Source organism: Gorilla gorilla, chromosome 22, assembly GCF_029281585.2.
Source record: "Gorilla gorilla gorilla isolate KB3781 chromosome 22, NHGRI_mGorGor1-v2.1_pri, whole genome shotgun sequence".
Classification (NCBI taxonomy): domain Eukaryota; kingdom Metazoa; phylum Chordata; class Mammalia; order Primates; family Hominidae; genus Gorilla; species Gorilla gorilla.
In genome coordinates this window covers 35,967,571-36,521,604 of record NC_073246.2, presented here as the reverse complement: position 1 = coordinate 36,521,604, position 554,034 = coordinate 35,967,571, and the positions used below count along the sequence as shown (strand labels likewise).

At 43.7% G+C, this 554,034-nt stretch overlaps 8 protein-coding genes, 1 non-coding gene and 1 pseudogene across 21 annotated transcripts; 6 read left to right on the top strand and 4 right to left on the bottom strand.

The window, feature by feature from the left end:
• Positions 1–1,424: 1,424 nt before the first annotated feature.
• RCAN1 (regulator of calcineurin 1) lies at positions 1,425–100,271 on the top strand. 4 transcript variants are annotated; one of them, XM_031005194.3, is made up of 4 exons: positions 1,425–1,874; positions 93,025–93,198; positions 95,076–95,235; positions 98,499–100,271. In XM_031005194.3, the coding sequence occupies exons 1-4, from the start codon at positions 1,623–1,625 to the stop codon at positions 98,669–98,671; spliced, it is 759 nt and encodes a 252-aa protein (XP_030861054.1). In that variant the 5' UTR covers positions 1,425–1,622; the 3' UTR covers positions 98,672–100,271. The 4 variants fall into 4 exon arrangements, with proteins under 4 accessions (XP_030861054.1, XP_063558744.1, XP_030861056.1 ...); XM_063702674.1 differs by lacking the exon at positions 1,425–1,874 and adding an exon at positions 2,193–2,355; XM_031005196.3 differs by lacking the exon at positions 1,425–1,874 and adding an exon at positions 89,524–90,064.
• Positions 100,272–156,762: 56,491 nt separating this feature from the next.
• On the top strand, positions 156,763–169,693 carry KCNE1 (potassium voltage-gated channel subfamily E regulatory subunit 1). Its single transcript, XM_004062737.3, has 3 exons — positions 156,763–156,876; positions 157,641–157,751; positions 166,693–169,693. Exon 3 carries the CDS (start codon positions 166,734–166,736, stop codon positions 167,130–167,132), a length of 399 nt encoding a protein of 132 aa, XP_004062785.1. The 5' UTR covers positions 156,763–156,876; positions 157,641–157,751; positions 166,693–166,733; the 3' UTR covers positions 167,133–169,693.
• Positions 160,164–160,291, top strand: LOC115931890 (small nucleolar RNA SNORA11). Its single transcript, XR_004068314.1, has one exon. It is a non-coding gene; the product is annotated as a small nucleolar RNA SNORA11 (small nucleolar RNA).
• Positions 169,694–196,285: 26,592 nt separating the features above from the next.
• SMIM34 (small integral membrane protein 34) lies at positions 196,286–206,576 on the top strand. 3 transcript variants are annotated; one of them, XR_010132412.1, is made up of 3 exons: positions 196,286–197,259; positions 201,477–202,428; positions 205,150–206,576. XR_010132412.1 is itself a non-coding variant. In XM_063702673.1 (2 exons), the coding sequence occupies exons 1-2, from the start codon at positions 197,253–197,255 to the stop codon at positions 201,887–201,889; spliced, it is 420 nt and encodes a 139-aa protein (XP_063558743.1). In that variant the 5' UTR covers positions 196,286–197,252; the 3' UTR covers positions 201,890–202,581. The 3 variants fall into 3 exon arrangements, 1 of the variants encoding a protein (XP_063558743.1); XR_010132413.1 differs by lacking the exon at positions 205,150–206,576 and having other exon boundaries at positions 196,286–198,784; positions 201,477–201,530; XM_063702673.1 differs by lacking the exon at positions 205,150–206,576 and having other exon boundaries at positions 201,477–202,581.
• Positions 206,577–218,741: 12,165 nt separating this feature from the next.
• On the bottom strand, positions 218,742–245,872 carry SMIM11 (small integral membrane protein 11). 4 transcript variants are annotated; one of them, XM_019017768.3, is made up of 4 exons: positions 245,500–245,588; positions 242,059–242,147; positions 235,920–236,086; positions 218,742–219,424 (listed from the first exon to the last, which is right to left on the bottom strand). In XM_019017768.3, exons 2-3 carry the CDS (start codon positions 242,068–242,070, stop codon positions 235,922–235,924), a joined length of 177 nt encoding a protein of 58 aa, XP_018873313.1. In that variant the 5' UTR covers positions 242,071–242,147; positions 245,500–245,588; the 3' UTR covers positions 218,742–219,424; positions 235,920–235,921. The 4 variants fall into 4 exon arrangements, with proteins under 4 accessions (XP_018873313.1, XP_055229911.1, XP_018873312.1 ...); XM_055373936.1 differs by lacking the exons at positions 218,742–219,424; positions 245,500–245,588 and adding exons at positions 232,429–232,951; positions 245,854–245,872; XM_019017767.3 differs by lacking the exon at positions 218,742–219,424 and adding an exon at positions 232,429–232,951 and having other exon boundaries at positions 245,500–245,639.
• On the top strand, positions 220,393–221,211 carry C22H21orf140 (chromosome 22 C21orf140 homolog). The gene has a single exon (XM_004062732.4). The coding sequence runs from the start codon at positions 220,437–220,439 to the stop codon at positions 221,190–221,192; it is 756 nt and encodes a 251-aa protein (XP_004062780.1). The 5' UTR covers positions 220,393–220,436; the 3' UTR covers positions 221,193–221,211.
• Positions 245,873–249,668: 3,796 nt separating the features above from the next.
• On the bottom strand, positions 249,669–439,694 carry KCNE2 (potassium voltage-gated channel subfamily E regulatory subunit 2). Of its 5 annotated transcripts, none has more exons than XM_055373933.2 (7): positions 439,221–439,694; positions 404,513–404,553; positions 356,782–356,882; positions 325,283–325,358; positions 258,964–259,091; positions 254,869–257,179; positions 249,669–250,586 (listed from the first exon to the last, which is right to left on the bottom strand). In XM_055373933.2, the coding sequence occupies exon 7, from the start codon at positions 250,572–250,574 to the stop codon at positions 250,203–250,205; it is 372 nt and encodes a 123-aa protein (XP_055229908.1). In that variant the 5' UTR covers positions 250,575–250,586; positions 254,869–257,179; positions 258,964–259,091; positions 325,283–325,358; positions 356,782–356,882; positions 404,513–404,553; positions 439,221–439,694; the 3' UTR covers positions 249,669–250,202. The 5 variants fall into 5 exon arrangements, 4 of the variants coding, with proteins under 4 accessions (XP_055229908.1, XP_063558671.1, XP_018873175.1 ...); XM_063702601.1 differs by having other exon boundaries at positions 249,669–250,583; XR_010132392.1 differs by lacking the exons at positions 404,513–404,553; positions 439,221–439,694 and adding an exon at positions 386,922–387,134.
• Positions 439,695–477,525: 37,831 nt separating this feature from the next.
• On the bottom strand, positions 477,526–547,279 carry MRPS6 (mitochondrial ribosomal protein S6). The gene is made up of 3 exons (XM_031005078.3): positions 547,028–547,279; positions 495,332–495,471; positions 477,526–478,147 (listed from the first exon to the last, which is right to left on the bottom strand). The coding sequence occupies exons 1-3, from the start codon at positions 547,070–547,072 to the stop codon at positions 477,955–477,957; spliced, it is 378 nt and encodes a 125-aa protein (XP_030860938.2). The 5' UTR covers positions 547,073–547,279; the 3' UTR covers positions 477,526–477,954.
• On the top strand, positions 484,761–485,400 carry LOC101147011 (small ribosomal subunit protein uS7-like; annotated as a pseudogene).
• SLC5A3 (solute carrier family 5 member 3) lies at positions 514,529–525,903 on the bottom strand. Its single transcript, XM_031005126.3, has one exon. It carries the CDS (start codon positions 525,568–525,570, stop codon positions 523,414–523,416), a length of 2,157 nt encoding a protein of 718 aa, XP_030860986.1. The 5' UTR covers positions 525,571–525,903; the 3' UTR covers positions 514,529–523,413.
• Positions 547,280–554,034: the final 6,755 nt, after the last annotated feature.

Here is a 554,034-nt window from a genome sequence, read left to right as displayed (position 1 = left end):
TATTGGTTTGGTCGGGAGAGGCAGGACAACTTGAAGCAAAGGCAGGAAGACTACTGCAAAGGCAGGAGGCAGGAGGGAGCTTCCAGGTCACAGATAGGTGATAGACAAACGGTTACACTCTTTGAATTTCTGATTAGTCTTTATAAAGGAGGCAAATCTGTCTCGGTGAGCAGAGGGGTGACTTTGAATGGAATGGGAGGCAGGTTGGCTCTAAGCAACTTCCAGCTTTAGTTTTCCTTAGTGATTTTGGGGGCCCAAGATTTCCCTTTCACAGTATGACGGTTCCAATTTCTTCACATCCTCACATCATATTCTATTTTATGAGTTATCTCTAGATGGGTATTATTATTCCTCTTGGGTTTAGCTCCTTGAGGACACAAACTGTCCTAAGACTATGATAACAGTAATCATAGAACTGTGCACATGGCAAGTTCTGAATAAATCTCAGCTATTGGATATACTTTTTGTTATAATTACTAACACTTCCTAAACTAGAGAGTAAGCCTACTCTAAGAAAAAATATAACTGTAATTTCACAACCTCCAAAGAACCCAGTGCATAAACAGCTACCATTTATTAAGCACAGACCGAATTCTTAGTAATATGTCCTCATTTTTTTCAGATGAGGAAACTAAGATTCAGCTTATTTGTACAAGTAGTTAAAAAGCAAAGCTGAAATTCAGACCCAAGTTCTCACTGTATCATACTGTCCAAAAAAGAATTCTATTTTTCAGGAAAAGACATGTCTGCTCACTTGAGGTCCTCTTATTTTTCCGCTATTCCCCAAAGGAAACGGGTGATCTCTTAATTCTTTTGTTATGTCCTATTGTACGTAGCATATAGTGGTAATTCAGAAAAATTACTTCTAATTACATAAATTTTCACAATGGTATAGTGACTAATACGCTGAAATAGAAAAGTAAGGCATTGTTATCATGCTCTAGTTCAGTCTTTATTGCGACTATATCTGATAATATACGGTAAGCATCTAACCACTTGCCAGTGGCCACAGAGCCACAGGGAGACTATGTCTCGCTTAAATTCCCAAAAGTGGGCCCCTGTGCTTCAAAACGTCCCCGCATGGGAACCACAAAAACGTTGCCTCCCCAGTTATCACCCCAAGGGCCCAAGAGCCAAGGACTCTGCCCGGCGTCCTTCAGCTGGCACCAGCTGTCAGAAAAGCGGAACTGGGGACGAGGACTTTGCCCCTAACCAACATGGCCGCCCTGAGGCTTCGGGCTTCGGGCGGCAGAAGGAAGGTCACGTGAAGAGAATTCCGTTCCTTTATTGGCCCCGTCTCCTGGAAGGGCGGGGTACAATAACCCAACCGGCGCCGGCCTTAAAGGGGCCACCGTTGGATCCGCCGGTGGCCGGCCCTAGGGGCTGGGGGGGCGGGCGCCGCGCCGGGTTTCTGCCCCTCCCGCGCGGAACGGTGACGGGCGGGGCTGGCGCTGGGAGGCCGTGTCGCTGGGAGCCTGGTGACAGTCCGCCGCCTGCCGCCGCGCGATCCCGAGGGGGTTAACGGCGGAGCCGCCGGCCGGGCGCGGACGGGAGCGCGTGAGGCTCCGGCGCGCAAGCCCGGCGCAGCCCGCTGGGGCGCACAGGGGCGCGCGGGCGCGGGGATGGAGGACGGCGTGGCCGGTCCCCGGCTCGGGGCGGCGGCGGAGGCGGCGGAGGCGGCCGAGGCGCGAGCGCGGCCCGGGGTGACGCTGCGGCCCTTCGCGCCCCTCTCGGGGGCGGCCGAGGCGGACGAGGGCGGCGGCGACTGGAGCTTCATTGACTGCGAGATGGAGGAGGTGGACCTGCAGGACCTGCCCAGCGCCACCATCGCCTGTCACCTGGACCCGCGCGTGTTCGTGGACGGCCTGTGCCGGGTGAGGGCCGCGCTGGGCGGGCCGTCGGGGCGGAGGGCGGACACTTGTTGCCCGAGGAGGCGGCGCGGGTCGCAGCGCCCAGTCCCGGCCGCGCGCGGGGCGGGGAGGCAGCGACGCCCCCGTGCTGCCCGGCCGCGGACCCGTCAGGGCTGGGGCGTGGGGACGGCGCCCCGAGGGTCCCTGTCCCCTAGCACCCCCGGGGCGCGCGGAGCTCACTGCAGAGTCCCACAGGCTCGCCCCGGCCCCCGTGTGCGCCCAGGCTGGTGCGACTAGGGGGGTGAATTCGCTCCCCAAGGCGGGGCAGCGCCGCCGCCCCCTGCGCTCTCGCCATCGCCCCACATTTACTCGCTGGAGGAGGGGGTCACCTCATTCCTAGGGAGGAGGAAACAGACGTTGAGCGGCGACGTGACTCAGTGTTCATAAATAGGACGACGTCCCTGCATTCCCAATCTGCACTATTGGAAGAAAAGCCAATGTTTGGGTGAGGATCCGTGGTTGCTCATTAGCCAGCGGCTGGCCAGTTTTGGTGGAATTGTGTTGGGGGGAAGGGGACCATCTTTCAGACCTTTAGGATATTTAGTCAAGAACCTTGCCCCCTTGTGTGAAGGTGTGGCTTGCCGCCATCGGGGACACCCAGTACATGGGGAGTCGACTCCTTCCCCCGCCTCCCCCCACCCCCGCCAAATCCACACAATTTAGACACTTTGGAGGGTGAGGGGCAGGTATGAGTAATCAATAATGGTGGTGGGGAGGAGGAATTTATTTCAAATCTGCAGTTATTGTGCAGAATAAAATGTGGACAACGTGGGCGTCACAGAATGAAACCGGTCTTTGAGAGATGCCCCATTAGGAGAGCAGCTGTCAAAAAAAAGCAGTGCTTTCAGCGCTTGGCTGTGGGTCCACAAATGCTGTCAATGAACTATAGTTGAAGGCTGCTGCCAATACAACACCACTGTGAAACAGAATGGTGTGCGTAAGTGTCATTTATTTATAATTTATATGTTCACTTACTTTCTGAAAGGAATTACAATGGCCGTGTGCTTAGGTAAGCTTCCAGGCATGCTTTCTAGAGCAGCAATTGTCAGGAACTCAGGGTCTTACTGATTGATCTTATTCTAAAACCTTTTCCTCTCCATATAAACTAAGCGCTAGCCAGCATTTCAAACCTTTTCCTTGGGAGTTCTAGGCTGTCTTTCTGCTACAACAAGGTCAAGTCACGTAAGACGGCGCTTGCTTGCAGTGTTGGAGACAATTTTTTCCAGTGTTGGATACAATCCTGAAATTGTGTTGTATGAAAGTTTGCCCACTTCGCTAGCTATTCATTTTAAGAAATATTTATTGAGACTTCGCTGCGGGATAGATACTGTCCTAGGCTCTGAGGCTGCATCAGTAAATAAAATAGCATTTCTGCCTCCAGAGTTGACATTTTTTGGAAGGGAAACAAGCAATAAAGAAATATCAAATGTATCAGAAAGTAATGATGCTATAGGAAAAAGTAAGACTTGGACGGCAGGAGGAGGGAGTGGAGATCTGGGAGTGGAGGGGAGATTGCTATTTTCCATAAGATGATCAGGGAAGGTCTTACTGATACGGTGATATTTTGAGCAGAGACAATGTAGCATTGGTTCATTCAGGCTTTGCTGTCTATTGAGTGCTTACTGTGTTCCAGCCACTGGTTTAGGCCCAGAGGATAAAGCGGGGAACATTTCAAGCTCCTTGCTTTCATGGAGCTTAGGATCCAGTGGTTGAGGGGGAGATAGACAATAGGAAAAAGGCAAGTGAACAAGATCATTTCGGATAGTGATAAATGCGATGAAGAGACTGAAACAGGGATAGAGAGCAAGGGGAGGGGGCTTGGTCAGAGTGGTCAGGTCCTAACACTGTGGGGGTTTTGTTGAAGAGCTGGTGAATTGGGGCAGTCCTGAGGGAACTAACAAGGGATGTCCAGGCCTGCAGCCATGAGCAACAGCTGGAAGCTGGAGCTGGGGGAGGAAGTCACGTGGCTGGAAACCTAGGGGAGGAGCTGCCTGCCAGGAGCTGTAGACTTGAAGGTGTGGAGTTGAGATGCTAAGGCAGGGTACAGGCAGGGAAGAAATTCTCAGGCTTCTGATTTCATTGGCAGAACTCAAAGGACAGCTGGGAGGCAAGGGAGCCCCAGCAGTGGAGTCCATAGGTTGGGTCATCCTTTCAGGGCCCACAGAAGGGTAGATAATGGCTCTGGGGACAGTGTGGATAAAGGGGACTTACACAGAGGAGTTAGTAGGGAGCCACTTTAGATGGAGTGGCCCAAGGAGGCCTCTGCACAGTCTGGACCAGGTTGACAGGAAGAAGCTCCCTGGGGAGGTGTTTGTGTGGCCGGCATCCCGGCAGAGGGACTAGCAGGTGCAGAAGCTCCAGTGCAGGGTGAACTCCATTTTTAAAGGACTTGAAGGGTTGCATGAGAGACAGAGAGGCGATTGGTAGCTGAGGTTGGATAAGCAACCGGAAAACATCCCCCCGGGGCCATGGTAAGGATTCAGGTGTGATTCTAATTGCACATCTTGGTGGAGAATGGCTTTCGGGAGGGAAACTGGGTGGGCTAGAGAGGAAGCAAGGAGACCTGGTAGGAGGCTGTTGCCATCATCCAGGGGAGGTAGGAAGGGAGTGGGACTAGGATGGTGGTATTGGAGATGGAGAAAGGGCCAGAGCCTCCATCTGAGCCTCTTCTGTCCATTTGGAGAATCTGGAGCTTCAGAATGGGGGTGAGGGAGGGTGGTGCACTGGTGTCCAATTCTAGGGTCCTGTGAGATATACAGCAATCAGTGAAAACCCAAAAACCAGGTGGGCTAAGGGAGTCCCAGTCTCCGAGGGCAAATAGTCTATGCAGTGGGCAACCTGAGAGCTAAAGTCACAGCGGGTCCTTGGTAAGCCTTGCAGCAAGTGGACCATTTCTCATTTAGCTGAAACCATCCTTCTAGGTGGGAATATGTAGTTTCTGCGGTTTCAATGCGGCAGTCTTACTGTTAAGACTGGGGTGTCACCTTTGGATGATGTAATGTAAATGTAAATCTACTTTAGGTTGGTGGTATCTCCCCTTGTGTAAACAGATCATTAACTGCAATGCTGACGAAAGTCCCTGGGGGTCTGGCCGTCCCCTCCTTAGCCAGTCTGTTGGATCTGGAGAGTGATGGTATGAGGAAAAAAGACTGGATCAAACTTCTTTATATATAGTCACATGATTCTGTAAGCTTAGTATTCAAGGAAAGAAAAAAAATTAACCTGAACTAGAATTCTTTTGAAAATTTACATCAGAAGCTGTTTTGTAACTATAATTGCTTGGCCAGATATGTAAGATTTGTTTTCATTGGCTGGCTCAGTATCAATATTGTAAATACTGTATAATGAGTTTGTTAATTAAATGTATTAGATTCACACTGTTACAGATGAATGAAAACTTTTATTAAAATATGATTATTTTCTGTTTGTACAAATATTTGATGAACATATTCCATTATAGTACTCTTTTTGTGAGTCTTTTTTTCTTTTCTATTTAGAAAAGCAAAACAATTCAAAATGCTTTGAACCAGTAATTACATGTGCTTTGAATTGCTGAAAATGGTTAGTTGGTTCTCTGGAATAGGAGTTTATTCAGTCATCGTCAAGCTGACCAGGAATTTAAGAGTTCTCAGATAATATTCCGTTCATTTCCAAGCAGTGAATATAGTTCCGTATAGTAATGGAAACAAATACCCTTTTTTCAGTTGTCTGAAATATGAGGGTATGTTTGATTCATAGAGCTTTGCTGGAAGGCTAAGTCAGAAAATTATAGAAAAATTTACTCTTTTCGCTTGAGTAAACTTACCTAAAAAAACAAAAACAAAAACAAAAAAAACTCACCTAAGATTTGTGATAGATGTAGTGCTATCATGACTTTCTTTTAATAACAAAATATTCAGATCAGCATGAAAGAAGTAGAAGTGACATATTTCCATTCTTTATGTGAGTAGAGACCTTTGAGCAGTGCTTCCAACCTTAGCTGCACGTCAGAGTCTCTAGGGAGCTTTGAAAAATTCCCATTTCCAGGCCACTCCAAACCCATTCCAATCTCTGGGGCTGGGAATCACCTGGAAAGCTCCCCAGGTGATTCTAATTGTTAGCTGAGGTTGGGAACCATTGTCTGAAGTCGGGGTTTGGCCTGACCAGAGGCATCATTATATCTTAAAAAGATCACTGAAAATTTGATGAAGCTCCACTTCTAGCCAGATGACTTACCCTTTCTGTGCCTTGATTTCCTGAACTGGGAGCCAGGCCCTTGGTCTGCAGGCTTCCTTCTCCTGATTGTTGTTTGACCCTGTGGCCTGCAGGCGGGGTCACTGGCGCCCACAGACCAGGAGATGGGGCATTTGGTTTAACCTTAGGTTACCTCCGTTCGCCTTAATGGGTGCTGCTCACTCTCCACCCAAACGGCAGATCATGCACTTGGCCTCCCAAAACTTGTTTTCTGGTCGCAGGACATCATTCGAAAGCAATTTGATGATTGAAGTGTTTTGAGGACCTAAGGTGGCCCTGCTGATGTACATAGTTTCCACTCCTGAGGTTGTATATACTTGGCTGCGTTTCTGCCTGTTCCTCTTCCAAGACAGTCTGTCGTAGCATATTGTAAAATGTGACATCCTAGCAGGAGAGTAACAGTTGGGTTCTATTGCACTGGAAAATCCAGGCAGTTTTAGGCCATTTTCACTTTTCACCCTAGTGTGAGGGTGAGGCATGCGGTTTCTCAGATTTAAATTTTGAATAAAATTTCCCCTTAAATGATCTTATCTCCAATATGGTATGGAGTTTAATTTATTTGGGAAGGTTCAGAATGTTGTACATTTTTGAAAGCTACATGTTACATATGTGCGAAGTTTATTTTCAGTTATCCACTATTTCTCTAATTTTAGGGTTTCTGACTCTAAAATCAGATGTTTTTCACATCCAGAGCTGCTTTAAATCCTCCTCACCACTCCACCCCCTAACAACTGCTTGGTTCCCCTCTCAGCTCAATCTGCTGTCACCTTCATTACTTAAAGCATTTTTTCTTCCATAGCAGTAGCTTTAAATGTTACTGCCTGCAACTTCAGGCTTTTCCAGCCTCAGGACAATTACATAAAGGAACAAAAAATAGGCTTTGTGCTAGAGCAGAATAGCTAAGGCAGGAGCTGTTGGTTCCAATGTTTATATTTCAGGCTATATTCTTTGTCTCTTTGTTTCTCTCCTTTTAAAAAAATGTGATCCACTCATTTTCATACATATCACCGCAGGGCATGTTTGCGCAGGTCTGAGAACGCATCACTCCTGGTACAGTAATAGTGACTGTGCACACATCAGCATGTGTGGGATGGGTAGACCCTGGGTGTACATTGTCTATGCAGAATCATTAGGACTCATCTCAAGGATGCTGAGGAAGTGCCAGTCATTTCACATACAGTTCAGTTGTGAGAGACAATTTTTTCCTTTGTAAATACTAATCACCATCAAAGCATAAGAATGCTGATGAGACACAGCCAATCACTCTGTCATGATCTCTGAGCATTAGGAGGCTATACCATGGCAGTAGAAAGTAAAAATGTCTCTTCTTGGGAAAAACAGAAACATTTTCAAAGTGTAGCATCAGGAGAATATTAATTACCTTAACTCAAACTTTGACGTTGGGGAAAGGGTTGGCTTCATGTTGTGTAAATTTCAATCATCATAGAAATTCTTTACTATATTTGATATAGTTGGGGTAGGTTTTTTATTTATTTTCACCTCTGAAGATTTAGTTGGGTTTAATATGCTCACATTCCCCAGTGAAGTCTACATGAGGAGGCTGGGAAGCATACTGGTTAAGGCTATGGGTCTTAAGCATACCTTTCCCACTTATGCAGTGTGACTCTGGGAAGCTATTTATCCTACCGATGCCTTGGTTTCCCTGCCTGTAAATGGGGCTGTTGATAGTACTCACATTTTATGATACACATAAAATGCCTGTCAGAGTGATTGGGTCTGTATATACAATATAGGTTTGTGTATTAGTTATCTACTGCCATGTAACAAACCCAACACTTAGTGGCTTAAATAATAAATGTTAATTATGTCACAGTGTCTGTGGGTCAGAAATTCAGGGATGGCTTAGCCTGGTGCCCCTGCCTCAGAGTCTCTCCCAAGGCTGCAATAAAATATCAGCTGTGGTTTCATCTGAAGGCTGAACTGAAGGAGTGGTATCTACTGCCAGGCTCACTTGTGTGGGGGCTGCTGCACCCTCTCCATAGGGTGGCTTGCAGCATGGCAGCAGGCTTCCCTCAGAGCAAGCCAGATGGAATGGGATCCACCATCTTTTTGTAGCCTAATCTCAGTGATATCCCATCACTTTCGCTGTATTCTATTCCTGAGAAGCGAGTCGGTAAGTGCAAATCTCACTCAGGGAGAGGGAATTACAAAAGGGTGTAAATACCAGGACGTGGGGATCCCTGGGGGCCATCCTATAGGCCAGTGGTCCCCAACATTTTTGGTACCAGGGACCAGTTTCATGGAAGACAGTTTTTCTACAGACCAGGGGGCAGGGAGCTAGTTTCAGGATAATTCAAGTGCATTACATTTACTGTGTACTTTAGTTCTATTATTATATAATAAAATAATTACACAACTCACCATAATGTAGAATTAGTAGAAGCCCTAAGCTTGTTTTCCTGCAATTAGATGGTCCCATCCGGGGCTGATGGGAGACAGTGACAGATCATCAGGCATTAGATTCTCATAAGGAGTGGGCAACCCAGATCCCTCACATGCACAGTTCACAATAGGGTTCATGCTCCTATGGGACTCTGCTGCCGCCGGAACTCAGGCAGTAATGTGAGCAATGGGCAGCGGCTGTAAATACAGATGAAGCTTTGCTGGCTCACCCGCTGCTCACCTCCTGCTGTGCGGTCCGCTTCCTAACAGGCCATGGACTGGCACTGGTCTGTGGTCTGGAGGTTGGCGACCCCTGCTATAGGCTGCCTACCACAGTTAGATATTCATTAGTACGTTTTTTAATTTGTAAACTTTTTTGACTTCTGTGGAACAATCAATGTTTAGAAATGCATATTAAGATTTCTTTCTAAGGCTGGGTGTGGTGACTAATGCCTATAATTCCAACACTTTGGGAGGCCAGGCGTTCCAGACCGGCATGGCCAACATGGTGAAACCCCATCTCTACTAGAAAATACAAAAATTAACTCAGCGTGGTGGCACGCGCCTGTAGTCCCAGCTATTCAGGAGGCTGAGGCATGAGAATTGCTTGAACCCTGGAGGCAGAGGTTGCAGTAAGCTGAGATTGCGCCACTGCACTACAGCCTGGGATACAGAGCAAGACTCTGTCTCAAAAACAAAAAACAAAAAAAAAAGGGAGCAAATCCAAACGGATCCCTGACATTATTAAAAAGACTTATTTGGAGGAAAAAAAGAGGATTTTTTTCTAATCTGATTTTTTTCTTTTTAGCTTCAGCTCCATAAAAGAATACAGTTTTAGCCACTATAGTTTAACATGGAACACTTCATTGAGAGGACTATAGCTAGGTTACTAAGTTTCTGAGTATCAAGAGCAGTTACCCACCATATTTCTGAACAAAGAACTCGGGAAGCTAAACCTTTTATAACTTGGAAAAGTCCAGTACTTTTCCTTTTGTTACTAATTTCAGCAGGTGCCGCATGAAATTCCCATGTGCAATCATAATTAATGCCAAAGAGAGAGGTATCTGAGGTCGGCCTGAATTCACGATTAAGAGACAAAAATGTTATTTAATTCAGAAAGTTCCTCAACATAACAATAGCATGTCTTATTTTATCACTGTATTATTAATCTTCTCAGGCTGCCATAACAAAAAACACAGATTAGGAGGCTTGAGCAACAGACATGTATTTCCCACAGTTCTGGAGGCTGCAAGTCTGAGGTCAACGTCCCAGCATGGTCTGTTTCTGGTGAGGCCTCTCCTCTGGGCTGCAGATGGCCCCCTTCTCCCTGTGTCCCTACGTGGTCTTTCCTCAGTGTGTGGAGAGAGGAGCAAGCTCTCTGGTGTCTCTTCTTATAAGAGCACTAATCCTATTATATTAGGGCCCCACCCTTCTGACCTCCTTTAGCCTAATTACTTCCTTAGAGGCCTCATCTCCAAATAAAGCCACACTGGGGATTAGGGCTTCTGCATTTGGACTTGGGGGATGCAAGCATTTAATCCGTGATAATCACCTTTAATTTTTATTAATCTTTGTGCCTTATTTTAAAGATAATAAAATAGTTTCTATTCATTAATATGAAGTGCTTTATTTTGCATATTAAGTACCCTATTTATGTAATACATGTCACGGGTGCACCTAGCCGGGGTCAGTGTCACAGGCAGTAAAGGAATTTACCAAGACAGTTGCAGGTAAAGAAAGCCAGATTTATTAGAGAAAGTATAAAAATATGTTGCAAGGGTGCAGCAGGCAGCACAGCAGAGAAGGGGCTGTCTGCCAAGCGGCAGAGGCTGGAAGGAAGTTTTATAGGGTTGTGCTGGAGGGGGCTATGTGCTGAAAAAGGTCACTGTGCCCAGGGGTTGTTTGTGATTGGCCATTTCTCAGAATTACTGTTCATTGTTCTCTCCCATCTGGGGCCCCTTTCTCATTGTTGTTACTTATCAGGACTCCACAAGACATATCATTTTATCTTTACAAGAACCCTGTGGCATAGGTACTGTTATCATCCCCATTCTATAGAAGAGGAATCTGAGGCCAAGTAACCTGTCTGAGGTCACATAGGTAAGGAACTGTTGATCCCTAGACTCAAACCCAGTTTCAGCTAACTCTAAAGCCTATGCTGCTCATCATCTTTTTTTTTTTTTTTTTTTTTTTGAGACCGAGTCTTGCTCTGTTGCCCAGGCTGGAGTACAATGGCACGATCTCGGCTCACTGCAACCTCTGCTTCCCGGGTTCAAGTGATTGTCCTGCCTCGGCCTCCTGAATAGCTGGGATTACAGGTGCCTGCCACCATGCCCGGCTAATTTTTGTATTTTTAGTAGAGACAGGGTTTCACCATGTTGGCCATGTTGGTCTGAAACTCCTGACCTTGTGATCCACCCGCCTCGGCCTCCCAAAGTGCTGGGATTACAGGTGTGAGCCACTTCACCTGGCTGCTGCTCATCATCTTAAAGCATGGCATTAATGCGAGTGAATTTTTCATATATCTTTCACATCTCATTTCAATCCTAGGACAGCTCTGTGAAGAGAGTGTTTTTACCTATGGGAAACAGAGATTCACACGAGTTACGACTCTTCATTCTTTCAGTCATGTATTTATATTATATTAGGGTTCTCTAGATGGACAGAACTAATAGGATAGATTGATATATATATAAAGAGTTAAAAGGGAGTTTATTAAGGAGTATTGACTCACACAATCCCAAGGTGAGGTCCGACAATAGGCTGTCTACAAGCTGAGGAGCAAGGAAGCCAGTCTGAGTCCCAAAGCTGAAGAACCTGGAGTCTAATGTTTGAGAGCAGGAAGCATCCAGTGCAGGAGAAAGATGGAGGCTGAGAGGCTAAGCCAGTCTAGTCTTTTCACATTCTTCTGCCTGCTTTTATTCTGGCAGCTGATTAGATGGTGCCCACGCAGATAGAGGGTGGGTCCGCCTTTCCCAGTCCACTGACTCAAATGTTAATCTCCTCTGGCAACACCCTCACAGACACATTCAGGAACAATACTTTGCATCTTTCAATCCAATCAAGTTGACACTTAATATTAACTATCACATATATGTAATGGATGTTTATGCATGCTGATGGCGTGCCAGGCAGGTGGCACCCTGGTGCTCAGGTGGAAGGCAGTGCCTGGACACTGGCACCAGGCAGACCCAGATTTGAATCCTGGCTCCATCAATCCATTCATTCATTCATTTATTCAACAAATACCTTTTGGGTGCCATCTATGTTCTGAGCACTGTGCTGGTTGCAAAACCAGCTGTGGGGCCCCAGGCTGGCAGCCCACTTCCCCAATGTAAGGAGGGCACAGCCCTAGACAGATCTTGGTGAATGACAAACACCACCTCTCCCTTCACAGAACTCACAGCCCACTTGCCTGTCATTCCCCACACCCTCATAAGGTAAATCAGAGTTTTCCATGTAGGAATCTGCTCAAAAAGAGCATTTCTTCAATGTGATTCTAGTTCTCTTCCACACAGCTTCTCTGGCTTCTACCCGTACCCTGTTTTGTCCAGCATGTGGCTAGAGAGGAGGTACATTTCAGTCACTTAAACTTTGTGTCTTTAATTGGTCTTGGAAACATACACAGTACTGATCTCAGATGACCCCTGTGTCAGGGATGATTTAAATAACCCCAAGATGGCCGGGTGCTGTGGCTTATCCCTGTAATTCCAGCACTTTGGGAGGCTGAGGCGGGCAGATCACCTGAGGTCAGGAGTTCAAGACCAGCCTGGCCAACATGGCAAAACCCCATCTCTATTAAAAAATACAAAAATTAGCCGGGCGTAGTGGTGGGTGCCTGTAATCCTAGCTACTCGGGAGGCTGAGGCAGGAGAATTGCTTGAACCCGGGAGGCGGAGGTTGCAATGAGCCAAGGTTGTGCCACTGCACTTCAGTCTGGGCAACAGAGTGAGCTATGTCTCAAAAAGAAAAAAAAAGTGACTCCAAGACGGATTCTGTCCAGTTACTGCTTGAAGATTTGCCAAAAATAGCCTCACAAGGCCAGATCACTTGAGTAAAATGTTTCTCAAAACATCTGCCAACATTGAAGACTTTTCCAAATGTCATGATGGCAATTATTGATTGATAAGGTGACATGTCTCATCCCACTTTGTCCATCCTGGCTTATGCCTGTCATCCAAGTGAAATCATTAGTAGCACCCTCTCCCACTGAAGCTTGAGTGATAAATTATAATTATAGGTCCCCTATTCACTTAGCACTTACAATCAATTATAGGTCTCCTATTTACTTAGCACTTACCACTTGTGCCAGATATTTTAGGTACATCATCTCTTTGAATCCTTCTTACAACCTTCTAAGATATATACTATTATTTCCCCATTTCATAGATGAAGGAGACTTCTTCACCCTTTATAAAAATAATAAGCACTGTGGAATCCCGGGGTAACTGGATATCCGACTCTGGGGTTCTCGAAGTCCTGGGACCAGAAGGTTCTTCCAAGGCTGTGCCTTTCATCTCTTCAGTGAGAAATTCGTGCTGAGAAGGGTGACGAAATGTCCTCAAGGGTGCTCAATAGATATTGGCAAAACTCAAAAGCAGGTCTTTTTTTCTTGCAGCCTGCTGGTTTTACTCTGCCCACTTAATTCTCCAACGAATAATGTTCTCCCCTTTCCCAGCGCCATCCAAAAGAACCCGGAGCATACAAACCGGGAGGACTTCGGGAGTCCAAGCCAGCTGGAACAGGGGTACCCGGTAATATTGCCAGGGAAGGCTGTCCCCAGGCCGCAGGTAGGGGGGGCTGCCGGAGAGCAGTCTCCAGCTTGTGGAGGGGCCGGAGAGCTTTGCACCGAGGGCCTGTCCAATGCTGTTCAAAGACCAGCGGTCGCCGCCGGGGGGCAGTAACTTCATGTGTATGCTGCAGTGGAGCTTGCTGGTTGACTTACACTTTATTTCAGGCATCAAAGGCAAAGTGCACTTTCAGAAGGGAGAAGTCATGCCTTGTGCTGCAGAGAAGCTATTATTATAAAGATAAGTGTGTAATTGAACCTTTCAAGGGGAGAGACACCCCTCTCCCTCCAGCAGAAACTGTGCAGGTGAGAAAGCCGCTTCCTGAGTGGACCTATTCCCTGCTGCTGGGAGATTCTGCCCCCTTTGTTTAGAATACAAATAGGGGAACGTGCTCACCTGAAGGGGAGACTTTTGAAAGGAATGACCCTCCTCCTGAAGATGACTGAAATTATCAGCATTATGAAAAGAATATGAAATATGAAAATATCAGCATAAAGAAATACAGAGAGAGAACTCAGATGAAAACATTTTATTTCAGAGATAATGGGAATTTTCTGAGCTGGCTTCAGGTATTAGGTTACTCAGTAGATTAAGAAGGAAAAGCTTTTGCTGGTAGGCAGGTCACCCGGATGATTCCAGAATTACCACCACTCTGGTCAAGTAGTGACAGTGTTCTGGGCTGGAGTCACGATTCTGGGGAATTTGTACAGCTTCCCTCACATGCATCCCAACCTGTGGATCTCAGGTGGTCTGGTCCGCAATCAGTAAAACTGCTGTGCAGCCCCTCAAAACAGGACCACCCTTCAGAAAAATTCACTGTGTTACAGTTCATGAACTGCCTGGAAACACCTGCAGGTGTTTGGAAAGTGATTCAGGGTTCATTTGTATTGGTATCTCTTTCTAGAATAGCTAAATTCATGATGTATCTTTCAAACTAGACACAGGGTGAAATGGGGTGCGGGTATAGAGCTTGTTGGTTGTGGGGGTGACTTCCTGCATTTAGTGAAAGGAGTGGTTATGCAGAGGCAGCATAGAGCATTCTGTGTTGCATTTGTGGCTTGGAATGAAGTGGACCCATCTGGCTGCCTTCAGGGCTGTGCCTGAGATTCTGAGCATCTTCAGCTTTGTGTCTGTAAAGAGGTCTAGATGGTGGCTTACTAGGATGCTGTGAGAATTGCATGTAGCATGGTAACGTTTGTGATCGTATCAAGGACAGGAGATACTCAGAAAATATTTATTTGGTCTTTATGAAGGATCTTGTTTTAATGTCAATGAATATGTTGTTACCAGTTTTATATTAGGTCACTGTTTAATTTTTTGCTTATTTTTCTGTGCATTTATTTTCTTTTCTCTAGGTGCAGGTTTTGTTGCTGCTTATTAATCTTAGTAATTTTCATGGCTCAGCTGAGAGTGCAGTGAGTGTGAAGGTGTCTATACCTACACATGTGATCACTGTTATCTCTGAATCCTGAATGTGGACAGCATTCACCTTCTTTTTTTTTTTTTTTTTTTTTTTTTGAGACAGAGTCTCACTCTGTTGCCCAGGCTGGAGTGCAGTGGCACGATCTCGGCTCACTGCAAGCTCCGCCTCCCAGGTTCATGCCATTCTCCTGCCTCAGCCTCCCGAGTAGCTGGGACTACAGGCGCCCACCACCACGCCTGGCTAATTTTTTGTATTTTTAGTAGAGATGGGGTTTCACCGTGTTAGCCAAGATGATCTCGATCTCCTGACCTCATGATCCGCCCACCTTGGCCTCCCAAAGTGCTGGGATTACAGGTGTGAGCCACCGTGCCCAGCCTAGCATTCACCTTCTTTATAGATGGACACCCACCTTAGTTTAGAGTTGTTCTTGTTAAACTACATCAATGTGCAGCAGTAAGGAGGGTTGGTCTGGATTCAAATCCCAGTTCTGCCAGTAACCAGCTGTGTGACCTTGGGCAAGTAACTTAACTTCTCTGCACTTAGGTCTCCTGGTTTATCAAGTGGGATTATAAAAGCTCCTACCTCCTGGGGTTGTGTTGTGAGGGTGAAAAGACATAATACAAATAGAGGGCTTACAATAATATCAGGCTCATAGTAAGTATTTAGTATGAGTTAGCAATTTTATTAAAATGCAGAAATTACAGTGTCTACATTGCTTGCAGCTGCTTAACCTGTTCCTGGGACAGTGCCTGCCACATAGTAGGCACTTAATAAATATTTGTGTATCAGTGGAAGTAAAACATCATCATGAACATGAAAATATTGTTAAGTCCATTAAATAGTAAGCTTTATTTTCCCATGAGTAACTTAGGCACTTTCAGAAGCTGTGTGCATTTTTTCAGGCCAGGGGGTCCTGCAGCTTAAAAATGTTGCAGTGGTGTGTGCCTGCATGCATGTGTGTTTGTGAACACACGTGCATGTGTGTATGAAATGAACAGATTTAGATACTGAATATTCAGAATACCGCAGCACCATATATGCTATGCCAGCAGACTGGCATGGCTTATTAACGCTTATAAATGCTTAGAAAAACCTGTATTAATTTCACTATAGTACGTTGAGACTTTGCTAAAAGGATGTTTTAATGTGAAATGAGCTTTGCTACAAAGTTGCAAACAACTTAAGACTCTAAACACTTTTTTGAAAATAAATCTCAACATAATGAATATGAAAGCCTCATGAACTATAAAGCATAAAAATCATTATTATTGAAGAAAGAAATCCTAGGCTTCTTAGCACCACTTAAAATAAAAATATTGCAATTGAGAAATAAATGCTAATGCTTGGTGGTGAGGTTTTTCTCCTGTCTCCTCGCCTCCTTTCCTTTCCCTCCCTCTCTCCTGATCTTCCCCTTCCCCTCCTTTCTCCCTTCTCTCTCCTGGTTCCTAGAATGCCTTTTAGAGGAAAAACAGACCTTTTCAGAAATACATTGTCATCTGCTAAATCTCCACCTACTGCACCAGCCAGCCTCAGCACCCTGCTAGGAGGTGGCTGGTCATTCTTTGCCATATCTTACCTTAAGAGGGCAAAATCAACTTGTGATGGTTCCTATCTCTGAATGCTGCCCTGGTTTCCATTAGAATATGCTGGGGAAGATGACCTTTCTTAATGAAAGTAGGCAGCACCCTGCTGTGCTTTTAATTAAATGAACTAACCTTTAAAAACGCGATTCTCAGCCCTGCAGCAGCATGCCACCCAGCAGTCTGTCCCCAGTGATGGTTCTGTGAGCCACCTGTGTCATAGGGAGGTACCAGGGGACTGAAGATTGGAGTGAGGGGCTTTAGCATAGAGTGATCTGGACTCGTGGTTGTTGGGGCCAGTTCTCATGCTTTAGGTTCAGGGTGACTTATCCCTTATCTACTCTTCTAGCCAGAGAACACAACACAGCCATTACAAGCTGACTTAAGCAAAAAGTTACCCACCAGTTGCAATAGGTCTACACCTATTGGTCATGCTGCCCATGAGGCTATTTAATGGCATTGGGGAGAAATGCATAAAGAGCATGACTCATAGTAAGTACCGTTTGCTGATAGTAGGCACCAACTATAGATTGTCACATTCGTTAGATGATTTTTTTATGACCAACTATCACTTTGTTAATTACGCCTCTAATCACAGAGGCGTAATTAACTATCAAAGTAATAGTTGGTATCCCATCTTCTCTCAACCCTTCTTTAGGGATAGCCTCTGTTGAGTGTATGTGTACCCTTTCACACACATGTATAAACATATGTGGTGTGTTTGGAAAGATAAATACACTTAAATAGGTACCATCTGCATGTTTACATTACGTAGTATTAGATTGCATACTATATTTTGCTACTTGGCTTTTTAACATGTTGTGGATATCTTGTCAGTAGACTCAATGTATTTCTTTTTTCTGAAACAGTCTCACTCTGTCGCCCAGGCTGGAGTGCAGTGGCGTGATCTCGGCTCACTGCAACCTCCACTTCCCGGGTTCAAATGATTCTCCTGCCTCAGCCTCCTGAGCAACTGGGATTACAGCCACCTGCCACCACACCCAGCTAATTTAATGCACTTCTTTTGATGACTCCCTGATGATTCATGATTAGAACATAACACAACTCAACCAGCTATTCCTATTGATTGTCATTTAGGTTGTTGCCAGGTTTTTTCCCTATTATAAATAATGATGCAAACAGCATTCTTTGTTTCCTTATGTAAATGTATTTGTAAGATACATTGCTAGAAGTGGAATTTCTGAGTCAGGAGGTATGGTTACTTTACGTTTTAATAGATACTGTCAGTTTGCTCTGCAAACTTTATACTTATGTATTACCCCCAGCATCGCATGAGTTCCTCTCTGCCCACATTCTCACCAGTACTGGGGATTAGAAATCATTTTGAATCATTGCCAGGATCTCTGATAGATGTAAAATAGTATCATCTTGTTTGAATTTGCTTTTCCTTAATTAGGAACAAAGCTGACCCTTCCATATGCTTATTAGTCAGTTGTTGCTTTTTTTCCTCTATAAACTGATTGTGTATATCTTGCGCTACTTTTCTGGTGAGTTTATCGTCTGTACTTAGGAATATGTAAGTTATTTGCTTATTAAGGAAATTAGTACCTTACTGCATATATTACAGATATTTTCTCCAGTTTGCCATTTGATTTTATGGTGTTTTTACTCCACAGAAATTTGTATTATTTTTATTTGTAGTTCAGATGCAGAAATTTTGCCTTCCTTTCTCCTGAGGTTGTTTCATACCTAGGCCAAGATGTATAGGAGTAGGTTTTCTTCTAGAACTTGTACATTTTTGTTGTTGATGTTTGCTTTTAATTCACTGGACATTCTGGTATGAGGAGTGAGTTAGATTTCTGGTTTTCTCGTTTGCATGTTACCTGTGGGGTGTTCCAATGTTGTTTGCTAAGCAGTGCTCTTTCTTTGAAGATTTGAAATACCACCTAAATGATCAAATATGCTCTTCTATCAGGATTCTTCTCTTGATCTTTTTGTTCATTTCTAAGCCAGTTTCATACTACTGTTTTCATGACTGTGATCTTACATTTTAGCCTGATTTAACAATTAATACAGTGAATTCTCCTATTCTTTTTTTCCAGTATTTGTTTTCCTGGCTAGTATCATTTGCTGCTTCTTCTTTGGGAACTCTAGAAGTATACTGTTACTTTCAAACTGTCCTCTACTCCCTTACAAGAATGAAAACGAAAATGGAACATCCAAACCCGTTAATATTTTGAGTGAGATTGCTTTGGGTTTATAGTTACTTAGGGAGAGTTGACGTCTTTACATCCTGGGTTCCTGTGGTGTTATTCTACTTATGTAAGCCATCTTTTCTCTACTCAGTACAAGGTGGAAGTGTTCTTTATATAGACCCTATCTATTTCTTTAATTTGTATTTATGTTTTAGATTCTTCAATTTGAACATTTTTATGTAAATTTAAGAAATTATTTAAAAATGGGATTTTTAAATTACACTTATTTTTACCTCTATATAGAGAAGATTATTGTTTCTGTGTATTAATTTTGTAACCAACCACCTGTGCTAAAGCCTTTGACTATTTCTAATAGTTGATTCTTTTGCATTTTCTAGGTATAAAATCGTATCACCTGCAAATAATGATGATTTTTCCATCTTGTTTATAATACTTCAAATTGTATTTCAACATTATAGAGGCAGCAGATGGGTATTCTCATCTTATGGAAACACGCTAGTCTTTCACCACTGACCATAGCTTGGGTGTGGCAATATGGTATTTTATCTCACCTTCAGGTATCTTGATGACTTTCCCTGTTACAGACCTAGTTACCCCAACAGACACATCTAGCTTTCTTTCATTACTTTTACATAGGCTCCAAGCTGACACACAATTCTGCTTTAAAGAAGCAGCTTCCCGAACGTTCTGTGAGCCACATCTCCATCTGCACACTCTCGATGCTGCCCTGTGGAGAACTCCCTAGGGTGGTGGGAGTGTCTTGTATCCGCACTGTCCGCTGCAGTAACCACTGGCCACCTGTGGCCACTGAGTGCTTGAAATGTGGTGGACATGACTGAGGAACTGAACTTTTAATTTTTTTCATTTTAATTAATTTTCATTTAAATTGTCATGTTATTGAGCACTTAAAATGTAGCTAGTACTACTGAGGAGTGTTTACTTTTGCTAATTTTCATTGACATAGCCCCATGTGGCTGGTAGCTGCAGAACTGGGCTGCACGGGTTCCTCGCTCATTCATGGAAGGGTAAGATATGAATGCTAGAAAGGCCCTGGTGGCCACTCATTGTGCCCAGAGAGGCTGAGATTGGGCCCACATCACACAGCAAGTTCATAACGAAACTGAAACTGGGAGCCCAGGATTCTTACTCTCTGTCTCAAGCTGGTGTCACTGTCCAACCCCTTCTTTACTCCTCCCCTCCCATTTCCCTTCTGTAAGTTATCACCGAAGTCCCAGTGTGTGCAGACCAACGCACAGCACAGTGAGCAGGCCCGAGCCTCGCAGACACCTTCCCTAGTGTGGGTCCAGCCAAGGGCTGTGCAGTTGTTGAGTTTTCAGCCGAGCTCCTTCACTCCACAGTGCAAAGGTTCTCGCAAGATAAAGGCAGGGAGGCAAAGTCCTCGGCCCTTTGTCGAGGTGGAAAGCACCCTGAGGTACTGTGTTGGTGTTCCAGCATCATCAGGAAATGCCCGTCCCGGTTCGAATGTATTTTCCAGTGCTTCTAACAGAAGACTTTCTGCATCTTCTGCATGGCAGCGGGGGTTGCTCCTGTCCCTGAGACAGCTCTAAACCTTACGAGAACCCAGCCTGCCGTGGTCAGGGAGTGGAGAGAATATAGAAAGCAGGGCCTTCGAGAAGGCCCTCAGCCGAGGCTCCAGTGGGCAAGGAGGCTTTCTCGGTCATGGAGGAGCCACAGCCTTGCTTGCACTTCAAGTTAGCCAACTCTTTCTCTCTTTCCCCAGTGAGGGGGTTCCCTGCATCAGTCCCTGGGCCCCTGTGGGTCTCCTCAGCCTTCCCTCCCAGTCGTTCATTCAAAAGAAACAGGAGGGAACCATGCTACAGAGACTCTCGGCTTTTTCTGGAGGGCAGGAAGGCCTCCGCTTATACTGGAGGTCACCTGTTGGAGCTTAGAGGTTAAGAAGGCTGGGCACTTGAGCTTCTTCCTGGCACTGCTGCTCCCTGGTAGCATGGACATGGGTGCTTCAGTTTGCCCACTTGTAGGATGGGGCTCATAATAGCCACCTCACAGGGCTCCAGGGATGGGAACGTGAGTCCACAGACAGAAAGTGCTGAGAGTCCACCCTCCACAGATGTCAGCACTGATCCACACTAAGATGTCTTCTCTACCTGCTTCAAGGGCAGGTGACCTCCAGGCAGGGCCCCCTCTGCTCCTCAGGCAGAATCCTTGAGGCAGGCTTATCTGGGGAGCTTGGCCTGCATCTGCGTAGATGGACTGTGTGGGGGACCCCCAGACTCCCCTTTTCACACGTATGTCCCACCCCTGCCGGGGGGTGGTCAGCTTGTCTGACACCACAGGTCCCCAGCTCCTTGAGGCAGCCTGTCCAGCCTGCCCAGTGGCCCCCATCAGAGCCATCCAGGCAGCGTGTGAGTGGATGTTGGGAGCAGTGCCCTTCCAGTGGCCGGCGAAGGCAGTGTGCATGCCTGAATCTGCTGCCAGTTGAGAAGTCAGCTCCTCAGGTGGGACAAGGACCCTGGCCTTCCTGGGAACCCGAGCAGATTGCGCAGTTCCCTTTTCTCAGCACGGCTCCTGCACTGGCTTACGTAACAGCAACAACCTGCAGAGCCTGGGCTCCGGGGCTCATTCCCAGACAGTGAAGTCTATGATGAATAGATGGGTCTGTACACTCTTAGCAGAGAGCCAGTAATTTGCTCAAAGGTCAAACTTAGCTTGATTCAGAACACAAAATTACTAGGATTCTATTCTTTCTGCGGGTGTTGCTTCTGTATTTTTCATGGTCAAGGAAAAGCTGTGAAGCACTTTCTTAGGGCTTAAGAGCTAAGGGATTTTTCCTCCTTTTTTGATGACCCTCTTTTCCAGCATCTCAGCACACCCCCAGATGGGAAGAGGCTATGATGAATTTCTCCCACCATTTATGCCACACCCACTCTGTGCCAGTTACTAGAGCAAGTGGTTTCCAGGTGTGTGTGTAAGGAAATGCTCTTAGTGCATTTGTTCTGTGTCAGGCACTGTTTTCCATAGTGTTTGTCCAGTGCCAGGCGCTGCTGTAAGTATGGCACTGCCTAGAAGTGTGAACGCATTTCATCCTCACATAAACCCTGTGAAGCAGATACTATGACTGTCCCCATTTTATGGATGGAGTCACTGAGGCATCTGGAGGTGAAGTAACTTGCCCATGTTGCACAGCTAAGTTGGAGGAGGGGGCAAGGTTTGAACCCAGGCCATCTTATTCCAGAGTTAGCATTCTTAACCACTACTCATGCTGCCTGTCCACCCTGGTCCCCCATTTTGTTTGCCACCCAGGATCCCTGTGAGGTATGCGCTTGTTACGATTCCATTTTACAGTGAAGACACGGAGGCCTGGCGAGTTTGTATGGGGGCTAGTGCCTGCTTGGGATTCCGATGCAACACCTGCAGGTCTGACTCCTAACACTGATCTCTGCTGTGCACCTGGCCCATTGGTCATTGTTATTTCTGAGCACCTGGACTGTGCCTTATTCAGTGCTCCTCACACTACGCCTGTCAAATGCAAGTAACTGACTTAGGGGCCTGAGGCTCCCCTAAATGGGTACGTTGCCACCCTTCGTTTTGTTGTTGTTGTTGTTCTTGTTTTGAGATGGAGTCTCCCTCTGTTGCCAGGCTGGAGTGCAGTGGCGCGATCTTGGCTCACTGCAACCTCCGCCTCCTGGGTTCAAGCGATTCTCCTGTCCCAACCTCTGGAGTAACTGGGAGTACAGGCATGTGCTACCACTCCCAGCTAATGCTTGTATTTTTAGTAGAGGTGGGGTTTCACCATGTTGGCCAGGATGGTCTCAATCTCTTGACCTCGTGATCCACCCACCTCGGCCTCCCAGAGTGCTGGGATTACAGGCATGAGCCACCGCGCCCGGCCCACCCTTCTTTTATGAAACATTCTCATTTTTTTCAGCTATGTCCCTGACTACAGATTATTACATATTTCCATGTGCTTGTTTACTGGTTCTGTTTCCTCCTGTGAATTGACTGTTCATATCCTTTGCCCATTCCGCTCTCAGATTGTTTATTTTACGCAGATCTGCTTTCTAACTCAAGGGTCACGACAGGAACTCCTCTAATATAATCCATCATCATGTAACATTTTTGTCCCCTTTCTGTTTTGCAACAACTCTGAGAATAATTACTTGCCTATACTGCTAAATAAGAGGGTAAGAATCCATGCCCCATGCCTCCAGCCCCAGAATAAAAAACAAGTGGAAACTAACGATTTTTTTCTTACACATATTATAGAATTTCTAAGTCTGTCTGGAGCAGTGGGCACCCAGGCATAGACCACTTCTTTAGACTGAGCACCTGCTCTTTGAGGGCAGGGACTGTACCTGGTTCCATTTTCCAGATATTTTTCCACTTGTTTATTTCCTAAACCTTTTTCCTACTCCGGAAACCATGCATATCCTTTCCCCACGCATCAGCTGGCCCAGCAGCCACAGCCTCAGCCCGACCTCCCAACACCTTGAGGTCCAGCTTCTCAGTCTCTGGCAGGCTGGCACGTCTGCTATCAGCAGGCACAGGTGTTCCGAGCCAGGCTGCCCCATGCCCCCTTCTGTGACTAAGAGACAGGCCAAGTGGGTCCATGCATAAGAGCTCTTCAGTAAATGCAAAAGGTGGCAGGTGTGCTAGCCTTATTTGGCATCCTTTCATAATGTTGTGAAAGGGTGGTACTTCTGCCTGTGTCATATAAGCCAAGTCTTTTTCATAAAGATGTAATGATTTGATAATTGGTAATGATGTATTGAGAAGGTTGGAGGAGGATGAGCCTTGCATATGGTGAGAACAGTTGTGCCTGTTCTAGCAGCTCCAGGCACTCTGTAACCTGTGGTTGGGTGAGGGCTAGTGGTATTATGTTGAAACACATGAAATTGCCAATACTTGAACATTTTTGATGAAAAGTATTGGTGCTTCACTATAGTGTTCCCCTCTGTGATCAGGTTTTTCCTGTAAGACTATTTTATAATGAGCTTCTCCATAACTAAAGCAAGATTGGGAACATCATAAAAGATCCTAGTCTATATTAACTCAGGGTCAAATGTTATTGTAATCTAGATGAGAAGGATTTAACTCATGTCAGAGCAAAGGCAGGCAAATAGTAATTTTTAATACTGCACTGCATTGACACATAACCACTGTCCTCACGGGTCTTCTGTACTGAAGCCCTCATGGGTACCCAGAGTCCAGTTCCCCATCCTCTTTCCTTCAGTTCCCACATGCGCTTAGAAGAACCTGCACTGTGGTCCTTTACCATGTCCTCCTGGTGCTCCAATTAAGTAAAGCCATTGAGGTTTTCCTGTAGTTGTAGATTGATATCTCTGAGTTAATCACGAGAGAACATAGACATCATATAGGAAAATCTGGCCAGAAACAAGACAGCCTCAGCCAAGAAATGTTTTTTCTTGGAATCGGAAAACACAAGAAACAGATGATTGGGTTCTGTTCACGTTTGAGGGGAACGTAAATCATCATGGGTTTATTCATAAATGATTATCCTCTTATAGACTGGAGTCCCAGCGTAGAGTAAAGGCAGGCACGTAGATGGCTCCGGGAAGGGGGCCTCAGGGAAGGAGGTCAGGGATTTGTGAGGGTAAAAATTGCCCATGATATTACTTTGCCATCTAATCCTAGTCCTGGGAAAGTGGGACTTTGCTCCCCTCTGCTTGAACTGTAATCACCTCCTGACCAGTGTTTATGTTCAGAAGAACAGCAGCCCAGCCCTGATCCTTGGGGTTTATTGAAGCTTTTTTTAGCCCAGTCAGTCAGAAGACAGTGCCAAAAGGGTGTGGGCGTGTGGCGGACGCCATTATCAGGGACTCATGAGAGCTGTGCTGTTCCAGGAGTGTGTCTGAGCCCAGCATGGCATTGCACGCAGACCAGGGCAGAGGGTGGCCCTGATGCCAGGTGCCCAGGTGGGCTGCGAGGCTGAGCGCTGCCCATTCCTTTCCAGAATGGAAATTCAGACACTGGAGTGCACTTGCGTAGTTTTCTCAGGTTTTCTGGCTCCCCATCATTTTTCTTTCGTCTGTCTAAGCCCAAGCACAGGGAGTTTTGATAAGGCAGATCTGAAATGCTGGCAGGGTGCAAGGGAGGGGAACGCTTCTTTATTTCATTTGGTGGCAGCTTTCCCCCCAGCTTTCTTAAGGCACGACTGACAAATTGAACTGCATGTATTTGAGGTGCGCATGCGATCTGCAGTGGTGGATACCGAGAAATGACTGCCACAGTCAAGTTGGGGAACACGTCTTGATGGCACTTTTTAGAGCTGAAATCCCAGTCATGTTGTAGTTTGCTATGTGACCACCTACATTGTAATTTGGGTGGGGCAGGGAGAATTGGTGCAGCGAGATGATGGCCAGGTTCCCTGGACCTGTGTAAAATAATGGACATTTAGGTATTACCGCAACATATGGATCCACCATGTGAGAATCTCAGAGTCCTTTATCTAGATAAATTTAATCATCAAATTAGAACCCAGTGGCAGTTTAAGAGACTTAATGTGAGCTCTATTTAGTCTTAAAATAGTTGCACTCAAAGCTCAGCTTTAATTTTCCTCCACTTTATTCTGATCCTCCAGGGTTTCTCATGTCCCACAGGATAGAAGGTGTCCCTAGCGTGGCTGGTTGGACCCTTCCCATCTGCCGCCGTGCTGTTTGAATACATCGTGTTCCCCCCTAGGGCCCATGCTTGCCTTCTCCTGGAGCAGTTTTCACCCAGAAAGCCATGGCTCACCTTGGTTAGGTCTTGGCTCCTCACTTTGCAGGAAACTGTCCCTGGCTACCTGACCCCATCTCCTGCTCTTCTGTCCTCAGCCTACTTTGTTTTTTTCTCTGTGCCCCTCCCTTATGTCCAGAGGGCACACTGTGTTGTACTGATTACAAATTGTCCATCTTTTCCTATCAGAATGTGGACAGCATGTGGGCAGGGGTTTCATTTTGTTCACGGCTACATTATCAGCTCCTAGAACTGTGCCTGGTATATAGTAGGTGCATAAATACGTATTTAGCATAAGCTGGGCAGTGTTCAGGGAGTGAGGACTGGATTGGGGATCTGTCTTGATTCCATGCCCTCCACGAGGAAAATAATTTTTGTGTGTCCTGTCAGGTTTCTTCTTCAGAACACTACAGAGGCCCCGCTGTGCATGGATCATAAGGGCTTTTATTCCATAAGCAAACCCTTCTTAGGACCTCCCAGATGAAGTCATAAAATATTGCTGTGCCCCAGGATTTCTAGACCATCCAAATCAAGTATTCAGATCACTCCAATATACAGCTATAATTCTGTAGATAAACTTAATATTTCAACTATGACATAGCTGTATGTATCCATGAGATTCCAAGCTTCTCAGATATAGGAAGCATGTCTTCTAGTCCTCTTGTAATCTCATCCTGAAGCCCTGCGCTCAGGGGCCATCAAGGATCTGACAGATCAGCCTTTCTTAGTCCCTGGCCCCAGCATGGGGAAATGCTGTGTAAAAAAAGCACAGCATCCTGGAATGTCAGACCCGGTAAGGGCACTAGGTGCTGAGCAGGTGCTGGGATGGGAGGAGGATGAAAAAATATATGTCAGGATAATGTGGAGAAAACACTCACTTCAGGAGATGCAGTGTAGAAAGGAAATTCAGGACAGTTTTTTTGCCTGTAGGTCTCCAGTTCTTATTACCTTCTAGATCAGAGTAATAAAGTTAGTATCCTATGAGGTGTGCTCATTATATATTCATTTATGTATTCATTTGTTCATTCAACAAATATTTATTGAATTGTTCTGGCAATGTACCTGGACCCAGGGGAAAACAAAGCAATATCTTTGCTCTCATGGAGTGCACATTTTCATGGGAGAGACAGATACTATTTTTTTAGTTTATTAGATTGCGATTGCTGCTGGAATTAAGCATATGGGGGCTGTGGTAAACAATAATGGGAGGTGCTGATGGGGCCCTGGAGGGCCGCTCTGAGGATATGATTTTTAAACTCAGCTCAGAAGGGGGTGGTCTGGACCTCTCTGGTAAGGTCCAGGCAGAGGAAATGGTTGGCACAAGGGCCTCTGGCAGACAGACTGTGGTGTGCTAACACAGGAAGCCAGTGTGAACAGCAGGTAATGATCAAAGGGAAATGGGTATTGAAGAATATTCAGTAGTCTTCTGCATCAATCAGGGTTCTCCAGGGAAACAGAACCAATAGGATAGATATAGCGATAGATGTGTATATAGATATATAGAGAAATTTATCTTGAGGATGTGGCTTACATAATTATGGAGGCTGAGAAGTCCCACAATCCGCCATCTGCAGGCTGGAGACTTGAGACGGGCTAGTCCAAAGGCCTGAGAACCACGGCAGCTGGTGGTATAAATCCCAGCCCAAGGGTGGGAGAAGATGAGATGAGCTGTCCCAGCTCAGGCAGGCGGGCAGGAAAAGGGGGCAGACTCCCCCCTTTTGTTCTCCTGCCTTTTATTCTCTTCAGGCCCCCAGCAGATTAGATGATGCCCACCCACATTGGGAAGGGCAGTCTACCTTGTAGAGTCCACCAGTTCAAATGCTGATCTCATCCAGAAACACCCGCACAGGCACTTCCAGAGATAATGCTCAGTCTGCACACACCGGGGCCAGTTTGACACACGCAATTAACCACCACATCTTCTGAACTGCTCTAAATCTTCTCTTCTTTTTTCAATGATCACGTCCTTTTCCAGGAAAATTAGCATCCTTTACCTATATCTCCTTCTTAAAACTTTAATTACCAATCCTGTAAAGATAGTAGTAAGATCAGAGTTTAAAAAGCCTTCCAGTTTTAGCACTTTGCTATCCACAAAGCTTTTTCACAACTGAAGCCTAATGAAAAGCAGTGGGAGACCCCATTTAATAGATCTACAATTAAATATGTTCTTCTTGATCCTTTGTATGATCCAAAGTATGAATACAATCTTTATTATGCTTTGATTTTTTCTTTACTAAACTTTTAAAAATTGTGGTAAAATGCACATAACTTAAAATTTACCATCTTTACATGTACAGTTCAGAGGTATTAAATATTAAATATATTCATATTGTTGTGTAGCACATCTCCAGAACACTTTTCATCTTGTACAACTGAAACTCTGTATCCATCAAACATCAACTCCCCATTTTCTCTTCCCTCAGCCCCTGGCAACCACCATTCTACTTTCTGTGTCTATGAATTTGTCTACTGTAGGTTTCTAAGTATTTGTTTTTTCATGACTGGCTTACCTCACTTAGCATAATGTCCTGAAGGTTTATCTATATTGTACATGTTTCAAAATTTCCTTCCTTTTTAAGGTTGAATAATATTCTGCTGTATGGATGGACTACATTTTGTTTATTCATTTTCCCATTGATGGACACTGGGGTTGCTGCCATCTTGGCTATTTTGAAGGATGCTGCTGTGAACATGACTGAGCATATCTCGTCAGGACCCTGCTTTCAATTCTTTTAGATACATACACAGAGGTGGAATTGCTGGATCATGTGGTAATTCTATTTTCAATTTTTTGAGGAGCTGCCATTCTGTTCTGCACAGTGGCTACACCATTTTACATTTTCATCAATAGTGCACAACAGTTCTGATTTCTCTACATCCTTGCCAACTCTTGTTATTTTCTGTTTTTGATACTAGCCATCCTAATGGGTATGAGGTATAATCAATAAAAAGCTATACTTTTCTAATTGAAGTATAACATACATACAGAAAAATACACAAATCAAAACCTTGCTGAAATTTTACAAAATAAACACACCCATATCAGGTCAAGAAATAGAACAATGCCAGCACACCTGGAAGCATCCTTCATGTCCCTCCCCAGCTATTACTCACCAGTCACCACCATGGCCCGCCAAGTTACCCACCGTGCTGACCTCCATCACCATAGAGGAGTTTTGCTTGTCTGGAACTTTATATAAGTGGAAGCATGTTTTTCATCATTTGTGTCTTGTTTCTTTTGTTCAACATTATGTTTATGAAATGCTTATTGACTACAGCGTTCTCCAGAGAAACAGAACCAATAGGATGTGTATGTATATAGGGAAAAGTTTGTTTTAAGAAATTGGCTCATACAATTATAGTGACTGGCAAGTCCAAAATCTCCAGGGTGGGTTGACAGGCTGGAGACCCAGGGATGAACTGATGTTACAGTTCAAGTGTAAAGGATTTCTGCTGCAGATTCCTTCTTCCTTGGGGTAGGCTAGTCTTTTTGTTCTGTTAAGGCCTTTAACTGATTGGATGAGCTCCCCGCCAATATACTTTACTCAGAGTTCACTAATCTAAATGTTAATCTCATCTCAAAACACCTTCACAGAAACATCCAGAATAATGTTTGTCCATATATCTGGTATCTGGGCACCATGGCCCAGCCAAGTTCACACATAAAATTAACCATTATACATGTCATAGTAGTTCACTTTTATTGTTGTTTCTATTCTGTGGTGTGAATATATCACATTTCCATTTGACTTTTCCAGTTGGGAGTATTATGATAATGCTGCAATAACAATCTCCTACATGTATTTTAACATATATATATTCACTTTTCCTTGGTTATAGTACAGTATTCTTTTTTATGACTCTGGCTTTGTTTTACTATTATTTTCATTTTGTAATTTTATGTTTATGTTCATGAAAGATATAGGCTGATCACTTTTCTTTTTTATAATATTTTTCTCAGGTTTCAGGATCAAGGTTATGCTAAAAGCATAAAATAAGTAGAAAGGGCCCCTCCTTTTGTTTCCTGTATTGAAGAGTTGATGTAGGATTCATATTATTTCTTAAGTGTTTGGGAGATTTCACTGATAAAGATATCTGGGTGTAGAGTTTTCTTTTGAGAATGTTTTTAATTAAATATTCAGTTTTATAAATAGATATAGAACTAATTGATTTTCTCTTCTGTCATTTTTGTAAGTTGTATTTTTCTAGGAAGTAGTCTATTTTACTTAAAATCTTAAATATATTGGCATAATATTTATATAGGCTTTCTAATATCTGTAGGACCTGTAGTTATGTTTCCTTTTTCAATCCTGGTAGTGACAATTTGTGCTCTTTTCTTCATCAGTCCTGTCAGAGGTTTATTAAATGTATTAATATTTTGAAAAGTCAACATTTGACTTAATTTCTGTTTTTTTGTTTTCTGTTTCAGTGTTTTCCACTTTTTTTCTTCTACTTTTTTTTTTTATTTTTTTAAACAGAGTTTCACTCTTGTTGCTCAGGCTGGAGTGCAGTGGTGCGATCTCAGCTCACTACAACCTCTGCCTCCTGGGTTCAAGCAATTCTCCTGCCTCAGCCTCCCAAGTAGCTTGGAATACAGGAGCCTGCCACCATGCCTGGCTAATTTTTTGTATTTTTAGTGGAGACAGGGTTTCGCCATGTTGGCCAGGCTGGTCATGAACTCCTGACCTTAAGTGATCCACCCATCTCGGCCTCCCAAAGTGCTGGGATTACAGGTGTGAGCCACTGCGCCTGTCCTTTTCTCCTTCTACTTTCTTTAATCTCTTGTTCTGTTTTCTTGCTTTTTAAGATCAATATGTAAATCATTAATTTTTAGTCTTCTTATCCCATATATTCACATAAGACTAGAAATTTACCTGTAAGTGTGGCTTTTGCTGCATCTTACAAGTTTTGATATATCATATCCTTATTATTTTTCAATTCAGAATATTTTCTGATTTCCAGTGTAATTTCTTCATTGATCTGTAGATTGTTTAGAAATGTATCACTTTGTTTATAAACATTTGGGTTTTTTTTAATGTTATTGATTCCTAGAGTAATTCCATTATGTGATCAGAAAACACTCTCAGTGCTTTGACATTTTTTCAGACTTGCTCTGTAGCTCAACAGTAAGTCGGTTTTGATAAGTGTTTCATGTGCACTTGAAAAAAATATGCCTTCTTAACAACAACATATATAGATGCAGTCATGTAACAACAACGCATATAGACAGTTGGGTTAAGTTTGTTATTCGTATTGTTTATGTCATCTATGGCCTTACTGAATTTCGTCTATTCTTATCAGTGGCTGAGAGAAGTGTGTTAAAATTTCCCAGCATGATTTGGATTTGCTGATTTCTCCTTTTTGTCCTGCTAGCTTTTCCTTCATATAGATTTGAGGCTATATTATTGGATATATACAGATTTAGGATTGTTGTATCAGCCTGGCAAATTGACCCTTTTTTATTATTAAATGTCCATCTCTTTTGCTAGTAATGCTTCTTGTCTTAAAGTCTATTTTGCATGATGTGCCAGCTCTTGTTTGGTTAGTATTTTTATAGCACATTTTTCCATCCTTCTATTTCCTGTCATCTTACTGTTTGTTTTCTGTTTGTTCTACTTGTTCTATATTCCTTTTCTTTCTTATCTTCCTTTGAATTATGTATTTTTTTTTTTTTTTTTTTTTTTTTGAGATAGAGTCTCGCTCTGTCACCCAGGCTGGAGTGCAGTGGCACAATCTCGGCTCACTGCAAGCTCCGCCTCCTGGGTTCACACCATTCTCCTGCCTTAGCCTCCCGAGTAGCTGGGACTACAGGTGCCCACCACCATGCCCGGCTAATTTTTTGTGTTTTTAGTGGAGACGGGATTTCACCGTGTTAGCCAGGATGGTCTTGATCTCCTGACCTTGTGATCCATGCACCTCGGCCTCCGAAAGTGCTGGGATTACAGGTGTGAGCCACTGCGCCTGGCCTGAATTATGTATTTTTAAAAATTGTTTCATTTTCCCCCTCTACTAACTTGTCTGTTAGACATTACTGTTCTTTTAGTGGTTATTCTAGATATTACAAAATGCACCCTTGACTTATTTTATTAAGGTCTAATATGAATTTAAAATTAGAGCTGATATCTTAGCATGTGCTGCTTCTGTAGCTAATGCATTATTCTAAGAATGCTTATAAATGTGGTTCTTTTTTGTATAACAGAATGGCCCTTAAAGGCCTCTTAGAGCTGTTAATGTTATAAATAATCACCAAAGTAAGTGATTATTACCTTAAATACATTAAAAGAGTGAAGTTGAAATCTTAATCTTTAGAAATTATTCAACTTTTTTGAAATTCTGTTACTAATTCTCCTAAAAAAAATTTGTTTTAAACAAGAATGATTTATAAATTATTTTTCATAATAAACTACACTGTTTGTGGAAAACGAACATTGCCCTTGGAGCAGGCAGAAGTAATAGCCATTAAATGCATGGCAAAACATGACCCTCAGATAATTTTTGTTTTCAGTTTCTAATGCCACAGATTTACATGAAGCGATTAAGGACGGGTGGTTAGTGTATATTTACTTTTGTTATTTGGATTCAGGATGCTCTTATGAATCCTCTGGTGAAAGTGAGAAAGCAGAATTATGGGTACAGGTTGATTTTCAAAAAGACTTTGTCACCAGGCAAGCAGGTACACGCTTCTGCAATGGTTTGAGGAAGGTATTATCTTTTCAGTTTTCACCTCCTTTGGACTGACGTCCTCTGTGTCCTTTGTAGTTTTCCCCCTGGCTGTCCCTAATTACACCATCTCATCTAGCAATTTGATGAAAACCTCAATAGGTGTTACTATCAACAGGATTATATTTCACAGTGGAATGTAATTTTCCACTGCAGTGAGTGATGGAAGAAGAGTGGTCAGTAAGAGAAAACCTTTTTTGCAAGAGGGATGTATTTGAGGATTTATTCACAAGAACGAACTATCATTATGAAGCTTTATTTTTGCAAGGTACAATTTCTTTTTTTTTTTTTTAACCATGGTGACATCTGTTTTCTTAGATGTGGTAGAAACATTCAAAAAGAGAAATACTCTGGTGTTGGAAGGCTTATTTTTCATCATCATTTTGCTTTGAAGTTGTTTGGTGAATGCATTCTGAATGAGACAGTTTGGCTATTTCTAGCACAATTGAGTTTCTGATTTCCCTTTGGATTCTTAATATCTTTTGAGGGCCAGGGAGGGATATTAATAGAGATTACTTGAAATAAGCTGTGAGATTTTTCTGCATCTAGAATACAGGCAACAAATTGTTGCACGATGACAGCAGCAGGCTGTGATTGTTCCAGGCTGTCCTTGGCCAGTCCTATCTTCAGGAATCCAAGTAGGAGCAGGAACAACCATTCCCTTATTCCCTTCAGGAGGAGGCTCAAAGAAAAGTTGTTCCAAGGTAATTGGGAGTAAACAGAAACTCACAGTTAGACTTTATGATTATAATCAAGAACAAATATGTGTGTATGTGTGTGTAATAATAAATTGTGTGTGTGTGTATGTGTGTGTGTGTGATATAGGAGGGTGTAGTTTTTTCAGTGGTCAGCCTTCAGGTCTTTGCAGTGGCTGATATGGTCATGGGGTCTCTAACTTGTGGTTAACTTTGTCAACTCATAGCGATTCAAAGCAAAATGGAGGCTATCTCTATCAGTGTGCTAGGGCGGCTCTAACATAATACCACAGATTGGGGGCTTAAACGACAGACCTTTTTTCTCTCACAGTTCTGGAGGCTGGAAGTCCGAGATCATGGTGCCGGCAGCTTTGGCTCCTCCTGAGGCCTCTCTCCTTAGCTTGTAGACAGCCGCCTTCTCCCTGTGTCCTCACATGGTCTTCCCTCTGTGCACGCACATGCCTAGTGTCCCTTTATGTGTCCACATTCTCTCCTCTTACAAAGACACTGATCAGATTAGATTGGGGCCCCACCCTCATGACCTCATTTTAACTTAATTGCCTCTTTAAAGGCCCTATCTCCAGCTGAGGTGGGTGGATCACCTGAGGCCAGGAGTTTGAGACCAGCCTGACCAACATGGTGAAACCCTGTCTCTACTAAAAATACAAAATTAGTCAGGCGTGGTGGCACCTAACTGTAATCCCAGCTACTTGGGAGGCTGAGGAAGGAGAATCGCTGAACCCAGGAGGCAGAGGTTGCAGTGAGCTGAGATTGCACCACTGCACTCTAGCCTGGGCGACAAGAGTGAAACTGTCTCAAAAAAAAAAAAAAAAAAAAAGGCCCTATCTCCAACTGTGTAGTCCAGTTCTACGGTATTGATGGTTAGGGCTTCAACACATAAACTTGTGGGGAGTGAAGGACATGAACATAGTTCAGTCCATAATGCTGTTAGAGTCAGCTGAGCTCTCAGTTATATTCAGAGTGTCTGCAGGAATTTATTAGCCAACACTGTTGTTCCTAAAACAACCAGCAAGAGGCTCTCTCTCTCTCTGACACTCGTTAGAATTTCATCAGCCTCCATCTCCACACCGCACAGCCAACCCAGCAGCCAGTCCTGGGTGCCTCTTCAGATGATGTTCTGGGCTCCTCTGCTTTTCACCCTCCCTCTCTCACCCCTGTCTAAACCAGTGTCCTCCCCTGCCTGCGTTATCGTGGAAGCCTCCCCATTCTCGCTTCCCTCTTGTCACTCTGGAGCTCTGCCTCTCCATGGAGCAGCCAGTGGTGTTTTGAAAACATAAATCAAACCTGGCCACTCTCTTGCTCCGAGTCCTCTGAGCACATTTAGCACGGGCTCCAGATGCTTGCCTGGGCATGTGAGGACGTGGCCCGCTCTGCCCTCTCCAGATTCAGCTCCTCCTCTCGTCTCCAATACCACAGCTGGGCTACTCTGGCCTTGCTGCTACTGCTCCCATGTGCCAAGTGTGGTCCCTTCCTCAAAGCCTGGAATTCCCGGAAGGTTCTTCCCCCAGATACCCACATGGCTTACTCCCTCACTCCTCCCAGGTCGCTGCCCAGATGCTCCTTCCTCAGAAATGTCTTCCCGAGCCCCTAGCTAAGCCAGCGCACCATTCCCCCCACCCCAGACCATCTGTCCTCAAAGTGTCTTCATAGCACTGGTCACTCTCCGACATCAGGGTATATAATTGCCTATTGTCTGTGTTTGCTAGAATGTCAGCTTCACGAAGGCTTTTGTCTCATTTACCACTAGGTGCCCAGTACCTTAGGAGCTTGGAAGTTCTTAGTACCTAAGAATGGCACTTGCTTCATGAATATGTATTAAATTGATAAATGACATTCTGTGGCTCAAGTGAGTCTGTGGTGTCAAAGGTTATGCTGGGCAGACTGCCTTTGGTAATGAGCTTAGACCCCTCTTTAGGTCCAAAGCAACCCCTGGGAGAAACTTGCATCTTTCCCTACCTCGTGCCCAGAATACACCTTGCCTGGGATGATGAGTTGAGAAGCTACCCACAAGGGTAGATGACTCGTCTGGCTTGAAAGAGATCGGCCCTGTTGGCATTTTGATAGCAAATTTAGAGTTGGGAGGTCACTAACAAGGCTAGTCCCCAATTCTGTGACCTAAATGGAGAGGCAGTTGCTTTGCAAGAGTACTGTAGAGCCCGTGGGAGACACGCTTCTCAGCCTGCCTTTTGGTCCACATGTAGGCCAGCCACTTCCTGGGCTGCCTTTTTTTCAAAGATTTTTTTCATGAATAACGGTATTGAAACTTTCATGCAAAGTGCCCTGATAGTGTGTAATATTTTTAGGGCCTGTAGGCAATGGAGGCTTTACATTTTTAGTGATTTTTTTTCCTCATATACACTGGCATTGACCCTGGGAATGATGGCTGTTTTTCTTTTAGGCTTGCTTGACTGCCATAACCAGAGACGTGGAGCAGGGGATTTATTCTGTTTCCTCCTCCTCCTTCTTCTTCCTCTTATTCCTCCTCTTTGATTTGAGGGGGCTTTTCAGGTATGAGGACACAGGGGCATGAATAATACTTCCTCAGACTGAAAGGGTCTTCGGGGGCAACAGCAATTCATTTTTCAGCTCTCTGAGATACTCATTTTGTTTTGTTTTTGAATACTCCTTAACTTGTAGTCTTCCTTTCTCTACCCAGTCTGAGAACTGCCTAAGCAGAGGCAGTTTGGACCCTACAAACAGCGTCTTGATTTGGCTGGGATGTTGGAATAGGGATTGGACCCTAGAAACAGCATCTTGATTTGGTTGGGACGTTGGAATAGGGATCTTTCCATTCTAAGACCTTAAAAAAAAGTTATTAGAGAAGTGAAAACATTTTAGTTATTTAGACTTTCCAGTCTAGAAGGCATTTTCAGTGGTTTTCCCTGTAGAGACTAAGGCATCTCTGAGACAACGGTGGGTCCATCTCCACAAGGACTTAGAACTCCCGACTCGTGAGTTCTGGGTGGTTCTCCTAGTGCTTGTCTAAAGAACATTTTTGAGCTTTTGGCCTAAAACTCTATTCTTCCTTCTCACCCCTCCTTTTCCATAGACCTCCCCCGTGTTGCCTGCCTGCCTGTGCTTTGCCTTGATTTACAGCATCCATGTGCTGTAGGTGCACGTATGTATGTAGGCACGTATGTAGGTGCACGAGACAGCCAGGTGCTAGAAAGTTTGCAAGGCCAGGAGGGATATCACAGGGTCCTGGATTTGGGTCCCTTCTTCGTGCAAGCACCAGCCAGACACTTGACCTCTCTAGGAAGGATTCCTTCATCTATAGAGTGGGGCGGAGATCATGGTGAGCCATGCACAAAGGTGAGGAATTGTAGAGAAAGCATCCGGGAGCCAAGTCACCCCTTCACAGGTGTCTGTCTGTGCAGGCAGTCACCACACCCATCTCTCCGCCCAGCTTCAGCTCCAAGGAGCCCGCCTGGCCTGCTTTTGCAAACACTGTCTCCAGCTGCTTCGGGTTGCAGCATCTCATTCCCGAAACCCGGAGGATGTGACTGGATAATAGCCGGGCAAGTGAGCTGTGGTGATATTTTAACACAGGCCTGATCTGATCATTCCTCACTCATTCAACCCCAGGCAAGCCTGGATTCATACTTTCCATGGCCGCCCGTGCCAGCCGGTTTCCATATCAGCCAGGGCCTCAGGAAGGTGGAAGGACACACTGTCATTCTTTCCATTTGCGCTGACCCTGCCTACTATCAGGCCTGAATGCCAGCAGGTTTAGCTAAAGAAAGTTGCAACTGCTGACCAGGCTGTGCAGGCCGGCCTCTGTCTCTAGCATACCTGGGGGTAGATAAGATGGTTCCTGATGCTCTAAAGCTGGGCTTGACTTCCCAGGAAAGTAAATCAAACAGGGCCTCCTCCATTCTCACTGGGAATCCTTGGTTGGGCTCTTTTTTATTTTGAACTGTTGAAATATTTGTGCAGACACGGTGGGTCTGAAAGTAATGCACTGTGACACTTTCCCCTCTGTTCTCTGACACCGGGTGTTAGTGGGAGAATCAGATGGATAGTAATTTCCCCGTGGATTCTCAGCAGCCCTAGGAGATAGGTTAGCAGTGGTTATTTCTATTTTACAGAGTGGAAAGACAATTTTAACGAAAAAAATATTCTTCTGCTCAAGGTCACAACTGCAAACCAGTGGCCTGGCTCATGGCTCTGGACCTGCCAACCTGTCACTCTCCTCTTCTGAGGACTGGGTTGTGGCTGGTACTGTGTTTCAGTTTTAGAAAATGTATTTGAAGGAAATGGGAGACTGGGGTCTATTTTGGGGCTCTTGAATAATTCATTTTACTCTATTTTCTATAAAGCCTAAGAGTGATTCATTAGCAAGCATAAGTAATGTCTGAGTGATGCAACTGTACTAGGTTAGGTTTTGGGACCTGATTGTTGAATTGGTCATGAACATTTGTCACATACATGCATTGAGTTATACATTGCTAGAGATGGAAGGCAGCTTAGTAATCATTTAGTCCAGTGGGTCCCAAATCTAGCTGTTTATCAGAATCACCTATAGAGCTTATTAAAAATTCAGATGCCCTGGTGCTACCCAAGGCCTGGGGTCAAAGATCTGGTCCCTTTATCTTTAACATTGCATTTTTGGGGGGTGGGACTCTCGCTCTGTCACCCAGGCTGGAGTGCAGTGGCGCGATCTCAGCTCACTGCAGCCTCTGCCTACCAGGCCCAAGTGATCTTCTCACCCCAGCCTCCAGCCTCCCAAGTAGCTGGGACTACAGGCATGCACCACCATACCTGGCTAATTTTTTGTATTTTTGGTAGAAATGAGGTTTTGCCATGTTGCCCAGGCTGGTCTCATACTCCTGAGCTCAAGTGATCTGCCCACCTCAGCCTCCCAAGGTGCTAGGATTACAGGCATAAGCCATCGCGCCCGGCCATAACATTGCATTTTTAACAACTCTTCCAAGCAGTTCCTAAACAACTGGCCTAAAAACCTTTGAGGGACCCCACATTTGAGAATCACTGGATGCAAGTCCTTTTTTTTTGTTGGCTTGTTTTTGTTTGTCCGTTTGTTGTATGTGTTGTTATTCAGGTGAGGAACCAGGGGCCCAAAGGGTAGATGACCTTGCCTGGAGTCACACAAATCTGTCACTGTTGGAGTCGGGATGGGAAACCCAGCTACGCTCTTCCCAGGCATGAGTGTGACCACAGCCCAACCAAGTGGCCAGGAGGAACCACTCTGTTGGGCGCTGTATTTAGAGCAACCCAGACCACTTCTGGTAACACTTGGTAACGTGCCCTGCACTCTTGGAAAGGCACTCTTGTCAGGGCGGATGTCTTAGAGAACGCGCAAAGTTCAGGAGATTCTTCCAGAGCCCTTAGCAAAGGGCCATCTACAAAGCCTCTCTTCCTCCCTGGGCAGGTCCATTCCCCCAGGGCCCAGAGTGGGGCCACCAAGACCAGAGCAGACACCAGGAATTGACCCTGGTCTGGAACTAGTCTGTTTGTTCTGATCTGCCGCCCTGTGACAATCACCTGCCTGGGAACCCTGCTCACAGATGACCAGGCCCAGTGGAGGGATGATAGGAATAGGTAGTTTGTTCTGATGCAGATTCCTAGGGGGTCTGGCTGATGCTGGCTGATGGCTGCTTACAGCAGGAGACCTCAAGTTTCTCAATCTGATGTTCTTAGTTCTGCATCAAACAGATGGGTTTATTTTCTGGATCCTGTCTATTCATGGAACTCATTTAATATGGAGGGCGTTATGATGTCCTGCCTCATCTGCTACTCAAGCTATATATTTGCAGGTGAGGGGAGAAGAATCATAAGGTAAGCGCTCAGAGATACGAGGGTCAAGGAGAATATAAGATCTTACATTCCCTAACACACCTCTTGCTCTTTTGTGTTTTTGCATGTGACCTTCATGCTGGTTGTCCTCTGGACTGTGTGACCTTGGCGCCCTCAGTTTCCTCATCTTATCGGTCCCTGTACTTCTAATAGTCAGTGGGCTGACAGTCCACACCCCTCTGCAGGGCTCCAGACCTGGCTGTCTGACTTTCCAGCAGGCCGTCCCCTCGTGCCGCAGACTTTCACACTGTGTCCGAAGCGGAGCCTTGATCTGTTCCTGAACTTGCTGCCCCTCTTTTGTCCTCTCCCATCCACTCCACTGTTTGTGCTAGAAACTGGGGAGATACTGTTGGCACCTTCCCTCTCACTCCTACATATTAGCCAAAGGTTTTATAGATTTCACACCTAAGCAGTGATGTTTCAGCCTGCTTCCACTCTCCCGTGCTCAGGATAACTGCCTTGGTTCAGTCACTTTCATGTAACACTCCTGCCTGGAGTACGCAGCAGCTCCTACCTGGTGTTCTGATTCCTCTCCGGCACTCCTCAGTGGCCCTCTAGTGCTCCCTGAGTGATCTTTTCTTTGTTTGTTTGTTTGTTTGTTTGTTTTTGAGACAGGGTCTGGCTCTGTCACTCAGGCTGGAATGCAGTGGCATGATCACAGCTCACTGCAGCCTCTACCACCTGGACTCAAGTGATCCTCCCACCTCAGCCTCCCAAGTAGCTGGGACTACAGGTGCACACCACCATGCCTGGCCAATTTTTGTATTTTTTTGTAGAGACAGGGTTTCACCATGTTGCCCAGGCTGATCTCAAACTCCTGGGCTCAAAGGATCCACCCACCTCCACCTCTCAAAGTGCTGGGATTATAGGCATGTGCCACCATGACTGACCCGAGTGATTTTTCTAAAAACCTATGTATGTCATCATCTCACTATCCTGTTTCTAGATACTCTTCAGTACTTATCTGTTGTTCATAAGGTAATGTTCAAAATCCTTACTTTGTGAATAAGGCCTCTCATTTGGACCCTGTTGTGTCTCAGCTCTTGCTTCTCCCTCACTCAGCTCATTAGTGCAGTGGTGCTCAACTACCTGAGGTTCCCAGGACACAGGGCGCCATAGGATGGAAACTGCAGTTGCCTCCGCCTGGGATGCCCCAGACCCCTTCTCCATGGAGCTGACCCCTGCTGGCCTTCTGATGGCCTTTTCTCAGTAGAGGGTGACTCTGTTCCCAACTAATCTCTGATGTTCTGGAATGAAGAAACAATTTTAGTATTGCCAGCTGCTAGCACAGTCATTGCCATGTTATATGTGATCAATACATGTTTGATGAGTGAATGAATGAGTTAGCAGCTCCTTTAGAAACCAAATCCTATAATTGAACCAAAGACAAAGTATTATCCATTAGCTATCTTTGGATTTTCTTCCACCTGCTTGTTTGTGTTATAATATTGATGTGATTAGCATAGATTTCTTGCTGAGCAGTGATTAGAGTCTCAGTAAACTCCATCCAGTTTAAACTTTGAAACATTCACAGACATTGACCAAAATGTTCAGACTTCTCCAGTGCTAGTACATTGTTTTCAACCTGCTGTGACTTATTTCTTCTAAAGACTACTTGCTGGCTGATTTGCGTTTTGTTTTTAATATTCATCATTCTTCCTGTGTGCACACAAGACAATCAAAGACTGATTTAAAGTAAAGGGAAAAATACCATCAAGCCTGGAACATGTCACAGCCACCCACCCCACACTTGGGTTTGTGTCCGAGTTGGACAGCGTCCCTGGGGCTCTTTTTCTCTTGTCCTGGGTTCCTCTGGAAGCTGTCCAGATCCCTGCCGTTGGAGGGGCCCCAACTCTTATTGCCAGAAAAGAACAGCTCGGGTAGAGGACACAGCCTCCAGAGAGGGGTGGTGCAGGTACGAACCTGCAGAGCTCTGTGACTTGTTTATTGCACTTATCTGACAAAGGTAATGCAAAACCCTGTGCTTTTATTGGGAAATAGAAGGAAGAACTTGTTGGACAATTATGGAACCAGAGAATGATGTCACTGGGTGGTTCCTTAGGGATCATCTAAGGTAAACTACATTGTTGAGCTGTTGGGTATGAATAAAAATTGTCCACAAGCTTTCCTGCATTTCTTCCCCTCCAGTCACCATATTATAGGGCACAGCAGTTTTGGAGAATTCCACAGGGCCCTGGCTCACTCAGAGTTAAGGACCCCATGCAGTGTGATGGAAGGAACCCAGACTCTAGTGCTAGACAGACCTGAGTTGGGCCTGTCCAAATTCTTTGAGTTTATTTCCTCATTTGTAAAATAATGCCTACCTCAGGGCTGTCCTGAGGATTAAATGACACCTTTTGGGGTCACTAGTGTTCCCTTAACACACCGCTGTCTCGTCTCTTCTTCTGAGTTTCAGCTACAGGAGCTCATTTTGCATGTGTCCTTGCTGTTAATGGAACTGCACTTAGGAAGTCCAGTCACCGATCTTCGTATGTTAAATGCCTTTTGAAAAACACTTTCACCTGGCACGGTGGCACACACCTGTAACCCCAGTTGCTTGGGAGGCTGAGGTGGGCAGATTGCTTGAGCCCGGGAGGTTGAGGCTGCAGTGAGCCATGATCGTAACACTGCACTCCAACCTGGGTGACAGAGTGAGAGCTTGTCTCTAAAAATATACATCTAAATGAAATAAAAAACACTTTAACTTTGCATAAGCTTCTTTCTCACCCCCAGTCGTCAACTCTCCGGGCTCTAGGTTTGACCTCATTTCAGTGGGCTCGCCTTGAGAATAAGACCGTCTCAGCCATAGTGCTTGGCATACGCTAGAAGCTCAGTAAGTAGGAGAGGCAAGAGGGAAGGAGGAAGAGAAGAAGGAAAGGAGGGAAGTGGGAAATGCTGCTACTAGCAAATGAGCATAGCCGCTCCAGATGGGGAGAAGGTGAACTGTGTTTGCGCTCCCATGGAGCCCTGTGGTGCACGCTGTGCAGGCTCGGATCGTGAAGAAGGGCCAGGTAGCTGTGCAGACAGAGGCTCCTGACCACATCCTCTGAGAAACCCCAGGACCAGATTTGGTAGAGAGTGACCCACGGGTGCTGTTTGAAAACATTTGATGTAAATGAACTAGTTTTAGCAGATGCCCTCACGTTTTGCAGTTGTGAGTTTCCTCCCATTTCTTCTTGATTCCCATCTGCCCGTGCAGTTCTACCTCCATCAGCCATGCGTTGACATTTAGGTGATTAACACTTGATGCCGTAACCATTGTCCATGTTTTATTCATAATTTGATGCTAAAACCTGAAAAGTTGTCAGTACGGTTTATGCTAATACAGCTATAAAAATGTTCTTCGATGCCAGCTAAGCAGCTGGTGAGGATTACGTTCCTTCTGAGTAGGTCTAGCTTCTGACGCGGGAGGCACCCGAGGAGAACGTGCTCAGCCGCGGAAGCAGACAGACACTCCGTGTTTACACTCAAACAACTGCTGAAAATCATTTCATGTCACGTTTTACTTCATATTTGGATCTGACTTTCTTGAATGGCATTTTTATTTTTCTTAGAGTTTCTATTATCTTTTTTTGACGCATTGTGTGCTTTATCAGAGCCTCAAGTTCTTGTATCTTCTCAATTATGACAAACATTCTATTATTCACGTTTGCCGTTCTGGACTGGCTTTTCCCAGGACCTGAGGCTGAGCTACCTCCTGGGGGCTCTTCTTCACTCTGTTGCTAAGTTGGGTCTAGTGCATCCTAAATCTCATGTTTTTCTCCTTTATGGTTTATGCCATCATTTTGCTGGACTACATTTATATTTTCTCCCCTAGAAAAGAGAATGAAAAGTCAGTTGTCTGATTTCTTGAAAATATACGTAGTATCTCACCCTCATGCTTGATTGATAGCTTATCTGCAGGTAGACTTCTCCAGTGGACATTGTTTCTCAGAACTTCTAGGAAAGCTCATTGGCTTATAGTGTCCAATTTAGCTGATGCAAAGACTGATGTCAGTCCAACTTCCACTCCCTTGCGAATGACTGATTTTTTGTCTCTCTTGAAACATCCTTCTTTGTCTTGGATATTCTGAAATGCTTTGTGGATGTGTCTTCACATGGGTCTGTATTCATAGTAGGCTTCATTTGGTGAGTCCCTTCCATTGGAAAATTCATCTTCTTTAGAACCTGAGGATTTTTGTAGCATTCCTTAAGCTCTTCCCTTTGATTTCTGTTCTTTCTGGGCCTCCTAGTAATACTGGGCCTCCTAAATAGGAACTCTGTATGTCTTATATTTTCCTCCTTTATATGTTTTCATGACACAGATAATTTTGATGGTTTTCTAATTAGAAAAGCAATGTATATTGTAACAGCGACAACAAAAATTACAAGTAGGCATGATTATAAAATGAAGCAAGGCCTTGGAGGAGGCAGGAGGACGCAGAATTGAGGGAACAAAAGATGGCATTATCTTTGGGAGGAAGAGGAATGCTCCTTATTGACATACCAGAGAAAGGACCAAGAAAGAGTCCAGATGCAGGAACATGTTGTAGCACACAGGGGAGCAGTGAACTCGAGTCACTTGGCCTTGCTAGTTTTATAAAGTGGAAGTTGAGGTCACCTACTTAGACTGAAGACTTGGGGTCATAAGAAGGTGTGAAACATGTACAGAGGAAACAAGTGGTGACTGGCAGTTTGACCCAGAGCCTTGAAGACCTATCTGAACTTATATAGGATGCATTTGTAGTGGGACCAGTTGGCCTGGTTTTGTAATGTTCAATTATTGGAACCTATGAGCAGGAGCAGGGTTGAAATTTGGCAAGGCAAGCATGGTAACAGGACACTGATGAGGGAACTCAGCAAAGGCAAAATATTTCCATCAGTGATGGTTAATACAAAAGATTAGCTAAATAATCCTTTTTCCATGTTTGTGACTTAGTCGCTCTGTGTCTCCCTGCCCCATTCACCATTACCATGCCAAAATGTGTCCCAAGAAGAACCGAGAAAAAAAGGATGTTGGGAACTTTTGGTCCCAGAATGGTCTCTGCTAAAAATCTATCCATTTACATCAAGTCAATTTTCAAAAAGCATACTTTGATCACTGTTGTAAAACCAACATTTCACCCAAGAGAATAATTTCATCTTGCATGCAGAATTTTTAGCTGACATTTGCTTGGATCTAGGAGGAGAGTCCAGATAAGCCAAGGATATGGTTTGGCTCTGTGTCCCCATCCAAATCTCATGTTGAATTGTAATCCCCAGTGTTGGGCCTGGTGGGAGGTGACTGGATCATGGGGGTAGATTCCCCCCTTGCTATTCTTCTGATAATGAGTTCTTTTGAGATCTGGTTGTTTAAGAGTGTATAGCATCTCCCCTTTCACTGTCTCTCTCCTGCTGTCATGTGAAGACATGTTTGCTTCTCTTTCGCCCTTCTGCCATGATTATACATTTCCTGAGACCTTCCCAGCCGTGCTTCCTGTACAGCCTGTGGAACTGTGAGTCCATTCAACCTCTTTTCTTCATAAATTACCCAGTCTTGGGTAGTTCTTTATAGCAGTGTGAGACCGGACTAATACAGCCAAATTCACCCTTTTTCATGGACTTTAGAATGTTGAGACTGGAAGAAACCTTAGAGATGGTCAAGCTCAGTGGTTTTGAAACAGTTTCATTTTATTTTGTTGTTGTTGTTCTGAATGTCAGATCTTTATAAGTGAATTCTTTCACTGAACTCCAACACATAAAACAGCAAAGTGGAGCAGCCCCTCATGAAGTAGGGGTCCACCCTGGGGCCCGCTGATTAGCTCCTAGTCACCCCCTGTGCCACCTCCACCAGCCCCAGGATGTCCCTTATTTTACAGTTAATGGAACTGAGCCAGAAAGAGGGCACATGGTGTCGGAGCTACATGCGCCGCCAGTATTCTGTGATCTTCTGCCTGCCGCTGGAGAAGCAGTGGGTCCGGGACCCAAAAGTCATGTGGGCGAGTCCAGCCCTCGGACAACCTAGTCCTCACTGGGCAGAGGGAGCCATCTCCTGGGATTTTTAATTCGAGGACTTTTTACCTCGACCTCTTGCGAAATCTCTGGGCCATAGTGGGTTAACTGTTTGTATTCTGGTCCCACTGATTTTCTGTGTTCGCTTCAGAGAAGGTGAAGGTGAATTCTGCAGATTTTCCATCCTACCATCTTTGGAACAACTGGGTACTGTGTCTCCTTAATGATAAAAGGCAGCTCTTCTTGAAATAGGATGATCATTTTCCACAGTTTCTTGGTCAACCAATTACACTAGTGGTGATTAAATTAGGTCTTTGATAGGCATGCAAGTAAAAGCATTTGTTGTAATTTACAACAATAAGTAAATTGTCTAAATGGTTTTAATATCATTAAAAATTTTTATCTGGCAGGCACAGTGGCTCACACCTGTAATCCCAGCACTTTGGGAGGCCGAGGCGAGAGGGTTGCTTGAGCCCAGGAGTTCGAGACCAGCCTGAGCAACATGCTGAAACCCCATATTCACAAAAAATTAGCCAGGCATGATGGCACACACCTGTAGTCCCAGCTACTCAGGAGGCTGAGGTGGGAGGATCACCTGAGCCTGGGAAGTAACACTACAGTGAGCCATGTTTGTACCACTGCACTCCAGCTGGGGCAACAGAGTGAGACCCTGTCTCAAAAAAAATTTTATCTGTATTCTGTGTACAGTTCTAATTTAAAACAAACTGATTGACACTGTTAGGGAAATTTGCTCTCTTTAATTAAAAATACATTAATATTTTAACACAATACTTCCGTTTAAGAGGTAGATACAAGTTTAAATTTTGTAAAATGTATTTAATTGATTTTAAGTGGTAACTTTTTTTTCAGGATAATTTTGCAAGTATGTCAGAAAACTAAATAATATGACAAACTTAAACATGTTCCATTTATTTTATTTATGTATTTATTTATTTTTGGAGATGGAGTTTTGCTCTTGTTGCCCAGGCTGGAGCGCAATGGTGCGATCTCGGCTCACCACAACCTCCGCCTCCCGGGTTCAAGTGATTCTCCTGCCTCAGCCTCTCGAGTAGCTGGGATTATAGGCATGCATCACCATGCCCGGCGAATTTTGTATTTTTAGTAGAGATGAGGTTTCTCCATGTTGGTCAGGCTGGTCTCGAACTCCCGACTTCAGGTGATCTGCCTGCCTCGGCCTCCCAAAGTGCTGGGATTACAGGGGTGAGCCACCACACCCGGCCACATGCTTCATTTATTTATAAAGGAACTCCCCTCTAAGAACAGATCCTTTTTACTCTTCTTCATCATGGTTAATTTTTGTGAATTTTTGTTAAAGTTTGCGACTTGCTTGAGTCTATGATTGGGGAAAGAATTTTTTAAAAAATATATTTTATCCTAAGTCATGTAAATTTCTATAAAAAAAGGATATTCTAGCACTGTGCTAAAAGCAGTTTGTAGCTCTTTTAAATCGTATTTGGAGCAAGTTCACTTGAGAAAATTAGATGTGGATTCTGGTCACATTCTATTTTTGGTTTATCGTAGTGTTACTGGGTTGATTGTGCACTTCATGTATCATATTTTGGTTTTGAGTGTTCCAAAAAAACAAAAGAGTCCACTATCATCACAAGACAGAGATGTATCATCAGAAAAAAGTGTTCTAGATGAAGGCAAAAAGAGTTTTGAGCCACTCAGCATGGATATGTGGAAAACATGCTCCACGTGTTTCAGTGGTGGACCACTAATTCAAGACGTCAGTCATGCTGCTTTATAATCTTAACTCATATTGCCTAAGAGGTTGTCACTTACATCCTGTTCTTAGGATGTTTTTTCCATATTTACCAGACCTCTTACACCACTGGTAAGTAATGAAAGCTATATGCAGAAGCAAATCACTGTAGTCTTTTTGAGAATCCTTGTGCTTAAAAAGCTCCTTCTTTCTTTTTTCTTAATTATTATTCCCTTACTTGTCTAGTTCTCTTATTTTCTCCGGATCATATTTTACCTATAACAGTTTTTAACCTCTACATCTTTAGAAAGGAAAGGCCCTTTTTCACTGTCTAGAATTTTCTAGACTGGATGGTTTTTAATAAAAAACTCTACAGTTACTACACTTATTGAACACTGAATTTATATAGGGATTTAGGGTCCTTCAGCTACCCCAGGGGGCTTGGGCCTGGGCCCTCCCGTCTGTCCTTCAACTTTAGTCTGTAGTTGGGCTGTGCCACCAGCTTCCAGGAGAAGCCATGGGCAGGCCCACCACTACCTTCAGCCCCCTTCCTCCAGCCCCTTTGCCTCTACCAAACCCCACCCGAAGCCCCTTGAGTGGATCTTGTGAGCCCTGTGGTCTCTGCATTCAAAGACTGGATCCAGGAAGGAATTAATCAGTGTCCCTGGGCAAAGTCTTGAATTCTTTATTATTTGAGATTATGACATGAGATTATTTCCTCATCTGTAAAATGTAAATAACACCTACCTCAGAGCCAAGATAAGAAATTTAAGATGATACATATAAACACCCAGCACAGTTGCTGGCACACAGGATGCGCTTAAATTGTGAGTCGCTTTTTCCTTCCTTTTCCTTCCTTTTCTCTCCAGTTGTTCCTCCCCTGTGTCCCATCATGCACACCACCCTGAAAGCTCTGCCACAGTGATTTCTCCACCTTAGCCTCTGGCAGTGACTCCAGGGTAGGCAGGTGGAGGAAGGACAGGCCCTGCCTTTCTGTCTGAGCTCATAGATGCTATCATAAGTGGGTTTCTAATCTAGGATATGGTAACACGTAAAACATCACCATGGAAGAAAGGTGCGTTTGTTAGTATTTGTATTAAATTATTTTGAGATTAAAGAAAAAGGCTCTTATTTGAGGCCCAGTCTTTCAGGATTTATGGTGATTCCTATATAGCAATTCTTCCAACTTCAAAAATAAGCTTTAGTCTAAAAAAATTCTCTCTGCACTTGCTGTTTAGTGCTGGAAGGCGTTTTCCACAGAGACAATACTGTATTCTCAAGCCCACAGAAACCTATGCAACCTATAGTGTGACTAAATAATACTGCTCAGAGGCTACTCTAAAATTTACACACTAAGTGATATGGTTTGGCTCTTTGTCCCCACCCAAATCTCCTATTGAATTGTACTCCCATAATTCCCGTGTGTTGTGGGAGGGACCTAGTGGGAGATCATCTGAATCCTGGGGGTGGTGTCCCCCATGCTTTTCTCATGGTAGTGAATAAGTCTCACAAGATCTGATGGGTTTATCAGGGGTTTCACTTTTGTTTCTTCCTCATTTTCCTTTGCCGCCGCCATGTAAGAAGCGCCTTTTGTCTCTCACCATGATTCTGAGGCCTCCCCAGCCATGTGGAACTGTAAGTCCAATTAAACTTCTTTTTCTTCCCAGTCTTGGGTATATCTTTATAAGCAACATGAAAACAGACTAATACACTAAGAAAGATCTTGCAGAAAGGAAGACATTGAAGAAAAAAGGGATGAAATGAAATCAGACTTGAAATGGCTCTGGGCCTTCTCAGAGCTACTGGAAAGCAGGCCCAAGTGCACACTGCCTGCTGGTTCTGCCCCAGCAATTCATGAGTATGATTCCTCGGAGAAGCAAGGCTCCTTTCCTCTTAAAGACCTCCTTCCTGTATGATTAGCATGCAATTCCTCCAGTGGATGTAAGGAGAGCCCTCTAAGAGCTCATTCTGCTGTAAACACAGGGAACTAAGGTGGTACAAACACACCGTGACTCCGGGCATCGCTGCCATCTCGCCAACAAACACACTTTCTAGACTCAAAGTTACAAGCTCACTTCATTGTGAAGTTGGAAAACCAAATTCTCAAAGTTAACTGAAAAGTTAAAAAAACATTTGAGGTCAAGCTCTTGCCAGCTCATCTAATTATATATAGCAAGGTCCTGTGTTGGATTTGTGGGAGGCAGGGGGGAGATTTGCATCAAAGGTAGAGCACTTTTAGTTCCTTTTTCTAACATGAGCACAAAAAAGTGTCTAGATTTCAAGGCTGAATTCCGATTGTAGGGGCTGATGAGGTCAGTGGAAGTGGCCCCAGGCAGCTGCAGTGCTGAATGAAGCAGAGGTCAGCTTTCAATGTGCACTTCAGGCTTCCTTCTAAAGGGACCATGGTGTGCTATGAAAGCTGGGGCAGAGGTCCCGAGCAGGAGGCTCACATCCTGGTGGAAGCTGTCTTAAGAGTATTGCCATACAGATCCGCCAACACCCTCACTGCTCCCAGAGCCGAGCCCCTTCTGTGCACTTAGCTATCAGATGGAATTTGGTCCTTACTTTGACATTGACCAACCAAATGCAGAAAGAACATAGGGAAATATCTATTTCACTCCAGCTATCTTCTGTCCATGTAGCAGAATGAACTCTGGAAGATAAGTGGCAAAAGCAAGCCTCGTGGCTCCAACCCCATTTTCCTCTTATGTTGCGATTTCCTTGCATCAGCAGCAGCGACAAGTGGGAAATTCCAGTGGCGCCCATGCTGCGAGGGACTTCTTAGGTGTAGGTAGAACCTTGGCACTTTCCCAGTCTGTAACTAGACTGAAGTTCTGAATTTGAAAATAGATTTCAGATTAGCATGAGTGGTGAATTATTTTTTTCTAACAGAAGGATGCCTCTTAGAGCTTGTGTTCTTAACTTTAGAAGTATTCAGGGGTTTCTTTTTTTTTTTTTTTTTTTTTTTTTGAGATGGAGTCTCGCTCTGTCTTCCAGGCTGGGGTGCAGTGGCTTGATCTCGGCTCACTGCAACCTCCACCTCCTGGGTTCAAGCAATTCTCCTGCCCCTTTCCCTTAGGCCAGAAATATTTCCACTTCTGCTGTAGTGTTGTGTAGTACATTCCAGAATCTCCCAAGTAGCTGGGACTACAGGCATGTGCCCCCCACGCTGGGCTAATTTTTTGTATTTTTAGTAGAGATAGGGTTTCACCATGTTAGCCTGGATGGTCTCGATTCTCCTGACCTCCTGATCCTCCCGCCTTGGCCTCCCAAAGTGCTGGGATTACAGGCGTGAGCCACCGTACCCAGCCTTGGGGGTTTCTTTTTAGTGGAAATTACTTGTACCTTTCTTACTTTGAAGCATTTTGTTTGTGTCTACACAAAAGTTTGAAATTTTACATAGAACCACAACAGGATTTGGGGGGTGGGGAGGTGGGAGGCAAAGCAGTACCATTGATCAGGTTTGTTAGTTTAAAGCTGGTGTAGTTTGGATGTTTGTCCCCTCCAAATGTCATGTTGAAATGTGATCCCCAGTGTTGGAGGGAGGCTTGGTGGGAGATGTTTGGGTCATGGGGGTAGATCCCTCATGAACGGCTGGGTGCTGTTCTTGCAGTAGTGAGTTGAGTTCTTACTCTATGAGTTCACAGGAGAGCTGGTTGGTTAAAGGAGCCTGGCACCTCCTCCTCTCTCGCTCTTTCTCTTGCCATGTGACACACCTGCTCCCCCTTCACCTTCCACCATGAGTAGAAGCTTCCTGAGGCCACACCAGAAGCCGAGCAGAGCTGGTGCGTGCTTGTACAGCCTGCAGAACCGTGAGCTAAGTAAACCTCTTTTCTTTATAAATTACACAGTCTCAGGTATTCCCTGAGAGCAACACAGCAGGGACCAACACAAAAACCGTCCGGTCAGAGAACAGTGAAGTGAGTTTGCTTGGTGTGCTTCTGACCCCTTCTCTGCCCCTTTTTTCGGGTAAGGCCTGGGTCTTCAGGTGAGGCCTGGTCCCACTCTCCATTCTTCGTCCATTCCAGTGAGGGACTCCAGGGAGCTGAGAATCCTAAATTTGAATGTGGCCTTCCAGGTCACTGTGACCACATTTGTTTTCAAGGAAGGAAAATGGAACATATTTTATTTACAGTTTGTTGCCATGAAGTGTAACTTTCAGCCATGTGGACTCATGGAATGTTAGTTGCGATTTGTTCAGGAAGGGCAACCTGCAGCAGACCCTAGTCCTGGAATATTGAGTGGATCTGGGGTTCACACAGAATTTGGAGACCCTGGATTAGGAGAAGACTCTGGGAGTCATTTGCCCAGAAGCACTCCACTCTGGGGCTGGACTGCCCAGCCACATGCCACGTGGTTGCCTGGCCTCTACCTACTAGCAGGAAAAGGCAGCTTCCTCTGTCCCTAGACAGCCCATTTCATCTTTATGCAGCTCTGAAATAGTGCCCCTTTCCCTTAGGCCAGAAATATCTCCACTTCTGCTGTACTGTTGTGTAGTACGTTCCAGAGACGTAGCAGGTTCAGCAGGTGACGGAAAGTGTTCCTGCGTGAACGTAGTCTCCAGCCCCGACACCTGGTAGATGGTTCACATGAACACACACACATTGGGGAGCAAAACCCAGGTGTGAGCTCCGCCCTTGCAGAGCTTCAGGCAAATGTGTATACATGGTCGCTGGGGAAGAGACACTGTGAAGTGTATTATATCACAAGGTATACCAGCTCTTTCTGCTAGTATTTATTATATGTAAGCCACACATTTTGCCGAGCACACGTAGAAGGAGGCTCATTGAATTCACCTAATACTGCCTTTTAAAATGACAAAAAATGAACGTGTTGGTCAGGAAAGGGTTCTGGGGCTATGTAGTGGCACCATTTCTTGTGTAGGCCGTGTTTTCCCATCTGTTGAACAGTTTGTTCAATACATATACACACACACTCATATAAGTGGTTATTAAAGAAGCATCTTCCTCAGTTATGGCTGTACTCCTGTGTAATACAGCTGTTTCAGCTGCAGCGCCCTCACCTTCCCAACCAGCGTGTCAGTGGAGCAGTAGCCCCCATTTGAGGGCACAGGATAGGATAGGAGACATTGCCACAGAGTGTGAGCTGGAGCAGGCTGCCCTCTGTGCACTGCCAAGCCCTGAAAGCCCAGCAGGAATGTGATGTCTTTAGTTAGCACTTCTCAAACTATCTACCAGGGAAACCTGGTTTTTGTTTAAATTTCCAACCTCTTGCCAACGGATAAACATAATATGATAAAAGTGAATTACTAGAAGAATGAAGTGGAACAAAAAGAGACATGGAATACAAGCCTTAGCTTTTTCTTTTCTTTTTCAGACAAGGTCTCACTCTGTTGCCCAGGCTAGATTGCAGTGACACCATCACGGCTCACTTGTCGACTTTGACTTCCTGGGCTCAAGCAATCTTCCCCAGTAGCTGGGCACAGGTGCACACCACCATGCCTGACTAGTTTTGTTTGTTTGTTTGTTTAATTTTGGGTAGAGATGGGGTCTCACTTGTTGCCCAGGCTGGTCTTAAACTCCTGGGCCCAAGCAATCCTACTGTCTTGGCCTCCCAAAGCACTGGGATTCCAGGTGTGAGCCACCACACCTGGTCAGCTTTTTCTTATTAGTTCCAACAGTCATACAAGTTTTCTGATAAATTTAAAGGTTTTAAAGGCTAATTCTCTTTTTCTGGTTTTCCCTCATGACATGTTGGCCCGTCCCCACTGATCATATATTGGGTAGCACTATCTTAGATGACAAGCAGAGGTCAAGCCCAGGATTTTAAAATATAAATATGTATATTTATAGTTATGAGGCTTTTATAAACTTCATAGAAAAATAATGAATGAATATTGTATCCAACTTACATTACTTCAGCTTTACTTTAAATTTTTTCCAGTGATCACAACCCACATTTCATGTGGTTGTGAGTCTCCGCTGTGTTGCTATTCCACTCTTATTCACTGGCCTGGCCCTCCTTGCTACCCTGGCTGTCTGTCCCTGCCTCCCTGTTCTCTCCTTTCCCCAGTCTCCTTTCACATCTGGCTCTGGACGGCCCAGGGCAGTCTTCCCCCAAATCGCAGCCTGGCTGCATTCCTTCCTTCTGGCGGTCTCACAGTTCTTATGGGATAGTGTCTGGGTTCCTCCACCAACGGATCTGGCCCCTGCCTGCCTCTCCAGCTTCATTTCTTATTCATTTCCTGCCCTGTGATCCCCCCGCCTGATATGGTTTGCTGTGTCCCCACCCAAAATCTCATCTTGAATTGTAATCCCCATAATCCCCACATGTCAAGGGCGGGGACCAGGTGGAGGTGGTCGGATCGTGGGGACGGTGTCCCCCATGCTGTTCTTGTGATAGTGAGTCTCCTGAGATCTGATGGTTTTATGAAGTGTCTGGCATTTCCCCTGCTGGCACTCATTCTCTCTTCTTTCACCCTGTGAAGGGTGCCTTCCACCATGATTGTAAGGTTCCTGAGGCCTCCCCAGCCATGCAGAACTGTGAGTTGATTAAACCTCTTCCTTTATAAACTACCCAGTGTTGGGTAGTTCTTTTTTTCTTTTTTGGGACAGAGTCTCACTCTGTCGCCCACGCTAGAGTGCGGTGGCACTATCTTGGCTCACTGCAACCTCCGCCTCCCTAGTTCAAGTGATTCTTCAGCCTCAGCCTCCTGAGTAGCTGTGATTATAGGCACCTGCCACCATGCCTGCCTATATATATATATACTTTTTTTTTTTTTGGTATTTTTAGTAGAGATGGGTTTCACCATGTTGGCCAGGCTGGTCTGGAACTCCTGACATCAAGTGATCCACCCGCCTCAGCCTCCCAAAGTGCTGGGATTACAGACATGAGCCACCGTGCCTGGCCATCGGGCAGTTCTTTATAGCAGTGTGAGAATGGACTAATACACTGCCCTACCTCATGGGCTTCAGCCATGCTAAGTTCAATGCAGTTCTGGAAGCCTTTTTTTGCTTCCCTGCCCTTGGTGCTGATAAACCAGCACTCTGCTGAGTGAACAGTAGCTGTTTCTTCATTTCCCCACATGCTTTTTCTGTCATAAACAGCAGACTTAAACATCTTTATACAACTTATCTTTTTTAATGTAGGAATTAATTTCCCCAAATGGAATTACCAACTCTCAAGACTACGGACCCTTTATAAATATGATTGCATTTTGTCAAATGGTTTTCCAGAAAGGTTGGATTACTTTTCAGTGTCCACATCAATAAACCCTAAATTTTAACTCAAAAATATTCTGTCAGATTGGCCCCAAATTGAGTTTTATGCTAGATTTTACTGTGTATTCTCAGGTTTCTGGTGGATAAAGTGAAGAACTGGCTTTCTGCTTTAGATGTTAGTTCTAACAAGTTGGGGTCTTTGTCTCCCCATGTTCCTTTACCCTGAAAACAGCGGACACCACAATCAATACTGATGGCAATGGTGTGCGTGTGGAGGTAAGGGGAAGTTAAAAGGTTTGTTTATGGAAGAGTCCCTGTTCTGTGGTCAAACAGGTGGAAATGAAGAGGAACAAAATAGGCAACTTAATAAGATATGCTGATGGCATGCTGGTGACAGCAGGTTGCCATGGATACAACATGAATAGGATCTCTGATTATCATAGATAAGAATATCCTACTGTGCGTTACTATAATATCACTGGGTACCATGAGCATTTTACACCTATCTCATTGAATCCTCATCACCACTGCACAAGCTAGGTACCATGGTATTATTATTGTATTTTATGGATGAGAAAACTAAAGTACATGGAGATCAAATAACTTACCAAAGGTGGCGAGGGCTGAGCGAATCTGGGATTTGATCCTGGGTAGCCCAGAGCCCTGATACCACCGTTGACAATGGAGAATTTAACTTTTGCATTTGTCTGAGTTGATGTGAAAGTGTCCTTTTGAAAGTATTCTAGACTTTCAAAATCTAGGATAAGTTTCAGGTGAGTGAGAGCACCTTGGGAAGAGGGACTGAGGTGGCACCACCCATGTTGCCTCTGCTCTCCCACATCACTCCTCAGGGACCCTCTGTGCATGCTCCCCTTGCCCACAGCATTAGTCACCTGGCTTTATTCATATGCCACCATGGAAATACGCTTTCCTGGGAATGCCTGGCACATGGTAGGCATCTAATCAGTGATGACCAAATGGAGCAGAATATTCGGGGAAGTCATGGAATATAGAGTGTTTGATTTTCCAGGAGCATAAGAATGTACCAAAAGATGTCACTGCAGAGTAAATCGGTGCTCCACGAAGTCTTTACTGACTTCTGGCCAAAACGTAGCCTTAAGAAATTGCCCCTGAGGGAAATGGAGCAAGATGATTGTTTTATATGCCTTCATAATGGAATTCATGGAGCATTCAGTCAGATTTTCCTGAAGTGCTTGTTCAGTATGACCTCATAGAAAGTATGGGGCAGATCTGGGAGTGCCCCACTCTGGTTAGTGCAGTCACATGGAAGGAAATGTAATTGAGTGTGGCACCAGTGCACTGCAGTGATAAATGACCAGGGATTTTCTGGGTAGTCTCCAAATGAGAAGGGATAGGATCTGGAGCCTTTTAAGGAACCAAATCCCTCAATCCTGTGTGCCTATAGAAAATTGCAGTGGGCAGGAGCAGCCCAGCGTGCTCCAGCTGCCCTCAGCTGTGGGACCCTGAATGTGGGGCCAATATTGACGGAATATTCTTGAGTTAAAATTCAGGTCTTGAGTTAAAATTCAGTATCAAAAGCATTGACACTGTGTATGGATTCATGTTTAGCTTCTCTTTTTTTCATAAACAGTTTACTGAGATAGCTAACTTCTTTATAAAATTATCCAGAAAGAGGTCAACACTTTCCAGAAAGTGCTAGTTCTTGCAGTTCTGCTTTCAAGTATTTCAAACCAGCCAAGCAAAACTAGCTCCAATATTTTTAACTGTTGGAGAAAGATTTCACTGTTTCAAATGTATTTTTGTTTAGGTAGAGAGCATTAGAATAATATTTAAAATAAGTTGGATATTGTAGGTGAATCACAGTTCCTGACATCAAAAATAGTCAAACCATAGCTTACAAATACACTTTTGGGATCATTTTCCCTTGTACTAAAAATAAAGTTTTAAAGTAACCACTTGCCCCCAAAAAAGTTTCTCCTGCTGGAGAAAGTTGCCTAGCTTGGGAACTTTTATCCCGTATTTACTCTGATCATGATGTCAACACAGCACTAGTTTGTGAATTAGTCCATTCTCATGCTGCTATAAAGAACTACCCTAGAGAGGGTAATTTATAAAGGAAGGAGGTTTAATTGACTCACAGTCTACATTGCTGGGGAGGCCTCAGGAAACTTACAATCATGGAGGAAGGCAAAGGAGAAGCAGGCAACCTTCTTCACAGGGCGGCAGGATGGAGTGAGTGCAAGCAGGGGAGATGATAGGCACTTATAAAATCATTGGATCCCCTGAAACTCACTCATTATCACCAGAACAGGATGAGGGAAACTACCCCCATGATCCAATTACCTCCACCTGGTCCCACCCTTGACATGTGGAGATTATGGAGATTACAATTCATGGTGAGATTTGGGTGGGGACACAGAGCCAAATCACATCAGTTTGTAAGAGTATAGTCAGAATGGCTTTATAGTTAGAATAGCCTTACTGGACATTGCTCTCTTTTGTTTCCTTATTTGACCACTAATTTTCCATTTAGCTTCCCCCAGGCTCTTACTGTACTTCCTACACAAATGTATCATTCTTCTGATGTCTTTGTGAAATCATGTCAATATTTCCAATTTTTCACACATGATTTTCTTTTTGTCATCACTTCAACCAAATTTTCTTCTGGTGCTAATTATTAAGTATTAAAATTATTAAAGAATTGAGAAATGGTTTCCATTATAAAGCCCTGTCTTCATCATTTAGAACTTTACAACAATCCTCTTTTGTAAAGTTTTCCAGGAAATGGATGTCCCACAAAAATCAACAATCTTAAAATAGGTATCAGTATGGGCACTATTGTTTGCCTCTGTTCTTTCTCCTTGATTTTTATTCTTATTCTTTGTTACTTCTTTGTTCTAAGCATAAAAGATGGAAAAATGATAAAGGAAGATCCCGCTTTCAAATTCTTAGGGAAGTCTAGGTTGCTGTGCTTATGTGGAGCAGTTCACAGAAGGAACTTTAAAATTAGCCACCTGTCCGAAGCTTTTAGCCCCTCCCAGTGTGGACTTCTTTCCCTGGGACTTTCATGGGCTGCCTGCATCTATCCTAGAATGTGCCTGTACCGGCAACCCCGTCAGACTAAACCAGGCTTGTTACAGTCATGATTTGTGCATCCTCTTTTGCTCGCTTAGGCAAATTCTGGATTTGTGTTAGAGTGGTCAGAAATGCCAAGAACCTGACTTCTTAGATTAAAAGACAAAATTGTGGGGGGAGAAAGGTTTTTTAATGGTCTGAACATTTTCTCAGTTCAGAGCCTGAGATCTGCATGAGCTCACCATTGCTCTCGTTAAGTAATGTTCACTGGCTCACCGTGGAAACTTGAAGGCATGTCAGTGTACCTGAACCGTGCCTTTTTCAGGACTAACTCAAAGACCTTCAGGAAGAAATATTTGGGTACAGCCATCCGGGACCACAGAATCACAGGGCAGGAATGTGAATGTTGATGCTGGCGATTGTGAGCTGCCTGACCTTAGGCAAGTAGTCTCAATTCACCAAGCCTCCTTTCTTCAAAGGTAAGGATAGTTAACACCTTCCCTATATCCTCTCCAGGTTTTAGAGAAACTTGAAAGAGTTAATACATGTGAAATGACCTTGTAAACTGCAAAGTGTAGGTTGACTGTGACAGAATTATTATGTCAGAACCTGCATAATAAACTGGAAAATGTGAGCTATGTTCCAAAGAACATCAGGACCCTCTGTGGGACCCAGTTCCGGATACTTTGGCTGACTCAATCCACCGAAACAAAGGGTTATTTCAGAGCATGGCATTTAAATTGTTAGGCTTATTAGACCATTACCAGCAGGGCATTTGTATACCTTACAAATGAGTTCTTTATCTTCTTCCTTGCCTACGAAAGTTAAAGAAGTGCTGTGGTGGCAGCCTACGTAATTGGATTCATTGTGGAGCTCTACTTGAAGTTGCACTCATCTGAACTCGTTCTTGAACATATAAGCCACTGCCCAGAACAAACAGGGCTCTTCTTACAGAAAGACTCCTGCGCTGTGAATCAGTCACAGATTATATTAAACTTCCAAACACTACTTAATTTGTCAGGCAAGTTTTGTTTTATTTTTTTCCCTAATCCTGGCCTTATTCCAAATTTTCCAACTATTCCTGGAATAAGTAGACTACATCCATCCATCTTTGCATTCTCTCAATTTCCAGTGGCCCTAGTGGGAATTTCATGTAGCTAGACTGACAGCAATTTATATTTTGTTAAATTATGATTAATTGGAAACCTATTTTTAGCATTTAGATGGAATGTTTCTTGTAGTATTCCATTAGCATAGATATTAATACACTTGAGTGCTAATACCTCTGCCTTGCTTTCCCACACTTTGTTCACTTATATAAGCTGAGTGAGATTATCCATGATTGTGTTCTTTCCGGTCACATCCTTTTGGATTCCCTGAATTCCACTGGAGCATTGGAGCCCAGGGAGCCTTTACTGTTGATTTTGCGACAGACAGGGCGAGATCCGGGAGATGAAATGTTCTCCCTAGTGCAACTCAGTTTGTTACTGGAAAAGCGAGAGCTAGAAACCAGGACTTCAGACTCCTAGAACCAGTGTCCTTTTGAAGATGCCGTGGCTCCTTGAAAAACCAGAGTAAAAACTCTACAATTCAAAATCTTTAGGAAATATGTTAAGCTGTTTGAGATGGCCAGATTTTCTGTAGAGCTGAAGGGTATATAGCCTCTTGGTTGTTAGAAATGTGATGTTTAACCATTTGAGGAATCAGTGTCTAAAATGGACAGTCCAACCCTGCCTTCTTAAACAATGATGAACGTTTTCTTCTTGATCATTTCCTTTCCTGATGATTCTTAGCCTTTCTTGATCGTTCCAGCTCATCAGTCATCTCGAGTCTCAGTCACGATGGAGGTGGAGTCGGGTGTCAGCTTAAACAGGTCTGAACCTGAGGCCTGCTTTCCTAGAGGAAGTCCTGGCCTGGCAAACCTTTCCATCTCTGACTGTCTCATGGAGTTCTTTGTCAGAGTGTTGGTGCAGGGCTCCTGCACCGGGTAGCAGGGCACCCCAGCTGCAGAGTGGTTTGGTGATGGGAACCTGAAACAGCCTTCTCCCTCGGAGTTCGAGAGGGAGAATCTCTTTTATGGAATAGCCAAATGTCTTGTGAATGGTCGGCAGCATGAAAAGCATTATCCTTTTCTATCAGTAACGCATAAGCACCTCCTCAACAGCTTGAACTTGTCAACATAGTTCATCACGGGCTTGATGGATTATTCTTCACTATTTTAAGAATTTGTGTTAGGCTGGGTACAATTTCATTGTCACTTTACCTCAAATTCTGATTCCAGGTCGGACATCCAAGAGAATTAAGCACAACATGTAGCCTTAGTTCGTCACCTATAAAAAAGTGATAGTACCTGTCTCCTAGAGTGGCTTGAGGGTTACATGGGAGAGTGAGTGTTGACTGCTTACATCCATACCTGATAGGTGACTGGCGGTCAATTTCAGATCGCTGCTATTTCTCATCATCTTCATCATCTCCATCTTCATCACTAGTAGCTGTTAAATCTATCAACATCATCTTTTTTTGTGAAAGATGGCCACCACCTTTCTCATCTTTCAAGTATGTTAAATGAGAAAGTTGTGTTGATGTTTACTATTTTAAAAAATTGTCTCAAATTTTAAAAAGCCACCACGTGTTACTTGCTAATATAACTGAATCTGTCACTCATTTTAGCATCTTCCCCAGGCTTGGCAAAGGCACACTGTGATAGTTAAAGGTGCCTGCTGGGATCTCAGGGTGTTGGGTTGGACTGTCTTTCTAGCCTTCCCTTTGACTCATTCCCCGACTTGAGCAATCACATGACCTGCACCAGCCTTCCATAGATGGAACAGAAACATGTGGGCTGCCACCTCCACACCTCAGTGGGGCGTTGTGGGAATTATGAGTTAGTGTTTCTGACATAGGTGGCTGGAATGAGCCATCCAAGTGTGAGGTGTCCATGTGGCTTATCTAGCCGAATGGACATTACCTTTACCAGGGGCTCTGGTGTGGTCTTCACAGCTTTTTAAAATTTAATTTAATTTAATTTAATTTTTCGAAACAGAGTCTCACTCTGTCACCCAGGCTGGAGTGCAGTGGCACGATCTCGGCTCACTGCAACCTCCGCCTCCCGGATTCAAGCAATTCTCCTGCCTCAGCCTCCCGAGTAGCTGAGATTACAGGCATGTACCACCATACCCAGCAAATTTTTGTATTTTTAGTAGAGATGGGGTTTTACCATGTTGGCCAGGCTGGTCTCGAACTCCTGACCTCAGGTGATCCGCCTGCCTCGGCCTCCCAAGTGTTGGGATTACAGGCATCAGCCACCATGCCCAGCCTTTTACAGCTTTTAAAGGACCATAAATGTGTCCCCATATTTTCATCAGGAGTGCAGTGAAAGCACCCTTCTCAGCATGGCCCTGCAACCTCATAGGTAATGTGATTGACGTCACACCACTGGGCTCAGTATTCTTCTGTTACATTGGAAGAAACAAAAACTTCAATAATACTTGGTCTTCACCTGAACGGTGCACTGAAACGTTCTGTCATATTTTTTTAGCCTTTTGAAAAGTGTTCTAAATATTTTTGCTACTGACTGTATTACAATGATTGCAAAAATAAACTATTTCCAAGAGAGTTCTGTTGTATATTTTTAGTATCATCAGAGTATCAGAGACCTCACTTGAAAAATCATTAAAAATTAAATTACATATTTTCAACTTGTATGAATTGTACATTTTATTGTGAAAGCCATCTTATGCCACATCCCTTTAGAATTAGTATGGGTAGTGCTGACCTTATTTTAAACCTATTATTATTATTATTTTTTTTTTTAATTTTTAATTTTTATTTTTTTTGAGACAAGGTCTCAGTCTGTCACCCAGGCTGGAGTGCAGTGGCACGATCTCAGCTCACTGCAGCCTCAACCTCCTGGGCTCAAGCGATTCTCCTACTTTAGCCTCCCAAGTAACTGGGACTAGAGGGGCACACCACCATGTCCGGCTAATTTTTCTATTTTTTGTAGAGATTGAGTTTCTCACCATGTTGCTCAGGCTGGTCCGAAACTCCTGAGCTCAAGCTATCCTCCTGCCTCAGCCTCCCAAACTGCTGAGATTACAGACATGTACCACCTCACCTAGCCTCAAGTCTTTACTGCTCCTTTTTTTTTTTTTTTTGGCCTTTAATTATTTATTTATTTATTTATTTTTTGAAACGGAGTCTCGCTCTGTCGCCCAGGCTGGAGTGCAGTGGCACGATCTCAGCTCACTGCAAGCTCTGCCTCCCGGGTTCACGCCATTCTCCTGCCTCAGCCTCCCGAGTAGCTGAGACGACAGGCACCCACCACCATGCCTGGCTAATTTTTTGTATTTTTCGTAGAGACGGGGTTTCATCGTGTTAGCCAGATGGTCTCAATCTCCTGGACGTCGTGATCCGCCTGCCTCGGCCTCCCAAAGTGCTGGGATTACAGGTGTGAGCCACGGTGCCCAGCCTGCCTTTTATTTTTTTTAAAATACCTTTTTATTATGGAGGTTGTCAAATGTATACAAAAGCATGGAAGATATTCTAATGAACTCCCTATATTCAGCTCCTCACCCAGCCTCAACAATTATCAGTACATGGAATCCTCCTTCCCACCCTTCCCACCATGGAGTAATTTTATTTTATTATTATTATTATTTTTTTTTTTTTGAGACATGGCCTTGCTCTGTCGCCAGGGTGGAGTGTAGTGGCACAACCACAGCTCACTACAGGGCTGACCTCCTGGGCTCAAGCAATCTTCCTGCCTTGGACTCCCACAATGCTGAAATTATAGACATGAGCCACCCTGCCAATCATGGGGTCATTTTAAACATATCCCAGGCATCATATCATTTCATTTGTATGTATCTCTAAGAGATAAGGACACTTAACAAAAATAAAGTAAATGTACTTTCTTAATATCACCAAATATCCATTCTGTGTTCAAATGTCCCCAGTTGGCTCATGAATATCTTTTTATAATTAGCATGTTTGCGTTAGAATCCAAATAAGAGGCACTCATTGCATTTCAGTGATCTGTGTCTTCTGTCTCTTTTCATCTGGGTTCTCCATCCTTTGTCATAGGTCCCCAGTGAAGCTGTTTTCATCTGTCTCATAGGCTGTCCCACAGTCTGGAAACAGCAATTGCACTGTTAGCACTGTTTAGCACATCTCTGCATTCCCTCTGATATGGTTTGGCTCTGAGTCCCTTCTCAAATCTCTTCTTGTAGCTCCCATAATTCCCACGTGTTGTGGGAGGGACCCAGTGGGAGATAATTGAATCATGGGGGCAGATCTTTCCCATGCTGTTCTCATGATAGTGAATAAGGCTCACGAAATCTGATGGTTTTAAAAATGGGAGTTTCCCTGCACAAGCTCTCTTTGCCTGCTGCCATCCATGTAAGATGTGACTTGCTCCTCCTTGCCTTCCACCATGGTTGTGATGCTTTCCCAGTTACGTGGAACTGTGAGTCCATTAAACCTCTTTCTTTTGTAAATTGCCCAGTGTCAGGTATGTCTTTATCAGCATCATGAAAACGGACTAATATACATCTGTTTATCTAAACTCAGAGGCCTGGGAGCTTGCTGAAAAATCAGAGTTTTTTGTTTTTGTTTTGTTTTTATTTGGACAAGACTACTTCACACGAAATATCCTGTACTGACTATTGCTGTACACCAAGAGGCATGTGATCACTGATTGTCTCCTTCTGTGATGTTAAAAGCACCATCCCTGGCTTCAGGTGTGGTCAGTCTGGCCCAGCTTCTGCAATTCCTGATCCGCCTCTCACCTGGTGGTTTCAGCAGCCAGTGTTTACCCCAGCCTCCAGATGTATCAGCAGCTCTGAGGTTTCAGCACCACACTTTCAGCACCCAATACAGAATTCACTTTGAAAGAAAGATTTCTAAAAATGACTTGCTAGTAGGTAGTTAGAAATACTGAGTGATTCTTAATAAAATAATGATTTCAAGGTGAAAGCAATTGCATAATTCAAAATGTGTTTACATTTTTTCCATAGAAACACATACTTGATTACTAACTAGGAAAATAAAAAGATTTCTGTCTCAAAGAAAGAAGATGAGTATGAGAAGCAACCAGTAGAGTTATCTTGTTTACTCTCCTCCCGAGAGCTCTAGCTAAAGATTCAAATAGTGCATTGTTTCTGAGATTTTTGTCTTAATCATAAGTAATTCTAAAGCATTTATCTTCCTTAAAATGCCAGCAAATTGAGGCAACTTAAAGTACTCCAGTTCCTTTAGGTAATAATGTAAAAAATCGCTGATTAAATATTGAGGTGTCCCTTTGAGTAAGGTGTAATGACATGCCATCTTACAGAGCCAGGGTGTACTTGCTGCTTCTTATCCCTTTTGCATCCTAATCATGTTTCTTCTAGATTTCAGACCTCTCTTTGGTCTGAAAAGATTTCGCTTTATAGGTTATTTGTTTCATCACAAGTAGAGCTGACTCTGGAATGAACTCAGTGCGTTTTGATCATGAGCCCAGCACTGTGCTACTGGCTTGCTTACTGGAATATACAGTGTCCTTTAGAATCCAGAAACAGTGGTTCATCTTAGGAATGTATGGCCAAATGTTGATTTGGGATTTAGAGTTAAGATTTTTAAATTGTACCTGGGTGTCTGGGTTTTATATATTGTTCCACTTTTTATGTGGAATAAGCTTCATCAGAATCATTTCAGGAAATGAGAAAAGTAGGATATGGTTATGAATCAGCCATGGAAAACTACGGTATGGAATGAATTAGTCAGAAAAAAGGTTTCAGTGGCCAGCGTGAGCTGTGTGCTATCAGGAAGTGGCATGACTTTCCATGATTTTATGTGCTATAAATCATGTGGCATACTGATCCAGACACCTGGAGTCTTTTTTTATTATTATAATTTTTGAAATAAAACTGAAAAGCACCAATGAAGCAAAAGCACCAAAGCCCTTTCAGTAGTTGCTTGCTCGTCCCTACTATCAGCTGGAATGGATCTCCACCCCCACTGTGAGCTCCGCTGGTGAGGGATCATTCATCTAAAAGTCCATTGTGGCTGCTGGATCAGGTTTGAGAAGCAGTTGGCTTCCGCAGAGTTGCTGCTACAAAAATGTGGCATCTGTCTGTTTCTTTTGTTTGCAATACTTTTTCTCATACCCCTTGTCTGGCCGCTTCTAGATCTCTGCCATTTATGGTCTAGAAGGTAGTTGCTTCTCCCTGTGTTGTGCTGTGTTTAGAAAGATAGTCTGAAATTCAGAATTAGGCAGTTATGTTCCAGTCTTCTATCATCCTATTAAAGAGAAAAAGAAAAACTTGTGCAAATGGGGTGGATTAAAAGTTTGGGTCATGTGAAGTTCATAAAGCTATATTTCCAGAGGGAAATGCTAAAAATATACTCAACCACTAAAATTGCCCATGGAGGGAAATAAGTTTATTGCCTTATTGGTCATGTAAGTCAGTTAAAATATAATCAAGTCAGCCTCCTCACTGTCTTTTATTATCAATACGTCCATGCATAGGCATTCAATAATGACAGCTTGGTATGTGTCTATGTGTGCATGATTGGTTTTTTTTTAATAGGCACATGTAATGGAATAATTCGGTTAGGAATGGAGTCTGCATGTGAGTGGCTACACTACTATTGAACATTGATGTCATTTCCGTTGATTCTGATGCCCTTGGCAACCTGGTAAACATTTTCTCTGGAAAAAATCTCGTAAACCAGGTTTGCCCTGTTTCTCTGCCCTGTTTGCCATTTGTGGTAACCTGGCAGGGTTCCTGTGGAGAGTTGTTGGTCTGGAAGTTAACCCAACTTAACATCGCATAGTATCACTTAGCAATCACGTGGTAAAAATTGGCATGTTCTTCCTCCCCCTCTACCTTAGACCAGTGCCTCCCAGACCTTACTATGTATGGGAGTCACTTCGGATCTTGTTAAAATGAAAATTCTCCTTGAGTAGATCTCAGGTGGGGCTCTAGATTCTGCATTTCTGGCAAGCTCACAGGTGATGCCACTGTTCTTGGACACTATATACCGAACAACATCTGTAGAGTTCAACAAGAAGCCAAACCCTAAAGGGGTTAGCGTGCCTCTAACGCTAGTAATGCAGAGCCAGCCCTTCTGTATCCAAGACCTCAAACCTCTCTACATCATATAAACACCAGCCCCCCAGCCGGACTGAGGAACACCCTAGGATGGAGAGGAACCCTGATAGGGACATCACGTGAGTCCTACTGGCCTTTCCACCTTGTGTCTTAAACTTCACTTGATCCTCTGAGCACACAGCCATCTGTCCCAAATTCTGCCAAAGCCTCATCAAGAGCTAATAATGCCTTCCTTTCTCCATTGACTGGACACTTTCTGAGCAAGGAAGGTGGTTAGACCTGTTGATCATCTAAGTCTTCCCCTGGGACCCATGATCCCTATTCCTAAGTCTTCATTCTAAGATTTTTTTTTACACAGACCACTTGTCTTCATCCTCCAACATGCAGGGAGAGTTCAGAAAGTTTAGTGGGATAAGAAGGGATTTTGACATTAGTGGCAAGGGAAAAATGCTGGAAGTCCAAAGAACAAAGGTTTGGGAGGCTTCAGAATTTTTTAAGATTGACTTAAAGAGTCAAAAAAGAATGTTCACTGGGGGAAGTGTCCCAGTGTGGAAACTTCAGCAGCTGTATTTCAGAATCACCAATCACCAGAACATGGGTTTTGGACTAGCTGAAGAATTGTTGAACCAGTGAGAGAGCTGCCTTCTGCCTCCTCCTGTTTTCCCTCAATTGTCCCAGTAAAAGTAGGTTAAATCTTTAATTGGTTACTTTATTACCATGGAATTTTCAAATAAACCAGCAAATCAACATCATTATTTTAAAATTTTAGGAAATGTGATTCAGGGTTTGTCATTATTTTTTCCAAGGAAGAAATGATTATAGATATTTTCTGCAAGGGTAAATATCTGTGACTTTTCCAGTTTAGAAGCCAGCCACAGACCTTCATACACACCATCCAAAAAGGAAGAGTGTTCAGGACATAAGATTAAAAATAGTTACTATTGGTATGCACCCGTTCTAATGTTTTCTCTTAGCGTCATGGGTGCCTTTAAAAGCCTTTCTACTATTTTCCTTGGGTCTTCCCAGTTTTAAAAACAAGAGCCCCATTCCAGATGATTACCAAAATGTGGCATTTGAAAAGGTGAGTTTAATCATTGTCATAGAATTCCTTGTCTGACTTTATCAACATCATTGAGTTATGTGCATTGAGTTGTGCATATGTGAATGAGTTACTTACAGCTTGGTATTAGTTGATAGCAGGATACAGATTCTTCGGCTATATGATAAAGCTCTGCCCACTCCATTGGATGGATCTAAAAGTAGCGGGGGCATGCCTTAGTATGGGGGACTGAAGCTACATTCATTACATTCCTGTCTCATCATTTTCTTTCAGAGGCTTTTCCTTGAGAACATTAAAGCCAACTGTAGAGACCTATAAGGATGAAGGTGGTAGTTCGAGATGGGCATATTTTATATTGTTACATGCTCTTAAGTTGGCAGTGGTGTTAGTCTGCTTGGGCTGCCATGATGAATACTACAGACTGGGTGGCTTAAACAACAGAAATGTGTTGTCTCAAAATCCTGGAGGCTGGAAGTCCAAGATCAAGGTGATGGCAGGGCTGTTTCCCTCAGAGGCCTTGCTGCTTGGCTCGTAGATGACATGCTCTCTCTCTGTCCTCACATGGTCTTTTCTCTGTCTGGTGTCCAAATCTCCTCTTCTTATAATGACACCCAGCAGATTGGATTGGGCTCCTCCTTAATGGCCTCAATTTAACTTAGTCACCCATTTAAAGGCCCTACCTCCAAATACAGTCACATTGTGAGGTACCAGGACGGTTAGGACTCAACATATGAATTTTTGGGAGGAGTTCTTTTCAGCCAAAACAAAGTTCACAGAAGCCACTTTGAATTTGCAAAACTATTTCTCAAATGGAGATTACTTCATGGTTCTTCCATTTCTTTTTGAGAATAGTTTTGTCTTCATCTTCATTGGGAGATGACACATCTGCTGTTTTATCGTGGAAGTAAGAATTGGGACAATAATAACATAATTGTCTAAATGATATTTTAGGGTATCAGGTGGTTTTGCTCTGTGAGAAAACTTCTTTAGAAATACAACGAGGGTGTCCACAGATAATAGAATGGGCCTCTGCCACTCAGGAGTCTTGGCAGTGCTTCCATTCTTACATACTCCACCTCATCATTGATGTGCCGCCCTGTCACTGCCACCACCAGAAGGCACATCTCGGGGAAGGAGCAAGGTGGGCCTCAGAACTTCACCTGGGTCTGTGTTCAGTACCTCCTGGAGTCTGTCTGGGTGGCATGGTCATCTCTGGGTTCTAGTAGCTGGCATGGTCAGTGCCTGTAGGTGTTCGGTGGATGGATGGATGGATGGATGGATGGATGGATGGATGGATGGATGGATGGATGATGGATGGACAAACGAATAAACTGATAATGTTGGCAAACCACTTCCCACTTAGCTCCACTCAGAAATATTTCAGAACATCAGCCATTGAGGCTGCTGACCTCCTCCTGGTCCCCATCATTGTCCTCCATTTTGGAGACAGCTGCTGTAGATGCCACAGATAGAATTAAACCTTGTTTTGCTTGACATATATTAAAAACAAGGCAAATATTTTGCTTACCTGTTTTAGCCTGGACTGGAGGGTCACCAGCACCACTCTGGCTGTGAGAGAGTACTAATTTTCTAAGTTTCCCTCCATAATTTTTCATTTTGGGATCCTCGGTATTCACCACCTCGGCAGCCACCATGAATCATCTGGTAGATGCATTTTCAAACTCAAAAGCAGATTAGAACATCACCTGAACCACCTTCAGGTCAGAAAATGAACGTTGCTATAAAAGAAGTAAAAATAATAATTATACAAAGGCATAGGTTAAGTCTTTGAAACTGCCTGCATGGCAGATTTTACATTTTTGAACCGAGGCTGCCACAGCCGTGGCTAGTGGTTGTCTGACCCTCTTCTTTCACCTGGTGCCTTCGAGGGCCACTGAGAGCATGAGTCAGAGCACACCAACACCCAAACAAAGCACACATGCTCGTGGCGCCTTAGTCCCTGGCCAGAGACACGCCTGTCTTTCATCACGTGGGATGGAGACAGTGAAGAGCCTGAGCAACAGAAGACTGATGAAGAGCTTCAGGCGTGAGATGATTGAACACCACCTAGCACCTAGCAAACGGTCTCATAGTCCCTATCCTGGGTGTTGGACCACAACGAACTGTTTGCTGACCGTGCAATTTGGCAAAATCATCAAACCTACACAAAACAAGAAACAAGCGCACAAAATAAGTGCAAAGAGGAAAAGTAGGCATTTTTCTCTAATTGCTATATATTCTGGCATAGTCCTTTGCTTTGTTTACAATAGAACTTAGAAGAAATACAGTTTTATTTAGATGGCACTAAGAGAATTTAAGATTCCTTTGCTGGCATATTTTGAACTAAACTTTAGTAGATTTACTGACAGATGTAGAAGTTAATAGCAGCTTTTTAAATTATCATGAATAATGTTTTCAATTAAAATAATATTTCTTATGTTAAGCAAGATATCAATGTTATCACAATACAGTTAAAGACAAAGGTTTTACAAGTGCTAAAATGGGATGTAAGGTATACCTCAATGAAACTGTTTTTAAAAGTTTTATATTTCAAAAATTTCGACATTGCAGAGAGTTTAAATTCTCGGCGGTACTGCCTTAACTTTTTTTTATTATTATTTTTACTCTTTTGAAAACTCTACTTTCCAGCTTTCTCAGTTTGAGAGGACACTGAAGAGCTTTTGCAGAAATCAGACATGTCATTTTATTAGGAAAACTGATTTGATTATTGATATGCCAATTATAAAATTCTTAGTCATCCAGCACATATCTAGCCATGCAAAACAAATTTCATATGTAACTTTGAAAGCAAAAGGTCCACTGTAATGAAAATCAATGTGAAATTACATTGATTGTCTGAGTTCAGTTCTTCTGAAAGAGTAGTAAAATGCAGTTGTTAAGAACATAGGATCTATGGACTTTGGTTCAGAATCCTGGTTCCAAAGCTGAGTGGTGGTAGGTGTCTTCATCTGCTCCAGCTGCTATAACAAAATGCCCTATTCTAGGTGCCTTAAACAATAGAAATTTATTTCTCACGGTTCTGGATGTTGGGAAGTCTGAGGTTAGGCTGCCAGCATGGTTGATTCCTGGTGAGGGATCTCCTCCTGGCTTGTAGACTGTCACCTTCTTGCAAAAAGGACTCTACTCACCTGACTTCACCTAACCCTAATTACCTCCTAAAGGTCTCACCTCCAAATACCATGTCTTACTCCATTTTCTGTTGCTGTAACAGAACACCACAGACTGGGTAACTTATAAATAAAAGAGATTTATTTGGTTTGCGGTTCTGGAAGCTGAAAAGTCTAAGAGCATGGTGCCAGCATCTGGTGAGGGTCATCGCATGGCAGAAGGCAGAAGCTGAAGCAAGCACAGGAGACAGGGCGAGGACATGGAGCCAAACTCATCCTTTTTATCAGGAGCCCACTCCCACGATAACTAACCCACTCCTGCGACAATGGCATGAGTCCCTTTGTAAGGGCTCTGCCCTCGTGGCCTCCTCACCTTGTCAAGGCCCTACCTCTCAACACTGTTAAAATGGCAATTAAGTTTCTAACACATAAACTTTTGGGGGACACATTCAAACCATAGCACCATTGCACTGGGTGTTAGGACTTCAACATGTGAATTTTAGGGGAACAGAATTCAATCCATTAGCATTGCACAAAGTACTTAATTGAAGTCATTTGCCTGGCCTCTTCATGAGAGCCTTTTTCTCTTGGGACGATGTTTTTCAAAATTGTGTGTTTCCTGGGGTGCATTCCCATACATGGCAGCGAGCAGGTGAGGGAGGGGGAGAAAGGTGAGGGGAAGCTGTGATGTGGAAAGAGTAGTAGACCTAGATAAAAACCTGGCTGCTGTGATGGGCCTGGACTCCTGGATATGCCCTATTCTCTTGGCATGTGGGACACTCCCCGCTCCTGGGCTCAGCCTCCTGTAGCACCTGGGTGACGGGAGCCCGAACCCTTCGCTGAATCCTCAGCTACTCAATTTTGGCAGGGGTAGTGGCTGCAGCTGAGTAGGAGTTTGTTTGCGGCCCTTTGTGTTCCAAAGAAAACGCCAGCCACAGAATTTACTTTCTTACTCACTGTAGACCTTGCAAAAGTGTGGGCCCCAAACTAGGGTTTGGGGAGAGATTTATTCACGTAGGTATTCTCTGGTCTCTGTTACCCAGAAAGTCATTTTTAATAAGTCATGCACTCATGACTAATCATTTTCTCCACTTAAAAAAACTTTTTTCCAGGTAGGACATAATAATGGGTCAAGCTACTTATACTTTTCCTGTTTCCCCCTTTTAATGGGAAAAACACACTCTTTTTCCATATCTAAAATGGAATTGAATGCTTCTTGTAAAATGTACATCTCAGGGAAAAACCCATTGCTATTCTAAACCTGCTTCCTCCTATTCTTCAGTTCCTGGTACAGTGGATGTTGTTTGCGTCTTCTGACTTCTACCCTCTGAGTTGGAGACTCATAATTATTGTTAGTATGTGAGCATGCAGTGTCTGTCTTTAAACTGCTAAGACAGCGTTGCTTTTAAGCGACAGTGATTTTTTTCTTGTTCGTGTTTGTGCTGTCTTCTTTGCGTCAGCTCCTAAAATAGAGGGGAGTTGTGTACCTGTTAACAATGTGTTAACAGCATTGTTGGGGTTTTTCAGACAATTTAATTGTACAAGTAAATTATTTTAAGTTAGAGCCTATTCGTTTGAAACAAAGAAAATAGTTTTTACATTTCTAAAAAAAAAAAAAAAACTAATAAGTAACTGCCAACAAATGCTAGACTATATACCTGTAAAGTCAGCATTTTAATGTTATTTTCTTCTAGAGCCAGAGTTTAGTAAGTTCTTGGCCTGCTGAGAAGAAATGTAAGGAAGAGAGTGTTGTTAGGTGGGGATTTTTTAACACAAAAATATAAATTTGCCTGACGTGATTTCTCGCCATTTTCTAAGTCGCTGAAATGTTTGTTATCTATTTTATTTCAGTAAATCACTTTCTTTTAGCATCCTTCAGTTGGTCAAACAGCATGTTGTATCTCTGAGAAATCTCGTCTTATTAAAGATTGACTGACGTCCTTCAACATTTCTATGAGCGTTTTTCAACCCACAGAAATCCAGTTAAGATACAGACAAATATCAGGATCTTCTTAGGACCTGTTTGAAATGACACGTTTCAAAGCAGCTCTGTATTAAAAGAGGTCATTCTTTTCTGTTGAACAAGAAATTAAGTGAATGCATTTGGTGTGCTGGGGCTATTCTTCGAATGTTAGAGCAACCTGTTTCATTTTAGGGCCTGGGGTTATTATTCTCCATGGGTGGCACCGCTATCCTCCCAATGGCATTTGAAAATCCTTGCGAGACTTTGGGGTTGCAGCAAGGACTGGGGGAAAGCTGCTGGCATTTGTGGGGAGAGGAGACTGACCAGCAGGGAGGCTAAACAGTCTAGAGTACAAGGGGCAGGGCCATGCAAGGAGAAGCTGTTTCCTCCACAATGTCGTTAGTGTAACTGCTGAGAAACAGCGGGAGAAGTCACAGGCTCAGGGAACACAAAGGATCTTTGTGCCTGGCCTGGCCAGCCCCCTACTTCTTCAAGGAAGCATACTGGGGGTCACATCTATTTTCTCAGTGTTTCCCTTTCGCCCATGCCCCACATTGCAGCATTTTTCATCAGAAACCACAGGAGCCCAAAATACACTTCCTCATTTCTGAGATGCCTTTCTTAGTCAGGGCTGAAATTAGTTTTCAGTGGACACCCACACTCAGGCACTGTACTAGCAAAGCCTTTTGTTAGAAACTGTCACACTGGTGTTCAGATTGTCCTCTGCCTGAGTTTTGGAAGGGTGGGTGACAAGTGCCAGCAAATAGTCAACACTGACCATTGTGCAATGCTGTGATCTCCCTCTGAGAGCAAGAAGCAAACTTGAGGTGACACTGAAACAAGGGGCAGGGGCACTGAGCCTGCTTTCGTAGCTTTGCTTTGCTTTTGCCTCTTGGTTTACTTTCTGTGGGGAACATATCCCACTAAGAAGGCTGGTCCAGCCCGCACTGTGATGGCAGGCATGGGACTCGGGAGACGTGGTCCGAGCGGCTCTCGCTCCACTGATGGTGAGGACTAAATGACACAGTAGGCTTTGCAGAAGTGAAGTCCCAAATCAGAGGGCTCCATCTATTCAACCACTCCCTGGCCTTCAAGGATAGATCTTGGAGTTCACATCATACAGCCTTTAAAAGGCTCTCCTGCCCACAAGGTGCCCTCACTACCCCTCTTCCACGTGCGTCCCTCACACTGCTGTTTGCTGAGACTTACAGCCTCGTCCCATGTGTGACTTTTACTCCAACCCGAGGCGGGTGCTTCCTGACAGCAGGGCTGGGTCTCCTTTACTTTCTATCTTGGGGACCAGCAGTCTCCTCTGACAAGGAAGAGATTCAGCAAAGGCTCGTTGAGACCAGCCTGGGTAACACAGTGAGACCCTGTCTCAAACAAACAAACAAAAACCAGCAGAGTTTCTGATTCAGTAAATATATATTAGTTTTCTATTGCTGTGTGACAAATTACTACAAATCTAGTGGCTTACAATGCCCATTTCTTAGCTGACAGGTCTGTAGGTCAGAAATCAGCATGTGCACAACAGGGTTCTCTGCTCAAGGTTAACAAGGCTGGAACCCGTTCTCTCCTGGGCTGCGTTCCTGTCTGGAGACTCTTGGGGAGAATCTGCTTCTAAGCACATTCAGATCCCCATGGCCACTCTAGCTCCTTGAGGCCACTCTCAGTCCTTGCCACATGGCCCCCTCCATCTTCAGAATCAGCAACAGAGAATGTCTCTCCCATCCTTTCTCCGACTTCAGAAAGAACCCGGTCCCTTTTAAGTGTTCACCCCACATAATCTCCCAGGGTAATATAACCTAACCGTGGAAACATAATCCATCACAGTCAGAGTCCCAGGATCACGCAAAACTTGTCCACCAGGGGGCGATTTGAGAATTCTGCCTACCACAATAGGTAGGGCAAGAATTCGGGCAAGTTGCCAAGTAAGGCAGCTACTGCTGCTGTGGCAGCCACAGTCTGAAAAGCACCTACCTATGCACATTCTACAACAACCTTTGACTTAGATTGTTCCCAAATTGCAAATGAGGAAACTGAAGTTCATAGGATTCAGTCTAGAGGTAATATTCATAGTACATAGGAACTGGTACCTCGTGGGCACTGACCACTCTGAATGGCTAGCAGGCAATTGACTCTGGCTGTCAGTGCCACTGTGGTCATCCTGGCCAGCACCACCAGTTGACTGAGGACCCCCAGCAAGTAAGGACTGCAGCCAGGGTTCCTGCCCAGGCCCATCTGACACCCAAGCCTGAGCTTTGGCCACTTCACATGCTAGGATTAAAAAGAAAATGTCATCCCTCGAAGCCTAAGTCAGGAGAAGAAGAAATAAAGAGACAGCAGTTTATTGATTCCAAAGCCCAACTTCCTTTGAACATTCTAGCTGCTGGATGTTCTATAAAGCTACCTTTCTCCAGTCTTAAATTTGTATTTGCTTCCTGTTGCTGATGTAACAGATTACCAAACAATTTTAGTGGCTGAAAACAGCACAGATTTATGACTGTACAGTTCTGGAGATCGAACTCCAAAATCAGTCTCAATGGGCTAAAATCAGGTGTCAGCCTGGCTGCATTACTTCTAGGGCAAAATCCATTTCGTTGCCTTTTCCCAGGTTCCAAAGACTCCCACATTCCTTGGCTCATGGCCCCATATCACTCGAATCTCTGCTTCCATCATCCTGTCTCCATCTCCGACTCCAACCCTGCCATATCCTGCTTATAAAGACACTTTGATTACACTGGGCCCACCCTGGTAATCCATCATCTCCTAGTCTCAAGATCCTTAGCTTAGTCACACCTGCAGAGTCCCTTCTTCCATGTATGGCAACATATTTACAAGCTCCAGGGACTAGGGAGGGGCTATCATTCAGCCCAGCTCGTAGTCTGAGGCCCACACCTATTTGGATCATAACAGTGAATGCTTTCATAGAAACTTCCTATGCACCAAGCCTCAATGTAGGCATTAGGTCACCACCACCACATGAGGTAGGTCCTGTGATTATCCTCTTTACAGATGAAGAACCGAAGCACATGGGACTTGAGAACCTTGCCCAAGGTCACACGGCTAAGAAATGGAACACCAGGTTCAGACCCAGGTGGCCTGGCTCCAGAGTCCATACTTCTACAACTCTGTTGTACACCTCTCACAGATGTGCAGGTAAAAGGCAGACCCTACATATGTAGATGGCAAGAAGCCCCACATCCACCCATCTCTCCTTCCTCTTACACCCACTGTTCCACTAAGGACCCTGCTTACTCAGGTGACCTCGCCTTCTGAGTCTAATGAGTTACAATCCTTGCCACTTCTGCCCATCGCAGAAATGTTGTTCTAGTTACTATTGCTGCACAACAAGCCACCCAAAACGTAATGACTGTAAATAACAATGGTCATCTGTTTTGCTTGTGAATCTGCAGTTTGCACAGAGATGATTCTTCTCTCCTCCATGCATCATCCTCTAGGTTTCCTTGGCTGGCGACTGGAGGGTCCACTCCCAAGTTGTCACACTTATATAGCTGGCAAAAATACCAGCTGCCAGTGAGGAGCTCAGCCAGAGCTCTGGGCCAGCAGCCTCAGTTCGTCTCTGTATGGGCCTCTTCATGGGCTGCTTGGGCTTCCTGACAGCAAGGTGGGCAACTGGGTTCCAAGAGGAAGTGCCCCGAGAGAACAAGGCAGAAGGGCATGGCTTTTTATGACCTAAACTTGGTGTCTTTTCCACCATATAGTGTCACTTGAGGCACTCACAAAGGTCCTCCACATTCAAGGGCAGGGGACATACATTCCTTCTCCCAACAGGAATGGCAAGGCTGTAGGAGAGCATGTGGAGTAGGAGACAGTGTTGCAGCCATCTTCAGAGAATTTGTTCTTCCAGAATTGTCTTTATCATAGCTACCTATGACATCCCACCACACCACACATGGCATCCTCCCCACCTCACCTCTGTTTATAGGCACTTTCCAAGCCCAAATTTGGGTGTATGCAGAAACATAAGATTTTGTCTAATATATTTATTTTTATGTCCTTACCAAAATTTTAAAAATGTCTTGCATGAATAGCATTAAAAAATTTTTTTTAATTTATTTTATTTTTTTTGAGATGGAGTCTCACTCTGTCACCCAGGCTGGAGTGCAGTGGCGCGATCTGAGCTCACTGCAAGCTCCACTTCCTGGGTTCACGCCATTCTCCTGCCTCAGCCTCCCGAGTAGCTGGGATTACAGGCACCCGCCACCACGCCTGGCTAGTTTTTTGTGTTTTTAGTAGAGACAGCGTTTCACCATGTTAGCCAGGATGGTCTCTATCTCCTGACCTTGTGATCCACCCACCTCGGCCTCCCAAAGTGCTGGGATTACAGGCGTGAGCCATCGCTCCCGCCCGCGAATAGCATTTATTTTTAAAATAAAATATGCAAAGGTAGGATTGCCTAAGAAATCCAGGACATCCATTAACAGATATTAGCACTAACCCAATGCCATGCAAAAAAATACAAGCCATCAAATTTGTTCAAAATGAATAAAGTATATATGTCCTTTAATAAAAGCACCTGCTTATTTGATGCCACATGACAGTGGATGATAGTGGAACGTTAACTAACTAGTATAAGCACCTACACTGAGCAGATTCTTGTGTAGGTTGATTGGGGAAAGCTTTCCTTATACCTTTTCTTTTTAGGTAGTAATGAGGAAATACAGAGGTATATCTTTTTCCCACTTATTTAAAGCCTAACCCTATTCTCAAGTCCTTCATCTGTAGGACTTTTTGTAACTGTACCAATTGGAGGTTGAGATGGGATTCTTATATACCTAGCTAGACTTTTCTGATCGCTACGCTCCACTTCTAGTATCCTGAGCTCTGAGTGTCTGTGACACACAAGAGAGATCATTTATATTATCACTGGAGCTGCAGTCTCGTCACTCAAGCTTCCATCTTAAGCCCCTGTAGGGACAGAAACTGAGGCTTTTGGAGGCCCTAGTAGACTACTGAGCACCTGGTCATGGCTTAGTATTTCTTGATTGATTTCACTGTGAGCTTTTTTTTCTTTTTGAGACAGAGTCTCGCTCTGTCGCCCAGGCTGGAATACAGTGGTGCGATCTCAGCTCACTGCAACCTCCACCTCCCAGGTTCAAGCGGTTCTTCTACCTCAGCCTCCCAAGTAGCTGGGATTACAGGCACCCGCCACCCCGCCCAGCTAATTTTTGTATTTTTAGTAGAGACAGGGTTTCACCATGTTGGTCAGGCTGGTCTCGAACTCCTGACCTCATGATCCGCCCACCTCGGCCTCCCAAAGTGCTGGGATTACAGGCGTGAGCCACCACGCCTGGCCCACTGTGAGCTTTTTGAAGGAATAACCATACCTTCCTCATCTTTATATCTCTAAGGAAGAGTCAGTTACTTGGCTGCATGCATTTGTTCAACAAATATTTATGAAGGGTTTTAAGGGTTCCAGGGTCTCTGGCTTCATCTGCCCTTAGTTCGGTGAAGGAAATCAATTAAAGTGTGGTAAATACTAAGAACTAGGGGTAATTTTACCCAGCCAAGGAGTTCGAGAAGTCACGTGGGAGATCTTTAACAAATGGTGGTTGAATGAATGGAGACATGAGTGATTTCTTGGAAGTCTGCCCTTAATCCCAGTCAGTCCATGCAAGAATCTGCTCAGTGTAGGTGCTTGAACAATACGTAGGCAGCACCCAGCTCCGGAAGAGCCCACCTGTGCAGAGAATTTTCCCCTGTAACTGACTTACTGCCTGGAATTTTCCCCTTAGCAATGCATTCCTTTGAGATGCAGACTGATCTCCAGAATTTGCTGATTAAATACAAATTCTCTGGGAAGGCCTTATATATTAAACAACTGTCATCATTAATGCTGTAATGGGGAGAAGTTTATTACATAACCTTCCAGTCTTGTTAGAAAGAAGATTCAGAGGAAGGGGTCATCCAGGGAGAAAGAAAAGGGGCTTGGATGTGATTCTGGGACTGCAAGAAGAATGGGGAAAGTAATGCAGGTGAGCAAGGAATAGATGTAGGGACATGGCAGTGACAAGAAACAATTCAGATGAGTGTCCCCTGGCACTCAGACAGCCCTGCCTCCAGTGAGAATGGCTCAGCCAACACTACTGATTAAATGAGAATTTCACCAGATAAAGATGGCAGGCAGGAGAGGTAATCAAAGAAAGACAAAATCAGTATTTTGTGGTGAAATCCCTGTTTCTAGATATGAAATAGGATTCTTTCAATAACTAGCACTCCAAAATGTTAATGGGTTAAAATGAGCAGGTTTAGAGATTGTGCATAACAGATACAGTGCAAACATTAAAAGCCATGATACCAAACCACTATACAAAACCAGGGAAAGTCGATTTTCTCTCCAACTAACCTTTACCCTTACATATTGTGTCTGTTAACCACGGTTACCTTGACCATTGATATATAGCATCTAGTGAGGGAAGGGGAAAGGAGAAGCTTTTTTGTTATTATAAAAGTAATAAGTGTTCATTGTGGAAATTCATGCTAGAATCTAAATAATCCAAATCCAAATAATCAAGAAGAAAAACACAGGAGTCTTCTAATACTATCACACATATTCTTTCTTTTCACCAAAATGAGAACAATAAACATTGCTTTGTAACCTGTTTTTTTCTCCTAACAGCAAGTCTTGAACATCTTTTTATGTCATTAGTTTTCACCACCTTACTGTGAGTGGCTCTATAGTCTACTGAATGAATTTAGCATGTATATTATCTGATCACGGATCTTGATGTATTTTATTTACATAAAACTATATTTTTGCATATTTTATTTGCCTTGCAGGAACATATTTGCATCTGATGTTTGCCCACAGCCATGAGGATTTCTTTAGAATAAATTCCTAGGAGTGAAACTGTTGAGTCAGTATTCGGGATTTGAGTTGATGCGGTTTATACTGAAAGTTTAAACTGTTTGAGTTTACCGCTAATCTTACGGATATTCTTCTTGAAGCTCCTTACATGGATGATGAGCTAATGATTTGGAGTGGAATAAGCAGCATTTTTGTGGTGTTCAGTTTAAAGGCTGTCACATTTCTGAGACTTCAGATGATTAACTTAGGGTGCAAGTCTGGAGCCTTCTAATTACTTGAGCTTGGGCCTTGTGGGTTGGTCGGTTAGCTGGTTGGTGCACTGGTCACAGTGACACACCCCAGGTCACTTCAGAAAAACAGAATTTGTCTCCCAGCCTCCCTTGACAGTCAGCCCCGCTGAGGCAGAGCAAAGCCACCTTGCCCAAGTTCCACCCCCTTCTCAGGGTAGCCCCTTCCCAGAACTGACCAACGTGGGGGTATCAAGGCCCGGTCCTCCTGCTCCGACAAGGGTCGTCTCATCCTCAAAGCTCCCCGTAGAGTCGGCTAGGCTTCCACTAGGACCACTTGGTAGCTTCACTCTCCCTCTGCCCAGTTTCCTTACCCCTCCCCACCACTCGTCCTAATAACCTCCCCTGCGCAAGAACCTCTGTCTTAGAGTCTGGAAGCAGCCAGTAACCATGGCGGGGAGTGGGTGGGGAATTGGCTGGGGAGTTGGCAGGTAGCTGTGGTTGATCACAGTATGTGCCAGATAGTTTCACCTCTACAGAGGACAGTAGAGCCACTGTGTCCTCCCTCTGGATGGAGGAGCCCACGGTGGCTTGGACCAACAGGGAGGGTTTCTTAAATGGATGAAACAGGCACAATCTTCCCATCATTTTCAACATAAGGAATAAAATGTACCATAGATTTGTACAAGAGCAGTTTAAAATGCTCTCTTCTCAGAATGATCTTTTAAGAAACTGTCTTAAAGACCACACTCTGAAAACACCTGGACCTCAGGCTCCTTTCAAATTGTTTTTCTGTGTCTTCGAATGCCAGTCCTGACGAAACTTTTTTTGCCTCCATCAATCATGAGCTAATTCTGTAGAAATCTGTAAGTGAATTACAGTTCAGATTCTTCCTCTGTCTTCCTCTGACATGGCCTAATCATTTCTTAATAATTGCTAAAGAAACCAACTGTGGTTTATGTTTGAGCAGAATCAAGATCATCGCTATAACCATGTCACCACCATTCCCTGGCATTTACAGCATAATTTCAGGAGTGGGAGACATTTCACAGATGCCCAGGGAGTCACCCATAGGAATGTGATGTGCCCATACATGGGCCAGATGAAAAAATAAGTACACACACACACACACACACAATTACCATGTGGGAGTGAGGGCCATGCCCTCTCCATGTATAATTCGGTGTAAATTGTTAGGCATAGAACAGCTTGAGCCCCAGAGCTGGGTAAACTTCTCTGCCTGTACGCCCGGCACCTCACACCATGGCTGGCCCTAGCAGGTGACTAATCTGTTTTTGATGAATTACCAAATTAAGCCACAAATTGAAATGCCTTGGGGGCTGGTCAGCCAGCAGCCATCATCGGTGGAGGGGCGAGTAGACCACAGACAGTGATGAGGCCTGGGGTATTTGAAGAGCATGGGTTCCCCAACAAGGGGCATCTGCTCGGCCACAGTGAAATGGAGCTCTGGGCCCAGGGTGGCCACATCTCCCCCCACCACCACCACCAAAAAGAAGTCAGAAGTTCTATTTCTGTGTGACACCTCCCAATTTTTCAATATTAACAACTTATTTTCCATCAATGTTAATGGGCTACAGTTCACCAGGAGAAAACTAACTGGGCCGTTCTAGGCCTGATGGAAAGGGAACAGCCCTTAGGAATCAGATACTCGGTGCAAAGACGTGTGCCCACATTTTAGTCACTTGACGGGAACACCTAGATTTTCCCGATGAGCCAGGTTGGCACAGTTGTTCTCTCTTTGGGTGGACAGAGATAATATCCAAGTTGTGGTGGGGTCTTGCTTGTTCTTTGTATGTAGTTTATTGTTCCTTAAGTATGTTTTGAATCATTGGTGACCTTCACGAAGATGACAGGACATGCTTCCTCGTGTGACTTGTTATCAGGCTTTTAAGTCATCAGCAAAGAATGCAGGCCAAATGCAGAAAGAAAGCGTTTGCAGTGCCCTGTTGGGACTTCTCAACTGCAGACATGGAAACAGGGTGTGTGTATGGTAATGGAAATAGCAGGTAAGAGCACATAACTCACTTTTCTCCCAGCACTTGGTGAAATAGAAAAAACAAACCAACAACAGAAAACCATTTCTGACCTGCCTCTTGAGTTCTGAAACTGGGTGTGGATACAAACGATCTTTAGCGAAGCCATTCAGAACTGGGTTTTCTGTCTTTATTGAAGAGTTGCAGATTTTGATCTTGCTCATTTTTTTCCCCTTCCCTCCATGACCCTCTCACCTTTACTCCTCCGCTGACATTCAGCCAGCTATTCACCAAGTGCCGGCGTGGTGTGTGCCTGGACCCCGCACTGCGCCAGCCTCCCTGGGAGAATCATCTCCTCGAACGAGACCCGGCCTCTGCTCTCCCGGGAAGCCGTTGTGTCACTTCTTCCAAGGAGATCATGGAATGCTGCAGCGGAAGGAAAAGGTTTTCCAGGCAGCATTAACCCTGGAAAGTAGAATTCCTACTTTGCGTGTGAAGGACTGACTTGTTGAGAATGAACCAGCCGTGGGGTTGTGAAAGCTGCTTAGCGCAGGGATGAGGGCTAACCAGACACTGGTGTTCCCTGGGCCTGAGTGGACCACAGCCAGCCCACTCCTGGGTGATTGTTCTTCCCCAGGTTTTTGCTGCTGCAGTACTGTGCCCCTGGCTGAGAATGGCATCAAAGCAGAAATTAAAGTCAGTAATTAAAGCAAGGTGGCTCTGGAAAGAGAGAACAAATAAAGGGTAATTAATTAGGGTGGCTTTGGCCCCAGTAATCTCCAAATAAATGTTGCCTCCCCTAATCCTCATCTGCTGGTCTCCAAGTCATTAAGTAGAGTTTTGATTTGCCTATGGCTATTTTTTCATCTTAAACATTGCAAGCAGTGCATTTCCAAGAAGTTACAGTGGGGTGGTTAACCTTTACATATTAAGGAAAGATTGAGGCAATATGGAATAAGAGTTAATGGAATTCTGAGCGCACATGGAATTTAACAAACAAGATGAAATCTAGTATGAACTGTGACCTCAGTCTTAAGATGTACATTTGTACACACTCTTCCTCCCTGTTTTTTCCCAATTATTTTATTTTTTTCTTCTCTTTTTTCTTTTTTTTTCTTTATACTTGGATTTTTTTTTTGTTTCTACTGTGTTAACAGATCATGATCACCATTCTGCTAAAAAAAAGTCTTTAGCATTTTCACCTTTAACAACATGAATATAGAGCAGGCATAATTGCAGCCATCATTTTGGTCACTGGCATAAATCAGCCACTCAGATTTTTTATCTAAGGAATAAAAGTTCTGTGTTATCCCAGAAATACATATTTGTAAACTCTCTTGTAGTAATTCAGGCAAAGTATCAAAAGATACTTCAGCATTTCTTATTTTTTTTCAAAGTATCAGAACTGTGCCTGGCTGAAGTTTAATATCAGTTATTGTGTTTTCTTACAGAAAATTAATACTCATTAAACTTCAAAGTGTTTTTTTAAACAATTTCATTATTTCAGATTTAGAATTCTTAGTTGTCATTCTCTGTAGTTGCAGAACCAGCACCTCCCGTATTTTCTCCAGGGCATTCTGGTTAACGCCTTCAAAGCCCATCAAAAAAAAAAAGGTTATGTGTTTTGCTTTATACCACTTCCCTGTGGCCAAGCAAATTTTACCAGTAAGAAAGCAATACTAAGAGAGATACACTCCTGAGCCCATTTCCTGATTTCCCTAAAAGTGAACAAAAATAGAAATTCCTTTAACTATATCAAGAAGAATGTTCTTCTGTTCTCTTTCTTACACTTGCTTATCATGAAAAAGCCTAAAGAAAACTGGGAATTTAATCACACTATTGCTTAAACACATGGTCTCCAAATGTTTTGGATTATGAACCTCCTTGGTAAAAGATTTTTTAGTACATCTGCCAGTAAAGCATTTTATTTGTAAATTCTATACAAATTCTCCTATATGCTGGATACTTTATGAAACATGCCCTAAAGACAGGTCCTTAAGGTAGACATGCATCCAATTGACTCTGCTCTTCCTCTTGTCACGGGGTTGGTGCTGGAGATCTCTGCAGTGTACCCATAAGAAGAATCCTGGCCCTCCGCAGTGTCCATGTGGTCGGGCCTCCCAGTCTCCATGTGATGGTGCGGGCCAGCGCCTGGCATCCTGCTAGGCCCCCCAGAGCAAGGACATAGGAAGCACATCCGGGAATGTGACACCCACGGAGCACACATGTGGCCCTCAAGCACAGCGCTTCCCCTGAGGCCTGTGAGAAATGTCATCACAACCCTACACCACCTCCTGTGACCGCCATGAATGGCCTGGCCTTTGCTCAAACCACAGACAAAGGCTGCCCTTCAGTCTGTCACACCAGAAGCCATGGCCTTTTGATGCCCTGCTGAATTCTGGCTCTTGCTTTGCATCAGATGAGCCCCCACTGGTGCAGTTCTCTGAATTTTGATGTCATTGACTTGCACAAGCTTTTATCTACATCTCTGGGGAGCTGCATAATAAGCCGCATTGTCCTCATGAGGCTTTTGTTGTAGTATGAAGATTGCCAAGTCCCAACATGACTATGATGCCAAGCAGACTATGGTGACAGCGGGAGGTGGGAGTCACCAGTTTACAGGAGGGAAAGAACACTTAGTTGGGGGATGGGGGAGCTCCTGGAGGAATTGGACTTAATGATAGGCTTTAAAGGATGAACAAGAGTTCAACAGGCAGGAATGAGACAGGGAGGAGCTGGCTGAGGAGCTTTAGAAAGTGGGTACTGCAGAGGGGGTCCCTGGAGGAGGTGTGGACAGATGGTTGGAGAAGAAGCTCCCACTGCCCTGCCTACCCCAGCTGTCTCCTCATGGGTACCTTGCTTCCCCCTCGCCCCTTCGCTGTATTCTGAACACAGAAACCAGAGTACTTCTGTAATATAGAAATCACGTCATAACAGACCATGCTAACCTTTGCTCAAACCCCCTTATGGCTCCCACTTCTGTAGAATACAAGCCAGGGTCCTTCCAATGGCTAAAGGTCTCTCTTGTCCTCATTCCCAACCACTTTCTCCATGACCCTCCTCCGCAGCCACCCTGAGCCTCCTTGCTGGGCTTGCAGCGTGCCAGATTCTCCTGCCTCAGGGCCTCCACACCTGCTGTTCCCTGGGCCAGAATGCTGTTCCCCAGCATCCAACGGTTCACTCCCCTACCTGCTTCAGGTCCTCATGCACTCGCATGTCCCCTTCTCAAGGATGCCTTCCCTGGCCGGGCTTGCTTTCACCACTTTTCCAGCTTTTCTGCCCCTCCGCGCTGCTCTGTTGCCCACACTCAAGGCTGTCTAAACATACTGTGGATTGTACCCATCTATCTTGTTTTGTGTCTTTTTTCCCCATCTGGAATATAAGCTCCAAGAGGGCAGGGAGTTTTGTCTGTTTTGTTCATATTTGAATTCCTAGTACCTAGAACAGTGTTTAGACAAATGAATGAATAAATGGAGGGATGCGTGAATGAATATGAACCAGAAGGCTCAGGTTCAACTTCAGGAGCAAAGGGAAGTCATTGAAGGTTTGTTTTGTTTAAATATACCATGTTACCTTTTATTTACTTAAAGTGGGGGAAATAAAATCATAATTGCTTTTATTTGATTAAAAAAAACCCAAAATAATAAAAATGAGTTTAAAAAAATGAGGTTACACCTAACAGGCAGAGTGAGAATGGAGTGGACAGGGACAGAGGTAGGAATAGCTTTCTCAGTGTATCCTATTTAAGTATATTTTGGGCCTGGCGCGGTGGCTCACGCCTGTAATCCCAGCACTTTGGGAGGCCAACACGGGCAGATCATGAGGTCAGGAGATCAAGACCATCCTGGCTAACACGGTGAAACCCCGTCTCTATTAAAAATACAAAAAATTAGCCGGGCGTGGTGGCGGGCGCCTGTAATCCCAGCTATTCAGGAGGCTGAGGCAGGAGAATGGCGTGAAGCCGGGAGGCGGAGCTTGCAGTGAGCCGAGATAGTGCCACTGCACTCCAGCCTGGGCGACAGAGCAAGACTCCATCTCAAAAAAAAAAAAAAGTTTATTTTGTTTTTTATCATATGACTGTATTATCAAATTTTAAAAATATTTGTTTAAATGAGACTGATAAGGTGGGCAGTGGGGGGTTGGAATTTGCAATGGAGGAAGTAAGATCCAGGAAAACTATCCAAAGTTCTACTCATCTTAGTGGCAGGGCTTACACTTCATTTATCTATTCTTTTCTAGAGTATCTACAATCATATCTATCATGTAAAAGGCTATTCAGTATTTGCTGATCAAATGAATGGATATGTGAATGAGATGACATCTGTCATCAAATGTATGAATGACTCTTGTGTCAAAGAGGAACTAGTTTTTAGTTCTATGTGATCAAAGTAGAAGCAGTGGATGACAGTGACAGGAAGAAAGACATCAGTTTGTTTCTTTAGCTGGCATTTTTGAGAGACTATTTTGTACCAGCACCAGGACTATCAAGTGGAATAAGATGTGGCTCAAGCTGTCAGGAGGTTCACAGTTTAGGACCAGGGTGTCATCACATAGGTGGTCACCTACTGAAGTGAGCACAGTGCTGGAGACAGACGTAGGAAGTTTGGAGAGTGCTGAACAAACCTTGGACAAGGGTATGAGTGGGTTTGGGGTGACAAACATTTTTTGCTTGGCCAAACTTGGGTCAGGTTTCTGAACCTTTTCCTAGGCTCACCTGTGCACTTCCTTATAAAACCCAGTTTTAGCAAAGAACCCTGCAAAGTCAGTTTAACAGGAGCCCCCCGACCCTTAATATCTGATTGGGTTCTTCATCTTCTACCATCCGCCAGGTGATGTCTGATCACCCGGGCCTGTCTTCAGCAAGAATCCTATTAGGTCAGCTTAGCCAGAGTCCTCTTTACCCCGATGCCTCCTCTTAGTAATTTTCCACCACTGACCCTGACACTGCTTCTTGGCCATGCTGTATTCGGAGTTGAGCTCAATCTACCCCCGCCCCCAGCCCCCACTGCAAGACCTGGTTGCGGTGGTCTCTATACCCATTGTGGTGGTCCTGAATAAAGTCTGCCTTGTCGGGCTTCAGCAGGCATCATTGAATAATATTTTTTTAACACGGGGGGTCATTGTTGGCTTCCTGGAGAATGACATGCCTGCACTCAATCTTAAGGAAGGAAAGGAAAGGGGAGAAAGGAGGAATAATCCAGGGAGAGGGAAAGCACGAGCAGAGACTCGGGGAAGAGAAGAGGGGAGTGTGTTTTGAGGCATATAAGCCATTTGTCTTGGAGGAACATAAAGGTGAGAGCAGCACTGGCAGGATATGTGACAAGAAAGACACAAGACGACCTTGAACAGTCTGCCTGGGCTACAGCAGGAACAGTGCTTATCACTGAAGTTTATACAGCGGGAGAGGAACGTGACCGAGCTTGGTCAGCATCAGGGATTTTTATGTGTCAGACTTGCACATTATGTTGGAGTGGTAAGACACTGGCCAAGCGAGGCCAGTTGGGAAGATATTACAGTTGCTGAGGGCTGCCTACCTGCAGCACTATGCACGGTGAAGGATGGGATAGAGAACCTACAGGACTTTCTGTGGACCTGCAGGGCACATAGGAGGACATCCAAGGTGCCCTGGACCACCCAGAGAGATGGGGAAACGAGCTACAGTACCACAGGGCATTGGCTCAAGGCGGGCATAGTTCCTTGGAACAAGCGTGGAATCTGCAATGAAAAGCCCAGAGTGAGTTCCGGCTCTCCTAAACATAGTGTGTGCCACTCTGAACCTCAATATCTTTATCGATGAAATCGGAAATAGAAAGGCAACTGACGTGCTTTAGCCGCCACCTGTGTTTCAGGCATTGTGCTAGGCACTTTGCCTCCATCACTAGATGAATCCTCTCCACAACTCTGAATTTGATATTAATCCCTCTTAAAAGCTGAGAATAAGAACCTTCTCCTTAGTTAATAATGCCTTTTAGACCACAAAGTGGTAAAGATGAGGAAGAGAGCAAACCCTTGTGGGGTTTTTTTTTTGTTTTGTTTTGTTTTTGTATAGTAACTTAGGCTGGGGAACAATGCTCCACATTCTATAGGGAATGGTTACACAGGTGAAGTAACAGTAAAACTACTTTACCACTTTGGGAGGCCGAGGTGGGTGGATCATGAGGTCAGGAGTTTGAGACCAGCCTGACTAACATGGTGAAACCCCATCTCTACTAAAAATACAAAAATTAGCTGGGCATGGTGGCAGGGGCCTGTAATCCCAACTACTTGGGAGGCTGAGGCAGGAGAATTGCTTGAACCCAGGAGGCAGAGGTTGCAGTGAGCCAAGATCACGCCACTGCACTCCGGCTTGGGCGACAAGAGCAAAACTGTCTCAAAAAAAAAAAAAAAAAAAAAAAACAGAAAAAAAAAACAACTATTTCACTATCTTAGGAGCAAAAAACAAATAAAATGTAACTGTCGTCATTTTCATTCACAAGAGAGCCTTTGCAAGTTGCCTCATTTTTTGCTCAGTGTTGGACGTCAAAACTCAGTTTCTGTCTTTGGTCAGTTCATGTTGCAGACAGCTTCACAGGGGGCACATTCTTGGTGCAGTTGTCAACTCCTTAGAGTTCATAATGGATGTGCTGAAGTCATCCTAATGATGCTTTCAGAATGCTGTAATGGGAATGATGGAATTCATCATAAACCTTAGTTTTTCCTCACTGAAAATAGAAACTTCCTAATGGAAACTGTTTGGAGCCAGAGGAGGCAAATGCAGGTTAAAAAGACTCATTTATGATTTTTATGGTGTGAGTGGAAGAAATGCAAAACTTCTAAAGCTCTGAGTTGACTAAAACATTCATTTACTTTAACTTCTGGGTTCAGTTTTATCATGTTGAATGCAGGTTTTAGAATGCTTCTCAAGAGCTCTAATGAGACTATATTAGTCCGTTTTCACACTGCTGATAAAGACATACCCAAGACTGGGAAGAAAAAGAGGTTTAATTGGACTTATAGTTCCACATGGCTGGGGAGGCCTCAGAATCACGGCGGGAGGTGAAAGACACTTCTTACATGGCGGCAGCAAGGGAAAATGATGAGAAAGCAAAAGTGAAAACCCCGGATAAACCCATCAGATCTCGTGAGACTTATTCACTATCACAAGAATAGCACAGGAAAGACTGGCCCCCCATGATTCAATTACCTCCCCCTGGGTCCCTCCCACAATATGTGGGAATTCTGGGAGATACAATTCAAGTTGAGATTTTGGTGGGGACACAGCCCAACCATATCAGAGGTCTTGCTGTGGGTCTTGCTCTGCTTTCTTCAGATCACTGACATCCAACCAGCAAGCAAGAATCAGGAATATACTTGCCTCCAAAACCACAAGGAATATACAAGTAGGAAAGTCAGCTTTTTAAATACTTGCTTTGGATCCGTTTTTATTCTCAGTGGGGAGAATTACTATTTATAAAGTAAATTCATTTGCATAGGACCTTTAGAAATGCAAGTTCACGTATAATAGACATGCAGTCAAAGACAGACTTTCTTAGCAAGAATTGTCAGATGAGCAGATGAGGAGGCATTGATATGAGCATAAGGCAGTCTTACCCTATGGGTACAGGGACAGGTGTCCCAGGAAACCCTGTGCTTTGCCCTGTTGGCCAACCAGAGTGTCCAAGTGCCACTAAGGATTCCTGCTACTCAGCAAGACGCACTTCGGAAACTCAAATCTGCTCCATACCTCTCACATTTTAGCCAAGGAAAACCAAGGTGGCAGATCCTAAGTGCCCTCCCCCTGATCCAGGGCTCTGGTACAATTTGTGAACCAGTGATTTTTTTGCCAGAGAACATGCATTCCAGTCTCCCTACAAAGTGGCAGCCACCATTTTGACCAGCTCTTACTCCTGATCTAAAAATGGAAGTGCTCAAGTTTACTAAATTCAATTCAGATAGATAGAACCGATCAATTCAAAGGCAGATACAGAATTACATGTTTTGGGGCAATCTAGTGAAAGATGTATCATTTCTATGAGCAAAGACAGTTGAACAATCTTCAAATACCTCACCGTTCTTTTTTTTTTTTTTTCCATCCATATAACAAAATCAAAATTGTAAATTCGGGTGAGCCCATAGTGTTGTCTCAGATGAACAGAGATGTTTGAGATTTGCCCACAAAATTGAGCTGGAACTTTGTGTCATGATTTTAAAAGAGAAAAGAAGACAGTGAAATTAGCCTGTTGTGTCTAAATTAGCCTCTTCTGTCTCTTCTGATCACCTTTTAATGGAATTTGCCCAGGTGCATTCCAGGAGAAGAGAAAAGGGGGAGACAAAGAGTTGGAGAGGGGGAGGGAACATCAGAGAAGTTCCAAGCCCCTCTGGAGGAGTGGAATGCAGGACTGTGTCTGCTGCCCCCACCTCTGTTTCCCCTTAGCCTCTCCTGCCCACCACCACAATCTTCATGTGCCTGCTGGACAGACAAAGGCTCCCTGTACTGAAAATGCAGGACTGCAAGCATACACATTCCCTCTCGAAGCATCATCCAGGATGACCACTTCCCCTTGGTGTTTGATGCATGTTGCATTGTTCAGTATGCTACACTTTTCTGGAATACATGCGTTTATGTCTTTTCAGGTTGGGAGTTATGGATAATTTGGCAAAGCAAACACCATAACTGGTTTCTTACATAACTCTACAGTTGGCAGCAAGGCACGGTGCGTTGAAATTAAGCAACACTCACTCATCCAAAAGGACTTTGCTTTTCCTTTTTTGGAAGGCTAAATGCCCTGCTTTGTTTCTTCCTCTGGCATGTATTTTAAATTATTGGCTGACTTTAATGATTCTTTGAAGTTAATTTTTAAATGTGAATGGCAGGATTCCATTTAACTTCTGGAAGCTTGAGAGCTGTCCCTGTGTGCCCCTAAATCAGAGAATGCTTAAATAACTTGAGTGCTTTTAGGTGATAATAAAATTGGAGAGAGTGAGAAAAACATAGGACCCAGGCTGCCATAGGGATCTAAACTGGTAAAATACTTAGAAGGTTCAAAAGTTGCAACCTTTTGAAAGAACTAGAGTCAGTCTTGCATCGCAGAGCACTTCTCCACACCAGGCATCTTCCCTCTCAATTATAGTGTACATTCTTTCCATTTCTTCTTCCTTTCCTTTTTTTTTTTTTTTTTTACATTTAGTTTATGAGTCTTTAAGCAGGACCTCTTAACCCATTTATGCCTAGTGTTCCATTATTGGAACGCTAAGCATGTGGGAGTTATTTATATCCTATTGCTCAAGGTCATTGCCAAGGTCTGATGGCAAAAATTCAAAAAATTGCAACCTCTGGCATAAATGGGTTAATGCTTCTTTGCTCAGTTTCAAAGGCTAGATTGCTCAGTTTCAAAGGCTAGTGTTTTTTGTATCCTTTGCCTGAATTCAGTAGTGCTTTGAAAATGATTGAAGTGTTGCATATTCCCAGTTCTCAAATTATAATAATGAAGTTTTCAAATGAAAATCCTAGGATTGTTTTAGGTTCTCTTTGCTCCATTCCACTGTGGGATACAAGTAGAAATTGGGACATTCATCCAATAAAATGTCATTGGGGAAAAAAAATTTTAACTGCATTTCAAAATGATTCCTCTTTTTGTCCTTTAAAATTTTTATTGACCAAGACAGATTTCAAAATGTTTTCTCTAATACCCCAAAGTGAAACTTTGATTGAGGTTTTCAGGAAATTCCAGGGATCAAGTATGTCACCCGGACTTTGGTTTCCAGGTTTCCCAAAGCCTTGAAAGTTCCCTACAGTCCAATTGCTGTTTATTGCCACAGACCTTCATCCTTTTTCTTTTGTAACATTTTCCATCTTAAGAAGGGTCGTCCCATTCGGCCGAGGAGCGTGTTGTCTGAGTAGCTGAATGGAATTACTACCAGTGGAAACTATGCTGCAAGAGAGGTTGATAAAGCAGCTGTGAAGCAAACCTCAGCTGTTTTTTCCATTCTCCCCAAGCAAAGTTAATTAGCATAGGGAAAATGACTAAGGTGTTGACGTCACCTCTTTCCAGTAGAAACTTACACTTTGTCCCTGTCTGCCTGCAAGCATGCAGGACTTGACTCAGGAATTTGCTGTCCAAACAGGATGCTGTGGAAGCTGCACTTTTTTTTTTCCCAGGGAGTGGGGGCTGGCCCTTACTGCTTTATAAGCACCGGCTCAAGAAGGAACCTACAGCCTCTTGGAAAGGAATCTCACTAGGGGCTTGACTGCGTGGGTCTCTAGCGCTTTCACTGTAAGAAAGCAAGATGCATTTTAGAAACTTTAACTACAGTTTTAGCTCCCTGATTGCCTGTGTGGCAAACAGTGATATCTTCAGCGAAAGTGAAACCAGGGTAAGGCTTCTAATATAACGTGATTTTCTTTAGTTTTCAAAGCATTATGCTAACTGGGACTATTAACTGAATACTTGGGGGAATGTGGCTCTCTTGTGGGTTTGGGGGTTTTGAAAGAAATCCAAGGTCTTTCGAGCCTTGAAAATCAAAAGCTGTTGCCTGAGGAATTAACTGAGGAAGGAATTTCTAAAGATCTCAATATTTGACAACATCCAGGTCCCTGAACCAACTCACTAGGAAGGCGGGAGTTGGGGCATCGTGTGTTTTTCATTCTGTGTATGTTGTAAGTGAACTTTTCAGAAAGAGGCCTCTTCTGACAGTGAATAGTGTTTTACTTTTACAGCCAGCGTTGTGAATAATTTCATTTCGTCTTAGGAAATAAATGTTATAAAGATATTTGTATGTTTGTAGTAATTACGAGGGCCTGGCCTCAAGCTCCCAGATTTCTCTAACGAGAGAAAATGCCACCAGAGCAAATAATAAAACTGGAGAAATTAAGTGTGAGATCAGTGTGCCTCCTGGGCAGCAGCTCTCTTTGATGGTGATTAATATAATCATTTTAATCACTACACTTTTCTTCTTCATTTGATTAAAATGTAAGTTTTTTCATCAGCAGCTATCCGGCTAATTGAGCTTTAATAATACTGTATAGGAATGAATCCTGTATGCTCTATTTGAGGGGTGGTATTTGTGCCTGGTGGTGTTATACGCTTTATACCCAAAGCCATATTGGAACATGCGAAGGTTTCTTTTTTTAAAAAAATCAAATGTAACTCCATAATTGTACATAATGCTTATGGGCTGGCACCATAGTGTTTGGACTAGATTGCAGAGCACATTCTATGTTTTTAAAGTACTACAAAGTGAGTTCACTTAACATGAGCCTTATGTGAGTAAAATCACTATTTTTTAAATGAAGTAGAGATGCCATCCAAAAGCTATAATAACTAGATATCAGTTATTAGAACAAATAAGATTCTTTTATAAGAGAAAGGCATCATAGTAATCTAGATTTTAAAGATAATGTGAGTTCTCTTTTGTTCTGGTCCTAAGCCCTGAACCTGTATTCTAAAAATATTCTTCAAAGTCATCTCTCCCAAATTCTGAATCATAACTTCAAAACTAAACAGTGGGTCACAGTGCCTATTGATGAGGTCATACAAAATTCCAAATGTACGAAGACACACTTTTGCCAGAAACTTGCCCGTGCTCAAGAGAGGTGGGGAAAAAGAGTGAGAGGCGGCCAGATGAACTCTACCGTCCGCCAGCTCCGCGTTCCTTCGCACGTGCCTCTGCGGGATCCCTCGTGGGAAAGTCTCAGAAATGTCCCTAAACTGAAGAAAAGCCGGGAAATGCAAGGAGAGCAAGGTCGAGGTTGTTCCGACTGCTCCTTAACGACCTGCCTGGCAGGGACCGGCTACCCTGCTCCTACCCGCAGCCCCATGTGGAGCAGGCATCCACCGGTGCCTCCCCGCGCTTGCTAGCAGTGAACATTCCTGAAGACACTCTCCTCTCTTATCCTGAATCCTCGCTCCCACTGCGGAGACACTGCGCCTTCCATAGGTTCTCCAAGGTCCTCAGTGAGCTCTGCCCGCGCTGCCTACCATCCACACCCTGCGCCATCCCCTTCTTCCTGGCCAGCCCCTTCTGCCTTTCACACGGGCTCCCACAAACTGTCCTAAGTGTTTTTGCCTGGTAAAAAGATTCACAAAACCCGGCGACTAGAAGCCCATGCAGTCTTCCTTGGAGCTTTGACTGTCCACCAGTTAAACTCCCTCTCTGAGGAGTTGCAGTGGCCCCCAGCTGCCCCCACCGACAGCCACACTCCAGGACCCAGCCTAGGGGGCTGTCCCCTGAGCAACCTAAGCTTGTAATCCCCCACCTCGGGCTTTGCATTCTAAGAGCTCAGGACATCTCCTAATTCTCACTAGCCCTATGGCACCAGAGCGAGGTGTGCACAGACACTAAAGCCAGGATGCAGAAAATGGTCCATTTGCAGAACATTAATTTTTAAACCAGTATCATTTTAGAGAGTTAAAAAGTAACAGACTGAGATAAAAGCGATCGTGGAAATTTTTAAAAACTACTTATTTTAAGAAATGCAAAACTTTCTATCAACTTTGTTATTTTTCAAGTCAGTATTTCTTTTTTTTCAAATTAGCTGCAGTGCTTTTAAACCTTAAAGAAATATTTGATATATACAACACTGCCCTGAGCTGAACGGTGGGGTTGGAGTTGGCTAGCTGGGGAAGGCTATAGGACAGAGAAAAAAGGGGGGGGGGTGAGTGGGGGAAGGCATAGGACAGAGAAACATGGGGAGCAAATTACCAAACTGTACCTCCCTGGAAAATGTTCATTCTACTTTTTAAAAAAGTTTGTTACCATAAGTAGTGTCTATGTATTGGCAATTGTTCTGCTGATTAGATGAATGTAATAAATCATACCTTCTTACCTTCTTGTAAAATCAACTGCATTAGGACTAAAGGCCATAGTCCCCTACGAGGGGAAAGGCTTTTCTCTAAGAAAGAAGTTAAGAGTTCTTGAAAGGATTGATGATCCACTTCCTCAGTAAAAAATGTATTGAGGAGGCCAGGCATGGTGGCTCATGCCTGTAATCCCAGCACTTTGGGAGGCCGAGGGATCACCTGAGGACAGGGGCTTGAGACCAGCCTGGCCAACATGGCAAAACCCCGTCTCTACTAAAAATACAAAAATTAGCCAGGTGTGCTGGCAGGCACCTGTAACCCCAGCTACTCGGGAGGCTGAGGCAGGAGAATCACTTGAACCTGGGAAGCGGAGGTTGCAGTGAGCCAAAACTGCACCACTGCACTCCAGCCTGGGTGACAGAGCAAGACTCTGTCTCAAAAAAAAAAAAAAAAAAAAAAAGTAATGACATCATCTAGTCAAGGGTCATATGCAGGTAAATTTCAACTCCTTTTATTTTTATTGTTATTTTTCAGGCCAAATTTGAGTCCCTCTTTAGGACGTATGACAAGGACATCACCTTTCAGTATTTTAAGAGCTTCAAACGAGTCAGAATAAACTTCAGCAACCCCTTCTCCGCAGCAGATGCCAGGCTCCAGCTGCATAAGACTGAGTTTCTGGGAAAGGAAATGAAGTTATATTTTGCTCAGGTGAGTTGGGTTCATTGCTATGCATGCTTCTCCCTCCTCCCTCCCTCCCTCTTATAAAGCAGCTTATACGTTGCTTATGTTATATGCTGACTGGAAACTCTGAGACTTCACCTTGAGAAAGACAAAATTCCTACTCTGAATGTTCAGCGTCTCACTTGTTTTAAGACGATATCAAGGTGCATTTGAAAGCAACCTCAGACTTCGCCCCTGACCTTCCTGGGTTGATAATGATGGGGGAAAGAAAGCCTTCCCTGTTCACTGGGGAGCTTGCAGGGTGCAGCGGGGTAGGCGTGGCTATGCAAACACCCTAAGGTTTGCGCAGCAGGTTTCCATGAATTTGCTCAAGGGTTGGAGCTAATGACCCACTCTAGACTGAGCAGACCAGAGTGGTTCCCTGCTCATGTGGTGCTGGGGGTACTCAGCAGAGAAACAGGAGTCTGCAGAAGATGCCTGCAAATCAGCCCAGGACTGCTAGGTCTGGCTTGAAAGGAAAATAGGGGATAACCAGACTGGGTGCAGATGCTAAGAAACCCTCTGGTTGGCAGGGTTCCCAGCCCCAGGGCACCCACGGCAGGGAGAGGGGTAGCTGGGGTTGGGCTTGCCTTTTCTCCTGCCCACTACCATTTTGACCCTCCTCTGGGGAACTTAGGACAGGTGACCCACCTTCAAGGCAGCTCCCAGAGTTCCATTTGATGTCCTTAGGGGCTGACAGATTGTCAGGGAAGGAGAAAGGAGCTTCTAGAATGCAGCTCCTCAGTAAAGCAAGTCCCCCTCAGGCTCTGAGCACCCCCCCAACCTGCCCCCACCACACACACACATACACACATACCTTGCTGCGATGGGAGAGGACCCTGTCCAAAGGCCTCCCACAGTGGGAGGAAGCTCATCTGACACCACGCCAGAGAGCCAAAGTGTCTTTTCTTCCTCAAAGTGAGGACAGCGAACTTGCTGGGCCCTTCAAGTATAAATAAAGCATTTGGGATCCCCGCCCCACCCCTGACCTTTTTGCCCTGGGAGGCGCAGGCTGAGCTTTGACCTTGGGTGCCTAGGCCTTCCTGTGTGAGTACACTCCTTTCTGCATGGGATAAGATTTTATGCAAATAATTACTTAGTACTCCTCTGACCTTTTCTGTTTGTAAAACAATGCATATTCATTGTGAAAACTTGGGGAGGGCAATCTGGAAGTGCAGAGAAAACCTACACCGCGCAGCTTGAGATGTAAGAGCTCTCTGGACAGCCCTCTCATCACTGGTCAGCATTTCTAAAACCAAACTAGGATCGTAGGTTATTGTTCCTTATTGTTATTTTTTAAAGTCTCCTGGGAAGTGGCTTTTTTTTTTTTTTTTCTGGCATCTGATCCAGAGTCCCGGAGAGGGAGGTGCAGGGCTGCTGCTGGGTGGGGAACCCTAGGGGCAGGTGGAGCCCTGGCTCCCTGTCCCTGAGAAGCTGTGTCCTCTCAGAACTGTGGCCTAGGCTTTGGACTTTCAGAACTTGCCTCTGTGGTATGAGGAGCGGGGAGAAATTGATTCCAAGAGCCCTCCTGACCTCAATGACAGTGACTTAAATTTCCATATATACTAAAGTCACCTCTGCTGATTTTCTGTCCATCTAGGTCAAGTGTAATTATTTGCAGTCCCTGTGCCTGTGACTCCCATAGCCCTGGGAGGTGGCTGTCATCCTATATGCGCCACAACCAGAGTTCATATGTCCTTTTGCCCTCCCCGTTACAGACCATCTTACAATTGGTCCTGGAATCACACCTGTCCTGATGCCTGGACATTGACCTGCCCATCTCCCGGAAGCTGGCGTTAGGTGCTGTTGCCTCACTGCAGTTCTTCCCTGGCAACAACTGACCTGTGCTTATTTTCTCTCCTCAGACCTTACACATAGGAAGCTCACACCTGGCTCCGCCAAATCCAGACAAGCAGTTTCTGATCTCACCTCCCGCCTCTCCGCCGGTGGGATGGAAACAAGTGGAAGATGCGACCCCAGTCATAAACTATGATCTCTTATATGCCATCTCCAAGCTGGGGCCAGGTGAGCAGGGCCCTCGGGTGGGAGGGAGGCAGGGGGAGACACAGCTGCTGCCCTGCACCGGGGAACAGTACCCCCACTACCCCCGTAGCTCTCGTGAGCCCATGCCGGCATGTTTTGTGAGCTTCTCTGTATTCTTCTGCGCCACCGTCCCTTGTGCTGGGAGCATGCCTGCCTCTTGGCACCACCTGCAGTGTTAGAGAGACTGCGGCTGATCGTGGGGACCCTGCATCACGCCCCTCCACCCCCCGCAGTGTCCCAGGAATCCATTCCTGTGTCCACTGAGCACAGCCTGCGTGGGAGGCCTGAGCCCCAGCCCCAGGTTCTGTCGCTCCGGATAGGGATGAGTGATTGGACTTTGGAAAGGGAAAATCGATGCCCCCTTTAAGAAATGTTATTTTTAATCAAGATAAATTCGCCCTTTCCTAAATTCGCCCTTTCCTGTGATTCTCACCTCGCCTTCTTAAAGGAAAAGGGAAGGAGAACCATAGGCCATGGTGAGGGAAGGGCCGCGGTCGGGCTGCCCTACCCCAGGGCCCGTGGGCTCGTCCCCTACAGAGCTTGCTAAAGAAAGAGGAAGTTCCCGTCCTCTGGAGGGACAAAAGTGTGAGCACTGCGGGGAGGGGGTAGGTTCCTCAGGCTCTTTGTCCAAAATGTGGGCCTTAACTGGTGGAATTGTGAGCAGTAGATGAAATCATCGAGTGAAAGGCGCTTCAGTCAGCACCTGGCTCACAGTCAGTGTTCAATGCAGGATTTTTGAAAACCATAAAATGTTGGTGGTTCCTGTCCTGTCCTCTAGGGTTTGGGTGAGGAGGCAGGTGTGAGGGAGAGTCTTGGGGTGAAGAAGTTTGAGCCTTCTCCTGCTCTGTCTGTGGAGCAAGTCAAATAAATGCTGAGACCGTCAGCTCCTCATTTCTATTTGACCAGCAATCTGATGTTCCCTTGGGTTGAGGGTTTTGTTTTCTTGGTCCATCAGCAGTTTCATATTGAAAAGATTACATTTCTGAAAACATTGTCCAAACGGAAATTCCCTCTGTGGGATAAAGCAAGAGTCACATTACTTACTGCTAATTGTGGCGTGAAGGTCAAGATCAGAAATGGCCATTTTGAGGAAGCGTGTGCTCCCCCCACAGCAGCTCCTGGCCCGGGGGCATGAGCATGGCTGAGGGTGTGGAGTCTTCCCCAAGGTGAGGAATGGGAGAAAACAGGGTCTCCACTTGCAAAGAGGTGTCAACAGTTCCAGAGGCAAATGCTGTTAATAAAAATTCTGCATACTCCAGAATATACCACTTCCTTCACCGAGGGCTTATTGGAGAAGGCTTTTTAGGAAATAGACGTCATAAAATCAGTTTGTCCTTGGTTCACTTAACAGTGAGCTTGAGTGAGATTTCATATTTCACCTGTGCTTTTCAACCAACAGGATTGCAGAGATTTTGCAAATTATGGTCCTAAACCCTGAGCTTTCTGGATTTTCGCTGATTAGTAGGTAGATAAGAGACTTGCAAAGAGGTAGATTTGTAAGAGGCTCTTAACCAGCATTTTCAGCAATCCATCTGACCTCCCATGCCTGAATTCTCTCTCTCAGAGAGCTGAGCTCCTTTGCCTTTTTCAGTGCAGTTATAATAACATTCCAGTCCCACGTGTGATAGAGAAAAGATCAGCACCTTCCTTATCAGTAAAAGTACCTTCCAGGTTTAGAGGAGTGACCAGTGTGGCTGGAGGTAGGAAGCTCTCCTGGGCCGCTCTTGCCCGGCGGAAATCACACAGTGGTTGGTGAGGTGCCTCCTCGCTTACCCGAACTGCAAAGAAATCCCAAGCACAGGCCGGGCGTGGTGGCTCATGCCTGTAATCCCAGCACTTTGGAAGGCTGAGGCAGGCGGATCACGAGGTCAGGAGATCAAGACCATCCTGGCCAACATGGTGAAACCTCGTCTCTACTAAAAATACAAAAATTAGCTGAGTATGATGGCATGCGCCTGTAGTCCCAGCTACTTGGGAGGCTGAGGCAGGAGAATCACTTGAACCTGGGAGGCGGAGGTTGCACTGAGTCGAGATCTTGTCACTGCATTCCAGCCTGGGCAACAGGCAAGACTCTGTCTCAAAAAAAAAAAAAAAAAAAAAAGAAAGAAAGAAAGAAAGAAAAAGAAAAAAGAAAAGAAAAGAAATCCCAAGCACAAAGCCCTGGAAGAAAACTCACCGTGAGGCCACACCCTGTGGGTGGAGCAGGTTGAAGGAAACCTCCTGCCCCTATTTCAGATCCCTGCCCAGCATGGCACCAATAACGATGCAGCCTCCATTCTTAAACATCTTTCTAGGTGACATGGGCTGGACGAGCATGTGGTGAGCCGGGTTCTCAGTGCCTCAGGCACTCACTCATGCTGTTAGCTCCATGAAGTCAATACCTTTACTGTCTCCTTTACTGAGGAGGGAACTGAGGTGCACAGGGAAGCAGAATAAAGTGCCCATGAGCCCTGGGTAGTAAGGAGCCAGGCTCAGAGCTGCCTTCTCAAGCACCAGAGATGCACACTCTTCCCGTGGCCAGAGCAGCACCCCAGCAGGAGGCGCCAGTCCCTTCATTCTACATTGCCGGGTTTTTCAGTTGCAGAAAGCTCACCCCACCCTTGCTGGACCAGAGTGGCCTGAACTTGGCCAACCTGGTAGAACTCAGGCTGACATAGAACAGCAGGACACTCCTGGTCCCGGGGATTAGAAGTTGTTCTAAGGAAATGATGCCCAGGTCAAAAACGTTTCCAGAGCACCTGGCTCTGTGCAGCCACCCCTGCGTCTGCTGCAGGGCCTCCTGTGGCACCCTTCCTGGGCGTGCACTGCGACCCTCAAATAGGAGCTGCATGAGGGAGGCCCAGGGTTCTGTTTCCAAATGCGTTTCTTCATCCATCTTTTTCCTGAACCGAAGTTTCTTACATTCACACTTGAGGAAATGCTGACAGAAAGGGAGTTCTCTGGGTAGTTTAGATATCTGGTGGACGTGTGAAGTATAACTAGAAAAATGCATTCCTTCTATACTTTTCATGTGCCTGGACTCCCAGAATGTTTGACTAAAAACAGAGTCATGCACAATGGAAATCTCTCTTTTTCTGAATGAGCTAGCAAAGAAATACAAACCCAAAATATGTCTGGCTGTGTCTCTCAGCCCAATTGAATGGTCACGAGCAGCTGGCCCAGCAGAGCCCTGAATGCTCTTTTATGTTTGCCTTTTGACTCCAAGGACTTGTCTGAGTGACCCTGCGATTATTTTCCCTCCTTAGGGGAAAAGTATGAATTGCACGCAGCGACTGACACCACTCCCAGCGTGGTGGTCCATGTATGTGAGAGTGATCAAGAGAAGGAGGAAGAAGAGGAAATGGAAAGAATGAAGAGACCCAAGCCAAAAATTATCCAGACCAGGAGGCCGGAGTACACGCCGATCCACCTCAGCTGAACTGGCACGCGACGAGGACGCATTCCAAATCATACTCACGGGAGGAATCTTTTACTGTGGAGGTGGCTGGTCACGACTTCTTCGGAGGTGGCAGCCGAGATCGGGGTGGCAGAAATCCCAGTTCATGTTGCTCAGAAGAGAATCAAGGCCGTGTCCCCTTGTTCTAATGCTGCACACCAGTTACTGTTCATGGCACCCGGGAATGACTTGGGCCAATCACTGAGTTTGTGGTGATCGCACAAGGACATTTGGGACTGTCTTGAGAAAACAGATAATGATAGTGTTTTGTACTTGTTCTTTTCTGGTAGGTTCTGTCTGTGCCAAGGGCAGGTTGATCAGTGAGCTCAGGAGAGAGCTTCCTGTTTCTAAGCGGCCTGCAGGGGCCACTCTCTACTGGTAGGAAGAGGTACCACAGGAAGCTGCCTAGTGCAGAGAGGTTGTGGAAACAGCAGCAATGCAATGTGGAAATTGTAGCGTTTCCTTTCTTCCCTCATGTTCTCATGTTTGTGCATGTATATTACTGATTTACAAGACTAACCTTTGTTCATATATAAAGTTACACCGTTGTTGTTTTACATCTTTTGGGAAGCCAGGAAAGCATTTGGAAAACGTATCACCTTTCCCAGATTCTCGGATTCTCGACTCTTTGCAACAGCACTTGCTTGCGGAACTCTTCCTGGAATGCATTCACTCAGCATCCTCAACCGTGCAACGTGTAACTTGTGCTTTTGCAAAAGAAGTTGATCTGAAATTCCTCTGTAGAATTTAGCTTATACAATTCAGAGAATAGCAGTTTCACTGCCAACTTTTAGTGGGTGAGAAATTTTAGTTTAGGTGTTTGGGATCGGACCTCAGTTTCTGTTGTTTCTTTTATGTGGTGGTTTCTATACATGAATCGTAGCCAAAAACTTTTTTGGAAACTGTTGGTTGAGATAGTTGGTTCTTTTACCCCATGAAGACATCAAGATACACTTGTAAATAAAGCTGATAGCATATATTCGTACCTGTTGTACACTTGGGTGAAAAGTATGGCAGTGGGAGACTAAGATGTATTAACCTACCTGTGAATCATATGTTGTAGAAAAAGCTGTTCCCATGTCTAACAGGACTTGAATTCAAAGCATGTCAAGTGGATAGTAGATCTGTGGCGATATGAGAGGGATGCAGTGCCTTTCCCCATTAATTCCTGATGGAATTGTTATACTAGGTTAACATTTGTAATTTTTTTCTAGTTGTAATGTGTATGTCTGGTAAATAGGTATTATATTTTGGCCTTACAATACCGTAACAATGTTTGTCATTTTGAAATACTTAATGCCAAGTAACAATGCATGCTTTGGAAATTTGGAAGATGGTTTTATTCTTTGAGAAGCAAATATGTTTGCATTAAATGCTTTGATTGTTCATATCAAGAAATTGATTGAACGTTCTCAAACCCTGTTTACGGTACTTGGTAAGAGGGAGCCGGTTTGGGAGAGACCATTGCATCGCTGTCCAAGTGTTTCTTGTTAAGTGCTTTTAAACTGGAGAGGCTAACCTCAAAATATTTTTTTTAACTGCATTCTATAATAAATGGGCACAGTATGCTCCTTACAGAAAAGTTGTCATTTTATTTCTAGAATAAATCTGTGAACCTTCTAAATTCTGCAGTTTAAAAGGCTTTTAAACCTTTTTAAACATTTTAAATTCAGAAGGAGACATCCTTTGTCAATTTGAGCTTAGAAACTCCTAATTCTGTGCTGTGGTTCATGGAGGGTCCACCACACTAAGAATGCATCACTTGCAAAAGAAGAAAATGGATAAAACTGAAATCAGAACTTCGAGTATTTCATTTGTACAGGTAGATGCTACTATGATGAAACCCCTGTTCACCAGCACCTCCACAAAACAGCAATGGTTTTGGTCATTTGAAGAGCTTTCTTTTCTATTAGAAAAGATGTCCATGGAAGATACTGAGTTATCTTCAGAAGATGCATCTATAAGCTTTCTCTTTAATCTCTGGCAGCTTTTTCCCTGAAACTCTCATTTCAAATGGTGGTGACCTTCCTGGGAAGCCCACAAAGGCCTAAGTAACCCAGTGTTTATTTGCTGAAATCTAGGAAATGACATTAATCCTGATCAACATTAGCATTAGGCGTTTATCTATGAAAATTCACATGCTACTTTTTTTCCCTTTCTTGAGAACCATGATCCTGTCATTTCCAAGAGTATTTGCACATTTTCGAGCCATGCATGTTCAAGGTTTAATCGTGCTGGAAAATCCACACTTCCACCAAGTTGGTCAAATCTGATTATTGGACAGATTCAGGCATTGACCCCCACTAAGGACAGGCAGGAAATATTTCCAAATAGAGACTCTCAACAGGTCCCCTTAGATAAAGGAGGGAAAAAGTCAGTGGTCCCACTGCCAGTGAAGCCAATAGACCTTAGGATAGAAAATACAAGTCAAGGAAAAGGCTCACTCAGGACAGCCTATTTCTTCTGAGTTGTTCTATGGCAGCCTCAGCTGAAATTGTAAAACCAATAATGCACAAAGTTTCTGGTTCCCAGGCTAATGGGCCTGAAAGTAATTGAATCATGAATGTGCCCAGGACCCACGCATTGCTTTGTAGGAGAGGGGTTCAGTCAAATGTGAAACAACCGACATTCAACAGGCAGCATCATGCAGGATGCACACTTTGCCATTGATTGAAAGTGTTTCTTCAATAGGCTTTGATAGAATATGTTGCTAATCTGATGGGAAACAGCTTAGGGCCATGCAAAAAAAGAAAATCAGCCCCTGGAAATGAGTGGCTAAATCAAAGTGAAGGGCAGTAGAAGGAGAGGAGCAGAGCAATTCAAGGAGCTCTTCAGACACAAGCTATAAACATTGATTTGAAGTCAGCAGGCATTTAGGATTTTACATTTCCAGAATATTGTGTGTGAATTACTGCCCACAGAAGATTTGGGTTTTCAGAGAGCTTTAATTTTATGTGAAATGTGCAGAACTCACTACAAAGTAAATCGATTTTCTCATATGTTAAATTGCAGGAGATTAAAAGCACTCTATGGACGTGTTATGATCAAAAGTAAACGCGCAGCTGAAGTCTGTCACACTTCACAGTGCCCATAGAACCTGCAGAAAGTTTGCCTGGGTATCATAGGTACATATCCAGTAACATTCACCCAAAGGTCAGCGACTCAGGTGGAAGCTGCATACATAATTACCCTAAAAATTATTCAGGAAGAAGGTCCACTATGAATAACAAGTACTCTTCCCTCCTGCCTCTCTGGCCTCCTGATTCTAAAGTAGAACAGGGAGTAGAACGTGGAGGAAACTTTTCAAGTATATCACCACTCTTGGCAATCCTTAATTCACATCTGAAATTCTCACTCCGTGACTCACCGAAAGTTACATGGCAATCAGGTAGATGGATTTGCTTCTCACATACCTCATTTTCTTCCACAATCCTTCCCTGCTGTTCGTGAAAGGTCATTTCAATCATAGCTATGTTTATGAAAGACAGAAGGAAATTATTCACAAGTGATTGAGGTGCGCTGCCTGCGCCCACCGTTTCTCCTCCTTTCAGGATTCTGATGAGGGACTCGGTGACCCTTCTACACAGCGAACGAGTGCCAAGTAGATGCAGTGGCCACTGCTCAAATCCCCCTTTCAAGAGTGTCAGGGCCCTCCTGGCTGACATTTGTACTCTGGCAGCGCAGACTTTTCAGTGTTTTTAACTTACCATGTTATCTCTTTTCTCTGCCTAGAAAATGATCTCATTGTCCCAGCCCGGCCCTGCTAACCCCACAATGAGGTCCACGAGGTCCTGCTCACCCCTGTTCAAATTCCAGCAGCTACCTCTGTGCCCAGCCACAGAACATGTTTCTAGGGGCTGCTTTTCTTTTCTTGAGTGGCCCTAAGCTGTTTCTTACCAGATTAGTAATACATTCTATAGAAACCTACTGAAGAAACACTTTCAATCAGTGGCAAAGCGTGCATTCTGCACAGTTCTGCCTGTTGAATGTCGGTCATTTCACGTTTTACTGAAACCCTCTCTTACAAAACAATGTGTGGGTCCTGGGCACATTCATGATGCAGTGACTTTCAAACCCATCAGCCTGGGAACCCAGAAACTTCTTGCATTATTGGTCACAATAAGCGCTACTGAAATGATTGACTCTTTAATATTTCTCCTGAATGTGTCTATTAGGAATGTCTCTTCCCCCTGAGAATCGTTGCCAGCTGCTCCCGCTGGGTCTCCCATCATGCCGCCTTCTTTTCCATTGTATGGCATATTTTCTTTTTTATCGTAATTGTTAAATTGTTTGTCTTCCCTGTTGAAACATAATTTGGGTGGAAGTGGGATTCCTGGTAGCCAGTGGCTCATAGTAGACATTCAACACGCAAGTGGATTGGATAGATGGAAGGATAGATGGGTAGATGGGAAAGATGGATGGATGGATGGATGGATGGATGGATGGATGGATGGATGGATGGATGGATGGATAGGGATTTTGGAGGAAGAGGAGTGAGCAGTCACTGAGAAGAATAGAAAAATAATGAGGCTTGCTCCCTCTCCCTAGTCAGAAGAGCCAGTAAGCAGCTTAGAGCTTTAATCCCACAAATTGTCAGGCAGCTGGCGGAAGAACAGGGAAAAAGAGAGAGAGAGAGAGAGACCCTGTGGTAGGTTATGGTCATCAGTGAAAAAGAACAAAAACCTTTGTTTTCAAACTCTCCTCAAAACAGATGATTGGCTAGAGGGTGCAGCACAAAGGAACTTGTCAGGGTGATGGAGACATTCTGTATCTGGATTGAGCAATGCAAGAACCTGGGTAAAGACACAGTCATGGTAACAGCTGTATACATCTGTTGAAAACTCATCAAACTTATAATATTTAGAAAGGGTACATTTTGCTTCATGTAAAGTATGCCTCAATAAAGTGTATTTGATTTTAAAATCAGGATAAAGGAAAAAAAACATTGATCTTGGATAATGGGCAGGGGTTGGGGAGAAGGTCTTAATTATCATCATATCCTTTTAAAAACGTTTTTCAAGTGTGTAATGCTCTGATGACATTCTTAAGACACAGCAAGGCAAAGCAGTATCCCAAATGAGAGAGTGAGCATTCCAATAAATATTTTCTGTAAGATGCTGATATGTCTATGACCATTTGCTAAATTTAAAAATCAACTTGGACCATATTTACTCCCTTAAAGTCTAATAGACGACTAATTTCTTCTATGTTCAGAACCAATATGTTGCTACTTTAAGAACAGCATACATAGGTGTGGTCGGCCCTCTGTGTCTAAGGCTTCTGCATCTGTGGATTCAACCAACAATGGACTGAAAATATTCCAAAAATAAAATAAAATTAATGAAACAACAACAAAAATAAAACAAATAAAAAATGCCAGGTAACAACTACTTACAAAGCATTTACATAGTATTAGGTGTTAGAAGTAATCAAGAGATGATTTAAATCACCATCTATGATTGGCTGATATGCATAGGTTATATGTGAATACTGTGCCACTATATATAAAGGACTTGAACATTCGCAAATTTTGGTATCTGCAGGGGATTCTGGAACCAAACCCCATGGATACCAAGAGACGACTATATATAAAATACTGAAAGAGGCATGGAGAGTGATTTTCAGGCCTCTACCTAAAGCCCTGAATATTAGAAATTACTGAATTTCTTCTCAGGAAGGAAATTACGCCATAAACCAGTGTTGCCACACACCCAGAGAACAAGATGACCCGACACCCCAGCCTGGTCATGCCACATGAGCTGAGCAGTGGGTAGGCCACTGAGCCAGTGATAGAAATCACAAATTACAAAACGTCAGAGTACTTTCTGGAAATAAGTCTTCCTCTCCAGGGAACAACGTATTTGACACTTGACTGGGATACACTTCTGGATCCTCCGAGGGTGATGGTTCTCAAGAAGGCAGAAGCAATGGTGACCAATAGACCTCCTTAAAGGCTGAGCCGCTGGGCACCTTCCTACTCCTCTTGACCGTGCTAGGATGACTGCAGCAGAGTCCCCGAGTCCTTTGATGCAAGGGTCTAGGTGAGTTCGAAGGAGAGCCATACAAGGCCAGGCAGACAGGCCCATGGTGATGGCTGTCCACCCTGGTCAGGGGAATTCTAGGTTCAGGCCATGTGGCAAGGTCACCTTGAGGGACATGCTTTGCTCTAAGCTCAGCTTAAGTGTGTCTGAACCCCCCTCACTTCTTCCAACTGCAGAAGCACATGGAGAAGGGGGAGAAAGGGTTGCCCACCTCCTGAAATGAGGGCAGCGTGGTGAAGAGCCCCATCATGCCCCACCAAGGTCCTGTGTGCAGGGCAGGGCAGTGCCTATCCAGAAGGCCAGACCTCTAACTGCTGCTCTGTAGGATGTCAGGGCCTCACATGCAGGCTCCTATAAGCTGGCTGTCTTGGCAAGAGGGCCCTGGTACAGCACTGTGTTCATCACAGAAAAACCACACCCTACATAATTTGTAACAGACAGAAATGCATTTGGCTCATGGTTCTGGAGACAGGGAAGCCCAGGATGGAGGGGCCACATCTGGCAAGGGCCTTCTTGCCACGACATGGTGGAAGGTATCACAAGGTTGGGGAAGGAGGGGTGGGCGGGGCGGGAAGAGAGAGACAGAGAGAGAACAAGAGAGAGAGAATCCATTCAAAAGGGTGGAGCCCTCATGACTAAACACCTCCCATTAGGTCCCACCTCCCAACACTGTTGCTTTGGGGATTAAGTTTCCAACTGGCTTTTTTCAAACCTTAGCAACCACCAAACAGATAAGCCCTTCGGCCTGTCCTGGAGGGCGTTGAATGGCATGGCCTGGAGCTCAACCAGGAGAACCGTGCTCAGGAGGAAGAGACCAGAAGGATAACTCAAAAAGTTCTGAGAAGTTCCTAAGACCACCTGAAGAGAAGGAGCCTGCTGCCAATGGTGTGGACACCACAGTGTGCTTGAGGAGCCTTCAGAAACGAGAACTGGTAGGAGAAGGGGGTTGCACAGACCCTTTCCTCAGTTAGGCACCCTCTGCTCCCACCCTCATGCCCACCCTGACATCAGGCTAAGGGAGAGGCGCTCATCCATTGACAGGTGCCAGGCTGTCCTGGGCCTGGCAAACCCTGGCCTTGTACACCCACTCTCCACACGTCTGCCCCCACCCTCCCAGGGGCAGGGCCGGGCTCCCCTGCAGAGACACAGGGCAAAGAGGGAGAGAGAAGGCCTCAGGCCAGGGCATGGCCTAGTGCCTCCCAGCGCCAGGTCCTGACAGCCTGAGAGAGCTGGAATCAAGGAAGGCGATCTTGGGCCCCAGACAGACGTCAGTGAGCTTCAGCCTCTGGTGGCTGCACACCAGCCAGGGCAGCAGCGCCCCCTCCTGCCTGTGTTGAGCTGTGTGGGCTGCAAGAGGACTAAGGAGAGTTTAAAGGAGGCAGGCAGTGGGGGAGGAAGTGTCCCAGGTAGAGGCTGAAGCTTTAAGGAGGATGGGAGGGGAGGCTTCACCCGGAAGGGGCTTTTGGAGCAAGGGCCTGAAGGAAACTGGGGAGAGAGCCTGAGTATCTTTGGTAACTGGGAAGAGAGCATTCCAAGCAAAGGGAAAAGAAGAGAGGCTGTCAGACAAGTGTGCACCCACCATGTCTGGGCACATCGAGAAGGACCATGTGGCTGGAGGGGAGGAAGGAGGGGAGAATGGAAAGCGAGACCAGAGGTGACCTGACCAGGGCCTTCGGAGCCCCGGTGAGGGGCTCAGTGGGTGGGTGTCATGGATGTGAAGAGGTAGGTCCCTCATCACCAGTCAGCAAAGCGTTCCCTGGGCTCAGCTGAAGTCCTGCTGGAGTGTGTGCCCCCTGGGCTGGAGGCGACAGGATTGGTGGGAATAAAGTTGTGAGTTTGGAGTTGTGGTGAGCGGAGCACGAAGTGAGCCCCCAGCACTGCCACTTCCGCGTGAGGGGTGAACTGGCCCTGCACTCTCTCCCCTTGAGTGTGGGCAGGACAACCCTCTCTGCCTACAACGGCTCAGCACTCGTACTACTGTGGGACAGTGCTTCTGTGATTACGTTCCTTCATAGGAAAAATTGATTTTGCAGATGTAGGTAAGATCTGGACTCGTTTGACTTTGAGTTTATCAAGAAGGATGATTGACAGACACAGTGGCTACTTGAGAGTGGAGGGTGGGAGGAGAAAGAGGATCAGAAAAAAATAACTACTGGGTACTAGGTTTAGTACCTGGGTGACGAAATAATCTGTACAACAAACCCCCATGACACAAGTTTACCCCAATAATGAACCTGCACACGTACTCCTGAACCTAAAATAAAAGTTGAAAAAGGGGCCAGGCGTGGTGGCTCACGCCTGTAATCCCAGCACTTTGGGAGAGGCCGAGGCAGGCGGATCACGAGGTCAGGAGATCGAGACCATCCTGGCTAATGTGGTGAAACCCTGTCTCTACTAAAATTACAAAAAATTAGCCAGGCATGGTGGCGGGCACCTGTAGTCCCAGCTACTGGGGAGGCTGAGGCAGGAGAATGGCATGAACCTGGGAGGCGGAGCTTGCAGTGAGCTGAGACTGGGCCACTACACTCCAGCCTGGGTGACAGAGCGAGACTCTGTCTCAAAAACAAAGAAAAAGTTAAAAAAAAAAAAAGAAGGAAGATTATTCTGATGGGCCTGACTGAATCAGGTGAACCCTGAGAGGACACTGGAGGGAGCAGTGGTGTCCCCTGCTGGCCTGGAGCTGCCACAAGGTGAGAGTGGGGGGCCATGTGGCCAGGACTTGAGGGCAGCCTCTAGGAGCTGAGGATGGCCCCCGGCCAGCAGCCAGCAAGGAAGAGGACACCTCCGTCCTCCAACCACAAGGAAATGGATTCTATCAACACTTCATGTGCTCTAGTGAGTTCTGCATTAGTTCAGATGAGACCACAGCTCTGGCTGTCACCTTGATTTCAACCTGGTGAGACCTGAGCAGAGGCCCCAGCCAACCCGTACCTGCAGTTCTGACCCATGGAAACCGAGATGATGAATTTGGGTTGTTTTGACCCACAGAAACCAAGGTGATGAATTTGTGGTGTTTTTAAACCTCCACAAAGTAGTGTGAGAAAATACGCAGTAGTTGTTTTATACCACTACATTTTTAGGTGGTTTGTTATCACACTGGATAATTAAAACACCAATTTAAATCTTTTCTCAGCTAATTTTGTACCATTAGTGAAGCATAAACACTCCAAACTATACTACTGTAGTAAAGAAAACCACCTGCTTCTATGTGTGAGAACACTTGGGTGAACATATCAATAAAAAGGGTGAAGAAGGAACTCTAGCTGTATTGCATTTTGCATCATTTATATTCACTTCTATGACTATTTTTTGTAATACTGTCCAATGACTGTGTTGTCTCTTTTTGCATGCTTTCTATTAAAAAAAAATAGTAAAAGTTAAAAAACCCCAGCCTGGGCATGGTGGCTCATGCCTGTAATTCCAGCACTTTGAGAGGCCGAGGAGGATGGATCACCTGAGGTCAGGAGTTCAAGACCAGCCTGGCCAATGTGGCAAAACCCCGTCTGTACTAAAAATACAAAAATTAGCCGGGTGTGATGGTGTGCGCCTGTAATCCCAGCTACTCCGGAAGCTGAGACAGGAGAATTGCTTGAATCCAGGAGGTGGAGTTTGCAGTGAGCTGAGATGGCGCCATTGCACTCCAGCCTGGGTGACAGAGCAAGACTCAGTCTAAATAAATAAATAAATAAAATAAAATATAAAACCCAGCCAGTGCAGTGGCTCACGCCTGTAATCCCAGCACTTTGTAAAGCCGAGGCAGGCAGATTGCTTGAGCCCAGGAGTTGGAGACCAGCCTAGGCAACATGGTGAAACTCTGCCTCTACAGAAAGAAAAAAAAAAAAAAAAGCTAGGAGTGGTGGCATGCACCTATAGTCCCAGCTAATCTGGAGGCTGAGGTGGGAGAATTGCTTGAGCCCAGGAGGCAGAGTTTGTGCTGAGCTGAGATTGCACCACTGCACTCCAGCCTGGACAACAGAGCAAGACCCTGTCTCAAAAAAAAAAAGAACCCAATAGCAACAAACCATCTTGATTGTTCTGAAGCCTTTCAAGAGCAATCATCTCATAAATGTTCTTCCAGAAACACCAGCAAGCATGCATGAAACAAAGCAGCTAACCTAGACCTAAGGTAATGTGTTAAGCTCCTTGTGTGCCTCTGAAGAAAGACAGTGTATAATTCCAGGTAGTGGTGTCGTTATGCATGGTACTTGCTCTAGAAAGCATTCTAAAAGCCAGAGTAGAGGTCTTTGAAATGTTTGCAGAAACATGCCACGGTTGCTAAGTCACTGGGACCCTCTCACCTCTCATATAAACTCCATTCTTATAATGCAGGGGAGCGTTTAAGGCAAAGACATTGCAGTAAGCTGAATGTGACCTGCTCAAAAAACAGTCTCTCTTCTCTAGGTCCTTCCCTGTGCAAGGGACATTCTGGGGTACCCCATCCCTCAGCCATCATTTAATCCCCCAGGAAAGACATTTGAGGCTGACTCGCAGGTTTGTGATTATTTCTGTCGTCATTAGAGATGTGCTTTACTTCTTTCAGAAAGAAGTCCTGATGAGCTTACGGGACCTAGCTGCTTGTTTGTTTCACATTCATCCTTGTGTGTTACCCAGTTGTCTCTTAGGAACTTCAGAATTGCATATGAGTGTTTTCCCCTCCAAGCTTCCTGGTCTCAATGACGAGCACGCCTGTCCGCACAGTGACTCAAGCTATGGCCATAGAAGGTGTCTCCTGTCTCCCTGTACCCGACTTCAGCCACTCTCAAGTCCTGGCCATTCTCTCTTCTATCTTTAAGAAATACCCTCATACTCCACCCCCAGAGCCATTCTCTTAATTCAGCCCCCATCATTTCTCACTTTATTATAAGCAAAGCTTCCCCCATTCCTTCTCTACGCTACTGTCAGAGCGAGCTTTCGAAAGCATCAAGTCTTCAAGCCTATGTCTGATCATCTTCGAAGACCAGTCTCAGCCTCCTAACATGCATCCATGTACCCTGGGAATTCTTTCTCACCTCCCGTGAAGACTGCAGGCATGACAGGGCGTCTGCAGTTCTCTGGGTGTGCCATGCTTCCCCTACCTCTATGCCTTCACCTTCGATGCTTTCCTCTGACTTTCCACCTTCAAATCATTCTTCGGGACCCTTCTTGAGCATCGTGTCCTTTGGGAAGCTTTGCCTGACATCTGCTCAATCCCACCAAGCAGGACTACATGTCTCTACTCCGGGCTCCTGCAAGCCACTGCATTCCCCAGCACAACTCTCACCAGACTGCAACAGTTGACTTCCCTGCCCATCTCCCCAGCTAGTTTGCCAATGAATTCAATGTATTTGTTTCTGATTTCTCAGCACCTAGCAGAATGCTTGGAATGAAATAGTCACTCAATAAATATTTATTAGATGTATTGCTTATAACTCAATTCAATTCCTTCTTCTTTAACTCTTTGTAGCTGCAGATCTCCCCTGGCAGTGCTAAGCCTGGCACTGTTGAGCAACACCAGGTCTGTCCCTTAGGTAATGGAACCTAAGGCAAAGTGGGTGACGCACATGAATATTTCACAGGGGCTCTTTTCTTGGTGGAGACAATGTAATGTGTTCACATATGGAAACTTGGGCCTGGCTTTCCCCACGTGCTGCCAGGATTGTCAGGATAGATTGGTTCTCATCCTCCATGCCCCCTGGCTGTGTTCAAATTGCGAGATGCCTGATCTATGGGGCCAGTGGGGTTAAGCTGAAGCAAGAAACCACGGAGTGACAAGAAGACATTTCAAAGACGTGATTGGTCTAGAAACCTAGCAATTTTCCAAAAGCTTGTCCCCGTGGGATCTGTAGGGCCCAACTTGAAGAGCTGGGACAGAGGGGACATTCCTGAGTTCCCGGCCTGCAATATGGCTATAGCCACATAATTCTGAATGCACAATAGCACTTCATTCCCAAGGAATTCTCTGTAGGGACTCAAGAACAAAATAATCTCCTAATGTAGAGCATTTAACATACAAGCGCTTTTACAAGTCACCTGACAGTAGATGTCAAAGTAATTTCAAAATAATGTTCTATTTTAAAAATACTGTAGTTAAAAAACTTTTTCCCCCAGAGTCTGTATTGCCTTGCTGTGTCATATAAGTTGCAACGACTTGGAGGCAGGACCTTTGCTTGTCCTGGGAGGTGGGATGACTCTAGAAGATGGCCCATGCCAGGTCTTCTTTAGGATCTAGTCTGGCCTCGTTTGAGCTACAGTAATGCATAAGGGTGTTTGTACTCACTTTATCTCCTTTTATTTCAAGCGAGGGGGTCAGGTGTAGAAATCTGCATGGGCCACTCAGGACACATCCACACGGCAAGCACAGGAGGTGAGCAGCTTGTAGGGATTGCGGTGAGGATGAGAGGACATTTGTTTGCAGCCTGTGTCAGCTGGGCCTGCTCAGGTCTCTAAGACCTGGGCTTCAAGCCCCATTCCCACAGCTTTGGGGATGCCCTAATCCTGGCATGATGCCCATTGATCCCTGCCTCACACTCTCCCTCCAGCCTCTGCCTCCCTTTTGGTCCATGCCTCCCAGGTAACAAAGTGTTGCTCCCTCATTGCTTTCCAAAAAAAAAAAAAAAAAAGGTGGTCAAGGTGGTCAGGCGTGGTGGCTCGCGCCTGTAATCTCAGTTCTTTTGGAGGCCAAGGCAAGTGGATCACCTGAGGTCAGGAGTTCCAGACCAGCCTGGCCAACATGGTGAAACCCCATCTCTACTAAAAATACAAAAGATTAGTCGGGTGCCTGTAATCCCAGCTACTTGGGAGGCTGAGGCAGGAGAATTGCTTGAACCCAGGAGGCGGAGGTTGCAGTGAGCCAAGATCACGCCATTGCACTCCAGCCTGGGTGACAGAGCAAGACTCTGTCTCAAAATAAATAAATAAATAGGAAAGACAGAAGATCTGTGTTCTTAGTTTTTGTTTAGTTCTTAATGCCTTAACGGAGATATAACTTGCATGTATACAATTCACCTATTTAATGTGTATGATCAATGGTTTTTGGTCTATTCACAGATATATGCAACCATCACTTCGGTCAGTTTTACAACATTTTCATCACCTCCAAAAAAAACTCCAAACCCTTTAGCTGTCACCTCCCATCTTCCTGCCCCTGCCCCCACCTCGCAAGCTGAGCCCTAAGTTCCCACTAATCTTCTTTCTGTTTCTATAGATTTCCCTATTCTGGACTTTCATATGAATGAATCACATAACAGGAGGTCTTTTGTGACTGGCTTCTTTCACTTAGCCTAACATACTTGAGGTTCATCCATGGTATATCATGTATCAGTACTTCATCCCTTTTTATGACTAATATTCCATTGTCCGGATAGACCACATTGTGTCAGTTCATTCATCAGTTGATGAACATTTGGGTTTTGGCTATTATGAATAATGCTGCTATGCACATTTGTGTCCAAGTGTCCATGTGGACGTGTACTTTCATTTCTCTCAGGGTATATATGTAGGAGTGGAATTGCTAAGTCCTGTGATAGCTCTGTGTTTAACATTTGGGGAGCTGTTTTCCAAGGCAGCTGTACCGTTTTACATTGCCACCAGCAGCGTAGGAGTGTTCTGATCTCTCCACATCCTCCCAATACTTGTTCTCAGCCTTTTGTATTCTGGCCACCCTGGAGAGTATGAAGTGGTTTCTTATTGGGGTTTGGATTTGCATTTCCCTGATCACTAGAGATGTCAAGGATCTTTTCCTGTACTTATTGGCTATTAGGTTTGGTTTGAGAGGAAGGGTCTCATCCTGTGCAACATCCTACCTTTTCACTCTCCCAACTCCTCTTCCTCAACCTCTACCCTCTGGAATCCCTCAAACACACACCCGAGTCCAAAGTGTTCTCCCTCCACGACGGAGTGGTTGTCCTTTCCTCCGAAGGTCCTGTGCCCATTGATGTGGGGCCTAGGGACTGGGGATCTTTCCCATGTGGGCTCAGCTGACAGAGGCAGGACTTCACACACCAGCTGTTTAGGTGAACATTTCTCCATCTTCTCACATCTGTGTGAGTGGACATGGGGGATGGTGCTTACTAGTGGGTAGCTGTGGGCATGTACATGTATTTGAATGTGTGTGCTTACTGGTTTGGGGTGCTACAAATTCACAAGGTGAGGTGCACCTCCAAAAATTCAGAGGGAAGAAAAGGGTTTGGTGGCATATGTTGAAATTCTGGACCCCCAAACAGCCTACTTTTCATAAGAATCTACTTTCTTTAGAGTAAAACAGGTGGTTTCTAAAAAAGAAGGAAACTTTGAATGATGAGAAACTCACCCATGGCTGATGGCAGCTGTAATATTGTGAAATACATATTTGGTCTTCATCCATGTTTCCTGATATACAGTTGAAATCTCCAGAGTAATGAGTGTCTTTTGTATGCTAATGAGTAATGGGTGGATGAGTCCTCTAGGTAACTTCAGGATGGGAACTGGTCGTCCATAGACCAAGGCATGATTAGAGGGTTAGGACTTACAGCCCACTTCCAAACTCCAGGGTGGGGAGACAGGCTGAAAGTTAAGCTGATCACCAATGGCCCATGATGTAGTCAGTCATGCCTATATAATGAAGCTTCCATAAAAACCCAAAAGGGCTGAGTTTTGGGAGCTCTGGACAGCTGAACATGTGGAGCTTCCTGGAGGGTGGTCCCTAGGAGGGCATGGGAGCTTCTCAGCCCTTCCCACATACCTCGTCCTGTGCCTCCCTTTCAGCTGGCTGTTTATTTTACCCTTTGTAATGTCCCTTATCATAAGGGATAAACATAAGCAAAGTGTTTCCCTGAATTCTGTGAGCTGCTCTAACAAATTAATTGAACCCAAGGAGGGGGTTGTAGGAACCTCAATTTGTAGCTGGTTGGTCAAAGGCACAGGTCACATCCTAGGGCTTGCAATTGGTGTGCGAGGTCGGGGAGAGTCTTATGGGACTGAGCCCTCACCCTGTGGGATTTGATGACATCTTTGGGTAGTTAGCATCAGAATTGAATTGAATTGCAGGACACCTCATTGGTGTGTGCTGCAGAATTGCTTTACTGATACGTGTGGGAAAAATCCCCATCTATCTGGTGCCAAAAGTGTGGTGCTGAGTGGTGAATGAGAACAAAGAGTAGGGAAAGCACTGTAGGCTTATGCTATCTCTAATAGAAGTCATGGTGAGCTCAGAGACTCTAAAGCCATGCTTAAGGGAAACTGCTGTGATTTAAAAAGAGTGTTGTGACCTCTGATCATGTGTCATTACCAGCCTTGGCTGAATTACAGGCTCAGGCCAGTTGCCTTAGCATGTCTTTCCACTTCACATGTGTCCAAGAGAACAATGGACAGTAGGTCTCCAATGCACTCATGTTGACTGATGGAGGAACAAATAGGTCAAGTCATCAGGTGGAGTCAGGTGAGTGAGTGCAGGTGCTGGAGATAGGCTCTCCTAATCATAGCCCAAGGTGAGCTCCATCCAGCTAGGCACAAGAGGGAATTATTAGGAATGACAAGGGCTCTAACGTAAGTCCACACCCATATAAAGGACAGGACATGTCTTGGGATGAAAAGCCAATCTAGGTTTTGGCTTTTATTCCTGATTGGTGTCAGAAGGTGAGAAACTAACAAGTTGGGTGAATTTGGCAAATAGGCAAGTCATTTTCAGGCCAGTTCCTTCATCTGTTGGAATCATTCATTCATTTATTCACTCATTCTCTGAACAGTTACTGAGTACCAGCTAGGTGCCTGACACAGTGCTAAATACTAGTTACAGAGATGAATTGAAGTCCTTATAATCCAGTCAGGACTGGATTAGGAACCAAAAGGAAGGATAGACTACCCTTCTACCAAAGGGGGCCCAAGAAAAGCTCTATTAGCAAGGTGATGCTAATGTTGATTGTTGACAGATGGAAAGGTCTCTGATACATAGACCAAAAAAGGCAAGGTATTTTAGAGAGCTGGCACAACAGCAAAAGCATGCATGAATGCGGTCCATCTCCTCTGTCCCCAATATCCATGACATCAACATTCCTACACTAAGGTATGGGACTCCCAGGTCCCCACCCACTGGTTGGTGACAACACCAAGTTCAAAGCCCACCTTGGAATCTAGTGATTCCCCAGGGCATACAGACAATGGTGCACATTGTTACTACAGTCCAGAGTGTAGCTGAGGTGCACCTTGACTGGAGATTAGCAGATGTCATTCTTTAACCTGCAGAAGTCCTGGACATTCAGCTGCAGAGTGGGGGCCTGCTAGGGGTGAGATCGTAGTATGGGGCTGGGTTCTTGTGTCTCGGCTTGTTTCTGGGCACTGGCCTGGGGCCCATGTACTTAGAGCTTTGTTTTGTCTATCAACCCTTACACCCTCAGGTTCTGCTGGTTCTTCTCCCGTACGCTAACCAACCACCACCTCTTGGACCCAAAAACTATAAACCTTCTCATCCACCTCTATCCTGCCCTTAGGGTCCTGCAAATCTATTTCTAGGTCCTAAAACCAATAGGGATGATATCATACTCTTTATCAGACAACTGAGCATCTACTTCTAAAATAATAGCAATGCTTGAGATGTGGGCATAAAAGTGTCTTCTCAGACTGATGGGTCACTGTCCCCGCTTCCATGCTTGAAACCCCATCTCCATTCCCAATGGAGCCATGAATGTATACCTCAAGTTCTACTAGAAGAGTTGCCTGTCATTTTCTGCCTGAAGCAGACTGCTTCTGTGTTTAAGAATGTGGAGACCCTTTTTCTATCAGTTTTCCTTTGAGCAGTAACTTACTATAGTGGATAACCTTGACTTACCTGGTCCTACTCTCTGCTGTAAAATGTACATAAGTAGAGTCCCTCATCCCTCTTCATGAGATTTCGGATGGTTCCAATGGTCAGCTCTTTTATGCTGATTGAGAAGTCCAACTTGCATAGCAGTGCAGCTTCATACCTGGCATTATACACATGCTTAATCCCACTTTTGCTGAAGAAAGAGACAGCATTGGTAGGCAGAACAAGTCCTGTAGCTTTGGGACAAAAGTGGCTGAGTCTTGAGTCTTGTCCTCAAAGGTCTTACCTTCCTTATCCACTCCAAAGCAGAAGTTGGCAGGCAGTTGAGGCAACTGACCAAATATCGAGAGATAGGAGTTTTTCAGGTGTCCACCAATGGGAAACTGGTTGAATGAATTTGAGTGAATTATGGTAGAGTCACATAGTGAAGTGCTATGCAGCCATAAGAAAGAAGAATAAAAAATGCCTGCCATTAACCACTATGGAATAATATCCAAGATATATTGTTAGTAGAAAAGGCCAAATACAGACAGTGCATATATGGTGTTATTTTTTGAAAAATAAGATTATATATGTGTGTACATATACATATTTGCTTATTGTAAAGAAACACTGGAAAGATAAGCCAAAAACCAATAAAAATGATTAACCATACAAGTGGGTAGGAATGGTGTAGAGGGATAGGGCTGGAAGAAAGAATTCTCTGTACTTTCAAAAGCAGTTTTGACTTTTGAACCATGTAAGTGTTTTACATTATGCAAAAAATAAAATGAAATAAAAAAGATCAGAGAAAGCAGTCCAAAATTGTACACACAAAGAAATGAGGCCAACTATATATCAAACTGATAACATGGCAAAAAGAATCATTTTAAGAAACTGTCAAACGTGGCACTTGGGCTGCACAGCCTTAGTTGGATACTCTCTGGGAACAGAAAGTGTTACAAATAAGCTTTGCCCCTACTGGATTTATTGTTGGTAACAAAGCTATTATTATCATCATTTTGAGACTGCTATGTGAATGTTTTTTGGATAGAACAAGAAAGTACTGTGTGTATATATATTAATCATATGTATGTGTATATATATGTATGTTATACAAACATGTTTTTAGGAAACATAATTTCCTTTGAAGGGGAAAATAGATACAATTATTAAATAAAATAAAGTTAAATAATAATTCAGTAATGTTAAATTTAAATTAGAAATATCAGTGTCTTTGGGAAGCTTGAGCCCAGGAGTTCAAGACCAATCTGGGCAACATTGTGAGACCTTGTCTCTATAAAAAATAAAAATAAATTGCCAGGTTTTAAGAGGAAGATGACAGATAGGAGACAGGGCTACTGTTCAGCTCACACTTGAATGGACAGACAGAGGAGTATGTGGAGACACACAGCATGAACTTTTGCTCTAAGAACCACCACAGGAACGTACCAGGAAAACCAAAATAATTCACTGATCCTTTTAAAGAAGTGGCACACCGCTGCAAATTCCACAAGACAGGCAAAAAACTGTGCATTCCCAAAGTGTGAGAGGGGGAAAACCTGCCTCCAAACACATATCCCCACTGGGGAACCTGAAAATCCAGATTACAGGAGAAGGATTTAACTGTATCTACAGCTGAAATGGATTTAGTACAAAATATTTCCTATAAAAGTAGAAGCAGCAGTGGGAAGAGCCTTGTAGACATTCCCATTCTCCAGCTTTAGCCCGGGGAAGCCATCTCTGACTCTATCTCACAGGGGTCCTTGAGAGAGGCAGCCAGTAGAATTAGCAGGGGCCACAGGGTGAAAGAAGCTTCCAAGTGAGCTTTGTAATAATTTCAACTGGGTGCAAATTCTCTTGAACAGAATCCGGAGGGCAAAAGGGAACTGCTACAGATAGGAGTGCAAAGCTGTGGCCAACAGGATGGGCAGACAGGGAGGGGCAAGGCCTGAAAGCTGTGCTTGCTTTCTCAGCAGGGAAGCTTATAGCCTGGGGCAAGGTCTGAGTCCAGAGCATAGGCTGCCCAGAGATAAACTTGGTGCTGTTAGTGGGACACAGCAGGAGCAAGATCGGCCCCACCAACTGTGTGGGAGCTGGGTGAGGCCTATTGCTTTCCCCTACTTCCCTGGTGACCTATATAATGCAACAGGCGCAGCCATAATACCCCTTGGAACATAGCCCCATTGGCCTGAGAACCACATTCTCACCCCCGACAGTGGCTGTGGCAAGCCTTGCTCAAGGAGAGTCTGCGCCCAGACATGCCAAACTCTGCCCCCACATGATGGGTATTTCTCTACCTGCCCTGGTAGTTGATCACAAAAGACATAAATTTTGGGGAGCTTTATGGCCCCACCCATCACCTGAGAAACCCAAATACTAATCCTGGCCAAATTAGGGCAGCTTAGATCCCTCTACTACTACTGCAGCTGGTGTTCTCTTGAAAGCACCATCTCTTGGCTGGAGGCCAAGCAGCTCAGGACATTACAACAACTCATGACAGAATAACCCTGCTTCAAAGAAAGAGAAAACAACAGCTAATTCCACTGCCTGCAACATCCTGGCTAACCAGAGGTCTTGAGTCTGTCCATGTGACAACTTCACTGTTAACATAACAAGCATTTGAGAAAGCCATCACACTAAAGATATCTACAGCCAAAGGCTCTCAGAGAGTCTACTTCATTCCCTGGCCACCTCCACGAGAGCAGGTGCTGGTAGCCATGGCTAGGAGACCTGAAAATGGATCACGTCACAGGACTCTTTGCAGACATTCTGCAGCACCAGCCCAGGGCCTGGTAACCCCACTGGGTGGCTGGACCCAGAAGAACAATTACAATTACTGCAGTCTGGCTCCCAGGAAGCCCCATCCCTAGGGGAAGGGGGAGAGCAACACATCAAGGGTCACCTGTGGGACAAAAGAATGTGAACAGCAGCCCTTGAGTTCCAGATCTTTCCATTGAAATATTCTCTTTGGTGAGCTCAAAGCTGACCAAATGAGAAGGAATCTGAAAATTAATTCTGGTAATATGACAAAACAAGGTTCTATAACACCCCTGAAAGATCACACTAGCTTGCCAGCAATGCATCCAAACCCAGAAGAAATCTGAATTGCCAGATAAAGAATTCAGAAGGTTGGTTATTAAGCTACTCAAGGAGATACAAGAAAAAGGTGAAAATGAACTTAAAGAAATTAAAAAGACAATACAGGATATGGATGAAAATTCTCCAGATAAATAGATATCATAAAGAAAAAACAGTCATAATTTCTGGAAATGGAAGACACACTTAGAGAAAGATAAAATGCACTGGAAAGTGTCAACAATAGATTAGAACAAGCAGACGAAAGAACTTCAGAGCTCGAAGGCAAGACTTTTGAATGAACCCAATCAGATAGAAACCAAAAAAAGAAAAAAAAAGAATTTAAAAAATGAACAAGGCCCCCAAGAAATTTGGGATTATGTTAAACCGCCAAACCTAAGAATGATTGGTGTTCTTGAGAAAAAAGAGAAATCTAAAAGTGTGGAACTTATTTGAGGGAACAATTGAGGAAAACTTCCCTGGCCTTGCTAGAGACCTAGATATCAAACAAGCTCAAAGAATACCTGGGAAATTCATTGCAAATAGATCATCATCTAGGCATGTAGTCATCAGATTATCTAAAGTCAAGATGAAGGAAAGACTCTTAAGAGCTGTGAGGCAAAAGCATCAAGTAACCTATTAAGGAAAACCTATGAGATTAACAGCAGATTTCTCAGCAGAAACCCTATAAGCAAGAAGGAATTGGGGTCCTATCTTTAGCCTCCTCAAACAAAATAATTGTTAACCAAGAATTTTGTATCCAGGAAAATTAAGCTTCATAAATGAAAGAGAGATAAAGTCTTTTTCAGACAAATAAATGCTGAGATAATTTGCCACTCCCAAGCCAGCACCACAAGAAATGCTAAAAGGAGTTCTAAATCTTTAAACGAAACCTCAAAATACACCAAGATAGAACTTCCTTAAAGCATAAATCTCACAGGGCCTATAAAACAATACAAATAGAAAAAACAAACAACAACAACAACAAAAAATTATTCAGGCAACAACTAGCACAATGAATAGAACAGTACCTCACATCTCAGCACTAAAGTTGAATGTAAATGGCTTAAATACTCCACTTAAAAGATACAGAATGGAAGAATAGATAAAAATCCATCAACCAAGTATCTGCCATCTTCAAGAGACTCACCAGACACATAAGGGCTCACATAAACTTAAGGTAAAGGAATGGAAACAGATATGCCATGCAAATGGACACCAAAAGCAAGCAGGAGTAGCTATTTTTATATCAGACAAAACAGACTTTAACACAACAACAATTTAAAAAGACAAAGGGGGGCATTATATAATGATAAAAGGATTTCTGCAACAGGAAAATATCACAATCCTAAATATATATGCACCCAACACTGGAGCTCTCAAATTTCTAAAACAATTATTACCAGACCTAAGAAATTAGATAGATGGCAACATGATAATAGCGGGGGATTTCAATACTCCACTGACAGCACTAGATGGATCATCAAGACAGGAAGTCAACAAAGAAACAATGAACTTAAACTATACCCTAGAACAAATGGACTTAACAGATATTTACAGAACATTCTACCCAACAACTGCAGAATAAACATTCTTTTCGTCAGCACATGGAATATTCTCCAAGATAGACCATATGATAGGCCACAAAAAACATCTCAATAAATTTAAGAAAACTGAAATTTTACCAACTACCCTTTCCGACCGTGTGGAATAAAACTGGAAATGAACTCCAAAAGGAACCCTCAAAACTACACAAATACATGGAAATTAAGTAATCTGCTCCTGAATGACCTTTGGGTCAACCATGAAATCAAGACAGAAATTTAAACAGTATTTGAACTGGGTCGGGTGTGGTGGCTCACTCCTGTAATCCCAGCACTTTGGGAGGCTGAGGCGGGTGGATCACGAGGTCAGGAGATCAAGACCATCCTGGCTAACACGGTGAAACCCTGTCTCTACTAAAACTAGAAAAAATTAGACGGGAGTGGTGGCAGGCACCTGTAGTCTCAGCTACTCAGGAAGCTGAGGCAGGAGAATGGTGTGAATCCGGGAGGCGGAGCTTGCACTGAGCCACTGCACTCCAGCCTGGGCCACAGAGTGAGACTCCATCTAAAAAAGAAAAAAAAAAAAAGTATTTGAACTGAACCTCTGGCATACAGAAAAAGCAGTGCTAAGAAAAATTTCATAGCATTAAATGCCTACATGAAAATGTCTGAAAGAGCACAAATAGACAATCTAAGGTCACACCCTCAAGGAACTAGAGAAACAAGAACAAACTAAACTGAAACCCAGCAGAAGAAAAGAAATAACAAAGATCATAGCAGAACTAAATGAAATGGAAACAACAACAATAACAAAAAGATAAGTGAAACAAAAAAGATGATTCTTTGAAAAGATAAACAAAGTTGATAGACCATTAGCGAGATTAACCAAGAAAAGGAGAGAGAAGATCCAAATAAGCTCAATTAGAAACAAAACAGAAGCTATTACAACTGACACCACAGAAATACAAAAGATCATGCAAGGCTACTATGAATACCTTTACACACACAAACTAGAAAATCTAGAAGAATGGATAAATTCCTGGAAATATACAACCCTCCTATATTAAATCAGGAATAAACAGAAACTTTGAACAGACCAATAACAAGCAGCAAGATAAAAACAATAATACAAAAATTCCCAACAAAAAAAAAAGTCCAGGACCAGATGGATTCACAGCTAAATTCTATCAGCTATTCAAAGAAGAATTGGTACCAATCTTACTGAAACTATTCCAAAAGATAGAGAAAGAGGGACTCATCCTTAAATCATTCTGTGAAACCAGTATCATCCTAATGCCAAAACTAGGAAAGGACATAACAAAAAGAAAAACTACAGACCAACATCCCTGATGAACATAGGTGCAAAAATCCTCAATAAAATATTAGCTAACCAAATCCAACAGCATATCAAAAAAGATAATACACCATGATCAAGTAGTGTATTAAGATATAAAGATATATCATCATGTATAAAGATAAACACCATGATCAAGTGGGTTTCATACAAGGGATGCAAGGATGGTTTAACATACATGAGTCAATAAATGTGATACATCACATAAACAGAATTAAAAACTAAAATCATGTGATCATCTCAATAGATGCAGGAAAAGCATTTGACAAAATCCAGCATCTTTTTATGATTAAAACCCTCAGCAAAATCGGCATAGAAGGGACATACCTTAAGGTAATAAAAGCCATCTATGACAAACCCACAGCCAATATTATACTGAATAGGGAAAAGTTGAAATCATTCCCCCTGAGAACTGGAACAAGACAAGGATGCCTACTTTCACCACTTCTATTCAACATAGTACTGGAAGTCCTAGACAGAGCAGTAAGACAAGAGAAAGAAATAAAGGGCATCTAAATCAATAAAGAGGAAGTCAAACTACTGTTCACCAATGATATGACTGTATACCTAGAAAACCCTAAAGACTCATCCAGAAAGCTTCTAGATCTGATAAATGAATTCAGTAAAGTTTCGGAATACAAAATCAATGTACACAAATCAGTAACACTGCTATATACCAACAATGACCAAGCTGAGAATCAAATCAAGAACTCAACCCCTTTTACAAAAGCTGCAATAATAATAAAATACTTAGGAATATACCTAACCAAGGAGGTGAAAGATCTCTACAAGGAAAACTACAAAACACTGCTGAAAGAAATCTTAGACAACACAAACAAATGAAAACACATTTCATGTTGATGGATGGGTAGAATCAATATTGTGCAAATGACCAGACTGCCAAAAGCAATCTACAAATTCAATGCAATTCCCATCAAAATACCATCATCATTCTTCACAGAACTAGAAAAAAAATCCTAAAATTCATATGGAACAAAAAAAGAGCCCACATAGCTGAAACAAGACTAAGCAAAAAGAACAAATCTGGAGGTATCATATTACCTGACTTCAAACTATACTATAAGGGCATAGTTACCAAAACAGCATGGCACTTGTATAAAAATAGTCATGTAGACCAGTAGAACAGAATAGAGAACCCAGAAATAAAGCCAAATATTTACAGCCTATGGATCTTCGATGAAGCAAACAAAAACATAAAGTGGGGAAAGGACACCCTGTTCAACAAATGGTGCTGGGATAATTGACAAGCCACATGTAAAAGAATGAACCTGGATCCTCATCTGTCTCCTTATACAAAAATCAACTCAAGATGGATCAAAGACTTAAACCTAAGACCTGAAACCATAACAATTCTAGAAGATAACATTGGCAAAACTCTTCTAGACATTGGCTTAGGCAAAGTGTTCATGACCAAGAACCCAAAAGCAAATATAACAAAGACAAAGATAAATATATGGGACCTAATTGAACTAAATAGCTTCTGCATAACAAAAGAAACAATCAGCAGAGTAAACAGACAACCCATAGAGGGGGAGAAAATCTTCATAAACTATTCATCCAACAAAGGACTAATATCCAGAATCTACAAGGAACTCAAATCAGCAACAAAACAAAACGAAACAAAAAATAATACCCTCAAAAAAGTGGGCAAAGGAAAGGAATACACAATTCTCAAAAGAAGAAATACAAATGGCCAATAAACATATAAAAAAAGCTTGACATTACTAATTATCAGGGAAATGCAAATCAAAACCACGATGAGAACCACGTTACTCCTGCAAGAATGGCCATAATTAAAAAATTAAAAAATTACAGATGTTGGCATAGATGTGGTGAAAAGGAACACTTACACTGCTGGTAGGAATGCAAACTACTACAACCACTATGGAAAACAGTGAGGAAATTCCTTTAAAAACTAAAAGTAGAACTACCATTTGATCCAACAGTTCCACTACTGGGGACCTACCCATAGGAAAAGAAGTCATTATACAAAAAAGACACTTACACATGCATGTTTATAGCAGCAAAATTCACAATTACAAAAATATGGAACCAACCTAAATGCCCATCAACCAATGAGTGGACAAAGAAAATGTGGCATATATACACCATGGAATACCACTCAGCCTTAAGAAGGAACAAAATAATGGCATTCACAGCAACAGTAACCTGGATGGAGTTGGAGACCATTATTCAAAGTGAAGTAACTCAAGAATAGAAAACCAAACATTGTATGTTCTCACTTATAAGTGGGAGCTAAGCTATGAGGACGCAAAGGCATAAGAATGATATAATGGACTTTGGGGACTCAGGGGGAAGGGTGGGAGGGGGTTGAGGGAAAAAAAGACTACACATTGGGTACAGTGTACACTGCTTGGGTGACAGGTTCACCAAAACATCAGAAATCACCACTAAAGAACTTATCCAAGTAACCAAACATGACCGGTTCCCCAAAAACTATTGAAATAAAAAAAAACAAGAAATGTCAGTGTGAATTCATAAGTACACGTATGTATGTGTGTGTCTGTAATTAATTTCAGTCAAAGAGCCTAGAAGTCATAACATTGTAATAGCAATGGGCACACCTCATGCCTTGAACTTGGTATCTAAGTACCATTCCCCAGGAAAGGGAACCAGGGATCCTCATTGAACTGGCTGATTCCAAGTCAAAAGCAGGTAAATTACAAGTTGAGCCTAGGACACCTTATTGTACCAGAAAATAAGGAAATCACGGACTAATGGGATCATGTCAAACGAACAGCAGAGGCAGCTTGAAGAGGGTCCCACCGGCCAAATTGAGATTAAGTATCAGAAATAATAATGATGGCAGTTGACATTGAGTTATAAAGAAATCCATGAATTCACAGTGATACTCAAAAAAAAAAAAAAGGAACAGAGAGAGAAAAGAGAACTCTTCTTTAGGGAAGACTTCCTCTAATAAATGTAGAAAAAAGATAAACATTTATTGCAACCCTCAAAGAAGAAATAGATTCAGGGAAGCACCTTCAGTGGATGCTAAACCTTATTGGGTGAAAGTTTGTTGAGGAACAGGATGTCAAAGTATAATTCAACAAATTACAGTATTTACTAATTTTGAGAAGGAAAATGCACCTTTACTATGAAAGATACGGTGACTGTCACCTTCCCTAAATTATCAAAGTGAGCAATGCCAGCAGGGATGGGCTGTCATCATGTGTCCTGATGGGATCCATCTGTTGTATTAGTTAGGGTTCTCTAGAGTGGCAGAACTAATGGAATGAATATATATATATGAGTTTATTAAGTATTAACTCACATAATCACAAGGTCCCACAATAAGCTATCTGCAGGCTGAGGAGCAAGGAGAGCCAGTCTCTGAGAGCAGGGAGATCCAAACTGAAGAACTTGTAGTCCGATGTTTGAGGGCAGGAAGCATCCAGCACGAGACAAAGATGTAGGCTGGGAGGCTGGGACAGTCTCTTTTCACATTTTCTGCCTGCTTATATTCTAGCTGCACTAGCAGCTAATGGTGCCCACCCAGATTAAGAGTGGGTCTGCCTTTCCCACCCTTCTGACTCAGATGTTAATCTCCTTTGGCAACAACCTCACAGACAAACCCAGGATCAATACTTTGTATCCTTCAATCCAATCGGGTTGACACTCAGTATTAACCATCACACCTGTGAAGGATTCTTCTCATGAGCCCAGTTCAGCCTTTAGATCCACATCCAGTTACAGGAAATACAGAGGAGAGAAGGACAAGTCAAGGAGGCCCTGACGAAGCTGTCTGACAAAGCTAGAATGAGGGATGTTCTACAAGACAGTTGAGCCAAACTCCAAAAAGTCATCACAAATTCAAAAAAAAAAAAAAAACTAAACTTAAAACCTCTGTAAGGTCATCTGATTGGAAGGACTCACATAAAATTGCAAAGGATGCTGTCTTCTCTTTGCTAGTTGAACCCGGTACTACATGTGCCTCTCCATACTGTTCTAGACCAGCGTTTATCATGTTTCACAGCCTCTCTTGGTCTCAATGATGGAGATCCCCGTTCCTCTCCACTATGTTCATCAACCAATTTGGTGTTCTCTTGAAGGGTAGGAAGGTCTCAACAGAGACTGTTGGCTCTTGTTAGGGGTGCCTTTTTTTTTTTTTTTAAGATGGAGTCTCGGACTATTGCCCTGGCTGGAGTGCAGTGGCACAATCTCGGCTCCCTGCAACCTCTGCCTCACAGGTTCAAGCAATTTGCCTGCCTCAGCCTCCGTAGTAGCTGGGATTACAGGCACCCGCCACCACTCCCAGCTAATTTGTGTGTGTGTGTGTGTGTGTGTGTGTGTGTTTAGCAGAGATGGGGTTACACTATGTTGGCCAGGCTGGTCTCGAACTCCTGACCTTGTGATCCACCCACCTCAGCCTCCCAAAGTGCTGGGATTACAGGCGTGAGCCACCGCGCCCAGCCGTTTAGGGGTGCTTTTATATTGGAGAAACAGCCTGGTTGCACATAAATTTAAAACAACTAAGGCAAGCACCCATATGTAATGAGAATCTCTACCCCTTTCTGTCCAAAGGCTGAGTGCACCAGAATACTTCAATCTGAGAAAGAAAAAAAACCTTTATCTGAGGAATGTGAGCCATTTGAATCATCAGGCCCAGAAAGGCATTTAAAATGTGACCACAATCAGGTCTCACTCTCCCTGGAACTGAATAATGACCTCTTGAAGCCACTTGCTATGTGGGCTGCAGATGAATGCCAAGTTGCAACAATGTATAGCCAATCACTAACCAATGTTATTTCTGTAAACTAATGAAAATTCCTGATGAGCAGCTTTCGTAATTGCTTCTCTCATGATTCTTCCTTTTTTCTTTAAAAACTTGAGGCTCTTCTTTGTCCTCTAGAGCACTCCCCAAGGCAACTTGGAAGTGCATCCATGGCTGCAGCTCTCAACCTTGGCCCAAATAAACTCTCTATATTAATTCTGCCTTTGCTTCTTCCTTTTAGGTTGACATTTCCATCTCTAGAGACTGGATACTCTCCCTCCTGACAGGTGCCTGATGACTCTCTTGTATTTAGAAGTGGCCCTTCCTGTCTCTGGCATATTTCCTCCCCAAGGGTGGGGTGTTGCTGGGATGATGTTGAGGTATGCTAGGACTTGCTGCTGTTGTGGAAATTTAAAATAAAATCTGCCAATCTAGAAAACCTGTCCAAAAATATACGAAATGAAAAAAAGTGTTATTATTACATATGCATTAAACCAGATTGCAACACACATCAAAAGCTATCCACTAAAGAAACTGCAAAGACAGAAAAAATGTATCACCCTCTTACATAGCCAGGCAGATAGAGTCTATTACATATGTGTTAATTGCACTCATCCAAAGGAAGAAGAAAACTCTCATATGCTACAACTTGTAGCCAGACTCCTAGGCAAAGCTCCCAGAGAGACAGAAGACAGGGCACCATCCATCTTAATGTTCACATTTCAAAGAGATGACTCCGAGGCCCCTGAGAAGCACATTCCTGGGAAGCCAAAGTGGCAAAGGGCTTGTTTAGCTTTTGGAAAGGTTCATATACCTCCCAAAGAGACAGAGAAAGGATTATAAAGGAAATACTCTAAGAAAAGGGAGGGAGGGACTTCTCTTTGCCTTTTGGCACCGGGGAAAATTCCATTTCTTTTTACTTGTACTTACCCTTACACTGCCTAGGAAATTAAGGAGAAGTTGAGGGTCCACTGAGTGGCAGGGTTGCCAGAGAATGGTTTCCCAGCCCAGTGCTGGAAGAGCTCCTATCTCCCAGGCGAGCTGGACCTCCCTTTCCCTGCCACTGACTCTTCCTCCTCCTGAGCTACTGGCCAGCCCTGGAGCGGCTGTCTCATAAGCTCTCACAAATGAGATGGAGCAGGGACCCCTCTTAGGGGCCTGGTCTCCCCAGCACCAAACAAAGGAATTAAAAAATCTTGAGTTTCTTAAAGGGAAATTCCAGGCACCTAGCTAGCCTGAGAAGTAAATGAACAACTTGATAAGCAAGAGAGTAATAGTAGCTTAAAACAATAATCATGGAAGTGAGAATCATGGGATGTTTGGCTCCCTGTAAAAACTAAAGATAACATCTTTTTTTGTTTGTTTGATTTTGTTTTGTTTTGAGACAGGGTCTCACTCTGTTGCCCAGCCTGGAGTGCAGTGGTGCAATCATGACTCACTGCAACCTTGACCTGAGGGCTCAAGCAATCCTCCCATCTCAGCTCTGTCAGCAGCTGGGACCACAGGCACATGCCACCACAACTTGTTAATTTTTGTATTTTTTTTTGTAGAGGCAGGGTTTCGTCATGTTGCCCACACTGGTCAAACTACTAGGCTCGAGCAATCTGCCTACCACAGTCTCCCAAAGTATTGAGATTACAGTCGTAAGCCACCACACCCAGCCAAAGATAGCATCTTAAAGATAGCAGCAGGAGACAGACAAATTCCCAGGCAGATTGGGGTGGGTCCCCTATGAAACCCAACCTCCAAGCCAAAGACAGCCTGAAGCCTGAAAACCAGGCTGTCAGTTCTGGATGGAGTCCGTGACCAGAATGAGAACTTCTATTTTCATTTGCCTGCTCTTTCCCAATTGGTTCTTTCTGAATAATGCTTTTTAACCAATCAAGTGTTGCCTTTTCCAAGGCTATGGATAGCTGACACCTCCCACATTCTGAGCCCATAAAAACTGGAGACTCAGCCACACATTGAGACTACCTACCTTCAGGTCCCCTCTCTGCTGAGAGCTGTTTTGTTGCTCAATAAAACTCTTCTCTGCCTTGCTCACTCTCCAGTTGTCAGCGTAATCTCATTCTTCATGGACATGGGACAAGAACCCAGGACCCACCAAACAGTGGGTGCAAAAGTAGCTGCTGTAACACTGTAGCCCTCCCACCCTCTGCCAGTGCTAGGCATCCGTCCCATGTGATGGGAAATGGCAGCAGGGCCGGGCCTTCCCAGGAGCCACAGGCTAGAGCAGGGCAGCAGGACTGAATGAGCTGTTAACATACCCCCATTTTCTGCAGTGTGAGTGGCAGGAAGGAGAAAAAAGCTGTGACCCTTCTCGACATCTAGACCTCAGGGCTCCTGGAGCCAGTGCTGTGACATGATGTAACACCCCCTTTGGGGATTCACAGGTGCTGGCATCTCCAGGTTTTTGGGTGCCACTGTGTTCCCCTAGTCTGGATGCCAGCACCTGGAGCTGCTCATTCCATTGCAGCAGCTGATGCACCTGACTGTGCACAGTAACTGGACACTGCAAACTTGCCACTCCACACCTGGCTCACCTGTGGTGGCTGGTAGGGTGAGCTGGGTGCAGCCTGCTGGGCCAACTGGATGGAGCAAGCCCAGAGGCCAGCTCAGAGCTGAGTGAGGCCCAGGCAGGGGTGCAGCCAGCTGCAGAGGTCTCTGGCTGGTGAAGTAGCACCCCAAAAAAATCCTGTGCCATTAACATATGTCCCAGAGTTGTTTCAGAAACCTGGACCCCCACCAATGGATCCACCAAATGGATCCACTGACACATAGACTTCAGATAAAGAGGAATTGAGGACTGAATTCTGACTGCCATTCTTTGTTCTAAATTTCTCCCTGGGGAGCCTGGAGGAAGTCACACCCATGAGCCAGAGCTGACATTCTTTTCTACTGATCCCACAGTTTTAGACAAAGCTTTGCCTCACCTATGACCTGTGCGTCCACTTCAAGATGTTCCACCTTTTTAGGTTAAACCAATGTATAACCTCCATGATTTCTTATTTTGCCTGTAACCTCTGCCTCCTGCCTTTAAAACTCTTACCTGTGGCCGGGCACAGTGGCTTACGCCTGTAATCACAGCACTTTGGGAGGCGAGGCGGGTGGATTGCCTGAGGTCAGGAGTTTGAGACCATCCTGGCCAACATGGTTAAACCCCGTCTCTACTAAAAATGCAAAAATTAGCCGGGTGTGGTGGCAGGCACCTGAAGTCCCAGCTCTTCAGGAGGCTGAGGCAGAAGAATCACTTGAACCCAGGAGGCGGAGCTTAAAGTGAGCCAAGATTGTGCCACTGCACTCCAGCCTTGGCGACAGAGCGAGACTCCGTCTCAAAAAAAACAGAACAAAACAAAAAGCAAAACAAAAAAAATGACGAGTTAATGGGTGCAGCACACCGACATGGCACATGTATACATATGTAACAAACCTTCCCATTGTGCACATGTACCCTAGAACTTAAAGTATAATAAAAATACATATATATATTTAAAAAAAAAAACCCTTACCTGCAAGCTATTGTGGAGGTCAGGAGTTAAGTGTTAGATGCCCGATCCTCCTTGCTTGGTATCCAGTTTGGTTTCATAATATAAGTGTGTTGCAGGGGAATCTTTTCTTCTACCCATCTTAGGTTTTCCAACTGAAACCTTATAAGTTAGACTGGCCAAAGACTGATTAACAAGAGAAAAACAAGTCTACTTACAAGTTCATTGTCTGTGTACACACAGGAACACTAAGAGGTGAGTAACCCAAAGGGGTGGTTAGACTGGGGGTTAAATACCATCTTAGGCTAAAACAAAAAAGAAGGGGTTGGGGCTTCTGTGTAGAGGAGGCAACTTATGAGAAGTTAACCAGGAAAAGGATGGTAAACAAGAGGTGTTTAGTAAGATTTGTTGTGCAGAATTAAGTCTGCCCTTTCTCCTCTGATGCATAGTTAAGAGTCTTCTTCCTGGGAGAAGGAGACACCTCTACAATCCTTTACAAAAGGAAAACTTAGACTCTGTTTTTAGACCTTTTGTGCATCTGCTGGTTCTCAACAGCCTTCAGCTCAAAATAATTATATGCCAAAGAGGCATATTTGGGGTGGCATATTCTAGTACACTTAGCAAGCAACTTCCTAGACTCAGGTTTCCACATTTTCTTTCCCCATCTCCACTGCCATCTCTCCCTCCGAAACCTGTCGTATGCACTATGGACCCCAGCCTTGGAAACACAATAGGCCTTCTTATTTTTGACCCTTAATTGCAAAAGACTGACTACCACCAGTGGAGAGTAGAAGGAGAAAGAATTCAAGCCTCAAGGCAAGTTCCTACATCTCTCCTTAGATCTGATGAGATTAGAACACAGCTTACTCTCGGACAGGGGTTCAGGAATCTGCAAATAGTTCAAGGAGTCACCAGGTCCTGGGAAACAAAACTAAAACTCTAGACACGTGGGACCCAGCCCAGACTGACTAAACCAGAGCAGGGCAGTTTTTAAAGCTCCCCAGGATCCTAAAGTGCAGCCAAGGTTGAGAGCCACCAGCCAGAGGCAGAACAGAAGAGGAATTTTTTATGTGTTGTTAAGGAGTCCAGACTGGAAGCCTCTGAAGCTTTGTAGAGGAGAAGAATAGTAAGATTAGTCATTTTGAAAGATCCTCTGGCAGCTGGCCATGTGGAGGGTGCATAGGAAAGGAACAAAGAGGGAAGATGGGTTAGGAGATGGTTAGGTTAATGCAGGTGAGAGCCATCTGGGCTTGAGCTAACATAGGGGTTGGAGGAGTAGGAAGATGGGAATAAATCTGAGAAAGGCGAAGGTGGGGATTCAACCTCACCATCAAGCAAGGTTATGCTTTCCACTTTTTTTTTTTTGAAAAGGAGTTTTGCTCTTGTTGCCCAAGCTGGAGTGCAGTGGCACGATCTCGGCTCACTGACCTCAGCCTTCCAGCTTCAAGCAATTCTCCTGCCTCAGCCTCTCAAGTAGCTGGGATTAGAGGCACCTGCCACCACATCTGGCTAATGCTTGTATTTTTAGTAGAGACGGGGTTTCACCATGTTGGCCAGGCTGGTCTCAAACTCCTGACCTCATGATCTGTCTGCCTCGGCCTCCCAAAGTGCTGGGATTACAGGCGTGAGCCACCGTGCCTGGCCACTTTCCGCTTTTCTCTGCTCTTCAGTTTCTGCTGTCTTTAAGGCAGTTCCCAGAAGAACTGGAGTTTATGTTCACACCAAGCAGAGCAGCAGTGTCTCCTCATCTTTGAGGGCCAGAGACATCTGCTTGCATCACTCAGCAAAGGCAACTATTAGTGCTAAGTAATTCTAACAGGGCTATGTTAGGGTACAGAGTTTCTTGGCACTTTTTAAAAACAATTTTAATTTTTAATTTTTGTACATAATAGGTGTATATATTTATGGAGAACCTGAGATGTTTTGATGCAAGCATGCAATGTGAAATAAGCACGTCATCAGAATGGGGTATCCACCCCCTCAAGCATTTATCCTTTGTGTCACAAACAATCCAAGTATACTCTTTTAGTTATTTTAAATGTATAATTAAGTTATTATTGACTATAGGCACCCTGTTGTGTTCTCAAACAGTAGGTCTTCTTCATTCTTTCTAGTCATTTTTTGCATGCATTAACCATCCCCATCTCTCCCCACCCACCCCACCAGCCCCCGAATAGCTTTCCCAGCCTCTGATAACTATCCTTCTACTCTCTATATCCATGTGTTCAATTATTTTGATTTTTAGATCTCACAAATAAGTGAGAACATGCAATGTTTGTCTTTCTGTGCCTGGCTTATTTCACTTAACATGATGTCTTCCATGTCCATCCAAGTAGTTGTAAATGACGGGATCTCAGTCTTTTTAAGGGGTGAATAGTATTGCATTGTGTGGATGTATCACATTTTCTTTATCCATTCATCTGTTGATGGACACTTAGGTTGCTTCCAAATCTTAACTATTGTAAGCAGTGCTGCAAAAAACATGGAAGTGCAGATATCTCCTCAAGACATTGATTTCCTTTCTTTTGGGTATATGTCCAACAGTGGGATGGCTGGATCATATGATGGGTAATTTTATCTATTCTCAACTTCGCAAATGTTTGTCACATAGTTACCTTACTAAGGTAAAAGAAAAGCAAATTTATGATAATTTGATTATTAAACAATTTCTTCTCATGATTAACATTCTTGTAGCTAACTTAAAGTTTCTGGGAAGGAATACTGGAGATTAAACTCAGGGATTGATTTTTTTTTTTTTCCGTTTTTGTCCCTCTTTCCTAACAGTCTTCAAAGGAGAACGACCCATTTCCCAATTTACTTGATAGAAGTCCCTAAACTCGGAGCATCGAGTGTGAGGCTTTGGAGCTGCAAGTGCCTGCGCTTGGATTTCAGGTTAATTGTGGTCTCAGATGCTGCCATCTAACCAATCTAAGAATCCCATGTTGGGCTGGAAAATGCGTCTGCAGAGTAGGGGACGGTATTTGCTGCTCAGTTGTTAGGTATGATATGCTGTGCCCCCTAGAGGCATTAAAAGTTTCTCTTCCTATTTCACCATTGCCTGAAGCCACAGGAAAATGTTTCCTGTGTCTGAGAATTCAGCAACAATGATGGCTACGTCTCTTTTTCACCTGGAAAAGCTTCACCTACTTTGACATCCTCATCTTATCAGACATTTTAGCAGCATTTGCTTCAGTGAACCACCCCTTTCTTGTTGGGACTTTATCTTCCTAAGTTCTGGGATGGTGATATTGTCTTAGTTTCCCTCCTCTCTCTAGCTGCTCCTTTCAATCTCCTTTTCTGCTTTTTTCTCCCAAGAGACTAAATATACAAATGGAAAATGGCCACATGATATATAAATAGAACTATGACTCACAGCTTGCAGCTACCTGCCAGGAACCCAACCCCTTTATCTACAATAAACAACCGGAAGCCAGCCTGCTATAAGTCAGACTCATAGAAAGCCAGACTGCTATCTCTAGTAACAATTCAGGAAGTTAAAGAATAATATCCGTAACAGTTGGCCCACAATGATCAGGACTTGATTAATAACTGACAGCTCCCCTAATTTTTGTCTTCACTTTAATTTTAGGACCAACCAGAGAAAACCAAATATGCATCCCTAGCCAATTCCACGGGACACCCTGCCCCTAATTAGCTCACCTAGGGCTTCGCCATGCCAACAGACTCCCATCAGGGCGCACCTGCAGCCTTCCCTTTCTTTCCACTGTGAAAGAAAACAAAATCGCAGGACCCTAAACTCACTATGCCAAAGGGAAAGTTAAGCTTGGGAACTGAGTCATGCAATACTGCCTTTCTTTTGTTCTCAAATAGCTGTAATTTCAAAACCCTGTGTCATAACGTCATCCATAAGCCAGGTTCCCACAAAGATAGGAGGCCACATATCTCCCCAGATGGCCTTCTTCACAAATTGCTCACAAGGAAATTCTGTGTGAGCCCTAAATCTTATAGGATACATATCCCCCCTATAAGCTAGCCCCGAAACTGAGTTCTGTTCAATCTCACCCTAACAATGTCAATTACAAGCTTATCTTCACAGGTAAGAGGACAAGGACAAGACCAGAAATCATCCCTTCATCCACCCTGAGATAAATGCATCATTGACTTTTCCCCAAACTTCCTCTTTTCACGTGTTTGCTTTATTTTATGTAAAATGCAAATTTACTGAGCGTTAATCAGAACCTCACAATAATGTTACCATTTGCCTCACTGCCCACCCTCCCTCCTTTTTTTCCCTCCTATCTGTTCTTTCCCTTTTCAACACTGAATTCCCAAAACCCTCTTTGGAAAGCACGGGTCATAGATGTTCCTGTGACTCGAGTTTTTCCCAGGCACATTCTCAGCCTTGGCGAAATAAACCGCTATCAATTGAGACACCTGCCTCTGTCAGTTTTTGGTTAACATCACTGTCAAACCTTCCCACTCTTGCCTTGGAGTCTCTACCAAAATGTAAGTGATGGTGACGACTCCCTTGTTACAGTATACCCTGAATATATAGCTTTTGTTTTCCTTATGCGGTTGGCCTTTATTATTTATGTTCCTGCTCCTCTATGAAACTCTAACCATCCCAGGACTTGATCCTCAGACCTCTCTTCTCTAACTACCCTCCTCCAGGGTGGGGGGGTCCCATCGGGTCCTATGGCATGAAGCAACATCAATATGCTGGTGACATCCAAGTGTCTATCTTTCCAGTCTGACTCCTCTTTGAGCTCCAGATTCAACATACCTGGTCACATCTAGACTTGGATTTTTTTTTTTTTTTTTTGAAATGAGGTCTTGCTCTGTCACCATGGCTGGAGTGCAGTGACATAATCATAGCTTGCTGCAGCCTCAACCTCCCAGGCTCAAGCCATCCTCCCACCTCAACCTCCCAAGTAGCTGGGACTACAGGCATTTACCACTACAGCCAGCTAATTTTTAAATGTTTTTTTGTAGAGATGAGTTCCCACTATGATGCCCAGGCTGGTCTCAAATTCTTGGACTGATGCGATCCTCTCATCTCAGCCTCCCAAAGTGCTGGAATTACAGGCATGAGCCACCTCACCAGGCCTAGACTTGGATTTTGAAAGGTATCTCAACCATGACACATTCAAAAGACAAACTTCTTGATTGAACCCGCAACTTTGCTCAGTCAGCCCCATTTCTCCACCATGCTTTCTACCCTAGTTAATGGTGCCAGCCTTCACACAGCTGCTCAAACTGACCCTGGCTGTTCTTGATTCCTCTTCTGGCCTCTTGGACTCCGCCATGTTATTCAGAGCCATTTGGTGACTTCTGACAGCTCTGCCTCAAAGTGCTTCTCAGATCTGTTTCTCTCCTTCTTTCCCCTCTACAGCCAGACTGGTTCAAGCCCCATCACATCTCATGTGGACCATGTGGGTGCTCAGTGCATGCTATGGAGTGAATCAGCAGTGGGGTTGTTTTCTCATTGACCTCCAATATCTGACTGTTCTCAGTGGTTCTAAAGAGTCCTGTCAGCAAATGTAATTTATCTTCAAGGAAACTTTGGGATTACATGTCATGAAAGATATGAGATTAACAAGGTGGGGCTGGTGAAATACAAAGGTCATTAGTCTTCGAGTTAGAACCACTTTTAAAAGAAGCCAATGGCTTAGAAGACTAATGATCTATGGATTCATTCATCCTCAGCAACACAAAGGACAAGTATTGATGGCAAAATGCTTGTTAATTCTCCTAGGCTGTTATTGCACTATACAATATTAGTTACATGTTCTTATAGAGCACACACTCATGTGTGTGTGTACATATATATGTATTTCAAAACTAGAAGCAGTTATAGAGAAATGTCATTGTTACCCTTGTAGCTGAACCCAACTGTATCACAACTTAACATTTTGCAATATGTTTTTTGGATTTTTAAATATATATACATGCAACAGTATAGGTAGAAGTTGGTCAGGTATGGTGGCTCACGCCTATAATCCCAGCACTTTGGGAGACCAAAGCAGGTGGATCACCTGAGGTCAGGAGTTCGAGACCAGCTTGGCTAACATGGCAAAACTCCATCTCTACAAAAAATACAGGTGTGGTGGTGTGCACCTGTAGTCTCAGCTACTCGGGAGGCTGAGGCAGGAGAATCACTTGAATCTGGGAGGCAGAGCTTGCAGTGAGTCGCAATCATGCGACCGCACTCCAGCCTGGGCAATAGAGTGAGACTCTGTCTCAAAAAAAAAAAAAAAAGTGAGTCCCCCTCCTCAATTTCATTTTCTTTCCTCTCTTTGCAGAGATAACTGCTATCATGAATTTGGTATTTATAATCTCAAGTGTGTTTTGATACTTAGGCTAAATTTTGTAAGCCCATAAATAAGAACATAGTTTGTTTTACAGAAGGTACGTATAAAAGAGTAGTCTATTTTAGTTATTATTTGACAAATTACTTTTTTAACATTCAACATTGCTTTGTTTATTTATTTGTTCACTTATTTATTTTGAGATGGAGTCTTGCTCTGTCACCCAGGCTGAAGTGCAATGGCACGATCTCGGCTCACTGCAACCTGTGCCTCCCGGGTTCAAGTGATTCTCCTGCCTCAGCCTCCTGAGTAGCTGGGATTACAGGTGCCCGCCACCATGCCTGGCTAATTTTTGTATTTTTTTTTTCGAGACAGAGTCTTACTCTGTCGCCCAGAGCTGAAGTGCAATGGTGAGATCTTGGCTCACTGCAACCTCTGCCTCTTGGGTTCGAGCAATTCACCAGCCTCAGCCTCCTGAATAGCTGGGATTACAGGCCCATGCCACCACGCCTGGCTAATTTTTGTATTTTTAGTAGGGACGGGGTTTCACCATGTTGGCCAGGCTGGTCTCTAACTCCTGACCTCGTGCTCTGCCCACCTCGGCCTCCCAAAGTGCCGGGATTACAGGCATGATAATTTTTGTATTTTTTAATAGAGACGGGGTTTCACCGTGTTGGTCAGGCTGGTCTCAAACTCCTGACCTCAGGTGATCCGCCCACCTCGGCCTCCCAAAGTGCTGGGATTACAGGCATGATAATTTTTGTATTTTTTAGTAGAGATGGGGTTTCACCGTGTTGGTCAGGCTGGTCTCAAACTCCTGACCTCAGGTCATCTGCCCACCTCGGCCTCCCAAAGTGATGGGATAACAGGCGTGAGCCACTGCACCCGGACCTATTTTTAAATTTTTTTAATCAACATTGCTTTTTAGATTGATCCATGTTGATATACACAGTTCTGATTCATTCTTGTTTTTATCATTGAAGTTTATTGAATTGTACAGAAAAGTGCACAGATGAGTGTCATTTCAATTATTTTTCATAAATTAATACTTATTAATTTAAGGAAACAAAAATATAACCACCAATTGGATTTGAGATCGAATGTTAATAGTACCCCAGAAGCCCCTCATGTGACATCATCCAGTCAACGTCTGTTCCACTTCCCCCAGTGAAATAATTTCCTAAGCTCTCGTGCCATCGCTGCCAGTTTGCAAACTCTTTATGAATGGAGTTGGAGCTTGCAGGCTGTGTCTGGCTTCTTCTGCTCAATTTTATACTCAAGAGACTAATCTTTGCTTTTTTTGTGTAGTAGTGAGCAGTTTGCTTATTTAAATTTTTTAAAATAGATTTTATTTTCTGCAGCAGTTTCAGATTTTTAGAAACGTTGAGAAGATGGCACAGAGAGTTTCTTTTTTATTATTATTATACTTTAAGTTCTAGGGTACATGTGCACAACGTGCAGGTTTGTTACATATGTATACATGTGCCATGTTGGTGTGCTGCACCCATTAACTCTTCATTTACATTAGGTGTATCCCCTAATGCTATCCCTTCCCCCATCCCCCCTGCGAACAACAGGCCCTGGTTATGTGATGTTCCCCTTCCTGTGTCCAAGTGTTTTCATTGTTCAATTCTTTCAATATACTTCACATCCAGTTTCCCCTATTATCGATATCTTACATTTGTTACAATGAAACAAATAATGACCTGTTATTAACAAAAGTTCATAATTTTTTTCTTTCAGTCTTTACTTAATGTCTTTTCCTTCTGTTCCAGAATCCCACATTAGATTTAGTTGTCATGTCTCTTTAGGCACCTGCTGTCTGTGCAGTTTCTCCGACTTTCCTTCTTTAGATGCATTGAGGGTTCTGAGGACTGCTTAGGTATTTTGTAGAATGTCCCACTTTTGGAATTCGCCTGATATTTTTCTCATGAGAAAACTGGGGTTGTAAGTTATTGGGAAGAAAATCACAGAGGTGAAGTGCTATTTTCATGCCGTGATATCAAGCGTACCTACTGTCAGCATGATTTATGAGTGCGGAAGGTAGCCTTGGTCACCTGCCTGAGTGGCGCTTGTCAGGGTCCTCCACTGTAAATTTACTCTTTTTCTCCCCTTTTCTATATTGTACACTTTGGGAGGAAGTCATTATGTACAGCTCACACTGAAGGAATGGGAAGTTTGATTCCTTCTTCTTGAAGACAGAGTACCTATGTAAAATATATGGAATTCTTTTGTAAGAGAGATTTGTCTCTACTTCCTCATTTATTAATATATTTAACCATGTATTTATACCATGCATATTTACTTTATACTGTAGGTTATAATCCAATACTACTTTATTACCACAAAGTGTTCCAGCTTTGGCCATTGGGAACTCTTTTAGCTGGCATCTGCGCTCCTTTGACAGACCCTGATCAATGTTTTGTTTGGTCCTGTTTTGTTTTTGAGCACCTCCTTACTTTCTGGCACTACCAGATGCTCTAGGCTCATCTTGGATATTTCCTGTCCCAGTCTTAGAAACAGCCACTTCTCCAAGGAATCCTGGTTCGTTTGAATGGAGAATAGTATTAGAAACCAAGATACGGTGCTGTGCACGTTTGCTGTTACTGGGATGTCATTTCTTTCAGGCTGTTTCAGGGACAGAGCAAGAAACACACATGTTTATACTATATCATGTATATATGCATATCTATAAATACTTCTATAGATAACCATCAGCCTCTCTATTGAGCTAAATGAGTCCACACTGCTCTCTCCAACTCAAATCCATCACTGCATGAATCATTCTTTCTCCTCCTGCTTCTTGATAAACAGCCACTCCAGTGGTGAGAAACCTGGCTTCTACCATCTGCCATCCATTCATGTAATTGTTCCATTCCAGTATAAATACATAGCAATAGCAGAATTGTTAACCAGTACCTCTATGGGAAACAATTTTATCAACTAGAGTACAGTGCTCACATGCAGTTCCCTTTGCCTTTAATCTTTTAAGCCTCACTTATTTCCAAAATACTTCAGTATTCTTCTCTTCTCCTCCCCGACCCATCCCTTCAGTGAGACTGTTTCCTATATTTGTAATACGATTAGATTCTCTTGTCATGGTCTGCATTCTCTCTTGGGATCCCCCAACCTCTTAAATAATTTTTCAAAATTTGCATTCATTAAGGTTCACCTTTGGTTGCACAGGCAATGCAACGCAATATCTTATATCCGCCATTTAAATAATTCTACTGCCCTAAAATTTTACATTACAATAATCTTACTGCCCTAAAAATTACCTGCATTTCACCTATTCACCCTCTACCCTCCCCACCTTAACCCTGGAACTCATTGATCACTTTCGAGTCTCTACAGTTTTGCATTTTCCAGACTATTATGTAATTGGAATCATATAATATGTAGCCTTTGCATACTGGCTTCTTTCTTTATATATATATATATTTTTTATTATACTTTAAGTTCTAGGGTACATGTGCACAACGTGCAGGTTTGTTACATATGTATACATGTGCCATGTTGGTGTGCTGCACCCATTAACTCGTCATTTACATTAGGTATATCTCCTAATGCTATCCCTCCCCCTCCCCCCACCCCACAACAGGCCCCGGTGTGTGATGTTCCCCTTCCTGTGTCCAAGTGTTCTCATTATTCAATTCCCACCTATGAGTGAGACCATGCGGTGTTTGGTTTTCTGTCCTTGCGGTAGTTTGCTGAGAATGATGGTTTCCAGCTTCATCGATGTCCCTACAAAGGACATGAACTCATTATTTTTTATGGTTGCATAGTTTATTGGGTATATACCCAAAGGAATATAAATCATGCTGCTATAAACACACTGGCTTCTTTCACTTAGCAGTATGCATTTAAGATTCCTCCATATCTTTTCATAGCTCAATACTCATTTCTTTTTATTGCAGAATTATATTCCGCATTCCACTATATAGATGTACCACAACTTGTTTATTCATTCAGCTGTTGAACGGAATCTTAGTTGCTTCCAGTTTTTGGCAATTATGAATAAATCTGCTTTAAACATTTACATGCAGATTTTTTATGCGAACATAAGTTTTCAAATCAATTGGATAAGTATCTAGGAGCACAGCAGATGGATTCTGTACTAAGACTATATTTAGTTCTGTAAGAGGCAGCCAAACTGTCTTTCAAAGTGGCTGCACCATTCTGCATTCCCACCAGCAATGAGCAAGAGTTCCTGTTGCTCTGCCTCTCTGTCATCATTTGGTATTGTCAGGCTTTTGGATTTTAACCATTCTCATAGGTGTGTAGTGGCATCTTGCTATTGTTTTAACTTGGAACTCTCTACAAATTAAGTATTTATTCATTTGTTTATTTATTTTAAAGATGAGCTCTCACTATGTTGCCCAGTCTGGAGTGCAGTGGCCATTCACAGGCACATCATAGCCTACAATAGCTTCAAACTCCTGGTTTCAAGGGGCCCTCCTGTCTCAGCCTTCTGAGGAGCTGGTGCTGCTGTGCCCAGCCGTAAATTATGATGGGCATCTTTCTATCTGCCATTCTATGAATCTTCCTTGGTGATCTGTCTCTTCAGATCTTTAGCCCACTTTAAAATTGCATTACTTGCTTTCTTGTTTTTTTAAGAGTTTCTTGTGTATTTTGGATACAAGTCCCATATCACATAGGTGGTTTGCAAATATTTTCTCCCAGTCTGTGCCTTGTCTTTTGATTCCCTTAACAGTATTTTTCACAGAACATAGTATTTTAATTTTAATCAAGTATAATTTATAAATTTTTTTCATAAATCATGCTTTTTGGCTTGTATTTTAAAACTCATCACTAAATTCAAGGTTACATTGATTTTCTGCTTTTTTTTTTTCTGGGAATCTTAAAGTATTGTATTTTACATTGAGATCCATGACCTATTTCAGTTAGTTTTTGTGAAAGGTGTAAGATCTGAGTCTAGATTTGTTTTCTTGTACGTGGCTGTCCAATTGTTATGCACCATTTGTTGAAAACACTGCCCTTACTCCATTGAATTGTCTTTGGTTCTTTATCAAAGAGAATTGACTATAGTATATTTGTGAGAGTCCTCTTCTGGCCTGTCTATTCTGTTCCACTGACCTAAGTGTCTATTCTTTCACCAGTACTGTGGTGTCTTCCTTGCTGGAGCTTTATATTAAGTCTTGAAGTCAGTAGTGTCAGCCTTCAACTCTGTTCTTCAATATTGTATTGGCTATTTTATGTCTTTTGCTTTTTTATATAAACTTCAGAATCAGTTTGTTGATATGCACAAAGTAGCTTGCTGGAATTTGGGGAGATTATGTTGAATCTATAGGTCAAGTTACAGTGAATTGTCTTTTAAATAACATTGAGTCTTCCAATCCAAGGACATGAAATATCTCTCCATTTATTTTCATTTGATTTGATTTCTTTCATCAGAGTTTTATAGTTTTCTGCATATAGATCCTGTATATGTTTTTGTAGAGATTTCTACCTGAGAATTAATGTCTTTACTTCTTTCTTTGATACTACTGTAAATGATATTGTGCTTTTAAATTTGTATTTTTAATTGTTCATTGATAGTATATAAGAAAGCTATTGGCTTTCCTATATCAACCTTGTATTCTGCAACCTTGCTATAATATAATTACTATTATGGACTGAATTTGTCCCTCCACAAATTTCATATGTTGAAACCCTAATCCCCAGTACCCTAGAATGTGACTGCATTTGGAGATGTGGACTTTAAAAAGTAATTAAGTTAAAATGAGGCCTCTAGGGTGGACCCTAATTCAATCTGACTGGTGTCCCTCTAAGAAGATGAGACAAACAGAAAGAGACACCAGGGATTTTCATACACAGAGAAAAGGCCATGTGAGGACACAGCAAAAATGTGGCCATCTGCAAGAGGAGGAGAGAGGCCTCAGGAGAAATCAAACCTGCTGACACCCTGACCTTGAACTTCTAGCCTCCAAAACTATGAGAAAATAAATTTAAGTCATTTAACTCACCCAGCCTGTTGTATTTTGTTATTGGCAGTCTTAGTAAACTAATAAAATCACTTATTAGTTCCAAGAAATTTTAGTTAATTCTTGGGATTTTCTAAATAGACAATCATGTCATTTGTGAAAAAGACAGTTTTATTTTTTCCTTCCCAACTTGTATGTCTTTTATTTCCTTTTCTTGTTTTTTAACACAAGCTAGAACTTCCAGTATAATGTTGAATAGGAGTTGTGAGAGGGACATCTTGGTCTAATTCCTGATCTTAAGGAGAAAACATTCAGTTTCTCACCATCAAGGATGATGTTAGCTGTAGGTTTTTGTAGATGTGCTTTATGAAGTTGAATTCCTAGTTTGCTGAGAGTTTTCATCATGAATGGGTTTGGATTTTGTCATGCTTTTTCTTCATCAACTGATATAATCATATGATTTTTTTCTTCAGCCTGTTGGTGTGGTGGGTTCCATTAACTGATTCTCAAATGTTAAACCAGCCTTCCATACCTGAAATAAATCTCACTCATTTGTGATGTATAATTCTTTTTGTACATTATTATATTTGATTTGTTAATATTTTGTTGTGGATTTTTGCATCCACATTCATGAGAGATATTAGTCTGTAGTTTTCCTTTATTGTAATGTCTGCTCTTGGTATTAGGATAATGTTAGCCTCATATAATGAATTAGGAACTGTTTCCTCTGCTTCTATTTTCTGAAAGAGACTACAGAGAATTAATATCACTTATTTTAAAAGTGTTAGATAGAATTTACCAGGGAAACCATGTTAGCTTGGTGCTTTCTTTTTGGAAGTCTATTAATTATTGATTCAATTTATCTAATAAATATGGGCCTATTCAGATCTATTTTTCCTTGTGTGAGTTTTGGTAGTTTGGGTCTTTCAAAGAATTGATCCATTTCATCAAAGTTCTTCAAAATTGTGAGCATAATGTTGTTTTCAGTATTTTTAAATGATCATTTTGATGTTCATGTAATCAGTAGTGATGACTCTCTTTCATATCTAATGTTGGTAATTTGTGTCTCTTGTTTTTTGTTCTTAGCCTGACTAGAAGTTTGTCAATTTTATTGATGTTTTCAAAGAACCAGCTTTTGGCTTTGTCGATTTTCTTCACTTATTTCCTATTTTTAATTAATTTTTCTTATTTCTTTTTTTTTCTATTTGCTTTAGGCTTAAGTTGTTGTTCTTCAGTTTTCCATGCTGAAAGCTGATTGTTAATTTTAGATCTTTCCTCATTTCTAACATATGCATTTAATGCTACAACTTTTCCTCTAAACACTGCTTTTGCTGCATCTCACAAATTTTGACAAGATGTATTTTTATTTTCATTTAGTTCAAAATATTTTAAAATTTACCTTGAGATTTCTTCTTTGACTCATGTGTTATTAGGTATATTGTTCAACCTCCAAGTAGTTGGGGATTTTTCCTGTTATCTTTCTGTCATTGATTTCTAGTTTTCATTCCATTGTGGTCTGAGGGCAGACATAGGATGATTTTGATTCTTCTAAATTTGCCAAGTGTATTTTATGACGCAGAATGTGGTCTATCTTGGTGAGTGTTCCATATGAGCTTGAGAAGAATGTGTATTCTGCTGTTGTTGGATGACATTTTAGATGAATTAGATCCAGTTGATTGATGGTGCTGCTGAATTCAACTATGTTCGCACTGATTTTTAGCATGCTGTATCTGTCTGTTTCTGTTAAAGTAGTATTGAATAGTGGATTCATCTATTTCTCCTCAAGTTCTACCAACTCTGTAATGTTTCTATTTGTTACACTTATCTATGGACTTATTATTTCTTATCCTTTTTAGATTAATGAAGTATTTTTCTTTGTTTCATATTTCCCCATTATTATTTATACATTCCTTCATTATTTTAGTTAAAACATTAGAGATTACAGAATGCTCCTTGAATTATTAGAGCCTTTATTTTGCCTTCATTTTTAAAGGACATTTTCATTAGGTATAGAATTCTAGGTGGGTAGTTATTTTCTTTCAGCACTTTAAAGATGCCATTTAATTTTCTATAGTATTCAATCTTCCTTTTGAGAAATGAGATACAGTATCTATCTTATTGGTGATTCCTGTATATCTTTTTCCCCTCTGTCTGATTGTAAGATTTTCTCTTTATTTTTTGTTTTCAGCATTTTAATATGATGCACTAAGAAAGTCTGATTTTCCTTAAAGTAATTTTTCTTGAAGTTTTAAATACTTCTTTCACCCATGGCTTCATTTTTAAAATCAGTTTTTGGAAAATTCTCAGTCCCTATCTCTTCAAATATCACTTCTGCTCTGTTCATTTTCTTCTGTACTTCTCAGCCTCTAACTGCACTTCTCTTAATCCTTTTCCTCTTATACTCTTTTTTTGTATTTTTCATTATTTTTCTCTTGTGTTTCACCCTGAATAATTTTAACTGACTTACATTCTAATTCATAAATAATTTCTTCAGCTGTGTCTAATATGTTAGTAAATCCATCTATTGAACTGATACTTTTTATAGGTTCCAGTTTTATGATGAAGCTCTATTTATTCATAAATTGACTTTGGAAGTTCATGGTTTTTTTCTGGAAAAATACATATCTTATTTAAATCTTCAAATTGTGTTCCTTGAGTAGCTTTTCGTCTAGTAGCTCTTCTCTCCTTTTTCATTTTCATTTTTGCTAATTTTCGTTTTTTAAATTTTGTTTAATCTACTTTCTTTAGTTTATTTCATATGTCTCCTTTTTTAGTTAAACTTATTTTCTATCATTTTTCTTTTCAAAAATTCATTTATTGCTGTCAATTTACCTCTAAGAACCACATTAGCTGCATCCCAGAAACTTTGTATTTTCTATGGCATTTAGTATTTTATTGTTTCTAAAATGTTTTCTTCTCTAACTTCTCTAACCAATGGGTTAAGTAGACATGTACTTGGTTTTTGGTTTTCAGATATGTGAAGATTTATTGACCATAAATTTACTGCTGATTTATAACCTAACTGCATTTTGATCATAGAGCCAAGCACGTATGTAAAACTAATATTTAAAATGTTGTTGAGACTTCTTTCATGATCTAGTACATGGCCAAATGGTAAAAAAAGTTCTGTGAACACTTGTTAAAAAAATGCATATTGTTTGTTGGTTGGGTGTAGTGCTCTCTCTATATATATATTTAATGAACTTTGTTAATTTCATCACTCAAATATTCTATATGCTTACTATGTTGGGGAGGGCAGATCTACCAGTTGCTGAGAAAAGTGTGTTAAATGGCTCCCTACAACTCAGTTCCCCTTAAGGGAATTGATAAGATAGATATATCAATGTCTTATAAATCTGCCAGGATTGCTTTATATTTGCTGAGTCTGTATAGTTAACTACATACCCATAATTGTAATATTTTCCTAGCAGACTGTTTCCTTTTATTAAATTGGGTGATCTTTGTATACTATTAATCACCTGAATTTTTACTTTGTCTTGTGTTAATATTGCTACCTTAGATTTCTGTGGGTTAGCCTTTGCTTAGTATTTTTTTATTAATTTTCAACTTTTCAATTTGGTTTTACTTCAAATGTGTATCTTGTAAGCAGCATATAATTAGATTTTGTTATTCAATGTAATCATTGTAGTCTTTTGTGTGCTTATTCTATTTAAAGATATTATGATTATTGATGTACCTGCATATATTTTTACCGTGTTACATTTTGATTTTTATTTAACAACTTTTTCTCTTAAAGTATTTTTCCCTCCTATTTCTCATTGGTGTGAGAAAACATTCTATATTCCCTTTTATTTACACAAAAGAATATATTTTGTTGCTTTGCAACTTATAGGTTACTTATATCCTTTTTGTAATTATCTGTAAAATTTTAGCATACTTAGTAAACTATGAATTTCCTACAAAATTTCTGTTGTTAAATATTTCTATTTTCTTCCCGATCACATCAAGGACCCAGAAAACTTTTTTTTGGTGGACTTTCACCCATTTAACTCATCTTATTCTTTAAAAAATTCCAAATCTAATTATTATTATTTTGTTAATTTAATGGCTATTAAAATTATTAATATTCTTTATCAGTTTCAGTAATTATTATTTTACCTTTCAAAATTTTTATTTTATTTTTAATTGACTACCATTTAATATTGACTTTCACACATTCCCTTCTGTCCTCTTTTCTTATGGCTGAAGTACAACCATTAGTATTGATAGGATACATTTTAGCAAATGTGAATTGTTTTCATCTATGAAATTCTGAAAATCTCTTTAGTTTGTACTGAAAATATTGTGCATTTCTATGTAAAAACATAATCCTAATCTTTCCTTTATCTTTTATAAAAAATGCAACTTGAATTGGATCATAAATTACAGGTACATTTGGTTACAAAATGCACAGATCAACCCATCACGTAGGTATTAAGCCCAGCATCCATTAGCTATTCTTCCTGATGCTCTCTCTCCCCCTTCCCTGACAGGCCCCAGTGTGTGTTATTCCCCATCACGTGGCCATGTGTTCTCGTCATTCAGCTCCCACTTATAAATGAGATCATGCAGTGTTTGGTTTTCTGTTCCTGCATTAGTTTGCTGAGGATAACGGCTTCCAGCTCCATCGGTGTCCCTGCAAAGGACATAATCTCTTTCCTTTTTATGGCTGCATAGTATTCTGTGGTGTATATGTACCACATTTTCTTTATCCAGTCTAGCATTTAGGTTGATTCCATGTCTTTACTATTATGAATCATGCTGCAATGAACATATGCATGTATCTTTAGAATACAATGATTTGTATTCCTGTTACACATATAATAGGAATAGCATGTTTTGTATTCCTATTATATATATATAATAGAATGATATATATACCCAGTAAAGGGATTGCTGGGCCAAATGGTATTTCTGCCTCTAGATCTTTGAGAAATCGCCACGCTGTCCTCCATAATGGTTGAACTAATTTATATTCCCACCAACAGGGTAAAAGCATTCATTTTTATCTGCAATCTCACCAGCATCTGTTGTTTCTTGACTTTTTAATAATAGCCATTCTGATGGGAGTGAGATGGTAGCTGATTGTGGTTTTCATTTGCATTTCTCTAATGATCGGTGATGTTGAGCTTTTCTTCATTTGTTTGTTGGCTGCATGAATGTCTTCTTTTGAGAAGTGTCTGTTCATGTCGTTTCCCCACTTTTTAATGTTACAGAATGCTCCTTTAGCTCAGTGAAGTTCATTATCAGCCACCTTCTGAAGCCTACTTCTGTCATTTCAGCCATCTCAGCCTCAGCCTACTTCCATGCCCTTGCTGGAAAGGTGTTGCAGTCATTTGGAGGAGAAGAGGCATTCTGGCTTTTTGAGTTTTCAGCGTTTTTGTATTGATTCTGATCTTTGTGGGCTTATCAACCTTTGATTTTTGAGGTTGCTCACTTTTGAATTGGGTTTTCCTGGTTGATGTTGTCGGTGGTGCTTTCTGTTTGTTTGTTTTTCTTTTATCAGTGAGGTCACTCTTCCATAGGGCTGCTGTGGTTTGCTCAGGGTCTGCTCCAGACCCTAGTTGCCTTGGTTTTTCCCATACCCGGAGGTATCACCAGTGAAGTCTGCAAAACAGCAAGATGGCAGCCTGCTCGTTTTTCTCCATCCCAGGAATGTACTGACATGTTGCCTGCCTGATCGCTCCTGTGGGAGGTCTCTGGAGACCCCTGTTGGGAGGTCTCACCCAGTCAGGAGGAACGGGATCAGGGGCCCACTTAAAGAAGCAGTCTGGCTGCTTTTTGTTAGAGCAGGTGTAGCAGGTGTGCTGCATTGAGGGGACCCTTCCTCCTTCAGACCGCCTGAACTCTCCAGAGCCAGCAGGCTGGAAAGACTGAGTCCACTGAACTGCAGCGACGTCGGCCACCCCTTCTCATGGGGGTCTCCGTCCCAGGAGAGAGCAGAGTTTTTTCCATATAACCCTGGCTGGAGCTGCTGAAATTCCCACAGGGAGGCCCCACCCAGTGAGGAGGATTGGATCGGGGTCCCACTTAAAGAAGCAGTCTGGCCACGATCTGGCACAGCACCTGTGCTACACGTTGTGGGAGACTCCTCCTTGTCCAGACTGTCTGGACTCCCCGGAGCTGGCAGGCTAGAATGGCTGAGTCAACTGAACCACAGAGATGGTGGCTGCCTCTACCCACGAGAGCTCAGTCCATCTCAGGCTGACTCCAGGCTGTCACCACTGGCTGGCAAAAATTACAGTGGGCCTTAACTTGTGAGGTGCTGTGTAAACGGGGCCTGCAAAGCAATGCTGGTTGGCTCCCTGGGTTCAGCCCCCTTCCTGGGGGAATAGATGAATGGATCTCCTGCCTTGCTGGGATTCCTTGGGCTGGAGTATGTAAAATTCCTGGGTCTTTGTGTGTGCCTGAGTGGCCGCTCTGCCACGACTCTGCACAGCTCTGTGTGTCGGACCCAAGGCCCTGGTGGCATGGGCTCATGAAGGGATCTCCCGGTCTGCGGGTTGCAAAGATCCATGGGAGAAGCATGGTTTTCCGGGTGGTGTCGCACACTCACTCACTTCTTCCCTTTGCTGGGGTTGGGGCTTCCTTTGGCTCCGTGCCGCTCTCGGGTGGACCATTTTCCCAGCCTGCTTTTCTTCATTCTCCATAGGTCTGGTTGTCTGACTAGTCCGAGTGAGGCTGAGAATCTGGATATTTTAGCTGAAGGTGCTGAATTCACTGGCTGTTTTCATTCCTCTCCATGAGAGCCGCGGCCTGCAGCTGCAGCTAATCGGCCATCTTGGCCCCTCAACCTTCTTTTTCTAAAACCTTGGTCCCTAGGCAGCAGTGAGGCACTGTCTTTCTTTCGGGGCCCCACCCTAGTTCCTGACTTTAAGCAAGTACTTGGTTCCTGTCTGCCATCTTGGGTGGGGCGTCTTGGGTTTGCCCAGCAGAGGCCAAACTCCCTGCTGATTTTAGACAAAGAGCCCAGTAGGTCAGAGGCTTCTGGCAGTGTCTCTTCTGCTTCCGTTGAGCCAGACATCTCTTTTTAGCTTTCTATTTTTATACCTACCTGTCATGGCTTTGTTTTCAGAGCTGAGAGATCGATCAAAGCATGAACTCATTGAGCTGCCTTGCCCAGAATGTTCTTCCCTATCTTTCATATTTTCAATTCACTGCCTTGTTGCAGAGGGATTTAAAGAAGCTATTTTACTTCATCACACTGACACTGAGTCAAACAGAGCGGGCATTCTTCTCATCTGAGTGACAAATGAGAAAAACAAGAAATAAAGAGCTAAAAGTACCTCAGCTCAGGTTTAGTGGTTGGAAGGCTAGCTGCAGAGCCTGAGTCCCATGCAGGGGTGCAGACCCCCATCTCAGTTTAGTCTTTGGGCCACTCTTGCTGCCAAGAGAAATGGGACACTGAGCAATCATGGCATTTGTCAAAGATAATTCCCTTGCCTAGTTACCCATTGCTTATGATTCTTTGGGCATCTTGTAACTTCTAGAAGGACAAATCAGAGGAGAAAAGGTCTGATCTTCTTTCATGGCCACAGATTTTAATTTAGATACTGTCATTCACACTTATTCCTCCTGCTTACCTTCCTAGTCCAAATTTCCAGGCCCCCAACATTCCACTGAATTGAATTAGACTGATGAAATGTTCACTTAGCTCGGTTGTGCTCAGGCACCCCCAGGTGGTACAAGGTGGTTTACAATTAGTCCAGGAAGTGGGGGATCCCCAAAATCATGGATAGATGAGTCACCAGTTATCCACATGAGAAATACCTGTGAACCCCTTTTTACGTACCAGGCAACTTTCTGGTCACAGTAGAGAGCTGAAAGGCCAATCATTTGATAGAATTTGTTCCTTGGGAGCTTACAGCATAGAAGAGCTGATGTGGTCATCAATGGCCAATACGTGAGGTGGAAAATGAAGTAGAAAATTGACCACCCAAAGAAAGATGGAAGAGGATCTGACTGGGTCAGGAAATCAGCCTGGAAACTTGTCAGATTCCTAGAAAAAGTTGATCCAGGCTGAGCTTTGGTGGGGGCTTCAAGGATGAAAAAAGAGGAATAGTTCTAAGAGCAATGTGGGTCCCAAGGTGGTGGTTAGAGGGGCCACCCTGCTGCTGTTGGAGCCTATACATCTGTCCCAGCAGGCAGAGATCACCTCTGCCAGGAAGTCTTTGGAGATGTGGGTGGGGGATGTATTGGTGAGAGGAGGGGTGTTAGGCATTTTAGCTCTGCCCTGCATGGTGGGCAATTTTGGACATACATTTGATTAATGCCTTATACCCTGTCCGTATAGGGACTCAGTAAATACCGAATTGAACTGACTAGACACCAAAGGCTTATTGAGAAAAAAATTAAGGAAAGAGGTCTAAGTTCAGATTAGACCATTACTTAGAATAAGAATTCAATTTGAAAATCATGGTTGTCATCAAAATATTTTATACTTAAGCATTTTTTTTTGAAATTTGCTTTTCTAAAGATTTTATTTGAATATGTTTCCCCTCATCCTTCTTTGAGTCATGCTGGATACTCCCTCTGCTATATCCATTTATTCATTTAATGCCCATAGAGGACCATGCCAACCCACATCCATCCAGACTTCCAGGCCTAAGGTTCTGGTTGAAATGACACAGAAACCATGGCAATGGCTATGGACAGTCCTGTTTCTAGAAAGTGACCTTCACACACATTCCCACAAAGGCTGCCTGTGCTTGTTTTAAATTCAGGGTTACCAATATCCTTCCATTTCAGGAACTTCAGCCACAAGACTTCTTCTATGTTATCAGGAATTGGAGGTACACCAAAATAATATCAAATATGCAAGGAACTAAAGAGATGCTAATCTCGTTCCTGCATCTCCTGGTTCTCTGGCTGGGTAAAACACCCAGCGTATTGTTACCTTTGTGATTAAAAAATCCACAGCATTTAAAAGGATTATACCTATGTCTTCGTAAACTAGGCTGACTGAGGTTTAAAAAAAAACATAAAGGCAATGTTTATCTTTAAATATCAAACATTGTGCGAGCAGATTTAGTGTTCTTTCCTACCCGTGAATAACATTCCAGACTGTAATTAATTTATCCATGTTCCTATCAGCACAACATTATTCTGGGACAAAAAGGGGGTGGAGAGTGACAGAGGGGGTAGGAACACTGTTATTTCTTTTGGAAAAGCTTTCTTAATTGGATTTGTGCTCTTTTCATAACAATTTGAAGGTTGTGGTTATTTGTCAACTGCAAGGGCAGCTGTAATGCCCAAACTGTGGGTCTACAGCCAACTGTGTCTCATCTTCCCTGGGTGACTTGAGGGTGTTGTGAATTAGTGCCAATGACCCCAAGACCTGGGCAGAGGCAGCCTAAATGACCACATTAATGGACAGTCTTGCTATCCACCAGTCAGGCAGCATTCAGTGGCATTTTTTGGGCACAGTACACAGTAGACCCATGAAATTGATGCTACACAGTTGAGTTTGTCTAATGGAGAAAACAGTCCTTCCCCTAAATCAGGGGTTCCTAATGTGGCAGCCATGAATTGCCTAGCATATCAGGGGTCTAGAGAATTGTAGAACAAGTGTTGCACGTGTGTGCATTGGGGTAGGTGGGGGCAGGATGGTGGAGGAGAGCCGTAAGTTTTTCTCGAATTCCCAAGAAGAATCTGAAAAAAATTAATAACCATTGCTCTAAAATGATGAACAGAACATACATGTCTGACACAGCCAAAAAGCACTTGCAACACAACTAATTAGCAAGGTCAAAGCAATTCAGTGAGGAAAGGAGTTCTCACGTATGCCAAGGGAAGAAACAGCCAGGTAAGGGGCTTTGCGGAAAGTAGGTCCTGGAATAGAGTAACAAACCTTACACCTACAGAACCAGGCAGGCCGTTCAGCACAGGAGCCTGCTGAGTGTCCTTGTGGAGGAGAATGTGGAGTAGCGGGGCCTGTGGTAAACTCTGGTTTGGATTTTGTGTAGGAAACTGACAGCATCAGCATCAGTTTCTGCCAGTTGGCTACTCTGCCACAAGTGGGCATGATGTTTCTAGATCCCCTGAATTTTGTTGAAGATGAGTGCTCTCAATTTTTAAATCTTAAAAGTGAATTTAAAATTAAACAAATAGACCCTATGCCTAGAGGCTCAGAGCTGGTCAGGGTGCCCATTGTCATACCTTTGCTGGGGATCTGAGGTTTGAAAAAGTCCTGGGTCCCATTCGGTGGCAGGCATCAGCCTGTGCTGTGTAAAGCTGGAAACAGAGGCTAGACCCATGAAGAAGTGTCTAGAAGGGGGAAAGGTGAGTCATGTACAGCGAATGGAGGCACCTTGGCTGCTGGTCTAGAAGCTCTGCTAGAGGGGCAAGTAGTGGGGAATGAAGTCGGTGAGCTGGAACATCCTGCAGGGCTCCAAACAGGTTGTGGCTGGTTTCTTTTTGGAACCAGAGCAATCCTCTAGGAAGTCTTAGGAGAATGCCAGGAGGCCACACACAGCACTTGGGAGGGATGCTTCTCATGTATAGCACTTATTCCCAGGCAAAGAGAGTCCTGGGAGGAAACTGACACAGGCTACCTGTGACCAAGCAAATCAGACAGGGAAATGTTGGTCAAAGAAGGAGGACAGAAGAGACTGGGGAGCAACAAATGGCTCTCAGAAGACATGAATGTGTTAAGCCACCCATGTGGGATGGGGATCAACCTGTGGACAGCACTGGGTGGGGGGGGGTTGACACACCAGATGGCTGGGTGGGGTCTCTTTCATCATTCTGTTCCCCATCACCTGTCACTGGCGGGGCCAGGATAGGGACTTCAGGACCCCTGGTCCCCTTAGACTGTCTCATGGGGGGAAATATTATGCTTTTAGCATACAGCAACACTCAGTTTGTGCTCTGCTGCTGCTAAAGAAAGATTGTTTGCCTTTAGGGGTGTGTCTTGCTGAAGATCCAGAAGCCCCAGGGCAATGAGAGTTGTCCCTGAGGATAGTAGAAACCACAGGGTAAAGGAGTGAAAAAGCAACAAAGGGCAGGGCACAATGGCTCACGCCTGTAATCCCAACACTTTGGGAGGCCAAGGCAGGAGGATCACTGGAGGCCAGAAGTTCAAGACCAGCCTGAGACTCCCATCCCTACAAAAAGACTTTTTAAATTAGCCAAGGCATGGTGGTGCACAACTGTAGTTCCAGCTACTCACGAGGCTGAGCCGGGAGAATGTCTTGAGCCAGGAGTTTGAGGTTGCAATGAGCAATGATTGCACCACTGCACTCCAGCCTGGGCAGGGGAGTTAGACCTTGTTTAAGAAAAAAAAAAAGCAACAAAAGAGGGGCCAAAGGGCAAGGAATGCCCCCAGGCTAACACAGGGGCATTTGGACACCAACTGAAGGGCAGCCAGAGGGAAGAGTGAAGAACTGTCCACATGACCCTGCATCCTAGATGGGTTACACTGCAGATCTGTCCTTTCTGGTAACAGGCTGAGCCTTTCTTCTTCCACTATCCTGTGAGCAGAGTTAGGAACAAAAGCAGGACATTCAACTTTCAAGTTAAGACTTGAGATTTTCCTAAGAAAGGATGAGAAGTGGCTGGAGCTTTGGCTTTGATGTCACATGCACTGAGGTGGGAACTCATGGAAAATGAAGATAAACCCACTGAGAGGGGCAGGGAGCCATGCTCACAACCCATCTAGCAAAAGGACCAAGAAAAAAGGAGGGAAGAAAGAGAAATAGAGACAGAAGTGACCCAAGGACTATATGGGCTATGATTCTGTTATCATCATTATTTCTAGATCAATCATACCTATAAAATGGAGAGAGGCGAGAATGAAAGAGTGAAGAGAGAAGGAAGAAGAAGAAAAGAGGAAAAAAAAGAGGAAACCATTTCAAGTGCATCAAGGATAACAAAATACACTCTTTCTCATCTGTAATCATGTCTTATCATTTCGAATAGAAAATAACAACCACAGCATCATCATAATAAAATAATTCATCATATGTGGGATAGAGAGGAAGAGGAGACATAAGAACAGCATCACTTACATAAGCCTTTAGTTTCTGACAGTGCTTCCACTTATACTGTCTTCACCATAACCAGCTGACAGATGGGTAGGCATTGTTCCACACTCTGACGGGAATAATGCTCCCTCCAGCTGATCTGGGCTGCTCCACACATGTTTACCTGGTCTATGAATTGTTACTAAAAGGGTTACACATCAATGTTTGGTGGGACAAACATTTTGCTTCAATCCATTATCCATTTGGAGAGGTAGGCAGGAGGATCCTGCATATGTACAGCATGATCTTGAGGAGAAGAATCCAGGGAATTTTCAGATAAAGTTTATGTAATTTTCCTTAAATATTAAAGTACATAGAGTTTGATATGGTTTGGCTGTGTCCTCACCCAAATCTCATCTTGAATTGTAATCCAAATTGTAATCCCCACATGTTGCAGGAGGGACTTTGTGGGAAGTGATTGGATCATGGAGGCGGTTCTTCCATGCTGTTTTCATGATAATGAGTGAGTTCTCACGAGATCTGATGGTTTTATACGGGGCTTTTCCTTCCACTTTGCTCTGCACTTCTCTCTCCTGCTGCCATGTAAAGGACATGTTTGCTTCCCCTTCTGCCATGATTGTAAGTTCCTGAGGCCTCAGCCATGCTGAACTGTGAATCAATTAAGACTTTTTCCTTTATAAATTACCCAGTTTCAGGCAGTTCTTTATAACAGTGTGAGAACAGACTAATACAGAGTTGTTGCAAAACAAAAAAGGAAGGAAAACATGAAGTAGCATAAATAAAATAATAAACCTCCAATAGGCCTACCACTAATAGACGATGTTAACATGGTGGTGTGCTTCCTTATAGACTTTGGAAATAATGCCTGGCATCTCATATTTACAATTTAAGGCCTTGAGTTTTGTGGGGTTTTTGTTTTGTTTTCTGTTTTTGTGTTTTTCACTTAACATGATAATATAAAGATCTCCCCTGTTGGGTTTTTGTTTGTTTGTTTGTTTGTTTTGAGTCAGAGCTTCACTCTTGTCGCCCAGGCTGGAGTGCAGTGGTGTGACCTTGGCTCACTGCAACCTCCGTCTCCTGGGTTCAAGTGAATCTCTTGCCTCAGCCTCCCAAGTAGCTGGGATTACAGGTGCCCACCACCATGCCTAGCTAAATTTTTGTGTTTTTAGTAGAGACAGGTTTCACCATGTTGGCCAGGCTGGTCTTGAACTCCTAACCTCAGGTGACCCACCCACCTTGGCCTCCCAAAGTGCTGGGATTACAGGTGTAAGCCAATGTGCCCGGCCCCATGTTGTTATAAATTATTTGTAAACATTTTAAGGACTCCACATAATATTCTACTATGTAGAATAATATCATATGTACTACAATTTAATTACCTATATTTTCTATTTTTAGATGTTTAGATTCTAGTTATTGCAAGTAAAAACACAAAGAACTTTTACATGCATAAGGATTTTTCTACAGCTCTGATCCTTTCCATAGAATAAATAGATTTCAGTCTGGGCGCGCTGACTCACACCTGTAATCCCAGCACTTTGGGAGGCCGAGGCGGGTGGATCACCTGAAGTCAGGAGTTCGAGACCAGCCTGGCCAACATGGCGAAACTCTGTCTCTACTAAAAATAACAAAAAATCAGCGGGGTATGGTGGCCGGTGCCTGTAATCCCAGCAACTCGGGAGGCTGAGGCAAGAGAATCGCTTGAACCAGGGAGGTGGAGGTTGCAGTGAGCCGAGATCGTGCCATTGCACTCCAGCCGGGGCGACAGGGTGAGACTCCGTCTCGGAAAAAAAAAGAAAAAAAAAAGAATAAATAGATTTCACACAGTGCAATTTGATGTCATAGGCTATGAACATTTCAGGACTTTCCAACGTCGCCATGTGGGTTCATTTTGCACCCACACTGCAGGGCAATGCTGGTTTTGCCTGGTGCACAGGACACATCGGTGCACCCCTTGGAGAGCCTCCAATCACCCTCGTCCCCATGAGAACACCGAGGTCGAAGCCCAGGAAGAAGTGACCTGCCAAGGAAGACTATGGAGGCAGTGACCCTAGAGAATGTCTTCTAGTCCTAGGTCTGGAACCTGCCTCTGCGACCCGCCTGCAGAGCAGGAGCCTGGAGCCTGGACGTCATTCCCCAGAAGGTTCATGGGATTGTCTTTTGGGGACTGCCCCTTCTCCTCTTGCCTGCCAAGCTGGTGAGCAACGCTATGAAATTTGCTGGGAAGTCACCTGCATCATTGCATGGTTTGCTCTCTGGAAAAGGACGGCACGGGCTGAAAGGCCCCAAGGACGTTAGGGTGTGCTCGCCAAGGCTCGGGTGCCTCCAGCGACTGTCTGCCGCTCCGGGCCCCCTCCTGTCTGGTCCACAGCTGCACCCCCAGCTCAGGGCTGCACACCCAGTAAGTAGGTGCTTCATAAATGTTTGCCTAATAGGTGTGTGGTCACAGCTGGGGTGCGGGACGAGGCTAGAAAGAGTCGTCGGGGGCGGAGGTTGAGCGGTCTTTGGAGGATTATGTTCAGAGATATTTGAAGGCCCGCACGTCCGACGGGGGGGCGGTTCCCAGACGGCTTTTCTCCTGGCTGCAGTGGCTTCCCCCCTGGCAACCTCAAACTCCCGCAGGAAGGTAGGTAGATCTGTCCGTTGGTCGGCTTTCTCGATCCTAATGCAGACCTTCTGCCGGCCTTGAGCCTCTCCGACAGGATCTAAAACGCTTCCCTACGCGCGTTGGTGTTGGTCTGGGGTGCAGAGTGCGGAGGACCCGGGTGGGCCGGGGCTGGTCTGGGGTGGTCCCGGGGAACCCTGGGCTGGGCCGTGCGTGTGGGCGGAGTGGGGCGGGACGCCTGGCGGCTCTGGGAGGCCCCGCCCGCCCCCCTCCCCGCGCAGCGCTCAGGCCGTTAGAAGGTGCCGCCCCGGGGCTGGGCTGTCGGTGGCCTCAGCGTTCGGCAGGCGCTCACTCAGCTCCACACCCGGCTTTCTCGGCATCTCAGACCCGGGTAAGTTAGGGGCTCCCACCTCCGCGGCCCTCTTCCGGGGCGCAAGTGGCCTAGTCGGGCAACCCCGGGGGGCTCCTGGAACCTGCGTCTCCGGACGCGCAGCGGGCGCGCTTCTGGCTGGAAGCGCCGAGACCCCCAGAGTGGGAGACGGGATAGGACGATCAGCCTCTCCCCTCCTTTCCTTCTGCCATTCTCACTTACTTATACAACAAACGCATAGGAAAGCATCTCACCAACATAGAACAACGAAAACCTTCCTCCATTATTAAGTTATAGACATTCTGGTATAATATTTGGAAAACACTTACATGCAACTTTCAAAAGAAAAGAAAATCAAAACCACTCACGGGACCTGAGTCCCCACTTTTTTTCAAAGACCTTCAGCTTTTTGGGGAGACCAGCTCTTGGGCCTTGGCATCTCCCTGAGGAAAGGGCATGGGACGCGGAGAATATTACTGATATCTGATCTTGATTGTGGTAATGGGAAAAGTGGGGAACTTTAGAAGAAAGTTGACTAAGTAGCAGAGACGTGCGCATGTGCCCAATCTATTGCATAATACTTTGCCCCCCGGATTTGTTACATTGCTCTATGTGAATTGACAGTTCATTTGAGTCCACATTTAGATTAAGAAGGAGGTTCCAGCTCCATTAAGGAAGGACCTTGTCAATAACCATAGCTGTCATGTATGGTCCAGGTGGTGGGGACTTTGCTGAGTTCACACAGTTGCTTAAATTCAGCCGTAACTCTGATTTCCAATCACCAGGAAAAATCCCTCTGCTTTCTCTGGCCGGTTTCACACAATCATCAGGTGAGCCGAGGATCCACTGGAGCAAGGCCTTATCTGTATCCAGAGGAAATAGCCAAGGATATTCAGGTAGGACCTGCTTTTGATAGGTTATTGGAAAATGATTTGTTTGGAAAATAAAGCTCACTTAGAAGACATCAGAGGGAATCATTGCTGTCGTCTTAAATCTCTGAGGGTGAGACAGCTCCTGTGTGGTTTCGGTCTTTCTGGTAGTTGAAAGGAACACTTATTATTCATGCGTTCACGCATGCCTGCCTGCATTCGCTGAATGTTTATTGCGCTCCTGCCATATGCCACACACTGTTCTAGTGGCCTGGGATGCAATGAAGAACAACCCATGCAAAGATCCCTGCCCGCAATAGCTTACATTTTGGTGGGAAAGACAAATGTTGAACAATCAACATCATAGTTAAGAAAACTTTATTATATTAGAAGGTGATAAGGACTCTGGGAAAGCGGGAGGAAAAAAAGGTTAAGAGTTTGTGCTCTACTATTAATAGTCACTGACTGCCAAAATATTTTTTTGGAAATAAGGTGGGTTACACACACACACACACACACATATATATATAGAGAGAGAGTAAACCTTAATAAACAAAATGAATAACAAAAATATGTTAATAATATAAATATAAATAAATAATATAAAATTTAATATATAAAAACATACTACATTGCAAGAGGTTTTCCTCTGATTACTCAATAATCTATTCCCAGAGCATAGTATACTTTATCAATTATTCAGTCACTTTCCCATTGTAGTGGTATTGAATCTAATAGTTTGCTTCCCACTTAATTCAGGAAAACCTTATTGAAATATTCTGGGTGCTGGAGTGGGGACAAAGGTGAGCAAGATGGTCTCTGTCCTTTGGGACCTCCTGGGAGAAAATGCCCAGATAAGTCTACAAATGATTAGAAGTTAGAATATGACCAGCACTGTAGGAAAGATATATACAAGGGGTCAAAGAAGGGGAGAGGATTCTGGATCAGGGTCAGACACAGTGTGGATATGAGCTGGCATTTGAAGGGCCAGTAGGATTTTAACAAGGGAATATGGTGGGAATGCCTCACCTACAGCGAGAACAGCAAACATAAAACAAGAGGCCGGGCACGGTGGCTCACGCCTGTAATCCTAGCACTTTGGGAGGCCAAGGCAGGCGGATCGCTTCAGCCCAGGCATGTTGAGCTTGGACAACATGGTGAAACCCCATCTCTACTAAAAATACAAAAATTAGCCAGGCATAGTGGCATGCACCTGTAAACCCAACTACTTAGGAGGCTGAGGCAGGAGAATCACTTGAACCCAGGAGGCGGAGGAGGTTGTAGTAAGTCAATATCGCGCCACTGCACTCCAGCCTGAGTGACAGAGCGAGACTTGGTCTCTAAAATAAAATAAAATAAAGCAAGAGCTGGGAAGGCCGGGGGCTGATTCCATGCTGCACAAAGACCTGGGATATATACTCAGGGTAGATTCCATCATTCTCACTGTTCAGGTGAGGAAACTGAGGCTCCCCAGATTTATGTCATTTGCTGAAGATGAGAGTCCTTCCTTCCCTCCTGATGTGTGACTTCAGCTGTCATTCATTATCCATCCCCAAACACCTACCCATGTTTTCATATTGAGTTTGATGGAGTCTCCTCACCAGCTCGCTGGCCTGACTCTCTGAGTATTCAGTGTTTATATTTCCATCCTTCACACCCCAGACTCTCTCTCCATCACCCATAGAGAGGTCTGGGAAGCTCCTGGTAAAAGCACCAGACTCAAGCCACACCCCACATCCCACTGGGAGGTGGCAGAAAGCACTTTCCTAATCAGAGAGGACAGTCTGATTCTGGGCCTCTGGACGGTTGCATTCTGATTCCTTGAGCGACCCTGGCCACCTTAGTGCCCACTGACTCTGGGGATAGGGGAAGGATAGAAGACCAGACAAAGCCAGCCAAGTGTCTGGAAGCATCTGGTGGCCCTGGGTGGCTTCTTTTCTGCTAGGAGGGAAACATGTTTCCAAAATTTGGACATAGTGTTGTGATAAAGATGAAAACAATAGACAGTTGGTTCCAAGGACAATTGACTCAGAATTCTTGGCTCAATAAGATCATATTCACCAAAATGAGCCTTATCCATCATTGCTTTTACCCTAATTCTGCTTCTTAAACCAAATGAGGCCAAATGATGATGTTAAGACTGGATGCTCTTTCGAAGAAATGCATAAGGAGTCCTGTCAAGTGTGATAAAAATACCCAGAGTCAACCTAGGGAAGTCAGTTAAGGAGCCCTCTAGTTTATCTAGGATTGACCTGGGACTGGAACCCAGATTCCTGAGCTCTGACTCCGACATTCCTGTCTCCTCTACTCACCCCTAGAATCTATTCCTTTTAGAAGAAAGCTTGGAGTCAGCCACAAGAACCTTACCCAGTCACTAAAGGCTTAAGAAAGAATGATCAGGAACTGGGGGAATTTGCTAATAATAACAAAAGAATGAGAGGGGTGCACGCAGGGCAGGGGGCTTGAAGAACGGCTCCTCTGTTTACGACACACTCAACAGGGGTCTGAGGTCACAGTGATGAGAGGCCCAAACTTGTGGCCTCCCCGTGAACAAATGCCCTACACATCTCCCCTGCAGGAGCAATGGGACAGGGCTCAATATTGGGAGGAAGGCTGTAGTATTTACTTGGCAAGCCTGCTGTCTACAGCCTGCCCAGTTTATGCACGGGTAGGCCACAGTTGGTCTTAGAAATAATGGCTTTGGAAAATTAAAAAAAAGAAAGAATGAGAGTTTCCCATGCTGGGAAAGCTTCTGTTCTGAAAGCTTCCAGGCTGTTATCAGTGCTGATAGGCGACACAGCCGGAGCACGTGGGAGAAGTCAGAAGAGGTGGTGTATGCCCAGAGCAGCGAGGCGCCACCCACTGCCCTCTTCTCCCCTGGGTTCAGGTGGGGGCCTTACGGAACTCCAGGGTGCTGGAGGCCCCGTTGGTCTCCATTTGCAGGTGTCTCGCTCAGCGCAGCTTCCCAGAGCCCTGTGTCCTGAGTGATTTCCAGTAGATTAGCAGCTCTGGGTCTAAGCTTTTAAGAAAAAAAAAATTGCACTACCCTTCATTAGGGGCAGCATTCACATCTCACACCCAGGCAGAAGCAGAAACGGCCAGGAATCCACCCCACTTTCTGGGCCTGACAAGGCCACAGTTTGAGAATGTTCAGCACAGGCCAAGCATCAGATGGATTTTGAACATCTCTGGCTCCTACCATTTCTGCCTCCACCATCCCTTTACTCACTGTGCAAGCTACAAAAGCTGAGGGGACAGGAACAAGGATGATTTTTGATGACATATTTAGGTAAGAAGCCAACCCCCATTTGCATGGATCCAATGCTACCTGATAAAAGTGGCCTATTCCTCAGCTATTTTGAGCCTGCTTCCTCTGTACAAGGTCCTGGGAATTGCTCTTTTCTATACTAATAATATGTGAGTCAATTGCTAAGAGATGACATTTTAGATATATTTTTGGTTGGTTGTTTTTGTTTCTATTTTTTTTAAGTTCCAGGGAACATGTGCAGGATGTGCAGGTTTGTTACAGACATAAACATGTGCCATGATGGTTTGCGGCACCTGTCAACCCATCATCTAGGTGTTAAGCCCAGCATGCATTAGCTCTTTTCCCTAATGCTCTTCCCCACCCACCTTCCCCCGATAAGCCCCAGTGTGTGTTGTTCCCCTCCCTGTGTCCATGTGTTCTCATTGTTCAGCTCCCACTTATAAGTGAGAATATGTGGTGTTTGGTTCTCTGCTCCTGCGTTAGTTTGCTGAGGATATGTATTTCTGATAGGAGAGATTACTTTTGGCAAGCCATCTCATCTCTAAGGAGCCCCGTTTTCTGAAAATTCAGATTGTTGGATCAGTTGCTCTCCCACTCTGTTTGAGTCCAACTGTCTGAAAGTGCAGCCACAGGGCATGTGGGTGCTTTGGCATCACGTATAATAGAAATGAACCTAGAGAATCTGATATAAAATCCCAAATGACATGCAGATCCAGACTGTCATTTACACCATGCTGACTATTACGAAGACATTGCCAAACTCATTTTGAGACTCGTTACACAAAAATACCATGGCGACCCAGCCTAGCAGGCACTGGGGGTATGGAGGACATTTAGCAAAAGCAATGCAATAAATTACATGTGAAGTTTTTAAAAAATTCTTTAAAAATATAGGGTTGTTATTTGAAAGGGAGTTAATTAGCTGGACTTAAGCTCTGACAGGAGAATTGTAATTGAAGGCACCAGCTTGCGTGAGAATGGGGACAGCTGAGGTTACACTGAAGACTGGAGAGTTTCTTTCTGCAATTTCTCTTCAGACTGTATCAGAGGCAAACAAGGCCAAAAAAGAAAATGTAAAAAACAAACAAGATTTGAAAAACAGTGAAATCATATTTCTATATTTTTGCAAAATTCTTCCAGGTACCCTGCAGCACAAAAGGCCATTGGTCATTTTCCTAGGGTCCCATACCACAGCCCAGTGGTTCTCAATCTTGGCTACAAGTTAGGATCATTTGGGAGGTTTCTAAAAAGTCTCTGAGTCAGGCAGGAACCCAGACCAAAGACATTAAAATCTCTAGGGGTGAGATCCAGGAACCATTATTTTCTAAAAGCTCCCCCGGTGATTCCAATAGATCACCAAGCAGGGCCTCCAGACCAGCAGTATTAGCACCACGTGGGAATGTGTTAGGAATGCAGATTCCCAGGCCCGCTCCAGTTCTACCGAATCAGAAACTCTGTAAATAGAGCCCAGCAATCTGCATTTTTTTTTTTGAGACAGAGTCTTGCTCTGTCACCCAGGCAGGAGTGCAATGGCACAATCTTGGCTCACTGCAACCTCCGCCTCCTGGGTTCAAGTGATTCTCCTGCCTCAGCCTCCCAAATAGCTGGGAATACAGGTGCCCGCCGCCACGCCTGTCTTATTTTTGTATTTTTAGTAGAGACGGAGTTTCAGTATGTTGGCCAGGCTGGTGTCAAACTCCTGACATCAAGTGATCCACCTGCTTTGGCCTCCCAAAGTGCTGGGATTACAGGAGCAATCTGCATTTTAACAAGGTCATTCTAAAGCATTCTAAAGAACAAGGCTGAGGATGGTTTGGGCTTGGGAGGTTTTCAAAGCAGATGTTTTTGGTTGCTTCTTTGGACATAAGAAAGTCCATCTGGATCTAAGTAACAAGCCTTCTCAGTGAACTCACTATTATGAATTAATTGCAGATGTAACTCTTAATTTGCTGTATGGATTTATCAGTTTTAAACCAATTAACATGTGGATCTTCAAATGTCACCTGCCATAATTCTACCCTCACATGGTCATGAAGTTGGAAAGACTCTCTAACAGTGATTGGTGGCAGAATTATTTGCCAATTGTGATCATTCTGGGTTTTTGGAAATTACATCATAGTATCAGGTCCAGGTCTGTCTGTTTTCTGGGGCAGGGTTTTATGCATTCATAAGTGGTTTCGGGTCATTTAAAAAGAAATGGTTGAGCGTTGAGTTTGGATCTGTTACCAAACAATTCCTGCCTACCCCGATGGTTAGAATGGGGCTAAATGCTAGTTTTGTACAAGAACAAGTACCTGAATCTCTTGAGCCCAGGCAGCTTAACCCCTGACAGATCTCTGCACAGACTCAAAAGCCTAGAAACTAGGAAAGGCCACAAACAATCTTTGATTCTCATTCATGTCTGATCTCTCCACAACGTAGAGAAGAGAGCCGCCATGGTCAGCCACAGGAAAGCCAAGCCTAAACCCCCAAAGCCCCAAATCCTTGGGCAGCAATTTCTTAATGAGGTAGAAAAACCAATAAACTCCTACCCAGGACCACTGAGTGTGCACCTGCCATGTGCCACATGCTGTCAGCCACTCTACACACCTGCTCAGTGATTCAACAGCCCGCAAATGTCAGTGGTGTTTCTCGCTACTTTGGAAAGAAAAAAAAAACTTGACTGAACAATTCTAAGGAAACTGTCCAGGATCATGTGGCCAGGAAGTAGCAAAGCTAGAATCCAAACCTGGGGTGGCAGTGGAATCCCAAAATCTGAGCTCTTTCTGCTCCTCACTCCTGCCTTCTGAGACTGTGGTTCAGGGTGGGAGATGACTGCCCTTCTGGAAAAGGGAGTCAGTTAGAGCTTCAGAGCCAGCTCATTGGCATCTGTTCATTGGAGTAAGCAGGTTATAAAGAGTCAAGCCCCACTGGTCAAAAGGTATTAAGTTCTGGTGGCATCTATTCGATAAACATTCATGGGCAGCTCCTGTGTTGTTGCATGCCCAGCACCAGGCTGGATGGCAGGGCAGGGATGGGATAAGGGGCCTGGAGATCCTGACCATGATGAGGTTAGCAGGGGTCATGGTGTGCACAGTGCTGACCCAGCCCCATGTATCAGAGCAGGCTTCAGGAAGGAGGTGAGAGCTGGGCTGAATTTTAAGCATGAGTAGGCATTGCTGAGAAGTTTCATGGGCCAAGAAGAAGGCGCAGTCTGAGCTGGAGATGCACAATGTGTAGAGGCTCTGGGGCCAGCAGGGACCATGGAGCATAGGGTCTGGGCACAGTGGCAACAGTGGAATTGGAGAGGGATGCATAGACTCTCAAATTTAGGGCCTGTATCCATGCAGAAGACCAGGAGTTTCACCCTGAAGGCGGGGAGGAGCCAAGGAAGGCCTTCAAGATGGGAACTGCCATGATGAGATTGCAGTCATCAGTGAGAGTGATGCAGATTTTGGAGTGAGTGGTGTTGCCACTCAGCTCAATGAGGCAGGGGCCAGTCTCTGACAGGACAGGGTGGAGTGTTAACTTTAAGGAGCCTGGGGATGGCCAAAGGGAACCATCTCCTTAGCAGGTCACTGGACGCATGGCTCTGGAGCTTAAAGAGAGCCCTGGGTCATGGCCATGCAGGTGAGCCTGGAGCAGGTGCAGCCACCCTGGGAGGGAGGAGAGTAGGAAGAGAAGAGAGCAGGTAACAGAACTCTGAGACACAGCCACAGTTCAGAGATGGGTAGAGGAAGAGGGGCCTCGGAAAGGTGCCAGATGTCTTCAGCTGGTGCTGGGTTCAGGGTATGTTTTACAATTAAACCAATTCAATGAAGAAATAGCTCTGGGTCTAAGCTGGAGAGGAGCTAGGTTTCTGAGGTTATTTGTCCTACACAAGATGATGTGCAATGTCACAGTCCCCATCCTGGCTGGGAAAGACAGCGCCATCCCGGCAAGTGTTGGAATTTGTCTTTCCATAGCGATTCTGGCCATAAACTGTCTTCCCAAATACATCCTTCACCTGTAGTTACAACAGTCCCCCCGAGGCCATGTTCTACTCCAGGCCATGTTCTGCTCAGCTACTTTAAGCTCCTAAGAAGTGAGCAGGGGACAAGCAGGGTGGCTCATGCCTGTAATCCCAGCAATTTGGGGGGCCGAGGTGGGTGGATCCCGTAAGCCCAGGAGTTCAAGACCAGCCTCGGCAACATAGGGCAACCTCACCTCTGCAAAAAATACGAAAATTAGCCAGTCATGGTGGTGCATACCTATAGTCCCATCTACTCTGGAGGGTAGGGTAGGAGGATCACCTGAGTCCAGGAGGTTGAGGCTGCAGTGAGCCAAGATTGTGCCACTGTACTCCAGCCTGAGTGACAGAGTGAGACCCTGTCTCAATAAAACAGAAAAAGAAAGAACTGAGTGGGAGCACTTACGTGTGATAAGCTCCCAGTGGCCCCCTCTGGCTTGAGTTTGGAATGTGACATCAACAACTTGGCCTCGGGGCTTTTGTTTCCCAGCAGGAACTGGGGATAGAGGCTGGCATTTGCTCAAACCTAAATAAATAAATAAATAAAAACAAGACCTGTTTTTTTTTAGCTTACCAATGATCTCAAGGTCACCTAGATGGGGTTTCCACAGCAAACCAAACCCCTGACAGAATCTTACAGCTACTTGGAGACAATTTTTCCAATTCCCAGGCCCACTCTGAGTATACAGGGACAGTGATATCAAGATTAAACGATAGGGAAAATGTCACTTTCTGCATAGCCAGAGAGTAGTGAATGGAAATAAAAGGCAATCCATGTACCATTGCTCAATCAAGAGAGGGCATTGTGTAGACCCAAGACGGCACATACCATGGACTAGGGAGCATGTGAGCTCACCCCCTCACCTGAGGTTTTAAGATTGTGTACGTGTGTGTGCCTATGTGTGGGCAGGGAGGGAAAAACACAGCACAAGCTACAACACTGGCCTCTTCGAGGGGAGCTCTCTGTGAAATCTCCCTAGACATTCTGAAGTCCACCATGTGACAGCGTAGATTTTTCATTCAGATGAATGTAACTGTTCATAGAGAGATGCTCCGTGGTGAAATAGACCACCAATTGCACGTTGCCTCCAAGGGCAACCAGTCTGACTGGTCTTGCATAAGCTGCCAGGAACTAGTTGTATGAGATGCGTGATTTTTTTTAGGTCCATAGGAGGTCAAGGATGGGGATATTTGTCTCCCCCTTGTTTATGGAGTCAGCAGCCACAGCAGTGTCCATCTCTGGGGGAGAAGGCAGAGAAAAGAAGTGGGTATTCACCATGGGTTGTATACAACCATTGGAAGCAAGGGAATGCACACACCCAGCACCACAAGCGAGCCACAAAAGCACAGTCATGAGGAAAAAGAAGGAGACTGAATGAGTTGGATGACCTGATACCATTTAGGTAAACCAAAATGCACACATGCGACCCCACACGCCACAATATGCAGCAATGCATATTAAAGAAGCTCATTCTGATGGTCACCTATAGGGGTGGAGATTGGAGTGGTGGATGGAAATAGAAGGGAATCAATGTATCCATTCATCTATCAAGAGAAGGCATTGCACAGACCCAAGATGGCACATGCCATGGCCTGTGGAGTGTCAGCTCACCCCCTCACCTGAGATTTTAAAATTGCATACGTGTGTGTGCGTACGTGTGGGTTTTGGCCAATACGTACTTTTTGATTTGGGGTTGCATTTTTCCTTTAAGAGGTGTGCCTGGGAAGTTCAAGCTGCAGCAGTGGAACCTTAATGCCCAGGATGATCCTGTCTAACACCACAGCGGTGACGCCCTTTCTGACCAAGCTGTGGCAGGAGACAGTTCAGCAGGGTGGCAACGTGTCGGGCCTGGCCCGCAGGTCCCCCCGCAGCAATGATGGCAAGCTGGAGGCCCTCTACGTCCTCATGGTACTGGGATTCTTCGGCTTCTTCACCCTGGGCATCATGCTGAGCTACATCCGCTCCAAGAAGCTGGAGCACTCGAACGACCCGTTCAACGTCTACATCGAGTCCGATGCCTGGCAAGAGAAGGACAAGGCCTACGTCCAGGCCCGGGTCCTGGAGAGCTACAGGGCGTGCTATGTCGTTGAAAACCATCTGGCCGTAGAACAACCCAACACACACCTTCCTGAGATGAAGCCTTCCCCATGAACCCCACCACTGGCTAAAACTGGACACATCCTGCCTAGCAACCTGATTTTCTAATCACATTCCTCTCATACTCTTTATTGTGATGGATACCACTGGATTTCTTTTTGGCTGTTGTAAGGGGTGAGGGGTGGATTAATGACACTGTTTTACTGTTTCTCTAAAATCACATTCTTTTGTGATAGACTGTCAGTGGCTCCCCCATATGTGTCCCTGCCTTGCTAAATTTAGCAGAATCCCTGAGGACATGGCCTCTGAGAATAGCAGCTGCATTTCCCAGACTCCCTTGCAGCTAGCAAGGTTGTGTGACTAAGCCCTGGCCAGTAGGCATGGAAGTGAAGACTGTAATGTCCAAGTAATCCTTGGAAAGAAAAGAACGTGCCCTTAGCTAACCTTGTCCTGCTTCCCAGTGGCTGGATGTGGAGGAGGTGGAGAGCAGTTATGAGTCTGGGAAAGAAAGGGGCACTCAAAGAGCCACACACATCTGGGCCTGGGTGATGTGGATCCTCCTTACCACCCACCAGGCCGGATTTACAGGAGAGAGAAATCCACTCCACTCTTCCTTAAGCCACTGTTATTCTGATCTCTGTTAAGTTTGCAGAATCAATGCCCTTACTGATACACCTACCTTATAGGACTGAACCTAAAGGCATGACATTTCCATACTTGTCACAAGCACACACCGATTCTGCCCTTGTCACTTCTGTGCTCACTCTTGTGGCTCTATCCTCCTCCTGCCCTTCCGCCTTCCACTCCTCCCTTGCACCCATCCTGCACACATCTCCCTGAAAACACACAGGCACATACACTCATATACATAGACACACATACACACCTCAATCTAGAAAGAACTTGCTTTGTACAGGGCTGAGATGGAGGAGAAAAAAATGCCCCCTTCAGAATGCATACCAAGGGGAAGGTGCTCGGTCACTGTGGGAGCAGGGAAAGGTGCCCCCACTCCCCGAGAGCCAGGGGAAGGAGTGGCTCTGGGTAGAGAGGGACACATAGCACTGGGGTGGCAGGTCCTTTTGAGGTGATGGGCCGGTTTTGTGAGATGAATTGTATCCCCCAAAAAGACAGATACCTTCGATGTGACCTAATTGGGAAATAGAGTCTTTGCGGATGATCTAGTTGAGATGAGGTCATTGGGGTGGGCCCTCACCCAATATGACTGGAGTCCTTATCGGAAGAGGGAAATTCGGACACAGATGCATAGGGAGGACACCATGCCGTGACAGAGGCAGAGGGTGCAGTGACACAGCCACAAACCAAGGAAGGCCAAGGATGGATGCACATCCCCATCCCAAGAAGCCGGGAAGAAGCCAGGAAGGCTCCTCTCCCACAGGTTTCAGAGGAAGCACAGCCCTGCTTGAATTCAAACTTTTGGCCTCCAGAACTGTGAGTCAGTGAGTATCTGTTGTTGAAGCCACCCAGCTTGGGATACTCTGGCAGCCTACTGCTATACAGTATTGGGATACTTTAGTGAGCCCATGAAGCACCTCTCACCCACCCAGAGATGGAGATGCTCTGCCTTCCAGCGGGGCACCCAGAGGGGTTGCCCCAGCAGATAGAGAGGGCCTCCGTTCTGCCACCTGCCTTGAAAGGGTCTCCAGCTGCCATACGTAGCATCGGAGTCCTCTGCAATGCGACATCCTGAAAGCTCAGCTGCCTGGGCATTCCTGAAGAGTATGGAATATTTAAATGAAACATATTTTTTTTTAAACCTGCACATAAGATAAAAGCAGCCCGTGTGCATCTTGGGCCATCCTCAAATGGACAGACTTGGTCTTGTGAGGTTCCAGTCCTTGTTTCACATAATAAACACTGGCATGACTCAGCCCCTGAGTTACCACAGTCCTTGAGATGAGTGGTTCTTTGGGTTACAAAGTCCTCTGAAAGTCTAGTGAGAGCTGTGATCTTTGCCCCACCCGAATAATGCATATGGACACCACACCTTGCCTACCGTGTCCAGGGTTCATGACCAGTAGCAGCCCAGCTATGCCTGCCACGTCTCACGGCCCCTGTGTAAGCCAGACCCTTCTTAGGCAGTTGCATATTCCCAGACTGAGGCAGGGCAGGTTTGCAGAGAGAGACCCAGAGTGCACGTGACCCGCGGTGTGATCCCTGGCACGCACTGACTTTGATATTCCAGGCACATGGACTGGCTTTTTATCACCACTTCATTTTCCCCACTAAGATTCCTGTGCCTTTTAAGGCAGAGGGAGATCCCTATGGCGTTAGTCTTCCCAGGCCTTAAAGGGCCCTTGTGTTCACTCACAAACCTCTTATCTCTTCTTCTCCTTCCTCTACATTTTAAAGGGGGAGAGGGAAAAGTAACCGGGAGACAAATTGAGCCACATATTTTCAGACACTTGTTACCATATTTTAAAATCTGGCTTCACATACACAGAGTCTTTGCTATGCACCATGTACTGTTCTAAGCTTCTTAAAAATAGAATCTCAATTATTATTTTGCAGGCAATACTCTATGCATTCATTAGCTAGGACAACAATGCATTTGCAGTATTGAGATTTCGTTAAAAAATTAAAGCCATTTACTATGATCTGTGATGTGTGTTCTTAATATCACTATGATACTTCTAGAAGATGGTTATCAGTTCTTGCAATGCTTTGATGAGGCAGCCCCACGGACTTGGGAATAAGGAAAGTAAGATTGCATGTGGATAATTAAACTCTGCCATCAACACACAGCGTGTCAGAACAGAGAGATGTGGGTCCCTCTGATGTCTGCAGATAGAAAGCAAGTGAAGCCCTAGGTGGAGACAATGGCGAACTGTGGCACCTCCTGCCTTGTAAAGGGGAGGCTGCTGTCAACTCCTCGCATTTGCAGCCAGCAGCAAATGTGGGCACAGTCTAGACGGAGCAGGGAATGTGGACACCATCTAGACAGAGCAGGGAGTGTGGGCACCGTCTGGATGGAGCAGGGAATGCGGGCACTGTCTAGACAGAGCAAGGAATGTGAGCACTGTCCAGACAGAGCAGGGAATGTGGGCACCGTCTGGACAGAGCAGGGAATGTGGGCACCGTCCGGACGGAGCAGGGAATGTGGGCACTGTCTAGACAGAGCGGGGAATGTGGGCACTGTCTGGACGGAGCAGGAAATGTGGGCACCGTCCAGACACAGCAGGGAATGTGGGCACCTTCCGGACAGAGGAGGGAATGTGGGCACTGTCCGGACAGATCAGGGAATGTGGGCACCATCCGGACACAGCAGGGAATGTGGGCACCATCTAGACAGAGCAGGGAATGCGGGCACCATCCGGACGAACTTCTGGGTATTGTTGGAGAAGCTGTGAACTCTTCTAATGTTTGCACATTGGCAACTAATTTACTTTTTAAAACTTGAGTGGGTCAAACGAAATATAACCCTGAGCTGGATTCTTCCCAGAGACCACTGATTAACGGCCTGTGCTTTACAGAAAAAGAATAGCTTCCAGGCAGGCCCATGCCACACCTGACAGAAGCATAAACAGACTCAGGGCTAGGGCGTGGTGGCTCACACCTGTAATCCCAACACTTTGGGAGGCCTAGGCAGGTGGATCACCTGAGGTCAGGAGTTTGAGACCAGCCTGGCCAACACGGCGAAACACCATTTCTACTAAAAGTACAAAAATTAGCTGGGTGTGGTGGCGGGTGCCTGTAATCCCAGCCACTTGGGAGCCTGAGGTGGGAGAATCGCTTGAACCCGGGAGGTGGAGGTTGCAGTGAGCCAAGAGTGTGCCACTGCACTCCAGCCTGGGCAACAGAGCAAGACTCCATTTCAAAAAAAATATATAAAGAAGGAAAAAGAAAAAGAAAGAAAGGAAAGAAAGAAAGAAAGAAAGAAGGAAGGAAGGAAGGAAGGAAGGAAGGAAAAGAGGAAAAGAAAGAAAAAAGAAAAGAAGAGAAGAGAAGAGAAAAGAAAAGGAAAGGAAAGAGGAACTCTGCCCAGCCATGTTGGCAGGAACAGGCATGTCCTCGAGTGTGGTCCTGGGGCCAAGGGACCCAGAGGTCCCAGCCTCATGATGAAAGGCTGCATCAGGCTGTCCTCACCTGACACTGTGAGAACATCCCATTAATCTGATCCTCTCATTCAGATTCTGGATTCCATAATCTTTGCATCTCCAGGCCAGGCTGTGTGAGCACAGAATAATACATGTGGCTGTCTTGAGAGCGTGCCCTATCTAAAATCCACATCGGTGTATGACTTCTCTATGGGCGCAAATGAGATGTAAACACTAGATCAGGTGAGGAGAGATAAGTAAAGGCTACCAGTGCTTGAAGACAAAAGAAATGGACATAAAGCTATGAATGGGTAGATAGGGGCTGGTACTTTTTTTTTTTTTTTTTTTTTTGAGATAGGGTCTGGCTCTCTCACCCAGGCTGGAGTACAGTGGTGCAATCATAGCTCACTGCAGCCTCGACCTCCCAGACTCAAGCCAGACTCCCACTCTCCCAGACTCAAACTATCCTCCCACCTTAGCCTCCTGAGTAGCTGGGACTATAGACGCAAACCACCATGCCCAGGTAATTTTTTCTGGGGTCGGGATGGAGGGCTGAGTTTCACTCTGTTGTCCAGGCTGGAGTGCAGTGGTGTAATCTCGGCTTGCTGCAACCTCTGCCTCCCAGATTCAACCAATTCTGCTGTCTCAGCCTCCCGAGTAGCTGGGATTACAGGTGCCCACCGCCACACCCAGCTAATTTTTGTATTTTTAGTAGAAACGGGGTTTCACCATGCTGACCAGGCTGGTCTCGAACTCCTGTCCTCAGGTGATCCACCCGCCTTGGCCTCCCAAAGTTCTGGGATGACAGGCCTGAGCCACCATGAGTGGCGCCCAGCTAATTTTTAAATTTTTTCTAGAGATGGGGTCTCACTATGTTGCTCAGGCTGGTCTCCAGTGTCTGGGCTCCAACGATCCTCTCACCTTGGCCTCCCAAAGTGCTAGGGTTACAGGCATGAGCCACTGCACCCAGCTTCTGGTAAAGTCTTTGAGTAAACAGAATAATTGCATAAATAAAACAAATCTTAATACAAAAAATGAGTCAGGAGATTTAAAGCAATTGGCTCCTCAAGCACATTGGTCTGTCTATTTACCTGAGGTCAGTAAAGCAGTAGCCAAGTTATCACAGATATTCCCCCAAAATACTGGAATTTGTTGATCTGCAGGTGCAGTGGAAAGCAGTCTGGGTGCTGCTGCCCCCTGGTGGTCACTTTGAGGATATTGCTCAATGCACAGGGAACCCTGAGGACTGGGCAGCCAGGCAGGTGCCTGCTGGGGCTGGGTAAGGGGCTCTGAGTGCCTTTAGATGCCCTTGGGAGGCTACACTTCTATTCAGCCATCAAGTTCAGGGAGACGGGGCCCATCGTGGGCACGACTATGAAATGGGAGGATGGATGCTGAGAAAGAGAAGCATTCTTCCAGAAGTTCCTTGCAAGGCAGCTCCTCTGAACAAAGGCCCTGGAGTCACAGCTCTAAATCCCTGAGAAGTTGCTAGGATCCCCTTCTCCCTTCCTTTGGGCAGGAACCTGTTTAGCTCCCTCCCCTATCCCAGGAATATTCAGCACCTGGAAAATAATCTCTCCCCCAGACCTAAGTCCCTTTTGGTTTCAGGCCTGTGATCACTCATGCTATGCATGGAGAAGAGATTCCACCTCCTAGGTATCCCTAGACTCAGATCTTTTTATCACCTTCTATTCACCCCATTCGTGAGGCAAGGAGTCCCACTCTAGGGCTGGACACACAACACCCAACACTGGATAGGTGAGACCCACGGCAGTTTGCTAGTCACATATACTCATAGCCCAGGGGAAGAGCCACTGCAGGCCACGCAGGGCCACATGGGGTGGTGCTCAAGAGCAGAGTGAACAGCGGGATGTTGGACAGCAGGTTTGGTAGTAACAAGAGTGATATGGTTTGGCCGTGACCCCTTCCACATCTCATCTTGAATTGTAATTCCCATAATCCCCACATGTCGTGGGAGGGACCCCGTGGGAGGTGATTGAATCATGTGGGGGTTACCTCCATGCTGTTCTCATGATAGTGAGTGAGTTCTCATGAGATCTGATGGATTTATAAGGGGCTTTTCCCCCTTTTGCTCAGCACTTCTCCTTCCTGCCGCCACGTGAAGGAGGACATGTTTGCTTCCCCTTCCACCACGATTGTAAGTTTCCTGAGGCCTCCCCAGCCATGTGGAACTGAGTCAATTAAACTTCTTTTCTTTATAAATCACCCAGTCTTGGGTATCTTTATTAGCAGCGTGAGAACAGGCTAATACAGAGGGTGGAGTGGCCCCTGGTTTCTGCATGAGGTTGTTAAATAATTCTGCAGACTGGCAGGGAACTGAAGCCTGCTACTTGGCAACAAACAGGGGTGGTACCTGGTCCCTGGGATAAGAAGGGTTGCCCAGCTGGGAGACCCTATTTATGGGAGCAGAGGTGGGACAGGAGCTTGCATTTAGGCCACTTGAGGCCCTCCACATTTTACCACATGTCAAGGCAGCACGTAACATTGGCCTTGATTTTATGCTTTATGCTGCTGCTAGAGATGGCTGGGCAGGTTCTGCACTGAGTCCAGCACTGGGCCTTAGGGGATGAGCAGGGGATGAAACCCAGCCCCACTTCCCTAGCTGAGCCAGGGGCCCTGGAGTGGGGCAGTGGCTGCCTGGTAGGAGGAGTGCCTCTCCAGTTTGCTGGAAGGACACCATCTGGGCTCTTGGGCCTCTGCAGCCGGCTTGAACTCCCACATCCTTTCCTCCTCCAGCACCTGCCTCTGAGGGTGGATGAGGTCACCATTGCAGCCTCCCCAGGAGTAGGGAGAAAGGGACAATGAGAGGAATCAGTGGAGAAATTCCACACCTTCCGATGGCCTCGCACATCACGAAAGGGGGTGAGAACAAGGCAGCAGGAGCAGGAGGGCCTCCATCTTGGATGGGATTAAAAATCTAAGCTGCTTTTCTTCCAAGGCTCAGTGAATTAGGGTAGTAAGGTGAGTGTCCCAGTTCCTGTCTTGTCATAGAGAGGAGGAATGAGAGAAGTTGCTGCTTGTCTCAGGCTTCCACAGAATGGAAGGCCAGGTCCCTGTCACGGCCCCGTCATGCCCTGGCCTGCTCATCCACTCCTCTGTCCCCACGTGGTGTCTCTCCCCTCACGCCAGACAATCCTCAGACACAAGCCCCCTCATGCAGTTTCACAGCAAGGAGATGGGCAGGTCCCCTTCCAGTGGGTCAGGAAGGCTCCCCCACCACCCGCGAAGGCGGGACTCGGGGTCACTTGGCAATGAAAGGCCTGAGTTAATGTGAGGAATGGAGAATCCACAAGCTTTGAGGGAAAACTGGGAGATGCAGAGAGAGGGACCCAGGCTTCAAGAGGACTTTCAAAACACAGCTTTCCTAGGAAAATTAAGTGGGCGATTATCTTATTTCCTGTGGCTGCCATAACCAATGACCACAAAAATCAGTGGCTTCAAACAACAGAAATGTAACCTCTTGTGGTTCTGGAGGCTGGAAGTCCAAAATCAAGGTACCAGCAGGGCCAGGCTCCCTCCTAGGCTCCATGCCTTCTGAGGGTCCTTCCTGCCTCTCTCAACTGCAGGTGGCCGCTCGCATCCCTTGGCTTGTGGCTGCATCACTGTCTCCTCCACCTCCATCTTCACGTGGCCTTCTCTCCTGTGTGTCTGTATGCCCTTTCATGTCTCTTATAAAACATTTATCATTAGATTTAGAGCCAACTCTAATCCAGATCATCTCATCTCCATCCTTACCCTCATGACATCTGCAATGACCCCATCTCCAAATAAGGCCACAGGCTTGGGTGACGGGAATTTGGAAAGAAAAATGACACCACATCCCTACTATACCTACAGTGGTTATGGGCCAAGGGTTGAGAAGAGTGCCTCGGGTATAGCAAGCTCTTAACACATGGTCGGGATCATTTGCTTTCACTAAATCAAAGCTACTCTCAGAAACCCAACTGTGACGTTTCTCAAGTGAAGTTTTTGCTACATATTCTTATCCCTGACACAAACGTGCCTCATCACTTATTTTACAGTTGATCAGTCAGGCTCCAATGAGGAAAACAGAAATTCCATCATTTATTTTAACAGAGAAAGTAACAAGAATTGATACTGCCATAACCAATGACCACAAAAATCAGTGGCTTCAAACAACAGAAATGTATGTGAAAACCAAATAACCCTAAATGGGAACATGGAGAAAACACAGAGCTGCAGACTGCAGCGAGCCACCAGCCACAGGAGCAAAGGAAAAGGTGTGATCTTGCCACCTGGTCACTGCTTCGCAGCCTATTGCCTTACAAATCTTTACATGGACTGCCTTAAGTAGGGAATGAGAAGCAGAATTATGTATTTAGGGATGAAGTGTAAACTAAACCACATGAGCTGTTCCTTCGAGGTTAGAGACGCCTCATAAGGCTGATTGCTGAACGCGCACCAGATCCAAGCTTTCTGCCTGTTTTGCTTAAAGTGCTGTCTTTCTAATACCTTTGGTTTAAAAAGAGAGAGAGAGAAGAAAGAGAAAAATCTCCAAAGTTTTAGCTATTAAGCAAGTCCCCAAGAGCTAGCAGGACTGAACCCCTCCCAGACAGGAATTTATGAATTGATGGAGAAGCTGAGGTCATGTACTCAAAAGCTGATGCTGCATGAGAAGCGAAATAGGAAAGGAGGAAAAGAAAGGCGCTTTAGTCCATTCCAGCTGCTGTAACAAGCTACCATAGACTGGGCGGCTTATAAACAACAGACATTTATTTCTCACAGTCTTGGGGGCCGGGAAGTCCAAGATCAAGGTGCCAGCAGATTCGGCGTCTGGTGAGGGCTCCCTCTCTAGTCCCTGGTTCATAGATGGCCATTCAGTGTGTCATCTCTCACCCTATCCTGCCCCACAGCTCGTAGAGGTCATACTTATGCGTATTTATGCCATGAGACACCTGGACACTAACTGAGCAAACATTAGCCAACGACCATGCGTTTCCCTCTGCTGAGCTGCCTTCAGCTCCTGGGGCAGAGGCTGGAAAATATCACACATTTTCAATGAGATACAGCATCACCGAATTTCAGAGATAGGAATGAACATTCTAGACTAGGGTTTGGCCAACTATGGCCTGCAGGACAAATCAGGCCTGCCACCTGATTTTTCATCTGTTTGTTTTTGTTTTTTTCATAAAGACTTAATTTTTTAGAGCAGTTTTAGGTTCGCAGCAAAATTGAATGGAAAGTACAGAGCTTTCCCATAAACCCCCTTTCCCCACACATCCACAACATCCCCAACCACAGCGGTACATTTCCTATACTCCATGAACCTACATTAACACATCTCTATCACCCAGAGTCCACGGTTTACCTTCATGTTTATTCTTGGTGTTGTATAGTAAGTTCTTAATTCGCGTCATCAGTAGGTTCTTGGAAACTGCAACATGAAGCAAAATGACATATAAAGAAACCAATTTTACCATAAGCTAATTAATATAAACAAGAGTTAAGTTCCTATGGCCTGTTTCTGGTCACAAAACATCACCAAACTTACAAAGACCTCAAACACTTCTAATACTAAACATTGAAATAAATGTGAGCCATACATACATTTAGGAAAGATTAATACAAACAAGTGAAAGCTGAGCATGGTGGCTCACGCCTGTAATCCCAGCACTTTGGGAGGCTGAGGCAGGCGGATCACCTGAGGTCAAGAGTTCAAGACCAGCCTGGCCAACGTGGCAAAATCCCGATTCTACTAAAAATACAAAAATTAGCTGGGCATGGTGGCGCATGCCTGTAGTCCCAGCTACTCAGTAGGCTGAGACACAAGAATCACTTGAACCCTGGAGGTGGAGGTTGCAGTGAGCCGAGTTAGTGCCACTGCACTTTAGCCTGGGCAACAGAGTGAGACTCTGTCTCAAAAACAAACAAACAAACAAACAACAACAACAACAAAAACAAGCGAGAATATTATTGACTGGCTTATTCCACTTCAGAGCTGTGGATGGCAGAGCCCATCCCAGAGGCACAGGGTCAAGGCAGACACCAACCCTGGACAGGGTCCTCTTCCATCACAGGGCACACTCACCCACTTCCACACTCGCTCACACTGGGACCATGGAGACATGCCAGTTCACCTACCGTGCATAGCTTTGGGATGTGGGAGGAAACTGGAGGACCCAGAGGAAACCCACACAGACATGGGGAGAATGCGCACCCTCCACAGAGACAGTGGCCTGGCTAGGAATTGACTTTTTTTTCTCATCAACTTTATAGCAAAATGATGTTGAACAAGATAGTGTCATCCAAGGACCTGCTGTATAATGACATGTATCCACCATCATAGTAACATACAGAGCATTTTCGCTGCCCTTAAAGTCCTCTATGCTCTATCTGGTTATCCTCCCCACACCCGTCTCAACTGCTGGCAACCACTGATGTTTTCACCATAGTTTTGCCTTTTTCAGAATGTCACATAGTTAGAGTCACACAGTATGTAGCTTTTCATAATGGCTTCTTTCACTCAGTCATATGCATTTCAGTTTCCTCCATGCCTTTTCATGTCTTGATAGCTCATTTCTTTTTAGCACTGAATAATATTCTATTGTGTGGATGCGCCACAGTTTATTTATCCATTAACCTACTGATGGACATCTTGTTTGCTTCCAACTTTGGGCAATAATAAATAAAGCTTGCTATGAGCATCTGTGTGCAAGTTTTTGTGCGGTTACAAGTCTTCAACTCCTTTGGGTAAATACCTAGGAATACAGTTGCTGGATCGCATGGTAAGAGTACACGTCATTTTGTAAAGACCTGCCAAACTGTGTTCCAAACTGGCTGCACTATTTTGCATTACCACCAGCAATGAATGGGGATACAAAATGCCACATCCTTACTAGCATTTGGTGTTGTCAGTGTTCTGGGTTTTGGCCATTCTAATAGGTGTGTAGCCCACTGTATTCATCAGGATTCTCTAGAGGGACAGAACTAATGAAATGAATATATGTATATGTGTATATATATATGTATATATATGTATATGTGTATATATATGTATATATGTATATGTGTATATATGTATGTATATGTATATATATGTATATGTATATATGTATATGTATATATGTATATGTATATATATGTATATATATGTATATGTATATATATGTATATGTATATATGTATATGTGTATATATATATTCCAGTATATGTGTGTATACACACACACACACATATATATATACACACACACACACACACACATAATATAAACAGGAGTTTATTAAGTATTAACTCACACAATCATAAGGTCCCACAACAGGCTGTCTGCAAGCTGAGAAGCAAGAAGAGCCAGTCTGATTCCAAAACTGAAGAACTTGGAGTCCGATGTTCCAGGGCGGGAAGCATCCAGCACAGGAGAAAGATAGAGGCTAGAAGTCTAGGCCAGTCTCTCCTTTTCACGTTTTTCTGCCTGCTTGTATTCTAGCCAAGCTGGCAGCTGATTTGATGGTGGCCACCCAGATGAAGGGTGGATCTGCCTTTCCCAGCCCACTGACTCAAATGTTGATCTCCTTTGGCAACACCCTCACAGACACACCCAGGATCAATACTTTGTATCCAATCAAGTTGGCACTCAGTATTAACCATCACACCCACCACCTGTTTTTGTAAATAAAGTGTTATTGGAACACGGACACACTCTTGGTTTCTATATTAATACTATTCATGGGTGCATTCATGCTGCAAAGGCCGAGTTGGGTCCTTGTGATAGAGAACATATGAACTACACATCCAAAAATATTCACTACCTGTCTCTCTGCAGAAAAGAGTGTGCTGACCTCTGTTCTAGAATCATCCCGAAGTTTTCGACTATGTGGCTAAATGTGGTCCCTTTGGCCCCCTATGGCCTTACGGATGCACTTTCTGGGGCACCCAAGCACAGGAGCCACGGGTTCCCACGCACCGTGGGAACTCTCTCAGTCAGACTGAGGCAGGCCCTGGCTCAACAGATGCCACGGTTCTTTGGGAGAATTTTGTCTAAATGTAAAATACCAGAATTTGTTTTTTTGTTTGTTTGTTTGTTTTTTAAAAAAGCTAACAAGTAACTATCACTAAGCCCAGAATTAAGCACTTACTTGTTTGACTGCTTTCATATACAATTGCTTACGTATGTGCATGTGTCAAATCCACATATCTGACTGTTGTTATGCTTTCTAGCATACATAGTAGCTCCCGGCTGCCTCATTGGCGCCCTCTATTGAAAACCCTTGGCCTAGACACCCGGGGAATCCGTCTGTGGGGGCTCCTTGGCGGTGGCCCCATTGTTATGGAAGCTTCTCGCCACAGGGGGGCAGAGCATCCATGGGTACTACGTAGCCCTGCGGTGCAAGAATCTCGCAGGTCCCAAAGTGACTTCGGAGCATGCTTCCAGAGCCTACAGGTCTACACCAGCAATGCCGGGGGTGCTGAAACAGAGGGAGACTGAATCACTGAATTTCACAGGGCTTTTTGGGTTAAAGTCAGGACAATTTGAACATGCAGTTTACTTCGCTGTCTGATTGTGAGCCAGCATGTTTCTTTTTTTCTTTTATTTTTTCTTCTAAAAAACTTTTTAAAATTATGATGATTATTATTATTTTACAAACCTTGTGTTGAGAGCTGACTTTCAATAGATCGCAGCGAGGGAAAGCTTGTTTCTCTTATACAGGGGAACATTCCTGCAAGAAGATGCAAATCAGGCACATCAGGCACACAGATGGAAGTTAAAACCAATTTAATAAAATGTTTGAAGCGAGAATTGCAAACATACTCTCACAGAAACAGCTGATTCCCTGAAAGAGTTAATATGTTTGTTGTAAACTCTTGACACTTAAAAAAATAATTTACCTTTTCAATAGATAATAGACACATAGTAAAAATAAACAAATAAACCATTTTTTAAAATACTGCCTAGAGGTAATAAAGGGATTCTTATGTCTCCTTTCAGAAATATTTTATGCACATACAAGAATATCCAGCTTTTATATACAAATGATGGCACACGGCACACACCAATGGGCACCATACTTATTTTCCCCCTATTTAGCAATACATGGAAGATTGTTCTTTTGTTTTTTGAGACAAGGTCACGCTATGTTGCCCAGGCTGGAGTGCAGTGCAGTGGTGTGATATGGCTCACTGTGGCCTCAAACTCCTGGCTCAAGGCCTCCTCCCCTCTCAGCCTCTCAAGTAGCTGGGACTACAGGTGTGCACCACCATGCCTGTCTTTCCTTTTCTTTCCTTTCCTTTCCTTTTCTTCCTTCCTTCCTTCCTTTCTCTTTCTTTCTTTCTTTCTCTTTCTTTCTTTCTCTTTCTTTCTTTCTTTCTTTCTTTCTTTCTTTCTTTCTTTCTTTCTTTCTTTTTCTTTCTTTCTCTTTTTTTTTTTGAGTCTCGCTCTGCTGCCCGGGCTGGAGTGCGGTGGTGCAATCCCGGCTCACTGCAACCTCTGCCTCATGGGTTCAAGTGATTCTTCTGCCTCAGCCTCCTTAGTAGCTGGGACTACAGGCCCCTCGCCGTCACCACACCCTGCTAATTTTTGTATTTTTAGTAGAGACAGGATTTCACCATGTTGGCCAGGCTGGTGTCGAACTCCTGACCTCAGGATCCACCCACCTCAGTCTCCCAAAGTGCTGGGATTACAGGTGTGAGCCACCACGCCCGGCCACTTCCTATTTCTTCCAATGCTTGCACAGGAGCCCATTGCATGGATCTTCATACTCTCTTTAATCACTTCTCTCTCAATGCGCATTTATGTAGTTTCCAATCTTTTGCTGTTACAAACAATGGAGACAATGGGTCAATGACTATGTCCTGTAAACAGGCTCATACCTAAGTCCCCCAAATTCTTAGTAGATGAATGACTGAACAGAAGGTATATACGGTATACATCTTAATAATGCCAATTATCCTTAAGCATGCCAATAATAATAACTGACCTCTATGAGCTTCACCGTGTCAGACACCATTCTGACACTGCCTTAGATACATGAACTAAACTGTGGAGGAGGCTCTGCGAGTAGCCCCATTTTACAGTTGATCTTTACTCATCTACTGGTAGTTGAATGAAATCTCTTGATAATTTTAATTTGCATGTATATGATTATGAGTGAGGATGGGCATATTTCTATCTGTTTAAGACATTTGTGGCAGGGAGCGGTGGTTCACACCTGTAATCCCAGCACTTTGGGAGGCGGAGGTGGGTGGATCACCTGAGGTCAGGAGTTCGAGAGCAGCCTGGCCAATGTGGTGAAACCCCCGTCTCTACTAAAAACAAAAATTAGCTGGGCATGGTGGCGGGTGCCTGTATTCCCAGCTACTCAGGAGGCTGAGGCAGGAGAATCGCTTGAACTCAGGAGGTGGAGGTTGCAGTGAGCCAAGATCATACCACTGCGCTCCAGCCTGGGTGATAAAAGTGAGACTCCGTCTCAAAAAAAAAAAAAAAAAAAGACATTTGTATATCATTTTCTGTGACTAGTTAGTTGTTCATGTCCTTTATCTTTCTGCTGACTTGCTGGTCTGTATTTTTTTCTTTCTTTCTTTTTTTTTTTTTTTTTTGAGATTGAGTCTTGCTCTGTCACCCAGGCTGGAGGACAGCGGCACGTTTCTGCTCACTGAACTTCCACCTCCCAGGTTCGAGCGATTCTCACATCTCAGCCTTCCAAGTAGCTGGGATTACAGGTGTGCGCCACCATGCCCAGCTAATTTTTGTATTTTTGGTAGAGACAGGGTTTTGCCATGTTGGCCAGACTGGTCTTGAACTCCTGACCTCAAGTGATCCCCCAGCCTCGAGCCACCATGCCCAGCCAGCTGGTCTGTTTCTTAATGTTAAAGTCTCTGACTATTAAAAAATCGGACAGCTTATTGTATGTGTTACAAATGTTTCCCCCATTATCATTGATCTCTTGACTTTTTGATAGAATTTTTTGCCATAAAGAAATGTCTAACTTTGTGTAGTTGGATTTATCAGTCTTTTTTTAATGATTTCTGACTTTTGTACCACACTTGGAAAGATTGCCACAGTCTGGGATTATAAAAATAAATCTCTCATGTTTGCTCTAGTTCTTTCATGGCTTTATTTAAACATATATATATATATATATAAAATCTTAGCCCCATCTGGAATGTATTTTGGTGTGTGTAGAGCTCCAGTTTTACTCTTTCCCAGTCTACTCAATCGTCCCATTCATTTCTGAGATAACTGATCTTTTCTCCATTGATTTGAAATGTCCCCTTTATTTTATACTGTTTTCCTGAATGTTTTCAGTCCATTTCTGGATTTTATTCTGTTCCACTGATCTATCTGCCTGTTTATTTATTTATTTATTTATTTATTTTAATTTTGAGATAGAGTCTTGCTCTGTCGCCCAGGATGGAGTGCAGTGGTGCAATCTCGGCTCACTGCAACCTCTGCTTCCCAGGGTCCAGCAATTCTCCTGCCTCGGCTTGCCAAGTAGCTGGGACTACAGGTGCGTGCCACCATACCTGGCTAATTTTTGTATTTTTAGTACAGACGAGGTTTCACCATGTTGGCCAGGCTGGTCTTGAACTCCTGACGTCGGGTGATCCACCAGCCTCGGCCTCGCAAAGTGCTGGGATTACAGGCATGAGTCACCATGCCCAGCCCCTTGTCTGCTTGTTTATATGCTAGGATCAACACTTTTAATTTCTGTGGCTTTCCAAAATGTTTTAACATCTTTTGGTGATATTTTCTTTCATTACTTTTTCCCTGGAATTTCCTTGGCTATTTCTGCATGTTCGATTTTCCATAAAAATATTAGCATCAACTTGTCTCTGTTAATTTCGATGAGGCAAAACCCTCAAGCTCTTTGTTTAAATAAGAAATCTAACATATTTGTTTATCCCCTGCCTCCTGTGAGAGAAGAGAGAAACCAAAGAAAGTTCGCAAAGGCTTATACCTTTGAGGAAACAGAGGTATCAATTTAAATATCTCTGCCAGAGCCAATCAGTCTGAATTTTAGCCTTTGGGGAAGTTAGGGTTGCTTTTCTTGGGCAGAGCGTCAACCTCTGAAATCCAGGGGATTTACTTCCTCCTTTGTTAAAATGACATAGGCAAGGATAGGTGTTTGTTTTGAGATAGAGTCTCACTCTTTTCACCCAGGCTGGAGTGCAGTGGCTCTATCTCGGTTCACTGCAACCTCCACGTCCCAGGTTCAAGCAATTCTCCTGCCTCAGCCTCCCAAGTAGCTGGGATTACAGGTGTGCACCACCACGCAACTAATTTTTGTATTTTTAGTAGAGACGGGGTTTCACCTTGTTGGCCAGGCTGGTCTCGAACTCCTGACCTCAGGTGATCTGCCTGCCTTGGCCTCCCAAGTTGTTGAGATTACAGACGTGAGCCACTGCGCCTAGCCAAGAATAGGCGTTTATCATGCAGGATGCTATCTGCCACTCTCTGCAGCTGCAGGAAAAAAGGAACATTTTTTTCCTTTTAATTTTGCTGCAACTTTGCTGTTATTTTTCAAGCCTTAAAGCTGGAACTTTATTCATTGGTGCCGAGAGAAAGAAAGGCAGGTCTGAAAAGCACAAAATATGTCATTAGAAAGGAAAAGGGAAGAAGAAAATCACTAAATGGAATATTTGGCATTCAGTGTAGTCTGGAAAACAAAACAAAAACAGCACAACAACAACAAAACAGAGGAAATTTCCATTGGAAATTAATTCAGATTAATTCAGGAAGGATTGTCATCTTTATGCAGATGAGTCTTTCTACCCAAGACTAGGAAATATACTTGCATGTGGTCAAATCTTCCGTTTTGTCCCTCTGTTGTTTAGATTTTCTTTGTGTAAATTTTGTGCAACTCTTGGGTGTTCTATCTTTGGGGTTTCCTATTGTAAATGGAATCTTCTATTCAATTATATCTCAAAGATATTGTTGTTAATATAGATTCTTGGATATTGTTTTGTAAAAACATTTATTTTGTGCCCCCTGAGCTTCCTGAATTATCCTGCTCTTTCTAATGGTTTTGCAATTGATTCTCTTATTTTTTCCAATCATACAGTCAATGACTGTTTTTGCCTCCTTCTTTCTAGTTTTTGTACCTCTTCCCCACTCTTGTTTAATTGAATTGGTAATTCCCCAGTGCAATACTAAATGGTGGTGGTGATAATGGGTAATTGGGTCTTATTTCTGACTAAACTGGGGTGCTTCTGTTATTTCAGCATTGAATATACATCTAATTGCTAACTTGAGATAATCACAGAGTGGATTTCCTAATATTGAACAACTCGTTCCACAAATCTTTTAATGCACTGTTAGATCTATCAGCTAATATTGTATTTAGAATATTTACATCTATATCCATAAGTGGAGTTGGTCTGTGTTTTTCTTTTATTGTGGTTATTTGATTCTATAGTTATTGTTATGGAATCATTGACATGCAAGCTTCACAGGAATAATTTGGAAGGTTTTCTCCTTTCTCCACGCTCTCTAGAACAGTTTAAAAACATTAGTGTTTGCCAGTGGCCATACTGCCCAAGGTAATTTATAGATTCAATGGCATCAAGCTACCAACGACTTTCTTCACAGAATTGGAAAAAACTACTTTAACGTCCATATGGAACCAAAAAAGAGCCCGCATTGCCAAGACAATTCTCAGCCAAAAGAACAAAGCTGGAGGCATCATGCTACCTGACTTCAAACTATACTACAAGGCTACAGTAACCAAAACAGCATGGTACTGGTATGAAAACAGAGATAGAACAGAACCAATGGAACAGAACAGAGCCCTTGGAAATAATACCACACATCTATAACCACCTGATCTTTGACAAACCTGACAAAAACAAGAAATGGGGAAAGGATTCCCTATTTAATAAATGGTGTTGGGAAAACTGGCTAGCCATATGTAGAAAGCTGAAACTGCATCCCTTCTTTACACCTTATACAAAAATTAATTCAAGACGGATTAAAGACTTAAATGTCCGACCTAAAACCTAGAAGAAAACCTAGGCAATACCATTCAGGACATAGGCATGGGCAAGGACTTCATGTCTAAAACACCAAAAGCAATGGCAGCAAAAGCCAAAATTGACAAATGGGATCTAATTAAACTAAAGAGCTTCTGCAAAGCAAAAGAAACTACCATCAGAGTGAACAGGCAACCTACAGAATGGGAGAAAATTTTTGCAATCTACCCACCTGACAAAGGGCTAATATCCAGAATCTACGAAGAACTTAAACAAATTTACAAGAAAAAAATCAAACAACCCCATCAAAAAGTGGGCAAAGGATATGAACAGACACTTTTCAAAAGAAGACATTTTTGCAGCCAACAGACACATGAAAAAACGCTCATCATCACTGGCCATCAGAGAAATGCAAATCAAAACCACAATGAGATACCATCTCAGTTAGAAGGGCGATCATTAAAAGTCAGGAAACAACAGATGCTGGAGAGGATGTGGAGAAATAGGAACACTTTTACACTGTTGGTGGGACTGTAAACTAGTTCAACCATTGTGGAAGACAGTGTGGCAATTCCTCAAGGATCTAGAACTAGAAATACCATTTGACCCAGCCATCCCACTACAGGGTATATACCCAAAGGATTATAAATCATGCTGCTACAAAGACACATGCACATGTATGTTTATTGTGGCACTATTAACAATAGCAAAGCCTTGGAACCAACCCGAATGTCCAGCAATGATAGACTGGATTAAGAAAATGTGGCACATATACACCATGGAATACTAAGCAGCCATAAAAAAGGATGAGTTCATGTCCTTTGTAGGGATATGGATGCAGCTGGAAACCATCATTCTGAGCAAACTATTGAAAGGACAGAAGACCAAACACCGCATGTTCTCACTCATAGGTGGGAATTGAACAATGAGAACACTTGAACACAGGGTGGGAAACATCACACACTGGGGCCTGTCGTGGGGTGAGGGGAGGGGGAAGGGATAGCATTAGGAGATATACCTAATGTAAATGACGAGTTAATGGGTGCAGCACACCAACATGGCACACGTATACATATGTAACAAAACTGCACGTTGTACACATGTACCCTAGAACTTAAAGTATAATTAAAAAATAAAAATTAAAAAAAATTAGCATTTGCCAATCAATAAAGGTTTAATAGGATGCACTTGCAAAGCTGTTGGAACCAGATGCTTCTCTGGGTAAATGACTTTTTATCAAGGTTTTTACCATCTCTGTGATAAATGATATTTTCTGATTTTTAAAATCTCTTTGGTGGTCAGTTTTGGTAATTTATATTTTCCTAGAAAATCATCCATTTGGTCAAGATTTTGAATCTATTTGCAGAGGGATTGAGGAGTCACTCATTTGATATCCTCTGTGTCTACAATTATTTCATTCACAATTCTTATTTTGTATATTTGTTCTTTCTCCTTTGTTTCTTTATTAGGATAGTTAATGATTTATTCATTTCTTTCTTTCTTTTTCTTCAAGGAACCAACCACTAGATGTATTATAGATGTTTTTTTTTTTTCATTATTTTTGCTCTCATCTTTTCCAATTGCTTTTTTTCCCCCCTGCTTTCTTTGGGTTTATTTTGTTATTCATTTCTTAATATCATTAGTTGCTTAATTTCAAATTTTAAAGCAGCGTTACTTGGATGAAATGTACATACCATTGTAAGGGTATAGTCTGATAATTTTTTGTTAATTTATACAGTTGTGAACCATTACCACAATCCAGCATAAGAACATTTCCATCAGCCCAGAAAGCAACCTCCTGCCTGCTTGTATCAACACTTGCCCCCGTCTCTAGCCCCTGGCAGCCACTGATCTGCTGTCTCTACAGTTTTGCTTTCTCTAGAAATGTCAAATAAATACAGTCCTACACCTTGTGGTCTTCTCTGTCTGGTTTCTTTCACTCAGAATAATGTTTCTAAGGTTCATGCAAGTTTATTGTTGAATTATTTGTAAGAATGTTGGTTTTCCATTCATAGTTAATGGACATTTGGATTCCTTCCAATTTGGTGTTATTACAAATAGGGCTGATATGAACATTATGTACAAGCCCCCTTGTGTGGACATGTATTTTTATTTTTCTTGGGTAGATACCTAGGAGTGGAATTGTTGGGTCATATAATAAGTTTAAATTTTTAAGAAAATGCCAAACTGTTTTCCAGAATAGCTGTATCATTTAACATTGCCACTGGCAAGGTATGAGAGTTTCCATTTTTCCACATCCTTACCAGCACTCAGTATTGTCCATTTTTTTAAAATTATAGCCATTCTGGCAGGTGTGTAGTGATGTATTATGGTGGTTTTAGTTCGTATTTCCTTAATGACTAAATGATTGAGCATCTTTTCATGTGCTGATTAGCCATTTGTATTTTTTCCTTGGTGAAACATCTGTTCAAATATTTTTCCTACATTTTACTGGGTTGTTTGTCCTCTTTTATTAAATTGTAAGACTATTTCATATATTCTGAATGAAAGTCCTTTATCAAATATGTAACTTGCAATTATCATCTCCCCATCTGTGTGGCCTGTATTTTCTTTCTTTTTTTTTTTTTTTTTTTTGAGACAGAGTCTTGCTCTGTCACCCAGGCTGGAGTTCAGTGGCGCAATCTCGGCTCACTGCAAGCTCTGCCTCCTGGGTTCACGCCATTCTCCTGCCTCAGCCTCCCGAGTAGCTGGGACTACAGGTGCCCACCACCATGCCTGGTTAATTTTTTTGTATTTTTTTAGTAGAGACGAGGTTTCACCGTGTTAGCCAGGATGGTCTCGATCTCCTGACCTCGTGATCCACCCGCCTCGGCCTCCCAAAGTGCTGGGATTACGGGCGTGAGCCACTGCGCCCAGCCTGCCTCCCAGGTTCAAGTGATTCTCCTGCCTCAGCCTCCTGAGTAGCTGGGATTACAGTGCACGCCACCACACTCAGCTAATTTTTTGTATTTTTAGTAGAGACAGGTTTCACCATGTTGGTCAGGCTGATCGCGAACTCCTGACCTCGAGATCTGCCTGCCTCGGCCTCCCAAAGTGCTGGGACCACAGGCCTGAGCCACCACGTCTGGCCTATTTGTTCTTTTATGCACTGAACAGTAAATTCAAATTACCTACCTCTAAACTGTTTCTTCATTTTTTTCTTACTCTCTATAAATTTTTCTTTATGAGTTTTGATGCTGGTTTATCTACTGCATAGATAGTCATGATGTTAGCTGATCAGTGTGGATTATGAAGTATCTCCCTTTATCTTATTTAAATGCTCCCTGCATTGAATTCAACATAAATGATATTAATATGGAGATTTCTTTTTTATGTTTGTATTTGCTTTATGCATTATGCCCATTCTTTTTGTGTCAATATAATTAAGTGATTTGTTAGTAATTGGAAAGTGACTTAGAACATGCCGAGCACATGGTGAGTACCAATTAAGTATTTGCTAAGAATAAAAAATAAAGGCTTTTTGTATGTCCTGTACACAGAACATCATGCCAAGAGGAAACCCCCAGGAAAATTAAACAATTACTCTTTCTTTAGTCCGGGGCAACCACAATCTGCTTTTGGTCTCAATGGATATTTTTTACCTTTTCTGGACATTTTATATAAATGAAATCATATAATTCATGTCCTTTCGCATCTGGCTTATTTCACTTAGCATAATGTTTTCAAGGGTCTTTGATGTTCTGGCAATGTACCAGCACTTCACTCCTTTTTATGGCTCAATAATATTCTACTGTATGGATAGACCATGTGTTGTTTATTGATTCATCCATTGGTAGACATGTGGGTTATTTCCACCTTTTGGTTTCCGTTAATAATCTGAACACTCATGTGCAAGCATTTCTTTGAATAGCTGTTTTCAGTTCTTTGGGGTATATACCAAGGAGTGGAAGTGGTGGATATGGCAGTTCTATGATTAATGTGTTTTTCCTCTATTTATTTTTTATTTGATTTTTATAGAGACAGGGTCTTGCTATGTTACCAAGGCTGCTCTCAAACTCCTGGGCTCAAACAGTCCTCTCACCTTGGCCTCCCGAAGTGCTGGAATTATAGGCGGGAGCCACCATGCCCAGGCTTTCTATGATTAATATTTTGAAGAGCCACTATATTCTCTTCCATAGCAGATGCATCATATTATATTCCCACCAGCAGTGTACGATGGCTGCTGTGGGGAAATATGACATTTCCCCACATCCTCACCAGCAAGTGTTAATTCCTTTTTATGTGTGAAGTGGTATCTCATTGTGGTTTAATTTGTGTTTCTTTCATTACTAATGATTCTGAGCATCTTTTCATGTGCTTGTTAGCCATTCATTCTGGTGATTATTTTTAATCATACCTTCTTATAATATACTCAGTCCTTCATTCCTCAGGAAATATCTATTGATCATCTAATATAGGTGAAGATAAAAGAGGAATATTACTATTTTTTCTGCCTATCCCAACCCCCTTCTCTGGCAATTCTTTCTAAAGAAGGATCTTCTCCCCAACCTCCTTATTGCTGATTTCTGCATCTTATTTATTTTTTTATGGCTCAAATCCCACTATTTTTTTTTACTGTTTATTGCTTGCTTACTTTTTTTTTTGCTTCTCTTCCCACTAGATATAAGTTCCATGCGGGCAACTAATCTGTCTATCTTGTTCTGTTTGTAACCCCAGCACTTACCTAGTGCAGTATCGGACTGGCAGACAGTAAGCTTTAATAAATATTTTTAAATAAATATCTGAATGAATGAACCACAATAAGTTCAGTTTTATTTGCAATGACTCCCCTATAGGATATGCATAATAATGATAGACTTAAGGACTTATATTTATATCTACATGTGTTAGTTTTCAGAAACTGCTATCATCAATTGAGGTAGAAAGTTGAACTTGACTCCAAAGGCAGGGTGCGGATACTGGACCATATTAAGGACTAGCTAAAACAGGTACAGGGCGGAAGCACCTTTCCATGGGACAGGCCCACCAGTGTGTGCCACATACTATGGAGTTCACCGGAAGTTGCGGCCCCTTTCCATGGCAACAACCCGACAACCTGGAAATTAGCACTCTTTTTCTAAAATTTTCTGCATAATCCGCTCCTTAATTTGCATATAATTAAAAGTGGGTGTAAATAGGATTACAGAACTGCCTTCCAGCTGCTACTCTGGGCACACTGCCTATGCGGTAGCCCTGCTCTGCAAAGAGCAGGACCTCTGCTGCTGCTGTCCACTGCTGCTTCAACAGAAGTTGCTGTCTAATGCCACCGGCTTGCCCTTGAATTCCTTCCTGAATGAACCCAAGAACCCTCTCAGGCTACAACCCAGTTTGGGGGCTTGCCTGCCCTGCATCAAAATAACCACAAACTTGGTGGATTAGAAAAACATATCTATTCTCTCTTAGTTCTGGAGACCAGCTCAAAATCAAAGCGTTGGCAGGACGCTACTCCCTGTGAAGGCTCTAGGGGAGGACATTTTCTTGCCTCTCCCAACCTCTGGTGGCTCCAGGCATTCTGCGGCTTGAGCCTGCATCACTCCAATCCCTGCCTCCATCTTCACATCTTCTTCCCTGTGTCTCTTTCTTTTCCTTTTCTGTCTCTTATAAGGACATTTGCCATTGGATACAAGGTCCACTGTAATCCAGGACGATCTCACCTCAAGATTCTCACCTTACTTACTTCTGCAAGAGCCCTTATTCCAAATAAGGTCACATGCTGAGGTTCCAGGTGAACATATCTTTTAGGAAGACACCATTCAACCCACTGCATCAACTAATTAAGTTCTGCACATTCTACCTTCTAAAAATCTCTTGGATCCATCGACTTCTCTCCTGACTTGCTCCCACTCCTTCTTTCAAATACTGTCATCTCCTGCCTGGATTATGCCTCAGCTGCCTAACTTGTTTCTCTGCCTCCAGTTCTGTGCCTGTTCAATCCACACTCTGTGATGCAGCCGGAGTGATCTAAAACAGGCGGGTTTTGTCTTTTGCTGAGCATGTGCTGCAGACCAGCTCCATCACTGGCCCCCATCTTAATGCTACAGTGATTGCCCACAGCAGGTTCCTCACTTAGGCTAGTCAGAGCCATCCCCTGGGATTTTCCTGGCTGAACAGGCAGGAAAGTACCTCTCTGCCATCTGCTGGTGGAACTGTTGCAGTGTGAGTCTGAGCACCAAGTGCCACAGCTTGTGTGCTTCTCCGCAGTCGGGGGAAATTAGGCCAACCTGCTGAGAGAGGCAGAGATGGAAGACAGGAGGGGGACAGAGAACCCTGGGGACCCTCCTTCCTGCATCCAGCCCCTTGGCTAGCCCTCCCCTTCCTCTCTCTTCCTCACATGAACCAGTAAACTCTCCCTTGTTGCTAACTCTGGTTGAGATGTGGCTTTGCACTCTGGAGCATCCTGACTGTAACCATCATCCTTACAGACAAGACTCATGGGATCTGATAACCACACAGCTTTATTTCTGCCCCCACTGTTTCTTTAAATCTCTTCTGCGGGCCCCACATACACTGGAGTTTGATCTTGCCCTGCACCTATAGTCATGATAAGTTGGAAAATGTAGTCTTAATTCAGTAATTAAGATGTGCAGTCTTATGTCATAAACAAAATTCTGAATTTGATTTAAGGCTGGGGCTCCTACCTGTCCCAGCTAGGGCCTGCTGTGGGCAGGAGAACTGCAGCTGGGAGAGTGGGCAGCTCAGCTGGTATCTTCATTTCATTGGGACTCTTCTGTTTCTGTTCCCATGCCCCAAATCCCCCAGATTTGTAAACTGTGGCTTCTGGCCGGGTGCGGGGGCTTACGCCTATAATCTCAGAACTTTGGGAGGCTGAGGTGGGTGATCACCAGAGGTCAGGAATTCAAGACCAGCCTGGCCAACATGGTGAAATCCTGACTCTACTAAAAATGCAGAAATTAGATTGGCATGGTGGCAGGCACCTGTAGTCCCAGCTACTCGGGAGGCTGAGGCAGTAGAATTGCTTGAACCTGGGAGATGGAGGTTCCAGTGAACCAAGATCACACCACTGAACTCCAGATTGGGCAACAGAGCAAGACTCCCTCAAGAAAAAAACAAAAACAAAAAACAAAAAACAAACTGTAGCTTCTGAGCTCCCCAGGACTGAAGCTAGGAAAAGGAGAGAGCTGAGGGAGCAAAACAGTCTTGTCTGTCTGTTCTGTGATGTAAACTAGCAGAGGCAAGTGTTTAGAGCTAATGCCTTCCCTGTGAGCACATTCTTGAAGTCTCAGAAGGCCCTGGAGCATCATATGGCCAACTGCACCAGGCCGGTGTTCAACAGCGTCCCCATGTGGCAGCTAGAAGCAACAGCACAGAGGAGTGTTCAGATGCTAGTCCTCTCTGATTGGCTGAGAGGCCAGGCCAAACACCCTACTCATTCTGGACAAAGCCGCTTGGAGTCCTGGCCAACCCAGGAGGCTTTAAGAGAGAGGCGAATATAGGTTGTCCTGCCAGCCAGGCAGCCGAGGACGCAAGTAATTAACTGAGAGAAGAAATGAGCTGTGACAATATTTGCCCTCTTTGGCTTGGGGAGCCATTCCACAAATGTCATCATATGTTATTCCTTTTTTTTTTTTTTTTTTTTTTTTTTTACAGCAGAGGGATGAAGTGACTTGGCTGCAATCCCACAATTAGTAAATGATCAAGTCCCAACTGGAACATGGTTCTTCCAGTTCTAAAGGCCATGAGCTTTCCTTTGAACCTCCCTAGAGATGAGTCCCTAAATGCTGGATAAGAGAAAAATGAAGTTAAAAGGAAGGACAAAGGTGACATATAAATTAAAGATTTTAACATATGCGATGCCTCTTTAACCTCCAGGAGAGGAAAAAGCCTCTGGAGTCTGTGCTCTTAGCCAGGAGGGGATGCAGGGCATCCTTTATCTGGAGACGCAGGGCAAGGAAGAGACTCAGTTGTTCTCCGCAGGGGTCCTTCACCATCATTTTTAATGTCTTTTTGCACTGCAGGGCATCAGAGCTGACCGATGAGGTCTGCCTCCTCTAGAAAATTCTCCTTGGAAAGAATGTCAAGTGTGGATATGAACATTTATTTGTTGACATTTTAAAAATGCCAATACTGACCCCCTGAAATGCAAAGGCACTTCTTTTCTTTTTAAAATTTCTTTTGGAGTCAAGTCCACATCATTGCCACCTTTGCTCCCAATTTAGACACCTTTCTTCGAAGCTGATTGGCTTCTCAGTGGACAAAAAAAGCCATTGCCCTCTGGGAGAGTTGGGTCTTTGATGTCAAGGGGACTGCAGGATATTGGAATTCGTTCTCCCAGAACTGTAGCTCATACAAATATTTACCAGGTGAGTGGCTTTGCTTGGTTGCATTTAGGGCAATATTTGTCCAGACTGATCAGAGGCCTAAGGAAGGAGGTATCCACAAGTCAGAAGAAAATTCTTGGCCCTCGTGCTGATACAGGTTGTTCCATTTCACTGTTATGTAAGCACAGGGGAATGACCGGAGGCAGGCGTCATCCACACGGCATAGGGAAGCAGGCAGCTGCAGGGCCCCACACTGACCATGATCCCGACCACTCCCCCTCAAGGGACGGGGACACTCTTTGTGAGATGGCACCATGTGACCAGATATAGAATCCTTAAAAATAGTATTTGTATTTTTCTATGAATACCTTAAACTTTGTTTTCCCACCATCTATCAGGGCTTTCTACATTAAAGAAACAACAGGGAAGCCGGGTGTGGTGGCACACCTCTGTAATCCCAGCTACTCAGGAGGCCGAGCAGAAGAATCGCTTGAACCTGGGAGGCAGGGGCTGCAGTGAGCCGAGATCACACCACTGAGCTCCAGCCTGGGTGACAGAGCAGGACAAGAAAACAAGAGAAAACAAAAACAAAAACAAAAACAAGACAACAGGAAGAGGTTTATATTGAAGCAGACGATGCATGCAAAAAAGTGCCTGTGTACAAGGCTACAGCTCTATGAAATGTCTCAAATTGAACAAACCTGTAAAACAGAATGTGACCGGCACCCAGAGTTCCCCTTATGCCCTCGTCATTTACCCTTCCCTGAAAAGTATCCACTATCCTGCCTTTTAACATCAGAGATTGTTTTTGCCCAACAGAGAGAGTTTAAGGTCGTGGATATGCCTTGGCAGTAAGAGTTTATGATTTAACCTTTAGGGAAGTGATCGAGACAGTTCACCACACAGGATCCTGGGTCCAGCGTGAAGGTGACATTCAGGGTATGGAAGGAGAATGACTTTGGTGTGGATGACCCACCTCTGGCACCTATGAGCTATGGGACATTGGGCCAGTCACTTCCCTGAGCCTGAGTGTCCTCTCTTTAAATGGGGATAATACTCCTGCCTCGCAGGATTCTGGGAGGTGGGCACTTGACACAGATCTATTCCCTAACATCAGTGCCCCTTCAACAGGCAGACTAGACAGGACTCTCCATGGAGGAGAATGGCTGCTCAACAAAAGGCCATCTTTCCTTCTGTCTCACGATTGTTTTGGAGCTTATGATTCCCCACATCTCATGCCAACGTCCTCCTGATCTGAATGTTAAATCTGTTGACTTCACAAATGACACACTCTCCAAAGCCTCCACCTCTGGCACATTGGCTGCCTGGTGTGCTCTCCCTCGTCTATTCAGATACCTCCCCAGAGAGCGGCTCTTCCCACACAGAGCCCCAGGCTTCTCTCCTGCCTTCTCAGGACCAAGGACATAAGATCCTGCTCATCCTTCACCACCTTCACCTCACAGATGAGGAAACTGAGGCTCACAAAGATGAGGGGGCTGGCCCAGGGTCATGCAGCAAGGATGTGGCTGGGGCCAGAGCCCTGACTCCCAGCCCTTATCACTGCCATGAGCCCCTTATTTATCACAGGTCAGGTGCTCTCCCCTCCCACGTCCCACTGGCAGTGTCCAAATCCCTTGTCTGTGTGGCAGAGGGGGGATGCCATGGTCCATCCCATAGCAAGAGACAGCAGGAGCCAAATGAATCTTCAACAAAGATATCTAACAAATGGGTGCATTTATTATTGAATAGGTAATACACATACGGTTAAAAATATTTAAAGCATAAAAATATTTAGTGAGAGCTCTCCCTCCCACACTTGCCATATATCTACCTGGTTCTCTCCTCCAATAGGTAACTCCTCTTCTTAATTTCTTGGACATTCCACTGGTGTTTTAAATGCTTACAGTGGCAAAATCAGATATATATATATGCTTCCTCTCAATTTTTTGATACATGGTAACATGTTCTCTTCTTTACCTTTTTCATTTAACAGCACACCTTAGAGAGCTTTATACATCAGTACATAAATAGCTTCCTCATTCTTTTTCACAGCTGTGTAATACTCCATTGTATATGTATATTATAATTTTTTTTTTGAGATGGAGTTTCACTCTTATTGCCCAGGCTGGAGTGCAATGGCACAACCTCTGTTCACTGCAACCTCCACCTCCTGGGTTCAAGCAATTCTCCCGCCTCAGCCTCCCAAGTGACTGGGATTACAGGCATGCTCCACTATGCCCGGCTAATTTTTTGTACTTTTAGTAGAGACAGGGTTTCTCCATGTTGGTCAGGCTGGTCTCGAACTCCCGACCTCAGGTGATCCACCCGCCTCGGCCTCCCAAAGTGCTGGGATTACAGGCGTGAGCCACTGCGCCCAGCTTGTATATTATAATTTTTACAGTTTTATTGAAATATAATTCATATACCATAAAATTCATCTATTTAAAGTATACATTCAATTTTTTTGTATATTCAGATTGTGTACAGCGAGCACCACAATTTTAGAATAGTTTTATTACCCCTCCAAAAATGCTATATACCCTTAGTTATCACCCCCAATCCCTCCCACTAGTGAACCACTAATCTACTTTCTATCTTTGTAGATTTGCCTATTCTTGGCATTTCATACAAATGAAATCCTACGATATGTAGTCCTTTATGACTGACTTTTATTTAGCACAATGTTTGCTAGTTTCATCCGTGTTATGGCATATATCAGTACTTCATTCCTGTTTATTGCTGAATAACATTCCATTGTATGGATAAACCACATTTTATTTATTCATTAGTCAGTTGATGGATATTTGGGTTGTTTCCATTTTTTGCTATTACAGATAATTCTGCTTTGAACATGTGTGTTCAAGTTTTTGTGTAAACTTACATTTTTATTTCTCCTGGGAAGATACCCAGGAGTAGAATTGCTGGATCATATGGCTTATTTTATAACTTACTTACCCAGTACCCCATTGATGGAAATTTCATCAAATTGTATCTTAAAAACCAGCAACCATCACAAACGTGGCAGGTTAGAGTCCTAGAGTGACGATTAGGAAGAAATGGAGCTGGAAACAATGGCTGGATGATTTAACTTGCCGGTCTTCCAACTTTTCCTTCCCTGCTCCTGGGGAAACTTTACCCGCAGACACTTACTCTAGCACTTTCCAATTAAACCTACCTCAACTCCAATGGGGTCTGTGACTCTGGGAAAGAGAAGAGCCATTTCTCACCACCTGGCACAGGAGCCCACTGCCCACTGACCCCTCAGGGAAAGCCCAAGGCCCCTCAGGTGTGTCACCCTGGGGGTGTCACTCCCTTCCTGTCTGGGTTTCCTCATCTGGGAGACTGTCCAGAGGAAGCTGGTGACTCTTGACCATGGAGTTTCCTGGCCCTATGATGACAGATCTCTGCCACACCTGGCCATCTGCCACACCTGCAACAGGTGCAGAACACAGGGGAATTCAATAGCCATCCAAGCTCTAAGCTGAGAGCCAGCCTCAGGGGGAGCTTCTGGCCACCTCAGTTCATGATGGGACCTGGGAGAGCTGGAGATTCCTTAATACCGGCACGTTTTAAAAAATTGTTTTGATTTAGAACTTCTTAACAAGTCAAAGCTGGGAAGTGCTTTCTGTTCTGATGCAACAGAAGACACAGCAAATCGGATCCTCTCATTAATTGCATGAAAGCAAAGTCATCCACTTACTAAGTTTCTGTTTGGTGTTGCCGTAAGATTGTTGGAAGATCATATTACTCCCCACTCTGGAAACTCAGTGCAGCTCAACTGCAGTAGGACTGATTCTTCCCTAGGAGACGGAGTTCTCCTTTCATCATCTTCCCCTTCTGTGCATGGTAGCCGCTTGAACTTGCCTCTCCGAGTCAAGGACAAGACCACCCCATGGAATGTGAGTACTCAGCTAAAATGCAAGGATGGGCAGGTTGAGATTTTACATATTTCATGTCATTAAATTACAAGTACAAAATAGCACAGAGGAAAAAGTTTCTCTCTTCTACAGGATATGTTTGTCCATTAAGATACAACCTAACTTACTTTTACCTTTGTAAGAAAGGTAAAATGTAATGTATTGCAGTAATTAATATAGTGAGTTTCTTTCGTGTAGAAAATGGACTGGTTTTTAAATAATTTAATGTTCTGTGTGTAGCTCTTAGTTGGGGATATTTTATTTGTATTTGAATGTATTGCATCATTCTATGACAATTTCTAGAAAGTTCTATGAGTTTATACATGTGTTCTGAGTTTCAATAAGTTCTCTTGCCCTAATATAAGGATATTGTGTTCTTGTTGGGTTGATTTGCTGTCTGTTTGTTTGTTGCAATAATTACGGGAATTTTTCACCTTCCTTAATTTAATGTCTCAAACCATTCTACCAAACAATGGTGTAAATTTATGCTTGTGGTGTTGTTTCTTGCGAGTGACTAATTTTATGTAATTAAATCTGTTCATTTGTCCTGGGCTTTGTCACATGTAGTTTGAAAAGTAATTTTTAAATAATTTCTTCCTTCATCTAAAAGTAATAAGCTCATTCACGCATTCTGGCAACTAACTATAATAAAAAATACTGGCCTCTCTGAGTCTTGCGTTCGCAAAATGAATTAGCAACAAACAAACAACGATCAAATGGGAAGCATTTTGGAGCACCTTTGTTCTACACAGCAGGCTGCGAGATTGATCCTATGATGTGTTTTTAAATACATCTGTGTTCACATAGAGCAAGAAATGGGGGTTTGAGCCAGTAAGGCCCCACTGGGAAATGTCTCACAGGACTGCACTCTACATCTCTGGTTTTCATTGTTTCATTTTCTCCACCAGCTCTGCAAGCAGAGAAAACAGTTTTGAATTGAACAGCAACTGAGATCTTAATCTTCTGGTCTTACAAGGGCATACAACGGCTTTACCCAGGGGCACCTCACCAGGGAGACCAGAAAAGTACCAACTCGTACACTCTTTCTTTTCAAAAATAAGTATACACGGTACTAAGTGTACAAAAGGGCATACAGTGAAAAATGTGTCTTCTCCCAGTTTTCTTCCCCAGAGGCAATTGCAGATACTAATTTCTTATTCATTCTTCCAGAGATGTTCTATACATACAAAAAGTACAAGCAAATAACATATAACTTCCCCCTTTTTTACAAGTGGCATTGCAGAGCATGTCACCACTAGCTTATTTTTTCACTTATTAACATTCAGTACCATAAAAAACTCATTGCTTTTTATGACTGCATAGTACTCCACTGCATGGAGGTTCCAAAATGTATTTCACCATTCCTCAGTTGGTGCTATTCAGGCTGCTCCCAGGCATTCGTCATCACAAGGAGGACTGCAATGACTAACCTTCAGCATATATTGTCTCTAGATGTTCTGGAGCATCTTTAGGATAGATTCCTAGAGATAGAACTGCTGGGTCAAAGGTAAGTGCACTTGTAATGCTCATAGATCTTGTCCGTGTGCCCTCCATGTTGGTTGCATGAATTTACCAGCAATTATACAATTAAAATTCTCCTTGGAAAATATGTCAAGTGTGGATATGAACATTTATTTGTTGACATTTTAAAAATGCCAATCCTGACCCCCTGAAATGCAGAGGCGCTTGTTTCTTTTCTTTAAAAAAAATTTTTTTTGGTGTCAAGTCCGCGTCATTGCCACCTTTGCTCCCAATTTAGACACCTTTCTTCTAAGCTGGGCAAAAGAACAAAAAAAGCCATTTTTTTGTTAGTTTATTCTGAAACATCATGAATTTGCAAATCCAATAGGTAACAAAATGGTATCTAGTTATTATCTTAATTTGCATTTTTCTTATATAAGTGATATTGAGAAGCTCTTCTTATGTTGAATGTTCATTTTTTCCCTATGAACTATTTGTCCATATCTTTTGCGCATTTTTCTACGGCAGTTTTAAACTTTTTCTTACAGAACTGAAGGCTATTTAGAAAATCAGCGATATAAATTGCACTTTGTCATCTGCCTGTTGGTTTTATGGTATGAAATAGCTTAATTTTTTTTATGTAGTTGAATTTGATTTCTATTTCTTCTTTGTTTCTTCTGATTTTTTGTTATGCTTAAAAGAATATTCCACTCTGAGATGATAAAGAAAAAATCTGCCATGCTGTACTCTAGTACTATAAATTATTTCACTTTTTATGTTAAAATATTTATCTGGGCTGTTTTTTTTTAATCTGGACCGATTTATCTGGTCATATGGTGGAGAGATGTGGATCTAATGCTATTTCCCCCAATGCTACATATTGAATAATTCATCTTTTCCCACCAATCAGAAATGCTCCTTTATTAGCTAGCTATCAAATTCTAATTGCTAACTATTGGTGCTGTTTTTACTCTGTTTCATTGGTCTGCTTGCCTGTGTTTTCAGCATCACACTATTTTAGCTGTTGTAGTTTTATTTTTTATTTTTTTATTTTTTAAGACAGAGTCTTGCTCTGTCGCCCAGGCTGGAGTGCAGTGGCCCGATCTTGGCTCACTGCAACCTCCACCTCCTGGACTCAAGTGATTCTCCTGCCTCAGCCTCCCTAGTAGCTGGAACTACAGGCATCACACTATTTTAGCTGTTGTAGTTTTATTTTTTATTTTTTTATTTTTTAAGGTAGAGTCTTGCTCTGTCTTGCTGGAACTACACGCGTCACTTGGCTCACTGCAACCTCCACCTCCTGGACTCAAGCGATTCTCCTGCCTCAGCCTCCCTAGTAGCTGGAACTACAGGCGTGTGCCACCACGTCTGGTTAATTTTTGTATTTTTAGTAAAGACGGGGTTTCACCATTTTGGCAGGGCTGGTCTCAAACTCCTGACCTCAGGTGATCCATCTGCCTCAGCCTCCCAAAGTGCTGGGATTACAGGTGTGAGCCACCATGCCCCGCACTGTTGTAGTTTTATAGGGAGAGTTGTACCTGGTTCTGAAGAACCCCCAGCCCACACACTCTGCAAAGCCCAGCAAGTCCCAGCTGGGCTGTGTGCATATAAAGCTTTCATTCATTGAAAAAAATGTAAATTAGTTTTTATAGCTGGCTGATTTAAAATTTGTGGCTAGGCTAATTCATTAGTCATTCTTTTTATTCAGATTTTTTTTTCTAATTAGTCTTGACAGTTGATTTTTCTTTTTCTTTTTCTTTCTTTCTTTTTTTTGTTTTTTTTAAATAGGGTCCCATGCTGGAATGCAGTGGTGTGAACACAGCTCACTGCAGCCTCAACCTCCTGGGCTCAAGCGATCCTCCGGCCTCAGCCTCCTGAGTAGTTAGGACCATAGGCTTGCACACCACACCTGGCTAGTTTTTTTATTTCTTGTAGAGACAGGGTCTTGTCATGTTGGCCAGGCTGGTCTCAACCTCCTGGGCTCAAGCAATCTTCCCACCTTAGCCTCCCAAAGTGCTGGGATTACAGGCATGAGACACCACGCCCGGCCAACAGTTGATTTTTCTAAATGAATAGTTTATTGATTTCACAAAGAAATCTTATTGCTGTTTTTATTGCAATTATGTTTGTTGTATAAATTATTTGAGGGATAACTGACATCTTTATGATGTTGTGTCTCCTATTCAAGAACTTAGTGTTTTTCTGGGCACAGTGGCTCCTGCCTGTAATCCCAGTGCTTGGGAGGCTAAGGTGAGAGGAGCTCTTGAGACCAAGAATTCAAAAACAGCCTGGTCAACATGACAAGACCCTATCTCTACAAAAAAAAAAAAGAGAGAGAGAGAGAAAAGAAAAAAATTAGCCCGGCATGGTGCTTCATGTCTATTTGTGAGGCTGAGGCAGGAGGATCAACTGAGCCCAGGAGGTTGAGGCCATAGTAAGTTATGATCATGCCACTGCACTCCAGCCTGGGTGACAGAGAGAGACTCTGTCTCTCTAGAAACAAACAAACAAACAAAACAAAAAACAAAACAAAACAACAACAAAATAGTGTTTTGGACTCTTCTGATTTTTAAAAATATATTGACATACCTGTTGTTACACTCCTGCTCATGCCTCAGAGAAGGCCTCTTTGAGCAGCGTCACGTTTTCACGGATATGAGGGCTCCATTCTCCTTGGTGTGGCCAGGCAGCCCTCAGCCCAGGATGCTGGATCTCACCTGGACCTCTCTGTTTCTCAGGGGCCAAGTGGACTCCCCATGAAGCCTCCAACCAGACCCAGGCCAGCACCCTCCTGGGGCTCCTGCTGGGTGACCACACGGAAGGGAGGAATGACACCAACTCCACCAGGGCTCTGAAGGTGCCAGACGGAACTAGCGCTGCCTGGTATATCCTCACCATCATCGGCATCTACGCGGTGATTTTCATCTTCCGGCTGGCCAGCAACATCCTCAGAAAGAATGACAAGTCCTTAGAAGATGTTTATTACTCAAATCTGACCTCTGAACTCAAAATGATAGGGCTGCAGGGCAAGGTTGCCAAGTGCTCCACCCTGACTATCAGCAACAGAGCTGTGCTGCAGCCCTGCCAGGCCCACCTGGGGGCAAAGGGCGGGAGCAGCGGGCCCCAAACCGCAACCCCAGAGACCCCTTAAGAGTCAAGGCCAGGAGGCCTTCCCTAGGGTGGCCCCAGACTTCTTGGAGGGGAGCAGCTTTGGGTTTACTTGGAGCCCTTGAGGGGGACTGGGGGTGCGTCACTGACAAAGGGTGCTTCTGGCTGCTAGTTTGTGACCAGAGCCAGCCACCCAGTTCCTTCTCAGGCTTCCAGGTGCTTCGAGAAGAGAGAGCAGGGCAGCGGTTTCCAGCCAAATTCAATCTTCACTGGCAAAGCCTGTGCTCTGGGGAGGAGCACTATTCCACTGTTCTCGGAGGAATCCGGGAGACTCCTGGGGGCATACAAGGAGGTGACCCCTTGTCATGGAAAGAAGAGTGAACTTGGAGTCAGTCCTGGGTTAAAATTCAACTTCTGGGGAGTCACATAAACTGAGCAGCTTAGTTGCTCACCTGAGACATCAAGGGTTTGGAGACAGATGGTTTTAAAAGCTATTTTATTTGAAAGACTCTAGCTTGAATATACGACCAAAGTTGTTAATATCAGAAGTTGGAAATTCTTCATTTTCATTGAAAGAATTAGGTACGTCAAAAAAAGCATTGGAGCTGGGTGTGGTGGCTCATGCCTGAATCCCAGCATTTAGAGACCTTGAGGCAGTAGGATCACTTGAGTCCAGAAGATTGAGTCCAGCCTGGGCAACCTAGGGAGACCCCGTTTCTACCAAAAAAAAAAAAAAAAAAAAAAAAAGCTTTGTTTTGTTTTGTTTTGAGATGGAGTTTGCTCTTGTCACCCAGGCTGGAGTGCAATGGCACGATCTCAGCTCACTGCAACCTCTGCCTCCTGGGTTCAAGCAATTCTCCTACCTCAGCCTCCTGAGTAGCTGGGACTACAGGCATATGCCACCACGCCTGGCTAATTTTTTTGTATTTTTAGTAGAGATGAGGTTTCACCATTTTGGCCAGTCTGGTCTCAATCTCCTGACCTCGTGGTCCGCCTGCCTTGGCCTCCCAAAGTGCTGGGATTACAGGCATGAGCCACCGCGCCCAGCCAAAAAATGCTTGAAACACATTAGCCAGGCATGTGCCTGTGGTCCCAGGTACTTGAGAGGCTGAGGTGGGAAGATTGCTTGAGCTTGGGAAGTCGAGGCTGCAGTAAGCTGTGATGTGATCATGCCACTGCACTCAAGGTTGGGTGACAGAGTGAGACCCTGTCTCAAAAAAAAATTTTTTTTTTAAGAAAAATTTATTAATTTTGGAGTCAGAAGAACCAAACTCTAGTCTGGATTTGATTATCAGTCACTCTGGTGTCCTTTCACACATCACTTCGCTTCTCTAGAACTTAGTTTCCATACAGATAAAATGAGGCTAATGATGTCAGATCTGCCAGCCTTACCAAGTAGATGATATCTAATGAAACCATGCATGTGAATGTATTTTGAAAAGTAAAATAAGTATGTAAATATAAGCCTTGTTCTGGTAAGTGGTGATGGTGGTGACTGGTGGTTCTAGGTGATGCTGATGGTTTTGGTGGTGGTGATGGTTTATGTTGATGGTGGTGGTGGTTATGATGTTAATGGTGGTGGTGTAGGTGGCGGTGGTTGATGTTGGCATTAATGGTGGTGGTGATGATGCTATTCTGAAACAGGAAATGACTAATTCCTTGACAATTAGTCTCTAAGCAATGGCTGTATTGTCTTGTTCCACAAGAGAATTGCGTCTGCATGTCAGTTGATGACCTGTGCTATCAATTGAATCCATGAGATTTTGCTTGTGGACACCTTTAGATTTCCTTGCATTAGATATCATATGCTTCACTCAAGTGGTTTACAAATACCTGTTACTTATATACTTTTCTTTGTCTAAAAAAGAAATAAGATCTTGTCTAGATGACTGATTAACTTAGGGAGATTCTGATTAACAGAATTTCTAGAAATGGCTTTCAGCAGGCAAAGAGAAAATTATATTTTGTACCAATTTATATAAAGTTCATCTAGTTCAGCTTTTGGAGATGTCCCTGGGGCTAGAGATGAAATATCATTTTCCTGTCCACAGACAGTGGTCTGCAGTTCACCCCATGAACTCATAAAGGTCAGAATTAAACCCCGAGCTTTGTTTATGGAGGGTGAGATATATTTCCAAGTATTTCTTTCTCTTTTCACATTTTCCACATCATTACCATCATCATTGTCGTCATCATCATTGTCATCACCCTACAGGTTGAAAACAGAAGTGTAAGTTTATTTATAAAGTTTATATAGGCTTTATGCATATGTTTGAGATGCTTATAGGGCAGGACAAAACAGAAGACACAAAGGTAGACAAAAATGTAATCCACAGTCATAGGAATACAGAATGCATTCAAATGGGGCTGAATGGTCAGAACTTAGGTGGATCTGAGGATAGGAAGAGTGAATTGGCACAATCTCCCCTTGTTGGCTGCCCCTGCAGCATGCATTACCCCCTTCTCTAATCCAGCTGCCCTGAATTTTCATTTGAGGACCCATACAGCTCTAGGGAAGTTGAAACTACCCCCAGTTCAAGAATTGGAATAAGTTTCAAATGAAAAAGCTGAATGAAAAATAATTTTTTAAAAATAATAATAATAAGTGTTTTAAAAAGTGGGAATAAGAGGCCTGGATTGATCCAGTCGTTGCATCCCATCTCCTGGCCTCATTGCTTGGGACCAGGATGGACACCTGACCCTAAGCGAAACAACCCAATAAGAGTGACCAGGAGAACTTTCATGGGGAATTCTGGAACAAAAAAGCTTTCTCTTGCTCTGGATGGTGTTAAAAGCCGATCTGAGCCTGAAATTGTTACGGGAATGGGATCCTGATCCAGACCCCAAGGGAGGGTTCTTGAATCTTGCACAAGAAAGAATTCAGGGCAAGTCCATAAAGTAAAATGAAAGCAAGTTTATTAAGAAAGTAAAGAACAAAAGAATGGCCACTCCATAGGCAGAGCAGCAGCAGGGGCTGCTTGACTGAGTACACTATGGTTATTTCTTGATTGTATGCTAAACAAGGAGTGGATTATTCATAAATTTTCCAGGAAAGGGTCAGGGATTTCTCAGAACCCTCAGTTCTTATATAGATAGGTTCTCCTTTTAGACCATATAGGGTAACTTCTGGACATTGCCATGGCATTTGTAAGCTGTCATGGAGTTAGTAGAAGTGTCTTTTACCACACTAATGCATTACAATTAGCATATAATGAGCAGTGAGGAAGACCGGAGGTCACATTAATCACCATCTTGGTTTTGGTGGGTTTTGGCTGGCTTCTTTACTGCATCTTGTTTTATCAGCAGGGTCTTTGTGACCTGTATCTTGTGATATCAATCCTGCTGGCCTCCTGTCTCACCCTGTGACTAAGAATGCCTACCCTCCTGGAATGCAGTCCAGCAAGTCTCATCCTCATTTTACACAGCCTTTAATCAAGATGGAGTCGCTCTGGTTCGAAAACCTCTGACAGAATTGCTGGATCCATTTTGCCACCATGAAGAAAGCCAACTTGAAGGCAAAAACCCAGCATATAGAAAGGAGAAGAACTAGGAAATTACAGAGACCAGAGCCTGTACCAACTGTACCCAGAGCCTTCATTTACCACTGGAGTTTTTCAGTTTGTGAACCAATGAATTCCTTTTATTAAGTCTGTTGGAGCTAGGCTTTTGTTCCTTACAACCAAAAATATCCTAAATGATACCACTGGATAAAATGATTTCCCGAAGGAAGTGGGCCTTGGAGTCAAATTTGAAAAGAGAAGATGTGTGATGTGCTGTGTGGGAGGCTGGGATCATTTTTTTTCCCCAAGATTTTTATATTTATAGGCTTTTATATTTATAGGGGAAAAAACAGATTCGGTACACTTCTTACTTCAGCTCAATGATCATTTGCAGGACTTCTCATTGCTTGACCTCTCAAAGAGCACTCAGTGAGACTCTGTACCATTTAATCCTCACCCCTGACTGTCAGTAGACTGCCATGGAAACCCCAAGGATGCCTGTCCTGTTGGACATGCGGTCAGAGACTGGCTCCAAAGATATCTCCCAAAGAGCAAAAGCCACCATCTTCCTGTTGGTGCCCAGACACAGGTGCATGAGCTCCAAGGACTCCTTCCTAGGCCACCTCTCTGCTGCCTGATCTAAACTCACCTCGTTTCTGGGAGCTGGTCTGAGAGTCTGCCTTGGAGATGTGTTGGATGGGAACTAGGGGTTTGTAGGCTCCATTGTGAGCAATACTGATGGGAAATGACCCCAACTGGTATGGATATTTTGCATAAAGCCCCTGAAATCTGACATGCTCAGGGTCAGAGCCATGAACCACTGTCTTGACAAACCCCATGTACATGGACTAATAAGGAAGGTGTGGGCACCATGGCGTTAGTGTTCAACTGGAGAGTAGGAAAGAGATTTGCATGTGCCACCAGCCCTGATAGAGACAGTGACAGAACACACTGATTCTCAACATTCCAGACACCTGCTGTCTTTGTCCCTATGTAGGTTTCCCCCAATATTTAGGGGATCAGGTCAGATAAAGGCCTTCCTCTGAAATGGAAATTATTTAAAATCGATGAGGAAGTCATCCAGGAATGACTTCCTCTGGTGATCTGTGGCTGATGGTGCTAGGGTTTGTATCAGACCAAATCAAGCTAACTAGAGCTTCCCCAGGTGATTGTAACCCATCTCCTAAATAAAACTTGCATCGACTCGGTTGCATTACAATTTGATTTTCCTGGGTGATGTACTCATCACATTTTTTAAAAAAGGACTTAAAGAAAGACTTTAGAGACTAAATTCTTGGTATTTATGCACCTCTTTCTGGAGTCACAGGTGGGCTCTGATTCTCATAACTGATTGCCTTGACTTCTACCGGAGCAGAAGAATGCCAGCTCATTCTTCAAATACAGTTAGTCGTCTGTTGGCAGTTATGGAAAACAGCTCTACCTAGCGCATGCAAATGTGTGTGTGTGTGTGTGTGTGTGTGTGTGTGCATGTGTGTGATTTTGGGGAAGGCAACTGAGGTAGCGCACAGAATCAAAAGGACAGCAGCTCCTCCCAGCCTCAGGAAGGAGAGGGGTTAGTCTGCCATGAGGCCCTTACTTGGCGGCCCCAGTTGGAGAACCTTCTCACTAGGATTCTCCCAAAAGACAGCTCAGCTCCCATGTCTGCCTCTTGGTACCTCTGCTCAAGTTTCAGATCTCAGGGTGAGGGCACTGCAGTGGATCAGGGAAGAGCAGGTGTGCAGGTGACCCAGGGAATGGAGCGCTCTGATTGGCTGAGGCTGAGTCATAGGCCCCCTCCTACAGGACATCAAAGTCTTTGAAGAAAATGCCAGTTAAAAGCACTGTTGGCTGGGCACTGTGGCTCATGCCTATAATCCTAGCACTTTGGGAGGCCGAGATGGGCAGATCACTTGAGGTCAGGAGTTCGAGACCAGCCTGGCCAACATGGTGAAACCCCGTCTCTACTAAAAATACAAAAATTAGCTGGGTATGGTGGCGGACACCTGTAATCCCAACTACTCAGGAGGCTGAGGCAGGAGAATCACTTGAACCTGGGAGGCGGAGGTTGCAGTGAGCCGAGATTGTGCCACCGCACTCCAGCCTGGGCAACAGATTGAGACTCCATCTCAAAACAAAACAAACAAACCAAAAAAGCACTGTTGCTCAGATATCACCCCCTCTGTGAAACCTTCTTGATCCCTAAGGCAGAACTGCTTGTTCCTCCATGGCTTCTGTAGCACTTTGTAAAACATATGGATGGATCAAAGAGAGAAAATTTTATTCAACAGAATTTTTCCAAGGACGGTACATTTGTTTGCCAAGTGTTTGGTAAGCAAGAGAGACCTGTACAGTTTTGGTACAGGAAGGGCCCATGAATGTGGGCGGAACTATTCCACAGGAGACAAGGAGAAGCTGTTCTCTGGAGGGAGGGAATGGAGAGGGAGAGGTGGTTTAGGGCTCTGCAGGATGGCAGAATGCATCCAGAAATGTCTTTCCTATCATTTCCCCACCACTGCCTCAAGCCCTTTTCTTCTACGATTTTATGAAACTCATGGGATAAATGCTTGAAGTGAGTGGGCTAGAAGCCAGCAAAGGGATGCAGGGATGTGCCCAGACACATACAGGTGGAACAGAAGCAGCACGCAGATGGGGGGTGTCAGGAACAGAAATGCTTTCCTAGGGCAACCTAGTTAGGTTTCGTTTAAGCTAATCAGGAAGTAACCAGAGTCATGGGGAGGCTGTAAAACTGAGGCAGGGACCAGATTTCACCAAATCATTGTAGAATGAGGGCAAGGATGAAGGAGGGGTGGAGGTAGGTGCTTGCAGGAGGCACCTTGATATGGTTTGCCTGTGTCCCCACTCAAATCTCATCTTGAACTATAGTTCCCATAATCCCCACGTGTCATGGAAGGGAGCCGGTGGGAGGTAATTACCTCCATGCTGTTCTCATGATAGTGATTGAGTTCTCACAAGATCTGATGGTTTCATAAGGGGATTTCCCCACTTTGCTCTGCACTTCTCCTTCCTGCCATCATGCGAAGAAGGATATGTTTGCTTCCTTTTCTGCCATGACTGTAAGTTTCCTGAGGCCTCCTCAGCCATGAGGAACTGTGAGTCAATTAAGCGTCTTTCCTTTACAAATTACCCAGTCTCGGGTATGTCTTTTTTGACAGCATGAGAACAGACTAATACATACCTGAAAAGGAGAACACTTATCACATAATGCTGTAAATACAGGTCGGCAGTCTCTTCCCCACTGAACCAGAAGAATATGATTTTTAAGAATAAAAGATATCTTATTGATCAATTGATCAACAATATCTTATTGATCTTGACCCACTTATTTCAAAACACACAATAAATATTTGTAACTATTCTTTTAAAAATAGCAACACCCATTTAAAAATAATGAAATCCAGACTACAAGGACTTGGTATGTACCAGGCACTAACTGCGCTGCATGCATCTCCCCGCTTGCCAGTTGCCCATCCCCTGCGCCTAGTGCTCCATGCTTGCCTCTCTTATGGCACCCACAAATGAAGCTGGAGGCAGAAACCATACAGTCACTTGAACACAGGAAGTTTCCTGTAAGGAAATGATTAACTGGTGAGGAAGAAACTACAAAGATACAAAGAGAACTCTCAAGGGTTCCCTAGGGCTCAGTACCCAGGGAAGGACCAATTCGGCTCCCCAAGGCTGGGCTTCAGACGTCTTTAGAGAAGATGTGATTGCAGCCACTGGCCGGAGGGGAAGTTCATGGGTGGCCGGGGCCACAGTTGGCCCACAGTCCCCAGGCAGCTGGTCCTCTAGTGCACAGGAGCACCAAGACTGGTAGATGGGTGACCAGAGAGAGCCAGGGTGCCAGGAGCTCACTCGCTGGTGGGGTGGCCGGGAGGTTGCTGTGCGCCTTGCCCATGGCACACAGGGCCCATGGCACATGCCTCCAGGACACAGCCCCAGAGAGCCTGTGGTGTGGCACTTGCAGGAGTCGAGGCACTGAGCATGTGCCATGGACTGAATGCTTTTGTCCTTTGTCCCCTGAAATCCACAGGTTAAAGCCTTAATCCCCAATGTGATAGTATGGAGGTGAGATTTAGATGAGGTTTCGGGAGGTTTAGATGAGGTCGCGATTGTAAGGCCCCCGTGATGGGATCAGTGCCCTTACAGGAAGAGACACCAGACCCACCTCTCTCTCTGCACCATGTGAGGACACAGCAAGGAGTGTTCTTCCCGCGAACCAGGAAGCAGGTCCTCACCGGGTACCGAATCTGCCAACACCTTGATCTCAGACTTCCAGCTTCCAGAACTGTGAGACAGACACGAGTGTTGCCTAAGCCATTTGTTTTAACAGCCCAAACTGACTAAGACACTCATCAGAGAAAAAGCAGCGCTGGACATGTGTTACAGGCGGCAAGACTGATTCCTTCAGACTCCTGCAGCAGCGGGAAGAGATTCCAGCACCGACCAAGCTCAACCCCAACTGAGAAAACGGTGACCGAGGTCTTCAAAGAGAGAACAGAAAGGGAACAAAAAGGGACTGAAGGAGAAATGAAAACAGAACGTGGGGGCCACGTGGAAATGGAAAGTTCCAGAAGGGTGAGGGGAGAACTACTGAAAATGGTTTAGCGGGGTGGGCTGGACGAGGTGCATTTTGTGATTTGGCTGCATTGCAAAGTCTTGAGCCAAGACTCAGCCAGGGCTGGGGTCGCCTCTGGGGATGCAGCTTAGTGCAGGTGGAAGCCAGGCTACAGTTTGGTGAAGCCTCTCAGCACAGTGTTGGGGCGAGTCCTCTACGCTCTGTGGAATTCCCAGTTCACTGGAGGCTCGCTAGCAGGGCAAGTGTGGCCCGAAGGTGCACTGTCCATGTCAGGCAGGCATGCAGGGAAGCCGGGGAGCTGACAGCCTGCTGGGGGCAGGGCAGTGGGTGGCCTGGGGTGCCTTGGGTCCCATCAGCAGGGTCATGTGAAACAGCCTCCAGGCTGCACAGTGGTGGACAGCAGTGCTGGCTCCCCCTGTACCTGCCCACCAGCCTTGGCCCTCCTAGGCCCCGAAGGGTAGTTTCCTGCTGTCCGGTGACTGTAGACCAGCCCTGGCCCAGGAAACCCTATAAACTTCTCCTCCAACTATTTCTCCTGGAGAAGACAAGAGTGCCAATGGATTACTACAGTGCAGGGCAATTGAGCAAAGATGGGGGTGAACTAGGGTCCCATGGGAGCAGGGAGGAGGGGCCAGGGAACCCTGGCCAGAAATAGGAAAGCAGTAATGGAAGGGACGACTCAGGAGAGGGAGTGCCCATCTCAGAGCCTTTCAGGAACCTGGCATTTAATAAATGCCTCCTCCAGAGGGAAGGATTCAGGCAGATCACTTCTAGAAGGGGTCACGGCCTCTCCAGGTTCTGCATGGTCCACAGCATATGTACAGTCCCCAGAAGCTAGACTCCTTCCAGGCCTGGTATGGAGGGAACCTAAGTGTGTGATGGAGGAGAGTCTTCCACAGGCTATGAACTCTTTGTAAAAAACAAAACAAAACAAAACAAAAAAGCAGCATGCCTGCGATGCTGGGGGCTTAGGACAATATCTTAAAACAGAACTGAAACATTGGTGGATAAACCTCAGGACAGGCAGGAAAAGAGCCGTAGCTCATCCACCATCAGCATTAGCAATGTAATCAGACACAACAGAAAATCAATGAAGTAAAACCAACCAGCAGGATTATGTTGTTGAGCCTCCAATAAATGTCTTAAGTGTCCAATAAAGCCATATCGTTTTGATGACATGAATTTCTGTGTTGCTTTTCTGATTGCTCAAAATGCTGAAATTCTTTGGAGAGTATTATCAATGTCATTATCTTTGCCAGGAAGATGCTGAGCTGTCTTCCCTGAAGCAGTGTTCTCCCTGGGTTGTTTGAACCCCTGACTGTCACGTGCCTTCTGTCCTAAGCTGCCACCAAGGCCCAGACAAGCCCTGCCATGCATGTGTCTCTTTATTAATACATAGTACAGCAGGGAGCTGCCCCCTCTCCCAGCCAGGCAGGGCCGCTTATCCCACACCCCCTGCCTTGCAAGCACACTTAGCATGGAGTATATTAGGAAGTTTAATTAGCAGAAAATAAATAAAGTAGGGATCCCAGCTTGAGCCCAGGCTGTCCCCTGCTGGGGTGGGACATGTCTGAACAGTGTTGATGAGAGTTTTATGAAAGACGCATCTCCTAGAGGAAAGGACATGGAGAGAAGTAAGTTTGATTCCCTCTCGGAGGAGCCTGAGTGCCCAGAAGTCCAAGCAAGAATCTTGAGCTGTATCTGGGAGTGGGGGTGCTTAGATCACGAGCATACTCCTGAACCCTGGCAATGCGGCAGAGCATGGAATGTGCTGACTGGCTTAAGCTTGGAGCAGGACTTGATGTGGCTTCCTCCAAAGGAACCTGAGTTCTGTGGGAGATGGATGAACATCTGAACAACTCAGGGCACTGCTGGGGATATGGAAGCTGGCAGGCAGCCCTTACCATTTGAGGTGCGATAGGGAGAGAGGATAACCAACGTTTAACAAACTCTATCAAATACTGGGTGCGTTGACACGTGCCAGCCCCAGGATGCTCTTAGAAACTCTATGAGGGGAGTGTAATTAGAGCACTGAGGCTCAGAGAGTTTAAGAAACTTGTATATTGTCACACAGCTAGCAAGAGTTTCAGGAAGCTAGATCTAACAGATTCCAAGGCCCATGTAATGTTTCCATCAGGTATTTGTCCAAAAAACACTTTTCCTTCAAGGTAAGGAGTGGGAAGGCTACTTGTGTGGGGGCATGGTGTCCCGGCAGCCCACAGCTCAGTGCCAGACTGTGAGTGAGAAGACCAATGTGTGTCCCATCTCTGCCACTTCTGTCTGTGTGGCCTCAAGACCCTCACCTAGAAGGGTGGCTGAAGTATCACTCCAGGCCTGGTGTCCTGACTTCTTGAACAACTGTCCAGGGTGTGCAAGCCAGCACCTCCCCTTTTCTGCTCCCTAGTTAGATGGATTTAGCTAGGCTATCACTTTGTGAGAATAGAGGGACCCAAGAGCCTCATTCTCCATCTATATAACTCAAAGACTTTGTATAAGTCAGGGTGAGCTGGTTTTGTCATGAGAAACAACCACCCCAAACTCTCAGTGGCTGCAGACAGCTGGCTTGCTTTCTTTCCCCCGCCACATGTGTGCAGCAGGTCTGCTGGTGGCTGTGCTCTGAGACTCAGGTTGCTCCTGCAGACCTTCTGGAAACATGGCCATTCTCAGCTCTGGAGGGACGAGTCCCTGAGTATCTCACCTGGACAATTAAATGCTCCAGCCTGGAAGAGACACGAGTCACATCCATCCACCACTCATTGGCTAGAATAAGCCCATGGCTCCTCTCAACCGTGGGGGCAGGGAAGTCCCATCCCACCGGGGCCTGGAAGGCTGAGAACCAAAAGTTGGGCGAACAGTACTCATGGCTGTCATAGAGTGGAACCAGTTCCAAGGCTCTCAAACCATTTTTTGAGAGCAAGGGGGAAGCCTAATCTCATTCCCTATTTTCTATCATCTTTTTTACTTATATAAACCCAAACCTCTCTTTATTAAAACATCTCTCTCTATATATGTCTATTTTAAAAAGTCTCTCTATATATGTCTATGTGAGAAAAAAAAATGTGTTACGTTCCTTTCAAAACCAACTCTGAGGCTCTGGAAGCACTAATGTTCTCCACCCACATTTCCCCACCAGCCCCTGATCAGACCTGGTTCTAGGACAGGGGTTCTCACCTTGGCTTCCCTGTAGAATCACCTGGAAGCTTGTAAAAATCCCATGGATGCCAGGCCTCACCCTAGGCCAATTCTGTCAGAACCTCTGAGCTGGTGCCAGGCAGAAGCAATTGCGTGAAGATCCCAGGAGATGCCTGGATGGGTCCAGGTTGAGTCTGCTGTTCCGAGTGAGCCCTGAAGCAGCTTCCAGCTCCGGGGCTGCCTCCTTCTTTCCCAGGTGAGGTTCCAGGAGAAGCCAGAGATGGGGGTTTGCCTTAACAAACCAGGAGCTGAGGAAGGTCGAAGAGAATTCGGTGATTATCCCGACTCATGATTCCAGCTCCTTCCCAGTGGTGGGAGCTGGGAATGCCGTGGGAAGCAGGCGTGGGAGGGGTGTCCGGGAGGATGGGTGCCCAGGGGGAGGGGTGTCCGGGGGGAGGGGTGCCCGGGGAGACAGGTGCCTGGGTGTGCTGTCACTCAGTTCCAGGCCTGAGCTCAGCTGCTGAGGAAACAGGAAGTGCATCAGGAGCCGAGTGTGCTCAAGTCCTGGGTATTCACAATTCACAAGGACACATGCACACATTCACACACGCATTTACACATCCCCATAAGCATACACACAGACACACATACTCAGCTGGGCATGATGGCTCACACCTCTCATCCCAGAACTTTGGGAGGCCGAGGCAGGTGGATCACCTGAGGTCAGGAGTTTGAGACCAGCCTGGCCAACATAGTGAAACCCCATCTCTATAAAAAAAAAAAATACAAAAATTAGCCAGCTGTAGTGGCGGGTACCTATAATCCCAGCTACTCAGGAGGCTGAGGCAGGAGAAGTGCTTGAACCTGGGAGGCAGAGGTTGCAGTGAGCCAAGATAGAGCCACTGTGCTCCAGCTTGGGTGACAGAGTGAGACTCTATCTCAAAAAGAAAGGAAGGAAGGAAGGAAGGCAATCATTGAGACAATCAGTATTGCCAGGGAAGAAGGCTTTAATTGGGTGCTGCTGCCCAGGAGATGGAGCTCAGTCTCAAATCCATCTTCTGGACCCACTAAAATTAGGGGTTTATATAGCAGGGAAGAAATGTAACAGGAACTCGGGAGGGGTAAGGAAGCAGTCATGATGAATGGAGGGCCTGACGTCTCATTGTCTAGACAAGATGATCTGGTGAGTTTCAGTTCTCTGATACTTTTGGAGAGGACTTGGGCTCCTATCCTGAGGAAGCAACTCAGATAAAACAAATTTAAGTTTCAAGCTTTAAGACCAGAAGGGTCAATTCCTGTATTCATCAAAAACAAACAAACAAACAAAACAACAACAACAACAACAAACTGTCTATGGGACTATTGGGTCGGTTTCATTCTTTTTTTTTTTTTCAGATTTTCTTCTCCATGAAAAAAATGTTTTTAAAAGAATCTCTTCCACAGAAAAAAAAGCAACTGGGGATCTTCTCTTGTTTGGCGAGAAGATAAGGGGCTGTGGCCCTCTCCTCCTGAGCAGCTTGTCTGGCAAATGGGCAGATGATGTTGGCCTCAATTCCAAGGATGGCAACAAGAATGAACTAAGACATGACATGTAAAGGGGTCAGGGCTACTCCCCACACTAGGTGCTCCAAAATATTATTACTTACCCCAGGTGCTGAACAGAGTAGGGGCTTTGTGACCTCATGTGGCCGACTCATTTCACTGGAAGCATTATTCTGAAAACAAGTTTGGAGACGATGGGAAAGTCTGACACACACATGCTCATACACAGACGGTGGCAGCATCGTCTGCCGAGATGCACAGCAGACATAATTTGGCTGGTTCCCTGTGGGCTTGCTCTTTATGGGTTTGTTGCTGTAGATTTGTTGTTGTGGGTTTGTTGATGTGGGTTTGTTGTCTGTGGGTTTGTTCTCTGCGGGTTTGTTTTCTGTGGGTTTGTTGTCTGTGAGTTTGTTCTCTGCAGGTTTGTTTTCTGCGGGTTTGTTGTCTGTGGGTTTGTTGTCTGTGGGTTTGTTTTCTGCGGGTTTGTTGTCTGTGGGTTTGTTTTCTGCGGGTTTGTTTTCTGCGGGTTTGTTTTTGTAGATTTGTTGTTGTGGGTTTGTTGTCTGCGGGTTTGTTGTCTGTGGGTTTGTTGTCTCTAGGTTTGTTGTCTCTGGGTTTGTTCTCTGTGGGTTTGTTGTCTGTGGGTTTGTTGTCTGTGAGTTTGTTGTCTCTGGGTTTGTTCTCTGCGGGTTTGTTTTCTGCGGGTTTGTTGTCTGTGGGTTTGTTTTCTGTGGGTTTGTTTTCTGCGGGTTTGTTGTCTGTGGGTTTGTTTTCCGTGGGTTTGTTGTCTGTGGGTTTGTTTTCTGCGGGTTTGTTCTCCGTGGGTTTGTTCTCTGTGTTTCCTTTCCGCCATGCTTTTCACAGGAGAATGCCAGGCCCTCTGTGGTTTGTTGCCTGGGAGGAGATTCAAGATGCCAGGCCAAAAACCTGAGGGCTGACCCTTTCCCTGTGTATGGTGGGGAGGTTGTAGTACCTGTCCCAGAGAGGGATGGGACAGGGGACCGTGACACTGAAGGGAGAGAAGAAGGGGCAGAGTTGTCCACAAGCCTAGGTTTGAACAGAGGCTCTTGAGGCAGGGAACTGAGTCTCGTGGCTCTTGTTCTCAAGAAGATGACTGGGCCACCTAGGAGAGTGACTTTGGGTTTACCTAAATGGGCTGGATCTTGGCTTTGAAATTCTCAGCCTCAGCAAAGATGCCAGTGCCCACATGATGGGACCACAAGGGCTTGGGTCTGGGCACCTAGACCCAAGCATCAGTTAAGGGTGACCTCAAGGCCCTGCCTGTGCACTGGCCTTGAGAAGTGGGGTGGGGTAAGAACCTCCAACCATGCCCAAGTCCCATGTGGCTTGATTTCAATAAATAAATGTGATGTTTCCCACAAAACTGAATTTGTGGATAAGATTCATACCAGCCACATGTATACACACATCTATTTATAGGAGCAACTGCTTTGGGCTTTTGTTTGTTTGTTTGTTCGTTTTTGGTGATTTGGTGTTTTTTGTTGTTTTGGTTTGTTGTTGTTGTTGTTGTTTGTTTGTTTTTTTGTACTACCAGTTTCTAAATATTCCTTCTTCTTTGATGAAGAATGTGATCTATGGCGGGTGGAAGATGGCCCAACAGCCCGGCAGCAACACTCACGTATTGAGTTTAGGGACCCACCCGTGTCCTGAGAGTTCAAGTTAAGACTTTGTCTTGCAACTGAACAATCTTTATCTCCCAATTACACGAAATCAATTTAAATGAATTAAACAAATTACAATGTCCCACTTGAGAATATCAGTTACCTGGGCAGTGGAGAAGAATTAGAAGTAAAGAAGTGCCTTCTAGGAAAGCAGATAGTAGTGACTCGGGGTGGAGGGAGAAGCTGCCATGGGAAAAGTGTGTAGGGCTCCCGACCTGGGAGGTCCCTGCAAAGGTGTCTGCCTGAGCAGTCCTACAGAGACCTGTCCACACTGCCTCCTAGTGGTCGCTCCATCACCTTCCGAACACTCCAAAGTTGGGTAGGTGGCCCCAGGAAGCCCACTTCTCTCTCCCAGGCCGTTGGCAGCCTCTGCTGGAGTGGGCAGCGGGGAGGGGAAGCCCCAGGAGGCTGGAGACTCCTGAGGAAGGGAGGACAAGGAGCCTCAGGTGGAGGGAGGGAGTCCTAGGAGCTGGCTGCTTGGCTTGGCAGAGGCTGCAGAGGAAGTGAGAGAGTATGTTAACAAGCACAGGAAGGTTCTCTGAGTTTCTCTGGCCATCCATGGTGCAATGGTTTGCATGAGTCCAGGCCCCCATTTATCTGGGCAAACTACTTCTGGCTCCTTGTGCAAAAGCAGTTCCTGGCCAGACGCTGGCTTGGCCTGTCCCGGGGTGGGGGTGGGGGGCACAGATGAGTCTCTGCAGAGACCTCTCTGTTGGTGCCTCTTAGGCTCTGGGACCACACCCCCAGTCCATGTGTCCCACATTGTGCCCCTAAGCTGAGGCCTGGCAGGTGCTGCTGTCAGAACCAGCCTGAGTATGGGCTCCAAGTGAACCCCAGTCAAAAGCTCCAGGATCCCATGAGTCCTCCTTTGGCTGGTTTCCTCCACACCCAGCCCCCACCACCAGTGCCATCCCCACTTCATGCTGCCTCTAAAATGAACTTCAAGGACGTCTGAATTGTGCATTTTATATCAAGTTCTTCTTGTCATTGTTTTCATAATATATTGCCAGATTTACTCATAATTAAAGAAGTTAAAACAATGAAATGATCTTTTTGTCTATCAGATTGATAAAGGTTAAAAATCACTGGCCAGGTGCAGTGGCTCGCGCCTGTAATCCCAGCACTTCGGAAGGCTAAGGCAGGCGGATCACCTGAAGTCAGGAGCTCGAGACCAGCCTGGCCAACATGGCGAAACCCCGTCTCTTCTAAAAATACAAAAATTAGCCAGTTGTGGTGGCACGCGCCTGTAGTCCCAGCTACTTGGGAGGCTAAAGCAGAAGAATCGCTTGAACCCAGGAGGTGGAGGTTGCAGTGAGCTGAGAACGCACCACTGCACTCCAGCCTGAGTGAGAGTGAAATTCCACCTCAAAAAAAAAAAAAAAATTAATATCAAGTGGCAGCTGAGAAATGGACATGAGTTTCAAAATAATAATACCAGCATCATTATTAACAATAAAACTACCGAGTACCATTTAAGATTTCATGTGTTTTTCTTTGTCCTTAGCTTATACTCTACTGGAGAATATATGATCAAAATACTGTGTTGTAGGGTCATTTGAAAGAAATTCAACTCTGTGTGATTTTGGAACTGACATGATAAGCAGCTAGGTTCATCAGTTACTGTTTGTATTGTTTAGAGATCATTTTGTTTTATTTTTATTTTTGATTTGCCTTTGTTTTTGTTTGTGTATAAATTTAAGGGGTACAAGTGCAGGTGTGCAGTTTTGTCAAATGGATTGATTGCTCAGTGGTGATGTCTGGGCTTTGAGTGTAGTAGTGTACATCGTACTCATTAAATAATTTCTCATCCCTCACCCTAATCCTATCCTCTTTTTTTTTTTTTCTTTTTTTAGACGGAGTCTTGCTCTGTTGCCCAGGCTGGAGTGCAGTGGTGCAATCTTGGCTTATGATTCTCGTGCCTCAGCCTCCCAAGTAGCTGGGATTACAGGCATGCACCACTATGCCCAGTTAATTCTTTTGTATTTTCAGTTGAGATGGGGTTTCACCATGTTGGCCAGGCTGGTCTTGAACTCCTGACCTCAAGTGATCCACCCACTTTGGCCTCCCAAAGTGCTGAGATTACAGGTGTCAGCCACCATGTCTGGCTAATTTGTTTGCATTTTTAGTAGAGAAGGGGTTTCACCATGTTGGCCAGGCTTGTCTCAAACTCCTGGCCTCAAATGGTCCTCCCATCTCAGCCTCCCTTTCGAAGTCCATTATTTTACATTCTGTACCCATGTGTACACATTATTTAGCTCCCACTTAAAAGTGAGAACATGTGGCATCTGACTTTCTGTTTCTGAATTATTTCACTTAGAATAATGGTCTCCAGTTCTGTCCATGTTGCTGCAAGAGACGTGATTTCATTCTTTTTTATGGCTGAGTAATATTTTTTAATGTAAAAATGTTGACATTTTCCAAAATGAAAACTGTAAAACAAGATACATTTGGAGAAGTCTAGAGTGTTTGCTTTATTCATGTTGTTTATGTGTTAAAATATAAGCACATTGCATACATAAGCATATTTACACACACATCTAAAAGATAACATATTATATATACTTTTCCATACTTCTGAACAAGCGTCTCATATCCATAACTAAAAATTAGATGAGAAAGGCAAAGAACTCTTGTCTTAGAATTGACTTCATTGCACTATATAGCATTTCACACTGCGGTTCCAGGCCACAGGGTCCCTTGGGTAGGGGGAGACAAAGGGTGTGCCTGACAGGGAGACTCTAGGACTACCATTGCCACTTCCACCAGAGCAGCCACGCTTCTGTTCCACATAGTTGGCATCCAAATTTGATTTGAAAAATAGTTTCCACTACTAAAAGAAAACTCCTATGAGAAAATGACCACAAGCCAATTATCCACTCAAACCTGCTGATCCTGGCCTCTGGGAGAGGCTGTTTGGAGACCACATATTTCATATTAACTTTACCATGATGAGATTATCTTACTGTCTGGGGTCATCCAAACTTGAGCTCCAAGGAAACCCCTGTGTGAGGGGAAAAAAAAATCCTCCTCCATTCAACAGTAGAGCAAAGGACCTGACCAATCATTTTGTCCACATCTTCATTTGAAGGACTCCTTCATGCCCATTTTATGAAATGTCTTTAGCTCTGATTAAAGAGGCAAGAAAATACAAAGGAAGAGATGGTTAGAGTTTGAAGCAAACTGTCGTTTTGCCTGAGTATATAAAATTAAAAGTGCTTTCAAGATGAGGTATTGAATTAGTTCAATAACTGCAAGCTCCGGGTGGGCACAGTGGCTCACATCTGTAATCCCAGCACTTTGGAAGGCCGAGGCGGGCGGATCACAAGGTCAGGAGATCGAGACCATCCTGACTAACACGGTGAAACCCCATCTGTACTAAAAATACAAATAATTAGCCGGGCGTGGTAGAAGGTGCCTGTAGTCCCAGCTACTCGGCAGGCTGAGGCAGGAGAATCACTTGAACCCGGGAGGCGGAAGTTGCAGTGAGCCGAGATCGTGCCACTGCACTCCAGCCTGGGCAACAGAGACAGACTCCCTCTCAGAAAAAAAAAAAAAAAAAAAAAAAGACCTGCAAGCTCCAGTGGAAGCTAGGTGTGCAGACTGACTTTCTTTTGCAATTTGCCATACCTTCCTTCTGCCACCTGGAAAAAATCACTCTTAGTTGTGCAAATGGGAAGGCAACTGGCACAAATTCTATGCATACACAGACACACAACACGTAAGTCCAGGACTCCCTGGGTGTGTCATGACTATACCCCTGGTGCCTGGCACAATGCCTGGTGTATAGCAGGTGATCAGTACACATTTTTGAAATGGATGAATGAATGTAAACATTTCTCCCCATCTGAAGCCAAATGGGTAGGCTCATTACTATTAAAAGATTGCCAACCTCTGTCTCAGACCTATTGCAGAAGTGATGTCAAAGTAGCATTTTTATGGGTAGCATCTGCAATTCCCATATTTTATGGGTCAGCAGGGAGTTGTTCTGAGTATTTATTCCATGATGCTTGAAATCTGAAGTGTATGTGTGGGACTGGCACCACTGTAAGAAAGCCCTTTATGAGGTCATCATCCCCCACTTGCCATCTCTCCCCAGATGCAGATGTGCAAGCTTTTAAAAACACTTGAGAAGCCACCATGCCTCGCTTTGCAAGCCCTCTTTTAAGAAATGTCATTATCAGAAGTCAATTTGATGGCATCAAGAGGAAGCAATGCCTCCAATATCTGAAAACCCTGAGAACACTGCAATATGATGGATTTAAGACCGTATATTTTGGGGAAACCAATATCCCAGAAAGTCTCGTAACTGGGGAAGATATTAGTGATGGATATTTCATACAAACCCCAACTTGGTGTATTGTGCATGCTGCGGGTAGTCAAGGATGGGTGCCTTGGAAATATCGGGTGTTCCTAAGAGACGAGCTGTGTATCAAACAAGAAGACAGCCTCTTCTCTGAGTTCTGTGATGTGGTGAGGAAGGCCTATGGAAAGTGTGTCATCGTGGTCAAAGAGAGAAGGCAGCAGGAAGAGCAGAGGCCAAAGGAAGACAGAGAGGCTGAGGGCCAGTTCTATATCCCTACAGTCATTAGCTTAGCAAGCATTATGTGTTGCCCAGAGGTGGCCAAGTCCTGTGGCCATGAACTACTCTCTCTGCCTTCCCCTTGTAATTATCTGAACCCTTTAGACTCAGCCTGGTCTTCTCTGAAATGGTTTATCATCAATAACAGAAACGAGTTTTGTTTGCAGTCCATTGACAGTGGCTATTCTTACCAATGTATACTTTTCAGCAATTTAATTAGCAAAGGAATTGAAAGGATAAACGCAAGCAAGTGGAGAACATTAACTAGCAAAGTACGGAGATGGGAAAACTACTATCTTGGGAAATTTTCTTAAGGGCGGTTCCTCCAACAAGCAGTGAGGCTGCTACATGTCTGGTCTTTACCGTCAACTCTGTTGAGATGAATTCCACACCACTGCAGCCAAAGATACTTCAACAGCGACCTCACATGGGGTGCTGCAAGAACTGGGTTGCTCCTAAGGATGTTGGCAAAGCGCTTTGAGTTTACTGGAAGTTTCATTAAAATTTGTTGGTAAGTTAGGGGTCTCGACTCTTATCTTATGAAGGCTACTTTGAGGGCTTTGTCAAGGGGAGGATTAGGTCTAACCCAGCCCAAAGGTGGATGGCAGTAAGCAGGGGTGAGCAGGCTGAAAGGTTGAGTGGTCGAAATTTAGGTCTGAGAAAAAAAGAGAACCAGTGTGCAGTCATCCCCCAAAAAGCCCAAATTAAATAGTGTGCCAATGAGTTTCCACCCACCAAAGTAATCCACAGGGATCCAGCTTGCCATGGGCGAGATATTGTCCAGATGGTCGCCAAGCAAGACTCCCTCCTCCCGATTGTCCTTCCTTCCTTGTCGGCAAAGTGGTGGAGGATGAGTGAGAGGCAGCCACAGAGGGGAAACTCCATCCGGACCCTCCAAGGGGAGTAGGTGGTCCCAGTTAGGACCTGGAAAGTTATGACAGTGGTGGGTTCAAGTGGGCTATGGTGGGCAAAGGGGTGGCACGCATGGGGGTCTGCAGAGACCACTTATCCAGCCAATCTCCCCGCCAACTCCAGGAATTCCAGCAGGTCATTAGACTGTGCCGTGGAGTTTCATCTCGAGACCCTGTAGCTGAGCCACTTGCAGCTGGGACGACACCTCCCTATTTAGGTTTGGGGCTGCTGCCGATGTCCGTTGTAAGAATCTGTGGTTGTCTTTTTCATTTTTATAGAAAAAGACTACCCCTATTAAACATATCATAAAATTCACTGTTGGTTATGTACATTCAGACAGTCATTTCAGAGGTAATCATTCCGAGGAGTGCAAAAAGAATAATTTATGGCTGGGCACAATGGCTCACACCTGTAATCCCAGCACTTTGGGAGGCCGAGGCAGGAGGACTGCTTGAGGTCACGAGTTCAAGACCAGCCTGGGAAACACAGCAAGACCTCATCTCTACAAAAATATTTAAAAATAGCTGGGCTGAGTGGCATACCTCTATAGTCCTAGCTACTTGGGAGGCTGAGGGAGGAGGATCACTTGAGCCAGAAGTTTGAGACTACAGTGAACTATGGTTGTCCACTGCACTCCAGCCTGGGTGACAAAGTGAAACCCTGCCTGTAAAAGAAAAAAAAAATTTTGTAAACTTACATGGGATGTTGGTAATGGTGGTGGGTGGTGGGGCACCCACTCAATTCACTCAATTCTGCATGAATCTAAAAAATGGCTCTAAAAAATAAGGTCTATGAAAAAAAACAATTTATGAACATTTCTGGACTGGGCACAGTGGCTTATGCCTATAATTCCAGCAATTTGGAAGGCCAAGGTGAAAGGATTGCTTGAGCTCAGAAGTTCAAGGCCAGCAATATGGTGGAACCTCGTCTCTACAAAAAATACCAAAATTCGCTGGGCATGGTGGCGCACACGTATGTTCCCAGCTGCTAGGGAGGCTGAGGTGGGAGAATCACTTGAGCCCTGGGAGGTGGAGGTTGTATTGAGCAGAGATTGCGCCACTGCACTCCAACCTGGGTAACAGAGTCAGACTCTGTCTCAAAAAGAAAAGAAAAGGAGAAAGAAAGAATTTCTACCCAGAATTTCCTGACAGCCACGTGCAGAAAGCATCCCATCGTTTGCTTGCCTTCTTTCCCTCCTGAACCTCCCTGTATTATTCAGAAAGACTTTGTCAGATGAAAGCGAATGTTCAGTGCTTTTCAGCAACTAAGTGTCCACCATTTCTCAGCATTTTGTCATGGTTACAAAGGGAATCCTGGTAACATTTTTCCTGGAGATTACTCACACCTCAAACAGCTGACCACTCAGAACTGTAAAGTTTCCACTGTTGCAGGCCTCACTTGACAGTCAACAGTGCTATATTAGTTTGTCGTGGCTGTTGAAACAAATTACCACAGGCTTGGTGGCTTAAAACAACAGAAATTAAGCCAGATGTAGTGGCTGTGGTTGCAGCTACTCGGGAGGCTGAGGCAGGAGGACCGCTTGAGCCTAGGAGCTTGAGACTACAGTCAGCTTTGATCGCACCACTGCACGCCAGCCTGGGTGATAGAGTGAGACCCTGTCTCAAAAAGAAAGAGAGAGAAGGGAGAAAGGAGGGGGGCTAAGGAGGAGAGGGAGGGGAGAGAGAGAGAGAGAGAAAAAGAAGAAAGAAAGAGAGAAGGAAGGAAGGAAGGGAGGGAGGGAGGGAAGGGAGGGAGGAAGGAAGGAGGGGAGGGAGGAGAGGGGAGATGGAGGGGGAGGGGGGCAGGGGAGAGGGAGGGGGCAAGGGGGAAGGGGGCAGGGGAGGGAAAGGGAAGGGAAAGAGGAAGGGGGACGGGAAGGGAAAGAGGCCAGGCACGGTGGCTCAGTGGCTCATGCCTGTAATCCCAACACTTTGGGAGCCTGAGGTTGGAGGAGCACTTGAGGTCAGGAGTTGGAGACCTGCCTGGCCAACATGGTGAAACTCCATCTCTACTAAAAATACAAAAATTTGCTGGGCATGGTGGTGGGCGCCTGTAATTCCAGCTCTTGGGTGGCTGAGGAAGGAGAATCACTTGAACCTGGGAGGCAGAGGTTGTAGTGAAGCGAGATCACACCATCACATTCCTGCCCGGGCAACAGAGCAAGACTCCATCTCCAAAAAAAACAAAAAAAAGAGAGAGAGAAAGAAAAGAAAAAGGATAGGACAGGACAGGACAGAGAAGACAGCCAAAGGCAAGCTGTTGGCAGGGCAGCACTCTCTCCAGAGGCTCCAGGGAAGACCTGTTTCTTGCCTCTTCCAGCTTCTGGTGGCCACCGGCATTCCTGGGCTTGTGGCCACACCACTTTCTCATCCTGTGTCAAATCTCCCTCTGCCTCCCTCTTACAAGGACACCTGAGATTGCATTCAGGGCCCACCTGAGTAATCTAAAACCATCTTCACATCTCAAAATCCTTAACTTGGTCACATAGGCAGACCTTTTTCCACCTAAAGCAACATTCATAGGTTCCAGGGAACAGGACCTTGATATCTTTGGTGGCCACTATTCAGCCAGCCACAGGTGCTAAAGGAAGTCTTGCTCTGCCAATAGAAACATTGCATTTCTCATTGGCAATTAACCTGGTGAAATAACTCCTATTGTGTAGTATATTTGTGAGGTCTTTTTCCCTCAGGATTTCACGTACGTTTTAGGATTTAAGTTCCTTGAGAGCAAACCATGGTACTCAAACTTCCTTGGTCACTTCAATGTGCTGTCATTGTGCAGGCCCACGTGTGGGTGGCCTGAGTTTTGGGAGATGAGTGGCTTTTGCCCTACATCCCGTTTATTCCACGCCTCTGCGGTTCTGGAATAATAGGCACCAACAGCTACACGTGCTGGGCACCGTGGCTCACTCCTGTAATCCCAGCACTTTGGGGGGCCGAGGTGGGCGGATCATTTGAGGTAAGGGGTTCGAGACCAGCCTGACCAACATGGTGAAACCCCATCTCTACTAAAATACGAAAATTAGACAGGTGTGATGGCGGGCACTTGTAATCTCAGCTACTCAGGGGGCTGAGGCAGCAGAATCACTGGAATCCTGGAGGTGGAAGTTACAGTGAGCCAAGATCGTGCCACTGCACTCCAGCCTGGGTGACAGAGCAAGACTCCCTCTCAAAATAAATAAATAAATAAATAAATAAATAAATAAATAAATAAATAAATAAATGTGGAAAACTGAGGCCCAGAGAGATTCAACCCAGAATTCACGCTTAGAGCCATTCTTCATGCTGCCTTGCCACTAACGCATAGCTATTATAATTTAATTCTCTTAATCCTGTCAGTTGTTTTACAGATGAGGAAACTGAGGCACTGGCAAGGCACTGGGGCCAAGAGATTCTGAAGCCCATGCTGCTCACCACCGTGCTTAGCTTAGTTATTGAAGCTGAGCTTTTCCTTTTTCACCCCCATCATTTCTATGTCGCAAGACTCACCTCTGACCTCAGATGAGACACCAACCGCTAAAATGGCCAACTCCCCTGGACACCAAAAAATTTTATTTCAACATAAAATTAAAGAGGAGACAGAATATCCTTTAAAGACACATTATTTTACAGCGATAAAAAAAGGAATGTTTTTAGGTTATCAGCTAAAGATAAACCAACAGGAGCTATTTTTGTTTGAAAACTAAAGCAATTTAATAAAACGGATTTAGAGTTCTATTCCTTTGAGGCCTTGTAAAAATTATTAGAAAAGAGGAAAGAAGGATCAAAAGGAATACCCTTTAATGTGCAATTTGGTTACATAAGATTGTATTCATAATTAAGAAATGTTGCTTTATACTAAACCTGAAAACTTCCCATAGAAAGTAACAGAAAGTTCACTGGGCTTTTGGAATTGGATGGACCTAGTTGGAATCTTCAGTTTCTAGCTTCGTAGCTATATGTTCTGGATAAGTTGCTTTACTTCCTTGAGGCTCAATCAACTACTTAATAAAATACAGTGGGACTTTAAAATCACATAACCTGGCCAGGAGCAGTGGCTTACGCCTGTAATCCCAACACTTTAGGAGGCCAAGGTGGGCGGATCATTTGAGGTTGGGAGTTCGAGACCAGCCTGGCCAACATGGCAAAAACCCATCTCTACTAAAAATACAAAAATTAGCCTGGCATGGTGGCACATGCCTGTAATCCCAGCTACTCAGGAGGCTGAGGCAGAAGAATCGCTTGAACCAGGGAGGCGGAGGTTGCAGTGAGCCGAGATTGTGCCACTGCACTCCAGCCTGGGTGACAGAGCAAGACTCCATCTCAAAAAAAAAAAAAAAAAAAATCACATAACCTGCGCCAAGCCACTGCATTGTGTCTGGCACCCACTGAGTGAGTGGTCCATGGTAAGGTCGAAGCAAACATGTCCACAATTAGACCTGCCATCACTGATCTCATTTCCTTTTCACTCTTTGAGAAAAACTTTTGTTCCTTTTTATCGCTGGCATCTAATGAGGGTGGACACATCTTAAGATACTTTGATCAGAGGAAACTTTGTTCTCTGGCATTTCCTCTAAGACCATCTGCAATATCTGCAATCGGTTAGGGAATTAATAATAAGAAGAGGTTTCTTCTGGTGGGGGTGGGACAGGACGGCTGGTGAGGACAGCCCACAGTCTCTTTGGGAGCAGCCATATTTAGAGCACTGTATTTAGTTAAGAGCGGGTGACCACACGCAGCAATGCAGGGCTGAGCCACATATCTCTAGACATGTCCACTAGAAGAGAGCTCCTGATGTTGGTGGCGCTATTCTCCTTCTGAGTGGTTGGCTGATGGAACATCCCAGCCTCTCTGGCCTTCCCCATCTCTAACACCCACAGCCCCTCTCCCTCCCACAGATCAAGGTGGCTTCCAAGGTGGGGGTGCATTAGGAAATGGTGCTGCCCCTACAAGGACCTAAGAGGTAAATTAGCAAATGGGGTTCGTTGGCCATTGGCTCAATCCAATTGGGTTAGATGGAGCCCCTGCCTGGCCAACTGGTGGCTGAGTTGCCCACCGAGGTAGTATACACTCCTTCCATTTGTGATTGTCTTGCCACATGCAAACCATCTTTACATGCTTGACCTCATTCAGTTCAGACAAACACTGTACAGTAGGGAGGGCAGTGATCATTGAGCTCATTTTACAAAGGCCAGGCTAGGGTGGTGACCGACTCACCTAGCCACGTACGTAACAGTGGTAACAGGAGGGTCAGGACCAGAATCCAAGTCTTCATATCAGGAAGCCCTTGCGCCCATCTCTAACTGGCTCCATGTGTCAGCTAAAACAGGTGAACTATGAATAGACCACAGAGATGCCAACAAAATAGAAGCTACCTCACCACCACCACCAAAGGTGGTGTCAAGGTGTCAGTTCAGGGGTGAAATAATGGATCCATGGTCACTGAGAGCCCAGGATCCTATCTTTTTACTCCATTGTCCTAGATTTGGTTCAGGTCTCAAACTCACCTCTTAGTCCAAAGTGGCTGCGGAACAAGCAATTGCATTAGTATTCCAGGCAGCCAAAAAGGAGAAAGGGAGGAACAGGGGCCCATCCTGTCCCTTTTAAAGATCCTTCCAGGAAGTCCCACACTACACTTGCACTTAAACCTGATTGGCCAGACTTGGTTGCGAGAGAAGGTGGGAAATGTAGTCCTTTATTTTGAGTGACCATACGGCCAGGTAAAAGTCAGGGTTCTATTACTAGGGAGAAGGGGAGAAGGAACACTGAGGAAGGCAGCTAATGGTCTTGACCATACTCCCTGCTCCCTTTCCTCTGGTGCTACCAGTCATCCACTCATCAAATACTGGAGCACCTTCTGTGTGCCTGGCTGGGTGTGTCAGGGCCAGGAGTACCAAGGAAAACAAGCCTGGACCCTCAAGGTCCAGGTCTGGTGTGGAGGTGGGGGCCACCTCCCACTCAGTGAGATGTTGGAGGTTTGTGTAGTGAGAGCTCAGAGTCCAGGGCCTGGCGCTGAAGAGCTGTGGGCAGGGTTGCAGGAAGAGGTGAAACTGAAGTGGAGGACAGAAAGAAGAATGGGGATTTCACCACAGAGAGAAAAGGACGAAAAGAGGAAGGCCCACCCAGGTAGAAGCACAAGTGAACCAAGCCTACCACTGACCCAGCATTAAACAAAAATTATGGGAGGCTGTTGTTTTGGACTGAGATCCTGCACTAGGCCCCAACAGATCAGACCAAACCAAACCAAAATGGAGTCAGTCATGCTAAGAGCCATATAATCAACCCAAAACTTTAATAAGGAAGCAGGTAGGTCCCCAGACAGATTAGTTTTTCCTGAAAACAGGAGCTTCTGGTCTACCTGAGTCAGCATGATTAGGAGGTCCTGAAGTAACCTGATGTTAACCCATCAGCTTCTTTTCTATTGTTCTGTTTCCTTGTCCCCACCTTACAAAGCCCACTGTTCTGCAATTGTCTGGTGGGAGCTCTTGCTCTGTTTTATAGAAGGGAGGCTGCCCCATTCATGAATCAAGAATAAAAGACAATGAGGTCTATGACTAAATTTGTTGCAGTTTTGTCTTTTGACATTGGGCACAGGGTGTGTCTGTGAGTGATGTGTGTGTGTGCGGTGTGTGTGTGTGTGTGTCCGTGAAAGCCATCTGTGTGTTGAGTGGAGAGTAGGTCACAGGGTGGGAAATGCAAGCAGAATGAACAGAAGAATGGAAGTGTAGATAGGAACAGGATGGAAAAAGATACAACAAGCAATGCTGGCCTCTGTCACCATCGTGTCACTGACGCTGACGTCTTGAAGATTTTATGTCCCAGACTTCGAAGTACAAAAACTCTCGCTTTACTTTACTTGGCTCAGACTCGACAGCACAGCTGTGAAAAGTCCAGTCTCACAGTGAGACCACGAGGGCTGGGTCCTGTCTCTGCCTCCCACCAGCTGGGGGACCTTAGGCAGGGCCTCTCTGCCTCAGTTTCCTTATCTGCGAAAAGGGGATAATGATACCGTTACCCTCTGTGGAGGCAGCTGTGAGCTCTTGGGGAGTAAGGGCTGAAGGATTTGCTGCCTCGCGTGCGCTCTCTCCTGCCCCTCCTCCCACCTTTCCCGATGGCTCCTTCCCAGGTTGGGCTCCTGCTGCCTCTCCCTCTGCCCATCTTTTACAGTGTAGGTCTCAAAAGGAGGGTCAAGAACTGCCTGGGGATGTTCGTATCACAAATTCCTGGTCCTTCTCCTGCAGGTTCTGATGCAGTGGACCTGGAATCCAGCCCAGGAGTCTGCATTTTATTTTTATTTTTATTTTTTATTTTTTAGGTTTTTTTGTTTTTTTTTTTTTTTTGACACAGAGTCTCACTCTTTTACCCAGGCTGGAGTGCAGTGGTGCGACGTCTGCTCACTGCAACCTCCACCTCCCGGGTTCAAGCAATTCTCCTGCCTCAGCCTCCCGAGGAGCTGGGATTACAGGCATGCACCACCACGCCCAGCTAATTTTTGGTTTTCTTTTAGTAGAGACAGGGTTTCACCATGTTGGCCAGGCTGGTCTCAAACTCCTGACCTCAGGTGATCCTCCTGTCTCGGCCTCCACTAGGATTACAGGCATGAGCCACCGCACCAGGCCAGAGTCTGCATTTTAAATGGCCTCTCCTGCTTGCTCATGTTTGAGAACTCATCCTCCTTTCTCTTCTCCTTCTAGACTCTCCACCGTCCATCCTCTGGCTTCACTCTGACACAGATGAGACCTGCATGAGGGAGCTCCCTCATGGTGTGATGGTGCGTGTGTTTCCGGCAGTGGGTCAGGAGCTCTCCAACGTCAGGCCTGGGTCCCTGCCATCTCTGCCTGTGGAGCCTGGCACAGAGAAGGGCACTAAGCAAAGCTCCAGGAACATTTGTGTAATCAACTCGGGGTGAGGTGGAGAACGCTAAAGATCCAGGCATCTGGAAGTCTTCGGGAATGAGACATTGACAGCTACGTTTCCCTATAGACAGAATTTGAAGAAAGCTTGGGCAGAGGCAACCCTTTTGAAAGAATCCCAGACTCTTTGTTTGAATTATTTGGTTTCTGAGATTCCTCACGTATGTCTGTTATGTATGTGCTTGTTAAACAGACTGTGTGAAACGGCTGAACCTCTTCTTCACGCCTGAGGTCATCACCATGAACATAGCATCATCACGTGTGGCATCCCATGTGGGACGCTGTGGCTGCTGCAGTGTCTGGCGCATGAAGAGCACACGGTGAGTTCTCAAGTCTGCTTCTCAAAGACCGTCCCTCTTGCTCAAAGGTATTTCTGCTGCTGACAGCCTTTCTTCCTTTCTGTTTCTAATATGTTGTAAGCTTGAAAACCAAACAAATGTGTTGCGAATGTGTGAATGTGTGTAATAGATCAAGCAGGATGTGCATGAGGGACTCTGGGGCTCTCCGTGGGTGGAGAATGTGGATGTCGGCTTCTGGCCTTCACAACGCATTTCAGGTCCTTTGTGTTTGTTCTCGGTCATGGTCCAGCGGGTTGCGGGATTGCTGTGGTCCAGGTGGGGTCCTGCTAGTGGGCTTTACCAGTCTCTATAACCAGCGGTGCATGCATCCACCCAATAATTTAACATCAAACTACACATCTACCAACTTCATGCACCTAAGGAGTGGAATGATAACAAGAACTCCGCCTTGAAAACCCCTAACCTCTGAGCCTTCAGAGAGACCGATTTGAATAAGGACTCCATCTCCTGCGCGGCCTGCCTTACTGCAATTAAACTCTTTCTTTATTGAAACAAACAAACAAACAAAAAAACCCAAAACATAAAAAACGAACAAAATCCCTTCAATTAGTGATTAATCATCTCCCCCTAGTGGTAGAAGGGTGCACAGGAAAAGTAACCAAGCAAAAACAAAACTCCCAAATGCTCTTCAGAAAAAACCTACACCCAGCCTGGGCAGCACAGCGTGACCCTTGTCTCTAAACAAAAAATAAATAAATTAGCAGGGCCTAGTCCCAGCTACTCGGGAGGCTGAGGTGGGAAGATCGCTTGAGCCCAGGAGTTCAAGGCTGCAATGAGCTATGATTGTACCGTTGCACTCCAACCTGGGGGACACAGCACGTCCTCATCTCTAAAAAAACAGAAGCAAAAACAAAAAACAGAAAAGCCACGGGCACTGTTGGGATGATCAGTGGTTTAGTCCAGTCCTTATGTCACCTTCTACCTAATTTTCCAAGATGGCCAGATCTTCCACAAATTCCAAAGTGTAGCTTTAAATCCCAAAGCCTAGAAAAGCGCTTGTGTGTAGCAGATGAGTGTCTACTGGTCAGCAGATCCCCCGCCTTGGACTTATGAGGCACACAGGTGGGTGGGCATGAGGGAGGAAGTGGTGCCAAGGTAGTAGGTCTGATGCCAGGCAAGGCAGGAGCAGGTGATACCCTACACCTGCAGGGTGGGCAGCAGAGAGGCCAGGCCCCTGGGGCAGGAACATGGGCCAGCGTGGGTGGGGTAACCTGCCAGGGTGCAGGGAGGCCCTGACAAAGGGAGGATGGTAGGCCACGGCCCAGGGTCAGTTCTAGGCCCCATCTGAGCATGTCACAGAAGCGTGGGGATGGCAGAAATTCAAGGGCATCCCACCTCTGCTGTGGTCTTCCATTCACGTTCTAACAGGACCCCAGGCCGCAGCAGGATTAGGCAGAATAAAGTCACCAGGGCTCCTGGCAAAGGCTGGAGCGGCCTCCTTCAGAGAGAATGAGGTCTGGACTCACGTGAAAGTCCACTTTGACTATGGTGAGCACTGCAGCTTGTAGGACCAGGGTCTGTCTGTCCTCAGAACTTTGTAAATTCTTTCCTGCTTCCTAAATTGTGCTGAAGAGCATCCAGCAAGCACAGTGCAATTTAAGATGGAACTCCCGACTCCCCACATGGAAAACGCAATGTTCGACACAAACTGGGCCAGGACGGGGAGACGTTTACTAACACACACTCCTGCAAGTTTCCCATGCAGCCATCAGCAACCAGACCAAACACTCCGCCCTGCTTCCAGTGCCAGCTGCTGCCACCTCACTCCCCATCCACTCTTGGGTCTTGTGAGAAGTGGGAGAGCACGAGCTCTTGTCACAGGGATCTGCGTGTGTTAGGTGCTGAGTAAAACATCTTCCCATCCTCCCTGCCCTTGGTTCCAGTGGCTCCTAGGGTGCCCTACCCTTCATTTCTCATCAGCAAATCCCAAGGAGCAAACAGGTGAGGAGAGGACAAAACACACCCTAGGGCTCCCAACGATTCCTCCCTGCGAGGACCCTCATGGTTAACACAGGAGTCACCTTTCCTGGACACACACAGCCTCCCTCCACCCTAACAATGAAAACACTCCAAAACACTCTCACAGGGGTGTAGCACCTGTAGGAGGAAAAGACGAGAAAGGAGGGTATGGGAGGGCAGCCTATGAGGGGGCCTGGGGTCGGGGGTAGCTGGCCGAAGCACCCAGTGCTGGGGACCCCACTCCCACAGCAGATGTTTCTGCACCACCTTGTCCTCTATGGAAGCCTCTCACCTGGGACCCCCCAGCTTGAGATGGTGGGGGAGGTGTAGGTTTACAAAATCCCCCGCTTTACAACACGGGGTGGAGGGTGCTGTGTAAGAGAAAGAGAAAGAGATACACAATTTGACTTATTCCAAAGGCCACGACTCTTTTTTTTACAAAGGCATTTTATTTTAGTAAACAAAATACTGGTTATTATTATTTTTTTTAATTTTAATTTTACTTTTTTTTTTTTGAGACGCAGTCGCTCTGTTGCCCAGGCTGGAGTGCAGTGGCACGACCTAGGCTCACTGCAACCTCCACCTCCCGGATTCAAGCAATTCTCCCGCCTCGGCCTCCCGAGTAGCTGGGATTACAGACGCGCGCCACTACACCTGGCTAATTTTTATATTTTTAGTAGAGACAGGATTTTACCATGTTGGCCAGGCTGGTCTCAAACTCCCGATCTCAGGCGATCCACTCGCCTCGGCCTCCCAAAGTGCTGGGATTTCAGGTAAAAGCCAGCATACCCGGCCAGTACTGGTTCTGTTAAAAACATATACAAATTCACACTATTTTAAGTGAAAGGTCTAGGTTGGGAGTTTATCCTCTGACAAATTATTCAATAATTAAGTCTTTCTTCTCTTTCTTCTCAGCTGGAGTCCACTCAAGCTGACATGTACACGGCAGAATCTAGAAGGGAAAACCAAAGGGAAGAGTGGGAAATGTTTGATAAGAGTATACCTGATGTTTACTGCTCAGCATAAAGACGTATGCTCAGCCATTTAAACTTAACAAGCGGACACCACTCAAGTCTATCACTCAAGTCTATTTATTAACGAATGTATTTTTAGCATCAGTTTCCCTTCCATCTGAAACACCCCACCCCCCTTTTATTTATTTATTTATTTATTTTTTGAAACAGAGTCTTACTCTGTCACCCAGCCTGGAGTGCAGTGGCACAATCTCAGCTCACTGCAACCTCTGTTTCCCAGGTTCAAGTGATTCTCGTGCCTTGGCCTCCCAAGTAACTGGGATTACTGGCACGTGCTACCACGCCCAGCTAATTTTTGTATTTTTAGTACAGATGGGGTTTCGCCATGTTGGCCAGGCTGGCCTTGAACTCCTGACCTCAAATGATCCACCCGCCTCGGCCTCCCAAAGTGCTGGGATTACAGGCGTGAGCCACCGCGCCCGGCCTGAAAACGCTTTTTGTTTGAAGCAAGTCTCTAGTCTTTAAGAAGCTGCCAGCCTAGAGAGGAAGACCAACTCCCTGAGTTGCTTCTAAGCCATCCAGCCCTGACTTAAATGCAGGTCTCTGCTGATGTTTGTGGGAGGAACGAAGCCTTTATGATCTTCCATCTCATCTTTTCTTCCTTTGATCAGTTTAGCACACAAAATGGGATTGTCAGGAATATAAATTCAATCAGCAACATTTTAATTTAAACAGCCTTCCCTCACCCTTTTTAATTTCTCTCCTCCCCATCGTAATGCCTACTCCTAAATTTCAGTCAATCAAACACCTTAAAAAAAAAAAGAAAAAGAAAGAAAGAAAGAAAGTAACTTCTTCTATCTAGCAAAAGCCTACAGTTCACTGGGGACCAGCGAGTGGGCAGCTGCCAGAAGTGGTGAGTAACAGAGTGAAGCATCCCTACGAGCTCACTTGCCTGTATTCAGGAAGGTAGCACAGCTTGTGCTTGGCCATGCTGATTAAATGCATTTGACCTGGGATCAATTTCTGACTCTGTTCTTCACCATGTAGAGTGAGCCATTCTTTCAATCTGAACATGCCTCACAGAGTCATCAGGGCTGAATAACAGCTGTGCATGAAATGCTTAGCAAAGTCCCCAGCACAGAATAACCACTTAGTAGGTGTTGCTACTATTCCTCATCAGTAGGTCTTTAGCCTCAACAAGCCTGACGGCACCGCAAGGGAATTCAGCATGGAATCTCAGAGTGGGCTGGGTTTGGGAGGCCACCTAGCCCAGTGGTTCCTACAATGACCTGTTGCTGAGAAGACAACCTAAGGATTATCTAATGGGTTTTCAAAAGAACAGAGGCTGGGCACAGTGGCTCACACCTGTAACCTCAGCACTTCAGGAGGCTGAGGCGAAAGTATCACTTGAGCCCTGGAGTACAAGACCAGCCTGGGCCACACAGCAAGACCCCTTCTCTACTAAAAATTGTTTTAAAAACCTAGCCGGGTGTGGTGGCATGCTCCTGTAGTCCTAGCTACTCGGGAGGCTGAGTTGGGAGGACTGCTTGAGCCCAAGAGGCTGAGGCTGCAGTGAGCCGAGATTGTGCCACTGCACTGCTCTAGCCTAGATGACAGAGTAGGATCCCCTATCTTAAAAACAACAACAAAAACCAACACCCAAACCTAACCAGAGCCATTATGGAATCTCTCTGGGCTGAAGCCTGGGAATCTTCATTTAAACAAACACCTGGGCAATTCTGATCATTAGCTAGGTTTGGGAACCACAGATCTAGAACCCCACCGCCACCATATTTGAATCCTTTTTTTTTTTAGACAGGGTCTCGCTCTGTCACTCAGGCTGGAGTGCAGTGGTGTGATCACGCCTCACTTCAGCCTTGAACTTCTGGGCTCAAGCAATCCTCCACCTCAGTCTCCTGAGTAGTTGGGACTACACACCCAATAAGTGTGCAGCTAAGTTTTTGGGTTTTTTTTGTTGTTTTTTTTTTTTTAATTTTTGTAGAGACAGGGTTTCACTATGTTGCCCAGGCTGGTCTTGAACTCATTGGCTCAAGTGATCCTCCCACCTTTGCCTCCCAAAGCACTGGGATTACAGGCATGAGTCACCACACCTGGCTGAATCCCCCGATTTTTAAAGTACAGAACTCAACCTGCAAAGTGAAGAAACTGCATCAACACACTGGAATCAAGGTAACTGTGAATTGTCATGTGTCAAATCTGTAACAGGGGCTTAACAGGAACTTTCTGGTGCCTTGATGTATCGTAACTCCCCAAGTGTGTTCTAAGCCCACCAGTGTGCACTGTGATAGGCACTGGGTGACAACGATGAGTGTACCCTCAGGCCTGGTGAGGAGGTCCTTGGGAAGAACCTAATAAGCAAGGCCAAAGGCCATGGTGGCTGAGGAATGGCCTGCAGGGGGATGGGGAGTGGGCACAAGTGGCAAATGAGGTCTGGGTTAAGACCAGACTGGGAAGGGATTTATTTGTCATACCATGGAGTCAGACTTTATCTTAAAGGTAACAGGGTTTCTTAATCTTGGAATTTCAAATGACCTGTGACTCCCCACATCTGCAAACTTCTCCCCACACACAAATGCAGATGGTTTCAGTATGTGTGCTTCTCTGGGAAGAAGGTCCACAGCTGTCACTGAGTCCTCAATTCTTAACCCAATACCTGTCAAGAACCATTGCCACTGCAGGTTTCAAGAAGGATGAACTAATGCTCCGTGCACCTTGGCTCAGCAGCACTCACATCCCAGGACCAGGATCTGCACACCTGGCCCTTTATGGAGCAGTTCTACCTTAGAGAACAGGTGAGGCCACATGCCCCCACGCAGCCCTTCAGACCCGACGGACAGGGAGGTCTCAGACCTCTCTTGTTCATTGATTGGTCACCCCAACCCACTGGCCAGCTCCCATTTGCAAGGTTGGGTACTGTGGACTCACCTTCAGTTGTCTTTTTTCTCTGATTGCTTCTTCCTTTCAGCCTCCAGTTTTTGTTGTTTTGCCTCCAACCTTTTTCTTTGGTACATTTTCACCCCAGCAAACGTCAGGCAGAGAATTAATGTTTTTGCTGCCAAGATATACAGCAGCAGGGGCACGTGCTCAAGAACCTTCAAGAAGAAAGAAGCCATGCTAACTAAATGTTCCATCATTGATATGGGAGGTTTCTTTTATGATCCTTCAGAAAACAAATATTTACTTAGCACCTATTCTGCAACAGGCACGAGGATAGGGGGCTGGAGTTACACTGGAGACCAAGCAGAAAAGGTCTCTATCCCCATGGGGCCAACAGTCAAGTTACAGCTCTGCTCTTTGCTGCTTGCTTGCGGCTGGCTTCATGGAGGGGACCACCGGTCATCCACAGGCGTGGGGACTCTGGTCTCTTACAGCTCAACTGTGCAACCTGCTGATCACCCAGGCCCTTGCTTCTGAGGCAGCAGCCAGATCCAGTGAAAGGAGCTGTAGCCCGGAGGCCTGGGTCAGAGCTCTACTTTACCACTGACTGACCGTGTGACCTGGGTCAGGCAATGAGCTCCTTTCTTTCTGAGCTCCTGCCCCTTCATCTACAAAGTAAGGGTGAATCAGACCTTGCTTCTGGAAACTGCAGCTTTAGTACTCTGGGATTTTCTCTTGTTTCTAGAGACTCACTAGCACTGGCACTTGCTGGTAAAATAAAACACGACGGAACTCAAAACATTAAAACATGGCTACTTACTAACTGCTCTTGCAACCCCATTCCCTAAAATAAAGTCTAGGGAAACACTATGCATTTGAATTACTCACTCTTTGCACTAGTAGGTTTTTTGTGTGAAATTCTATATATTGCAATAGTACTTCAAAGCAAATATTAGTTCCTACACATGGTTAGCATGACCTGAATGATATTTATGTGCTTTTTGTGTGATTAAAAATTCCCTCCCAAATAGTGAAAAGGTATGCTTTGGTTGAGCAATCATTATTTTAGAGGACCAGGTAGGATTTTATCCCAATGAAATCCTTATTTCTGTCAATCACTTATTATATGAAATACCAATGAGATTCCACTGTGGGGGATACATGTGCACTTCCCTCTAATAGTCTATCCGAAGTTGATCTGAACCTAGTTAGTGTGTACACTATGCTCACAGAACCGGGGGGCTGGAAAGAACTTTCAAGGGGACCTACTGGACCCCCTGGTTATATGAGCAAGGAAAGAAGAGCTCCTGGAGCTTGAGAGGTTGAGGGTCCCACAGCTCCCTCATGAGGAGCCAGTTGGAAGGACATTCTAACCCCGGGGCCAGTCTCCCTTCCACTGATGCCTGATTTTCAATAAACTGAAATTCATGAAATCACAGTGTATGTAGATGAATGTTCCTATGATTGTATCGAAACTCTTTATAACTCAGAACTAGATGTGGATTTCACGCTTAGAAGCTGTAGCATCAGCTGCTGTAGACTGGGAACTCACGGCATACAAAGTGCCTTATGCGGCTTTCCCTTCTGCCCTTAGCCACCTCCATGAGCAGATGGCTCGCCCTGACTGCGGTGGAGCCGAGAAAATGCAGAGGCGGGGAGGCCAGCAGTCAGCGAGGCAGGGCCTGACCCAGCTCCAAATGCTCCAAAGCCCAACTCTGTAGCATCACGCTGTCCTGTACTATATATGATTCATTCCTCACACCCATCCACTTCACATTTACAATATGCAAATACACTATGGCTTGGCTACTGAATTTTCCAGAGGCAACTAGACTCACTACCTCTGAAATCATTTAACTGGTTATGTATGGATATTTGCAGAAGGATATAGCATGATATGATAGAAATACAATGAAAATCATGGGAGGAGGCAGGGACGCAAATACTTAAATCGTTTTAATTTTACTAAAACAGTAAGAACACAAGAACACTCAGTAATTAGCTAATAGTTTTCAACCACGATATCGTTCTAACAGTGAAGAATAAGCACAACACATACACTTCAGAAAGATCCCTCTGGCATCAGTACAAAAGACTAAAAAGTTCCAAAAGTGAAACTTTTCAACTTTTTACTCTGGTAAATATAAGGAGCTTTAAACACTGACTTCATTTCCAGGTTCTTCTTCCCTCAGACCTAGACTAATCCCCTCCCTCCAGTAAACCCTGAAATCCTGTTTTCTTGAAGGTTCACATTTTAGAGGTGAAGGTTTGACGCCATGCATACAAACCAGCTATGAAAAGAATGTTGTTGTATAAACTTCTTTTTGTTTGCTAGGATTTTCCAGGCTACCTGAGGCAATGACTCACACTGGGAAAAGCTAATCTCTTCCAGCTTTCTCAGTCTCTCTGAATAAACCTATGGGGCCCTATTATTATTATTATTTTTCTCGAGACAGAGTCTTGCTCTGTCACCCAGGCTGGAGTGCAATGGCACCATCTCAGCTCACTGCAACCTCCACCTCCTGGGTTCAAGCAATTCTCCTGCCTCAGCCTCCCGAGTAGCTGGGATTACAGGCATGCGGCATCATGCCCAGCTAATTTTTTGTATTTTTAGTAGAGACAGGGTTTCACCATGTTGGCCGGCTGGTCTCCAACTCCCGACCTCGTGATCCGCCCACCTCGGCCTCCCAAAGTGCTAGGATTGCAGGTGTGAGCCACTGCACCCGGCCGGGGCCCTATTACTAATGTAACAAAACCCACATTACTGCCCATAGCTATCTACAATCCAGATAGGAAACTTAGCTTTAGCAATTGCAGGAATGTACTCTCTCATCCAGAAGTTAGAAAACCCATGGAAATGGAAACGCATCAGCCAATGGACCCTGGTGGGAGGCTTCAGTGTTCACTTTGTTTTACAGGCAGTGGAGACGCACGGCAAGAGGCAGAAGTGTGGACTGAGAATGACGCAGCACAAGGGCAGCAGAGGTCAAGAACATTCACAGGGTAAAGCGAAGGGCTCCAGGGCCCCCTTCCTGCCCCTCTCTTAGGCACTAACCTTCAGTGGTATGAAACCCCTTCCTCCAATTTCCTTTTAACAAACCCCTTACATCTCTTGAAACATACAGACCTTCAGGGAGGAAAATGAATGCTGCCAGGGTGGACTGGATCTATATGAATATTTTTTTGAGACTCCAACCAGGCTGGAGTACAGTGGCATGATCACGGCTTCCCACAGCCCTGACCTCCCAGGCTCAAGCAATCCTCCCACCTCAGCCTCCCGAGTAGACGGGACTACAGACACATGACACCATGCCCAGCTAATTTTTTCTGATTTTTTGTAGAGCTGGGGTCCCACTATGTTGCCCAGGCTGGTGCTGAACTCCTGGGTTCATGTGATCTTCCCACCTCAGCCTCCCAAAGTGCTAGGATTACAGGGGTGAGCCACCATGCCTGGCCTAGATCTACATCAATTTTTAAAAACAAAACCCCAATATCTGTGAAATGGGAATAACTAAGTTTTTAAATAATGAGGCCATACTTGTTGCTAACGCACAGGTAGCACTGTTGACTGTTGCTGCCGGCCATGGCCCACTGAGCCAGAGGGGGAAGGCCACCAGACGCACTGGGGGCTACTGAACCTTCCACCTTCTGCAGCTCTCTGCAATCAGGGCCATGACTGTCTTTCTTTTCTTTTTTTTTTTTTTTCTTTTGAGACAGGGTCTCACTCTGTCGCCCAGGCTGGAGTGCAGGGGCATGATCTCGGCTCACTGCAACCTCCACTTCCCAGGCTCAAGCAATTCTCCAGCCTCAGCTTCCCGAGTAGCTGGGACTACACGTACGCATCTCCATTCCCAGCTAATCTTTGTATTTTTTTGTAGAGACGGGGTTTCGCCACATTGTCCAGGCTGGTCTCAAACTCCTGAGCTCAAAGTGATCTGCCTGCCTCGGCCTCCCAAAGTGCTGGGATTACAGGCATGAGCCACCACGCCCGGCCTGCGGCCATTCCTTTCTAACACTACACGAGATGGGGCTGTGTTTAAACATGAAGCTGCTCCCTGGTAGCCACTTCCCTGGTGCAGAAGCTGGGAAGGTTTGGGCAGACTTTGTTCCTGATGGCAGAAAAAACTGTCACAAGCAAGACTGGCCCGAGTGGTCACATGGGTTGGTGTCACTCTACAATTAAAGAGGAAAACTTCCCACGCATTGCCTTCGACCAGTGTGCACCAGCACCGCCTGGAACTTATAAGAAGTGCAAATTCTCAGGCCCCAGCCAGATCTACCCAATCAGAAACTCTGGGAGTGGGGCTCGAAATCCTTGCCTTAACTAGTGCTCAGGAGTGAGAAACACCACCTTGAGGCATTAGGTTTAATGCTTTGAACCCCAGCCCTTAGTACCAGCTACTGCCTCTCTCCTCTACTGACTTAGCCACTGCAGTGGGCAAATGGCCTCCCTAAACCTCACCCCACACTGCTTTCCGCTCCTTCCCCTCTCCATCCTCTCACTGCCTCTTCTTTCCTTCCCAACCTTTCCACTGTGAGCTCTGATCCTCAAGGCATGCTAAACAAACTGTCCTATATCTTCCCACCCTTCACAGAACACTCACTCTGCCATCTTTAACTTATACAAGTTCCTGGGCCCTCAGCCCTCCTGCAGGGCCTGCCAAGCCCCACACCCCACAGAGCTGGGGAAGATGGGAAAGCTACCTTCCTGGCTCCCTGATCCTGCTTCCAGACCTTTCCAGTTTCTCCTTGCAATACAAAACCACTGGATGTTTTGAAGAAAATGCTTATAATAGTTGAAAAAACACGTACAATAAGATCCTATGCATGAAAACACGCCACACATATATACAGAAAAAGATGAATATACCGAGATTGTTAATAGTAGCCATTTCTAGATGGTGAGACAATGTATGATTTTTGCTTGATATTAGACTTTGCAAAGTGACTATAATATATTTTAGTGGCTGCTCTCTTAAACAACCTCCACCTCACCTTATTGACTTCCGGGACTTAAGATGACATTCTCCTTTCCCTCGGTGGAACCTGATTGCTGACCTACTCTCTGGCTGCCCTTGAACTTCTGCTCCCACCAGCTGAATCTAATGTTTCACAGGGGTCAGGTGTGTTTACTCGCCAAGCAGTTTATTTAAGTTGTACTTGATGCTATGTTCCATAACTTATTCAAACATTACGCTTGTGAAATATGACTGTGTAAAGCAAAAGTTTTTATGAAAACTAAGTTGAATACTTTGAAAGACTCAAGTTGTGAGTTGGAAAAAAAATGCTGTTGGCAAGTCAACTGTAAAAGATTAGGAAAAAGTATGAAACACTGGAAAGATTTTGTGTATGCACTGCTCATAAGATCTTAATCCACTGTCTTAGTCAATTCAGCTCCTAGAACAAAGGACCACAGACTGGGTGACTTATTAAAGAGGTACTTGTCACAGTTCGAAAGGCTGAAAGCCTGAGGATCAGGGCGCAGTACAGGGGGGTTCTAGCGGAGTCCTCTTCCAGGCTGCTGACGGCTGGCTTCTTGTTGTACCCCCAACATGGCAGAAAGAGGGTAAGAGAGCTCCCTGGAGCCCTTTTAATAAGCTCACTATTCCAAACATTAGGGCTCCAGCCTCATCACCTAATTACCTCTCACAAGCTCCAACTCCAAATATCATCACACTGGGCACTACGGTTGCAACATATGAACTTGGGGAAACACAAACATTCAGTCCACTGCATCTACTTTAAAGGAACCAAAATGGCCTGAGCACAGTGGTTCATTCTTGCAATCCCGACACTTTGGGAGGCTCAGGCAGGAGGACTGCTTGAGCCCAGGAGTTCAAGACCAGCCTGGGCAACATAGTGGAGCCCTATCTCTACAAAAAAATGTGTAAAAAAAGAAAGCACAATCCAAAATTGCAGGTAAAGCTTTAAAGGTATAGTTTTTGTAAGAAAAGTGAGGAAGATTTGAAGTTAGTGAATGCACACTCGAAGAAAAGGCCTGGCCTTCTTCCAGAAGTCCAGCGAATAAATGTACATTTATGTTTTAACTTAAAATGAAACATAAATATTATGCTTTCACCTACTTTTTCTTTTTAATCAAGCTACTGGTGTAGAACCGTTATTCTGAATTTTCACAATCAGGAGGAAGAAAAAACCCCAAGCCATAAATATTTAAAACTATACTCACCTTCCAATTCATGGCAGACTGTGAATTCACTCCTGATCAACACAAGCCCCCAACAGACAAGTACATGAGAGGCAGCTGGAAGGTCTGATCTGGGCAGGGAGAAAGAAACAGGTCAATTTGGAGTTCCTAGGGCAGACCACCTTAGAAAGATGTCTCTTTGATGGAGAGAGGGAATGTGAACAGAAAGTGAGCTCCACAGAGAGGTGGGCTGTGTCCTGACAAGGCGATTGAGAGACTGGTGGGAAGTGGATGGGCTGGGCGAGGGCCCAGACAGGCCTGGCCCTTGCTAAGCAGAAAGCTTTCCTCACCAGCTGTCTGTAGCCCCCAGCAGCACAGCGCCGCTTCTGAGGGGACATGGGCTCCCATCCCATTCATCTGTGTGAACCTAAGGACCCAAGTCTAAAATCTGTCCCTCCACCTGCCTCCAGACCTAAACGCAAGCTGGTTTGGGAGTGAGTGTCTTTGTCAAGTCCTCTGAGTGTTAATTAAACTTATCTTGGTTTTTTGAAGATTATCTGGGAGCAAGGGAATAAGTGACAGGGCAGAAAAATTGTCGGATGCAATTCAGATGCAGAATTTTCTCTAAAGCTTGAGGGAGACCTAGTAGAAGGTAGGGAAGGAAGTGATGTCAGAGAGGATGGTGAATTGTGAATTCCAGAGTTGCAGAATTGTTCTTTAGATTCTGATTTTTTAAATGACAGCACGTTGGTTCAGAGGATATTACCCCAGGTCATATGCCACACCATGGCATATGGAAATGAGAAGGCAGGGCTGGCAGCCCGAGCCTTGGGATTCGCTCCAGGGCCTTGTAGGTCCCTACTCTTAGAACATGACACATACCCCAAGAAGACTTCAGCTCTGGATGAAGAACCTACACCCTCTGGTAAGTGACTTCCCTCTAGGGCTTCAGTCCCATCTGTAAGTGAAGAAAGGTGTCAAGCAGATGGTGTTTAGTGTCCCTAATTCTTCTGAAATCCAATGCTTTATAGCACAATAATCATAGCTTAACTTTTTTGTGTCAGATAGAAAAAAGTGGCTAAAGTGCTTAGATGAGTTAAGACATTTAGCCCTCACAACTACCCCATAAAACAGCTTACTGCCTCCACTTTAGAGAGGAGGAAATAAAATTTAAGTAACACATCGAGGGTCTCGCAGGTGGGCCTGGGATTCGAACCCATCCAGTCTGGCTCCAGGGCTTTAACCTCGGCACCATCCTGACACAGGCAGAGCGCTTTGCATTCAAAAGTCTAGGAAACACTTCTCTTGAAATGTACTTACCGTCATAATTAAGAAAAGTGGCTGAAAATTTCAAAGGCCTTTAGATAGAATGGGGATAAGATGAACTTCAGGCAAGATGTTTTTATACAAACTTTCAATTACAAAGCTATCTAAGTATAAAAAGTTCATCACCCATCTATTCAAGATTATAATATCTTGAAAACAAGCTAGCAGTTGGCACAAGGTAGCCAAGTTTTCCCCATGACTTTTTCAAAGTCAGATAAGGTAGCGATAGGAATTTAAATCGTAGATCTGTTTAACTATAATGATGGTGGCTGAATGTGCTTGTTACCTTCATGTGTAAATGGCCTTGTCTTTAAGAAGCAGCAGATTCTGACTGCCCTAAAGAAATATGTTCCTAACATGTTATAACCTGTTGCTACAATTTTCACTTTGAGTATCTCTAGTAATCTTAGTGATTAGCTAATGTTGTATATTAAAATGTTAAAGATCTTACAAATTTTATTTTTACAATTCTTGCTTTAATTGAGTTGTATACAAATATAGTAGATGAGTCTGGCTGTTCCCTCAAAATTTTCAGAGGCAAAACTGCATACCCAGTGAATTGATGTATGTAGAATATTGATTCCCAAAGTCAAGAACGAGAAATAGGTCCAACGATCCTACAGGAGGAAATGAATGAAAAAACATCCAGTGGTCTGGCCCTCTGGAAAACATGTGCTATGTTCACTAGCAGTGTGACCTTGGACAAGTCACTTGGCCTCTCTCAGCCTCAACTTGCCCATCTGTAAATTCTCTTGCAGATTAGACTGTAAACACTAAGCACCATGGCCAGCACACAGAAAGCACTGAATGTCAGCCATTGTCGTTATGTTAAATCTCTCTCTTTCCATGACTGGACATGCCAACCTGAAGGATACAGGCTAGTGACATCCAGGGCAAAATGCAGTCATTCCAAGATAGCAGGGCAGGGAATAAAGATCAGTAGCCTGAGGACCAGGACAACTGGAGATCTGAGCTCTACTCTTGGTGTTACCCATGGTGTGGCATATGACCTGGGGTAAGTCATTAACCCTCCAAACCAAAGTGCTGTCATTTAAAAAATCAGAATCTAAAGAACAATTCTGCAACTCTGAAATTCACAATTCACCATCCTCTCTGATATCACAGAACCTGACTGCCAAAATATACTGGCAGCTGCCTCAACTTCATACCTGGAGTGATAAAATTCAAGCTCTTTAGGAAAGAAACATATTTAGAGTCAATCTGCAATAGTAGCAGAAGGGCTGTGGTGAGGTGGGAGTCAAGAGGGTGAACCACCCTGACATGCCTTGCTCATTCCCACCCACTGCCTCTGAATTACCACTTTTCCCCACCTCCCTTCAATTACATGCCCAAGCCAGCCATTTTCATAGAGTCTTTTGCAAATGAGAAGAAAAAAGCTAAAAGTATCAGTAAGCTATTTGCTCTGCTGCCATATGTACACCTAATGCAATATTAGAAATGAGGGAGCTGGTATCTGAAGGTTGAACTGCAAAAGCCAACAAGGTGGGGATGTTTTTGAGGGGCATAAAATCTAAGAAGTGCGGGAAATTTTTAACTTTCCCTGGACCTATCCATGATCTTAGCTTAAAGCACAAAAGTAACAAGTGGCTTAGATACAACTCCAAATATTTCTATTTCCTTCACCGCAAAAATACCCTGTCTTCCTTTGTCAGGTTTCTCTTAGAAACAAAAAAGCTATTCGCTTATTTTGGTTAGACCAACTAAAGCAATATGGATAATGTGTCGTCCACAATCTATTAATACTTTTTCTTCTTGGCACACCTAACAAATTCAAGGATCAGTCTATATCGCTTGCTGTCTCCTTCCAGCCACGAATCATGCTGCGCCCTTTGTCTGAACTTTCTGAAGCTGTTCTCATTCCCGGCCTCTACCCTTTTCACCCAGCCCTTCACCCAATCATAAGGAGGGGTAGGTCCAGAGAGGGGGCTGCCAGGTGAACCTTGGGCATCACTTGGCCCTCTACACGGAGGCCTGGCGGCCTTCACCTCCCGGATCCCCGCCCCGGCGCGACCGGGAGCCGGCAGACTTTTGTCTAGGAGGGAAAACCCGAGCGCGGGGCCGGCCGCGACATCGCAGCACCCCAAAGAGCTTTTGGAATTTGGGTCACTCCCTCCTACCCCGACGTCACACACTTACTGCTCCCGGCAGCGGAGGCTCCAGCGCCTGGCCGCGCACAAACCACGACTTCTACCGTCCCGCCGGGGAAAACTACACGTCCCGAAATGCACCGCTACGTGCTCAGGCGCAGTGGGCCGGTGCCGCCGACGCGGGTGCACTACTCCGTGCGCAGGCGCAGTGGGCCCGGGCAGAAGACCTGGGGCGCGCTGCTCACTGCGCAGGCGCAGTGAGCCCAGGCGGGCAGCCCTGGCCAGCAGCTCTTGGCCGTGTGGCTGGAGGCTGAAGTCTACGTAGGCCCCGGCGGGGAGCCGCTGGGGTGTAGACCGGGTGCCTTTGTCCAAGCCTGGCGGTGCGTTCTCACTCTGAACTCACCTGAGCTGGAGGGTGGGTTGTTGCGGGACCCTTCCGCCTTCAGCTGTCTCGAATTCCCTGGGTGTCTCCTCCCTGCTGTCTGCAGCTGAGGACACGTGGGTGCCCTTAAGAAGTTTCCAGACGCAGTGTTCGTCATCTCTGACAGCGTGCATGCATTTTCCTTTGGGGTAACGATATGGTGCCGCGGTACTAGGTTTCCAGATTTCTTCAGTCAACATGCTTAGTAAACGCGTACAGAGTTTGAGCCCACTCAGTGCTAGCGCCATGTGAGGGCTCAAACTGGGCACCCAATACAAGGAAAGAGAGGAATATGCAGGGAGTTACCACCATGTGCTCTGCTCCCCTTCTAAGGATGAGGAAACTGAGGCCAGGGGAGGGTAAGGTGGCTGGCAATAGAAAACGCGTGAATGGCAGTGGCAGAATTGAGATTCGAACCCAGGCAGTGTAACTCCAAATCCCATCAGGACTCTTTGTGGTTATGTTAGAATGTTAGAGGGTGTGGAGGGAAGAACAAACTGAGGGGTGGAGGGGTTGGTTCTGTTAAGGGAAGTGTTCCTGGAGAAAGTTACAAAAATAGCTTTGTTCTAAGCACTAGTGGCTATTGCCTAAGTCTCATAACAAGGCTGTAAAGGACGTGCTATAATGATAACCATTTCACAAATGAGGAAATGGAGACACAGAGATTAAAGTAAGTTTTTCGTGGTTTTAAAGGCCGCAAGTACCAGAGCTGGGACTTGACCCTGGGTAATCTGGGTATAGATTCTATCAAATCAGCCACTATCCTGGGCTCCTTTTAAAATAGCGTCTGAGCTATGCTTTAAGAAATAAGTGGTATTCAGGTTATATGGAGCCAATAGAACAGGCAGAAGGAACTCTAAAAGCAAATGGGGTAGAAAAAACAGCAAGTTGTTTGAACTGGCATTTTCAGTTGCTGGGTTGAAAGTGAAAAGCCCAGGTTTGGTGGGAGTGGATCCTAGGGTGACAATCTTGGCAAATGGCTTCAACCACTAGACACCCAACATGCTTGGAGAGAGTCAGCATTTCTCCCATTCCCCAAAAGTGAAGTTGGCTGATAACCCTCTATGTTACCACCTGTACTTTCAGTGATGATAATAAAATGTACTTAATTAGGAAAACCTCGATTTTATTTATTTATTTATTTATTTTGAGATGGAGTCTCACTCTGTCGCCAAGGCTAGAGTGCAGTGGTGCAATCTCGGTTCACTGCAACCTCTGCCTCCCAGGTTCAAGCAATTCTCCTGCCTCAGCCTCCCGAGTAGCTGGGATTACAGGCACCCACCACCACACCCAGCTAATTTTTGTATTTTTAGTAGAGATGGGGTTTCATCATGTTGGCCAGGCTGGTCTCAAACTCCTGAGCTCAAGTGATCCTCCCACCTTGGCCTCCCAAAGTGCTGGGATTACAGGCATGAGCTACTGCACCCGGCCAGAAAAACCTCGATTTTGCTCTCCATGTGTTTACCTGTGTCAAAGGTAAAGAAAGCCAGTTAAAGCAGTAAGGATTGACTGAAATCATTAGCTATTGCCAGAGGGAAGAGGCCCAGCTCAACTTCCCTTTGTGCAAAGGTAACTGAGTGGGGATGGGGCTTGAGCAGAGTCAAGGAAGTGGAAATGCATAGAAAGTGGGAAGGGGTTGGTCAGTGTGATCTGGGTTTGTTAATTGGCTCCTATCTAGAGGAGAAACAAACTTCTGTCTATGATGGGGGGCAGTAAGTTAGAGCAAGGCACCCATCCAGCAAGGAGAGTTTGAATGTTTGCATTTCAAAGAGACAATACAGTTCTGAATGGTAGAAGATTTACATCTCAAGGGAGAGAGAAAGGATTTATAATTGCAAACTTTCTAAAGTAACTGCCTTAAGAGAGGGATCAGGGGACTATCTGCCTGTCACCAGGTTTTGGTTGGAACAATTAGTAAATTCTTCTGGCCGCATTCACTTTTCTCGGGCAGGCGCTTTAGCTTTCAGCTCTTAGAACCTATGCTAGCGTTTATGTCTCTTAGTGTGCGAAGGTGGGTGAAATCATGTGTGCTGAGAGTCTGCAGTTTTTACAGGGCCATGGTTGGGCTCTAGTCAAGAAGAGGGCTCAGAGGAGCTTGATAGTTTGGTTAAGGAGAGGGTCTTTGTCACCTGATGGAAACCTCGGATTTCTGTCTAGATGCAGAGCAGAGGGCTGGGATTTAAAGCCTGATGGCTGCTCTGGCCTCTCTGAGATGGATGTTTCTGGGTGGGACAACATTTCTGGGTTTCTGATCTGAGGAGGGAAGCCACTCTTCCTACATCTGCTCTTGGAATATGGATGGTTTTCTCTAACTGTACTGAATGCTTCAGTTGGCATAATTGCAAATCTGTTATTAGGAAGTAGATACCTTGTACATATCTCACTCTGTAATTTTAAAGAGACAAACCTTGTGATTGGAATAACAAGTTCTACAAACATTCTGTGAAGAAGAGCCTCTTTTTCTAAATTTTGTCCTAGCACCCTGAGGCTTGAGGCCTTGCCCATCGTTGCTGTGCCTTGGCTGGGGCATGGGGAGGAGAACAGGGTAAACTAGGAGGCATGAAGCCATGGGATGCCAAGGCCCCACATCTCTCTGCTGCCATTGACCTCAGCTGCTCTGAGAGAGAAGACCTTGACCTGCGTTAGACATGCCCTCCTGTCCTTGTGCTGGCTGGCTGTGTCCCCTTTGCATTGATCTCCGTTAGGACCTTGTCACATTGTACTATGATGTTTAGCATCTGTCACTCAGGCTGGAGTGCAATGATGCAATCTCGGCTCACTGCAACCTCCCCCTCCCGGGTTCAAGTGATTCTCATGCCTCAGTCTCCCCAGTAGCTGGGATTACAGGCTCCTGCCACCACACCCGGTTAATTTTTATATTTTTAGTAGAGATGGAGTTTCACCATGTTGGCCAGGCTGGTCTTGAACTCCTGACCTCAGGTGATCTGCCCACCTCAGCCTCCCAAAGTGCTAGGATTACAGGTGTGAGCCACCGTGCCCGGCCTTGTTCATCTTTATACTCTGGGGGTCTAGGCCAGTGGACCAAGTAGGTCAATGTTGCCTGACCGAATTAGTGAATGAAATTGTCTCCTCTCAGGGGACTGCACTTCTCTCATCTGTAAGTGAAGTGGTCTCTGCCAACAGTAGAATGATCAGCCCTGACATTCTATGATATCCTGCACCACATGGTGCAAGATGTTAAGTAGTTCCTGTCTAGGTCTTCAGAGGGCATCAGCAATTTAGACCCTTTCTGTATCCTTTAGTTTCTTAAACATAAATGCTAACAACTAATTATAAATAGAGGAAAACTAAATCAAGTTAAAAGAATATATTTTTAAAGCGACATTATAACTTTTTATTTTTTTTCTTAAATAATGAGAACTCTTTAAGATTAGTTTTCTGCAAAACTTTAAATGTTAGTTTTAAAATATGTTCTTGTTATACTGGGTACTTCTTAAATACTCTACTTCTCTGGTATGGATTATTTGTCCTTCGAAATGTTTGTTCAGGTTCAAGACCAGCCTGGGCAACATAGTGAGACCCTGTCTTTACAAAAAAATACAGAAGTTAGCTGGGTGTGGTGGCACACGAGCCTGTAGTCCCAGCTACTAGGGAGGCTGAGGTGGGAGGATCACTTGATCCCGGGAGGTTGAGGCTGCAGTGAGCCGAGATTGCACCACTGCACTCCAGGCTGGGTGACAGAGAGAGACCATGTCTCAAAAGAAAAAGAAAAAGAAAAATGTTCTGTCTTAAGACTTCTAAATAGGTTAAAGGCCAGGAAAACAATAAATGTAAAGTAATCTTATGGTTCGTTTATTCATCTCTTCAGACTCCACACTCATGAATTAATATTACAGATAAATGCTCCTATGTCAGTCTGGTAAGCAAGTGATAGCTTTTGAGCCTCAGCTTCTACATAATACATCTGGGTTATTTATAAATTGAATTTGTCACACACAAATGATGTTTCATGAGAAAGAAGATTCAATGATTTGTAAATCTCTCCTTTCTATCCCCACGGCCACTGCCCAGACACTTTACTTCAAATTTGGTTTTATTTTCATCATTGATATTGATTAAAATGACATTTACTTGCCCAGAAAGTAAAAGAGGTCTTCAGCACAAAATATTGCTCCAACAAGCAAGCATAAATCACTGAGATTGAAATGTCATCTATCTTTATTGGCCAACCACGTAATCTCCATGAAAATTCTCAACAGAGAGCAAGGAACTCACTTTCTTCTAAGCAATGACAATTTGGATTTGCCTCGTGGCACTGGCATCTCTTCATGTCTGGACGTCAGATGTTAGCTTGGTGCCTTTCTCCCTTATCAGGGGGACATTTTGAACCCAGCCGCACCAATGTTCTCATGGATGGTGGCCTTCGATTCTTCTAGATTCAAGATTTGGCTCTTGTACTTTTCCTTCCAGTCCTCTACAATATACTGGTGGTAGGGATCATTGGAGTGTTCCCGTCTCTTGGATTTCACAGTGCTCACCAGGATGGCCACGATGATGAAAGAGAACATTCCAATCATCACCATGAGGTACAGGATGACATAGTAGAAGTTCTCAGCATCAACTTTGGCTTGGAGGGCCTCTTGCTCAGCTGTTGTGTTCTGGCGCCAATTGTCCATATAAGTAATAAAAATCCTTCGGAAGACGTCTTCCAGCGTCTGTGTGAAATTGGATAAAGTAGACATGCTTCCCTCCTGCTGCAATTTAAATAATAAAATAGGCGAACAAGGTTAGGAAAACAGATCTTTTCTGGATCTCCTGACCTCGTGATCTGCCTGCCTCGGCCTCCCAAAGTGCTGAGATTACAGGTGTGAGCCACTGCTCCCAGCCAAGATTTTTAAATACATACATATATATAACATACATATATATATTGTGTGTGTGTGTGTGTGTGTGTGTGTGTGTGTGTGATTATTGGTTTAGGGGCTCATCTTTTCCACTCGGCTGTCATGTCTGCCAACTTTGTCTAGCTTGGTATAGCAGATGTCTAACACATAGAAGGCACTCAATGGACGTTTGATGCATGAATTAAAGTGCCAGGTACTATGCTAGGCGATGAAACTGCAGAGGTGACAGGAACACTGTGAGAGGCTCGGTTGAATGGGAGAGACCAAACCAATGACAATGCAACGTGCAAAGAGTTGCAACAGGTATGGACAAAAAGATAAGGGGGCTCAGAAAATGGAGCTGAACACGGTTCATAGATGGGGCAAGTGGGTTTCAACACAGCTAGAAGGAGCACAGGCAGGAGGTAAACCTGTGACTAGCCACTAGTAAAAGCCCCAGGATCCCAGCAGTGGGTTTGCCGGCTGCTGTTCTAAAGACGTGCCTGTCTCTTTAGCATGTGACTTTTCTTTCCTTCATGAAAAGAGAATCAGATCTCCCCATCTGGGAAAGGAATTTCAATAAGCTGAATAATCAAACCTACTAAACAAATAAACTTGCAGGCATTCTCCCACAGAACATCCCTCCCCAGGATTTTCCTCATTGAGAATTACCATCACCAAGATAATATACTCTTCTCTGTCTGATGTTTTAAGTTCTATTATTTAGAGAGCTCTAAGATCTTTGTCTCCCTCTCCTGGCCACACAGGCTAGTGGGTTGGAAGGAAACTTAACAAATAGATAAGATTGCCCCAGGGTATATACCAAGCATATTTCCTAAGCAATGTAACAGAGATGTGCTTTTTCCCCTTTAAAATGATATAGTCTGCTGTGAAAGTTAGCTGAGCTGGCTTTAATCCACTCAAGACTTTGCCACTGGCTCTTTTACCCTTTTATTTTCATTTTATTTTTTATTAACTTTTTTAAAATAAAAAAGTAGTGATGAGGTCTCACTATGTTGTTAAACTCCTAGGCTCAAGTGATCCCCTCAGCCTCAGCCTCCCAAGGTGCTGGGATTACAGGTTTGAGCCACCATGCCAGGCTTTTTTTTTTTTTTTTTTTTTTTTTTTTTTTTTTGAGATGGGGTCTGGCTCTGTGAGTATAGTCTTTTTCTCTTGTAGGAAGCCCAGCCGGTTGTTACCAACCCATAGTACTTTCCCTGACCTCCCCAGGTCTAGGCAGAGACCCTTTTTCTGCCCCTTCTGCAAATGACCATGTTAGTTTTGTTTTTGTTTTCCTTTTTTTTTTTTTTTTTTTTTTTGAGATGGAGTCTCTGTTGCCCAGGCTGGAGTGCAGTGGCGCGATCTCGGCTTACTGCAAGCTCTGCCTCCCGGGTTCACGCCATTCTCCTGCCTCAGCCTCCCGAGTAGCTGGGTATATAGGCGCCCGCCACCAAGCCCGGCTAATTTTTTGTATTTTTAGTACAGACGGGGTTTCACCATGTTAGCCAGGATGGTCTCGATCTCCTGATCTCGTGATCCGCCTGCCTCGGCCTCCCAAAGTGCTGAGATTACAGGTGTGAGCCACCGCTCCTGGCCTTGTTTTCGTTTTTGAATTACCCATGTATTGTGTGCTTATTCATGTGATCCTCAAAACCACTCTATAAACTCCTACCTTCAGGATGTTTAGTGAGATTAAGTAACTGAGTCCTGATGACAGGAGAGCTTGAGCCCCCGGAAGGCAGGGATTGCTTTACTCATCTCTGAATCCCAGGACCCTACACAGCGATGGGTATGTAGCAAATCTTTACTAAAAATTTGTTGAATGAAGGTGTGAATGAATGACAGTTCCTCCGTGGAATTCAATTGGAAACTACCAGAACAGTGATTCTTAATTTATTCTTAAGGGGTGTGGGAATTGGGGGTGGGGGAGGGGCGGTGTTAAAGATCCCTCGAAAGGTAAAATAAAATGATGTGACTTTATTTTTCCCCAAGAAAGTACACCTATGCACATAGGAAGCTCTACATTCAATTTCAGGGGACTCCTGGGACCCCTAAGGCCCATCCAAGAATCTCTGCCACAAAAGGTCTTTGAGATGAGGGACCTCAGTGCTGAATTCCACTGGAGTCATTCGGGTTTGTTTCCAGGTGCAGGCATGGCAGCGTTCACCAGCCTTTTAGAGCTAAGCGGCCCCAACTGCCCATTATTTGTTCAACCCTTCTAATGTGAACAAAGGCCCCACTGCTAAGCAGGTCAGGAGGTGCTTTTTGATAAGACTTAATCACAGGGATGAAAGGGCCTATGGGGATTAAATATCTAAGTGCTGACCCGTGGCCAGGCCAAATAAATAGGATCCAAAAGGGATTTGGCTTTTGAATACGGATGCATGAGATGTGGCCGAGTGGCCCATGCCTGCTCCATGACCACATGAAAAAAACAAATCACAGTGTGTGAAAGCAGCTTCGTTGAAGGACATTATGCTAAGACATTCAAATTATAAGTGGGTTGATTTCAATTTTTTATTCCCAGAATTACTGTTTAACTGATTGATAGACATCAACCATATTTGGAGGCCAGGCACAGTGGTTCACACCTGTAATCCCAGCACTTCAGGAGGCCGAGGTGGGAGGATCGCTTGAACCCAGGAGTTCAAGATCAGCCTGGACAACATAGTGAGACACCACCTCTACAAAACATAAAAAAATAGCTGGATGTGGTGGCACACTCCTATAGTCCCAGCTACTCAGGAGGCTGAGGTGGTGGGAGGATAGCTTGAACCTGGGAGGTCAAGGCTGCAGTAAGCCATGATCACACCACTGCACTCAGCAGTGACAGTGAGACCCTGTCTCAAAAATCAAATCAAAACAAACCATATTTGGTATACATACTTATCCTACCCCTAAGTAGAATATCATAATAGGCATTTACTTTAGTAATGCTAAGACAACTACCATTTATGTTCTCTGGAATTATATGAAATAGCCATTTATATAGGCTAGAAATGGTCAAATATGGGCAATTCATGTGTATCAACCTAGGAGGACCTACATTTCCAGTGAATGCTTCTTGCTGAGTCCTAGCACAGGCTGGGCCCCTGGAGATCATTTAGGCTGGTTTGCTCTCTGATAGGTGAAATAACTATAGCCTAGAGGGCTTAAGTCACCTGTCCAAGATCACAAGCCTCTCAAGTTGGCCACAGTGCCTGGACTAGAACTCACATCACCCAAGCCAGTGTCCAGCACTGACTGTCCTAGCAGAGGTCACACATTCCAATAACTCACTATTTTCATTGCTGTGACCAGTTGGCTCAACTGGGTACAAGACATAAGATCAAGACCATGATTTGAGCTTACACATGTCATTAGTTGTGCCCTGTCTCCAGGCTACAGAATGATCCCCTAATTCCAGCCATTCCTGTCATGAATGTGTGTTATTCATGACAACAGCAATCAGGACACTATTAGGAAAGTAACACTCATTTGACCCGAAAGTCCAGAGTTTTCTTTTCTTTCTTTTTTTTCTTTTCTTTTTTTTGAGATGGAGTCTCACTCTGTCGCCCAGTCTGGAGTGCAGTGGCGTGATCTCGGCTCACCGCAAGCTCCACCTCCCGGGTTCATGCCGTTCTCCTGCCTCAGCTTCCTGAGTAGCTGGGACTACAGGCGCCAGCCACCACGCCAGGCTAATTTTTTTTGTATTTTTAGTAGAGATGGGGTTTCACTATGTTGGCCAGGCTGGTCTCGATCTCCTGACCTCAGGTGATCCGCCTGCCTCAGCCTCTCAAAGTGCTGGGATTACAGGCGTGAGCCACCGCGCCCAGCCCCAAAGTTTTCTTTTCTTGAAACATAGTAGATCGCTCGCATCACCTGGGCCTATAAAAGGCAGCCAAGTCTTTCATTTTTATATCAAGAAGAGAAAACAATATGATTAGCTACATTTACCATGAATCCTCCATTTAAAAAACTCTCAAAATTTTCATTCTAAGGCAATTAACAAAGAAATGAGTAAGGAAAACACAAGAAGGAGAGAAGGAAGAGTGGATGAGGAGCCAGGCCATGTACCAGGAAAATCATTCCTTTTATCATTTTCTGGAAAAGGCAAATAGATAACTTTGTTACTTAATTCCTCAAAAAATAAAGAATGTGTGCTAAGACTTACCTATGCAGTGTGTGGGCAGGATGAAATTCCTTTCCAAAGCCAGGCTGTTCTGAACCTTCTTGCTGGCGTTAGCGAGCTCTCTTCTGGGTTGCACACAAGCCTCAGCCTGCTGGGCACCTTCACCTTACGACCATCTAAGCCCTTGCAACTGCAGTCTGCAATCCTACGCTTTTATGAACCCACATGTTTAATCTAATCGTATGTGGAAAGTTAAATACTAACTGGCAGTTGGAATTCACCTTGGTGCCTGATGGGGTGTGTGCCTCAGGGACTCTGGCTTTGGGCAGAGTGGCACAAGTTCCTGCTCTGGGACCCTTCCTGCCAGCTCCAGCCAGGGCAGGGCCTGGGTACAGTGAACATCTTTCCCCAGAAGAAGTCTTCCTCTCAGGGTAGGCTTGGGGGACAACAGCATTCCCTGCCAGAACACGTGAGAAGGGTTGGGTGGGGTGGCTCGCGCCTGTAATCCCAGCACTTTGGGAGGCTGAGGCGGGCAGATCACCTGAGATCAGGAGTTCAAGACCAGCCTTGCCAACATGGTGAAACCCCGTCTCTACTTAAAAATGTAAAAATTAGCCAGGTGTGGTGGCACACACCTGTAGTCCCTGCTACTCTGGAGGCTGAGGCAGGAGAATCACTTGAACCCACAAGGCAGAAGTTACAGTGAGCTGAAATCATACCACGGCACTCCAGGCTGGGTGACAGAGTGAGACTGTGTCTCAATAAAAGAAGAAAGAAGAAGAAGAAGAGGAAGAGGAAGAGGAAGAAGGAAGAAGGAAGAAGAAAGAAGAAGAAGACGATGTGGGAAGGACAGGGCCCCAGGGAGAGGAGCCAAGAACAGCCATCTCTGGGTGGTTGGTATGGGTTGAGGGGGTCAGTATAATTCCAGGCAAGTGCCATGTTCTGAAGACGCTAAGTAAGCTAAATTTTGGTAAATACTCCTCCACGGGACCATTTCCAAATGAGTTTATAACAACATTGTTGTCTTGTAAAAGAGAAACGGGCTGCAAGGGTACTAAGGTACTATATGGAGGAGATGGAAGTTAAGTCCAACAAAGAGATTTTGAGGTTTTTGTTTGTTGTTGTTGTTGTTGTTTTGAAACAGAGTCTTACTCTGTCACCCAGGCTGGAGTGCAGTGGCGCAATCATAGCTCACTACAGCTTTGAACTCTTGGGCTTGAGGGATCGTCCTGCCTCAGCCTCCCAAGTAATGGGACTACAAGTGTGTACAAAGCCTGGCTAATTTTTATTTTTATTTTTGTAGAAATAGGGTCTTGCTGTGTTGCCCAGGCTGGTCTCAGGCTCTTGGCCACAAAGGATCCTCCAGCCTCAGTCTCCTAAGGCGGTGGGATTACAGGTGTGAGCCATGGTGCCTGGCCCCCAGCAAAGTATTTAAAGACCTAGCAAGAGCTAAACATACTCTATTTACCAAAAGATCCTTTTCTATCATGGTGGGGACCCTTGGAATTGGGAGAACTGAGTCTTTATATTGGCTATCATTTAGGAGTGCTTACCATGTGCTTTTATCGTATTAACCTCAGGTAATCATTGCCACAACCTGATGTAGAAGGTACTATGAACTTAGCCAAGGGAATGAGGGCACAAGAGGTCCGATGACATGGAGGTGGAGCCATTTGGATTTGAATCCAATTTAAATGGCAGCCACGGAAGTTACACTCACTCACTCAAAATCACTTCAAGGTCATGTGGGTGGTCATTACTCTGTAACTTGTCTCATGGTTTTGTAAAAGGAAGGTTCACTTTGTTTTAAAATTGGAGTTTCACATTAAATGGTGCTCTGAACCATGTGGCTTGAAGCACACTGGGTGGCAAGAGGAAGATAGCTAAGATTTAGAATGATCTACAAATTATTGCAGAGTTAACGTTATTAGGTGTATTTTAAAGAAATACGAGGATCTCTGTAACTCCGCAAAAGCTTCTCATTAACACCATTTGTCCTCATGGGTTGTCTTCACTGAACAAGATAGGCAAACTCAGCCAGGAGGAACACTTTGATGGTGTAACTGAGTTCACCATGCCTCTGCAGAAATGGAAGCAAAACGTTCAAGTAAGAATTCCGCTAGGAGACGGTGCCACCTGCTGGTGGGAACAGGGAACTGAGGCCAATCTTCTAACTCAGCCCTTGCGGTTTAACTTCACCCTTGAATTCTGGTGCCGAGGAGAGGAGAATCAAAGCAGCGTGTTGTGCTTTGTAATTAAAGGCAGAACTGGACGGCGATGTGTCATGGTGTCATGGAGGCTGGCAAACCAGGTGAGCAAATTACTTACTGTCCCTGGTCTTTGGATTCTTCGTCTGTAAGATGGAGATAAGAGTTCCTGCTCGTTTGGCTTGTTATAAAAGTTAAATGTGATCACAGATATACAGCACTTAGCACAGAACCTGGCACGAGGTAGGATAGTAAAATCTATAAATTGAAATGCAGCAAAATTCATTTCTTGTTTTAATAAAAGCAAATGTAGAATGTTTTACCCATTCAATGAAAAACTAGGTGGGAAAAAACACTTTAAGAAAAAACTTTTAAACAGAAATCACCAGCCGGACATGGTGGCTCACGCCTGTAATCCCAGCACTTTGGGAGGCCGAGGCGGGTGGATCACCTGAAGTCAGGGGTTCGGGACCAGCCTGGCCAAAATGGTGAAACCCAGTCTCTACTAAAAATACAAAAATTAGCCAGGCATGGTGGCACACGTCTGTAATCCCAGCTACTTGGGAGGCTGAGGCAGGAGAATCGCTTGAACCGGGGAGGTGGAGGTTGCATTGAGCCGAGATGGTGCCACTGCACTCCAGCCTGGCCGACAGAGCGAGACTCTGTCTTAAACAAACAAACAAAACCCAGAAATCACCAAATAAGGTGGTAGAAATATATCTGCTGTGGCATAAATGTTTGTGTCCCCCCAAAATTCATATAGTGAAATTCTAACTCCCAATGTGATATTACTAAAAGGTAGGGCTTTTGGGAGGTGGTTAGGCCAAGAGGATGGAGACCCCGTGAATGCGATTAATGCCCTTTTAAAAGAGGCTACAGGGAGGTTGCCTTCCCCTTTCCACCATGTGAGGTCGCAGCTAGAAGGCACCGTCTATGAATCAAAGAGGGAGACTTCACCAGACACCGCATCTGCCAGTGCCTTGGTCTTGGACCTGCCAGCCTCCAAACGATGAGCAATAACTTTTTGTTATTTATAAGTCATCCAGTTTATAATTTTTACTATAACTGCCCCAATGACTAAGATAATATCTGAATATATCTATAATCACAATATCCTTTAAAATAAGTACCTATTAAAAGAAGTATTATTGAACTGAATAACAAAATAAAATCTAGCTATATGCTTCTTAAAAGATAAACATCTAGGCTGGGGCTGGTCGCTCACACCTGTAATCCCAGCACTTTGGGAGGGCGAGACGGGCGGATCACTTGAACCCAAGAGTTCGAGACCACCCTGGCCAACATGGCGAAACCTCATCTCTACTAAAAATATAAAAATCAGCCAGGCATGGTGGCATATGCCTGTAATCCCAGCTACTTGGGAGGCTGAGGCATAAGAATCACTTGAACCTGGGAGGCGGAGGTTGCAGTCAGCCAAGATCACACTGCTACACTCCAGCCTGGGTGAAACAGCAAGACTCTGTCTCAAAAAATAAAATACAAAATAAAGATGCACATCTAAAATAAAAACAAATAAAAAGTTGAAAATAAGGTGATGAAAAAACATATCAAGCTAAGGCTAAAATGCAGACATCTAAGAAAAACTGAAATTTCAGGTGATCCATAGGATATTAAATGTCACTACAATTTGATAAAAGAAACAATCTGCGAAGAAGATAGTAAAATCATGGGCTTGTATGTGGACTCAAAATATTCGAAGTGAAACAGGCAGATTTACAAGAAATTGAGGCATCCACAATGGTAGGAATTAGGTTTCAGAAACTGATAGATTTTTTTAAAAAGTAAACATATAGAATATTTGAGTAATAGAATTAATTACCTTTATAAAATAGATGGAGAGAACCCACACCTAACCAACAAATGATTTGCATTCTTTACAAGTGTCCATAAAACGGTTTTAAAAACTCACCATGTGCTGGGTCACAAAAGAAGTCCAACCAAATTTTTAAATATCAGCTTTATGTAGACTGGGTTCCATTACTACAATGCAGTTGAATTATAAATCAACAAAAATATAGTCTGTACACCTCGATATATCTGAAAACCAAAAAATAAGTATATCATCACGTAACATATGGATAAAGAGGAAAACACATAAATAATAAGATATTAAATTACAAAGGAACTGCCATATATTTGAAAACTTCTGGGATGCAGACAATGTGAACCTTAGAGGCAAATTTATACAGTAAATGAATTCATTAAAAGGAAAAGAGGCTGGGCATGGTGGCTTATACCTGTAATCCCACTGCTTTGGGAGGCTGAGGCAGGAGGATCACTTGAGGCCAGGAGTTTGAGAACAGCTTGGGTGACATAGTGAGACTCTATCTCTATAAAAAAGAAATTTTTAAAAATTATCTGGGAATGGTGGTGCATAGCTGTAGCCCTAGCTACTCAGGAGGCTGAGGTGGGAAGAGGCCTGAGTCCAGGAGTTCTAGGTTAGACTGAGCTATTATGGTGCCACTGCACTCCAGTCTGGGTGATAGAGTGAAACCCTGTCTCTAAAAAATAAAAATAAATAAAAGGAAAATAATAGGAACTCATTAAACTCAAAAAGCAAAAGAACTACAAAATAAACTAAAAATGTAGAATAAATGAAACTTTAGAACAAAAACAGAAAGGAACAAAAGAAAAAAATAAAAATAGAATCAACTAAATAAAAAGTCACTCTGGAAATACAATTTGAAGTTTTGGATGAAATATATAATTTTCCAGAAAAATATAAATTTCCAGAGTCAGCCCAAGAATAAATAGAATCTCTGCAGAAATCTATTTTTTAAATGTATCAATTTAGTGGATGGATTTACCAGCAGCATAGGCAAAGCTGAAGAGAGGATTAGTGAATTAGAAATCTAGTCAGCAGAAAATATCTACAGTGAAGCACAGAACAAAATAATAGGATACACCCAAGAAAGTATGACAGATACAGGAAAAAGGACTAACAGAAGTACAGTTGGAGTCCCAGAAAGAGAGGAGAAAGTGGCTGAAGCAGAAGCAATATTTGAAGAAATAGTGAATGAGATTTTTTCCAAAACTGCTTTTTAAAAAAAATCAAGCCATGAGTTCAAGAACTAAAAACCTCAGAGAGAATTATTTCAAAGAAAGTCACACCTTTGCATAAAATGCTTAAAATCAAAAGCAATGAGAAAATCTTAAAAGCAGTTGGAGGAAACAAAGACTGAAACACATGAATCATAAAAGGAAAATATTGATATATTGGGCCTCATCATTATTAAAGTCTTTTACTCCTTGAAGAAAATAAAAAGGCAAGTAATATACTGAAAAAAATAACCACCATGAATTTGTATCTAGAATATACAACAGATTTGCATCTAGAATACATAAAGAACTCATCATTTGAAAAAAAAATGACTCAATAATAATGGACAGTAGGTTTATGCAGACACTACCAAAAAAGATACACAATAAGCACATAAATGCTCAATGTCATTGGAAATATAACTTGTAATTACAATGAGATACCACTACGCACTCACCAGAATGACTACTACTTTTTTTTTTTGAGATGGAATCTCTCACTGTCCCCCAAACTGAAGTGCAGTGGTGAGATCTCAGCTCACTGCAACCTCCCTGTCCGGGGTTCAAGTGATTCTCCTGCCTCAACAAGAGTAGCTGGAATGACAGTGCACACCACCATACCCAGCTAATTTTTGTATTTTTAGTAGAGACGGGGTTTTGCCATGTTGGCCAGGCTCACCTCAAACTCCTGACCTCAGGGTGATCTGCCCACCTCAGCCTTCCAAAGTGCTGGGATTACAGGCATGAGCCGCCATACCTGGCCAGAATGGCTACATTTAAAAAGACTGACAACACCAAGTGTTGGTGAGGATGTGGGCTAAGTGGATTTTCATACGTTGCCTTAGGAATGTAAAATGATACAGCCACTTGTAAACAGTTTGGTAACTAGATCAAAAGTTCCCAACAATGCCCCTTCTAGGTATTTACCTAGAGAAATTTTCAAAATATGCCACACAAAAACTCATGAATGTTTATAGCAGCTTTATTCAAAATAGCTATAACCTGGAAATAAGCCAAATATCCCTCAACAGATAAGTGGGTAAACAAATTGTGTTTTATTCACACAATGAAATATTGCTCAACAATAAAAAAGAACAAATAAATGATACATGCACCAACAGGGATGAATCCCACAAAGAGTATATGAGCAAAAGAAGTCAGACACAAAGAAGTTGTACTGTTTGATTCCATTTCTAGAAATTCCAGAAAGACAAAAGCCATCCCTCGTGACAGAAAGCAGATTAGTAGTTTTCTATGACCAGATGAGGGGAAGATTGACTGCAAAGGATTAAGAGACAATTTTGGAGGGTGATGGAATTGCTCTATATCTTGGTTGTTGTAGGTGGTTACCTGAGTAAAACTCATTGAACCATGCACTTAAAATGGGTGTGTATAATTTTATGTAAACTATACCACAATAAAGTTGATTTCTTTAAAATCCATGTATTTGTAGGGGACTTGCAAATGTGTATCTCCAGTCCAGTCCTCTTCTCTGAATTCAGAATCAAATGTCAAAATGCTCACTTGACATTTTCACTCAGATGTCTAATAGGCATCTCAACCTCAGATGTCCAAACATAACTCAATTCTCCTACCAAACCTACTCCTATCCTATCATAGTAAAGTGACTCCACTTTCTTTCTAGTTGTGTAAGCCAAAAAACCGAAGAATTAGCTTAGATTTCTTTTTTTTTTTTTTTTTTTTTTTTTGGTCACCCTGCCACACCCCCAATTCGCTAGCAAATACTGTTGACTCTGCGTCCTGTTAAAGAAAAGCCTCTGCACGGGTTGAACGTGGGTGTATGAGTTTGTGCTGAGTGACATTGAACCCACCAGAACCTTAATACCCCATCTCAACTTCTTTGAAAACTGTGCCTGGGTTTTTGTGTCATAAACTAGTACAATGGCCAGTTGCAAAGAAGAGTCACAATCCGTCTCACCAGCCAAACAGACAGCTGTTCTCAGAAGCTTGCCTTTTTCATTGTCATTTCTCACTGTTGCCTTAAACCTAGTTCTTTCCATTTTTACACGAAAAGCCTCTTAGAACTTGTCTCTCTTCCCCTAGCCCCGAAGGTAATAAATTGAAATAAGTTTCTTACTGCTCTGTTGGTTTTTTCGTTTTCATTTGACGCTCCAGGCTGGGCACAGTGGCTCCCACCTTTAGTCCCAGCACTTTGGGAGGCTGAGGAGGGTGGATCACCTGAGGTCAGGAGCTCGAGACCAGCCTGGCCAACATGGTGAAACCCCGTTTCTACCAAAAATACAAAAATTAGCCAGGTGTGGTGGCAGGTGCCTGTAATCCCAGCTACTTGGGAGGCTGAGGCAGGAGAATCGCTTGAACCCAGGAGGCAGAGATTGCAGTGAACCGGGATCATGCCACTGCATTCCAGCCTGGGCCACAGAGCAAGACACCATCTCTAAATAATAATAATAATTATTATGGTAATAATTTGACTCTCCAAACACGTCCCTGCCCAGCTACTTCTCAGCTCACACCTGGACTGCTGGCCGCTCACCGCCTCTGGCTTTGCACTCTGTCCCTATTCACATATTTCTAAGAGGGACCAGTGGGATCTTTTGGAAACACAAATCATAGCCTGCAGTTCCCCTGCTTGAAACTCTCCATTGGGTTCCTTTCACCCTGAAAATGAAACCCGGAATGCTTAGTGCAGCTGTCCAGGCCATGGAAAAACTGGCCGCTGGTCCTTTCTGCGAGCTCATCTTCTCACATAGTCTGATCCTGCTTCTCTGCTTTTTGTTTTGTTTTTGTCTTTGAATCTGTATTAGCTTCCCATTGCTGTTAAAACAAATGACCACAAACTTAGTGACTTAAACAACACAAATTTATAATATTATCTTAAAGTTCTGGGGGTCAGAAGTCCAAAGTGGATTTCACTGGGTTAACATCAAGATGGCAGCAGAGCCAGTTTCTTTTGGATGCTCTGGGGATTGAGGAGGGAGTGTGAATCCATTTCTTTACCTTTTGCAGCTTCCAGAGGCCACCCACATTCTTTGGCTCTTGGCCCTCTCCCTGGCATCCTGGCATCCCTCCAGCCTCTGCTTTTCTTTCTTTCTTTCTTTTTCTTTCTTTCTCTTTCTTTTTTCTTTCTTTCTTTCTTTCCTTCCTTCCTTCCTTCCTTCTTTCTTTCTTTCCTTCTTTCTCTTTCTTCTTTTTTTTTTTTCAGAGTCTCATTCTGTCACCCAGGCTGGAGCGTGGCGGCACAATCTTGACTCAGTGCAACCTCCGCCTCCTCGGTTCAAGTGATTCTCCTGCCTCAGCCTCCCTAGTAGCTGGAACTACAGATGCCTGCCACCATGCCAGGCTAATTTTCGTATATTTTTAGTAGAGATGGGGTTTCACTATGTTGGCCAGGCTGGTCTCAAATTCGTGACCTCAAATGATCTGTCCGCCTCAACCTCCCAAAGTGCTGGGATTACAGGCATGAGCCACCGCACCCGGCCCAGCCTCTGCTTTTGTGATCACATCTTCTCCCACTCCCTGAGCCCCCTGCCTGCTTCTTATAATGAGCCTTGTGATTGCATTTGTCCCATCTGGATAATCCAAGATCATCTTCCCATCTCAAGATCCTTAACTTAATAATCACACCTGCAAAGTCCATTTTACCAGGTAAGGTAACATATTCACAGCTTCCAGAGATTAGGACAGGGACCTCTTCATGGTGCAATTATACGGACTGCCTCAGCATCTTTGCATACGCTGCTCTCTCTGCCTCTAATGCTTTTCCCCCAATCTTGGCACAGCTTCTTCCTTCTTCACGTCAAATGATACCTCCTCAGACAGGCTTTTTCCTGCCCATGCAATCTGCAATACTGACTCCCACACTGTCATCGGTTGCCCTGTTTTATTTCCCTGATAGCACTTTTTATTATCTGAATTGTGTGGGGATGCCATGTACTGTTGCCCAGGCAGGGCAGGGCTTAACCTGGGGGCAGCTGTCACTTAGTCTACAGTGTGAATGGTACCTGTGCACAGTCTCACAGCTGTGCGTGGCTTCTTTGAATTATGAAGTTTTCCTGTTTTATTGATTGTTTTTTTCTTTCCTGTCTCTAACAGAACTTGAGCTCCATGACAACAGGGACCTTACCTGTATTGCCCATTATGTGTCTGGCTGGAAAAAAGCTCTCACTGTATCCCAAAAGAATGGTGATAATTCTAGATTCTGGCTGTGATGAAATCAACCACCTCATCTATTTACAAGGTACTAAGATTATCATTCCAATGAAAAAGATTCTGGAAAAGAAAATTTTCACCTTTTCAAAACCATTAACAATACGTGACGTTTCTAATTGAGCTCACAGAGTAGGAAGCTTTCCTTGATGCTATTAATGTGAGCACAATGGTTTTGTGAAAAGCTGGAAATGGGGGCATTGAGAATCTCTGGTAATTTCATTTAGCTATGCACTGAGCTTCTACTTTCTCTATGCCTGGTTCAGAATATTAGAAGAGATGGCAATGATTCTGGAGTGGATTACACCATTTGACTGAGGAACTACTGGAATTTTCTTCTTCTCTAAGATACACACAAGCATGACGACTTCCAATGAACAGGCCTCACCAAGAACTCTCCAAACATGTAGGGTTTCTTTAGTTTATCAATGAAACAAGCAACTTGGTAGGATGCTTCTGAAATGCCGCCGCTGTGATAGAGCAAACCAAGTTTTGATAAAGTTTATTCTCTTCTGATGGAGCCTTCCCCCAAGGTGCTTTCCCAGCCTTGCTGGCTTCATGCTTCTGGGATTGAGAAGCTTGTCACCATCATCAACAGGCCTAGTTTGCAACGGAAAGCCAGAGAACGCCTCAGCTTCCTTGTGTTCTGTTTGCCCTGACATTACTGAACTTTAGCAAGACCCAAAGTTAACAAAGACCCCTGTCACAGGCCGAATGGCAGGGTATGTTCTTTGATTTCTGTTAGTGGAAAATGAGTGTAACACAGAGATCACATGGGCTGTGAGGCCCCCTGTAACCTCCAGCACCCTTTCTTCCTGGAGCATGAATCTGGAGGGAAATGGTGCCGTATTAGGTTTGTTTTACAAAGATGATTTTCAAAGAGGAAGAGGATCAAAAGAAACAGAAAAGAACCCCCAGCGTGCAGGCCACAGGTGTGTGGGGGTCAAAGCTGGATGGGAAGGAGAGGGGGAAGGCCTGGAACTCAAGGAGGCACAACTGTGGGGGCTTCATTTTCCCCAGGAACTGTGAAAGGCCAATGGGCTCTTGTAGGAAAAAAGCAGATCAGCACAGATGGGAGCAGAGAAAGGGCTCTCACAGCAAATTTTGCCGGCTTTCCAGTTTTTCCATAGATCAGGCCACTTTTTGGCCTTTGCTTAGAACCATCAAGCTTCCTCCTAAGGCATCCAGCACAGCTCTTTCCATATATGTGGTGGTTTTTTGTTTTGTTTTAATAAAGAAAAATGTTTATAAGCATTGTACACATTGTATACTGGAAATCTGCCAAGAGTAGGTTTTAGGTGCTCTTACCACACATACCCCCCCACACACACACAAGAACATGGACGTGTTAATGGTTGGTGTAATATGTTAACGGTATGTTAATTTGCTTGTCTGTGGTAATCACTCCATATATGTATGTCAGAACATCTTGTTGCATATCTTAAATACAGACAATAAAAAAAGAAAATCTTGGCTGGGCGTGGTGGCTCTTGCCTGTAATCCCAGCATTTTGGGAGGCCAAGGAGGGAGGATCACATGCCGGGAGTTCGAGACCAGACTGGGTAACATTGTGAGATCCCATCTCTACAAAAAAAAAAATTTTAAAGAAAATCTTTGAAAAGTTAAAAGAGAAATATTGAAGAACAGTGAAAACAGGTGTTATAGAAATCATTTTAGTTCTATATAAAAACTTTTATTTGTTTGTAAATAAAAATATTTGATATTTACATTCCATCATTATTAAATGTTGTATCTTTTTCTGACAGATGTGTATGTATTAGTTCATTTTTACACTGCTATAAAGACATACCTGAGACTGGGTAGTTTATAAAGAAAACAGGCTAAACCTCTTAAACTTTGGCTCATGGTTCTGCAGGCTATACAGGAAGCATGATGCTGGCATCTGCTCAGCTTCTGGGGAGGCCTCAGGAAACTTACAATCATGACAGAGGGCAAAGGGGGAGCCAGCACTTCTCATGACCAGAGCAAAAGGAAGAGGGCTGGGGGTGATGCCACACTTTTAAAGAACCAGATCTCACGAGAGCTCACTCACTATCACAAGAACAGCTCCAAGGGGATGATGGTGCTAAACCATTCATGAGAAATCTACCCCCATGATCCACTCACCTCCCACCAGGCCCCACCTCCAACACTGGGGAATTACAATTCGACATGACATTTGCTGGGGACACAGATCCAAACCATAAAGACATATTTTTTGACAACATCTCCTTATTCTCACAGCCTTTTGTTTGGGCAGATTTTGAAGTGGGTTTTCCGTGGAACTTTTGTTTCTGATTCAAAGACAGAAGCCCAGGATGGAGAGTGTTCAGGGCAGGAAAAGCGCCCCCAGCTTCTCCCTGGGAACACCCCCCACCACCATGGAGTCCCACCTCCGCTTTCCCGATGCTCTCAGGTTTGGACTCAATGGGGACAGCCGCCAAAGCCAAGCACCTGCTCCCTTAAGAAATCTTTTCAAAGGATTCCATGTCCTTGAAAATTTAGAACAAACCCGTGGTTCCTTGCCTTGTCTTAAAGGAAACTCATCTCCAGGCCTCTCTGGGATTCCAAAGTGGGGTGGCTTTCAGAATTTGCTCCCAATTAGCAACCTCACGGAGATAGCACAGCTTGACAGTATTCAGAAAGGGCATGGCCCAGGAGAGCCTGCTGTCTACATACATCTGGAGAACCCCTGCCAACCACAGTCTCGTTTATTGTCTTTCAAACCTCATTAGGCAGGGTGTTTACCATAGGGTCCTTTTTGCTAGGGCCAGAAAAAGAAAAGTCTAAATCTCAGGCTGTGGTATTCAAAATGGCCACAATGTGTCCCCACTGTGCTGCCGAGTGTGCCTGGTTCATACGCAGCAGTCAAAGTCCAGACGTGTCACCTCTGCAGTGACAATGAAAACCAGCCTCATGTGCTCTGGGCAGGTGGCGCTCCCTCCGCTGCCTGCAGTGGCTGCCAACAGCCCAGAGAAAGGCTTTGAAATTTGGTTTTCTTTTTTCCTTTTTTCTCCTAAATTTTAGAGAATGTAGGATACCACCATTTTGTACATTTCTCTCTTTTTAAGTGATTTTTTCAAAGAATTATAGATTCACAGGAAATTGCAAAAATTTTGTGTGTACCCTTCACCCAGTTTCTTCCAATAGTAACATGGGACATAGCTATAGTATAATATCAAAAGTATGAAATTGATGTTGATACAATCCTTGTAGTTACATAGACCACAGACCATATTCACATTTCACCATTTTTACATGCACTCATTTGTGTGTGTGTGTGTAATTTGATGCAATTTTTTTTTGAGATGGAGTCTCTCTCTGTTGCCCAGGCTGGAGTGCAGTGGCATAATATCAGATCATGCAACCTCTGCCTCACAGGTTCAAGCAATTCTCTTGCCTCAGCCTCCCAAGTAGCTGAGGTTACAGGTGCCCACCACCACTCCCGGCTAATTTTTGTATTTTTAGTAGAGATGGAATTTTACCATGTTGGTCAGGCTGGTCTTGAACTCCTGACCTCAGGTGCTCCACCCGCCTCAGCCTCCCAAAGTGCTGGGATTACAGGTGTGAGCCACCGTGCCCAGCAATGCAATTTTTTGTGTGTAGGGGGGACAAAGTCTTGCTCTGTCACCCATGCTGGAGTGCAGTGGCATGATCACGGCTCACTGTAACCTCAAACTCCTGGGCTCAAGCAATACTCCTGCCTCAGTCTCCCAAGTAGGTGGGACTACACACATACACCACCACACCCAGCTAATCTTTTGTGATTGTTATTTTTTGCAGAGATGGGATCTTGCTAGGTTGCCCAGGCTGGTCCTCAACTCCTGGTCTCAAGTGATCCTCTCGCCTCGGCTTCCCAAAGTGCTGGGATTATAGTATGAGCCACCACACCCAGCCTTGATATAATTTAATCTGATGTATAGATTTGGGAAACCACCACCACAACCAAGGAACAAAATTGCTGTATCACCCTTAAGAAACTCCCTAGTGCCACCCCTTAATAGTTGAACCCTTTCTGCAATCCCTAGGCCATGGTAACCACTAAGCAGGTATCCCCTCTATAAATCTGTTATTTTGAGAACATTAAAGAAATAAGAACTGACAGTAGGCAACCTTTTGAGATCAGCTTTTCCTCACTCTATATAATGCTCTTGACATCCATCCGAGTTGTGTATATCAGGAGCTAGTTTCGTTTTATTGCTGAGTAGTACCCCATCATATGAATATTTAGCCATTAAATATCTGTTACTCTGAGTTATTTCCAGTTTTTGCTATCACAAATAGAGATGCTATGAAAGTTCATGTACAGGTTTTGGTGTGAACATACATTTTCATTTCTTTGGGCAATCTCTGGGTTACATAGCAGGTACATGATTAATTTTATAAGAAACTGCCAGATGAGTTTTCAGAGTTGCTAGACTATTTTACATCCCTACCAGTAATGAATGAAGATCCAGCTGCTCCAAATCCTCACCAACAGGGCTGTGCTTTTTGTATTCCTTGGTCATGAACTCTTAGGATTCAAGAATGTTAGAATTAGCCAAGGGTGGTGGTTCACGCCTGTAATCCCAGGATTTCAAGAGGCAGAATTGGGAGGATCACTTGAGCCCAGGTTTGAGACCAGCCTGGGCAATGTAGTGAGACTCCTGACTCTACAAATAAAATAAAAATTAGCCAGGTGTGGTGGTGCATGCCTGTGGTCCCAGCAACTCTAGAGGCTGATGGGGGGAGAATCACTTGAGCCCATGAGGTCAAGGCTGCAGTGAGCTGGGCTTGCACCACTGCACTCCAGCCTGGGCAACAGAGCAAGACCCTGTCTCAAAAAAACACAAAACAACTATATGGGGCCTTAAAGATGATCTAGTCCAGCCTATTGATTCTACAGAAAAAGGAACCAAAATTCTATAAGCATCAATTCCTTCTTTAAAAATTCTTAGTATTTAGGCTGGGTGTGGTGGCTGACACCTGTAATCCCAGCACTTCGGGAGGCTGAAGTGGACAGATTGCCTGAGCTCAGAGTTCAAGACCAGCCTGGCCAATATGGTGAAACCCTGTCTCTACTAAAAATACAAAAATTAGCCAGGTATGGTGGTGCACACCTGCAGTCCCAGCTACTGGGGAGGCTGGGGCAGGAGAATCACTTGAACCCAAAAGGCAGAGGTTGCAATGAGCCGAGATCGTGCCACTGCACTCCAACCTGGGCAACAAAGCGAGACTGCGTCTCAAAAACAAAACAAAACAAATTATTAGCATTTTTCACTACCTTCCCTGTTTGCCCAGTCTCAGAAAGAACTGTCTCCTCTTCATAACATCTCTGGAAACTTGTCAAAGGTTGGGCAAGAACTTAGGTCCTTGTTTGAGCCTCTGGGAAAGGTCTTGCCCAGGAAACTTGACCTTGTGCTCTGCTTCCGTTAGACAGCCCAGGCTCCAGCAGCACTTTCAGATTCTCATGTGTCTCGACTGTTCAAGCAACCCTGCATTATCCACTCTCAGGAAATTACTGATGGCAGCAAAGTTCAAGTGCAATCTGAACCTACAGTCCACAGCCAGCACTTTCAGGTTCACCCTGCCCATCAGTAACGTCAGCAGCCATTGCTACCAGCTCAGCTACTCCCATTTATTGAGCAACTCCTGAGTGCCAGGCAATGTGCAAGAAACCTTATTTATTTATTTAAAGTAATAGCTTCTTGTAAAAAAAAACTTATATTTTAGGTTCGGGGGTACACGTGCAGGGGTTGTTATATAGATAAACTTGTGTCATGGGGGTTTGTTGTAAAGATTATTTTGTCACCCAGGTACTAAGCCTAGTATCCAATAGTTGTCTTTCCTGCTCCTCTCCCTCCTCCCACCATCCACCCTCAAGTAGGCTCCCGTGTCTGTTGTTCCCCTCTTTGTGTCCATCAGTTCTCACCATTTAGCTCCCACTTATAAGTGAGAACACACGGTATCAGGTTTTTGGTCCCTCTGTTAGTTTGCTAAGGATAATGGCCTCCAGCTCCATCCATGTTCCTGCAAAGGACTTGATCTTGTTCTTTTCTATGGCTGCGCAGTATTTCATGGTGTAAGAAACTTTATATACCATGGCTCTGGTTTTATGCCAACCCTGCAAGGTAGTTACAAAGAACCTCATCTGACAGCTGAGAAAAAAAGGCTACAAAAACTCATACACTGAATGAAAAGTTTTGGACAAGATGACCCAGGTTCTTTTGCACAACTCCTCACAATTCAAAAATGCATAAAATGTTGCTTTTGGTGATAGAAATGGCCTTTGCTGCCTTTTATTTTTTATTTTTATTTATTTATTTATTTATTTATTTATTTTTTGAGACAGGGTCTCACTCTATCACCCAGGCTGGAGTGTAGTGATGCAGTCAGGGCTTACTGCAGCCTTGACCTCCTGGGCTCGACAGATCCTCCCACCTCAGCCTGGCACGCGCCACCACGCCTAATTTTTGTATTTTTTGTAGAGATGGGATGTCGCCATGTTGTCCAGGCTGGTCTCCAACTCCTGGGCTCAAGCGATCCTCCTGCCTCGACCTCCCAAAGTGCTAGGATTACAGGCGTGAGCCACCGCGCCTGGCCTTCTGCCACTGGCTAAGCTTAAAACGCGCGATGTGTTTCTCTCTTCCTGGGTTCTGTACCTGAAATTTGGGTAGCTGCCGCCAGGTGGCGCCAAATCTGAGCTTTATTAATCCAAGGGACCAGCTACACTTTGCCAGAGCCCTCAACTGATCTGACATCACGGTGCATGCTTCCAGACTAACTATGACATTTCTAGCACAGTAAGCTCTTTATTAAAATAGCAGACATCCTTGCTTCCTTGAAAATCATTAACTATTAACATCTGCACGTCTTTCTAAAAAGGATACACTTTACAGCAACCGGTAAAGAAATACAACATCTAGGTATAACATTAAACTTTTCTTACTAAACATTATTTTAAACCGCTGCTTATTCTAACTTCACCTTTTCTGAATACAGATGCTCTTGGGAAATGGATGTGTTCAGACCCTTACAGCATTTGGAGTGATTAAAAGCCATGCATTTCTTTGCAGTTATCTGTGCAGATGAAGTTAAAATGTATCAGTAGCTTTGTTTAATGCCAGGTTTGTTCGAGAATGTTTTAAGAATGTAAGCCCTTTTGTTTTGATTGTCAATGCCCATTTTCTCATAACTCATTAATTTCCCTCTATTTCTTTCTACATGGGTAGATTATTTTCTTTTTCTTCATTCTCCCATAAAAGGAGAAAAATAACTGCTCATATATGCTTCATGTCCCAGTGACCTCTCATGGTTATTTTTCCTAGTTTGGATAGTTCCTACACAGGAGCTTTTCTTCCTCATTCTCTTTTCTTTGAATTTTAAGTAGGGTGACCAATTTGCACTAGTTTGCCTGAGAACTTTTCCATCCTGTGTCCTGAGTATCCCATTAGTCTCAGGCAAAGCAGGATGGCTTGTGACCCTAGCTTTCGGTTAGAGCAAAAGTTAGCCTACACTGAATTTAAGATGCAGATTCAACTTCAACCACTGTAACAGGCTTCATTGTCAGTCACAGACCTATTTTTCATTCATTCCTTCAGCAAATCCACTCTGCCATCCCACCATCTCAGTGACTCTTAACAAGTCCATCTTTCATTGCAGGTTTTTTGTTTGTTTGTTTGTCTGATTTTTAAGGTGTAGTCTCGCTCTGTCTCCCAGGCTAGAGTGCAGTGGTGTGATCTCAGCTCACTGCAACCTCCACCTCCTGGATTCAAGTGATTCTCTGTCTCAGCCTCCCGAGTAGCTGGCATTACAGGTGTGAACCACGACGCCTGGCTAATTTTCGTATTTTTAATAAAGATGGGGTTTCAGCATGTTAGCCAGGCTGATGGCGAACTCCTGGCCTCAAGTGATCTGCCGGCCTTGGCCTCTCAAAGTTCTGGGATTACACGTGTGAGCCACCATGCCCGGCCTCGCTGCAGTTTTTTGACACCAGTGATTTGTGTTAAACATCTTCTCAGGCCCACAGTGCTGAACACAGAATCTAATCTCAATAGATGCTTCATTAATGGTTATTAAATGAAAGGAAAAAGTGGGCACCCCTCTTTTCCTTGGGGCTACTGCTGCCCTCACTCCAGAGCCTTAAAAGCCTCTGCTGCAAGCTCAAGACAGCTCCTGGGGGAAGACAGCTCCTGGGGGAAGTAGGAGACCAGTGGAATGTCATGATGTTATGTGGGGTCTCAGCTCAGATAGGGACAGCAGTGTCCAAGAGTTTTTAAAATCTACCTTAAACTTCAAAATTCCTTGTTACCCTTCTGGGAATAAAATCTCCCCAAATTTGTTTTCCGCGAGGTTTATATTTATATTTATAGAAGCTAGCATTTAGGAGGGATTCATAATTTAGAAGGGTCTTAATTTTACATCAGACCTCAAAATTGAAGCCGAGGAGGTAGCGGTGACTAGGGTGGGGGGAGAGGAATTTGCCTGAGAGATTGTCCTCTATTCCCAAATAAGTTCTGTCTCTCTTTCCCAGCCAGACTCTCTATAAAAGGGAAAACTGGACAACAGGCAGTGGGAAAGAGAGCACAGCCTGGCAACTTTCTGTGAAACACGTACACCACGCTGTTTACAAATTCCTGTAGCCAGCCCCGGAATCCAAATGTAGACAACTCTGTTTATGTAACGAAAATAGACACTCCTGCCATGTGATTAAGGTGGCTACTGGGAGTTGGGCCCCTGTTAGGAGACATTTGCTGCAGCTGGGGCCGGAGGGGAGCACGGGACACGGGATCCCCCGGGACCTGGGGCAGGTACGAAGCTTTTTAAAGATGAGTTTTCCGGTCCAGAAATCTCCCAGGGTAGGCACATCTAAGATGCAGCGGGGGAGCTGACAGAAGTCACAGCCTGGCCCTTTCTTTGCCGCCCATCCCAGAGGATGGCATTCTTCATCAAAGGGGAGCTAGTCCAGCAAGCCGCAGCGTCACCCCTCCCAGCAGGGGACAATAAGTGGTCCGAGCCGGCCAGCTCCTTTCTCAGCATGGGGTTTGGAATGAGGCCCCTTCCTGCCCCACCGGAAGACTTCCAACATATGGTTCCCATCAGCCACCCACTGTCTGGGTCAGTAAGGAGGCTCGAATGTTCCAGGGTCAGGAGATGCACAGCCCAATAAAACATTCCCTCCGAATGCTGATCCTGAACCCACCATTCCCTTCACACCTCTGCACCCCCAGTCTTGTGACTCAGATGGCCTTCATCCAAGAGCCTCATCTTGGAGATGTAGCTCAAATGGCGTTTCCTGTCCAAATGTTCTCCAACCCCTTCCCATCCAGAAGAAGCCATTATTCCCTCCCCTGGGCATTGTGGTCACCCGTCTCTAGGTCAGTCCACTCCACTCATAGTCACCTCCAACCCTGGAGTCAGGGCTTAGGTTTCATGATCTTTCCACCAGCCTTTGCCCTGGTATAGTATTCACCACAGGCAACCCCACTGTTACATGGCTTATCTTTCTGAGTCATTGGAAGATGATGTCCAGGGGCCAAGTATTCGGTCCAGAAGACAAGAGCAGGAGCTGTGGTGCAGTGCTCAAAACTGGGGACACTCAAGTTATCCCATCGATTCCCTGCATCCTGAAGAAGGAGGCCAACATTCTTATCCTGGCTTCTGAGGCCAGGCATGGCTGCCTGGCACCCGCCCTAGCTCATGCTACGCTGGGCTTCTCCTAGCTGTCTGCACTCCAGGCCTCTTGGATTTCTCAGTTATTAGAATGATCCCTGTGCCTTGGGGACTTCTACCCTGTTTCCTCTCCTAAGCCTGCCTTCCTGCCCCTTCATTTCTACTTCCTGCTGCATCTACTCACTGTTCAGGTGTCCACTTAAACCCCCCTCCTTAGGGACAACTTCCTGGGTAGCATCTCCCCCTCAGTTAGATGAAGCCCCTCCTTATACATTTGCACCACATGCCAGGGACTGCTCTGTGTGACTTGTATGCAGAGGACAGGGACAGGGTCTAATCCGGGGAGCCCAGCCTCGGCTCTCTGTGCCCCACTATCAGCACTCAACCATTTGCTACTTTCCTGCTTGACTTCTAGAGGACAAGAAATCCATCTTTTCCTCCAGTCTTCCCAGGGCCTAGGAGTGAATGAACTAATAAATAAACCAATGACTCGACCAAAGGGGCCCTAGAAGAACCCAGCAGGGAGAGCCTTGAGCAACCAGCATTGATGTCACCTTGAGGCGAGACCAAGCTGGAACTCAAAGGTGGCCCACTACAAAAGGGGCTTCCAGGGAACAAAGGGTGACTGTTCTCTCCCCAAACCAGCGGGATCTTGCAAGGCAATTGGGTCAGAGGAGAAAAGGCCACAGAAAAACCCCACAGTTTTAAGCTGAGTGCTGTTTTCTCTTATTCCTTGGAAAAAATAGAAGTGTTTGTCACTGAGTTCCTCAGGGGCATGCGGGGGGCTGCACATGTAGCAGAAGGAAGGAAACTTCCTGACAGAATCTTCGATCTTAGGCAGACTCAAGGAGAAAGAGGCCCCACTGAAGTCACACTTGGATGCCAAGCTCACGGTGCAAGGGAGGGCACTGTGGCTGCCAGGCCTAGCCCAGCACACACAGAGGGCATTCACAGCACTGTGGCCACAGCCGGCTCCCACCCGCCCGCCCTGCGCACCCCCGGTAGCAAACAGAACGCTCTGTCTCGGTTCCTGAGTCAAGCCTGCACAGAATTAACTGCAATAATTGGCAGGTGGGCCTCTGGCTTCTGGGTTTTAATTCACCAGGGGCCGATGAAAAAAAAAAACTGGATGTTTTGCAGCAACGGTATTTAGCTTGGGATCCGAGAAGTTTCAGCTTTCCATGTCAAGAAATGAGCTGTGTGGCTGCAGCTGCCCTCAGCCAGCAAGAGCTCCAGAACAGCCTTGGAGAAAGAGGCCCCCTCCCGCCAGTCATTGGTTCCTTCCCGGGGAAAGAGGAGGAAATTGCCCTTTTCTTTGACCTGCTGCCCCTCTTGGGAGCACGAGATAATGGAGAAGAAAGGAAGGAGTCTTTCTGGAAGGATTTATTTTTCTGGATGGAAGGGGGTGATCATCACCTCCAGAGACTATCCAGGCATGAATTCCCTTGTAATCATTCCCATGAACACGTGTGATAATGGGGATGCTTATCCCAACCCTTAGCTGAGCCACCGTTTTAACACGAGCTGCTGCCCACGCTGCAGGAGTTAGCCACAGCCACTGCTGCTCCTGCTGTGTGCCCACTGCAGGCATTACTAATCAACAATGGTTATCTTTTCCCCTAAGCCTTAAAATCCTTCTCAACCCTGTGGTCCAGGAAGGCATAGCAAATCGATAGAAGCTGGCATGAGAGCTGAACAGGATTGGCCACTTCAATTTAGTAACTCACAAGAGGCCCAAGTTATAATATATCATCAGAAAGCTTCTGGCTGGGCGCAGGAACTTATGCCTGTAATCCCAGAACTTTGGGAGGCCAAGGCGGGAGGATCACTTGAGGCCAGGAGTTTGAGGCTTCAGTAAGCCATGTGCATCACTGTGCTCCAGCCTGGGTGAGAAAGTAATACCCCATCTCTTAAAAAAAAAGTTCCTCAAAGATAAGAGTGAAGTGATGCTGCCCTACTTCAGGACTGTGGCTTTGATGCCAGTTACTGCCCAAAGCCGAATCTTCATGATAGAGTTCAAATGGCGTTTCTACCCCCTCCCCATCTGGAAGCAGCCATTGCTCCCTCCTCTGGTCATTGTGGTCACCCATCTGGGTGGGTCAACTCCACTCACAGTCACCTCTGACCCCAGAGTCAGGGCTTAGGTTTCTGATGATGACCACTGGACGGGATTTCACTGGAGACCCAGGCACGGTGGCCCAGGGCTGGGACAGCCACTGCCAGGGACTCATCCTTTCTGCTCACCCCAACCCGCCCTTGAAACTTGTCCTTCAGTTGGAGTTTTTGCCCCCAGTTGGCTACAGCAGGGACAGAGCCAGCCACCACCCCAAAGTCAGTTCTGAGAGGCAGCTGCCCCCTCCGCAGTGGCTTCCTGCCAATGCCTCCTCATCTCTCTGGCTCAGCAGGCTGAGTCTGGGATCTTTATTGTTGGAAGCTAATGGGAAGTGATGGCATGAGAGGACTGCAGCCTCCAGGGCTGGGAAATGGTGAAGAAGTGGCTTCCCTGGGGTCAGGCCCACATTCTCCAGAGAGGAGAAGGCCCTACATTCAGGCGCCAGGTAACACCAGCTATTCCTTCATGGACGATGGTCCTTGCAACCTTAGGCGTCCTTCCAACGGGCTTTAGGAGGATGTCTCCTTCCAGACTCCCTTACCCACCCTGTTTTTCCATATGTTAGAGACAAAAGCTGGAAGCAATTATAATAGTGCCGTCCTCTTTTCAGCCCGAGGCCAGGAAGGAGCACCCTGTGCCATCCAAGTTGGGTGCTGTGCCCTGAACTCTAACCTACGGTCCTAAGAAGGAAGGAAACCTTGGCAGCTCCCTCCTTCCCTCCCACCTCGCTGCGTGCTGGGAGAGCTAAGTGCTTGCGTTCCTGAGTCAGACTCTCTGGGATTTGGGCTGTCCCTTGAGCTAAGTCTGTTTCCTCACCTGCAAAATGGGAATGATGATATTATCTCCCGGGATCGCTGTAAGAACCAAAACAAATAGTCCACACAAAATGCCCAGCACACGCTGAACACTTACTGAATGCAGGCTGTTCTTAATATGAGGTCAATATTTCAGCGATAGCATCCTCTGTATGGATTTTTTTAAATTGTGGTAAAGTACACACAACTTAACATTTAATTTCTTTTTTTTTTTTTTTTTAAGATATGGAGTCTCTCTCTGTCGTCCAGGCTGGAGTGCAGTAGCACAATCATAGCTCACTGCAGCCTTCTACTCCTGGGCTCAAGCCATCCTCCCAGCTCAGCCTTCTGAGTAGTTGGAACTACAGGTTGTGCACCAACACACACCGAATTTACTATCTTGAAGTGTGCAATTCAGTAGCTTTGAGTATCTTCACAATGCTATGCAACCATCTGCTATCTAGTCCCAGAAGTTTTTCACCACCCTTTAAGTCACTCCCTATTTCTCCCCTGGCCCTTTCTCCTGGCTACCACTAACCTGCTTTCTGTGTCTGTGGATTTGCCTGTTCGGGACATTTCATATAAATAGAATCATATCTTTTGTGGGCCTTTGCATCTGGTTTCTTTCACTTAGCATAGTGTTTTCAAGATTCCTCCATCTGTAACATACATTGATACTTCACTCCCTTTTATGGTTAAATAATATGTTATTGTATAGATAGGATATACCATGTTTTGTTTATCTATTCATCTGTTGATGGACATTTGGGTTCCTTCCAACTTTTGGCTATTGTGAATGGAGATACTATAAACATTTATGCACATGTTTTTATTTGAACACCTGTTTTGATTTTAGGGGTATACAACCTGGAATTGTTGGCTCACATGGGAATTCTGTGTTTAAATTAGTGGGACACCACCCAACTCTTTTTCATAGTGACCATTTTACCTTCCCACCAGCAATGTTATAAGGGTTCTAATTTTTCCATATCCTCGCCAACACTTATTTTCTCTTCTCTTTTTTTTTTTTTTTTTTTTTTGAGACAGAGTCTCACTCTGTCACCCAATCTGGAGTGTGATGGCATGATCTCAGCTCACTGCAACTTCTGCCTCCTAGGTTTAAGCGATTCTTCTGCCTCGGCCTCCTGAGTAGCTTGGATTACAGGCACCTGCCACCACTCCCAGCTAATTTTTGTATTTTTTAGTAGAGATGGGGTTTCACCATGTTGGCCAGGCTGGTCATGAACTCCTGACTGCAAGTGATCCACCCGCCTTGGCCTCCCAAAGTGCTGGGATTATAGGCGTGAGCCACCGCACCCGGCCATTTTCTCTTTTCTAAAAAAAAATTGTGGCCGTCATCGTGGGTGTGAAGTGTTATCATACTGTTGTGGTTTGGATGTGTGTTTCCCTAATGACTAATGACATGGTGCATCTTTTTCATGTGCTTGTTGGCCATTTGTTTATCTTCCTTGGAGAAATGTCTATTCAAGTCTCTTTTTGCTGTTTTTCCGATGCATTTTAGGTCATTTACTAGCCAATGGGGTTTGGAAAAAGTAAAAAAAAAAAAAAAAAAAAAAAAAGGCATGAAAGTGTGGGGTAGGGGAGGGTTGCAAATTCTAACTCACAGTGCAACCTGGATGTGCAGGAAATAAAGCCAAGTCCCTTGATTTCGTCTAAAACTTATCTGTCTTCTTTCTGGATCTTTACTGCTGGTTAGTAGGAAAAAGAATTTTTAGTCCTATCTGCTTTATAACTTAGATCCTAAATTTAAACAGCTCTCGCAGTTATGTTCAGACTTTCTAGGAAAAACAAAACAAACACAAGTTGTAAGTCACTGAAGTTTTTCTTCCCTGGCCCGAAGGTGGTCACAGCCTCTGAAAGTGTCGGGTGGTGGCGGGTTTGGAACCTCAAGGCAGACAGGATCCTGGGCCTCTGTGGTGCGGGGACTTCTGCCGCCTCCTCCTCCTCCTCCTCCTCCTGGGCCACGTCCTGACTTCTGATTGCATCTTGCCACACTGCAGATGGTGTTCCAGAGGCTGTGGCTGTGTGCTCAGTCTTTACTTGGCTCTGTCAGAGGCCTCCTATTCCCCAGGACTCTGCCTCCCCTTAGAGGGGAGTGACTTCCCTTGGATTCTCCTTGCCAAGATCCCACCCCAACCCCAGCCAGATCCTCAATTCCCCTGGGTCCTATGTTCACCACAGGTAAACAAAGGGCAGCTCAGGAAAGCTAAAGCCGGGGGGTCTTCCTGCAAGCCACCCTGCACCACCTCCATGTTTGCGTGGAGGAGCTAACCCCAGGGCTGCTGTAGCATCCTCCCAGAGCCCCAAAGAGGGAGCCAACAGAGGGACAGATGAAGCCTCTGATGGCTCAGACGAAGAATAATTCAGGAGGTGGTAACTAAACCACCTTGAAGGGTGGGGGAAGCACATCGGGGTGAGATCTCCGCCTCTGATTCTCCTTAGCGCCCCACAGCAGTCTATTGCTTGGGTTGCCGGGGATAGGTGAAAGCCGTGGGAGGTTGAAGGCAATACCTCAGGGGCAATTTCTCTCTGAATTAGAGGAAACATTCAAATGGCTGCCTTGAGCCCATCTCTATCATTGACCATGAAATCCCCCAACTTACTGCCGAAATGTACAGGGTCTACATTTGCAACCCCTCCTGCCAGTACTGCAGGCTCACAAGAAGGTATATTCCCCTCCCTAGCTCTTTGAAGCTAATTCTCCCACCTTTGCTCATAATTCCCTATCCCTCCATATTCAAGAACTGGACTTTAATCCCAGGAAGAGCACAAAGCAGAGAAGATGCCCCGCTCTGATCTGCAGAGAAGTGGCTACTCACTTGGTTTGTTGCTGCTGGCTCTGAAAAGCAGAAACGTCTGTGCCGTCCACTGCTTGATGAACATTCATGCCCTGAACTGCCTGTCTGTGGCCTGCAAAATCGTGGGCATGCAGAGATCTGTGTGATGACGGGGAGAGGGACCAACTCTGCATCCCAGGGAGCTCCCCCATGGAGGGAAAAGAGGCTTGAAAAACAAGTAAAAAAGAATGCTCAAGAAGATACCATTTAAGTCTGAGAAAAAGACTTCTTGGAGCTAAAAGAAAACCTTCTTCTTTTTTTTAATTTTAAAAAACTCAGAAAATGGACTGAAAAGGGGAGGATCACTGTTGGGCTGTGAATTTGAGGTTTAGAGGATCAAGTAGAGGAAGGAGTTCACGACATAAAAACACAAAGAGGTGGAACCCAGGAGGGAATGGTAAGAGACTTAAAGGACAAAACGAGAGGCATGACGTTCAAATAGCAAACGTTCCAGAAGGAAAGAGAGAAAGAAAGAGAGAACAGATGGAAGAGAAGTGCTATTTAAAAAATAACAGACGAAAATTTCCCTGACCTGCCAGAAGACTTTAGATTGCATATTGAAAGGCCCAAGTCCCAGACAGGGTTATTTTTTAAATGACACACACCTAGACATAACTTGGTGAAATCTCAGAATTCCAAGGAGAAAGAAAATTGTTTACCTGGGTGAGGGAGAGCGAAGGGTCGGGAGGGAAGTACAGCTTGTTCTGATTGCATCTTTGTGTTGTTCTGATGAGTACTGTGAAAATGAGTGCTCATTATTTTAAAATTTTTTAAGAAGAAATGTCATCAAAATGCCTTTCCATGATTTTCTTCTGCCAATAGCCCTCTTAGCCCAGCATCTACAGCAACTCGCCACCCCGGGCCCAGCGCCTTCCCATCCTGGTCCTCTGGCTCTGCTTCCTACACCTGGGCCCGACACCTTCAGGCTGAGCACCTTCAGGACAGCCAGCGCTTCCTGGGCCTCGACTTGGAGCCTGGAACTGCACTTGGTGTTGAAATGCAAACATGAACAAGGCTTGATTCCTGCCTTCAAGGAGCGTAGGGTCCTCAACCAGGTCACGTCTCTGGGCTTTGCTCTTTTTGCTCTTTGCTGATTCTCAGAGGCATTGATGGAACCAGAAAAATTCATGCACTTTTCCCCCATCAGCCTATCTGCCCCCTCCTCAGCTGTGAGGAAGGTGGCCTGACATTTTAAACTGTGGCTTCCATGGTGACTCCCGGATGCCACTTCCTGTGACCCAGCTGAGGTTCTTCTGCAACATGGTGGGGTCACTTGGCCTACCCGGACCCAACCCACGTGCCTTCCCCTCTCCGTGTGCCCACCCTCCTCACATCTGTGCCCCACACCCTCGCCAGCCACACTGTAAGTGGGGATTTCTTTATTCCGAGGAACGTGTTCTATATTTGTATGCTGACTCACCTCTGGGGCTTGCTTTCCAAAGACAAGGGAAAACAGGCCCCTAAGGCAAGCTACCTTGAAGCAGGGTCGCCCAGGTGGGACAGGGGAGTGCTTGAGGTTAAGAACCAAAGAAAGAGGAGTGAAAAGAGGGAACTCCCTGGATGGAAGGGTTTCCTCCCTTCTTCACTGGTGTCTTTCTGGAAAGGGAAGAGAGTTGGAGATAGAGAAAGCCGTAAGAGAAGCCAGCAGGAGACGTGGCAGGCAGGAGAAGGGAGGCAACCCCATGGAAAGAGCTGCTGCCCCAGACACTGACCTGCAGCACCAGGACCTGCCAGGGAACAGCCCAGGAGGGTTGCAAGTGATGCTCAGTAGACACTGAAATGCCATCACATGGGACAAGGTAGAGTTTCCCATCACCATATGTGGCTGAGAGCCAATGAATCTATGTGTCTGCAGGTGCTTGGCTGGACATGACAGTATCCTTCCTGGGTGCTCAGTGACTGAGTGACATCGGATACGCCTATCGGATACACCTTTAGCACAGGGCAATAAACACACACTCCCTGCTTGCTTGCCATCTGCCCCCAGGCCCCCTCACCACTCCAAAGCCCACCTCCGAGATTGCCCCTCCACCTCTCTGGTCAGAAACTGGCCAGGGCCTGTGGCTTGGGACTCCTCCTAACTCCAAAGCTTCTTCCCAATTCCAGAGGCTGAAAAACAAGACCATAGGCCACCTCTCCTTCCTGCCCCCTGAGATACACAGCTAAGTTGGAGCAAAGGCCCCAGAGTCCCAAATGAGGAAATGTCAAGGAACCCCAGGGCAGCTCGAGGCCACGTTGCCAGCACTGGCCAAGGTCTCAGGCAGAGGATGTAAAGACGCAGGCTTTCCACGGAGAGTATCTTCAAGGATTTGCACTCCTGCCCAACTAACAAAAGCCCCAAAGTGCCGGCCCAGGGAGGGGAGGGGCAGCTTTCTGTTTATTCTGGCAGTGACCAAACGGGCCTGCAAGAATCAGGAAGCTGCCTGGTATGGATTTCAAGGCCCCTGAGTCCTCATGTTTATCTTTAGGCTCAGTTCCAGGAGCTCAGCAATGTGTCCATTTCAAAATAATAATTACAATCGCCTGTCTTCTGTATGACGCAGACTTTGGAATCCATGTCAAAGTACAGTAGAATAAAACACCCTAGCGAAAGCAATTTCACCTGATGACTCTAGTGCACTAAGGATGGAATTTATCATCATTATCAGAAAGCACATAAGTCCCAAACACCTCAGTCAGAACAGGATGTGAACACGTTATAGTTGAAGGAGATAATTATGGAAATGCCAGAGCAGAATATTTTACAAAATTGGATGTTTCAGCTGGATCTGGTCATCAGACAATGGGAGGACCAGCATTCAGATATTTGATTACCTCCTGATGCTGAGGACTAGTTGAATATATTTGGTTCCGGAAATGTCCCAATGAAGCAAGAGAAAAATGGGAGAAAAGGCTGTGGCTGAGGCCAAGCTGTTCTCACAGCTGCAGAAATGAAAGACAAGTCCCAGAGCACCCTCCACCCCACCCCCAGGCCCCACGTGGCTTTGAGAGACTGCATGAAGCAGAATTTAACAACAGCCTGCGCCAGGCATGGTGGCTCACGCCTGTAATCTCAGGACTTTGGGAGGCCGAGGTGGGTGGATCACTTGAGGTCAGGAGTTCAAGACCAGCCTGGCCAACATGGTGAAACCCTATCTGTACTAAAAATACAAAAATTAGCTGGGCATGGTGGTATGTTCCTGTAGTCCTAGCTACTTGGGAGGCTGAGGCAGGAGAATCGCTTGAACCCAGAAGGCGGAGGTTGCAGTGAACCAAGATGGCACCATTGCACTCCAGCCTGGGCAACAAAGCGAGACTCTGTCTCAAAAAAAAATGAAAACAAACAAACAAACAAAAACACAACAGCCTGGCCAGTGAGCATAAGGCATTTGCAAAACCCCCAGGGAGACCCCTTTTGTTGGCCCATCCTACCCCTAAGGCACACCATCTCTGTCTCACTAACAATGAAAAACACCAAAGCAACCTTTCTGACCATTGGCACTGGGCACCCAGGCCCCAGGGCACCCGGTCACCTAACTATCTGCTTTCCTGTGTCCTTATGAACAAACACCAACCTCCCAGCTTCACACTGACATTTCTGGCAGAATCAGCCTTATTATTCCACCTGAACCAACAAGAAACAAAGCCAGTCAAGACATTTGCCTATTGGCATTGCAAAGCTTTGAATGCCATCAGTCATGTGGAAAATGTTGAGCCGAGCCTGGCAGAGTCACCCAAGGCCTTCATGCAAACAACAAAAGGCTGCCGGGCACTTTGGAGCCCACGTGGAGGAGGAACCGCTCATCACAAAGCCAGGCACCGGCCTCCCCTGATGGCCCTAATGAGGACCAGGTGACCATGATGAATGCGACCATGCTGTGTTTGTCAAGTCTGAGATTACTGCAAAGCCTGGAATGAAGGAGTCTACAAACAAGCATATCTATCTGCCCAGAAGCTGGAAAGAATAGGATGTGGAGAAGGCGGGGGCTGGGGTGGGAGGTGTCATCAATTACTTGTGGTTCTCGGAGAGCCAAGGAATATGCTTGGAAGGACAACTTCTGAGTGCCTGGAGAAGTCTTTGGTCAGCACCCCCGGTCTTCTGGATAATATCAGAGTCTTTCAGATCATCCAAGCCAGGCCAGATGGAGGCAATATTGTGCAGTGGGCAAACTTGTCTCTGCCTTTCTCTGTTCTTCTCCTAACTCTTGCCCATCTTCCTTCTGGTCTGTCTCACACACACACAACCCCACACACAAACGCACATACACACATGCACCAACAAGAACAGTTTAGGGTCTTCCCTTCTCTCCTGCCAAACCCTGTTCCTAGGAAATGATCTGATCACAGGTCAAATGTTAATATATTTCTATTATAATGGGAGTAAATGCCATCAGATAAAGGGTTGGAATTCTCACTGTGAAAACTAAAGAATGAGCTGGGAGCAGGAGGCAAGAATCACGCTGTGTCCAACAATGCTTTGGAGGAGGGTGCTGGGAGAGTCACTTAGCTCTGCCCCTAACTTGTTAGGGGTGCCTTGGGCATTGGGCTCCTTGTCTTGGCCTCAGTTTCCTCACTGGCATAAGGAGGGGCATGACTTAGGTGACTGCAGTGTTCCTCCGTTGGTACATAAAGAGTGAAATTTATCTAAGAATTTTCAGAATGCATTTTGGTCTCAAACACCTCAGTAAGAATAGGATGTGGACCAGGTGCAGTGGCTCATACCTGTAATCCTACCACTTTGGGAGGCTGAGGAGGGAGGCTTGCTTGAGGCCAGGAGTTCGAGACCAGCCTGGACAATATAGCGAGACCCCACCTCTACAAAAAATTTAAAAATCAGCTGGGCATTGTGGTGTGTGCCTGTAGTCTCAGCTACTTGGGAGGCTGAGGCCGGAGGATCGCGTGAACCTAGGAGTTTGAGGCTACGGTGAGCTATGTATCATTGTACCACTGCACTCCAGCCTGGGTGACAGAGCAAGACCCTGTCTCAGGGAAAAAAAAAAAAAAAGGATGTGAAGACGTTATAGCTGAAAGAGACAATTAGGGAAATGACTAGACCATAATCTTTGCAAAATTGGGTGTTCAGAGAATGCACCTTCCTGTTTCTTGACCAGTCCATGGGCAGCAGGGCAGCAGGAGCTTCCTATGAGCTCCTGAGAAGTAACTGGGCACGTTCTTGGAGATGTGGAGATTCCATAGCTAGCCTGCTTCTCAGGCCCCAAGCAATATTGCTTTCCAGAGAGGCCAGCCTTGGAGATAGGATGGGCCCTAGGGGACAGGCCATTGTTTAAAAACAGTTGCACTCATGGTGCCCTTGGGAGCATTTTGGGGTCCTATAGGCGGTTTGGTAGTATAGATGCTGGGGGTTCTCCATGTCCCTAGGGAAGCCACCGGAAAAATAGACTTCCCTGCCCAAATTCCTCAAGTATCCATTCAAGTCCTAACCCCTCCACAAGACATGCCCAGTCTCCTTAGCTCAGGTGCTCCCTGCTTTCTTCTTCTAGAGCTTTTTGCTGTGCCTGGCTCAGGTTTACCTCGGTGTACTCCCCTGCGGGGGCAACATTCACACTGCAGTTTAGATAACTAACCTGGATGAAGGATGCCCCCTGCCACAGTGGGAGCCAGTGGCCCTGCCTTCTTTAAATTGTCCCCAAGCAATAGTGCACGTATCACAGGGCTTGACACTGCAGACATTTTCGGTTTGCTCATGGTCTTACTCCCGTCCCCAGCAGCGCCTCAGTCCTGTCACAGCAGGAGGCTCAGCTCCCTCGCCTGCAGCTTCTCTCTTTGAGCCTCGCACACCCTGTTGACTTGACCAGACTAGAAGTCTGGGCCACAAATGACCATTCCTTGTTATTCATAAGCTTTGTGGGTTTTTTTTTTTTTTTTTCATATGAGAGGCATTTGGGTGTCTGGGAAAGAGTTTTTAAAACAACTTTTTATAGCTAATGAAGAATTTTTAAATATCACTTAGAACAAAAGGCCTCTTTGAAGCCCAGTCCCCAGAACATTGTCACAATGGACTCCCTGTTTACTGGCTACAAATTGTTTACTTTGCTGCAAATTGAATGCAGAGAGAGGGCTTTGGGGGCGTAGGGCTGCATAGATCTCAGCCTCGAAAAGAATTCAAGGAACCTCAGGCCCATTCCACATGCTCCACCTCAACTATGCGCTAAGGAATGGTGTTGTGTTTGGCATGGTTCCCCATCAGCTCCGATCCGGCCCTGGTGCACAGTGGGCGCGAACGGGTCTCTCATTGTAACTCTGGAGTTTAGGTTCTAGGCTGAAGGAAATTAACTGAACCATTCAATACTTTTGACCTATAGGGAAGACTGATGAGTTAGTATGGGATGGAAGGAAGGGGTGCAGGAAGGAGAGAGACATGCTCTGTCCTCCTGGCCTCATGTGGGCGCTCTTACCTTTAAACCTCCCCTGCCCCAGGCCTGGCTTCTGAGAGGGGATCTAATGAGACTTAATGACCGCCTTAGTCACATTTTTCTCCTTAGTTCATCCTACTTGCTCTCTGAAAGGGGCTGAATTGCATCCCTGAACCCCACCCCTCCCAATTTATATGTTGAAGCTCTAACCCCAAGTAACTCAGCATGCGACTAGATTTAGGGATAAGGCCTTTAAAGAGGTGATTAAGTTAAAATGAGGTCTTTAGGATAGGCCCTAATCCAATCTGACTGGTGTCCTTATAAGAGGAAAATTGGACACACAGAGACACACCTGGGATACACACAGACGGCCCCCTGCCAGCCAAGGTGAGAGGCCTCAGGGGAAACCAGTCCTCCTTTCAACAGGTGATCCTGGACTTCTAGCCTCCAAGACTATTAGGCAATCAGTGCCTGATCAGTGCCTGTTGTTGAAGCCACTCGGTCTGTGATACTTTGTTATGGCAGCCGGAGCAGACCAAGACACTGCATAAGATCAGAGATTCTGACTCTCTCCAAGCTTTAGTTTCCTGGTCTATAAAATAGGAATATTATCTGTAATTCACAGGCTCTTGTAAGGGTTAAGTGTGACAGGGCACATGGCACAGGATCTGTGCACAGAGCAGGTACAGGCTAAATAATTATGATGATTAAAATTGTCGTTACTGCTATTAGAGACCAATGGATGTTCATACATTACTTACAGATCTGTACCAAATGCCATCCCCAAAGTCTCTCCATTGATTCAATGAATAAGTACCAAAGAATTTAGTGTTTTGGATAGCCCTGGAGATTCTACACTCTCTCTGGGCCACTGTGTCACACAACTCTGGAGGGCACTCTCAGAGGTGTGTTGCCCCTAAACCAATTCCCGCTTCATGACTTACATCCTCACCAATTTTAAAGCATGATTGCTCTCAATTGGTCATTGTCAGCTTCCGATGGCCGGCCACTCCACTCCTCATCTGCAAGGCCCTCGTCTCCTTGGCAAAACTTCTTGAACCACCACTGTTCTGTACATTCCTTGGCAGTTCCTGGGCCAAAAGCACTGCTGATGTTTCCAGTTTTCTCCACTGCTTTATGACCCGTTTTGAACTCAAATAAGAAAATCACTCAAATTTGCTTTTTGTCTAACATCATTTCCATAGTCTAAAATAAACATAAACAGCAAGTAACGTCATTAGCAAAAAAAAAAAGTGAGAAATGCCCATTAAAATGATGTATAACATAACTACATTTATTTAAGAATATATTCCAATGTTAAACAGCAAGTTCCAATAATGCAAAAACGGCAATTCCTTTTGCAGTCACCTAATAGCTTCCAAGAAGCAGAAGAAAGAAGCAGTGATCCAGGTTGATTGCCCCGGTCCAGTCCTGGCCCCCACACTTATTCTCTATGTGGTTTTGGGCAACTTACTGAACCTTTCTGTGCCTCGGATGCCGCATCTACAAAACGGAGATGATAGTGGTACCTTCCTGCTACAGAGCTTCTGAGGATGAAGTGGGATCTTGTAAGCACAGAACAAGCATTGCCATCATTATTTGCACTCATGTGGTCCCAAGGAAATATCCTTTCTCTTAGAGGTAACATTTTAGTATGAGTCTCTTAAAAGTGGAAATCACTAGTTTAAGAGCCAAAGAAGTATATCTCTAACAGTGGAATCGCAGGCACTGTGGAAGGCCAAGGGTCCTTCCTTGCATCCTCCAAATCATATCCCCCAGGCAGCTGCTCGCATGTGCTGGCCACACTGAGGAGCCCAAGGAACAGCCTCATGAGCTGGTTTTCGCAAAGTGGCCAGTTACCTCTCACCAACACTGAACTCAAGGTTTTAATTCATTAGATATGCAGTGGGGATTCCTATGCTGTTTAAATCAGCTCAGTGAAAGACTTACCTCTGCAATGGAGACCATCATCTCAGAAATGCAACAAAAGAGAGGCTGGGTCCCTGGCCTCAGGCCTACAGAATGAGAGGGGAATTGCGTGGTGGGAGAATGAACAGCTCTGGGGGTTTTGCCGTGCACAGTTGGAGCTGTTACCAGCCCAGATCACGATGCCTTGTTTATTGATTTCACAGGCTCACAGACCATAATATGATGAATATCACTTTTCCACTGGGGCGAAAGTCACACAGCCAAAGAAGCGAGGCAATCATCCAGAAAACAGAAATGTTTTTGTCTGAGTGTGCCATTGGACACACTGAAAAACAAGCTCTTCAGGTAATTACCGAACTTCAGCAAAGTGAGGCTCTTGGGTGAATTATCTGCATAATTGCCTTCACTCTCCAGTTAGTCCATGAAGACGTGATCTCGGCAAATCACCCACTCACCTAAGCCAGCACATTTGAAGTTGGGCAACAATAGTAATGATGATGCCGATTTAAGAAACGAAGAACCAGGCTCTGCTGAGCAGCAGAGGCTGCCGCAACTGCTTGATGTTTACGGACTTGTATTTAAGGACAATTCCTTTGGCAGTGGGTTTGATGAATGTTTTTTATGCTATGTCTACAATAATGCTGGAAGTTGTAATTCTCACCTTGAGGATCGTCTTGGTCCCCCAGCCAAGCTTGTCATCTTAGATGCCTTTCCATGGTCTCCTGTACCCTCACTCCTGGGGGTGTCCGCAGCAGGCCTGTTCCTGAGGCAAGCCTTCTGGGCTGTTTTGACCAAACTGGACGCCATCTTGTAAAATCGGCACGCTTGCATGGAGACACCCTTCCTGTCCCTGCCCTCTGCTGGCCAGTCAGAGTTAAACTCCTTGGGCGTCCAGAGCACTCAAGCACCTCTCTGCCTCTCCTAAACCCCTCATCACCATCAGGATCCCAATAGGAAACATGTGGCATGGCAAAACGAGATCACTCAATGATGGAATAATTACAAAAATAGGAGGGAGTGTAGCGAAACCACCTGGGGTGGTGCAGGATACCAGGGTTAGTAGTGTTGGCGCTGTTATGAATCCATACAGAAGAGACAAGGAATGTGAAATACCCAAACATGGTATGGGAGGATCACGCACAGCAGGCCACCTTGAAAGGAGCAGTGAGGGACACAGCCAGCCTAAACCACTTTGCGGGAAGGGACCAGCCCTTGACATCTCCTGCCTGCCTCTGATCTCACGTTGGGCACCCCACTAGCTGAACCCAACCAGAAGGCAGAGTCTCCATGATCCCATACATGCATCTACACAGGGCAGGCTCCCAGGGCAGAGAACAGGGGCACCAAGCAGATGTAGGAGGGTAGAGAGAAGATATGCAGCAAGCATAGAAATCAAAATTCAACTATGAAAAGGATCCCAGCTGAGAAGTTCAGAGTTAAATTTCCTTGGATGTTGTAGCCAGTACACCCTACATCCTAAGAAGAGCCAATTGATATAAAACCTAGAGCTTGCTTCCTTGACTAGGCTGAGATCATGCTTTTACTTTGGGTCTGATAAATTATCATAACCCTAGTGATACAGTTTGGATTTGTGTTCCCGCCCAAATCTCATGTCAAATTGTAATCCCTGATATTGGAGGAGGGGCCTGGTGGGAGGTGATGGGATCATGGGAGTGGAGTTCCCCCTTGCTGTTCTTGTGATAATGAGTGAGTTCTCACAAGATCTGGTTGTTTAAAAGTGTGTGGCACCACCCCCTTTGCCCTCTTCCTCCTGCGCCAGCCATGTAAGATGTGCCTGCTTCCCCTTCACCTTCTACCATGATTGTAAGTATCCTGAGGCCTCCCAGCCATGCTTCCTGTACAGCCTGCAGAAATGTGAGCCAATTAAACGTCTTTTCTTTATAAATTACCCAGTCTTAGGTAGTTCTTTATGACAATGCAAGAACAGACTAATACACCTAGGAAGGTATGGAAATTTTTGTCTTATATAGTCACTGCAAGTTCAGGATCAGAAAAGCATAAAAATTAGTAAAAATATAATGAAAAAAATCAGGACCATAATACTAGTACCTTTATAATTGTTTTAAATGTAACTGTAATGAAGTTTCATTATCATTGTGATAATATCCAAATGGTTTGAAGCATGTAAATGAATCCAATATATTAGACTTGTGAGTTGAATTGAGTGATTAGAAAAATTTTATTAAAGAAGTTTGTAATTAATGTTTAAATACTGAAGAATTTTTAAATTTGTAAATTCATAAGTTTTATTAGTTGGGTGTGTTTAAATTTTTAGAACAATATTTAATAGGCTTATGGGATTAATAAGTTATGCATTAAATTAAGTATACATAGTATGAGTATTGGTCAAAGCCCTTGGATGTCCACAAGGGTGTGTTGATGTTACTATGGACCTAATGACATAGGGTCAAACCCAAGCATCATCATGTCTGTGAAGATTTCATTGTTCCCTGTGGGGATTTCTCATCTCTCAATTCTTTAGCTGCTTAGACCCTTTTGGGGGGTTTCTGCTGCAAAAGCAAGTTTTTGCTGTTTGTTATTTGGGGTGTTCATACCTTGAATCCCAAGGCTGTTAAGTCTTTGGGAGACAAGCACGCCCCCTGAAACAGTCTTCACTTCTTTTCCATTTTCCATTTCTCCAGGCTCAATATTAGACACATATTATCTCCAGGCTCAATATTAGACACATATTAAGGACTCGTGTATGACACGAGCCCGTCTTTTGAAGAGCCTTCAACTCTGTTAACAGAATCATCAATGTTTTAAAAAGCTTGTTTTTAAAAGTTTGATGCATTCCTACTCTGTGTCCAATGCTACAACAGGCCCTGGGGACACAGCAGTGAAGGAAACAAGGTCTCTGCCCCTTAGCAGGTCACAGCCTACGCAATATCTCACAGAACTACAATTCTGAGCAACTTGTCCTTAGTGAGATGTGCACGCATGACAGTAAGTGCTACAGGACTTGAGAAGGAAGCCATTACCGAGTGACAGTGGCAGAGTGGCAGGGTAGACCTTAGGGAGTCAAGAGGGTGGAGGTGGAGGATGTATTCTTATTCCACGTAATAAGAGAGGTAGACATTGATTTCTGTTCTGGCTATGTCATGTGTGAGCCACCATCCATTAGGGATACTGCTGAGAATAGAACCCTACAGAGGTGATGTGGGGAGACCAGAGCAGAGTGAAGACACTCTTGGAATTTCAGAGTGTCACCGGTTGAGGATAGATTCATGAGTCGCATCAAAATAATATTAAGTATTAAAAGTAGTATTTTAAATTCTAGACATTAATTCTAGACATTCCTTTCTGCTCACCAACTTCTCCCATTCTATAAATGAGGGCATTGCAAAGTTAGGACTTTTCTATCTGATACAGCCAAGGTTGGGGTGATATGGAGATGTACAAAGGGGAGGGTGGAGAGCAGCAATAGGAAGGACAGAAGTGCCGGAAGAGTGTGGGGAATCTTTCTTAGGAAAAACTACTTCTGAGGATTCCTGAAAGGGTGCAAGCCTTGGAGGGTGTGTCTACTCTCTATGCCAGCCATGAGTACTAGAGAAGCAAAAACTGGGGGGCACATGTCCAGGAGGACAATTCAATAATGTTTCAACTTCCCTGCATGCGCTTCAGCGCTGAGAGTAGCCAGATGTCTCCCAGGTGCCCAAAGTTGCACAGAAGCAATAGAGAGTGTGCCAGCTCTTAGAAGCTTTCAGGGCCCTGGGAGGATGCTGCGTTGACATACATTGCTGAGGACAGGGACCTGACAAGAATGACAGAAGCCTCAGGGTGCACCAGGGTGCATGGAACACAATGAATGGTAACCTGGTGCCAGCCTCCTGCTCCCCAACCCCCAGAAGTCATCAGCATTCCAGGGGAAGGGAGAACAGGGCAGGGAGGAAGAATCTGAGATGACTCTGGGTTCACCAATATTTTAGTTTTCACCATCTAGCACAGTAAGAGCTTGTAACAGAATGTAAAATTGGTTATTTTAAAAATTAAAATAATGAACATTTCTGAGTTCATGACCTGAGATTTGTGCCACATATTTAAGACTAAAAGGAAAAAGTAGAGACATTGAAACAGACATAAGAAGGTAAGACAAAAGCCAGGAGAGGGATATGGATGTCACAGAAGTCAGAGGAGGAAAGAAATTCCTGAAGCATGGGTGGCGGTCTGGGATGCCAAATGCCACAGGGCCAGGGATGAGCCACAGTGTCTATGTCGTGAGAAATGAGGCAGTGGGCTGTCAAGGGACAGAGGCCATAAATACTAACAGTCAATGCTTCTCTAGACTCTACCAGCTGCCTCTGTCTGCAACTTGTCATGCATCTTGAACTTGAGGAGATATGGGGGCATGCACTTTTTTTTCAGGGAAACTGCCACTCTTGCTCACAGACAATTTAGCCCTTTTTTGAGCCTGATACAGGCTCATGATCAGCAATGTGACCAGACACAGAACATACATTTATAAGCATCGATGAAGAGGATTCAGCCCAGTTTCATGGTCCTAGAGAACTTCTAGTCATAATAATCCATCAAGACCAGTATGGGAAGCTGCCTAAATGCAATGCTTTAAAGTGGAAGGTGCAAGGGGAGGTCAAGTAAGCCTAGGACAGTCATTAACTGATCCTGCACTGTGACCAGATTTGGTCATTTTGTTGATCAGGCCAATGAATACACCCAGGTCGAATGTCAAACAGACACCCATTGACTGTCTGTATAACATTGGAAAAATCACTTACTTCCCTCGGTCTTCTCTTTTGTAAAGGAGCCATTCTGCATTCTCAGAGACTTACTCTGCTCTCCCATCTTCAGTGCTTGGGAGCTGTCTGTTGGTGTATTATTGTTGAGTCCAAGGTACTATAACCATTGATTCCCAGACCATAAAGAAATGTTTTCCGGTTGGTATGGGTTTGGTAAAATGAAAATTCCTATGCACTGCCTAGGGAATGTGATTCTGGAGGAAAATTTGGCAATAAGTATCAAAAGCCTTGATGATATCATACCTCTGACTCAGCAAACCCCTTTCTAGACATTTATCTAGGACAGGGGTGTCCGATCTTTGGGCTTCCCTGGGCCACATTGGAAGAAGAATTGTTCTGGACCACGCATAAGATACACTAACACTAATGATAACTGATGAGCTAAAAAAAAATAAAATTAAATTAAAAACCTCATAATGTTTTAAGAAAGTTTACAAATTTGTGTTGGGCTGCATTCAAAGCCATCCTGGGCTGCATATGGCCTGCGGGCCATGGATTGGACAAGCTTGAGCTAGGAAATCATCATGGATATATGAAAACATATGAATAATCATGGACATATGAAAACATATGACAAGGGTGGATGTTTATTGCTATGCTGTAGACAGTAAGGGAAAACTGGAGACAACCTAAATGTCCAACAATAGGAGATAATTACAAAATTATGACACATTCATACAACAGAATACTATGCATAAAATTATACTGTAGATGACTATTTAATGACATGGGTAAATGTGTACACTATGATGATGCAGAGCAGGGGTTACAATGAGATCTGATCTTTGGAACATCATTTGTTCCATTTATATGAATAAATATAAAGGAAAGGATGTGGCCTAAATGTTAACAATGCTGTTCTCTAGGTGTTGAGGTTAGAGGTCATTTTAATTTTGTTCTTTGTGCTTCTCTATGTTTTCTGCAATGAATGTGAACTATGTCTGTAATCAAGGTTTTAAATATATATTTTTATATAGGGCATTTTGCACACAGCCCCTTTTTATATTCTGATGCCAATGAATCCTTCAAAAATGTATCAGTAAATGTTCAAGACCAGCCTGGCCAACGTGGCGAAACCCCTTCACTACGAAAAATACAAAAATTATCCAGGCATGGTGGCATGCACCTGTTGTAGTCCTAGCTCCTTGGGAAGCTGAGGCAGAGAATCACTTCAACCCGGGAGTCAGAGGTTGCAGTGAGCCGAGATTGCACCACTGCACTCCAGCCTGGGTGACAGAGACTCTGTCTCAAAAAAAAAAAAAAAAAAATATATATATATATATATATATATATACACACACACACACACACACACACACACATATATATGTGTATATATATATACACACTTGTATGTATGTATGAGTAAATGCTTCATCAACAAAGGGCGTTTTGTTTCTGTCTGGCTCTGAATCTTTTGGAACGTGGTTTATTTGATGTTGGGGAACTTCAGGTGAGTTCTTTCCAGATAGTTGGGATGTTTTCAGTAGAGAATGGTGAGAGTAGCTGAAGGTCATTGCATTTGATTGAAGGACGGAGGGAAATGAGTTTAGTGGTAGTTCATACTCTTCTTCTCTTCACCTGGAATGCAAACAGTCTACAATCAAGTTTACAATAATAATTATCAGCTATACAAACAGAAGCCAGAGTGGGTATCTGTCCAGGAAGGTTGCATAGCTGATGATGTTTTTGTAAATAAAATTAAAAAGCGTTATTTCTACATGCCAGCCACGGAAATAGTTCTCCTCTCTAGTGGATTGTTGGCTTTTTGCATCCCAAGATGTTAAAATGTAATTGTTATAGAAGAAAAAAAAGAGGTGAACACTTTGTAACTGCCTTCTACTTTCTAAGACCCAATTAGTTAAAAAATAATGAGCAGCCTCTCTGCCAGTGACCTTGTACTAAAAATCCTGGAAAATATAAAGACATGCTGTTCCAGTTATCTCACGCTATGTGACAAAAAATTTCAAAACTCAGTGGTCTTCAACAATGATTTTGTTATGTTCTGCATTCTGTGGATCAAAAATCTGAATAGGACTCAGCAGTGATCATCTGTCTGTGATCTGTGATGGTCTTGATCATCAAGATTTGATCCATGATGGTGTTGAAGCTGGACTCACCTGTAGGCTCTTCACCTCTGGACTGGGTTGACTGAAGGCCTGAGTTTGGTTGGGACTGGTGGCCAGAGCACCTACACATGACCTCTCTACATGGCTTGGGCTTCCTCACAACATGGTGGTTGGATTCCAAGAGGGGGCATCTGAGAGGAAGTGTCTAGGAAAAGCAGCAGAAGTTGCATGGCCTTGCCTCTTCTAGCTTCAGAAGTCATGCAGCATCTCTTCTCCTGCATTCTTTTGGTAACAAGCAAATCACCAATTCTAGTCCAGATTCAAGGGGAGAAGAATTTGACTCCATCTCTTGATGGCAGGGTGGTATCTCTTGATGGCTCCTCATTGCAGATGACCACAGATGTGAGATGTGTTGCATGTGTCTTTGGTGCAAGGCCTTCTTGACAGTAACAGTTGCTCCTGAACTTCTTGTGGCTGTTAAGATGTGGTTATATTGGCCAGGCATTACCAGAGCTTCTAATTTTTCAGGAGAAGCCTGCAAAAATGCTGATTTTTATCTGAAATCTCTCTTTTTATAATGTTGGCAATTGTATTCATTCATTTTGCATTGTTATAAGGGAATACCTGAGGCTGGGTAATTTATAAAGAATAGAGGTAATTTGGCTCACAGTTTTGCAGGCTGTACAAGCATGGTGCCGGCTTCTGCTTTAGTCAAAGACCTCAGGAAGTTTCCACTCATGGCGGAAGCCAAAGGAGAGCATTCCTGTCACATGGTGAGAGAGGGAGCAAGAAGAGAGCAGAGAAGGTGACAGGCTCTTCTAGCAACCAGATCTCATGTGATCTCATCAGCAAGAACTCTCTCATCACCTTGGAAAGGGGATCGGGCTCATTCACGAGGGATCCGCCCCTATGACCCACACACCTCTTACATTGGGGATCACATTTCAAATGTGAGGTTTGGTGGAGACAAACATCCAAACCACATCAGCAAGTAACTCCAAACATTCTAAGGATGCTTCCAAGCTATTGTCCAATGCACTTCTTCCATAAAGTTTCCACTTAATTCTTTATTAGAGTACCTATGCTTTCTTTAAGTCGTGGCACTTTTCTTTACCCTATTCTTTTCGACTTTTGGTATGGAACGTGAAGGAGAAAGGGTGAGAAATAGAGTGTCACTTAGAGAGGGAGTCAATGCCGGGAGCAAGGTGAGGATGACATTGATGGTTCTAGGAAAGAAGCAAGGGAAGGACCAGGGTTTTAGAAGAAGAGCATGACAGGGCAGGGGGAGGTCATTCCTGACTAGGAGAGAGGCTGTGTCTGCTTCTCTGAAGGGGAAGGAGGGAGGAGAAAAAGTGTGCACAGGAGGGCTTGTCCAATAGGAAACAACACTGTTGAGCACAGATTATGAGCCAGGCATTATCCTGGGTGCTCTCTAAGCACTGGGGACATCAGCACACGCATCATGATCCCTCATGGGGCTTCTAACCTTCTAGTGGGTTGCACTATCTTCTAGTGGGCCCAGGTGTCTGCTGAGAATAAGATGGGAGGTGGTAACTGCCCAGAGGGCCCAGGGGAGCCCTGGAGGCAGGAGTAACCGCCATGGGCAGTGAACTAGGAGCTCTCTGGAGTTGATCACCAGTTGTGCAGAAATTCCAGCCTTGCAAACAGGCACCCATGAGGAAAGTCCTTCTGAGGCTTGGAAGGAGGGACCTGCTAACATTTAAGGTGCTCCTGAGTTGAGGATTAGGACAGAGAAGGCCAATGGAGTGAGCTGTGTGTGGCCTTTAAATGGTGGGGCTCCAGGAGAGCTCAGGGTGGGGACAGACCCTCTAGGGCACCGGTTTCTCACGGGAGGTTTAGTGGAACAGCTGTGACACAGCCCAGAGGCCGTGCCCATCTGCAAGCTGTGTCAAGGGCCAGTGTTGTGCCTGCACTCTGGCAGGCTGGAGGACAGGTCGGCCTTGTCATGAGATCACGTGGGCTCATCCCTCTGAGGAAAATGTTAGCTCCACAGGCAGTCAAATCACATGTTAAGAATGTGGTAGTGGTAGAGGCTGGGAGTGGTGGCTCACGCCTGTAATCCCAGCATTTTGGGAGGCCGAGGTGGGCGGATCACGAGGTCAGCAGATCCAGACCATCCTGGCTAATACGGTGAAACCCCATCTCTACTAAAAATACAAAAACAAAATTAGCCAGGCGTGGTGGCGGGCACTTGTAGTCCCAACTACTCGGGAGGTTGAGGCGGTAGAATGATGTGAAACCAGGAGGCGGAGCTTGCAATGAGCCGAGATCGCGCCACTGCACTCCAGCCTGGGCAACAGAGCGAGACTCCGTCTCAAAAAAAAAAAAAAGAAAGAATGCGGTAGAAAACTGATAGTGCTAACGAACTCTTCATTTAAAAGGAGAAATAAAATATTCATGTGACTTTTATATTTGGTCCAATTATTAAGGACCAGAAGGAAAGGTAACAGCTGCAATTCAAATGTGTGCTTTCATATTCTGTAACCGTATAACAAGCAATTATTTTTCTCAAGGAATTTATTGAAAATGTTGGTTGTTTTTAAAAGAGGTGAGCACTTACAACCCGATTGTAACAGGACCTGCAAAGATTCACAAGGAAGAATATTAGAATGTATCAGCAAATGAACGAAAAAGGGGCTAAACATGCATTAAAATTCAAATCCAAGAGAAAAATTTTTCTGAGCCTACAGATACTGGATAATCAAATTAGATCCATTTCTGTGGATTCCTTATGTAAGAGTATTCAAAAAGTTGTTTAGTTTTTGTGAAATGAGGCATACCTTCCCAAATTTTATTTCCAAACTTAAATTTGAACCTGGAATAAAATTCAATTCCTCACTCACCATGCTATGCATCTGTTGGAAGAAAATTTGAAACAAATTTTCTATTGTACAGCAAAATCAATGCCAATTCATCCTGATGTTTCTAATCAACATGTCTTATTTTCTTCTCTGTTCCCATAACTTTTAATTATTTGTGGTACTCTCCCAACAAACCCTTCTGTTCTTCTCTTTAGTGTCTCCTTCTGGCTTACGATTTATAGATGTGGAAGTCATTTGAGGCTGGCTATCACTGATCAATTACTAAGCAGTTTTTTGGGTCTTCAAGACTCCCTGACATTTTAAAATGCAGAGCCCTGTCTTGTGGGCTTAGTAGTTCAGGTAGATTCTTTTAAAGAAAAGGTTATATTCTTAATTAAAAGAGAAACATGGAGCCACACAATTTCTTCATTTAGACTTGGAGAAAACAAATCATTGTCTTAGTGCCACTATCCCTGCTAAAATAATTTCCACAAATGCTGGAGGCCTCAAATATTTGATCGTTGTCCAGTAATTTGACATTGGCATCTTCCCACCTGGGCTTTCAGCTTCAGACTGCCTCTTGTCCAGCCCTGCCATTTCCCATTCTTGATCTCTCTGGGGTTGTTTAAAATATATGGGTATATTTTCAGCTTCAAAAATATTGAAAACACTTCCAGTAAGTTTTTATAATTATTGAGGTTTGAGTTCTGGAGAGCAAACTTCTCAAATGGAGACCAGACCAGAGATATTCTGGAGAAACCAGCCGGTATTCATGCACCTGAAATGCTGGGGCCAGAACTGCGGCTGATGCTTTAATCCCAAACTGGAAACTTCCTGCTTGCCTCCTTCTCTCCCTTAATCAGAACGACATGAATTCACAGGGATAGAAGCCCAAGAACTAAGGAGCCAGGCAATCTTCACTGCTCAATTTAGACAATTATGTGTTTGAATCCAAAGACAGCAGAAAGACACAACAAACACTCAGGTTGAATTAATCCATTACATATTAGTGACTGGGTTGAAATCTCTTTTGCTCCCTGGCTGTAGTGGATCCAGGTGATGTGAGTTGGTAATATATTTTTCCATGATAATTTTTCACAGTGCTGAGTAGAGAAATGTAATTTTGTGGTCTCTCAAACTATTCCGCACCATTGCTTTTTGGCAAACAGGGAAATGCCTCCCCATAGCAGTCATGTCTGTGTCCCACTGGACTGAGTTTGCACAACAAAACAGAAAAGCCCCCAAACACGTGCGACGCAGCAGGCCCTTAGGTTTCATTCCGGCTTCAATCTTTCTCCATCGGAACTCCAAAAATGTCAAGGAGTGTTGTGAAATCTTCCAAACAAAACTGATTTTAATTCACTCTAGTCAAAAGCAAACATACAGCACTGGGTGGGAGTGCAGTGAGGAAAAGGTTGTAAAATAATTGTCTTCCCTTGTAGGTGATCAGACACCCCCAAATTTAAGGATGCTGTCTGGGAACTATCACCTAAGATGTATTTACCCTCCTAGGAAATGTCAGGATTAGGAAATTGATTCATGACTGAAAGGAGAGGCAGATAGAACCCAGCAAGGCGATGAGGAGGGCTGTGCAGCGGATGTCCTATTGGAAATGGTTTTAGGATAAGATGGCGACAGGTGGAGACGGGAGATAGGGTTTAAAGAAGAGAACATTCTCCAAAGATAAAACCATGGGGCTGGAGATTATGGGAAGAGAGAGTTAAAGGATGTTTGCATCTCCTCTCTTGACTCAGGACACTGAAGGACTTTAAGAAGGAGCAAGTTTTCTCAGCCACCTCAAAATGTAGAAAAATGAAGCCATCCCTTCCCCATATCCATTCTCCTTTACTTTCTTTTGCATTCACAGTCAGAGTTGAAGTGATTTCCTACCAAAAGTTTTAAGAAGAAATGGCTTCATACATAGAATATAATTTCAGAGAGATCTACTGGGAAACAAAGCCATTTTTCTAAATTTTTTGAGACAGGGTCTCACTCTGTTGCCCAGGCTGTAGTGCAGTGGCGCAATCACAGCTCACTGCAGCCTCTGCCTCCTAGGCTCAAGCAATCCTCTCACGTTAGCCTCCTGAGTAGCTAGGACTACAGGCGCTTGCCACGATGCTTGACTGATTTTTGTATTTCTTATAGAGATGGGGTTTTGCAATGCTGCCCAGCTGGTTTTGAACTCCCAAGCTCAAGTGACCCTCCTACCTTGGCCTCTCCCAAAGGGCTGGGATTTCAGGCATGAGCTACCGTGCCTGGATGGAAACAAAGCCATTTCATCAAAGAAGACAAGGACAATATAATTAGTTCTAATTTAATTGAGCAATGCTTCTTCTGTTTCACCTTTGAAAGCATCTCTTGGACTCTGGTTGGTGATGGTTGTGGGTGGGACAGGTATCTCACCAACATATGCCCATAAAGCAGCTGGAGTCCATTTTGACTGGTTGGTACCAGTCATTAAATATTTTTCGTATTTGCTATTGATGGCTTTATAGTCTCTGTGAGAGTAGTGAGGTTTCAACAAAACAAAGAACATTTGAGCCCAGGAGGCTGAGCTTTGATCCCTGTTTCACTACTAACAGGAGAACGTGAGCTTCAGTTTCCTTTCTTCTTTCCTCTTTCCCACAATGATACACAACATCTCACATAACTCAGACACACCATCAACCAGTCACTTCTCTAGAACGGAGTGCCAATAGCCTTTTTCATTCATCGGTTACTTCTCAGGCAGGTGAAAAGGAAACAAGCTGATAAACAGCAACCCAGTGGGGAATGTGTCTCCAGAGCCCACCTCTAAGTCAAACTTCGTTAATTGGCAAGCCATTGCTACTCCCTTATAAAATATGCAATGTCATTCATAAGGAGATCATGTAGCTCCCTCTTATGTCTGTTGAGGTATCAGTTTCTAACCAGGCATCCAGTTCCCCTCTGTATCTTTCCCTGTGGAGTCTGATAAGCATGGCTCATGAATTATGTACTTCTCCCTCCCAGGGAAGACGCCTCCAACTCCAAGCCCAGAGAAAAATCCACTGCTTGATATGAGCCTATCTTTCTGTGTTCTCAGGTTAGTTTCTTCCATATTACCAAAGAGAAGTTTAAAAGTTGAATTTCACAGACGTTTAGATATTTTAGGGTGATTTCTCCATATGAGGTTCATGAGTTTGCATTTGTGTAAGACGCCCTCTACATTTTTAGATCCAAAAACTTATTAATGCAGGATCGAAACTTAGCATCCTGGGCTGTCTTTACATTTTGAAGGACATTGCTGTTAAAGGAGCACTGAACTTGATTTGTGTTGCTCCAAAATTAGAACCAAGGGGTGGAGTCTACAGGAATAGTTTTCTTCTGAAAAATAAGGAAGAATTTTCCTTAATAGGTTAAGCTGCCTAAAAATGGAACTCCCTGCTTCAGGACAGTGGGACCAGTTACTGGCCCTGAAAAACGGACACCTATAACAGTACTTCAAGAGGGTGGAGGCATCCATGGGGGAGGTGAAAAGAGAGGTTCAACACAGAATAGCCGATATGGTTCTCTCTAACTCAAAAGCCAGTGAGGACTCCCAACATTGAGGAGTCAGTTTATGATGCCAGGAAGTGGCTGGCTCTCTGGAAGACAGTGGATGCAAAATAATCCTTTCCTTCACTTGTTCAAGTCTTCCTTTGCTTCCTTCAGTAGAGTTTTTTTTTTTTCAACTTTTATTTTAGAATCAGTGGGTACATGTGCAGATTCATTACTAAGATATATTGCATGATGCTGAGATTTGGAGTACAAATGATGTCCTGCAGTAGAGTTTTATAGTTTATGATTTTATTTTTATAAATACCAGGGTTTTTGTTTGGTTTGGTTTCTGCTTTCTGAGATTTAGAAGTTACCATAAAATTTTAAAAATAACTTCCATATTCCTACCATTTAGAATTAACAAGTGCTAACTTTTTTGCCATATCTCCTTCTTGTCAATTTTTAGGAAGAAAAAAGGAAGAAAGGAAAGAAGGAATGGGGGAAAGGAGGGAAGGAGAGAGGGGAGGGGAGGGAAGGGAAGAGGAGGAGTGAGGCAAGAAGAGATATTAGCTCATGTCCCCTAAACCACCAACCTCAACACCCATGCTTCTCTGCATCTCCCCAGAAACTAAATGATCACGTATCCATTGCATTCCTTAAGAATAACTTTTTTCTAGATACATATGCATTAATTAAAACACATGTTGTATGATTTTGTTTTTAAAAATACACACGTACATTGTCTGTAAATATCCCATCAATTTGAATCTTGCTTTTTATACTCTACCTTGTTTTTAGAATCTATTCAGGCTGATATAAACTTCATTTATTATCAATTGTTATGTGGCGTTTCATCACAGGAAAATACTACATTTTATTTATTCCTTTCTATATCAAGGGATCATTTTTTTCCCTGCTATTACCAAAAATGCTGCAACAGACACCATTGTGTATAGGACCTTCATGGAAATATGCAGAAGCTTGTTCAGTGTGTATCCCAAAGCATGATTCCCAGGACATAGGGTAGGCACATTTTCCATTTTCCTAGATGCTGTCAAATTTCTCTCCAATATGCCTTTACCAATTTACATTTCCAGCAACAATTTATGAGTACCATTTCCCCTAGAACCTTGCCAACAGTTGAGATCGTTTGACAACTTGATTTTACCAGTACCATGGGTGGGATATGGCCTCTCTCTGTTGTTGTTCTTCTTCTTTCCCTTCCCTGACCTTGAGCGTCTTTTTGTTTTTTATTGGCTATTCATATTTACTCTTCTGGCAGCTAATTTATTTTTTCCTACTTTTATTTTTCTTATTCTGTGTTTTATATACAAATTCCTAGTCTATTTAATGTGGCTCCAAGCATCTTTTTTAAACTTTTGCCAACGGAAGTTTTTTTTACACTTTCTGTACAGAATTTTAAAGTTTGAAGTGGTTGAATTTATCTCTTTTTCTTTATTCTTTGGGCTTTGTGAGCTCCTTTTTTTTAAAAAAAAAAGTTTTCTCTATTTTAAGATCATGTAGATATGGTCCTTTATTTTCTTTATTCATTTTGAAGTATGTTTTTTACATTTTGGTCTACTGGTGTAAGGTGTAGTGTATTTTCCTATGTGTAAGTTGTATGGTATGAGGTAGGGACTTAGTTGCATTTATGCTGCCCCTTCTTCCCCAGTCCCCTACCCCCAACCCTGTAAGATTTTTATGAGAGAGTTTCTGCCACTCAAAGAGCTGGCCTGTTCTCATCTTAGCTTAATGGTCTTTGGAATACACTTCCTCTGGGCCAGAAGGTGACTAAGTGATATAGTTCCAATTGCTGCATATTGCAGTAAACTTGAGTGTAAACATGGATAATAGACAATAGTCCTGACACACCACTTAAGTAGTACAGTCCTCTCTTCTTGGCTTGTACAGACCTCTCTTAGCTGTACTTAATGTAGGTGTTATGGGCTGAAATGTGTCCTCTAAAATTAATATATTAAAGCCCTAAACCACAGTACCTCAGAATTTAATGAAAGATGGGGCCTTTAAAAAGGTAATTAGGTTAAAACGAGTCCATTAGGTTGGTCACTAATCCACTCTGACTGGTATCCTTATAAGAGGAAATTTGGACATACAAACACCAGGGATTTGTATGTGCAGAGGAAGGACCATGTGAAGACACAGCAAGAAGACAGCCATCTGCCAGCCAAGGAGAGAGGCCTCAGGAGAAACCAACCCAGCCAGTATCTTGATCTTGGACTTGAATAAATGTCTGTTGTTGTAGCTGTCTAGTCTGCAATATTTTGTTAAGGCAGCCCGAGCAACCTAATACAATAGGATAATCTCCAGCAAAGATAGACAAAGATGCTTGGAGTCAGATGCAGTTAGATTTAAACCTCCTAACATGAACGTTTCACTTAGCATAGTGAGGAATATGTGTAAAATTCATACTACAAGCTCACCTGAACAGAGAAAGGCAACCAAAGAAATATATGAGGTCCAATGAAACAGTTCGTTTATTTCTCAATAAGTTGGTCTTTTTTACAAGTTAGCAGGCAGGATCTGACCCATACCCGATAGGCTGTATTAACTTCCTACTGTCATTGTAACAAATTACCACAAATGTGGCTTAAAACAACACAAATATATTATCTTACAGTTCTGGAAGTCAGAAATCCTGAAATCAAGGGGGTTTTTTTGTTTGTTTTTTGGTTTTTTGTTTTTGTTTTTGTTTTGTTTTGTTTTGTTTTGTTTTGAGACAGAGTCTCACTCTGTCACCCAGGCTGGAGTGCCGTAGTGCAATCTCGGCTCACTGCAACCTCTGCCTCCCAGGTTCAAGTGATTCTCCCGCCTCAGCCTCCTATAGCTGGGATTACAGGCAACTGCCACCAAGCCCAGCTAATTTTTGTATTTTTAGCAGGGAAGGGATTTCACCATATTGCCCAGGCTGGTCTTGAACTCCTGATCTCAAATGATCTGCCTGCCTTGGCCTCCCAAAGTGCTGCAATTACAGGCATGAGCCACCATGCCCAGCCTTGAAATCAAGGTATTCACAGGGCTGTCTTCCTTTTAGAGGGTCCAGAAGAGAGTCCATTTCTTTGCCGTTTCTAGCCCATCGAGGATGAGTGGAGTCCTTGGCTTATGGCCTCTTCCTCTGTCTTAAGAGTGCATCACTCCAACCTCTGCTTCCAGGGTCTCATCCTCTTCTCTGACTCTCCTTCTTCCATCTTTTAAGGACCTCTGTGATTACATTGGGCTTCCCTAGTTAATCCCGCATCATCTCTCATCTCAAGATTCTACATCACATCTGCAAAGTCCCTTTGGCCATGTAAGGTAACACACTCACAGGTTCCAGGGATTCAAATATGGAGTTCTTTGGGGGCCATTATTCTGTCTACCGCAGTTGCAAAACAGTTCAGTGAAATAATTGTAAAAGAAAATAATCCTATTATGTTCAAAAGCAGAGAATTTGAAAAGAATGGAAGCATTGAAAGCCTTCTTGCTTTTTAACTCAACAGAAGAGCTTTTAAATTGGTTTTTAAAAAGCTGTCTATTAGTACCAGAAGTTTTTCAAACTAGTTTCTAAGTCCTTGTTAAACTCAAAAGGTGTTGTTTTGGTTAATGTTCTGTTTGGTTTGAGCCCTCTGTGGAGGAGCTTTTTTCCACTTTCAGTTGGATTCCATCTGCCAATGTGCAAATGGGCCTGTTTCCACTTAGTGTTGCCCCAAGGAAGACGTGTCCCAAACTACTGAAAATGCCTCCTACCCCCAATTTCTCTCCCACAGCTTATGCAACAAGTGAGAGGAAGGCCCCAAGTCGGAAGGGCAACGCTGTCGGGGACATAGGGAAACATAAGCTCCTATGGCCCAGCAAGATTCAGTTCCTTCACTGCTTCTATTGTTGACCCTCTCAGGCAGCGTGGGCAGCAAGTTCTCACTACCAAAGACCTCCAGTGTCATGTGGATAAAGTGAATGTCATGAACTGACAGCACTATATTACAACCTACCTAGAGCACTGAAGACAGATGGGCGGGAAAGCCGCCTGCAGGCACACTGAGATGAACACACCTGTGCATTTGCCAGAAACCATACTGGGAGCTTCAGATACAGACAGAGCTCCATCAAGCACAGCTGAGTGATGGAGAAGGGAGGGCTAATTGTTCTGGAAGGCTGTTGCATTCTCAGGGGACACATGTTAGAACAATTTGCTCCCCGGGCTATCAAGAGGCCATGTTTATCCGCAGCTATTGCTTATGCTGTACTTCCAGAATGGCAAGCTGCCTTGATCATCTGTGTGTGTTTCTACAACAGATGTGAACTCTGAATGCATACATGCATCTGACTGTGCATGTGTGTGCCAGTATGTGTGTGTCACTGTGTGCCTGTTCACCTGTTTAAATCTGTGTGTTTTCTCATGTATATGCTAGTGTGTGTCTATAGGTAGGTCCTTCTTTTGCAAAGATTCCAGAGATGGGATCTTCCAGCTGCCCTTCCAGCCTCTCCAGGCTCTCTTTGTTGACTCCCAGAGGTGCAGGTTTTGGTCTAACACCAGCCTTCCCGGCAAACCACTCCTGCAGTGCTTGGGGAGGCAGGAAATGCCAAAGGCATGAATTCCTTTCTTCCTTCCTTCCCTCTGGCCCCTCTGCAGTGGGCATGCCCAGGCTTTCAGAAGTAGGTCCTCCTTCCATTCCGCGCCCTCTAAGCCCCAAGAAGCCATTGCTCCTGCCTCTATCCTGGGGCCTAAGGTCTCTTCTCCAGCCAGGCAGGGACACACAGAGGGGCAGGCACCTGGCCTAGACCTTGTGTGTGACTTGAACTTGATTGTTTTTTTCAGCGAGTAACAGCTACTCCAGAGAGATAGCCAAGGTACCATCTCATTCCATTCTGCAAACTCCTTTATTTAAAATTAATAAGCTGTATTTTTTAGAGCAGTTCTAGGTTCACAGCAAAATTGAATGGCAACTTTAAGAATTCCCATACACCCCCTGCCCCCTCCATACAATATTAATATCTCCACCAAAGCCATCTATTTGCTACGATGACCTTACAATGACACATCACTGTCACCCAAAGTCCATAGTTTACATCAGGGTTCACTCTTTATGGTGTACATTCTATGGGTTTGGACAAATGCATAATGACATGGATCCACCTTATAACTTCATACAGAACAGTTCAGTTTCACCGTCCTGCAAATCCTCTGTGCTCCACCTATTCCTCCCTCCCTGCTAACCCCTGGCAATCACTGGTCTCTTTACAGGCTCCATAGTTCTACCTTTTCCAGAATGTCATGTAGTTGGAATCATACAGTATGTAGGCTTTTCATATTGGCTTCTTTCACTTAGCAATATACATTTAAGGTTCTTCCATGTCTTTTCATGGCTTGAAAGCTCATTTCATTCCTGGATAATATTCCATTGTCTGGATGCACCACAGTTTATTTATCCATTCACCTACTGAAGGACATTTTGGTTGCTTCCAAGTTTTGGCAATGATGAATAAAACTGCTATAAACATCTGTGTGCAGATTTCTGTGTAGACATAAGTTTTCAGTCCCTTTTGGTAAATACCAAGGAGCACAATTGCTGGATTGTATGACAAGAGTTTAGTTTTGTAAGAAAATGCCAAACTGTGCAGATTCCTTTTCAATTTGGCATTTCTGCCTCACTTTATTTTTCACAAAACTATTTATTAATATGCAGTAATAGTAGTAATAGTAGGCGCTTGAAATCCTCATGGGATAGCACTCTTCATTCTTCCAGAATTCCCCAACTCAAGAATGTGGAAAATTTGTACAGGCTCCTGGCGCCTTCCTGAATCATATTTCCATTGGGAGTTAAGTGCTTCCTGAGTGTTTCATATACCACGATCTAGCTGCCTCTTCAACTCGCACAAAACATCTAGCTCTTGCTTGAGAACTGCTTTTCACACACATGAAAACTCTAAGTTTTATAATTTCAAAAGACTTTTAGTAGTCAAGGAGAGGAGATCCACACACCACACTGGGATGAAGATGGAGGGTGGTAAATGATTTGTTCCCAATACAAGCTTCATGGTGTAATTAGCTCATATCAGTGCCTCAGCCAAACGAGGGCTTCTGAATCACACAGGGAAATTCGAAACTTCAAATTATAGGTCTACAAATTCTATACAGTACTTTTTAAAAAGATCTTATGAAGTCAGTTCATATTATTAACCTGATCTAATCTGAGAAACATGCTATTAGCCTATCCTCCACATTGCACAGTGGCGTAGTGACAATAAACAATAAGAATACTGAGAACAGTATAAAAAAACACTGATTCATTCATTAAAAAAAAAGTATTGAAGAAGCATTTCTGGTTCTGTTGGTTTCTCCATTCGGAGATGAGGAAGCAGAAATTGGAAGTGGTTGGTTACCTACTGGTGTCCCTGGTAATACCATGCCACCATTCCCAAAGAGGCCACTCAAAATACTATAGATGATATTTAAAGAAAATAATTTTTTTAAGCACAGTTGAACTGGCTTCAGAACAAGTCATGCCTAGGAGGTCAGAAACTTTGAGAAAGCATTAATCTAGAGAGAAGAGCTAAGGCTGAAGGCACCAGTCACCAAGTGGGGCATGGGCCATATCTTACTGGCCTGGCCTAGGTTTCAAGGGGTCATGCGGGCACCAGGGATTGAGGAGATGGCTGGGAGACCCCTCATATAAGGCTAAGACCACTAAAAAGCAGTACCTTCAGGAAATGAACCAGAGACCAAGTACCTGCCCCTCCTTGCCTGTCAAGAAAAGAACTTGCCTGTCTCCACCTTGGGAACTGGCAGGAAAGAAATGTGTCACCTGACAATTTCTAATAGCAAACCAAAATTCATACTACTTGGGGAGCTCTAAAGCCAACAACTTATATAAAGGAGCATCCCCAGGCATCCAAAAGAAACTACCACACTGCCTTATTGATACTAGGCCTCAAAAAATTATCACAGATAAAGTTACAAGGAATTAGAGGTCAGAATCAAAATTTACTAACCTCATGAAGAAACAGGCCATCATGAATAAAATGAGCCATCATGAATGAAAATCCACAGAAATCATAAACTGCAGAATCAGACCTTCAAAGACCACAGATATTGGAAAAATCAACATGGAATATGAAATAAACTCATATGAAAATGTTTTAGGAAATAAATGAGGTGATTGAATAAATGATGAAGATATAAGAGACTATCAAAATATGCAGACTTGATAAGGAGCCAACAAGGACTACTAGAAACAAAAGATAGACATGAATGTGGCACAGAGAGACACAGGTAGAAAATATATAAACAGCTAAGAGGCACGGAGGATAAAGTGAGACAGTCTAACATGTTACCAGGTCTGAGTTTCATGAATTGGTAATAGAAACGATGTAGAAAAGGCTGTATTTAAGAAGATGATAACCGTGAATCTTACAGAATCGATGAAAGATATCAACCCTCAGATTCAGAAAGTCCAAACAGCACCAAATTAGATAAGTACAAAGAAATCCTCACTTAGAGACATCACTCGTGAGAACAGAGGTCAGCAGATCCTGCCACCTCGATGAAGTTTCATGGGAACACAGTCATGCTGTTTGTTTAGGCATTGTTTATGACTGCTTTCATACCACAATGGCAGAGTTAAGAAGTTGCAACAGAGACCGTATGACCTGCAAAGCTAAAAGTATTTATTATATGGCCTTTTACTGAAAATGTTTGCCTATTCCGGTTGTAGAATATCAAAGAGGAGATACTGATTATTCAAATCATATGACAACTTAGCAGCAGAGTTAGAATTTCATCTTAGGTCTCTTGACCAATGATTCTCAAAGTTGGTCCCAGAATAAAGACCAGCAGCATCAGCAGCACCTGGGAACTTGTTAAAGGTGCAACTTCTTAATCCCAGCACTTTGGGAGGCCGAGACAGCCGGATCACTTGAGCCCAGGAGTTGGAGACCAGCCTGGGCAACATAGCGAGACCCCATTGCTACAAAAAAATACAAAAGTTAACCAGACATGGTGGCACACGCCTGTAGTTCCCACTACTAGGGAGGCTGAGGTTGGGAGAATTGCTTGAGCCCAGGAGGTCGAGGCTGCAGTGAGCTGTGATTGCGCCACTGCACTCCAGCCTGGGTGACAGAGCCAGATTCTGTCTCAAAATAAACAAATAACTTCTTGAGCCCCATATGCCTCTGGAAAGATTCTGATGTGGGTGAAAGTTTGGGAACTAATGCTCTTGACTAGTTTACTAGACCAGAGGCTCTCAACTTTCTAATGATTTTAAGAGTTCTCCATTACAATCACCTGCAGAGCTTTGATAACAATACCATTGCCTGCCCTTACCTCCAAAGACTCCCACCTAATAGGGCTGGAAGCGGGCCTGGGCATTGGTATTTTTAAAAAGCTTCCCAAGTGAGCCCTGTCTTCATTCAGGTAAGAACCACTGCATTACAGGTGACTGCCTTCCTTATTTTATCACTGGTGAAACAAACATGGAGAAAACCTGACAAATTCCCAAAACTTTGTGTTGGATATGTTATTTATGATTATGCAGACTAAATGAGAACAATTTGGGGGTGGGGAGGACTATTTTGCTGAGTTCATGGAACCGCCTAAATAAGCCAAAGTCAAATAAGTCAAAAAAAAATCCCTCCTTTCCTTTTGTCTCCCTCATCTCCCTCCTGGAAGAGGAGCTACTGGGCAGTGAAATAACCAAATGTGAAACCATCTGAATGGATAGGGAAGCATACTTCATGAACAATCCATTTTATTGTAAACAATTGTCAGATAATGTAGGGTTTTGGTAATGCCCACCTACATGAGCAAAGGATAAAGGAACTGAGAAAGCTAAGATTTGGCCAGGCGCAGTGATTCACACCTATAATCCTAACACTTTGGGAGGCCAAGGCGGGAGGAACACTTGAGCCCAGGAGTTTGAGACCAGCCTGGGCAATGGAGCAAAACTCCGTCTCTACTAAAAATACAAAAGACATTAGCCAGAAGTGGTGGTGAGCTGGGTAATCCCAGCTACTTGGGAGACTGAGGCGGGAGGATGGCTTGAGCCCGGGAGTTTGAGGCTGTAGTGAGCTGTGATCATGCCACTGCACACCAGCCTGGGCAACAGAATAAAACCCTGTCTCAAAAAAAAATCTGTGATTTGATGGGTTAGGAAACCTCAGCCCAAACTCTTCTGCCGTGTAGGTGCACGAGATGAGGGCAGTGGGGGGCAGAGTACTTATGCTAAAGTTCTCACGGATGTGGAGGGCTAGCAGGGGAAGGCAGACACCCTCCTGTCTGTTCACCCCTGATGACACTGACCTCTGCAGAAGGACACATCTCTTGCGGGCACAATATCTACGAAGGCCTGCTCTGCCCCCACCCACCCTCATTACAGGATCACTGCCCTCCTGACAGGCAACCTGAGAACCAGGTGACACCCAGTCATCATTGTCTTCTTGGCTTTTAGGTAAACGGTGCTACTGGATCAAGTACTTCCTTGAGAGAGAATAGTAACCCTCAGGGAAAGAGAAAGAAGGGGCTGAAAACACTGCTGCTTCTTGAACAGGAAATATGGGACCTGAGTCACCTCAGGATCTTGTTAATCTCCTGACTGGTTCGGTAGGTCTGGGTGGGGCCTGAGACTCTGCATGTCTAGCAAGTTCCCAGATGAAGGTGATGCTGCTGGTCGTTGGACCACACTTTGAGTTGTGAGAAGCTAAAGTATGCTCCCCAGGCCAGGACCCTAGGGAAATTTCTCTCCACAAGCTTCCTGCAGCCTCTAGCTGCTGACCGCAAGAGCATGCCACAGTGGACGCCGAGGTGTGCCCAAGGCTGGTTCTCTGTAGTTTCCACAAGTGTCCGGATCAATTGCCCTTCCCAAGCTTGGTAAAATTCCGCTGGTGTAAACAGGAATGCTGGGAGTTCATCAAGTTTTTCACCTAAAATTTCAAAATTGCATAATGTTGAACCACCATAAAAACGAGTGGTTGCTATAATAGAAAAGCCCACAAAATGGCCACAGTAATTTGCATCTTCATAGTTTATAGGCAAGAAGTCTTCAACTTGAGTTGAGGGAGAAGTAAAATAAACAGCTGGGGTTCTTTTTACCACTCACCAGGATACTTATGCACTTATAAGACTGATGCCGGAAACCACATTTTCTTCTGCTCTGAGTTTTCACCCATTCCCTGGGAGCTAAAGTTGGTGGCCATCATGGCACTGTAAGTGTTTGTTTAAAGCTCACCACACATTTGTGGGGACCAGATCTGGTTCCTTGTGGAAACCTTGGATGAGACCATTGTGAAAAATGTCATGAGCAAAGCTTGGGCAGGAGGGGGAATGAGGGGGCTGGAAAACACCAGAACTGGAAGACAGACAGACCCCTAGGGTCAGAGGAAGCCATGGATCTCTGCTTGGGGGACTCCATTCCAGAAGGCCAGGGAGCCTGAGCACAGACAGCTGATCTGAATCCAAATTTTAGCCTAAGGCAGAGTTCAGGATGGCAGTAAGGGGAGCAGGGGTCATGCAGGATGATCACTCACTAGGTTGGGGTAAGCAAAATGTCTGGCGTGGGGAGCAGGGTTAGGAGAGAGAGCTGGTTAGGCAGCAGCTGGGATTGGATCACCGATTCCAGGAGGCAGGGGGGTAGCTGCCAGGTGACCTGTGACCTGTCCCTGAGAAACTAGGTTCTCACCTTGGCAGCTCCACCAGAAGTCCATTCTCTCTGGGGCTTAAAGAAGTCCAGACCACCATGGCCATGGACCTGGAGTTCCCTTAGCCCCTCTCTCCAGCACTGCTACGTCCTCTTGGTGTCTGACGAAGCCCCCATGGGGAGGAAGACAGGTGCACGGGTTTACACTGGGGGTCTGTCTCATTGGGTTAGACCAGGCAACAGGACATTGTGGAGATGTGGCCACTGGGGACTGGGAATTCACTTCCAGAAGTTCATTCCCTGAGAGGTGGGATACAAACTGACAAGGTTCTTGCTGTCACCCTGGCTGGTCACTGGAATAGTTCAGGGGAGTGTTTAAAGAAATCGTGATACCCTGGCCCTATGCCCAGAGATTCTGACTTAATTAGTCTGGGGAGGGTCTCTGGATGATCCTAAGGCCCAACTGAGGCTGGGTTAGAGGAGCACGGGGAGGTGAAACAGGCAACCATTCCTATGCCTGTCACTCTCCCTCCCTTCTCTTTTTATGGGAAAGCCATCCTATGACTGTGTAGTGTCTGGCAGTCTTTGAGTTTTTATCCATAGATGAGGAATAATAAGCCTTGGGTTTATTTATTACTTTTTCCACTAAATACTTTTGAACACTAAGTTTTTAAAGTCTTTTTGCTTATTTGGCAATGACTAATCACTTGCGCTCTACAAAGTGCTGTTCCCCAAGGGAGAGGCATGGAATGTCAGGAGATGACAAGAGTGGGGAGAAGAAATGTTGAATACCCACTCAACGATGGGCATTGTCACCTGCTCACAGTTGTGTGGACGCGGGCGCTGGTCCTGCCCTCTTCCTTGAAAGTGGATGTCTTCCTGGGGACTGAGTCATTTGGTAAAGCCCCAGGAAAATTAAATAAAATATGTAAAGTGCTCAGCCTCATACTTAGAACACAATAAATGCTCATAAATCATGGTTGTTTATTTCCAGGGCCCTCCGTACGTCAATCCAGCCTGCCACTCTGTTTTCCTACCATAGGAAGGTAAGCAAAAGCTGTCAGCAGCTTCGAGATGAACGTTGAATAAGTTGTGAGGAAAATGTAAAAAGAGTCAGAGATACAAATCTTTAGATTTTAAGAAGATTCGGGCTAAAAACAGATGAACAGTTAGAAGAACCTTAATTAGTTGCAGGAAAGTGTCATGATTCTGGAATGACAGGCTTCTCTGGTTCCTGTCAGGGACACCAGAAACACAATGACAGGAATTTGGAGGAGAGGTAGAATTAAGCCACTTTCCAAAAGAAATTTAACGACCAAAAAAAAAAAAAGGAGGAGGAGGAAATATTTGTAGTCAGCATTTTGGTGTGACTTTGTCACGTTCAGTCACTGGTCCGATCTAGGCTATAATTTCTGTGAGGGCAGGGGTATTCTCTTAGGTATCCTTGTGCATACGATGTCTGCCAAATGGGAGAGAACCAACGAGTGTTGAATCAGTTCAGGAGACATTACTCGGTATTTTTCCCTCACCTAAGCATTATTCAAATTTTAGTTTTGCATGGGTAAGTCAGTGGATAGCTTTTTGAAATTAATATTGCTTTCAATTGACAAATCATAACTGTATACATTTGTGGGGTACAATGCAATGTTTTGATATATGTGTATAATGCGGAATGATTAAATCAAGCTAATTAATACCTCTATCATCTCACTTTTCATTTTTTGTGGTGAGACATTTGAAATGGACTATCTTAGCTATTTTGAAATATACATGATATTATCATTGACGAGAGCTGCCCTGCTGTGCAATAATCTCAATCACTTATTCCTTCTATCTAACAGAAACTTTGTACCCTTTGACCGACATCTTCCCATTCCCCTCAGCCACCCTTTCCCCCAGCCTCTGGTAACCACCATTCTACTCTCTACTTCTATGTGTTTGACTTTTTCAGATTCTACATATGAGTGAGATCATGTGGTATTTGTCTTTCTGTGCCTGGCTTACTTCACTTAGCATAATGTCCTCCGAGTTTATCCATGCTGTTGCAAATAAAAGAATTTTCTTCCACCGGTTGGGCCTCAATCAGAAGGACTTGGGCCCTCCACAAGCGGCGCCAGGGAGTGGGAGGCTGAGGTGAGTGGATCACAAGGTCAGGAGTTCAAGACCAGCCTGATCAAGATGGTGAAAACCCGTCTCTACTAAAAATACAAAATTTAGCTGGGCATGGTGGCACGTGCCTGTAATCTCAGCTACTTGGGAGGCTGAGGCAGAGCATTGCTTAAACCTGGGAGGTGGAGGTTGCAGTGAGCCAAGATCACGCCACTGCACTCCAGTCTGAGCCACAGAGTGAGACTCCATCTCAACAATAACAACAAAAAATCATGAATCATATTTATTTGTGTATATATGCCACATTTTCTTTATCCATTCATTCACTGATGGACACTTACATTGATTTCATTTCTTGGTCATTGTGAATAATAAACATAGAAGTGCAGATATCTTTCTGACAAACTGATATATACTCAAAAGTCAGATTGCTGGATCATAGGGTAGTTCTATTTTTAATATTTTGAGGAACCTCCATATTGTTTTCCAACATGGCTGTGCTAATTTACTTTGTCACTGACAGTGTGCAAGGGTTCCCTCTTCTCCACATCCTTGTCAACACTTATTTTTCATCTTTTTGATAATAGCCATTCTAACAGGTATAAGGTGATGCCTCATTGTGGCTTAATCTGCATTTCCCCAATAATTAGTGATGCTGAGCATTTTTTTTTTATGAACCTGTTGGCCATTAGTATGTCTTTTTATGAGAAATGTCTGTCCAGATCTTTTGCCCATTTTAAAAATCAGGCGAATTGTTTTTCTTGCTATTGAGTTGTTTGGGTTTCTTACATATTTTGGATATTCACTCCATATCAGATGTATGGTTTGCAAATATCCTCTCCTACTCTATGGGTGTCTCTTCACTCTATTAATTGTTTCCTGCGATGGCTTTTTTAGAATGAAAACTTCTTGTCCCTAGTTTGGAGCCCAACTATTAAATTCCTCAAATTGCTAAGAAACTTCATTATTGTCGATGACTCTGCAGTCACCTGGTGTGGAGATGCCAGGAAGACATGTGGTCATGCGTTTGGAAGAGTTTTATAAACTAAATAAAGCATCATCACTCATCTCCCATAGAATACACTCTGATCATTAAAGGAGACTTTTTAAAAATCTTTAATGAGAGCAAGATGATTGAATATACTTCATTATTTTTGCAGGTCTTAGTTTTATTATTTGTGAAACAACAAAATGCTGGTTTTAGAGACATGGTTTTACTGGATATCCTGACTAAAAAAGTTACTGTCCAAATACAAGAGATTCATGCACATATCTGTACGTACTTACTGGGTCAGAATGCTCATTATCCAATCCTTTATACTAACCACCATAAAGGTTTTCTTGAAATTGGACTAGTCATTTTCTTTTTCCCTGATTCAGTAAAATTTTCTTGCAATCTAGTCAGAGGACAGTGACATTTTAATATTTTTAACAAATACATTAAAAACACTAGAATTCTTCCTCCGAAAGCTTTTTGAGCAGACTAAAAATTGTTTCCCATTTGAAAAATACACAGATGATGAATTTTTATAGTGACACATCATTTTCAACAATACAGCAAAGTAGTAGAGATATTTCTAAGCATTTTGTTTCCAAAATGCTTTCTCCATAGGGTGATTTACTCTTGAAAATCAGTAATGTTCTTACTCAAAGTTAAAATATTCCCTTTAGCTTTGTAGATCATGTCTATTTATTACTTCAAAAATACCTGCCACCTCAGTGACAGCCACGTGCCACAGACAGCATCTGTGAATGTGCAATGCTAGTCACAGTAAAATAAACTAGATACCTCATCTCTAAGTTGGGCAACCCTTTCAAGTATTTTACAACAGATAACTAGCAAAGTTCTGTGCGATACAAAATGTCTTCACCAATACTTCTTCCCCTTCTGTTACAGAATACTCCAAAATGTATTGCATATGTTAAAGTTTTTTGTGTTTATTTCATTGGTTCATTTTGTTTTGAAAGTTAGCCTCTTCACTGCCGTCCTCTAAAACTTTGTACCCTCTGGGGACAACATCTTAGTAATGATAGCTTGCCTGTGAAAGGAATAGGAAATGAAAGTCACTTTGGACCTGTCTCTGTAGGATTATACTGGGATTCCTTTTCTACTCTGGTCAAATTGGCTGCCACATCTAGGGTCGCACTAATACTGTTCTCTCATAGACCATTGTTCTTGTTACAGAAGTCACTTTGCATTAAACCTATCTTCTCCAGTCCATCTTTCTTTTAGAGGTTCACGAGGAAAGTAGTCCCGGATGTGTTCCATTACTGAGTGAAATTAGCAAATTCCATAAGATGTTCCTAACACCTTCCACATGTTAGAAACATCAGCACATCAATCCAACTATGGAGTAAACCTCCCACACTGTCTCATTTCTCCCAGTATTTATTTCTTCAATTCTTTAGTGATGTTTTCAAGGCATCTTCCAGCTGCATTTGCTGACTCAAGAATACATCTTAGTTTACTCATCAGTTTGCGTTCTACACATTAGTTTGCAGCTGTTGCCACTACAACAGAAATAACAAGTGTTGGCTGGGCGAGGTGGCTCACGCCTGTAATCACAGCACTTTGGGAGGCCGAGGCAGGCAGATCACCTGAGGTCAGGATTTCGAGACCAGCCTGGCCAACCAACATGGTGAAAACCCATCCCTACTAAAAATACAAAAATTAGCTGGGTGGGGTGGCCTGTGCCTGTAATCCCAGCTACTCAAGAGGCTGAGGAGGGAGAATCGCTTGAACCCAGGAGGCAGAGGTTGTGGTAAGCCAAGATGGCACCAATGCACTCCAGCCTGGGCAACAGAGCAAGCCTCCTTCTAAAAAAAAACAAAAAAAAAAAAACAAAAAAAACCACAAGCATTTCCTTCATAGCATATAGCTTTTCACCTTTTACTATTAAATAAGAAATCTTTTTCAATATAGGCTTCAAACAGTGATCATCAAATTTATTGTGATTGTGGTAAAGTGCTGGATTGAAAATGATTAATGAATGGCTCTAAACATTCAAATTATAAAAATTTACTTTCATATTCTAGATAACACATTTTTCAATGTTTTACAAATAGTGTTCACTTCACACCAGCTTTAATTGATAGCACAAGTTGCAATACATATTTAACTTGAGTTTCATTGTTAATGGTAGAGAATGTAAATTCATATTTCAAGCAGGTTTGGGTTTTTTTTTTTTTTTTTTGGTCATTTTAATTCTTGTGTGTATGTGACTTTTTGCCAGAACAGATTCTATTCATATTGTTCTGCCTCATAATGTGGCCAAAAAAGAGCATGCATCAGTATTATCTGCAGCAAGCAGTTTCTCTACAGGTTTACTGAAAGCTATTTATCCACTTCATGGAGGTTGGTTTTGTTAAAAACAAGATGAACCCACTTACCCAAGCTCACAGATTTTGCAATTTGTCAAAAGGCTCTGAATGCAAGTGAATGATTACAGGGGCTGCTGTCATCCCCTGCACACAGGGGCACATTCTCCTCTCAAGGTAACTCATGTGTTGGATGAGACATGAGACCAGTGACATGAGGATCAAATGTAAGCAGCAGTGTCATTCCATATACTGAATGTCAGCCACACTGAAGTTCTTTCTTATTGTTTTAGATTTTTAAAAAAGATCTTTTAATATACCTTTCTTCATAGCAATGGATCATCTTGAGCACATGAGATGTGTCTACCCACCTCCAGAGACTACCATTCCTAACTCAGCTCCCTCCCTGATAAATAAATAGCAATATACGAATTATTTATTCCACAAATATGGACTTGTTAGCTAAAACCCAAATCTGTTTCTTCTCCTTCCTAACACTCAGGAACTACATTTCCTAGTCTTTCTTATGGCTTATGTGGCCATGAGACTGAATTCCAGCCAATGGAATGTGCTCCTTCTAGACACAGGCCATGAAACCTCCCATGCCGTCTTCCTCCCCATTCTCTGTATTACTGCATCTGCTGTCAATGTCTAAAGCAAAGTTGGAAGCCATATTTTGAAGAGAACAGAGTCTCCATCTGTTTGGGCTCCTGAATGAATCTGTGGAGCAGAGCACTACTCCCACCCCTCCGTCATCAGTTGAACTTTACATGAGTGAGAAATAAACTTGCATTATGTTAAGTCACTAATATATTGAGAGTCTATCTGTTACCGAAGCCAGAGTTAATTTAATTAATACACTTCTTATGTTTAAGATGTTTTGATAGATGTTATGAGGGCTGCAAAAACAAACAGAAATAATCTTGACCTCAAGAATATAACCAACACACATATGCAAATAATCATATTATGAATCAGTCCAGAGCACAAGCACCATGTGAGTGGCCCAAATTAAGCACAATGGCAGTTTAAGCAAAGAGAACAATTGTTCTAGCTACTGTGGTAAGAAAATGTTTCATGGAGGCCTTTGCGATGGCCTTTGGAGGAAACAGATTTCAGTAGACAGAGTTAAGAAGGGATTTTCTCAGAAAAGATAGGTATGAATATCCTCTTTGAACTGGAACCTTGAATGCCCAAGCTAAGGTGTTTGCAATTGATCCTACAGGCAGTGAAGAGCCAACAAGACATTTTGAGCTGGGGAAGATGTAGTCCCAATGGTACATTAGAGAGAGAAAAGAAGGTAGACTAGAGGAAGCACAGAAGACCTGTGTGTTTATGAGATTGATTTGGAAGCAACCACAGTGGTCAGCCTGGTGTTAACAGTTAAAAGCTCAAGCTGCGGGTCAGCTGACCTGCTTGTGAATCCTAGCTCTTCCATTGTCAACTATACAGACCTTGGATAAGCTACTTTACTAAGCCTCAGTTTCCCCATGTGCAAAAGGTGGATAATAATAGAAGGTACTCCCTAAGATTAATATGAACGGTGAGATAATGCATCTAAAGTATGCAGCACAGTGCCCAGCCAAGAGTAAACACTTCATAAACGATTGTCATTATCATTGGTATTCCCAATGTGAGATAATGGGGACCTGAGCTAAATTTGTCAGTGGTCATGGAAAAGAGGGCTGAATACAGAGACATGCAGGGAAGGCAGATGAATCAAAAATAACTCCAAAGTTTGGTCTCAGTTGCTTAGAACCTTCTCCCACTGGAAAGATGGACTGGTTTTGTAAGGCAAAACATAACTGCATTTTTAGACAAGCCAAGTTTGAGGTATGAAGGGAAAGCTAGAGGCATTTGCAGAAAAAGTAGAAGAAGGCAGTAGAGGGGAGAATTTGAAGAAGTGAAATGAATTATTGGAGAAAGATTCCAAATGAGAAAGGAGCAGATGAGACCAACACATAGGTTAGGGTCTTGTCTGAAGGGAGATGAAGACACATACTCCTCTTTCCTTCTTCTGAGATAAAAGAGAAAGAAAAGAAAAAGGGAAGGAAAGATCTAGAAAAACTATGATATATGAAACAGAAAAGTTGAAGTAGCTAGTGGAACCTGACCTTGGCTTTTTCTGAAAAACTAGTGGTGTGGTCATCTGCTTGCAGTAGACATGGGGGCAGAGGTCTTAGCACAGGAAGCAACCACCACTTAACACTCACCATCTTCAATGTTCACCGAAGACCCGTGCCTATAAGACCCTGGGCTCTGTGCTCTGCAGAGAGAATTTTTAAAGGACACTGTTTTTAATGGGAGTTGTTGAATGATCGATCAACTGCTTGTGGCTTACAAGGATGGGAAACACTCACTGTCCTCGAAAGACTAGATTTAAGTTAAAGGTCCAAATTGGCTTTCTTTGCTCTGATGTTGATGGGCAGAATCAACCCGAAGGGCATGGCCCATTAGAGTGTTTGCCGACTGAGACCATGCTGTAATTTGATCTTAGTGATCCCAGGGAAGCTACTAAGGGACTAAAGTCTAGTTTGCACAATTGGTGCTTAAAAAAATTAAAATTAAAATCAAAATCAAAAAAGATGGTGGGCTGGTGAGCACACCCATAGGGCAAGCCCCTGCCTCCCTGCACCAGCACACCTGAGCCAACACCAATAGGCCCATCACTGACTTCTCATACTCTAGGCTGCTCCAATGCATCCTTTCACTTGATTTCATCTTTGGACAACGTGATTGAGGAGAGAGGGAGGTGCCTGTGGGATAGATACCCTTAGAGATGGTCCTGCCTGGCTGCCAGAGCTAAGTTTCAGCCAAAGTTGAACTTGAGCAACTCAACTTGGAAGCTCCTAGGTTGAAGACCTCCAGCCGGGAGGAACAGTCACCCCACCAGAAGACACAGGTCACATGAGAACCTTCCTAATGAAGTGAAGCCTTGTTTATTTTTCCCTGGTGAAGGTAATTGCATGTGACATTTTCTGAATCATTTATTTATATTTTTTCTTCTTTTTCAGCATAAGAAATTAAACAGATGGGAAAATCATGCTTAAAGAGTTTTCTTATTACTTCTGGCAGTCTTTGGCTTTGGGCAACTGGTCAGCATCTTTCCCTGGCTAGAAATAATGCCTGGAAGTGTTTATACCGCCTTCAGCTTTACAGAGGACAAGTAGGCACTGCATTTTCCCCATTTGTTCCCTTCATCAAAGTCTTTGTCCAAGTCCTAGTATAAAGATGTGTTCTTGAGGCCCTGGACCCCACTCAGAAGCTTTTTTGTTTAATTTGATTCTTCTTGTTGACATTAGGAGTGCCTTTAAACATGTCTCTGTCCCCATCTTCTAGCTGGAATCCAGAGTTCCTTGTTAGGAGGTTGGACATGGATGAAAACCTCCCTGATGGTGAACACAGCTGGGAACATGTGCAACTGAGGAGAGGACAGATGGGAGGTGGGGGTGGACTAAGAGAGGGCAGTTCCTTCTGCCATCATGGAGGAGATGCCAGATGGTACGGCATGTTGTACCCATACCTTTATAGGTGCAAGCCCCGGGAAGATGCATCTAGGGGCTGTCTACGGAATCAGGAGCCTACTGTGACTCCCAAGAGGATCGGCTTCTCCAAAGCTCAGGCCAGACCTGAACCCCCAGGATATGCCACCCTTGAATATTTGTTCTCTGCTGCTAGGGTAGAGTTTACATTCAGAAGACAGAGTTAAGAAAGGTGACAATACCGGAAGAAGAATGGGATGTGACTTGGGCACGGAGACTTTGGGAGTTCCAGGTATTGATTGAAGTTCAGGTGGCACCAGGATTGAGAATGGGGTCCAAGGGGACACCCCAGCTCCCTACCCCACATCCTGCTTCCTATCTGTGAAACTAGGGTTCCCTGTCCACGTCATCATCTTCTGTCCCCACTGAGAATGAAAGCAACACCACAGCAGTACATTGCTCCCTGGGGTACTCTTTCTGTCACCCTCTGATATTTGACCAGAATTCCCTTATCATACCCCACATCCCAGCCCGGGTACAGTGTCCCTTTTTACAAACTCCCACAGTACCCAATACTTAACACACATTGTATTGTAATATACCTGCTTAGGTCTTTCTTCATCACTAGACTATATGCTCTGAAATCAGTAATTGTCTTTTGCTGGGCTTATCACACCTGACTCATGAGAGAAGAGAGCTGAGACCTCCAAGTCCCACACAGGCATATGACATGGCAGACAGGACTCGAGTCGCTGTGTCCTATGCTGTCCTTCCTGACCCTGGAGGTTCAAAGTATTTGATTGGAAAGCAGACACGTTACTTTCAGCATGGCACACCCCATTGGCTCTCACACCTGTCTTTTCTTTGCAGTTGCTCCCTTGGACGATTTGAAGCCCTCTCTCCTCTAAGGGTTCTCAATGGATCAGAACCATTTTAGCAATTTGTGTGCTTCATTTGTCATAGTGACTGGGGGATGTCCTACTGATATTTATTTGGTGGGGGCAGAGAAGGCTCGACATCTTGCAATGCCTGGGACAATTCCCTGCAGAGAAGAGTCATCCACATAATGCCTGATGTTCAAGTGTTTCACCAGGGCTTCATGTAGGTAAAATCTCTGTTCTGTTTTACATACAAACACAAAGCATTCCTTGGAAGGTTTTTAAATATGCTGAATTTTCCAGGAATGCGACTACCATGTCAACAGAGGGAGGGTTGTATTTTGTTTGCCAAGAGTCAATCACTATTTGGGACACCATGTTACTGACAGCAGTTCCCCTTGTACAGTGTTTGAGTGGCCAACATAGCTCACTTAAGCAGGCTGCATTTCTATCTGTTTCCTTCTCAGGGAGGTGGCATAGTGGCCCAGGTATCAAGTTGGGCATCATATTTTCTACTTTATTCCTGCCTGAGCATTTACCTATGGAAACACATACTGTTTTATTATAAATAACTTTCTATTTATTTTTAAGTCAGAGCATTATGTCAACCTTTTAAAAATAATATGTGTAGAGAGGTTATATGATTAGTTATAACCTCTCTATGATTAATTACAACAGAATTATAATTCTGTTCTGGGTTGAGTTGTGTCTCCCAAAAAAGATATGCTGAAGTTCTAACCCCCAGGACCTCAGAACATATTTATCTGGACATTGGGTCTTTACCGAGACAATCAAATCAAAATGAGGTCATTAGGATAGGCCTTAATGCAAGACGAAGGGTGTCCATATTAAAAAGGGAAATTTGGACATAGAAACACACATAGAAGGAGGATGGTATAAAAAGACACAGGGAGAAAACAGTCATCTACAAGCCAAGGAGAAAGGCCTGGAATAGACTCTCACAGCCTCAGAAGAAACCAACCTTGATGACATTTATGACAAGACTTACAGCCGCCCAGAACTTTGAGACAATACATTTCTGTTGTTTAAGCCAGCAGTCCCCAACCATTTTGGCACCAGGGACCAGTTTCATGGAAGATAATTTTTCCGTGGGATGGGGTTGGGCAGGGGATGGTTTGGGGATGAAACTATTCCACCTCAGATCATCAGGCATTAGTTAAAATCTCATTAGCGTGCAACCTAGATCCCTCACATGTACAGTTCACAATAGGGTTTTCGCTCCTATGAGAATATAATGCCACTGCTGACTGGACAGGGGACAGAGCTCAGGTGGTAATGCTTGCTTGCCCACCACCTACCACCTGCTGTATGGCCCAGTTCCTAATAGGCCACGCACTGGTACCAGTCCATGGCCCAGGGGCTGGGGACCCCTGGTTTAAGCCACCCAGTCTGTGATACTTTGTTATGGCTGCCCAAGCAACTAATACAATTTCATTCCAGAAAAGTAAGGAGGTGTGAAATGTGTTATACAAAGAGGACACTGGGTATGATGTGGTTGAGAACAATTGCTCTATTCAGACTGTCAAGCAGAGCTGCTGAAAATGGCCCCAAACAGCAATAATAATACAAAAATCAGGCTTGGTTTGGCAAAGGACAACATCATAATGGGTAATTTCAGTGTCAGAAGTAATCAAAGTATTAAATATCTAGCAAAAGAAAAGAAAAGTAAGCCTCCAACTATGGAGACTTCCTGAACTTGAGAGGGATTGACCACAAAGTTATTAAAGTTTAAAAAGAAACAAAGAAAACCTATTTCATACTTGGAGAAAGCTCTTAAAACTCTTCTTGCTGTGGACAAATAGCCCCACTTAATGTGTGTATGGATTTTCACTGTTTCTGAAGCACTTCATGTACTTTGTTCCATTAAACTGTTACAATAGTCCCAAGAGGTAGGCAGAGCAGATGAAACTATTCTCATTTTATATATGAGAAATCTGTGGCTGTTAGAGTGATTTGCTCAATGTCAAATAAACATGACATTTTTCTTTATTAACTAAAATTATTTTGGCTGCAAGAAATAGCCACCAATACCAATGTGAGTAACTTACATATAAAATAATTTGATACTACAGTTACCCCCAGCCAAGGAAGCCATGAGAAATTGGCCTTGGGAAGACTGGAGCCACAGTTCTTCCAGGGCTTTCTTCATCCATGCAGCTGCTATGTAGATGACTCCACAGCCCACCTCCGTGATCTGACTCCCTGATTGAATTTCAGATTTCCAGATGAGAATCTGACTGATCATTCAGGCATCTAACCCTGTGCCAAACAATTGTGCCCAGGGCAGGGAGGTCATGTAGTATCAGCAAGGCCTATAGGGTTTTGATCTTATGGTTTAGGGGGAAGTTTCTAGAGAGAGGAAAATCCTTCTGTAGATGAACAAGTCCAGAGAAAATCCATCTTTCTGGGCACTCAACACACTCTAACCTTCCTATGCATCCAGATATGCCCCCGGGTAACACAGTGCAGAACAAACAGGTACAAGCACACACACCCACTTGCCGGGAGAAACAACTACAGGTATATCCAGCTAACAGTCCATCGATGGGCTAGCAGTTCATCTAACATCACTCCTTTTCTTCCTGGGCTCACAGATTAGCTCATTTCCTAGTCTCTGGGGGAACTAGACGTGGCCTGTGACCAAGTTCTAGCCAGTGGAATATGAGCAAAAGTGTTGAGCATCACTTCTAAGTCTTATCCGCTTTGCTCTTTCCCCTTCACAGACTTGATGCATATTAATATAGTGACCTTGGCAGATTCTGTATATTATGGGGAAAAAAACAACATTGAAGGAGCCTGGGTCCCTGAGTCACTTCTCGGAGGAGAGGCACCAGCAGATCAGGGACATATTTGGAATTTAGGAGAGCAAGAAATAAATTTATATGGTGTTTGAGCCCTAACACATCTTGGGTTTGGTTTTACGGCAGCTAGTGTTACCTTAGGCAATGCAGAGGATGATGCTCAGGACACGCTTTTCAGAATGTTACCAAACTCCAGTTTGTGTTTGTTCCTTACCCCTCATTCCATCACAGTCATTTCTCCCTACTAGAAACCCTATGGACTCCATCACCACCATTATAAATCATATAAAGGAATAGGGAGACAGAAAGAAGAAACAATCCTAGATATGAATCAAGAGACCGAGTTGCACACCTGACTTGGGACCTCTGCATCTTTTGCTCATGGGGATTCCTTTTTCTCTGGGAACCACAGAAATGGGCTGTTGGCAGCCATGTTTATCCTGCATGAAATTGCCTCCTGAGGGCTGACTGGTATAGGAAAAAATTCCTGACCTAAAAGGGCCAATCAACTTCTCTCTTCTAGGAATCTGAAATTTGAATGAGAGAAAGAGATGATGAGATGAGGACTAATCACATTAATAGCAAAGTTCCTGGGGAAAGAGCTATTAACTCCTGAGGCTGACATCACTAGAACAGCATAGTTACTGTCTTTCTCCAGTTGACTCATTCAACTCTTCCCTGAATTAAATGATTTGCCAAGCAACTTTCTAATAAATTTCTGTTAATGCTTAAACTTTTTGAGTTTTTTAAAACTGCAACCAGAAGAACTCTATCTAATGAAGAAAGTAGTTCCAGAAGAAGGGATTTGTTGATCTTCACAGTACCCAAAGGAGGTGCTCTTCAACCATTCGTTCATTCATTCATTCATCCATATATTTAAAGAATATTTATTGGGCTCCTACCTTATGCCAGGCATGTTGTGCTAGATGTTGAGGATTCAATGATGAATCTGGTCTCTGCTGTCCTGATGCTTGCAGCCTAGGAGGAAAAGGAGCATTGGTTGGATAATCTCTCTCATGAACATGCAGGTTTTGAGAGAAAGATTCATGTCTATGAAAGAGCATAGCAAAGGATGGAATCTAGACTTGCGGACATGAAGAAACAACACTTGCACTAACTACTGAATACCTAGTAGGCATTGACTCCTAGGACAAAGCAATACTTTACCCAAATCTTTACAAAACTCTGTGATGGGAGCTTAAATAGAAGTACACAGGGAGTACCATGTGGCCCAACAGAAGTATTTTAATTTCTCTGAAAGCAATGGAAAAGGTGTCTCACAGTAGATGAGATTTTAGTTGAGGACAAAGAGGTTTTCAAAGAAGAAAACGGGGTAGGACATTCCAAGCAGAGGAGAAAAAGCGTGTGCAGAGGCATGAAGGTATCGAAGTGTCAGAACAAATAGTTCTGTGTGGCCATAGGATTCAGGTGAAGGATATTTGTGAGTGAGCATTTCAGTAAAGAAGCTCGAGGGCCAGGTCAGGAAGGGCCTCATCTAGGTCATGCTAAAGCAGTACAATTTTATCCTGTGGGGATAAAATCCCCACAGTGGGGAGCCCAAGAAAGACGAACACAGGGAAGTGTTACAATAAGATGATTTGGAAAGTTCATTCCAGGTTTTCTGAAGAACAGATTCAACCTGGGAGAGAATGGAAGATGACAGGACAATTAGGAACTACGAACTGCCTCTGCTGTGTGAACAGCTGTTATCTGCTAAATGATCCACTAGAGGCCTGAGGTCTACTATAATCTCAGCATTCATTGGTAAAGAAACAGTTTGAAGTGTAACAGTTTGAAGTGTCTCCCCAAGCCTTCCTCTCCTACCTCACTCATTGCCGCCATCTTGGTTGGCCCAAACTGCCTCAGGTGTGGCTTGTTGTGTGGCTCCTAACTGGTCTCTCTTGATGTAATCTGCCCTTTTAATCTCTCTTCTCATAGCCAGCTGGTTATGCTCCTGGGACCTCTCAGCTGATCATGTTCCCTCAACTCACGGAGCTATCTGCTGCCTAAGGGTCAAGCCATAGTCCTCTCTTCCCCACCACTAGCCTCTCACCCTTTGCTCACTGACTCTTCTTTACCTACGTTGTCTTTAATTATCACCTCACCCCCAAAGGAAACATTATTGTCCTTATTTTATAGTCTCAGATAGGCCAAGTCACAGGCCACAGATAAAAGGCTACAGGCTCGTAAATTGTGGAATCACATTTTGAATTTAGACCTAGCTGACTCCGAGGCCCATGTCCTTTCTATTTGGGAATGCTAACGCTGAACTCCTGTTCTCCACAGAAACAGAACCAGCAGGATACAAGAACTGGCTTATGTGATTCTGGAGGCTGAGAAGTACCAGCATCTACTGTCAGCAGGTTGGAGATCTGGGAAAGCCTATGGTGTGATTCAGTTTGAATCCAAAATCCTGAGAACCAGGAGAGCTGATGGTATAAATCCCAGTTCAAGGGTCAAAAAAGATGAGATGTGTTATCCACACTAAAGCAGACAGGCAGGAAGCAAAAGAGACCGAATTCCTCCTTCCCCTTCCTTTTGCTCTATTGAGGCCCTCAGCAGATGAGATGGTGCCCACCCACATTGGGGAGTGCCATCTACTTTATGGAGTCCATCAATTCAAATGCTGCTCTTATCTGAAAACACCCTCACAGACACACACAGAAATGATTCTTAATCTGGGTATCCTGAGGCCTGTCAAATTTACACATAAAGTTTTCCACCACAACTCCAACCCTTGTCAACTTGGGCACCCATACACATCTCCTTAAACCATACTTAATCTCCAAATAAAGGTAATAATGAGGTCATAATTCCACCTAATATGATACAATCGTCCTGCATACAACCAAAAATACACTGACTCCTTCCCCAGAAGAGGAAGTAAAGTCCTTGAGTGATATTTACTCTTTCCCTTGATACCCCTAATTTAAACACTGTGGTGTGAAATTAATACTTACATACTATGACAAAAATCAGTGGATCTTATGTTGCATGGTAAGGGAACAGGAGAGGAGAGAAAATAAAGATACACACACACGCACACACACACGTACACACACACACACATTCATAGCAGAATGAGGAGGAAATATTTGTGACCGTTAAGTCCATTTCTGTAACTAGTTACATTGTCGTAGCTGGTATTAATAATCACTTTCTTCCATTACCCATTCTGTTTTCCCTTTGCCTTCAGCAAGCACCTCAGCTGGTTATGGTTCTTTACCCAGTGGGGTGACCCAAACATTCATTCCCCAAAGGTCTGGGCCATTACTAGCCCAGCCTGGATTGGACTGTTGTCATTTTCCATTGACCTTAATCACAGGACATAGTAATACTAAGAGATACCAGAAGGTATCTCCTATAATCCAGTCATACTCTTCCTTACCTTCATTGTGGAGCTATAGTAAAATTTCCCCTTGGTAATCAGGACCAATCACCCAGCCAATAACACAACTTCCTTGCCTGTGGTTTTTGAGGCATGAGGAGCCCAAAGTGGCTAGGTGGCAGTCTTGACTTTCTATTCAATGGAATCATCGCTGTGTCTCTTGGTGGAAGCATTCCTTCCTCCAGAAATAAGACCTCTAGCCCAGCAGAGCATAAAGTCATAAGAATAAGAAGCAAAATTTTGCTAGTGGGTAATTGTGAGTCACTCCAATTTCCTTGGACACAAGAATCCTGGCTATCAGAGAAGTAGTACCATGTATTAGATGCTGATACAAAGCATAGAGAGCCTTCTGGAGAACCTTGCCCTAACTCTGCAAGGTATTACCACCTAGCTGACACGATAACTGCATCTACAAAAGGCCATTCCACTGTTCTATCAAGTTAGCTGCTTCAGGATGGTGGAGAACATGGTAGGAAGAGTGAATTCCATAAGCATGGGCACATTGCCACACATCCCTTGCTGAGAACTGAGTTTCTTTATCAGAAGCAATGCTGTGTGGAATATCATGGTGGTGAATAAGGCATTCTGTAAGTCCATGGATGGTAGTATTGGCAAAAAAAGCTTTATGCAGGCAAAACACATTTGTATCTAGAATAAGTATCTATTCCAGTAAGAACAAAATGTTTACCCTTCCATCATATAAGCAGTCCAATGTAATCAATCTGTCATCAGGTACTTGGCTGATCACCCCAGAGGATGATGCCATATCAAGGGCTCAGTGTTGGTCTCTGCTGCCAGCAGACAAGGCACTCAGCAGTGGTCATAGCCAGGTCAGCCTTGGCAAATGGGAATCTATGTTGCCGAACCCATGCACAACCTCCACCCTTGCCACCACGGCCACTTTGCTCAGGATTTCACTGGGAAATGACAAGGGTGGCTGGAAAAAGTATGGCAGGTATTCATAGAACAAGTCATCCTACCCATTGATTATTAAAGTCCTACTCTGCTGAGGTCACCCTTTGGTGAGCATTCATATGGATACAAATATATTCGCTTTTTTCACCTATTTATAGAGGTCTGTCCACCTACGTCTTCCACATATTTGTCACTAATCTTCTAATCATGTTTCTTCCAAGTTCCTGACCATCCAGTCAGGATGACCCCAGCCTATGAATCAGTATATAATTGCATGTCTGGCCATTTCGCCTTCCAAGTAAAGTGAACCATCAGAAGTGTGGCTCAGATTTCTGCCCAATGGGAGGATTTCCCTTCACCACTGTCCTTCAGGGGTGGCCCAGAGAGGGGCTGTAGAGCTGCAGCCATCCGCTTTCAGGTGGTGCCTGGATATTGTGCAGAACCATCTGTAAACCAGGACTGGGTCCTCTCTTCCCCTCTCAACTGATTCCCTACATGTAGCCATAGGGAAACTCCCATGAAGCTGGGAGAAGGAGAAAAGGCATAACAGGGGTGGAACCACAGGCATTTGGGTCACTTTTTCATGTAACTTACTTGTGTTTTCAGGGCCCACTTGGGACCAATCATATATACCACTTCATTTGATCATGGAGTGTTTCTTTACATGCCCAACTCTATGGCTTGATGGGTCAGACAATATCCAAACCACGATGGGCAGCTCTGGTTTCATGATAACTTGGTGGCCTGTGGTTACATGATCAGTCTCTATTACGGCCCAGTAGCAGGCCAAGAGCTGTCTCTCAAAAGGAGAGTAATTACCTTCAGATAATGGCAGGGCCTTGCTCCAAAATTTTAAAGCCCTGTGCTGTAATTTGCCTACAAGGGCCTGCCAAAAACTCCAAACAGCATCCCCATCTGCCACTGACACTTCAAATGCCATTGGATCTGCTGGATCATATGGCCTGAGTAGCAGAGCAGCAGGCACAGCAGCTGGGATCTAGTGCAGTGTTTTCTTTTTCTAGGTCCCACTCAAAGCTAGCAACTTTTTAGGTCACTTGGGTAAATGGCCACTATCTGGTTAAGTATATCATAATCCACTGTCATTCTCTATGATCTGTCTTCTGCACAGGCCAAATAGGAAAGTTGAATGGAGATATAGTGGGAATCACTACCCCTGCATCTTTCAAGTCCTTCATGGTGGCACTAATCTCTGCAATCCCTCCAGGAAAGCAGTATTGCCTTTGATTTATTATTTTTCTAGGTAGAGAACATTCTAATGGCTCTCAGCCTTTCCTACCATAATAGTTCTCACTCAACATGTTCAGGGAGGCATTGTGAGGATTCTGTCAGCTGCCAGCTGGCAGAATCCATTCCAATGAATTCTGGAACTCGGGGAATAACCACAGGATGGATTAAGAGGCCTACTCAACCCAGTGGAAGATGGACCTGAGTTAAAACTCCATTGATCACTCGACCTTGATAATCCATGCAGAAGTTTGAGGTCTCTCCATTCAGAGCCAATGATATGGTTTAGCTGTGTCCTCATCCAAATCTCATCTTGAATTGTAGCTCCCATAATTCCCACGTGTTGTGGGAGGGATCTGGTGGGAGGTAGTTGAATCATGGGGCAGGTCTTTCCCATGTTGTTCTTGTGATAGTGAATAAGTCTTAGGAGATCTGATGGTTTTATTAAGGGGAGTTCCCCTGCACATGCTCTCTTGCCTGCCACCATGTAAGATGTGACTTTGTTCCTCCTTCCCTTTCTGCCATGACTGTGAGGCCTCCTCAGCATGTGGAACTGTGAGTCAGTTAAACCTCTTTCCTTTATAAATTACCTAGCCTTGGGTATGTCTTTATTAGCAGCTAGAGAACAGACTAATGCAGTAAATTGTTACCAGTAGAGTGGGGTGCTGCTATAAAGATACCCGAACATGTGGAAGCAACTTTGAAACTGCTAACAGGCAGAGGTTGGAACAGTTTGGAGGGCTCAGAAGAAGATAGGAAAATGTCAGAAAGTCTGGAACTTCCTAGAGACTTGTTGAATGGCTTTGACCAAAATGCTGATAGTGATATGGACAATAAAGTCGAGGCTGAGGTGGTCTCAGATGAAGATGCAAAACTTGTTGGAAACTGGAGTAAAGATCACTCTTGCTGTGCAGAGACTGGCAGCATTTTGTCCCTGCCCCAGAGATCTGTGGAACTTTGAATTGGAGAGAGATGATTTAGGGTATCTGACAGAAGAAATTTCTAAGCGGCAAAGCATTCAAGAGGAAGCAGAGCATAAGAGTGTGGAAAAATTTGCAGCCTGACAGTGCAATAGAAAAGAAAAAATCATTTTCTGGGGAGAAATTCAAGCCTGCTGCAGAAATTTGCATAAGTAACAAGGAGCCAAATGTTAATCACCAAGACAATAGGGAAAATATCCCCAGGGCATGTCAAAGACCTTCATGGCAGCCCCTCCCATTATAGACCTAAAGCCTAGGAGGAAAAAATGATTTCCTGGGCCCTGTCCAGGGCTCCCCTGCTGTGTGCAGCCTATGGACTTGGTGCCCTGCATCCCAGCTGCTCCAGCCATGTCTAAAAGGGGCCAAGGTACAGCTCAGGCCATGGCTTCAGAGGGTGCAAGCCCCAAGCCTTGGTAGCTTCCAAATGGTATTGAGCCTGTGGGTGCACAGAAGTCAAGAACTGAGGTCTGGGAACCTTTGCTTAGATTTCAGAGGATGTATGGAAATGCCTAGATGTCCAGGCAGAAGTTTGCTGCAGGGGTGGGGCCCTCATGGACAACCTCTGCTAGGGCAGTGCAGAAGGGAAATGTGGGGTCAGAGCCCCCACACAGAGTCCCCACTGGGGCAGTAGCTAGTGAAGCTGTGAGAAGAGGGCCACTGTCCTACAGACCCCAGAATGGTAGATCCGCTGACAGCTTGCATTGTCCCCCTGGAAAAGCCACAGACACTCAACACCAGTCCATGAAAGCAGCCAGGAGGGGAGCTGTACCCTGAAAAGCCACAGGGGTGGAGTTGCCCAAGGCCTCGGGAGCCCACCTTTTGCATCAGCATGACCTGGATATGAGACAAGAAGTCAAAGGAGATCATTTTGGAACTTCAATGTTTAATGACTGCCCTATTGGATTTCAGACTTGCATGGTGCCTGTAGCCTTTTCGTTTTGGCCAATTTCTCCCATTTGAAACAGGTATATTTACCCAATGCCTGTACCCCCATTGTATCTGGGAATTACCTAACTTGCTTTTTATTTTACAGGCTCGTAGGTAGAAAGGACTTGCTTTGTCTCAGATGAGACATTGGACTGTGAACTTTTGGGTTAATGCTGAAATGAGTTAAGACTCTGGGGACTGTTGGGAAGGCATGATTGGTTTTGAAATGCGAAGATGTGAGATCCAGAAGGGGCCAGGGGCACAATCATATAATTTGGCTGTGTCCCCACTCAAATCTCATCTTGAATTGTAGCTCCCATAAACCCATGTGTCATGGGAGGGACCTGGTGGGAGGTAATTGAATCATGGGGGTGGGTCTTTCCCATGTTGTTCTCATGATAGTGAATAAGTCTCATAAGACCTGATGGTTTTATAAAAGGGAGCTCCCTGGCACATGCTGTCTTGCCTGCTGCCATGTAAGACATGACTTTTCTCCTCCTTCCCTTTCTGCCATGATTGTGAGGCCTCCTCAGCATGTGGAAGTGTGAGTCAATTAAACTTATTTCCTTTATAAATTACCTAGCCTCTGGTATGTCTTTATTAGCAGCATAAGAACAGATTAATACAGCCAGTGTCCAGCAGTCCCCAAAAGTTCTGATTATTTCCTTTTCCCTAAAATAATTACCTTTTTAAGGCTATATGTTCCTCTGGGGAAAGCCGGAAAAAAGATTAAACAGTATAAATTTTCAATAGTATAATGAGGGCTCTTCCTTGAGTGGGCCCAGTCTCACTCAAGGGGTTCTGAGTCTGTAAAAAGCTCAAGTATGGGAATTGATTGAGGGGTCATGAGTCTGTTTTTATGATTCAAATTAGACTTTTGTTCACTTGACCTATAACTTTTCTGCTTATACAGATCAAGTAAGAATTTAGTAGGCTTCCTATCTATTTCACTTATATGAGCACCATGATCAATTAGCTAATGCCAGAGTCTGCAGGAGTAGACTGTTCTGACTGCTGCTTTGACTCTGCTGTCCATTACGGTAACCCTGCCCCCTTACCTTTGGCTGTTTAGTGCCACTACCTGGTCCCTGCCACCCAATAATCCATTTATTCCCATTGTGTTTAGGTTCCCCAATTCAGTAACTGTGGTTCTTATTGTGAGGTCTGGTCTACAGAAAACAGCAATCACAGAGGTCTTCAAGAATGCTGTGGTTCCTCTCACAAATTTACTCCTCACAGTATTGGTGAAATATATGTCTTCTACAGCCTCCCAGTGTGGGTGAGTAGATCCTAAATGACAAAACCACTCTAACACTCCAATCTCCCTAAGCCTTTGATTCCCTTCCTCTACATTAAACTAAGGTAGGTAGGTCATTTCCAATTTGCTCACAGTGGTACACCTTTGGATCTATGTTTCAGCCAATCAACCAACCAAACAAACTGTTAGAGCCCTTTCTAACTCCATGAACTGCAATATTAGATGCAAAATCTCTGCTTAGTGAGCCCATGTCAATAAATTCAGCCTGACCCAATTTTATGTTCCTTCCACAATTATCCCACACTTTTAGTATACAGCCCTACACATGTTCCATGGACTTCTGCCTACATTAATTTAAAAACTCAAGCAGTTCTTCTGACTATAAGTACTCTCTTGGGTCACACATGGCTCACCTTTAGGGGCCTGTTAGAACTTAAGTCAAGTTATAGGTCTGGAAGCAAAGAGGGATGGTGGGAGTGGGTCCTGAAGAGAATCAGCATTGTCTTCCAAGGCAACTGCCTCAAGTGAAGTCATTACAATTTCCTCAGGCAATGCAGGGTTAATCCTCCTGAGACCCAAGTGGACAGGCTGATACCACTGGGATGATGATGCCATTACCTGAGAGTGGGAAGGCCATGGCCACTGGGTTTGAGGAGGCCATTTCTGCTGGGGGTAAGGAGGTCAATTCCACTGGAGATGGGGAGACATCTACCACTTGCGAAGCAAAATAATCAGAATTTAGGGGCTCAGTGTCCCCAGCTTCATCAAGGTCTTCCCACACCTTCCTATCCCAATTTACAGGATCCCATTCTTTCTTAATCAATGCCCTCACTTTTACCCTGTGAGGCTGGGAGCTCAATTTGTGTTGTAATTCAGTCAGCTGAAAGATAAGGTTCTGTGTTTGATTTTCAGCAATTTCAGCTCTGTGGCTACACATGATCAGGGTCTTTTTTAGGGCACACCAAGAAGCTCTTGAGTCATTTACGTAGCACTTGAACTGGGAGTCCCTGTTCAGCATGTCAAGTCCCTGAGCTCAGCTCATTAGGAACAACCAACCAATTCATTATATTTGTTCATTTTTCAGAAATATTTGTAAGTATTATATACAGATTCACCTAGATCCTTGCTTCTCATAGTTAGTTAAGCTTATTCTATGCAGCTATTTTGTGCATTTCTATAAACAGTTTACACCATGGACTGTTATTGCCTTCTTTACTACTGGAAATAGCATCATTAGTATCTTTAAATCTAATCAGATTAGAGATTCAATTTCAGAAACTCCAGAACTTATTTTAGAAAATTCATATTTAAAATTCTGGCCCTCTAGAACTACTCTCAGTATCAAAATCTGTATTAGGGTTCTCCAGAGAAACAGAACTCTCATGAAGGTCCTCTGGAAAACTCCAATATGGATTTTGATACTGACGTACATAAATACACTTATCACGAGGAGTTAGCTCACATGATTGTGGACATTGAGAAGCCCCAGGATTTGCTGTCTGCAAACTGAAGACCCAGGAAAGCCTCTAGTGTGATTCCATTTGACTCCAAAGGCCAGAGAACAAGGGGAGCTGAAGGTGTAAATCCCAGTCAGAGGTCCAGAGAAGATGAGAGAAGCTGTCCCACGTCAAGTAGGCAGGCAAGAAGCCAAAAGAAGCAAATTCCTCCCCTCCGTTTTGTTTTCTTCAGGCCCTCAGGGGATTGGATGATGCCCATCCACACTGGGAGGGCAGCCCTCTTTATTGAGTGCACTGATTCCAATGGTAATTTCATCCAGAAACATCCTCCGGACTCCGCCAGGAACAATGTTTAATCAGGGCACCCTGTGGCCAGTCAAGTTGACACATAATTAACCATCACAGCCAAGTAGCCATGTTTAGTTAGGCCATGTTTTCCAAACTATGCACCCCCTCTGCATCCTAATATTTCAAGCATTGAGCCAAAGTATTGCTCAAACAATATCAACAAGTGCTAATACTGCTTTTTTCCCAAATCACAGTAAATAACCAAATTTTAAAAAATTTCACATATGTGCCCTTTATAATTTTTAAAATGTCTTTGGTCCCTGTGACCACTTGTCTAAACTAGAATTTAGTATAGGACACTGACTCTGCACTATTTACATAGTTATTTTAATTGACTGTCTCCTAAATAAGTTTGAAATTTACTGAAAAGACCACATGGTTAGTGGGAAAAGTGAGAAATTAGGCTGTTGACTATTGACATACACAAGGTCCTGAAAGCCTGACTCAGTATAGTAGTGGTGTGCTAAGCACTGGGGAGACTTGGGTGGCTTTTGATCTGAGAAGCCCAATTATAGCTGTGCCATAGGGAGACTTCTTTGACCACAGGGACCAGGAAAGTTAATAGCAGAACTTCTCAAAATGTGGTCCTCTATCAACTGGATCAGAACCCCCCAGGAACATTTTAAAGTACAGAGTGAACACCCAAGACCTCCAGTCAGAATTTCTGGGAGCGGGACCCAGGAATCTACATTTTAACAGTCTCCCAGATTTTAATGTACATTGAAATTTACGAATCAGCAGGTGGGAGATGGGAACCAGTTCGGTGGCTGCAGAGATTCTGCTGAAGAGAGGTGATGAGAGAATAAACTAGAGGGATTTGATCTAGAATGAAACAAGTAATGACACGTGAAGGAAAAGCCAGCAATGGACAAGCAGCCAAAGGCTTCTGACCAGGGTGACTGAAGGATGGTGGGGCCTTTAGCAGAAACAAGGAGGGTAGGAGAACATGCTAGGAGGGTAGGAGAAACATATGAATTTGGTCAAAGGTAATATATACATTTGGGTTTGGCCACTGTAAAAGTAAGGTGCTGGCAGGACGTACTAGCAGGCATGTGGGATGCTCTTGTCATTAGCAGATATCTGTGTGTCATCGTACATCTATGGTCGACTTGTACGCCTAGAAACCAAGAGACATAATGAGGCTCGGGCCATGGGGCCGGTCTTCTGGGAGTCTATTAGCTTTCTCTGCTTGTGTCCAGAGATGATACCCATTGCCCGACAGCGATCTGCAGATTAGTCCATTAGTCACACAAAAGTGATGAGAACTGGGGAGAGGAAGATAAACTACCTGAAAACCAACTCATGGTTCCCACCCCACCGGGGCTACCTGACAACAGCATTTTCCAAAAGGTACCACAGTATTATTACTCTTGAGCTCTGGTTGGGATCTCTGTGCATGTCCTCATTGCAATAGTGCACCAGCAGTTCACTTTCAAAGGCGGCTTCAAAATCCTCACAGCTGTGTTTTAAACCCGGCCAATTAGATTTCACTGGAAAGTCAGTCAGGGCCAAAACCTGGGAGTAATTTCAAGGACACCTTTTAAGACCAAAAGGCAGCCTTTCAGAATTGACAGTTTCTGTAGATCCAAGTTACACAGAGCCTTTCATCTGCACATTAGCAGATGCAGGACTGGGGGGGATGGACTGGAAGGACTTATCTGAAACTGGAATCATCAGGTTTCCTGAAACACACACATTTTCTTGTTTAGCTTCCCATCCACCAAGGGGGTCACCTGGGGAATATCACTGCCAGAAATACACCTACAGGTTTTCAATTAAAATAAATTGCCTCAATCTTTGCAAATTATACAAGAACTGTCAGTGTCATACCAAGGCCACAAACTCACTCTCAGGCAAGCTCCAGGGAGACAAATTTCAGAAACCACAGATGGGGAATGAAATCCCTTCGATGCTCATAGCCTGCCCTCTGTGACCTTCTGAATGGAGTCACAGTGCCTGGTCCTCATAAGCCCCAGGAAGCCATCAGCAGAAGCTGTGGAAAATCCACCCAGGTGATCAGTCCTCAGGCCTGCTTTAGTCTCCGGTTGCCCAGGGTCTTCCTGTCTGTCTCAGAGGACTCCTAAGGCCAGCTTAGGGATCGATGGCCTCACACATCCTTTTTCCAATCCAGCAAGCCTAACTCATCTCAAGGACAGTAAGCAACCCTCAAGTACCTCCCAGGTCCAAACCCTCCCTGGCCTCTGATCTTTATTGCCATCAGACTCTCCTGGGCACACAGAACAAGCAACACATATTTATGTTGCTTCCCACTCTAGATCATAAACTCACGTGTTGTGTTTTTCCTTTCTGGAATTCCCCTGCTAGCTCTACAGCCCCAAGAGAGGAAGTGTCCGGAATTTGGATGAGTGACACTTGTATTGCTTACACACTTTTCAAGATGTGAATATGTAAGATGATTCAGAACTATGCATGGTGACACATGCCTATGTCACTATATTAGTCCGCTAGGGCTGCCATAATGAAGTACCACACACTGGGTGGCTTAAACAACAGTTTTTTTTGTTTTTTGCTTTTTTTTTTTTTTTTTGAGACAGAGTCTTGTTCTGTCGCCCAGGCTGGAGTGCACTGGCGCGATTTAGGCTCACTGCAATCTCGGCCTCCCCGGTTCAAGCTATTCTCCTGCCTCAGCCTCCCAAGTAGCTGGGACCACAGGAGCACACCACCACACCCAGCTGATTTTTGTATTTTTAGTAGAGACAGGGTTTCACCATGTTGGCCAGGCTGGTCTCGATCTCCTGACCTTGTGATCCGCCCAACTCAGCTTCCCAAAGTGCTGGGATTACAGGTGTGGCCACCGTGCCCGGCCAAACAACAGTTTTTTGTTTGTTTTTTTGTTTTGTTTTTAATACAATTCTAGAGGCTGGAAGTCCCGGATCAAGGTGTCAGCAGGGTTGGTTTCCTTCTGAGGCCTCTCTCCTTGGCTTATAGATGGCCACCTGCTTCTAGTATTAATATTTTCACATGCTCATACCTCTGTGAGTCTGTACCCTAATCTCTTTTTATAAGGACACCAGTTAGATTGGATTAAGGCCCATTCTAGCAGCCTCATTTAACTTTGGTTATCTCCTTAAAGACCCTATCTCTGAATTCAGTCCCATTCTGACGTCCTGGAGATTAGGACTTCAAACATATGAATTTGTAGGGACACAGTTCAGCCCACGACAGCCACATAACATGCACCCAGTGGAAATCCAAGCCCTTCTGCGCCTCGCCTCAGAGCCAGACTACCCACCGCCGTATTCCTCATGAGTTGGAGTGAGTTAGGGAAGACAGAAAGTTCAGTTAAGTCAGTTGCTTCTGGTTCACAGCTCTGGTAGAAAATTCACTGGGAGGAAGTGTTGGAAATTAATAGCTGGCAGGCTCCGGTCCTCACCTGTTTAGACCCCTATCTCCCTTGTCGGTGGGCATCACCTAGCGCCTTTTACTGATCAGCTACCCTGGCTCAAAGCCATGACCCCCCAGCCTTCAGAGAAGAATCTCACAAAGGATTCACACACACCCCAGGTGACAGAAATTGCTGTGCCTGCAGTGCTCTAGCTATGTGCGGGACCCAAGCGCTCGGTCCAGTACTGCTTGGAGCACGTGTGATCTCATCGGACAGAGGAGGCTGCGTGGAGGGCCCCATGTGGAGACGGGCCAAGGCACCGACCAGAGCCTGCTGGAGGCTGCATGCAGCTGTTTGAAGAGAATTGGTTTGATCCTCACAACGGAAGAGCCAAAAGAGTTCACGAAATCTACTCTAAAAGGGCAAAGATACCTACATCTGTGTTAAAGAGAAGCACTGCTATTTGTGAGAAAGCACTGCAAGATGGAACAAGGTGTGGTGCCATTTAGAGGAGGGTCAGACCCGAGGCCCGGGTGAGAAACGCTTGGGGGAAGGTGGCCGTTGAGCTGAGTCTGGAAGGCTGCGGGCAAGTGGGAGGGGATCCCAGAAGTGGGGGGCATAGCCTGTACAATGACCAGATTCCAGGCCTGTTCTGACCCAAGCAAAGGCGAGTTTTCCAATTGTATCCCCAGAGCTACACGCCCCAGAAAGAGCAGGAGCTGAAGGTAGTGCCTGTGGCCAAAATAGCGCCTGCAGACAGCAGGAGAGGCCAGCCTGTTCTCAGACTCAGCACCCCTTCTGTATCAGAACCAAAAACTGGCTCTCCACTGTCAGCATTATTGCTTTCCAGGAATCTCCTGTTTTGTAAAGTATTTTTGCCAAGATGTGATGTTTTGCAAGCCCTGCAGCCCATCTCCCTCCTCCTCTGTGAAACTGATGAAACCATTCATCTTCCAGCTCCAGGCAGCCTTACCCCACCCCAGCCTTACTCCCCAGCTCACTTCCAGAATCTGGCTAAGATCCAGGAGTCTCGGAGGCAGAAGACAAGCCCGTCTGTCTTAACCAGAACTGGCGACATGGAGGGGCTGTGGTATCCTCACTGCCTGGTGAAGACAACTGCCTGTTGGCAGACACTCCTAAGGGGCCTAAAAATCTCCAAGACAGCCCCTGCATTTGGCAAGAGACAGAGTCGGATCCTTTCTGAGTATATTTTGATATGAATTAAGGGCAAGGGGCCCTTTCTGAAATATTTGCTAGAGGGCCATATTTTAAACTCATTGCACTGCTCAGTGACTCCTGCCCCCACATAAACTAATCAATACGGTAAATATTTATTCAAATTCCCATTTATGAGGCCAAAGGGAAAGTAGGTTGACCATAGAAGAAGTGCTTCATGCATGTTGATACCTGTACCCAGAAATCATTTATCCCAGCCTTGCAAGGAAACAGTAAATTTCACCAAGCCACTACCATGCATCAATCCAGGCAGAAACATTTTAAGGCTGGATGAGATGTTATTAATATCAATCAAGCTATGGGACATGCATTGTTCTAAAAATTGTACATGTATTAATGTACATAACCTGAAAGAGATTTCTATTTTACCACAAAAACATCAAAATCCTGCATTAAAAATGTAATACATTTTAAGAATATTTTTAAATTCAAAACCACACACCTGGGACTCTTTATGTCAGCATCCTGGGTAGTACCTCATGGTAGTATCGCTCCACCATGAATACTGATAACAAACTGTACCTTTAATACCTTAAGACTTTAGGCCTAAGGACTAAACCCAGATTGTTCTATCTCAGCGTTCCTGGGAGCCCTGTGAAAGCTAAAAGCGAATTCGGGATTTAGTCTATATGGTGTAGAGAATTCCCAGCTGCTGTTTGAGCCCTTGCTGAGCAGCCATGCCAAGAAATTACCCCAGACCTTTCTGGTGACCTAGCCAGGGCCCAGGAGAGAGAGAGGGTGGACAGGTCACTTTGTCTCCACTCTAGTTTAGCCAGGGCTAGGGTCATAACCTCCCCAGCAGCAAGCATGCAGCTTTGGGAGAAATAGAAAAGTAATCTAGTAAGAAAACACTGTAGGAGTTTAGAGGGCAAAATAGCTGCCACAAGACCTAAACGATGTCGGGATGCTTCTCAGAAAGTCTACTCTCTTCCCTACTTCTGGTGCAGTAGGAATGACATGTAAGATTGCAAAGTCATACCCCTGAGGGGATGAATGCCCTTAGCCCATGCCCTTGGCAGGTGAATGCAAACTATTATGTAGTTGGACATGTTTACTTTATATGCATTTGTGTGTGAGTATGTGTCATGCCCATGGGGTTTCCTCCTCTGTGGACTAGGGAGTGTTGAAAGTTTCCCCTCTCTTCCATCCTTGAAGGAATATGTGACTCTAATAGTGAGGCTTTCAGTTATCCTATCTAACCTTTGTCAGTGAAGGGAAAATAGAAACCTCCAATAGAGCCCCATAACCAGCCAATTTTTTCACCTTAGCCTAGGACAACACTAAGTATGAACAGCAACACAGGTTAGGCAGTTGCCACTTTTCAGAGAAGCTTGCAGGAGGGTGGAATCCGATCCAAAATGTTTGCTGGGGGAGAGGAGACACAGAATGCAAATATATGGAGACCATGAATTTATTCACATTACAACTCAGAGATTCAAAGAAACTATTCTTTATTGTCTCTATAGCTTCATCTGATATTTCTCATGAGACGCTAGCCTGCTGGGCAGCAGGAGCTGCTAAGACTGGCCAATTGACAATAGTTCAGGGTTTTTCCAATTTAAACTGCCTCCTTTCAATTTAAACATTGAGTCTATTTATTCAAAGTTCAATTCCCTTTAGGGTAGCTCGTATTTTAATAGCCTGTATAGGACAGCTCAGATTTCCTCCTGTGGTTGCTTTGTTCCCTTCCAATATGGCAGCCAGTGTTGGAGGAAAGATGGAATTTTCATGATTTTGAGGAGGGAGGGAGTCATCTCTGAACCCCGCTACTGGAAAACTCCCCTAGCCAGATTTCCTTATCAACTTCTGCCTGACACTTTGAGGGCACCCAGGCACTTCTGTTGGTCCATTCCATACTGGCGTTGAAGGCATCTAAAGAGACTAATCTCTGGTTTTCCCTCTGCCTGACCCATTGAATTGATGTGTATTGCCCAGGCTGGTGCAGGGACAGGCTATGAAACAGTCTCCTGCTAGAGTCCTAAACGGTGTTTCTCAGTTTATCCAACAGTCCCCCACCACCATCAACTCTGGGAGTGTGATGATGACAAGGGATATTAGGGCTGGGGCTTGGTCTCTCACCTCCCTTTTTACTGTCAGCCCTCTGCCAATCCTTCCGTGCCCTATGGAAGTGGCCAAAAGCAGGGGTCCTCCAAGAGGTCTGAAGCCCCCCCTTTTTTTTGAGACGGAGTCTTGCTCTGTTGTCCAGGCTGGAGTGCAATGGCGTGATCTCGGCTCACTGCAACCTCTGCCTTCAGGGTTCAAGTGATTCTCCTGCCTCAGCCTCCCAAGTAGCTGGGATTACAGGCACCCGCCACCACGGCCGGCTAATTGTGTGTGTGTGTGTGTGTGTGTGTTTTTAGTAGAGACGGGGTTTAGCCATGTTGGCCAGGCTGGTCTCGAACTCCTGACCTCAAGTGATCCGCCCACCTCAGCCTCCTAAAGTGCTAGGATTACAGGCGTGAGCCACCATGCTCGGCCTGAAGCCCCTTTTTATATACCTATGAAGGCATGTCACTAGTCTTGATTTTTTGGCCTTCTCATGGCTATCTGGATGTTTCTGGTGGCCCCATGGGTTACAAGTTTGTGGTCAAGATCCCTGATCCTGACCCAATTGTCTTCCTTTTTGTTTCTTCTTTGCACTCACAATTCCAGGTCCACATAGGGTGGCCTTCAAACTCTTCTCATAGATTTCCCCTGCCCAGGAGCAACAAGCCTCAAAGCCTACTTGCCACAGGCTGAAGTCTGTCTCTTCCATAATTATGGGAAAAGTTTAGAATATGAGTCTTCCAGTTCTGGGTTTTAAAATGTTAATAAATTTTGAAAATCCTCTTCCTCTCTAAAAAATCTGGATTTCAAGACTATTGTCTTCCTGCAAAATTCTATTTTCGATGTCATAAACTTCCTTTCTCTGTGCATCCTGACATAACAATTCCGATTATTTCCCAACCTCCCTGAGGGGCAACAGATGGCTCAAACTGCATAAGGAGAACTGGGGGGAAGTTCTGCCCACAAAAATGCCAAAGGGAAAAGCACATGAGTAGTTTGCAAAAACAAAAAGCAAACAACCAAAAAAACAAAAAATCCTATCCCCATTTCATATACCTATTACTGACACTCAGTCAAATGCCTGTCCTCACCCTTATTTGCTCCTGTTCTCAGAACTACATGAACACTTTAGTGGATGAGAATGGATTCACCAGAGGCCCAAAGCCTGCCCCATCTGGTGTCTCCATGGAATGATTACTCATCTCTGCCTCTCCTACTTCTCAAACTGTCTAGTCAGACCCTACAACAGTCATATGACCCCACCACAACGAGAATCGGGTACTTATGACTATGACAGGAACTTGAGGGACAATATGATGTCTTTTGAATGTCAGAAATGACAAATGGGGCTTGACTTAACAGTTGTACAAAGTTACCAATTTATGGCTGATCTCTTTTGCCACATGATGAAAAGGTGTTCAGGCAAACTGCCACAACTGTCTTAAAGACTCTGCAAAGGAGAGAACACAGGCCAGGTGTGGTGGCTCATGCCTGTAATCCCAGCACTTTGGGAGGCCAAAGTGGGTGGATCCCCGAAGGCCAGGAGTTCAAGACCAGCCTGACCAACATGGTGAAACCCCGTCTCTACTAAAAATACAAAAATTAGCTGGGCATGGTGGCGGGCACCTGTAATCCCAGCTACTCGGGAGGCTAAGGCAGGAAAATTGCTTGAACCCAGGAGGCAGAGGTTGCAGTGAGCCAAGATCACGTCATTGCACTCCAGCCTAGGTAACAAGAGCGAAACTGTCTCAAAAAAATAAAATTAAATTAAAAAAGGAGGGAACACAACTGTGTGGATTTCTCAATGCCCTTTGTATGGACGATGCAGTCACGAAAATTCAGGGAAAACCAAAGAGAACAGAGCACAAGTACAATGCACTTGGAACTTTTTCATTCACCAACTTCTCTAGGAGCCACTTCAAAGAGACAGAACTATTGTTATTTCTTATGTTGTCCTGTATGCCTGCGGCAACTTAGTTTTCAAAGGACTATCACACCTACTAGCTCCTTTTATCCTCTCAAAGCCGCATGAGGTGGGTACAACAAGTGCAGTCATCTCCTTTGACAGATGTGTCAGCCTCTAGGGCACACCAAGTGGTGTGAGATGCTCCAAAGAAACCCAGGTGACCCCCAAAGAGAGTTCTTTACACTGTGTCGCAAAGAGGCAATTGGACCTAAGTCATCATAGAAAGATGGAAAGTTGAGTGATATTGCTGAATGGTTTAGAGTGAGACAACAGGTGTCTGTATATTTGTGCTGGACCTAGGTTCTCATCCTGCTTCGGCCACTCAATGGCCATGCAAGTTTCAGAAAGTCATTGAACCTCTTCAGCCTTAGTTTCCTTGACCAAAAAATAGGAATAAAAATAATATCTGCCCTACTCTCCACACAGGATGACCAAATGCATCAAAATTAAGCACCTGTGGGTGCTGTATTTATGGAGGAATTTTTGGACACAATCAACCTTCAGAGGTGGGGCTATGACTACTTAATACTGATAACTACAACAGGCCCAGGCTTCTGTCTTTTCTAGTCAACATTTTATATATCAATCCTGGCTTTCTGCTTCCTTAACTCAGGAAAGAAAGAGGAAAAACATGTGTGTAATCGACACAAATTAGTCCTTTTATTCTTGCTTACAGATGACTGGAGGAAGAACGTAGCATAAATATGGTGAAGGATGCGGCTATTCGGGTCCTTGGTCTGTATATTAGAAGAGCACTTTACAAGCACTTTTACATACTTTTCTGTCAAGCAAGTCAGTAAGCAGGACAAATAGCACCACCTGGATACAAAGACTGAAGAATGGAGCTGAGGACTAGTGTGACCTGACCACAGGGCATTGAACTCAAGTCTCCCAAGAATTCCCTAGTCTCTCCTCCTCCCCCTGTGCTAGGTTTGGGGTTGAAACTTGAGCACTTGAGACAAAATATTTGAGCACCTTGAATGAATGCATTCTTTCTGAAATTCAGCCATAGTCACCATCACTGTTCCTTAAGCACCTGGTATTTACGGAGCATGATGTCGATTTACAAATATATGTTCATCTCCTGTTAGTGGCTCAGCATTGTGCTAGGGCCCAAAAGCGATGTTGAAGTACAGTGATTGGTGGCTTCCCATGGTTTATAAGTGTATTTGCAGAAACCCCCCAAATATATGAAATAGTAATAAATGGTTTGGGCCAGAACTGAAACCAGCACAGGGCATGTCACTCACTATAAGGAACGTAATGAAATAACGAGAGATTGGATCAATCATTTAAAACGAATTAATGGGAAACATACTATGAAGGGCTAGGTTTTGTGGTTCATGATATAAACGATAAAGGGGTTTGGATGGAAAACAGACCAATTAAAGTGACTACCATTAGAGGAAGTGTCATGGAAAAGGAGAGACTTAACTGGATATTAATAGATCAGTAAAAATATTATGTCAAGGAAAAAGGTGAAGCTATGCTTGATAGGAGGAAAAAAAGAACAAAATCCAGAGACAGGATATGTATAAGGCATAAATAGTACAGCAGTGTGCTGGTAAAGGTTCAGCAACCCTCTCTTGGTGGGTGAGGGACTTGATTAGTAGCATTTGCCAATTTCCAAGGCATAAACACTCCCAATATGGCTAATCTCAAGTGACCAGCATGACATCACGGAATGGGTAGTTGGAAGGGATGGGCATTAGCAAGCCGTCATAAGAGTATTTCCACTATTAAGATACAACAGCTGTGCATGATCTCAGGAGCACAGATAATGGTAAAACTATTTGGAAGCTATGAGTTTTAAGTATTTATTAACTTTTTAAACCTAATTTATTTAATTGTAAGTTTATATAATTTACCGTATAATGACAACTGTGTTTACCAACTGGCTTACAAGCTTCCTGAAAATTTTAGCACAGGCTCTTGAGAGCCTGTATGAGAGAGAGTTCCTGCACATGATTATGGCCCAGATTCAAAACAGGAAAACCGTCCCACGGGAATGATTCATGCAGGAGGTTTGAGGGAAATAACATTCACTTCATAGAGCCAGATCATAAAGACCAAAAAAGACAAGGAACCTGGTGTAGAGGGAATGTAGTAGGATTGAGAGCCCCCAAGCATGGAGCTGCCATGATGTTTCAGGAAGCTGGAGAGGGGTGCACAGGACAGACTGGGGAAGGAGTGTGCACTCAAAGGCGGGGCAGGAAGAGGAGCTTAAAATTGGGGTGACAGATTGGGTGGAGATGGGGAGACTAACATGAGGGATATCTTTAAGTAAACCCAGCACAATATGGCACCCAGCTTTGGGAATTCAGAGAAGGGCCCATTAAAGGTGCAGGAGGTAAGTCTGGTTGGCTGAGAGGGGAGTTGCTGCTGAGAGAAGGAGCTGACCTGAACATCCTGGGAAGGAAGATGAGTTCTCGAATCTGCTGCATGGGAGGCAATGGCCAGGGAGATGCAGCAGGGGAAAGGTCTACAGCAGTGACACTGCACACAACTGTCAGGAGATACGAGGTTGGAGCCTGTGGGAGAGGAATGTGATTGGAAATGTCCATTTTGGGGTTTCAATCCAGAGCTGGCAGAAGCCTTGAGATGCATGAGCTCTCTGGAGAAAGACACACAGAAAAGAAGGCTGAAGCTTGGCACACACTGGCATCTGAAGGCGGGAGGAGGAAGAAGAGCCACAAATGTTTCCAGATAAGAAGTCCCCAGAGGGTAGGAGAACTAGAGAAAAGGTCTCAGAGACCAAGATGGGGCCATTTCCCAAAGGGAAGTATATGTCCAATGCATTAGGGTTGTTGGCTAAGCTAAAATAGGAAAAAATAAGTTCTCCTCTCTCAGACAGGGATGTTAGCTAGGCTAAAACAGAGAAAAATAAGTCATTTCTCAGAAAGAAAGAGTAATGGAATTTACAGCGGTGTGCTGGTAAACGTTCAGCAACCCTCTGTTGGTGGGTGAGGGACTTGATTAGTAGCATTTGCCAATTTCCAAGGCATAAACACTCCCAATATGGAGAGTTGCTGCCAAGAGAAGGAGCTGACCTGAACATCAGAGAAAAAGTAATGGAATTTAATTCCACCTCATGAAGAGAAACCAAGTCCACTACTTGGGGCAGAAGCTGTTCTTCTGGCCTGGGTTACCTGGAAGGTGCCTCAATGTTGCACCTCACTGTGCTATGGAGGCACAGGCTGTTTGTTCCAAGGAGGGGCACCCAGTCAGTAAAAATGTGTGTTGGGAAATCTCGCCGCACTAAACATGTTCCAGAAACTTCTCAATAGTCAATAATTTAAAAGCTTAAGTTCATAGAAGTTAAAACTCTAATAAGCAACTAAAAGGAGAGTACAATATATGCAGCCTTAGAGATATTTTTTCTACCCTAGGAATATAAAATTGCAATTTGTGAAATAATCTGGTAGCTACCTTGATTGCAGTTGTTTCCTTTTAGAAAATTCTCCGTGAAACCTAAAAACACAAGTCTCGTTCCTTTAGAGGAAATCTTTTTAAATGTCCAAAAATAATAAAGTATGAATACAGCAGTCCTCTTGAAGGAATGTGCTGTATACATCCATTGTCCGTTACAAACGCCAGAGGTACCACATGAGGTCTTTAGGGATTACTATATAAATAATGAACACTCTTAAAAATGCAAAATCCAGTTCAATAGCGCTTTCATTGCTCTTATTTTGGATTATGTCTATTGAGAGAGAAAGCAGATTTCAAGCCAAATGGAGAGAAAGATAATACCCCATATATTGTGTTTAACATATTTAACAGAAATAACAAAGACAAGGCTTACTCTACAGCTTAGCTTTTTCAGATTTAGTAATTCCAGTAATGCTTTTGCTTCATGAAGTGCTGAAAATAAAGCAAGAATATTTACATTCTTGTTTTATTTTATACAATGCTTCTCATCATTTCCCTGTTTGTGTAGTCTTATGTATGTTCTTTCTTTTGTTCCTAACCCTTTATAAGGACAACCCAAAAAAACCCTATGTTTTTTTCATTTTTGTTCTTGAATGATAGAATGTTTCTTAACTCTTTATGATATATATTAAAACCACCCACATATTGCTGCACCAGGCTTTAATTAGGGGAAGATTTTTTTCCGTGATTGCATCTCCTTAGCTACATGGATTGTGCTACAGTCAGGAGAAAAACAGGGGAAATGAATAAAAATGACAAAACTGTTTGTTGACAGGGCTTTGGGGAAGAAGACACACTCAACTTTGCTGGTGGCACCATAAATTGAAAAAAGAAATCATTTCAAGAGCAATTTTGCAATATGTGACAAGTCATAAAAATTATCCTACTCTTTGACCCAGTAGGGCTCTTGGAGAAACATGTCCCAAGGAATAATTCCAAGGAAACAAAAATATTTGTAAAAAGATGTGTTGAGCCCTCCCATATAGTAAAATGAATAATTAGAAACAGCCCAGGTACCCAACTGTGAGGAAATGGCTTAGGCAGACTGTGCTCTATTAATATAATGGAATATTAAGTGGTCACTAGGAATGACAATTATAGAGATGATTATGCAATCTGAGGAGTATCATGCAAAATCATTTTAAATGGCAAGAGGAGAAAACATAGCAATGCACAGAGTGAAAGACAACATTTCCTGCCTCCATAGGAGGGTGTGTGATGTAAAAACTGGGGATGTAGCAGTTCAGTTACTGGAATTCCTCAGCTTTTATTTCACTTGCCTTTTAGATGGCAAGTGTTTGACCTTCATTGCTTAGTTTATAAATCCTACTATTCTCAACTTGTAGGCTGCGCACTCTCCTGAGAAGGGAGAGGCAACACTAGAAGGTGGAGGCATGCATAATTTAAAAACAATGTAGTGTTTCGCCCAATTGTTTGTGTGTGTGTGTGTGTGTGTGTGTGTGTGTGTGTGTGATTATGTATAGTTGAATTTGCAGCTCAAATAATATTTTTAAAGAATGTGAGCTTTGTATGTTTACCAAAAGTGAGGCTTTAAAAGGTTGAGAAAAAGTTCCCTCTTTTAACTTGTCCTAGGTACTTATGAAACTATTTAGTGCTGTGTAAATTGGATCTGCAGATATTCCATTGAAATTGCCCATATTGAAGCAGTCTAGCCTGCCACAATTATCTTGAGGTGCAAGGAACACAAAAAAGAATTGCCTATCCAACAATTTGCTAAGGAAGAGGGTTTACATGAGATAAACAGGCTGCTGGTCTGTCTCGCCGAGATGGCAATATGGTCATACAGTCAAAGACAAATTTTTAAAGGGAATTTTAAAATGTTACTAAGGGCAGTGGACTAAACGGAGGACCAAATATTCTCTGAGTGTATGACTAAAAAGTCTCATTATTTCGTTACATACGTAGATGGAACTTCTGCCATATCTGTGTACAATGAGCCCTCCCTACATCCAGGCTCTGGGACTCAGCCCACCACCTCCTCTGAGTCCTGCTTCATCAGGGTTCCATCTGTCGCTAGCTCCTCCACTGCCATCTCCAGTGGCTTCTTACTCCGTTGTCCTTAATCTAAATGAAACTTACACTGGATCTTTCCTTTTCCCTTCGGACAGTGGTGTGCCAGTAAATGTTTAACAATCAGCTCTCTGGAAAGAAGAGCTCTGACTTACAGCCTTTGCCAATTGCCGTGGTTTAAATACTCCTATCATGGTTGAGTTCAAGCTACCAACATGACATCACCGAATACAGAGGAGAAGAGGTGCGTAATCAATAGCACAAGCGTCATGTAGTATTTACACACAGGGACAATAAAGTATAGATAATAGTAAAATGAAATAAAATCATTAGAAAATGAGGAGTTTTGAATATTTATTATCATTGTTTTTAATAAAATGTATTTAATTGTAAGCTTATAAAATTTAATTTTAATCTAATCAAAATTTAATTGTAATGAATTACAAAATTTTATTTAGTAATAGCTCATGAAATTCCTGAAAAGTTAATAATCAGCTCTTGAAAGCCAGCCCTAGCACATAGCTCTAACACACCAGTGCATCTCTCCATCAAAATTAGGATCATTAAACTATTGTGTCACAGGATTTCATGGTCATTTGACACTGCCCTCCTTGAAGTGTTCTCCTCCTATGGTTTAGGGCAGCATGCTGTGGTGGTTTTCCTTTGACACTTCCAGCAAGTCTTCTTCATCTCCTGCCTTGGTTCCATCTCTCTCCTTTAACCCCCTTTGCATATTTGTGTGCACCCAATTTTCATTCTTTTTATTTGCTGAGCCAGGGTCTCACTCTGTCACACAGGCTGGAGCGTGGTGCCATCACAGCTCACTGCAACCTCCAACTCCTGGGCTCAAACAATCCTCCTGCCTCAGTCTCCTGCATATTCTCATTCTCCACCTGGGACTCTTCCCTGAGTGATCTCATTCACATCCACCAACAACATATTAACGACTCCAACATGATTCTAGCATCTGCAGCCAAAAACCTGACTTATCTCCAGGTGCAAAATGGCCCATGGGCGTCACCACCTGGATCTTTATTTTTATGCTTTCTTTCATACCTCTTTACCCAAACTTGATATTTCTCCTGCATTCCTTATCTAGGTCAAAGAACATTTCCACTCATTCATTAATTCAGTCGTAAATACTGATTGCATATTTAATATCAGCTAGGTACAGTTTTAGCCATGTATTCATGAAATACAATAGACAGAAAAGTCACCAAAGGCCTCAAGAAGACAGTTAACAAAACAAACAAGCAAACAAAGACCAGATATATCTTATAATGTCAATGACAATAAACATGGTGAAAGGCAAGGCATTTTAAAGTCATCCTCGGTTCCTTTCTCCTTTACTCCCTATATCTGCATGGATACTAAGACCTATGCCTTGACTGGCTCAATATCTCTTGAATGGAGGCTTTCCTGCCTCTCCAAATTGGCATTGCCTTAAGTTGGGCATTAGCACCTGTGACTTCCCACCCCTGACCTGGCCTTCCTGTTACAGCTTCTTGCCTGATCCGTCCTCCGTATTTTCTCTGGTGCTTTTCAAAATTATCCCCTCCGCTTGTTAAATGCCTCATGGGGTCCTTTAAGCACTGTAGGATAAATTCCTTGACATACTATAACAAGGAAACTAATTTCACTAGTTATTTACCATGTGTGAAATGTTCAGTGAACATGTATTGTACACACACAGGCACATGTGCACACAGTGCACACACAGTTTATTTACATGTATACATATATACTATATAGTTACACATATATACTATATATGTGACTATTTGGAATATAGATGTAAATATATACTATATGTGACTATACGGAATACAGACATAAATAAATCCCTTATAGTAGAATAGACGTATGTATTCAATATAGTCACAGAAAGGATGCCATTATCCTTCTGACAGCTTGGTGAATCCACATAATTTTTCACTTTGTACAGGAGCTAGACCTTTTCATAATCTGGCCCAACCTTTCTCCCTGAAGTTTCCTCTCCTGCCCCACCCCCGGCTCACCTAAAATCCCGTCTCAGTGACCTACTTTTCCATCTGACGTCGTTTTCACACCTTTGAGCCTTTGCTCATGTTGTCTCTTCTTCCAGGGATGCATTTGCTTCACTTTCTCTGCCCGGCGAGACTCAACCATCCAGACGCCTCTTCTTAGGGAAGGCTTCTTCCCTCCAGCCCACACCACCATCCTTTTGCCCCAGGAAATCTCCCCCTCCTTGCCACTGCCACAACCCTTTGCTCATAACACCTTTTTGTTGAGCACCTACAATGTGCTAGGCACTATTCCACTATTCCAGAGACTGGGAATGAGTGACGAATAAAGCTAAGTCCCTGCCCTTGTGGAGTTGGTATTCTACTGGAAAGAAATGGAATAGAAACACCATAATTTCAAATAGCAACACATACTGAAACAAAAATAAAATAAAGCAATAGGTAATGAGATGGAGGGGGTGAGTCCAGGTGTATCAGTCTGCTCAAGCTTCCATAACAAAATACCACAGACCAGGTGGCCTAAACAGCAGAAATGTATTGTCTCACACTTCTGGAGTCTGGAAATTAAGATCAAGGTGTTGCCAGGGTTGGTCTCTTCCGAGGTCTCTCTCCTTGGCTTGCAGATGGCCGCCTTCTCACTATGTCCTCACATGGTCTTTTTCCTCTGTGTGTTCACACCCCTGTTGTCTCTTCATGTGTTCAAATTTCCTCTTCTTGTAAGGATACCAGTCAGATGGGATAAGGGCCCACCCCAACCATCTCATTTTAATTTAATTGCCTTATTCAAGGCTCTATCTCCAAATATAGTTACAGTCTCAGGTGCTGTGGATTGAGGCTTCAACATATAAATTTGAGGGGGACCCACAATTCAGCTCCTAACAGCCAGGAAACTGCCCTTCCTCCCTAGGTGGGGACAATCACAGCACATTATCAAGAGGTAGCATAGCCATCTGTGTCCACACTCGTCTCCCACATGAGTCACTGTGCAGTGAGTGTAAGGATCATGTCTTACTTCTTGTTGCCCTATATCACCTAGCATATATGCAGTAAGTGTTTATTGAATAAATGCATAAACCAATTGGCTTTTAGAGACAATTCGTTTTGGGCTCAGAATCCAATCAGTTGTCCATATTTCAAATTCAAAAAAAAATCATCTGATAGCTTAGTAGAAAATCCTAGTGACACAATAGTGTGCCTAATTTTAAAGCTATTCATATCCAAGCCACCTGAATGGCTCACACTTTTCCCATTCGTTTTTCCAGTGGGCATTGTACCACATCCAGCCATCTGACAAGGAGAGTAAATTGCATCTGATTTTCCAATTTTGAAAGCTTGAGGATTATTTCTGGCTTGGAAGCAGTTCAATCCCAGGAATATCGATGCCAGCATCTGTACTAAAGTTAATTTGTTTCTCCATCTGTGCCATTGGTGAATCTACCCATTTGAACTCTCGGGAAAGGGAGGTAGCTGGGTGAACCCTACAGTTAGAGAAGACAGTAAGCAGGTGGCTTCCTCTCAGGGAACGCACAGAGCAGCACCAGAGGGAGAAACACAACTGTGAGACATCAAATCATTCTTGACACTCTCACAGAATACATGCAGCAGATGGAGAGGGAAAGGGATTGAGAATTTTCATCCTCCTACCTTGAAAGTAGAGTAGTGACTTAGGCAGATCACAAGCACGATCACATTTCACATTATATGTGGCTCCGTAATTAACATTACTTTTGTTTCAGCGGGAAAATAGCACATATTCTTTTATCACTAGTACAAGAAGAAATATTATTTTAGGTTCTAGTTCTGTGTTCTCAATTCCAGTATCCTTACCCTTTATAGATTTGCTCTCAGTGAATTCAGATTTGTGTGTGCGTGCACGTATATATTTTATTACTTAAACAGCCTACCATTTTGTCCAAAACATTTTAAGCAACTTATAAAACCACTTAAAATATAATAAGATTGTATGACTTAAAATTGGATAAAATTTTTGCATATGGCCTTTACTTGAAATGAGATAGACTTTTTGTACTAGATCTTTCTCACTGAGATTTGCTAAAACATAATTAAATCCTTCTGTATATGTATTTGATGCTCCAAAGAAAATAATGCTGCTAACAGAAGCCCAGCATAGTATCTCTGGGAATAGGGAAGATTATGTTCCATGTTTCAGGCACATTTTTGCACAACAAATGAAAGGGAATTGTCTTGTGTGAGGAACAGTCATGAAGTTCTAAATGCTTTAGTTTCTCAACCTTGGTGTCAAGACCTCTCAATTCATGCACATGTACAATCCAGCATGTCTCCAATTACTGTTATGATGGGCAGGGAGGGAGGTGGGGTGGAAGACTGAGAGGTTAGAACATTCTCTAAAAGGAAAGCTACTCCAGTTTTATTTCATATTGGACTGTTAGGGAGTTGTGAGAAGTGGGGAGTAGTTGGAAAAGAAGAGAAACAATAGGGGATTTCACAACAATGAAACACTGAACCATAACACCAAACACTGAGGACCATGGACGGTAGACTGGTGGCAGGATATGACGTAGGAGTTAAGAACACAGGTCTGGTTTCAAAGTGTCCAGGTTCTAGCATCAGCTCTGCTGTTTGCTAGCTGTGTGACCTTGCCAAAAGTCACACACTTAACCTCTTTGGATCCAACTATACAAGGTGTTTCTTATTCTTCACTTCCTTTTTGAAGTGAGTCAGGCTAGAAGAGCTCTTGAGAACATTCCTGTCTTCTTCTGTTCAGTGTTGCTATAAAGGAATTCCTGAGATTGAGTAAATTATAAAGAAAGGTTTATTTAGCTCATGGTTCTGCAGGCTATACAAGAACCATGGCACCAGCATCTGCTCTACTTCTGGCAAGGGCCTCAGGCTGTTTCCACTCATAGCAGAAGGCAAAGTGGAGGCTGTTGTGCAGAGATCACATGGCCAGATGGCAAGCAAGGGGGAAGGTGCCAGGCATGTTTCAATAGCCAGCTCTTGAGGGAACTAACAGAGAAAGAACTCACTTACCCCCAAGGGAGGGTATTCACCTGTTCACAAGGGATCCACCTCCATGACCCAAACACCTCCCATTAGGATCCACCTCCAACACTGGGGGTCAAATTTTAACATCAGGTTTGAAGGGGACTAGTATCCACACCATAGCAATTCCCTTTCAGTTTTCAGCAGCATAACATAACAAAAAGGTGCTCAAGAAGCTAGTGGAGATGTGCTGCCCTCCTGGGAGCTGGCTGGAGAAAAGTTTATTCTGTTTACTTCTGTTTATCCTGTTATTCAGTGTGGGCCCTGGGGGGATTAAGCCAAGGCCTGGGCCTCCAGGGGCCTATCTAGATTCTCCATTAGCTTGTCAAGCTTTGTCCTGAATAGCTCATTACTAAAAATGTTGACGAAAAAAAGACTTTGTGCATCTTTTTGGAATACCTGGTTCTCTCCCTTTAGTGTTTTACAAACTGTCTTAGTCCTTTTGGGTTACTATAACAAAGTGTCATGGACTGGGTAGCTTATGAACAACAGACATTTATTTTGCACAGTTCTGGAGGCTGGAAGTCTAAGATTGGTGTGACAGCCTAGTCTCGTCCTAGGGAGGGCTGTCTTCCAGGCTGCAAACTGCCAACCCCTCCTTGTGTCCTCACATGGAGGAAGGAGAAAGAGCACCCTCCAGAGTCTCTTCTCATAAGGGCACTAATTCCATTCACGAGGGTGCACCCTCATGACCTAATCACCCCCAACAAAAGCCCCACCTCCAAAGACCATTACACTGAGAGTTAGGGCTTCAACACAAACATTTGGGGAGCTACAAACATTCAGTCTATAGCACAAACCACCATCCTAAATTTGTGGCATCGTATTTGCTCTTGGGAAAAGCAGACAGATATGGCCCTAAAGTGTGAACTCTTTGAATCCCTTTAGAATAAGCCAGCAGCCATGAAGCAAAAGGCCCTCATCAATCTTTACATTTTTCTTTCTAATTTTCTATAAACTATTGTTTTCAAACCCATTATTAAAAGTTTCCTTCACATACGAGCTCTCTAGGTCCACATGAAAACTTGAAAACAAGTCAATTAAACAATTGCAGCTAGGAACAAGTAAGCACGTTTTATTTTACCTCCTGAAAAAGGAGCCCAGCCCAAAGGAGCTCAGCTCCAGCAGTCGGCTGGAGATGAAGAAGGACTTCCTACCAGTAGCTGCTGAGTATCCATGGAGTTCCCCCGTGACACTCAACCTGGGGGCTCCAGAAATCTGGAGAGGACAGGAAATGAGAGCAGACCCGCATCTCCTTGGAGGGTGTGGTTGGGGGTTTCCCCAGCAGGATGCCTGGAACCATGAATGCATAGACCTTAATGGATTAACAAGAGGACTTCCAACAGGACCCAGAAGAGGACCTAGCTAGGTGGCCAACACCCACATTTCTGTGGATTCCCTCTCCACTCAGCCCTTTTCTCGGCTCTCTGAAATTTGTGGTTATGGATGCAAAGATCATTCTGAGAAAGGTACCTCTCTCCCCACCTGCCACCAGTCCATGACCTTAACATGGTTAGACTCACCAGACTTTGGATAAGTCCTTTGGATTTTCCAAGATATGGATTTTCACTTTATTTCACAATGCTTTGAGCAGTTCTTGAGTTTTTTCAGATATTTATTTTTCTCCTTATCTAGAGTGGACATGGGTGAGGCTCAGTGGGTTGTTCCTGGGGGCAGTGATCATCAACTCCTTGAAAGCAGTAACCATTCCATTTTTAAATTTATGGATTCAACCAATATTTATTGAGGATGTACCAGGCACTGATCCAGTTGCTGAATTTCTAGTTCTGAGCAAAACAGATAGGGCCTCGACCTTTAAGGAACTTAGAGTCTGATGGAAGGGACAGGTGTTAAATTCACAATTACAACAATAAATATAAAAGTACACACCGTGATTGTACAGGAGACTGACAGACCAACAACTGGGCAGGAGTAGAGGGTTTGTGTGTGGGAAAGAAGAACCATGGAGGTTGGAAAAGAAGCACAGGGTGCTATGAAAGAGTATAACGGAGGCCTCAGTTAGGTTAGGAGGGGATCAGGAAAGGCCTCACAGAGGAAATAGCCTGAAACATGAAGAAGCCTTAGCCAGGGAATGATTTGGGGACTGGTGGGGTCTGACTGAGCCCAGTAAGAAGTGGAGACAAGGGCATGCAAGGAGCTGGAAGGTAAAGAGGGGTAGATCCACAGGGTCTTCAGGAAGTGTGAACACTTCCATTTTAAGCCAAGTGCAGTGGGAATCCATTGATGGGTTTGGGGCAAGGTTGTAGGCTGATTTGGTTTCTACTTAGAGGAGATCACTCTAGCTGCAGAAGTGGAGGCCACAAATGGATGTGAGAAGACAGGTAGGAGGCTAATGCGGAGTGGGAGACTCTAGGTGAGAACTGTTGGTGCTGGACCTGGCAGGGCAGTTGAGATGGAGAGAAGTAGACAGATTGCAGACATACTGAGAAGGAGGAGCCAACAGGCTCTGGTTGTAATGCAGGAGATATTACTGCAGGAGCAACTAAAATAGGTGGACAGTGATTTTGTTTTTGTAAGGGGAATACACTGGAGGGTCAGGTTTGAGGGGAAGGTCAGGAGATCCACTTTGGAAGTGTTAATGTTGAGGAGTTTGGGAGAGCAGCAAACAGAGCTGGCAAGGAGGCAGTTAAATATTAATGTCCTGGAGCCCAGAGGAGAGTCAAGGCTGCCTTCTCCGTGATGCCTGGCAGGGCTCTGCATCCACTAGACAGGCCCAATGCATGGCTGTTGACCTAAAGCAATCATGACCCTAAATGCTCACCTTAGTCTGCCACTTACCCTGGGGCTCCCAGGAACCCTCGTCTCGGGAAGACTTAACAGTCACTGTCGCCACATTTTGGAAATGTTAAAGTCCAATCACAAACACTCCAGAAAATTGCCTAGAGGGAACCAAAAGAGTTAAATGCATAGTAAGTATTAAAATTACTCTATTTATCCTTAAGCTTCCTCTCATCTTAAAGTTTGTATACTCAAGTCCCAATATAATAAAATCTGGATTAAGCTGTTGTAGAGCTTAATGGAGCCAAGTGCCTATGCCAAGTCTCAGTTAATACATTTTAAATGAAAACACACCAGCAAGATCTAGAACAAGGGTCAGGAATCATAAAATAAATACCACAAAAATAATTCTCCATTGTGAAATGACGGGTGTCATGCCCCTGGGAGTCTAAAATCTCTTCTGAATTAAACAATCTTTTCACTTGGAGACAATTAGCAAACTGTTGGCAGGCTCTGCTCTTACCTTGCGCGAGGGAAAGAGAAAGAAATTCAGAAAGTGAAGCCAGAAACTTGTCTACCTCTGTTTCCAAGCTTGGCTCTAAACACTGTCAAAATGTTATTGCTCTGGTTCAAGGAAAGAGACTGACAGACCAACAACTGGGCAGGAGTAGAGGTTAGTGCCTGGGAGAGAAGAGCCAAGTTGTGCAAACATTTAGAGCCTTCTAGAAGCTGAATGAACTTCTATCTCTGGGGATACCTTTGTTTTCTGGGGGTCACAGGTGGTGTAGTAAACTAATACTGTTTCCCATCCATCCCTCTAACACCAGTCTCATCTTGAATCCTGCCAGACAACCTCGTGCTCCTCTTAGGGAAGTAACTGAACTACATTCTTTGCTCTGGTGACAGTGAAGGATGGGTCTCATCACCTGCGGGGGCTTGTTTTGCCAGTGCCTGCAGTCTTTTTCAAACCTCTACAGGCACTTCATGTTCCTAGCTAATACTGGAGCAGTGCCCACTCCTGAAATGCTGAGCCGTAGGCCTTCTTTTCAGCTGCAGAGAGCTCTGTGCCCCCACAGAGAATGCCCTTCAGTCAGGCAAAGGCAGGGGCGAGACGCCATGTTTAAATTCAGACCTGCCTCAGAGTCTGTCCTCCTTGGGAGGCCTTGAGATCTGCATGTTTCTCAAAGGGACACATCCCAGCAGGAGGACTTCCTGTTGGTGCCACTATACTGGGTCTTGCTGAGTTTTAGCCTCTATGCTCAGCCTGTCATGCCAGTGCCTGCACATGGTGACTAAAATGCCCCTTTCACATTTCCAAACACTCCCTTAGAAGAGGTGGTACCTGGTAATAACCACTATCAGGGGAAACCCCAGAACAGAAGGAGTCAGGGACCCAGGGCTGTGTCTTTCTTCTACCTCAGTCACACCCAGGTCTGGGACAATCAACAGGAGCCAATGCACCACTGTGTTACCAGCCTCTAAGCTGCCTCCTGCAAGCCTCTAAGCTGCCTGCCTCCCATGTCGCCCACCCTACCCAGCTCAGTCTCAGGTGGGCTGAGAGGGGCCAGCCTTGTTGCCATCTTCCCCACCTCTCATGGCTTCAGTGACAGCACCTGTCGTGGCTTCTTCTCCTCACATGATAATCGGAGACACCTCTTCCTTTACAGTAGGACCCAGAAAGAGCCATTATTAATAAATGCCCCAATGGGCTTTTACATTTCTTGAGTGTGAGGATATGAGGGCGAATGAACAGTTTAATTACGTGAGCAGGGGGCTAGGAGTGGGTGCTGACATGACTGGTAGCTCCGTTATTCTCAACAGACATATTGCTGCCACCCGACCAAGGCTAGAGTAAACACAGCCACACATCTGAACTGAATTTTGACAAGACCCTGTTTCCAGACTCTTCTTTGTCAAAAGCAGCTGTATCTACCACAAAATGGAGGGTTTGTCCTTGAAAAACTTAATAATGTCGAAGAGACAAGGGATGGCCAGCTTGTGAATGGTATAAACACAGTGGTCTCAAAACCACAGGCGATCCCAGGTGGTCAAGATGAAGGAAGAAAGAGGTCACTTTTCTGAGGGCTTACGCAACCAAGCATGTGTGAAATTCAGAGTTAACTGACAGGAGCACATGAGTGGCCCAGCATGGGTGATTCCCAACCTCACAGTGGGGCAAATGGACCATAGCAAAGGTCTCCAGGCCAAAACATGAGTATCATTTACCCTAATTAAACCTACTCTGCAGGGGGCCTGAGGCATGGCTATCATGCCTTGTGAGAACCTTTGGACAGCCAAGCAACTTGTAGCCACTATGTCTGGCTCAGAGAAAATAAATAGCAATCAACATCTTGGCCTAGATTATAAATTTAAATTTTTAGGGAAGTTATTTTCCAAGGTTGGATCAGTGTTTCACTTCATTATTACATATATATATATATATTTCATCTTCATGCACATTGCTACTACTGGCTTCTGGCCAGGTCTACTCTGCCAAGAGTAGAAAAACTATGAGAAAAGCTTTTTTTTAACATTTCTAAACTGACTAGAAACAGAAGGTGCAAGGAATCTAGACAGTGGTTGGCAAGAGGAGAAAAAAAGGGGATATGTATGATTTGGAGGCCAGAGTAGAGAGACATTGCAGAGGAAGAATATCTAGCACTCAAAAATGAATCTTACTGGGATGGGGATGAAAGATGGAAAAAGAACCACAAAAGGAAAGCCCACAGTTCAAATCCTGATTCTGGAAGGATGCTGGAAGCCTCAGTAGATTTGGGGAGTCCATATCAGTTTGGTGCTTTCAGTGATTCCATCCAAGCTCATGATCAAGTTCAAAGGAACACTGTGGACGGGGCTTATATCCAGAATTTCACCAGCTCAGAGTTTTCTCAAGGGCCTGCTTCCCACCTTCCAAACTCTTTACTCTTTTTTAATCTTACAGAATTTCATTTTGCTGTTTTTCTACCTAGAATCTCCTACCTGTCTCACCTCTGTGAATGGATGACACCCTCAGGTAGCCTGGCCATCTCTGATTTGTCATCATCTCAAAACCCATTTTCTATTATCCCCTCTCCACCCCATCCCCTACGTTGCAGCCCACTCCACGCTCTGCAGTTTTGACAAGTGAAACTCAACTTTTCATCTGAACAAAGGCTAGAATGTGCCACACAGAAGGCTAACTCAAGGTTCCAGTTGTCTGGGTCAAAAGGGAACAAAAGGAAGAAAAAGGAGTCAGGAAGGGAACTTGGGGAGAATACAAGCTTGTTTTTGTACATGATAAGTGCAAACTGGAAGTTGAATCTGGAGCTCAAGAGCTAAGAGAAGGAATACATTTTGGGAGTCAGCAGAAAGGTAAAAGATGAATCCATGAAGGTGCTTTGTGTGAGCAATTTCCATGGCCACCTACAAATTCATCTACATTTAGACTCATCCTTATATTGTTGCCCCTCATATCTGTATTCAAGATGAATCCCCCATCTACAGTAATAAGTCCATTCTTTCCCACCTCCTTGGGAACATTGTTCCAACAAGTAACTCCTTTCCTGTATCTTCAACTGTCTTTTACCACCAGCTTTTAATATTCAGCCTACAGACATGTCCAAATCTCTCTTATCTTTAAAATAACAACAAATTAATTAAGAAAAAAGAAAAAAATTCCCTCCTCTGGCCCTGATTCTCTCCAGCCACTGCCTTGTTTTCATGTTTTTTGCTTGCCCAAGAAGAAAAGAGATTTGCCTGGAAGAGGAATAGATACTCACTGCCTTTACTTCCTCATTTCCCATCAATTGCTCACTTGCTAAAGTCACCAGTAATCTCCATGTCTCCAAATCCAATGGATTTATTTCAGTCCTTATCTTATTGGACACCTCTAGATATAACATTGTCGTTCCTTGAAATTCTCTGTTCCCTTTATCTCCATGGCTCCTCTTTCCTGGTTCTCCTTATTCTTCTTTGATCTCTTCTCATTGGCCTTCTTTGAAGAGCTCTTCCTCTACTGCCACTACGTTGGTATTCCCCCAAGTTTTAATCTTGGGCCATATTTTCTGTCCTTTTGCATGTTCCCCATGGGCAATCTCTGTGATAGACTTCTAATTTAGTTCCATTATCACTAGAGAACACATTCCGTATTATTTCATGTCTTTTAAATTATTGAGGCTTGTTTTATGCTTTAGCATATGAACTTAATGAATGTCCATATGAAAATTAAAAGAATGAGTGTTCTGTTTTTGTCATGGGGAGCTTTCTATAAATGTCAATTATATCACATTGTTCATGTATTGTTCTAGTCTTACATATGCCTGTTGATTTTCTTCTCCTATCAATTAAAGAGTGTTGATATCTTCAACTATAATTGTGAATTTGTCCATTTATCCTTTCAGTTATGTTAGTTTTTGCTTCATGTATTTTGAAGCTCTGTTATTGATGAATATACATTTAAAATTGTTTCGTATTCCTTATAAATAGATCACTTTTTCTTTATGAACTCTCCTTTTTCATCCCTGTAATAGTCCTTGTTCTGAGTCTACTTTGTCTAAAACTAATATGGACAATTCCGCTTTCTTTGGATTAGTGTTAATAGAGTATATATTTTATATCCTTTAACTTTTAATCTATCTGTGTCTTCATATAATTTTTTGTAGGCAGTGTATAATGGGGTCTTGCTATCCGGTCTGACAATCTGCCTTTTAATTGGGATGTTTAGACCATTTGTATCTAATTTAATTATCCATATGGTAGTATTCCAGTTTACCATCTTTCTATTTGTTTTCTATATGTCCTCTCTATTCTTCACTCCCCTTTCCCCTATTTTACTTCCTTCTTTTGAATTAATTGAGAATTCTTTATGATTCATTTTATCTCCACTACTGGTGAGCAACTAAGAAGTAAAATCTGGTGAGTGTGGTGTCATGAAAGTCAACGTAAAAGAATATTTCAAAAAAAATTGAAGTTATCAACACTATGTTAAATGCCTCTGAGACCTTGAATAAATATAGACATAAAAATGACCGTGGGGTCTTGCAACATAGAGGTCAATCTGGTGGCCTCAGTAGAAACAAACTCAGTGAGCTGGTGGGGTTATAAACCCAGTCTAACTGGGATGAGGAGAGAATAAAAGATGAGGACGAGAAACAGGTACCATGAGCAACTCAAGAAGTTTTGCTATGAAAGGGAGGAAAGAGAATGTGATGGTGATTCCTAAAGTATATGACATCAACAGGAATTATTTGTTAAGAAGAGAAATATTAGAACACATTTGAGTGCTGGTGAAAATTATTCTGTAAAGAGAAGAAGACTGATAGATTGATGTTAGAGGAGCTAGAGGGAGCAAGTACCTTATCAAAAGAAGAAAAGGTAGGTTCTAGAACACACGTAGAGGGGGTAAACTTTGGTTGGAAAAGAGTCATATTGTCATTTGTGGGAAAAAAAGCAGCAAATATGTGGGGCAAACATAAGATTGGCTGGCGATTTCTTTTTATGGAAAGAGGAAGGAATTTCTATATTACCGCATGTTCTAGAAGATGTGTAAGTAGAGATTATCAGCAGAGGATGTCCGTATGTAAACAGTGCTATAACAAAAGGAGTTCTAGATCACAACGTATGGACATAGAGGTTAGTTCCAGATGAAGAATCAGAGAGATCTTTTTAGAAGTGGTATTATTTGAGCCTGGTTTTGAAAAATGGGTAGAATGTAAATAGTTGTTCATTTGTTGGCAAATATCTATGGAAACATTATAACCACTCATGAGCTATGCCATGAGCCAGACAGGGCCACTGCCCTCAGAAACCGCTAGACAAAACTGGGAAGAGGTTCCCAGGCAGAGGAAAGAACAGGAGTAAAAGGAAAATAATTGATGAGAAATAAGGGAAATGGGCAAGTGATAACCAAAGTGTGGAAGAACATAGGTGGAAGACTAAGGAGTTACTGAAGATTTTTGAGCTGTGAAGCACTACTAATCAGAGTTATCTGTTATGGGGAGGCCAGGAAGCCAGGTAGCAGAGGGCAGGGTCCCACATTCATAAACAGTCTTAAATTGAAACTTTTGACATTATCTCCAAATAAGCTCATATACCCAGTCATAGCAATACATTGATAGAAATGAGAGAAGATGATGTTTATTCAGCAGATTTTAAACTTATGTCCTAATATTGGTCTACATAACCTATAATATCTATGAAATCCCACTTTTTATAAACCCTATCATTTTTGTGGGTGGCACAATTATATTCAACTTGGATTTTCATGTTAAAAACATTGATTTGTTAAACGGAAATATTTAAAATATTCTACCATTTGAGGAACTTGGAAACTGTGTGTGTGTGTTTGTGTGTGTGTGTGTGTGTGTGTGTGTGTGATATAGCAGAATTCTTAAAAGAATGGAAGTGATAAAGATGCAACCACTGAAAGGTTCTGCTTGGAATCACATCATTACCTTTCATGAACTGAAAATAGCTTTCTTCTTTCTGTAGTCTTTTATGATATGCTAAGAAGCATCAGCTGATCAAACAGATGGTAAATTATTACAGTTCTTTTATTAATGTCAACTCTGGTCTCATCATATTAGCAATGGTCACATATTGCAACTCATTCTGCCTTTGCAGGCACTCTGTACCAATTAATAGAATTTAATTCCAGTCCATTGACATTTTAAAAAGGGTTTCAAAGTAAACAATTTGATACAATTTAATTACAATGCTTTGAAATTCAGCTAAGATTAATGGAGTTAAAGAAGAACATACATAAAATTCTTGACAGACACAAAGTGATTACTAAATGAAACTATCATGAGAATACAAAAGATACTTATTTGAATTTCAATTAGCACTGAGAAATGAACCCTGTATGCAAACAAAATTAGAACACACATTAAGCAATGCTGAGGGTAGAAACTGATGTCTCCAGAACATATGAATCCATATCCTTCACTGTCTGCCTTCTCCACAGACCCAGGCTAAAACATGGATAGAGTCATTAAGTATCTACACAGCATTATATGAAAAAAATTACAAAAGTACAAATATTTACTGATCAAGAAAATCCTCTTGCTATTCTTCTATTAAAAATTTATAACTTTGGTTAAATATTACCCTGTTTTTTCTTCTTTGTTAGAATCCAAATACTTTTGGGCAGGAATTTGCCTGACCCTGAAGAGCCACATTCAAATCTAGGTGAGAACAAAACATATCACTTAGGGCTCCTGGACTTGCAGCTGCATATAGTAACTATGCGGATTTTAACTTGACTGCCTTTGGGAAGAGAAGACATATAAATTTCATTAGGAAAGGCTAGGTTTCTAGCTATAAATGTGGGAAGATGGATGTGTGCATGTGTGCTGTAGGACTAAGAAGTGGAATACTGTGGGCATCTGTTGTTTTGTCTGTCCTGCACCCCATTTCCTTTGTGGGACCTTCTCCTCTTCCATACCAGTCATGTGATTATGGACAGAGAGGCAATCCCAGCAACCCAACACCATCTCTCAGCACAGAACAGGGCAACCAACACAGTCCCTGATGATCAAAGTACCCAATTATTCTAACTACAAGGGCTGGTGCAAGTGTAATTCCTTCTCTGGTATTTTTCAATTGAAGCTGGGATAAAATCATTTTAGAAGACAGAAGATCCCAGGATGAAATGCGGAATGTAGAGGAATAAGGTACAGTAACTTTGGAAGTGAGTGGAGTCTGTAAGACTGAAGGTTAAGGAACTGTACATAAGCCCAGCACTGTACTCTAGCTGATAAAGTCGTTTCCCATGAGGGTACAGTTAACAACTTTGAAATCATTATATATGCATACTGAAACTGAACAATTAAGTAAATGGATAGCAGATGGTAAGGGCTAGGTTTCTTAATGTTAGAGTGGGAGGTTACAGACAGGAAAGGGAAAGAGGCTAGAATGATCTATGTAGTAATAGATTAGAGTTGGAGACATCAGTATGAACACATATTTGGCTTAATATAGATACAAGTAGTTACATATAAAAATATTTAAGATATGTGTAAATACACAAGTTAGTATACCACACATACATATATCCTTACTCTGTCAGTTGAGGGGGCCTAGATTCAATGACCACTCAGTGGCAATGAGCACACCTACCACCTAGATCTTGGTTTCTAATAGCATTCTCCAATAAAAGGAACCAGGCCTCCTTAGAGAACTGGCTGCTTCTAGGACTGGAGCAAGAAAGATACCTACAAAATAATCCTGGGACATCTTGTAGGGCCAAAAAGTAAGAAAGTGCTCAAGGCAAAAGCAAGAACAAAAACCCCACATTTCTATGTCAAAGGGACACAGGAACTAACCGAAAGAGCTCTCAATGGCCAAAGGTGGAACAATTTGAGCAACAAAATTAGAAAGTAGTATTGGATGATAACCCAATGTATAAAATAAATATCAGTGAGATCATACTAATATAAATAAGTGCCCAGACCAATACATGGGGGAGAATGAGTAAATCTCTTGTGCAGAAGAATTCCAAATAATTTCTGTAGGGTGGAGTACACCTCAAGAAGGCAAACAGCTCTCCATTACTTAAGTGTGTGCTGTACATAATGACTTCCTTCCAAAGAGTGCAAAATGGGAAGGGGAGAAAAAGAGTAACTTTACAATGTGCAAATATGAAAAAAACACTGCCTCAACCATGTGGTCAAGGTTAAAATCAGCAGTGATAAATCATGTTGATAGTCTGTACATCTGATACGATGTAATGAGAATGGTATTTTACTTCTGTGGTCTTCCTCCCCAAATCCAATAACCTTAGTCTAATCATGAGAACAACACCAGACAAATCTCAGCTGAGGAACAGGCTACAAGATACCTGACCAGTACTTCTTAAAACTGTGAAGGTCGTCACAAAGAAAACCTGAGAAACTCTCACAACCAAGGGGAGCCTAAGAATTTACAATAATTAAATGCAATGTGGCATCCAGGATGGAATCCTGGGACAGAAAACAGACATTAGAGAAAAACTAAGGAAATCTGAACAAAGGGTTGACTTTAATTAAAAATAATGCCTTAATATCTGTTCATTAATTGTGACAAATGTATCATACTAATGTTAATTAGTGAACATGTAAAATATTAATAAGAGGGAATGTGGGGCACATAGAAATTCTAGGCCATCTTCACAACAATTCCACAAATCTCAAACTATTCTAAAATTAAAAGTTTATTTTAAAAAATAACCCAATATCAGCAGAGCCAGCTCTCTCTGGTGTGGCAGCTCCCTGGTGTGGGAAGAGGGGAGGAGAGGTCTGAGCCCTCCCCAGCTGGCCATGACCGACCTGACTACTCCCCATTCTTCTTGGCCTCTGTTGTTTCTAGACTTCCTGTTCAAGGTCCCCCAGATCTGTTCCTTGGATCCACCTGGGTTCCCCTTCTTCCACCATTCTTTGGCATAAGACCCAGCTGGGACTCCCCTTGTCCTTCACATCATTTTCTCCAGGTGTCCCAGGCATGACATTCATGGTTAATGTGAGCCCTCACTCAATGCCAGTAAATACTTAGAAATATTGTGTTGTGACACACCCACCTCTGCTCCCCTCTGCTTCTGCCCATTTTAGTAGGAGGAGCTATTTTTCTACATAAGACACTGAGAGGGATTTACCAAGAAAGAAGATCTAAAGTTTTCTCAGACTCTGAAGACCTAGAATATTCTCAGGCTCTGAAGACCTAGAACATTCTCAGGCTCTAAAGTTCCAACATGCCCCTGCCCTTCCCCCAAGGCAATGCACAAGGATCCTTTCTCATAAACAGCTGCAAATCATGCATTTGGCCCATAAAATTTGTTCTGGCTCTAGCCTCATGCCCTAGAGTTTCCCTCTCCCTATTTCCTAGCTCTACTGCCATCACTTCTCTCTGTAACCTAAAGCATCAACTTAGTACTACAAAGACTCCAGTTAGATAGGATCTTCAACAGAGCCACAGCCATGAGTTTGCATCAGCTGCTGCTGTGTGCAAGTTGTTGCACCAGTATGCATCTGTCAAGAGGGATGTGTAGAAATCAGAAAAAAAAAATGGAAATTTCATAAACTTTATTCATAAAACTAAATTTCATAAATTTCATAAAATAGCCAAGACATCTGGAAAAGCACCAAGGAAAGGATGCATAAAGGAAAAGGGATTCAATAGGATATATTTTGTTTCCTGTGGCTGCTGTAATAATTTACCATAAACTTGGTGACTTAAAACAACTGAAGTTTATTTTCTCATGATTCTGGAGGGCAGACTTCTGAAATCAAGGTGTCAGCAGGGCTGCGCTCCCTGCAGAGGCTCTAGGGGAGGAGCCTTCCTTGCCTCTCCCATCTTCCAAAGGCTGCAGGCATTCCTTGGCTTGTGGCCACATCACTCCAACCTCTGCCACCATCTTCACATGGCTATACCCTCTTCTCTGTGTCTCTGTCTTATCATTTTCTGTCTCTTATAAGAGCATTTGTCATTAGATTTAAGACCCACCTGGGTAATCCAGGATGATCTTATCTCAAGCTGCCTGACTTTACTTAGTTATATTAATAAAGACTCTTTTTCCAAATAAGGTCACATTCAAAGAATCCAGGATATTCACATATATTTTGGGGGACCACCATTCAAACCACTTATATTAGTCTGTCCTCATGCTCCTAATAAAGACATACCCAAGACTGGGTAATTTGTAAAGAAAGAGGTTTAATGGACTCACAGTTTCACATGGCTGGGGAGGCCTCACAGTCATTGCGGAAGGTGAAGGAGGAGCAAAGTCACATCTGACATGGCAGCAGGCAAGAAAGCATGTGCAGGGAAACTGCCCTTTTATAGAACCATCAGATCTCCTGAGACTTATTCACTATCATGAGAACAGCATGGGAAAAGCCCACCCCCATGACTCAATTACCTCCCACCAGGTCCCTCCCACAACACGTAGGGATTATGGGAGCTACAGCTCAAGATGAGATTTGGCGGGGCACACAGCCAAACCACATCACCACTCCATGGAACTTCAAAGAAAAGAGTTAAGATAACTGCCCGTCTTAAGCATGAAAAACAAACAAACACCCCCAAGTGTGGTTGTTTGATGGTGAATGGATATTTTGACACATTAGGCACAAGAAGGGGCATGATACATTTGTGCTTCATTGGATTTCAACCTTGTTCACTTGAAAAAAAAATGCAGAAGCCCAGGCTTCACTCCAGACCAACTGAATACAAATCTCTAGAGGATGGGGCCCGGATATCAATATTTTTCAAAGCTTCCCCCATGATTCTAATGTGTAGCTAGGGCTACGAACCACTGGGCCAGGTGAGACAGGAAGAGTTATAGACCCCATTGTTTTTGTTGCAAAGCTCCTAACCCACCCTGAGAGCAAGTGGAAGAGAGCCCTGTCCCCCCTTTAAACCCACTGCCCAAGCAGGCATTTCTCAGCATTCAGCCGCTAGAGATGTGTCCTAGGGACCTGCCTCTCCAGAACTGGGTGGAGTTGACTTTCTCAACTTCTCTTTTGCCAGTATCTGTGTGGCCTCCCAGACCCATGTGCACACACATGCATGCACACACACACATTGTTCTCTTACCATAAGTGATTCCTCCCTCTTTCTGTATTTGAGATCCTCCTCCCCAAATGGGGATATTCCAGCCAGTGCTAGGAATCCCTACTAAGAACAGCATCATTTTCCTGAAAGTTCTGCCCACAATGGAAACCACATCTTTACCTCATCAAACTGTTTCTTTTCTAATTAGTGTGTACATGAAGTGCTAGATCCAATGAGAAAGACAAGAGTCAGCTCATTAGAGTTCTCAGGTTTATATTGAAAGGAAAATTAGATCTGCATTTATCTAAAGCAAATACATACTCTCGGTCAGATAATGAAAAATGCACCAAATGGCTTTTTAAATGGAGCACAAATATGCTTTGATTGTTCTTTTTGTTTATGTTTTGTTTTGTTTTGTTTTTGAGATGGAGTCTCGCTCTGTCACCCAGGCTGGAGTGCAGTGGCACAATCTCTATTCACTGCAACCTCCACCTCCCAAGTTCAAGCGATTCTCCTGCCTCAGACTCCCGAGTAGCTGGGACTACTGGCGCCCGCCAAAAAGCCCAGCTAATTTTTTGTATTTTCAGTAGAGACAGGGTTTCACCGTGTTGGCCAGGATGGTCTCAATCTCTTGACTTTGTGATCCGCCTGCCTCGGTCTCCCAAAGTGCTGAGATCACAGGTGGGAGCCACCACGCCTGGCCGCTTCGATTGTTTTTAATGACACTCTCTTTTACGCGAGTGACATCAAAGGAAGCACCAGTTAACCAGAAGTGAAGCCAAACTGGCTTGCCTTTGAAAGGGAACAAGTAACTCACTATCCTGTAATCACCACTTAGTTAGGTCCATTGACATTTTGGCTCAAAGTGACTCCTCAGGCTTCATGCCAATTAGTCTGAAAACTGCAGGAAAACCCGAGAGAGCAATGCCCAGGCATTAAGAATGGGGAAAAGATGATTGGATGCTTCTCAAGGTTGTCATTCTGACTTAGCAAAAAGGAAAAGGGAAGACAAAGTAAGAAACACCCCCAGTTAATGCTGATCTTGGGTTGGTAAAAGAACAGGAAGAAGAGGAAAGGCCATATCAGAGTTCCACTGGGTGATGATGTGAGAACATAACATTCCCAGAGAAAAGCATCAAATAAAGAACGTTATACTCTTCTCTCTGGATCACTGCATACCAAAAGGCAATAAAAGGATAAATAGTCAATTTATAAAAGAAAATTCACAAATACTAAACCATGATGTGATGGTCATTAGTTCTACCTTCCTGGTTTTTCTGTATCTTCTCTTGGTCCCATGATAGAATCAAAGGTCCCTTGCACTTGAAGTAGGATATGGCCATGTAACTTGCTTTGGCCAATGAAATGGCAGGAGTAACATGTGTAACTTCCAGCCAGACTGTTTAATAACCTATACGTAATTTGCTACTCTCCCTTGTCTACTGCCTCAATGACCAGCAGCGTTTCAGATGGTGGCTGCCCCACCGTCTGGCCCCTAGAATGAGGATAGGAACAGGTTAACTCACAGTGGGAATCTAGCATGAGAAAGAAATGAACTTTTGTCATTTTAAGTCACTACAATTTTTTTTCTTTTTTTTTAGACAGAGTCTTGCTCTGTCGCCCAGGTTGGAGTGCATCGGCACGATCTCTGCTCACTGCAACCTCCACCTCCCTGGTTCAAGCAATTCTCCTGCCTCAGCCTCCCAAGGAGCTGGGACTACAGGCATGCACCACCATACCCGGCTAATTTTTGTATTTTTAGTAGAAATGAGGTTTCACTATGTTGGCCAGGCTGATCTCAAACTCCTGACCTCAGGTGATCCTCCCGCCTCAGCCTCCCAAAGTGCTGGGATCACAGGCGTGAGCCACCATGCCTGGCCATCACTACAACTTTTGAGATGTTATTACCACATCTTAATCCAATGTAACTAGATTTGTTTATATGACATGAAAGAAAATGTTCAACTTCATAAAATTCAAGTACCTATGAAACTAGCAAAAAGGAATTAAATGATCAAGAAACCAATGCTAGGAATGCTGGGTATAAAAAAAAAACCTTGTTGATAGTTATTTGATTTGATAATTTCTGGAATGTGATCTGGTATTATCTAAAAAGAGTAAAAAAAATTCACATCCTTTAGCCCAAATCCCCTCCTATGAATTTATTTTGTGGAAATAATTCAAAAGAATTGTTGAAAGTTAATTATACAGAATGGTTTACAGAAACTCTCTTCATAATGGTCAAAACTGAAAACATCAAAATGCCCATCAATTAGGCAAGATTAAGTAAACTGTTGCAATTAAATTATTTAATACTGGAGTGACTAAAACCTATGCAACAGTACATACGACATAAATTCAGTGAAAAAAGTAGCCCACCTCTGCACACTAATTATAACCATAGAAATGTTCAGCTCCTGCAGAGGAAGTACATCTTTTCACTTGAATACAAGCCCATGTGGGGAGAAATTTTCTGGATCTTGTGCTCCACCATTCTGAGTATCTGGAATAATACTTGGGACATGTAAAACATTCTGTTATATATTTGTTGAGTTACTGAATTAATTAACCAAGTAATTACTCTTCATAAAAATTAATCTTCATAAAAACCCTGAAAATCAAACACAATTTTATTATCCTCAATTTATAACTAGAAAAAAAATGTGGTTTTCAGAGGGGGTTTTGTTTTTGTGTGCGTGCATATTTTTCAATGACATCATTTCAGAATTTTTAAAGAACCCCCTCTGAGGGGAGCCTAACTCCTCAGCTCTCCTTCTCCAGATGGTCTCTCCTGAGAAGTGTTTCTTCTGTGGTACCCAAGAGGCAGGGTGAGGCTCAGAGGTACACAGAGGCTTAGAAGCCAGGCAGGGGCAGCAGGGTGCTATGCTGGGGCTCTCTTTCTTTTGTCTGAGTTTAGGTCCTGGCTCCAGCAGTTCTTTCAACTCCTCTGAGCTCAAACATAAGTATGTCTTGGAAGAGACCTTGAACGTAAAAGAACTTGTAAACAATACAGAGAGTTACACCAGCATTGGAGACTCAGTTTCCTCATCTACCTGCATCCTAGGGCAATTATAAGAATTCAAAGGAGAATGTACATGGAAGTGCTGTGTATAATTTAGAGTTTTCGGTCAAGATTTATTTTTTGGTGAGGGAATCAGGGTACCTGGATGGCAAGAGCATGAGGTAAAACTTATTGGGTGGCTGTGGCTCCCACAAGCCTGAATGATCTGTCTCCTCATCCAAGTTCAGAATGGAGTAGGGAGACAGGGGCTTCAATGGCCAGGCCAGTTGTCTACACCCTGGTGGTTGGTCCAAACTCACTTTCCTTTCTGCCACCCTCAGACATCAAGCAAAACATACACATTCAGTGCACACCCAGGAACCACCAGAGGGGCTGGTGAAAACCTGCAGATTGACCAAGGCTTAGTCCATCTGAGCACCTCAGGTGACACCTAAAGGAGGAGATGGGTCCCAGCTGCTCCTTGCATTCGTTATCTATTGCAGTGTAACCAATCATCCCAAAGCTTAGCAGCTGAACACAACAAACGTTTACCATGCCACAATTGCTGCCAGTTAGGAATCCAGACACAGCTTTGCTGAGTGCCTCTGGCTCAAGGTCACTCATGAGGTTGCAGTCAAGCTGTCAGCCAGGGCTGCAGTTTCATCTGAAGGCTTGACTGGGGTCGGACAGATTCATCTTCAAGCTCACTCATTCAGTTTTTGGCAGATCTCACTCACTTACTGTGTGGGTCTCTCCACAGGGCTACCTTACAGCATGCTGGCTGGATTCCCCAAGGACGAGTGAGCCAGTAGAAAATGAGTACCCAAGATGGAAGGTACTGTCTTTCCTCAACCTCCCAAGTAGCTGGGACTACAGGCGCATGCCACCATGCCCAGCTAATTTTTGTATTTTTAGTGGAGACAGGGTTTCACCATGTTGGCCAGGACGGTCTTGATCTCTTGACCTCATAGTCTGCCCACTTCAGCCTCCCAAAGTGCTGGGATTATAGGCGTGAGCCACCATGCCCGGCCAGCACTGTCTTTTTATAAGTCCATCTTGGCAGTAGCATTCCATCATTTCTGCCCCATTCCATGTGTTAGAAGCAAGTCGCTAAGTCCAGCTGACATTGGAGGAGAAGGATTTACACAAGGACATAAATACCAAGACCTGGGGATCACTAGGGGCCATTTTGGAGGCTGCCTACCACTCTCCTTCTCCCCAACATTCACTTGGTAAATGAAGCAGTGCTGTTACCTCACCCAGAGGCCACACCACCTACCAGGGCTCAACAACACACTACAGATCCAGTCCTGTGACCTGAATGCCCCACATTGGCTTAGAAGTTGGCAAAATCATATCAGATCTACACCCAAGAAGAATCACCTAGGAATCTGCATTCCAGGCACATCCCACCTCTAACACTCACTCACTTACAACAGAATGACGAATTTGTTAAGAGAACATAAAGAATAGTGGTTAAGAGTGTGCATTTGGGCACCAGACTACCTGTATTTGAATCTGACTTTGCTGTTTCATTATTGTGTGACCTTAGCCAAGTTACTTAACCTCTTCTCTCAGGCTTGGTTTCCTCATCTGTAAATGGGAACTTATTTCATAGGACTGTGCTGAGGATCGAAGAAAACAATAGGTAATGCATTTAGAACAGTGTCTGGCACATAGAAAACTCTCAATACATGTCCATATTCTGTTCATGCTGTTTGTTGTTGGAAATTAAAACAGAAAATCTATCCTGAAAAGGGGATAGGGGCTGATTATTTGCCCAAAACTCCCTCTCGGTAGTCATGAACTTCTGAATATGGTGTTCAAATATTTTTCAAAACAAAAAAGATTTTTTCCAAAGAAGGCCAAGTTCCATTCACTGCATGTTAATGCTCAGCCATCACGGCTTTGCTTGGGCCATCACAGGTCATGGAAGTGCAGGGACACAATAGTTTGTTTTGTGTGTGTCTCTCTTAATCTGCAAAACAGATGCAGCTTGGTCAGGCTTTCCTCCAAGCCATCTTCAGGAGGAATGATGCTCCAGCACTCTGGCACGTGGTTCTGCATTTCCAGTGGATGGGATCCCCATAAATCAAGCAACTGATTCCAACCCCAAAACCCACAGCACAGGGGTTCTTGGCAGAAAGCTCCTATTTTGTTAGCTCATGACTTTTTAACTAATTGTTGAATCCTGTAAGATCCACATTGTATGAAGTAAGATTGGGTATGACTTAAGAAAGGATTATTTTAAATACGATTTTTCATTCACCCTGAGCATGTGTCTCATCCCTTGGTGAGTTCAAAAGCAAGAAGAGCAGGTTATGGTGAATTCTTCATGGTGGACTCCAAGCCAAAGTAGGACACCAAAACCCAGAGTGGTTAGACAAGAAGCATAGATAGTCTCACAGCTCTCTGCCTGCCTGGACTCCCGACAGAAAGCACCAAGAGCCTGGGAACCACCTCAGCCTGGCCCCTCACCCCTCAGAGGTAGTAAGCCTGACACCCAGCTCCCCTGCAGCTACAAGTCACAGGGGCAACATGGCACCCAAAGTTTTGCCTCTTCATCTTTCAAGAAGCATGTTCATGTCACTGGTTCTCATTCTCTCTGGGGACCACTCTTTCTATGTGTTCCCTGCTCCCCAGATTTGGGTGTCTGCAAAATAGCTGGACACCTAAAAAAAAATCAGCACTGGCTAAGTGAGCTTGGCAAAGTCACACCACCTCCCTGAATTCCAGTTTTCTTCTCTGTCAAATGAGGAGGAAAGATGAGCAGCAGGTGACCTCCGTGGACTCCTTCGGCTCCACGTTTTCTGATTCTATACATGGACGATGGTAAGTTAAAAGCAAAAGCTCCCTGAATCCCACTGATAATTCAAGAGCAGAATATCCTTGCAGGAAAACTGGGGCCAGGCCTCAAATCCTGTTTGAATTCATCCTCCCTTCCTTCTCCCACAAGATGAGACAGAGTCCTTGAGCCGCTTTCTCCAGCACTGGGAAGAATGAGCCTGGAGAGTGGTTAGAAGCCTGCAGCAGCAGGGGAGGCTGCTTGTCACCAAAAATAAATGAGTAAATAAACTAAAACCATGTGTGTATGGGTGTGTGTGCACACAGGTGCATGAGTGTGCATGTAGCCAAATCCACCTTTTCAACAATTGTTGACACTAAGGATAAAAGGTCTTTACTTGGGAACAGAAAAGAAAATTACTGTAAAGGACATTTTTGGGACATTGGTTAAATATGAACTTAGACTGCATATTACAGATTAGTACTGTGTTAGTGTTGAAATTTCTGAATGTAATAACTGTGTTGTGATTATGAAAATGAGTGTTCTTCATCTTAATGTTTAGAGAATGAAGGATCATGGTGTCTGCAACTTATTGTCAAATGGTTCAGTAAATGATAGTAATAAGTTTCCATATGGAAAGAGCTAGAGACTCATGTGGCAATGTTAACCACTGGTAAGTGTAGGTCAGGAGCAGGCAGATGTCCATTGCACTATTCTTGCAACTTTTCTGCAGGCTTGAAAATTTTCAAAATAAAAAGTTTAAAGTAAAATGAAATCAGAAATGTAAAAGCAAAATGTCTAGGGATTTTAAAAACATCTTCATTTGGGATTAAAGGCAGCAGATGCAGACAAGTAAGAGCCTCTGGCTCTAATTAAGTTCACCAACTCTCTTGGGATTCAGTGCATCATGACAAGGGCCAAAAAGCTGACCCTGTCATCCCCGCACAGCTGAGTTTCACTAGAAAGGACCCAGTGAAGGGACCTGATCTGCCCTCCTGTAGCTCATGGTCAGCAGGGAGAGAAAGACAGGCCATGGGCCATTACCCGCAGTGATTAAAGGCCACCCTAATGCAGTAGGTCACCAAGATGAGTGGCCCCTCATCCCCGGAGGTGAAGGGGCTTGCTTCCCAGGGGCGTCCAATCTGACTTCCTCAAGTTCCAAACAGAGCTGCCACTAGGGCAACTCTCCTTCCTGTGTTTCCAGTAAGCATCAACACTTTTTCCTTTCTTAACCACTGGATTCGGTCATTGGTAAGGACGAGGTCAGCCTTGGGATTCCCCAAAGCTGAGATGGACTGGGATGCCCCAGGAGGCAGGAGCACTGGCCCCTTGGCCACCTGTGCCACATGGCCCAAGTCAACACCTCTGCTGACCACACCAGATCTCCAAGGATGTCAAGGAGATCCAAGACTTTGGTCCTGTTACAAGGAATTAGACAACCACAGGTACTTAGAACACCATTGCTTGCTCTCAAATCATTGTAATTGTTCTCATAAGGAAACATCATTACAGTCTGCAGAAGAGTGGGACTCTGCTGCCACACTGCATAGGAAGAGGGTGTCCCTGGTCATCTTGGATAGGGTCATGAGAGCTGCTCACAGAAAGAGGACATGAAGGATAAAGCACTCCTTGCCTGGCTCTTTCCAAACATTTTGTTCCTTCTACCAAAGTGGCAGCACTAGTTAGCCCCTAAGACTCTAGAATCTTCTGCCCCATCTGCAGTTGCTTTATTTTCTTCTTCACTTCCCCCAGTTTTCAGGTTTCCTGTGAATTCCCTTTGGTCTAAAATACCCAAGAAAGAGTCAAGCCTGAGCTCCACTTCCCAATCTTTGTTTGCTTCTTGTCCGGAGGTGGCCTCACACCTGGAAGCACCAAGGTGGCCTCTGAAGACTCCCAAAATCCCAGCCCCTCTCTCCTTGGCAAGAGAAGACCAAGTGGTTTCCCCAGGAGACCACAAGAGGGAGACAGCTTTCTCCACCAAACTTGGCAGCAGGAATGCCTATGTACCCAACCACGTGCCCAGCACAAGTGCTTGGTAAAGAGATAAATAACTTCAGAAAGCATAAAGGAGGAAAACCAGCAGTCATGGGACCTAGTCATGGCCCCCAGAAAAATCGCTCGCACTGTATCCTCTCCCATTTTCTGACTACATATAAATTCCCAACATAAATCAGCACTTTGGGTTTATTACTGGATCCATCCCAGATTTCAGACTCGTACCTCTTCCATTTTGAGATCCAAAATGTCCTTTATTGGACCCCATTACTGGCCTTCTTTTTGCCTTCCTCCTCTCCCTTCCTTGTCTGCACAGTAGTGTCCCACTGACGTGCTAAGCTGTGGCAGCCAGTGACCCAGCTGGCACCTAGCCCTTCCCTGACCTGGTCCTACCCTCATACTGGGACCGCACACCTCTTTTCCTTGCCTCTATCCAGCTTGTCTGAGCTGGAGCCTCAACACCCACCCCCAGCTCATTCCACTGGTGAGCCCCAATCCCCACCCTCGCCCTATCCCCATCCTTGAAGGAAAAGTGTGTCCTTGACCACATGGGTGCCTCCTGCTGGCTATGGGAGTGAGAGGATGCAGGGCTCACTTCTTCCCCAGGCCTTTGCTGCAGGTACTCTGCGCATAGGACTCACCATCATTTAACACACTCCACCTTCCACCTGCCCCAGAGGATGGTCATAAGGCTTACAGGAGAAAATGTTCTTAAAAGCACCTTGAACTGTGGAAAAATATTAATAGAGGTTTGCTAATATTAATTTTTATAACTGATCTTAGCCAAAAGGCTGAGAAGCAATTAATATTATTTTCAAATGGACTTTCTTTTTTAGGGCAGAGTTAGGTTCACAGCAAACTTGAGTGGAAGGTGCTAAGAATTCCTGTCTATCCCCTGCCCCAACACAGGCACAGACTCCCCTACTACCGACATCCCACACCAGAGTGGGACGTTTGCTACAAACAATGAAGCTACACTGACACATCACTATCACCCAAAGTCCAGGTTTACATCAGGGTTCCCTCTTGGTGTCGTACATTCTGAGGGTTTGAACAAATGCATGACATGAATCCACTATTGTACTACCATACAAAATAGTTCCACTGCCCTAAAAATCCTCTGTGCTCCACCTATTCATCCTTTCTTTCCCAGCCAACCTCTGGCAACCACTCATCTTTTTACTGTTTTCACAGTTTTGCCTTTTCCAGAATGTCATATAGTTGGAATCATACGTAGAGTCATGCATTTATTAATGACAGACAAACATTGTGAGAAATCAGCCATTAGGTGATGTTGTAGTTGTGTGAACATCATAAAGTGTACTTACACAAACCTAGTGGCATAACCTACAACACACCTAGGCTATACGGTACATAGCCTATTGCTCCTAGGCTACAAACCTGTACAACATATTACAGTAGGGAATACTGCAGGCAATTGTAACACAAAGGGATTTGTGTATCTAAACACAGAAAGGGTACAGTAAATATACAGTATTATAGTCCTATGGGATAGCCATTATGTATGCGGTCCATCATCAACCGAAACATTGCTATACAGTGCATGACTGTATATAGCATTTTCAGATTGGTTTCTTTCACGTAGTACCATGCATTTTAGGTTCCTCCATGTCTTTTCATGGTTTGGTAGCTAATTTCTTCTTAGTACTGAGTAATATTTCATTGCCAGGATGTATAGTTTGTTTATCCATTCACCTACTGAAGAGCATCTTGGTTGCTTCCAAGTCTCAGCAATTATGAATAAAACTGCTATAAACATCTGTGTGCAGGTTTTTGCATGGACATAAGTTTTCAGTTTATTTAGGTAAATACCACAGAGCATGACAGCTGAATCATGTGGTAAGAGGTCGTGCTCTCATTAATTCCATTTTCAACCAAAGGCTCCATTTTCCTCAGCTCCCAGCACCATAAGGGACTTTAAAAGCCCAGTGCTGGGGTCGCTGCCCTCAGTATCTACAATTGCTTGACATTTTTTTTTGAGATGGAGTCTTGCTCTGTCACCCAGACTAAAGTGCAGTGGGGTAATCTCGGCTCACTGCAACCTCCACCTCCCAGGTTCAAGCGATTCTCCTGCCTCAGCTTCCCGAGTAGCTGGGGCTACAGGCGTGCACCACCACACCTGGCTAATTTTTTGTATTTTCAGTAGAGACGGGGTTTCACTGTGTTAGCCAGGATGGTCTCCATCTCCTGACCTTGAGATCCGCCTGCCTTGGCCTCCCGAAGTGCTGGGATTACAGGCGTGAGCCACCATGCCCGGCCTACAATTGCTTGAATTTTTAAAAGCTTTTCATTTGGGGTAAGTATAGATTCATACGCAGTTGTAAGAAATATTTCAGGAAGACCCCTTCCCCCAGCTTCTCCCAACAACAGCACCCTCTTGCACAACTATAGTACAATGTCACCCCCAGGAAACTGACACTAGTATGGATGGACCACATTCTGTTTAACCATTCACTCACCACAGGACATCGAGGTTGTTTCCAGGTTCTGGCTATTACAAGTAAAGCTGCTTGGAATATTTTTGTAAAGGTGTTTTTGTGTGTGAACACAGGGTTTCATTTCTCTGGGATAAATGTTCAAGGGTGCAAATGCCGGGTCATATGGCAAGCACATGTTTAGTTCTGTAAGAAACTACCAAACTATTCCAGAGGGGCTGTACCATTTACATCACTGTCAGCAATGTGTGAGTGATCCAGTTTCTCCAGATCATTGCCTGCACCAGGTGTTATCACTAGCCGTTCAGATAGGTGTGCAGTGATATCTCATTGTGGTTTAAATTTGCAATTCCCTAATGGCTAACAGTGTTGGATACCTTTTCATGTGCTTCTGCATATTCTCTTCAATGAAAAGTTTTGTTCCTGTCTTTCCCCAATTTTCTAATTGGATTTTGGGGGCTTTTTACTGCTGAGTTTTGAGAATTCTTTATACAGTCTATACAAGTATTTTGTCCAATATGTGGTGATATGGTTTGGATGTTTGTCCCCTCCAAATCTTATGTTGAAATGTGATCCATGGGGCATGGCGGCTCACACCTGTAAGCTTTTTCAAAGATTCCCCGGTGATTCTAAGGTGCAGCCAGGGCTAAGAACCACTGGGCCAGGTGAGACAGGAAGAGTTGTAGATCCCATTGTTGGGAGCTTCTCAACAAAAACTTTGGGAAGCCAAGGTGGGCGGATCACCTGAGGTTAGGAGTTCAAGACCAGCCTGGCCAACATGGTGAAACCCCATCTTTACTAAAAAAAAATACAAAAAATTAGCTGGATGTAGTGGCACGCACCTGTAATCCCAGCTACTCAGGAGGCTGAGGCAGGAGAATTGCTTGAACCCAGGAGGCAGAGGTTGCATTGAGCTGAGAATGCACCACTGCACTTCAGCCTGGGTGACAGAGCGAGACTCTGTCTCAAAAAAAAAAAAACAAAAAAAGGAAAGGAAAAGAAAGGAAAGGAGAGGAGAGGGGAGGGGAGGGGAGGGGAGGGAATCCCCAGAGTTAAAGATGGGGCCTGGCGGGATCATTTGGGTCATGGAGGCAGATCCCTCATGAATGGCTTGGTGCCCTCCCCATCGTAATGAGTGAGTTCTCATTCTATTGGTTCCAGCAAGCATTGATTGTTTAAAAGAGTCTAGTACCTCCTCCTCTCTCTCTCTCTCGCTCCTACTCTTGCCATATGACACGCCTATTTCCCCTTTGCCTTCTGCCATGATTGGAAGCTTCCTGAGGCCTCTCAGAAGTCAATGCCATCACTGTGCTTCTTGTACAGTCTGCAGAACCACGAGCCAAAGTAAATATCTTTTCTTCGCAAATTACCCATCCTCAGGTATTCCTTTATAGCTATGCAAAACAGACTAACATATGTGGTTTGCAAATATTTTCTCTCAGGAGGTAACTTGTCTTTTCATTCTCTTCATAGGGTCTTTCTCAGAGCAAATGTTTTAAAATTTTTTTTAATTTTGAGGAGGTAAAATTTATCAATTTTTTCTTTTATGGATCATGCTTTTGGTATCAAGTCAAGGAACATGTCATTGATCACTACGTCCCCATAACTTCCTCTTACATTTTCCTAAAATTTTGTATTTTACACTTAAGTTCATGACATATTTGGAGTTAATTTTTGTCTAATGTGTGAGGTTTAGGTCAAGATTCATTTTTTTGCAGAGGAGTATAAATTGCTCCAGCATGATTGTTGAAAAGGCCATTTTTCTCCCTCTCAGTAACTTTTGCATCTTTGTCAAAAGTCGGCCAGTTGCGGTGGCTCACGCCTGTAATCCCAGCTACTCAGGAGGCTGAGACACAAGAATCGCTTGAACCCGGTGGGGCAGAGGTTGCAATGAGCTGAGATCATGCCACTGCATGGCAGCCTGGGTGACAGTGAGACTCTGAAATAATTTTTTTTTTTTTTTTTTTTTTGAGACAGAGTCTCACCTGTTGCCCAGGCTGGAATGCCGTGGCGCTATCTCGGCTCACTGCTACCTCCACCTCTAGGGTTCAAATGATTCTCCTGCCTCAGCCTCCCCAGTAGCTGGGATTACAGGTGCATGCCACCGCACCTGGCTAATTTTTTGTATCTTTGGTAGAGACGGGGTTTCACCATGTTGGTCAGGCTGATCTTGAACTCCTGACCTTGTGATCCTCCCACCTCGGCCTCCCAAAGTGCTGGGATTACAGGCATGAGCCACCAGCAGATAAAAAAAGTCAATTTGACATATTTGTGTGGGTCTTCCCTTAACTTTTTCTCATCTGTTTTCCCTTACAGAAACTCCTCTGCCTGACAGAATGGCAGTGGTTGTGCCTGTCTGAAGTCTCAGAGACTCGGGATAGATAGATAGTCACTGATTCAAGCAGCCTGGGCCAAAATTCTCACCCAGTTGCAAAGCAACAGGTCTGTGGCAAATGGCATTCTAACTTAAGCAAAGCAAGAGCTGAAGATGGTTTGGGGAAGGGAAAGTGTCAATCATCCCTTAATTAGATCTTCTAAAAGTGGAAACCAGCAGTATAGGTCACTTTCCAAGAAGGTGGCAAAATGTGAATAAGTTTCCCTGCCCTAAAACACTGAGTGATTCTGAAGTCCTGAGGGTCAAGAGGAGGACAGTGTCACCAGGGTGTAACCAGATGGGTGCGAGACAATCCATTCCCAACCAGCAGCGAGGGCGAGGGTTGGGGATCATCTTTTTACTGAGTGTCTCGCAGTGTCTTGCAGTCTCAGTGTGGTATTTCTTTTCAGACATGCTTATTCTTTATTTATTGTTTAATTATAATTTTTATTTTTGGTTCAGGGGTACATGTGCAATTTTGTTATATAGGCAAATCGTGTGCACAGGGGTTAGTGGACAGATTATTTCATCACTTAGGTAATAAGCATGGTACCCAATGAGTATTTTTTCTGATCCTCTCCCTCCTCCCACCCTCCACCCTCAAGTAGGCCCCAGTGTCTATTGTTCCCCTCTCTGTGTCCATGTGTTCTCATTGTTTACCTCCCACTTATAGGTGAGAACATGCAATACTGGGTTTTCTGTTGCTGCATTAGTTTGCTTAGGATAATGGCCTCCAGCTCCATCCATGTTGCTGCAAAGGACATGATCTCATTCTTTTTATGGCTGTGCAATATTCCATGGTGTATATGTACCACATTTTCTTTATCCAGTCTACCACTGATGGGCATTTAGGTTGATTCCATGTCTTTGCTATTGTGAATAGTGCTGCAATGAACATACACATGCATGTGTCTTTATGATAGAATGATTTACGTTCCTTTGGGTGTATACCCAGTAATGGGATGGCCAGTCAAACGGTAATTCTGTTTCAAGTTCTTTGAAGAATCATCACACCACTTTCCACGGTGGTTGAACTAATTTACACTCCCAATAGCAATGTATAAGCATTTCCTTTTCTCCACAACCTTGCCAGCATCTGTTATTTTTTGACTTTTTAATAATAGCCATTCTGACTGGTGTGAGATGGTATCTCATTATGGTTTTGATTTGCATTTCTCTAGTGATCAGCGATATTGAGCTTTCTCTCACATGCTTGTGGACCGCACATATCTCTTCTTTTGAAAAGTGTTTGTTCATGTCTTTTGCCCACTTTTTAATGGGGCTGTTTGTTTTTTGCTTGTAAATTTGTTTGAGTTCCTTTTAGATGCTGGTTATTAGGCTTTTGTCAGATGCATAGTTTGCAAATATTTTCTCCCATTCTGTAGGTTGTCTGTTTACTCTGTTGATAGTTTCTTTTGCTGTGCAGAAGCTCTTTAGCTTAATTGGGCCTTGTTTGTCAATTTTTGATTTTGTTGCAATTACTTTTGGTATCTTTGTCATGAAATCTTTGCCAGTTCTTATGTCCAGAATGACATTTCCTAGATTATCTTCCAGGGCTTTTATAGTTTTAGGTTTAACAATTAAGTCTTTAATCCATCTTGAGTTGATTTTTGTATATGGTGTAAGGAAGGGGTCCAGTTTCAACCTTCTGCGTATGATTAGCCAGTTCTCCCAGTACCATTTATTGAATAGGGAGGACTATTTCCATTGCTTGTTTCTGTCAGCTTTGTCAAAGATCAGATGGTTGTAGATGTGTGGCCTTATTTCTGGGCTCTCTGTTCTGTTCCATTGGTCTATGTGACTGTTTTTGTACCAGTACCATGCTGTTTAGGTTACTATAGCCTCGTAATATAGTTTGAAGTTGGGTAACACGATGCATCCAGCTTTGTTCTTTTTGCTTAGGATTCTTGGCTATTCTCTTTTTTGTTTCATATGAATTTTTAAATTGTTTTTTCTTATTCTGTGAAGAATGTCATTAGTAGTTTCATAGGAGCACAAACGGGCTTTTTTTTTTTTTTTTTTTTTCCAGACAGAGTCTCGTTTTGTTGCCCAGGCTGGAGTGTAGTGGCGCAATCTTGGCTCACTGCAACCTCCACCTCCCGAGTTCAAATGATTTTCCTGCCTCAGCCTCCCGAGTAGCTGGGACTACAGGCGCCCGCCACCATGCCCAGCTAATTTTTTGTATTTTTAGTAGAGATGGGGTTTCACCATGTTTGACAGGATGGTCTCTATCTCCTGACCTCATGATCCACCTGCCTCAGCCTCCCAAAGTGCTGGGATTACAGGTGTGAGCCACCGTGCCTGGCCCAGATAGGCTTTTAAACTTTTTTTCTGGTTCTTCTGGAAGTGTCAGGATAGAGCGCCCTCTTAAGAACCTCATCTGAAGCTGGAGAAGCCCAGTAGATTTGGTTCTGAGCTGAACCCAAAGCTCCTCTCTTCTGTTGCCCCAGCCTCTCCTTCATCCTACCCATTTCACCCTAAAGCTCCACATCATAACCCTTTTCACCCTAAAGCTCCACAGGGTGGGGAAGGTGGAGGGAGGGCAAACACTATAACCAGAAGCCTAGGAATGTGAGTTCATTTCATTCCAGGTCTGCATTAGAGAGGATATGCCCATCAGCACAGAGCAGTACCCCTGCACCGTAGGCAAAAGCTAAAAAATCACAGTTTAATATCTTTGTTTTTAATGCCAGAATGTCAAAAATTAAGACAAATTTCTCCAAAAGCAAAACATTGGTTCTCCACAATCCCCTACTCAGGCCAAATCTCCAAACCACGTTAAAGAAATCCAGGGCTTTTCTCTGAGTGCCTCCGCATCTCCTAGAAACAAAGGCTGTTCAAGACCATGCACCTGAAGCAGATTCACAAGCTTCTTCCTGCCTTTCCTGGACCCAGAGCAGCAGAATACCTGGCAACCAGTGCTCTTGGGGCAAAAGCTTCTAGAACATCACAGAGCAAAAATAATACATAACAAAGCCATCAGCCCTTTCGATCCCCATCCTCCCCAAGTTGTGTTCAACAGAACATCCCAGGGTGAGCTCTTGTCACAAAGCAATCTCTTCTTGCTATTCACAAGCTAGGAGGGCAATCATAACTAGATTGCCACAAACACACCACAGTTAATAAGTGACATAAATAACCATATAAATGTCAAGCTGTGAATCTGAAACTTGACAGGACATTTCAAATCCAACACAGCTTGGCACCAAAGATCATTCTCTGAATTCACACATAATCTGCTTTGTGCAGCTCTTTTGAGAAAGAGCTATTGACCCAGTAAGCATGTTATTCTCTACCAGAGATTATAGTCATTCCAAGTCAATTAACTGCATTCCAGAGACAACAGGAGGAACTTAAAATACAAGAGTTGAAGGTTTGGAAGTGAGACAGAGAAGACAGGAAGGGGTCTTGTAAATTGCGGTTATTAATATGTTGACATTGTCCTGGAGCTCTGAACAGCAGACAACATCAAGCCATTTGTGTTTGTTTTTAAATCCATGTCGTTGCTAGAATTTTCACATGACCAAGTTAGTGGAGGCTGCCCAGGCTGATTGTAGGGCCTTTGTTACACTGGATGGCACCAACTTGGAGACTGAGTCCCCTTCACATGTGAAGCCATTCCTGGTTACAGAGTCCATGTCTCTGATTCTCCAAGACTTCTCCTTCTTGCTTTATATTTTAAATGGAGGTAAAATTTATACAACTTAAAATTAGCCATTTTAAAGTGTCCAATTCAGTGGCATTTAGTTCATTCACAATGTTGCACAAGTACCACCTCTATCTAGTTCCAAAACATCTTCAGCACCCGAAAGAAAACTCTGTCCCGTTAAGCAGTCAATCCCCATTCTCCCCTCCTCCCAGCCCCTGACAATCACAAGTTGGCTCTCTGTCTCTGGATTGAGCTATTCTGAACATTTCGTATAATGAAATCATATCACACGTGACCTTTTGTGTCTGGCTTCCCTCACTTAGCATAATGATTTCAAGGTTCATCCATGTTGTAACATGTATCCGCATCTCATGCCTTGTTATGGCTGAATAATATTCCACTATATGGATTATCCCACATGCTGCTTATCCCTCCACTGGTGGACATTTGGATTGCTTCACGTTTTGGCTATTGTGAATACTGCTGTTATGAATATTCATATACAATTTCTTATTTGAATACATTTTCAATTATTTGGGGTATATACTTAGGAGTGGAATAGCTGAGTCATATGATAATTTCATGGCTAACCTTTTGAAGAATTGTAAAACTGTTTTTCCCCCTTCTTGTTTACAGTTATGTCTTCACTTAAAACTATGCCCTGAGCTGGTCATGATGGTTCATGTCTGTAATCCCATTACTTTGGGAGGACAAGGCAGGTGGATCACTTGAGCCCAAGAGTTCACGACCAGCCTGGACAACATGAAGAAACACTGTTTCTACAAAAAATTCAAAAATTAGCCAGGCAGGGTGGTGTGCACCTGTAGTCCCAGCTACTTGAAAGGCTGAGGTGAGATGTTCACCTGAGCCCTGGAGGTTGAGGCAGCAGTGAGCCGTGATCACACCACTGCACCAGCCTGGGTGATAGAGTGAGATCCTATCTGGAAAAAAAAAGTTGTGTGGTACACACAACTTTAGTATTATTTCTGAGGTTCAGAGCAAGGGAGAAGATGGAGAGGAGGCTAGCCAGTGGCTCACTTGGCTATCCTGACACCAGAAGTTTCCCGTTAAATCAATCTTCTGAAGATCTCAGGTGGAGTTCCTACGGTCCTGGTCTACTCCTCACTGGTGTTAGTCCATTTTCACACTGCTATAAAGAAATACCCAAAACTGGGTAATTTATAAAGGAAAGAGGCTTAATTGATTCACAGCTCTGCACGGCTGAGGAGGCCTGAGGAAACTTATAATCATGTCAGAAGGGGAAGCAGTCACATCTATAAGGTGGAAGGCAAGAGAGAGCATGTGAAGGAGGAACTGCAAAATACTTAACACCTTCAGATCTCGTAAGAACTCACTCACTGTCACAAGAACAGCACGAGGAGACCCACCCCCAAGATCCAATCACCTCCCACCAGGTCCCTCCCTTGACACGTGGGGATTATGGGGATTACAATTCGAGATTAGATTTGGGTGGGGACACAGAGCCAAACCATATCAACATCCCACATCCCCCTGCTCCTAGTGAGAACTAGGGGTGAGTGATCATAAGGGGAGGAGGAGGGCCAGAACTGATAAGGCAGTGGCCTCCATAGGAGAGTGCATACACCCCGTGGGAGCAACAGACCACTCTCTGTGGGGATGCCAAAGGAAGCCATTAGAACCTCTATTTCTGTTTATTTTATCTAGAAAGTAGAAAAAAGTGAGCTTCACAGAGTGTTATAGGTTGAACGTCGTTCCCCTAAAAAGCATATAATGGAATCCCAACCCCCAGTACCTCAGAGTGTGACCTAATTTGGAGGTAAAGTCTTCACAGAGATGATCAAATGAGATCAGTAGGGTGAGGCCTAATTCAATATAACTGATATCCTTATAAAAAGGAGAAATTTGGACCACACACACGTGCACACACACACACAGAGTTAGACCATGGAAGATGAAGGCAGAGGTGGGGGTGCCTTGTCCACAAGTACCATAGATTGCCAGCAACCCCCAGAAGCCAGGGGAGTGGGACCTGGAACAGATCCTCCCTCCCAGCCTCAGGAGGAACCCACCCAGTGGACACCCATGATCTCAGACTTCTGGTTTCCAGAACTAGGAGAGAATATGTTTCTGTTGTTTACACCACCTAGTTTGTGGTACTTTGATAGAACAGTCCTTGTGAGCTAATATACTATATTTTATATGAAGGTGTTCATGGGTCCCCTCACTTAGTCCCTCACATGCAGGACTTGAAGCCTCTTAGGGAGTAGAACAGCCACACATCAGAGGGACAGACAAGCCCCCTCCCGGTCAGAGTGACCAGAGCAATCTACCTGCAGGCAGGTAAGTGGATTTATAGATTAGACCATCTCATAGTAATGCAATCAATTCTCATGCAATGAATGGCTGGGTTTAGTAGATTACTATTTTAAAAGTTGATTGGGGATTATACTGACCTGGCCACCACACAGGAAGCAAAAAGAAAAGGTGGTGCTAACTTCTCTCCTCACACTGAGACAGGGGAAGCTCCTCTGAGGCCATGCAAGGCATTTTGGGAGGCCAAGGTGGGGGGATTGTTTGGGCACAGAAGTTCGAGACCAGCCTGGGCAACATGGTGAGACCCTGTCTCTGCAAAAATAAAAATAAAAATTAGCCGGCATGGTGGCACACACCTGTGGTCCCAGCTACTCAGGAGGCTGAGGTGGGAGGATCGCTTGAGCCCAGGTTGAGGCTGCAGTGAGCTGTGGAATGCTGCAGTGAGGCTGCAGTGAGCTGCAGTGAGCTGTGGAATGCCACTGCATTCCAGCCTGGGTGACAGAGCCAGATCCTGTCTCAAATAAATAAATACATAAAAATGCATGGAGCTATTCAGATCTGACAAGAAGCCAGTCAAAAGAACATAGAAATTCACAAGAAGACTACTTCGAATGCACATCTATAACCCTTATTGTTAACGATGAACCTTAAATCTAAATGTATATTATGCCTTCAGGTACTAACGAATGGTAATACAAAGCTGTCACAATTAATGGCACTCAAAATATTGTTTATTTCATCTTGTTCATCCTTTTAGTTTCAATTATATGTATGCCTTATAATTTACATAATATATAGTTGATAAGTAAACCTATGTGCCCCCTAACATTTTTTTTTTTTTCTTGAGACAGTGTCTCACTCTGTCGCCCAGGCTGGAAAGCGGTGGCACGATCTCGGCTCACTGCAAGCTCCGCCTCCTGGGTTCACGCCATTCTCCTGCCTCAGCCTCCCGAGTAGCTGGGACAACAGGCACCCACCACCATGCCCAGCTAATTTTTTGTATTTTCAGTAGAGATGGGGTTTCACCGTGTTAGCCAGGATAGTGTCAATCTCCTGATCTCGGATCCACCTGCCTCGGCCTCCCAAAGTGCTGGGATTACAGGCGTGAGCCCCCGCGCCCGGCCCTGCCCCCCAATATTTTACTAAATGTGTCACATAATGAGATAGGTTTGGAGACCACTGATTTAGGGCATGGGCTGCAGATAGATAAGTGACATTAGCCACCCAAAAACAGGGGGTGCTGGAGTCCTTATATCTGATCTTCAGCCAGAGACAGATGCTGTTGAGCATCAGAGACATTCTGGACAAGAAAATGCCTCCAGGGATGAAGTGATGTGATCATGAGGTCTGAGAAAAAACTTCTGAGGCAGAGGAACCAACGCTGACATTTACAGAAGGCACTGGGAGAGCTGCCCGATATGCCAGGTGACATGCAGCAGCCCAGAGCTGGAGAGGAATGTGCCTCGTGAACAGGTGCGCGACACAGCAGTGTGGACCCATGCACTCAGGGAAGGAGGAAGGAGCTACTTCTCAGCTTTGCAAGGGCACGAAGATTTCTACCAGGAAAAGCATGCACTAGAATGGTGTCCCCTACCTGTTGCAGTGAAAGGGAACTCAGATGTTGGAAATGAACAAGCGAAGGTGACTTTTTAATGTGTTTGAAGGATGATGAGGAGTGGACATTCTTCTAGCAAGTGCTGCCTCACAGGCTCTGGCAAGTCTCAGCAAGAGATGAACCTGGAAGTGCAAGACTTTAAGCATCCAGGGTCGGGGTGGAGCAGAGGATGGGGATAGTCAACTCTCTTCCAGAATCTAGACTCTGATCATCTTCCTTTTCTTCTCCATCTTCCTAAATGAAGCCCCTCCACCCTCCTCTGATGCAAAAGAAGAATTAAGTGGGAAAGAGCCAACCAAGCAAAGAGTTTAAAGAGTTCCAAATGAAGAGGTTAGGGGCAGGTCCTCAGGCAAGGAAGGCAGATGTAAGGGGCTTCAGGGAGGATGGAGAAATTCATAGAACTTGCAAGTAGTTGGGGACAAAACGATGAAACCCTGGAAAACTCGGGAGGTGTGCACAGTAAACCCCACACACTCATTCTCGAGCAAAGGATGAATTGGCTGGATGGGAAGTGCAACCCCCAAGTTCTTTTGACACTGTCCATTTAGGGATGTGACTCTGGGGTCCGAGGTCAAGAGGAGGTGGAACCTTCTTCGTGGCACTCTGTGTAGATTTGCTCAGCACCCATCCTTTCCAATGGTGGTTTAAGCAATCTTCAGTAATGAGGATGGGAGCCAAAGGGTATCACATTGCCAGTCACTCAACCAACCCACTAATAAGACAGGCTTTCCTGACCATTTTATCCCTGGTAGTCAAAATAGGGGAGTCAGACTTCTTCAAAGCAGTCAGGTTCTGTTGATCCAAAAAAAAAATCTTAAAAAATTTTCATTTTTTATTGTGTTAAAATAGACATAAATAAAATTTACCACCTTAGTCTTTTTTTGTTTTGTTTTCTGTTTTTTGAGACAGAGTCTCACTTTGTCACCCAGGCTGGAGTGCAGTGACGTGATCTTGGCTCACTGCAACCTCCATCTTCCATGTTCAAGCGATTCTCATGCCTCAGCCTCCCGAGTAGCTTGGACTACAGGTGTGCACCATGATGTCCAGCTAATTTTTGTATTTTCAGTAGAGGTAGGGTTTCACCATGTTGGCCAGGCTGGTCTCGAACTCCTGGCCTCAAGCAAGCAATCCACCTGCTCGGCCTCCCAAAGTGCTGGGATTACAGGTGTGAGCCACCATGCCTGGCCTCATCTTAGTTATTTTTAATTGTACAGTTCAGTGGTGTTAAGTACAGTCATGCACTGTATAGTGGTGTTTTGGTCAACAACAGACCACATATAAGACAGTGGTATTGTCATATACAGTATTTTTGTCATATACAGTATTTTTACAGTATTATAATCTTATTTGTTTAGATACACAAATACTTATCATTGTGTTACAGTTGCCTCCAGTATTCAATACAGTGACATGCCATATAGGGTTGTAGCTTAGGAGTAATAGGCTTTACCCTACAGCCTGGGTGTGTAGTAGGCTATGCTAACTCGGTTTGAGTAAGTACGCTTTATGGTGTTTGCACAACAAAATCACCTAACGGCACATTTCTCAGAACATATCACTGTTCATTAAGTGACATATGACTGTACATTCATTATGTTGTGCAACTGTCACCACCATCCACATCCAGAATTTTGTAGAAACTAAACTCTATATCCATTGAACAATCAGTACCTCATATAGGCGCATTCATACAGTTATTTGTCTTTTTGTGCCTGGCTTATTTCACTTGGCGTAATGTTCTCAAAGTTCATCCATGTGGTAGCATATGTGAGAATTTCCTTCCTTCTTAAGGCTGAATAACATCCCATTGTATGCATATGCTACGTTTGGCTCATTCCATTCATCTGTCGGCAAACACTGGAGTTGCATCCACCTTTCGGCTATAAACGTGGGCATACAGATATCTCTTTGAGACTCTGTTTTCAATTCTTTTGGGTATATACCCAGAAGTAGAATTGCTGGATGCTGTGGTAATTCCATTTTTAATTTTTTAAGGACCTGTCTTACCATTTTCCACAGTGGCTGCACCATTTACATTCCCACCAGCAGTGCACCAGGGTTGCCTCTACATGCTGGTCTACACTTATTCTTTCCTCCCTCCCTCCCTCCCTTCCTTCCTTCCTTCCTCCCTCCCTCCCTTCTTTCCTTCCTTCCTCCCTCCCTCTCTCCTTCCCTTCCTCCCTTCTCTTTCTCCCTCCCTCCCTCTATTTCTCCCTCCCTCCCTCTCTCCTTCCCTTCCTCCCTTCCTTCCTTTCTCCCTCCCTCCCTCTCTTCCTTCCTTCCTCCCTTCCTTCTTTCCTTTCTCCCTCCCTCCATCCCTTCCTTCTTTCCTTTCTTTCTCCCTCCCTCCATCCCTTCCTTCCTTTCTCGCTGCCTCCCTCCCTCCCTCCCTTCCTTCCTTCCTTCCTCCCTTCCTCCCTTCTTTCCTTCCTTTCTTCTTTTTTTGACAGTGACCATCCTAATGGGTGTGAGGTGGTATCTCACTGTGGCTTTGTTTTGCATTTTTCTAATGATTAGTGTTATTGAGCATCTTTTCATGTGCATATTGGCCATTTGCATATTGAGAATGTATAATGTTAGTACATTTCTATGGAGAACAGGACATCCCAAGTGGCCTGGAGCGCATGTCTACTGCCTCAGTGTGCTCCGGGCTCTCCCGGTGAGGTTCCTGATTCTGCTGTTAGTCTGTGTGATGGTTAATACTAAGTGTAGCTTGATTGGATTGAAGGATGCAAGTATTGATCCTGGGTGTGTCTGTGAGGGTGCTGCCAAAAAAGATTAACATTTGAGTCAGTGGGCTGGGGAAGGCAGGCACACCCTTAATCTTGTGGGTACCATCTAATCAGCTGCCAGCGAATATAAAGCAGGCAGAAAAATGTGAAAAGGCCAGACTGGCCTAGCCTCCGAGCCTGCATCTTTCTCCAGGGCTGGATGCTTCCTGCTCTTGAACATTAGACTCCAAGTTCTTCCGTTTTGGGACTTGGACTGACTCTCCTCCCTCCTCAAGCTTGCAGACAGCCTATTGTGGGACCTTGTGACAGTGTAAGTTAATACTTAATAAACTCCTAGATAGATAGATAGATAGATAGATAGATAGATAGATAGATAGATAGATATCACCTATTAGTTCTGTCCCTCTGAAGAACCCTGACTAATACAGTCTAGGAAACCCAAGTATGAACCTTCCACCATGTGGCTGTCTGCTGGGGACACTCAGTACCAACTCAGGCTTAACGTTGGAGTGGAACCACAGATGCCCTTGAAACAGATTAACCTGGACCACAAAAGGCTGGAGGCCAGCAAGCAGGAGGCCAGACTCCCTTGAGGCCAAGCTGGATAAAATGCACCCTTATTCCCCAGCTGCTCCTAGCTTCGATTTGGCATGGTGTGCTGGAGCAGACACCCTTCGCCATCCTCTCCTGTTGCTCAGCTATGTTTGAGTTTGGGAGAGCGACAATGGTGCTTGCTGCTCTCCTGACCAAACTACAAGCTACAAGCTCAGGAGATGAAATTTCCCTCAGGCAGCTTCCCCTCTGCTCTTAGGGAGGCGTCCTTCCTGGAGGAGCCTCAGGGGTCTCAGAGGCACCTTGTCCGGCCTTGTCCCTTCATAGCAGGACCTGGATCAGGCAGCTCGCAGAGGTGGAGCAACACGACTGTGCACCTGGTTGCTTCTCCAGGCCCAGTCCCATCTGGGTTGATTTTGAAAGAAATATTTACACTAAAGGGCTTAAGCAGAGGGAAGATTTCACTGCCTCTTATCTCTCATAGTTTAGAAAAACAACCAACATTTCATGAACGCATGACCCTGTGGCGCCTGTGTTTACGGCTCACTTCTCTGGGGAGTCTTCTCTTCTCAGAGCCCTGTCCTGGCTTCCTTTGCACCACTCAATTCCTCTTGGACTTCCAGGGAAAAATAGGATTCCCATGGACATGCCACATCCCTGATAAGGTTCCCTGAGCATTCCAAGTTATCCACACTTGAGACTGACATTGCTCTATGCCCCATCTATGTAATGGCAGCTCCCAGTTCTTGTCCTCCAGCCAAAACATCATGAGTCACTCAGCTCCAAGGAGACCTGGAGACCCTCCCAAACACACAACTCCTATATGCAGCACAACCAGCCCAAAGCCATGTGACCAGGCTGCTCACACTCATGCCCAGCCCTGCGAAGGCCCTGCTCTCCTATCCGTCGCCCCAGCCCACTTTTGTAGGCATGCACTCCCCAGAAGACCTCAAGGCAAAGGGTCTCCAGATCCACACCCCACCACTGGGTCTTCCTTTCAGGCTGAAGCAGACTTCTCTTATGCCAAAGCACTTATCCTTCTCCAAGGAACCAAGTGGAAACCTAGAGTGGGAATTCCATACCCATCCATCCTCTCCCATCATACCCTCTCCCATCTTCCTCCTGACTCAATCTGCCATCCCCCTCTCCCTCCTGCCTCCCATGCTGCTCTCCAAATTCTTGCTCCATGATCGCAAACTCTCTACCTTTGCATCTCAGCCATCTCATCGAATGTTCCCTCCAACTCTTGGCTTAACTTAGTGATTCCCAGCCCTGGCTTCACATCAGAATCCCCTGAGGAAATGTTTAAAAAGATACTTCTGCCCAGACAGGGCTGGCTACCTAATTTCTGAAGCCAAGTACAAGACAAATATGCAGGCTTTCTTACTCAACAAACATTAAGGATTTTCAAGATGGCAGCAGCAGAGCATTAAAACAAGCACAGGGCCCATCTGAGTTCCACTGTCCAGGTCCAAGGCCATGGAGCAGCCCTGTGCCCAGGTACTTGCCCTAAACCTTCACATTTAATTAGCCTGGGTAAGGCCCTGGAATCTGCATTTTAAAAGCTCACCAGGAGATGCTGAGGAGACCCAGCTGCCCCAGGCTGACCAAGAGATACTGCGTCTGTTGCAGCCCTGTCAATGGAAACTTCTGGAACCAGAAGTTGGGCTCCTGTCTTCCTGGCTCCACAGAGTCACTTCCAGACTTTTTCTCTGTGTGGTCTGGAAATTACAGTCCTGCAAATTAGCTGCTCAACTAGATCTAAGGTCAATCTTGGATTTTCACTGCCCTTGTCTAGGACATTTCTGGACTTCTCTTATCACCTTTCCTCATCCAACCAATATTTAGCAAATAGTTCACAACTTTCTCCACCCCCATTCATGTTGTTGCCTCAGCATCCCTGTGTAAGGCCCAGCCAAGGTCCTGGCCCCTCAGCCCCTTGTTCGCCCCATGATCAGTGACCACCTCTCTTCTTCCACCTCAGCACCCACTCCCATGCTCACTGCTGGGATCTGGCCAAGACTCAGAGCTCCTTCACTCCTAAATCTCAAACCCAAGTTCCCCACTCTCTGACCACAGCATCCTGTCCTAACCTCTCTCTCATCCCCATTGAGGCCTTCAGTCCAGTGACCACCCCCCAGATATTCCTTATCTATTACTTTTACTCGCTTCACCTTCCATTTTATCCTGCTAACATTCAATGGTCCAATCTTGTAATTACTCTCCTCCAAATACAGATGCTGTTAGACTTATGGTGGGGTTACATCCTGATAAGCTCATCCTAAGTTGATGATATCGTAAGTCAGAAATGCATTTAATACACCTAACCAGCTAAACATGCTAGGTTAGCTGAGCCTACCTTCAATGCACTCAAAACACATTAGCCTACAGTTGGGCAACATCATCTCACACAAAGCCTATTTTATAATAAAGTGATGGGTATCTTGTATGTTATTGAATACTGTACTGAAAGTGAAAAACAGAATAGCTGTATGGGGGCTGGAAGTACAGTTTCTACTGAATGTATATCACTTTTGCACCATTGCAAAGTCAAAAAAATCATAAGTGGAACAAGTCAGGGACTGTCTGTACTAGACATTCCCTTCCTCTCTGTCCTTACGTCTCACCTATCTAGCAAAATTCAAGCCTTGGGTGGATGTCATCATCCACTTTCTCTACACCTGCTATCGGCCAGCAGATCGCTGCTGGAGAGACATCCCAGAACTGCACAGCCACCCATCTTGGCTATACCCTCAGAACTGCCTGGTAATTGGAACCACAAAGGGCTCCTTCGGTCAATACAGGCTCTTACTTTGCACAATTTATACTTCAAACCTTCTCCAATCTCACCACGTCTGAAACCACTCCTTCCTTCCTTCACATTCAGCAAATGACCTTGTCATCTACTGTACTGAGAAAAGAGAACAAACTGTCTCACCAAATCTACAAACAGATGTCCCTGAGTTTGCACCCAACTCTCCCTCCTCCTGCTGAGAGGGCCAGCTCCGTCACAGATGCCCTCTGTGCCCTGTGCCTGTTGCTTTCTCGAGGGCTTTGTGCTACCAGCTATCCTCTCTAGCTTGTTCCTTCCATCTCCTCCATCAGCATTTAAATCCCCTAGCTGTAGGTGGGCACAGTGGCTCATACCTGTAATCCCAGCACTTTCGAAGATTGAGGTGGGCAGATCACCTGAGGTCAGGAGTTCGAGACCAGCCTGGCCAATATGGCAAAATCCCATCTCTACTGAAAATACAAAAATTAGCCTGTCATGGCAGTGCACACCTGTAATCCCAGCTACTCGAGAGGCTGAGGCAGGAGAATCACTTGAACCCGGGAGGCGGAGGTTTCAGTGAGCCGAGATCGTGCCATTGCACTCCAGCCTGGGCAACAGAGAAAGACTCCGTCTCAAATAAATAAATAAATAAATAAATAAATAAATAAATAAATAAATAAATAAATAAAAATTACCATGGCTGCAATCTTTGAAAAAGGAAAGGGAAAAGGAAAAGAAAAAGAAAAGGGAGAGGGGAGAGGAGGGAAGGAGAGACCAGAAGACCCCCCTCTTCCTCCAGCTCCTATCCTCTCTTACTGTCTTTTTTTTTTTTTTTTTTTTGGCAGGGTCTTGCACTATTGCCCAGGTGGGAGTACAGTGGTGTGATCACACCTTACTGCAGCTTCAACCTCCTGGGCTCAGATGATCCTCACACCTCAAGTTCCCAAGTATCTGAGATTACAGGTGCATGCCACCATGCCTGGCTAATTTTTGTTTTCTGTATCTTTGATATAGATGCGGTCTCACCATGTTGCCCAGGTTAGTCTTGAATTCCTAGGCTCAAGTGATCCAACCACCTAGGCCTCCCAATATGCTAGCATTACAGGCATGAGACATTGTACCCGGCCTCTCTTACTCTTGCCTTTGTGGCCACACTCCTGTGTCTCCCTCACCTCCCACTGACCCCAGACCCCATTCCCACAGACTTTCACTACACCACTTTAAGGAAACAATTCTTAATAAGGTCTCCAATCATCTCCGTTTTAAACAGAATGGCTACATGTGGGGCCTCATCTTACTGGACCTCTCAGTGTCACAGAAACAGGTTGACCACTCCCTTATTTCTCAAATACTTTCTCACCTTGGCTCCTTCACACCGTTTTCTCTTCCTATTTCTCTAGCTTCACTCCTTGGTCTCTTTATGGGTTCTTCCTCCATGCCGTAAATATTCTATGGTGGAGCTCTTGAGGCTCCATGCTAGGCACTGTTCTTTTCGCCCTCTACTCTCTATTCCTGGTTGATCTCAACTACTGCCTTTTCTGCAAATATCATCTAAGTGCAGACTCATTTTTCTCTCCAAAGACATGAAATATCAATGGCTATTTCCCTCTCCCATTCCATAAGCATCCTGGGCTGATAGTGGACTCTAGGCTCCCCATGTCTTGCTGCTCTGCCGCCCCTGGGATATTGCATTCATCTGCACAGTCAAGATAACTCACCACCATGTCTGTACTACAGCCTTTGGGAAGAGGAAAAGTGGCAGGGAACAGACAGACCCTTGCCCTTTGAGGACACACCCCAGAAGTTTTATACATCACTTCTGACAACATCTCTTTGGCCAGAACTTGGGCAAATGACCACACTGAGCTCCAAGGGACACCTGGGAACTGTAAGCTTTATTCTGGATGGTCACATGCCCCTTTAAACTCCTCTTAGAATGAAAAAAGGGGAAAGCAAATATGGAGAGAAAACTACAAGAATCGGCCACAGGGCTCAGCAAAATTTACCAGCTTCTTCTTTTTTCAAATAAAAACCTTTTTTCTAAACCTATCATGTGTTGCCATTATTTCATGAAAGGACACTTTTAACGCCAAAATTGGGGAAGACATACTCTCAAAATAGAGAGCAGTCTTTTAAGTGAAATGAATTTAGATGTATGGAAGAAAGCACTATCTCATTCTTGTTTTTCTCATTTCCCTTGAAACTGGCACAGCCGCCAAGCCTTGGTCTCCTGACCTGAGCTGGGAGCCATGTTTGAGGAGCGGCTGTTAAGAGTGTTGCCAATGTCATCTTCAGCTCCCTAAGCCAATCTGATTTACGGGGTGACTATGAGAGCTCCCAGTGTTATTGACTCCCAAGCTCCACCTGGTACTAATATAGAAATCCATGCCTCCATCCTCTCAGGTCCCTTCCCATTTCCAAATGCCCAGGGTTGACCAGGTCCTATGCAGTTAGGACGCACTGCTGTGGCTGCCCTCCCCATCCCACTTTGGGCCTTTACATGACATCAGGGGTCTCCAGAAAGTTCGACCACAGGGTGCTGCTGCCTCCCAAGACTATTCCAGACAGAGGAGTCTCCCCAGCAGAGATGATGATGTCTCTTTGTGGCCAACCTTGAAGGGTCACACCTTTGTCACTAGCATTTCTTCTTCCTGCTTCACATACTTCCATGGAGGATGCATCCTCAGGAGACCACCCCTGAGACTCCCTGAGAAACACTGGGTAGTGCCCCCTCTTTCATTGGACGTATCAATCAAGGGAGGCCTCAGCGTCTTGTCACTTTCAGGTGAGATTCTCCCGAGAGGGACACCTTTGGCCCTGTCTTTGCACTGAGAGTCATCCTCACCCCCACCCTCAGATCTCTCCCCATTTCTCTAGGAGGCCTGGGGAACTTCTGAAAAAAGAACTGCTGGCCTGCCCCACATCCCAGAGTCCTCACTGCAGCCACACAAATTAGGCCGTGGACTAGAAGGAGCTAAAGAACTAGGAACTCTTCTCCCCCAGCTCCGGGAAGTGGAGAAGGCCTGCTTTGCACCCCCTGTCTGCTCCTCCACTTACAAGGTATATTCCGGGGGGTTCACAAACTCTCGTCTGTGTTATAGGAAAGGGAGCTTTGGACAAGCTGGTTTTCTGACCTACTTTTCTTGTGTTCGACCTTTGAAAAATGAAATGTTTCTCTCACCCACGGAGCTCTTCACCTCATCTTCACAAATCCTAAAACTTAAGGTTTGTTTTCAAGTATCTTCTCCATGTTTTTTTTTAATTAGACATTGCTAGATTTGAGTCCTAGAGTTTTGGTACAGGATGGAGCTTAGAGATCATCAGATCCGATGGCTTCATTTTATGGCTGAGAAAACTGAGGTCCAAAGATGTTCAATGGCCACCCGAGGTCACACAGTAGCCAGCCCCGGTGTCCACGTCATGTGAAGACTCCACAGGTACCTTGCAGGGGCCTGGCCGCGGGGGACGAGACGTTGGACCCTGGCAAGCCCGAGGCAGCCTCCCCTTTCCTGCCACCGCTGAGTCTCTGCCCTCCATGCCAAATGGAGTTAAGAAACAGAGACAGACTGCACAGGAAATTCTCACGGGAGGACTTTTCAAGATCCGTTAAGAAAATGTTCTCTTGTTTACAGCTGAGTGCATCCTAGATGCAATGCCAACAGCATTCACTCTGTTTTGTTTATTTTAACCAAGAAGGGAAATTAGTGGCAAAAGAATATTTTGATAATGAATGGAAAGTTAGTCATGACATTTTTGAGGGGGGAATACACAAATAAACTTTAAAAAATGAGAGCTGTCTCAACAGACAACAGAGGGGATTCATGGATCTCTGCCAATTTCAAGAGATATTTGGGGTGTCTAGAGTTTTCTGTTTCTTCCATGCACATAGCATAAGCCTTTGGGGTTGGGGAGGTGTGTGTGTGTGTGTGTGTGTGTGTGTGTGTGTGTGTGTGTGTGTGTGTGTTCTTCTAAAGCAATCCTAGTTAATGGAAAGATTTTCAAATATTTGGAAAGGGATCTCAGAACTTTACAGAACGTGACCGTATCTATTTCAAAACAACCTGGGAGTATTTGGTGTCCACTTTGGCCTGGTAAATTTCCACTGCGGGCAGCGCTGCACAATTTTTTCATTCCAACTCAACTCGCTTCAAGCGGCGTGATTTGATTAAGCATTTCTTCACTTTTAATGGCATGCCAAGGCTCCAGGGCATCATTTTTTGGGTGGCCCCAAGTGGGCTGGGGTGGGGGCGGGAAGACATCAGAATCTATAAAGGTTTGTTTCTGACCTTGTCCTCCAATGTAAGTCTACCTGGTGCCTGGCAAGACTTCCCATGTTAGAAACAGGCCTGACTTTGCTGATCGTGATTTTTCTATGGTGAGAGGCAAGAAGCATCCAGTGGGGAGTCAGTATCTGAGGAACTCAATGAAAGGTGCAGGGGACAAGTCTCACATAGCACTTGGCTGAAGTCCCTGCACCACCCAGGAAGTTCTATCCCTGGGCTGCCCACTGGCAAACTCTATTACCACAGTATTTTAGAAAAAGTTTCACTTGCCAATATCAAAAGATCTTGACCTTTGAGCACAGTCTTTTCCTCTGTAAAACCAGATAATAATATGACTTCACTGCTGAGGTTGAGGGGGTGTTAGAAATATTATAGTCTTGGAACATGGTGAAACTCCACAAATGGTATTTATAGATGGTGCCTTTGATTGTCATGGTATCCATTATCACCATCCTCCTTCTTCGAAGAACCGCCATTTTGTTCAGATATCTGCTCCACTCTCATACAGCTGTGTGCCCAGGGCAGGGCCTCAGGAAAGAGCCTGAAAGGGCCCAAGATTCCTCTATTCCCGGTAGCCAGTGATTTTCTCAAGATAAGCCTAAGGCACAGTGATGACCATTACAATGTGAATAGAACCTGCAGTGGGGGTACAGTGAGGACTGGGAATGTCTTCTCTTCTGAGAAGAAGCCACAGGAAGAGTGTCCTTCACTCCTCAGGATGTTATTTCTCAAGCTGATGCTGTCATCTTGAAGCCAGCTACAAGGATGGGGCCAATACCAAGCATGACAGAGCAGAGAGAAGGAAAGAGACAACACTATCAAGGTGAAGTAGCTATTAAATGACTCCAAAGCCCATTATTTCTGAGCTTCTCAGGAGCCCCCAAAAGCAGTATCCCAGGCCACTTAAAGTTCCCAGACAGGGAGACGTTGCAAGCCAAACATGCTCCATGTGACCAGTCTTCTCCAAATCTTCCCTGGCTGGAAACACTCTTTGCCTCCCAAGTAGTGAGTGAGCTGCCTCTTCACTCCCCCACACCGGTGAGCCCTCCCTTTACCCCACAGCAGTGAGTCGTCCTTCCCCCAAACAGGAGGCTGAAGGGAAGATGAGTACAGGGAGGGTGGTCTTTCAAAAGAGTGAGAGCTGAAAGGAAGGGGAAACTTCAGCCAAGGAGAAAGGACTGGCTCACTACAGGAGAGCCACAAGGACATTTCAACTCGAAGATTTGCAAAAGAGCAACGGATCTGTGTGTTTTAGATTCTGCTCCGGGGCGTACAAAGAAGCCATGGGGCTTCATGGGGCTTTGGCAATATTGCCACTCCACCTACTGGGAGGCTTTGGCTACAAATAACAGAAACCCCTGCTTGAACCAGCATCATCAATAAGATAATGCATTCTCTTATATAATACAAATGCTCTGTAGGGGAGTTTTGGAGACAGTTGAATAAGTGGTTTAAGAATGTCAACAATTATCCAGTTCTTTCCATCTCTGCTTTTGGTGTGGGCTTCATTCTCCATCTGGTATCAAGACCACGGTGGGAACGCTAAGCATTTCATTAATGATCTCCACCAAGAAAACAAGTAGCTCTGCATTCGGAGCCACTCAAGTACTACTGACTACAGATGGATGGGCTTTGAGAGAGGACAAAATCCAAGCTCCCAATACCCAAAGTGACATTGAGATCTAAAGAGACATTTTATAGGCTATGAAAAGACAGTCTGCTTGCCCTGAATTCACCACCAACAAAAAGGAGGCTCCATATCATAGTGGCCTCCTCGAAATTGCGAAACAATATGCTTCACACCCCAGGGAGTTTCAATGCAGCGTCTATCCCAAATCACTAGGCAAGTGGCCACATTTGAGAGGGATCCAATAGCAAGAAGCTTTAGAAGCAATCCAGGCAGCAGTAAAGGAAGCTTTACCCAAAGCCCCTATCTCCTTCAGATTCTATAAAATCTCAGTTGTCCATTAACAGACTTCCCTAATGGGGTTGGACAAAGAGACTCCACCAGTATTTCTAAACCTCTTAGGACTTGAGGGCATCCTCCACCTAGTAAAATGCAATGCCGAACTTGTAGCTGACTCACAGGTGAGAAGTAAAAAGATAAAACTTGACTGTATATCAAATACCTTTTTCAAAAAGAACTACCAAGAAATGGCCAAAAAACTGAGGAGAATATTTGCAACATTTATGACAGAGGTTTGATATCCTTATTTTATCATGAACTCTTACAGATCAGTCTTTAAAATATTAACACACATATAAAGTGTACACAATTCACAGCACATAAAAAACATTAAAATGCTACCACTCATGAGTAACAAAAAAAGGAAAGCTTAAAAAAAAGATGCATTTGTTTCTTTTTTCTTTTTCTGTTTTGTTCACTTATTTGCTTCATCATAAAATGGTGACGAATACCACGCAGAGACAGGAGGTGGCACTGGGACTGTTATGTGCTGCTAATGGCACTAGAAATCCATGCAAACTTTCTAGAGGTCATTTTAGCAAAATAGAGCAAAAAGACTTTAAAATGTACATAAACTTTAAAGTCATGGTTCTATAGCCAAAAATGTATCCTGAGGAAAGGAATGAAGAATTACCTGACGTGGTACTATACACTCAAAATTATTCAACCCAGTGTTATTTTTTATATTAAAAAGTTAGAAATTAGGGCAGGTGTGGTGACTCATACCTGTAATCCCAACACTTTGGGAGGCCGAGGCAGGTTGATCACCTGAGGTCAGGAGTTTGAGACCAGCCTGGCCAAAACAGTGAAACCCCATCTCTACTAAAAATACAAAAATTAACTGGTCATGGTCGTGGGCACCTGTAATCGCAGCTACTCAGGAGGCTGAGGCAGGAGAATCACTTGAACCCAGGAGGCAGAGGTTGCAGCGAGCCGAGATCACACCACTGCTCTCCAGCCTGGGCGACACAGTGAGACTCCGTCTCAAAATAAATAAATAAATAAAATGCTAGAAATTACTAAAATGTCTAATAATATTTTCATTAGCTAAATGAATGATGATACATGCATTCCATAACATAATATGCAACAACACAGAAAAATGTTTTACCATAGGGACAATGTTAAGTTAAAAGAGTTACAAATCATTAAGATCAGTATAAATTTTGGTAACTATTTGCATGGTGTATCTTTCTAGTTTTACTTCCAAACTTTCTGTATCCTTATCATTAAAGCATATCTCTTGTAAGCAGCAAATAGTTGGTGCAATGTATGGTTTTAATTATATTTAAAAGTACACAAACTGGAATGCACACTTAGAGGGCAGTATGCACCAGTATGGACACAGAGGGTGCTAAAATATTAAAAACAGGGCTGGGTGCGGTGGCTCATGCCTGTAATCCCAGCACTTTGGGAGGCCAAGGTGGGCAGATCACCTGAGGTCAGTAGTTCGAGACCAGCCTGACCAACATGGAGTAACCCCATCTCTACTAAAAATATTAAATTAGCCAGGCATGGTGGCACATGCCTGTAATCCCAGCGACTCAGGAGGCTGAGGCAGAATTGCTTGAACCCAGGAGGCGGAGGTTGCAGTGAGCTGAGATCGGGCTATTGCACTCCAGCCTGGGCAACAAGAGTGAAACCCCGTCTCAAAAAAATAAAATAAAATACTAAAAACATTTCATAATAAATGATAAATAGTCACTTCCCAAGCCGCTCCCCAGTCCTCCCAACTCCCCCACCACCCAGGACTTCCCAGACCTTCCCATGCTCTAGAACCTAATGGGTCAACACCCAGTACAGCAAAAGCCAGCCTCCCAGACTCCTGCCCACCCCGTTGGTCGTGCCCATGCTGAACCAGCTGTTAAATATTCTAACATTTCTATGTGTAGGGTGTACACATATGCATATGCACCCAAAAGAAAAAAACAAAAGGCCTTATTTTGCTGTACTGGGTGTTGACCTGTTAGTTTCTGAACCATAAGAAGGTCTGGGAAGTCCTGGAGAGAGACTGGGTAGCTGGGGAATTAGGATAGTTGGGAAGTGGCTCAGAGAAATGACCAAACACAGTGTTCATCTCAGCATTGGAATTATTTTTATTAACTGTCTGGTGTATCAGTTACCCCACATACAAAGTAGTTTTATTTAATTAGCATTATTTAATTACCCACGTATCAGTGGCTTTATTAACTACTTTGTGTGTTTTCATATTTCCCCCTTTTTTAACAGTGAAAATGTCTTACTTATCAAAAAACAATAATACGTGTTAAGAAATAAAGAGTTTGGTGAATCCATGAATAGATTGCTTTTTCATCCACTGTCCCCTACGCCCCCCAACCAGCATCTGGCCCATCCCTGATCTCCATTTGGAATACCAAAGCCACTCAAGCAACCATATCCCTCAAAATCAAGCAGCATCTGATCTTGATATCAATAACCAGATTTTTGTTCTTGACAGCCAGTTCAGCTTCGGGAGGAAGGGTGTCAGACAGCAACATCCCTGCATGCTTTGAGGATGCCAGGCAGGCAGAAAGGACAAATCTGGAGGCTCCTTAGTCCTGCTCACTGGGTAGGTCTTCTACTGTTTCTGGGAGTGCAAATTGCTGCAGCTTTTTTGGAAAGCACTTCAAACTTGTCCATCAAAAGCTCAAAGGCGCATACCTTTGGCCCAGCATTTAACCTACAAATCTGCTCACACACTTAACAAAAAGATGTCTGCACAAGTATGCTCCCTAAATTGTTTTTGTAAATAGCACACATATGGGAAAGAAACCCTACATCTATTAATGTACAGGAAATCCACTACAGCTGCCGAAAACACGAGGGAAGGCTACATGTGCTGATATGGAAAAATATCCAAAATGCATTGATGAATTTTTTTCAATCTGCAGAACATGTATACTATGATTTCATTTGGTTTTTTTAAAAAAAGAAGAAATCTGTATCTACAAATACAACATTTCTGGAAAGGTTTGTGAGAAGCTGTTAGCAGTGAGGACTTATGGGAACAGGAGGGGGAGACTAGGGAGACTGGTTAGGGCTCTTTTTCTTTCCACTTTACAGCCTTTTGTAGTGTTTAAGCTTTTTGTCATGAGTAACAATAATTTTTAAAAATCTGCTTCCTGACGTTTTAGCCCAAGCCTAGGCAAAACAACAGCTACAGCCCACTGAGCCAGCGAGTGGGTAATTTACGTGTCAGGGGATTTGCCCACGGAATGACTTCCATCCTAGCAGTCAAGGTCACCTCAGGGCAAGGCCTCTCAAACTTTCCACAGAAGTACCCCCGATGACAAAATAGAACAAACATGTAACCTCAGGGGATGAAGGCAATTGGCCCAAATCTCTGTCGCAAACAAAATTTCTTTAGTGTTCAGACTATCTTAAAAATTAAGGCAAATTTCAAATTTTTACTCAATAATAGAGTCATATTTAATTTATTGTAAAAAAAATGTTCTCTTCAAATCTCACTTATGGATGTCTGGACATTATGTTGGTAAATCCCTCAATCCTGTTTCACACATTAAAATTCTGGATAAAACTTAACAAGAAAAAAATGTATTCATAGCCTCCAAGGCGTGAAAAGTGAAAGTGATGATAGGAGCTCAAGACGAGGGACGTATGGAAAAGTGGGACTTGACATAGGCTGGGAGGTGCAGATTTAATGCCCACATGAGAAACGAGCCTGGGCAGAATCTAGTGTGTGCACAGGAAGTGCTGTGCCAAAGAGCTAAAATTCATAGGATTTTAGGTTTCATAAACTGCTGCTTCTAACTTAAAATAAGAAACATGGATAAGAAAAATTCTACTCACCAGGATGAGAAGTCACAAGGAAGCTTGCCATCCACTTGCAACTTGGGGAAGAAAAAGAGAAAAATACTAGAAATCGGAATCCAGGCCAGGGCTATTAGGATAGTGACTTACCACTACCTGCCTAGCACGATGGCCTCAAGCCACAAATCAATGTAAAAAGTAGTTCAGAACTCAAGAAATCCACAAGGACCACGTTAGAGAAAAATGCAAACCAATTCTGTAGAGGTGATCCCCAAACCCAGGGAATAGGACATTACCATAAAAATATGAGCCACACTAAAGATAAGCAGAAATAACAAACTGTTTGAGGAAATGAATCACCATGAGGGAAAATCCACAGATCCAATAAATAGGAATAATTGTATATCAAGAACCAAAGATAATAGGACAATATGTTTAAATTTAACATGTTTTAATCTGTTTAAATAGATAAAGGAAGAAATTTAATATGTTTAAATTGATAAAGGAAGATTTTTAATATGTTTAAACAAAGGCCAGGCACAGTGGCTCACGCCTGTAATCCCAGCACTATGGGAGGTGGAGGCAGGTGGATCACGAGGTCAGGAGTTCAAGACCAGCCTGGCCAACATAGTGAAACCCCGTCTCTAATAAAAATACAAAAATTAGCCATGCATGGTGGCAGACGCCTGTAATCCCAGCTACTCGGGAAGCTGAGGCAAGACAATCACTTGAATCCAGGAGGCAGAGGTTGCAGTGAGCCGAGATTGTGCCATTGCATTCCAGCCTGAGTGGCAGAGTGAGACTCCATCTCAAAAAAAAAAAAAAATGTTTAAACAGATAAAGGGAGAAACATAAACAGAATGAAAATAAAACAGGCATATTATCAAAGGACCAAACAGAAGTCTGAGAGAGAACACACATATATTTTCTATAAGAAAGTACAATTGAGGTACTGAATAGGATATCTGCCATAAATGAGGACAGAATTAGGAAACTGGAAGATGGCTGGATGCAGTGGCTCATGCCTGCAATCTCAGCATTTTGTGAGGCCGAGGCAAGAGGATTGCTTATGGTCAAGAGTTTGAGACCAGCCTAGCCAATATGGCAAAACCCCATCTCTACTAAAAATACAAAAATTAACTGGGCGTGGTGGTGTGTGCCTGTAATTCCAGCTATTAGGGAGGCTGAGACACAAGAATCACTTGAACCCAGGAGGCAGAGATTACAGTGAACTGAGATTGAGCCACTGCACTCCAGCCTGGGCAACTAAGCAAGACTCTCTCTCCAACAACAACAACAAAAAGAAACTGGAAGGTTAGACAAACTTACCCAACATGCCTCAGAAAATAAAGACATGGAAAATATGAGAGAGAAGAAACATGAACATTTAAATGAGAAGAACCAACATATGTCTAAGAGGAGGTCCAATACAGAAAAGAAGGAATTGGGCAATATTCAAAGAGGTAATGACTGAGAACTCTTGAATATTGAAGTAAGATATGAACCCTCAGTTTAAAAAGTATACCAAAACCTAAGAAGGATAATTCAAATAACTACATGCTGAAATACATCATAGGAAACTACAGAATACCACAGGCAAAGAGAGATAGACATTAAAGCTGAACAACGCAAGTGTGAAAACATTAACAAGGTTGAAGGAGAACTAAGTTACATAATAAATAAGGAAAAAAAAAAACAGAGACCATATTGTCAAGTGACCACAAAACCTCAAAATTTTCGAAAAACAAAAATAGAACAAAAAAATTTCTTTAACGACAATGTAGAAATAACATCAGAAATTAAAAAAGCAAAAAGCAATTACTATGTGAATAATTTTAAGTACTCTTTTAAACAACTCTTGAGTCAAAGAAAAAAATGCAAACATTAACACAAAATAACAGAAGGTGGTAATAAGGAAGACACTGCCATCAGTACCTATAGCCATACAGCTAAAGCAGTACTTGGTGAAAATGCAGAGCCTTATTTAACTGTATTAATAAGCATAAAAAATTTAAAAAGTGAATGAAACAACACAATAAATAAGTCAGAAAAAAGCAACCACATGAACCGAAGGATAGGATGGCTGAATGAATACGTTAACTATGAAAAAGAATAGGATGATTATAAAACAGAATGGGCATAGTGGCTCACGCCTGTAATCCCAGTACTTCAGGAGGCCAAGGCAGGTGGATCGCTTGAGGCCAGGAGTTTGCGACCAGCCGGGCTAACATAGCAAAACCCCATTTTTACTTAAAAAAAATACAAAAAATTAGCGGGGCATGGTGGCATGCACCTGTAGTCCCAGCTACTTGGAGGCTGAGGCACAAGAACTGCTTGAACTGGAGAGGCAGAGGTTGCAGTGAGATCATGCCACTGCACTCCAGCCTAGGCGACAGAGTGAAACTAAAAAAAAAAAGAAATTATAAAATAGAAGACTCTAGACCTAACTGATAAATAATGCAACAGCTGTTCCATTGAAAAACAAAATAACAATGCAATATATAAACTTCTGGCTAACAAAATCAAGAAGAAGGAAGAAAGTAAATATATAAAATGAGATTAAATAAATTCAAACAACCAGAGAAATCATGGAAATTAAATAAATTATACAGAATTACTTTTTTCAACATAATAAAAATAAATCTTCAAATATATGGATAAAAAGGACAATGTTCTAGAATTGAGCTGTTCAATACAGTAGCCACTAGCCAAATGTGAAAACTGAACACCTAAAATGGAATTAGTCTAAACTGAGATGTGTTGTAAGCACAAAATGCCACTAAATTTTGAAGATTTAATAAAGCAAAAAAGAGTTTTTCATTAAAAATTTCAATTGATTACATGTTGAAATTATAATATGTTAGATACATTTGGTTCAATAAAATATTATTTAAAATAATTTCACCTGCTTTTTAAAAACTTTTAAAATATGGCTATTAGAAAAATGTGAAATTATACAGATGGTGCTTAACTTACAATGGTGTGAAAGCAATACACATTCAGTAGATACAATGCTTCAAGTATACCCATACAACCATCCTGTTTTTCACTTTCAGTAGAGTATTCAATAAATTACATAAAATATTTAACACTTTATTATAAAATAGACTTTGTATTAGATGATTTTACACAACCGTAGGCTAATGTTAGTGTTCTGAGCAAGTTTAAGGTAGGCTGGGCTGTTATAATGTTCAGTAGGTCAGGTATGTTAAACTCATTTTGACTTATGATATTTTCCATTTACAATGGCTTTATTATAAGTTGCCTCTGTTAATATAGGCAACTTATGTTGCCTCTGCCTATATATAGCTTTATATTTATATTGTATAATATAAATATGCACTGTACAACTTATACTGTACAATGCTGTAAAAGAAAATATAACTTGTTAAAACACACTAGAAGAATGAGAAGATCTAATAAACTAATACCCATAGAGAAACAAAGAAATTTTCCCAAAAGCTTCTCCCTGCCACCCTCTGCCAATAAAAGCTCCAAACCAAGTTCATTTCTCATTAAAAAGCAGTAGGTCCAATGGTATTTAAACTGTGCCAGAGCATTTTTAAGAGAAAAATGTTCAAATGCTCTTTCTGAAATAACCGCAATAGAAAGCCTAACAACGACTGCACACAAAAATTCATAAATTAATTTCACTTATGGATACTGAAGCAACAAACAAACGAACCAACAACAACAAATACCAAATATAAAAGACTGATAAACAGGATACTTGGCCTTCTTGTACTCTACATACTTGCGGAATACCGTAGGTCAGAAAGATTAACAATCTGTAATAACAACCAGGTAAATGAGAAATAATCATATTCTAAAGACAGTAGAGAATCACGGAAACAACAAGGACTAGGTAAAGAAAAATTCCAGAAGAGCAAGAGCTCATCCTAGATGAGCTGAATCTGAGCTAATAATCAGCCTGCCTCAAACAGAGGAACTCTACATGGGAAGAGAAGCCAGCAAAGCTTTCAGCTAGTGCAATGGATTAGAAATTACAAGAGCCCAAAATACAAAGCAATTTTTTCCCATGAGACATTTGCTAAGTTCTGGGGTGTCCCGAGGGGAACAGGGTCAGAAAGGCAGAGTGAAATATTCTTCAGTCTTGTAGGTGTTTAGGAAACGAAGTCTCATCAGAGGGAGAAGCCTGCAAAATACATGGCCAGTCTTCCCCTCAAGACATTTGCCAAATTTTAACTTTCTTGGGATGATCGTTTAGCTCAAAACCTCCAAAAGACAGGACTTTCCAGGCAAATCAGGGGTGAAAATCATCTACTAAAGTAGAATCCAGCCTCAAGCCCACCCAGTCCCTGATTGGATTGAAACAATCCTCTTTTCATCTTATCTGCCTAAAAGAAGGAAAAGGCAACCCTCAGTGGTAGAGATATCATCTGCAGACTTTATGATTCTGAAAAAATATGAAAAATGAGTCAGGCATGGTGGCTCATGCCTGTAATCCCAACACTCTGGGAGGCCAAGGTAGGTGGGCAGATCACCTGAGGTCAGGAGATTGAGACCAGCCTGGCCAACAGGGTAAAACCCCATCTCTACTAAAAATACAAAAACTAGCTGGGCATGGTGGCAGGTGCTTGTAGTCCCAGCTACTCAGGAGGCTGAGGCAGGAGAATTGCTTGAACCTGGGAGGCGGAGGTTGCAGGGTGTCGAGATAACGCCATTGCACTCAGCCTGGGTGACAAGAGCGAAACTCCATCTCAAAGATATATATATATATATATATGAAAAATGTGTTAAAGAAAACAATTAGAATCCATGAATGCAACAATTAGAATATAATCAAGTGGACATTCCACAACTAAAAATACAATGGCTGAAATTAAGAACTTGTTGGCTTTGAAAGAAAACTATATAAAGCAAAAGACAGGATTAGTAAACCAAAAAACAATATAAAGCACAGAGAGAAAAATGAATGGAAATAACAAAATAAAACATAAGTGAAATTTGGGACACAGTCAAAAGATCTAATAAATGCCTAATTGGAGTCAAGAAAGAGAGGATAGAGAGGTAAGGGCACGGCAATATTTGAAGAGATAATAGCCAAGAACTTTCTAACACTGATGAAAGATGTCAACCCATTGATCCAGAGTCTCAGTGATCCACAGGGAAGGTAAATAAAAAGAAAATCACACCAAGACATATCTGAGTTAAACAGCTGAAGACCAAAGATGAATAAGAAAACCTTAAAGGCAGCTAGAAAAAAAAAAGTAGGCCAGGCACAGTGGCATACGTCTGTAATCCCAGCCTTTGGGAAGCCAAGGTGGAAGGATTGCCTAAGCCCAGAATTCAAGACCAGCCTGGGCAACTGATACAGTTTGGCTGTGTCCCCACCCAAATCTCACCTTGAATTGTAATAATCCCCATATGTCAAGGGCAGGGCCAGGTGGAGATAATTGAATCATGGGGGCAGTTTCCCCCATACTATTTTCATGGTAGTGAATAAGTCTCATGAGATCTGATGATTTTATAAATGGGAGGTCTCCTGCACAACCCCTCTTGCCTGCTGCCATGTAAGACATGCTTTTGCTCCTCATTCGGCTTCTGCCATGATTGTGAGGCCTCCCCAGCCATGTGGAAGTATGAGTCAATTAGACCTCTTTCCTTTATAAATTACCCAGTCTCTGGTATGTCTTTATTAGCAGCATGTGAACAGACCAATACAGCAACATAGAAAGACCTCACTTACACACACACACAAAAACCCTTTTTTTAATGAGCCTGTGGTCCTGGCTACTCAGGAGACTGAGGTGAGAAGACTGCTTGAGCCCAGGAGGTTGAGGCTGTAGTGAGCCATGATTACACCACTGCACTCCAGCCTGGGTGACAGAGGAAGACCTTGTCTCAAAAAAAAAAAAAAAATGTATATTAACTTGAAGACAGCAATAGTTAACACTGATGGTTGACTTTTTCAACAGAAAGCATGAAAGCCAGAAGACAATGGAAATATATCTTTAAAGTGTTAAAATAAAATATCAAGTTAGGATGCTATATGTAGCTAAAGGTTCTTTAGATCTGAAGGCAAAATAAAAATAAATGCAGGGGGGAAAAGGCTGAGAAAACTCATCCTCAGTGGAGAAGCACTACATGAAATACTACAGAACAATTTTTTTCAAGCTGAAGAAAAAATGTTTCCAGATAGAAGCACAGAACTTGAGGAAAGAACACACAGCACTGAAAAGAATAAATATGTAGGAAAAGATTTAAAAATATTTTCTGTCTGAAGCAAAAAAGATAATAATGTCTTATGAGCTTTATGACACACGTCAAGTTAAAATTATACAATACCCCAAGTACATCAGTCTGTTCTCGAACTGCTTTAAAGAAATACCAGAGACTGGGTAATTTATAAAGAAAAGAGGTTTAATTGGCTCATGGTTCTGCAGGCTGCATGGGAAGTGTGACAGCATCAGCTTCTGGGGAGACCGCAGGAAACTTACAATCATGGCAGAAAGTGAAGGGGAAGCAGACACGTCTTACATGATCAAAGCAGGAGGAAGAGAGAGAGAGGGTGAAGGTATCACCCACTTTTACACAACCAAATCTGGTGAGAACTCACTCACTATACAGTACCAAGGGAGGATGGTGCTAAACCATTCATGAGAACTCCGCCCTCATGATCCAGTCACCTCCCACCAGTTCTCACCTTCAACACTAGGAATTAAAATTCAACATGAGATTTGGGTGGGGTCACCATGTATGGGAGGGAGTAATGGACTTAACCTGTCATAAGGTTATTGCATTATTATTAATTAAGAAGTAAAAGTAACAACTTAAGGTAGAAAGTAATAAGTCAAGCATACATAACGAAATCTTTAGGGCAATCACACAAAGTATAACTAAAAAGCTAATAGGTAAGAACATAGAATAGAAAAATACACGATTAATCCTCAACCATGACTGATGCTTTATTCTTTCTTCCTTTCATTTTGTTGATTTATATTTTGCATGATGTTATTAGATGCATATAAGTTTCAATTCTTAGATATTCTTGTCAAATTGATCACTTTATTATAACAAAGCATCTCTTTTTCTCTCTAGTAATATTTCTTCCCCTAATGTACGGTTTTCTGATATTAACATAGCCACACAAAATTTGTTTGGGTCAATATTGCTTGGTACAACATTTTTCATTCTTTTATTTTCATCCTAACTTTGTCCTTCTATTTAGTATGTATTCACTGTAAACAGTATACACATGGGTCTCAACACTTTTCATTTAATCCAACAACCTTTTCTTTTAATTGGAGTGTTTTGTATTTATATTTAGTTACTGGTATAAGTGCATTAAGTCCTACCGTGTTGGTATTTATTTTCTATTTATTTCATCTTTTCTACTCCTTTGTTTCTCGTTTTCTGCCTTTTTCAGGATTGATCATGTATTTTTCTATTCTATTTTTCTCATCTATTAGCTTTTTATTATATTTTTATATTCAAATTCTTATGTATATATTGCATACATAAACACATGTATGTATATGTATAAATTCATATATTTGTACACTACGTATCTCTGTACTTTATGTAAACTAAAGATTTGTGCACTTTTATAAATAGAATGTTAGCAAATATATCAGCCAACAGAATTCATCAGCAAGCGAAACAATAATGTTCACCTTGACCAAATGGGCCTTATTCCAGGAATGGAAAGATGGTTCAGTGTGAAAAAATCCAATTCAAATAATAATAATTCTAAGGAGAAAATTATGTAATCACCTCTGTGTATGTGCAAACAGAACTCAACAAAATTTAAAAATCCATTCTCGATTTTCCATGGTCAATAACATAGGAACCCCTAAATATTGCGTGTGTGTGTGTGTGTGTGTGTGTCTTAAACTCAAAAACAAAAAGTATGCTTAATCAAGAAATACTAAAAGCTTTTACCCTTAAGTCAGGAATGAGAGCGTTTTCTCACTATTATGTTGTTATTTAATTTTGTACTTGAGATATTAGCCAACACAATTAGAAAGAGAACAAAATCAAAAATATAAAAATGGATAGAAGGAGGTAAAACTATTTGCAGGCGATTTGGTTTATGCTTTGAAAAAACAAGAGAAATAAGTGAAAACAACTATGGAATCATGAAGAAAATTCAATAGGAGAGCAGGATATGTAAAATTAATAGAAATCAATAGCTTTTGTTTATATGATACAAACAAATTCAGTTAGACAATAAAATGGGAGAAAAGACTTCATTTACAAAAGCACTAACAAAGATAAAATATTTAAAAATAAGTTTAAAAGAAACATGGAAACTGACATTAAGAAATCTTTTAAACACTCAGAACAACAACAAAAAGACTTGAATAAATAAAAATCCCCATCATGTTCTTAGATAGGAAGACTTAGCTTCGTAGGGATGTCAATTTCCCTTAACTTATAAATGTTAACATATAACTGTTATCCCAGTAAAAGAAGTTTTTATCTATACAAAGTGATTCTAAATTTTACATGGAAAAATAAGAATAGACCAGCTATTTCTGATAAAATAAATGAGGAAGTTATACTATATATTAAAATATATTTAAAATCTTCAACAATTAAAACATAGTAGTGGCATATTACTTATTAGACGGACATATAGCACAGAATTGAAATCCTGGAAAACATCCAAATCATGCAATGATTTTGTTTAGGATTAAGGTGGCACTCAACTACCTGGGGAAAAGGCAGATTATTCAATAAATGGTGTTGATAACCACCACTTTTGGATTTTGAATATGGGCTTCACATTTATAGTAGAATAAATTCTGACTGGGTCAAAGATTTAAATGTAAAAAGAAAAAACATAATACTAAAACAAAAATGGGAGAATGAGGAAGGCCTTGCTAACTACAACTCAAAATCTAGAAGCCACGAAATAAATGGTGAATAATTTCGACTGCATGAAAACCAAAAGCTTTTGCATGGCAAAAAGCAATTGAAAAAGAAAAAAAAACCACCCTAAGCAAAATCAGTAATAAATGACAAAATGAGGAAGATGAGTAACTCACATCACAAAGGATTAATTTCCCTAGTATATAATAAGCTTCTGCAAATTGATGAGTCAAAAGGCAAGCAAACCAATAGAAAAGTGGGCATGGATATGGAGAGCTCACAATGAGAAACATACAAATTAAAACCATACTGTTTTTTTCAAATTTATCGAATGGCAAAAATCCAAAAGTTTAAAAGCCAAGTCTGTTGGTAAGCTTTGAAACATAGGCACTGTCTCTGATACATTGCTGCTGAGAGCATAAATTGGCATACCCCCTGTAAAGGCTAATTTGGCAACATCTGTCCACATTAGAGATGCATTTACCCTTTGACTCAGCAGTTCCACTTCTAGGAATTTACCTTATGCATAAACATAATTGTGTGCTGAACGAAGAATTGCAGTTGTCCACAGCAGCACTGTTTGAAAGCAAAAAACTGCAAACAACTTAAACGTCCATTTCTAGGGGATTGTTTGGGCATATTTTAGACAGCAAGAAGCATTAGTAAAGAAAAATGAGGAAATGGTTTATGTACTATGATGAAAAGATCGCTAAGATGCACTGTCAACTGAAAACAGTGAGGTAAGGAACACTGTACTGTGTATTACCAATCAAGTAGAAAAAGAGTTGGGAGTGGGGGAAGAACATATATTCCATGTGCTTGTATGTGCAAAAATCCCACAAAACTCTAGAAGGATAAACAACAAATTAATAACAGTGGCTATGTCTTTAGGGTGGGGGATAAGAATTGGGCAGATGGGGGCCGGGCACAGTGGCTCATGCCTGTAATCCCAGCACTTTGGGAGGCTGAGGCGGGTGGATCACCTGAGGTCAGGAGTTCAAGACCAGCCTGGCCAATATGGTGAAACCCCGTCTCTACCAAAAAGACAAAAATTAGCCAGGCATGGTGGCAGGTGCCTGTAATCCCAGCTACTTGGGAGGCTGAGGCAAGAGAATTGCTGGAACCTGGGAGGCAGAAGTTGCAGTGAGCCAGGATTATGCCACTGCACTCCAACCTGAGTGACAGACTGAGCCTCCGTCTCAAAAAAAAAAAAAAAAAAAGAAAGAAAGAAAAGAATTGAGCAGATGGGAAAGGACACTTTTCACTGTGTAATGTCTTATACTTGTTGATTTTTTTAACCATAAAATGCATTACTTATCCAAAAAGTTAAATAAATAAAACGTTCAGCTATGTGAAGGAAGCATAGGACAATATCCCTCTCTCTCCCTTTCCTTACCCCAGAGCAGCCTGGCTCCTGCAGAGCTGAGGAACTGAGCACGTGAGGTTGTCTTGGTTTCACAGAGCCTGGAGTGGGCATAGCTGAGTCCCTGAAGGTTACACGACTTGCTCAGGCCTGTCCAGTGAAGTCAAGGGCAGTTCCAGAGCTGGAAGCACAGGGCTGGGACGTAGCCTCTGGTCTCCTCCAGTGAGGAGGCAGGTGCCCAGGGGCAGGGCCCTTCTAGATGGCCCCCAAAGGAGCCCACCATTGCTACATTCTAGAGCAGCTGAAAGGGAGCCCAGGGCCAGCCAGCCAGCTCCGCTAAGGATTCTGGGTGACAAGGCATTGTGGGATTTTCTGAAATGACTTCATGTCATTTCTCTACCCCAGATCACCCTCCTCGCCTGGTGAGAGTTGAGAGGTCTCAAGCAGGATTACAAAACTGAGAAGGGTCAGAGACTGGGAAAGGAAACTGGCCTCTCCAGCAGGAAGAAGCTGCCCCCAGGCCCTGGCCTCAGGATCTTGACTAGCCTATTAAAGACATGAGGCTGAGGCCTGGACACTGGATTCCATTTTTTAATTTCCCTGGGGGAAACATTCCACACAGCAACCAGCAGGGTCATTTACTTCTTCAGGAGGCCTTTTATCACCCTGTGGCTGGAGGACCATCTGCAGCAGCCCCTGCTGTGCACTGGCAACACTGAGCAGCATGTGCGCGGCTGCCAGGGGCTGCTGGCCACCTGGGCCTGGGTAGGAAAAGGACTTAATTAGCCACAAAGAGCTCCCTGAGTATGCAACTCAGAATCACTCAGTCTGTTCGCAAACAAGTAAAGCACCTACCATGATCCCAGCATAGTCCTGGGTGCCCCTGGGGTTCCCAAAACTCCAGCCTCCCTCATGCTTCTAGGCCCTCCACACAATGCAGCGAGTGACACGAATAGTCTTGCATTGGTCACTAACTGCCTTTTGCAGCTAAATTTTATTCACAGCAAGTCTGTGGCCTCCCCAAAGCTAAGGATCCATGTTATATCTCCAGATATTCACAGAGCTCCCAGCGCAGCCGAGAAAACACAGCCAGCCCTGCAATAAATGCTTGTTGGTTGCCTGCCAGGATGCAAGCTAAAAATGGAGTTGCCTTATGGCCAGGTAAGACCCAAGGCAGAGCTTCAGTCGTGCCCCCCCCCAGCTGTCAGGAACACTCACTGCAAAAGTCGGCCCTTCAGGTCACCTTCAAGGCCCTACAAACTCTATCCAGACCTGCCCCCCCATCAGCCCCTGACCCTGGCACTCATACCCCTCCAGGGACAGTGCCGGCCTTCCTGTTCCTCCAACAGGAAAGGCCACCGTCTCCCCTCAGACCCACTGCACTCGCTGGCTGCCCACTTCTAGAATGTTCTTCCCCTAGAAATCCATGGAGCTCACCCCATCTCCCTGTCAGGTCTCTGCTCAAAGAGTATCTTCTCCATGAGGCCTCCTCATCACCCTATTCTAAAGCACTCTCACCCCACATTTCCCCATCCCCCTTTCCTGCTTTCTTTTTCTCTATATCACTTACCACTGCCTAAACAGGAAAAAAAAAAAAAAAAAGATTTTTCCTATTTATTTTATCACCGGTCTCCTCCAATCTAAGCTTTCTAAGAGCAGAGCTTTTTGTGTTTTGTTCAGCTGTGTATCCCTCCAGGCACAGAACAGGGCCTGGAGGGTTCAACAAGGCCCTCCAGGGCCTTGAGTAGGTGCTCAACAAATATTTACTGAATATATTAATATATGTATTGATTGATTAATTTAGCTGGGGCTCTTTCTTGAAGTTAATCGAATTAAAACAACATAGATTTTACATTGCTTGTGCACATGGATGAAAAACAGTTCCCTATACTTCTTTACTGTTTCATAGACGTAGTTTTATTTTATTTGGGTCTCACTAAAGACCTTACTTGATTAGATGGGGCAGAAATGGTTATGACCTTGATTTTACAGAGGCGAAAACTAAGACTCTGAAGAGTGAGATTTCCCCAGGACCTTCAACTGGTCACTAGCAGAACCGGGGCATCCAGGTTTCAGGTCCCATGTGCTGGGCTTTGTTTACTAAACCTCAGGGCTTTGGACTCAACCTCAGGGCTTCTCCGTGGATTCTTGCCGAAGCTTCCTACTTTGTTTCAAGAACCTGTATTTCCCCCTTTCTTTCTCTTCCCTCCTCCCAGATAGCTTGGGGCCCACAGTTCCCCACCCCTGCCCGATGCAGATGGCAGAAGAAGCCATTGTAAGTCTCCTCGAGCTGAGCGCTGTGCACCAGGTCGCATTCTAAATTTTTGGACTGCGTTCACCAGGGTCTTTCACATTTGCAAGGAGCAGAAGCAGGCCTGGATCCTCTGAAATAACAGGGAGGTATTGCCATAATTCACACAGAGTTAAGAAAGATAGGATTTCCTAACACAGACCAACCTCGCGGAAAAGCTGCGGCCCCAGCTCCGGGGACTGGAACGCAGGCTCGGGGCGCCTCCCCCTTTCCTGCCTGGCAAAGTCCTGTCCTCCATCTCGCCTCCATCCCCTCCTCCCCTGCGCTGGCAGAATGCGCAACGTGTCCCTCCTCGGTGGCCCTGGAATTTTCTGTGCGTCTCTGAATCATGGCACCGGTCTTGCTCCATTGGTTTTGACTGCTGGTCTTGGTCTCCTTCGTACACCTTTGCGAACTCATCACCCTTTGCTCTCTAGGACCCACCGGCCACTTCTAAAAGGGCACCATAGTTCATAGGTGGATTGATCTAGAAAGGTGCCTCCTTCATTCTCCCCCACGATTTCTGGGTTGAAAGCCTGGTGGCAGGGGGACAATTACAGGCAGGATTTATAACTTGGGTGGGCAAGCGTGGGGGTGGAGGACTGTGGCCTCTTTCTCTCTCTCTCTCTCTCACACACACACACACACACACACACACACACACGGAGGGAGGGAGAATGTCACCATTTGTCCCCTAGCTCCATTCCCCACTCCGCAATGATACAAGCATCGCCTGCTTTCTTTAATTTGCTTCAAGAGCTTTTGGTGCAGAGAGGTGGGAGAACAAGGGAGACCCCAACTTGTCGCAGGGCGACTCGTGGCAAAACGCCTGGACCCCGGGGCGGTTTCGCTCAGCTCTTCCCCAGCTGGTGGCCGCTCGGCGGCCCTGGGCTGCGGCATTCCGAGCGCGCGATCCCGCCAGGGGCCGCCACCGAGGGCAGCGCCGAGAGCATGGAATTTTCCACCGCTCAGCCGAGCTTGCAGAATTGCGTCTCATTGGCCGAGCGGAGGTGTCTGTCCCCGCGTGGGTGCGGAGATGAGATTAGCCAGGAGCCCTCCTCAGTGGGCTTTGCAGGGCTCTGATTAATCAGGTCAGCGGGGCCAGGGAGGGGAGTAGAGGGCGGGTGGGAGCCTGTTTTCTAACCCAGCTCTGCTGCAGCCTTTGGACGTCCCCTCGCTGCACGGAAAGTGCGCCAGGGAGCTGGAAACAGTCGACAGCAAACCTTGGAATTTACCTCTTCATCGTAAAATCCCCCCAGAAACCACTGCAAAATAAGATTATCAAGCTAAACCCTGCCCCCTCCCTCACCTCCTCTTAATCTCCCTCATCCCCCAGTTAAGCCGGAACTAAAACCAGGACCTTACTCTCTCCTGTCCCTGACATTTAACCCCTTAAATTCTCTTTCTGCAGTGACTTTCACAGATCCCAATCGCGACAGTGATTCAGGACCAAGTCAGTACTCCCCCACCCCCAGGGTCGAACAAGAAATGCAGAAGGTGGCAGGAAATTAGAACTAAGGGGAGTGGACCTTATTGTGCGGGCTGAAATGCCCACCTTCAAGTTAAAATATGCAGCAAGACAAGACGCCTGGCTCAGCAGCGTGTTCAAATAGAGTGTTGGCTTAATGGAATTTATGTGTGAGCCAGTCGTGTTGATTTTTGATTTAAAATAGCCCCTTGTTTTATTTGCTCCTGGAGTGACTGCATTAGGAAGCTCCTTTCTGAAAGCTATTGTTAAATCTGCCACAAAGGCAGCCCTGGCCCTCACAAGATGTTTGATGAGTGAATGAATGCTGTTCCCGGCAGTCAGGGCCCTTGAATGAAGGTAGTATGAACTCCAGTTCCTCATCCTGGCTGGGTCATATACCTCTTCTTCCTCTTTTTTTTTTTTTTTTTTTTGAGATGGAGTCTTGCTCTGTTGCCCAGGCTGGAGTGCCGTGGCACCATCTCAGCTCACTGCAACCTCCACCTCCTGAGGTCAAGCGATTCTCATGCCTCAGCCTCCCGAGTAGCTGGGACTACAAGCCTTCACCACCATGCCTGGCTAATTTTTGTATTTTTGTAGAGATGATGTTTCACCATGTTGGCCAGGCTGATCTCAAATTCCTGACCTCAGGTGATCCACCTGCCTTGGCCTCCCAAAGTGCTGGGATGACAGGCATGAGCCACCACGCCAGGCCCGTCATATACTTCTCCTGTGACTTTAGACAACTCATAATTTTTGTTGAGCCTCAGACTCCTCACTTTTAAAATGAGGCTAATAAATCCTCAAAAGGTAAATGGAGAATTACCCCATGAGCCAGCAATTCCACTCCTAGTCATATACCCAAAAGAATTAAAAACAAGTACCCAAAATGATACTTGTGCACAAATGCTCAAGGTAGAATTATTCACAAGAGCCAAAAGTGGAAACAATCCAAGTGTCCATCAACGAATGAATAAAGAAAATGCAATATTACCCAGCCATAAAAAAGGAAGGAAATTATGACACTTGCTACAACATGGATGAATCTGGAAAACATGCTAAGTGATAAAAACAGACACAAAAGGCCACACACAATATGTGATGAAATATTGTGATTCCATTTACGTGCCATATCCAGAACACGTAAATCCACAGAGACAGAACACAGCTGGTGGTTGCCAGGGGCTGGGGGCAGGGAGAATAGGAAGTCACTGCTTAATGGGCATGGGGTTTCCTTTGGGGGTGATGAAAATGTTTTAGAACCAGATAGAGGAGCTGGCTGCACAACACGGTGAAGGTACTAAGTGCCACTGGATTGTGCATGCTTTAAAATGGTTACTTTTATGTTATGTGAATTTCATCTCAATAAAAAACTTTTTAACGGGGCTAATAATAAAAATACCTGCCCAGCCTGGCATGGTGGTGTGCGCCTGTAATCCCAGCTACTGGGGAGGCTGAGGCAGGAGAATCACTTGAACCTGGGAGGCGGAGGTTGCAGTGAGCCGAGATGACACCACTGCACTCCAGCCCGGGAGACAGAGCGACACTCTGTCTCAAAATAAATAAATAAATAAATAAAATAAAGAAAAAACCCGCCCAAGGAGTAAATGTGATAATCAATGGAGCGATGTTTGAGCAACTTAAAAACCCTATTTCCTGATTCTCTCTACCTTATTTCTAGAGTGGATCATTAGGGCATCACTTTTTCAAACATACAGCTAAAACTGAGGCAACTCGAGGCCCACCCAGCACCAACTAGAGCGTCAACCAGGAACAGAACCTTGTACTGTCCTGAGGTCCCTTGGCTAGGAAGCTGCAGCCATGTGGATCCATGTAAACAAGAGGCTTCCTGCTGTTAATCTAAACTCCAGGGCCAGAGCCCTGCACAGCAGTCAGTCCTGCAGGCAGAAGAGCCTTGAGGCACCATGAAAACCACTTAAAACTTTTTTTTTTTTTTTTTTGGAGACAGGATCTTGCTGCGACCCAGCCCAGCCAGTGCGGTGCAGTGCAGTCCAGAGCTGCAATCACGGCTCACTAGGCTCAAGCAATCCTCCCACGTCAGCCTCCAGAGTAGCTAGGACTACAGGTGTGCACCACACCTGGCTCCCCTGAAAACTGAATGGGAGGATTGGGCGCTTCAACTAAACACAAAATACAACTTAAAGAAAAGCAATTCAATACAGGCTTCTCAGAGGGAAGAACCACAGAACTGGTGCTACGGTAGGCTGCTCATGCCAAGAGCCAGGCGCCTGGGCTGGAATCTGCCCCAGCTCTACCACCTTCCATATGGGGCACCTCGGCCAGGAGTCAATTTTCTTATCTAACAAATGGGGCTGATTGAAGCACCTACCACACAGGGCTGCAGTCAGGATTAGGCAAATAAACACATGGGCCAGAAAGAGAGTAAGTGCTTCACAAATGTTAGCTGGTGTTGTTGAGGAAAAGGTGATGGATGAAAAGAAACATTGGTTTTGCTCTTTGGGGCACCTGGTGGGGTGAGGAAGACTGGAGTCCCCTTAGAGCAGCTAACCCAGCTGGGCTGCAGCCTTTAGACGTCCCGTTGCTACACAGAAAGTGGCCCTGCTAACCCAGCTCAGCTTAGATCACTTAAAGGAGCAAAGGGCCGTGAAGTCATTTAAAGCAACATGAAGCACTGTAGGCAGGATGTGGGCAGGGGAAACTCAGGGTCAAACGACAGTGACAAAAAGGGAGAGAGAAGGTCAAAAGGGATATTCTAAAACTAAAGCAAGGAGCAGCTGGTACGTATTGGGAGCGGGTCAGGAGTGGGGATGACTCGTATTTCAGGGGGTCTCACCGGACACAGGAAGAGCCTTCTTTTGTTGTAACAGTGAAAAGGGAGCTCTGAAATGTTGTCCCCTGCCATGGGAGCACTTGGAAAGTCCAGTTCTCAAAGCAGAATTCACCACACAGGCAGCTCCTTCCGAGGAAAACCACGAATGCCGTAAACTCCACAGAGACAAAGACCCTCCATGCAGGCGGCCCTGACCTGCTCGTCTAGTTCCCACCTGAACTGAAAACCTCATCATGAGCGTGAATCTTTCTGCAAATCAGCAAAGACCGACAGCCTTTAGCAGCTAAAGAGAGGCCTGCAAGGTGCAGAAGTGAATAGGAATTAGGGCATTGTGTGGTTTTCTGTGGTGAAAACCATACTCGTCCTTTGTAACATCAACCACCATCCTCATCATCCTACTACCCTCCCCGTGCCTGGAGCCTCCCAACCCACTACTGCTACAGTGTGAGAACCGAGGGGAGTCCCAGTTGGAAGGGCTGCGATACAGCTCCCTGTGTGGTCAGCCTGTGTCCTGAAATCCAGTTCCCACCAGCCTCAGAGCAAGGAGCCCAGTGAACTAGCACTCCGGACAGTCCCAGAGGAAGGGAGACTTAGGCCTTGTTGAGATGCATCTTCAGACTGTCTTCAGTCTTCCCTACACACATTTTATTAGCTGTTCACAGTAGGTAAATACTGGTATTCTACGAAGGACAATACAAAAAAGGAAAGGTGTCCTCTACTAGAAATACTTTGAAGCTATAGTTCTACGTGATTTTTTAATGTCTATAGTATTTCCTCCCCCTCTCAACACACACACACACACACACACACTGTCCTCTGCCCACTCCCACCTCCACCCCTCCAACACTGACACAGGGAAAATACTTTAAGTTGGATGGCAGGAAACTCGCAGTTAAATGGATTAAGATTCAGAGATCAGAGACAGAACTGATTTCAGGTGCATCCCAATTTTTTTTTCCAGAGATGGGGTGACTTCATTTTTTCTGTTACCTGGGCTGGAGTGCAGTGGCACAGTCATAGCAGTCACCGAGTCCACCCCTGAGCTCAAGTGATCCTCCCACCTGAGCCTCTTGAATAGCTGGAACTACAGATACGTACCGCCATGCTTGGCTAATTTTAAAAAATTTTTAGAGAAGTTAGGGGGTGGTCTGACTATGTTGCTTAGGCTGGTCTTGCTGAACTCCTGGCTTCAAGCAATTATCCCATCTCAGCCTCTATTTTTTTAAAATACAAGTGATATATGTTTATTGTAGAAATTTTTAAAATTACAATTATGCAGGAAAAAAATAGGAAAAATTTAAGCCTTCCAATCTTGCCATTCAGAAACTACTATTAAATTTTTAAGTTCCAATCTATATATACACATATACACACGGGATGGGGGAGGGGACCCCCACCTCCCACCCCAGCTCATTTGAAGGTGAAGGTGGAGAAAGTCTGGGAGGTTGAAGCTGGGTGCATGGATGCATGGAGCCAGATAAGACCAGCAACAAGGAAGAAAGCATGACTACTGGCATGGCCTCTGGTACCCAGGCTGTCCCTGAGCCACAGCTCAGCCCCATGAAATATTGTTTATCCTCCTGGTTCTTTGCAGAAAGTGGCACAGCCTGACCCCTTGCAGGACCGAGGCATATGCGGGACAGGTGGGAATGCTGGCCGGATGGTGTCCCCTTCCAGGGCACCAGCAGGGACTGGATTGTCCTCAGACACCTCAGTAGGCCATAGGAACCATGAAGCCAGGGAGAGAATTTGAGGGTTCATGCTCCTGACACATGGGAAACACCCCTAAGGCCCTTCAGGAATAACTAGAGAGACAGAGGAAGAAAGTGCTGCTGTTCTGCAAAGGAAGTCCACCAACCAGGGGAATTTGAGTAATGACGATGAACGTAACTTCATTTTTCCCAAAGAGTGTTGAAGCCTGGGAAAATTAATATTTCTATATATATATATTCTTAAACATAAAATCGGATCATATCATAATTCAATTAGTAAGCTGTTTGCTTAAGATCTCATGAGCTTTTTTTCTCCCTGTAGATTAAGAGATAATTATATAATAATGCATTTCAAACTGTGTTCTATAGTTTTACCAAATTCTGGAGACCTGTGAGGGTATTTCAGGGCCCCTACAGAGGGGAGAGGACATTTTGCAGATGGAAGGAAGAGATGATAAGTCCCTACTCCCAAGTCAACCTAGAAGAGCATTACTTTATTTTATTTTTTATTTAAGTTACAAAAAAAATTCTTGGAGAAACAAGCCCCAGTAACAAACAAATTTAGAAAATAAAATAAAATTCCCAAAGAGTTCTTCAAATCGTCAGATATTTGGTCAATATACAGAGTAGGATCCAGAGTTCACACGTTACATTTGGTTGACAAGTCTGTAGGTTTCTTTTTGTAAGTCACATTTTTGTTGTTGTTGTTATAGCCATTTTCAGGGACCTTAATGACTTTAATATCATTTCTTTTTTTTTTCTTTTTTGAGACAGAGTCTTGCTCTGTTACCAGGCTGTAGGGCAGTGCTGCGATCCCTGCTCTCTGCAACCTCCGCCTCTCGGGTTCAAGCTACTCTTATGCCTCAGCCTCCAGAGCAGCGGGACCACAGGTGCCTGCCACCACACCCAGCTCGTTTTTGCATTTTTAGTAGAGACCGGGTTTCACCATGTTGGCCAGGCTGGTCGGGAACTCCCAACCTCAAGTGATCCACCTGCCTCAGCCTCCCAAAGTGGAAGAGCTCTACTTTTAAACAGTTCTATACACTGGGATTCTAGAAAGACTGATTATGAAAAAGTGGAGGTGTCCTTTACTAGAAATAATTTGAAACCACAGTTCTGCATGATTTTTTAATGCTGTATAGCATTTCATTGTGTGGATAAATGATAATTTATTCATCAAGCCCCTATTTTTGGATATATAGGTTGTGTGCAAGTAAGGAGTTGTGTTCACCTGCAAATATCAAACTCCTGAAAGACTGACTTGGACAAATTAGATTTTTTAAAATATATATAAAATAAAAAGTTTGGAAGGAGGCTGCATTGACATCGGTTGTTGGGTAATGGTCATCTCCAACAGGCCACTGGGACTCCAGAGCAGGACAAAGGGGGAGAGGGGTGTGGAATTATAGGTCAGAGGATGCTGGTAACTGAGTGGATTCCCCTGAGAAAGCGTTTTCCTGCCTGGTATCTCCCAGTGACTTCTGCTTACATCTCATTGGCCACCCTTACCTGCAAAGCGCCCAGAACATGTGGATTGCATTGCCCCCGTCCCGCCACAAAACTGGGGTTCTGTTAGTAAGGAAGAAGAAAAGATTAGAAAAACAAATAAACCTTTGTCATGAAAATCCTTTTCCCCATATCCTTGGAGATACATCACAAGTTAATTTTTTCCTTAAGATCAAGTCACAGAAAGGAAATTGCTCCTTTAAAGAGCTGTTGGTCAAAGGATACGTAATTGCAATTACATAGGAGGAATAAGTTCAAGAGCTCTGTCCTGCAGCATGGGGATTACAGTTCGTGACAATATACTGTATTCTTGAAAAATGCAAAGAAAGTGGATATTAAGTGTTTTCACACACACAAAAAAAACCTCTGTGAGGTAATTGGCTAAATTTAACCATTCCACAATGTACAAATACTTTAAAACATCATGTTGTACATGAAAAATACATACCATTTTATCTGTCAATTCTTAAAAAAAGGCAGAGCATTTGTTCTCAGACTTCTCTAACAATTTGCCCTTTAGAAACATTATACTAAGAAACATTGTATTTATATTCCCACCAGCAGTGTCTAACAAAAAAAGTATCTATTTAACAAAATATTGGGATAATCTTTCATTTTGGATCTTTGCTAATTTAATAAGGAAATTTTTTATAACTTTTTTCTTAATTGTTTAAAAATATTTCCAAAATATGTAATAGTCCTGATTCCACTCCTATCAGTGGGATGTGTATGCCCTGGAGTGGGGCTTCTTAAATTTTCACAGGTACACAAATCACCTGGGATCTCATTAAAATGCAGGTTCTGATGCAGCAGGGTCTGGGATCTGCTAAGAATCCCATTTCTTACAAGTTCCCAGATGATGCAGGTGCTGCTGGCCCACAGACCACACTTTGGGTAGGGAGTTCCTAGACGCTCCACGGGTGCAATTTTGTTATAAGACAGAGTTATGTCTGATTGTTGAGTGAGAACTGCTCTCTTCCCTGAAGACAACCAACTTGCACACCTGAAGGTCAAACGAACAAACATCGTCAGAGTGGATTCAGGGTAAACCAAATCTCTTCTTATATGATACTGCAGAGTGAACAACTTAGCTCTGCACCATTCAACACAAGATTTCTGAGTGAGCTTGGAGGCCCTGCAAAAAGTGATGGCTGCCTTAAACGGGTTAAAGTTTGGGGAGGGGCCAAGAAAGCCCAGTACCTCCAAAGCGATGACCTAGACAGAGGTGAGAGCCTGGAGGAGCCCAGGAGGCAGAAACAATGATCCCTGATGGTGGGCACCTGGGGAAAGTGTCACGCTGTCAAGGCCTTGTAGGACCCTCTGTTAAAATACTAATCTGGGTTCAGTTCTCTTTATTCTCACCCACATCAAATCCTGGCTGGTGGCCCAGCTTCACACTTCCTGACCTTAGGGATTTGAGCTGGCTGAAAAGATTCTTCCTGGCTTTGGTAAAAACTAAATTCCTGGATGGGATTATGCCAAAGGCCTGGGAGATGAAAGGAGAAGGGGAAGGAAGGGAGGAAGAATCCGGAGCCAGGCAACATCAGAAGCAGGTGTGGAGACTCAGAGGGTCTGGGGAACACCCAAAGTGGGAACCAAGGCACCCAACCCAGGCAACCTGACCAAGATGCCTGTCTGTATTAGTCCATTTTCACACTGCTGACACAGACATACTCGAGACTGGGTAATTTATAAAGAAAAAGAGGTTTAATGGACTCACAGTTCCACGTGGCTGGGGAGGCCTCACAATTATGGCAGAAAGTGAAACGCATGTCTTACATGGCAGCAGACAAGAGAGAATGAGAGCCAAGCAAAAGGGAAAACTCCTTATAAAACCGTCAGATCTTGTGAGACTTATTCACTACTACAAGAATAGTGTGGGGGAAACTGTCCCCATGATTCAGTTATCTCCCACCAGGTCCCTCCCACAATAAGTGGGAATTATGGGAGCTGCAATTCAAGATATTTGGGTGGGGACACAGCCAAACCATACCACTGGATGCAGGCCATATCGCATAGACACAGCCCAGCTGCAGGGTCTGAAGGACCTAGTACCAAGGCGGTGTGGGGGTGAGAGACAAGGAGGGGATGTCTGCGGGGATTGTTTCGGTTCACAGTGTATACTTGGAAGTCCGATTTGTCTGATCTTAAGATAGCCATTCCAGTCTTCTATGCTTCTATGCTTAGGGTTTGCAGAATACAGCACATCGTTTACCGTCTTGAGCCCATCCATGTGCTTATCTTTAAAGTGTGTCTCTTTGTAAACCTTTTTGTCATAATTAGACTGGGCCATGGGCTACAAAAATAATAATAATAATAATAATAACATTTATTTGGTAGAAGAGGGATGTGCTATTTACAGGGCAGAGAAAGTCCCCAAGAGTCATAAGATAAGTCATTAACATCACTGGCATCAACTAAGTATCTTCTTAATCAATGAGAAACCAGGATACAGGTGAGAAAGAATTAGAGAGCAGATTCGAAGTTGAGGTCATGGGGACAGCAGCTTCTGTGGCTCCTGGATACCCTGCGTGCCCAACCACAGGACTCATGTGAGAGCTTTTCAACCAGGAAGAGGGTTTGAGAGTGTGTGTGTGTTTGTGTCCACCTGCCAGGTAGGCTTAGCCCATGCACTGCCCGTTTCCCTAACAACAGGGCCACCAACCATGAAACCCCTCCCAGGGGCATGAACACTCTCCTGTGGCCTTTAGTCCACACCTACAAATGTCATGCACCACCCACAGTGAGAGACAGAGACCAAGAAATCCCCGCAAACGTAGCTAAGAAATAGCTTTCATTTCCTGCATTCAGTCGTTTTCAAACCAGATGCACCTACCTGGGAAGATTTTTTAAGTGCCAATGCCTGGGTCACATCCCCAGGTGACTCTGCTTCTTTGATCTGATGGTGGGGTGAGGTATCTGTATTTTATTTACTTATTTTTATTTTTTTGAAACTGCCTCTCACTCTGTATTTTTTTGAGACTGACTCTCACTCTGTCACCCAGGCTGGAGTGCAATGGCACAGTCTTGGCTCACTGCAACCCCCACCTCCTGGGTTCAAGCAATTCTCCCACCTCAGCCTCCTGAGTAGCTGGGATTACAGGCACCTGCCATCATGCCTGGCTAATTTTGGTATTTTTGTGGAGGTGGGGTTTCACCATGTTGGCCAGGCTGGTATCGAACTCCTGACCTCAGGTGACCCTCCCACCTCGGCCTCCCAAAGTGCTGGGATTACAGGCATGAGACACCATGCCCAGCCGGTATCTGTATTTTTTGAGGCAATTTCCACTTAAGTCAATATTTCTAAAGCCTGCCTAAGTATGCTGAATGTGCAAACAAACCCCTTTTGCACGCTGAGAATATCCCAGAGGGGACCCAAGTAGAAAGCCACCTGTTTTAAACAGTCAGGTCTATGTTATACTGTGGCATGGCCAATGGCACCAGGGCTGGCTGGCTGCTGAGGACAACTCATGGAGTGGAATGTGACCAGGCAATGTCAGCACCCATCAAAGGCACCAGCCCACTGGGGAATGGCATCTGACACTCCTGGTCCTGAGACTGCAGGAGGGAGAGACCCACAGCCAATGGGACACCCAATGGGAGTCCTGCTCTCCCCAGGGGAAATAATTAGCCCTGAATTGCCCCATTACTTGATATCTATCTCCAAGGTCTATGTGAATGAATAGGTCTCTTTGCTTGATTTCTTCCCCTAGAGCAAATGTTTCAATGATCTCCACACTCCTCCTTAATTCAGAGTCCATTGTCCAGCACATTTGAGCCCCTCCATGAAAACAAACTCCTAGGTGGGTATAATGTAAATAAAACCATTGCCATCCGAAACGGTGTTTCTTGTTCAACCCTGCTTGCAAATCTTACTCAACCGGCAGAGACAAAAAGCAGCACTTTTCGAAGTATGAAAACTACCCATTATCCCATTAGAGAGATGCCGGTTACAGAGATGCCGGTGGAAGTCGGAAGCTTCTGGCTTCAGGCAGAACTAGTGAGTTTGAAGCTCACTTTTTAAATGAAAAAAGTAATGCTCTTTTCTTCTTTGGGACTCACAACAGCTAGTTCATAGTGTGAAGCCACAAAACTAGACCTTTTAAAAATGATCTTGTCCTAAGACTAGGAGGTTGGAAGAGACGAGAAGGTTTTCATTTAAAGAATGAGAGTTTTTTCTGGCCCTTTGGCCAAACTGAATCCCATCCACTTGTCCAATCCAAGATCCTCTTCCTGGATTCACTATCTCCAGATGGGAACTTGCTAGATTTCATTCATTAAAACCAAGGCTCCCCACTTGCAGGCACAAGTTCCCATCTGCTGCCACATCTTTGCAGTATCAGCTCAGCCTTTCCTCTTCTGGCACCAGTTCACAGGCTCCTGTAGAACCAGAGGTAGGTGTATGACAGGGGTTTTGTGCCTTGAGTGAAAAACTTACTTACCCAAGACAATAGTGCCATTCCACATCCATTTTCTGCAGACATTTCAATACAAAAATGATTGAGGTGGGAGGTGGGAGTACGGGGGAGGACTGGTGGATTATGCAGGGATCTTGTGGCTGCCAAAACCCAAAATATATTTCCCTGCTGCTTATAAACAGCAGTAGAAGGTCACAGCCACCTCCGTCTGAACTTCTGTCTGCTTGATAAGAGCAGTTGAAGATGTATAAACATTGCTTCTCCCATCTTCCACTCACTTTCAATGAAATACTACTTAAATACAATCAGGACGACACATCTTCAATATTTAACAGCTCAACTATGGCCCTGGCCTGCCAGAGTGGATATCGTGAAGACCAGAGCAGGTGGGGGAGAACACTATTCCTTCTAAATCCTGAAGCGGGGGTGGCTTTGCAAAACAGAAAGACTTGCAAGTAAACAGACTGAGTCATCACCTAGGATAAGTGACAGCAGTCTTAACACATTGCATGGCCTTAGATTTTACATCAGCCAACAAAGATAATAAGATTTCTGCCTTCTCTTATACAGACATTCTACTGGCCAGATATCCTTGTCCCACTCAACATGCAATTGTCTGGGTGATAATTTCACCCTCGAGGATCCACTCTCTGGATTCGCTGTCTCCAGGTGGGAACGTGCTAGGTTTGCCTGCACTTTGCTACAATATTCTCTGTAGCTGGAACTTACAGTATGGAATGTGAGGAACAGAATAATAGTAGTAGCTCCTCTGCACACCCAGATACTCAGAGGCAGATTTTTCTGCATGAAGGGGGACTTGCTATCATGATCCTGGACATTAAGGACATTTTAAAAGTAAGTTAGCACTGCCCTCCATGGCTGGCTGCTCTGTGGACACCCTGGGGAAGAAGCACTTACTTAAATGATTAGACCTGGATTCTGACCTTCGTCCTGAAGTGTGTGGTCTGTATGTGTGTGTGTGTGTGTGCGCGCTCGTGCACATGCGAGCATGTGTGTGACTATGTGAGCATGTACACACATGTGTGTTCATTTGCTAGGTCTTGTTTTCCCTCATCTGTCAAATAGCAATGATATTACCTGACCCATCTACTTCACAGGATTGCCTGGTAGATCAAAAACGAAATTGATGTATTAGGGTTTGTATTAGTCCATTCTCACATTGGTATAAAGAACCGCCTGAGACTGGGTAATTTATAAAGGACAGAGGTTTAATTGACTCACAGTTCTGCATGACTGGGGAGGCCTCAGGAAACTTACAATCATGGAGGAGGGCAAAGGGGAAGCAAGACACCTTCACAAGGCCACAAGGCAGCAGGAAGGAGAAGTGCAGAGCAAAGGGGGAAGAGCCCCTTATAAAACCATCAGATCTTGTGAGAACTCTTTCACTATCATGAGAAGAGCACAGGGGAAACTGCTCCCATGATGCAATTACCTCCACCTGATTCCTCCCCTGACACATGGGGATTATGGGGATTATGGGATTTACAATTCAAGATGAGATTTGAATGAGGACACAAAGCCTAACCGTATCAGGGTTCTTCCAGTGAGACAGGATGCGTATAGAGAGATCTATTAGAAGGAATTGGCTCACAGAATTACAGAGGCTGATAAGTCCCCAAATCTGCAGGGTGAGTCAGCAAGCGAGACCCAAGAGAACGGATGGTGCACTTACAGTCTGGGTCCAAAGGCCTAAGAACCAAGAAAGCTGATGGTATAAACTTCAATCTGAAGCCTGGCAGGTTGAAGACCTAGGAAGAGCTGATGTTTCTATTCAAGTCCAAAGGCAGGAAAAAGTTGACGTCCTAGTTTGAATGCAGTCAAGCAGACGAAATTTCCTCCTACTGAGAGAGGGTTGGCCTTTTTGTTCCATTCAGGCTTTCAATGGATTGGATGAGGCCTGGCCATATCATAGAGGGCCATCTGCTTTACTCAGTCCACCAATTTAAATGTTAATCTCACCCAAAACACCCTCACAGAAACACCCAGAATAATGTTTGACCAAATATCTGGGTACCCCTGGGCCCAGTCAAGTTGACACATAAAATCAACCATCACAATGGAGTCAGAGGCAGCACTGAGTACTGGAAAAAACACCATTTCTGGAGGTCAACAGCCCAGCGTCAAGTTCCAGCTCTCTTACTTCCTAGTTGTGTGATCTGCAGGTTACTCGAACTCTCTGAAGCTGCCTCAGTTGCCTCATCAGTAGAATAAGGATGACAGAAGAATCAGTGTCTGACACATAGCAGACACCAAAGTGTTGGCTGTTTTGGATGCAAAAAGTACTTTTCAATGGTTCCATTTGCCCTTTGCATTTAATGTACATCACTATTTTAGACAAAAGGGGCTGCAAGACACAGAAAATACATAGGAAGAAAAAAGGAGGTATTACTATCAATGAAGAAAAATAATGAACCAGCAAGTGATGTAGGCCTTATTTATACAACCTTGCCCTTAAGTTAGTAGACCAGGATCTGTGGGCCTTGGAGAGACATCAGAACTGCTAGACTGTGTGGCTCGGCTCCTCAATGTGAAACTCCTCCTTTACTTTCCCGGGGACCCACGGACGCATATTTGCCTTGGAACATAATGGTGGGGTGGCTGTGGCCCTTGCAGAGTGTGGGCATGTTTCACATTATATGCATGCGTGCTGGAGGATAGTGAAACCAAATCCATTTGGGACCTGACACTGTCATCCACCAAAAAAGCAAAATATTTTCCCATCTAGAATCAAAGTAGAAAACCACTCTCACAGTTGGTTTGGGTTTTAAAGGCACACCAGTGGTTGAAAAATGGTTTGTGGTCCAGACAAGACTTGAGCCAACCCAACACTTCATTACAGTGCTGGTTCCCCTTCCAAAGTCCTGCTGCAGCACGTGGGCGGTGTTAGCATCCCTCTGGCAGCTGAAATGGACCCAGAGAAGGGAATCATGGTTAGAGGAGACCTAGATGGTACAGCAAGAAATGCAGAGGCTGGGCTGGCCAGACGAGACTGCTGGGGGCCAGCGTAGAGCTCTCACAGAGTGTGAGATATTTGGGGTTTGGCAAACCTGAAGAAGCAGGCTGCCAAGTCCCACAGCTCCCTCTCCCCCTGGTGTATTTCAAAGGAAATTAAATCCACATGTTTCTGATTTGCTGACACTTCAGGCTCATCCAAAGGTGGTTTTGCAAGAGTGGTTTGGACATGAGGAGCCCAGAGAAACCCTAATTATTATTGTTATTTTTCATTTTGAAATGCAGACCTGTACGCTTACATAATCCATGCCATGCCTACCAAATCAGACCCCAGTTTTGCCTTCCCAAAACTTTTTGTCCCGGGCCCACCGGCGACAGGTCATTGAAGTCAACTGGAGAAGAGAAACGATGACTTTAACATCCAACCTAGAAATCCGCCTTGAAAATAGCACCTAAGAAACGCCAACGCTGGCATTCAAAAGCAAAAGCACTGTATGGATTGGGTCTATGGATCTCATAATTTCCTTAGACTCTGGGCCAAGGGGCAAAAACCTAAATTCAAGATGGTAGGTCCTGGATGTAGGGTCTGAGGTGCACGGATATGGAGCTCAGAACATCAAGAGGAAGGAACCATCACTAAAGTGTTCTCTAGAATGTTCTCAAATGACCAGCCATATCTGTGAATGAAACTCTGACAAGCTGCAACCAAAATTCGGCTTCAGGGACAGAGAATCTCATTATACACTTAGAAATAATTTAGCACTTTTGGATGTGACCTGTGACCTCTCCACGCCTAGCCACATGCAAACAATTGACCAGAGAGGTCAGGGACCAAAGAGCTCCTGTCTTCTGACCCAGGAGTGAACATTGTCCATTCCTCCTATCCCTCTCCCATTTAAGGCTTTTCCATTCACTTCAAGGGGCCTCCTCTCCTGCCGTGAGTGAGTTCTCCCGACAGAAGCGGTGGCTTTGTCCTGGTGCATGGCAGTGTGCTCTACACGCTCGATAAACGAGCAATGAAGGCTGAGAAAACGAATTGGAAAACAACCTTCTCCAGTCTCTCCGCTCCCGGGTTGGAATTTTCAAGCTCCTGTCCTCCTGGTCCTCAGAACTTCACATTTGTTGTCCGTTTCTCCTGCCTTTTTAAAATCCAGGTAGCAGCCCAGCGTTGTGCCTTGCACCTATAATCTCAGCACTTTTGGGAGGCTGAGGTGGGTGGATCCCTTGAGCCCAGGAGTTTGAGACCAGCCTGGGCAACATGGCGAAACCCCGTCGCTACAAAAAATACAAAAATTAGCTGGGCACAGTGGTGTGTGCCTGTGATTCCAGCTACCTGGGAGGCTGAGATAGGAGGATCGCTTGAGCCTACAGAGGTCAAGGCTACAGTGAGTCGTGACCGCATCATTGCACTCTAGCCTCTGGGCAACAGAATGAGATCCTGTCTCAAAAATAAGAAAACAAAATAAAATAAAATCCAGGTAGCCCTTTCTTCTCAGGTCTCAGCTGAGATGTCCCATCCTGGGAAGGCTGCTTCTTTTCAGCCCAGCTTGGGAGGCCTGCCCCCCACCTATATTGAGCTTCCCTCCCTTCCAGGTGTGTGTACATAGATACATACTCGTGTTTAGCTAATAAAGTACAAGGTCACCTGCACAGGCTGCCTGCCCACTGGACTGCTGGCCCCTTGAGGCCAGGAACCAGGGCCATCTCTGTCACCCTCTTCCCAGAGCTTGGCACTGAGGAGGGGGGAAATTGGTACTGGTCCTCTCAGCAGCTTTGCTCCCTAACCCTGCAACCAGCCTTCGCCATCAAGACGGCTCAGTTCTGTGAACCGTACAAACCATGAGTCATTAGAGCCTTATCAGATGCTTCGAGACTAGTGCCCACGTGAGTTAGTTTGCTGGGGCCGCCGTGACAAAGTGCCAAAGGCAGGGTGGCTTAAACAACAGACGTTTATTGCTGAACAGTTCTGGAGGCCAGAAGTCTGAGATCAAGGTGTTGGCAGGGTTTGTTCTGAGGGCTCTGGGGGAGAATCTGTTCCAGGCCCCTCCCTTAACTTCTGGGGGTCGCTGGCAATCCTCAGGTTCCTTGGCTTATAGAAACATTGCCGCAGACTCTGCCTTCACCTTCATATGGTGATCTCCCTGTGACTGTGTCCAAAATTCCCCCCTTTTAAAAGCCACCAGTCATCCTGGATGAGGGCTCACCCTAATGGCCTCATCTTAACTGGATCATCTGCAAAGACCCCAGTTCCAAATAAGGTCACGTTCACAGATGCTGGGGGTCAGGACTTCAACATCTTTGTTGAGGGGGACAAAATTCAACCTGTAACTCCTCAACCTATAATACCACTCCTCCGGCAGAGAAAAAAATATTTTAAACCAACTTAAAATTCTCATTGAAATAAAGTAACCATTTAATTTATTGCCCAAACTGGAACATTTTTTGCGAATAAAAGAGAGTGCTATTGATAATTTTGTAGGGAAAATGAGCCGCCCAGTCTGGGCCACATGGCCACCCTCTGTGGCTGAGCTCATTTCTCAGCCCTTCCCATGCAAGGATGCGGTTTTACCTTCACTGCAAATCCCTCTTTGTTTGTGTTCCCCAGCAGGTCCAGTGTGTTTTATACACAGTCACAGCGAAACCAAGGGATTAGCTGTATTCCGGCTGTAGTTAATTCACTGTTTCCAGCTAAATGCAAGCCCAATCTCAGCAATTAATGTGGCCAGATCAAATCAGGTTCTCTTTACACCTGTTCCCCTGCTTAATTATGTTCTCATTTCCCAGGGGGACTCAAAGGCACTGAGAACCATTAGCTCAACCCTGGATTAGGAAGGCAGCATCAGGCCCACAGACATCACCATCATGCACAGGCGATGTCCCTGAGACAGCTCCAGCCCTTACGTCTAGAAATGTGTCTTGACAACTGTGATGCCCCCAGCGTGGCCAAGGGAACGATCCCCTTTTTTGTTAGAGACTTCCTTTCATGTCGTCCCAAGGGAAGGACGTGTTCCCAGTGGTGCTCCTTTCTGAGGTAATTGTTGGACAGGAGTCAGCCAGTTAAGCCTGCCCACCTAATTAACGGAGTCTGTTATGATTTATCAAAATAATGAGATAGGGAACAAAGACATTGCTTCACCCCCCACCCACCCGCCTGATATTTTGGCCTCCTTTCTTCCTTTTGGAAGATGACCCAATATTAATGAGAAATGAGTCACTTATTGTTGGGGTGCAAATAGAGAGATAAATGACATCAGTAATTAAGTCTCAAGCCCTCTTTGGTATAATGGAGCCATTTGTCAGGCAATATTATTCAATTAATTAATTCCATTAGGGCTACCACACTTCTCCCAACCCAGCCGTTCAACTGTCAGCTCTGATCATTTGTATGATACAAAAATAGAATGGTTAATAAATGCATCATGAAACCAAAAAGAAAGTATTTTCGCCATCACAAGAAAGCTAACTAGAAGTGCGTGATTTGTGAATGTGTGAAGTGCTCACAGCCAGCCGCAAACCTCTTCCCATCACGGACTGAAATGTATCTGGTTATTTCTTAGTTCAAATCTCTAGGAAGAAAAAGGGAGTTGGTCCAGCTCATCTTCTTGTGCCCTATCAGTAACCAGGGAAAGGAAAGGAGTCGGGTGACATGAAATGGAACTGTGTAAGGGACAAGGGCAGGCAAATACAGTGGGAGGGAAGGTTTCCAGAACAGCAGCTCCCAGCTCACGTGCTCCACAAAGGTCTGCTGTCTTTCCTGTCTTGCCAAGTACAGAGGAGAATCCTGACCTCGGTCTATGCCCATCCACCTCTCATTGCTCACAACTCATGTTAGTTTTGTCTCCGTTGAGGCTCGTATTAATTAATAAATGCACCTGCATTCTCTCTGATTCCATTACTCTTTCTGTTCTCCTTTTCAACCCATGCCAGTTGCTCTCAGAATTCTCTACCTCCCTCCTAGTGGGAAATTTGCCTTCAGAAAAAAGAAAGGTAACAGTCCAGAACCACAGTTAAGGAAAGTCTGCCTAAATGAATGAGTATCATCATATTCTAGAGAAAGGCCAGAAACTCCTTATGAATCTTGACATATCCCAATTTACCTCTTAATTCGTCTCCAAATCAACCTTTTTCTTTGATCAGCAATATCAACATACATAAAATACCATCTCCGTGTTTCATTTCTTGTTCTGTTCTGCTTTGATTAGGTACTAATACTCCAGGAGCACTGGGATCTGCTCATTTTCATTGTGACGCAGCAGTATTTCAGCCAAGTTTGGAATTAAATATGCCTTTATGTGCTGGCATAAAAAGCTATCTACCATTCCTAGGAAAACAGCTTCTATTCCAAACAGCTGACTTCCAAAGTCCAGAACATAATCTATTTGTAAGCTGCGTGGCTGCCTACACAGTTTCAGCCCCTTTTCTCTCACCTCCCAGCTAATCAAGTAATCTTTTGTTTCCTGAGCCCATTCTGTGGACAGGAGTGTAAATCAATCAACAGCGAAGGCCTCCAAAGCCTGCAAGCCAGGATGAGCAGGAACAGGCCAAGGGCAATGGTTCTCAAACTTCAGCCAGCATCAGAGTCGCCTGGAAGATCTATCACAACAGACTGCCAAAGATCTGGGGTGCAACTCAAGAACTGGCATTTCTAACCTTCCTCCTAGTGGAAAATTTGCCTTCAGAAAAAGATGGCCCAATCCAGGGAAGAGCCACTGGCCTAGAGTATATGGGACAGAGGTACAGGGAGGTAATTAGATGTTCAGAATCCTCAGCAGCCAGCCACATAACCTAACTGGTCCAAAACCCACCCTCCCCTGGGATGGATCATGACGGAGTAAACAGCCCTCCTTGGTCTCTTCTGCCTTAATCTGTAGGCAGAGATTACACCCTAGCATGAGATGAACAATTGCCTTGGAATAGGTCAGCATCACGTGCCATTTTATAATTAAATCTACAAATGGTACGACAACTCACAAGATTTAGGGATTTCTGAATGTTTGTGAAAATATTTTGTTTTGTCTGCTGCTTCTTGTTGATGTCACACATACCCAAAGACATTCCACGGGTTTAACAAGTCTTGGGCATCTTGTGGAAGACTCAGATTCTCATCCATCTCAGAGATGGATGGGGACCTTGACGGTTTTAATTCTGTGCACCATGATTGCAAGGGTCATCTGGTCCAGCATTTCCCAAACTTCTCTTGAGTCCCATTCACAGATATATGCAATCCAACCAATCCCTTTGCAATTTGTGTTCATGTCTTCATGTTGGTGTGTCATTTTAGTGTCTTGGCCTGGGTTCCCCTCAGAAGGCATAGCCTGCAACAAGGGCTTTGTAAGGGAAGATTGGTTTGGAGAGTGATCTCAGCAGACAAGAGTAGGGGCCTGAGGGTGTGAAGCAGGGAAGAAGGTGGTGACCTGATCCATCTTATCTTCTGGGAGGATCCTCTGAATTTGCAGCCTAGGGGAAGAAAAAAGGGAGTACTAATTTATAGACTCCCACCCCCTTTTGGCCAAGAATTTCCTCATAGAGTGTTGACTCCCTTACACTTCCAGGTTGCACAAGCCTCAATACCAGGACACTGTGTCAGAGAGGCCCAGGGCAGAAATGGAGAGACACAGTGCATCTGAAACAAGGCACCTTCTGGTTACACCTGCGCAAAGCTGGCTGCTCCAGCAATGGCTGGTGTGGAAGATGGGTCAGAAGGTGAGAGATACATACAGAAGATATCTACTATAGTGTGTATGCAAAAGTAGAAACTGATAGTCAAAATATTTTCTATTTCATCAACATAAATTTCATGTTAGCTACAATCTTTAATATCAATATATTTAAAATTTTAATCAAATGTGAAGATTAACACCAAGTTTCAAGAGTGTGTGGCTAAAACCCATAAACCTTACAATGTACCTACATGCCTCATTTCTAGAAACTTCTACCATTTCTGTGTCCACAAGAGCTAGGAAACAGTGACTACACAATAAGTTTTATGATAACCATTTCAGGGCCACCAGATACAAGGAGGAAGTCAATAAAAGAGTTATTTTGTGTCAGCTGTTGGGTGCTCAGATTAAAATAAAAATTGAAATTAACCAGGAATTGGGGCATCAAAAATTGCTTTCATGACCTCATGTCTGAAATTCTTATATTTTGTGCTTAAAATATCAGCTAGTGGCTATTTGTAATCACTTCTTTACAACCATTTGTTCTCTATAAATGAAAACCAAAATTACACATAACTGTCCCTGTCTTTTCTTTCTGTAACACTGGGTTTCTGAGGTCCAGGGGCAGACTTTGACGAGACAAAGGCCATCTTCAGATAAAGTGAAGATTATCATGAGGCAATTTACTGAATTATTAACATGAATTTCAACATCTGTGTTGCTAATGCTTCTAGCCTTTAACAAATGATCCATTCAGGATATGGGCCAAAGAACATATGGCTAAGAATAAAGGCCATTTGAAACCGCACAGGGGTTAGCATCTTTGGGGGCTCAGCACACAGTGAAATTGACTGAGGCCAAATCACGAGCATGCTCAGTTGAGCAGCCCCTACTGCCACGCATGCGTACATGGGACCCACTCAGGGGCTCTGGAATCGTTCTGAGATGAAGCAGGGAGGTATTTAAATATTTCGTAAAAAATGTTTTATCATTTGAAATTTTCAAAAACGTGCAAAAGTACAGAAACTAGTATAATGAGCCCTCAAATATCTCACCCAGCTCAAACAACTATCATGGCTAATCTTCAATACTTTTTTAAAAAATTTAAACAGGCATCCGTTTTGCTCCTAAAGGCAGGAAACCAGGGAACATTTTCATGACCCTCTGAGGGTTTGTGACCTGCTGTCTCTGGTTCACTGACCTTATTCAATCCTCTCTTTATACAAGGGAATGCTATGCTTCTCCCATTCTCTGGCTATTTCTCATGCTCGCACCAAATTAAGTGGACTCTGTCTATGATTTCAGCAACGGTGACATATAATCCCAGTGTTAAAGGACGGAATTTTCCAATGCAGAAGCAGCAGAAAGTGAACAGAGGAAACATTGCCATGAGCAAAGGCTCCTCAACACAGTATCTCCGACTGTGCTACAAAGCCACCCAGCGTGTGGATGAAAAGTGAAAAAAAAATCTGACAATTGAGTGATTGTTCTCTCTCTACAAGCAATCCTACTATTTCTAACCCCTCCATGGGCTGCACAGGCAGCATGCAGACATTGCCTAGGTCTTCCTACAGGGGCCGGCGAGCCCGTTGTTTTCCAACAGACCAAGATCCGACACCAGGATTGCAGTCATCAGAACCTTTCCCTCCCACCCCCCCTCTCCCGCCCCACACCAAAACAAAGAGGGAGTTGAGCAGGGCAGCTACTCACCTTGTCTCATTTGTTCACAAAGAATCCAAAGCCAGCAACATGGATCAGCTTCTTGCTTTTTGTCCAACTACTTGCCTACAACTCTAGAAAAACAACAGAGGTCTGCCAAGAATCTGCAGTCCCTTCAATCTCAAAATAATGACTAGCCTATCCAGTGTTTCCATCCAAGGAATTGTTGGTTCCTACACAAGAAAACCCTTTGGGTGGTAAGAGTCAGGAGTCCAAGAAAGGCATGTGGTTATTTTTGCCCCTTTCTGGACCCCGTCTGCACTTTGGAAAGAAAGGGAAATCTATTTTTGACATTGGCTATTCAGCTTTCAAATAACATCAGCCGTTAAAGCATATCTAATTTAAATGCTGATTCAAAGTTTTGCTTAACATTAAGACGACTTTTTGGTCTCCTTCTGCTTCCTACTGCCTCAAGCAGAAACACGGCTTCCCATTCGCATTCTGTTTTCTTGGCAAATATGAGCTAAAGTTTTGGAATAGGTAAAGGAATTAATGCCTCCATTTTCATATGACAACTTCCATCTTTTTAAAAATAATAATATACCAGAGTGATCAAGTGGAAAGTTTCATTTTTTTTTTCTTTCAGATTACAGCACTTCTAAGACTGGCCACCTCATTCAATACAATTTGTCATTAAAGGAATTATGTGGTCACGAGATATGAGAGGAAAATGAAACACGGCGGGGTGGGGGGAGGGAGAGCATTAGGATAAATAGCTAATGCATGTGGGGCTTAATACTTAGGTGATGGGTTGATAGGTGCAGCACACCACCATGACACACGTTTACCTATGTAACAAATCTGCACGCCCTGTACATGTATCCCTGAACTTAAAATTCAGTTAAATTAAATTTTAAAAAAAGAAAAAGAAAATGAAACACAATGGGGTCAGGGGGAAAGAATGGAAAGGACATGGTAGTTTTGGAATATTACAGTGGGCACAGGCATCGTTACACATCAACCTTGAGACTAAAAAGGCAGGGAACGAACATGAAGTTCACTGGGACGTTGCAAAAACTAATAAGTATTGTAGTGTCACTGACAACAACACATCTGCATCCAGCCTCCAGAGTGGCTTCCCCTCGCCGCTCCTTGCTTGAAGAGAAAGCCAAGAATTTGCATTTCATTGTTTTAAAGAGAAAAAACAAACAAACTATACTTCTAATAGCCATGAAAGCATTTGCAATCCAGAGTTCAGCTTGTCTTTTAGTTAAAAAAAAAAACAGAAAGCCGCACTACTTTACCAAAATGATTCCTAACATGAAAGGATGGAGTTGTTTTGCCTTTAACTCATTTCAAAGGCAAAGAAAATTGCTCTTCTTCAAAGCCTTTGGTTGGAATTGTTCATCCAAAACAAAATAAAATTAGAAAAACAAAGCAGCTCGCCCTGCCCTCATCCCTGCTTAGCAACCACCCACCTTCTCCCAGCTGGAGGCTTTGGTGGACGCTTGGTTGTGCCACTACCTGATCTTCTAGCTGTCGATAGACACTTCTTACCCCTGATAGATACCCTGACCTATCATTGAGGCCCCAAAGGACTTTAAGTAGGTGTTTAACTGGTGGTGTTGAGTGACTGCATTTAAGAATTATAAGACTTTAGTTGTACTATAGAATTAATCTCTTTCTATGAAAATAAGAGAGATGGGAGTGAAAGATAATAAAAGCCACAGTGGATGGTTAAGTATCAAACTTCATTAGACATGGAAATAGTAATAAAAATATTAAACTACAAGGAAACTTGAGTTAGAATCCCCATAGGGGGATGAAATGTACTAGTATGCTTGGGTCTGCCCATTATACGACTGCAAGGCTCATATCCCGTGAAACCCCTCAGTTCTGGGCAAACCTAGGGACAGGTGATCGCCCTGCAGGCTGCCAGTGACTCCTAGAGACAAAAATCCAAGTGTTGACTTAGTTGGAAATCAGAAGGCTCATCACAAATGCTCATGTACATCCTGTACCCGTCCCACTGTGAGGCTCCATCTCAGCCTCCTGTTTATTTCCTTCCTTGCACTTAAAATAACATGAACATTGTTCTGTTTATTCCCTTATTGTCTGTTCTCCTTACTCAGTGTGAGCTCCATGTGGGCAGGGGAGTCAGCCTGTTTCCCACTGAAGCCCTAGAACATTCCCCAGCAGACAAAGGACGTTCAAGAAACATGTCATAAGTGCAGAAGAACTCTCCCTCCCAAATTACTGAATTGGACAGAATGACTGTATTCCACAGATTTTAAGAGGCACAGTTTTTCACAGGCTAACATTGCTGAGATCCAGATACATCTTAATCAGTAGTATCTTTCAAAAGCCATCGGCCATGTGCATCCACCCAGCTATAGCTGTTCACATTGTTATCACTTTGACTGAGATCTGTGCATTTGTTAGCTTAACCTCAGAGTTTAACTGCTGTGTAGGAATCTCCGCAAAGAAATTTCACTACGATTCAGCACTGAAATAACAAGCTATTTTGTAGCTACAGAAACCAAGCAGTAGGATGCAAAGGTGGTATTAGTGAACGATATTTATCACAGAAAGAATGATCAGGAGTCCATATTTTCTTGCAAAGAAACAATCAAGTGCACCAGAAACCTCGCAAAGGAAGATACCCACCAGTTGGACAAGCTGTGTTACTTTCTATTGCCGAGTTACTTGTTTCATTGCCAAATCTCTAGAAGAGATGAAGATTAACTTAAAAGGAATCTGATGTCATTGATTCATTCATATGTCATTCAGGACTGTCATTAAAGGCATCTGTCACAGTGTGTTGGCAGTGTTTTTCCTCTCCTATTGGTATATAAAATAATGGCTGGTCTTACCATCAAGCCATTGTAGACCGGACTTGATGAAATAAGATATTATAGGCTTTCTCAATCTTTTATTCAGGTCTGTGAAACAGACTGCGCAGAGACCATCAAGGAGATTGCTGGCACATGGCAGGGTCAGCAGTGTAGCAACTCATTCGGTCTCTACAACTTTCCCAGAACCTTCTGGTGACTGAGTACTCTAAGGGCCCCTACTCCTGGTGAGGGATGAGACAAAGGGCCTCTGGCTCTAATACCAACTATAGTTTTCGAGTCCCTATACATTTCCCATGTTGCCCCCTCATGCCAAGTACTCTGTTGAGCTAGGCCAGTCCTGCCCCTCACCCTGGACTCCCTGCAATGCTGAGTGATGCCCATTTGCAAGGCCTCATTATTATCTCAGCACCGCCCACCAAGTCCTGTCATATGTTAGTGTCTGATAAATCTCAAACACTAATTCCAACGTGTACGTCATTGGCAGTTATCCACCATCTTTGGTTGACAGTAGCTGCATAATTCTGGAGAAGGGATTCCTGTATCTAATTCTTTTACTTCTACAGGACAGAAGCAGGAGAAATGCTCAGAAATGGTGCAGGTAGACTCACACAAGACAAAACCTGGTCAGTAGCCCAAACAGAAGCGTACAGTTAGGAGAGTCATTAGAGAGAGTGCAGACCACAATTATCAACAATGATCACGTGTTGGGTTAAACAAAATGTGTCCATTTTTCTTAAAGTTTTTAGAGGCTCTCAATGCATTGTTGGATGTTGAAACCATTTCATAGTTTGTTCATTCATTTATTTTTTTGTTCACCGAATAACTGAGTGCCCACTCTATGCCAGTTTACTCTGCTAGGCATGGGACATAGAAGAATGAACAAAAAAGATACAATTCCTACACAGCATATAGCATAGAGCAGGCTTTTTACTTGGGGCACATAGACCCTCCCTCCAAGTGGTTCATAATTAGAACGCAGAGGTCTAAGGAATTTAGATGGGAAGAAATTACAGCATTGTCTTCACTAAACTCTCACTCCTAGAAATCATTGATTTCTTCTCTGTCACGTGTTTCACCTTTTTGAGAATAAAGTATATCATTCAGTATGTAGAACTTTTGAGATTGGCTCCTTTTACTCAGCATAATACCTTTGAGATTCATCCAAGTTGTTGGGTGTGTCAATAGTTCATTCCTTTTTATTGCTAAATTGAGTAGTATTCCATTGTAGAAACGCACCACAGTTTATTTACCCATTGACCCACTGAAAGACATTGGGTTTTTTTCTCTTATTAGTGATAATGAATACAGCTGCTATAAACATTCATGCATAGGTCTTTGTGTGAATACAAGTTTTCAGTTTACTTGGGATTGCTGAGTCATATGTCAATTGCGTGTGTAGCTTTATAAGAAACTGCAAAGTAGGGCCAGCCACAATAGCTCACACCTGTAATCCCAGCACTTTGGAAGACTGAGGCAGGAGGACAGCTTGAGGCCAGGAGTTCAAGACCAGCCCAGGCAACCTGGACCCTGTCTCTCCAAAAAATACTAAAAATTAGCCAAGCATGGTGGTGCCCACCTATAGTCCTAGCTACTCAGAAGGCTGAAGCAGGACGATCCTAGAGTAGCTGTGCAATTTTGCATTCCCATTGGCGGTGTATGAGAGATCCAGTTGCTTTGCATTATTGTGAGCACTTAGTATTGTCAGTATTTTTTATTTTTGCCATTCAATAGGTGTGTCTCATTCCATAGGTTATATCTCATCAGAGTTTTAGCTGGCATTTCCCTAATAGTCAATATTATTGACTATCTCTTTGTATACTTATGTATTAATGGATATTTGCTAATATTTTGTTGAGAATTTTTGCATATATGTTCATGAGGGATAGTGTTTTGTACTTTTTGTACCATCTGTCTGGTTCCAGTACCAGGGTAATGTTGGCCTTATAAAATGAGTTGAGAAGTGCTCCCGCCTCTTCTATTTTCTGGAAGAGATTGTGTACAGTTTTTATGTCTAGAAAATATTTGGTAGAATTTATCATATTTCTTGTTTAAATATTTGGTAGCATATGCTATATGGTGTGTGCTAGAATCTTGGCCTGAAGATTCCTTTTATAGAAGGTTTTAAAATACAAGCTCAATTTTTAAAATACTAATAGTGCTATTCAAGTTATCTACATGTCATCTTGGGTGAATTTTGGTAATTTGTGTCTTTTGCAGAATTCATCCATTTTATCTAAATGGTCAAATTTATAAGCACGGTGTGTAGTGATAATCCTTTTTTCATTCCTGATATCAGTAATTCATGTTCTATCTTTCCCTCTGCCAGTCTCACCAGAGGTTTATTGAACTCCTCATTATTTTTCTGTATTGTTTTTGAAATTGTTTTCATTTTTTAAATTTATGTACTTATTTTTATTACTTCCTTTCTTTTGCTTATTTTGAGTTTATTTTGCTCTTCTTTTTCTAATTTCTTGTGGAAGCAGCTTAGATTATTGGTTTGATGCTCTTCTCTTTTCTAATACAAATTCATCATAATGATGAAATTTCCATCTAACCACTGCTTTAACTGCATCCCACAAATTTTGATATATTTTTATATTCATTCAGTTCAAAATATTTTCTAACTTCCCTGAGACTTCCTCTTTGACCTACGATTATGTACAAGTGTGTTGTTTAATTTCTAAGGGTTTGTAAATTTTCTTATCATTCTGTTTTTCATACTTTGTATGATTTCAATTCTTTAAATGTGTGACAAATTTGTTTTATATCCCCAGATATGGTCTATCTTGGTGAAAGTTCCATGTGAAATTGAGAAAAATGTGTATTCTGCTGTTACTGAGTGGAGTATTCTATAAATGTCAATTAGAAACAATTGTTTATCATTTAGTTCCATTTTCTATACTATACACTTGCTGACTTTCTGTTTACTAAGTTCTATTGATCACTGAGAGAGGAATGTTGAAGTTTCGAACTATAATTATGAATTTGTGTATTTCTTATCTCAGTTCTGTGAGTTTTTCTTTCATGTACTTTCAAGCTTTGCTGTTTGATACATACAGATTTAGGATTGTTGTGTCCTCTTGATGAAATGTATTAGGTATTGCCCCTTTTTATCCCTGGTAATTTTCTTTGCTCTGAAGTCCACTTTGTCTGATATTACTATAGTCACTCTACCTTCATTCTCATTAATAATATACATCTTTTGAATATATATTGCTTTACTTTTAGCCCACTTATGTCATTATACTTGAAGTGAGTACAATTGACACACTTGTATTAATTATATACTTATAGACAGTACATAATTGAGTCATTTTTTGAAATCCATTCTAAAAATCTATCTTTTAATTAGTATGTTTGATCCATTTACATTTAATGTAATTACTGATGTTTTTATTTAAGCCTATCATTTTATTGTTTGTTTACTGTTTGTCTCTGTATTTTCAGTTTCTATGTTTTCCCTTTGTTTGCTTTCTTTTTGGTTAAACATTTGTTAGTTATCTATTTTACCTATTGCATTTTTGTTGACTATCCCTTTGTGTAATTTCTAAGTAGTTGCTCTAGGGATTAAAATATATATTCTTAACTTTTTACAGTCAGTGTATATTTTACCACTTCAAGTGATATATTACCACCATATATGGGTTTCTTTACCCATCCTCCTTTATGTTGTGGTTGTCTTATTTGTTATATCAACATACATTGAAAACCCCACTAGACGATGTTATAATTTTTGCTTTCTATCATCAAATATATTTTAAAGGACTCAAGAGAAGAAGAACAGTCTATTATGTTTGCCCAGGTATCTGTCATTTTTGTTGCTCTTCATATCTTCTTCTGGTGTCATTTCCCATCTGCCTGAAGAACTTCCTGTAACAATAGTGCTGGTGACAACGAAGTCTTCATTTTTCTTCACCTGGGAATGTCTTTATTTTATCTTCATTCCTGAAGGATATTTTTACTGAATATAGAATTGCAGTTTGACAGTTCTTTTCTTCTAGCACTTAAAAAATGTTCTATTTCCTTCTGTAAAATCTGTTGCTATTTGAATTATGTTGCCCTATAAGTAATGTGCTGTTTTTCTCTGGCTACTGGAAATATGTTTTTCTTTAGTTTGCAGCAGTTAATAAGAATGTGTTTGGGCATGGATTTCTTTGGGTTTATTCTATTTGAGATTTCCTGGGATTCCTGAATCTGTAAGTTTCTGTTTTTCTCCAAATTTGAGAAACTTTCAGCCGTTTTGTTGTTGTTGTTGTTGTTGTTGTTGTTGTTGTTGTTTTTGAGATGGAGTCTCACTGTGTTGCCCAGGCTGGAGTGTAATGGCGTGATCTTTGCCCACTGTAACCGCTGCCTCCCAGGTTCAAGCAATTCTCCCTGCCTCAGTGTCCCGAGTAGCTGGGATTACAGGCGCCTACCATGATGCCTGGCTAATTTCTGTATTTTTTAGTAGAGACAGGGTTTTGCCATGTTGGCCAGGCTGGTCTTGAACTCCTGACCTCAGGTGATCCACCCACCTCAGCCTCCCAAAGTGCTGGGATTACAGGTGTGAACCACCATGCCTGGGCTCAGCCATTATTTCTTTGAATTTTTTTAAGGTACCACATATTTTCTCATTTCTTTCTACGAATCCTATTACAACAGTGTTAGACTTTTGGTATTTCCAGACAGGTTCATAAAGCTTGGTTCTCCTTTATTTTTCTATCTGTCTTCTCCATATTGTTCAGGTTTCATAATTTCTATTGATTTATATCAAAATTCACTCACTCTTCTTTGTTGTCTTCATTCTGCCATTGAGTCCATCCAGTGAGATTTTTATTTCAGTTATAGTATTTTTCATTTCTGAAATTCCCTTTCGGTTCTTCTTTATATCTTCTATCTCTTTTCTAAAACTTTCTTTTATTTATTTCAAGAATGTCTGCCCTTATATGTTGAAGTATTTTATAAAAGCTGCTTTAAATTCTGTGTCATCTCAGCATTGGCGTGTTGATTGTCGTTTTCTACACTAGTTGAAATTTTACCAATTCTTCATATGTGTTGAGTAATTATTGATTCTATCCTGGATATTTTGATGATTATAAGACTCTAGATCTTATCTAAATCCTATAGAGAATATTGTTTTGTTTTGCTTGTTTTTAAAGTAGGAAATCGATCTGGCTGAGTTCAGGTCACAAGTCCCACTGGTCTTCTATGGATTATGGTTCCAATATCAGTTCTGTTTTCCAATACTTCAGATCTATCCCTTTGTATATGTACACTATCCAGTGACCAGTCTGAGACCTGGGCAATGGTTTATTTTGTAGTTCAGTTCTCTTAGTCCATCTATGTTATTTAGGGTAAGTTCTATTCTTGTATATCCCAGGGGTAAGTCTAGAAGTTCATAAACAACTTTATAGGGTTGCTTTTCCCAGCTCTTCCCACTTCCTAGTACTTTCCTGTTCCCAGGAGCTCAATTTTTTGGTCATCTGGCCGGAAAGCCAGGGCTTTACTTAGCCTGTTCTGCTATATACTTCCCACAACGGTATCTGTGTCCAGGGAAAAGCAGTAGGATAACAGAGTGGGGAAAAAAAGCATTAGGGATTTTCTTCACTCTCTTGGGACAGCAGCTCCTCTGACTCAGGAAAGATTCTCCTGCCTCAGAGTTTTGGGCTCCTGTGAGCTCTTGTGCCCCTACTACCACAGGATTGCCTGGGCGCTGGGACACAAGAGAATGAAGAAAAGAAAAAGCAAAACAAAACAGGTGGTTTCTTCACTCCTTCTAAGTATTAGGAGACTTCCTTTCTGCTCCTTCAAGCCAGACTAGGGGGCTCCTCTGGGGCTCTCTGTCTGCACCAGTGCCCACTTCTGGGTTTTCAGACTGCACTGAATCCAGACCAGGTGATTCTGGAGGGGGGGAAAATGGTAACTCACCACCAGTTCAGCGGTACTTGAGTTCTGTCTTCTTTACCAATTTGCTGGCTACCCTTTGCTTTTCAGAGTCTTTAAGTAGCTATTCCATACATTCTTGTATGGGTTTTATAGCAACATTCACCGGGAGTCAGGGTGGAGTGTGCTTACTCCAACTTGCCCTGAACTAGAACCCAATGTGTTTTATTTTATGCATTTAAAACATAACTCTGGCAAAAGATCCATAGACTTCATCAGCTGCCTAGGATGGTCCATGGCACAGAAAGAACCCTTAGCCAAAAGTAAGGGAGAGATATATCAACAATCACTTGCAAACAAGTACATGCTCAGGAGAAGGAGCAAGGATCTTTGGAAGCTCTTGAAGAGAGCTTGAAGAGGACCTAGGCTAGTTTGGGTTCAGGAAGGCTTCCCAGTGAGCAGGGGAGGAAAAGTGTTCTCAGCAGGCAAAAGCCATGTTTACAAGCCAGAAAACAACCAGAGCATAGAAAATGTGAGTCATGGTCTGGGCACAGTGGCTCACCACTGTAATCCCAGCACTTTGGGAGGTTGAAGCGGGTGGAACACCTGAGGTCAGGAGTTCAAGACCAGCCTGGCCAACATGGTGAAACCCCGTTCCTACTAAAAATAAAAAAAATTAGCTGGGCATGATGATATGTGCCTGTAATCCCAGCTACTTCGGAGGCTGAGGTACAAGAATCGCTTGAACCCAGGAGGCAGAGGTTGCAGTGAGCCAAGATCAAACCACTGTACTCTAGCCTGGGAGGGAGAGTGAGACTCCATCTCAAAAACAAAAAAAAGAAAAAAGAAAAGTGGGTCATTGCAAGAAGTTCAGAATAGCCAGAACGTGAATTTCTATGGGCTGTTGAGGCCATGTAAAGAAGAGAATCACATTGTTTTATTAGATAGCATTGGTGAACTATTACATTCAATGAAATTCTAAATGCACTGGAAGCTGTCATCTTGATGATATCCCTCATAGGACCCAATTCCAGACTTCCGTCTCAGTGCTATACATAGACTCTGCTATGTAGGCATTTAACATGTGAATAAGGAATCCATTCATTTTGCATGCTTGGCAAGAAACTGTTGTGGGTACATACACCATTGGATAGTTATTTTAAATTGCTATTTCAGAGATCAAAAATTCAATGAGGAGACAAAGCAAAATACAAAAATGAAGAATGCAAAAGAATGGAATAGCCAAAGGAAAAGATGTTTAATTCCATCTTTTTGTTATTATTATAAACTAGAAGAACACCTGCAAATAACTGACATAAAGCATTTCTCTGTGCTTTTGAAAAATTCAAATTTGTCAGAGCTTAAGGCAGAGCACAAGAATAAATACAATGAAATGGAGAAAACATGTTTAGAAATAAAAAAGAAACTAAATTCCCAAGAAGGTAAATCCAGCATGCTATAATACAATTCAAATCCCCATAGAGAAACACACACAGGCTTGTTGTGAAAAATTCAGTGGGCTCACCACAGAGACTATCAGCTGAAACTGACCACAGGCATAGAGCTCATCTCTTCACCATGAAATAGAAGAAAAAATAAAGACCATGTATCCACACACTATAGAATTGCTTGCAAAAAATGACTGGCTAAGGATAAACTGAAAATAGGCAATAAGAGATAGTAATAGTTCTTAATTTAGCATAAGAAAAAATTTGGGCTGGGCACAGTGGCTCACGCCTGTAATCTCAACATTTTGGGAGGCCAAGGTAGATGGATATCTCGAGCCCAGGTGTTCAAGACCAGGACAGGCAACATATTGAAACCCTGTTTCTACAAAAAGTTTAAAAATTAGCTGGGTGTGGAGGGTGTGCTCTTGTAGTCTCAGCTACTCAGGAAGCCAAGGTGGGAGAATAGCTTGAGCCTGAGAGACAGAGGTTGCAGCGAGCTGAGATTATATCACTGCACTACAGCCTGGGCAACAGAGTGAGACCCTGTGTAAAAATAAATAAAAGAAAAAGAAAAAATGTGAGGCCATCCTAGGCATCACAATTTGCTTGAAAATCAAAATGGGGAAAGAATACATTTGGGAAAGCTTCAATCAGGCCCTCAACATTTACTGGGCACCTACTATAAGCCAAGCCTACACTAAGCTCTAGGAGTGTGTTATAGACTGAATTGTGTCTCCCCAAAATTCATTATGTTGAAGCCCTTACCCCTGGTACCTAAGAATGTGACTATATTTGGGGACAATGTCTCTAAAAAGGCAATTATGGTTAAATGAGGTCGTTATGGTGGGCCCTAATCCAATCTGATTGGTGTTTTATAAGAAGAAACTTGGCTGGGCACACTGGCTCACACCTGTAGTCCCAGCACTTTCAGAGGCCGAAGTGGGTGGACCACTTGAAGTCAGGAGTTTGAGACCAGCCTGGTCAACACAGTGAAACCTCACCTCTACAAAAAATACAAAAAAATTAACCAGGCGTGGTGGCATGCACCTGTAGTCCCAGTTACTCGGGAGGCTGAGGCAGGGGAATCGCTTGAACCCGGGAGGTGGAGGTTGCAGATTATACCACTGCACTCCAGCCTGGGCAACAGAGCAACACTCTGTATCAAAAAAAAAAAAAAAAAAAGAAGAAGAAGAAAAGGAAACTTGGACACAGCAGAAAGAGACATCGGGAGTACAGCACTCAGAGGAAAGACCACATGAGGACACAGCAAGAAGACATGGCCGGGTGCGGTGGCTCACGTCTGTAATTACAGTACTTTGGGAGGCTGAGGCAGGCACATCATGAGGTCAGGAGATCAAGACCATCCTGGCCAACATGGCAAAACCCCGTCTCTACTAAAATACAGAAAAAATTAGGCCGGGCACAGTGGCTCATGCCTGTAATCCCAGCACTTTGGGAGGCTGAGGCGGGCAGATCACGAGGTCAGGAGATCAAGACCATCCTGGCTAACACAGTGAAACCCTGTCTCTACTAAAAATACAAAAAAATTACCTGGGCGTGGTGGCAGGCACCTGTGGTCCTAGCTACCCAGGAGGCTGAGGCAGGAGAATGGCATGAACCTGGGAGGCAGAGCTGGCAGTGAGCTGAGATTGCACCATTGCACTCTAGCCTGGGCAACAGAGCAAGACTCTGTCTCAAAAAAAAAAAAAAAAAATTAGCTGGGCATGGTGGTGCACACCTGTAGTCCCAGCTACTCGGGAGGCTGAGGCAGGGGAATCACTTGAACCCAGGAGGTGGAGTTAGCAGTGAGCCAAGATCACACCACTGCACACTGCACTCCAGCCTGGAGACATAACGAGACTCCATCTCAAAGATAAATAAATAAATAACAAAGCAGCCATCTGCAAGCCAGGGAGAGAGGCCTCAGGAGAAACCAAACCTGCCAACACCTTGATCTGGACTGTCAGTGCCCAGGACTGTGAGAAAATAAATGTCTGTTGTTTAAGCCCCCCAGTCTGTGTGTGGTATCCTGTTATGGCAGCCTGAGTGGACTAAAACAGGTGCAAAGGTGGATGGAACTCACAGGCTTGTGAGGAAGTTGACCCAGAGACAAACAGTGACAATAACCAGAACAGGCTGCAGGGTGATGAGCAAATGGGGGTCCTTTAAGCAGCAGAGAGAACTGAGTCCAACAAATAACCAAGAGGGTCAAAGGATAAACTCAACTTCAAAACCGTCCGTACTGCTACTGCCTCTAGAAGCTAAATTCATCCTGGGATCCATCAGATTGGAAATGCCATCTGGGGTCAGACTCAGAGTATGAAGCTGCACCCTTACCAAAGTAGCATCCCCAACAAGGGATTGGGATCCTGTTGCCATCCAGATGTAAACCATCCCTGAACAATGAGCATGAAAAATGCAGAGTTCCATCCATCCTTCAGCCTTAACCCATCTCCTGATGGTACCCATAAACAATCTGATCTGAATGATCAGAGAGAAACTGTCTCAGAATATGGAGCAAAAATTCAGTGAAGTGAAAATCATAAATAAAAATATAAGAGACAGGAATACAGCTTCGAGAATATCAGCTACTGTGAGAATATTGACTATTGAGTATTGAATATCAGGCATTCCTGAAAAAAAGGCAGGGAAAGATATGAAGAAACAAACTTAACAAACAAATAGAAGAAAATGCTCCTTAATTGAATAAAAACCAATTTGGGGACCAGAATGTAAACTATAAGTACCAAGCAAGTATAATAATAATAATTTGAAAAGCACAAAAGAGAATCCCACTTGGGCATAATCTGGTGAAATTCCCAAAATCCAGCCACCAGAGAAAGAGAATGAAACACAGGAATTGTGTTACAGGCCAGGTGCGATGGCTCATGACTGTAATCCCAGCACTTCAGGAGGCAGAGGATCACCTGAGTCCAGGAGTTTGAGACCAGCCTGGGCAACATAGTGAGAACTCGTCTCTACCAAAAAATAAAAACAAATTAGTCAGGCATGGTAGCCAGTGTCTGTAGTCCTAGCTACTCAGGAGGCTAAGGTGGAAGGATCACCTGAGTCCAGGAGGTCAAGGCTGCAGTAAGCCATGATTGTGCCACTGCACTCCACCCTAAGCAACAGAGCAAGACCTTGTCTAAAAAAAAAAATAAAAATAAAAATAAAAAGGAATTCTATTACCTAACTGAGCTCAAAACCAAACAGAAAGCCCAGAAATAAAGGGATAACACAGATCAGTGAGCCATAGCTAAAGTCTCATAAACAGTCCAAGGCCCAGCAAAGTCAAATATAGGTTTAACCAGCTGAGCTGGGGTTCTGGGTCCACACAAGAAGAGCAGGCCAGACTGGGAACTGGAAGGAGCCACCGGCATAAAGATAGGAGTTACCCAGAGTGATTTTGCTCCTGAAACCGAACTAGAACTCTACCCACAGGCCTAGGAAGCTTGCCTCGGACCCAGCCTGTACTGTGGGGGTTAGCAAAAGAACTACCTGCAAGAACTACCCCCAAGTAATTACAATGAATGAATATATTATGGTTTCCTCCTGTCCCTGAATTCAGAACTGCCCCCACATTCATTATGGGGTGCAGATGCAAAACCGTGTCTGCCCAAATCTTTTGTCTAATTACCAAGTAGAACTGTACCCACTGGAGATGGTGGCATGGCCTGTGCTCCCTGCTCCCACACTTGGAGGAATGTTTGTTGGAAAACATCAAAACCACACTGCAGCTGATTCTTGTCACCATTACCGCACCCTGCTGTGCTACCCGACGTCAAGTGCATTCTGCAGGAAGCAGCACCCCTCTGAAAATGCCACTGTGGCACCAGCTACATGATGAGCCTTGCAGATATCAGAAACTGTCAGAAGGCAGACTGTAAGATAGTGAGGAAGGCCAGGCTTTGAAGACATAAGAGCTGGGGGGGGATTTTCAAAAAGGATTGTGCTTCTTCAAACCCCAGTTTCCTCATCTGAAAATGGGAGTGATCACAACTACTTTTTAAGGTTATCATGCAGTAGATAAAATAATAACTATAACAAACAAATGAGTATTATAATGATGATGACATTTTTGGTATAAATAGATTACTTGATTTGAAGTTTTAAAAATACCCCCAGTGGTTTGTTTTTATTTTTAGTTTCAATATGTTGCTGGAATTCCTGATAAAATTTGTAATTTATAGACAAAAGCTCAGTGCTTTGGGATGAGAAGAGGGGTCACCTGATGATGAGACAGCCAGGTGGGAAGGGGTCCCTGGAGAAGCTCCACTAGCCTCCCCACTGAGGTGCAGCCTCAGGAAGTTCAAGACGTTTGCGGCAGGGAGAGCCTGAGCTTGGCCCCTCCTCTTCCTGCATGGAGCCTGGAATTTGAGCTGTGGGGGAGAAACACTCTAGCAGGGACCCTGGCCTAGTAAGAGTCCCTGTTTCCCCCTTTGCTTCCTTTTCACTCAATAAAATCCTGTCTCACTCACCATTCAAATTGTCTGCGAGCCTGAATTTTCAAAGAACCCCACCTTTAGCTGAACTAAAGAAAAGTCCTGCAACATTTTTGGCGCCCAACATGGGGCTCGAGAAGCAGTGAGTGAAACGGGGACTCAAAACCTCTCATTGCTGCTTCTAAGCCTTTTCCACACCCCCATCCCCTCTTTCCCATCGCTCCTGGGCCTTTTCATGGCCTTTTCCTTCCTTTTTCAGGACCCACCGCAGAGCAGCATCTCCCCGCCCTGCCAGGGCTGGGAAGTATGGCCCAAGAGTCCTGCACAGCTGGCTGGCTGGTTCCCAGCCACATGCTGCTGCCGTAGCCTTCTCCATCCATGGTCAAGGGGTTTAACTCTATTGGACAGTAATTAAGCTTAAACTTCTCTTCCCGGTGGAGGAACCACTTGCATAAGAATAAGAAGTTCTTCCCCAGGCATTTTTAAAGTTTTTTTTTTCTTTCCCCTTATCTACCTGGTCAACAAGTTAACCTTTAAAGTTTTTTTTTCTTTTAGAAGACACTTTACTAGTCCAGGCTCCCTGCAACTACAACTGTTTGTATTTTCTGTAAAGTTTTAATTGTGAAAAAGGATTTGTGGGGCTAGTCTTGGGCTGTGGTCAATCTGGTGTGCTTTGCTTGTCTATATGGTTTATGTTGCAAGCTTCCATCTTGCTTTACACCCTGGGGGCATGGCTGGTAATTGCTTGGCAAGGCTTTGTTTAGCAACCCTGCCTGAGGGGAACAGCCCTCTCAGATTTGATACCTCCATGTTTTCTTAGCCCTGTCTCTTAAAGGTTCCCACCCAGCGACTGGGTTCTCTTTTGCCTGTCTGTGTGTGTACTGTGTGTGATGCCTGGAAAAAGAGTTCTAACTAATTTAGTCTAAAGAAAGACAAGCACTTGGATCTAATATTTTTTAAAGGGAAGTTAAAAGCTGTGGTACCTTTCAGTTCACGTGACTTTAATCACTAAAAAATAAAAACAGCCCTAAAGACTATTGGTAAAATGCAGGTCAGATGCAAGGTTTGCTAACTGTTTTGAGGTTACAAACTGCTTTTGGGGTTTTGAGAACTATTTGACTTGTCAGCTTCACAACTGGTAGAGACTGAGGACATGGAACTAGCTATGCCCTTAATTATGCTGGAGTCAAACCTTGGCTGCACTTAGCACACAATTAAAGCAAGTTACCAAGTTTTACCTTAAAGTTAAAAATTGCTAGGAGTTAATTGAAACTACTAGAAATAGATTTACATGCAAGGTGTGTAAGAACAGTAAAATGTGTTTTTTTGGTGAAAAGTTATAAGAAGACATGGAAATGTAAACCTTTACCTAGGGTTTAAAGATTGTTTTGAGTTAAATTAGGAAGAAGCTGAAGGTTCAAAGAAGAAGTGGACGAATTGTGGAAGTTAATCTTGCAGAAGAGGGTCTCTATGCAAACAAATTAGCTAAATTCAAGAGTATTATACCTGTAAAAAGCAAAGATTCCTCTTCAAAAACTTTCCCCTCCATCTAATTAGGAATAAAGAGTAACTTCTCTTAAAAACAAAATTTAGGCTAGGCACAGTGGCTCACGCCTGTAATCCCAGCACTTTGGGAGGCCAAGGCAGGTGGATCACGAGATCAGGAGATTGAGACCATCCTGGCTAACATGGTGAAACCCTGTCACTACTAAAAACATACAAAAAATTAGCCAGGCATGGTGGCGGGTACCTGTAGTCCCAGCTACTTGGGAGGCTGAGGCAGGAGAATGGCATGAATCTGGGAGGCAGAGCTTGCAGTGGGCCAAGACTGCGCCACTGCACTCCAGGCTGGGTGACAGAGCAAGACTCTGTATCAAAAAGAAAAAACAAAAAATCAAAATTTATTCAAAGACCTGTGCTAACATTCTTAAATAGCTGTTAGCCGTAATAAAAAAGTCAATATACTTCATGTTCTTAGGTCCCACAGTTTAGCCTAAATATTTGCCTTGGCATGCTTATACTGGTCCAAGCAAGCATTAGGTCATAGCCTGTTCCTCTTCTTTATTTAAAGGTGTTTTTACCTTTCTCAGCATTCCACAAGTTACTTCTTCCTTCCTTTATTCTCCTCTGTCTTTGCCTCTTTTAAAAAGTTCTAAGTTGCTAGCCAATTGGGACAAATACAAAATGTAAGGTCCTGTTCCTGCCAATGAAAACCAGACACAGCAGTAGGGTGGACGCGTCAGGTTATAAATGACCCTGTCTCCTTTGTTCGATATACTCTCATGGCAAAACTGCTGGCAAGTGTACCTTTTCTGCAAAAAATATAAAAATGCCCTTGCTGAGAAAATTAAATTTATGTTCAAGTGCTCTTTCTTTACGGCACCAGGGAACAAACATTTCAAACATATGGTTTTTCTGTAAATTGAGTATTGAAATAAAAACACAACAAGGAATTCTTAAAATACTAATCTGCTCTTTGGCAAAATTTATAAAGGTTTATAAAAGCTTTTTGTTTCTTTAAATTTCTAAGTCATCACTTTGGCAAAATAAATAACTTATAGTAATCTGGAACTCTATTTCATAATAGCAAATGTTTTAAACCTCAAACATTTACTAGCCTTCCCAAAATCAAACTTCAGTTTCAAAATTGTCTTTCCTGACATCTTGCTTTTTGAATACTTCAGAGGGCCCCTGGAGTGTCCAGAAAAGAGAAGTAAACAGGATTATTTGACATGTTTAGGTACATGGGATTGCCAAAATGATGCTCAATCTTCTTTAGGTTATATCTTGGTGAATAATGCTAATATATGTTCCAAAATTGTATGGGATTTCTAAAATTCTAATGTCTGAGTATATGCTATCAACCATAATTAAGGTTTTTATGTTAAGTTATTGTAAACCACAGAGATAACCAAACTTCTTTGTCAATTGTGTTTCTAACTGTAACTACTCTGGACATTTTGCTGTTCATAGACAATTGTTGTCTTGTTTTAACCCTTTTCAAAAGATGGTTTATAACAGGCTATAAGACTCTGACAGGTGCTTTCAGATACAATTTCTGATTGTATTTGAGACAATCAGGCTTTGATAACTTTGAAGACTGTGACATTGGAATAAAGGAAAATGTACAGGACTCACAAAAAGCATAAATGTTCACAAATATCAAACAAAATTGGAGTTAACTAAATAAGCTGAGCTCACAAAGCTGAAGTAAACTTTTTGACTTTTTCTTGGAATATTGTTGATCCTTGTTTTGTTTTTCATAGTCAAGGAAACTTGTTTTGAACTATTATGGCCTTTAGTAATAGAGTAAGGTATACTCCTATGAACAAAAACGTGGGGCATGTTTGTTTCTCTCTGCCTGGTTCCTCTAGAATTTGGAAACTATCTGTGAGTATTCTTATGGCAATATAGTTGTTTGCATCAGTGCAATAGGAATCCATTTTTCTTTTGCAACAGGACACAATTGGAGAAAGTGATTATTTTACCAAGGCTTTGACTGGAAGGGTATGCTTCCCTTTAAGGAGTCAATCTCGATTTGCAGAGCCGATAAAAGCCCCATGGGGGAAACTGGCCTCATATGCTCATCTATGCAGTCCCTGTACAGGGTTCCTGACCTGTGGTCAGTAAAGAATGTCACTTTCTAACAGGTCTAGGAGCTCCAAGTTTATCTTGGGACCTTAAGAGGAGAGGATCATCCAACTCACAGGTGTTTGAGGATACAAACCCATGGTTGGGCTCAGCTTTAGAAGGTCTTATCTGAGACTTCTTGTGGAACAAACTTCCATCAAAGCCAATCCAAAAGGCCTATGTAGAAATAATTATTCTTGCTGCACTTTATCCAAATAATCAAGCCAAGAATAAGACTAAAGTTTATTTTGCAAACCATTCAGTCCTATGATCATTTGTTTTTTTAACAAACATGAGGACTGGAGAGAGAAAAATCATGTTTCCAAGCTTATATTTGTCATTAAATTCTAAACTCACTAGTTGTTTTTAAGTTTTTGCCTACATTTTAGACTAACCCTGCTTCTTCCTGTGAACCAACCAGCAATCTCCAGCTGCAGCTCAGAAAGAACAAGAGGGATGGGAAAATGTAAAAATCTGGATCAATATTCTAGTTCTGAGCAATTATCCTGCAAATCCTGCCAGGTGATGGGAATAAATAGGATGCCCATCACCCAGAGGCTTTTTGGGGGGAAAGTAAAACCAAGGTAGCTAACCAAAGCCAAGTGGCATGCAGCCAAATTCCAGAAAGCATAACTATAGCTACCAGTTATCCGGGTGTGTCACAAGACATCCTTTCTTCTCTCTTGTTGGAGGACTCAGTTCCACATCTTCACCTTAGCATTCAGCTTATGATAAGGAGTCCATGCAACCCCCCAGAGACATATTTTTATCCTAAACTCAATTCAAAGCTTTGGGTCAAAGCCCTATGAAAAAAAACTGGATCTAAGAGATCCAGATGCAGACAAAAACAGAAATTAAAAGGCACAGCGCAGGTGAAGGTGGTTGATTCCTGCTGATTAAGCCAAGCCCAAGCTTCCTGTTTCATGGATAAAGGCCACATTAATATCCATGGCATAAATGAGGTCCAGGGAACTCCAAGGCTACTGACAGCAGGTCGGAAAGAGACATAGGTGAGAGCAGATAGTTTCTATTCTCTAGGCCCTCCCTGCTTCATGGGTGCAAGTCGCTTTAGCACTCATGGCAGGACCTGCCACGGTCACCGGGACTCGAATGCAAGGATGGAAGAGGGAAAGAGGATGCTCTTCCCCTTCTCCCTCAAGTACCCTGGGTATCTGTTAGGAAGAGAAGGGAGCCAGGGATACCTGCTCCTCTCTTTCTAGATGAGTAGCCCTTCATCTTCAGTCTGTGCCCCTTTAGAATGCATCCTGAATCCCTGGGACTCCTTTGAAAAAATGCCTTCTTTTTTTCCTTTCTTTTTCTCTGTCCTCTCTTCACTGATAGGTAATTGTGTCTCTGTACTATGGGACCCTCCCCTCAGATGCATCCTCCAAACTGGAAAGAGTTAATTTCCCAAACCTTAAACTGGTTGGCTTAGGACTAGGTTCAGGGGGAGGAAACCCAGAAGCCCAACATGCTGGCAAAAGGGTAAAGTTTTTTTAACCAGTTAGTTAGGCTTTTGGCCTCCCTCTCCCTGTGCAAACTGGTAAAACACCTCGGAATTTCTGAGTTGTCCTTACCCCTGCACTTGTTTCGTATTGATACATGTTTTCTAATAACCCCATTTGTCTGTTCTTGCCTTCAGGCCATCAAACTCCAAGCGGTCATGCAACCAGAACCTCTGACAATAGCCCCTTCTGCCAGGGACCCTTACATAGGCCTCTGAGGGAGCTCTGATTGCCGTTTCCCCAAAATGGCACCCCCTATCAGCAGGAAGCAGATCAGTCTTCGTTCTTATCCTAAATCTAACAGCAATTAGATGTACTTCTGTCTTTTTTTGAGATGGAGTCTCGCTCTGTCGCCCAGGCTGGAGTGCAGTGGCACGGTCTCAGCTCACTGCAACCTCCGCCTCCCAGGTTCAAGCAATTCTCCTGCCTCAGCCACCCAAGTCGCTGGGATTACAGGCACGTGCCACCACGCCCAGCTAATTTTTGTATGTTTAGTAGAGATGGGGTTTCACCATGTTGGCCAGGATGGTCTTGATCTCTTGACCTCGTGATCCACCTGCCTTGGCCTCCCAAAGTGCTGGGATTACAGGTGTGAGCCACCACGCCTGGTCATCTGCTTCCCTTTTTAAAAAATAAAAAATAAAAAAAAAACTATCTTACAGATTAGATATGGTTGCTTCTCTTTTATTTGTACAAATTGAAACAGAAGCAACAGGATGTGATCAAAGCCCTTCCCCTAAATTGTGGGGATTTCAGGCAAGGCACGTGCCCTCCCCTGTGATTCCATTTTCCTTACTAGAAATAACAATAGCGGCATCAGCCCCTTATTTAAACACCTACTCAGCCCAGCTCTGTGGTAAGAAAACACAGTAGAAAATGGTGGCCGGGTGTGGTGGCTCATGCCTGTAATCCCAGCACTTTGGGAGGTCGAGGTGAGCGGATCACCTGAGGTCAGGAGTTTGAGACCATCCTGACCAACATGGCGAAACCCCGTCTCTACTAAAAATATAAAAATTAGCCAGGCGTGGTGGCGGGCGCCTGTAGTCCCAGCTACTCGGGAGGCTGAAGCAGGAGAATTGCTTGAACCCGGGAGGCGGAGGTGGCAGTAAGCCGAGATCCCGCCACTGCACTCCAGCCTGAGCGACAGAGCGAGACTCCATCTCAAAAAAATAAAAATAAAAATAAAGAAAAAGAAAATGGTAAGAAATGTGGATTCAGACCTAAGAACGAAAACTTCACAACATGTAACAAGGCTTCATGTAAAATGCAACCAGATCTTTTGCAAGCCTGTTTGAGCAAGTAAGGAACACACTTGATTCCAAAGACCGAGGTTTTCCTTGTCCTCTTTCCAGAGCAAGAAAACAAAGACCAGGGTGATGAAGAAGTAACTGGGAGCCACAGTGGCTGTAACCAAAGCTAGACCAGAGCACCTGGAATTAAACGATGTTTTCAGTTGGTTTGAATAGAAAGGCAGATGCGCAAAATGAATACTGTACTCAGCTTCTTTTCGGAAGCCCAAGCGACCGTGCTCTGCGGCACATTGCGGCCTTGGAGAGAACCATCAGCAATGGAGGAAATGGACTTCGCGTGTGATGCGAGGGGTTGACCGTACTTTGAATCTTGTATCCATATCTGTTGCGTTGACAGCAGCGTTCACACGGAGAGTTCTTTCAAACGTAAAATGTAATTCTGTTGGTCACAGGCAAAAAATCATCATGCTACATCTTTTTTTTTTCGACAATCAACTAGGGGGGCAGGGCGGGGGAGTATTCTTTTATGTGTTTCTTCCCCTATGCAATTCAAAATGCAAGGCAGTAGAATAATAAAATTAAATGCGCCATAATGGAAAAAACCAATTCCACTATAAAAAAGCTTTATTGCTCCATCTGAGAGAGAAGAAAGGGAGCTGGATAGCGTGTGCCTCTTCTCTTTCAAAACCAAACTGTAATCAAAAGCAAACAGGCTCAAAAACACAACAGATAAAACTGGAATTTGCAGCTGTGATCGAGAGGCACAGAGTGAAGCAGCCCCCCCACACAAAGCGCGCAGCACACGGCGTTTTGTTTTATTCAGAAGACGCCTCTGAGAAGCTCAGGCCCCTTGAGTGGGGGCCCCAAGCCCTCCGCAGTGCAGACCAGCAGGCAGCTGAGTTTTGGACAGATTGGCAGCCCCAGGGCGGGAGACAGGAGTGGAGTTAAACCATCTGCAGATCGTCGACCACCAGCAAGATAAGCCCCGCAGGCACAGAGGCTGCAGGCACCGCTGTTGCGTTCTATGGCTTGGGCAGGTGGATCAGCTGCCCCCAGCTTTCACCAGCGGCGGGCGAGTGAGGCAGGGGAGGCCACTTCCTCCCTTTTTTCTTCCCGAGAAAAGCCTAACAGGAGACTTCCCTGCCCTACAAGCGGGTGTCTGAGGTTACCCTCCCTGTGCCTTTGGGCTTGGGCGGCTTAGGCTGCGACCTCACTCAGGCACTCAGACCCTCTGGTGATGTCACCAGATAATTTTCACAGTGGATGGATGGGTCTCTCACGGCCTCCTCCATTCATGCCTCTCATCCTAGAAATCGTTTGGCTTGGTCCAAAATATTGGCCCTGGCCTGGCGCGGTGCCTCACGCCTGTACTCCCAGCACTTTGGAAGGCCGAGGTGGGCGGGATGGCTTGATCCCAGGAGTTCAAGACCAACCTGGGCAACGTGGTGAAACCCCGTTTCTACAAAAAAATTTTAAAATCAGCCAGGCGTGATGGCGGGTGCCTGTAGTCCCAGCTGCTTGGGAGGCTGAGGTGGGAGGATCACTTGAACCCAGGAGGTTGAGGCTGCAGTGAGCTGTGAACCTGCCACTGTACTCCAGCCTGGGCAACAGAGTCCTTGTCTCAAAAAAAACAAAAACAAAAACAAAACAAAAAAACAACTCTCTCCTAGACCCTCATTCCCTGTATAGATCCGCAACATGAACCCCCGCTATCCTGCACTCCTTCCCCCCATTCCATTTAAAAGAGACTTTCGCTGCCACCCTTTTCCCTCCCAGGGCCCCTCCACCCTCTGGCCATGGCTGGGGTCTGGGTCTCCCCCAGGCACTCCACTTCCCTCCAGACAGCCCAGAGCAGGTGCTATTGTTGCCACCCCAGGGCCTGTCACCATCAGGGAGGAGCTCAGCACCCCCACAGGCGGCTCCTTTGACTCCCAGCCACTCTCTGCCTTAACTCCTCTGCTCCAATGAGCTTCCCATCCCACTTCAGCCACCTCCCGCAACCGCACCAGAACTTGTCTCTCCCTGAATTCCTTCCCCTCTGAAATCTGATTCTCCAGTTCGACCCTGGCATCCACCAGGGCTCTTGTTTCAGAACCCCAGTCACAACAGCAGCCAGAATTCCCTCCTTCCAGGCCGGGCATGGTGGCTCACACCTGTAATCCCAGCACTTTGGGAGGCCAAGGTGGGTGGATCACCTGAGATCAGGAGTTTGAGACCAGCCTGGCCAACATGGCAAAACCCTATCTCTACTAAAAATACAAAAATTAGCCAGGCATGGTGACAGGTGCCTGTAATCCCAGCTACTCAGGAGGCTGAGACATAAAAATCACTTGAACTCAGGAGGTGGAAGGTGCAGTGAGCTGAGATCACGCCACTGCACTCCAGCCTGGGCAGCAGAGCGAGATTCTGTCTCAAAAAAAAAAAAAAAAAGAATTCCCTCTTTCCCACCCTGGCTTCCCAGGGTGGCTTCACCCACAACCCACCAGGCAGACCTTGCTTAGTTAGCTGTTAAGGTTGGAAAAAAAATCCAATTAGCTCTTGCTCACCAAGGGATTAACTATTCATGGGTCACCTGAGAACTGATGCATCTTCCTGCTTCAAGGAATGACCATATATTCATCTTAGGCAGAGGAGAATCAATGTCACACTCTTAAAGTTATTGCCCTAATGTCTCCTCTCCTTTCTGTCAAAGTATTAAGTTTCAAAATCTAAACACATGACTCTCACACAAATATAAAACGAACATTGAACTCATTAATGAGCAAGCCAAGAGGATAGTAAAGAGGAATCAAAGAGCATTTGTGGAATTCATCAGCATTTAAGAACAAAACAGAATGCGAGAAGGACTTTTAGGTTAGATACAAAACCGGGCCAGGCACGGTGGCTCACACCTGTAATCCCAGCACTTTGGGAGGCTGAGGTGGGTGGATCACTTAAACCTGGGAGTTCAAGACCAGCCTGGGAAGCATGGGAAAACCCCATCTCTACCAAAAAAAACAAACAAACAACAACAACAACAACAAAAATTAGCTGGGTGTAGGTGGCGAGCAGCCTTGGGCCCTAACTACTTGGGATGCTGAGTGGGGACGATCACTTGAGCCTGGGAGGTCAAGGCTGGAGTGAACTATGATTGCACCACTGCACTCCAGCCTGGGTGATAGAGCAAAGCCATGATTCAAACACGCGTGCACACACACACACACACACACACACACAAACTGGTTAATGTCCTACACAGGAATAAGACCACAACCTTTCTGGTTATCTTTTCTTGGAAACAGAAATTGACAAGTTATGTGTGACTTCACTGTGTTTGGGCTTATCACCTAGTAAACGGTAAAGTTAAACACAGGTATATTCTCCCTCAAAACAACTCCTGGCTCAGCCTGTCACACAAGTGTCCCAGCACAACATTGAGAGGACAAGCCCCTTTCCACTTTGCCTTAGTTCTAAGTTTTGGATAATTTTTCTTAATAATTCCTCAAGAGACAAAATTCTAAACTAGTTATCTCAAAATCCCCAAACATTCCTTTCTGAACATAAAAAAAAAAGAAGAAAACCATAAGTGCATTACTCACACCTCATCGGGATTTTTTTTTTTTTTTTTTTTTGAGACAGAGTCTCACTCTGTCACCCAGGCTGGAGTGCAGTGGCACCATCTTGGCTCACTGCAACCTCCGCCTCTCGGGTTCACGCCATTCTCCTGCCTCAGCCTCCCGAGTAGCTGGAACTACAGGCACCCGCCACCACGCCCGGCTAATTTTTTTTTTTTTTTTTTTTTGTACTTTTAGTAGAGACGGGGTTTCACAGTGTTAGCAAAGATGGTCTCGATCTCCTGGCCTTGTGACCCGCCCACCTCGGCCTCCCAAAGTGCTGGGATTACAGGTGTGAGCCACTGCACCCGGTCCCCATCGGGTACTTGATGACCAAAAAGTGACTGTTGCCCAGTAGGATCTCAGACATGGCCCGGCAGTAGGAATGGTATTTTGGCAGCCCTCCAATTACACAGATGGCCACCAGCTCTCCTAGGACTGGGCCTGGCCAAAAACAGACACTGAGTTCCAGGACAGGTCATTCAGGAATGGATTAGGTATGTTTACACCTTCATGAAGATATCATAGGACTGGAACTTGAAGGAAGCTTCTGGCCAGCCTGCCTCAGGAAAATATCCCCTAGATCTTCTATGACAGATGGTGTTTCCTCTTTTGAGTCCTCCTAGACTGAGGGAGCCCAGTGTTCATCAGTAGCCAGTGTTTCATCAGCCTCCCTGGCAGGGATCACTCTTAAGCTCTCCCTTTATGAATTTAGGGCCATTTCTTCTTGTTCTGTCCTCTATGAAAATGGCTAACAATTGATCAGTGTCTTCACCTAAAACCTCTTGACTAACTTAAAGACCATTTTTAAGCCATCATTTTCTGTTAGGCTAAATAATCCAAACTGTTATCATTTTAATTCTATTATTAGTTGTGCTTTGCTGAGAATCTCTCAGGTCAGGTCTCTTCTAAGAACAGAAAGAACATAATAAGGCCCCAGTGACAATGACTTTGCAAACCAGGTTGATGATCTTCCAAATCAAATTGGCTTTCTCTAAATAAAAGCCTGGCGTTTCTCTCATGTTTAACAACCTAGGGAAGTTTGCTGTGGTCACCCTTTAGGTTGTTTCTTATATTATTTTGCTAGTCCTGTCTTTCTTGATTGTTACTGGAAATTTTTCTAACGGGTTTTTTAACACAGCGTCCTTGGTTTTAAAAATTAGGAATTGGAGTTAAAAAGAAGAAAATAAAGTCCTCGTCATCACACTCAGAGATAACAACAGCTCATATGTTGGTGCTCAGCACTTAAGTCTTTTTTTCCCCGATAATTTTCTTTTCTTTTGAGATAGAGTTTTGCTCTTGCTGCCCAGGCTGGAGTGCAGTGGCGTGATCTCGGCTCACTGCAACCTCCGCCTCTCTGGGTTTGAGCAATTCTCATGCCTCCGCCTCCTGAGTAGCTGGGATTACAGGCGTGTGCCACCACGCCCAGCTAATTTTTGTATTTTTAGTAGAGACAGGGCTTCACCATGTTGGCCAGGTTGGTCACAAACTCCTGATCTCAGGTGATCCACCCGCCTCAGCCTCCCAAAATGCTGGAATTAGAGGCGTGAGCCAACGTTCCCTGCCAGTTTTCTTTTAAGAAGAGAACAGGCTGTACTGACATGCTCTGTAAGCTACTTTTTTCACATGGTAACATGGAACACGGGTGGACAACTAGTGCCCCACACCCTCCCCCAGCTCAGGGTGGCCTCACCCCCCACAGCATCTGACTGTCACCATTGCCACAAACCCAATTCAACACAAAAGCAGCTCCTACGTCAGAACCAGTCCTCGCAGCAGTTCAGATAGGCCTAGGAGGCAAAATGAAATGGATCTACCCACACTGATTCATTTACCCGAAGAGAATCAGCTCAGGAAGTGGGAGAACAACACAGCCACAAGCACGCAACAGTGCTCAGACAGGAAGGCTTGGGTTGAGATATATATACATTTTAATTTCTCAATTGACAAGTACAAACTGTATATATGTATGGTATACAACCTGATGTTCTGATACATGTGTATATCGTGGAATGGCTAAATCAAGCTATTTAACACATATATAACTCCCCATACTTTTTATGGTGAGAACACTTAACATCTACTCTCTTTGCAATTTTCAATATACAATATATTGACTCTAGTCACCATGCTGTATGACAGGTCTCTTGAGCTTCCTCCTTCTGTCTAACTAAAGTTTTGTGTACTTTGACCAATGTCTCCCCATTCTCCCCACTGACATAATTTTGAGCATGGAAATATCATTAGATTGGCACCAATTTGGAAGAAAACCAGCCAGCGTGAGGGTCATCTGCAAGGAAGGACTGGGTTGGCCCTAAGCACGCCATTCCAGGCCACCAAACTGCTCCTTCAGTTACCACAGTGGTGCTCACATTAGGGCCCTGCCGTAGGCAGCTTGGTCAACCCACTGTGGGGCACACAGCACCCCAAGGAAGGTCCCTTTGCGGGGCAAAGCGCGAGGCAGGCGAGTCCTGGGGACGTTGGGGCACTTTCGGGACAAAGCTTGGCTTCTCTTCGTTAAACCATTATTTCATTAAAGAGACTGAGAGGAAATGACAAGAATTGCAGCTAACTCTTCTGAGTTTTTTGTTTTGTTTGTTTGAGACAGAGTTTCGCTCTGTTACCCAGGCTGGAGTGCAATGGCGCCATCTCGGCTCACTGCAACCTCCTCCATCTCCCGGGTTCAAGCGATTCTCCTGCCTCAGCCTCCTGAGTAGCTGGGATTGCAGGCGCATGCCACTACACCCGGCTAATTTTTGTATTTTTAGTAGAGAGGGGTTTCAACATGTTGCGCAGGCTGGTTTCAAACTCCTGACCTCAAGTAATCCACCTGTCTTAGCCGCCCAAAGTTACAGGTGTGAGCCAGGGCGCCTGGCCTCTTTTTTTTCCAGGAAAAATCAACAGTTTTTTGCTGGTGGGAATGACCATCAAACTGCATGACCATTTTGATGATGCAGCAGGGTGAGGGGAAGTTTGCGGAGCGAAGGCCCCAAGCAGGTCCGAGGGGACCGGACCTTGGGCACAGGAGATGGGAGCACCCCTCCCCTGCCCCCCACCTCAATGAGACGCAGCATCAGGAACATTCCCCGGAGCGGGGCTGGAGGGTGCAGTCACAGACACAGAACAGCGGAAGTGGTTCAAACATCTGTGGAATATTTCTTCTGATTCCTCCATTTTTTCAGTAAAATAGGGAACAAAGCCAATCAGCAGAGGTAAAATGAGGGCCCAAAGGTACTGGAAGGTTGAGAAGGGAAAGAAGGACCTAGTTTCCTGAGAAGGTAGAGGTCTGGGGAGCCATGCTGCCCCCAGGAGCACCACAGGCCCCTGTGTGGTTGTGGTCATGAGACCAGTCAGCAGAGATGTGCTTTTCCCCAGGCACATCCAGCCCATAGGTGCAGGCTGTGGTAGAGTCTGAGTATCATCAAGAGAGGCCCGGAGAGTTGGTTGCAGCAGTAGACTTGAAATTTAAGGAGGGTGAGGAGGGCAGTGAGGGCATGAGGAGAGACAATGGATAGCCAGTAGGATAAGTGGGGCCCTGTAGGGTTGAGGGAATGGGGTTGGAGCCAGGGTATAAGACGGAGTGAGCTAGGAGGGAAGAGTGGGATGCTTGAAATTAGGACTCTGGATAATGTCGTTTTTGGCAATGACAGGGCCTGAGGTGTAACCCGGGAGTGGGTGACTAATGTTAGATGGATGGCAGGGTGGTGGGGAGGAGACTGGGTAGCCAGGAGGCCAGGCTTTTGGAAAGGATCACCTAAGTCGCCTAGGGTCACGTGAGATTGGATTGGAGACAGTAACAGTGGCTGGGAGCTGAAGCCTTCAAGGAACACAGGAGGTGGCCTGGGGAACCACAGATGACTGAACCCCCGATGGTTTAGCCCAATGGCATGAGATTCATGTCTAGGGATTTAGAAGGGCAAGGGGGCAATGGTCTGGATGGGACAAAGAGGATTGAAGACGCCTGCTTTACCTCTAGGCCTCGTGGTAGAGAAAAGACCCACTCCTGAGAGGGCTACAGGGGAAGCAGAGGCTTTAAGGGTCCCCAGCTTCCACTGGAGCAACAAGCAGGAAATGTTTACAGAAGAGGTGGAGGTGATCAGAGACCACTGATGACTGTGAGTTCCAGGGGCCCTGAGAACAGGTTTCAGGATTGGACAGGAAGTTGAGTCAAAGGAAGGAAGGTATGAAGCTGAGTGGAGATTGGGTCGCCAAGGGTGAGGGATCTTCTGGAGGGCCTGGGATTCTCATGGTGACTGTCATCAACAAGAATAAAGGGCATTGTAATATTAGTCCCAAAGTTCTCACGGTAGAGAGCAGAACCAGGCTCTGGGGGTAAGGAGGTGGGAAGCAGGGGTCTACTGGGGGAAGCAGAAGTGCAAGAAGTATGGAGAATTCATGGTGGTGGTGGTCTTTTTTTTTTTTTTTTTTTTTTTTTGAGACAGAGTCTTGCTCTTGTCGCCCAGGCTGGAGTGCAGTGGCACAATCTCAGCTCACTGCAACCTCTGCCTCCTGGGTATAAGCAATTCTCCTGCCTCAGCCTCCCGAGTAGCTGGGATTACAGATGCCTGCCACCACACCTGGCTAATTTTTGTATTTTTTAGTAGAGATGGGGATTCACCACGTTGGCCAGGCTGGTCTAGAACTCCTGACCTCAGGTGATCAGCCTGCCTTGGCCTCCCAAAGTGCTAGGATTACAGGCAGGAGCCACCGCACCCGGCCTCATGGTAGTGGTCTTAAACCCTCTCCGAACTGCACTTTGTATAGCAAGCATTGCTTTTCTGTTTTCTTAGGTCAGAAAAATGACAAACAATCCAGGAAGGAAATCAGCAAATTATTATGTTTATAAAATATTATAAACAGGCAATTAACAGGGAGAGAAACTCAGAATGACCGTTCCCATGAAAGTTCATGCTTATTAATAATAGAGAAAATATAACTTTAAGAGACACTTGTTGACACTTATTAGACTGGCAAGGCTTTAAAAAACGTAATACCACATAGTTGGAGGTACTTGAAAACAGAAATCTTAAACCTTGCTGATGGGTGTATAAACTGATGCAATGACTTTGGAGAGAAATTTGTTAATAACGGAGATGAAAATGAAAATACTGAACAAACCAGTTCTTCCCTTCTCTAGCCAGCAGTTCTTCTCAGTTTGCACACTCACATATATGCGCCAGGAGATAGCTAACTAGCAGTAAGTCCATGGCAGCATTGCTTGAAACTGTCAAATTGGAAATGCCCACAAATAGGCAAGTAGACAAACTGGGATACAGTCACACATGGCATACTATATGACAGGAGAAATCAGTGAACTACGTCAACAAGCATCCACCTGATAGATCTCAAAATGAATGCTGAAGGAACGAAAAACAAAAGCCTATCACTGAAGCTTGCATACCACGAATAAGAATCCACAAAACAATGAGTTGTAGCTGCATATATATGTATCAAAAATATAAAATATGGATATAAATGATACACGCTGACTGATAATGGTTTGGGTCTGTGTCCCTGCCCAAATCTCATGCTGAATTGTAATCTCCAGTGTTGGAGAAGGGGCCTGGTGGGAGGTGATTGGATCATGGGGGCAGTTTCTGGTGGTTTAACATCATCCCCCCAATTGTTGTCATGGCAATGGTGAGTGTTACTGTGAGATCTGGTTGTTTAAAAGTGTATAGCCCCTCCCCGCTTTCTCTCTTCCTTGTGCTCCAGCCATGTAAGACACACCTCCTTCCACTTCACCTTCTGCCATGATTGTAAGTTTCCTGAGGCCTCCCCTAAAAGCCGAGCAAATGCCGGCACCACACTTCCCATACAGCCTGCAGAACCATAAGCCAATTAAACCTCTTTTCTTTATAAATTACCCAGTCTTGGGTATTTCTTCATGGCAGTGCAAGAACAGACTATTACACTGACTTTAGATATGGCTACCTCTTGAGGGAAGGAATAGGATAAGAGGGGGTACAAAGGATTTCAACTATACCTAATATTTTCTTTAAAATAAAAGCTCTGAAAGATATACAGCAAAAATACAGTATCTATTAAATCTGAGTGGTAAGTTCCTCAAATTTGTTACATTAACTTGTTATTTTTAGGTATGTTTGGATTTTTTACAAACATAGGTTTCTAGTTTCTCAATCCATGTGCCAGTTTTAGGAAAGGAAAGGGAATACGAATAGCGCTACAAGGTGAGGACACTCACTGTTACAGCGTCATGCTTGCCAGAACAGAGATTTAACCCCAAAACCATTTGGGTTAACAGAGCGGTTAACAGAGATTTCTTTAGCATTTTACTTAGCCACATTTATAAATAACTTCTTCATATTATTTTTAGATCTGGTAAGATATATGGAAGAGGAACAAGCTTTTAAAACATTTAACTGCTAACTTTATAAAATCAGCGCCTTTAAAATCCCCTGTGATTTTGCTTTGTGAATGACCCTTTGCTGGTGTTTTAAAAGTAATTAAAATGTATTTGGAGAGTATTTGAAAACTCCTGAGCTGTCATGGTGCCTGCAGAGGGGAGTTGCTATACTTACTAATTATCCCTTTCCATGGCCTCACTAAACCCCATCCAATCTGCCTGTTCCTGAGGCTGGAAGGTAACAGGAGTACTGCATCCAGGCTCTCCTAGTACAGTCTGGCTCTTTCTGGCCACATCACCAAATTCTCTGCCAAGGTACTTTTCTAAGGGCTCCTTTCAAAGAGAAGGCCCCTTGCTCATGCAGATGTCATAGCTGCCTAGTGGACGGGAGATGGTGGAGGATGAAAGTTTGTGTGCATGAGAAGAGGAGGCAGGATGGTGGGAGACAGACAAGACAAGCAGAATAAGAAAAATGGTGGGAATCAAACTCCCCTTTTTTGCAGGTAAAAGTTGGAGATTTACAGAAAGATGTCAAAGAGACCCTCAGCAGAAAACTAAGCAAAATTCCTGCATCAAATACAGCCTATTCTTGTTATCTGCAGTAGTTATGTTCTTTAAAGTTGCCATCAACACTGACTTAGAGAACGCTGAATTATCGCTCCTAGGGGAAATACAGGGTTAGGTTAGCCTCTGGTCACAACGCTTATGTCAACCCATCAATCCGTGAGCTTGTTTTATGTGTGTTTCGTTTTAAAGACGTTTACTACATACTGTTGATTAACATTGAACTCAAGGCCAGTGGCACTAGAACTCATGGCTGAACAAGTTTGTCTAATAGGTATCTTCTCCAAAAGGCACATCACAGCCTTCTTGCGCTTAGAACACAGTCCTGCAGCACTACACTTGGGGGCCATTTTAAACAGCAAAAGCACCATGAAAAAGCACACAAATGCAAAAAAAAATGGCACTAAATAGTGAAAAAGACACTTGTTTACAGTATGAGAGCTGGAACAAGAAGGCAGAGTGTTGCTTTGTTCGACAGGGAACAGACTTGTCAAGCGACTCAAATTCTTTGCTACTCTACACATAACCGTTGAATGACTACAAAAGTACCATGGGTATTCATTTTGAGGACATAAATAAATTTTAGCAAGCAAGCAGACTCGCAAATATGGAATCTGCCAATAATGAGCATCCACGATACCGATTAACAGAGCCTGACACCTCTGTCAAAGTGTAATATCCAGTCTTTCACAAATAGGTGCTTAACATTTTGGGATCCGATTAGACAAAGGATGCTACATCCAAGTCACATCATTTAGCTCAATACAAGCTTTATGGAAACTACAGAGTCTCCCACTTATTTGGAATAGAGAGGTCAAGAGTCCATTTTGCATAATCCTTACTTCAGGCATTGTCTGGTGAACAATGCACCCTTGTCTCTTCCACTCACAATGGAACTGTCTCAAGGCAAATTGCTTTCTCTGAGAAATGTGACGATGCTGGTGTTCTGGAAGCAAAGGTTCAGATGCCACACCCAGACACCAGTGCTGCTCCCCTTCAGTAGCCCAGAGGACCTGAATACTTTGGGGATGAAGTTTGGTTCCATGAGTCTTTTGTTAATCTCACTGGGTTGTGGTGGCACTAGGAATGTGCAGGATTATCCAGGTCTTACCATTGTCACTTTAAACTTAGAGGTCAATTTTGGGGGTTGTGGTGTAGCTCTCAAAAAACTACCACCAATATGGACTTTTCGTTTCGACATGGTTTTCCTCCTGCGACTAACAGAATGTGTCTTGCCTGTATTTGGCTGTAAGCCCATGTCCCTTAAAGCTTCATTTTCAGAGAACAAAAAGAATGCTGGCAATTTGAGCCCAGCAAATGACTGTGCTGACCTCTGGGACTCTTTTGCTGTTTTCTTGTGATTAAAGACAGGCCTATTCTGTTTAGAATGAGAGTAACAGTCGGCCCCACAGAATCCACTGGCAGGTTATGAAAACAACAACTATGCTTATCAGAACATGAAAAGAAGTGTGCAAAGAATAAGCCTCTAAGAAATTATTTTAACCCTTCCCCACCTCCATATCCTACCAACTACCAAGTTCCTTAATCATTGATGGAATAACTCTTCAGCAAACCAGGCAGTAACTCAGTCCAGGGCATTAGAGACTAGGACAGGCTCTTTGAGACCATCTGCTTCACTGACCACATTTTCCATGTGAGGACACTTAGACCGGGAGAAGAAATTGAACATGGTCAAGGCTGGTGGGTGGAGAGTTCTCTGAGCAGGTCTCCAACCCAAAGTCCTATGATCATTCCCCTACTGAATTTTTTCAAGGTGACCAAGAATCCCACAAATTGCCTTGGAAACTTCCCACCATCAACACCATACTTGTCTGTTTCCAGGTGCAGAAAACAGGCCAGGGACTGGCAGGTAGCATCACAAGGCCATTACAGGTGCCATCATCTCTCTGCGGAGACCTCCTAACGCAAATGGCAGTAGCCCAGACCACAGCAGAGAGAGAATAATTTGTACTTTTCACACGCTCCTACGCACATTTCAAAGCACACACTGTTCAGGAAGGGGTCGCCTGGTGAGCACTCGCCCTCTCTAGTCCACACTGCCCATCTTCTTGTAGACATCTGCACCCCTTGCCTCAGCCCTCTTTGTACTTCTCCATGGCCAATCAGTGGAATTATTTCCTTCCTCACAAATATGCAGGCAGCATGGGGTTACTCAATTAAGAGGCATGTTTTATAGCAAGTTAACATACACAAGACTCATTCTTGGCTCTTTGTAAAGATCTTTCAAGAAACCCTGAGTAACCTGACTTCCCAGTCTTACCTCCAGCCACAAGCCCTGCAACTCTGACATTTCCACCATCCTTCTCACCATCACACTGTAACTTGCCCCCCTCCCAGGGGTTCCCAAAGCCCACCATGCAGTCTCGCTGCCTCCCCACCTGGCCCCACTCTCATTCCAGGCACTAGTCAATCTAGTTCTCCCCCCTCCCCGCCCCAGTTTCCTAGCACTTGGTTTAAACATTTGTTCTTATATTTATTATGGGCTGTGTTTTAGACAGCTGAACAGTCCAACCCCTACATGTGTGAGAGCTCTGAGGCCAGAACACTGCCCCTCTGATCTTTGTATCCTGCCCAGAGCAGCACCTGCCATATGTGTACTCTCGAAAGACACCCGTGGAGCAATGTGGAAACGAGCAGTGGGAATTACAGAGCAGGGAGAATCATGAGAAAAAAATGCCTGGTCTCCAGGAGACACCAACATTTTCTGATGTTCTCAGGATTTCCGTTTGAAGACCTGAGATTTAAAACAGTCCCGGGCACAGTGGCTCACGCCTGTAATCCCAGCACTTTGGGAGGCCGAGGCGGGCGGATCACGAGGTCAGAAGATCGAGACCATCCTGGCTAACACGGTGAAACCCATCTCTACTAAAAATACAAAAAATTAGCTGGGTGTGGTGGCGGGCACCTATAGTCCCAGCTACTCGGGAGGCTGAGGCAGGAGAATGGCATGAACCCGGAAGGTGGAGCTTGCAGTGAGCCGAGATGGCGCCACTGCACTCCAGCCTGGGCGACAGAGCGAGACACCGCCTCAGAAAAAATAAATAATAAATAAAATAAAATAAAAAATAAAACCCTCCCAAGGAGCCCCAGCTCCCCGCGCTCCTCTTCTCTGGCAGCGAGGAAGCCTGGGGTCTGGCTCTAGGTGCAGGGTCGGAAGGGCCCAGAGGAGCAGGTCATCCAGAGCCAGCCCCTCGTGGTGTAATCAGGACTGCAGAGATTGGCAACGTCTACCTCCAGGAGCCTGTAAGCAGGCCAAAATGGGCTCTGGAAAGAGAGACATGATTCCCAACTCCAACTCCTCCTCCTTTTGCGGCCTTGGGGATGTTATCTATTATCCTGTAAGCCTCAGGTGTCTTAAGTCATAAAACAGAAGAATATTTGGCTTAGGGGGCTATCGGGAGGGTAAAGGAATACCCACACTGAACTCCTGCTGAAAGCACTGTGGGATCCCTCAAGTGGGTGGCGGTACACCAGGGCTCTTCCAGACTCAACTAAAAGCTTGGAAAAGCGGCTCATGTTTTCCGTACTCTCTAATCTTTTAACCAAATACTTCATCTCAATCAAAATACATTTGGTCTTTCAGCAAAAATCTACTGGGCTCCATGGTCCTTTGTTGACACTCCATGGTACAGCGCCTGTCTCCCTTCAGATGCTTCGTGAACAATCCATGTGAATGGATCCACCATTGTGAATGTCATGGAGCAGCTTCTGTTGGGAGCAGGCCCCCCACAAAATCTGGCCATAAACTGGCCCCAAAACTGGCCATAAACAAAATATCTGCAGCACTGTAACATGTTCATAATGGCCCTAACGCCCAAGCTGGAAAGTTGTGGGTTTACGGGAATGAGGGAAAGGAACACCTGGCCTGCCCAGGGCAGGGAAACTGCTTAAAGGCATTCTTAAGCCACAAATAATAGCATGAGCGATCTGTGCCTTAAGGACATGCTCCTGCTGCAGTTAACTAACCCAAACTATTCCTTTAATTCGGCCCAACCCTTCGTTTCCCATAAGGGATACTTTTAGTTAATTGTGTATCTATAGAAACAATGCTAATGACTAGCTTGCTGTTAATAAATATGTGGGTAAATCTCTGTTCGGGGCTCTCAGCTCTGAAGGCTGTGAGACCCCCTGATTTCCCACTTCACACCTCTATATTTCTGTGTGTGTGTCTTTAATTCCTCTAGCGCCGCTGGGTTAGGGTCTCCCCTATCAAGACCAGCTCGGTAGACTAGCTTCTTGGGCCCCCAGGCTCTCATTTTCGACCTCCCTGGGCCACCTTCAAAAAACAACCCCCTGGCTTGTCACAGGCCTGAACTGTGGCCACTACTTTGGACTTGGGACTGCAGACTCTCAGGACCTCCACTCTCGTAGACTGGAGCCAGCATACTTTCCTCCAGCCAGGGGGCAGGGCCCACTGGCAAAAATAAGCCCTTCCAGACATGCTGGAAGAGGAAAGGGGTGACTCTGAGTGCTGACAGGATCATGAGGATAAATATCACCTATGTCATCAATCCTGAGCACCATATCTTAAATGCTGATGTTCCTCTTAAATTCCTTTCAGAAGTCCAAGTTTCGTATCCTAAAATGCAGCCAGTCAAGCCGAGTATTGGTGAGATCAAACCAAGTACTTCTGGAAGACTGAGCCTGTCCAAAGAGGCCCACGAACAGTCAAGGCTGCAAATCCCAGGAAGATGCCCTTTCCGAGGACATGAGCCCCCCAGGGAGCATCCTGAAGCTGATGCCTCACCCGATGCCGGCCTTCTGCCTTCGGTGCGTCATTTCCCATTGGCAACCTCCTATCCCTTTGCGCTTAACTCCTCACAGGTCTCCAGTCTCCCAGATCTGGCCCCTCAGTTCCTTGTCACATCACACGACTGGCTCCTCACCCTTCAGAGCTCAGCTTGCACGTGCCCTCCCCACTCCATCCTCTGTACTCCCCCCCAGCAGCTCCTACACTGTACATACTTTGTCTACCTCCATGCCAATTCTCAGCTCCACGAGGCCAGGGCCTGTCTTTGTCTATGGCTCTACTGCCAGCACTTTGCCCATCATCATCCCCCGAAGGAGCAGACCAGAGCCTCGGACCACCACCAGCCTGGGCAGGGAGACCAGATGCTCTACTCTGACAAATAAGTGGCCTGGAAACCACCCACCTGCACGCCCTGCTCCAACACTAGACATCCCGACGGGCCAGCGGCTGCCAGGGGGTGAGGACCCCTCAGTTGCTGAGGATCCAGCTATGCACCAACCACTCACAAGGGAAAGACAGTGGCTTCGTTTTGGAGCTTCCAAGGAGGGGAACTGGCATACTGCACGGCTGCCCTACTTTGCCAGCCTCCTTCCTAATGCTCTCTAAATTGTGCCACAGGATTGCATGACCTGGAATACCCAATGGCGTCTTGTCAGGGACCGGCAAGTGCAGGAAAAGAAAGTGCCAGTGCTACACTCGGGCCATGAGGCCAAATGCCACTAACTGAGTGGTGACAATTCACTCCAGACACCCAAGTGCCTTGTTTAACCTGAGAGGGCAAAGACAACCTTACTGTTACAGGAAGGAAAAAACAGATGGCATCAGGGTCCCTAGTTCAAGATTCCAGCTATCACTGGCAGTTGTGGGGTCAAGGGCAAATCTGAGTGGGGGTTTCCTAGTCCAAGCAACAGGTATAGCAATGCTGCCTTTCCTGGGGCTGCTGCAAGGAGTAACTGATGGAATGGACATAAGTGTGCAGCATGGCACACGGCGTGCGTTTAATAAACTCCAAGCAAAATGGACCTCAGATCGCACCGAGTCAAAGAACATCAGGACACAAAGTGTCTGCTAGAGAGTTGGTGCTCTCGCGAGCCCTGACCGAGAGCCTGCGCTTTCAGGAAATTCCGAATAAAACAGGAAGTAGCATATTTTCCCAGATAATCTTTACCCCTTTTATTTCCAGTCTACAGTTCTTAATGAGCCTCTTCACTGAATTATTGCTCTTCAGAGAGACTTTTTATAGCTTTTTGCCTCTGGAGGAAGTTAAGCTGGATACCGCCTGAGTTCTTAATAAGCAAGGCGACAACACTGATGACCCAGTGCAGACACAGGCAGCTGCTACAGAGGGAGGAGGCGCTGGGCCAGAGCTGGGAGACCAGGCCCTCCTGGCGCTTTGGGCATCTCTTGCACATCTCTCCATCCTCCGGTCTTGCCATGGTTAAAAATAAAGCAGAGGCCAGAACTCTCGGCTCCTTCCTGCTTTTCAGAGATTCCTAGAACCGGCACTTCCCCCCAACATTTTATGTGCAGAAGTTCCGTCATCTGTGATGGTGACAGACACCTTGTGCAGGGCACCCCCTGGGAAGGGGGAAGGGCTAGTCAAGTCTTTCCAATCAGCCCCGAGGAGACCGAGGAAGAGATGCAGGTGACTGTTTTGGGAAACGACCTCATCCTCACCCATCCTGGAAGCCATGCCACTGCCAGGAGGCTACTTCCTACAAGAGGCCTGCCCTGGGATGAGGGACAGTGGAGGAGGCAGGTGCTAGTAGCAAAGGAATGACAGGGAGCAGCATGAGACCTTAACTGCACCAGAATACACGTCCCACCACAAAGAGCAGCACAAACCACAATGACAAGTGAGGTGTGCAGGGAAAAGTCACTGATTTTGTGGTGTGCCCAGCAAGGAACAGACAGACACCCCTCCTCCCCTGCCCCACCCCGGCTCTGGATCTCAGTGGGTACTGGGTAATGCCTCCCCGACACTGCCAGGCACTGCCAGCTAGACTGGAGCTGCGGGGCACTGGAAGTGCACTGCACTGGGTAAGTAAAGGGACAAAACACCTCCCGCATTCCTACAATCAAGTTTATTACTCAAAGCAAAAGTTGTCCATATAATACATTGGTCGTCAATTTTTATTTCCGCATGGTTACACAGGCTGAATGACTAGCTCACAATCCCAGGAGGTATTATAAGTTTTGCTCTTCAAAAAATGGTGTTACTGTTGTAAGGGGAAAAGTCCTCACTGACAAAGAAATGACACTAATGAAAACAAAATCAAGAATGATCCACTGGTACTGCAGGTTACAGAGAAGCTGTCAGTGAGCAGTTCCCCACCTCTCACAAGCAAAGGGGATCAAGGGCTAAAAATACCTTAGAAAAATCAAACAGCACCTGCAACACATGCTTATATAAAGGCCAAACTTGCAAACTCTTCCTTCTCGTCCATGCTGCCCAAATGTGAAGGAATTACATATAAGGCTAAAATCTGGCGATCTTCTCACTTCTTCCTCTTCTTTGTGGAATATAATTTCTCTGCGAGTGGGACTGGGACAATCCCTTCACATTCTTTTAGTTCCTGGGTCAGAGGGTGTTTGACGATATTCCCTCTAATCACATCTATATCTCGAGACAAGTGCTCCACCATGCTTTCAACAGCTGCGGTGGGTGCATAAAAATCCACCAAGAAATACCTGCAATAAAATAAAAACTTGTGAGTGTCTGCATTTGAATTGTAATAATTCTACTATTTTGGTCAGTGTTTCCATTTTACCCTTCCTAGACAGACATCAACTACACACAAACACACACATACACACACATAACCTTGTCAAAATAGAAACTACCAGCTGACCAGCTAAACAGAATTGCAGTGTTATGCCCAATCTCCCTTTTCCTATGGTCTTTCCCATCACACTCTTGTGAAAATATGAATCCAAACCAGCTTTATGGCAGCAAAAACACACTGTGACATTACAGATGGTGTGAAGTACTAGAAAGCATGGGGGAAAACTTCTAATCCATTGACGAGACTGAATTTTCCAAACTATTCATTAATGTTGTGTGTGTGTGTGAAAACATCTATTAGATACTCTTCTAACTTTTCAAAGGATTTTCCCTGTGAACTAACACACCTAAGAGAACCATGAGCCCACAAACACGGGAAAAGATTAAGAAAGGCATGGGACTGGTCTACAACTATGTTCAATACGGACAAGGAACAAAAAGAAAATTACTGGAACCTTAAGTAAGAAAAAGAATTTACCACTCATCACTCAAACCAGACTAATGTCGACGGGCATCCCGCATGGCTCACTGGTCTTCAAAGATTGACAAGGTCCTCAGCAGCCTGCTGGATGACAGTGCAAGGAAAGAGCCCATCCCTACCCACTCCTGGCTCCTCTCAGACCTAAAAGGTTAAGCCTCCCTTGTACTGTCTGATTTGGACCATTATGTGACTAAAGGTCAGTTTTCAGGGCAGTATTTCAAAATCCTGCAATGTTCTAGCTGGTTAAAACTATGAACTTTTCGTCATCGCTTGCCTTGTTCTAGGCATACATGTGGTTCTCAGGACTCCCAAGCACACTCCCCTCCCAGGCCTTTGTACTCGCTGGTCCTTCTGTTGGAAATGTTCTCCGCCCAACTTCCACATAGCTCATCTCTTGCTTCTATCATGTCTCTGTCAAAATGTCACCCTCTCAGAGAGACCTTCTGTGCCCACTCTCCTAAAGCAGCACCCTCCTAGCTCCACCAAGGCCCCTCACTCTCCATTGCCCTCACTCAGGCTTTGTTTTGTTCCACAAAGTACGTTCTCACCACTGGCACAGTGTGCATTTGCTTACTGTCTGCCTCACTCCACTAAAGCACCATTGCCACAGGAAGAAAGGCTCTGGTGTTAACCCTAGCACTCCGAATAGAGACGAACACGGAGCAGGTCCAGAGTAAATCTTTGACCATGATGGTGTTAGCATGAAATGTGGAGCTCTCACAGGAAGCTGGAAAGATCAAGTTGAAAAGGAACAAATTCAGCAAGGAAGGAACTTATGAGAAAAGGGATGGCATTTTGTGTAATTCCAGACAAAGGGCAAAGAGGTTCAAAACTTGTAAGTAAATTTACCAAGTGACCATTTACTCTTAAAGCCAAGCCTAGTGGAATAATTATTCAAGTAAACATATAATTAAATAAAAGGACAGAAAAATATATACCAACCAAAAACACTAATCAAAAGAAAGCTCAAGTGGCTATAGTAATATCAGACAAAGCAGACTTCAGAGCAAAGAAAATTACCAGGAATAAAAAGAGACAACACATAATAATGGGTCCACCAAGAAGATGTAACAATCTTAAATATACATGCACCAGGTAACTGAGCTTCAACATATAAGAACAGCAGAACTGAACAGAGAAATGGACACATCCAGAATCACAGCTGAAGTCTTTTAACATTTCTCTTTCAGTAATCGATAGAACTACTTATACAGAAAATCACCAAGGATACAGAAAAAGTGAACACCAACATTAACTAAGTGGAGTTAACTGACATTTATAGAACCCTTTACCCAACAATCACAGGATAGACATTCCTCCTAAGTGTACACAGAACATTTACCGAGGCCAACCATATTCTGGGCCATATAACATAAAGGGATTCAAGTTATACACAAAAATCTTGGAAAAATGCCTCAACACTTGGAAACTAAACATATCTAAATAAGCTGGACAAACAGGTAGAAGGAGAAATCAAAAGGGAAATTACAAAGTACTTTGAATTGAATGAAAAAGAAAATGCCACATATCAAAATTTGGGGGATGCCATGAAAGCAATACTTGTCAGGAAATTCGTATCTACTGAACACCTAGGTAAGAAAAGAAAAAAGGCCTCAAATCAATAGTCTCAGCTTCTACTTTAAGAAACTAGGAAAAGAGCAAATTAAATCCAGTAAGATGAGAGGAGAGAGAGAGAGGAGAAATCCCCAAAGCAGAAAAAAGAAAAACAGAGAACATCAATGAAACCAAACACTAGTTCATGGAAAAGATGCATAAAATTGATATGCCTCTATAGCCAGACTGTTGAGTAAAAAGAGGTAAGGTATAAATTAAAGGCACTGGGAATGAGAAAGGTGAAACAACTACAGATTTCATAAATATTAAAATAATAGGAAATATTATAAAAAATTTTTGCAAGGTCAGGCGCTGCGGCTCACACCTGTAATCCCAGCACTTTGGGAGGCCTAGACAGGCAGATCAGTTGACACCAGGAGTCTGAGAAAAGCCTGGGCAACATGGTGAAACCTCATCTCCACAAAAACTACAAAAATTAGCCAGGCATGGTGGTGTGTGCCTGTAGTCCCAGCTACTGGGGAGGCTGAAGTGTGAGGATGACTTGAACCCAGGAGGTCCAGGCTGCAGTGAGCCGCGATTGTATCACTGCATTCCAGCCTGGGTGACAGAGCGAGACCCTGTCTCAAAAAAAAGCATTAAATTTAACAACTCAGATGAAATGATCAAATTCCTTGAAAAACACAGACTACCAAACCTCACTCAAGAAGTACAGATAACTTGAATGGCCCTATATCTTATTAAAGAAATATGTGTAGTTTAAACCCTTAAGCCCTATATCTTATTAAAGAAGTTTAAAAGCTTCCCACAAAGAATATTACAGGCCCAAATGACTTCACTGGTGAGTCACACCAAACATTTAAGGCAAAAATACCAATTTTTTTTTTATTATACTTTAAGTTTTAGGGTACATGTGCACAATGCGCAGGTTAGTTACATATGTATACATGTGCCATGCTGGTGTGCTGCACCCATTAACTCGTCATTTAGCATTAGGAATATCTCCTAATGCTATCCCTCCCCCCTCCCCCAACCCCACAACAGTCCCCAGAGTGTGATGTTCCCCTTCCAGTGTCCATGTGTTCTCAATGTTCAATTCCCACCTATGAGTGAGAACATGCGGTGTTTGGTTTTTTGTCCTTGCGATAGTTTACTGAGAATGATGATTTCCAATTTCATCCGTGTCCCTACAAAGGACATGAACTCATCATTTTTTATGGCTGCATAGTATTCCATGGTGTATATGTGCCACATTTTCTTAAGCCAGTCTATCATTGTTGGACATTTGGGTTGGTTCCAAGTCTTTGCTATTGTGAATAGTGCCGCAATAAACATATGTATGCATGTGTCTTTACAGCAGCATGATTTATATTCCTTTGGGTATATACCCAGTAATGGGATGGCTGGGTCATATGGTATTTCTAGTTCTAGACCCCTGAGGAATCGCCGCACTGACTTCCACAACGGTTGAACTAGTTTACAGTCCAACCAACAGTGTAAAAGTGTTCCTATTCCTCCGCATCCTCTCCAGCACCTGTTGTTTCCTGACTTTTTAATGATTGCCATTCTAACTGGTGTGAGATGGTATCTCATTGTGGTTTTGATTTGCATTTCTCTGATGGCCAGTGATGGTGAGCATTTTTTCATGTGTTTTTTGGCTGCATAAATGTCTTCTTTTGAGAAGTGTCTGTTCATGTCCTTTGCCCACTTTTTGATGGGGTTGTTTTTTTCTTGTAAATTTGTTTGAGTTCATTGTAGATTCTGGATATTAGCCCTTTGTCAGATGAGTAGTTCAAAAATTAATTCAAGATGGATTAAAGACTTAAATGTTAGACCTAAAACCATAAAAACCCTAGAAGAAAACCTAGGCATTACCATTCAGGACATAGGCATGGGCAAGGACTTCACATCTAAAACACCAAAAGCAATGGCAACAAAAGCCAAAATTGACAAATGGGATCTAATTAAACTAAAGAGCTTCTGCACAGCAAAAGAAACTACCATCAGAGTGAACAGGCAACCTACAAAATGGGAGAAAATTTTCGCAACCTACTCATCTGACAAAAATACCAATTCTGATACAAATTCACCGAGAAAAAAGGGAGACACATCTCAATTTGTTCTGTGAAGCCAGCATTACCCTATACCCAAACCAAAGACATTACAAGAAATCAGACAAATGTCTCTCAAGAATACACACTTTAAAATTCTAAACAAAATTTTAGCAAATTCACTACTATCATATATTAAAAAATACAATATACCATGACCAAGCAGGCTTTATCCCAAGAATGCAAGATTGGCTTAACATTTGAAAAAAAATGTAATTCAAATTAAAACATATTAACAAACTAAAAAAGAAACACCATATGATCATTTCAACAAATGCAAATGAAAGCATTTAACAAAATCCATAGCCATTCCTGATTAAAAAAAAAAAAAAAAAAATCTCAGCAAACTAGGGATAGAAGTGACCTCCCTCAAACTTATAAAGAGCATCTTTGAAAAATCTACAGCTGACATTTCACCAACTGGTGAATATCTAAATGTTCTTCCCCTAAGACTGGGAACAAACCAGAAAGTCCACTGTCACTTCTATTCAACACTGAAATGGAGGTTCTAGCCAGTGCAGTAAGGCAAGAAAAAGAATAGGTACCTAGACTGATGAGGAAAAAGTGAGACTGTCTTATTTGCATATGACATGATTGTGTTTTGAGAAAGTATTAAGAAATCTATTAAAAAAAATAGAACTAATGAGTTTAGCAGGATTGCAAGATACAAAAATCAATGTTATTTCTATATACTAGCAACAAATAATCAGACCTTGAATTAAACATTCAATACTTGCAGAGAAATCAGACAAAAGGTATGCAAAACTACAAAACGTTGCTGAAAGAAACAAAATCTATCAGGTATATCTTGTTCACGGGTAAGAAGACTCAAAATTTAGATGTCAACCCTCTCCAAGTTAAACAAAAATTGAGGTCTATTATTTATTTTACTGAAATAAAATCTATTGACATTCAGTAGAACCTCAATCAAAACCCTAGAATATTGATTAGAAAGTTCATAATGGATCTAAAACAGCCAAAACAACTCTGATAGAGAATGTAAGTTGAAGGACTAACACCACCTGATTTCAAGACTTATTATAAAGCTATGGCCATCAAGACAGTATGATATTCATGTACAAATACACAGAGAGATCAAAAGACTAGAACGGAGTACAAAAAGAGATTTACAACAAATGGTGCTAAAATAATCTAGTATCCACATGCAAAAAACGGAACTTTATTCCCTACTTGTACCATTTAAAAAATTAACTCAAAATGGGACAGATTGAAATGTAAAATATAAAGCTATAAAACTTAGAAGCTTTTGTAAATTTGGATTAAGCAAAGTTTCCTTAGACACAACACCAAAACCAAAATCCATAATAGAAAAAATTGATAAATTAGATTTCATCAAAATTAAAAACTGCTCTTTGAATAAAAAGCCACTAAGATTTGTGAATTACAAGTCTGATAAAGGACTTGTATCTAGAATACAAATAACTCTCAAAACTTAATTTAAAAAAACTTTTAAACAATGGTCATAAGATTTGAACAGACATTTCACAGAAGACATACGATGGCAAAGCAGCACATGAAAAGATGCCTAAAGCCATTAGTCATGAGAGAAATGCAAATTAAAACCACAAAGAGGCCGGGCGCGGTGGCTCACGCCTGTAATCCCAGCACTTTGGGAGGCCGAGGCGGGCGGATCACGAGGTCAGGAGATCGAGACCATCCTGGCTAACACGGTGAAACCCCGTCTCTACTAAAAATACAAAAAATTAGCCGGGCGTGGTAGTGGGCGCCTGTAGTCCCAGCTACTCGGGAGGCTGAGGCAGGAGAATGGCGTGAACCCGGGAGGTGGAGCTTGCAGTGAGCCGAGATCACGCCACTGCACTCCAGCCTGGGCGACAAAGCAAGACTCCGTCTCAAAAAAAAAAAAAAAACCACAAAGAGATACCTACTAAAGTGCCATAAAATTAAAAAGGCTGACCACACCAAGTGTTGGCAGGGATGTAGAAAAACTAGCATTCCATGGACGTGGTGGCTCACGCCTGTAATCCCAGCACTTTGGGAGGCCGAAGCAGGCAGATCACCTGAGGTCAGGAGTTCGAGACCATCCTGACCAACATGGTGAAACACCATCTCTACTAAAAATACAAAAATTAGCCGGGCATGGTGGCACGTGCCTGTAATCCCAGCTACTTGGGAGGCTGAAGCAGGGGAATTGCTGGAACCTGGGAGGCGGAGGTTGCAGTGAGCAGAGATCGTGCCACTGCACTCCAGCCTGGGTGGCAGAGCAAGACTCCGTCTCAAAAAAAAAAAAAAAGAAAAAAGAAAAGAAAAACTGGCACTCCAGGGTGGCACGAGGTCCACGCCAAGTAACAGAGACACTCGGGCTGTGCCCTCTGGATGACCGAGTGGGAGACAGCACCAGCAGTGGTAGAGACCCCCGACACCAAGCTCTTTGGGAAGTGGACGCTGTGCAGATCAATGATGCAGCACAAATGATGATGTGCAGATCAGTGACATTTCCCTGCAGGATTCCATTGCAGTGAAGGAGAAGTATGCCAAGTACCTGCCTCACAATGCAGGGCCTTATGCTGCCAAACGCTTCTGCAAAGCTCAGTGCCCCATTGTGGAGTCCCTCACTAACTCCATGATAATGCATGGCCACAACAACAGCAAGAAGCTCATGACTGTGCGCATCATCAAGTATGCCTTCCATTTCATACACCTGCTCACAGGCGAGAACCCTCACCTCCAGGTCCTGGTGAACACCATCATCAATGGTGGTCCCCAGGAGGACTCCACAGGCTTTGGGTGAGCAGGGACTGTGAGATGACGGGCTGTGGACATGTCCCCACTGCACCATGTGAATCAGACCACCTGGTTGCTGTGCACAGGCACTCTTGAGGGTGCCCTCTGGGAGATCATGACCATTGCTGAGTGCCTGGCAGATGAGCTCATCACTGCCACCAAGGGCTCCTCCAACTCCTTTGCCATCAAGAAGAAGGATGAGCTGGCATGTGTGGCCAAGTCCAACCGCTGATTTTCCCAGCTGATGCCCAATAAACCAGTCTGCCCTTTGGGGTAACCCCACCCCACCACAAAAAAAAAAAAAACCGGCTCTCATATACATTGCTGGTATAGTTTGGCACTTTCCTAAACATACACCTACAGTTATGATCTAGCCATTCCACTGCTAGGTATTTACCCCAAAGAAATTAAAGCATGTGTCCACACAACAACTTGTACACAAATGCTCACAGCAGCTGTACCTATAACAACCCCAAACTGGAAAAAAACAAATATTCACTACATACAATGCCATACTACTCAGCAATGAAAAGGAGTGAACTATTGATACACACTATTGATCTCAAAATAATTATGCTGAGTGAAAGAAACTAGAGTAAAAGGGGTCCATACCATCCAATTCTATGTAAGCCTAAAAAAAAAGATGTTCCTCAAACTTACAATATACGCATTTCGATAAACCCGTAAATTGAAAATATTTTATGTTGAAAACGCATTTAATACACCACCTAACCTAACATCACTTAGCCAAATGCCCAGAACACTTAGCCTACAGTTGTGTAAAATCATCTAACACAAACCCTATTTTACATTAAGTGTTGAATAGCTCATGTAATTTTACGGAATACTTTACTGAGAGTGAAAAACAGACTGGTTGTTTGGGTATTTGAGTACGGCTTCTACTGCATCTGCAATCACTTCTGCACCATCATAAAGTCGAAAAAAATCGACAGTGAAAGAAAAAAGATCAGTGGTTGCTTGGGATGAAGGACAAGTAGAGGAAGCAATCAAAGGAGGAGGAGGAAATTTTAGGGGTGACAAATATGTTTATTATCTTGACCGTGGTGATTCTGCGAGTGTATACATATGTCAAACCTTATTAAATTATACACTTTAAATATATGCAGTTTATTACATGCTAATCATCGCTATAAAGCTGATGATTTTAAAATGGCAGTTAAGAAGCTGAATGGGCAGGACTTGGTCAATGAGCTGATGTGGGATGGAGGCAACAGGGAGCAATTACAGCTGATGAAGACTCCCAGGGTTCCTTAAGCAACGAAATAAAAATGGTACAAACGAATCCACTATTCCACAAACTTCTTGAAGCAGTGACTTGCACATTTGCTCACTGACAAGACTGCCACTTGGGCTCACTCTGAAAACTACACATAATCCTGGCCACATTTTCCAAGGTTTAATTCCACTTGCTTATTTCTACTCCATATAGCAGGTAACAGGGTTGCAATGACCCAACTTATGAATTACTCATTTATTCAAGATTTAATTATTGATTACTTACTTTGAGTTAGGCTCTGGAACAGAGCTTAAAATAGTGTGATCAACCTCAAATCACCACCTCCTTGCAACCCTCAGCCTTTTACCCAGTCACTCCCCTTGCCCCACAATAATTCCATTTGGCCACCTGGTGGGCAGTACAGGGAACTCTCACCCAACAGAGGCCCAATGCTTTTTTTTCCTTCCCATTTATCCATTTGCTCTTTCACTCACTATTCATCAAAATGTCCTTCCAATCTACCACAGACAAGTTATGACCTCACCCTGTCTGCCAACATTCCCAACACACTGAAGTCTATAGCAGGTAGTTTTTCTCTGAGCTCCCACCTCTTCCTTGGCCTTGTCCAGTTTCCCTAGAAGCCTTCCTCTCTTGCTTCATTCCATTTGAAGCCCTGTGCTGCTGAAATGCCATGCATCAGGAGGGAGGCTCTAGCAAGAGCCTGACATGCTCTGGCCATCAAGTAACCCAGACACCACCACTGCCGAGTGCTCCATGCCCCTCCCTCCAGAGAGTCCACAGGAAGTCCAAGCCTGCCCTTCCTTACAGTCAAGTATTCAACTTATTCAAATAGCACCTCTGGGGCTGTCTTGGTCTTACTTATGATATTGTTCATAGCAAGCACTGCTTTCTTCCATTTTCCATTCAACCGCTTCACAGGGTTAGAAGCTTGTGAGCTAGCCTAGGAGTCTCAACATGTTCTAAGAGAAAGTGTGTTTACAGATGCCAACAAGCAACTCAACTGCCCACTAATCAATTCTCATCCAGCCCTCCTGAAAGTGTTCTCCATATACTCAGCACTCACTCAATAATCCTAAGAAATACACCCAAAGCTTTTGGATTCTATGATGTGATAAGGGTAAAAAGAATACCCAAGGATGGAAACTGGAAGCCAGATATATCAGAAACCTCATATTTCTGAACTTAAAAAAGAAGTGTCTTTCATAAGACTCTAATTTTCAAAGTGCTTTCACAGCTTTCAGACAACTTTCGAGGAAGAGGATGAAAGAGAAGTGGCAGCTCCACTCCGTGTGGCAATTGAGGAAAGGGAAGAAGAGAAAGTGGTGCCGAGTGTTGGTTGGGGTCCAGCAGCCCTCTCCCCAGCAACAATACTCCTCTAGGAGTCTTCAAAGTGGTTTCCTACACGTTGCCTCCTTTGAGTCGTACAATTTAATGTAGTTAAGAAGAGAGACTCAAAAAGGTCAAGTCATTAGCCCAAGGTCACTCAGCTATGAAGTGGTCACTGCCAGGATTCAAACAGAGCAGGTCTTTTGACTCCAGGACACAAGAAACCACAGATAGCTTTGGGACCAAATGGGTTACAGAATCATAGAATGGAAGTGCTGGAAAGGACCATAAAGACAACGCAGCCTAAACCTTTCACATGAGCAAACTGAAGCCCAGAGGGGAACTGATAGGCCCCAGGTCACAAAGTGAGAGTCAAGCTCCGGACTCCAGACCCCACAGCTCCCCACTCTGTATACTGTATCTCTTGCTACCTAGTACCCACATGTTGGAGGATTCTCAAGGATAAAGAGAAAACCTAGTTAAAGACCTGGAAATCCTAACACTGGGCTTTCCTAGCTTCGGGAGGCTCCCTGTTGCTACCAAAACCCCTCTCTTGCCTTCACCCTCCTAACTGCTCTGACTTCCTGCCACCAGGCATGACAACGCTCCTTCAGCAACCAACTAAACGAGCACAAGCCGGCATGCACAGCTGGTGACTGGCATCTCATGCTTGTTGTCCTGCTGCTATGCGCTCGGGGCTGATGTGGGCAAAGACTGCTTCCACTCCCATGGCTCCCTATTACACCGTGGAAGTTTCCACAGAAAGAAAACGCTACCAAAACAGCGAGGTGAGAAGTGACTCCGAGACAGGCAGACCTTACTGTATTCGCCACTCTCCAAAGTTGAACCTCTTACCAACCCCCTCCCGACCTCTTCTCCCAGGGAACCAAGATGTCTCTCCCAGGCCACAAGAGAACTGACCAGAAGTCCAGGATAAAGTCAATCTCTGCCTGCTTCAGTGACCCAAGTACACAGATAAATGGTCCATTATGGTTTTCCCACACAGGAAGGACCTTCACCAATTCCTGGTTGCTTCCAGTACATATCCTTTTCTTCTTACCTATTCATCTGGGCAAACTTAACTTGTTAATGAGCATCTACTATAGACAAACCTCAGGAGGCTAAATGGATGAGGCACACATGGTCTCATCCTCCTGGAATATGCAGCCCAGCTGAGCAGAGAGGCTGTACGAGCTGCTGCCTGAGCAGAAACCCAGGCTTCCACCGCAGTCCTGTGGGAGACTGTCCATGGCAGGCAAGGACCCCTGACTCACTGCTGGGCTTTGCTAACTACAGATGACCTAAGGACTGAGAATGAGACTTTTTACAGCTATGACAACACCAAGTACAGTCCCGCATTTCTATTTTTACACATGAAGAAAGTCAGGCCTAGAAACAACCTGTGTGGGGTGGTGGGGCTGGGTGGCTTTTGATGCCTGCGAGGATCCCTTTCTCATGACAGCACAGGTCCACAAGAGACCTACAAAAATGGGAGTTAGGCTGAAAAAATGGCCTTGGAACTAACTCCCTTGATGCCCGCTCCCTGCATCCTCATGAAGGTTGCCATGGAGAAACCATTCTAACAATCAGAGGAGCTGCTGTTCAAGGGAAGGTGACCAGAAAAGGGGCTCAGTGTCTCCAGGGGAGTTAGAGCCCTCTGTCCCAACTTCCTCCTGACCCTGGGAAAAGAGAGAATTAAGAGGACTCCAGAACCACAATGAGCTATCAGTGTCTGCTTCTTCCCCAGCCAAACTAGGCAGAATCAAAACACAAGACCAGAAGTCCTAACGCACGTGGACTCACGATCAACTCCTCACTCAAGGCACAAACGTTTGGATTTGACTACATTGCAGCTGCCTAGACATGCCCCAAAGCTGACATTCTTACTTAACAAAAGCTCTCCAAATAGCTAGTTTTCCATTTTCCACTTCTACTCTTGGTGACTGAATCAATAAGTACACAGATCATTTTGGGAAAACAGTCTAAAATCTAATTACGTTACACATTCCCAGCACCTTCGACCATGTGCTACATGGCACAAGTGACATGGTTCCGCCTACCAGGTAGCCAGGGTCCATGCAAGCACCAACATTGCCTTGAACACAAAGCCGAGCAGTGTTTACGTTTTAAAGGTTTGTTTTTCCATGTGTGGTGCTAATTATAGAATCACTTCTTCTATGAAGTTGCTATCAGCTTCACAAAAGCATCTCTCTTTTCTATAGAAAAGCACGTAACTTTGACCCACACTAACTCTGCAGAAGTGGAAGTGAGATGACTGATGCCAGGCAAGAAGGAACCAAGAAAGGTTCAGGACACTAATGCATTTCTCACTGCAGATAACAGTGTTTGAAAGCTGGAGCAACAGTGAACTTCTTCCTAGGTAGAACTTGCCCACGTGATCTTCCAGGTGATAATGTGCCCTCCTTTATATTTCTTAAGACACTCACATGCTACAAAACTCTCTACTACATGGCCCAAACCCTCTAGAGATCTGAAAACACTCAGAGAAATGGCTTCCCCAAGACAGACTGTGCCCCAATACTGGAAAACAATGCCACCAAAAACACTCCATTCACAGCAGCATGGTTGTAAGAGAGCCAGCAGCTCTCATGTCCCTTCTGCCCCTCCCCTGGAGAGGCCTAGCCCCTCCACCATTCAGTCACCATGCAGACTGCCCGGTGCTGCCAGCCCTTCCCCGACTCCCCTAGTTGTCCAGGGGGAAAAATGTATTTTCTGACAGTGCCCTTAAATGTAAAGGTTGTATTTTCTTTATCCACTTTTGTCTTAACCCTGTATTTACAAGTTTTCCATAAAAAGAGCTTGCTTGAATTTGAGTTACATTCTTTGTCTCTCTCTCACCCTCCCCTTCTCCCTAGCAGACAAGTGGAAATTTCCACTGAAGCACTCAGTGGCTCACAGTGGGTGGGGGGATGGGGGAGGGGGATGGGAGGGCTTTGCAGCCCTGAAGCATCCTTGAGCCTTTTTGAAAATAGGAAACAGATCTGTCTAAATGCCAGTTCCTAGATCGTCTCAGTTAAACCTTGTTGGATTCAGGCTTCACCGAGGCAGTGAATTATTCACCTTCAAACTGAGGTACCCTCTGCATGGAAAAGCCCCATTTCTTTTTATATCTGTTGGGTCTCATACATTTTCAAAACCACTAACACTAAACCTGCTGCAGAATCCTTACAAATCTTGGGGCACTGCCACTAAAAAGAAACCTCCAAGGCCACAGCAGCCCTGTCTGAAAACCTGGTGTGGAGTACCTACACACGAGAACGGGGTCAGAACGCTGGCAGAAAGGCACGAGAACATGGAAATGTTAGCTAACGGGAAAACTACAGAGGAGAATCAATCTCCTCTAGAGAGGGTGCCAGCGCTCATGGAGTAAGCTGCAGACACATTTGGGAAGCGAGTCAGTAAAATTCCACTGATTCACCATGGAGCTGGTTATTTTTATCATTCTGCTTACCCGTAAATAGAAGGGCATCTTATATGTAGGCCAGCAGATCTCTGCTGTAAGCCCCTATCCAAATTTTAAAGCAGATGAGAACAGGTAAAGAACGGGCAAAACAGGCAAGAAAAACACCTTCTACTTAAGAGTTCTTATACACAGGCATTTGGAAGCCAGCCCAATCTCACTGCCATAAAATCAGACCCGGTAGAAACAGAGCAGAGGCATCCTTTTACAAAGCAGCACAAGCCCAACGCTGAAATACGGACCGCACTTTCTTGTATAGTTTCCTCTCAGTCTCAGCTCAGCCCCATCTAGTGGAAAGAGAACCGAGAACCATAAGCTCCGTGCAGCCCTGGAGTGAGTGATGTGGTTCTGGCAAAGGGTGACTGTTACTATGATTCAGTAAGATGCCTGCCCCTTTTTAGCATGGGTCTAAATGAGCCTCTCCTGTCACTGCTCCCTCTAACATAAATGACATCTTCCCCTTTCAAACGCCCAGGAATACAGTAAGAATTTTCCACACCAACACCTTGTCTGTCCCGCAGAGCAGATGAGGGTGTCAGGGTGAGCACGTGCAGACACAAAGGGGAGGTAATCTCGGGGGCCTGAAAGAGACCCCAGCAAATCCAGAGCTGGGTGTGACTCCCAGGCCTCTGAGCCACCCAGCTCCAGGTCATGCACCAATGATTTATTTAGTGTTAACAAGTTAGAGGGCTGAGATATTGTCCCAATCCCTGATAAGGGTGGCCCAATCCAGGCCCCATTCTGCTGCCAAGGGGAACACTGAATTGCATTTTCAAAAACAGGTTTAAAATGGTCCTCAGCTGAACACGAATGACTCCCCCAGTTCTACTGACCTTCAGAGATTATGAATTAAGAAAATCTCTGTGGACTAGTCTGGGAACTTAACCATCAAGTTGTTCCACTGGGAAAATAAGTTCTCAGTTATAAACAACAGACTTACAGACAAATTTCTGGAACACAACCTGTTTCTAAAGTGGAGTCTGACCAAACTAATATTTGAAATATAATGACTATATTTTTATTTTTGGCATAAACTGGAAACAGTCTTGATACAATAATAAACATCAGGTATCATTTCCAAAGTATACTCTCCTCCTCCTCTGGGCAGATTTCCCAGATAACCCTAAAGCAACAGGCTCTCCCTTACCTACTCTTTTCTTCCAGCCTACTGGGCATGTACGTGATAAGGCGGTTGATTTGGGGGGTGGGGGGGGACTGGGCATGGGAGAACAGTAGAGGCAATTGCCCAATACACAGTGAAGTCATTGGAACAGAGATACCTACCTGTCAGCCCCAGGCCTAGCTTTACTCCTGCTGTGCTGAGCACTTTCACACACACTCCCTCAGCTGGTGCCTAGGTTAGCATTATGCAGCCAACTCTCTGATTAGACTGAAAACTCCTTGAGACCAGGAACCACGACAATTGTGAGAATCAACCTGAGACCTGTGGACACCACTAGGACATACCATTTCTCCCCACAAAACGTAAAAGCAACAAACACACGATACCAACAGTACCATGATAAAATGTGGACTCTCAGAAACATCTAGGCTCACTCCATTAGCCAGCCAAAAGCTGGCTCTCACACACCACTGTCAGGTTTCAAATCAGCGCCTTGCCGTAATTTTGAATACGTGTCATGGCCTCTAGGGCTGTTCAAAAAGAGCCAAAACTTTGAATGCTAAACGTGTAACCAATAAAACCACTGTTTCTTCTCAACCACTTCAGAAAAGCAAGCCTCCCAGTACATAATCCACTTATTACATGTTTCTAACACTTTCTGTGGCTATGGATTAATGCACATAAAGAATTTGCCAAATGAACAAAATACCTGGTACTGCCATGGTTAGGGTTAGTGATTATGGGGCCACTGCCTGAAGCCAAGAGAATATCAGACTAACCTTAAGCTCCACACTGCAGACACGTAAACGTTATCGCCCAATTCCATATCTTTATTCGAGTAACTTCAAACTACACTTGCCTCTCACATCCTCATTTCCCAAAAGTCACTGTGGAGAATGTTCACGAGTATTATAGAAATAAAACGTAGCATAATCAAATACAGTGAATTAATGAACGGATCTTACTGAAGGGCTTCTCATCATTTATGTGCCAATGTGCACTGTGAACCTCTAGAAGGAATTCGATCATGTAAGGCTTCCCACATCTAATTGATCACACACACCCTACTTCTCCTTTTTTGATGGAGCATCTCTACGGAATTAGCGTTTCAGAGACCACACTTTAAAAAACATTACCTTTAACAAATAAATACCAGACACTGATTTATCCCAGAAAATAGGCTTAAAGCATGAACCTCCCCCACTGCAGCTGGGCCCTACCTTTCTGTGTCTATATATAATACACATATGTAATACAGAACACTGCTTCTGTTTGTTGAGGAGTCTGAAAGTAAAAGAACCAGCAATAAAATCTTTAAAAGTCAATGAACTAAGTGACTGCAACATATTCCTCAGCGAGGCACATGCACCTTTGCCAGGGGGGAACCCAAAAGTAGGGCTAGTGTTCTCAGCAGTTCTGTCTTGGTCCCAGTGGGCTCCTCCAGGACCTGAATTTATTCCACCCATAAAGAGAAACGGCTACCCACCCCCAACCCCCACCACTGCACACAGAGGTCTGAAAATGAACTGAGTGAACACAGCAGTTCTTGAGCCTGGTCCTCAGACAAATGACGTCAGCATTACTCAGGCTACGTGTTAGTGCAGATCCTAGGATGCTGGTCATGCCAACTCTCAACAAAGTCAAATCCTCTACTTGAAAAAAGGGCAGAAACCCCTGGAAGTACTACATTGAGTGGAGAAACTGACTTCTCTCTCCCTTCACTGCCTTCCATCCAAGAACTGCGCTAATAACTCTCGGAGAGTTTTTATATGCTCCTCTTTCAACAAAAAATGCAAAAGGATCCATAACTGCGCTGTCAAAACCACACCCATTTGTGATTAAGTTTAAAAGAAACAGACAGACACACATGCTCTCCATCCCTCATTGTTATTATGACTGTGGAAGAAGCCTAGCCACTGTGCATTTCCTGTTGCCTAGCAACGCCTCAGGCATTCTCTTCAGAGGTGTTCTCAAGAAGCTGAACACTAGCACAAAACAAGGTGAAGCAATCAAAAGATGAAATTTGCAGCACGGCAGAAGGTTTAAATGCAGTAAGAAAGCCTCGATGTGAGACGCGACTCCACTCAGGCCCTATCACACGTACTGTACCTGCACAAGACAGCTCGACTCACGTAACTACAAGCAGCATTCTCGCCGCAGAGCACATCTGCAGAGACTGTCTTGCTGGGTCCTTGTGGCAATGCAGATGGGAGACCCATAACCTGAGTTCTGTGCCCAAAGAAGCCGGAAACAGAAGGGGAGGCCACAGAGTTGCTGAGTGCCAGAGAGAGCTGACTCTTCTACTCTTGGACTTTTCCTACCGCGCTAAAACCTGATTCCCATCTTCTCTAACACCCACTCCTAGGAAATCCTACAACATGAGAAGATTCAAATCTATTCTACAAATTGTTCTCCAAGAACTTCTACAAAGATAGTTATTACTACAGAATCAAATCTGTGACATGTATTTGAGGAAGCTGCTGTACACAGTAGGAGACAAAATTCCAAACTGTGATCATTACTTGGAGTAGGTATTACCATTTTTCTTTTGTGGATTAGGCTTGGGTTACATACATCAGTCAAAAGCAGCACATTCTGTTATTTGCAACGCATATGTTTAAAACGGATACACTATGTATGTGGACAGCACTGTTCACTAAGGTATTTTAAAGGCAAAAGTTAAAGAAATGTCAGGGAAAACAGTGCTAAGGTTGACAGGAAAAGGTTCCACAAGCTAGACTTGGTAAGCCCTTTGCTCCTAGGATGGCCTAGTTTTGAACTCAGATCATAGTCCATGAAGGGCCAGCATATCACATCCCATCTGCAACACAAGACTGCCAGAGTGTGTACCCAAAGGACACCTAGGCGCAACAGGGGTCTCAATGTGAAATTTTAAGAACTTCTAATAGTAATTGAACAGTACTCTTTACTGAGCCTATCAAAAACGTCTTTCAAGACGTCATGAAGAAACTTACCCGCCTCTGTTATGCTGCTGACTGTGGGCAGAGATCCTATAAGGAAGCGCTCGTTCACCCAGGTTTTCCAAGTCCCTCACTATTGCTCCTCTGTCCATCAGGGCCTCTATCGTACGTTTCAAAGTAGCAGCAGTCTCTGGCTGTTTTTGTTTGTGTTTTTAAAGAAAAGAAAAAAAAGCATCAGAATTAATATAAGAGCTAGAATGATTAAGTCTGCTCAGTTCCAATCATAACAGCTCTACTGGTAGGAATCGTTGGGTAAAAGCAACAGAAGCTGGTTTTGGTTAACTTAAAAGAGAGAGAGAATTTATTGTAAGGATATGAGATAGCTCACAGATACGAGGAATATCTGAAGAACCAGGCTTCGGAGAGTTCAGGGACCAGGGCAGCTCCAGGGATCTGGGAGGCAGGAACTAATGAGTGGCTTCTTCAGAGCACCTCGGCCAGGCTGAATCAGTGCCAATCACTGTCAGTCCTTGTATCCCATGACTCAAAATTCAAATTCCAGGAGAAGAGTATCTTGTTGGCAGGACACCTGAACTGCCCATCCCACCAAAACTGTAGCCAGGGGGAAAAGGTGTTGTCTCCCAAAGAAAAACTGGGAGACTGTAACCAAAAGGGGGAAAGGATGGGTAATCAGACCCAAACTCTGCCCTCATGGAGCTTACAATCTAATAAAGGACAGAACACAAAATACACATGTATGGAGAGCAGAGGGCAGAATACAGGAAATAGCATAGAGACCAGAGGGCTCACGAAAGGAAGAAACATTCAGCTGGAAGAAGGGTTTCACTAAGGAAAGTTTACTTGAAAGGCACCCGGAAAATGATGACCGGAGGTACAAAGAATGAATGAACCAGCAACTGAGCCCCAGTGATGGGGTTCAGGGCAAGGGAGTGCTGAGAAGATAGACTGGGTATACACTGGGCACAAGTCTATGAGTAATTAAGGCCTGTTATTTAAAAAAAAAAAAAAAAAAAAAAAAAAAAAAAAGCTTGAACAATATAGAATCCCATTACCCAGAGATAGACTGGATGGTGAATTAAACTTTCTGGTGAATTTCTTTCCAGATATCTCTCTATGCATATGTATACACAAGCAATTTTTGGAAGAAAAGATACTTTATAAGGATAAGCCTGAAAACTGCAACGAATGCAATGTGGAGAATGAAGGCAAGATGTGGCAAAGAAGGGCACCACAATCTGGTGGCTGAGAGAGTGCAACTGTCATTACAGCTAAAAGGAGAGCTGGAGAAGCTGGTGAGGACAGTAAGAGATGAATCTGGTTTAAGACACGCTGAGTCTCAGATGCCATGGCTCCCCTAGGTTGACCTCTCCAGATGTAAATCTTAAGCTCAAAGCAGGTGGATGAGAAATACACATTTCATAGTCACCTGCACAGATGGCTCTCTGAAGCCTGAGAAGGAGGTGAGATCAAGAAAGGGTGGAGGGGAGAGGAAAGGAGATCACCAGCAGAACCTTGGGGAATACAAACATTTAGGGGCTAACAAGAGGACTCAAAGTCAGAGAAGCAAATATAAAACGTTATCATCAAATAGGACAAGGAAAATCGGGAGACTGCCTTGTCCAGAATGACAATGGGGTAGAGGACAGAGATCAAGAAAAAGCCGCAGTGTGGTAGCTACATGGGCATTTGGCAAGATGGGGCCAGAAAGCAGGCTGCCAAGGTTCCCATGGTAGAGGTATGAGAACAATGGTGAGGAGGAGAAAATGCCAGGGCTCCAGGGACAAGCAACTTGAGCAACGTGTTTTAGGAGAAAACACATGGGCAAGTTGGTAGTCGAAAAGGAGCGGACCATGCAAGACGATAAAATGTAGGATTTCTAAAACAGCAACAACGATGACAGCTATGATTTACTGGATAACTACTATATGGTCTAGTGTCTTATTGTTACATATTTTATCTTCATAAAAAAAAAAAGCCAAGAAGGTTTACAGATTTGGGATGGGATCTCTAGAGAGATGCTGACAGGGCAGCTATTAAGTGGAAACGCCTGCTGCAAGGAGAAGGAAAGCTGTGGAAACCGTCGGGGAGGAAGCCAGAGGCACACCTTGGCAAAGACAAGGTGCACATCTCCTCGAAGACCTACGTGAAGAGGTGCAAGCAGGGTGATTTTAAAGTGCAGGAGGAAACTTAATAATAGGCTACCTTCCAGAGGTTCATTTGGGGATCAAATGAAGAGAAAATTGCAGAACAAGTTTAAGTGTGCATTCTGGCAACCAAACAAAATCCACTATATTTTTAAAATTTTCCTTCTGACAAGTGCTGCTAAAATGGTATGAAATGTGCTAAGTATTGGCTTAAGGCTTAGAAAAAAACATTCTTTACTTTCTTTTCATATTGAAGTCCATTAGGGATTTTAAAAATTCCTACTGAATCGTTGTTTATATATTTAACCAACCTTAAGATAAAACAGAAATTTCCTGAAGACAATAAAAATTCAGGCCAAAATCTCTTCCCATTAACAGTAGGTAAAAAGTCTAAGGCAATTTATCCTTATGATTGTATCAAACACATTCCTAGACAGTTCTAATCATATGAAGACTACATTCTTCTCACATTTCATTATAGTTCACAAAGACATCGCCATACATCTGCAGAGGACTCATTATTAACAGCAGCACAGTATTTCATTTAACTGAAAATGCTGTTTCTTGACCTGGCATTACATCAATTAACGTATGATAAGGTAAAGGAACAGTCTATCCAAATAAAGAGTCCAGTCTCAGCTTTGCACTCAAAAAAAAAAAAGGAAAAAAACATTTGATTGATTAGTTTTCTGATTAGCTACCCAAATAAATTTCAATTCCAGTTTTGCCTGATTAAAAAGGAATATATCTCAATATCTTTTAAGTTCAAGTGTTTACAGTATAAAACTCATTACCCTCTTCTGAAGTAAGAGCTTATAAAGTAAAAAACATTTTCTTCTTACATCTGTCTCAAAAAGGGGAAAGGCTACCTAACAAGAATGTAACTTAGGAAAATATAAAAAAAAAAAATTGTTTGACTTCAGTATGTCAAGGTCAAACTGTAGACTACTGGAATGGCCACATTCATCTCACTTTAATTTCAAAACACCCAGAAGTATAAAACAAAAGGTGGAAGGAGGAGCAAAAATAACGCCCCATAGACCTTACCTCACCATAAAGCAGGGTTGGCAAACCAGGGCTCTTGGGCCAAATCTGGCTTGCTACCTGTATTTGCAAATAAAGTTGAACTGGAACACAGCCAACTCACACATCTGCATAGTGTCTATGGCTACTTCTGTGCTAAAGGTAGATCTGTAATTACAAGAGACCATATGGCCCCAGAGCCTAAACTATTTACTATCTGGCCAACCCCTGGTTCTATATTGTAATGGGCTGAGGGAAGCTGGCAGGTCCTTAATCCATGTACCCTAAAATGCACCACAAATAAAACCATGAGCCTGGGCCACTGACTGAGGTATAGAGGGTGTACTCCTCACTGGATGTGTCATCAGGTAGACACACCGGGTACCATCTAACGAATACCATCAGTTTAGCTGTTCAACTCACTGCAGGGCTCAGAACTGATTCCACTAATCCACTATTCCATCTGCCAAGCTCCTAATAATGTCTTTATCAACCCAGGTTGCCAACTTCAATGTTCCTCATTTGGTGAAACCTATAGATCTATTAAAATAAAATTCTTACACTTAGAGGGGAAAAAGTTCTGCTCAATCCAGCACAATGTTCAACTTACAAAAGCATATAGTTTACAGGAAACAAATGATCTTGCTGCCATAATTCTCATTTATAAGGTCTCTGAACCACTCAATTCCAACTATTCTAAGAGAAGTTGTGCAGGCTTCTGAGAGGCTTCTCTCACCCCATCTGAAAGCAACTCCTTCAACTCTTTCCTTCTACCTACCAAATGCATCAATGAAACACACTTTTGGCAAGGCACAGACTGAGGGCTGAAAACATTCATTTGAAAAAAAAATACAGAAAGAAAGGAATGAATGAATGGGAATGGAAACTAGAAAAACTAGGACTATGATTCTAGTCCTAGCTCATTCACTAATGAGTTATACAAACCTGAATATGTTATCAAAATTTATCAATTTTAAACTTGTACCTCAGTTTCCTCATCTGCTAAATTAGTAGTTCTCAATTTTCCTGTTGCTACAAGCTTCGCATGAATAAACAACATTCACACTGCAATTCTCAACATCTGCTGGAGGCATACAAAGTTTGATGAAAGTCTTTTTATGCCCCCCAATTCTGATATCTTCATCACCAAAATGCACCCCCATCCCCCAGTTCTCCTGATGTCATTCTTTTTTTACTTCTAACAGCACTACAGCCATCTAAAAATATTCTTTCACTAACCAGAATGTAAGCTACAGAAGAGCAAGGACCTTTGTCTATCTTGTACATGACTGTATTCCCAACGTCTAAAATGGTCCACACATCATCGAACAGGTGCTAGAAATAGCTGTGCTAATTGTACCCCTTTAAGAGGGTCTCTTGCTTACTTACTCCTATCTTTCCTCAAGGAACTCTAAGTTTCCTTCTATCTCTAACATAACTTGAAGCCACTTTTCATATACAACAAAGCTCACTATCAACATGGTAACTGTAACACTGAGGCAAAATTACAATACTAATGTTTTCCCATTTACTTCACGCAGTACCAAAATGCTGTTCACACCAATACTGTATTTCAAAAATACCTACAATTCATCTAGAAGTGAAATTAATTAAATATTTTATACATTTCAAATATCAAATTCCAATATACATATAAATATAAATGTTAAAACTACATTATAATTATTTGCTGATTAAGATAAAGTACCATCCAAAAAATTTAACTAAATAGTATAATACTTATAAAAAAGGTAATTAATCCTAGAAAAAAATTAAAGCTAATTTTTTATATTAATTACTAAAACTAATGTTTAGCCTACAAAAGACTTAGGGAAAACCCAAGAGCTAACTTCAAATATTTGCAGGGCTATTATGGAAAAGGTAGATTTGTTTTATTTTGATTGGATTCCAAGAGTGGACTAGAATCAAAGGGTAAAAATTAGAGAAATCAAGCTGTATTTTGTTAACAAGAACATATTTCCAAAAATATACAGCTGTATGAAAATGCAGTGGGCTGCCTTGTGAAGTAGTGACCTTCCCATCACTTGAAGTACATAAATAGATACAGGATGGCTGTTGGATTAATATCTGCATGGGTGGGAGGTTGAACTCAACAACTTCTTAAAGCCCCTACCAAGACTAAATACTACTCTGGTACCACTCATCATTCTGAAGGACATTCTGCAGTGAAGCCAGTTTTGAAAACTGCAACTGCATAGCAATGAAGAATACATGTACTGCTAGGAAAAGTTAATGCTGCTGACTAGATTCATGCTAACATACCAGCTGTTCTACTCACTACTGTTTTCACAATGATCTTCTAAAAGGGTCCCCCGTAAAGCCCAAGAGTCCTCAAACCATATTTTGAAAACCAGTTCTAGAGATGCTAATGGGAAAAGTTGCTGTAGTAAAAGATGAGAGCAAAAAGGTGGGAAGAATGAAAGGAAGAAAGGAATCTCTCCTTGTCCCCCAAATAAAATCCCCACTCAGGAAGGTTACTGAAGCTAAGAATTCATGGAAGTATCATAACCACCACCACTAGTCAATGACCAACATTTAACCTAATTAAACATATTTTCATCCCAGAAGAGAAACTTGTCAACAAAATTATCTTGGAAATTAGACTCTATGGGAAAGACAGTTTTAAGCCAGTGGCCTCCAATATACCCAGCTAGCACTTACCACACCCTAGTTCCCCAGAAAATAAAGCACACATAGAATCCACAACATTCAACAGCATGCAGCATCTACCTACACCCTGCCCGCCTCACGTTACAAAGAGTTATACAACACTCAAGAGCAGGCAGGACTCAGGGAAGGCAGAGCCAAGACACAGAACTGTCAAAACCTGTAAAAATGTACATGTAAAAGTCTTTCCCATTCTTTGCTGAATCTTAATTCCCAATCTTACTTCCTTTAAAAAATTTCCTTGCAATTTAAATTTTCAAATAGAAAGGATGTCCCTGTGAATTCTGCATTGACATTCTCACAGCAATCTGAAAATCTGTGAGCCCTAACTTTTCAACAGTCAAATGGGTGTCATGGAAAGTGGCTGAAGTTCTAGCAGACCTTGGGAGAACCATCTACATAAAAATATGTGAAGTGCCAGCCTTGCCTAATGACATAAGCAAAGCCCAACTATGAAATTGATTCCACAGGAACTGTTTGATCAAATATTCTTCATTGTAGAGAACCTCTTTTGCCCAACAATTTATTGAATCAGGAGTTTCAGTCCTCTAGGTAATTAAGGAATAAAAATTATCGAACACAGAAACTACTTTTTAAATTAGAATAAAATTCAATAAGGACAAGTCTAGAACACTAAGAAACATAAAGATGCCTAAGTACATGTTCAAATGTGATTACTTACCTCTACAGGCCTGAACCTGAAGTTATAACTTGAAGTGACTAGAAAAGTAACCTTTATAGGCTTTGTAAAGGTCAAAGACAGAAAACATTTATTAAAATTTAAATGCTGTACTCCTTTGCTTATGAATCATATTAAATAGGCCATTTTTAAGAAACATGGAGTAGGCTGGGCGCAGTGGTTCTTTCCTGTAATCCCAGCACTTTGGGATGCCAAGGCGGGCAGATCACTTGAGGCCAGGAGTTTGAGACCAGCCTGGCCAACATGGCGAAACCCCATCTCTACTGAAAATATAAAAATTAGCCAGGCGTGGTGGTGCGTGCCTGTAGTCCCAACTACTCGGGTGGCTGAGGCTCAAAAATTACTTGAGCCAGAAGGAGGTTGTAGTGAGCTGAGACTGTCTCAAAAAAAAAAAAAAAAAAAAAGAAAGAAAGAAAGAAATGTGGAGTAACTAATGAATAAAAACTTAACAGGCTTTAAAACAGTAGGTAAATGGGAGGGGAAAGAAGAGACAGGAACCAAAATACAGTGACCCTGGAGCAATACAGGTTGAAACTGTGTAGGTCCACTTACAAGCGAATTTTATTCAATAAATATATTGGAAAAATTTTTGAAGAGTCACAACATTTTGGAAAAAAAAACTTGCTTCTTCTCTAGCTTACTTTATTGTAATACAGTATATAATACACATAACATACAAAATAACATTGGTAAGGCTTCCAGGTCAACAGTAGGCTATTGGTAAAGTATCTGGGGAGTCAAAAGTTTACACACAGATTTTCAATTATGCATACCCCTACACTGTTCAAGGGTCTAACTGTACATAAAGTGTAATAAGAAAATAATAAATAGTGTAATGCAGAGAAAAACTCTTTGAATAAACCAATGCTGTGTGTTCTGCAAAAACAAAAATACCCCCAATTTTAAAATTTTTTAAATAATGTTGAAAAAAAATACTGCAGATTCACAGGTCAGGCTTTTCAAGTGGTCATTTAATTGTCAGGCTATAGTGTAGAATCTTAAGAATTGCTTAAGTTAATATATTAACTAAAAAGCACTTGTGAATATGGTATTTATATAATCATCTTTCTGAGAAACAGTTACATGCGGGAAAACATCACGCATCTTTATGGCGAAGCCATTTTAAAATAACTTAAATGGCACAAGTCATTTAAGGAGATACATACATACACAGGAGATACATACATCCTGACACCTGCATGTGGAGTGAAAGGGCAAAGTGAATGATCTCTTATGGGCAGACCAAATTCTGTGGGTATCAGAAATGTAGGTTGAAACTTAGGAAATTGCCATTTTGGTTCAACTTAACATTTATCTGGAAACATTCTTCTCAAAGTGTCTTCCTCAAGACAAGTATGTCCAAGCTGCTCGCTAGGAAGCCCATCTCCAAAAGGGTAGCCGCAGGGAAATGGAACACCAAGTCCCTGTCCCTAAAAAGTCTGCGATACAGATAGGAAGACAGACACTTGTAAGTTACTAATAAAGGCAGATTCAAACACAGGCAATACTGATGTGAAAAGCAATGATGCCACAAGAACTCAAAAGAAGGAATTACTACTACTAACTGGTTGGTTGAAGAAAGCAGATTTCAGCCAGACCCTGAAAAATGAATACCCCGTCAGGAGGGAAAGAGGGCCACTTTGGGTGCTCTCAGAGTGGGTCTGAACTAACAGCAGACGAAAGGAAGGGAGAAAATTCTTATGAAATTTATATTTGGGGTAGAATCAACATGGGTACTGAATTTAGTATAGGTAGAAGCCTTTGTTTTCTTCCACCTATGGCACTATTTTGCCTAGAACATTAAGATTTCAGTTTCTTCAAACACTCACCTACACTATTGGTAAAAATGTAAACTTTCTGGAAGACAATTTGGCAATGTATATTAATTTAAAATGTGTACACCTTTAACTCCACAGCTACTTCTAGTGTGGGGGATCAGTCAGAGTGGTGGGAAAAACTACAGGGAAAGGACCTAAACCTTCTGAAAGGTTGGAAGGTTCTGCAGAGCCCCAGGGGAGAAGAGCTGAAGGCAGCTGTTCTATAACCCTGAGGCAGAGGCCAAGGAGTAGGTACAAGGGAGCGTAGGGGAATTTATCTTAAAGAGGCTTGTTTACTTATGCTGACCAGGAATTGATCTTTGATCATCCTCTCGCATGAGGTTCTCTGAAAGGGGGGCGATAAATGTTAATTACCTACAGGTTGTGTTTGCTCCATGTTTTCAGCACTGTGCCGGCACTGAATAAAACCAAGCAGCTCCAGCTTCTTGGGGCTGCTCTGGCCACTAGAGCCAGGCAGTCAACTAGCTGCTCTTACACTGCATACCTGTGTCTGAGTACTCATTTCATCCGTAGGCCAGGGTCTGCGGGACACACCCAGCATTCTAGGAATTTAAGCAAACTACCATACCCATGTACCAGACGTAGCTATGAAAAACGCTCATCATAAAGTTATTAGGATAGTGAACGAACGGAAATCTCATTGCCCAATGGAGACTGGTTCAATAAACGATTTCCACTGATTGAATAAGTACTATACAACCATTTAAAAATCCACCAAGATTTCAGAAATCACCACTAAAGAACTTATTAATGTAACCGAACACCACCTGTTCCCAAAAACACCTATAGAAATTAAAAAATAAAAATAAACATGGATGATTGAGAGGCTGAAGCAGGCAGATCGCTTGAGCCCAGGAGTTCGAGACCAGCCTGAGCAACATGGTTAAATCCCATCTCTACAAAACACACACACACACACACACAACATTAGCTGGGCATGGTGGGACACACCTGTAGACCCAGCTACTCAGGAAGCTAAGATAGGAGGATTGCTTGAGGCTAGGGAAGATGAGGCTGCAGTGAGCCATGACTGTGGCACCACACTCCATCCTGGGTAACAGTGAAACCCTGTCGGGGTTGGGGTGGGGTATGATCCTTACATACTGGCATAAAAACATTTTAATAATAAAATAAAATCAGCATGGAGAGTACATCCATGTATCTTCCAAAAAAAAAAAGAAGGACTATGTAGACAAACATGGAAAAAAGAACGGATGACTATGCAAGGTATTAGTCTTCCCTAGGTAGCAAAACAAGTGGAGTATTCCATTTTTTTTCTTTTACACTCTGATTTCTTTTACGATGAGCAATTAAAACGTGTTTCAGTGACAAACTTCTTTTGCAACAAATTCAATTTTTCCTTTAAAGAATTTCTTCTCCCAAGTCTATCCCAACCGCTATCTTGCCACAGATGCCATAATTTGTAAATTCTGTCTTCAAGTCCCAGATCTACACTTGGACACTGAAAACTCATTCACTGACTCCGTGTCCATCCAGGCTTTTAACAATATAGTAATAATCAGAGAGGTATAAACAGGTGGCTTCCAGAGGTTACTGAAAGAGTCTTGCAAGCTGGTACTTCCAGCATCATTAATTATTACAACTGGTTACTCTGTCTCTTGGGGAATGAGAGGAAAAACTGGAATCCAGAAGTACTGGTCCCAGAATCAGAGTGCACCAAAAAGACGTGATAGGACAAGACCAAGTCTGGCCCTGACACCACAGTGGTCAATGAAGCCAAGGGATGTGGAAACAGGAGCCTGCCCATTCTATGGCCATGCAGCCAGGAATAAGACTCTTGAGACCTGGGAAATCCAACATTAAGAAGTACTCTTTGGGCAATGTGATGAAAACAAAAAGAACTCAGAGAAGAATGGAGGTTAAAAAGAAAACAGGAGCAAGAAGCCAATGACTGGTCCAGTAACTGATCTGAGTTCAGCACACATTAATCCTGGGCCAAAACGAAGGACCTAAGAACAAGGCAGAGGCATCGTTATCTTCTCAGTGAGATAATGCATGGCTGAATTTGCAAACGTAAAAAGCAGATGACTGAGGAGTAAAGCAACTTGAGCTGCAAGGTAGGCAAAATGCCTTTAAGTCATAAACTACACTTACCCATCCAAGGGGCCCCTGCACCAAGTGCCTGCTAAGCCATCAATACCAGCATTGGAATCAAAAGGCTATGAGCGAATAAATTTAAAAAACGAACCCACTGAGCAGCAGGGAAGACATAATTATAGGAGATCCAACCTTGTGTGAACTTACTAGTTGTCAGCTATATATTAGTTAGTCATGTGCCTTGGTTAACATTAATCTCTAGTTCAATAATAATGTACCTTTGTTCCTTAATCAACTAATTTCTGAGGTTTCAAATCAAAGAATATCATTCAGATGTCATTCACTTAAGGACAAATTTGGGGGCTCACTTGCATATAATCAATCATTCCTTTCATGATTTGGGTAAGTCAAAGGAAAAGGGCAGAAATCACCAAGGTATTTCTCAGCACTGGAATCACCTGGGAGCTTTAAAAATAAAGGTGTCTGCATCTTACCCTCAGATATTTCAATTCAATTGGCTTAGGGATTCAAAAATCCTGGACACTAAGATTTTTTTAAAGCTCCCCAGGTGCAAACAAAAGTGAGAACTGCACTCTAGTAGGAAGTTAGCTGGCTTCTCATCCTCCCAAAGATGAATGACTCTGGCTGAATCACAGTTTGTAAAAGATTTTAAGCAATGATCTTCTCCAACACTAATTTAAGGAACATAAAAGTTTCACTCTTTCTCACCAATAATATTGGAGTCTTGTCTGAATGTGAAATGGAAAAATGACAACCCCAGTGGGTGACTATTTGTGGTAAATACTACTGCATCAGCTAGAAACAATGCCAAAATGAAGGTACCCTGCTTGCTATTCTAAGGACATTTTAAAGTCCATGATCCTCTTGCTGAGAGGTTTCCATTTCTATACTCCCCATCCCCCTTCAGATGCACTCACAGATAAAAGATAAACGGGAAGACTGGCAGGAGTCCTGGTTACTATGACAGCAAGTAAAGGAAATGCCTAAGCTTGTGAAATGGATAGTGGGAGCAGGAATCAGGTAGGCATTACTGAGCTACCTGCCTTGTTGATTGCATGCCTTCATGCACAATTCAGTTCCCTGCCTTCGCCTTATATTTCAACCTCTTCACAGGGTAGAAGGGAGACAGCACTGGAGTGACAAGAAAACCAGGGGAGGGAACAGTCAACCAAAGATTTAGATGGTAGAGACAAAAGGTTTATAAGAAAATGAATCTTCCACATATCCATGTAAGGTTTAGCAAAAATATCACCTGGTGGACTGGGTTAAGAGAAGTTCTTAAAATCACACATTCCTAGAATGACAAACATGGACTTTGACAAAAAAGTCAGATTTGCATAATTTGCTCAACAACAGACAAAAAGCATGTCCATCAACTAGGCCAACTGCAGTGATGCTTAAATTCAAGTGGTGGGAGGAAGGCACCTGATGGACTGCTCTACTCTGTAGAGCAGGGAAGAGAAAGGACACAAACACAAAGGAATTATAGGAATAAAAACATGCATCAAGATTCAGCTACTTTTTCAGATGCCACATATGAGGGAGATCATATGTTGTCTTTCTGTGTCTGGCTTATTTCACTTCACATAATGTCCTCTAGGCTCATCCATGTTGCTGCACAGGATTTCCTTTTTTATGGCTGAAGAGTATTCTATTGTGTATGTATGCCATACTTTCTTTATCCATTCATCCACTAATGGACACTTAGGTTGATCCACATCTCAGCTATTGTGAATAGTGTTGCAACGAACACAGGAATACAGACACCTCTTCGATGCTGATTTTATTCCATTTATCCAGTAGTAAGACTGCTGGATCATATGGTCATCCTATTTTTAATATTTTGAGAAATCTCCATACTGTTTGCCACAATGGCTGTACTAATTTATTCCCACCAACGGTGTGCAACAGTTCCTTTTCTCCATATCGTCAACATTTGTATTTTGTCTTTTTCATAACAGCCATCCTGACAGACATGAGGTGATATCTCAATGTGGTTTTTTTTTGTTGTTGTTGTTCATTTGTTTGTTTTTGATAGAGACAGGGTTTCACCATGTTGGCCAACCTGGTCTCAAACTCCCGACGTCAAGCGATCCACCCACCTCAGCCTCCCAAAGTGCTGGATTATAGGCATGAGCCACCGCACCCACAAAACCCTCAGTGGTTTTGTGTTTCTCTGAATTATGTTAAATGAAATAAGACAGGCAAAGAAAGACAAATACTGTATAATCTCACTCATGACATTTTAAAAAGTTGATCTCATAGAGAGTAGAATGGTGGTTACCAGAGGCTTAGGTGGTTATGGGGAGGGGGGATTGGGAGCTGCCAGTCAAATGATATATAATCACAGACAGAGGAATATTTTTTAAAGTGTCCAGAATAGACAAATACAGACAGAAAGTAGGTAAGTAATTGTCTGAGCCAGGGGATAGTGGGGAGAGAATAGGTGTGGGGAGGGAGAATTGGGGAGTGACGACTAATGATTATGAATGTTCTAAAACTGACTGTGGTGATGGGTGGTGATGGTTGCACAACTTTAAAAACCACTGGATTGTACACTTCAAATGGGTGAATTGTAAGATACATGAAATTTATCTCAAACTGTTTTTTTCGAAAAGATCCAGCTACTTTCTATAAACGTGTCTTTCTTCTGTAACCCCATAGGTATCGCTCGCATTCCACATACATCTTGCAAGTGTAATTATATAGGAGTCTGTCCCTATTCTTAAACCTCTTCAAATTGCTTCTTACTCATGGTTATTAGATGCTGGAGGTCCAAAGAACTTGGCTTACAATACACGTTCAATAAATGTTTGATGACTAGTCAAAGAATAAATGGAGAATTGAGAAATAAAAGTTGCTAACTGTACTTAATATAACTAGAAAGGAAGAAAAGATTATACTGAGTCACAAAATTTAAAAGATCTTCACTGCAAAGAGGAAAACAGTATTTTTTGAAAGACAGAGATGCATAAAGAAGTTAATGCACATCCCACTAGTCAAAAGGAGAGATGCAGAGTAAAAGAACTAGAAATAAGACAAAAGACAGAAACAACATCTAAGGCACAGGCAGAAACACTTAACAGTGCATCCAAACTTCTAAAAATTCTTGGGATTAAAATACAAAACCAAATGGATGTTCAACTCCTGAAGCATATGGGGAACAATACAGCAACAAAAAAAAACCTCAACTCTGAAAAGCCATGGAAAGCTGGAAAGAGAGTCAGAAACTCCTATGAAGAGACAACAGGACTTTACAGGGGGCCTACCTTAGGGTATGCCAGTGAGATTCCAAATTAGACTTGGAAGGGGGCAAGCCCTAGGGAATGGTGGCTCTCATTTTGTTGCATTACTAGCAGTGTCTCTCCTCAATTACTGAAACATGGAGGCTACATATGAAAAGGAACCTCAACTGCCTCAAAGTTATCCAGAGGAAAAAAACAGAAGAGCAAGATGGTGAAGGGTCTGAAATCTATGCCCTGTGCTATACACCCAGAGAGTGAAGAACATGATGTCTGATTTTGAGACTTCAGAATACATTTATCTTCAACATTTCTCTTCAAATAGAAGTGGGGGAGGGGATAACACTTCAGAGGTAGAACTTGGGAGTAAAAGCCAGAGACAGATTTAAGGTCAATCAGAAAATCCTTTAAAGTTTAGAACTTTCTGAAAGTGGAATGAGCCTCCTTGGCAGGAAGCAGGTGGTGGTGCTGGTAATGTTCTATTTCTTATGGGTGGTGGTTACATAGGTATTTGCTTCACAATTCCAAGTGATTCTCATTAATCATGGAATCCATATATGCCAATTTGCCTACTTGCTAAAATTTATTTGTAGCCCCCAAATCAATACCCCCAACAATACTGCAGTCATCTGTAGATATGCACACATGCACAGCGTGGTGGAAAACTGCAGTCCCCTATTGCACACATTCCCAGCTGAGGCAGACAAAGGCAATGTTTCGCCCTTGTTTCAGCTCACATATCATAAATAAGGGTCCTTTGGCTGTCTATTTAGTACCATGTTTTTTTGCATGTGTGCTTTCTGGGGGTCATTTCGTTGTTTAAAATGGCTCCCAAGTGCGGTGCTGAAGGGCTGTCTAGTGTTCCTAAGCGTAAGGATGTGATGATGTGCCTTAGGAAGAAAATTTGTGCTAGATAAGCTTCATGCAGGCATGAGTTCTAGCGCTATCGGTCTTGAGCACAATGTTATCACTGTTAGCAATGTTATCAACAATTAGTAACTATGTTGTCTTTAAACAGAAACACACATGAAGCAAGGTCATGTATTGATTGACAAACATGTATTGACAAAAATGACATGACCATACACTGGAAGGAATCTAACGCAAGGGGCAACGATTCAGAATTCACTCATGCAGTGTTTGAGGTAAATTTACAAAACATAACTACCACAAATAACTGTGTTTACTACACCGTACATGTGTCATTTTATGGAATATGTTAAAACTCACAATAAAATAGCTTTGATGAGTCGTATTCAATACACATTGCATAAAAGAATCACCTATACAGCCTTTTTTTTTTTCTTTTTAATGAGACAGGATCTCACTCTGTTGCCGCCTAGGCTGGAGTACAGTGGCACAATAGTAGCTCACTGTAGCCTCGACCTCCCAGGCTCAAGCAATCCTTCTGCCTCGGCCTCTTGAGTAGCTGGGACTACAGGTGTGCATCAGCACATGTGGCTAACTTTTGTGTATTTTGTAGATATGGGGTTTCGTTATGTTGCCCAAGCTGGTCTCGAACTCCTGGGCTCAAGTGATCCACCAGCCTCAGCCTCCCAAAAGTGCTGGAATTACAGGCATGAGCCACTGTGCCCAGCCAACTACACAGCTTTTAAGGCCCCTTTGAAATGTGAACAATTTTCATCGCTTAGCACTTAGAAATAAGCAGAACTTTAAAACTCCAACTGTGCTTCTGGTAGGCAACATGTTATCTCAGGGAAGGGCAGAAATGGGCAACAGGCTCTGAAATTTCAACCTTCAAAAGGTTAAAGGGTGAGTACCAGAATTTCCAGGCAAGCCAGAGGATTCAACACAAGCACCTAATTATGCTCCCACCTGAAAACCTACTAGAACTACTGTAAAGAGATTTTTTTCAGCTTTATGCAGGTATGATTGTCAAATAAAAATGATATATATTCAAGGTAAACAATGTGATGTTTTGATGCACATATTGTGCAGGATTTTTTTTTTTCAGGTACAACCTTACAAGAATACGAGAAGAAACATTAGCAATAACATTTTGGAAGAAAGGAAGCAGAAGCAGAAAATCAACAATGGGAAAAACTAAGAATCAACCATACCAACACTGGGCACCTCTGGGAAGTGGGGGTGAAGTAACACTAAAATAAATACAATTGGTCAAAAGTTTAAGGACTAGTTGGATCCTGAGATGCATATTTGAAGGTTTATACTCTGCGGCAGATAAAAAAGAGGGTTCTGCATTGGAGGGCACGGGCACAGCTCTAAATGGTAGTACTGTACCAAAGAGATTAAGGAAAAAATGCAGGCTGTGAATGATGGGGCCCCTGTGTTCTTTCCCCACTTGGCTCTCACAGTCATGGCAAAAGGCCTTTTATCCTTCAGTTTAAAACTCAAAACTTTCTTTGGAAAGCTTGACTTATTCTAAAGATATCGCAGGACTTAACCCAACAAACAGCCAGGCCGTTGCAGGCCCAATCGTGATGCCAGCATGCTCCACCCTATTAAAAATAAGCAGATCAGCATGTATCGGAGAAAAACCTTTAACATGGAAGATTAACACAGGAAAAAAACTATCTTGAAGTAAATAAAGCGGGAGTGGAAGACGACAGTACCTTCAGAGATGAGAAGATACAAGATATAAGACAAGAATAAGAGACTATAAAAAAATATTTTGGGAACAAAAGAGCTCTTAAAATTGAAAAACTCAACAGAAATTTTATTCTTTTTCAACAGAAGGGTTGGAAGATAAAGTTTAGAAACTGCCCTAGAAAGAGCAAAGAGATGAAAATTAAAAGCAAAGGCATGAAACCAAGTGTATCAGTCCAGGAGGTCCAAGAGCTAAACAAAAGGGGCTCTAAGCAGGAGAGAGCAGGGAGAATCACAGTCCCAGCACGGAGCTGCCATACTGAAAGAACCCACCAAAGGCCAGTACTGTCCAAGAAAAACTTTTGTCAAGGTACCTAACTGAAATTTTGGAGCACAGAGGCTAGAGGCTAGAAAATTCCTATGGTCTTATGATTTCAAATTTCTGAAGGAAAGTGCTTTCTAACCTAGAATTCTACATTCAGCCAAACTTGCAAACAAATACGAGGTAGAATAAAGACTCTATCCACGCAAAAATTAATTCTAAGGTGTTACAGGATTCAACAAAATGAGTTGCATCAGTATTATCAGATTTCTCACTGCTGGAGAAGAGAAATACAAACACCGAGGGAAGGCTAAAAAGAAACCGCTGGTGTTGGTTTAGAACTGGAGGCATCTGTAGATGTGCACAGTTAGCAACAGGAACGTGTTCTAAGAAATGCGTCGTTAGGCAGTTTTGCTTTGTACAATCATAAAGTGTACTTCCGCACACCTAGAAGGTGTACCCTACTACACACCTAGGCTATGTGGTGTAGCCTACTGTTCCTAGACTACAAACCCACGCAGTTACTGCAGGGAATACTGTAGGTAACCGCACGACGACGATAAGTACTTGAGCATCTAAACATAGAAAAGGTCCAGTCAAAATATGGTATAAAAGATAAAAAACGGTATACCCATAAAGGGCACTTACCATGAATGGAGCTGGCAAGACTGAAGTTGCTTTGGGTGAGTGGTTAGTGAATGTAAAAGCTTAAGACATTACTGTCCACTTTTATATCCCTGGCAGCAGAGTTTGTTTACACCAGCACCACCATCAACAGGAGTAACGTGTTACGGTACGTTACAAGATCACTAGGCTACAGAAACTTTTCAGCTCCATTATTTTATAGGACCACCATCATATATGTCGTCCATTGTTCACTGAAACACCATTATAAGACACGTGACTGTATGTGTATTTCCTAGTTCTGTACAGTGAAAGGGCCCAGAAGTCATGATACCCCTACAGCAGTGAGTACTCCAAGCCACTCTACTAAATGCCCAATCCCCAGACTGAGGCAGGGAAATGACACAGTGCATCCAGAACATCTTACTGTGCTGGAAAATGCAAAGCACTCAAGAATTGATGGAAACGTCACAAAGGACAAAGAAACCATTGATAAAAGAAACCAGCTAAATCTGGAAACATCTAAGCAAAATAATGACAGTAATGAATAATAACTCACTGAACAAAGTAATCCAGGAGTTCATACTGACAAATGAACAGGAAAAGGGGAAGCTCTTGAGTACAGTATCCTCCCCATCAAAAAAGGCTAGAAAATAGCCATTACAGTAACAACTCAGGCAAGATTCATAGATAAATGAATGCTAAAACTAGGGGTTCAAGTTTGATGAGAAATAGGTTATTTACATGGTTTTTAATATCCCCCCACTAATTACATATTACCAAAGGGAAAAAATAGTAACACTGGAGAAACCTGGTGGACACCACCTTAACCAAGATCAAAGTTAGTATCATCGATAATGGGACAACACATCCAATGCCTCCTAATGTGAAGCTTTAGGGATGTAGCATCACTTTTGTATTTCTGCCAAAAATGCATAGTGTGAATCTAATCATGAGGGAACAGAAAAACCCAAGCTGAAAAGGGACAGTCACAAAATGATTGGCCTGTATTACTTTAAAAATGTCAATACCGGCTGGGCACAGTGGCTCACGCCTGTAATCCCAGCACTTTGGGAAGCTGAGGCAGGTGGATCACCTGAGGTCAGGAGCTCAAGACCAGCCTGGCCAACATGGCAAAACCATATCTCTACTAAAAGTACAAAAATTAGCCAGGTGTGGTGGCGCATGCCTGTAATCCCAGCTACTTGAGAGGTTGAGGCAAGAGAATTGCTTGAACTCAGGAGACAGAGGCTGCAGTGAGCCAAGATCGCACCACTGCATTCCAGCCTGGGCGACAGAGCAAGTCACATTTCCCCCCCACCGCCAAAAAAAAAAAAAAGTCAGTACCGTGAAAGACAAAATCCAAGAAGTGATCCAGATTAAAGGGGGCAAAAGACATAAAAGCTAAATGCAATGAACTGGCTTCTGAAAGGGGAGGAAAAGCTGCTATAAAGACATTACTGGACCCAGGAATATCTGAATAGTCTTTTGATTCAAAATCACTGTTTCTGTCCAGTTTGATAATTATGAGTGACTGTTCTTAAGAAATATACACGCATAGTACTCAGGGAGTAAAGGGGAACAATGTCTGCAAATAGTATCTCAAATGGTTCAGAAAAAATATTTATGCTTCAGAAGAATGGCAAAGCCAATGTGGCAGGCAGTATGTTAATCCCTGGTGAGCCTGGATGAAGTCAAGTCCTAAATTCCTCATTCCATTCTTAACAACTTTCCTATAACTTGAAATTTCAAAATTAGAAGTGAAAAAATTAAGAATATTTTAATTTACTCTATGTTTTACATATAATCCTATTCTCAGTCAATACCTGTGAGTCAGTGTTTACAAAGATTAAAAATGACAAAAATTAGTAGGGGGAAATTCACTGGAAACCATTCATGGGCCAAGGGCAAAAGAAACTGAGGTACAAACTCTTCTTCAACTCTGAGACCCAGAACACTACATTGTGGCGGTGTTCATACTGAAAATACTTAGTCACAGAAATATAAATTTTTCATTTTATTCAAAGTTGGTACAGAATTGCTAACATTTCCATAAAATAATTACTATACTTCAGTTACAGGACAAAATACCACAGAAAGGAATGTACTTTGCAAGAAATGTAGTTCATCTTAAGTTTCCAAATACTTTTGAAGGCTAATGCAGCAGCTGGCAAAATAACACACAGTACACAAAGAACAGTGTATTGTACAGAGTCAGTAATGAAAACTGACAGCTCTTTAGCAGATATGCTTTTTTCATTTTTTAAACAACAACACTTTCAAAAACACATGAAACCAAGATCATACATGTTTACAATGTTAAAAAATCAGATTGTACACAGTAGGTTAGAATAGACAAGTTAGAATTGTCATGATTTTAACAATCTTAAATCTACAATTTCAACTGTACTCCTTTCAATATAGAAATAACCTGCTTTATACCAAATTCTACTTTCTGCTTGCAACTAAAACACTGTACAATGAGATGGATCCAATTAGTCAAACCTTAAAATTAAAAAAGCTGTGGACAACAGAAGGTAAACTGGAAATCCATTTACAATTCAAAAAACTCACTAATAACAAAATTAATGTTCATCAACTTCATTTATAATCACATTTGGTCTACAATGCCTAACTAAAATGACACATGTACACAATACACACCCCCAGTGTACTAACTGGTCTCTTACAAAAAATCTGAACAAAGCATCATAAGCAGGACACTGGGAAGAACATTTTTCAATGTAGACATCTTTTAAAAATGCATTAATACTTACATATCAAAATTACTAGATAAAAGCAGCAGCACTCTGCTGACATTTGGCTTAAAAATAAATGAATGAATGAAGCAATTTCACAGGATATTATTAGAAAAAGAATTGGTTTTCTTCTTGAAGAAGACTACTAACTTTTGCACAGCAACTATTTTTGATATCCATCTTATCAAAAAGAAAAAAGAAAGCACTGAGACACAGTTCATACATGATTGCCAACATGGGTCTGGACAAAAGAAAATGGGATGTCCAAGCAAAGAACGGGTAAATCCCTGCTCTACTTCTGAACTCTGCTGGCAATCTATAAACTGAAGCAGTAACAGTGGGGGAAAGCAAGGGAACAAATTCCATACCATCATCTGACACTAATGGAGTATGGCATTATTAAAAAAAAATAAAGCTTTTGCATTTTAATAACCCCACAGAAAAGTCTATGACCAAAAGACTTGATCTGTTTGCCACTCAAAAGTTAGAGATCTCACAGTGAAATTAGAAAACTCTAATTATACATATTTACACTGCTAGGACTACTTTTCACCTAGGCTAATTAAAGCAGTTCTCCATGAAATTATAGATGAAAGGCATTTCTGCCAAAGAAATCTCCAGAAGCATTTTTTTGTACAGTTCTTACAAACTACCTTAAATTTAAAAACATGTAAAGGTACAGAACACATAGTATGTAGGATTAACAGGTTATAACAGCTTTGCATTATCACATGTTGCTAAGCCAAGGATGTTCCTCAAACTTCTCTTTCCTGCACTTCTGGTAATCTTCTTCCCCTCATCCCCCCAGGCCTGAGGTTTGATATTCTCAAATAATGTGGTAGGCTCATTCCTGGCTAGCTTTTTGCTGGCAAGAATAATCTCTCCCTCAAAGTGTTCAGGTTAACTCTTCTAAAACATCTCATATTAGTCTACACCAGATATAGTCTTCCTTCTAGATATATTAGAGTTGACCAAGTCTTTCCCTAAAAAGATAATTATATAAAAGAGTAGGAACAAAGGTAGTCATTTCTCTCCCATTCTGAGAATTACATCTTTTAACACATGGGCAAAATTTAAGACAAAGACATTCATTCATTCTTGATAAACAAGCTACTCGGAGGTGAAGTGAGGAGGTGGAAAAGGGCAATGCTGAGTAGAACATACGTTTTCTTCTGCACACACATTAACAGATTTCATCTCATCTAGACTAGAAGAGGGTTAATGGGACAAGTGAAAGAATGCTCTCCACCCCACTGTGAAAAGCAAAGTAGCTCCTCTAGCAAATATGCTTCAGAATTAGTCTGATGCTCAGAACACTCAGATCAAATTACCCTTTATTAAAATGAAGCACAGTCAAGTACAGGAAAAAAATAAAGGTAACTTCATCTCTCACATACAAACGTACACAAAAAAAATCAAAGACAAGTAGTATTTGCCCTGTTAAAGTATGACTTTCTGCATGTTTGGGGGGCACTGTTAAGAGGTAATATTTCCTAAAAGATTTAAGATTTTTTAAAAAAAACCCCAATCACACTACAGCTTAAAACAGAAATATGTCACCTGTTCCACCCACCAAAAACCTAGACATCTGTCCCTATTTCTCTAGTTTCAAGTTGCAGTAAAAAGCCCTCAAACCCCATTTTAGCTAGTAACCCCCAAATATAATTTTGGCATTCTTGACATTTATATTCTCTCCCTCCATCAATGTGGTACAAACTTATTGAGATTATTCCTTTGGATCCCTTACCATTAGGACCAGTTTAGATACCGCATTGTCTTGGGCTTATCAATACTGTAGTCCTCATAGCAACTCTGAGACAAATACCTGGTGGCCTTTATGACTGGCACTTGTGGGATACAGAGAATACTATTAGTCTTGTGCTTTCTATGTGTGGATACACTAATGTGTGAACACGATTTTGTGCTTTCTATGGACTTTAGCTTTCTATCATGGAATATAAACTGTTGTCATGTACCTGTTCTCGATATACCTATCAACCTACAATGGAAACACAACAAAATTAAGATCACAGAACATAAGTAACTTTAAGTTTTTAATGGATATAAAAGAAACAACATTTAGGCTACAACACAAATACAGAACTACCTGGTTTCACTGAACCTAAATAAAGGCTGCACATAAAGTATGTCAATATAATGCATTTTTTTTTTTTTACTTCCTTCACTAGTTACAACAAAATTTAAGAGGAATAACAAATACAAATTTTCTGTTAAGAACGGAAAGGTGCAAACTAGCAGAGTCAATACTGGTAACCAGAAGGCACTAATCCAAACACATAAATTTCAAAAGCTGGTTATATTATGGAATACCATATATACTGGCCTTTGCCAGTTTGGGATTTCTACAATAGCAATAAGCCTCGTTTCTGTTTCCAATTATAACAACAAAAAGATGAGTTATTAATGAACATTCCACTTACAGAAGTCTAGGCTATGTTGATAAACTGAAAACTTTAATCTAGACTACTCTGTCCAAGAGCAATAAAAAGTAAACACTCTTTTATCCAGCAGCACTAGGAAACAGGGTGAATTTACCAAGATAAATTAGGTTGGGGATACCTACTGCCAACTTGTGCTGTTGTCGAATTCACTGTAATATGTATTTCTCTTATTGATAGAGCTCTGAATGTAAACAACCCAGAAGTGAGGGGAAAAGCTTCAGTATCATGGACAACAATTATGTTATAGTGCTTTTCGGTGGTATAGAGCAAAACCACTGTTCCTACACTACGAAAAATCTGAGACCACTGTGTTTTGTCTTGATTTGCTCGCTCTTCAGCTGCTTACTTTATTCTAGCATCCTTTCTCTTCAAGCAAGCTGTGAACTCAGGTAACCAAATTTAAGAGTCATTACATAAAGTACAGTTATTGGTTTAAGTCAATAGCCTCAGACTACGTATGGTACTGCCCAAAAAGTAAAGTGCACAAGATTAGCAATGATACAGATATACCAAACAGTTTTTGTTTATTTCTGAGTGAAAGACTATATGCCAATGGTGAGGGCTGTTGGTTACCGGATAAATTAGGTGCTTACCCCAAAACAAAAAAACTAATCCCTCTTTTTATAAAGAAGTTTAGATGGAAACAGAAACAGAAATTACATCAATTCTCACAACATTCCTTTAAAGGTGAATCAGTAATTTAAAGCCTTATTCTCAGCATTGGAGAGAGAGAAGTTTAAATAAAAACATTTATATGACTACTAAGTGAATAATGGTGTGGGACTCACCACTGGCAAAGCCAGTTAATTACTTTGAACCTTAACTAAATTCTCTCCTAGGAGTCAAAGTAGCTGAACAGCTAAAGTATTCCAACAGAGGACAGTCTGACAAAAACATTCCATATTAAGTGACCTTGATAGAAGAAAAAGATTTGCAGCCCTAAGTTAACCACGTCTAGCAATCAAAAGATTACTTTTTCACAATCCAGCCTCATACCTTCCAGTACAAAAGGGTTCCTCTACATGCCAACTAATTCCAAATTTTTACTTTTACTGCAAAAAAAACCTTTTTGGCATCAAAACTCCATTGTTTCTCTGCACTCTGACACCATCATTTCAAAGGGGCTCACATAAATGATCACTACTGCTCTCTCCCTAATTTTTGAAAAAGGAGTTTTGAGAATAAAACAGTGCTTTTATTATTAGCCAACACAAAGTGTGAGAAAATCATTCCTGAGAATTAACATTTTAAGCTAACAGAAATTCAGTATACTTAAAACATAATTATATTTAATGAGTCATTATTTGGATCTAAAAGTCCTCAATACTGGGGCAAAACATCACTTTCACACACCATGCCAATATGCCTTAAAGTGAACTAAGCTGACAAAAAAATCAAAATTTGAATTTGCTAAGTGCTGAAAAGACTAGGTGTAGAACTGACACAGCAATGTGAAGGAAGACAAAGAGAAAGACCAGTCTCTCTGAATGGTAAGTGGGCATATACACATATAGAAACAGATCCCATTTGTAAAGTCTGCTCAGGCTATTATCAACACTGAAATGCCTTCAACAACCTAGCATCTGGCTAATGCAAAATCTTACAAATACTGAAGCCTCAAAGCATTTTTCTACTAAATTATCTCTACCGTGGTAACAAACTTTGTACTTTATAATGCTTAACATCAAACCAGGGTTTAAAAAGCTGAAACTTATTTATTGGTGCCCTAATTTATATGGGGAGGAGTTTAAAGTAGCTGAGAGCCAAGGTGCTTCAAGCTCTAAATCTAATGAAAATGATTCTACATATGCAGATTTTAAGCTAATATTTGTTGTCTTTTACCAACGGGCTAATATCTGTGTCACCCAGGTACTTATCTCACTTAATCATTTTTCTGATTTCTTAGGAAAATTTTGTCCTGGCAAGTCTCTGTAGTCACGTAATTTAACAGGAAAGGTCTTGTATACATCTCTCTATCCAAACCTAGGAAATAGTGAGGTGTCACCACCAACGACCCATGTGATCCCTTTCCAGTCATCATGCCTCTGATGAAAATGAGCCAGGAGAATCAACATAAGTTAACCCTGTAAGCTTTAACACTGCCAAGCAGGAACAGGGAAGACCCAACCTTTGAGTAGCAAGTAACTGAGTAGCTAATAAGCCGCTTTATTTGGTGGTAAAGAACGAAAATAACCCACAGGCCACACCAAATGATATTCAAAGTCAGAGGGGAAGATCCATATGCCAACCATAAAGAAAATAAGCCATGGACTGCGAATACAGACACACTCGATTGGCTCTCACAAGACTTAACCCCTTGCTTAGCCTCAAGTTACAGAAGTGCATAACAACACCCTCAACTCAGTTCTTAAAATGTGAAGTTTCACAGAGTGATGGGTCCCAGCTAATTTCTTGAGGTATCATCCCTAAGAGCTATGGCTACATGACCCTGGCCAGCCTCTTTGTGCCGAAATACAATGGATCCTTTGAGCCAAGTGAAAAGGAAGCCCTAGGAGATGAGATCTATTGAATTTAGGCCGAAGGACACAGCACCATTGCTATTGCTTGATGCTTCTCTAATCTAAAGACAAAGCATAATTACCCCCAGGAAAGAATAGCTGCAGAAGAAGAAATTGGCTCAAGTGTTTACTCTCTGGGGGTGGCAGAACAGAATATTCTGAAAGATGACCAGGGAAATTAGAGGTCCCACAAAATACGCAATAATCATCCTGCATACCAATGTAATATGCCCTTCTCATCAGATCTTGAGATGAAAATTGCCTGAGAAGACAAAAGTCTAAGAACTGGGGATACCATGAACACCTGGTAAGACATTTATTTTTCTCTACCTTCCAAGACCAGTGTCCTCACCTCATTTTGACTTTTAGCTATTCTAGTCAATATCAATCTTCAATTCTGAACCTTAGCTTGAGCTAATATAAAAATATACACATGTTAATGTCTAAAGACCAGTGTCATCATTTAGGACCCATTTAGTCAGTGTAAAGTATGAACATTTTGCTAGCTTAAGACAGTCCATGTATCATTCCAGGAACTATCATTCTAATGAAATATAGATTGAAGACTGGTCCCTGAATTAAGTTGCAATCAGCAATTCACAAACTTACTCGAGCACATTATCTATTACTGGGAAGCAATAAGAAAGACAAGCTTCAGGGACTTTAGTCTAAATAAAATGATGTTTATACTGGCAAGAATAAACAATTCTAATGAATATGCTAATAGTCATTCCTTATTTACAGACTTTAGTACTCTAAACTTGACCTACTGCTATATACACACAGACACAAGATGATGTACCCTATGTATCTTAGTAAGACAAGAGCAGAAAGAAGGTAGAGGGACCCTAATTCTCCAAACTACTAGGACTCAATGTTAAAGGGAGAAAAAAAAAATCACAAACACCTCCTATTCATTTACGCTGGATATGGAAGAGATAGGCTGCCCAGCCAATATGTCAATTATCACTGAATTACACAGTAGTGTGGTTCAAAGAAAATTTTAGTTCTTACAACTTAATGTTAATTTGAAAAATCCAAGATCTTATTACTTTCCCAAACACCAAAAGGTTGTCCCAAAGGAAGAACAGTTCCTTTGAAAAAACAGGACAAAACATTGACAACCATTTGTCCAGACACATCTGAACAAACCGTGAGTCCAGATTTGGAGACCTGGTTTCTGTTCTTCCCAAAAAAGACTTCATAACCTTGGACATGTCGCAGCCTCAACTTCCAGACAAGAAAATGATGAGCTCTATCTATTTGGCCCCCAAATTATAAACCTCAAGAATAAAATTGAGAAAAAAATTCTACAAGGCACTCTAAGCTCTTCAGAACTACATGCTATTCATACATAAATTATTTTTTCACTTACAGACTCAGTCCTTCAGAAAGCCTCCTGATCATGGGAAGACACTATGCTACCTGACAATTTCTAAAATTAACTTTGGACTAATCAAGTCCATCATAATGAAACTAGTTTATAGACTACAAAAAAAAAGACTGAGTTTTGATTCAAAATCTACAAAAGTATTTATGAAAGTAATTTCCCTAAATACAAGCCTAGTAAAATCATGCAATCTAAAAAGTATCAGAGATTAAAGAAGGTCAAAGAAAGTACATACATAATTTGCTTCCTTCATCTTTCATGGAGGACAAAGGACAGTGTTGAGCATACGAAGACACAGAAGTATGTAATCTGTAGAGCTTTTCTATAACATCTTTTGTACCCTGTACCCACTAGCTGCAAGTGGGTGCCAAGCCATGTCAAGTTAGAGTCCTATAATTACACAGTCCCGTAATACCCTCCACAAGACACACTACTAACCCCAAAAGTTCTTGTTTGGCACCTCTCAAACATGCTATCCATCCTACAGAAAGACTATATTGACAACCTAACAACAGCAAAGTATGCACTGAGTTTTCTGTTACCGATGGCCAGTTTGCACTGAAACATCCTTATGCTCTAAGTCACTACAACAAAAATGTAGAGGCTGTGTACAGATGGAAAGTCTTTTGAGGAAAAAAAAAATCAGGGAAAAACTTATCAAGGATGCAATAAGATATCAGAATTAAATTTTCCCTCTAAAAATTCAACCTTGATATATCATGATCTAATCAAGTAGAGCAATCCAGCACACAAAGGCAGCGTCAATTTTTCTTCAGGTTTCTGGACATATCTTCCAACTGGATCCACTTAGGAAGGCATTTGGCTAATAATTTTTCCAAATAATAAGAATAAAGCTAGAAAATTAGCAGAATATAAGAGTAATCATCTGATTAGCATAAGTTAATCAAACACTGCTTAGGGGGCTGGTCATTTCCAAACTATATAAACAACCTTAATATGATCAATAAATATGGGGATCATCAGCAACATTTACTTCATTTTCTCCCCCATAATCATTTAACAACACAATCATGACATGTAACTTTACAGGCAGACTTGATGGTCATTTCAGTATGGTTCGCTTAAACTTGAAAGTAGAAAGAAAAAAAAAAGGAACTGGAACAAAGTTTTTCCCTAACATTCCATATACTGGTGGTACAAAAATACCTACAGGAAAACATTCTTTCTTTTGGCAATCAGAATCCGTAGGCTCATGCTAACAAAATGAACCTGGCAAATGAACTTGTCCTGAAACAAGTATCACACAGCACATTCGATTTTCAGTACATAACTGATTGTACAATGTCTAAGAAATAAGTTTTTCTTAATGGTAGGAGGGATTACAGAGACAGAAAAAAAAATTTAGAAATGAGCAAATCTTCTACTTCAGGGTAAGGTCTGCCAAGACTTGGCAGTGCAGACAGTATACCTTAATTCATGGTATTAAGCAGAATATACTATATTCTGCTCTAAGTGCTCTGTGAGAATAATTGGTCTCTCCTTACTTTGGTATGCAAAATTTAAAACCACATTTGCACAATTCAGTCTGTTAAGTTTTGCTTCACTTAAGTTGAAGATTTACTTTAATCCATCTCCGGGAAAATAAAGTCTTGTAATTAGATGATTTTCTGCTAAGTAAAATTTGGCTAAAACCTACAGCGTAAACAATGCCTGAGAGATGCAACAGTTACATAACTTTTTTTCCCCAAAGACCAGTCAGTATTGTCTTAAGTTAGTGTCTCACCATATCCTTAAGTTCATAAGGAGAAATAAACAAACATGAAAATTCCAAGTGAACACACAGCAAAAAGTCCAATATTTAGTATTACTTTAACTTGCCGAGTCTCTTCTAGCATCTGTAAACAAACAGCCTCCTCCTCCATCAGGTCTCTGAGACTCCTCTTGCTGAGGCTCTTACTTTTAAAGCCACAAAACCAGTCTATGAACTTCCAGTACCGACCTCCATCATCCGTTTCTTTCTTTCTCTCTTTCTCACCCATGAGAGCTGCTTGCCCATTGGAGTAAGCGTCAACTGGTGTTTCTGCCTCTGAATGACCTAAGGATGCCACTGGGTTGCCCTCCTCTCTGCAGGTTACCAACAGATTAACATCTTCAGGCTGAAGGCCCTTAATGCTGTCTTCAGACTTCCCGTTGGGAATGATGTGGTTGATGGTCTCATTATTCTCACTGCATCTCAGAATGCTCTTTTCTTGCATTTTGTATGGTTCCTCTTTTGGGGAGCAGTTCTCCTTCACCACCAGGTTCTTCTTAGACCAAAAGGTGGTGGTTCGAATCTGTTCCTTTGTGGGAGGTGGCGTGAGAAGGCTCACAATTACAGTAATGAGTCCCGTGACCCAAAACAATCCTGTGGCCACATACATATAATGGATGTCTTTGATGAAGCCCGGCCTATTATCAGGTTGGTCACATTCTGGGGCACGGTAGGCAAAGGCCAGTATCAAACGGACTGCTCCAAGAACAAAGCCAGCCATTCCACCATAGAAAGCCCCTTGTTCATTGCAGCGCTTCCAGAAAATTGCCAGCAGGAACAAGGCTGCCACTGGGGGTGTCAGGTAATCTGCCACCTCCTGAATGTAAAGGTACATCTGGCCTCCTTGCATCTCCACGATGATTGGCACCCATGCTATGCTGATCACCACCATAAATGCCACAAATATCCTCCCCACAATCATTAACTCCCGGGAGCTTGCGCTCTTGCGGATAAGTTTGTACACATCGAGGGTGAATATGGTACTGGCACTGTTAAAGATAGAGTCTAAGTCACTCATCAGAGCTGCAATCATCACTGCCATCATTAAGCCCCGAAGGCCCACAGGAACCAGCTTCATCACCAGGCGTGGGTAAGCAATATTGGAGCAACCAGCTCTGCTTCCACACACCAGCATGCAGTGCTCTGGGTTGATGCAAGCTATATCATCAGTAAACAGTATCCTGGAAATCATTCCTGGGACAACTATGATAAACATTGGCAGGAGCTTTAAGAAGCCAGCCATAAGAGTAGAGCCTTTGGCATGAGCAATGTTTTTGGCTGCAAGGACCCTCTGCACGATGACTTGGTCAGCACACCAGTACCATACTGAAGCTGGGGTCTGCCCAAGAATGAATCCAGGCCAAGGAACATCTTCATCTGTTGGATTCCGCAGCATTTTCAGGGCTTCTTTCTTAGGGGAGACATTACAAGAATTTGTGTTGGAAAGGTTGTATGTCAATAAGATGGAAGTGACATCAGGTGAGGCCAACATGTACCTTCTCTTAACTTCCTCAAACCCGCCAATCTCCATTATGCTAATAATCATAAGTGTAAGTGCCCCAATGATCATGAGCAGAGCCTGCAGAGTGTCTGTGTAGATCACTGCAACAAGGCCTCCGGTGACAGTCAGCAAAGCAGTCATGCCAATGAGCAGGATGACAGACACATAAAGATTCCAACCCAAAGACTCCTGGATAAAAAGGGCACCCGAATACAGATCCACCGAGAGCTTGGTGAAAATATAGAGAATCAGAGACAAGGCTGCAAAATAGACCTGAATCCTATGGCCACCAAATCGCTTGGACAAGTATTCAGGCATGGTATATACCCCTGACCGGATGTAAATTGGGATGAAAACCCATCCCAGAAGTTGTAAAAGCAGTAAGGCATTGAATTCCCATGCGCCCACTGCAAATCCACTTGCAGCTCCAGATCCTGCCAGCCCAATGAAGTGCTCACTCCCAATATTGCTCACAAACAGAGAGGCACCAATTGCTACCCAGGTCATAGAGCGCCCCGCCAGGAAGTATCCACTCACGGTGCTTCTATTAGATTTCCACATGGCAAAAAAACCAATGCACATGACCAGGATAAAATACAGGGCCACTATGGCAATGTCTGCTGTGTCCAGTACAGCTCTCATTCTGGTAACTTGTGAATAATAGCGTCCAATGACAGAAGTGTCCAACTTTTTATTTATTTTTAGTAACCCCAGCCAAGTCTGTAAACCATACGTGAACTGGACTACACAGAGCAACACAGCAGGTCAAAGTCTTTGTCCTTTGGTTTGCTGTCTTGATGGTGGTGGTTGTGATAAACTTTGAAGAAGACAGTTTAAATTTTCCGCTTCTTAATTGGGATTGAGAACTTAGCTCGTACTCTTAATCCACTCTCCACAAGACCATCAGCATTTACTCAGGTGCTGGAGGAGAAATTCTGAGTTGCAGCTAAGTCTAGTGAAGCCTACTGTACCAACCCTGCAAGGCAGCAAAGACAAAAGACAAAGATTGAATTAGAGGAGGGTCTCACCACGTGATGAGGAAACTTTCAGTCTAGCAAACACGGCGCAACAAGACATTCTTTATAAAAAGAAAAAAAAAATTTTTTAACACACTTCAGTTCCACAGGAAAGAGCAATCTATATGATCACAGCTGATACTTTTGTCAGTGAGAATATTATCATTTTGAACTAAGGACAAAACTTCATCAACCTCATAACTAAGTGGCCTAACTTCAGCAGCTAACTGCCTACCACAGCATTGCCCTTTCTTGTCTTACTGTGGTAGTCTCAGATTAGAACAGGCTCTAAGATCTTAAAGCACCCTAAAGGGGAGAAAACACCAATTATATTCGTAAAAGGGCACAAAAATGAAATCTTAAAATACTATGAATCCTAAGAGAGTTTGGGGCTAACTTTATGGCCAGTTAGGGTCCTGGATGGAACAGGCAGGTGGTGTTTACTAGATGTTATCATCTACCCTCAGAAAATTTAAATACAGAAAACCAAGTACTGCCTAGTCTCTGGAAATGTAGTTATAAAGCTTCTTAAACTCCAGTAAATGGATATAGTTGTCATACAGTAACCTAGAACTTGTGAGACGCCCCCTGCCCTAATGGGAAACAAGACATTCCACACAAAACTAAAAATATCCAACTTACAAAACAACTCAAAAATTGTATTATTTCTGCTAGTTAGAAGATGCTGCAAGAAGATAAAAAGCAAACTTTAAAAGAAGCAATTTCCTTCTCTTCCTTTTCATCAGGCAGTATTTCCAAAAGAACCTCTGAGAGGATAACGGCACTGACTAAAGGTGTGATTTTATGTTTTCCTTTTAATGCTTTTTGTTGAAGGGTATAGGAAGCAGAGAAAAGAGGGAGGAGGAGAAAAGTTTTCAGAAGACTAAAAAATGATTTATTATTATGTCCGCCAAACCTCAACAAAACAGACATTTGTTGACCATTAGATAAATCTTCAGTAGGACCATCAGGAATTTTTCAGTTCTGGATTAAGATAATCACTCTGCAAAACAGACATTTAAATATACCTAAAATTAAATGTATTAAAATTTGATGGCTTCTCTCCTGAAAAAGAGACAAATACTAAATTTTCAGTTAATTGTAATTGCAGCTGACAGATCAATACGAAAAACATTTTTATTCAACCTAATGCCTTCCACACATTAACTTCTAAATGATTTTTCCTTTTCCAATAAGGCAACCTCAGAGTAGAACGTTTTTCCATGCTTTTTCTGATGATTCTAGGCATTTTCCTTTTAAGTCCTATAAATTATACTAAAGCTACCTCCTCTCAAAACCGTTCAAAACAGACCACAGTATTAGAAACTTTACAACACACTTCTCACTGACAAAAGGAGCTAAACATAATGCCTAGAGACTACTGCCCTACAAAATTAGGTTCTTAGGTCTAATGCAGAAAAAACTGCCTGGATAGAAATGTCTCAATCCCATCTGCATGCCTTTTTAAAGCATTAAGCAATACAATAATTATGCTATGAAAAGTGATTTAAATCCTTTCTAAGTGTCAATGGCTGGCATAAATAAGATTGATTGCCAGAGAAAAGCAAAAAAAAAAAAAAAAAAATCTTAAAAGTTGAGGTTTGTATCACTTCATACCTGCCAAATCCTGAAGATGATCATATTTCTATGACCACCTTCCCCACCCCCAAAAGCTTCCAAGTTTTTAAACAAATGCTTTGACATTATGTAGGAAGAACCATCTAAATTTTTAATAAAATCTAATCAGATGACTAGTAAACATTATTTAAAAAGGTATCGTTAAATGTTTCTGCATAAGGGAAGCTTGTCAATTACAATGAAAACTGCTGTGTCAATTACAATGAAAACTGCTGTTCGCAGTTATGAAACCCTGCCTCCAGGGCTCTCTGCTACCCAACAGCCATCCAAGTCATCCTCAGGCCACTTGTTTCAATTTTCAGAAGGCTACCTGGCTAATCAGGTATCACTCTTCCCAATGGCAGTAGCAACCACGTGCTTTCCAAAGAAGGGAGAGAAAAACACAGTGGGTATTTCTGGTTTCATCTGGTGGGGGGGAAATAGGGTGGGTTATGTGTCATAGTAGCTGCTGCAGCTTATTTGTTCAGGGAACAAAGTGCTGAAAAAGAAAACAAGCACTTCCTCAATCACTGGGAAGCACTGTTACTATCAGTAACATTGTTCTTCATTGTCAAATCTGATTCATGCAAGGTAAATATAGAAGCTATATTCTGCTCCCTGATGAATGCTCAAACTGCATGAAGTTCTCATGCTAGCCCTAATTCCTAACTTCTCTAGTAAAGTCGCTCTGCCCACAGGAGAGGTAGCAGAGTAGCCTAACACTAGCTCAAGGCTGAATTCTCAACTCTCCGCCTAGGCTTCCTCAGATCCTTCAAAGCCACTGCGGACAGTTCCCTTCTCACTGGATACCATACCAGTCTGTGGGTAGGTTTCTAGATTTTTCCAACTTAAGCAAAATACATGCAGAGACCAGCACCTGGTAAAGACTGGAAAAGGAAAAACAAAACCAAAAACAGGTCAATTTGGTTTGTAGAAATATATAAAATACTATAATGCAATACAGCTATATTTTACACTCTAGTCATAGTCACAGCCTTGAATTTCAGTCTTTCAAGAGATAAACTACATTCCTTAAAAATGGTTCTGAATATACAGTATGTTATATATATATGTTTTTCTTCCTTTTAAAGAAGTAAACATTTCTTCAACAAAATACAATGAGCACTGTCCAGGGTTCCCTTATTTTTACAAGAATACACATGGAAGAATCTTCAGCTAACATGAGGCTTTTTAACTTGTATTTTTACATTTATATATGCTTTTTGTCACAGTTCACCATTCAGGCAAACCTCTCAAGTAAAAATTATAAGACAATAAAATACGTATAGTTATGAAAAGCATGTAGGTGGGTTCCTTGGTAGTCCATTTTTTTCTTAAAAAGCTTCTGTAATGGGAGTAATACTTGTAGAATGCAAAAAGAAACAGTCCCCTAGTGGTGATGAGCAGATTTAGCCAAACCTTGAACACAAAGGTGCTTTGAAACAGAGCAGATTCCCCTTCTTCCCAAAAGAGAAGGCATTTTTCTCAGAAAGTAGTATTTTATTGTTTTGCACAGAATTAGAATGCAGTTTTGGTTCTATTCCACGCATCTGGATAAATTAAATTGCAACTGAAGAATTAATCCAAATAGAGAAGTGTAAAGATAAATATTTGCTGCATTTGACCAAATAGAAAGAGAAAAAAAGGTAAGACCAAATTTAAATAAGCACTCCTTCAGGTGATATAACCATGTTAACCAAAATGTAATTAGTTATCATGACCAGATCTCTCTAGTATTATCTGGGTGACCATATAATTTATCTTCCAAACCAGAAACTTATTCTGGAACTATATGTAAACTGCAGGATATATAGGCACTCTATCAAAAAAATAATAAAATAAAAAACCACCTGCCACAAAAACCAAACAAGGAACAAGAAAAATTATCTCCTATACTCAGGGCTTCAAGTCATAATAAGTTCAATGACACAGGCGGGCCTGCAAAGAGTAGTACGCAATAATCTTAAACGTGACCAAACAACCATCTCTTTAGCTTTGGAGTCAATTTACAAACCACACACTCAAGGTACAATCTGAGACGCCTAGTCCAGCACTCTGTCAATGGTAAGCTTGATGAGCCCTGCTCATCCTCTGATCCAAATGAAAAATATTCACTTAGCCAGCTAATAATTTAAGGGTTATAGAACACACAGACACCTCTGAAAACCTAGTTACCTGAATTACAATCACTTTTGTGTAACCTACCAAAAACAAAAAACATGGGCATACCCAAGCTTGTTTTCTCCCCATCCCAACAGACAGATTTCATGATTCTGTAAGAAGGGAGGTGGGTGTAGGTACCACATCTATGTAGGTGGCACGGTACAGAAGAAAACAGCACAGTTTTTAAGGGCTGGGTTCCATGCTCCGTCACTTCCTAACTGTAGGATCTCAGGCAACAACTTCATCTCTATGAGCCTCAACAAGTCTCAACTGTCTGGCTTTTAAAATGAAACCAACTTGCTCCTTATGATTTATAAGGAATAAGTAACAGAGAAAGCTAGTATTTCCCAGTGCAATGGGGAGGTGGCTCAGTAAATGTCAGTTTACTCCCTACAACCTGAATATACTAGAAGTGATATTAGTTCCTTTCAAATTAAACTGTCAACTATGTGCAAGGCATTATTAGGATTTTCCCAAGTTATTTATATATAGAAGAATTAGATAAAATAATGCATTAAAGACGCAGCTCTCTCAAACATTTTAGACTCCCAACTGTCTCATCAACTATTAGCTCCTACTTAAATCACTTCAAGTAAAATACAAAAAGAAAAAAGGTATATAAAATTCTTAAGACTTCTCATACATGCTTTCACTTTTGTCACCTTGACTCAAGGTCTAGGAAAGCAAATTCCTGTGATGGAATAGACTACTAACGCTTGATGCAGAGTGTATGTGTACTCACATAGGACTGTCCTCAACCCCTGCTTACTTTAAAAATGTGGAGCAAGGATACTGTAGCGTGGTTCATCAGTAACACAAAGAGCAAAACAGGTTTTCCTAATATAACTGGCCTGAACTCCAGCCAGTTTTAAATTGTAAGTGGAGCTAAAGACAACACTACAGATTAAGTATCCCTAACGCAAAAATACAAAATCTGAAATGCTCCTCCCAAATCCAAAACTTTTTGAGAACTGACATGATGCTCAAAGGAAATGCTCACTGGAGCATTTTGGGTTTGGGATGTTCAGATTTGGGATGCTCAGCCACCAAGTAATATGCAATATCCCACAATCCAAAACACTTCTGGTCCCAAGCATTTAAGATATGGGATATTCAACCTGTACCGTAATGTTTTAACCACCCCTAAAATATAAAGAATTTGCCCTTAAATCTTTTTGACAAAACATTTCTATTAAACTTGCACCCTCAAGTTTTTAAAAGTTATTAATTATACAAAACCCTGATTGGACTGAAATGGTGCTGAAGCTGTATTCTGATGGGTGAAGTTGAGGCAGAGTAGGGAGGGACTGCGGCCCTCCTCCCAACCCTCTACCACCAGAACAGCTCTACTTTTATCAGTTTCTCCCGGGACAGGAGTGGGGAGGGGTTAAGAATGGATAATTTCCAAAGTAAACCATTTCCTCAAATAAAATCTTATTCACCTAGAAAAGTTCATAAACCACCAGATTTACTTCATCCATATACACTCCGCCCAAGATATATTCATTTTAACCTGATTCTACCAATAAGTTTGGCTCATTATGAATTTTTTTCTAGAAATCTCAGAGAAATAAGACCTTGTAGATATGGCAGTCAGGGAGGGAAGAACAACTATGAAACTACTACTGGTTTTAACTTTTATGTGAATGATACTAGATCACATATAGGAGCAAACTCCCAACAACCCATTTTGTTAAAGATAAATGAAAACATGAAATAACAGGCTGGGCGTGGTGACTCACACCTGTAATCCCAGCACTTTGGGAGGCCAAGGCGGGTGGATCACTTGAGGCCAGGAGTTCGAGACCTGCCTGGCCAAACCTCATCTCTAAAAAAACACAAAAATCAGCCAGGTGTGGTAGCACACGCCTGTAATCCCAGCTACTCAGGAGGCTGTGGCAAGAGGATCGCTTGAACCCAGAGAGGTGGAGGTTGCAGTGAGCCGAGATCACGCCTCTGCACTCCAGCCTGGGCAACAGAGCGAGACTGTCTCAAAAAGAAAAGGAAGTATGAAATAACAGAGCAGCAATGCCTATTACTATGTAATCTTAACCAAACATTTGTGTAACTCAATGAGAAGAATTCAAGAGGCTCAACACTATCTGCTTGTAAAAGACTGTTTATCAAAGATAAGTGAGTTATAAATAATGGAAATTAAAAAAAAAAAACCTTACACTAACCTAAGTCCTAACACCATCTAGGTACTGTGTCTAGTTTTATGTGCATTACTTTAATCCTTATAACAATCATGAGATAAGTACAATTATTATGACCATTTTACAGATGAGAAAACTGAAGCCATGAGGTAGTATAACTCACCCCAGGCCACAGCTGTCTGTGTTAAAGCCAGGATGTGCACTCACATCTATATGTCTAAATAGCTTTTGCCCTTAATCACTATGCAATACTACCTTCAGTGAAAAGGACATTACTGACAGGAAGAAACATTAACGATATTGATAAAAGATCATGCATGTTTAAAAAGTTGTGCTTGAAAATACACAAGATGGATATGTAACAACTGTTAACAAAGTAAGACTGCAAACAGCACGTAAGATAAAAACCAGTTGAAATCTTTGTGTGATCATGTGAATGGATGTGTATGGATAAAATGAAGAGATTAAAAGTAAAAAGAAGTCCCAGGCATAGGCTTCACATACAGCAAAGCCCTGATGGGTCAGCTGTAAGACCAGACGTATCTATGTTCTCACCATCCAAGTTCAAGGCTTTCTGCCTTCATTCTTTTTATCAGTGTTAATTAGTCATTCCACCAGAGGGGGAAAAATAGTAAGTCTTAAGGTGTATTCTATACTTGACCCAGTCATCACAGGCTATAGGATTCTATCTAAGCCAATCTTTATCAACTCCCACAACTTTAAAACATTAAGTTAAAAGAATTAGCTGTACAATCTACAAATGCAAGGGTTCTCACAGTAAAATTTATGGACAACTGCTCTTAATGGATGAAGTGTTGTAGTTGCCTGTTGTTCAGGGGTATGAATAATTTGCTCTTGCCCAAAAAATGTGTTCTACTCTCAATCCTCCCCATCTCAGAACAGCAACTTCATCCTCACTATTGCTCAGTCCAAAAATTTTAGTCATCCTTGACTGCTCACTTTCTCCCTCAACCCACATGCAATCAATCCATCGGCAAAGCCTGTTGGCGATACTTAAAATACATCCAGAATCAAAGACAACTACTAGCACCTTAGTTCAAATCACCATTCCATCTCATCCAGATCACTGTCCCAGCCTCTTGTCTCCATGCTTCTGCCCTTGGCCCACTACAGGGCACTAGCACAGCAAGCAGTCAACCCTTTCATCACAATGGACCAAACTAGCCTCTGGGACTGGCTATTTCCTATGCAGGCAACACTTTGTAACCCCAGGTTTCCACAAGACCTGTCTCCTCTCCTTTTACGTCTTTGCACAAAAGTAACTTCCCTGACCATCTCAATGCCTCCCTTCCAACTTTGTATTTATCCATAGTACTCAACACCTAACACGCTATAAAACTTAAACGTTTCTTCTGTCTCCTCACTACCATGTATGTAAACTCCATGAGGGTAGAATTTTCTGTGTTGTTCCCTGATGTGTCCTAGTGTCCAGAACACCATCTTACATATTACAGGTGCTCAAATGTTTGTTAAATAAAAAAATCAAATATTAACAACTAAGTTCTTCGCCATCAAGACTGCTAAACTTCCAATATCCTATATTACCATCAACAGTGGGTTTTTTAAGCAACAAGAGATGCAGATTAAAGAGGCCTAAAGGGAAAAAGAGCCTCCTCCCTCCTCCACCAGTGATCTGCAATCTCAAATAGCTCCAGTTGAGGGTATGTGTAATGATAAGGCAAACTGGACTAGACAAATATGTTCATTCAGATAAAAATCTCAGTGGCCCATGACATAGTAAAAACCTGTATCTGGAGCCACCATCTCCCTCAACCTACCACCTACCACCAGTCTGGCCCACTTCCCTTCACTGTGCTAACTCCACTGTGGAACGTGTTTCAAGTTTTACTGCTGCAACTGTCGACATCCACCTCTTAGTGTGCAGTGATATGTGCAGACCTTCCCTGTGCGTGTCTGTCTGGCAACTGTTCCCACACAGCTGAAAGAGCAGGTCAGTGCCGGCAAGCAACAATTCCCTTCAGCTCACCCAACAGAAACCCAAGCACCCTGATGTCAACTCATGAAGAACTCCCTCTTCCACCTCTCCATTACACTTGAGTTCAGAGTTCCCACAAAACTAAAGAAGTTACCTTAGTAACTAGCATTTACCAAACACCATGTGCCAACCACTATTTTTACACTACATGTTTGAGCTCATCTAATCCTAACAAAAACCCCAAGAGGCAGACATGATAATGATCCCCAATTTACAAATGAGAAAACTGAGGACATTTGAGAGGATCACTAAGGGAGTCCATGAACATCCTTTCTGAAATAAAGATGAAGAACACATCCTTTTACAACACCTTTCAGGAAGATACACACACACACACACACACACACACACACACACACACACACAAACACAAACTAGAAATAAACACAAGTCAGGTAAAATCCAGCTAACTGATGCAAAAGGACTAATGTAATGAGAAAATCACCACCGGTAAGCCCTGAAGTAATGCACCCAGGCTATGAGTACAGGGATGCTACAATTTTCAGGAGAAAGGCTGCTGGGGGACTTCAAAATGGACGCATGCAGCTGCTAACATCTGTACCCACACCAAGAATTAATCTTTTCTCTAAAATGCAGACATGTGTCCCTCTTGATGTGATCTATCCCTCCCAAGACCACTTAAGTGCTCTTACAAAACAAAACAAAACAAAACCTGAATCTAATCAAATTTCTAGAACCTATGGGTCTACAGAAATTACCTGGAATAGAAGAATATATATAAACAGCATAAGTGACCAGCCAAATCTGGAAAGGTAAAGAGTGGGGGAAGAAGCTATTACAGAGTAAGAGACTTAAGGTCATTAAGCAAACATAATTTGTGGACCTTGTTTAGATTCAGAGTCAACCAAAACTGTAGACAGACACTTTTGACAATTCAGGGAATTTGAACATGAACATGAGGTGTTAAGGAATTGTAGTTAGGTGTAAAGGCACTACGGTTATTTAAAAGTCCTTATTTCTGGCCGGGCGCAGTGGCTCACACCTGTAATCCCAGCACTCTGGGAGGCCGAGGCGGGTGAATCACGAGGTCAGGAGATCAAGACCACCCTAGCTAACACGGTGAAACCCCATCTCTACTAAAACTACAAAAAATTAGCTGGGTGCGGTGGCGGGCGCCTGTAGTCCCAGTCCCAGCTGGGGCTGAGGCAGGAGAATGGCGTGAAACTCGGGAGGCAGAGCTTGCAGTGAGCCGAGATCACGCCACTGGCACTCCAGCTTGGGCGAAAAAGCGAGACTCAGTCTCAAAAAAAAAAAAAAAAAAAAAAAAAAAGTCCTTATTTCTTATACACTAATTACTTACAGGTGAAATGATATATCTAAGTTTGCTTTAAAGTACTCCTGCAATAACTGATTCAGTCACCAACAGATGCTAAAACCAATGCAGATTGTTGGAGAACAAAATATTCAATCTCAAGTTTGTTATTCCATAGATCACTTAATACAAAAGGGAAATAGGGTACATTTACAATGGCCCATTCTGGTGAATGCCACCTAACCAAATGACTGCTTAACAAAGTGGTATGCCTCCCGATATGATGCATTGACATCCCTATGAAATATTCATTCCTGTCAACAATGGCTAATCTAACTCTAATCATGAAAACGCAACTACAGTCAACTCCAAAGTGAGGGTTTCTGCAAAACAGTAGACCTGGACCCCAAAACTCCTCAAAGTGCCACTGTTATTAATGACAAAGGCTTTGGAACTGTTCAAGGAGACTAAACAAGTAAATATATGATCCTTGATTGAATACTGAATTAAAACACTAAAAACTATTACTGGAAGAACAGCGTAAATTTCTATATGAATTGAATATTTGGTGGTAGTATCGTATCAATGTCTGTTTTGAATGTGATGGCTATGTTGTGGTTAGGAGGAAGGCCCTTATTCCTAAGAAAGGTATGTCAAGATGTCTGCAACTCTCAAAATAACGCAGATTAAAAAAAGATAAAATAAGGCATATTCTAACAATTAGTGATCTAGGCAAAAATCATACAAGTGTTAAATGAACTGCTCTTTAAGTCTGAAATTTTTTTAGTCATGTTAGCCAAGGGAAATTAATGAACAAAATTTTAAGATAAAGAAAACAGAGGTGAGCAGACTGGAAATTAACAGTTGAAGCTGAGTGATAGGTACAATACAAAATTTCATTAAACTACTGTATTTACCATTACGTATGACCAAGTCTGTGTTTTAATTCTTCAGTTTTTCCATTTGTAAAATGGAAATCACTCTACCTAAACTTAGATGGCTGAGGATTCAAGAGAATTGTACATATGTGTGTGTGTATAATATGTAGGTGTGTATATATATCTTAAATACATATACACACCTACATATCCCCTGCACCCCTACTTCAATCCATGGCTAAGGTTAGGCATTATTATCAACTCATCCAGCCTCCCTCAAAGGCTAGCAACTATGAGGTTTATAGAGGTAAAACATCCTACCAGGTCAACTTTGTGTTTTTTTCTGTTCTCAGTCTACTTGGTTCCAATTTTATGTTTCTAGAAAAAAACTGTTTCTAGAAGGAAATCGCTTCTGCTCATCTTTCCATGTGACTAAGGCAGAAAACCTAAGCACAAGCACCTTCCTGGTAGACCAGATTATAATTCTCCAGGCCAAGTTATAAATAGAAGATTCAGAAATTGGGGTATTTCCTCTGAAAGATACTTTTCAGTTGGAAAACTTTAAAACCTTCTAATTTTCTCCAAGGTTTGGAGAATATAACACTCAAGAAGTAAGAAGTAAGACCACAAAAAGAGTAACTTTAACAGTATTTGGAGGGACTGGTAGAAATTACGCCCCGAATTAAACCTAAGAAATAAAAACAGAAACACGGTATTCTAGATTATAAAGGCAGCTGGATTTTCCTCTTGCATTGCAAACACAGGACAAGTAGAGGGATAGAAAAATCCAGGGAAATAGGGTCACGACTGTTTTCTTTGTATGCCAGATGACAAGAAATCTTGAAATTATCAATAGTTTCCAATGAGTCCATCCTAATCAGATAAAATACTCAAGACAGTGACATTAGGAAAAATGTTTTCTTCAATCTTCTTACACACACAAAATCTGCAAAAACTCCTGGCCCTTACTTAGTCCACACATGAGAATGGCATTCCTATGAGACCAATAGTGCTACCAAAGTCTGCGAGACTTAGGCTGCCTAATGGAAACTTGGTGTCTTAAAGCTTCAAGATACTATACTTCATACAACTGTTTTCTCATATGACTATTAACAAAACAGAAGGCAAGCAGTACACCAACAGAAGAATGGCAATCAAAACAACCCATGACTGGGTCATTTGCTTACTTAACAGTGTCAAGCAGTTAAAAAACAAAACCACACACTTCAGTACTATACACCTTTCCTACAACATGCCTGACAGAGCCTACACTCAAATTTAGCTTTTCAACTGAGCAACAGAAATTCACCTTAAATCTGAATCAAAACCAGACTGAACAGATGTTTTATATTCGGAATTCATACACGGGGCATCTGAGCACAAAATGAAAAGGGAGCAGATATCTGGAACTTACACTGATTCTGCACCTTTCTAACGGAAGCAAAGACGACACATGGATTTGCAAGAGCATCTTCCCAGCAGCTGAAATGCAACCACAACACTGCACTTCTGATCACCACAATGAGAATTTTCTCAAACTAGATTATATCCACAGCAACCCGGCTACCATAATTGCACTTGGTTTCTTCACCTGACAAAATTAAAGCACTTAACCACACCAGGGTAGGTGTTACAGAGAAACTTTTAAAAACTCAAGTCAAAACAAAGACAAAACCAGGAATTCTCGATTCTGGGGCAGAAGCAGAAAAATGCCAGTTTATGAGGATTGAGGGCTCCAATAAAGAAAATTTTGCTAAGTCTGTGCTTTCACTTGCAATTTCATTTTTAAGCTTTCATCTACACCAACCTCTACTGAGGTATGCCCAAAGTGGACAGAAATTACCTTACCTGGGACTGTAATCATAGTAAAAATGATTGCAAGGGGAAGCAAAACAAGTCAATTACACCTTGGGCCAAAAGGTACGTAAGAACAACCTGGGATCTGAGTTCGTTTTATTTGCAATTTGATGTTATCTATCTGGAGTGGGAGTGAAAAAAAAAGACAAAAAAGGAAGGTTAGTCAAGGTAATAACTTGGCTTCTATTTTATGGAAACACAAAGCCTGATCAAAAATAAAAATGTCATCACCTCCCTCCTCTATAATCTTTACCAAGAGAGCACCTGAATTTTTTTCATGGTAATACTATTTTCCAGGGATCATGGGTAAACTATTTTTAATTCCACAGATACACTCTGAGCAAAAAAAAATATTTTCCAGGCAAAGCAATCTTTGCATGCCAGTAGTATTTCAAACACCTAAGAGGTTAATACCATGGGTACAAACCAAATAGTACTAATACATGCCTAAAACAAGATATCACTCAGACATTGAAAGAAAAAGTGGACTGTGAATGTCACTCCCTCACAGTTTACACAGTGCAGCTCTGAAGCCTACATGTATATTTTAGCCTAAATGCACATATACAACCCAACAATCCGAAACTATAGATACTTTCAAGAATTGAATATGCCTGCCATTGCTGAAATCAGTCCTACTGCAAACCAGTGACCAATTAACAAGGTGGGCTTTGTCAACATAAATGCTAAGAGATTTACAGACAACCTACAGCTAATTATCTGAATATCTAGATTACAAAATGAGAGCCAACCTAACCCACAGATACATTACATTTGATCCATGGTACCTAAGTATTCAATTAGTTGGCAACATCGAAAAAAAAAAAACCAGATTTCCTATAAAATCTGGACTTCTGGCTGGTAGGAGGAAGAGAGAAAAAAAAAGCTGGCAAAACCAGGCCCACACCCCTCATGACAATAATAGATGGGAGCAGAGTAGTAAGCACCAACACCACTAATTCAAACATTTACTGAACAAGAACTGTATTTCAGGTTTGATCTAGTTTGGGATTCTGATGAAATAAACTTGGATATAATAAGTTTTATCTTTTAGAGTTTCTTCATTAATAAACTGGGAATAATGAAAAACTAGGCAATGAAGTTCACAGCGACTTGCCTAAGACCACAAAGCTACTTTAATGACAGAACTACACTTAACTACCTCCAAGGTCACATAACCACTTTATCTTCAAATACCCTCCCAAATGAATTACTTCCATTTTACAAAGAAGGAACTGAGGATCCAAAAGGTTAAAGTCCTTAGGAAGCAGGCGCTACAATCCAAAACCCAGTCCCATCTGCCTCTAAAGCTCCTTCTAGTCTCCCAATGCCAGTCTTTGTTTATTCTATGGTAACACATCCAGTATCTTCATTTCAGATCTTACAAGGTTTTTCTACTCATTTATAATAGAAAACAAAAAAATCAGCATTTTTCTATAAAGCAGAAGCCTTCATACCCAAAGCCATATCCAGTCATAAAACCATATATACGTACCTTAAGTATTTTATTAAGTATTTTATTCAACACATAAACATACATTTATTTGCCAACCTCAATATAGGGGTCATGACAAGCACTTGGAGAATGGAATCGATGACCTGGAGTTCCCTGATGATTTGAGTTCCTTCTGCTTGATCTAAGCGACATCTATAAATGGCATTATCTACAATTTCCAGTTTCAGCTTCATTAAAGTGGAAAGTTTAAAAGATCCTTGTAAAACACTCCACATACAGAATCCTCCTAGTTATTTTTCTTCCCAAACTTTGAGTTATTTCAGCCATATCTAATTCTACAGTCATTATTTTAATGACTCACCTTTTATCAAGTCTTCCCAAAGAATCCAACTTGGTTTTCAGGAAACAAAGGTTTGCACTCATTTCATCAGCTCACATGATATTTAAATTATTTTATGGAAACAAGATTACCTGTCATAAAACAGTCTTGGAAATCAACACAACTTCTGGTAACATACAACTCACCCAGCGTGAGCGAAGTGCACTGACTTGTAAGCAAACTACTAGCATGAGGTCAACACACTGTATCATAGCAAATAACTGTTTTATAGAGATGACAGTAGTAACCCCTCAAGGCAACTTAGTAAGTATCTACCATATATGCAAAGCATAGCAGAACAAACATGAAAGACTCAGCTCTCAAGAATTTGTAATCTAGCAAAGGAGGTAAAACATATTCACCAATTAACTGTAATACAAAGTAGAAAGTGATCCATGTGATGGGAGACGTGATGAGATTCATGCAACCAAAGGAAAGATTAGTCTATTATACTCCTAATGTTGCAGGCCCTTGATATTTGTTTAATGTACCAAATGAGTTAAGATGAACTTGGAAGAACATGAGACTGGTTTTTCATGGAGGTGGTGGGGTATCGTGGAAAGGGAGGGTGCTCCAAACAGAAAAACAGCATGATGCCGGCACCAAAGAAAATAAAAGGTAATGGTATTTATAAGAATCCGCACAACTTTGTTTACTGGCCATATAAAATGTGGAAAAAAACTGAAAGATGAGGTTAAAAAAATAAGTTGGGAGTCATACTGAGACAGCCTTGGATGCGACTTCACCCTGCATGTATTTGAAAATGAGAAGTATGCAGTAATTTGGCAAGTGTTGATACAATCAATTAGTATGGGAATCAGAAAGCCATCACTTAATGCTTTCTACTATTTCCTTGTTATAAGTGCACCTATTTAGGTGTTTTAAAGTATCTCAAGGACATATATTTGCACTACAAGTGTATTTACAGGTATTAGCTATCCTCCCCTCAGTAGTATGTCAGGAGACCAGCTAAGAAACTGCAAGAGTCCAAGGAAGAAACAAACAACATGAGCAGTTCAACTAGGGCAGAGAAGACTATATGGCATTGAGACTGCAGGAAAAGAAAGAACTGCATTTGTTCAGCCCCAGATGACAGAAGACAGAGAAGCGATAAACAGAAATAAGCAATAACAGAGGCAACTTTGGGGATAGGCAACACATTAAAGTTCTTAACCACACTGAGTTTGCAGTGCCAAGGGGATACCCAGGAGGCCATAACCAGCACAGAAGAGAACAGAAAACGCCAGAGTTGTCAGCTTGTTAAAAAAGGCGGCAAATCATCCACATGAAGGTTAAAGGAATTGTACATAAAGAGAAGAGGGCCTGTAATCCCAGCACTTTGGGAGACCAAAGCGGGCAGATCACGAGGTCAGATTGAGACCATCCTGGTCAACATGGTGAAACCCCATCTCTACTAAAAAAATAAAAAATAAAAAAAATAAAAATTAGCTGGGTCTGGTGGCGCATGCCTGTAATCCCAGCTACTTGGGAGGCTGAGACACGAGAATCACTTGAACCCAGGAGGCAGAGGTTGCAGTGAGCCGAGATCGCGCCACTGCACTCCAGCCTAGGCAACAGAGCAAGACTCCGTCTCAAAAAAACAGAAAGAAGAAGGGAGAAATCAAGGGAGTAACGTCAGAAAACGGCACCATAAGAAGCCAAGAAAAATGATGCACCTAGCAAATTGTGTCTATATACTCAGGGGCTGGCACATTTCTTCTGTAAAGGACTAGATAATAAATATAAACAAAAGAACAGGGTCATGTTCCAATGTAACTTTACTTATGGACTCTGAAATGTGAAAGTTTTATGAAATTAAAGCGCCATAAAGTATTGCTGTTTTTTTCCCCACCTATTCAACTGTAAAATCTTTTCCTACTTCACAAGCCACAAAAATAAAGGTGACAGGTCAGATCTGGCCCGGAAGCCACAGGCTGCCAACTCTTGCTCTAATTTCAAAGCAACAAAAAGGATAAGAGGCTGAATTAACTGTCACTTTCCAAACCCAAGGGTAGTTCTTCCTTTAGACAAATTGATAACTTACCAGACATTCATTTGACTAATTCCTTAAATAAGGATTCCCCTAAGAGGTAACTACATGTGTTGATAACACGTGTCTTAAAAATATTGCCTTCCACTAAAAACAGATAAACTCATGAGTATATTGGAAATTCTAACACAAAGCTAAGAACATTGAACAGGAAAAGTCTGATAATCAAATTGCAACAACTTTTTATAACATGAGTAATCACACAGTATTTTATCATCTGTTCTCTACCCTTCCTTCCACCTTCATGTTAAACCCCATTATGGTATTCCAGGTTTCTTTTAGATGAGTTAAACATGTAGTAGTACAAACACAGCAAAGGCACTAGATGAAAAATATTACTTCAGAATTTTCCCGTCATTGCTTTTGAACTCTTAATTTTTTGAAACTGATTTTATAATCTAAAAGGTTAGAAGATTCAATAGTCTGCATATAATACGAGACATAACCTAGATTTTTAAAATCTAGAAACATCAGTATTGAATGTGTGAGTCATGAATTAAGAAAAAAAATTAGTGCAAAATGTCAACTTCTGACAAGCAGTCTTCATACATACAAACCATATCTGGTGAGGAAGGACTCCTTACCCCCAAGCCATTCCTTGTACCTTAGCTGTAGCTCAGGGGCAGGAACAGGACTCCTTCCTTCTTCAATAGCTTGCTGCGGCAATAAGCTGTAACCCAAGAAAATTTAATACCAAATGAAAGTATAACATTGTTCACAGGGTCAAGTCTTCCATTACTAGGTAACTATTTTAAGTTGCCTGGTTTCAAGCAGATAAAACACAAAAAGAGATTATTAAAGATACAAGGCTAAGCTGTTTAGGGAGGGCCCATGGGAAGAAAAAAAAAGACTTGACCACTTGACAGCTAGATGTTTCCGTTTGAACTGATGTCTCCCACCAACACACAGCAGAAACTTCACTATTTCCTAGTTATCAAATGCTTGCCAAGCAAACTACAAGGACCTAGGGTTGACCTGACTCATACTTCAGTTTATTAGCACCCTCCATCTCCAAAGGGTGTCTAAAATACAGGCACTTCATAGGCATTACTTTCAGAACATCCTAACTTGAATAGAACTCTAGAACAAATACAAAACTTTTGCCAGGTGTTCTAATCAAAAAAGGCTTGCTTTTAGAGAAAAACTCTTCATCACTCTACCAGAAAACCAACTGTTTTCTACATTTTAGGAACTGATTATACTTTTCTATATTCAAATTAAACCAAGTCAGAACTCAAACTCAGATTACACAAAACTCCTTACCCTACCAAAGTACTATTTCAATGAGTTATCTAAATATAAAATATAATCTGTGTTGAGTATTAAACATAAAAATTACTGTTTGTTTTAATAAGAATTTAAGATTTCCAAAATAGCTATCTTCTTTATTCCTATTAGAAAAACATATGAAGATATATATATAAATGCTATCTTATTGTACATGCAATGCAATCACTTAGCAAGTGAATTAGTTATTAAGCCATTAACCTTTAATTCTTCACGTAAAAATTCCTGAACGCCAATGAGAAGATTTCAGGAAAAGTATTATCCCAGGGCTTTCATAATCTATGCTAACTGTGAACACCTTCTGGGAAAAGGGCACGAGACGTAATTAGCGTTCCTAAAGTAACCACAAAATACTTATGTATTGCACAGATTTCTTTCCTCAGATTTCTTCTTCCTGTATACCCAAGGCATAAAAAGTGTCTACAAAGTTTCATTTTTTTCCTAAGCTCCTCTACATTATACAGTATGCGGCTTTACCATTCATGTATTGGCACTTCAGTCTTTTACCTAACTGAAATACCAACCTTTAAAATCTAATTATCAAGTGAAACCAAAGGGCTTCAACCATTTTCCCACTCACAAGAGAGCTCACTCACCAAACACATGACCCCTTCTCCTCATCTACCTCAAAGTTCTCATTGCAGGGGGGGCAGGGTGGAAGTGGATATAGACCTCACCATCTCACAGGCAATCCATTTCTTTTTCCATTGTCAGAGGTCTTCCTCACACTGAAATGAGGCTACCTGGGACTGCAGCCTTGGTCTCTCCTTTGTGGCTATGACCTTTCACATTACAGCCTTTCAATACTGTGTTTTCCAGAAGTGAATAAAACTCTCTTGATGCTATCTGATATGGGTGTAACAGGACTTTTAAAATCTTTTTATTCCAGAGACTCTTCTATAAATATGAACTAAGACTGGTCTAAACAACTGGTTTTTCAAATTGCTTGTCACCTTTAAAGGCCTAGTTTCACAACATCCATTACTTTACTGTCATATTTCAGAATTTAACCACACTTTTACCTACTTTTCAAGCTAAAACAGGGAGAAAATAGAAATAACTTTTTTTATATACACGCTTTTTTAAAAATCAAGCTATATGGTACCTGAAAATAAATTTCTTCTTAGAAACACTAGTTAACTACATTCATAAATGCCCAAACTTGGAAGTACAAAAGTAGATACTCATAATCAACTTCTACTTGCAAACTGAGAAAAACATAGTATTGGAATTTCTGGGTGACTAATTGTACAACTGTATAGTTCAATATGACTTACTCTACATAATACACTCTGAAATCTTTCAATGGGCATTCCCGCAACTGACTTTGCTACAATCCAGATACTGTGACAGCGAACACAGGGCCTGTATTTTAAATTTTAAAACTTTGCAAGCTCAATTTAAAGGAGTCAAGCTAGGGTCAAAAAAAAGTAATGAGGACAGGGAGGAGTTAATATTCTCCAAACAGACTAAGAATGCTCTCCAGGCTGAGTACTGCGGAGAAAAAACAGGAGAGCAGCTCTGGGAGTCCAAAGGCTGAAAAACTATAGTTTCATAACTTCCATATCCGCTGTTAAAGTTGCCTAACACAGCATTTTCCTCAATTCCAAGATGCATAAATGATTTGGGGAGGAAAGGAAAATACATCATATTAAAGGGGTAAAGAGGTATACACTTAAGAATCTAAAAACGTGGAAGATACGCAACTTTGAACTGAGGAGCTTCAATACCCTTCTTGCAACAGAAGCACAAAGTGCCTCGGGTTAGAACTGTGGTTTCTCCAAGGCCTGCTACCGGTGTGCAAGCTCACAGTCGCATTTTTCATTTCATAAGCCTAGAGTTAACTTTTTAAATTTGTTTCCCCCCAAACATTCATCCTATTTTAGAATCCTATTTTCCTAAACTGAAAGCAAGCAAACTGGTCTAAAACCTGGAAGTCTTTGTGTTTGTGCCACATTTACAAGCTACAGATAGGTTTTTGAACAAATAAGTGAGAAGCTATTGTTTAATATTACTTTATTTAGGTCAAGGATCTCAACATAACTTCGCCATTGTACATAAGTCACCACTGTTACAACCTTCTATCTACTCCCATGGGGCCTCTTTCTTCAAGAGGCAGTTCACCTTTATTATCTACTTTCTAGGGCTTTTTTTCTTTTTTTTGCCCCCTTCCCTCATGCGAAGATTTCAAGGAAGGTTATTTATTATTTTAACCAAATTACACTCTGTTGATCTGAACTAGAGTGAAAAATGGGTGCTCCACATCCAAAGGCTATGTTATTACAGGACATAAAAAAAATGGCAAAAGAAATACACTTAATACTTGCAGCTATGTTAACCAAGATACTTGGCAACTATGGCAAAAACAAAGGGGAGGGCAAGTCTTCATTCCAAAGGTTTCAAAGGGTTACAGAATGAGCAAATATTATTGCCTACAGGTTGCCTCTTTCAGTGTCACCTGCTACCTCCCCAAGATAAGGAAAGTAAACAAAAGGAATTTCAGTAACGAATTTCCCAGGTTCCACATTTCCTAAAACACGTAAGTTAAAGGGAGGGCTTAAACAACTTCCACCTAATTAAAAATCTTCCCTTTTAATAATGCTTTGTTTTCACTGCTCCTATCCTTTCGGAGTTACATATGCTGGTAAGCAAGGAGAAGGGCCAAAAGGGATATTCAAGAGGCTGAACAGATACTATCTTAACTTCTTCCAAATCCATGAAGAACAAGCTGGGGGACACAATGGCATGCCTGGCCAGGCTGTCTGGACCTCATAGAGAGGCACTGGCGTCCCTTCCCAGTTAACAGTATGCAAAGCACACTTCCTAACAATCTCCCGACGCTCCGTGATTGTTAGTTTATCAATTGAGCTTAAGTTCAACCAAACTTGGCAATACTCCTCGCAATTGACCTGGAGCCTAATTTCAAACGTAAAAATGCGTCCACTCCTCTACCGCTGTAGGAAGCTGTGCTTACAAAGTTCGGACGTGGTACAATGATTTTTGTTTTATTACACCTGGTGGAGAAAAAAAAAACATAACACCAAACTACGTTACCGAATTCCGAATTCACGGGAGAATGGGGATTTCGGCGACGACTTGAGGAGTACATGACCCAGGACAGAGGACGAAGTGAGCTGCCTCCGGGCCGCGGGCCCCTGTCCTTGGCCACGCCGTCACCTGAAAGGGGCTGCTGGTTCGCTTAGCATCCCTCCAAACCTGAAATCCCCTACCTCAAGATCAATCAAAAGCAGGGGGAAGAAAGTGTCTTCTGGAGGCGCAAGAAAGGCCACAACTTGGATGAATGAAACTGGGCTAAGGGCACCCGGAGCGGGATTTTCGCTGAAGTCAGAAAAAGAAAAGTCAAAAGATTTTTTTTTAACATGAGAGCGATTGCAAGAGACCGGAATACAGACAACGGCACAAACAAGCTTTGGAGGAACGCTTTATTGGGCGCGGACGTTCCGGGCGGCCGGCGGGCGCTAGAGCGGAGGCGTTCGGCGGCAGCCGGCGGGCGGCGGAGCGGGACGGAGCAGGCGGCGGCGGCGGGGCCGGCGACGAGGCAGCTTCATGACTGGCGGGGACGGGCCGGAGCCGGGCTGGGCGCTCGCGCGTGTCCTCCCGCGGACCTTCCACTGGACTCCCGCGGGCCGGCGCCGGGATCGGGGTCGGGGCCCGCTCGGTCCGCCCCGCCCCCCGCTCGGCGGGCCGCTTGCGAGGCACACCCTCCCGGACCGCGCACACGCGCAGGCACACCCCCGCCTCCCGCGCGCACGCGGCCGGGCCCGGCCGCCCCACGCGCGCCCCCTCCCCGCGGACGCCCGCCGCCCCGGCCTCCTCCGAGGAGTGCAGGAAGGCCCGGGGTCCCGCGGCCAGGGCGCGCGGGGGACGGCGGCCTAGCGGCAGCGGGGGAGCCCGCGCGGGAAGACCGGCTCTGAGGGAAGGTCACTTACCCGCTGCATGGCTTTCAGGATTAAAGCCAGCTCGTAGCGGGGCATGCCTGGAGGATCGGCGAGTGCGGCTCGGAAGCCAGCCGGTTCCCGGGACACGAAGGGGCGGGACGGCGGGGACAGTAGGGACCTAGAAACTGCTGCGCCGGACGGCTCCCAGGCGGCGAAAGCACGGTCCGGCAGAGCGAGCCCGGGCTTAAAGGCGCTGGCAGCTGCGCAGACGCCGCGCCACGCCCCCTCGGCGCGCCCCGCCCCGCCCGCGCGCCTTGCCGCCGCCCCGCCCCCTCTCCGCCCGCGGGCGGCCGCCACGCCCCCTCCGCAGCCCCGCACCCGCCGCACCGCCCCCGCCCCAACCCCAGCCCAGCCCGCCGGCCGCGGCTAGGGGCGGTGCTGCAGACTCGGCCCAGAGCGGCTCGCGGCGGCCGCACGCCCCCTCGCGACCCTGCCTGCCCCTACCCCGCCTCCTGCCATGCCTGCTACCTAGCTCTCGAACCGGCTGGAACTTTCCATGCCTTCCTTCTCCTCCTGGGCGGCGGGCGAGTGAGTGCCCGCCAGTGCGCGTGCGCTGCGGTGCGGTCTCGTCCGTGCGCGCGCCCCTCGCCCGCGACTCCCCGGAGCTAGGGACCTTCGCGGCGGAAGGCGGGGTCGCGGCCGGCCCGGGGGCTCTGCGGCCAACGGCTGCTCGCAGGGGTTCTGGAACATTCCCGCCCGGGGTCGGTAGAGGGGTGCAGCTCTCGCCCCCAACCACAACCCTCAGGTCTGACGCGGCTGACCAGGCCCCCTACCCGGCGAGGAGCGCGCTGGCACAGGCCGTGGGCCGCGGCGCGCGGGCTCGGGTCTGACTCAATCCCTTGGCACTGCGTGACCTTGGGCCGGCTGCCTGTGCCGAAAGTGGGGACCCGAGTGAGTTAATGCACGTAAACCTCCGAGGACGGTGCCTGGTACACACAGGCGCGATACGGGCATTTGTGGTGTGCTCCTGAGCTGCCCCCACGTGTTGCAGCGGAGGGCAGGCGAACACCTTAACTCTATCTCATTTCTTTAAATGTTTCCTCCGTTTTCACTTAAAGGCTAGGCTGAGTGCCTGGGAGACCCTTTAGCAACTGTCTAAGGTGGGCAGGGGCATACGTTCTGCCCTTGCCATCCCTTTACACCCACATGGTTCTCCGCCCTCCGGCCAGGGGCTCTGCAAATGCAGTTTTCTCCAGCGCCCTTCCTTAGAGGTTGAGTACCCTGCAGCTGAGAGGCCTCTGCCCCTTGTTTGCCCCATTAAAAGCTCTGTACGTGAAGTGTTTGTCAACTTAAAGTGCTTTAACGTTAATAGGTAAAGTTTAGTGAACACTTACTCTGCATCAGGCCCCATGCCAAGGCTGGTGGATGTGTCTCCTAAAATTCTCACAACAGCCCTGAGGTGACAAAGATTCTTTGCTTGGCCAAACTTTAGTCAGGCTTCTGAATCTCATGCTAGGCCCATCTGTGCACTTCCTTGTAAAATCCAGTTCTAGCACAGAACCCCCATCCTCTCATAGCAGATCAGGTTCCTCATCTTCCTCTATCCCCCAGTCATGTCTTTTCACCCTGGCCTGAGTTCTACAAGAATCCTTTAGATCGGTTTAGCCAGAATCCCTCTTCCCCCTGATGGTTACTCTTAGTGATTTTACATGGCCATAAATTTCTACTTGCCGACGCTGCATTCAGAGTTGGAGCCCACTCTCTCTCCCCGGGTTTCCCTGATCCCTGTACCTATCGCGTTGGTCCTGAATAAAGTCTTTCTTACCATGCTTTAGTAAGCATCACTGAGTAATTTTTTTAAACAGAGGCAAGCACTGTTAACCCCATATTAGGGATTAGGAAATGTAGGCACAAAAAGTTTTGTAACTAGTCCAAGGTCATACAGTAATAGAAACAAAGTACTTTTAGCCGCCCCTCTACCCTTCTGACCTCCGGTTCTCCTACCACCCAGATGAAGATGCTGATTATTCAGTGGATTAACCGTGTAGTCCACGTAAGCCAAGATTAGAGTACCTTTGTCACCTTATCCAGAGGTTACCATTTCACATCCCATGCGTCTATTTGTGACATATGGGAGGTAGGAGATGGAGATGAACCCAGGTTTTTCTGAGATAGCTGGATTTTAACATTTTCTATTCTTAGACTTGTCTACAACCCATCCCTGTGTGAAGCCACACAGGTAATCCAAATTGCCTGGCTAAGTGTCAATTAACTTCATGTTTGGTTTAAACAAGTAGCGTACTATAAATAACAGAAGGAAACAAGGAATTTCTGGACCTTCAGAAGTGAGTTACAGGCTGGGTGCAGTGGCCCACACCTGTAATCCCAATACTTTGGGAGGCTGAGGCGGGTGGATCACCTAAGGTCAGGAGTTTGAGACCAGCCTGGGCAACATCGTGAAACCCTGTCTCTAATAAAAATACAAAAATCAGCTGGGTGCGGTGGCACGTGCCTGTAGTCCCGGCTACTCGGGAGGCTGAGGCAGAAGAATCGCTTGAACCCAGGAGGCGGAGGTTGCAGTGAGCCGAAATCGCACCACTGCACTCCAGCCTGGACCACAGAGCCAGACTCCGTTTAAAAGAAAAAAAAAAACAGTTACAGATTTTCTAGAATGGTCCCACCTCGACTGTCCCCCGTCTTGTCAATTACATGACCCAGTTTAGTAATGAGAAAATATAGACCCCGTAGTAATATGCCAAGTCAAACACTGAGGCGGCGCAATGAGCTGACTTCAACTCAGAGCATTTCCTCTTGGAAGCTCCCTAGTTTTCCCCTAATGCCCAGGGATGAGTGAAGACCTGGCATCTTCTCTACTTCTCCTTCTAACTTGACAAGTGGTATAAGGAAATTAACCTGACTGCGTAATACCTCACCACAGAGTCAGCATCCCCAAGCGCTCCCAGTCTGGTAGCCACCCACAGACTCATTCCATTTCTTAAAAGCAGAGAGAGGGCAGCTACTGTGATTTTCCCCCTTCAACCTTTTTTTAACAAGCACAGAAGCGGCCGGGTGCGGTGGCTCATGCCTATGATCCCAGCACTTTGGGAGGCCAAGGCGGGCAGATCACCTGAGGTCGGGAGTTTGAGACCAGCCTGACCAACATGGAGAAACCCCGTCTCTACTAAAAATACAAAATTAGCCGGGCATGATGGCACATGCCTGTAATCCCAGCTACTCGGGAGGCTGAGACAGGAGAATCGCTTGAACCTGGGAGGCAGAGGTTGCAGTGAGCCAAGATCGTGCCATTGCACTGCAGCCTGGGTAACGAGAGCAAAACTACATCTCAAAAAACTAAATAAAAAATAAAAAAGCACAGAAGCAGAATGCTTGTGGCTTCATTTAAAAAAAAAAGATTTTTTTTAAATCACGAGGAATGCTGTTGCAAATTTAGTGTCTTCCTACTATAACTACAAACTTAAATTCACCAAAACAATTTTTAACTTTATACTATGTATAGTCAGCATAATAGAAATATATTACTGCAGCATTTGATATATTAATTTAAAAATCACTCTCTTAGATTCTCCAAAACATTTATTATGGTATGTGCTTAAGATTTGATTAACCAGAAGTTTGATTAATTTTCAAGTAAGTTTTTTTGAGGGGGAATAGGAAAGAAGAATAAGAACAGAAGTTGAAATCCAGCCCTATTTGTAAAAAAGGAACCTCAAGATATGCCCTGGGTCAGTTTAATCACCTTTACCTTCTTCTTTTGTGTTGCTGTATAATGAGACTTGACCTTGAGCTTTCAATCGTTAATCCTCAAAGATAGCCATTATTTTTATTACTGAGTCTAACATTTTGAGCATTAACTATGAACCGGAACCTATTTTAAATTATTTGTATGTATTAACTCTCAGTTCTTACCACAAAGATATGTATTATAACTGCCCCCATTTTACATATAGGGAAAAGGAGACTTCATAAACATCTCAGCAACTTGCCCCAAATTATGCAGAACTCAGAGCCTGCACGCTTAACCCCAATACCATACAGCATTATGTTTACCAGCCAGCGCAAACTGAGCAACTATCTGTCGATCAACCAACTTTTATTGTAGTCCTACTCTGTCCTCTTCCCTGGGTGATGGCAGTCTCCCACTCCTTGCACCCATATAATGCTCTCCCTTAAGTGGCCAAATTCTCCCCTTGCACAGACTTCTTCCTGCTGCCGTGAAGCATATATAGGTCTCTTCTAGCTAGGGGGAAGAAAAAGCCTCGTCATAACCCTGTTACCCTCTCAAGTTGTCATTCTTTTCTTCTTCTCACAGCCTCATATCCCCAGACCCACTGCATCTTCCAGCCTTTGCACTCTGTGTTCCCTCACACTGTCACCACTGGCCTTCCATTTGTCCACCAAGTAGTTTCCCTGGCATCATCGTCAGGGACCTCTCTGCAGTCCTGAGGGTCTCTTCTTGGCCATCCATGATCCTGTACTCTTGGGGTTTTCCTTTGTCTCCTTGGTCCCTGTGTCTGGCTCCTTTTTCCCCTTCTGTCCCTGAATGCACTGTTCTGCAAAGCAAGGAGGTGTCTCAGCAGCAAGGATTTAAGGCAAGACTTGCCCATAACATGAATTCCCGTGATCCAAGTGCATTGGAGTTTGGCTCTGAACAGCCTTAAACTGATCTTTCCTGCCAGAATCCTGGTTTACTGTAACAGTACAGGTGGGCAGTGGAAAGTGTATAAATGAGTGATTTCCTTGTCTGTAGATAAGGAATCTGATACAAAAACAAGGTACATTATTTATCCGAAGCCATAGAGCCCTGGGGTGGCACAATTGAAAGAAAAAACTTTTGCTTGCCATATTCTTCTTAGGCATGCACTGCGTGCCATGATGGCAGTTTTACTGTTGCTAATGGATTAATCCATTGTGAGTGTGATACTCCTGTATTCTAAAAGGTGAGTTCTTTTCTTTTCTTTTTTTTTTTTTTTTTTTTTTTTTGAGACAGAGTCTCCCTAGTAGCTGGGATTACAGGCACCCGCCACCATGCCCGGCTAATTTTTCTATTTTTAATGGAGACGGGGTTTCACCATATTGGCCAGGCTGGTCTTGAACTCCTGACCTCAAGTGATCCGCCTGCCTCGGCCTCCCAAAGTGTTGCGATTACAGGCATGAGCCACTGCACCTGGCCCTAAAAGGTGAGTTCTAACAGTCATTGGGAAGAGGTAAGATAAGCACAAATCATCATTCTGCTTAGGTAACCTTGTGTCTCTAAATACTGCCCCCAGAAAATGGCGAAATGTGACTGTTTCCAGTTAATGGAGACAGTGATCCCAAGGTAGCACCAAATCATCTGTTAAGCTGTCAGTCATCACTCTCATCAGCCTGTCATCTTCTCCTAGATAAAAGTGAGCCTCCATTCATGGTAAAGTATACTCCAACTCCCCAATTTTGCATCACTAAGTCCTGGGATTGTTCCCTAACTGACTCCTAGGACCTGGGCCTGTAAAACCCCATTTATTTGCCTTGCTGCCCTGTGTGTATCTGTGTTCCTCAGCCAATGGCCCAAATGCAAGTCACATTTCAAATGTATTTCGTTTGTAACTGTTTTATCAGTGAAACCGCTGGTATTTCCTGATCCCCCTACACTCACCCTCACCCACCCTTTCAGATCTTCTTGGCCATGCCCATTTGCTTCGATTCTTCTTTTTCTTCTCCATAAGCCCCCAGGTGCTACATAGGCTAATTTGTACCTCTCTAACTCTGTCAGCTTGTACGTGCTATTGGTTGTGTTCCTTGCACAATGGAATACTGTATGGAACTTCTTAGGGCAGACATTTGGAGAGCTCTTTAAACATTTTCTTTCTTTTAATCCACCAATTTCATGATTATTTTTCTAACTTTCATCAACGGCGGGGGTGTGGTTCAACTTGGGCTCTACTTATAAGAAAAAAGGTAAAGGAAAGATTGCCTAAATCTCATGTTCTCTTATTTCCAGCCCCATCTCACCCTACCCTGCCAAAAAAAAAAATTATGGGATGTTTTTGAGAGATATTCTTCTACTACAATATCTTTTTTAGGAAAGAGAGAATTTTTTTTAAAACTCTTATGACTTTAAAAAGACAAAATACTGCTTGCATCACTGCTTGCTGAAAGAGTTTTTCCTAATAACAAGATTGTAAAGTGTCCCCCAACAGGCCCACAAGTGTTCTTAATGTTAAATGTCAATAAAATTGGAGGTATTAAACAGCCTTATGTTCTTTCTCCACGACTGCAAAATCAGAAGAACACATGTGGAAGCATTTTAGATTTAGTAAACGGAACAAAGGCCAGGCACCAGAGACTGCTGCGGTGGGCAGGGGTCTCCAGGGGCTGGGCCTCCCTGGCCAGGCACTAAACAAAGGTCCTCGGGAGGACCCCGCAAAATCAACTGGGGGGCAGTCCTCAGGGCCAGGCGGGGAGAGCTGGGTGAGCCAGGCCCACTCAGCATGGAGTTTTAAGGCTGGAGATGAAAGGACAGAAGGAGATGAGGCCCAGAAGGCTTCAAAGGGGGCAAGCGTGCATGCTCTGGAATGCAGAGGAGGGTGTTGTGGTGGCTGCAGAGAGGAGTGGTGGAGACCAGAACTACAGGGCTTGGCGACTGCTGAGATGTGTGAGGGGCAGCTCACGGGGCCAGTGTCAACTACGGTCTTCGGTTTCTTCTCCAGAAACATTCTTGACCAACTAGCCTTTGTTCTGGCCACATGCATCTTTGGTATTTCCACAGCTCCTAATGTAAGGCTTCTATTACACTTCAATTCATTAGCATTTCTTCTTGGATGTTTTATTTTCATCAGTCTTCATAGCAACATGATCATCTTCTGAGGAGCTGAGGTGGTAACTCTAATTTCTCTAATAGTCTCTTAATTCGGGGCTTTAACCAAGAGGAGGGGGTCAGTCCCAAAACCTTCACTGGGTCCCCACCTAAGTGTCATGACACTGCCAGGCAACACTTCCTGGTAAGACAGTCAGCATGCAGGTGTCATCTCAAAGTCCAGCCGTCTGTGAGGCTCATGCCA

Coding starts and splice junctions, on each gene's coding strand:
- C22H21orf140 (XM_004062732.4), top strand. CDS start 220,437: ATGCCTCGCTTTGCAAGCCCTCTTTTAAGAAATGTCATTATCAGAAGT.
- KCNE1 (XM_004062737.3), top strand. CDS start 166,734: ATGCCCAGGATGATCCTGTCTAACACCACAGCGGTGACGCCCTTTCTG.
- SLC5A3 (XM_031005126.3), bottom strand. CDS start 525,570: ATGAGAGCTGTACTGGACACAGCAGACATTGCCATAGTGGCCCTGTAT.
- RCAN1 (XM_031005194.3), top strand. CDS start 1,623: ATGGAGGACGGCGTGGCCGGTCCCCGGCTCGGGGCGGCGGCGGAGGCG. Junction 1,875..93,024: donor TCGTGGACGGCCTGTGCCGG/GTGAGGGCCGCG, acceptor GTTATTTTTCAG/GCCAAATTTGAGTCCCTCTT. Junction 93,199..95,075: donor TGAAGTTATATTTTGCTCAG/GTGAGTTGGGTT, acceptor TTCTCTCCTCAG/ACCTTACACATAGGAAGCTC.
- MRPS6 (XM_031005078.3), bottom strand. CDS start 547,072: ATGCCCCGCTACGAGCTGGCTTTAATCCTGAAAGCCATGCAGCGG. Junction 495,472..547,027: donor TCCTGAAAGCCATGCAGCGG/GTAAGTGACCTT, acceptor AAACAAAAACAG/CCAGAGACTGCTGCTACTTT. Junction 478,148..495,331: donor CAGCAGCATAACAGAGGCGG/GTAAGTTTCTTC, acceptor ATTTTATTGCAG/GTATTTCTTGGTGGATTTTT.